Source organism: Dicentrarchus labrax, unplaced genomic scaffold (genome assembly GCF_905237075.1).
Source record: "Dicentrarchus labrax unplaced genomic scaffold, dlabrax2021, whole genome shotgun sequence".
Lineage (NCBI taxonomy): Eukaryota > Metazoa > Chordata > Actinopteri > Moronidae > Dicentrarchus > Dicentrarchus labrax.
The window spans coordinates 4,500,357-4,998,973 of NW_026136708.1; the positions used below are offsets into that span (position 1 = coordinate 4,500,357).

The 498,617-nt window shown below is 41.5% G+C and overlaps 12 protein-coding genes, 3 long non-coding RNA genes and 35 other non-coding genes across 73 annotated transcripts; 40 read left to right on the top strand and 10 right to left on the bottom strand.

Annotated features, from left to right (window-relative positions):
* Window positions 1–12,011: 12,011 nt before the first annotated feature.
* LOC127368201 (uncharacterized) lies at window positions 12,012–12,891 on the bottom strand. Its single transcript, XR_007885595.1, has 3 exons — window positions 12,816–12,891; window positions 12,514–12,583; window positions 12,012–12,429 (listed from the first exon to the last, which is right to left on the bottom strand). It is a non-coding gene; the product is annotated as an uncharacterized LOC127368201 (long non-coding RNA).
* A 20,527-nt stretch (window positions 12,892–33,418) lies between these two features.
* emilin1a (elastin microfibril interfacer 1a) lies at window positions 33,419–57,260 on the top strand. The gene is made up of 12 exons (XM_051408076.1): window positions 33,419–33,825; window positions 46,330–46,446; window positions 48,420–48,616; window positions 48,927–49,026; window positions 49,531–49,639; window positions 49,729–49,905; window positions 50,891–52,168; window positions 53,576–53,990; window positions 54,327–54,452; window positions 54,646–54,663; window positions 54,763–54,897; window positions 55,566–57,260. The coding sequence occupies exons 1-12, from the start codon at window positions 33,710–33,712 to the stop codon at window positions 55,883–55,885; spliced, it is 3,108 nt and encodes a 1,035-aa protein (XP_051264036.1). The 5' UTR covers window positions 33,419–33,709; the 3' UTR covers window positions 55,886–57,260.
* A 116-nt stretch (window positions 57,261–57,376) lies between these two features.
* On the top strand, window positions 57,377–71,306 carry ankef1a (ankyrin repeat and EF-hand domain containing 1a). 7 transcript variants are annotated; one of them, XM_051408077.1, is made up of 11 exons: window positions 57,377–58,550; window positions 59,855–60,065; window positions 60,317–60,478; window positions 62,837–63,036; window positions 63,187–63,336; window positions 63,591–63,714; window positions 64,035–64,857; window positions 67,593–67,819; window positions 68,129–68,277; window positions 69,995–70,141; window positions 70,718–71,306. In XM_051408077.1, exons 2-11 carry the CDS (start codon window positions 59,876–59,878, stop codon window positions 70,871–70,873), a joined length of 2,328 nt encoding a protein of 775 aa, XP_051264037.1. In that variant the 5' UTR covers window positions 57,377–58,550; window positions 59,855–59,875; the 3' UTR covers window positions 70,874–71,306. The 7 variants fall into 7 exon arrangements, 6 of the variants coding, with proteins under 6 accessions (XP_051264037.1, XP_051264040.1, XP_051264039.1 ...); XM_051408080.1 differs by having other exon boundaries at window positions 59,858–60,065; XM_051408079.1 differs by having other exon boundaries at window positions 57,377–58,474.
* trnal-cag (transfer RNA leucine (anticodon CAG)) lies at window positions 62,631–62,713 on the bottom strand. The gene has a single exon. It is a non-coding gene; the product is annotated as a tRNA-Leu (tRNA).
* Window positions 71,307–88,598: 17,292 nt separating the features above from the next.
* snap25a (synaptosome associated protein 25a) lies at window positions 88,599–124,805 on the top strand. 2 transcript variants are annotated; one of them, XM_051408085.1, is made up of 8 exons: window positions 88,599–88,763; window positions 104,462–104,605; window positions 106,606–106,647; window positions 110,810–110,858; window positions 114,443–114,560; window positions 119,807–119,926; window positions 121,713–121,857; window positions 123,241–124,805. In XM_051408085.1, exons 2-8 carry the CDS (start codon window positions 104,534–104,536, stop codon window positions 123,307–123,309), a joined length of 615 nt encoding a protein of 204 aa, XP_051264045.1. In that variant the 5' UTR covers window positions 88,599–88,763; window positions 104,462–104,533; the 3' UTR covers window positions 123,310–124,805. The 2 variants fall into 2 exon arrangements, with proteins under 2 accessions (XP_051264045.1, XP_051264044.1); XM_051408084.1 differs by lacking the exon at window positions 114,443–114,560 and adding an exon at window positions 114,786–114,903 and having other exon boundaries at window positions 88,604–88,763.
* On the bottom strand, window positions 100,910–106,588 carry LOC127367876 (uncharacterized). Its single transcript, XR_007885556.1, has 3 exons — window positions 105,836–106,588; window positions 103,796–103,946; window positions 100,910–103,712 (listed from the first exon to the last, which is right to left on the bottom strand). It is a non-coding gene; the product is annotated as an uncharacterized LOC127367876 (long non-coding RNA).
* Window positions 124,806–133,842: 9,037 nt separating the features above from the next.
* On the bottom strand, window positions 133,843–147,243 carry sccpdhb (saccharopine dehydrogenase b). The gene is made up of 12 exons (XM_051409375.1): window positions 146,928–147,243; window positions 146,197–146,309; window positions 145,964–146,044; window positions 145,676–145,805; window positions 145,478–145,527; window positions 144,673–144,803; window positions 143,876–143,993; window positions 140,701–140,820; window positions 140,208–140,264; window positions 139,035–139,146; window positions 137,894–137,975; window positions 133,843–137,728 (listed from the first exon to the last, which is right to left on the bottom strand). Exons 1-12 carry the CDS (start codon window positions 147,121–147,123, stop codon window positions 137,629–137,631), a joined length of 1,290 nt encoding a protein of 429 aa, XP_051265335.1. The 5' UTR covers window positions 147,124–147,243; the 3' UTR covers window positions 133,843–137,628.
* A 598-nt stretch (window positions 147,244–147,841) lies between these two features.
* Window positions 147,842–150,197, bottom strand: LOC127368623 (uncharacterized). Its single transcript, XR_007885857.1, has 4 exons — window positions 149,751–150,197; window positions 149,567–149,634; window positions 149,420–149,482; window positions 147,842–149,311 (listed from the first exon to the last, which is right to left on the bottom strand). It is a non-coding gene; the product is annotated as an uncharacterized LOC127368623 (long non-coding RNA).
* Window positions 150,198–150,388: 191 nt separating this feature from the next.
* On the top strand, window positions 150,389–150,461 carry trnav-aac (transfer RNA valine (anticodon AAC)). Its single transcript has one exon. It is a non-coding gene; the product is annotated as a tRNA-Val (tRNA).
* Window positions 150,462–152,585: 2,124 nt separating this feature from the next.
* On the top strand, window positions 152,586–152,658 carry trnav-aac (transfer RNA valine (anticodon AAC)). The gene has a single exon. It is a non-coding gene; the product is annotated as a tRNA-Val (tRNA).
* Window positions 152,659–153,268: 610 nt separating this feature from the next.
* Window positions 153,269–153,341, top strand: trnav-cac (transfer RNA valine (anticodon CAC)). Its single transcript has one exon. It is a non-coding gene; the product is annotated as a tRNA-Val (tRNA).
* A 1,474-nt stretch (window positions 153,342–154,815) lies between these two features.
* On the top strand, window positions 154,816–154,888 carry trnav-aac (transfer RNA valine (anticodon AAC)). The gene has a single exon. It is a non-coding gene; the product is annotated as a tRNA-Val (tRNA).
* Window positions 154,889–155,498: 610 nt separating this feature from the next.
* Window positions 155,499–155,571, top strand: trnav-cac (transfer RNA valine (anticodon CAC)). Its single transcript has one exon. It is a non-coding gene; the product is annotated as a tRNA-Val (tRNA).
* Window positions 155,572–157,043: 1,472 nt separating this feature from the next.
* Window positions 157,044–157,116, top strand: trnav-aac (transfer RNA valine (anticodon AAC)). Its single transcript has one exon. It is a non-coding gene; the product is annotated as a tRNA-Val (tRNA).
* Window positions 157,117–157,726: 610 nt separating this feature from the next.
* trnav-cac (transfer RNA valine (anticodon CAC)) lies at window positions 157,727–157,799 on the top strand. The gene has a single exon. It is a non-coding gene; the product is annotated as a tRNA-Val (tRNA).
* Window positions 157,800–159,273: 1,474 nt separating this feature from the next.
* trnav-aac (transfer RNA valine (anticodon AAC)) lies at window positions 159,274–159,346 on the top strand. Its single transcript has one exon. It is a non-coding gene; the product is annotated as a tRNA-Val (tRNA).
* Window positions 159,347–159,956: 610 nt separating this feature from the next.
* On the top strand, window positions 159,957–160,029 carry trnav-cac (transfer RNA valine (anticodon CAC)). The gene has a single exon. It is a non-coding gene; the product is annotated as a tRNA-Val (tRNA).
* A 1,472-nt stretch (window positions 160,030–161,501) lies between these two features.
* On the top strand, window positions 161,502–161,574 carry trnav-aac (transfer RNA valine (anticodon AAC)). Its single transcript has one exon. It is a non-coding gene; the product is annotated as a tRNA-Val (tRNA).
* Window positions 161,575–162,185: 611 nt separating this feature from the next.
* trnav-cac (transfer RNA valine (anticodon CAC)) lies at window positions 162,186–162,258 on the top strand. The gene has a single exon. It is a non-coding gene; the product is annotated as a tRNA-Val (tRNA).
* A 1,473-nt stretch (window positions 162,259–163,731) lies between these two features.
* On the top strand, window positions 163,732–163,804 carry trnav-aac (transfer RNA valine (anticodon AAC)). The gene has a single exon. It is a non-coding gene; the product is annotated as a tRNA-Val (tRNA).
* Window positions 163,805–164,413: 609 nt separating this feature from the next.
* On the top strand, window positions 164,414–164,486 carry trnav-cac (transfer RNA valine (anticodon CAC)). Its single transcript has one exon. It is a non-coding gene; the product is annotated as a tRNA-Val (tRNA).
* A 1,474-nt stretch (window positions 164,487–165,960) lies between these two features.
* On the top strand, window positions 165,961–166,033 carry trnav-aac (transfer RNA valine (anticodon AAC)). Its single transcript has one exon. It is a non-coding gene; the product is annotated as a tRNA-Val (tRNA).
* Window positions 166,034–166,643: 610 nt separating this feature from the next.
* On the top strand, window positions 166,644–166,716 carry trnav-cac (transfer RNA valine (anticodon CAC)). Its single transcript has one exon. It is a non-coding gene; the product is annotated as a tRNA-Val (tRNA).
* Window positions 166,717–168,189: 1,473 nt separating this feature from the next.
* trnav-aac (transfer RNA valine (anticodon AAC)) lies at window positions 168,190–168,262 on the top strand. Its single transcript has one exon. It is a non-coding gene; the product is annotated as a tRNA-Val (tRNA).
* A 610-nt stretch (window positions 168,263–168,872) lies between these two features.
* trnav-cac (transfer RNA valine (anticodon CAC)) lies at window positions 168,873–168,945 on the top strand. The gene has a single exon. It is a non-coding gene; the product is annotated as a tRNA-Val (tRNA).
* Window positions 168,946–170,409: 1,464 nt separating this feature from the next.
* Window positions 170,410–170,482, top strand: trnav-aac (transfer RNA valine (anticodon AAC)). The gene has a single exon. It is a non-coding gene; the product is annotated as a tRNA-Val (tRNA).
* A 611-nt stretch (window positions 170,483–171,093) lies between these two features.
* trnav-cac (transfer RNA valine (anticodon CAC)) lies at window positions 171,094–171,166 on the top strand. The gene has a single exon. It is a non-coding gene; the product is annotated as a tRNA-Val (tRNA).
* Window positions 171,167–172,640: 1,474 nt separating this feature from the next.
* Window positions 172,641–172,713, top strand: trnav-aac (transfer RNA valine (anticodon AAC)). Its single transcript has one exon. It is a non-coding gene; the product is annotated as a tRNA-Val (tRNA).
* Window positions 172,714–173,324: 611 nt separating this feature from the next.
* Window positions 173,325–173,397, top strand: trnav-cac (transfer RNA valine (anticodon CAC)). The gene has a single exon. It is a non-coding gene; the product is annotated as a tRNA-Val (tRNA).
* A 1,474-nt stretch (window positions 173,398–174,871) lies between these two features.
* On the top strand, window positions 174,872–174,944 carry trnav-aac (transfer RNA valine (anticodon AAC)). Its single transcript has one exon. It is a non-coding gene; the product is annotated as a tRNA-Val (tRNA).
* A 610-nt stretch (window positions 174,945–175,554) lies between these two features.
* trnav-cac (transfer RNA valine (anticodon CAC)) lies at window positions 175,555–175,627 on the top strand. The gene has a single exon. It is a non-coding gene; the product is annotated as a tRNA-Val (tRNA).
* A 1,470-nt stretch (window positions 175,628–177,097) lies between these two features.
* trnav-aac (transfer RNA valine (anticodon AAC)) lies at window positions 177,098–177,170 on the top strand. Its single transcript has one exon. It is a non-coding gene; the product is annotated as a tRNA-Val (tRNA).
* Window positions 177,171–177,780: 610 nt separating this feature from the next.
* trnav-cac (transfer RNA valine (anticodon CAC)) lies at window positions 177,781–177,853 on the top strand. Its single transcript has one exon. It is a non-coding gene; the product is annotated as a tRNA-Val (tRNA).
* A 1,462-nt stretch (window positions 177,854–179,315) lies between these two features.
* On the top strand, window positions 179,316–179,388 carry trnav-aac (transfer RNA valine (anticodon AAC)). Its single transcript has one exon. It is a non-coding gene; the product is annotated as a tRNA-Val (tRNA).
* A 611-nt stretch (window positions 179,389–179,999) lies between these two features.
* On the top strand, window positions 180,000–180,072 carry trnav-cac (transfer RNA valine (anticodon CAC)). The gene has a single exon. It is a non-coding gene; the product is annotated as a tRNA-Val (tRNA).
* A 1,463-nt stretch (window positions 180,073–181,535) lies between these two features.
* trnav-aac (transfer RNA valine (anticodon AAC)) lies at window positions 181,536–181,608 on the top strand. The gene has a single exon. It is a non-coding gene; the product is annotated as a tRNA-Val (tRNA).
* A 610-nt stretch (window positions 181,609–182,218) lies between these two features.
* Window positions 182,219–182,291, top strand: trnav-cac (transfer RNA valine (anticodon CAC)). Its single transcript has one exon. It is a non-coding gene; the product is annotated as a tRNA-Val (tRNA).
* A 1,474-nt stretch (window positions 182,292–183,765) lies between these two features.
* On the top strand, window positions 183,766–183,838 carry trnav-aac (transfer RNA valine (anticodon AAC)). The gene has a single exon. It is a non-coding gene; the product is annotated as a tRNA-Val (tRNA).
* A 610-nt stretch (window positions 183,839–184,448) lies between these two features.
* trnav-cac (transfer RNA valine (anticodon CAC)) lies at window positions 184,449–184,521 on the top strand. Its single transcript has one exon. It is a non-coding gene; the product is annotated as a tRNA-Val (tRNA).
* Window positions 184,522–185,995: 1,474 nt separating this feature from the next.
* trnav-aac (transfer RNA valine (anticodon AAC)) lies at window positions 185,996–186,068 on the top strand. The gene has a single exon. It is a non-coding gene; the product is annotated as a tRNA-Val (tRNA).
* Window positions 186,069–186,677: 609 nt separating this feature from the next.
* trnav-cac (transfer RNA valine (anticodon CAC)) lies at window positions 186,678–186,750 on the top strand. Its single transcript has one exon. It is a non-coding gene; the product is annotated as a tRNA-Val (tRNA).
* A 1,473-nt stretch (window positions 186,751–188,223) lies between these two features.
* On the top strand, window positions 188,224–188,296 carry trnav-aac (transfer RNA valine (anticodon AAC)). The gene has a single exon. It is a non-coding gene; the product is annotated as a tRNA-Val (tRNA).
* Window positions 188,297–194,841: 6,545 nt separating this feature from the next.
* cnstb (consortin, connexin sorting protein b) lies at window positions 194,842–220,104 on the bottom strand. 3 transcript variants are annotated; one of them, XM_051409285.1, is made up of 11 exons: window positions 219,846–220,104; window positions 215,407–215,977; window positions 213,565–213,674; window positions 204,857–204,887; window positions 203,318–203,404; window positions 203,077–203,188; window positions 201,954–201,975; window positions 201,783–201,852; window positions 200,533–200,804; window positions 196,981–197,125; window positions 194,842–196,814 (listed from the first exon to the last, which is right to left on the bottom strand). In XM_051409285.1, exons 2-11 carry the CDS (start codon window positions 215,492–215,494, stop codon window positions 196,606–196,608), a joined length of 1,146 nt encoding a protein of 381 aa, XP_051265245.1. In that variant the 5' UTR covers window positions 215,495–215,977; window positions 219,846–220,104; the 3' UTR covers window positions 194,842–196,605. The 3 variants fall into 3 exon arrangements, with proteins under 3 accessions (XP_051265245.1, XP_051265243.1, XP_051265244.1); XM_051409283.1 differs by having other exon boundaries at window positions 201,783–201,870; XM_051409284.1 differs by lacking the exon at window positions 219,846–220,104 and adding an exon at window positions 219,524–219,839 and having other exon boundaries at window positions 201,783–201,870.
* A 2,106-nt stretch (window positions 220,105–222,210) lies between these two features.
* Window positions 222,211–247,644, bottom strand: kif26bb (kinesin family member 26Bb). Of its 2 annotated transcripts, none has more exons than XM_051408289.1 (15): window positions 247,366–247,644; window positions 246,793–247,161; window positions 243,182–243,658; window positions 240,467–240,588; window positions 240,173–240,344; window positions 236,401–236,610; window positions 235,880–235,973; window positions 234,392–234,663; window positions 232,966–233,143; window positions 232,231–232,369; window positions 231,824–231,983; window positions 228,509–231,641; window positions 226,648–226,817; window positions 224,869–225,019; window positions 222,211–223,958 (listed from the first exon to the last, which is right to left on the bottom strand). In XM_051408289.1, the coding sequence occupies exons 1-15, from the start codon at window positions 247,423–247,425 to the stop codon at window positions 223,747–223,749; spliced, it is 5,919 nt and encodes a 1,972-aa protein (XP_051264249.1). In that variant the 5' UTR covers window positions 247,426–247,644; the 3' UTR covers window positions 222,211–223,746. The 2 variants fall into 2 exon arrangements, with proteins under 2 accessions (XP_051264249.1, XP_051264250.1); XM_051408290.1 differs by having other exon boundaries at window positions 223,806–223,958; window positions 226,662–226,817; window positions 247,366–247,643.
* Window positions 247,645–248,749: 1,105 nt separating this feature from the next.
* On the top strand, window positions 248,750–258,051 carry hnrnpub (heterogeneous nuclear ribonucleoprotein Ub). The gene is made up of 14 exons (XM_051408291.1): window positions 248,750–249,385; window positions 250,862–250,976; window positions 252,880–252,959; window positions 253,125–253,264; window positions 253,432–253,531; window positions 254,169–254,281; window positions 254,524–254,787; window positions 254,925–255,044; window positions 255,145–255,273; window positions 255,435–255,603; window positions 255,724–256,005; window positions 256,111–256,382; window positions 256,583–256,723; window positions 257,277–258,051. Exons 1-14 carry the CDS (start codon window positions 248,920–248,922, stop codon window positions 257,325–257,327), a joined length of 2,442 nt encoding a protein of 813 aa, XP_051264251.1. The 5' UTR covers window positions 248,750–248,919; the 3' UTR covers window positions 257,328–258,051.
* Window positions 258,052–261,224: 3,173 nt separating this feature from the next.
* lft1 (lefty1) lies at window positions 261,225–263,484 on the bottom strand. The gene is made up of 4 exons (XM_051408715.1): window positions 263,181–263,484; window positions 262,717–262,963; window positions 262,348–262,587; window positions 261,225–261,923 (listed from the first exon to the last, which is right to left on the bottom strand). The coding sequence occupies exons 1-4, from the start codon at window positions 263,443–263,445 to the stop codon at window positions 261,599–261,601; spliced, it is 1,077 nt and encodes a 358-aa protein (XP_051264675.1). The 5' UTR covers window positions 263,446–263,484; the 3' UTR covers window positions 261,225–261,598.
* A 6,689-nt stretch (window positions 263,485–270,173) lies between these two features.
* On the top strand, window positions 270,174–344,031 carry cdc42bpab (CDC42 binding protein kinase alpha (DMPK-like) b). 7 transcript variants are annotated; one of them, XM_051409590.1, is made up of 43 exons: window positions 270,174–271,507; window positions 298,087–298,178; window positions 303,519–303,602; window positions 305,381–305,476; window positions 306,468–306,616; window positions 316,351–316,444; window positions 317,273–317,473; window positions 317,738–317,894; window positions 318,178–318,287; window positions 318,413–318,492; window positions 319,343–319,521; window positions 319,832–319,954; window positions 320,123–320,256; window positions 320,597–320,718; window positions 320,946–321,066; window positions 321,607–321,717; window positions 321,909–322,156; window positions 323,698–323,803; window positions 326,334–326,458; window positions 327,634–327,739; window positions 328,060–328,208; window positions 328,356–328,447; window positions 329,025–329,101; window positions 330,358–330,396; window positions 331,148–331,267; window positions 332,150–332,233; window positions 332,331–332,436; window positions 332,665–332,801; window positions 333,037–333,176; window positions 333,647–333,728; window positions 333,846–334,065; window positions 334,222–334,284; window positions 334,466–334,719; window positions 334,851–334,975; window positions 335,172–335,386; window positions 335,604–335,701; window positions 335,898–335,982; window positions 336,306–336,429; window positions 336,883–337,000; window positions 337,540–337,642; window positions 337,739–337,896; window positions 338,915–338,989; window positions 340,568–344,031. In XM_051409590.1, exons 1-43 carry the CDS (start codon window positions 271,330–271,332, stop codon window positions 340,697–340,699), a joined length of 5,412 nt encoding a protein of 1,803 aa, XP_051265550.1. In that variant the 5' UTR covers window positions 270,174–271,329; the 3' UTR covers window positions 340,700–344,031. The 7 variants fall into 7 exon arrangements, with proteins under 7 accessions (XP_051265550.1, XP_051265549.1, XP_051265552.1 ...); XM_051409589.1 differs by having other exon boundaries at window positions 270,176–271,507; window positions 337,525–337,642; XM_051409591.1 differs by having other exon boundaries at window positions 270,177–271,507; window positions 317,738–317,876; window positions 337,525–337,642.
* Window positions 344,032–344,080: 49 nt separating this feature from the next.
* On the bottom strand, window positions 344,081–366,855 carry fzd3a (frizzled class receptor 3a). 4 transcript variants are annotated; one of them, XM_051409596.1, is made up of 9 exons: window positions 366,719–366,855; window positions 365,050–365,671; window positions 353,789–353,985; window positions 351,701–352,163; window positions 351,307–351,606; window positions 350,864–351,115; window positions 347,095–347,243; window positions 345,771–346,232; window positions 344,081–345,671 (listed from the first exon to the last, which is right to left on the bottom strand). In XM_051409596.1, exons 2-9 carry the CDS (start codon window positions 365,248–365,250, stop codon window positions 345,413–345,415), a joined length of 2,283 nt encoding a protein of 760 aa, XP_051265556.1. In that variant the 5' UTR covers window positions 365,251–365,671; window positions 366,719–366,855; the 3' UTR covers window positions 344,081–345,412. The 4 variants fall into 4 exon arrangements, with proteins under 4 accessions (XP_051265556.1, XP_051265558.1, XP_051265557.1 ...); XM_051409598.1 differs by having other exon boundaries at window positions 345,771–346,025; window positions 366,719–366,854; XM_051409597.1 differs by having other exon boundaries at window positions 345,771–346,028; window positions 366,719–366,854.
* A 1,329-nt stretch (window positions 366,856–368,184) lies between these two features.
* fbxo16 (F-box protein 16) lies at window positions 368,185–374,512 on the top strand. 3 transcript variants are annotated; one of them, XM_051409601.1, is made up of 9 exons: window positions 368,185–368,692; window positions 369,014–369,140; window positions 369,624–369,659; window positions 369,783–369,989; window positions 370,109–370,273; window positions 370,449–370,699; window positions 372,123–372,234; window positions 372,632–372,905; window positions 374,245–374,512. In XM_051409601.1, exons 2-9 carry the CDS (start codon window positions 369,045–369,047, stop codon window positions 374,364–374,366), a joined length of 1,263 nt encoding a protein of 420 aa, XP_051265561.1. In that variant the 5' UTR covers window positions 368,185–368,692; window positions 369,014–369,044; the 3' UTR covers window positions 374,367–374,512. The 3 variants fall into 3 exon arrangements, with proteins under 3 accessions (XP_051265561.1, XP_051265563.1, XP_051265562.1); XM_051409603.1 differs by having other exon boundaries at window positions 370,467–370,699; XM_051409602.1 differs by having other exon boundaries at window positions 369,032–369,140.
* A 796-nt stretch (window positions 374,513–375,308) lies between these two features.
* fam49a (family with sequence similarity 49 member A) lies at window positions 375,309–407,782 on the bottom strand. 3 transcript variants are annotated; one of them, XM_051409604.1, is made up of 12 exons: window positions 407,648–407,782; window positions 390,897–390,952; window positions 383,536–383,615; window positions 381,470–381,591; window positions 381,268–381,373; window positions 380,381–380,517; window positions 380,166–380,243; window positions 379,782–379,898; window positions 379,382–379,461; window positions 378,600–378,726; window positions 378,375–378,445; window positions 375,309–377,731 (listed from the first exon to the last, which is right to left on the bottom strand). In XM_051409604.1, the coding sequence occupies exons 3-12, from the start codon at window positions 383,606–383,608 to the stop codon at window positions 377,668–377,670; spliced, it is 975 nt and encodes a 324-aa protein (XP_051265564.1). In that variant the 5' UTR covers window positions 383,609–383,615; window positions 390,897–390,952; window positions 407,648–407,782; the 3' UTR covers window positions 375,309–377,667. The 3 variants fall into 3 exon arrangements, with proteins under 3 accessions (XP_051265564.1, XP_051265565.1, XP_051265566.1); XM_051409605.1 differs by lacking the exon at window positions 383,536–383,615 and adding an exon at window positions 383,909–383,988; XM_051409606.1 differs by lacking the exons at window positions 383,536–383,615; window positions 390,897–390,952 and adding an exon at window positions 383,909–383,988.
* Between the last annotated feature and the right edge of the window lie 90,835 nt (window positions 407,783–498,617).

Below are 498,617 nucleotides of genomic sequence, written 5' to 3' on the forward strand. Positions count from 1 at the left end.
TTGCTACTTACTACTATTTCTACCACTATTTAAAACCCTCAGTTCATATTTATCACAAAATAATGATTAGTGTTGCTATGGAATTAACATATACAGTTCAGGTTTAGATGTTGCCTATGTTAATAAGCTACAAGCAGCATAACGGGCGTGAGTTTTGTGATTTTCAGTTTATTATTTTACTAGGATTTTTTCAGCTATGGTTATAATAATGACTGTGATATACAGCTAAGGCCAATCTTATTTCTCTTTCATATTATATAGTGTATTGTTGTGTATATCCTGTGCTACATTTGATGCTATTTCTGGAATATTACATACCCCCAGCTTTGCTGTGTGATAATTTGATTGGATACAAATTCATTTAGGAATATGCACCATGTACACAGAAGATCAGCTACATAATGACTGCATTTTGACACAGGGGCTCACAGTCAAGTAATAAAGCAAGATCCACTTCAAGGCCCTTCTCGTGCCAGTTAATTTCTTGCTTCGGTTTTTGCCTTCTCCCTAACATTCAAACAAAGTCACAATAATAAAATGACCACAAACCAGTTGCCGCAGGCTTTTGTAGGTCCTGGAGGTCTGGGATCATAGTTTCACACTTTGGTAATCCACAGAAAAAAGAGTCATGAGTGGTTTGAGAAATCTGAATGAGTTCACAAGTTATCTGACTTTCTGACAGGGGGTACAATGCTCTGGACGGTTTTGATGAGCACGTGTTTGTGCTAGGCATTTAAAGCTGCTATAATCAATAATTCAATACTTGCAACCCACAACTTTATTCTTTTGATTCACTCTCACAGCTCTCATCAACCATCCAGTTTAAAAACGAGAGAGTGTATATTATGCATATGCTTTCATTAGTGTATAATCACCTGAAAATAAGAAAGGTTGTGTGTTCAATGCCTTCGAATGAGCTGTTCTCATCTACAGTGAGAGCGGGTCCTCTTCTATGGAGTCTGCCATGTTGAATCGCCATTTTCTACAGTAGTCCAGAAGGGACAAACCAAATCCTGGCTGTAGAAAGGGCCTTTTCGCATTTTTTGCTAGTTTTGTGGCCACCATAGTTTCTTCAACATGCCTGGTAGTCGAGCTGCATTCAGTTGGTTGTAACCTGCAACTCCACCACTAGATGCCACTATGTACTACATGCTGCTCCTTTAATAGGCTTATAGTTGAAATTAAAATCACATTTAAGAATATTCTGACACTACCTGACAAGTCTAAATGTCACTGAATTACCAGTGTCTTCATGTATCACAAGCTGCTGTAGGAAATATTATTAGTCAACCAGGAAAATGCTTCATTTCCACCCTAATGTCACCTGGGGCACCAACAATTTGGCAGTGTCCCTATAGTGTAATGTAACCCTAATCCTGCATGCAGTAGAGGTGGACTGTGGGATTTTTGCTCAAGCCTCTTGGAGAGTCTGTACACACCCTGCTGTTGCAGTTTTTTTTGCAGTACTGAATGTGACTATTTCTGTCATTGCTGAAGCTGCTGCCATTAACTATCTGCCAATATTAATGAAAACTTAACTTTTTAAATCACAATCTTTTTCTAAATAATCATTAAATCATTAAAATAACGATATTAAACGACAAAATGGAAATAAGAAAAAAAGAAATGGCTGGAGGACAGAGGACAAACAAAGCTAAGGTGACGTATCTGTTGTTGCCGCCCTTTGATCCTGTATTCAGCTCACACAACTAACATGATGTCACCGCACTGTTCACAGGCACATGAGATGAAAGAGCTTACAACACTGGGGGAGAGAGAGGGATATGCATGAGGTCACATTAGGGTGTGTCCTGTTGTCGCTGTCTCCTCTCCTCTCCTCTCCTCTCCTCTCCTCTCCTCTCCTCTCACCAGCCACCACTGACGGTAAACGACGTGTGACATTATACATCACACACATCCTGGAAATGAGATCACCAGGGAGAGAGACAGAAAAAAAAGAAGAGAGGAAGAGTGAGAGGAGGAGAAGGAGGTGAGGAAATTAAGGAAGAGGAAATAAGATCAAACAGATTATTTCAGTGATTCTGGGAGAACAAAGATAAGAGGGAGGACCAGAGCAGAGGAAGAATAAGGAGGGAAGACCAAGTGAAGCAGAGGGAGCTTACTGGGAACACCCATGGGCGAAGTTGGGAGGAGAGGGTGGGTTCAAAAAATGCTCTGGGGATGGAGGATGAGGAATCGCACATTTCACAAAACATGAAAGTAGCTGAGTAGTGGGATGAGGAAGAGAAATGGACAAACCAGGTCTCTCTGTCGAGAAGGAATACATCTAAAATTTCTGCAGACCCACAACACTGAGGAAAGAAACTGATTTAGATACATGAACAAATGTAAGGAGAACAGATGCAGATAAAGCATGTACTGCTCTTTAGCAGTCAAAAGCCATATCCTTGAAGCACTTAAGTGCAAACACACACTTACACATACCCTCGCCACTCTCCCGCACTGCGAGCCCTCGTGGCCTATGAAAACATAAACAGTTACAGTAGCTTAGCGGCAGGCCTGATCTAAAGTCTGACATCATCTCTCAGTGTCTCAGGATGAGATCATCCCATCTAGCTACAAGCCTTACTCACTCTACTCAAATTGTGTGTGTGTGTGCCAAACTGATTGTGAAAAAGTTTTCTGAATGTGCGTGTGGACGGACTCGGTGTGTGCTCGTGCAGGTGTCCACTGCAGGGCAATTAGATTACGGGTAAAATACTCTACAGAGTGATCTGATTGAAGTTGAAGGGCTTTTACTAGCATTGATTTTGACAGCGAGGGTCTGGTATCAAGGGGAAACAAAGCAAGTACACCCACTTCTGCAGAAAGTGAAGTGTAATCCCCTTTCCCCTGACCTATAGAAGAGTTTGGCTTAGATACTGCTTAGCTGAGCTAAAACTGGGATAAGTGGTTCAGGTCTCTTATAAACAACTGTAAAGTTCCGTCTGCATTAATGCAATCACAAAACAAACAATGGCATGCATTAAATTTAGGGCAAATTTAACACAATTTGATCATAAGTCACAAGAAACATATTTAATCCATATTTTAAATGCTGGTCCCACAATAGATTTTTGTCTTGACCTCCTTTACTGTGCAGACGTGTGCATGTTACTCTTGTCAAAGGACAGCCTGTCTGGAACAGTCTGTTACCATGGGAACAAGGAACTGACAAGTACAGTGAGAGAGAAATCACTGAATGCCAGGAAAAGTGTGCGTCTGCATTTGTGTGTATGTGCACATATGTCTTGAGTATGATGTCTGCGGGCGTTTTGTACATTCCCATGCATTAATAAAACATGAGTTATGGGTTACATTTGGTCTATACAGGCAGCTGGCTCACAGGTCGTCTGTAGATGGTAACATTGTCAGTTTCAATCCCCAACAGTGCCAAATATGCTGCAGTGGTGCTCTGGAGTAAGAATATCATTTAGTGGTGTCATTTAAGCTTGTATCCCAGAATTTACAGAGGTGTGAACTCAAGTCAGACTTAGAGTCAGACAGTTGATGACTTTAGACTTGATAACATGAAAAAAAGCTTTCAAAACAACTTGGACTTGAGCCTTCTGACTTTAAAAATACTGGATACCTTCCCCCAAGCCCAAAGATTACAATGTATTGCAAAAGTGTTCCACGAATCAGTTCATATTTGTTCCTCTATAAAGTAGGTGAGTAACTCCAGAACTATATTCTAGAACCTATTTTAATCTTTTTATTTCATTTAGACCTAAAACATAAATCATGCAGCAACATACAATATCACACTGAAGGAAGAATAGTCTTACAGAAAACGTCTTACAAATTTGAGAGAAGAAAAAGTTATAGACATTGTTCCAATATGAGATCAGTTATACACAACAAGACAGGACGGAAACATGCAAAACTGATTCTATTGTGCTACTGGTTAATAGAGCTAAATGCTATGAAAGTGCAATGCCAGCCCTATTTCATTTCTTGTGATTAAGTTCAGCCGCATTTGTTTTAATAAATAAATACAAAATTTAAAAAGCATTCATGATTTGTGCAAATTTACTTTATTATTACTCTGTTGTTAAAATGGCATGACATTTGGTGCAGACTTGTTTAGGACTCAAAACTTAAAGTAGCGCTTTATTGAAAGACTTGAGACTTACTTGTGACTTGCAAAACAATGACTTGGTCCCACCTCTGAGACTTTATACTCAGCCTGTATGTGTCAAAGTACAGGCTGTTGCATTACTACAAATTCTACCAAGACACACTGCAGATATTCAACTGTATGCAGTGAGTCTGTATTGCTTGTGAGATTTTCCATAAAATTGTGATTACACCCACCTTGAGTTCAAAAGTATCTTGGCACACTTAACATAACACAAACTCTTTTTTGTTAATCAAATTATAGCTTGATGCAAACTGTGCTTTGTTTATGTGCTCAGAAAATTCATTTAGATCCAGTGTGGATTTAGTGGCATCTAGCAGTGTAGGTGCAGATTGCAACTCCGTCGCTTCACCCTCCCCACAGGAAAAACACAAACGCCCCTATCTAGAGCCAGGTTTGTCCCTTCTGGGCTACTGTAGATACATTGCAGTTTAACATGGTGGACTCGATGGAAGGTGACCTGGGGTGTCTGTAGATAAAAACAGCTCATTCTAAGGTAACAAAAACACAGGAATTCTTATATTCAGGTAATTATACACTAATGAAATCTTACCTATGAATATGATTTCCCATTTCTGCCAATAGATCCTCTTCATTGTTGCACAGTGGACCTTTAACTGACTAACTTTATTCATGACTTATAGTGTGCATAGAGTCTAAAGTTTTGAAGTGACTGTTCCAGAAGGCCCATCATGAAGGACAAATACCTTGAGGGGCAATGAAGGTTTCTATAAAGGTATAAACAATGATCCAGAAGGACAAAACACACACCCCATGAACATTTTATAGCTCTGCTGTAAAAAGCAAGTCAGTATACTCATATTTGACCTTTATTTAGTTATTTTTCCATGTTTCTGTGCTGGTCCACAGCGGCAGAAGATTTGACTATATTGTGGTCAGGCATGAGCTTCTGCAATTGTTTTTATCTGATTACAACCTTCCAGCAGCTGAAGTTTTGTATTAAAAATGTTAAGACAAAAGTGCAGTTAAACAAAAAAATCCATCCCAGCAAATGCTCTGGCTCAGTGGGAAATACATGTCATGCACTCTGCGATGATGTATGACAGAAGAAAGGTATAATTTCCCTTTATATGCTAATAGTTTGTCTAGTGGTGGTGCCATCTTCTGGCCAATCACAGTCATGTTTCTTTAGGCATAAAGTAGCTACAGAACATACTGTAATGCTGGATACACAGAGTATTTGAAGCTGACATCAGATTTGACCTTTGGTGATGGATTTCTGCACAGTTTCTTTCCTTACTACTCTCTACACCTTCACCAGCAGACCCCAAAATCCTCTGGGTGCAGGAGGTCCTGAGGTCAACGGTGAGGTGTTCCAGGTATATTTTCTACTGTGTGTGCTGTGGTGGTTTATTAGGTTGCTGTTCTCTTTATGGAGTCCATACAGTGCTGAACACGAGGCAGTGTGTGTGTGTGTGTGTGTGTGTGTGTGTGTGTGTGTGTGTGTGTGTGTGTGTGTGAGAGAGAATACAAAGACACACGTCCCTGTGCAGCAGAGGTCAGAGGTGTAAAACGAGAGCTTTGCAGTGATGGGACAGTATGACAGTTATGACTCTCCTGTGTGATGGACGTGATGTACGGGTCACCGAGGAAGGGGCATTCCTCAAAGACAATGTTGATTTAATGGTTTTCTGTGAACATCACCAACATGTGCCCATCACTATCGCTGGAGACTGACTGATGTACTGGCTGTGTCTAAAGAACCACAGGAAGACAATGTTCATTTAGTGGCCTTCATTGAACATAGCAAACATTTACCTGCAGCTCTCACTGAGGCCTGACTAATGCTGCTGCCGCACCTGCAAGTTATTATCATGTCTCTGTATCATATCACTGTCTCTTCTTCCTGTCGATTTTACGGTGAATGAAGGTGTAACTGTCTGTCACTCTCCTAGAGGAGCCATGTGTCTGCATTAGTGGAGACAGGGAGAGATATACAGAAGCAAAGACAAAAGGAATGAATTATCCTCAAAGAGCTGAAGTGCGTGTACTTCAGTCACTTTCATGCAGCTCCCACCTCGTCCGTCTCTTCTAATCATTGTGGTCTTTACTAAATGTAGTCTTGTACTGGCATTTTGCGTGGTTGTAGTTTTTTCAGTATTTCTTTTGAATAAATCTTTTTTTTTTTTTTTACATTTTGCATCAAACAATTACTGAAAAGTGCTGTAAAAGTGCATAATCAAGCTGCTTTTATAGAGTCAACATGAACTTAAATTAGTTTTTATTCCAATTTGTTTCTTTGTCAATGAATGTAAAACACAACTATTTATTTTATTAACTAATTTAATTTTTTCAAATTTTTATTTTTCATATGGTGGCCCAAAATGATCAATATTAAATAAATGAAAAAATACATTATAAAAAATGTCTAAATGAGAAAGAATTTATGAAATTAACAGACTTTTGAAAAAAGGCATACAAATGAAAATACAATTAAATAAAAATGAGTTCAATAAAGCTAGAGTTATAAGAATTTCTTAAATTATTTCAAAATCGATTCATTTATATATTAAACACAATTTAATTATATGATTATTTATTTCATTGTTTTATTTATTTTATATTGAACCCTTTGAGGCTCCTATTATCCCTAGAAGTACATTTTAAATGAATTGTGTTTGTACACCAGTTTCTTTTTCTTGAAAAATGTAAAATGTGCAAAGTAACACTGCTTCCACTTAAGCCTGCACTGTATCTGCCCATGTTTCTAAACTATTATGGGCTGCGGTGCTCTGTCACCCTCTGCTGCCTGTAAAATGGATGACTCCATTTTCCACCAGCCACAGCTTACTTCATCATAGATGCAATGATCTGAACTTCCCAGCTGCAGTTACAGCACCACTGCAGGAAAATATTTCTTGATGTATTGATTTACCACAGTGACTGCATCATTACAGAGGTACTGGACATTTTAAATGGGAGTTTGTGTCAAAAGTATTCACCAGCTGCCCATACAGTAACAAGCTACTCAGTAAGCATAATTATATTTCCACAATAAAGAACATAATGCTCCAGTGTTGTGGTGCCTGGAAGTTTTATAGACATAGACAAAATAAATATCCTGACATGATTATGATTGTAATGACATAAGAAGATGAATTGGTTGGTTGAAGTTGTATTAAAGTGTGCTGATGCATAGCCTTGCATCCACTGAAGATGCAAATAAAACTGAGAATGGTCCCAGCCAGCGGCGCAAAAATGAGCTTAGAACTAGTTGTGTTTAAAAGTATTAGCCATTTTTAACCAATAAATTCTGTCCCTGTGTCTTTTATTATGGAATGTAAAAATCAAATCATCTGAGTGCTCTTGAATCATCTGAAGGGAAATGTAAAAATAATCAAATCCAAACATGACTTGTTAAATTAAATCAAACTAAGTGCTCTCCACTTTGCTGTGCCCACAAGCTGTACCCACATGAAAATATTGAAGGCCACTGATTTGGAGAGCTGTTTTCAATTTAAAATAGTTGTGGATAGAGTATGAGAGAGGTAACCCACTTACCTTTCACTGCACCATCAGTTAACCATCACATCCATATGGACTCCATACGGACTCTCTGATGTATTCACAAATACATCAAATATAATGCTCTTCAGTGACTAGAGAAGCAGAACAGGTCAAATTTATTTATATCCCTCACCAGATGTATTATCCTCCTTTCCCCAGCTATTAGAATGCACCATGTGAATATATGCCCTTTCATTTGTGCATTATATTATGGCACAACAGATGGAACGAGTTGCTTCAGTCCAAACAAGCAAAATATATGTGAGCAATTCAAAGCCACACACTATGTTAAAATACACCACATGGAGTCTCCAGCTGCCTCTTTCTCTGCTAGTGAGGAGCTTCCCCATCCCCTCTGTACAGGCTCCCAGCGGAACCAGTAGGGCATGACCCCTCACTGGCTTACCACCTGCTGCCAATTATATACATACATGGCGGCCTCCATGGAAGAGTCTGTTGATAAAAACGGCTCATTCTAAGGTAACAACAATTTTTATATTCAGGATTATACACTAGTGAAAAACATACGTATGATTATATTCCATTTCTGCCAATACATCCTCCTAAATAGTGCACACTTGACCTTTAAATCAGTACCAAACCAAACTTCCGTTGTGTGACGCTAACACAATGCAATGCTATATCAAAGCTACTTTGTCTGTCTGCTGATTAATGCTGGTGAGTTACTGTGTACAGTGGGTTAACCACAGCTTTTAAACAGCTTCAAACTGGAAACAGTGCACAACTAAAACAGTAAAGTTGCGGGTGTTAAACCAAAACAATGAGCTGAAAGACACTAAAACCTCTCAGTCGGATGATAATTCTCTGTGGTTTTGTCACTATATGAGTCACCCTTTTCACATTATATGTAAAAATGTCATCCATTGTTGATATAAAATTCCTGACTAGAGAAGCTTAACAACACACAATCTAGTCATGCTTTAATAACCTGCTCTAGTGAGACTTACTGACCGAACTGTTCATTTAAGTGCCTTCAACACTGGAAGGGGTCTTTGTGTTTGTTTTAGGATAACTACATGTGTATTGTAGGCTAATCAATGAGGCTAATCAGTTAGGAGGAGAACAACACTTCAGTGTGTCTTTCTGTGCGTGTGAGTGAGTGTCTGATGAGGGACTCAAGAGGTATGTAATGTGTTTTTAAAGATGCACAGTGAGCAGAATGGTGAAAGGCTAACAGACAGTCAACCCCTCACTGAGACTGCATCTTTGTTCTCTCCTCTTCTACCCTATAGACAACTGACCAGGACGAATGACCTCTGAGCAGCAGGGGAGAGAGAAAGACAAAAGGACAGAGAAAAGAAGACAGAGTAGTTAAAAGACAGAGAAAGAGAAGCAGATTAAGAAAACAACGGGAGACAGAAATAGAAACAGAAGTCATATAAATGATACTGAAACCTTCACACACTTATTCACACACACACACACACACACACACACACACACACACACACACACACACACACACACACTCTCCTCCAACCCGGCTCCAACTATCAAACACACTGGCCTGTCAACTTGTTTCCCGCCCACCTGTTTAATGAACGACTTCAACTTCCCCCTACTGTAACAAAGGCATATTTTAAGTCAGCGTCCACAATTAGAAACAGATCCAGGTGGTGACCCACTGAACAAACAAAGAGTCAGGGTCACACTGGGTTGACCTTTGACCCTTCTGGCAAATAGGTTTAACATTTCTCCAGGGGCTGCACAAGGTCTTTTCTTCCTGAGACCTGAGCATGTGTTTTGGGGGCTGCTGTCAAGTCTCATTTAACCAAATTTACCCCCATTTACGGCTACTGTTAACCTCTTGCCTAATGGCTGCGAGGGAATAACGATGTTGAGCCTCAGCTGTGAACTGTGTTGAGTTTATAAACAGTGAACTGACAGAACATTTAGGGGATTTGGGGACACTATAACAAAGTCAAGGAGTAGCCTATATCTTTAATGACCGTAGGATTATATATTGTATTTTAAAGCTGCATTAATCAATAGTTTTGTATCAACAATGGATTCAACGACTATATGTTTTGTAAAAGGTGTCAACCATAGTGATGAACCCACAGAGAATTATCACCCAACTCTTTTTTAGCGTCTGATTCGGTTTTACTTTCTGCAACTTTAGTGCTTTGGTTCACTCTCACCACTCTCATGAGTGTTTTTGACAGTTTTAAAAAGCAGCAGGAAGCTGTTTTCAGAGGAAAGGCTTTCCAAACCCAGTGTACGCTAACAGTCCAGCACCAAACGGCAGAAAAAGTCAGCAACTAGCTGGTGAACATACATTTTGTATGTTTCCAGACTTCCAAGCACTTCCACTTTTGGGGGTGGCACAAAGAGGGGCACTGACTTTTGAAGTATGTGTCTCAGCTTTCCAGTCATTCCCAATTTATGCAATTCCAATACTGTTTAGGGACCCAATATGCAGAAATATTCAAATACACTAGGTGAAAAAATAATATATTTATACCATGTGCCCAAAACTGCATGGGGAAGAGACTTATGGGTACCGATAGAACCCATTTTCATTCAGATATCTTGAGGTCAGAGGTCAAGGGATCCCTTTGGAAATGGCCATGCCAGTTCTTCCATTGCCAAAATTTGCGGACTTGAGTGGTGTTCCCCACGCTCTGTCACCACTCTGCGGTATCCTGTCCCTGTTGTAAGTAAGGTCTGTTTGTTGGTAAAAATGGGATTGATGTATGTTGTAAGGCAAGTCTTTTTGTGGCTATGCTGGCAGTGAGTAATTTGTTGCTAGCTTGTTTGTTTCCATGACTCATGTAACTTCTTCAGAGATAACTGTGGTGTAGTTTTCTAACCAGAAGTTGGCTAAATGTTGTCTTTCGTTGTGTTTTGAGCTTGTTAGCTCAAAGTTTACTGTGAGACCTAATTTCATTGTGTTGTTACCAGAATAAATGGCTTGTTGAAAGCTAAAGTGTCGGCTTGTGCCTCATTCATTACACAACATGATAAATAAACCATATCAACTTAATAAGATTATAACAGAGACAGAGATAAAGAAGACGATGTTTTAATACTCAGTTGATTTAGGGTTGCATTAGATTTTTTTGCAGGGAAACAGAAGAGAGTGTTTTGAGAGTAAAAACTGCATAAAAAGAGAAAAGAACAAAAGAAACAATTCCCCTCTGTGTCTGTTTTCCTCCTCCCTTTATTCTTCATGTCGGTTCTAAAAATATTGTGTTCTCCAGTGGTCCAGCAGTGAATGCTGGGAATTTGGATCTACAATACAGTATAAGCAGTTCCAGTATCTGGGCTGCTTTTGAATTATCTGCCCAACTAGTAAACTTTAACCTCAGACATTCCTCCACTCTGTCAGTCTCTATTTTATTTGAGATATAATCATATTTCCATCAATTAACCAATTCTGTAAAAATCTATACCTCATTTTGTCTGCCAAAATCCACTCACGCTGCTTTTCATGCATAGACTGCTCTATTTCATTTCAGGTTTGCCATGTGGTTTGAATTAATCATGCTTCTATTGCCGGTGGCTAAATGGAACATGTCAACCTATAATGTCAGGGTACAATAACATATCAGGTATTGTTTCATAATGTTGGAATCTGTCCAAGTTTTACCTGATTTATGGCCACTCAATGTTAAATCTACAAAATTTGGCTCCTGAGAGGAATTACATATTATTAAAGAAGACTAAACAGTATACAGACTTAAACTTTAAAAATTAAATATGGATTCATATTGTCATAGAAACCGTTTCTTGATATTTGCTTCTGCGTAGTTACGTATTTCCTGTAAAAACAGGCAGCTAAAGAGGGACTTGTCGCGGTAGCCATTAGCGCTGTGTGTTATGTCCCCCAGTCAAGAAGCTGTAGCGGCCCCCATTAGCTGACTCTGCCAGGACTGGAAGCTCCCAGTAAACAGCACGGTAAGACTTTTTGACAGGTTTGGCTCCTGCCACCCTGGGGCTGAGTCCGCTAACGTTAGTTGTACATGCTAACTAGCCAATGGCATCTAGCTTAACATGACTGCTGACAACAGTTTTCTTTGTACAGTAATCAGTAAGGTCCAGCCCTCCAGAAACTCTACGCTCCATGTTCCTAGCCATGTTGTAAACTAATGAATCGTTGCTCTGTTGCTAAAAGTTGAAGATTGATTGGTGAATGTCATGATGTTACTGGTTGAAATTGGTCAGTTTATGCACATGTGTGTATGTGTCATATTTTGTTTTACAGAAAGGAAAAAACAACTGGATTTTGACATAAAAATACAAAGAAATGTAGTTTTTGTGGGTTTTTTTTGCATACAACAGTGGTACAATATAACTGATGATGCAATCTTAAAGGGTTAAAATGACATTTTTCATTTCACCTGGACTTTAAAATTGTTCGCATCTTTTGAAAAGAAGGTTCCTTTGGGACAGTAATGATATTATGAAGACAGGAAAAACAACTAACTATAACACAAAGCCTTTTGAGGATCAGTCAGAGGAACTGGTTGAAGAAGTCTGAACAGACCATTCTGCATTAGTTCAGCTCATTCATGGGCGCAAACACACATGTGTGCTTGTGGAAAAGTGAATTCCCCCTTCTGATCCCGGAGCCTGTCAGCTGACCACCACACGCTCATAAACCAAGGCCAGACCTCTGCCACGCCTTTGATCACCTTACACCTTGAAGAACTGCTTCACATTTATCACCACTTTAAAGGGGCGCTCAGACATCTGATGATCCGCTGCATTCCTCACATGTGCCATCATAGTGTTTTCTGAGAAGGAGATCATATTTCTTAGTGTTCTTTCACAAACACAAAAGCACTGCAATACAAACAAGTATCGGAAAAGAAGGTTACCTGCTGTTCAACAGAGCCCTTTCACAGAAAATGAGAACGCCTGTTTGTTCTCTGTGCAGGAACACAAGTGCTGTGGGAAAAAACTTAAATACTGAATATTTACATGAGAAATGTACAGAATTTGTTTTCTGATTATTTGTTAATACTGCAGTTTCACAATTACTATAATATTCAATATTTTTATATTAAAGGTCCAGTGTGTGACATTCAGGAGGATCTATTGGCAGAAATGGAATATAGGTATGTTTTCATTAACTTAGTTTATAATCACCTGAAAATAGGAATCGTTATGTTTTTGTTACCTTAGAATAAGCCGTTTTAATCTACAGGCATCATGGGTTGTCTTCCATAGTGTCACTACGGAACCGCCATGTTTCTACAGTAGCCCAGCAGAGACAAACCAAACACAGGCTTTAGATAAGATCGTATTTTTTGCCCGTTTTGCGGCCACTGTAGTTTCATGACTGAAATCAGAATATCACACAACTACACATGTACTGTATGTTTACAAACCACCATAAAGTGAACAACATTCAACATGAACGGTAAGAGTACCTTTAAAAAGTATGACCCCACTTTGGCTTTTTTAGTAAACCCCCAGTGTGTGTCTCTTAACGTCTCAGATCTTACCTTTACAGGTCCCGGCAGGCGTTTCCCCAGTGGTACTATTTAAATTCAGGAAGGATGGAGGCCTTCCTCCATCCAGGGCCCCTGGCTCTTGTCTCTTTCTCCCCATGCTCTAAATCACCGCAGCAGGACCTGCAGGGGGCAGAGGGGAACATAAAATACCGCAGCTCTGACATGCATGAAAGACTGTGACAGTGTGCAGGAAGGCTGCTGGGAGCCGAGACAGGACAGATACAGATGAATAAATGGATGAGGGATGAATGGATGGATACCCTGAACTAATGTCCACCCCCTCCGACTCGGACACGTGTAGGGGGAAAAGGGCAAACGTGAGTTGTCTGTTTACTGATCACCCTCATTGTGCCTCAACTCCATTTCTAGAGTTTCAATATATGGTATTTTTAAAGGCTGTCAAGATCATAATATTGTTTTTAATTTGAGGCCAGGTAGTGCACATATTTTAAGCCTAATTAAGAGCCCGATATGAGCAAAAATCTGTGCCATAAGTCTTGGAATGATTAAAACATGAATGTGATAATTGACCTGATATAATCTGAATGGTTCCCATAAACCGCCCCATCTGGTTCTCCTTGGGGCACAAGAAAAACACTAAAAGTTATTGGCAAATGCTGTTTGGCCAGGTCTGGTTTGAATTACCTTAAAAAAAAACACCCCACTACATCCACTACACTTCATCCCTGAACTTCACAGAGGCTTATCATATCTGCCTCGCTGCTTTTGTTTTTAAAGGCTGATAATTTCACTTTTGCTCGCTGCCTCCTTTCAGCAGGCAGTTAAACGTGTCAGGACGGTCAATTAGGACAGGAGCAGCACTTTGAGACACGACTGAGTGTGTGTGTTGAGTGTTAGAATAATGCATTACAGTAAAAGTCAGATACCTGGTATAATGCGAGACAGATAAGTGTACAGACATGAAACAGCACTGACAGTTTTATATGGATTTAGTCCAATTTAAAAGCAGCTACAACACAGATAATTCGAACAAGGTGAAAGGAGGTTGCAAGAACTTAAACCGAGACCTAATCTAAGATAAAAGATTCAAATGTGATATGCAGTAAAATATGTTTTTTATTGGATTACAATTGTCTTTTATAGAATGTATCTTTTAGACTGGATTAGTGACTCTTGCTCTGATGGCAATGCCGGCCGGTCCAGACTGACTCAACAACTGTAGGATGGATTGCCCACACGGTCCCCAGAGAATGGATCCTAAAGACTTCAGTAATTCCCCTGACTTTTCTCCTCAAATCGTTTTTGAAGTTGACTTTTTTTTGTGTGTGAAATATCTCAACAACTATTTGATGGATAGCCATGAAATCTGGTACAGATATCAAAGGTCTCCAGATGATGTATTGTACTGACATTGGTGATCACCTGAAGTTTCATCTAGCGCCACAAGCAGGTCAGAGTTTTCAATTAGCCACCTAAATATGACGTGTAGGATTTACTTGATGCATTGGCGAAGAATTGGGTAGAGATATTGATGGTTAACAAAAAATGTAGCTAATTTTGGGGATCCCCTGACTTCCATCTAGCATCACCAAAACTTACATCTGTTAAATACTTAAACTTATAGCCAAATACAAAGCAGCAAATGCTAGCTTGCTAACATGCTAAACTAAAGTTGGATTTAGGGGCAACAGCTTTTGATTTAAGGTCCAGCATTAGATTTCACTTCTTGATAACACCCCCACATGTATTGTACATGACTGGGACATGCTGTGCTTTTATTATATTCCTTGCTGTAACTACACTGTTTGATTCCCTTTGTAATGAGCTATAGAACATCCAGGTAACTTAAAATGTTATTTCGCCTTGTTAGTGAGGAGACTACAACTGTGCAATTGCAATCTTTGTGTTCCTTCATTCACTGTGATAAGAGACGGTCAGCTGAAGGAGATGTCTTTGTTGGATGTGCCTCACTGAAAATGAGACTTTACTGAGTGAGTCATCCTTCAACTTCCTTAATGTTAAGGTAATCTAGTTTTCAGTTTTACACCATTCTACATTTTGTGAGTATTGTTTATGTTAATTGGTAAATAAAAATCCTTGTTTGGAGTGATACCACCTTTCTTTTTGTTCTTTCTCCAGGGTAAATTTGTTCCCTTTTTTTTTATTGTGTTACTCCTCACAACCCCTAGACAATTCAGGGACGTAACATCCACTGACATTGGAAACTTGGAAGAGAAAATGCAAGCAGCCCAAGCTGGCCTATCACAGTTCTTGCAGTCCTGCGGTATCTCCATAGCCGTCATAATCCCAGTGAGCTCACAGCCCCTTAATGCAGGACTATGAATCCAGTTTTAAGATGTGGACATGGTGAACATTACATGCACGCACGTCTACTTGTTTACATTGTCATCGTCAGCATGTTAGCACACTGATGTTAGCGTTTAGTTCAAGCACCGCTGTACCCATGTTCTATTTCACAGAGCGGCCATTGCGTGCCTGTAGACTATCGGTCTTGATCATCATTCATTTACACTGGAGTTACAGTTACAGTCTTACAGTCATCTCTGTGATCTCACCATGCACAATGTGCTTTAATTATCTTTAAAATACTCAATCAAAACCCCTTTGAAGCAGAAAGTCAACAGGGCCATCACGTGCAGTTGCAGATAAGCATAAATGATCAATCATATTGCTTTAATGTGCTTGTACAGTGTATACCAAGTGGCTCATGGTTAAATGGTTGTCTCAAATAAAGGAATAATGAGGTTAATATTAGATTTCCTGAAGGAGAGTGCAATTTTTGGGATATAAAACACCTGAACTAAGTATTCCCATCATGTACATTTATAAAAATGAGAAAAAAACACCTTGCTTGTCTTACATGTTAGAAATGAACCCGTGTCCCTGTCTGGCCTAGGTGCACACCATGTCTGATTCAAATTCAGTTTTTTCTTCATGTTATGCCTGTCTGTCCTGATATTTAGAGTTGTTGCAAGTTTTACTACATAGTGCAGTTCAAAATGCAAAAACTGGGAGGACATTAAAGGTCCACTGTGTAACATTTAGGAGGATCTATTGACAGAAATGGAGTGGTTAAACATTATGTTTTCATTACCATAGAATGAGCAGTTTTTATCCATAGACGCCGCAGGTTGCCTTCCGTGGCGGCTGCCATGTTGAACTCATACAGCAGCCTAGAAACAAACCAAAAACTGTCTCTAGACAGAGTCATTTTTTGTGCATTTTTGGGCCTTTGTAGTTTTTCCTTCCCATTTGACAGTCGAGAGAGAGACAGGAAACAAGAATCCAGAATCAAACCATTGATGTTGCTGATGCTTATGGGGTATGTGCCTTAGGCTACCCGGGCACCTCAGGAATTAACCTTTTAATGATCTGCAGTTATTTATTATCGATGAAAAACAAACTCTCTATTTTAACTGTATCCCATAAGCTTGAGCTACATCTGGCACGACAGTACTACTGTTCTTAGACCCTGAAAAAGTGACTTACTGGAGATTCAAGGTTTTTACCTGACAGCAACCATAATTATCAAGTGACCATTACCTAAAATACAGGTAATGGTCTTTGTTCAAACTGTCACCATGGCAGCTCAAAGGAAGTGTGGAATGATTATACTGCACTGCAGGGAGTGTGCTTCAGGCACTGGGGCTTTTTATTGGGGAGAGGCCTGAGAGGACAGAGTGTAAAATGTGTGTGTGTGAGATGCCTGTATTGCAATGTGTGTTACAGTGTGTGTCAGGTCTGTTACTCCAGGTCTGTGGAAGCTATGCTTTGTTGGTGCTGTTACTGTGGCGTGTGTGTGTGTGTGTGTGGTAAATTAACTTCTGTCTCCTTCCATTTAGTCTCAGGGCTAAACGTAGATGACAGCCCCTGACTGTTGCTGCCGACCTCCACAGCCAACAGCCTCCAGTTTCTGATCCCAGGCCAGCAGGACTCCTCTTCTAAGCGCAGTGGCAGTCACGCACAGACACACACACCTTTTCAGATATCACTCCAAGTTTTAAAGTTGGAAGGATGTAAGCATTGCACTCACATGTGTGTCTCAAGTAAAATGTCTGAGCTTTCTTTTAGTGATAGTTTTTCCTTTATTTTCTTTTACTTCTGGCATCCCTAACACAGGCTACGTCACAGTTATTATGAATGATCTTATCTCCGTCTGTCTAGCTCAGCCACCTGAGACACCAACTGTCTCCAGCGGTCCTCCTCCACAAGTTCCTGGCTGTGATCGTGATGTGAGTCAGTGGGACTTTTCACAGCAGCAGAAGACTGGATGAAAACCAAGCTGGACTACGCGGAGCCACTCCTGCTAGCAACCCCCGATGACAAAATGATAACAGTCTGACAGTAGTAGTGCAAACGGGTGTTAAACAGTGCAGTCAGTTTCAAAATGAGCCCCTAGAGAGTTATGATGAACTTGGACCCTGAAGACCACATGATGATTAAAATTGCCCACAGATGTAGCATCAGAAAAACCGTAGACATAACATAGTGACCTGAAAAGAAAAAAACAGCATGAGGTGTCCCTAGTGATGGCTGGGTTTCTGTGGCCATGTGTGTGCACTTCAAACTGATAAAGGGATGCTTCAGATTTTTTGAAACAATGTGTTAACAAGTTACCCACTGGTAGTGACCTTCATACATGGACATCCTGTGGATGGAGATATACAACTAACAGTTAGCTAGGCTTCTATATGGTCGGACAGGAATGAACAGCATTGAAGGGAAAAGGTTCAAAAAGAAAAAAATTAGTGCTGTCAAACGATTAAAATATTTAATCGAAATTAATCGCATTAATGTCATAGGTAACTCGCAATTAATCACACATTTTTATCTATTCTAAATGTCCCTTGATTTCTTTTTGTCCCATTATTTTTAATCATTTTAATGCTCTTATCAACATGGAAAAGTGGATCGGCTTGCTTTGTGCAAATGTTGTTTTTATTGAAAAATCATCCAATGTCGCCTGGCTTTGACGAGGGGGTGGAGAATTCGAATCAGCTGTGTGCTTGGCCATCAAGTGGTATTTCAGACTGGACGTGCTGCAATGATAGCTCAGTTCACAACGACAAAACACACAGATCACTTTGGTCTTGTCAATTGAACCATTTGGCAACTTTTTAAAAGTAAACTTTCCATTCAGAATATAATTGGCATCCATTTCGGTGTCTCGCGCTCGCCATCCACTCAAAACAAAACGTCTACTACTCTTAAACAAGTGTGTGCGGCGTGCCTGTTGTTTTGTTTCCGGTCTAGATAGATCGGGTGTGGTGTTGTAGTTTTTCTAACGTTACTAGTTGTTGCAACAGCATGTGAAAAAAACTACAGTGTGCTAGGCTAAAAGGACGTTAATCTCGCGATAAAGAAATTGGCGCCGTTAAAATGGGTTTGCGTTAACGACGTTAATAACGCGTTTAACTGACAGCACTAAAAAAAATATTCTAGAAATTCTAAAAATCTGAAAACTTTGTGGAAGATTTCGTGTCTGTTGCAATTTGGCACCCCCAGTTGTAATACCACTGTCATAAATATGGGCAGAGTATCCATGGACAAACATCAAGTAAATGCAACAACACAATATTATTTACTTATGACTAAAAGCCAGTCTGAGCTTTACCGGCAACTTCTCTCTACTTAGCTTCCTCTGTCGTCCTCCTTTCTACGCCTCAGCCATTAGCAGGTCGGTAACCTGGGAATGAGACTCAACAATCAATTATTTTCCTCCAGAATTACTGACCACTAGCTGTACTCACTGCACAGTACTTTGTAATGGCACTAAATGATTGATAAAGTTGAGTCATTGACTAAGATCAGAGAATAACAGCAGACCACTGATCTTTTTTACCTAAACCTACTAGGAGTGTAAGAAAATATTTAAAAATATCATATTGCAATATTTTGCTTTGTGATATTGTCTCAATTCTCAGAAGCATTGTGTCAGTTTTTGTGTTGAAACCTCCGACAGTTAGACAACAGAGTTGTACATTTCAACTGAGGGCTATGACGTTGGATGTTACATGGACCGTGATAAATACAGGCCATCACAATATATTGCCTCGCTTACAGTATATTTATATATTGAATCGTAACCCCTGTATTGTGATATGAGTCAACTCTCCAGATTCTTGCAATTACACACCTGCCCTAACACCTATGTGAACTTTCCTTCATGACTTTGGAAATAGTAGTTGACAAGAAAAAATCCACTTACTTTTTCTAAAGCTTTCAGCCATATCTCACAGTCTTCAATAGTGAATGGAGGTTACTTTTGTTTTGTTATTTTGATGTCACTGAAGAGCAGCACATCATTCCACAACTTATTTACTTTTACGATACACAAAATTAGTCCTAAAACACCACGATGGTGGCAGACTTTAATGATGCTCTCGAGTAGGTTCAATTCCTCTGTAAACAGTCTCACTGTAGGTCATGAGCAATTGATGGCAGGCCAAGGTCAAGTAAACAAGTTAGCTGGATTCCTTCGGCTCCCCAAACAGTCAGTCGTTGGCCACCTGCTGCAAATCTGCTGGGCCACTGGGCCTCTGGAACCATAATAGTTCCTGTTACTGATGCTACATGCAGAAACACTTTTAATTCCCACGTACCTAGGCTTCCTTAAAGAATAGTGTCGCCTTATTCATCCTTGGTAATAATTTACACATAGATGTTTCACAAATGTTTGGACAATAAGGCATACACTGTAAAGCTTCATCTCTCTAACACACCCCCGCTTTTAAGCACCTACGCACGGACACACACTCACTTGAAGGTCCAGCGTTACAAACTTGGCAGACATTCATCAGCTTGCCCCTGTGCTGCTGACTGTGAAAAGGGAGATTCCCAAAGTGCACTGTGAAATTAGAAAGAAGAAATAAGGTAATGTCAAAAGAATGTTTTATCATAACATTAGGCCTGTGGAAGGAGGTGCTGACTCAGTGTGTATATTTCCCACAATCCAGCGAAGCATAAAGATAATGGAGTAGCCTGACAACGATGGACAAATGAAGGCATAGAAGTTAAAAGGGAAACATAGTCGCACTGCATTCATAAATCATCTGAAGTGAAATGTACAATATTTTGATCTTGAACTCCATCAGACAAATTTATTTGAAATGCATCCGGTGTTTGGCGATTCTGAGGTGGTGATGTCATGGCATGGCATGAGAACAGTCCTTGATAAGTTGACCCTCTCTAGCTGCCAGTTCTCAGAGATAAAAGGAAATCTTGTTCACAGATCTGAGCCCTGCCTATCTCTGACTTGTTGCTGAGGTCGGTGGCTGGCCTTCCCACACAGCTGGCACACTCACTAAAGGAAAACTCTGGTATTTTGTAATCTGGGTCTTAAGGCCTAGTCCCACCAGCATTTAAAATGACAAAATTGAATGGCAAAATTAGTTAATTTCCCAAGGACTCCTTAAAATTTGTGCATTTGCTGGTAAGGGCAAAGTAAAATATATGCGCAAAGTTTTCACGTCAGGTTCAGCTTTGGTGAACTCTGAACCATGAATTTGTGCCGTAGAACAATTGCGAGACGTCTTCTTAGTGCTGACCTTTGAGAACTGGAGAGTCCAAACTGGTGGAAACTATTGTAGCTTTTTTAGCTGTGCTATTATCCATTTTTAGCTAACCTCCTCTGCAGGGATGTAAACGAGTTTAAATTGAGTTTTCCAACTGACTGATAGCAAGCTTATTTCGGAGAACTTAATGTCCCTTTTTTAATAACTGTTTATTAAATTAAATGATGTATAAAAACAATAAGCCAGTGGTAAATAGTCTAGTACAGAAAAATAATTTCCCCCTGGGATTATTAAAGTATTTCTGATTCTGATTCTGAAAAAACAGAAGCTTGGGGAGCTGTTGTGACCGACTAGTGTTAGCCTGATTGGCTAGTGTTAGCAGTTAGCTCACTACCTACGAGCCCTGCCAAGTATCTTTTGAAGACGCGTTAACTTTGCACTCGCCACCTCTATTAGAGATTCAGTAAGTGATACTCCAGCAAAACAACATAAATCAACTTTAATAAACTTTAGTAAATCATTTCAAAGATTTGTCTCTGAGCGCAAAGAAAAGCAAACACATAAAACACATCGTCTGTGTACACCGGTTTGAATTTGACCATCAGAATGGAAAGACACACCTTCTTTGAATTTTTTTGATGACAACATATACAAATCTTCTCTTTAGTAGCATCCTACCACTCCCCTAGCGTGTACACTAAGCCAACAGCAATAGCCTCACATATGTAAACTAGTGTTCAGATGAACAGGCAGCTGCATGGTTAGCTAGCAAGTTGCCCCAGATTCAGATCTCTATGCAGCTATAATCCTTGCTACTTTCCATATTTACTTTTGTTTGAACTCAGAGACAAGCGTTTAAATAAATTTATGTTTATTTGAGAAGCTTTAGGAGACTTGTACTGCTTGTTCTGATATAAGTTGTTTTGCCATGTGTTTCCCAAATAGCTGGCACTTACAGTGCCAAGTTAGCCTGATTTATTTTCAAAATGGCCCCAGTTATGAGAGTAAGGCTCAGGTCTCTCCTTTAAAGCTGCTATAAGCTGTCAGATTCAAAGCACTCAATTCAGAAGCAGAAGAGGACATGGTGCTAAAAACCCCGTCTATAAATAACTTTCTCAAACCAGAATCCACATACAGTCTTTTTCACGCTATTCTCTATAGTATAAACAACTTTTTCCTCCACGGGATATACTGTAGGAGCAGTTACACCTTTGCTTTTCTTGATAATTAAAAGTGGTTGAGCTCGAAACAGTGGTGTGTTGTCCTCACACACTACCACTTCAGAACTCAATGCTAAAAACTGTCTAGGTGTGTCGAGGGGACTATTCATTCAGTGCTATTCGTGTTTTTCCTTTCCATGAAATATCAGCTCTAGGTTTCTCTCCATCCTGTTGGCTGCTGCTTTCTGTAAACTGTCAGAGCAGTGGGCGTCAAGGATGGTGAACGAACGTATGAATGCTGGGCTTTGTATGCTGGCATGTGTGGGCTGCGATCACCTCTAGTCTTACCATTTAGGTGGAGGCGTGAGAGGGGAAAAAAACATAGGGTTCGCCTTACTACTGGTGTATAAAAACCTTACTTTTAATAGGGGATTCCTAACATTTCCAGACCGGTGCTTATGATTTTCAAAACAGAAATGTTGAGCTCATTCACATCAAAGCGCAGGGAGGAGCTGAGAAAGTTGTAACTTCAATAAAAAATACGTTGTTGCAATCGAAGGTACAGGCAAAAGCACTCATTTCACTGGTCAAAGCCTTGGGCCTCTCGTTTCAGGGGAACATTACAGGAAGGAAGGTAGAGGAGGAGATGTGGGGAGCAGAGAAAGGTCTTACAGACAGATCTGTGAAGGCCAATGATCAACTTTGCTACTAATCGTCAGTGTGCATATTTAGGTGGCTGTATCTATTTCAGCTGAACAGCCCTCCTGGGCCAGTTTTAAATGAGGGTGGGCTCCCACGTCCCTCACCAGATCAATACACGTCAGTGGGGACAAAGAGCGCCTTTTAGAAAACAAAAATTCCAAGTAGCGGGAATCCAACGCGTAACAGAGGTACTGCGGTGTTTGCTTTGGATGGGGTTTCACTGTTACACTGCTGCCTCTGCAGCCGAACCTGCTGCTAAAGGCGACTGGTGGTGTAGGTGGTGTTTTATAAGATAGTCATTTAAACACATTGAAACGTATTTTCTCTCCCCCTTCTCTCTTTATCTCTCCCACACACATACATGCACACACGCCCACACAAAGAAATGCTTTCTTCTCTTGGGTCTTTTGCTTTTTTTATTCACTCATACTCTCTTTTAAGGCCCTGCTCCGGCTGCAGCATGGCTTGCTGGTACATGAGGGACTCAGTTGAGCGGTCAGGTTAGGCCATATGCAATCAGGCATGCGTTTGGCCCCAGAAGACCTTAAATTCTCAAGGCTGGACTTGTCCTTGTAGGGAGCTTGGAAGCAAGGCCAAGGGTTTTAGATCCATTCAGTGTTAAATTTTGACATTTTAAAATGGGATTATGCAGGATTATTTCACTTTGGTGACTTCTTTGCAAAATGATCATGGCTGTGGTGTATTGACACAGGAAATATTGCATATTATATGTCTTTTTTCTTCTCTTTTTCAGCCATTGTAGACATAATAACTATCTATATAACTCCACCATATTCTTCTAATGATCCAATACATGCTACTGTTGTTGCTGCTGGAACTATATTACATGTGACTTCCTGTGGGGATTTTAACTGAGAAAGACCTACCAGACACCAGATTATGGAACAGCAGTGTAAATGTTTTCATGAACAGGATACAGGTGGAATCGCAGCAAAGCGAATATAGCAAAGTGGACTTTCTATGAGAATGTCACAGGTTATTGCTTATTATAATGATTCTAATTATTACTGTCTTTTGCTCAGGGACACATCTGCACATCCTCTGACTGAGTAGCAAGCACCACTAAAGAGCAAATTCAAAATGCATCTTGTTCAATACCATAACTTTTGACCTTCCCTCTCCATTTATTAGCACAACACACAAAACACAAATAAGGGTTTGGTAAGTAGAGCACAGTGTAGATGTCAGAACAGGCTGTTACTCTCCAGAATCTAGCTGTTGTTGTAAGTTCAGACTAATGTTTTCCCAGGAGTAACAGCCGTTAGTGAAAGTTCAAACGAGGGGCGGTTGCACTGAAAATGGACAAAATAAGTTGAACACAGATAACAAAGACTACTTAGATTCAAGCAAGACTAAAGCTTATGGGTTTTTTTCCCCCATGGGAGAACAACACAACGACAAAGCAGCTGCCGTAAGATGCGTGCAATTGCTGCGGACACATGGTAAACATTATGCATCAAGTGAAACGCTCATAAATGGAGAAATTGTGCAAATCTGTTGCTTTTATTCACATATTTTGACCGTGTGTGTTACAGTGTTGGACTTCTGGTTTAGATTGAGGGTTAAAACTTTGCAGATGGGTACTGGACTTATGGACAACTACTGGACCCATTCAGTCTCCCTCTCTCTGTCTGTTTCTCTCATGCAAAACCTCCCCATCTGGCCTCCCCCGTAGATAGTGTGAGAAAATGACTTTTATAGCTCAGTAACAGGGCACGCCAAAATTAAACAAAACTTGTTAAGGTTATTTTACTCAATATAAAAGTGCTGCTGCTGAAGTTGAGCAGTGGTTTCTACTTTTACTGGACTTTGAGTGTAGCTGCAGGATCCTCCAGAAGGTCTGGCGTGGTGTGTGCATCTGTATATATACATGAATGAATGTGCATATGTATGTGTGGCAAAGGCCCCGGTGCTTAAACCCCTGCAGTTCCTAATTCATTCTACCTCACATCCCCATAAACATCCTGCTGCAACTCCCTCGTGGTTTGTTTATGAGCTCAGCCTCTTCAAACAAAGCCCACACAGGAGGTCGGTTTCATCTTGTATGACGACAGGAGATTCGCAGCTCAAGGCATCACATCATTCACACAGTGTGCCATCACTGGCGAGCTATTAAGTACCTCACAAAGTGCTGTAAAATAAAAGGAGCAAAAACACATCAGCAATTACCTTTAAAAAAAAAAATAGAATGGAATAGGAGTGCTTTCTTCATAGAATATGCCTGATTATTGCTTTAATAGAGGCATGTGGCAGTTAGAGTAAATTGTTAGCTTATACCCTGCATCTATTTTTTATTTGCACTGCATGATTTCCCTAATAATCCCCTGCCTTCTCTTATGCAAGGACAACATGAGACAATTAGGATTTGTGGAACACACTGAAGGGCTGACTTCTATAAACAATCAATGGACATGTAGTTCTGCTTACAGACTTTCTGAGACTAAAGCAGTCCATCGTTATGAGTTATAATACCATCCTCACCATCAACAAGGACTGTGCTAAGACAAACATCCGTAATGATAAGGGCCAGGCGTAATGACTACAATGATAGGGAAATTGTTTCCCCTGCGCCCCACCCGTCATCACTGGTAAAGACGTTCCAACAGTGCAGAACAGATAGAAAGGGCCAAGACCCAGGTCTAGGTATTTATTTTAACATGTGATAGTGATGAGACATTATCTTGGCAAAATAAACCGAAGTGTGCTTGTGTTAGTGTTTGAGGGTATCAGATTTTAAAAGCTTTTAAAGTGAAAGTACAATGATGAATCTTTGCTTGAATTTTGGGCTTGTAGGCTATAAAAATTCACATTCACAATCTATTTAAAGGTTGCTCTAATCAAACTTGTATAATAGTAATTGGTTTAATGACTATGTGTTATTTGACAGGGGTAGTTTGTCATGATAAACTCACAGTACCCCTCAGCTTTACAGGGGTGAAGACACTAAAAGTCTTCAGGCTCATGCACGCAAAATGCTGTCTGTACAGAGTTTGACTCTAGAAGGATGTTTTCACGTTCATCTGCTGAAAGTGGAAAGTTTATCTGTGCTCATTAAAAATGTGATTTTAAGGGGCGGGGCCTACCAGCAGGATTTGTGACATCACAAATAGTTTGCAGGTTCGTCCTGGTCCAGTATGCAACTTGTACAGTGTGATGCAGAAACTTGTAGAATCCACCAGTGCACATCCACTAAGAATGGACTTCTTCACAATACGGCTTGTGTCCAGCTGGAAAACTAGATCCTGGAATTTTAATAGGTGGGAGTAGATGCCTACTCAAGGATTTTAAAGCTTTTTTTTAAGAAACTTTTTAATATAAGCTGAAGCTTTTACTTTATCCTGACAGTAGTACATGAGACAGATAATCCGTGAAAACATCAGATTCCTCTGGCACCTCCTAGCGCTCCTAATGACATTTTCAAGAATTCACCGGGCCTGAATGAAAACAACCAATCAGAGCCAAAAAAGATAATTGATTGTGGAGTCTCATTCCCAGGTCAAATACGCTGGGAATGAAACAATTAACTATATTCAAGCCACCAACACAAAGCATCTTTCTATCTTTCTTGGCTCTGATTGGTTGTTTCCGTTCAGGTCTGATGTATTGTTGCAAATTCCATTATTAGCACTAGGAGGAGCCAGAGTAACCAGATTTTATCTGTGTCACCGGAATATAATAATAAAGGTTTCAGCAACTATGACAAAAAGTTTGTTTTTAAAAAAGTTACCTACTAAAGCTTTAATGTTGAAATTATACATTTCGTAGAAAAGGTGGATCTTTAAGTGACGCATATGACTTAAATTAAGAAAATATGTGGTATTATATTATCTGATTCTCTCTGTATTAGAACTCTGATGATTAGCAGTCAAACAAAAAATGGGATCTGAGTAATAAATTGGAATTTAGCATTAAGGCTTGCAGTGTGAACGTAGCTGTAAGTGCTATCAGACAAGTAGTAATAGCAGTAGTAGTAGCAGGGTGTTACCAGAAAACGGCTGACCACCACAGTTGAATTCAGTAGGATTAAATAAATGAAACATAGCATTCATCATCCTAATAGTACAGTAACACTCTGATCGTGGTCCAAGAACACAGCTCGGGTTATGGATTATTACTGTGGGATATAAGTCATGCTCCCATTCTCCTCCATGTCTCTGCATCATAAAGAATTCCTGTCACAACACAGAGGTGAACAAGTGAAGTTTCTAATAACAGAGGTTAATGAACCTGCGTTCTGTGAGGGAGGGTCGCTGTAAGATTGAATGTATTTACGTTACCTTTTTTGGAATGTGAACACACCATTCCTAATTATATGCAATGAAACTTCAGCCTTTGACTCATGATTATGAACTCTGATGATTAGCAGTGAAAGCACCTTCTTAGTCAAAACAGGCTAACCACAGTTACATTTAATTTTACGCTTTGTTTTTCTTCGTCAGACAAGGCTTTAAAGTGAAGTCACTTTTTCTTGGAAGACTATAAAAGAGTCAAGATATGTTTCAGAAACAGTGGCTCCTGCTGTGTGTGCAAAGTCTGGGAAAACATGAAGTTACTTTGTGTGGGAGGAACCTGGCTTTGCTTAGGACTACTGTATGTTTGCTGCACACACACATACTGCAGTGTGCCTTATGAATGTAGGCTGTCTTGTATGTACATGTGGCCTGGGCACCTAAAGCCTCAGAAGAATAAAATCAGTCAGTGAGTCCAGAGCTTGACTGTAGCCTGACACAACTACACTCCAAAGACACCTCCCCCGAGGCTCAAGTCTTTTCTGTGCAACAGAGCATAGCACACCAGCAGAGGCATTTTAAAGGTTCCTCCAAAGTGCGAAATAACAACTGGGGGTCTCCCATAATAGTTAAAGCAAACAAAACAGCCTGACCTGGACAAATGTGAAATGCAGGCCAAGCCTCAAAGAATGTCAACATGGCAGCCGCAAAGCATCGGAAACATGCGCCAGTCAAACACCACACACATACAAAGTCTAGATAAAGGCTGTGGAGGAAGCAGTGGGAGTAGCTAGAAGAGGAATGGGGTACAATGGGGACAATAGAAAGGCACATAATTCAAGTTTTTCAAAGTACACAAAAATCAGACTTGTACACTAACTGTTTAGAGGAATGGTGCCCTCATCAACATATATTGTATGTTGCTACAACAGCAAGCCTTGTTGTTTGTTTTGTTGCATGGCCTAATCCAGCCTATTTATAATGGCAGAGAAACAGTGGTCCCCCCCCCAAACAGGAATGTTAATCTCCCCAAAGACTTTGGTCAAGAGTCCAGTGGCCCAGCCCCAACGAACGGCACACAGCTAACAGGGTCCAAGTACATCCCAATGCAAGTCGTCTCTCTGAGGAAGATGCAATTAATCGAAAGCCACAGGAAAGGAAAGAAATGCTGTCCATTCAGTGCATTCTTTAAAAGCAGCCTCACACTGCAACCACATAAACCAATGAAAGCGCCAGAGATTCCAGTGAACTGAGGCTAACTGTGAGGAAGGAAAGCAGAAGAAACTCATCAACAAGTTTCAGCCTGCAGCAACTGCAGGGGAAAGTAAAAGTTAACAGCACATAAACTGAAAGAAATAGCCTGTCACACTGTCAAATGGTATAGAGCTCCCACTGGACATGGGCTCTTGGGTATCTTTAACATGAATGTTATCACGGCTTGGGGACTAGAGGAGGGTAAAGTTGTGTAGACTCCGAGAGACAGGGAACATGGAGTAATACCAACATGCAAATTCAGAAAAATCTTATTTTTAGTCTTTTTTAAAGTATTATTTCTATGCAAATGTCAGTCTGTCAGTTGGTCCATCAGTCAGTACAACTTTGGTCCAAGTAAAATATTTCATAAAATAGTAGATGAATTGTACTGCTTGGACAGACGTTCACGGTCCCCAGAGGAACTAATGACTTTGGTGATGAGGTTGACATTTGTGGCTTTGAATGAAATAACTACAACTATTGGATGGACTGCCATAAATTTGATTTAGAGAGTTATGACCCCCTCCGGATGAACAGTCATAATTTGATCCATTAACTTTTCATTCAGCACCATCATCAGGTCAGATTTTAAAGGACCTGTGTGTAAGATTTAGTCAGCTAGCGATGAAGTTGCAGACTAGTTACTAACGCAATGAAACTAGTGAAAAACGCAAAAGCCCCTATCTAGAGCCAGTGTTTGGTTTGTCCATTCTGGGCTACTGTAGAAACATGGCAGTTCAACATGGCAGACCCATGAAGGGTGACCCATGGTGCCTGTAGATAAAAACGACTAATTCTAAGGAAGTGATAAAACAACAATTTCTACATTCAGGTAATTATACACCAATGAAAACGTACCATCAATGTTATATTCAATTTCTGTCAAAAGCTCCTCCTAAATGTTACACAATGGCCCTTTAAATCTGTCCAGTACAGTTTATGACCAAATGGAAAATGAATGACATTGTTTTTTACATGCCAGTTATTAAATGTTAGCATGCTAATGCTAATAGACTAAACTAAGATTTGAACATTATAAACAACACTATGTTAGCTTCGTCACTGCAAGAATGTTAGCATGCTAACTTCAGCAATTAACTTAATGCTCCACTGTGCTCACACAGCTGCTATCATAGTTGCAGATGTACGAAATCAAATAAATTATTTAATGGTATGGACACTACTTTCCACTAACAATCATACAATAATTGTATTTTATAGATGTGAACATTATTTTTGTGTAACTTAACACCTGTCAGTGATGATGTAAAATGATGATAAATAAGTGTCTGAAATCTCAATTTAAAGCTCAATATTGAGTAAATGATCAAGTGTATGAGTAGTAGTGAATGAGTTGAGAAGGGGGTGATTTCAGACACCGCAAAGTGTCGGAAGTTAAAATGGAATGATGTATTTAGAGGATTCAGAGAATTCTTTGTTACTGTACATTTATTCAGTTCCTTTATCATGCGTGATATCCACAGCTCGTTTTCAGGCATCTTATTCTACGAGCTTTCATGTTCTTCTTTGATGGTAAAGCGAACTGAAAATGAGTAAGTGGAAAATCAACTTCAAAAAGTCCTCCACACACTTTATCAGAAGCCTCCAGGATGAGGAAATATGTTATGCCATGCACAGCACACAACTAGTTGAATGAACTTCAGTCTGTTTGATATGTGCAGTAGATAAGCTGGCGACACCTGTCTCTAAATGACACACGCACACTCATAACAGAACTCTTAAATTCCAAGTGGTACTAATTTCCACATCTGTTTCTGGAAATTTCCCAGATTAATCTTGGCAAGCTTCAGCTTCAGAGAAGGAAGTAATTTAGGGATGGAATTTGGCTAAAATTTAACAGGGTGTGAGTGTGTCTGTGTATCTGTCCAGATTAATTGCTTTTTTAGGATTTATAGTTAACAAAGGGGGAATGTGAGTAATAATTTGTGTGTTCTTCACAGCCTTCACCACTTCTTACAACTCACCCCCCATTAGGGTTCTTATATCTGGTTTGTGTCACTGATCACGTGGTTTGTGAGGCCTCTCGTTTATTCTCAGTCTTATCTCTTACACCGCAGCCTGGCCAGCTTCTCACACCAGCCACAGTTCATTTGAAAGGTGCAGTAGTCCAGTTGCAGCCTGCAGCTACAGTTAATGAGCCATAAGCCTTTTGGATAAAGAACAGTGGGCCTCCCATCACCAAACAGAGGTCACCACTTCCCAATCTGTTTAATAATATATGTTCCAACTTTTGTTTGGCAACCATTTCAACGCACTGTTTTGCATGGACCCAAAAGGTTCAGAGGGCTGTGTGCTGGGAATCCACTTTACAAGGGTCCTTGCAGTCCGTGGCTGACTCTGAGTGTGCGGCAGATACTTTGATCTTTCAATCTGTCAGCTAGATTTATAATGATGGGTTAACAGTAATCTGACTGCACCAGATGGTTTGTTACACAGAACCAGATGGGAAGTCGTCATTGGAAACTGTTGGAAAAGGGCAGGCACCTTCAAAAAATACTTGGTAAGTGGTAGAACCATCACCGTCTATCACAAGCGAACTTCAACCATTCGGATCAACCAATCGGGAGAAGACAAAACATCTTTTCCAATTGAGAAAATCCTTCAGTGCCGTTCTTTGCTCTTCTTTCAGTGAAGAAATACTTTCCTGTTCTGATATAACTGATGCTAGCAGTCGCGATTGTTGTTTAAAGAACAGTCACTTCTCTCACTTTGTCAATCACAACTTGCATTAAACCGCACCCATAGCTCATGGCGTAGCTGGCAGTAGTTTCTCAAAGGATGCTGATTGGTCCGATACCACTGTGGTTTGGACACAAGTGCAAAGCCTGAAGCCTGGCAAGATGGATTCTTCTGTGATTTCGTGATCTTACGAGTCCAGCTGCCTTAAAAGGTTGGGTTACCAGCTAAAAACCACCAAGACAAACAGTGCAGTCATGGAACAAATGTGCAACAATTTGGTACTGTATCTTCTGTCAACATACAATTTATTTGATTCATGTCTTGGGATAGTTGATAAATAACGGAATTAGATAAGTTATCAGGTATCTGTTTTACATCGTGCATGAACAGGTAGTGTTTGTATGTATCTGTGCTGGTCTCATCCTCCTCAGTACGCCTGGCTTCGCTCTCAGTGGGGAGTCGCAGAGTCTGTGACAGAGCAGCTGGGAGAGCTGAGCTCATTAGTGGGCTGATGGGAGGATTGCTGAGCTGGGCATTCCACTGTGGCAGCAGTGGAGGAGATGCACAGCTTTCAATGAGTGAAAATGTAGAAATAAACCGGGAGAACAGAGCAGCTCCAGGGAAAAGAAAATAAACCCCAACAAAATTTAGTCATGAGGAAAATGAGTGTTCAGGGCTCTGTGAACATGAATTACCAAACAGAGAAAAGAGTTTGTCTTTCTGTTTCATTTTGACCCACAGGTCTCCAAAAACTACTCTACTACTACTGTACAGTACTTCACTGAAAATGAACTGCAATGACAAGGAATTTAAACAGACTTTTGGGTTCTGTATCTCTGAACAGAGAACTGCTGAGATTGCACATGTCTATTTATAACTTTTTGGCACGTAGGCTAAGTTTGGATACAGATAATGACAGGAAAGAGGTGGAAGGGGAAATGAAGTGCAATGTAAATCATGGCAAGGAGTCAAACTGTCTTGGCTGCGGGAGTACAACAGCATCAATCTCACCTCGAGAACAGCCTCTTTATCCAGCGGATAAGGAGTTGCTACTACGTGCTGTGTGTGTGTCAGTCCCATGAGTCGGGCTGTTAGATGTCATCCACTTCTCAGATTGAAATCTGCCATACTGATCATAAGGGAAACAGGGCAGACAGACTGATAGTGTTGAGATTGACTGTGATAATGAAGAAGGAGGCAAGGGCCCTGTAGCCATCACTAGACACACACACACACACACACACACACACACACACACACACACACACACACACACACACACACACACACACACACTCACTGTTCTATTTGCTGAATGTAAATAAGCTGCTGCTCAACCCAGGCACTTAAAGGGATTTTAGTTTTGTCTTTGCTAAATCATTAACCAATGCCAAACTCTGACCACTGTGAAAACAATGCAAGGGGAGTTCTTGAGATTGGAGAGGAAAACAAGTATGATGCCTCTGTACCTGATGAAGAGCCAACCTGGACTCAAAATGCTGAACTCTCTCTCATTTAATTCATTAAAGAAAAACTGTCACCAACATTAAATACTGAGAGTTGAAAGTAAAATTCTCAACCTGGGAAACAAAACTATCTCTCCATTTTGTAGGTATTCTGGAACTTTTGATCACATTACATGATCTTCATCACGAGATAGAATTTTTCCCAGTTGTCATGGAATTGTACAGTTGATGTTAAAATTCCCCTGTTGGAACAGTTTAAGGATTTTCTGTCCACATTGACTTAAAAGCTGAGACTTGATCAACAAATCCTTCATTAATATTAAATTTCTGCATATAACAATTGTATGCTAACATTTGTAGATATAAACACAGAGGACACAAGTAAACGTGGAGACATTCTGACTGAATGTTATGGTGTCAAATCAAATGTGAACCTTATCTGAGCCATTGGTTTGTGGAGTACTGCTTTGGCGTTATGGTCATAGCTATGGCGATTAGTCTGAGCCACCGGAGGTGATGTACTGGGACCATAATTTACTAAATGAACATCATGCTGTATGGAAGAAGACTTGAAACTAGAGATTGAGACCATAAACTCATTAGGAAACTGTTTACTGAGCTCATAAATCAAGTGAGAAGTCAGCTCATTCTCCATTAGATTCTATGGTATTGGTGTGTTATTGCAGCCAATGGAGCTCCCCCTGCTGGTCATTACATAGAATGCAGGTTTAAGACACTTCCACATTGGCTTCACTTCACAGAAGCTCTGTTAATTATATATGCTGTAAATTTCTCGATTATACTGACATATATAGGACCGGAATTCTTCTCCAAAATAAACATTTGTAATGATTTTGAAAAACACTACTACAACGAAAACAGCAAAAAAGGTTTGCCCTGGCAGCCAAAGACACAGGTGTGGGCTATCATTCTAGCATAACTGGACAATTGGGGAAATGGAAACTCAGCCAGCTCAAATATGAAATGGAATGTTCCCATGTTGAGCACTGTTCATTGGAAGCTCCACCTTTAAATTTTTAAACTTTAATGTCAGGGGCTTTAACGTTTTCTGAAGTTTCCCTGTTTCTTTTGGACCGCCTTCCTATTCCTAGTTATTTTGTTGTAAAATCACCTGAAGCAATTTCAGTTGAATGGAAGCGTGGAGCTGAATTCAGAGTCAGAACAGAAAAGTTGCCCATAAGGGTGGAGGGAGGGAGAGGGACCCATACAGAGAGAGAGAGAGAGAGAGAGAGAGAGAGAGAGAGAGAGAGACCCTGAGCGGGCATGACTGCTGGAGCTCTGACAGGAAACTTTGTTCAGCAGCAGCAGCAGTCAGACTCCACCGCTTCAGCCGCAGTTTGCCGTCTGAAATGCACTTGACTGGGAGTGCGGAGTTTCTGTGAACTCATGGCTCTCCATCTCATTCACCGACAGCCCGTCACTGAAGATAACACACAGTAACCGGGACACTTTTCGAGGATAAACTTTGGAGCTAAATGACATTTATTTGCTTTTAACCCACGCTGGATATGAGGATGGAGACGCTATTTTACCTGCTTGCTTTCTTGTTGCCCCGGGTCAGTTGGGGTCTTGGGTATTCGGAGTCCAGTATTCAGACGGGACAGAGAGCGGCCAGCAGACACAGGTAGGACCTACACGCGCACAATCACACGTGCGTCAGGGTTATCAGGTGGCTCGCGCAGCTTTAGTTCAGAAAAAAAGAGAAGAGCTGCTGTTCAAAAGCTCCATTGGAAAACATGTTCATTTAAGATTTATGGTGGGTGCTGAGGGTCCCCTTAACTGCTCCTGTCATGTGGTTCCCAAACTGAGGTCCGGGGACCTTTGGGGGTCCTTTCGGATGTAGTTCTTTGGATGTATAAAACCTCTTAAAGCCCACTGGGTCGCCTGCTTCAATCACTGAGGAGCACTTTAGTATGAAAAGATCAAATGAGTGATTCCTAATCGATATGTTACTCCATAGCCTAATTTTTTACAAGAATATTCATAGTGGTTTAAATTAAACAACATTATTCCCCATCTTACCAAGAGTTTTGTGCAAAAGGAATTAAAGGCCTATCCCAAATAAAGACAGGTTGGTTTCAGAAAGTGAAGCAAATAAAAGCCTGAGCTATTAACCATAGTTGTATTAAGTAAGTAAGTAAGTAAGTAATTGATCAATCAATTGATTGCAGGGCCCAGATGTGAAGATTTGATGCTTTTCAGTTTTATATCAGTGTAAATTAAATATCTTTGTTAGTGTGAAAGAAAATGGTGTCTGAAGATGAACTTCTGGGTTCTGGAAAATCTGTGGTTAATTAATTAATAATTTTTTTTATTGATACTGAAGGTGATCTTTGCTGGCAGCCCTAATATGTTTCACTGTTACTTTAATAAACACAGCTCCTATTTATATACTCAATTAATTTACAACAAAGATCCTCCCCTATGGGGCAGAATGTCTCTTTCAGAGTCCGTAATGTAAAATTATCGGGGTAGCCTTAGCAGAAGTAAACATGGTGTTAAATTATATTTTCAGAGGAAATATCTTATTGTTGATTAATATCTCACTCTGCGGGGGGGGTCTCTGAATGGGGGGTAATGGGTGTGTGGGGGGCTGTGATGATTCAAGGGGCCCAGAGCTGGACAGGGCTTACAGGGATTATATATATTTACTGTTTCAGGGCCCCAAGTGAAAAGTTTTCAGGGGGCCTGAATTTCCAGCAGTGCTCTCAGCCTCAGCCTCGTTGGAGGGGAATTTATCATTCTGGCAAACAGCATCTTCCAGTGAAGTGAAGGTGAATGGGCTCTGCGGGGGAGTGACAAGTTGCAGGGGGTACTGAACTTGAGCTGGACATCATTAATCCAGAAGACTGATAATGTATAATTTTGGAATTTTAACAATCCCAAACTACTATTTTGCCCTCCTTTATGGGACAGTAAGGAAATCATTTAGATCTCAGCGACGGTTGATTAATAGTCGCTCATAAATCAGACATGGCTGTTGGAGTGTCTGCTCATAAAGCTGTTCATACTGTCAGTGAGCCAACACATGTATGTTTTTATTGTGCTGTTGCAGCCCCATAGTGTGTTATTAGCATGTAATTGAGCTTCTGCCTGAGGGCCCCGTGTGTGGACGACCCCCTCACCTCTATGGACAGATGTGTGTGTGTGTGTGTGTGTGTGTGAGACTTGTTTTTGTGCTTGTAAGGAATGAATGTGGAGTTTTTTGCAGATTGAATGACTGATAATGTGTGTGCGTGTGTGTAAATAAAAGGGGTCACAACAGAATGTTTGGGTGAATGGATGACAGAGTCTCTCACATGTGGTATATGTCTGCCTGCATGCCTGCATGTGTTTGTACTTAGCGTGTGTGTATGTGTGTATGCAAGGCTGGCCAGGCTTCTGGGAGTTGAGCTCCTGCAATATGAGCTTCTATCAGGTTTCTCTCCACATCTGAGCACAGTGTGCTGCTGCTACTGCTGCTGCTGTGGTTGGCCTCGTTGGTGTATGATAAAGCTGAACTGTTGAAGTGAGGGATGAGAAGTCAAGAGAAGGATAGGTGAATAGAGGAGAGGGGAAAATATACATTATCCAATTGAGAGAAGGTAAGATAAGTGAGAAGAAGGCAAGAAGATAGGACGAAAAAGAAAGATGGGGAGCCCAGTAAAGGAGACTTTGGAGAGAAGGGAGAGAAGCCGAGCAGGCGTGACAAGAGAGCATGAAAGAGTGAATACAAACAGGAGACCCGGGTCCTTAAATGCCTTCCCCCTGCTGAAACCAGTAGGCTATGAAGGAGTCAGCATGGCTGGCCTGTGACATACACACACATACAAACCACACACACACACACAAAAGTGACGCATCAGGGAGAAGAATGCGCTGGCCCTTGGCAATGCGGTTTGCCCGTCTGACATCCGTTTGAACTTAATTGATCTGTTTTGACAGATGTGTGAAGTATTCCATACGTGGTAAAGGCTGTTGAATGAACTGAAGACATCCAGCAGGGGTCTTACGGGCGGCTCAGGAGGACCCAGAGCTCTCCGACACATCTCCTGCCAAAGTGTCAGAGCTGCACGTCATCCCGTCAGCTCCAGACAGCGACAGGGGAAGCGAGGGGGCTGGGTGCAGGTGGACTGCTGATCTGTTTAGGATCATGTACAGTTTGAAGAACAAGACATTGGATCAGCACTGGAGGGGAGCAAGGAGGAGATACAGAGCATATTCCTCTCATTAATCATACTTATTTCCTCTCCCACTTTTTTCTTTAAATTAGCACTGGGGTGCTCCATACAGGGGCCATCCATGAAGATATGCACACCCGTTACTCTTGTTCAGACACTCCAGTTCAAGATGTTGTGTTGACATGAAATTTTTTTGTTGGTTATTTTAGGGCCTTATGCTTTGTGGATTGTAACAGGAAAAACTGGAGAGCGAAGAAGTGATAGTTCTGACAAACTTAATGTTCTGGGCCAAAAGCGTGTGGACAATGCACATTGTTTGTTTGTTTGTCTGTCAGCATGATTACGGAAAAACTACTGGCCTGATTTCAATGAAACTTGGTGGAAGTTTGTAGCACAGGGCAAGGAAGAACCCATTAAAATTTGGAGCGGATCCGAAACATGGGGAGGAGACACATACTATTTTTCACTTTCCTAAAACAAACAGAATTCGTCAGGCATGTAAAAAAACGTCATTGAAGTGAATGCTGTGCCGTGACTAAACGTCCAACAAAACGCAACAGCTACCTCAGACATCACTGTGGAAACAAATGCTGATGGTATGTAAGAAATAAGCAATCAGGGAGGTGATTTTTCTGGAATAATCAGGAATTACGGATTTTCCGACATCTCTGACCCTATTGTAATTAAAGTGGATGTTGTGCAGATTTGCATATAGTCCACAGAAGACTGGACTTTTTGCGTAGCGCCTGTTCAGTTTTTTCATGATTTGGCCTCGGATTTAGCCCCATGAATGAACCCTATATGTAATATCATATAGTGTGCTTCCAACTTTGTGGCAGCAGGGGAAAGCCCTTTCCTGTTTCAGTGTGACAGTGCCCCTCTGCACAAAGCCAGGCTTATAAAGAAAAGCTTTTCCCAGTTTGGTGTGGAAGAAGTTGACTGACCTACACAGATCCCTGAGCTCAACCCCATGCAACACCTCTGGCATGACTGTATCGCCCAAAGTGAGTGCCAGACTAGCCTTGACCACACACTATGTATCACTGTCCTACATGGATATCTCCTTGCTGGAAAATTCCACAGTCACAGTTTTTTTTTCAGTTTTTAATCCACTCACAAAATTTGTTACAGTAAGAATGTTACTGTAATATAGGCATTTCTGTGCTCTGCCTACATCCAGTATGGCCAATGACACTTAGTTCATGGCTTTTCTGTGGTTGAAAGGAAGTTTGGAAAATGTTCATAAATTCATAAATTCTAATGGTTATAGAGTATATATAAGGAATTATCCTTGAGATGCTGTAGGGATAGGAACTCTGGCCATAGAGAGAGACTTAAGGTCTGTAACTAAGCTTCTTTTGATAATTGCCCTGGAGAAACTAATCAACCCCAGTGGCACCAGTGCAGCAGAAGCAGACTGCTGTAGTAACTCATTACAGCTTCATTGTGTGCAGAAACCTAATGTTGATCAGTTATGACGATGACAAATGTAAATTGGCCTCTTGTCCATCATAAGGAAAAAAGTCACATCTAACCATTGGCTCAAGACACACAGTAGATATTAAAATGTACAGCTGCCAGTGTAAGGTTACCAGTTACAGATTGTATCCCTTTATTACCCTTTGATTTAGCAAGTGAACTGATCGTACTGCAGTTCAAGAATAAACGCTGACTGTAACTGGATCGGATCTCTGTCTGCACTTTAGGGCACTGATTCTGATGTCAGCTGCATTTTTGGCTCCATGGATGGTAATGGTAATATCTCAACTACTATTGGATCGATTTTTCCTCCAGGACCACCATGAAGTAGAAATTTGTGGTTTTGAGTGAAATGCCTTGACAATGAATGCATTTCCATGACATTTACTACAGACATTCATGTCCCCCTTGGGGTGAAATGCAATAACTTTGATGATTCATTTTTCATGTTTGGCCATCATCAAGTTAAATTTGACAAAGTACTTACTAATTACATTAGCTGCACTCTGTGTTTAGTGCTAATTAGCACGTCAGTATGCTAACATGCTAAACTAATATGTTTGGAACATGATAAACATAATAGCTGCTAAACATCACCGTGTTAGCATTGTAATTGTGAGCATATTAGCATGCTGATGTTTGCATTTAAAGGTTCAGAGTGTAACAGAAGGAAGTATTGGTAGAAATGGAATATAGTATTCATAACTATGTTTTCATGAGTGTATAATCATCTGAAAATAAAAATGTTTGTTACCTTCAAATTAGCCTTTTTTTTTAAATTTTTTTACAGATGCACCTTGTATGTAGTCCACCATGTTGGACCGCCACATTTCTACAATAACCCAGAATGGACAAACCAAACCTGACCTTTCACATTTTTCCCGCATTTTACTGCCACTGTTGTTTCTCCTCCATGCTTGGAAGGGGAGGGTGAAGCGAGTGAGTTGCAATCCTACACACTGGACCTTTAACCTAAGTAGCTACTTAAGTAAGTATAGCCTTACAAGCCACTAGAATGGCTGTAGACTCCTGTTTCTTAGTGGTCCGAAAGACCCAATTATGTTAAAGCTTCAAGATTATATATTTCTCACAATGTAAGATGGTGAAAAAGGTTACTACAATGGTGATAGCATACAAAAATGCACCTTGCCAGGCAATTAGACTGTAACAGGATTGTCCTCTTCTTGACCAAACCTTGGAAAGTATCCAAACTCACTTCATCTGTGTGATTTTCTGCTCTCTGCTAATTAGGGCCGTAAACAAATCTCATTATATATGGTAATACAAATGTGGGAAAAGGGATCCTTTCCAGTCACAGCCATTGTAACCTAATTACCATAGTTCCCAGCATGCATTTCATTTGAGAAAGCTTTCTTAACCTTGTTTAGATAAAGTTACAGAATACTATTAGAGATTTGGATCCGTTCCCAATGTTCATCCCGTACCACCACACATGAACAATTGGAACTATAAACCTCCTCTCAACACTACTGAACATTGCATTTCAGAACAGCTAATAAAGTTTTACCTGCATAAATAGTCTGTACTATTTTGGTAAACTGCAGTTTTAAGGCTTTGAGGAGGCTTATGTTTCAAATGCACATGCCTCCATAAATGGTTAACATTCAAGTGAGCTACAAAAAAACCCATGCCGACCTCCGAACGCTGACGTATCTGAGCAATAATGCTAAAGGGAATGGCAGGATCATTGGACATTCTCCGTATATCTCTGTGACCGCCAGGCTAAACAATCAGAGAGAAGTTTACACAGTCACACTGTCCCTTGATGTTGGAACGAGGCCAAAGGGAAAATGGTGTGTGTGCGAGTTAAGCTGCATTTTAAGACAGCGCAGAGAGACTGGAAGAATGTGTGAGTGCGCGTTTGTCTGTTGGCGTGCGATCACTCAAGTGTGAGTGAGTGCACTCGAGTGTGTATGTTGTCGTCTGTGACAGTCTGTGTGCTTTCCGGTGTGTGTTTAGGGGTATACCTTTAAAAGGACGTTGGAGGGGTGCTTGACCTTTTGGGCCACAGTTCAAACAGTGAGACACACCCCTTTCCATCCACTCATTCAGGTCGCTGTCGAAGCCTTCCCTTGAAGCTAAACGACAGGTCCCTCAACAATAGGCGCCGTCAAGTGATTTCTTTGTTTAAGTAATAAAACCTCAGCTCCCCCTTTTCTTTCTTTCATTCCTTCTTCCTCCCACTTACTCTCCATGTTACTTTTGTCACTGACTATTCTGGTTTTACCAACAATTCTTCTCTGTCAGACTCATGCAGAGATGCTGTTGAATAAAATGAACCTGGTATGTGTGGGTTGAGCCATCAGACGTCACAACTTCCTGCTTGACTATGAAGAGTCTGTCTTCAGTTTTATAAGGGGGTGAAATTTATTGGGAAATAAAGTGATGCTCAGACAGGTGCAAGAGTTCCACTCCCGCTGAGTTATGGCTCTATAAATAAAAATAAGACGTGTACAATGGAAGTTTCACTGCTCGGTCTCTGGCAGAGAGGTAATGAAAGCATTGTTTGTATGTATGTGTATAGGTGAAGGACAAAGTGTATTTGTGTTAGTTAACATGCATACAAGTTTGTTTGGGTTTGTTTCCTGTGCTTGTTTGTGTATTAGTCTAGGTGTGCTTTATCAAATGCATTAAATCAAACTGCTCCTGATGTGCTAATCCCACTTCCTGTGCCAAGTTTTTGTCATTTGATGGTATGGCAGAGTTTATGCTCACCCTTATTAGTGTTGTCTGTTTCCTTGTTTGCACCTTTCATTATATATGTCCATGTCAACACACTGTTTTCTCATTTCTTTCCCTTTTAAACTGCTATAGTCAATATGTTTGTGTTGCAATAATGGTTCATGTGACAAGGAAGTGGTCGCTCATAGGGACAAACACGCAGAGAATTTACCAGACTCTTTCCCTCAGCCATATAGAGGTTTATAGCAAATTTCAGCTCATTGTTTTGTTTTTTACGGGTTTTGGACAACTTTACGAGTTGGTGGAGACCAAAAGCAGACTGAAAGTTGGACATGCATTGGATAGGTGAACACAGACGCAATTCCAAATGATAATGTTCCTGTATCTGCTAGGTGTGTAAATGAGCAACTGTCTGCTAACAAGTACATCATAATAACTTAAAAGGTAATAACATGTTAACGTTGTGTTACAGCTTGTATCCACTGCCCCCAAGTGGCAAAAAAGTTTTTTAAAAATAGCACTTGCAATGGTTTTGGTTTGTATCGCACACGTGCACAAATATGAACACACACAAGCACCCGGCAGTTGAAATACTGTTCCACCGATTGGACCAGGATTTAAAATGGTTTTACAAGGTAGGAAATGCATTCAAGTCTTCCTACTTGTAAAACTGAAACAAAGTACGACACAAATTCTTTGGTTTTACAAGAGAGAAGGCATTAAGGATGAGGACTAACTGGTTGGTTAGCCAGTCCACGTCTAGTTAACTGTCTCTGATACGGCACACAGTCACTTCTTTAGGTCTTTTAAGGGAAGCATGAGACCCAAATGGGGCTAAATATTACCCCAAAATTCAACCTGATGTATTTGGTATATTTGGAAACTTGGGATCTCCACTAGAATTTCAAATAAAGCTTTGTAGGTTTTAACATTGTTTGGCTGCACAGCATGAGTCTGTAAAGACCGGTCCGCTAACGGGGCACTGAGGTTTGACGGTTCAAACTACTTGACAGTTTAAACTCAAAGAAAGCATTGTGTGTGTAGTTTTACATTTCTGTCTTTATCTGCTGCTGTCAAGCATTCCACAAATACATATTGTAGTTATAAACACTCAGTAATATGTGCAGGAACTGGACTGTTTATGTGCAGTGTTTTCTTCTGGTGCTGATATTGTAAGGGAAACAGGGAGATGAATACGCCATTGAAGGGAGACCAAGCTCTCAAACACACACACACACACACACACACACACACACACACACACACACACACACACACACACTCAATTATCTGTTAAACACCTTGTTAGGCTGTCAACTGCAATCTTTGTGTGGAATTGGCATCAGTTTATAAAGGTATATGCTATTATGTTTAAGTAAAGTGGAAACTAAGCAGGTCATTATTTTTGTGTGTACGTGTGCATCTGCATGTCTTACTGCCTGTGTGAGTGCCTCGTCTGCCTGTGTGTCTCTTGTGAATGTACAAATGTGTGTGTTTGTCTGTTAAATGGTGTGTGTGTGCGCTTGTAATTGTATTTTACACTTATGGAAACGATGCCAAGTCTAGTTAGTGGACTTTCATCTAAGCGATTTCTCTGCGGCCATTTGGATTAATGGGACTTTATTGGATTACTGTTTGGAATGCTTAACTTCACGCCGGTTAGAGAGAGACAGAGAGAGAGAGAGAGTGAGGGGGGGGGTTGAGGGGTTTTGGTGCTGAAATGTTGTTTTGAAGGTGTCACCCATGCGACAGAAAACTTGCTTGCAGGCACACATGCAGGGGCGCAAATAAACAAATTCTCTGAACTCTCTTTTGTGAAGGGCATATGCCCCGGCACCAGCACATGCGCACACACACCCACACACACACACTCTTTCAGTGCTGCTCTAACACTTAGTCATTCTCCTACAAATATAAAGGATCCTCTTATGTATTTCACTGGAGTGAGGAGTCCGTGATGGAAAGATGGAAAATGAACCAGCAGGGAGGGTGGTATGTACAGTAAGTGTGAGAGACGGAGGGAGTCGTGTGTATGCACGTGTATGTGTGCGTATGCATCCACATCTGTGTCTGCTCAGTTGTGAAAAAAAAGGGATGGTTTATTTATATGAGACACAGTGCCTGTTCTCCATCAGCGAAGATAGGGCGTTAAAGTTGCCAACTTTATATTTTATCTGCTGTGTCTGTGACCCTGAGAGTCAGTAAGTCAGGATAATAGATTGGCAGAGCTGGCCCACTGAATCACAGTGACAAAAAAATAACACAGTTGAACTGCAGGGGGAAGAGACGGAGCTGTTTTGATATATCACTGCTGTCTTTTTTTACATGTTCCCTATCCCATCTGCACTGGTCCAACTCCTGATGGAGATGTTAGATTCCTGTTTCTTCTAGTCAACTTTTAGTCCAACATACACAGCACAGTATAACAAACCTCAGAACAAGATAACCCAGCAAAACCCCTCACACGGCATAATGCAATAAGGATCACTGCGATGAACCGCAAGACTCTGGGAATGCATGAGGAGGAGAGACAGCTGTGTTTGGAAGCACTGATGTTGGCTGATTTCAGATGTATGGTGGCAGAGTTTGGAATCAACATCGCTCCAAGCTCTGATAGAAACATTAAATACAATGCAACAAAACCACAAAATAGCAAAGCAAGACGTAATACAATTCAGTGCGTATAGCTGGAGGAGAATGAGGAATGTGGATCACCGTGAAGAACCGCAAATCTCTGGAAAAGGATTTACAGAACTGTTTGGATGCATGAACACTGGCTGATTTCAGCCAAATGACATTCACTTATGCTCGATTGGGTGTTGACTCCAGGCTGAGCTTAATCCCCCCAAAATTAGTATTTATTTCAAATCAGCTCAAAGCAACATGATACACTGTGAATATACAAAATAGTTTCAAAATGTGTCTGCACAAGCTTTTTCTATCTGAAATCCATACTCTTCAAGAATACATTATGCCTTATTTTGCAGAAAAACATCACACAGATTACTAACCTACAGTGCTGTACAGCTCCCATGCATCAATCATCAGGCATAAAGTATGGCATCCATTATATTGAGATCCATGACAGGAACCTTTTTTTTCCATTTGATTTAATCAATTGCTTTAGAATTATGCTAATTTGGAACCTTTTTAAAAGACATGATTATGATATAGGTTTCTAAATCCCATTGTGACACTGTATGTGATAGTGGGCCACACAAATAAACTTGACTTGAACTGAGTATAAGAAAAGAAAAATTGTCAAAAAGTGTTCTGTTTTTAGCTCACCTGGTAGCACCAAATTTAACCAAACTAAATTCCATTCATTGTATTAAGCTGACAGCAAAACTATCAATATAGTTAAACACAGCTAGAGGAAAGTGAGAAAATATAAGTCAAGTGACCCTTTGACCTTTACAGTAGAGTCATGACAGTTAATTAGTCCTGTTCACTTTCCCACGTACAGTAGCAACAGGACCAGGAGGTCATCGGGGGCAGGGGAGGATGATAAACTCTTTCTGTCAGTCAGACAAGCTTTGGAATGAAGAGGAGGATCACGGTCTTAGGGGTACAGGGGAGAGGTGTAGTCACACAGAGTGGGAGAGGAAAAAAAACAAGTTGGAAGGGAGAAGGAGATATTAAACATAGATGTAGAGGAAAAGACACAGGTGGAGAGGGATGAATTGAAAGAGACAGCAAGGGTGAGAAAAACTGTGAGATGGGAAGAAAGAGATCCAAACTGACAAGGAGGGCCTAAAAGGAAAATGAAATGAGTTACACAGCGGGAGACATGTAGAGAAAGAGTGACAGACACAAAGACAGACAGAAAGAGACATAGAGAGACTGCCTGACAGACATGAAGACAGACAGAGAGAGGAAAGCTGCTGATTGACTCTTCAGCATGAAGGAACTCCTTGTATGCTCCAACTTTTATCTGTAAACCCTTCATAGTTCTGCTCAGATTAATCTGTGAGCGACACTAATTGGCCATAATAACCACTGGGAAATAGCAGTGGATGGGGATTCTGGGTAATATGAAAATGATGATAGAAAGCGACTGAAGGACGTCTGTGTCTTAAATCTCACTGCAGTTGTTATCGAGAGAGATATCTGTGGGTCGAGGGAGGTCAGAAGGGATGAGGACAAATTGAGGAGCTTGTAGACTGGGAGAGTATGTGGGTGTGTGTGTGTTTCTTGTAATTTTGTCCCTTTGAGTTTGAGTTTAAGACGTATTTATTGAGGACATTTTTGTTGTGTGGAATCATGTTGGACAGCCTACACTTCACATGGGGTTGTTTTAGAGGGTTAGGAATATTAAAATAAAGTTTTAAAGCTTAAAGCTGCTATAATCAGTATTTTTTTTATCAACACTGGACCAATTGTAATGTGGAAAGTTGCTCATAGTAATGCATCCACCGCTATTTCAGGCTCAGCATCAGCTCTCCGGCACCAAAGGGGACAGTCATAGCAACTAGCTGGTGAACATAGTGAAACATCCAGCAGCTATGAGTGAGATATTTCCCCAAGGAGTTGGTTGAGAGAGAAAAAGTACTTAAATGGGAGTGAATATTCCACTTACATTTGCCAAGTGTTGCCAGAAACACAGCTCCAAATAAATGTATAATAAACGTTGCTCTGTGTGTGCTGGTGTAAAAAAGCAACTCGCAAACTATATCAATTAAAATCAATGACTCAAGGTGAAATCTCAATTAGAGTAAGAGTTAAATCTCCTGCATAAAAGGAGATTGAACCTCAAGTGTTTCACCATAACTTAGACTGTCACCTTAAATCAAATGATTTATTGCAATTTTAAATGGGCTACCTGCTCTACACAGCCATTTTTAGCTGGTTTTCCAGCTGCACAAAGACATAAAGTGCACCATCAGCACTCTCATCTGTCCTCCGTCGTATCAAAATGAAGTGTTGTTGAAGGAGAGTTTTAAATAGGGGGGTTCATTAGCAAAAAAAGTTCAGATAAGCCAAGGTAGCTAACTGCAAAGCATGAGAGCCAAAGTAAACAACTGACAGCAAACAGCAGCTCAAGGTATCTCTTAGTTCCTTCAGAGGTGCTGGTAGGTGTATTTTTTCACTCTGGACAGAACCTGGCTAGCTTTCGCTCCCTGCTTCCAGTCTTTGTGCTAAGCTAGGCTATACAAGTTGTCCTGTCTCCACTTCTTCTTACCATTGCTGTTATCCTTGTTGCTATCCCCCTTCTAGCTCAGCACAGTCGGGGGAAAGACAGGGGCCGACTCCAGATACACTCTTTAGTTTCATTTCCTGTCAAACATCTGAAATGTTTGGAGATTAATGTGGAATCATACACATCCGAGAGGCAAGAAATTGTATTCCCACTGTAATGTTAATGGTGGTTATTCACATGGATATGCAGTATAAACACTATGAGGTTATGTGTATGTGTGTCTTTGTGTGGGTTGGTTGGTGTGGAGTTGGGGAGGCATACAATGGAAGCCATTGTTCAAATCATGCCGTTATCCTGAACTGATCTGACATTTGCACCAGCGGACAATTTTATCTTGAATGTTGTACAGAATAATAATCAGTCAGGGGTTTGAGATATTTATCTGGAACCTCACAGTCAACAAGTGACCAGATCTTTGATTATTATATCCCCAGATCTTTCCTCTTTTTGCTTGGAAACAAAGAACAGCAGCAGGGTGTATACAGAGTGTGTAAGAGGGCTGCTATGTTATGTTGTAAACTCACAGTAAACTGCCAGTCATTCATTTGTCATTTCCTCTTGCCTGCGTGTGTGTGTGATTTCATAGGAACTGGTGTGCTTATGTGGTGACACGCACTGTTAGCTGTGTGATGGAGGATGGGGTGGAGACGTACATCAAACCAGACTATCAGCGCTGTACCTGGGGACAGTGTCCCAGAGTTGCGTGAGTATCTATTTCTCTTTTCTTTCATAGTTCATATCTCCTCTTATTCTGCCTCTTTGTTGATGGAATATAATCTAATCTGTATTCAGTCTTGCTCCTCCAGCTTCCTGTCCTCAGTTCCACAGAAGTTTGTATCCATCCATGTTCTCTCCCTTTCCTGTCTGTGGATACTGAATACATTCAGCTCTTTTCATTTTCTGTCTGGAGAGTCTGCTCAGGAAAGTGTCCGGTTGTGTCTGGGCTTGTGTGTTGCCAGAAAGAACATCAGTACAGACATACTTACAGTATTTGGCTGGTTAATCCCAATTAGGACGTACTGGTCTCAAACTCACACATATTACTGTGGTGGAGCTCCAGTAAGCCTGGAGCTAAGCCTGTTTGCAGGCCTGAGGATATTTAATATTACAAATATTGGAGCAAATTTACTATAGATGTGATTTATCTCACCGTTTTTCCTAATGTAGACGTTATGCTTGCAAGATTGCAACATTAATCAAGCTCTCCTGATGTTTTTCCTCTTTTGAAGTTTTCACCATGTTGTTTGACCCTGTCCTGGCTGCTTGATCCTCATGCCTGCCAGGGGCCTCGGCCTAAACCTGGACTATGCTAAGAATGAAGCCGACAGGGGTTCCAGGCACCACAGTCTAGTCTCCTGCCCTGTAAAAACAATCTCTTCTTCTTACTCTGTCGTTTTTTTCTTTTTATGACTCTCCTCCTTTCTTACTCTTTCTCTAACTCGACTAACTCCTCCTCCCGCCATCTCTCCAAGCCTGGTTTTTGTTTTCCCTCTGAGACTACGTCGGATCCCTTTTTCTCACGCTCTCAGAGCAGGGAGCTGGAAGATGAAATCTTTTCTATGGCACAGAAAAGGCTCTGCGATACCTACAGTGATGTTTGTGGGTTGGCATAAAGGAGAGCAGCGAGCTGAACTTTTACAGTCAGGTCTTGTTAATGTGCCTGTGACGCTGCTGCCATAAAACATTATAGAGACTTCCGGCCAGTCCTGGTCTATTTATTGCATTGTTACCGTAACAGGGAGTCTCTTCAGTCGCAGAGCTATATGACAAATTAATGGCACAGCTACGAAAGAACTATCCAAATAAAACATTCATGTTTTTTTAGGAGAAAATGTGCGCAAGAAATTTTGATTTAGTACTGGCTAAATGCAGTTGATGTCTTCTGGAAAATGAGACAAGAATAACATTTAAAGTTTACAAAGCACTTTTAATCCCATCCATCATCAGTGGATGATTTGCAGCTATTTCCAGACATCTAATGACTCAGTGCACATTAGTATCAACAGTGTGCAGCGGTGGTATTCAAAAAAAGGGTTCAGGGACCGCACAGTACAAATTTTAAATGTCAGTGTTGTGATCTGGCACAGGTCAACTTTGCTCATGTCTCAAGTTAGTCTGGAGTGTGTGACTGTGACCCAAATCAACAATAGTAAGAGTCCACAGCCACGCTAGCTGCTCTGTTGGGCTGTATGTACTCTAAGTGCTAACATCAGCATGCTGACAGGCTCAAAATAACAATTCCCATATGTTCACCATCTTAGTTCAGTGGGTTAGAATGCTAACATTTGCTAATTAGCTGTAAACACAGTACAGAAGAGGATGAACAAAATGTCAGGTATATTTTGCAGGAATGTGGTTATAAATCAAAGGATGTAGTGGATAATGTTAAAAATCTGACCCGATGAAAAGATCCAGTAGAATGAATCAATAAATCTTCAATTGAAGTTGAAGTTTCATCGCAATCCATCTAATAGTTGTCAGCACGTTGTTATAATGGCTAAACATCAAGTCATGAGTCTAAATGTAGAATACCAACTCATAAGTCCTTGTCATTAGGGTTAAATCTGATGTCAGGTCTCCGGTTTTAAGTGTAGAAAATCAGGTCTTATCAGAGCAATCAGTAAAAATAATAGTCTAGATGACATTTTGTCTCTGAAATGTATGTTTCATCCTCAGCTACCGGACATACAGGAGGCCAAGGTATAAGGTAGCTTACAAGATGGTGACAGAAATGGAGTGGAAGTGTTGCCATGGTTACTCTGGTGAAGACTGCCACAACGGGCCGAAGGTAACCACCGACACTCAGGTCAATGGAGGGCGACCCCGCGTCACACAGACGGGCTACAACACAGGCGGCGGACAGAGAGGAGAAGGTAATGGAAGATGGAAGATGGAAATCCAGATCACATCTACTTAAAATATGGTTTTTGGTTTATGTTATCAGGATACACTTCATTTGTTTTGTGAAATAGTATCAAAACTGTAACACGCTCAAGATGTGCATAGTTTGCCACATGTATCTTGTCAGTCTTTAAGGAAGTTTGTAATTGAATCCAAAGCCGATTGACAGAACGTATTTTCATGGCCTTTAACATCTAGGACTATAAATTTAAAGGTTCCATACTTTGTTGAGCAGTAAATGTGAAACATTGGCTGTTATTCATTTTCTTTTCTTTTCTCCAGGTGACACTGAGAAGATCAAACAGCTGGAGGAAACCATCCGTGGTCTGTCCAAAGACCTCCACAACATGCAGACCACCATTCATGACATGAACCAGAGGCTGTGCGTAAATGTTGTTTTCAATACATCATGTACATGTTTTATGTAATGGAGTGCCTTCACCTGCGCACCAAAATCCTGTTTACATCCAGGAAACTTAGATTTGCTTGTTGTGTCAGCCAGTACACTGGGGAATGCATATGACACTGTATAGCATTTCATGTTTATTGCAGGTTATTTCAGCAAATCGGTTTATTTAGAGAGGATATGCTTGTTTATTAACATATATACAGAGACTTTGGTAGGGTAGGAAGATATAAATAGTTAATCCTCAATAAGGGCTTAATAGAATCCTACAACCTGCCCTCTGACTTAAACTGTGCACAGTTACAGATATATTTAGAGTAAACCACACACCACTTACCTGCCTACATGATACATTTTCAAATTAAGCCATGTGGCAATTATTCTTTCATCCTCAGCTTGTCATATATTATTTAACATGCCTAATTTAAAAAAAAAACAATGATAGCCAAACCTTGAAGTAATCTCAACTCTTCTGTGTAGGCCTGGTCTGAATGGGGCCATTGTCCCTGCTGATTCAGCACAGCCACACATGAAGGAAACCATCAACAACATCCAGACCAAGCTGGACCATCTCTACAACAGGACACAGGTAAACACCATCTGTTTTTTTTTTACAGTCTTTTAAATGTAAATGCAAACATACACAGTGTGACTTTATTTCTACATTTGCTCGCTCAGGTCCATGACCAAACCCTTCTCACCATCAACAACCACCTGGTGAACGGAGGGGGCAATGAGCTGGATGGAGTGGCCAGAGGAGGAGAAGGAACTGGGGGAAACCAGCTGAACACGCTGAAGGAGGAGATACTGACGGAGCTGGAGAGAAGGGTGTCTCTGTCCTGCTCTGCCTGCCAGGTGAAGCTCAATATGTAAAAATCTGATCACTACTCACTACTCTGTTATAGCCACTTTTGGATGTCACCCTGTGTCATTTCTAGTAATAGTTTGTGTAGCAGGTTTTGACTCCCTGTGGGCTTCTGTTAAGTGATTTCTGCTGCCTAAAAAATTCTTGCCACATGCAGGCGGTAATACAAGAAAACAGCATTCCCATATAAAACACTGTGCTAACAAAAAATAAAACAAAAGAATACTGCACAAAAAACAATTGTCTTTCTACCATATCACATCCACACTGACATTATTCTCCACAAATATTTTACTAAATACTTAGCATAGCCTACTATACAAAGCATCAAAGGAAAAACTGTAATGCAGATTCTATTGTCTTGAACCAGAGCACATTTAACACAAACATATTTACATTTATTTCATTGAATTTTCTTTAATTTTAATGTAGGTTTCTTGCAGTCTCAGTATGCACTGTGCAGTTGTATTATGTATTATGTAGAAAAACATTATAAAAATAAATATTTCTCTCGGAGTACTGACAAGCACCAGGACAAAAAACACAGACTGAGCTCTTTGACTTTTAAACGAGAATTGTTAAAACCAGTAACTTCAAACAGAGGTCTGGTGTGGGGCCCCCTGACTATTTGGGCCCAGGTGTTCAGTAATCCATCCATGTGTGCTATAGAAGTACTATGCATAAGTACAGTATTGTTTTATTTTTCATTTAAATTAAAGAAGCAAAACAACCTTACAGGTAAATTTAAATGGCCTCTGATTTAGATTGCCCAATTGTTGGTGCATACTGTTGGTATGTTACTGTAGGTACTTTGAAAACATGAGGGCAAGATACACATTCAAAGTTTGGGATACAGAAACAATGGCAAAAACCTTAGCAGAAGAAACCTGACATCATTAAACAGAAGACATAGTTGATAAAAGCTGTGTACCTAGAAAAAATGATCATACTTCTTGTAATCCCTGTTTCTTTTAGGCTGGTGTGGAGGATGTGAGGCGCCAGCAGCAAGAGGACAGGGAGCGGATCCAAGCCCTGGAGAAGCGGATCAACTCCATGGACCAGCACCTGAGGCAGAGCCTAGACATCTCCCGCAGTCACACTGAACGATTCGGGGCCTGCTGCAACACAGTCACTGAGCTGGAAAAGAGGTTGTCCAATGTAGATGTCCGTGTCACCTCCACAGCAAACAAGTGCGACACTATTAAAGGTCGGCTGGATAAGGAGCTAGCCGGGACAGGTGGGGGAAAGGGAAGGGTGTCAGAGGACAGGTTGAATAGCAGACTGAGAGAATTGGAGAAGAGGGTGAATAACACGGTGAGAAAGGCGGAGCAGAGGTGCACTAACACTGGGAACAACATGAAGGACAACGTCCAGAGAGACGTCACGCAGCTGCGCAACATGGTCCTCAGTCGGCTGGATGACAACAGCTTCAAAATCGGCAAGATAGAGCTGGACGTGGCTGTTCTCGGAGATACGGTCACTGACCACAGTCGACGTTTAAGTCAGCTAGAGAACATCACAACCTTCCTGGACAGAAGGCTAACGTCGACCACAAACTTGTGCAATGAGACTTGCGGTCCTAATGGAAAAGGACGTGCGACTGATGACACTGTGAAAACCTTAGAGTGGAGAGTTGTCTCCAACCAAGACGAGATCCAGAAGTTTAACACCAGGTTAAATGATTTGTCTGTATCAGGGGACTCGCTCTCTGACAGAGTGATTAACCTAACAGACGATATCAAAAAGATAATCGATGTGACAGGAGTGAACGGCGAGAATTTCAACCGGATTGTCACAGAGGTTGAAATGTTGGGCCGTGATTTTGAGGATTGTTCTGTTTGCAGCAGTGTAGAGGAAGACTTGCGCTCGTTCGCCAACTCCACAATGATCGGCCTCAGCAAGTGCCAGACAGAGCTAACAGATCTGCGGAGAAAGGTGGACTCAGGAGAATCTGCCTGCTCTCAGGTGTGCTCTAACCTTCAGGAGGAGGTTGGACGACTCAGAGAGGAAGTGGAAGAGTGTACTGGGCAGTGCAAAAACAACATTAATGACCTGAAGACGCGCCTGGACGGTCATAGTGTCCATAGCGGGAGATTAGGAGGGGATCTGAAGTCTATCCAAGGAGAGTTGGCTGGGGTCATGGTCACATTTAACTCCATCAACAACACTCTGAAGGGCCTGGGAAGGACTGTACAGACACACGGCAACACGCTGACTGATCTGACCAACACCAAGGACAGCATCGTCTCTGAGGTAAGATGATACTGTGATGATGACGATAATATGACCAGTTACGCTGCAATTGCTAAAACACTTTGTTGATTATATTTGGCCTTTGTGACCCTTGAAAAAGAAGCAATGTTTAATCATGACCATTGTCACAAGTTACATTTGCTTATGTCTGGTGAGCAATTCAACCCAAAATTTTTTTCCCTTCTTCAGATTGTTTAATTCAAATTAAAAGATTTTAAAAAGGCCTGGAGAGTATGCATTTTTTATGTCCTTAAATGCTAAAAATGAATTGAACTTTAATAACTATCTCAGAACATTTCTCTATTTTCCTAAAACAAGTATCATAATTACATGGTAGCTATTTCCAGGAAATTTCCTTGGCAAGTATTAGGACATTAAGATGCGTTGTGCTCAATGATAACGTCAAAAATGACAATGTAACATACTGATGCTAAACAAGTATAATGCTTACCATATTTACAATTTTAGTTTAGCTTACTATACTACTAAACAGGGAATGGGAATGACATTTGTTTTTCAGGTATTTGATCATAAACCAAAGTATTATGATGAGATGATGGTGCTAAATGGGCTTACTTGCATTATTACAATTCATCCAGAGGATGGGATATTTTAAGTTTGTACAAATTCATCATGTAGGCCTTGATTTGAAGATATTTTACTCAATAAGGGAAAGTTTTGACCTGCTGGTTGCTCTAGATAAAAATTCAGGAGATCACAAGTCAGTATGATTCATCCTCTGGGGACCATAAATATCTGTACAAAATTTCATTGCAATCCATCCAGTAGTTAATTTATTTCAGTGTGGATCAAAGTGGTTCACCATAAATCCACAATACAGAGAGCCATGCTGCTAGCATGGCAAAAAAAAAAAAAAATCTAATTTGTGTAACAAAATATGAGTTATTCCCCTTGTTCCTTGTAGAAAATCCTGCGACCCCTCAGATTTATTTTACTACCCCTTTGGGGGCGGGAGCCCCAGGTTTGGAGACACTGTACTATATTACGTAGAGCTTGCCCCTCAGCTACCGTTATGACAGTGGTGATGGTAATGGTGCTGATGATCTATGTGTTGTTTCATGAAACTGCACATACTGAAAAATATCTTTTCTTTATGGGCTGTAAAAAAACCAATATGTCAATCAAACACGCTGCATGGTTATCTTGGCCACAGTGTTTTCACATAATATTATTACAGTTAGGAAAATATCTGAGCATATTACAAACACGAATCTTCTTGACGGACATGGCTTAGATAATATGCTTACATATTTTTGTGTGTATAAGATACCATAGTAAAAATAAATTGGAGCAAAGATGGAAAAAAAGTATATTTATACTAGAACTTTGTCAAAAGAGACTCAACCAAAATACACACATTAACAAGTATCCACATTCCTCTACAAGGTGGACAACTTGCAGAAGGAGGTGACAGAGCACATCGATGACTCGAAGCTCCGATTCGGCAATCTGGACAAAGAGATCCAAATAATAAGGAGCAACTATGTGACGGAGGTGGGGGAGTGCCGGCGATCCAGCGACGGCCTGGACCGAAGACTCTCCAAGCTGGAGGGAGTGTGCGGCCGCTTCGACTCTTTTTCAGACAGCCTGGAGAGGATCAAGGAGGGCCTGAACCGACATGTGTCTGGGCTGTGGACCTGCGTTAATGGACTCAATGTCACTGTAACGTCTCAAGGAGATCTTATCAACAATATCCAGAACGTCCAGCTGGAGAAAGTCCACTCCAACATACACAGACTGAACTCCTCGGTGGTGGACTTGGTCAAGGAGTTCCACAGTTTCATAGAGCAGGACTTTATGGGTGAGTAGCAGAGGACGGAGGGCATGGGATTTGACTTTTGAGAGCTAGCACTGAGTAGAAGGGAGGCAAGGCCGGGGTGAGGGGAAAATAGAATCCAGGCTGTCATCCTGAGAAGCAGCTCACTTACAGAGCCAATAAAGTCTGCAATCTGTCTGGAAGAGGAGTTTTAGTAAACATGAGGTTGAGGGGCACATCCTGAGTCACAGTAGGTTAAATGTCACAGTTCTCTTGGCTTACTCTGCTATGTTTTTTAGAATTCTTCTAAGAGATACTCGTAAAGAGGATTTTCAGGAGGGTGGTGTTTCCCAGCTGTCATTAAACATTCCTCTCCTCCAGGTCCACCTGGTCTCCCGGGCCCCCGCGGAGAGACTGGCGAGCGTGGACTTCAGGGTCTTGAAGGACCCCAAGGGAGGGTGGGTCCTCCAGGCAAGGAGGGCAAGCAGGGACCAGCTGGACCCCCAGGTAGAGACAACAAACTTTGTCTTGGAGTTCTTTGATTGCACTTTGTTTAATATAAAAACATTTACTGATTTACAAGCTTCTTGGATCTTCTCTTCTACTGTAGATATATTGTGATAAGAATGAAAAATAAACAGCAAGAGTGACATTGTTGGATAATTAACTCTGTTTTTTTATCTTTTATCTTGCTTCTCAGGTCTCAGAGGTGAACAGGGTATGTGTTGTTATTACTAAACAGCACATCAAAGCACTCGTTGCTCTTTGATCTGTGTTTCATACTAACTCCTACTCTCCGTCTCTCCTCCGCGATCAGGTCTTGCAGGGTCTGATGCCCATGTGCCCCGCCTTTCTTTCTCTGCTGCACTGACTCGCCCGATGAGGAGCACAGGAACCATAGTGTTCAACGAGGTCTTTGTCAATGAAAATAAAGTCTACGATCCCAGAACAGGTGAGTTCTAGATCGGCTGGAATTTGAACAGGTGACTGCTAAGATGAGTACTCTCCTAACTTATTTAAGATTACGTCAAGGAAAATTAGGTATATTTGAAATGAAAGGGTAAATTCACTCACATGACAAAGAAATATATTTTCTCACGTACACTAAGTGTTATTTATTCATTTGGTTTGTTGTTGTTTTTTGCATGTTTTGAGATATCGCTCTCAGAAACTTCTACCGGCACACAAATTCAGGTGTTTTTTTTCTCTTGTTGGGTGGTTATTTTGTTTTATTTCACGGAAATCAATCAGATATGATTTAAAAGTTGTTATATCTTTTTTTTAAGTTATTTTTTTGGCCTTTTGTTGATAGAGACAGCTGTAGAGAGACAGGAAAGGTGGGTAGAGAGAGAGAGGGGATGACACGCAGCAAAGGGCCGAAGGTCATATTCAAACCCGGGCCTATCTGCATGGTTAGATACAACTTGAAGTAAAAAAAAAAGAAAAAAATTAGGATGACCTGACCCTTTTGTATTGTTTCCATTCATTGACTTTGTAATGTGATCCAGCCGGTATTATTTAATTGACCTCCAAAGTTCATGAAAGCTGCTTATGTAGCTCGTCATAACACAGCAAATACACAACATTAAGTCTTCCCTGTTACCTGCTTCCCTCCTCCAGGTTATTTTACAGCTCCAGTGAAAGGGAAGTACTTCTTCAGCGGCATCCTTACGGGCCACAAGAACATGAAGATCGAGGCCGTGTTGTCCAAGTCCAACACAGGTGTGGCCAGAGTGGACTCGGCTGGGTATCAGCCTGAAGGCCTGGAGAAGCCGATGGCAGAGGCCAAACACATCCCTGGAGCTCTGGGTGTCTTCAACATTATCCTTCCCATGGAGGTAGGGGACACGGTCTGCATCGACCTTGTCACTGGCAAACTGGCCTACTCCTCGGAACCCTTGACCGTCTTCAGTGGGATGCTGCTGTACAAGACCATCTGATTGGATGTTGTCTCGCTGTAATAAGTCTCTCTGGGTGAAACTTTCAGCATGAGAGCATCTAATTTGTCTCCTTGACTGTCAGAGACAGAGCCGCTGGCTGAACAGTCAGAGAGACTGAAATAACTGGACTGGATTAATTCAGCAAGGAGGAAAATAGTTTGTATTTTACTAAATGTCCTAAGAAGGAAGGAAAGAAAACAGTTTTTGTGTTTCACAGCTTTAAAGAAAACAATTTGAGCAAAGAGCCATTGTGTTTTTATTGTATACGTTTTGTTCAGTAAAAGCCACTCCAAGGTTCTGTTATAATTCCATATTTCATGCTGGGCTCTAAACTTGAATTCTTTACTGATGACACCGTGATAACCTTCATGTCTCACTTGTGTTGATGAAAGTAAGATGATAGCATTAGATTGGAGGGTTTTTGTGTTTGTTTTTTTGTAATCCACCCACATCATATCAAATGTTCAGAGGTTATTGCACCCTCATTTTTCTAAAGTAGTTTCTTTTCTTCATGATCACAGTTTCAATTTGACCACAAGAAAATTCCCAGAAACGTAACGCTGAATGCCAATTGTCTCGGAAAAATTGCAGAGTGATGTAGGCGGAGGGGACACAGTCCAAACCACTATTCTTTAGAAGGAAATGCACAAATGAAGTCACTGACAGTTCAGTGGAGGAACCACAGGATTGTATAAATCATACAACAGCAAAACAATAAGACCATTTTAGGACATTAGCTATGCCCAGAAAGCAGCAGGCGGAGGATAACCAGGAGGAAGAATGGGGGATTTTTTTACTCTGTCCTAATAAGGGCCATCTAAACTTGGTGGAGGATCAAGTATTTAAAGTCATGAAGCTGTTACTATCAGTCTATCTTACATTGGATTTTTCATGTAGAGCTAATAATAACAAACAATGAAGCTACACATACTATATTTGCTATTTCTATGCTTCAAATCCCACCTCTTCCATGATTACACATACTTACTGCCTTTAGAAGTCTAATTAAAGAAGAAAAATCAAGTTTGTAGATATTTTTGAATGGATTTCAAAAGGAACATTGCACCTTTTCTGCTAGGTCAGTACAGCAGAATGGGCTGCATACTGCATTATATTTACATTATTACATGAAGCAATATCATCAGGGTTTGTTCACAATGCATATTTTTCAAAATGTTTCCTCTGTGCCTAGTGTGGGAATGTCATTTTCTATGTTCCTATGCATTGTATAACCTTGAAAGAATGTAAATATTGTTCAGCAATTTTGCCCGTACAAGATTTTTATGAGTTACCACTTCACCTTGCCAGGTACTGTATATGTTTTGTATGTTATTGTCACATGTGTGCCTGAAATACAGATACCCAGTTTTACACAGCTGATGTCAACAGTCTCACTTTTATCTGGATTCTGTTCCTTTATTAAATGTGTGAGTATGTGCCAGTTTTACACACTGTTTAGCCTGCTTGGGACTACACTTATTTAATCTGGCACTTTTTTGGCTTTTGCAAATACACACAGCTGGGTCGACTTTTGTTCCTGGCTCCTACTTAAACCCCTCTCATCTCTTGACTTCAGTAGGTTAATTTTAGCTGAAGACTTCAAGGAGGTAGTTGAAAAGAATCCATTTCTTATGCTGCGCTTCAGTGACACCTTGTGTTCAGTATCATTACCCTCCTGGCTTTGATGCTGCTACTGAAGAAGACTTTAAGGAGTTCCTTGAAGGAAGGCGTATCACTTGTCTTCCATTCTTTGCACATTCATTACTCATCAATGGGAATTACATGTCTCTTTATAAGCCCATCTGCACTCAATAGCTGCCATTCCACTGTCACTCACACAATCAAAACTGTGTAAGTTGATCTATGCACTGGCGGTCAAGGGCAAAGAACCGGTAACTCTACCTCGGCTGCTTGAGGATGTAAGGATGCATGATAAGAAGGGACGTACTCAGTGTACACAGTGTTTATGTGGGGAGTTTTGTGTGGAAGACCAGCAATCACTCTGTGGAACAAACAGGGGTCCAAGTGAACAATGAAGAAAAGTGAATGCAGTGCTGTCAGAAATAATCTGAACTGGATTATACAACACAAGTGGGATTTCTGTGACACCTGAGTGTTGCTAAAATGTGACGTTTAGGGGAAAATACATGGCTTGTGTAAAGTAAAGTAAGCCTATTATTTTATGTTTATTCAGTTTAATTTTTCAAAGTGTATTTATGTTGTTGTAGTTAAACTAAAATAAGTCAAACTAAAATACACTTTACAGTAATGTAGCCTACATATTTCCTTGCTGCAGTCGTATTTGGGGCTGTAATCTTCATATTACCGAGCTCATCACCTGCACTTGAAGGCAGCATCAGACAACACCGAAGAACTAAACGTCCTTCCCGGGATTTTCACGCGTTCCGTTGCCATGGAGCTGAGTTTGTTTCTTTCTGCCGGTTTACACAAAGTGAGAGGTTGTGCTTTAAAATAAAGTGGAGAAACCCGGCGTAGGTGTAACTGTCCTCGCTGTCCAGACGCACAGTGGGTACGTGGAGAACAAGGAACAAAGACTTTAATGGACTTTTAAGGACTTTTTCCAGCACGGTAAGAAGCGCGTGCCCAACAAGGAACCAGGGTGGCTAGCTAACATTAACATTATCCCTGCAGCCTCAGTGTGCAGGTGGGTGTGATGGTTACTGAAGCTCTGTCTATAATGCCTTTTATTTTACTGTGTATACCGCCAAATGTTTTAGTTACAGCGTTCGTTTGTCTTTTTTTTTAATAAATGTGTGATATTTAGTAACGTTAGAGGGTCAAAAGGTCAGTAGCTGTGAAAAGTCATGCGCATTTAGACTCACTTTGTGATTTAGCTGCAGTTCTACCTTACCTAACGTTATAGGAGTTAAAGTAACGTAACGGAGTGACCTAACGTTAGCTGACCGAAAATTTGCTACACTAAGTTACTTCTTAGCAGTCCTTCCAGAAAAATGCGTTTTTTTGTGATTGTTGCGGGCAAAAATCCTTGATTATGCGGCACATTGTCTTAACAAATGCGATGGAATATGCGGGATGTTTATGCGGGATATTTATTATTATTATTATTATATTATATTTACAGAAAGTGCTGGGAATATTTAAGTTCTCATCTTGTTTTATTTCAGACCTTAATAAACACATGGCTCAAACTTACAAAACATTGATGAGTCAAACAAGTTCTGTAGCTTTACAAAAGGAATGTGCTACAACTTCTGTAACAATGAATAAATAAAATATGAGACTGATTTGCGGGCTTCATTGCGGGGTTTGCAGCTTTTCGATGATGTTCACGTCGCGTAATTACGTCACTTCATAACGTTCCCATGGCAACAGCGGAAAATGGCTGCTCTTGTGTGAAGTAAACGCAACATTTTCCAACTTTCTGCTAAGATATATGTGACTTTTTTGCAACGAAAATGCGGGGATTATGAAATCATGCAAGCCCCGCATATTTTGCGCGGAAATCGGCAATTTATGCGGTGAAAGTGCGGCGTAGGCTATTTGAAAAAATGCGGCCCCCGCATAAATATGCGGACTTCGGCTGATTATGCATTGAATTATGCGATCGCATAATCGCGTTTTTCAGGAGGGAATGTCTTAGAGAGGAAAGTCACCGAATGTCAACAATGGTCAAGTTAAATTGAGGTCAAACTGGATTTCCCGTGAAAATGCACTGCTTACCAAAACAAAGCAGGGGGCTGCTCACTATAATGGCTCCACAGACTGTTGCTAACAACATATGTGCTCTGAGATTTGACATGGTTGAGTGATTTCAACTATACAATACTTAAGTAAAAACCAAGCCTAAACCTGAATGAAATAGTTTATTTAATTATTTCTTATTTCTTTAAAAATAGCTACACAGTGGCTTCTGGCGTTGGTCATTAGCGTGTATACCTGCGTATTTGTCAGGAAGTTGTGTCTCCCTTTTTCTTTTCTTTTTTCCAGCAGCCCCTGTCTGACCCCGTAATGAGTGGCAGAGTAGCAGAGGGCCGCCTGCAGGTCCTTCAGATCTACCGTCTGCTGCAGTGCGTCCATGAAGGGGATAAGGGGCAGATAGAGAAGATGGTAAACCTCGGGGTTGAAAACCTCATCAATCTCACCGAGCCACAAGACGGCACAGGGGTGCTACATGTGGCGGTTTCAGCCAACAATCAGGGTGATGGGAGTCTTCTTTACTCTGTCAAATTATATACACTCTATTTAAGAGAACGAGGTGCTTCACTGGCATGCTGTAGGAATTTGATCCTTTTGAAATTAGGTCACATTTGGAAGTGGCCAACGAGACTTTATTACTGTACAGTAGCCTTAGTAATGTCCGGGAATGATAAGAGTGCATGTACACAAGACTATTGTCCAAAGTTATTTCCTTCTCCTGACTGGTTCTCTGCTCTCCCTGACTCCTTACAGACCTGGTCAGCTTCCTTCTCTCCCAGGGAGCACACCCTGACATCCAGGACAAGAAGGGTCGCACCGCAGCCATGTTAGCCGCTGAGCAGGGCAATGATGCCATAGTAGCACTGCTGACCCAGAGCAATGCTAACCTGAGGCTACAAGACACCGAGGGCAAAGGTGAGCAGTAGCAGGCATGTGCAGATGGTTGGTTCTGGAAAAATTAAACACGTGGGGAGAACATTGTAGAACTTGACAGAATTAATACTTTATTAAATCAAGTGGTTTTGCAGAGTTTAAAATATTCAAATTGTAAGAGACCTGAGCAACCAAAAATCTACACAGAAAGGACAGAGTACTATAGATCATAAGTCACATATTTTAACAACTTTAAAAGCAAGCAGGGATAAACTATTACGGACACTGATGGGAAATAAAAACAGTTTATTGGCTAAAACATTTAAATGTCATTATATAACAAAATATCAAAAAGGAATGTTATGTAGAAGGTGCATAGTAACAGAGATCCAGAGATACAAGACAGCAAAAGTAGAAGAGCAGAAAAGTGGCCAGATCTACATTAGAGGCATGCAGTTGGTTTAGTGAAGAGGAAGACAAATCCATATACACACACACACACATTCTATATATATTCAATAATTGGCAGAATATTCATCAATGTTGGTAACAAATACTCACTTGAGTCATTTATCAGGTAAAAACAATTTGCTTCTTGTAAATTCTTAAGTATTTAAAATCCCCTTAAAGTGGATACCTTTGAGTTTTTGACTGTCTATCATATGCAATTTGAAGACATTACATTTGTTTGACTAAAAAAATTAATTAATTTAAAAGATAATTTACAGATTCATTTGTTTTATACATAATTGTTAGTTGTAGCTATTTGTATAAAGGGATACACCTTAGTGTGATTCCCAAAGATATAATCGTTGGCCATCCCTGTGTCTTTTTCTGTTAATTCGCCTTAAAGGAATAATCCATGGTCCAAATGTAAAAGGGGCATCCTTTAAATCTCAAAATACAAGATTGGAAATTGATTGACAGCTCTGATTAATGTTAGACATTTGGCCTTTTTGCCATTTATATTTTTGATTATCAGAAAATCTTTTTTCAATCCACAAGTAAAACTCACTTATATAATGTGCAGAAATGTACCCATAATGTCAATAATTGATATGGCTTTAATCGCAAGAGGTAACAGAACAGCATCCCTTCTACTGACCTATTCTCATTCGAGCTTCAAGTGTCGATTTCTCAAATAGAAGTGTTTTCCATCTCAAGTTAGACCAGCAGGTTCGTTCTGAATACCTTGCATTGTCTTACAACTCATGAAAATGCATGCTGTTCTGTTTAGATATTGATGAGGAGGCTGTATCCCGGACAACTCCAATCGGCAAGCCTAAAGTTCTTCTTCAGGATCTTTTTAAACCAATTGTGATAATGACCCCAATTACAGTTCCTCCGGGGCATCAATTACTGCAGATGGGATTTTGAGAGAGAGGTTGAGTTATCCAATCCAATCCAATCCAACTTTATTTGTTAAGCACTTTAAAACAACCAAAGTTGACCAAAGTCAGTTAGACTGAAAAGCATTTGCGTGTGCGCTTTTGAGCATGAATGCATGCTTTTGTATAATGTATATACTGTATTTTGTATGTGTGTGCATGACTGTGTGTATGTGTGTGTCAGGGCACGTGGGTACATCTAATTACAGATCAACCACTAATGGTGATCCTTTCCTGTGAAACATGCTGAGTAACCTGATATCATCCTGCACTATCCAAGAACCGGTTCGGGCCGGTATCAACACTCACAGCCAAGCCCTTTCCCCCAGTAGGCTGAGTGTCAATAGTCACACATTTGCCTGTATTATCCTCAGTATTATAAAGGCTGGCTGGGTGGGGAAAGAGCAGCACTTGCCCCTCCCTCATTACCATGATTTAGTACCATTGTTCAAAGCCTTCAACCCCGCCAGCTGCCCCTGCGTAGCTGCTCCGTGGCCAGATCAGACTGTTTGTACTGTGCACCTCCCAGTCGTGAATGTGTGTAAAAAGAAAGTGAAAGGAAAAGAGAAAGCATTGTTGCCAGTGAAAGCTTATTTCAGTAGGTTAGAATTGAAAAGGCAGTTCAGCATGTGATCCTGGGGTGTCTACCCTGCATGAGCAATTATAGATTTCTGGGGCCAAACACACAAAATTAAGACCACGGTGTGTTGAGATGAGATTAGATAAGCCTTTGTTGATCCCCATTGCGGAAATGCATGCAGTACTTCCTCAAGCAAAATGACAGTCATTGGCATGCAAAAGTGTGCTGTCAGAAGTGGGATTCGAACCCACGCCTCCAGGGGAGACTGCGACCTGAACGCAGCGCCTTAGACCGCTCGGCCATCCTGACATCTGATGTGCATGTGACCCAATGTAGATAATAATGATGACAATAATGATGTTGATATTTTCAAAAGCTGAACCTTTTACACTCTTTATTAACATTTGTACCTCTCTCCTCCTCTCACATTAGGTGTATTGTTTTACTGTAACTACCCCACCAAGCGCCACACCCACTGCCTGCAGGTGGCGCTGAAGTGCCACGCAGATGCCAACAATGTGTCAGCTCAGGGGAATCATGTTTTCCAGTTGATGTGTGAAAAAGCCCAGGAGTGCACCCCACTATGTCTCATCATGCTGGGTGGAGGGGCAGACCCTAATGCAACAAATCAGGTAAAAAATTGGATAACAGTAAGGCATTATGGGAACTGAGGCAGAAGCATGGAGTATGTAAGAACTGATAGCTTATTCTTTGAGTACAAAACACAGTGTGATGCTGAAATATTAGCAGCAATGATACGATTCAAGCTGTTGTCTCCTCAGAAAACCGGCGTCACAGCGTTAATGGAGGCAGCCAAGGTCGGATCCCTGCAGCTTGTTCAAACCATTCTCAAGAAAGGGGGAAACCCTAACGCCCTGGACAAAAAACGCCTCACAGCAGTACACTATGCCGCAATGGGGGGCTTTTTTGAGGTGAAGTATCTGCTCACTCAGTGTCACTTTTTATTATTAAAAAGATTACTAAATAATATGAAGTTGCAGTAAAAATAAAAGAGTATAAAGTTTTAACCACTAATTTGATTATAGCATTGTGATTGCCTTCCTACTTTAGCTGTTTTTCGTCTGTTTTCTAAATTTCTTTTTCAGGCCCTAACTCAAATTACAGTAGATCCTACTGTTAGCAATGGGATTTTAGATTTTGTAATGTGTTTCTCTGTGGCTTCAAGGTGCTTCAGGTGTTGTCTGCATACTCAGCAGACATGGGTGTGATCAACATGGATGACTGCACACCCCTACACTACGCTGCTGCCACGGGCAACGCTAACTGCTGCAAGTTCCTGGCACAAAGAGGTGCTGTGAGAGAGTAACAATAACAGGCATCCTGTTGTCATTGCAGTGAATTTGAGCTTTTTTGGTTAACAAAGATTGTTCTGTGGTAACTCTTAATTCTGTAGGGATTACTTAAGACAGGCTCTCTATTGGTCTCTTTTCGTAGATATATGTTGTAAACTTATGTCTCTAAATTAAATTAAATTAAATTAAATTAAATTTTCTGCATGGTCAAGTATTTAAAAAAAGAAAGTGGTAGTATATGCAGCTGCAAACACAAATTAAATTAGGTAATCCTACCTTGTGTTTATATTTTTCCTAAAACTGCACTCTATGTTCAGGTTGTAACCCCAAACTGAAGAACCAGGAAGGTTTTCTGCCACGTCAGATTGCCAAAGACGCTGGTCATAAAGCAGCAGCCAAGGAGCTAAGGAAAGCCGAGAGGCAACAGGGAAAAGGCAAGAAATCCAGCGGGGGCGGCCTCATGTCAGACCTTTGGGTCCTGACACTCCACGACTGGTCTTACGAGTATGAGACTGAATTACGGCAAGCCTTTGGGAACAAATCAGACACAGTTACCACTGAGATGTTTATTTCAGTGTTAGAAGAACTAAAAGCTCCAGTCGAGCTAGACCAGCTCCATACAGTCATCTTAGCCCATGACAAGGGAAGAGAGGGCTGTATCAACATTAATGATTTCATCAAAGGTGTCAAGTACATCAAGAAACCATTCCTCCTCTCCTCTTATATGCCTAAAAAGAAAAAGGGAGAAAAGGGAGGAAAAGGAGGGAAGAAGAAAGGTAAATTTGTCCTCCCCATGCCCATTTGCACCCTCCCGCCTGAGCTTATGCCCCGGCGACCAGACGGAGGCCCACCCCACTTCATGATTGAGACATACTACAACTGTTCAGACATCCGTCGTTTCGACCGTGATCACCCACCAGAACATCCCATAATGAATGACTCAGGATGGTACCTTGAAAAGCCAGACAAGGTCTACGTCAATATCAACTACTGTGTGAAAAGTGGAGACCTGGAGACTCTGGACCTCGCTTTCAGTCAGGGGGTTCCTGTAGATGTTAGAGATCAGTTTTACAAGACCCCGCTGATGGCGGCCTGCTCCAGTGGCAACTATGAGGTGGCTCAGTACCTCCTCAGTCGGGGGTGAGAAAGATCAACTTTTCTTTTCCTTTTGGTTTTACACTTTTACCAATACAGACATTTGTTTTAGTTGTTTTATATTTGTGTATGTAACTAAAACACTAATTAAGTGAAACACAGCTATAGCTACACCTATAATCAATATTTTAAAAAAATGAATTAAATGATCATTTGAAAACCATGTGACAAGGTCAAAGCTCTTGGTCATCAACCTACAGAACAACTTTGAATTTGCAGCTCCCTATTGGCTTTACTGAACTTTATAATGTCTTTCAGCTCATCGTTTGGCTGTCTTGTCCACCACTTTACTGTTTTGAGTCACTCTTACTGCTCTCGTAGTGTAATTTTCAGTTGCAGCTATACACTACCTTAGTGTTGTCACAATACAGAAATTATTGTTTCGATACCGATACCAAGTCAAGAACTGCGACTTCGTTACTTTTTCGATACTTTTCCTGAAAAGGGAGAAACACTCAAATATCATTGCTGTGCTTTATTTTAAAACCGGGACAAGATTTTAATCATATAGCACACTAATGAATGAACATATGAACAGCAGATATATTAAACATTTGACCAAAATATGAAATATCAAAAATAAATCAGAGCAATGACATTCAAGGTAAAAAAATAATAATTTAGCAGCAATATCTCAGATATTGTAACTTATTCTGTCAGTTGTGCAACCTTTCCTTTCAGAGGAGAAAACTCAGCCATTGAGCCCGTGGCTCCAGACTGCTGTAGCAGAAGAAAATGGAAATATTTAAAATATGATGGTGATAAATTTGTCATAACAGAGGACCCAAATAGTTTGTGTGATAGTAACAATAACTTGTGACTAACTTAACATCTATATATGCAGTGGTTATAGTGATAACTGCTAACATCTACTTAACCATAACATTACCATAACTAATAATAGGAAATAGTGAGTTAACCTAATGTTATTTAAGCTGTGATATATGGATTAATATAGGCTAATGTTTCCTGTACTTCAACGTCTGATTTCTTTGATGGTTAACTTTATATTTGAGTCCATCATTTCTTACAAGGCGTTTCACAAATACACCTCCTTTGCGTAGGTCTGTGCTCTTTAAATGCTGTAATAACCCAATATAAATAAATCACTGACTAACATGCACATGCTCTGATTATAATCATATAGTCTATAGATCATTTTAGCTGATGTTTTGTATGCTTTATTTTAGCAGCTTGCAAATTATTATTATTATTATAACGTTACCTGTGAAAGTTGCGTTTTCAGAGCTGTTGAATTAGCCGTAGGCAGGCTATTGGTTAGCCATGAGGATAATGCCCATAGTTAGCCTACTATTTCTCTAGATAGCCTCGTTAAACTACGGTGGTGCAAAATAGTGACTTCTCACAAAATAAACCATAGCCTACTCATTTGACTTATTTAAGGGCATGAGCGTGGTCGTGTTATCTTTCACATACTAACCTGTCGGTCTTTAAACTCCTTGTACAACTCGGCGTGCTTGTCGGCCAAGTGTTTCTCCAGGTTCGAGGTGTTGGCTCTCTTTGTTTACATTCGTTTGTAACACTGACGACAAACAGGTCTCGACTTATCGGTATCTTTGCCCTCACTGTCAGCAAGGTAGGCAAAGTACTTCCATATTTGACTCTTCGCGCATCTTATTCTACCAGTCGTGGACCGGCGGCCACAGTATCACTTGTGCTCGCACATGCAGCGATCTCGTTATAATGTTTGTCACATGACAGCTGCAGCTTCTTTGCTGCGTGCGTGAGGAGAAAAAACACAGACGTCCATAGGGAGACACTGGAAGCATGCGTTGCACACAACAACATGAAATACGTCTCTTACAAATCTGGAACGCAGTCATTCTTAAAAGTATCGATACTAATACATTTAGGAATCGTGACGTTTTTAATTTCCGAGAATCGCGATACTCTTGAAGTATCGGTGCACCGTGCAACACTACACTACCTGCTCAGCACCAAATGGCAGACAGACACAGTTAGAGACTAGCTGGTGAACATAATGCAGCATTTAGCAGCTGAAGGTGGCCGCAAACATGATAATATTGCTTTGTAATTTCTGGGATTGTAAAGGCCTAAAAAATCTGATGTTGCATGTATAAATGTATAATTCTTAAAGCTTAAAGGAGTGTAACATTTAGGAGGATCTATTGGAAGAAATGTAATATAATATTCATAGGTACACCAATCAGTCCTAAAGTGATTTGGCTGAAGCGGCAGCAGTAAGAAAGGTTGGGTTTGTATTGGCAGTAACCTAATACAGCTCTGATACATAGCATTACAAACAGTAATGCTGAATTGCACGCGTGCATTGTTCCTGTCATTTGTTTTCGCCTAGGTAGGCAAATTGAATCCAGCACAGGAATGGCAGACCCTGCCACTAACAACTAAAACAAATAGAGAGATGATAACTGATTGTAAATAACTGCTGTTGCTGAAAAAATGCAGACTACAAATAAAATCCAAAATCATTTAACTTTAAATGCACTGTAAAACAAACAAAAAGTAAGGTTTATGTTGCATAGTAGGAGCAGGAGCCATTTTCAAACCTAAAGACAAACAATAGACGTAAAAGCAAATGTACTTTGTTTTTAACTATATACTTGAGACTTAAACTTGACTGGAAATACACAGATCAGATTTATGTCAATGTGGAACAAGTTCAGTGTCCTGTTCAGGAACCCTTTAAACACAACCGTGATAATACTTGTTCTTGGCAGGGCGGATGTGAATGTGTGTGACCAGTTCTTCTGGACGCCACTGCACCATGCAGCTCACGCTGGCCAAGTTGAACTTATTGAACTTCTGGTGGAAGCCGGGGCCACCATAGATGCCCAAGCCCTCAGTGGAGGCACGCCCCTCATGAGGGCCATTGAGAGCTCTCGACCGTCCTGTGTGGACTTCCTCATCAAGGCGGGTGCTAATGTCAATGCAGAGAACAAGAAAGGTTTGATTGCACATCTGAAATGTATCAAAGTTAATTTGAAAAATACTAATGTTGAAACTAAATTTAGAATAGGTTTTGTTGTATACTTATATAACACATGGAAATATAACTGAATTTATTTTTGAGGAAGAAGAAAAAATAGGAAATTAGCCATTAGATTTGGTTTTGAGTGCACAACAGGAATTCATAGAAAGTATTCAACCTTCAGGCATTTGTGTTATATTTGTTACACAGCAGTTATTTTTGTAAGCTGTCCCTCTCTGATAGTTACACCTATTATTGGACTGACCATATTTTTTTGTCCTTCAGAACAAAACTGCCTCGACATCGCCAGAGCTTTTGCAGACTCCAGAATAATCGACTTGGTCAAAGACAAGATGGATTCTCTGCCTAAACCAAAGGAAAATGCAAAGGGAAAGGGGGGCAAAACTCAAAAGCCTAAACCTGCTAAAGGAAAGGTACCCAAGTAACTTCATTAAAATCTTTTTACCAGCCTGTGATAAACATATTAAAATCTTGTGGCTTCAAACTTTAAAACTCTTTTCTTTGAAATTTCCACAAAACCCATGGAAATAAAGCTTTTCTTTCCTCTAAAGTCATAAATCGCAGGGTTGTGGTATAAACCAGACCTGTACATAGTATATATATATTATGCATCCATACCTCTACCTACTTTCAGACAGCTAGCGGTTGCTGCAGCTAACACTCTTTGCATAGCTAAATATGGTGGGTTGTAGCTTAAAATAGAGGAAATGGTTAGCAATATGAAAAGATTAATATAGCAAGTTTAGCTAACTAGTATCATACACGTTTATTGTCCCTGACAATATAATCAGACTTTGAAACTTATGTTGCTCCGAAACTGTCAACTGTTCAACAAAGTGGCAGTTGCCATCTGAACACACCTTTAATGATGTTTACCAACAAAGGAGTGGAGGTAATATTCCACCTTGGGTTTCAGTTGTGTCCTTCCCTCCAGCTTAGAAACCTAAGCCTGTAAAGAGATCTGATTGCTATAAGGCAGTAACTTGTAAGCAAATTAAACCAGATGTGTTATGTTACAACTAGAACACATTGGAGCCTCCGTATGCATTTCCTAATATCAGACTAAAATCTGACAAAATGTATTGATTTTGTCATAAGGCCTCTGAAAATAGCAGGTGGTGCCGTAGCACAAATTCATCAGGAAAATTCATAGTTCAATAAAGCTGAAAGCAGTAATTCTGGGGGGCAAGAAAAAGTCCATCAAACAGAATAAATTACTGAGGAAGGTAATGGGGCAATATAGCCCACTTCCTGTTTCTGCTCTTGCCAAATTGGTCTGCAATAAATGACAAATGAATATGATCAGAGGCAGAATGGCAGAATGTGTGAAACTATTAAACTTCCATCCACTGTAACTTATAAGCAAGTCAATCACTGACCGTAAATAATGCATGCACCCTTAAGTCAAAGTACATGGTTGTCATTCCAATGTAATGCTCACATACTGCTTTGAGCCTGTGATCCTGTGATAATCAGTCAGATGCTCTGGGTATCACACCTACGATCATAAATGTTCTGTGTTGATCCTGTAAATGAGAAAATATGGTCATTGTTATGTAAGTAAATTGTTTTTTAAGTACATAGCTGAAAGGATACACGTGATATTACCCATCTGCAGAGGCACAGGACCTTTAGTGCCAGCCCAGCCTGCACCACAGACAGGCAAGAGAGTCACAGCAGCAGCAGGTTAGAAAAGCGGATGTAAACATCTGGATGTGCACTATCTACAGGCAAGAAAAGAAATAACTTTTGCCATATAACTGCAGTTTTTTGTAAAGAAAAAAAGCTTAATGTTTTGTCCAGCTGATCAGTGAGTATCTGTATCACTGATACAACCTACACCCTAACCAAGCTTATCGTTAATGTTTACATTTTGTTTTAAATTCACAGTTACCATTTAGTTGGTGCTTTTCATGGCCTTAACAACTGCAATTTCAGCTTGGACCTCCCTTACACTTCCATTTTGTGACCTAAATATTTGTTTATTTATTATATGTCTGCTGTCTTTAAAGTGTGTTCACTACCCTCTCTCTCTCTCTGACTGAACTGAATCTGTCACTTAGACCTTTAATTTGTAGCAACTGCTTGGATAGAACAATGCAAATCTGTAAAGCTTGGTGTCCCCTGCAGGTCGTTTCTGCTGGAGGGGCAGAGAGATCGAGTGCAACAACAGGAAGGACTTCACCGCAGAAGGATTCCAAGAGTGTGATCCTGCAAAACACCAGGATCACTACGGGGAAAACCAACACAGTGGATATCACCTTTGTGCCAAAAACGGTAGGGTCGCCTCAACAGACTGTAGCATCTGCTTGCTTAGCAAAGGTTATTCCTTCCTGTCCTAACTTGCTTGAATATCCAATAAAATCCCTCTGTTCCTCCCCAATTTTGATGCATTTTAAACTTTTCAACTCAGCCATATTAGTTGTAGATGTTGCTGTATATGGTCGCATTATGAAAACGGCTGGTTTAACCAAATGTTTACAAATGCCTTATTATTTACATTTATGTCATTTTATTTCTGCTTCTTATTGTTACAAGAGATGAATACATTAACATGATAGGGTAAACAAGTTTCCAATCCAGAAACACTTGAAAAAGCTGCTTTCATTGTTAATAAAATAAAGATTCTTAGTGAAGGATCCATTCATGTACGTTTTACAATCAGTCTGAAGAGTCTGCCTCCTCACCAAACATCTGTAAGAAAAGCAGTAGATGTATATGGTAACTTGAGCACACTTCTACAGTGTTCCCACTAGAGCACATTGGTTCAGTGTTGTACCCAACTTACTGACTAATTGCAGACACTTTGCAGTCTCTGTCGGTATCTCTTTGTGACTTGTCTTTCTGTCTCAGGTTTGGGGGAAGCCACCCACCACCAGCCAGCTGATGTCAAAAATAGAAAGACGGAAGGAGCTCTTATCCCTCGAGTTGGACTTTGATGACTTCATGATGCCTTTCAGCCAGAACATCCAGAGGAAAACGCTGGACCTGGCAAAAACAACAGACTAGAGCAAAAGGAGGTTAGGCAGAGAGAGACACTATAGTCTGTTACCTGAGCTGGCTGGCCACCTAACGGTTATGGACACTGCATTTATTTTGGATGGATCTATTTTCATCACTGCTGCTTTAATCAGCTGGACATTCTTATCATCTAGTGTCAGAACTTGCAACATCAATAGATAGTCAGAAATTGTCAGTAGGATTGTACTTGTATAATTTCATCAGGGAAACTTACCAATGGTAGTATGTGCTTTTATTAATGATCAACTTTTTCTTAAATTTCTTCTTGAAAATATGTATTATATGCACACAGTGAAGTACTTTATACCCACTCAGGGTAGCAGGGACAGTTTGTGTCTCAAAGAAAAGCAAAACTGGACAGATATATATTTGTCAATACACTGAACATATACAGATAAAGATTTTGTACATAAATATGGAATTTGTGGCTACTGTACTTACTTTCAACCTGGTTGCTGTGGCCCTGAAAGTTAAAGGATAGGTTTACAGTTGTTTCTTTTCGTAAAACAACAGTCATATGGACATTGAAATGGGGTTTTTTTGGGGGTCACTCCCTTTACTGTTTAGCACCAAATCAAGTTTATCCCGAGACCCTTTTTAGGTTACCGTAGTCCTTATAAAAAAGAACTATGGACTTTGTCCCTAATCACTTATACTGGAAGCACATCAGGAAGGGGTCTCTTAATGAGAAATGATTACAGCAACCAGAACCTGTTACAACGTTCATGTGGGCTCCTGACCATTGATTCAAGACGGACTTGAAAAACTGTCAACCTATGCTTTAAATATCCTGCAAGGTCAACTGAAGTGTTACGCATTACACTTACTCAGCGTAACTAAGTAAAATGATCCAAACCGTTAACAGGCCCAGTTAGATGGGTATTGTATTAAGTATCCAAAGAAGAACAGTTTTGGTGTTGCAGGCTGTGACTGAACTACTGTAAGTACATACTGCAGTTAGGAAGTTGGTTGAAATCCTCCCCTGACTCTGCAGTGGCTGGAGCTGCAGTGACATGAAGAGTCTGTTAGAAGTGGCAGGAGGAAGCTGCTGAGGAGCTGATAGGACAGAGGCTGGGGCCTTGATAATGAATACCTGCTCCCTCTTTCTTTCTTCTGGTTTTAGTACCCTTTTCTCTCCCTTTCTTCCTTTCCTTTATTTCTTTTTTAGCATTCCTATTTCTCTTTCTTCATTTCTTTCTAACATTCCTTACATCCTTTCCTTTCTTTCTATATTTCTTTCTTAGTATCCTTTCTTTATATCAGTCATTCTATGTATCCTTTCTTTATTTCTTCCTTTCACTCTCATTCTTTCTCTTGCTTTCTTTCTTTTTTAGTATTTTTTTCTCTCTTTCTTCCTTTCTTTCTTTCATTCCTTGCAACTTTTACCTTTCTTTCAATATTTCTTTTTGTCATTATTTTCCTCTTTTCTTTCTGTCTTTCTTTTTTAGTAAATGTTTTCTGTCTCTTTTTCCCTTTCTTTCTAAGAATGACATTCTTTACATTCTTTCTTTCATTTTTTTCTTTCTTTCTTACTGGAACATTCTTAATATTGTGTGAAACATACACTTAGAAATGTAGTGCAATCACAGCAGTACTCATCAAATGATTACCTCTTACTGTCAGTGACTCACTCAGAGTAGTTGTCACTAGGCCTCCTTAATGCTGCTGTATTTGATTCCACTACTGGTGGTCCTTGATGCTGCTGGCACTGACTGCAAAACATCAAGCTGCTGGCAGAAAACAACTGCACTCCAGCCAGTTGCAGTTCCACGTTGCAACCAGCGCATGGCGCTGTTTGGCAAATTTAGCAATGCAGGGGATTGCTTGTTCATTAGGCTGGGAGAACAGAAAAAAACTTGGAGGGAGCTCTTGTGTTTCTAGCACAGAAAGACATCAAAATGGCAGCCATGTGTGTTTACTGTTGTCATGTTAGCCTCTCAGACTGTCGAAAAGAGAGCCATTGTAGGATTTTTCACCTTAGTCTTACCTGCTTTGTCCTTGCCCTGAGGAACTATGAATATATGAATGGCTCCAGGGTTGCTGACTGGAGCCGAGTAGTGTTTGGGTTGTATTTTTTAGTTGTTGATGTCCATTTCAGGAATCATCTGAGAAAATAGACATCCTTTTCTGTGTTAAATGTCGCATTGATGCACACCCCCATCATCACCACCACCATCACTAGATAAAATTAGATTGCAGTGTCCTCAAGGTCCATGGGGACACAGTTATATAATCAAATATACGGGCAGAGAGGGGCTGAGGAGGGGTAGCGGCTTTGAGGTTTGTAATACAGGGCCTGGATTGTTTAAATATACATAGTCACAATACCATTGATGACAAGGATGTGAAAAGAGAGGGAATTGATGAAAGCGATGAGAGAGAGGCAGAGGAGGAGAGAGGAATGACAGCAGAGAGAGGAGGTAGAAAGAGGCACGCACATATGTGATGGTATACAGAAAGAGAAGCATTGAACAGAAAGCGCCAAACATCCCAGAAAGCCCAGCAGAGACACTCAAGAGAGATGAGGGAAGGAGAGGACTGACAGCGAGGGAATGGAAGGCGAAAGGACACGAGGAGAGGAGAGGGGGTGGGGGGATGGAGAAAGAGCATCGGAGGGTGACTCAGAGGATGGGGAGGGAGCACGGCGGAGGGATGAGAGTGGGAGCGGAGGAGTGGGCGGGAGGAGAAGATGAGGGCTTTTCTAGCACAATAAGTGGCACACAGGTTAGAGGGAGTAAACAAGGCTGTTGGCTCTGATTGTTGGCTGTGACGCAGTGTGTCTGTCGGGGTGTGGGCTCGGGCTTATATGGTCTTGCAGTATGTGTGCTTGTGTGTGTGTGTGTGTGTGTGTGTGTGTGTGTGTGTGTGTGTGTGTGTGTGTATTAAGTGTGTTCCTGTTGTATGAGCATGTGTCTATGTTAAAGAGCATATGGAGATATATGTGGCTGTATTCATGAGGTGTCTTTTAAGGCTCTATAACACAGACAGATAATAGTGTCCCTCTGTGAATACACCATGTTTATACATTTGTGTTGTACCCCTGTGCATGTGTATGTGTATGTAGTGCATTTGTGTGTATGGGAGCTTACATTATTCACACTCTGCTGTGCCTCAGTTGTGTCATATTTGTTTGTGTGAGTGGAAGTTTGTGTGATGTGCTAAGTCTGACTGTACATACATGCTAATAGTGTACATCCAAGGGTATGTATACATATTTTTTGTTTTGTTTGATGCTGAGAGCCTTTTTCTTCCCCGCCTCTCCTCCCCCCTCTGCTGACTATCAGTCTGAGCTCAGATCAGTGTGTGTTGCTGCCAGCAGCACTGCAGTCTCCAAGCTCTGGTCCTGTACCGCTTACTCAGCACTCAGCACTATAACCCTTCACTTCCCAAAACAACCCACTGGGACACACAGACACACACAGACACACACGAACGTATACACACACAGACACAGAAACACACAAATACACACACACAAACACACCTATACACACACAGACACAAACACACACACACACACACACACACACACACACACACACACACACACAAACATGCACACACTGAATATATTATCACTGTTTACCCCTTTTATAGTATGTTATTATTACAGTCTATTATAGTTTTACTTACAGAAGGTATGCATGCAGATGGATGTGCTCACACATGCATATAATCCAATAATTACATACTGTAAGCATGCAAGCATACACAGACAGACACTGTGAACATAACATACACACGCACACACATACACTGAAATTCACACAGATGCACGGTCGGTACTGTCTCTTTCAATTATGAAAACACACTCCCTGGCTGCTTTATTAGGTTAGGTTTATTAGGTTAGCTCCACCACATATTCAACCTTTATGAAGCATGTAATGGCCAAATTTTGTCAAAACTTTCTGAGAGGTGTTAATTCAACTGTGTGTTTATTACTGAGGTTGTAGTTAGTGTTGGTGGACTGCAAATGCTCCTCACCCCCTATCCTTTTTTTTTTTTATATATGTGGTGGACAAAACACTAGAAATCTGGAGAACCAGGGAATCTCTGCAGCACTACAGTACTTCATAATGCTGTTTTGTCACACATTTTACCTTCATTCAATAAAATTCATTAATAATACTGAATACATCACATGTCCCATAACTTAAAAAGTTAGGCGAAAATATATTCACAGTTTCAGCTTCAAAGAAAATCCATTTTGTGTAATTTCATGCTAAGATGGATTCAGTGCTCATGGTGTGTCTGTTTCCCAAAAGAGCCAATAACTGTAAACACAGTAGCAGGGCTATGGAAATGCTGTGTCTAGCGAAACAATGGCGGCATTGTACAGATACTGGTTTATCATCCATTATTAATGAGGGAGTCATGTTTCACACCAGCCTGACTGACTATACTGCATGTGTGTGTACGCATATTTTTGTGGGTTGGTCTTTGCATGTTTGGTACCTGTGCAGGTTTACAGAGTGAGCAGCTGTATTTGTATGTGTGTATGTGTTGCAGTGATTCATCATTCGTTAGTGCAGCCTTGGCAGCACATAGATCTCTTTAGCTTTCCAAGCTATAGATTCCAATTTGCTGCAGGCCTGGGACTTTTATTATGAGGATATTGATTTGAATTTCATAGTGAGACCAATAACGCAGGGTGGTAAACGGAGGACTGGGTCTTGGCTCAGATAAACAGACTAATTCCTGGGAATGAGACCAAAAAGAGATACAATAAATATCTTACAGGATAGATTACAGCTGCAGCATTTTACTGACTATACTTTCTTCATAAAACTGAGATTTTAAAATGTGTTATTTGTGAAAGATTAGAAAGTATTTTTCAGATTATCTCTTATTATCTTTTCTTCTATAGAGTCACTAAAGAAATATTCTCTAACAGAATTGGAATCAAACCCCCTCAACATAGTTGAGTTTCGGCTGATTTTAAAATGGATTCCAAGGGAGCATCATAAACATACTTGCAATACTAAGCCCTTTGATGTTGTAATTTATTATGCTGTTTAAGTAAGGGATACGTTGGCATTACTGGGCTTTTCTTTGCCTGCCATCTTTAAATTGTAGGAACACAAGTTTCCTCTGCCCTAAAAACAGCTCATTAGTGTTGCTGGCAGTGATCATGAAAACCAGAGGGGTGCCATTAGCCTAAAACCACAGTACTTTCTGCCTCATTTTACTTTTAAGTGTAATTGTTTTGGCCTGCAATATCTTTATACAGCTATAACTTAAAACAAAATATGGGTCATGTATGTATAAGGGTAAGGTAAATGTGTTCCCTCCAAATATCACATTTAACACAAAAATGTCAAAGAAATACACCCACAGACTGTCAGTGGCGAATGTTTCACTGTGAAAGTGGAAGTGTGTAGATGTATTTCATCTTAGCTATTTCACTGATTTCAAGGTTAAAACTAAAATATTGGTATTCTGGTATTAGACACAGCAATAACAACATGTTTCAGTAGTTTTGGGAGGCTGTGGGGGAAAGACACTTCCAATTGTTAACTAGTAACCATAGTAAAGTTTACACTTCAAACTAAAATATTTTGCAATATTGAGGACATATTTAAATTGAACAGTTACTTCAACTAATCTCAATAACTCTTTGTTTTTGTTTTACAATCGGCAACTTTACTGTTTTGGTTCACTCGCACCCTCAGTTATCCCCCACTCTTTGTCATCATGCCACAAGGGATTTTTCACCATTGAATCGGGCTTTCACCATCTGAAGGGATGTGCACACATATTTGTAGAACAGCCTATAAGAATGAAGTCCTCTCTCTGAAATGATCTGTGATTGGCCAAAGTCTCCCATCATAGCTAGAATTTCTAAAGCCTGAAAACAGCCAAGAGGAGGTGCAGATGTGTGGTTTTCTCTCAGACCACTTGAATTACAATATGCTGAAAGGCTATTATGGCATTTTTGCCAAATGATGACAAAAAATACTGCGTACATCAGCTTTAACTGTCACTTGTTCTTATTAACAAGTTTCCTACTGGAGTCAGTCAGAACTGAAATATGATATTACACTGTATCTGGTTACATTGCATTTACAATATTAGCAAACTGAAAAGCATGCTTCTGTCTCTTAATTTGTATGAGACATTTTGACTAACAGTGTGATGAGATGCTCCAACTGGCTGCAACATGTCCACTGTGGTAGAAAAGTTTCACAGCCGTTGTTATGTCTTTGCATTTGGCACTGTTTTATACTGCAGTATCATCTGCACCCTCCCCAAACTGGCTCCTTCAGTCCTTTGGAAAAAAAGGAAAGGAGAGATGGGCTCAGTCTCTCTCTCTTTCTCTCACTCACACACACACACACACACACTTGTGTGTTCACACTCCCTGTTGATTAAGGCCTCCTCAGTGCCCAATCGCTCAGCAGTAGTTGGATTCCTGTGCAAGAAGGACATTTTAATCAAACTTCAACCAGGAAACACAGTCATAAAATATGAATGTTATATAAGGGATTGTCAGCATGGCTTTCTGATAAGCATATAAATAATACAGATGAATATTATGTAAAAGGGGAGGGTGACAATGAGAGAGACAAACTTTTAGAAATCCTCTTTCCACTCATGCATCAACTACTAGTAGCAACTTATGTCTTTCAGGATAAGTAATAACTCCAATAATCATATTTAAATCTTACTTTCATTTCTGCATCCATTTTATTTTGAAAAATGTTAGGCTTTTGGATGTATTCGCGTAGAGAAAAACACTCCATTCAACTACTGTGATGCATTTATCTTGTAAAATATCATTGGGCCTAATGAGGAGTCTGAAGAGTTTTTGTCACTTGTGATTAAGTTTCTCATTAGCATTATTTCCCTTAAAGCTCTGCACATCACATTCGTCATTCTCACTGTATCCTCTCACTGCATGGTAATGATGCTGCGTCCAGAGCTGCAGCTCGCCACTGCCGGAAAAGCTAAAGATGCCAACAGAAAACAATTAACTGAACGCCAAGCACCCCTGAATATTCATAAGTTCCTGATGTTATCGCGTATGCATGTAAAGATAGCAATATGCTGCAGGGTGGAGGAGAGTCGCGGTGGGTGGAGGTTCGCTCCCTGGCAGCCTGTGGAGGATAACAAGGAGTTAAAAAGAGCAACAGAAGAGAAGGGGGAGAGTGAGGTGACTAAAAAAGAGGATCTGCATGGGGGTTATGGTAGGTCAAGAGAGAGGAGTGGTTGTTTTTCAAGTCAGACACAATAGAAGGTGAGGCTGAATTTGTGTGTGTGTGTGTGTGTGTGTGTGTGTGTGTGATAGAGGGGTAAACCAGTGGACAGATACAAAGGAGAAGTGGTGAAGGGAATTATTCCAAAAAAAATTGGCTCGTCATTGCTGCGTAGGGAAATATCACGCAGTGGAGAAGGGGTGTCAGGGAGGTGATACTGATTTTCTAAATGTAGGAGTGGTGAAAAGGGGGAGGTTGCAGTGGGTTGTGAAAGGGGGAAAAAAGGGGTGTTTTCCCAAAGCTGGGCAGCCACTGCAGAGCCTGAAACTGAGGAGATTTTTTTTTGCCAGAGATTTGTTATGCTGCTGCCGCTGCTGCACCACTGAATCGATATGGAGAGGAGGGGAAAGGAAAGGAGAAAGGGGAGGAGGAGGGTCAGCCTGGTCGGGGTTGTTTCACTGCAGTGGAACCTTCTTGTCCTCCCCCTTTTGCTTCACATTGATAGACCCCATCTCTCTCTCTCTCTCTCTCTCTCTCTCTCTCTCTCTCTCTCTCTCTCTCTCTCTCTCTCTCTCTCATTCCTGCTGTCATTCTGACTGGAGTCTCATCTATCTGTCTTTGCCTGACTCTGTCTCTTTCTGTCCCTATCCTCACTTCCCTCCAGGCTTTCTGATACCTGGCGCCCCACTGTCCAGAACTACTCTGGCAACCTCTGGGGAAGTTGTCTCATAGAGTCTTGCTGTGCCTAGGCCTCGCACAGCTAGCCAAGAACTACACTTTTTTCACTTTTTAGCTGTGTCAGCGTCTGCCAAATAGTTACTTAGCACAATTGCACAAAACTTGTTCTTCTTGAGTTTGTCAGGGAGGTAAATTAAAGGGGTATGTAGGGCATCAGAGCCCCAAAACATTTGTTTATGTTTAAATGGCAATGCCCTCTAGTGGCTGTGTTAATTATGCCGGGAGCAAAGGAGGAAGTCAGGTGATGTTGTTATAGATCGTCACTTCGGGAGGAGGTTGGGGTGGATGGATGGGTCAACAAAATATCAGACTTACTTACTTACATGGAGAATGCTGTTTCCAGTTTCCAACCGCGAGTGACCACAATCATCCCCTAACCATAACCAAGTTTTTATTGTGCCCTAAACCTGACCAAACCTTAACCACAGTGTTGTCAGATGATAAAACAGTGAGTTGTCACAGATTTTGGAAGGCACAGACAAATGATGTTGTGCTGTTGAATGGGGCATCAGAAGGAACATGGATCAACAATGAATCTTAATTTAGAGGACTTGTACTGTTGATACTACAGTACACCACTTCCTGCATGGGCTTCAAAATAAATGCATTTTAATGAGACATTTAGCTACGATTCACTTAGCTAAGGTGTAGTTATTGCTCTGACATTTTCCACACTTTTTAAAGAATATGATCGAGAATCAACTTTATTGTTACATACAATCTTACATAGTATGTAAAAAGAGGTCACAAAAAGGGGGGGCACAAAAATCGTTAATGGAAGCTTAGTTAATTCTTTTTAAGAACATTAAAGTGTGTGTGTGTGTGTGTGTGTGTGTGTGTGTGTGTGTGTGTTTCTGTTTCAGCGAGCGTGGTTTGGACTACAGAGAGAGGGAGAGAGACACAGACAATAAATTAGGACCAGAGAGAGAGAGGGAGAGCGAGAGGGGAGCTGATAAAAAGGAGCAGGAAACCAGACCAAACATGGGCACAGGTGACGCACAGAGGATACCCAGTTTCCATAGCAACAGGCAGGTGCTAGACACTGGGAGCTAATCTAGCTTTCAAACTGCTGAGGTGAAACATTTGCATGCACATCGCTGTGTGAGTAACCAAATACACACACACACACACACACACACACACACACACACACACACACACACACACACACACACACACACTAAGACAAGAATATAGTTATGTATGTGAGAGGAAAGTTCACACACAACGTGTGAAGAGCCGCACTGAGATAAGATGGTGAACAGCATGCTGAGCACACACCATGACGAGAGCAGAGCATGTACCATGTCAAACACACATGAACGTGTTATCAGTAATAGAGAAAATGTGATTGGCCAACCAGGATCCCGACCTTACTGACCTAACACGCGCACACACACACACACACACACACACACACACACACACACACACACACACACACACACACACACACTGGGAAACGCCAGACACATTGAAGACACAGAGAGATGGGAGGAGGATGAAAGGGAGTTGACAAGGAGGGGAGAGGGGGTGAAGGATGAGGCAGGAGAGTGAGATTAAAGGGGAAGTGGAGATAGGAGGAAGGAGTGTTGATCTGTACCCTGGGGGTGAAATACATGATGAAGAGGAAGTAAAAAAGCGAGAGAGGAGGAGAGCAGGTGGAGGGAGGGGGTTATTGCATGGTGAGGAGCGAGTGAAGAGGTTAAGGGGAGGGAGGAACAGGAGTGGAAGAGCTGATAAGGGGGAGTAGAAAGGAGGAGAAGTTGAGAGAAGTGAAGGCAGCTATGTACAGTTCTGGGTCCAGAAATGATGGCAGGTTTGTTCTGAGAAATAATGACACGTTAGCAAACCCCCCAAAAAAAGAGCTGTGCTGGTCTCTGAAGCAGTGCCAAATGTCATTGCAGCCACATTTCACTCAAAGCTACAAATGTAAGGGAATCACCAGTCATTAGGGTTTATCGTCTGGGGACCATGGATTTCTTTACAAAACTTTGACTACATGTTTAGATATATATATATCTATCAGTTTATATGTGAAAACTGTGACCTGCTGGAGGCGCTAGAGTTTAAGTCATATTTAAATATATGTTTTTATATACAGTATATTTCAATATTGACCATAGTGGTGGGCAGACCACCCAACATTGCCATCTCTAGAGCTGCCGCTAGTAGCAATCCTGATAATAATGGTTGCAGTCAATGTGCTGTTTCCAGCCCATTCATTCTCAAGATTCTGTGTGCACAGCCTGCCACAGTGTCTTTTATTTATATTTATATATAACCACTGGGGGTTGCTAAAGTCAGGAATTTAGAATAGGATAGAAAAATTCTATGCATAGTTTAATGCATTTGTTTATATAATTTGTCAGCACTAGAGTGAGTGAAATAGCTGTTAAATTGGCTGTCTTCCGGCGCCCAGATAGCTCAGTGGGTAGAGTTGGCGACCCATGTACTGAGGCTGAGTCCTTGCTCCAGCAGCCCAGGGTTTGAATCCAACCTGTGGCCCTTTGCTGCGTGTCATCCCCTCTCTCTGATCCCCTTTCCTGTCTATCTTCAGCTGTCACTATAATAAAGGCAATAAAAGCCCAAAAAAATGTACTTTAAATTGGCCATCTTCATCCAGTGCTAAGGCTCTTTCAATGCAGACATGTTGACATCTTTTCAGTCTGTTGCCCTTTTAGCTGCCTCTCTTTGTAGTGTTGTGCATTCAAGGAGGAAGGAAAGTTAGAATGTAAGAATGTATTTATTTTTTACTGTGTGCAGTATTTTATAGTAACCATTAAAACACAGTTATGTCTTGACACAGAGCTCATTGTATTTCTCTGCTCATTGGGCAATCTCAGCTGTTCAAACATACACACACACACACACACACACACACACACACACACATTTATATGCAATTTTATGTACGCGTAAATGCACATATGGGAGATTGAGAGTACGCACATTTTGAGTTCAGTTGGCAGTAATGTGCCACTTCCTGTGAGTTAGCCAGGAGGGACGTTAGATTCTGGGCCAGTGCACCCTCGCAACTTCTGTTCTTTTGGTTTCCTTTCCCTCCTCTGCTCTCTGCTATGTTGTTACCTTGTGTTACATTATGTTACATGAACCTATCTTGTGTTATTTTGTGTGTATGTTTTTTGTTGTTGTATTAAAGTAGGATACATGACAACTTACATAACCTTGTGTTGCATCATGTGGTGCTCTGCTCTGTCCGGCTGCTTTGCCCTGCTCTGTCCTGTTCTCGTCTGTTCGTTTCTGCTCCGTTATGCTCAGCTGTTTGCACACAAGGCGACTAACTTCAGCCTGTGCTCTTTTTTGTTGATTCACAAATAATACATGCCAACCAAAGTCTGTTTTATGTGCTACGCTACCAAGAAAATACAAAAGGCAGAGGAGAGGTGAGAGGGAAGGAGAGGTGCACATTGAACCAAAAAGGAGATCAAAACATAGTGAGGAAAGGAAGGAAGGAAAAGGAAAACAGAAGGAAGAAAATAGAAAAGCCAAGGATGGAAAAGAAAAGAGGTGTAAAGCTGCAGGTTGATGTGAATCGATTCTCCCTCTGACAGCCGTCCTCACCATCGGAGGCAAGACCTTCAGCCCCACACTTATCAATGTCGCCACTCACTCCCAATCTATCAATACCTCAATTATCAGATTGAATATCACTCTCCCCAGTGTGCTGGATGAGACTGAAAGCTATTCTTCTTACACGTCTTTGTTGATTCACTCACAGTTCAGCTCCATTGCAAAGACCAAACAGCACAACGGGTCTGCAGGTAAACACAATCAGATATAAATCAGAAAACACAGAACCCTGGAGAGAGGAAATGCAGAAATCTGATACAGTTTTGCTATAAACCGTTTTAGTGTATGATTAATAATCAGCACTGTTAATTTACTTGTACTGTACTTAAATACACGTCTGATACTTGTACTGTTTTGTATTTCAAATTTATGCTACTTTAAAGTACTACAATACATTTCAGACTGTTGTGCATTTATTTAACAGCTTTAGTCAAGTTGCAGATTAAAACTATAATAAGCCTATAAAATATGATTCGTTGTCATACAGTAAATGAAACAGCCTAACAGAATATATTTGATGAAGGACTATTTGGACTTGAGTGCAAAACAAGACTAACAGTGTACATCTAATATCTAATATGGTCACACTGACAGTGCTAGCACACTGATGTTTATCAGGAATAATGTTTACGGTGTTGACCATCGTGATGGGTATCGTTAGGGTGTTATTGATGGTCCTTTAAAAACATCGCTCCATAGCACTACTAGTGGTCAAAAACTCAAAACCAGTGTCCCTTTAAAATTCTGCTCACATATTAATACATCACTAATACAAATCCAGTAATGGTATATTTATGTCCCATGACAGGCCATTCTTCCTGCAAAATGAGTAGTACTAGTAGAGTAGTTGTGATACATTATAGTTTTTTGCATTATTATAACTTTATTGCACTTTACTGCATTAATGTGTAAGCAACATTTTAATGTTGTAATTGGTCAAGGGGGGGGCAGCCTTAACTACTTTATATTTTTCTGGGTAGTTTATTTTGTAACAACAAATGATATTTCTTAAGCTGATTATATTTTTTGGGATGAAAATCTTTAGCAGGAAAAACCTAGTAATTTAAGCTGTTAAATGTTACAAGTTCAATGTTTCCTACTGCATGTTATGACGTTTAAGTAAGGAAGCATAAAATAGCAGTATTAAAGTCAATTTGAATTTAGTACAGTACTTCAGTACTTTCCACCACTGGAGAATAACAAAAACAGAAAGTAAGAAACATTTAAATTTGACTGTTTTATACATGTCGAATCACCAAAGAAATACATGTAAGCTCAATCAGATGGAACATTTCAAACACTGCAGCCAAATCATATGAGATGCAACGTCGTGACAAGCTCTCCAAACACTGATGAGACAGAGCTCTAATAGTGTGTTTGCTACAATGACTAAGGACTGATATTTGAGGGCGAGGAGAGAGAGAGAGGCAGATTTTAGTGCTGAGTCACAGCAAGGCTGCTGCTGCTGCTGCAGCACCCTCCCCCACACAGAACCACACAGCCTGGCTTCATCTCTCATCCTGCCCTCTTTCTCTTCATACACACATTCACACACACTCACACACACACACACACACACACACACACACACACACACACACATACACATACACACTCTCTGTATAAGCTTTTTGCCTCTCCTCATCTATAGTGTCATACTTCTGTCTCTGTCGATTTTGTTTTTTCTGGATCTTTCACACCTCTTTTTCTGTTTTAAGCCTATGCCTTTTGTTTTTTGGGTTTTTTCGCCCTGTCACTCTTTCGCAGCTCCCCCCATCCCCTCCAGCCTCCCACCTTCCCTGTGAAGTTTAATTAAGAATGAAATCAGTCAGAGAGGGAGAAGGAGATCAGAGTGCATGAGCTTGTCTGCTACAGGGTTGATAATGCTGCAGCTAATCTTCTCCTCCACTTGCTGTGTTTTGCTCTTTGACCGTGAGACGGGGCACCGCTAAAGCCAAGCTCTCCATCCCCCCTGAGTTCCCCAGACACTTAACACGCACACATGCACACACCCTTCCCCGCCAATACCCCTCTGACTTCAAAGGCATCCTCTGAAAAGTTAGTCATACTCTTTAATCTCTGCAAAAGAACACGGCAAGCTTTAATGGATGAAAAGAAAGAGAGAAGTGAAAAAGGATGAGTTGCTGAAGACTTCATTCTCTCAATGAGGGCGTTCAGTTTTTCTGTACTCTTCTGAATAAAAAGGATCTTACCATCTAAAGGCATCACTATTATGTTCAAATGCTAAATGACAGTGATCAACTCACTCCCAGATCCACGAGCCAGAGAACTACGAACCAGTTTGAAGACTTCATCGAAACGTTCAATCTAGAGCTGCTCTGTGGAGGATAAAATGTGACAGATAAGCAGCAGCAGTGCCATGGGGATGTTTCCGGCAATAAGCTGATGATGCCTGGTTCAGACTGCTGATAACCCAGTTAGACAAAAGATAATATTCATTTAAAATTCTCACAGTATTAATAGAATAGCATTTAAAATGGGATTAACCTGAATCAAGTCTGAGTAACATTCTCTCACAAATCTGGTAATCTGTTAAAAAAATGTTTTTGGATGAATATGCTGAGTCATTGGAAGGCATATTCAATATAAGAAACAGCAGAACAAGCACATGATGTACAGAAGACAGGAACTTCATTTATTAACACTTATAAACTGTGAGTGAGATATTTGTTTGTGAACACTGTTTTTTATGATGAGAAGAGTAACGGTAAAGTTTTGACCTGATGAAGATCTAACTTAAATAACAGCGTGTAACATCTGCAACAACTGGACTTCAATGCACAATTCATTTCTTTCTTTGATTTGTGTTTTTGTCAATCAGTCCTTTATTCAATGCATTCCTGAGTTTCTTATATCATTGGACAGTTGTAGTAAGTCATCTTGACTTAAAGAGCAGTTACTTAGTCTGTTTATCCGTGAAGAGTTTTTGTGTCCCTTAATGATCCGAAACTCTCTTAAAGTCATTCTTACCCTAATAATAGAACTTTGTAGTATTCCCTATTTTTTTAGACTCTTAATCTTGTTATCTAATTCCATGAATGTGTAGAATAGATCATCACTGTTAATCACTGTGACCATTTTTGTTCATCTTGTGGTTGCCACTTTTTCCTCATCAAACATATCAAAATGACATACAGACTCCATTCACATTAGAGCCCCTCAATAAACCCCATCTGAGTATAGTTTTTCTTGTAGCTGTCATTTAAAGGACCAGGGTCAAGGATGTGGTGGCATTTGTGGTGAAGTTGCAGATTGCAACCTTTTGAATACAGCTCAGCCTTCCAAGTTGGTAGGAAGAATCGGTGAATGTTAAAAACACCAAAGTTCCTACCTAGAGCCAGTGTGTGGTTTGTCTGTTCTGGGCTACTGTAGAAACATGGCTCCCCGAGAGGACCTTTAATGTCAAAGCCCATCAAAAAAGTCATCCTATGATATTTATTCTCTATTTGGTCCCATTATACTAATGAAATAATAGTAAAATAAGTGCATGTGTTATTGTTATTATTGGACCCAGACCTGTCTAAGGGACCCTTAGAGGCCTGTGGACCTCAGTTTGAAAACCCCTACTACTCTAACCTGATCCTGCACAGACACTGCTGCCTGCCTTCAAACAGAACCACAATCCTTCACTTCCATCCATTCCTAATTTGGTTCGTTATCCTCCTGTAATATTGTTTTAGAAAAGAGTAAGTGAATGAGGGACCTGTAGATTCATTCTCCTCACTTTCTCCACGCACACACAGACACTCACACATCCCAGCACACCTAGAACACAATACACACGTAAACCCCCCTCGCAGACATACGTGGAGTCACACTCACACACTCCCTCCTCCCTTTTCTTCTCCTCTGGCTCTCCTCTCCAAATGGATTTTTCATGCAGAGTTATCATTATCATTAATTTAGGAGACAGGTTCGCTTCAGAGCAATTGAAGAGACATTTGTTACAGTGCCAACCAGAGGCAGCGGCTGGAGGAGAACAGCGGGGGGACATTCCCACGCTGCTGAGGCCGTGGACGATTCAGTGCAGACGTGCTGAGAAAACATCAATTGGTCTATTTCTGTAAGTTCGTCTCAGGAATTGATCAGAAATACAAACCTCCAGTTGTAACCCATGTGGTTAGGCTTTGACATCTTTTATATGAAGGGATTTTTTAAGACCATGAGAAGAGAAAAAAACATACATTCATAGACGCACACCTACCCATTTTGCTATGATATGTTACATTTCTGTGTAAATGCCAGTGTTGATAGATGGTTGAAACAATATTTTTGGCTGAGTGACAGGGCCGCCAATTGCTTCTGTGCAAGGTCAGCCTGTCTTTTTCTTCTGAATATCAGAGCAAATGTGATGAATGACAATTTTTGCTGATGTGCATAAACTGATCAAATCCCCATTGAGACAGTCAAAACAACAAGCAGAGCCTTAAAGGATAAGGCTGGTGATATTCTATGTTGTTGTTATTGTCAAAATCCCCATCAAAAGAGCAAAAGTAATAGTGTGACAGCCCCTTTCTCAATTCTGTCTGACCTCCCTACCCTCTCTGTGGTTCTCAGTTCTCAACACATTGGTTCCTACTAAAGGACTGGCATATTCATTTTTAAAATAAGGCTCAGTCATTTCCTGAGACAGCTTGGCACTGTAGTTGTTAGCAAACATTAGTCAAAGAGTAAATACTGCATTTGATGGGGACTATTTCCAGTGGCGGATTTATCCACATTTGGTGCTATAATGAGTATTTACAGCAGCAGGACGGTGGCGTACTCAAAATAAACTACAGCGCACATGTTTATTGTAATAAAGGAAGATGACGCCCAGTGCAACAGTGTGGCTCACTGATGTTTTATATTATTTATAGTTTTAGGACAACAATGGCGCTCTATGACACACAGGAATAAGACATATCAGGTTGGAAACACACACAATACTTTTTTGTGGGATCAACTCTTTGTTCATTTTCTTGCCGTGGGATTTGTTGATAGTGAGAAATCAATGTCACAAACCTCATTGTTAAAACCTTAGTAGTGAAGCATCTCCTCATGGAAGAATGTGCACTTCACAACAGGCCTTTAAGTATTTTTAAATGCTTTTATCTTACTGTCAAACTGAGAAAAGAACAAGGACGCACTTTTCTGTGTTGCTACAGAAGATACAGTGATGATACAGCAAAGTAGCACACACAGCTGGACACCCACAAGCCTAAAGAATTCCTCAAGGTCGAGAGACTGGAATACAATTGCCTCCAGTATGTTTAATTTTCTTCAAGTTATGTGCTTACTTCAGAAAGTAAGAAATCACTAACTGGCTCTTCGGTTACCACCACAGGGGGTCCTAGAGGAAAAAAGAGCTACTGGACCCCTATTTACTCCCAGTATGTAGTTTTTCTATGCAGGAATACTGCATGCCTCCATGTTTGTTATGTGGTGATTTGATTAAACACATCATTTCCTGTAGGCATGTACACCATGTATGCACAGTATCAACTGAAATAATGGTCTTAAGACCAAAGTAGAATTTGACATACCCTCTTCAAGAGCAGATTCAAGTTTCAAAACAGGACCCACCACTTTATTTTATCAGTTTATGTCATGTTATAGCGGTACGTCTCTCCATACCCCCAATCAAAGACAACACAATGAATTGGATGACCACAAACTAATTACCCCACAGGGGCAGGAAGTCAGATTGCTTTGATTTTAGTGAAGAAGCTCAAAATCCCAGGTAATACTGAATAGGAGACCAACTTTGTTAACAGTGACAGTGCAAGAGTAGTTTTAATGGAACCTTTTCCACGTTTTATGCTGGTGCTATAATGCATTCACACCTATTAGGCTGCAAAAGCTCAAACAAATATTCTGTGTGGGGGTTATGTGGTGAGAATAAGATGCCTCAAACCACGATGATCCTGCATAAACCAGCAGGTCTGTATTCTAAAAACTGATCATCATGAATAATGCATACAGACTATTGAATCTAGCATATATCCAGCTTTCCTGTGGTTGGATATAAAACATACAACCGTAACATTTCGAAACATCTAAAATATTCAGTTGCCATCCTGTGCAGCTGCCCAAAGACTTTTGAAGTCTCTCTCTCTCTCTCTCTCTCCCTCTCTGACAGATATCTATTAAAAGCTGCTGCTGACGTCAAAAGTGTCCGCCATCTTTGACGAGAGCTGCACTGCTTTCTCCCCCGTTGAAGAAGCAGAGGAGGACTCAGCCCTTGCAGCATCCCAGTCATATACAGAGAGAGGCTGCTATCGGTTGGCTGTTGATATACGCAGACATTTCCTGCCATACTGACTGCGGGGCACCGACAACAGGCACAGGTAAGACCGAGAACATTTCCTACTAGATTTTTTTTTACCACTTATATATATCTGTAAGCGGGTTGCTTTTGGTGAATTGAAGCAGCAGATGTTTGTTATTCGGGAAACGTGAGCCAGTCTGAATGATGTTATATGCCTTTATGTGGCATTGTAGTTGGGAATAGGGTGGATCATTTGCATTGTTAGTGGGAAGAGAGGGGCGAAGTAGGGAAAGGAGGAAGGGAAGAAGGCAAGGGAGACAATGCGTGACCTCCCGGGTGATAAATCTCCAACGCGCAGTGGATTGCTCAGAGGATGGCTGCGGTGCGCTATAATGCGCACAGTCAATGTGGGCGTTTTTCAGTGTTTCAGCACCTTGGACAGCGGCAGAGGAGGAAGAGCACACCGACTGAAATGAATGTCAGAGCAGGTCGATGTGGTGCCCAACGCCGATGCGGGGTTGTTTCTGAGCCGAACATTTTGGAGAGGGATTGTTTTCTGTAAAAAAAAAACAAGAAAAAAAAAGAAAACAAGAATCAGTGTGACTGAATCACGGACTGCGAGCCTCAAAGCCGATGGAGGCAGCAGGTAGAGTGCTGGTGTCGCAGCAAGGTGGTGAATCATGAATCAGTCTCTCGCACTCATGTCACAGAAGCAAAACAAAAACAGCACCGCGCTGATTTGAATTTGAGTCTGGGTGATTGCGGCGGATGATGGGGAGAATGTCATGTGTAGTAAACTGCGCCATGGTGAAGTCGGTTGGAGGATAAACAGCGCGGGGGGGGGATGATCCAGCTCCATGAATGCGCTCGCTTGTATTTAGGCGTTTTTTTCTTTTTACGCAGTGTCTTTGCCTCACAATCGACCAAATCCGCGCCATGTTTACGTGACCGAGGCATGAAGGAAGCCCTGCTGGTGTAACACACGTGTGTGTGTGTGTGTGTATGGGGGGCTTCAGGCGAGAAATGGGGGAGAACCGCGGTGAAACCCGCACTATGACACCCAGCCCCCCTCCCTCCTCCCCCTTTTCCTCCCCCTCAGGATCCCATCCATCCGTCCTGATACTGAGGCTACGCACATCGCTGTCATGAGCCCCGCACGCGCTGTCCGTTCATCACGCGTGGCGCACAATGGCTGGGCGCTAAATTGGTACCCGAGCGCCCCACATGCGCAAGTGTGCACCCGTTTGGAGAACTGCATGTATAGTGCAGAGTATTAGGCTACATACACACTACATATAAAGCTATGTTTAGGTGGTATTGCTTCCAAATTTGACCTTATTAGCTCTGTTTCAGAGGCACGCAGCAGTCCAGACCGGTCTTCTCCCCGCGTGACTCTGCGGCTCATTTGTTGTGTTAGGTGTTAATTCATAATCCAAACTGAAATAAATCGTCTGCTGGAAAACTGGATTTGTGCAGGTGTGGACATTTTGGTGAGACAGATGTCTGGATTGTGTGTGGTGAATTGACGCCCCTGTGCTGCCTGTCGCACAGCGCGCAATACCGTGGCTGCTGTGAGAGGATGTCTCGTGATGCAGAAATAGAGACATGATTGTTGGCCATCCTGAGGTTTGACGATGCGGCAGATTAGATATTGAAGTCGTATCGATCTCTGGCGCACCTGGAATTATTTTGTGTGAGCACATGGAGCGGTAGGCTGGCTGATAGCCACTGACTGACGCTGTCACTGGAGGGTTGATTGAATGTTTGTCACATCACTGGAGACCATGCAGTAAGCACCATGACAGGAGAAATACATTTACCAACAAATGTCTTCCAATCACATTCCTTTAGTGGGTTTGTGGTGATTTTTAATTACCTTAAAATAACAGTTTAAGTCAGAAGCAAAGAAATATGATTTGTAAAGGAGGAACAGCCTCCAGGCTTTGAACACTGGCAGATGTGTGTCCATGACAATGGCAGATTATAGCCTGCAGTATATAAAGAGCACAATACAGCCCCCAAGGATGCTCCAGTTGCCATGACCGCTATACCATATCGCCTTATGCGGCTTGCACTGTTTGGACTGCAGAGAGGGAGAGAGACAGAAACAGGGAGGGGGTGGTGGTGGTGGTGGGAGGGGGTGTCAGGCCTATACTGCACACAATGCGAACGGGCCTGCTCTCTGGATAAATGGTGACTCACAACACTATCACCATCCACTGATTGTTTCTCAGAAACACCCTGGCCGTTGTTCATTCACATGGGTGCTTTCACGCCCGGCTGTGTTGCACAGTTCTGAAATAGAGCTAAAGCCTCTGTGATTGATGCTGGTGAATACTGAACCGTCTGGCTGGCTGCGCATTGCGTGTTTTGGTGCAGGTACAGGTCTTATTTGTTTCTATATATATATGTGGCTATTTTAGCCTAAAGCTTCAAGTAATAATTAAGCCATAATTATGTAAAAAGCAGCATGTAAGTGCAGACCAGCATCCTTTTTTGTGGTTTGAAAGGTCCTTTACAGACCCAAACCTCAAGTCTACCCACGCACAAGCAACTATACCCCATTACAGCCACAGACTGTAAACCCTCTCACATTAGTCTTACTGATGAGACTGTCACATGTGACGTTCTAAGTCAGACCTTCTGTAACTAGTCTGAGGGATTCCTCTAGCTGTTTCTCTAAAATGGAATGATCTGATCAAAATCTGAAGGAAACTGCTTTTGGCCAGATACTAATCTATAATCTTAGTAGGCCTTCGATTATCAGAAACCTTTAGCACTGGTTCATCTTTCACTCTAGCAGTTATGTAACAGTTACATACTGACTCACAAAATCAGCCGTTTACATTAGAGCTGGAGACAGAAAAGGAGAGTACCTGCTTGACATAGAGAAAGAAATGCATCCATAGTTCTTTGCCCAAGGGCATTTTTTATGTGCCCTTGAGCAAAGAACTAGACCACTGCCTCTCTCTCTCTTTTATAACCTACTCTGGATTGGGAGTGTGAACTAAATGCCTACTGCGGTAGTTTATCGCTGTCACAGTGCAGTTCAGGTTTTAGCTGCATGACAAACAAAATCATCCTCATGGATTCAGCAGAGCTTGTTCTGCTGCTGTCGCATTAGCAACTCTATCCCGAATAATACCCTGTGGTGGTCAAGCATGCTGTTCTTTCTCGCTTTTTTTTTCTCTGAATAGTGATGCCCAGTCTTGGTTCATAGTCCAGACCACGAGGGGAAACGGCTATTCCGTCTGAGCAGGGACTGTGTTTGCTTTCTTGGGGAGATCAGTTCTTTCTCGGGATATTTAGTTTTTTCAGTGCAAAGTCACAGTCTCCTGGAAAATCATCATCAAGACTTAAGTGTCTGTTCCTTTGTTTTTGACTTTTGCTGGGTGGTAAGCACATCACAAGTCTCCCACATGGCTTTAGTCTTGCAAAAAATTATGGTTTTCAGCCTTTATAACAGAGATCAAAACGTATAAGGGGCATTTTAAATAGAGCAAGAAAACTTGTAAAAATCAGTGACAGAAACGATGACATATGATATAAATCTAGTGACTACAGACTAATGAAGTTAATGAAACACTGCATTTCTTAAAGGAATAGTTAAGAGCTTATTGGCATTCTTGCTTAGAGTAAGATGAGAAGACTGATGCCGCATCTGGCTGTTAAATATATAATATATAATAATAGCTACAGCCAGCAGCGGATTAGCTTAGCTTAGCATAGCATAAGGACTGGATACAGTGAGAAACTGGCGTGTCTCTGTCCAAAGTACAAACCTGTTGTGATTTTATGGGAGTTATAACCCACAATATCACACAGCATAACACCTTGTTACACCACAATGTGTCATTTTACACTTTTAGGAGCAGGTTGTTTTTTACATGTGGACAGAGTCAGACTAGTTGTTTCCCCCCAGTTTCCAGTCTTAAAGCTAAGCTAAGCTAAAGGGCTGCTGGTGGTAGCTGAGAGTGCCATCAATCTTCTCCTCTTAGTCTCGACAAGAAAGCGAATAAGCATATTTCACAAAATGTCGAACTATTCCTGTAAGCGAAACAGGAAAGAAGAGCACTGATTTAGAAGAACAGTATTCAGTCTGAAGTAAGTGGAAGAAAAAGTCAAAGAGCGTTTATTTCTTCCGAGTGAGTGTGAGGTATATGAGAGAAAATGGCAAGTCAGGGTTAAAGGCAGGGATTTGGCTTTTTTGTGTCTATTCAGCCCTCGTGAGACACAGAACAAAACACAGAAACAAAATGGCTGCTCCCAAGGCCTCGAAGCTGTGGTGAAGCATAGAGGATGATTGTTCACCAAACCATATCATACAGTTTTTTTGGTTAGATTAACTTTCCCTATGATATTAGTTTTCATGAGACATACACAAATTGTTTTTGGTTTTATTCACATTCAGATGTTGAGGTGGATAGAGTTGTGTCATTATGTCGGGTAGTTCAATGGTTATTAATGGTGATTGGTCGCAGATAGGAGCTCCATAGTTGTCAAGCCTGCTCTCAGTGCTCGCACAAAAGCATGACTTTTCTAAATTTAGTTTTATTTGTCTTACCTCAGTTGTACCCTCTCACAGAAGTGATGTGACAACTATTATCTCCCAAGCGTTGCTATTCTTTTTGAAGCTTTCCTGGAACAGAAAATCTAAAACAATCCTCCATCTTTGTACCTTTTAAAGCCACATTTATGAGACCGATCCACTGTGCTGTCAGACGCTGTCATTATTCTGCCATCTGTCCCCACTCCTGCTCTCACAGGGTTTAGATTATTATTCTTTTGATTAATGAAAGGAATTTAGGGAGGGAAAATGAAAGTGATCAGAAGGAGAGGGATGGAGAGAGAGAAAATGGAAATGTGGAGAGTATAAATATGAGCAAGAGAAATTGCCAAAGTGAATGATTTCCAGGTTGAGTCATTAAAAGAAATATTGTGAATGCTTTCTATGTGAGGACATTGCATAAATGTCTTTAATACATATACTATCCAGAATATTGGAGGTAAATTCCGGATGATAGAATTCAGAAGTACCTTTACTTTTGTATGCCCAGTTATATAATATAATATTATATGAGTCTCATATTTTACTACGGCAAGTTGATATTTTGGAGTTCAGTTGCTTTGTATGTGTGCGTGTGTAGGATATGATGCCAACTGCTTCTGTTTCACATTGATCTGTAGCTACAAACATATCACTTTCACCACAGCATTAGCTATAGCCTTAGTGGCATTCTACTGTAAACCATCCCTACATGACTTCCATTTACAGAATAAAAGCATGTATAGACTGCTTATCCCTGCATCAGTGAAGCATAAAGTCACCAATTAATCTGCTCGGATCAACATGAATACGCCCTCCGCCCTCTACATTACGTGGCATTGTGTGCTCAGGTGCAGGGACAGTACGACTGTATCAGTCCTCTGCAAATATGACACTGTGTGTAGTGTGGACACGGTTTTCATTCAAGGATGAAGGCTGGAGTGTTACATGGTGTTTTTTAGGTGATATTGTTGCCGTAGGACTCTCTGTTGGGTTGTGTAATTTATGATGCTGCAGTGCAGCTGACCGAGGTTGTTGGTGCAGGTTAGCCTCTGCAACGCTTTTGTATGCCTTAAACAGCCGTATGTGTAGTATAGAGGGCATACACAGGGTATTTGACTGATTGTTTTATGTGATTTTAACTTGCTAACTGCATTACAGTACAAAGACTGCATGCATAACAGGTCATAATGACACGGCATGGTGTAATGTATTATGTATTCTGCATCTGGTTTGACTTTGTGTTGGCTTGTAATGAATTCGTTTTTAGCTTTACAGTCAGTATAGTCACACTATACAGATCCAGCCAGTTTTCTCATATTTTGTGTTTTAGTGCATTTTATCAGGTTTTTTTCTTCTACTGCTTAGAGTTCATCTATAATGTACTGGCATTAATGTACATTCACAACATATAAAATGTCTTAAAGTGCCTTACGAGCAATGTAGAGTATCAGTATTATTGATTATTTTAGACTGACCTCCACACTGGAGGTCAACAATGCTCCCTCCAGAATTTATTGTAGGCATACTTCACATTGGAGTCAAATTGTGATGGACCAAACAACTGTTCGATAGCGAGCCGCCCTGCAGTCTGTTCCAGAACAACCTTTTGTTGTTTTTATACATTGATATATTTTACTGCATATACATGTGGTACTCCATATAACATGTTAAATAAATATATAAGACATTCACAAATGTTTTTTAGTGGCTCAAAGAGATAAAGTTGAAATTTTATTGTGTTTTAGTGTGTTCTGACAGAAGGTATTTTTCTGTCCTCTGGGTGCATCTAATTGCTTTTTAATGTTTTTGTTTTTATGACTTATAAAATATTTAACATGCTCTTATGTGACACTCAAGTGGCCTGGCTATTTGGGCCCATGACCATGAATGAAAGCCCTGAATGTATCCTGTTGGACTGTGAAATAAACCTCTGGGGATTACTGATTGGAATTCTTTCGTCTCGTGTCATAATCCCCAACTGTACAAATATGCTCTATGCCAACAAGCTGTGACCAAAGGACTAATGAAAGACATCAATATTGATTAGGGCATAACAGTTTGATGGTCTGTTACTGCAGCATCGCTAAGACATCAGGGATTCTGCCTCTGCTCTCTGCAGCTGGCTTGAGAGTTTCCTGCCTGGGATTCCATCAAAATTGCAGATATAAAAAGGACATCTGCTGTATTTTTCACCCAGAGAGCCCTCGCATCTCGCCGCCCTGACGTTTATTGCGTCGTAAAACACGAGAGCTTGTGCTTCTAATTCAAAACAGGTTGCCGAGGCCTGCACAGAAATTGGTTGGTTGATTGTCTGTCATATGTTCATCTGCACCGCCATCCCCTCCAACCCAGGATCCCCCCACCCCCGACTCCGTCTGAACCCAATCCCACTTTTTTTTCTTTCAGCTTTACTGCCAACATCAGCCCATGAGCGCCCCTCCCTGTCATGCTTTGCTTGTCAAATGTCACATCTCCACGGCCCTCTAGCAGCCAAAACGTCATCTGTAATAAATGTGGCTCTTGGGTACTCCCATGGGTGGGTAAATGATGCAGCCAGGACCCCTTTCACCCACGGAGATCACAGAGGTGACTGTGAGCATGGGACTGAAGGGCGTTGGTGGTACGCTGTGCATACTGAATTATGGATTTATTTTCTATTTCACCCTTGTGTGTGTGTACTTTCTGTTCTTCTCATCTTCCTACAGTAGCTTAAAATAAACACCTCAGTCTGCACCACTGAGATCTACTTGTCTTGTCTCCTCGTCTATTGTACCTTCTGCTGTGCTCCGCACTTGTTTCCAAGGAGCAGGGAGCTGGCTGATAAGGAGCCACACAGCTCAGGACCAATAAGGAGAGGGATGCGGGGGCGGTCAGCCTTAAATCACCAGGCTTGCCCTTGTCTTCGCCCTCAGTCTATCTGGTCTCTATTAGCGAATGAAGCGGTGACGCCACCTTCAAGAGACATTAAATAAAACGATTGCATCGCTTGCACTTCGGTGCTGCATGATAATGGGTGAACTCTAGAGCAGTTTCTACATTAACATACACACAGGTCATCATGTGGCTATCCCTCACGCTGTTTAGAGTGAGCGGTCACACTGGAAGAATAGAGTTTATGAGAGTAGGTGTGTGTGTGACTGGAATACCAAGTGAGTAACTTTCCATCATTGAGGAGTTCTGTCATTTGGCCATGACACTTCCAGGAAGCAGTAAACTGTTACTTCTGGCATCCCAGAACCATACTCCCTTTCTATAATGATGATACACTAATAAAACTACAGAGCAATCGGCCTGCAACTGTTTCTTGAGCCACAATATACCGTACCGACAGTCATTTACCACACTGCTTTACCACAACTCTCTAGTTCAGTAAACTGCCATGGGCATGGATAAGTTACGTCTAATATGATTTATGTTATGTGTTGTATAACATGCCTTGTAGGATACTATGAACCGATTATGTCTGAATGTTTGTATCTCCATACACAGAGAACACAGTATGTGTGGCCCTCACCTACGCAGTGATTATAGTCTTCATCATACAGTTGGGAATTAATTTATACATACACATCTCTTTATTCTAAAGCTGTCTCTCTAGAATCCTCAAAAACAGAAATCACTAATGAAACATTACGTTTCAGGCAAATGTTCTTGTTCTGTGTGAAAACAGACATGACAACATGATGTTATTATGCTATAGGCAAGGACTGACGATTATTATTAAATTATCAGCCTGTATGAGCAATAATCATCAGTCTAATACTGTCTGTTTAGCATCATTTCTAGACAGCATATTTTGAAAAATTAGTCTGACCACATAGCAGCTACATGCATTCACTATAACTCAAATTCTTTCTAGGGATGCAACTCATGATCATTTTCATTATCCATTCATCTCTCTGCTATTTTCTCAGTAAAATGTGAAAAAATAGTATAAAAATGTCTGTTACAATTTCCTGAAGCTTGAGTTTACATATTCATATTGCTTGTTTTGTCCGACCAACAGTCCAAAATCAAGATGTTTAGTTTTAATATCATAGTGGACAAAGAAAACCAACAAAATCTCACCCTTTGAGAAGCTTGAACAGGTGAATTTTGGGCATTTGTATTTGAACAAGAAGAATTGTCTACTGCCATGCTAACAGCTTTCTGAGGCTGTACTTTTAACTAAAGCCTAACAGTAGCATTCTAACATGCTCACAGTGGCACCAGCAGCTTTAATATTTACCACGTTCACTGTTTAGTTTAGCGTGTTCACATTTGCTAACATTCAGAAGGACATTTCTCTCGTTAGTGAGCCATGTTGCTGGTGTGGCTAAAAATGAAAACAATTAATCCAAAATAGTTTCTGACAAATTTTCTGTTGGATGACTAGACTAATGACTTCACCACTAGCTGTAGATTTGAATATCGGATGACCCGTGTAGCTCTTCTCAAGGCCACAGTGGAGAGGCATCCTGTGTTACCCTTTGTCTGAAGCAGGTAGCCTACACTGTTATGATCCTCCACCTCCTGCTCTTCAGCCATGTGTTTCTGAGATGTGGATGGTTACAGCTGGGCCAGATGAATAAGTGATGTGGTCTTGGACTTCTCAGGTCAATAATGCATGGCATTCTTTGTAGAGCCGGCCACTGGGATGTCGCTGCTGCACTTAATGCTAGCTCCTCTGTGGAGAGAGAGCTCCAGCTGTAGTGACACTTGGGCTTGTTGTGTAATGTTACCTCACTGCTGTTATTATTCAGGCTAGCCGCGGTTCCTGGAAGGGAAGTGTCATCTTATCGCTATGGTTATAATGTGTTAAAACCTCAAACGAGAAGGCTAGAGAAAGCATTTTAGGGTACAGTGTTATTGTTCTTTTGAGCCCCAGAATAGTTGTTGTGGACTTGTTAGCAGCATTACCTATCATTTTACATTTACTGTCTCATCTGTAGCCAAATGACAATTCAACTATGTTAGTTTAAAAAGGAACGCCCACTCCATCCATTTCACTTCACCAGTGCTTTTGTCACTGCAGTCTTCTGTAAGGAGCGATAACAGCCACACCAAGTGAAGAGCTGTAGTAACCTTCACAATTCAGGTGTTTTACGTAACAAGATTTATTTTTACAAGGGCAATTCTCATCAATCTCTCATCTGTTGCTGTGCTACAGTAAAACGACAAACTACCAAGCCTGAAGATAACCTTTAAATCCAGTTCTTATTGAATGAATGCAGTATTAACGCAGTACTGCTTGTCTGAATTTGTGCATATCATCCACAGCGGAGCAGGACATTTTTCTTTTTAAAATCTTTGGCAAACCACATCAGTCACACTCAAGTGATGTCTCGCAACTATTTAATGTGTTCTGAAACATTCATCAGACATTTCGACCCAACATTTCCATCAAAGATTTTTCATTCAGAGAGACAAAGAGAATGTTTGATGAATGGGACAGAGAGGGAGCGTCTGAAACCTGAACTGGAAAGCAAACAAAATGGCAGCCAACACACACACACTTAGAGAAAGAGAAGAGAGAGACACACTCAGACAAAACTCGATGCGCATGAAACAGTGAAAAACAAAGATTTATTGTCTCTCCACATCAAAGCTCTGCATTATCTTACCTTCATGGTCATTTTCATATTGATAAGTCTATCTGACAACCTTCAAATATTTCCACAGTAAGTATTCAGATTAAAATAAGATTTAAAAAGGACTACTATTAATACCGCAACATTTACAGAAGTAGCCTTGGTCAGATTTTGCAGTATATTGCATTTTAAAAATGGAAAGAAGCATTATATGACAGAACACGACTTGTACTGAACCTAGATGACATAGTATACTACAGTAAAGTATTTGTCAGTCTTAACATGAAATTCAGTCAAATACCTCCGGTCCAGTCCATGTTCTCTTTGTCTATCAAGTAAAAAGGAAAGACGAGGGAGAAACTGAAGGACAGAGGAGACGAGAGATATTAAAAAAGAAAGGAGGAAAAGAAATGAGAAAGTGTTATGGTGGAGCGGTTGGTGGGGGCTTGTAATCTCCTCCAGGTAGAATGTGATTGGACTGGGTATGAAATATACCGTCCTCCGGGGTGAAATACGTGGGCAATGGAAATAAGGGCATGTTCACATCTTTTGTTATCGTTCCTGTGGTGATTACACTGAGGTGTCACTCTTACGATAGTTAATACATGATTGATGGATGGAAGGATAGAGAGCTAGCTGTGAGCAGCCATGGAGTTATTTCCTGCTACAGAGAGTGTTGTACATAAATGCAGGTATTTAGCCTTGTTTTATTGCTCATGCGATTATTCCAAATACTGTTGATGAATGTGCACTGCCTGGCCTTACTCCAATAATTGCCTTGAAACCTGTGATAACTGTCATGCTAGTCATGTATCACATTTTACAGCGTCTTTTCTAGTGTCATAAATTAAATCACGCCACCAAACCACAAACCTCGCTCTGCTGCAGCCCTTGGCAACTTGGATGCAATACAGTGTGTGTATATGCCTGCATACACAGTACGTAGATGACTTTATGTATTCAGTGCACCGTGCTACCGCCTAGTTGTGTAATTTTAATAACTAAGAGGTTGATTTTTGCCCTTTGTGCTTTCCTGTTCCCGTGACTTGGGGTCAAAAGGTTGAAATGGTTACCATTTCCTGCCATAAATGTCAGCGTCAGTAGGATGAAAAAAACAAAAAACATATGGGCAGAGGACGTGTGGGTGTGTCAACACACAGTGGCAAACACAAAGATGGATATGGTCGAAATGAACAAGATAGAGATGATAGTTCCCTACACATTTCCCCCAAATCGTGTGTTACTAAATGGAACAAGGGCATTTTGAGCCACCTGTGTGGCAGATGTTTGGTGGAAGTGAAGGAGTTACTCAGTGTTCATTAGCTAAAGGATTCAGTAATAGCATTCTTTATACTGACAGATGGAAAGCAATATGCAATACATTAGTCTGTAAAGGTCAGGGATTACACATAACAGGATTACTATAGTCTGATTACAAGATATAGTGATTACTGTTGCTGATAAAATTGAGTTTCATAATTAAAGCATTTACTAATTTGAGTCAGCAATGTGTATAATTCCATAAACTTAGATAAGCTGGTTACTTGTTGGATTCATGTAGAGTGTGCATGCATGGGACTATGATTATTGTTTTTATGTAAAAGCATATTACATTGTTAGTACAGTTTGTCTGACATTATGATTAATATTGTATGTGCAAACTTGAGGTACTTCTCAAAACAGCACAGATAAACTTCCAAATTCCATATTTCTGGTTTGTCTGGTCATGAATTTATTTCCCCCCACTTTATTACCGAAACTGCTGACAGCCTTTCAATGATTAGTTAAAAATTAAGAAGTGTCTCTCAAGTGGGTTGGCCAACATTTAATCAAACAGTAAGCTCCAGAAAAATGAGTGTCCTTTAGGGGGAGCATTTCATGGATGACAGGGCAGCCTGCTTGTTAGAGATACTGTAACTAAAAGGTCATCAGTTTGATCTTTGTAATGGTATCTCTCAAAGGCATTTAACTCTACTGCAACTGTATGAATACACTGTTACTCATATTGCTGTATGGGTGCAGAGATAAACAACATTACACTAGTTGGTCTGGATAAAAAGTCACAATTGGTACAACCCCTCATTTCTTACCTTTTGGGTGTTGATCAGCCTGAATTGATGAGCTCTGACGACAAACAACAAACAAAACAAAACTACATTTTGGTTTGTTTTAATATAACTTAGTTTATGGGGCAGTAGACTTACACACAGAGCTCCATGTCAGGGTATAAATGTTAAATGAACACATTTACTACAATTTTAGATACGTGCAGCACAAGTTGCTGTAGGCATCTGAAGTGGACAAAATCAAAATACACCCTCACACATTTCTTTTAGTTTCTTGCTTTGCTTTTATGCATTTATTTATATTCAAAATACAGCAACATCAACAATACATATTTAAACGAAAGACATATTATCTGTAAAATGTCCAGACACATTATCACATGACTCTACTGATTTAAAAAGTAGCTAATCATAAACAAAAGTCAGTATTTGTGAAAAACTATTCCTAATTCAGGGTTCACTTACTTAGCTTTTTCTTCCCGAGCTGTTGACTATATCCCATTCCCTTCACCTTTAGCATATAAAAATTGCTCAGGTGACATCATGTGACCTAGTTATAGAACTGGTCATTCACTGAGGATGTCTGTGGAATTCGGTCAAAAGCTCTGGGAAAAACCTTGTAAGTGAACCTTGACTTAAGATTAACTGACAAGCTGTTTAAGATCAATTCTACACATATGTTCAATGAATAATTAAATAACAAGCTTCTTATAAATATGAACAACTCTATTTTATAACTAATTGTTTCTTTCATTTGTCACTTTAACTGTAATGCACACTAAATAATACATTGATTATAAAGCATTTTGTTACATAATGCCTGCTCCACCAGTATTATCTATCTTTGAGAAAGCCTGATGATGAACTTGTTCCAGTGCTGAAGCAGGTAGTGCTGAGGGCAGCTAACATGCTAAAATGTGAAGCTTGTAATTGAGACGTAAAATAAAAGGTCAGTGTGGCCCGTTAAAACTTAATTGCCTAAATTTGGTTACGTAACTAGACAGGCAGGGGATAAGGCCCTCTCCTCCTTCAGCGGGTCGTTCTGAAGATCTGACTCGATTCAGACATTAAGCACTGCACTGCACAGTCCGGTTGGAGGTTTATGTAACCCAACATGGCTGCCGATGCTGTGAAGCAATGCAGGACAGCGAAGGGAAGGGAGCGAGGGAGACAAATAAGGGACATCAGAGCAGAGGAGAGATGGAATAAAGACGATGCATAAATATCACCGATGCACATTTAATCTGTAAAATAGTGGAAGGATCTTCGACTATGTCAGCAGTTAGTAAACTGGCCTCTGAATGAATGCTATATGAGCCTGTAAACAGTACACTTAATCATTTTGATGCAGCTGTTGATATGAGGATATAGTCATGACTGAATACATCTGCAGAGATGAATGCAGATGAATCTATATACCGCCCAGGGAGGTTTTAATGAGTCACGTGCTGTGACATTGCCTTGGCAGTAAAAAATATCTTCATCTACTGTGTATGTCGCCAGCAGATGTTGTTGTGAACATCTCTGGACACATGAGTGGGTGAAGCAAACACAGAGGGTACAGCAGGGACCTCTGAGGCAGAATATCAACCAGACTGCTCACTAACTCACCAAGATGAGACATGTACAGGTGGGACAAAGCCGTCTGTTCAAGATGAGGCACAGACTCACTGCTGTTTTAAGATTAACCTGGCATCTTGCTTTGGTGTTAGGATTTCGACTGTTTTTTGTAGTAATAATCAAGGAGGACAGTTTTATTGAGGTCTGATTGAAGGAACTTATTGTATGAGGTAGATTCTCAGTTAGTTTTTTGTATCTGAAGAAATAGTGGCCGTATGAATATACTAAAGTCAGTCAGGTGGATTTTCTTTAATCTGCGTGTCTTGTACGGCGTATCTTGCATTAATCTTTCAAGGGTTGCAAACGGACTGGATGGTCTGTTTAGGTGTATTGTTTCTCTGTTTTTGCAAGAAATGCATTTACCTTACTACCAATTACTTTAATCAATACACAGAAATAGGCTGAGCAGATTTGTATCTTTTGAGTACACTTTGCACAATTACATTAAGATTTGCAAGTAGAGTCTGAACCTGGGTGTCTGCAATAGTGAGCCAACATATTTTCTTCTGTGCTCTGTCTGAACTTTGCTTGAAAATAGCAATACTAGCTAGAGCAAAAGCCAAAATAACCTAAATCCATTGTAGATGCAGTTTGTTGATTTCAGTGGAATAGGTGCTGCTAGTTGTAATTCCGTCACTTGATTCAATGTTAATATTAAAAAATATCACTTAACAACGCCTTTCTGTACATACACAGTCTTTTTGTTTCCTGTAAGATATATATAAAAAATATTTCAACCCAACAGCCAACGATTCATCGTCATCCCCCTCCTGGGCAAAATTATTGTAGCAGGATTACCACTTAGCCAGATAACTAAGACGAGGAATTATATTTAATTCTTAAGGGGTTTAAACAATTTGGATGCTAATTTTTAAGGATGTCTTGTAGCCGTATCCACTGATAATCTCAAACTCATCTGACACATGACAAGTTGCTTCATGATCATCTTTAGAGTTAGCTCCTGGTAAGCCTACATCTGGAGATGCCCAGCTGTTTGGCTTGTGATACTAGCATCTCATGACCTACAGAGGGGAGGAAAGGATCACAGCTACAGGGCTAACAGGCTGTTTATGTCTCTCTGTGGCTAATCCTCCAAAATCCCAGTCAACCCTGTCTGAGACTGGAATTCCTCTGCAAACATCAGTTGCCTGCTCACTTCCCATTCATTCCTCAACAAACGAACACTGCTGCTTCGGCGGCTTCTTAATCCTCCATTATATAGCCTGCAACAGTAAACACAGAGTTAGGAGACAGAAGCCCCCAATTGGCTACCTCTTGGTCTTATTTTTTTCATTTTATGACTTACGTGATCCAATTTAATTTGGCCTATTTCTACCTTCAGCTATTAGCTGCTGCTGTTTTCCAGAGCGACTTGGAGCCAGTGGGTGGGGAGGAGTTTGTCACTTTGCTCAAGGTCATCTTGACAGGGCACATGCCTGATGATGGATGTATTTAAACTGAAAAGATAAACATGAATTATAGGATGAATTGCTGTTGAATGAGTCTGAATTTGTCTTCAATAGGTCATAAGACAATTAGCCAATATAAGTATGCGATTCTAGAAAGATGTGCACAATCTTTTTGGCTAATCCTTTACATTTTTTCGTCAACACGGGCACATCTGAGCCTGACATTCCTCTGAATACATCGTCTGCCCACCTCCTCTGGAGTTTTTTCCTCCATTTACTGGTACCAACTGTTTGAAATATTCTCATTCCTGTGAGGGGTATAGAGCGGAGGACGTGAATATAATGTTGTGGGTTTGCGATCAAAGGTGCATGTCAGGTTAGGGGTTTGATTCCCTCATCACTACAACAAATTTATGAAGCTGTCTCTTAAATTTTGTTGAAGATCCAAATGCCAAAAGCCAGCTCATTTTTATATTTCAATAGTCAAATGTCAAATCATCCATTGCTCTGAGACTACCTCAGTGGACTCCGTCCAGCAATCTTATGTTTTGTCTCTCTTCCAGCCCTCCCCACATTCCCACTAGGATCTTCTCTTCCCTGTTGGAGGCCTTCTCCACCCCCCACATCCAGCAGCCATGGCAGATGACGCGGACATGCGCAATGAGCTGTCAGACATGCAGCAACGCGCTGACCAGCTGGCCGATGAGGTGAGAACAACGCGCTCACTGCATCACAGTGGTATGAGTTGTGATGGTGCACAGACATGATGGCATGCACGTATTTATGCATACTGGACTTGAGCACATTCATATGCATACAAATGAGAATACATTTGAACATATACATTACAGAGACTTTGAAATGACTCTGAAATTCTTTAACATGACAAACATATACTCATTTTGGAATTTGGGGGATGAATATACAGTATAGGGTAAATATAATTTCATGATTAAATAGTGACTGTTGTTAACAAAAACACAGTCTTTTCATCAATTTCCCAAATCTAAAAGCTATTTTAATAATAATTAATTAATTAATTTGAACTGCATACTCATAATGTGAAGGATGTTTTATACATCACCTCAAATGTTGTGAAAAATAGTTACAAATGTGGTTCAGTCTTTGAATGCATAATAACATAAATTATACAGCCCGTGTTATTGTCTGCCTAGGGCTGTGGCTGTTCGTGTGTGCGTGCAGGGGATAAAAGTATACCTGCATCTGACTTTACATAACACTGCATGGTAACATCTTGAGTGTGTGTTTGTTAGTGTGAGTGGACATGACAAATTTGCGCGCTCATGAGTGTAAATTTAAAAAACTGATTGTGTGTCTGTGTTCATGTGAAGAAATCCATCTATGGGCTAGTGCTTGTGAGTGTTTGAATGTGTGTGTGTGTGTGTGTGTGTGTGTGTGTGTGTGTGTGTGTGTGTGTGTGTGTGTGTGTGTGTGTGTGTCTGTGTTTTAACAGCAGTCAGAGTGAGAGAGAAAGAGAAAGTCTCAGCCATGGCCCGGAGCAGATAAGCCCACACCCCTCCAGCTTCACATATGACTCACACTGGCACAGCTGAGCAGAATATTAAACACACACACATACACACACACACATGCATGAACATAGGGCATGCACAAAATGGCGGCATCAGAAAAACAGTTTTCGCCTCTGTTGCACTGAGTTGCATGAGCTCCCAGATCCACAGAGAGGACACCAGCTCGGATAATGACTATCTCACATCAGAAAACATGAGCAGAAGTGCTAAAATATAAGTCCAAGGGTATTCTGGTTGCTTGAAAATAAGAAAAAGGGGTGAAAAGCAAAGATGAAAGAATGAGGAAAGAGACAGATGAGCTGAAAAAGAGGAAGAAGAGAAAGAAGACTGACTACTTTAAAAATGGCTACTCAAATCAAGGCTGTGCCCCATTTGATTCCTCACCCAACCCCCTTTCTCCATCCCCCGCCGCTCCGGGGATCAGCCGTGCTCGCAGCGAACACAGCAAGCCGAAGCTGTGTCATTGTAAGAAGAACGAGATATCACAGAGCGCCGTCCCTGCCGAGTGGCTCTAGCTAGCAAGCTGTGCTCTGCAGCCACACGCTTCTTAGAGAGGGAATTGGAACGTGCAGCTACATATCTATCAACACACAGGCTAATAATAGACATCCAACGGGCTGTGAGAAAGCGATAGAGGGGGGGATCAAAGCATGCTTTTATAACAAGAGTACAGTTATTTCTATTGGCAGAGCTGCTGTATTCTTGAGTATTAACTGGTGAGTTTCTAGATCTCAAACATGCTTAAAAGCAATTTAGCTTTGATCTCAAATCTGTATCATTGTAACTATTCGGTTGACAGGATGAAAATAAGCATCTCAGTCAGTCACTGTTACTGCTATGTTCAACATTCCTGTCATAAGGTTGGACATGTTCAATACTCAAAATAAAGACAGTCTATCTCTGTGAGTTCATGTTGAGTTCATGTCGATATCGATCCTTTCTGTGTCCCGCTGATTGTTCAAATTGACTCCACTTTGTTGTGAAACATGCTCACTTATGCTCAATTCAGTGAACATGAATACCGCAGACACATGATTGTGCTGTTTTTGTGCTGACTTAACATTATTTGTTCTCCATTTTAGAAAGTTGTTGTCAAACAGTCCCTCTTTATGATGGCTGTGGCTGTAACTAACATTCCTTTTATTTCTCAACAGTCACTGGAGAGCACTCGTCGTATGCTGCAGCTGGTGGAAGAGGTAAGAAAACTTTATTAGATGCAGCAAGAATAGGAAATGAATGTAGCGACACTGGAAGTCTATCATGTCTCCGACACACTTTGGTTCATCTGTCTGCAGGGCAGGCTGATATATATTATATCAGAAAAACTGCAGAAGGGCAAATTTACTGCAGCGAGACTTGGGTATATTAAGGGAATTCACTGAAAAGACAAAACTGCAGCACCATATTAAATTCTTACAGTTTTAGTAGTTTGAATATTACAGCTATGAGGCCATTTAATTTTGTTGATGTCTCCTAATTCTTCTACTGTTATTGAAATTTTCATTTCAGCAATTTGGGAAGGTAGGAGTGACTCCAACTCAAAGAGCAGGCACCACACACTATTAGCATAAAGTTTAAACAAATGTTCGTACTTTGTCTGTGCATAGTTGGCATTTTGAGTCCTTAATTGAGAAATAATTACACTTTTCGCCATGCATTAATTGTGAATCTGAGGGAGCCAGCAATTCCAATTACAGTTTGTACACAATGTCCCCATTATTCTCATTTTCCAACAAAGAACACCATCCAGCAGTTCACAATTGAAAGAGGAGCAGAGCACAACATTGTAGAAACACACATGAAGACAGTAGATTTTCTCACAGAAGCAGAGCTGAATGTGTGCTGGTACAGCAAGGACAGTAAAAGACTCATTGTTTCATTGTTTTCTTTGGATACATGGTTGCACTACAGTAAATCTGTAAGAAGTGGTTAAAAAATGATTTGGCAAGAACGAGACCTTATTTACTTTGAACAGGGTTGAACAAAGTGAAATGTAAATAAGGGTGGTGTGATTAAGAACTATTCCTTGAACATCTCTCCTGCTATGTACCAAAAGACATTATTATTACTAAATTTTTTTGTTGGGATCTGGAATCAAGTATCTATCAGATTCCATACTAGCATTTTCTAAGAATACTTTGGTTGGTAGACAGGCAGACAAACTAGTTTTGAGTCAGGTGCTGGTGATTTCTGAAACTACTGCATCCAAATGAAAGATTTCGCTTTAACATGCACAATATTTTTCTGTTCTAAGTGCATGAGTCCATTAGTCTGCTCAGGCGGGACTGAGTGAACCATGAGTCAACCAAGTGATGGCGTGAATAGCACATTATACGAAATGAACTAACGTCAGAGAGCGAGAGGATACACACACACACACACACACACACACACACACACACACACACACACACACACACACACACACAATACACGTTCAGACTCTGTAGATTTTTATTTGCTCATGTAATATTCATGCCAATAAATAATACTGCAATAAACTGAGAGTGAAAGACAAGGAGAAAGAGAAACTGAGAGCCTGAGAGTGACACGACAACAAGCAGAGAGAGGCGGGGGGAATAAAAGAGAGAGGAAAGCCTACAAGGCAGAGAGAAAGCGTGGACAGCTGGGGGCGGTGGTGCCTGACAAGCTTTCTGTGCAGATCTCAAGGTCATATTGATCATCAGTCGACATATGTCACCACGCAGCTCCACCCTACCACTGTCTATCTCTCCTTCAAACTGTCCCAGCCTGCAGTACAGAGGAGAAATCAGGGGAGAAAGTTTTGTGCTTCTCCTCCTGTTAAACAGACAGCCAGAAAGATGAAGGGAGGGTGAAAATGAGAGAAGGGAGGGTGAGGGGATGACAGAAATGCAGAGTCAAAAAAATGTCTTGTACGATCTCAGAGGACAGTGACAGAGAAACACTACTGAAAACATACAGGGTGAGAAAATGAAGAAGAGAGGAACAGAGTTGATCAATTTTGTTGATTATGTTTCGCAGGTTAAAGGTTTGCTCCCATGTTGATGATGTAAATGAATCTATTGGTAAATATCTTTAGATGTTTATAAGGCAACTAGCTAACACAAGGCTACCTTCTAGATAACATTCAGTCTACTTTCTGCTATCTCTCAGGATTTCTGATATGTGTATGTATATGTGTATAATCGACTGATAGGTCAGAAAATTGCAATGGCATCAATCACAAAACAGTTTTAAAAAAATGTATTCCAGTTTGTCAGTAGTTGCTTTTTCAAATCAGTGTGCTCCCTGAGATCTACAGTTTTCACCCAAGAAAGTTTACGTCGGAAGCTTCTAAGTAATCGATCACATCCTCGATGGTCACTTCAGGTTGCTCAGCTGTAAAATAAAGTTTTACTGTATCTGAATGGAAATAGTGTGGAATAAACCACCATAGCTTGGCAATTCAGTTTAGCCCACTAATTAAGCCAAGCCACAGTGGCTTGCTCCTTACTATAAGGCTAGTTTCACGAGTAAGGATAATTTCTATTTTATATTATATTGTAAAAATACTGGGCATTTAAGATATAATGTTTACCAAAGGTACACATAAAATAATTTGATGAATGATGCCAGTGTTTCATTAACATCAGAGAAATGAACTTAAGTCAAGTCAGTTTGATTTATGTAGGCTAAAATCACTAATTTGACAGCAGAAGGTTGCTTGTGAGTACGTAAACATCCAGCACACCAACTATATTCTTTAATCCATAGTTTGACATGAAAGTCTTGCAAATTTGCTACCCATCTGCCAAAATGTATGAGTCTATCCTCTGACTGGAATGAGGAATCTGCATTGAACCACCTTCAGTCATGTATGGGATCATGGTTGATTATTCCTTGTAGTTTCCCCAGGGACACATTTCGACTACTTTGGGATTTCTCGTGGATGGAGGCTTGCTGAATTACAGAATAATTTATACACCACAGTGTCCTTATTGCTCCCCTCTCGCCTCTCAAACATCAATGTGGCTTTCCTCACAAACTGCTGAGGAGGCAGGGGGGATGTGCATGTAGTGATGTGTATGTGTGTGTTGGTGCATTCATTTGTGTGTATGTACACTGACACACCATAATCTTATTTACGCCTATCAGGCCTAACCAGGTGTCACATCTTAGTGCGGCTGTGCTGTATTTCTAAGAAGCAGAGAGGAAGAAGAGTTGCATATAAGCAAGTGTTGCTATCCTCCACCTCCTCACACACTTTCTACCAGCACCAAAACCCAGCCTATCAGTGACTAGTAGCTTCACTGCTGCACGCATGCACACTCGGGAAGGAATTAAAATTTAAAGGCTGAAAGACCAACAGGCTATCTACATTTTAAATTTGAGGAAAGATTGTTTTACTTACAGGTTACAAGCAATACTAATGCATGGTCCACTCCAAAGGTCTACCAGCTGCTGACTCTGAGACAGAAGGGGTGTTGGGATCCCAGGTTATTAATTGCATCATTTGTACATGGAAATCCAATGGCAGGGTTCTAATTTTAATGAGAACTCTCCTTTGCTGTCAGCATTATTATTGTTAACCTCCTGGGGGCTATTTCCATGTTTCCTGCTTAAGGTGTAATGGTCGAATCAATACCAGCCTACATGCTGACATGGGGGAAGCAAAATATTATTTATTTTTTTCCTTCAGGAGAACGGGAACATTAACAAAATGATCCCAGGGTGTTGTTAAATTAGTCGTTCTTCGGCTTTGCAGAGTATGTGACTTTTATCTTCTTGTGCGTGAGGATTTCTAAAACATGTGGGTCTCATTTTGCAGATTTGTAATTGTCTACCTCTACTTTCATTTTTAAGATGTGTTCCATATTTAATGGAGTTGTTAAAGTCAATTTTCTCTCTTGCAGAGAGCTAGCTGACAAATGTGATACCACTTTCATGGCTCCATGTTAACTGTAAAGCTAGAGCCAGGCGAGATTCGCTTAGCAGAAAGACTGGAATCAGCTAGCCTACTTCTAAAGAACACTGAAGAACACATTATATACATTTTGTTTTGTGGTTTTATGAGTTAATTGCTCCTACTATAACTGCTAACTAGCCTCCAACTCTTATGCTAAGCTAATCAGCTGTGTTTTAGTGCATTTTAAAAATCCAATATTAAAAAAATCAGAAATAGTGAGAATGTAACAGTTTTTCAGCTCTGCACAAAAAAATCAGCTTCAGGTGAAAAGTGAAAAGGTGTGAAGGGGAAATTGCTTATGGCAACTCATATTTTTAAGTAGTCACTGATTCTTTAAGTGGTTGTAGCCTCATTACTGACCTCTATTTCATTTTATTTTTCCTCCCTCCCTCCCTTACCCTTCCTACCCTACTTGGCTGTCTGGTGAATAGAGCAAAGATGCCGGCATCAGGACTTTGGTTATGCTGGACGAGCAGGGAGGTAAGTCTGCAAGAGTGGATATGGTCATTTAGTCACAACATATAAGTATTGTTAACTGAGCTATTCACATTCAACAAAGCTGGAATAATAATTCTTTATTTAGTAAAAGTAATAAATTCTGCTTATATTCACACACAGCTCCATGAGGAGCATTATTATTTGAAGATAGCAATGTTGGTGTTAATTTATGGTATCAAAACACTTGTGAATGGATGAATTGTTTCATATGCAGTTGCTTGTTTTCATTTAAATGCATTTCCAAACTAATTCATTTTTTTTCCTGATTTTCTTTTGTTTGTAATATTTTGTGATTTGGGTTTTGATTTAATGCATGGTTTATTTGATTGGTCGAGGGTGCCAGTTTAACTTTGGGGAAATTTTCCTTCTTTCAGCTTCCTTTAACCTTTGTTTCCTTTGGCTAACATTTTTTATTTTTGGTTTGCCTGACTGCTTTTGATTTGCCAGCAGCTTTTGTAATTTCCATTAGCTAACAGCAACAGCGAAAGGAAATCTCGAAAGTGCCAAAACATTAACAGAAACATATTTAACGCCAGCCACTGCAGTGCCAAAACCCTACAGCTCAGCATCAAGATAAATTATTCACTGTCCAAAATCCAGTTGCATTAACATGTTTGTACCTGTGGCAGCCAATGGCAGGGTGACTTCTTGTCTGTTCTTGGATCAGTTTGTCTTCTTCAGAACTACTGAGGAAAAACTGTTTGGATGATAAAATGATTAAATGCAGTCATGGTAGTGTCACAAAATCAGTAACCTTGAATTTGATACCAAAACATTTTACATTTTACTACATCAGCTAATGAGCCTCAATGCCAAATAAGTGGCAGCAGAAATGTCACCTCTATAAATACTACTCTATTATAGACTTCTGGTCAAAGGTCACTTCTTAAATTATTACAATTTGGCCAACCTATCTTTATCCTTTTCATATAAATACTACTGGAAGCCTAAAGGCCCCAACAGGTCTGAGATCTGCTAAACAGGCCCTGCCACAACCCAGAGGTGTAAGAATACAAGAGGTGGATAAGAAAAACGATCGATTTAGCTGGTAATGACAAAATATTCAATCACTTCTCTATCAACCCATACTGCTTTGTACAATCCCTGGTTAGATGCAGTTTGTTAATGAGCAAGCCAACAAGCCACATGAAATGACATGGTTTAAAGTGTGCAACATCAAACACTTAGTAGCTGCAGTGTGAAACTATGAAAACATACCTCTATGGAGGATGGGCCCTCAGCTCTCCCATTGCCTGGAAGGCATATAAACCAATTTACCAATCCTGTAAGAGGGAGCCTTAATTGCACCAACATGGTTGTTCACTCAGGGGGATGAAAGCTCTATCCCTCCTCTGACCATCCATTTATCCCATCATCCCTAGTGTCCACGGCGCTATTCTGCACCCATAGGATCACCACTCCAAAACCAATTGCAACGGCTGACTGGGCACACAGGCGGCTGTAAGCCTGAGCTGACCTCTGACCTGTCGTTATTGACTTTGTGCTGGCAGAAGAGCCTGTAGCTGTATGGCATTTGATGTTGGAGACAGTTATTAAAGAGCGTAGAGGTTTGATTTTGGTGAAATAAAATATAAAACTGACCCTTTTTTTTAACAGTCACTCTTTAATGAGTGCAGTTTGCTCAATGCCGTTGTCCCATTTCACTGTAATACACAGATCCTTTCTTGGTTGAATATATTTACATAAATGCATGCCAACCAGGGATTTTACAAATCTGAAAAAGTCAATGAACCGCTTTTTGAATCAGCTCCATATTTAACTGTGCCTCACCTTTTCACACACTGCCTGCACCGTATTTCCTTTAATCACAAACAGGGTGGACAATTCTTTGTGCTGTGGAAACTGTCACCAACCTGCCATCCACCACATCTGCATGACAAAGGCCCTTTAGTTACCTTGAACATTTAGAAAGCCAGACAAAGTAACACTGGCAGTTTTCAGTTAAATAGGCCGGTTTTATTCACTCCATTGTGGCAGTAAGTAGCAAGTGGTTTAGTAAGTTTAAGTAGTCTTTTAAAGGGTCTCTTAGGTAAAAAATAAATAAAATAAGGTTATGCTCACCATGCTTGTGCCTTGATCCACAGTTTATATGGGTAATGTAACTGCTCAGATCTATGTTTCAATACTAATTGAATCATTACAGTAACTGTTATGGTTCGTATATAGACTGCTAGGGCTTGGTCAGAATAAAGAACATGTAACATCACACAGTGACTTAAAACTGCTCGTATGTTGTTTCAATATTAGCAATCAAGGACACATTATTTTATTTGAACAGCAAAAAGGAGCAGCTTTATTGTGAAAAAAATATATATAGATTTTTTTTTCTGAACGAAGGTTCAAAGATTTCAACTGTAAAGTAGCTTAATCTCTTTTTCTCTGATTTTGACACTTAACATGTGTCACATGCATAGACTGTATAAAGATGGACGACGTGTATCCATTTCTTAACTACTGTACAAAAATGAAGCCAAAATATGCCCACTGCCATCTTGTGCTGATGACATTATTTGGAGCCAGAGTCTGTGCAGTAGTGATTGGGGTTGGACCCTCGGTATGGAGGTCCAGGGCTCAGCTGTCAATCATTTTATAGCATCAAAAAACTAATTAAAACCACACTTATGTCAGAAAAATAAACACTTACCATACCATCTTTGTTCTTTGATTTTTTAGTTCGGCCCATGTCCCATCTGCTAACATGGAGGGGGCGGGGTTTAGGACATGTACTGCAACCAGCCACCAGAGGGCGATCAATATGTTTTGTTTTTACTATCAGGGAGCGGTCATGTCGTCCATCTTCATACAGTCAATGGTCACATGAAACCGTTTGACAGTTTGGGAAATATGTATATTTACTCTCGCATAAAGTTAGATGAGAACACTGCTCCCATGTCTGTAGCTAACTATGAATCTATAGCCAAACGGTTAGCTTAGCTTAGCATAAAGAGAAAGCAGGGAAGAACAGCTAGCCTGGCTACGTCCAAAGGTCACAAAATTCGCCTAGAAATTCCTCTAAAGCTCACTTATATTATTTTGTTTGTTTAATCCGTAGAAAAACTGCTGCTGTGTGTAAGAACAATTTTTTTTTTTTTACAGGGGTTGCACAAAGAAGCTCTCTCGCCCTAAGCTAAATTAATGTTGGAGGATGGATTTTGTTACCTTTGGACAGAACCAGGCTAGCTGTTTCCCCCTATTTCTGGTCTATATGCCACAAAATGTTGAACTAAAGATGCTGAAAGATTTAAACTTGAAACTGAATTTACCAAGTACAATAGGGAATAGTGTTCACTGTCATTATTTTATTTGTTGTGCTTTTTATACCATTTTCTGGCCCAAAAACTCCACAAGTGCACATAATCGTATTCTATCCCAAATCGATGCACTCAAAAGACACAAAGTTTAGTTTTGATTTCTCATCCTGACACACACATGCACATACACACCAAAGTACACACACGACTCACTAAATGCTCATCATAACTCATATTTCTGTCAATCAGTCAATGAAATTCATTCCACTACTGTCATCCCTTTGTCCTGACCAGAGCAACTCGATCGTGTTGAAGATGGCATGAACCATATCAACCAAGACATGAAGGAAGCCGAGAAAAATTTAAAAGATTTAGGGAAATGCTGTGGGCTTTTCATATGTCCATGTAACAAGTAGGTACTGACAACGTGCCCCAAAGGTTCTTTACATATGTGGTGGCGTCCAGTTTTTCCTCTTTTTTTTCTTTTTTGTTTTCTTTTCTTCCGTCACAGTGAGTGTCTGAAGTTGTTGTCTTCTCTCCTTTGTCCTCTCTTTATCTCTCTCTTCCTCTCCTCTTCCCCCCTCTCTCTCTTCTCGTGCTTCGTTCTGTGGGGGATAAATGACTTGTGTTTAATCAGAGCAACTGGAGCGCATCGAGGAGGGAATGGACCAAATCAATAAGGACATGAAGGATGCAGAAAAGAATTTGAACGATCTAGGGAAATTCTGTGGTCTTTGCTCCTGTCCATGTAACAAGTAGGTGCTGCTTGCCTGCCTGCCTGCCTGCCATTCAAAAATAAGAATAAATATCTAAGAAGTCAAAATATAATCGAGGTAGAAGTGACATCACGATGGCCATCAGCCAATAGTCCGCTCTGCTCCAGCTCCAAATAACCTCTGACTCTGCCCCTTTCACATCCATATGAGGTGGACATGGTGTACTTTCACATACTTTTTCTTCCCCCCACGCACAAACATACACTGTACACTTAAAGTCGAACTGAAATTGGAATTCTCCTCACTTTTTGTGTAAGGAGACACTACAATGATTCTGCAACTGTGCATGATTTTCCATTTTTCAAAAGAGGATAAAATATTTTTTGGACATATTTGTGGAAACATCGTCTACCCTTCAATGATCGATAAATATTTTTTCCCGTTCTTAACAAGCTCAAACAGCTTTATTTGTATACTGTTGGTGATGGACATCTGGTCCTTTACAACATTCAACATTTGAGTGGACCCATCATTCTAGGATAACTGGTGCCTTCTTGGAAAGTGGAGGCTAGTTAGCTTGGCTTGCTAATTTTAGCACTGGTTCCCACTACTACTTACTTTTTGTTCACCTACCAAGTCATCACCAGCTCCCACAGACTCAGTGATGTATCCATCTTGCATCATGGGAAGGAGGGAGTTTAGCAAACATTAACTGGCTCTCTTTTATGGGTCCAGATGTCTCTCAAAACTCACAGCAATGAGCGTGGTAAGCTCAGCACAACATACCCAGCTATTTGAATTCCAACAAAGAGTAATGTAGGAATTTCTTAAATAACAGCTGCAACAAAGCCAGCAACTATGTTGGCCCCCCAGCTGGTTAACTGCCTGTGTGTAGCCTACACTGAAATCAAAGTGATATTACAAACTATTTTTAGTACCAATCCATGCCCCCTGGAGAACACTAATCTATGGGGTGCTATCAATGCAGAAAAATAAGCAAAACTGACATTCATTCTTTTGGTATTTACAGATTTTACAACAACAAGAATATCTACACTGATCTCTGAGCAGAAATGAATTTTAATTTCAGTTCGACTTCAGACAATATGCAGACACATACTGTAGATAATTGCGGGCACATGCAGCAGCCTTGGGTTCTTATTGCACCTTCTTCACTAGATTGGCCAACAGACATGCATATGCCAGATCTCATTGCTCCACGACTGGCAAGCATCCCATAGTCCTACAGTCTGAGCCATCTCTACATGACTGGCTTCAAGTAGCACAGATACCTCCAAATGACAAACTATGTCATTAACCATAGTTAACACCCTAACCAAACATACTTATGTCTTTGCTGCTGCTTTTGCACAGTCGAACCAGACACGTGCAAATAGAGACCCAAATCCTAGAAAGCCAACCTCAAAAAGTCCAGTCCTCCACATAAGCTCTTCTCCACTCAGCCAAGGCCATGGTTCATCATTAAGTGCCTCTCTTAACACCCTTCTACCAAGTGCCCTTCTCCAAGTGCCCTATTCTCTAAGCTTCCACTTCTCCAAACACCTTTATAATGGGAGTCATCTACATGCAGGTGTAGCCATTGTAGAAGTCCCACTTGTAACATTTGAACTGATTCCCCCCTAAGAGGAATTATTTTGGGAAGAGGGGACTTTTACAATTATATCACTCTAGCTGTTGGCCTTTCCAACCATAAAGCCACCTAGATTCAACCAAAAGAGCAGGGCTGGGGCTCCCAAAGCATTTTGGCACTCAGATCATTTTATGTGTTGACTCCAGCTGGAAATTCAGTGATCTTGGTCCCAAAATGCCTTTGGTCAGCCTGGTCCAGGACTGTTTGACACTTCTCCTCATCTGCATGATCTCTACCACCACCACACCGCTCTAACATCCAGTAGATCCTCACCTCTTTGCAGGCAACAAGATCTTTTTGTTTCCTCTTGAGCACCCCCCTCCCTCCCACCACCATTTTTGAACCACCAAGCGCCAATGACATGGAATGACTGGCGAGCATGACCCTTTGAATGCTCATGCATGCATGACAATGCAACTCATAACAGCAATGCTACACATGATGATGCTGATATTAACAATGAAGGTGATGTTGATGATGTTGATGGTGAATCTTTTTTATGTTGTTTACCACGAGCAGTGCAAAGCCTGTGTTTTTTTTCTGGTACACAGGGAATAAATAGCAGATAGTCATAAGAATTTATTAATTTGTCTTATTTAAAAATGTAAAAATCTCTGGGAGGTAGAACACGAAGATTCAGCTTAAAAGAGATACATTTCCAAATTTATGCAAAATTAATTGTCAGTGTCTAAAAATATCCATGCAATACTTTAATATTATCTGCAGTAGTTACATCAGGATTGTTACAACCATAATTTTGTAATTTTATAGATTGCACCAAATACAAAAGTGCAAAAACTAAAATGTAGTCCTTGTTGCATGAGAAAAAAAGGACAAAAAAATAATGCTACATGACAAAATTGTCAGACGCTAGAAGGAAGGCAGTGAACACATCACAATACAACAAAAATGACAGTATGACACATTCGAAGCAAATGAGAAAAACAGGAGTGATCTGTGTTCCTGGAAACTAGGTTAAGACACATGCGCAGTGAGATATTTTAGGGGATGTAGTCATGTTTGTTCTGTGAAATGGGTACATCATGCGTGGTACCCTTGTCTTTACATGGCTCAGCGTGCCTCAGCGTTGCTCTGCTGCTTTGTTTTTCTCCTCTGGTTCTGCTGCAGTTTCTCTGCAGTGCCACCTCTCCCTCAGAGCGCTGTGCTAAATTAGCTTTTATCCGGCACTGGCTGTTCAACATTACTGCTCGCTAAGCTCCCTCTCCCGAGGGGGAACTCACTCACATGTAGGTCAGCCATATCAGATAGTGGCATGATAGCCTGCTTGGAAGTTGACTCAAACTGAACGCACACATAGATAGATATAGACAAAAGATAGTTTGGTTGGATTTTTTTGAGAGTGAGACTCATCAATCATACATGCTGGGATATTTTATAATCCCTTCAGCATACTGGCTGTCTATCAGAATTAGCTTAGTCCTGGTTTTGCATATTTCTTAATACCTTTGGATTCTGGCTGCCTGCATGCCACTGTCAGTTGATTTTGATTGTTAGATAGCTCAACTTTGAGGTCACTCAGGAAATGAATTAGATAGAATGAGCTCAGTTTTACCACGGGATCTGCAATACTCATAAGATCTAATCAGATCATCTCAGTTCAAACAAGCAAAGCTGATTAGAGAAGTGCATTATATCCATTCTGAGACAGCAGGGAAGCAAATTGCGAAGGAGGACAAACTGAATATTAAATGACAGAAAAGTGATGGGAAGAAAGAAGGAAAGAAACCATATGTACAATATTAAGGAACAAAGAAAAGATGGCAAAAAAAATGAGAAGAGGAACAAACTAGGAACAAAACGAATGGACTCAGACAAGGGTAGCGTGTGTGTTTACCACACTGGTATGTGTCAGCAGGGACAGGGAGCTAAGTGAAGCCTTGCCTCAGACCATTTCTATTAATAAAAGCAGTGTAGGAGGCTGAGCCATCGCCATCCCTGATAGAGCTAGAATACATCCACGCAGCACTCCAAGGTTATACAAAACTCAGAAACTGATGCTACGATGCGAGCAACCAGATGACAGAATATTGCTGAATGGATGGGGAAACTGTAAAGATATGAGATTAATTCTTCCGGAGTATCAGAGTTAAATTGCTTGAGGTGAAGAGTGTTTGGCTGTCCTGCCATCAAAAGTGCCTTAAAAGTACCATGACGTAACTAATGCAAGTAATGATGAACCTCTATCCTTCCCCTCTATCCCCGACTCTTTTTGTGCCAAATCAGATGCTGAATCTGCCTGTCAGACTTTACACCGTCAGAGTGGGGTGACATTTACAAACCCATGCAGCTGAGCTGTGATTGCGTATGGTGTTAGCACAGCTGTATTTGTCGAACGCTTTTTACTCCCGAGACAGAAGCAGATAGAGATGTATCCCAGGGATGTGTTAGTGTCAAAACCCTTATCACACTCTTCAGTCCTCTGACTCACCGCTGAACCTGGAAGAAAAGCAGTAACTTTAAAAAAAAAAAAAAAAAACACAAAGCGAAGTTGGGGGTAGAGGTGTGGGTGTTGCAGGGGGTCTAGGAGTAGTTAACCATGATGTTATTCTCTGTTGACTCCCTCAAGTTCCTTGTTTTGTTTTGTTTCCTTTTGTCGTTTGGCAGTTTGTTCTCCACGTTAATCGTCGTCCCTCCTAACAATGTGACAGTCCTGTTACACTATGTTGTCTGTCTGCCAAAAGCTCGTCTCTTCTCTGTTTTCTGTCACACTGGGACATTTAACTGTGGGAGTGGGGTGGGGTTTTATCATTGCAACCACACAGAAGTGCCAGATGGATGGTTTAAAGAAAAAAAAAAGGGAATGGGTATTTTCACACGAGTCATCTCACATGTTGAAGTTATTAAAATGCATGCCTAGATTATACAAACAGACAGATGTGACTTGTGCCTGATTCTGAACAGTATGTTATATACCTACAAGATATAACATCACACACATTACTATTGTGTAACGACAGAATGAGCTTGTACCTACCAAACCCAGTCTACCAACCAGTCCATGCCTGCTATGCTTTGCTTGACTTAGTCTAGTCCCCACCATATATTTATGTGCTGGATGCATGAAACCAAATAACACCTTTGTGTCAGCTGATCTGATATATATATATATATATATACATATATATGTTGCTGCAGTACCTCAAATCCAAGGCTCTCTTTGTAGATTTGACTAATGGGAAGCCAGCCTGGTTGAGGTAAATGAGGAATCTTTCACTCAAACTGTTGAGTAACTGTCCCTCCTCGTCCTCCCCCTTTGCTGTCTGCGGCCAGGATGAAGAGCGGAGCCAGCAAGGCCTGGGGGAACAACCAGGATGGGGTGGTAGCCAGCCAGCCCGCCCGCGTGGTGGACGAGCGTGAACAGATGGCCATCAGTGGAGGCTTCATCCGCAGGTACGAGGGGCGCTTGAGGGTCATGCATTGAGACACCTAAAGCTTAAAATGGACGGATAATGGAGAAGGAGATGGATATGATGCAAGGGGGTGTAAGAGTGTGCATAGGTGGACAGAAACAGGTGTGTTTATGCATATTAGAAGAATGTGGAGGTGGTGTTTTTGGGTTGTAAGAAGACACATGAAGGAGAAAGACAGAACCAATGTGGTGCAGGGAGTGACATTTAGGTTTAAGATTCAGAAAAATTTGCAGGGTTTGACATTAACCATGGTGTTTTATCCCCATACTGTGAGCTCAGGTTGGAGTCTAACAGTTACTGAGCGGCTATGTGTTGTGTTTGCATTACGTTACTACCAGAGGTGGCAAAAGTACGCATTCTTTACTTAAGTAGAAGTACAGATACTGGTGTAAAAGAAGACTCTGGTAAAAGTAGAAGTACTGATTCAACTTCTTTACTCAAGTAAAAGGGAAAAAGTACTATTCCATTCAATCCAATTCAATTCAATTTATTTGTATAGCGCCAATTCAGAACAAAAGTTATCTCAGGACACTTTTCAAATAGAGCAGGTCTAGACCATTTTCCTTATAACATTATTTAGAGACTCAACAGTTCCCACAATGCAATGGGAACTTGCAACGGCACTGCTGTAATTACATGGTTCGGCAACTATGTCAGATTGGCTTCAAATCCCGGCGCTCTTCCTGAGGGCTTGCCTCACACACCAGGAAAGATCACTCCCCACAACAAACATGCACAAGCCCATTTCTTTTAAAGGAGAAAGCTTGGCCGGTAACACAAGTGCAGTTAGGCTGTGGGTGTGCCACCCAGAGGATTCAGCTCCATTGCTTAAGTAAAGTACCAATACCAACCCCACTGTGAAAATACTCCACTACAAGTAAAGGTTCTGCATTCTAAGGTAAAAGTAATAAGAAGATGTTCCATAACATTCTTGCATCTGTAAGTAATATGAAGCTACAGCCAGGAGACAGTTAGCTTAGCATAAAGACTGGAAAGAGGAAGAAACAACCGTATCCCAGCATCTCTAAAGATCACTAATTACTGCTCTATATCTCGAGAAATATTAATTATTCCTCACCACGTGTCTTTGTCTCAATACATTAGCATTCTCCCTTAGAATACGGTTTGATTCGGTCCTAACAGACTCAGACTAGTGAATGTGCAGTGGACATTTCCAACAAGCTGCTGAAGCCTTTTTATCAGCCTTTTTTAGCATACAAAAATTAAGTTGCATGCATGGCATAAAACCAATCTGCTGGTGATGTAAGTATCTTCACACTGGTATTCATTGTTGTTAAATATTTAGTTCAGCTAACATTTAACTTGTATAATGAATTTTTGTATTAGTTTTTTGAGGTTTTATTGCTCTGTAAAGTGAATCGGGCCAGTGCAGGAAATCAGGAAATATCATATTTAATACTCTGTGGCATCACTGCAGTCTAAAATGTGTGGCAGTGTTTCAAATTCTTTTTCCTAATTAAATCTTTATTGATCATTTTAATTTGTGGATTGAGATAGAGGTTATTCAAAATAAAAAGTAATTAAAAACTGAAAGAATACAGCAATCAAATATAAAGCGCTGTGCACAGGATCCTCCTGGTGTCCAGATGCCTGGTCTGAGGTCAGATACTGCACTTCAGGGACAAGAAAAGGATTAGAGGGGAAATATGAGCGCATCTTCAGCACCTTCCTGAACCTGATCATTTATGCAGACGTCACTGTGTTCAAATCTGCCCCTGTGTGTGTGTGTGTGTGTGTGTGTTTAGGGTAACAGATGATGCTCGGGAAAATGAGATGGATGAGAACCTGGAGCAGGTGGGTGGCATCATCGGTAACCTGCGCCACATGGCCCTGGACATGGGCAACGAGATTGACACCCAGAACCGCCAGATCGACAGGATCATGGAGAAGGTATGACACATGCCAAGATCTAGATTTCACAGGATTTTATCTTATTTGTTATAAAGTTATTATATATATTATTATATATATTATTATTATTATTATTTTTACATTATGCTTGTAGTAAGAGTCATATACCTCAGTATTTCCCTTGAAATGTCCTGATTTTAGTTATCATACTAATAATGACTTTTTTAATAAGAACGTTTCTTATTTAAGGGGATGTTGACTTTTTAAGCGACACTTCACACACTCGATACAATAATACATTAACAAACATTTGATTATAAGAGCAGCCTAGTTCACTGGCAGCTGTTGAAGCACGGGCGAGCATCATTCACCTCCACCTTTCTCATTCATCCATGATTTTTCACTCACAAGCCCTCTTCTGACAGGATAGACAGATTTCAAAACTAGCATTCAGATCATGCAAAAACAAGACATTTACTAATATTACTTTCTACACAAAGAAACATCTCTCTTAATTGGAACAAAAATACTTTACTTCAAATGTAGAGCAAAGGACTGCTCTAATTTAAACTGTAATTAGAAATATGTTCCATCACACATTTCTCAGTATCTCTATTAATAGATGACTGTTAACAGGAGTTTTGCAAGTCACAAACAGTCAAGAGTTAGTGTGTGATATATACACACATTTTTGTTTTTAATTACAGTTTATCAGTGCAACGGTAATCTCTGCTGAGAGCCAAAGTGCGACCACTGAGACCTCTGTCCTGAAAGGCTGTACATTGTTTTAAAAACATTTTTACTTGTTATTCTTTTGTGATTAAACATACTACAAGGAGTTTTTAACTGGTTATGAAATTTAATACTGAGGCCTCTGCATGGCCTACAGATACAAACAAAACCATCAGTGAGAAGGTTGGCTATTTCTGTAGAGTCATTCTTACTGTCTGCCACCGGGTTGAGTCCAAGTTACCCTCTCTTCCCAAGAAAATTTGAACAGACACCAAAAAACAAAGCCTCAAATTATGTTTCTATTTTATTTGTTCATTTATATCTTCTTTACATTTTTATTTCCCATCATGAAGACTAATCTAAATGCTGTTTCAAGGCCTTTCTTGTAGAGAAATTAGGAGTTAATACTTTATTTACTCTCTTGCCTAAAAGTTATCTCATTTAAATGTAGTGAGTAAAGGTATATAGTGTATATTGTATAAAGTGAGCTCGGTGGTAGCTACAGCCCTAAGGATAAATGGTTGGAAATAAAAATTAGATACATCTGTTAGGATCAATGATTGTTTCTCTGAGCAGCAATGACCCATCCACCACTGCAGCGTATCGAATACTACTACAAGCATTCTTTTAATCTTGTCAAGCGAACTTATATCCTTCTCTTCCTTCTTCCTCCCCTTTTCCTTCACCCAGGCTGATTCCAACAAGACCAGGATTGACGAGGCCAACCAGCGCGCCACAAAGATGCTGGGCAGTGGCTAAGCGCCCTGAGCCCAGAGTGTGGGCTTCCTGCGGCGCACGTTGACAGGCGCTGACATGCTTTCATCATGGTATTGACCTTCTAGGTTTGCACACATGCACATATCACCTCCCCTCCCCATTGTAAATGTTGTTCTGTGTGTCGTCTGTCGAGCTTTTTCAAGATGATTGTCCTCGTAAAAAGATGATTTCTTATACTCCGTATATCATTCTTTCCAAAGGTTGTATATAGTGCTGACTTGATGGCTCTCTAGCTCACCTGTGAAGTTTTTATTCTCTTTATCAAAATATATATATATCATATATTATTATATATCATATATAATATATATATATAAAAAGTACACTGCTCTGGATGACAAGTATAATAGGAATGCTATACAAGCTGTTTGTTTTTATTATTTTTCCTTTTCAGTATCTCAGTATCGTCTTAGTAAAACTGTGTCATTCCATTTAGGCTACTGTCATGCTCCTTATTTTGGTGTTGTCTCGACAAAAGGGAGAAGACTGATAGAAAAACATGAGTAAAGATTTACTGAGCGGTGGTACAGATGAATGGGATTGCAAAGAGCACTTACAATCAAAAGGCAGTCGTTGGTACATTTTCCTTCATTGCAATCATACTGAGTTACTGTTTAGACAATGTGCAACTAGACTCTCTGTAGCTGTATTAGACATTGCATTCCAAGTGATGTGAATTGTGCGTTCTCTGCATGACAAATGGTAGATTTTAGTCTTATAAATAAAACCTGTCTGAAAAATATATATAAAAAATGATAACATGGCAGTAGCGAATTGACAAAACGCATGCTCAGTATTAGGACACAGTTGATCGTTCCATACTCCTGCAAGTTTGCAATAGTGCCACTCTTTTTGTCTCGATATATTTACCGACTGTGACCATCTCGTTGTAAAATAATGCAAAAGGGATCAAAAAAGTGAGATGAAGATGAAAAAATATGAGGACTTGGGGTTGTATTGCAAAAAAATGACCTGTTTTCTAAATGATTATGCAGTTCAATGATGACGATGTTGATTATGTGCTGAAAGATGAGGACTGGTTGTGTACTGTAACATAGGTTTTGGATGCTCTGAAAAAAAAATAAACGTTTGCAATGTAAAGCAAAGACGCATATTTCTGAGAGACCTTACTTTTATAAGAAGACTATCTGTAAGTTTATTCTCCCCGTGTGGTTTGTTATTGGTAAAAATAATGATACTATTGAATAACAATAACTATACTCTGAAACAAAAAAATACATACAAAGGGTTTTTTTGTTGCTTCTGTACTTTAGAGCTATGCACACCAAATCGCCAAAATGTTGAGTAGTTAGAGTAAGGTGATTAAATACCTAAACCTGAATGACACAATAGGTTAAACCGTGAGATTGATGTCCTCAACGCATGTAATATTAAAGACTCCCTCTCTGTATCCTGTCAGTGTGTGAAGTGGTGGACATTTTGTAGCTAGCTGAATTGATTAAAAGTAATAAACCCTAGTCGCACCTGTGTCTGTCTTTATTGCTCCGGTGTGTTGGGGGGCTTTTGTCTCATTATCTCAGTAAAGTCCAGGATGATGTTTACAGAGAAATACCACTAAGATTTAGACGTAGAGCAGTCCAGGCATGTTACTAAAAATCATAATTAACATACTTGACGCTCAACAATATATACAATTTTGAGATTTTTATATAGGCTGTGTGCAACTAGAGTATTATTTTGGAAAAGATTATCCATATTCTCTGAAATGTAGTCAATAAACGTGAGGCCGTTTTGAACTGCATGATGCTTAAAGTCCCTGAAAACTAAATCAGAACCAGTCTATCAGAAAATAACACCCTTAAGTATTTATTAAGAGTTTAACACTCAAAAATGTCACATTAGACTGACAGTGCAATCTCTAAAGCAAACAAACAAACATAAGCAAACAACCAAAGACAAATACAGAAATCTGCCTTTAAGAAGTACCAGTGTGTTTTACTTATGCATAATTTATCAATTTAATTGAAAAAGGTGAACTTGTTCTTAGTCTTTGTTGCTGAAGCCTTCCTGCTATTTACGGCACACATGCCTTTTCACATAGTATTTAAAACTTATTTATCCAATGAAGGACATTAAATTCAGATTTTTACTTTGTTGTTATCTATGACATACTGGTGTTATTCTGAGAGAGTGAAATAAAACAAAAATAAAATAATGTATTTCAGGATAAATGATGTTTATCTTGTTTTTCTGGTGTATTTCAGTTATGTTTTCTGGGACCTGGCAGCTTCTTATTTCCACACATATTTTAGTTTTGAATGGGTTAAAACAGATATTTGTATTAAAACATGATAAAGTGGACCTATTATGTTCATTTCCAGCTGTTAGTCTGAAACTCCACTAGAATAGCTTTGCACAATTCACTCTTTAAAAACATCCTAATTCATCTTATACTGGCCCTTCATGCAGCCCCTCACTTCATCCTCATGATTTTGGTAAAACTGGATCATACTTTGTGGAGAAAATATTTTCTGGTCTTCCAGCTGTTCTGATTCAACTTTAAGTGATTTATGGAGTTTACTGATGGAAATATAGTCTAGCTACTTGTAGTTAGTGGCTAGCTGGTGCTGTTAGTTATTAGCATTGCAGCTAACTTAGTCATCCTATTAGGTGGTGTTGAACGTTACATCTCTAGTACAGGAGTTTTTGACTTTGTTTTGTTACTTAAAATACTGTTACCTAGAATTTAAATGTAATCCATTTGAACAATTCACGTTACAGTGAAAAAGTGCACATTATTTATTTCAACACAACAATTTGTTTGCAAATTAAAATATTTATCTAAATCAATTAATTCTAATGTTTATCTTGCAACCATACATTTAATTAGGTGGAGGTAATAGGTCCACTGGGTTACTTTGTAGAGTGCACCTGTATTCTCCAAAGACCCTCTTACTCCTCCTCTGATTGGGTCTAACCCATTTTCTAATTAACCCTAACCATCTCACTCCTCATGCCTAAACCTAACCAACTAAACCAACAAAGGAAACGAACACTAGCCAATCCGAAGCAGAGTAGGGTGGGTCTTCCCGGAATGCTGGTGGGACAAAAAAATCAGGATGTGGCCGTACTCACTAAAAAGTAAGGGTACTAGGGAACAAAAATCAAGGTATGCAGTTGCACAGGGGCCTGTAGCTGTCCAGGGCCCGTAACTGACCACTTGTTTCTGCACCGCTGCTAGAAGCTTGATTGACATAAGCTGAACCTACATCATATGCATCAATTTACAGGTTGTTGCAGTAGGTATTTATAGTAGTCAGTGAGCTATGCTACTCCATGGTGTCTTCGTCTCACACTTGAGAAAGTTGTCTGTCACTTAACTTGCCCTGAATGGCAGACAGTGTTGGCATTAGTCCTGTTAGTGGGATTTTCTTTCACCTGTAGTGGACTGTGCAATCTGAAGCAACATTCAGCAGAGGACTACCACATCAGAGCAACACCAGAGCAGAGGACGCAGAGTGGAATCACACAATTTAATAAAATTTTTTAAAAATGCTGCTTGTAAGGCCATTGTCTCAGGTAAAATCTAACCACAAGGCAACAGGCAGCGGGCATGATCCCCAGCTGATCTGAAGTGTGGTTTATTGAGTGTATTGGTTGCAGCGCTGTATTCTGCCTCAAAAAGCATTACTAAAAAGCAGAAGAAATGCTAGCATTATTGCCCCGTTTCATTCAGGAGAAAAAAAGGAGCCTATATATAAGCTATGACCATCCCTAAATCTCATCAAGTGAGAATGAGTGAAAACAAAATGATAATGATAAAGAAAGGCCTCCACAGTCCAGTAGAAAAAAGGGGCTTCTGTATTAGTGTATTGAATGTATGAGGGGTGATTAGGGCCATTAGTGTATATTAATTCCCCCGAGTGTTTCTCGCAAAAATCCTGGCAACTTTCAGCAAGAAAAGTGAAGTAGCCAAGAAGAGTAGTTTCAAATGAAAGTGAAATGGTTGTGCAGTCTTGGCCACTTCATATAGGGGGTTGGTGATGCCCTCCTCTACAGCTGCAGGGACAGCCTCATCTACTGCCCAGCACCCCACCTCAGCCCTGGTAGAGCAGGAAGAGATGCCCCATGTCAAGGGAAATAGACATCCTGGGGTTTGATTCAGAGGGTGAAAATCTCCCCCTATAGGTCAGGTGTGTGTGGAGAAGGGGTAACCTCGCCTCAGTCACCAACTGTGGAGATGCAGAGCAAGGCTGCAGTACTTCCCATTTTCATGATAAAGAGGTGGGCAATTTTCACTCTTTTTCTACACTACTGCTGCCTGATTTAAAGGAACTGGTTCTCACATGGTTTTCTAGACCATCTGAAACTCATTGCAGATCAGGTCTGCGTAGACGCATATGAGCAAAGTTGGCTGCGGACTTACTGCAGACTCTTGCTGGGGTTTGGTGGTTTCCCCCACCAAGTCTGTCTTGGAGAGGCCAAGCCGCCCTAAGAAGTAACATCAAAACAAATGGTTAAGGAGCTCACAGAATGCATTGAGCTGTGACAACCAGGGACAGCTTGTTAATACGGCGGCTGTATTAGCCTTGTATCAGTACCTTCGCTCCAAGCTAAACTGATGAAAGAGCAAGCAGTGGCAACTGCTGGGGTTATGACCTCCCTCTGTCAGGCTACATGTGGTGCCCTGTTGGGCTAGATGCAAATACAATGTTCCAGCAAGACCAAGAGGTGCACTGGGGTGCTCGGAAGATGTCGGAAATGCTCCAGCAGGGCTGTGAACAGCACGTCTCGACAGCCCCACAGGCTGGGCTATCCGAGCTAGCTTCAGGTTTTGAGGCCAACTGGTGTGGCAGAGCTAAATGTGGTCAGCAGAGTGGGCAGGGCTTGGGGCCAGGGGGTTCTTGATCCTCAATCTCCCTGCAAAGAAGGCCATCACGGAGGTGAAGCAGACCAACCAACAGGTGTTAATTTCTCATTCTCAAATAGATGGGAGACAATAGCATTAACATTTGTCTGACACTCAAAATCTCATGTCGGAAAAATGCCTTGGTCAGTGGGTTACTTTGATAATAAAATGCTTACAGGCAGGCCAGATCAGCCGGCGGCATTTCTGGCTATACAATGGTGGCTTTGGCAAGCGCCAACTCTGATGATGAGAGGCTTTCTATTGTGCTGTGAGCCTCTACGTATGGCATTTGACAGAGTATAAAAGCTTCGGTCTAGCGTTAAAGGGACCAGCATGAGCCATCTTCCCTCACACGGTACTGCAAGTTATACTCATGCAGGTAAGGACAAACAGAAGCTGACATACACACCAGAACATCCATCATAGTAGCCAGGGCCCAGTCACTGGCCACCACACCCAGGCAAACCACCCTCAGCCACAAATACAGTAAAATTCTATACTGTAGACAAGCAAACAATATGATAACCTTGATCACTTTCATACCGCCGTATACCATGGTATTGGTAAATCGCTGCAACCCTAATCTACACTAGATATGGTATGTACAGAATAGACCAATACACTAGTAAACCAATAAACACATGAAGAATATGGATCTGTGAGACAGTTGAGTAACTTCCAGGTGTCGCCAAATAGACCCAAGCCACACAACCTCCTCTTCACCATGGTGACCTGGAAAGAGGACAGACAGCACAGACAAAACTCATGACAACCATTCACACAGCTAGGAGAAGCAAACACACTCACAAATAGTGTGTTCCACCAATTAGCTCTAGTTCTTGAACCAGTTGCGTTCAATATTCTTGGAACCTGCGTTTCAACCAGTGTTGAGCAGGCCCATTGTAAACAAGGATGAAGTGAGTTTTGCCTCCCTGCCCTGATTGGTGTCAGGTAGGGGTGACTATTTTTTAATATATTTAACTTATTACCTGAACTGAACCACACTAAACTAATTATTTTAACAGATTTTTTAAATTATTATTATTTTAAATGAACTGTACTATATTCTAAATGATTGTAAAGGCATTTTCAGTTTTCAACTTGTATGTATAATTTTTTTTTTTTTTTTGCCCTTTAGAGTTGCACAATACGCAGCAACCTGTAGAATATGATACACCCTCTATGGTTCCCAAGGAAAACCTGCTAGTATTTGGTTCCAGTTGGGAATCAATTTTTCAGGTTCTGAACAAATGTATTTTTTGGCCAAAATCCAAATTGGTGCTTGAACCAGAACGGAGCCGGTTTTCTTTTGGTGGAAGAGGTCTATGGTGAAAAAGGCCTAACAGTGAGAACCAAACATCACAGGCCCTGGGCAGGAATTCAGAGGTTGTGATTTAAAATAATTCAATGTAATTATATATAATTTTACTTGGGTGTGACAAGGTATTTGGAAAAATATAACTTCTTTGTAACATGACTCCTCAGCATGATTACACCAAATGGTGCACAATGAGCCACAAGTCTCTATATATAGGAAGCTGACTGTTGGTTAGTAAAACAGAATTCAGCAGATCAGTTGACTTCTTACTGCCAAAGCTTCACTGTCAGTAGACTCACAAATTATATTGTTTCCTTGCTGTGGACCATACAGTTGTCTATTTTAGATGTTAACTGATTATATTCTGGGTAAAGTGTAAATGGGAGCACTCTGTATGCACATTTAAAATATTATTTTATCACCCAAGGCTTCAACCTACATTCAATGATGGAATGGGGTATTGGGTTGATCAATGCAGGGTACACATAAATCCCTAAAGATCTCAATGCTGGAATAAAAATGGTAATGTCCTCTACCTGTGGTACTTCAGAGGGTCAGATAGAGAGTACAATACTCCCATAGTGGGCATTGATATCACTACAGATGCAGAAAGTGAAGCCGACAGGTTTAGGGATGGCTGGGAGAGACTGGCCTGGCCTCTTATTTTCTGATTTTCAATAAAGTGAAAAAGACACATTTGCATGTGTAGTGTATTTGCTTCAGACTACACAATAGAAACTTCACTGAGTATTTCCATATGTTTTCATGCTCACATGCCCATTGTAGGCACTTTCAGCAGTGGACAGGGGTCAGCAAGGGCACCCTGACTGGTCTGCAGCCCTAGTTGCACCATATGCAACAAACTGGAATGCACTGTGTATTCTACGTATGGGGCTGCATAACATTATGACCACCAGGGTTCCCAGGTGGTCATAATGTTATGGCTGATCAGTGGATGATGTATAACACACTAACACAGCTCAGGAGGTCTCTCAAGTTGATTAAGAGTAAGAGTACAGTAACACAGGTGAACACACACCTTTGGAGATATACAAGGTAACTTAATTGATTAATTGCGATTAAGAAAACTCCTGAGCAAAGAAAAGGCATTAGTGAAAACAAGTGCTGCAATACTATTCAAATACCAAAGTGTATCTGTCTCTCCCTGTCTCTGCCTGTGCTTCATCCATTATTCAGCAGGATAACAGAAATACCCTTAAAAGAGTCCAGAGGATAGTACAGGAACACTATGGATTGTTCTGGTTTTTAGAGCGACTAACCCATTCTGGCTTATCATCTCACATTGCCTTTGGTTCATTGGTTAGTTTGCTGTGCATGTATACATCCACCTTCCACCATCAACCTTGTTTTCAGTCATTCAAGGTAAGGGCCCTGAGCACAGAAGTTAAATGGGGCAAGACCTTGACCCAAAAGGGCTGATACATGGACATGGATATAGATGGATGCATCACTGGACTGTGTTGTATAGTTCAAAACACACTTTTCCATCATAAAGCCACAGACTGAATAAATGTCTCTTTCAAATAGTAAAGATATCTAATGCTTTAAATTTGTATAGGTTTCTCTTTTTCTGTTTTACATATAAAAATAGGTTTCATGCAGCCATTAATGCCTGTGCAAACAGCTCCACTGGTAGTTTTCCTATATGCCAGCCTGTCTTTCAGAGTGAGAGATACAGATACAGTGGGATACACAAACACTCCTGTGCTGTCAGCACATTTATACAGACACTAATGAGCACAGCACAATGTGTGTCTTTATTTAGTCTAATGGCAGCTGTGAAAATTAAACAACTTGGTGAGAGTTTCTGGCCACGTGGCGAATGTAAGTCCAATATTAACTCTTTTTCAAGCTCTGTTTTGGTTTCCCCCAACACCTAGGGTTTCTGGTGCTGGACAGGTAGCGTCCTAGTTTGCTTTGGGGTTTTTTTCTGCAGCTGTGTGCTGCGTCTGGAGACAATACTGATAAGATTGATGAAAAATTGCGTGAGACGACGCTAAAACGTTGGGATATAATTATTTTAGTTAATCACTATGAGCAACACCTTTATTCAGTAATTTGATCCATTGTTAATGTAAAAACTTAAGATTAGTGAAGCTTTAAAGGGGACCTATTATGTTTTTTCAAAGTTTTTACCATTTTTTCCTACTGTATGTGACAAGCTAGCATAGGCTTTCTTTATTTGGTCATCTGCTCCAGGCACAGCACACCCATGAAGTACAGGGATGCGTCCATCCACCTGCTCAGTCTGTCTAACATTTGACCACTCTGCTCAGGACTAGTTTACTTTCAAGAGTGCTTTTTTGGTTGTTAGGTAACATATTTTCAGTTATTTTGCTCTGTTGTCGTCCTTTGCTTAAACTCTCTGTGATTGAGAGGATTCTGGAGACATGACTGTCAGTCAGTATATAACTGAACGAGAGCAAAGTTGTGTGAGTTTGGTGCTTTGGAGGCGTTCTTAATCAGAGACAGAATGGTGTTTGGGATCAATTCTGATTTCATGAGAGAGACGTTGGTGAGAGAAGTGGACTGTGGCTGTGGTGCAGAGGCAGAGCGGGTCATCCCCTAATCAGAAAGTTGTTGGGTCAATCCCCGGCTCCTCCTGTCACACGTCGAAGTATCCTTGAGGAAGACACTGAAACCCAAATTGCTTCCGATGCTGAGCATTGGTGTGTGAATGTGTATGAATGCGTTAGTTTCTGTTCGATGGGCTTTGCCATCGCTGTGTGAATGTGTGTAAAAGTGCTTTGAGTGGTTGGAAGACTAGACATCTCCTCGGAATTGACTAAGGCACTACTGAAACAGATGTGTGATGTGCACACAAGAGCAAATATGTGGATTTAATAAAAGAAAAGCACAAAGCACAAACGAAAGATAAACACAAGCCACAGGAACGACAAAAGAAAAGTTTAAATGCTAAAGGTGTGGAAATGAACACGCACCACAGAGCTGTCCAGCATTTGGCAAACAATGCAAAAACGGAAATATGATTCTTCTGCAGTCATCATAAAGGATTCAAGTGATGAGGAAAAGGTCTTTGTTGGTGTAGTTCATTCACATAAAAAAAAAAAAAAAAAAAAAAAAAAAAAATAAAAAAGGAAAAAAAAGGAAAAAAACTTTAAATTTGAAAGTGGCGCACAGGCTTAAATCTGTAATGAATACATCTGTTTAAGGCACTTTAAAGCCATTAAAATGTAGTCACGCATAATGTCATCCCCGCCAATCGTGAAATAAGATATGCCTAAACTGTAATGATACATGTTTCCCTACAAATTCCAAACTTCAGATGTTTCACACTGGACCTTTAAGAATTCTACAAATTTGAGTAATCTGAACACAAAAACATACTTTTGACAATGATTGCAACTTTATAACTATATAAATACATATGATTGGCTCTTGTAGTTATGAGCATTGTAAAGAATAGTCTGTATGTGGAGCATTTTAATTATTTCAGTTTATTTTAATTATTTCTGTGTATAACATTACAGCGTTAAAACAATTCAATTCAATTCAATTCAATTTTATTTGTATAGCGCCAATTCATAACAGAAGTTATCTCAGGACACTTTTCAAATGGAGCAAGTCTAGACCGAACTCCTTATAACATTATTTACAGAGACCCAACAGTACCACCATGAGCAAGCACTTGGCGACAGTGGCAAACAACACCATGAAAACCTGGTGAATCGTATTGGCAGTGCCGTGGATGTATAAGTTGGCAATATTCTGTCCTGAAGGTAACTTATGGCTGCAGTGGAATGCGTGTGTACGAGCACATAAAGTATCTTTCCGCAGGCAAACTCCCTTTGCTTCAGTAACTGACTTGTGTCTGCAGCCACTCTCCTTTCTCTCTGTCTCTCCCTCTCTCTCTCTCTCAAGTGCTGACACAGTCTGGGACTGATTTTTGAAGGAGTCAGCAAATACAGCCTGCAGAAATACCAGCTTCCTCCAACACACACACAGACACAAATTAAGAGACGTGGAACAGAAAGGCACATGTGGGCTCATGCATGGACACGTTCTCAAATCCATTCACACAAATGAACTAATTATCTGCCACAGACTTGTGCACACACACTTACATAAGGGACTCTGCTGAAATGACAGGGGTGGTGAAGGAGGCTGAAGCTTATGTTTGACTTTGTAAAAAAGCACAGCCCTCCCAAGCATCATTAATGTTTTGAACCCCTCTCTTGATTTATACAGAAACACAACATAGCGAAATGAGTGTTTAATACCCCAATTTAAATGAATGCAATTCAGTAACATCATCAGGGAAAAGAACCGTCATGACATCATCACGTTTTTTTTAAACACCTTTTTTAATTGGGATTTTTGCAGGGATATACACACTTTACATAAACACGATAAAATACTTTTATAATGTGCCATAAAGGATCAAATACATGTATTTTCCTACAGAAGTGGACACTGGGCACTGACCCCGCTGGAACCGGAGCAGTAACATACATACCAGTAGGAAAACAAGCAAAATTAAAAACAACAGAAACGAATACTATTGAGGATGTTCATGACATCATCTTTCAGCATTTCAACATTTTCTCAGATTGGACAAAGTTCCTTCAGTGCCACAGAGGACTTTACAACCTTTTTCTTTATTTTTACTTACAGGTTTAAGAGTCCAGTAAATGAAAGTGGATGAGTAAAATCAGTGGTGTACGTCTTTAAGGGAAACACTGGGGTCAGATGTATGTAGTGGAGAGGGTTAGAGGCCAGAGAATAAAAGCAAAATAATCTGCCAGTGCCTGTGTTTACAGCGAGGGAGGGAGGAAAGTGATGGAGAGAGAGGAGGAGGGGAATCTTATGAAATGCTACAGTATGCTGTGTTATCTGAACATGAAGGGGGGGGCAAACACATCCCACTGGAGAGACGGGGAAAAGAGGCCAAACAGAAACAAAGTGAGACAGAGAGCGAAACAGTGAAAGATTTAAAGAGAGAGAGAGAGCTGAATGGCAGTTACTGTAGACAGAGCAACACATCCTGCTACACTCCAGCCTGTACAAAGACAGAAGGAGCTTTATACCAAAAGAAAATACATTCACCATGAATGTGACATGCTCACAGACCAAAGCAAAACTCAATATTTACTTAGGGAAAAAGCTGACATTGAAATAGAAGCAGCAAAATATGTCAGAGAATGTAAGACCCTGAGGGAAAAACAGCAGAGCAACACATGTAACTGAGCTCATTCATTGATCTTTTAGATTTTTATTTGATATGGTCTACACTGTTTCTACCAAGTTCTGTCTCATGTCATGATGCTTGCAGTCTTTTAGTTATTTTTTTTATTGATTTGTCAAAATAACCTTTCTTTGTTGAGTGTGTATTATTGTATATTGTATCATGTAGTTGCATAGAGTAGTATACTGGGTATTGTGTAGTGTATATTGTGCTAAATGGTAAAAACTATTTCCTGTATTTCTTATATTCTGAAATATTATTCATACATTGGAAACAGCTTTAGTTACTGGAAAATAAACACAATTAACACAGTTCATATGATAAGCTCATAAAATAAAAAGCACTTTTGTTATATATTAAACTACCCACCAACAGTAAAATGCTGCTTACGCATGAATGCATCACTAATAATAATCCAATAAAAAACAATTATACAATAATATGAAACTGTATTTTTCCTTTTGTTTCTTAAAGTACAGTTTATATATTTTTTCTCAAATAACAATTTCAGTGCGAGTAATTAGTGTATACTCACCTCAGGAATTGCTGTGTTTTTGTTACCTTATAATGAGCCTTAGCTGAAGACACTGCGGGTCACCTTCCATGGAGTCAGCCATGTTTCTACAGTAGCCCAGAACGGACAAGCCAAACACTGGCTGTAGGGACATTCGTGTTTTTTGCACGTTTTGCGGCCACCGTAGTTTCTCCTTCTCACTTGGAAGGAGAAGGTGAAGCGACTAGAGTTGTGATCTGCAATTACACCGCTAGATGCCACAGATACACACTGGACCTTTGAAGCAGCTACAAGGAGCTTTTGTTTTATGTTGATTCTGGCGTCCTCTGTGGATAAAAGTAGCAGTAGTAGTGTTTCCACCACCCTGATTCAACTGATTTCAATGAGAATCTGGTTGAATCCAACCCGGTGGGAGGCATTAAGAATTATATAGAAATATCTGATCTTCCCACTGATATTTGCTGATGTAGGTCATATAGAGGGATCAGTATTAAATTGATTAGATTGTTGTACATTTAAGTAAACGATTGAAATATTTCTTTCACCACTATTCTTTATATTAAGGCTGGAATCATACAGCAACCCTGTTTCACACTGACATTTTAGGGATGTTATTTGTTTTCTTATTACCAAGGGTTAATTATTTCATAATTTTTTAAAAAACTAACAGGCCAGGAGTAAGTCATTTTGAAATCAAATGTTTTAGTGGACGAATTCTTATGATCATGCCAATAACGCAAATTTAAATTTCTGTGTGGACAGATCAGTAGTCCGACAGATCCAGTGGAGGAGGAGAGTGGAGAGAAGGTGAGACATGACATGAATCTCTGTACAGCCACAATAGCAGACTAGAGATGTGTAGGGGAGAGGGGTGGGGCTGCTCTCTGCTACGCAAAGGGAAACCACTGCAATCCCCCCCTCTCATTCTTGTACACCGACACACGGCAAAAATGCCACCCCAATCCACCCCTCCAACAGCTACTCACCATACTGTACTTAAGAGCTATTTAACACAGAAACTACCCCTCTGACATTTTCTATCAGCAGACTGTTTTCACTGCACACACAGAGCTAAAACCAGCTTTCTGTCTGTGTATGGTTTTATTGGAGTGGTGGTGACAGCTGGGGGAAGGGAGGCAGATGAGACACAGAAGACTCACGATGACTCACGAGGAAAAAGAGTAAAAACAGAAACAATAGCTGCCAGCTCTTTTTATATTTGACATCCTACTCACAGATCTGGGAAGTCTAATAGCTCACAGTAACAATCTTGTGAACGTGTCCCTGTTTCTCCAGATATTAATGGTGCACCTGCAGTCTTTTAATTAAGGCTCTGCACTGTCTCTGCATCCTCAAAGGCACCAAATGACCTCTACTGTCATGTCTGGGGCTGTGCCATGTAAATATTTGTCAGGGATGAGGAACAGAAGAAACACTGGCACCTGGTGGCAGAAAAAAGTTTGGTTCAAGTAGGAAGAAGACTGCAGCCTCCCTGGTTTGCACACACAAGTTGTGAACCACAGGATATTTATTAGGTAAATAAGTAAATGTTTAAACTTACTGAGGTCAAGCATTGTTTTGTAAGTCAACCGTTTTGTCTATCAAGATAAAAATATCATATTAGGAAAAAAACTTCTCAAGCATCACAGATGGTCTCTCTCTCAAGGTTTTTAGAATTAAGGAATTTGTATGAATAAAGGGAATGTGTGTGGATGCATTTTCTGACACAATCTATCAATTAGTAAACAAGAATAATTCCTATGAGTTTTTAAAAAGATTTAAAAGACCAGTGTATCAGATTCAGTGGCATCTAGGGGCGAAGTTTCAGATTGCAGCCACTTATATACAACTCAGCCTTCCCAGCATGTAGGAGAAACTACAGTGGCAGGTCTCTCTACAGCCAGTGTTTGGTTTGTCCGTTCTTGGCCACTGTAGAAACATACTCTGTGGAAGAGGAGATAAAAACTGCAAAAATCAAAGACCAAAAGCAAAAACATGTTAGCCCGTCTCTCAATACTTTCAGGCTTTACCCAGTCTGTGTCTCAGCCCCAAGCCTATTAGTTCCTACTGAAGACGTCCATTATTTAGCAGCTAAACAGCAGCTAAAAACAACTGCATCCTGTATCATTCCAGTACTTTATTACGGTATTAATTGAAAACTATATTAAAAATATATTTTAAAAAATCAAATACACAGTCAAATATTCACTGTACGCAGTTTCTATTAAATTATTATTGTTTTAAAGTTACATTCACTGTAAAAAGTGGTCATGTTGACTGGGTCAAAGAGTCAGGCGACATCTCCAGTGGACAAATACAATATACTGTAACATGAAGGTGGTGCAACCCTTAAAGCGGATACTGTTAAAGGGCTACTGGTAGTTTCTGACTGAGAACTTGATGCTGTGGTTATGGAGGTGGTCGATGAGACTGGTTTTATGGAAGGCGGCTCCTGGAGTGTACACCCCTCCCCTGTGAATAAGCCAGACAGAGAGAAAAAAGGTGGGATAATGTTTTAAGAAAGGAGGAAGGCAGATATAGATTAGACAGAAGAACTTTTGAGAAATTTTCCCATTTATGACAGAGAGGGACAAAGTAAAGGAAGCACATGCAAAAGACAAAACAGACTAAACTGACCTCCTGGGGAGAGAGTGCAGTTCATTCAGCAAGGTTATGGCTGCTTGCACCATAGCAGAAACTGTAGCTACATAACCAGGCTCTGTAAACAACAACAAAAACATGAAGATTCACAAATATTCCAGAATATTATTTACAGCACAAAATACACTGAAAGTCTAAAGTACCGCTTAGAGTATGCGAGTGCTTAAAGGATATGTGTGAAAAGACCAAAACAAACAATGAACTGATCCCACTGTGTGTATCCAAAGAATACGTCTTCCTCCTCTGTGCCATAGAGCTCCATTGTTGCCCAAAAACGCATCAGTGTATCCCACTGTTGCCTTCAGTACCATCAACACAGTTTATTTTCAGTCAGTCCCACATACCCCGTCCTGCTGCTGTAACTACTCCACAGGCAACGAAATGTAGATTAAGTCCCCTAAAAACTGCAGTGCCAAGCTGTTTCAGAAAATTACTGAGCCCTTTTTCATACAGATTACACTTTTTTCACAGCAGCCACTTTGATGTGAAATAGTAGGGTAAACACATGTGTTGCATATGATACTAATTAAGGTTATGTTCCCTTCATGTCAAACAGAGTCAGGGTGCTGCTACTTTGCATGTTTGCTCACGGCTACACTGAATGGAACAGAGCTTTAATTAGTATAATTGGTAACACCTGTGTTTAACCTACTGTTTCCTGTCAAAATGGCTGCTGTGAAAAAGGTCTACAATGCCAGCCTTACTAGTGTTATAGACATTATTTACTATAATTAAACTTGCAGTGAGTGATTCAGAGATCTTGGAGCCAAACTTCTCACTAGATGTAACACGAGCAGCAGTCAAACATTAGTTTCCATCACTATTTTTACGAAGCTAAAGGTGAACATATAACAACATTAACGATGGCTCTGTTGTATTAAAGTGACTAATGAACTATGGCAGTATGGCAGTGATTCAGCAAGCTCAAAACCAGGACCCTGAAACTGAAACAACTCATTCATTTGATCATTTACAACTGTTCTTTTCCTTCTGTGACATGGCAAAAATGTCTTCAGTGAAAACACACATACACAGACAGCTTCACCTGTATATTTAAGAGAACCAAAAGCCTATAACTTTACTATAAATCAGTGGACAGCAGTTGTGGCAGTTTTACCTGCTCCTATGACCTGAGTGCAGATCTTTGCGTTGGGTTGGCCCTGTGTGGGATCTGTACCCTCTGAGTAGCCCTCCCCGAAAAATGTCAGGCTAAAACAGGTATCTTCTATCTGAGAGAGGATGGGAATGAGTGGAAAAATCAATGGAAATCAAGATTTCGCAGCAGAACAAACTGTACAAGAAAACTAAACTCCAAGAAATAAAATAAAATAATACTTTATAAAATACTGTACTGTACTAAATACTGTATGTATGCGGTTGTGGACCAGAGCTGTGATGGTTGTTATAAGCGCTAACAAAGAGAGCAAAGTATAAGACCATGATGTGTAATATCTGCTATAACCATGGTACAAAACAGCGTATAGGTAGTAAGTAAGTAGGAAACAGAAATCTGTTATGCTTTGGTTGTATTAATACATGAATCAAATTATATTGCAGTTTTTGCATCATAAATAAAATTTTTGCCAAAAAACTATTAAAAACATGATGATGTGATTTTTTTGGGAGTCTGTACCAAACAATCTTACATCTGGAGAACAGGATTTGTAGGCCAGAAATGCAGAACTGCAGGACATCATTATAATGCTGTTTGTCACACATTTTACCGTTATCAAAGAAACTTAACATATTGTGATTTTGATAATATTGTGATTAATTGTGCAGTCCTAATGAAAGCCCCTGAAAAATCCAATCTTCTTGTCTATAGCATTAAATATTCATGACAAAATAATCAAGTTTTAAAAAGTCCATCCTTGTTTTCTACCGTGTTATTTATTAGGAGTTTCACACTCAAAATCTCAGACAGTCTAATCCACTGTCATCATCTTTTGATTCAAATGTTGCTAAATCCTGATTTACCCCATCCCCTTCAAACCAGTCAGATGAGCAGAAACAAAAATCTCTCGACAGAAATAATCAAAACTCGTACTTTGGCAGATTATTTTGTGTTCATGTAGGACGCCATCGCACACAGTAAGGAGACGATTAAAAAAATAGGTTTTCATACCTTTAACACAAACTAAATCGTCCAGACCAATGACTGTATTTTCTTTCACTTGGCTTTAAAGCTCCTAATTGCAGCCGATGTATGACTCCTCTAGGAAGCTTTCAAGTCTTCCCAGGACACAAAAATGATAATAAATATATTAAACTCATACACTATTTGTGTTACCTGCTTCATGGTTGGACCAGACTTGGTGAACAAACCAAAGGAGAAGAATGATGGAAACTTTGCGAAAGAAAAAAATATCAATCCATTACACATACATGTAATTGTCACAAAATTGTGCTTAACTGTAAGGAACTGTGATTACATAACATTAATTATACTGACTCTGTTTAATCCTTAGCTTTTTCCTGCATTGCTGATAAATGAAGCATTATAACTATATAATCCATGTAGATTGGAAATGTTTTTCTACTCGCAAGCATCAAGTAGTATCAGAGTTGTTGCCACTTTCTGCAACTGCATTTAACAAGAGTAGCTTTGGGTAAGCCTTTCAGCTAAATACCCACACCTAACTGTGACATTCACCTACATTTAAATACATGGAATAACCATTTTGAGTCGTAACGCTTTCAAGGGACTCAGACTATCTGCCTTGGACAGCATATACCAAGGTAGGCGTTACAGTGAGAGGCTGGTTGATGAACAGTGTAGCTACCATAGTGAGGAGCTTCCTGCCCAGGCTGAATTTGACCATGAACCAGAAGAGCAGGCCACCGCATAGGAGCTTAACTACTGAGAAGAGGCCACCGACCCCGACGTAGGCACTGTACTGGACCTGTGGGTGGAGGGGAGACAGGGCAGGAAAGGCAGAATGTAAATGATAAAAAAGGAAATTAAAGGTGACACAGAGGGGGAAAAGATAAGGGGATGCAGATAACAGGTGAAGGTGAGAGGAAAATGAGAGATGAAGGAAAAAGTGGTAAAGTTGAGAGAGAAGGGGGAGGGATATGGAGGAAGGAATAAGAGATGAAAGTGAAGTGATAAACGGACAGGGAAGAGGGAAGCAGAAGTGAAGGAAAGGAGAATGGGTGAGGAGGATGTAGATGGAGAGGTAGAGGATAGAAGAGAGGTACGAGGGTGAGAGGAAAGGCAGAATCAGGTTGAGGGAGGAAGAAGGAGGGTAAAAAACAGGGGCAGGAGGGAGGGAGTGTGAGATGAGATGTCAAAGGGAGTAATGAGCAGCACGGAAGAAAGTGATGAATCCTTATAGATGACTCATCATATTTCCACTTTACTGGTAGATGGCGGCTTAAACAACATAATGAGATAGTTTCATTAAGGCCTGTGTCTCTGGCTGTGATCAAAACAGTGACAGCTGCTGAAACAGCTGACCTAGTTATAGGTACAGCAGGGAAAAAAGGTTCTGCTTTTCACAGCCAGGATGCAGAGGTGCAGCCAAAATAAGGTGGAGTATGTGTCCTTAATACTAAATATGAAACCCCTTTGTGTCATTTATTGCAGCGCTGCTGCACTGTGTTCCTGAGGGACTGAGGGAGAGTACTGAGTTAATAATCTCTCTGGTCCTGAGGCACGCTCAGGCAGAGCAAAACGTTTCGATGCATTCCCAATTATTTACTGCCTCAAACACGGTATGGGATATTATTGACTGCATGGAAATTTACATTTATTTATTTGGCAGACATGTTTGTCCAAACAAGTGCCTTCTCTCCTTATTTGGGCCTTTTTGCAAGGTACACTTGCTACACCAACATCACAGGCAACACATTACTGATACTGTGGCGTTTACTAGTATCAAATGTATAACTCACTTGAATTTGTTCATCATTTGGCCCACAGGACAGATGCCATTTTGAAAAAATTTTAGAGAATTTGCTTTATACAGTGTAGCTTTTGCTGAACAGCGGCTACTGTGGCCAGAACTGGTAATTACCACCATCACAAAGTCATCAAACGGCCTTGGTTACACAGCAATATCCAACCAAAGTTCGCTAACATTAGCCAACCATAAGCTACTGGTCAAGAGTTAGTAAGTGTGTAAGTGAGTGTTGAATTGAGAAGGGGTGCAATTTTCTTGAGAATGAATTATTTCAGACAAGTGTTATTTCTAGGGATGCATGATAATTATCAAGGCAATTAATTAATCAGGCGGATAACGGGAAATTTTTATCATTATGTATTTCTCCGATAATAATAATAATATAAATTATCGATAAATTATCGGCCCATAATAGTCACAATTTATTTTGATTTTTTATGCAAAGAGTGATCAGCTGTTATATAAATGGTATCAGCCATGAGAAACAGGTAATAATCGGTGATTGAATCGGCTGAAAAAATCCACATCATGCATCACAAGTTATTTCTTGTGATGCTAATCTTTAAGCAGACTACCTGACACAGTATTGACCTTTCAAAGGACAAGTGTTGGGGCAAGATGTTTTGATGCCTCACTTCACCATGGCAAAAATCATGTGGCCACCACAAACAAGGCATTCATTCATGGTCTCATCAATCTGCGTCAATATTTAAAAACAGAGCTGTGGACTCCAATTAAAAGTGATCCCTTTATATAATACATGCTTTATTGAACAAAGCAAGGAGACTGAACATTTAGTTCATTTATTTCAACACGGGTCACCTCTTCAAAACGGAATAAATAACTTCCAACTTCACAAAAACAAATACTTGCAGACTTTTCAATACGATGGATGATGTATAATGTTATTTACAAATCAACCTAACTTCAAACTTGCTCCTCTCTCTCCAAGCCTCCCCTGTCCCTTCCTCCCCGGAGTCACAGTCCTGGTTGGACCCGCTCACTGGGAGGCTGCTGAGCCTGGCTCCGTTGCTCACTAGCAGTCCAAAGCTCCCTTGATAGCCTCCCCAGTACTTCAAGCTCACCGTCCGGGTACAGTCACATAATAGGACTGCTAACTTGCTAAATAGCAAGAGGTAGTACAGCCCCATAGACTGGTTAGCACATACAGCAGTGCTGTGATACAAGAGGAAAGGTCCATAATGCAGCAATCCCCTGATACTTTTGTCCTGGTGATGCAGCTCCCGTTTTATGCTGTTATTGTTTTTGTGCGACAATCCGAATAGTGAAAAGTGCATCAGCTTACACTCTTCTTGTCAACTAACAGTTTACTCAACTATTAGAGTTTTTCCAGGGTGTCTCCATGAGGCCTAACAAACATGTTAACTACATTACCTTCCTCACATTACATTTGCAAAGCTGACTAATAGTTTGATTCATATTTTGGAACCTGCATTATTTACATCCATATTCGCTAGCTGGCAGTCTCCTTCTTCCTCACTTCAGCTGAGTCATTACCACCAACTGTCAATCAGTGACATTAGCATGAAATCCTTGGCAGGAATGTGCATCATGTTGCTTGTTTGCTCCTGCATTTGCATATACACCTTGTGCAAATTCTCAACAAAAAAAAAAAAGTGCAACAAATCACAAAATCACTGCTCCACAGCAGTACTAGTGGTCAAAAACAACATTTTAGATGAGAGAGTTTTTGACCACTACTGGTGCTTTGGAGCAAATTTTTTTGTTATCTTTTGCTTTACTAGAATGATGAACGTAGATGACATGATACACATTCCTGTCTACTACACAGAGAGGTAATGTGTAATATGTGTAGTGTATGCAAGCTATTTGACATCCCACTGTTTCAAGCTGTTCCACTGCAGTAAAGTGCAAGGCGAGTTTTATGAAAAATACATTCAGCACATTTGTTAGCCCCTAAGTAAGAGTGTAACACTGTTTAAAAGAAACCTGTACAAGGAAGCTTTAATTACTACCAGTGCAATAAATAATGGGAGACACTGTGTGGGTTCTTGTGTTGATATAATCTTACCGGTGACTGCTGTTCCTCCTCATGAAGGAAACGCTGGGTTCTCTTGACTACTGAGGGGTCAGAACCCATAAATGGGATGGCATACTGCCCGATCTCCTTGCTGAAAAACATAAAGCCCCTGGACACACATACAGAAACATACACACCAAATTACAAAAACAGAAAGCAAAGCGATCTACATTCACCAAATCTATCTCTGCTTGCAGCATCAGCACAGTAGTATTCAAGCTCATTTCATCCATTGATAGTCTTCTAAATCTGTCTCTCCATCCCTGCCAGGCTCCACGTTGCACTAAAATCTCATTACACTGAATGTAAGTCAGGCTACCAGACAGTAAAATAGTCTGCAAATCGCAAAACTTGGATGTCAAGTGTACTGTATTTTTATATAGTACCTTACAGTTGACCTGTAGAGTATGTTTCACGGCCTTGAGATTAAACATAACTAGTCAAAATGAAAGCTTTCTTTCCAGAACATCAACAAAAAAAAAACACAAAAATTGCACCACATGTTCCTTAAATATATTTATTAATGATTCAATTTGCTTAAATTGGAAAATTAACGTATTTTTATTAAATGAATACTCCATCTTTCACTTTGGAATCAAACCATTAAGAAATGTAGTGTTAATAAGATACATCAGTTTCAGTGGGAAAAACCTCTCTGCTGTGCGCTGAAGAAACACACCTTATCCCTTTCTTGACTAATCGCTGCCAAGCCCCACATTCCAATAAAAATGTTATTACTCAAAGTAAAGTGTTTAAGCCAGACAGTAATTGCTTGGTTATAGCCTTACCGCTTTTTGACTTTGGCTCCCACCACAGGCAGCGGCTTGTGGCCAAACTTCTTCCTCAGCTGGCGGAGGGATCCGCTGTCTGCGAAACCGTACACAGCAGACTGCCAAGTGGCATCGTGGCCAGACATTCCCTGCAAGGGTAGAGATAACTTTAACTTCTGTCACGGTGCAGAAAACTAATTCTATCCCAAAGTCCTCTCAATAAACACCAGAGGTTTAATGTGAATAACTAGCTTCTTTTTTTTTTTTTTGTTTTTTTTTTTTTTTTTTTTTTTATTTTTTTAATTTTTTAAAAATATAAAAAATAGAAATTTAAAAAAAAAAAAAAAAAAATTATTTTTTTTTTTTTTTTTTTTTTTTTTTTTTTTTTTATTTTTTTTTATTTTTTTTTTTAAAAAAATAAAAATATTTTTAAAAAATATTAATATTTTTTTTTTATTTTTATTTTGTTTGGGTTTTTCTTCCCTTAAATTAATTTTTTTTTTTTTTTTTTTTTTTTTTTTTTTTTTTTTTTTTATTTTTTTTTTTTTTTTTTTTTGGGTTTTTTTTTTTTTTTTTTTTTTTTTTTTTTTTTTTTTTTTTTTTTTTTTTTTAATAAAAAAAATTTTTTTTTTTTTTTTTTTTTTTTTTTTTTTTTTTTTTTTATAAAAAAAAAAATAATAATAAAATTATTAAAAAAAAAATAATTGATTAAAAAAAAAAAATTAAAAAAAAACCCCCCCTTAATAAGGATTCTTTTTTTAAAAAGGACAAAGTGTATCAGGCTACATTTCCCATCATGCAGTGCAGAAGCTGTAGTTGTTACCTCAGACCCACTGCTGATTTTCAGGAAGCTCTCCACAGCTGTCAGTGTTCCTGAAATCAAACCAAAGCACGCAGCTGAAGACCGAGTTCCAGTTCAAATTCAACAAATGCAGGAGTTCAACTAAAGTTGGCACTTTTAGCTTTTGTATAACTGGAAGCAAAACCGTTGTTGGTGATTCAACGGTTCTGTGTTTCCTACCTTTGAACTGCCTCTGTGTATAGAGAATACCCAGATCTGCCGGTATGGAGTCAAAACCACAGCTGCCAATCACATACACTCCTCTGTCCAAGGCCTTAGTGTGGTACTCTAGCTGCATACGCTCTAGGAACTGTAGACAATGAATATCCACACATACACATATAGACAAACATGCATTTTATTCTCTAGTCAGTTTACTTTTAATAACCAAGCTATAAACAAATACACAGATATAATCACAGTAAATCAAGATCTAAACAACAGAGAAATGGATACTTATTTTCCTACCTGAGGCTCGCCACAGATGTCAATGTAGTGAGCTCCATTTGCAATGCAAGCTTTGACCACCGGCTCGCCATAAAATCTGTACTGAAAGGACAAAGACAGCATACAGAGAATTATTCAACACAACATAAGATTACAGTGTCGGGGGTTTGAATCCAATCTGACAGATGTGTGTCAGATGACATCTCATGGTTTCCTTTGTTCACTCCCTCACAAAGTCCAGATAGCACACTTACAGGTCCCACACAGTTGAGAATCACCAGGCCTTGTTGGCACATGATGGCCAGCGATTCCTCGATAGACACATCGGCAACAATGATTTCAATGTCCGTCCTCAGCTCTGGCATAGCTGACGAGAGAGGAAAAGAGATCATCTTTCACTCATTGTACAGTGGATAACTCTTACACATAGCCTTTATATGGTTGGTGCTTTTTACCATAAACTGCAAAACCCTCAAATAAAATGTATGTGAGAGAAATAGAAATATGAACAAAATCTGAGCCAACTTTATTGAAGGGTTACTTTATGAACAATGTTATAAATGACCAGATATTAATAACATATTTTTTTAATACCATCGTATCAGCTTTGTGTCAGTGCTGCGGTATTAAGCTGGGAGGGTGATACTGTGTCCTCAAATACTGTGCCCCATTATAGCTACAGCATAAATAAGAAATGTCCCTTTATCATTGTAAAATAACTTGCTGGTCAATCAGACTGTGGTCCAGCTGTGAAGCTAACTAGCTATTTCGGAGCACAACAAGACCTTGTATTTAGGGGTCAAGTTCAACATTGTTCACTTCTAGCTACATAACCACCAACAGACCACAACAACAACAACTCAGGCTGCTGCCTCTGTCAGTCAAGTGAGTAAAGTATCCTGCGGCAGTGACATTTGATCGTTAAGAGCCTGACAGCGAACACTCCTGTCTCAGTTAGCCACAGTACACCCTGTCAAGCACATACACAGCCTCCCCGCGGCTTGTTTCAACACTTCTTCCAGACGCTGTCTGCTTCTCCCGGCCACGGCCCATTTCAGAGAGCCACCGCCGGGACTCTCTGCGGCACATCGTGCGACCTCCTCCACAACGAACTGTCCCGTGAACCCTGTGGCACCGAAAATGATAATATGGTACGGTCTGCTTGAGGTTACAGACGCCATGTTTGCGTTTTAGTACAAGGTCCCGCTGGGTAACGTTAGGCCCGGTTCTGTCCGCTGATTGGCTGGGCAACGGCCACACTCTGCCCATACCGCTGACGGTAACTTGTTCCGGACATAATAAATGGACACCTATGGTATGGTGGCCGAAGTGCATTTGTAATCCACGCTAATTAATCCGCCAGCAGCAACAACGCTTTTCTGTTACAAAGTCGTCTCTCATTAATGTTTAAGTAATATTACAGATGACAGGTTTTTTTATTCGACTGGTATGTTATTACACGTTTTTGAGTGACTGTAGTTTAAATATTTAGACTGAAATTAAAAAGTATATTGACTAAGATGCACAGCTGGGTCAGAAGTTGCTACATTTTCCACATGATACTTTTAGGAGCTCTCTGTCTCATACAGTGTTCACCATGCACTATGACTGCAGCAGTGTGAGCATGAACCTCACTCGATAAAATGATTCTGCGGTGTGCATTGACATCTGGTGGTGAAGTTTAAGTATTACTTGGAGAATTCGAGGCCAGTGTGTTACAGTAAAACACATTTCATTTAAAGATGAGAAACCAAGCAACAGTTCAAATTAGGATAAGCTTTGAAAAAGAAAACACAAGTGATCATTCATCAATATATTTTGTATTCCCTTGTGGACACAACTGAACATAAATATTGAAACATAAAAGTGGATCGCATAATGCAATATCCACTGTGACAATACAGAAGTATCCATTTAAATACAATGCAGTGTTAACAGGGGTATTTTCTGTTGTGTTACTGCCAGACAGGAAACACAACCGACCATAAAGCTCTGCTTTTTGACAAAATGATACAAAGACAGCATCACCCAGGTACACTGGATATTAAACTCCCAGCGCAGTTTAAAGAAGGGTGTGCATATCACCAGATTTCAACAACTGCAGCCACTGTACATCAGTCCTGAAACACACATTTTAAAGGTACCATCCACATTCTGATAGGAAAGTTTATATTACAGAAATAATTACCAAAGTAATCACTGAGATTGCAGACAGACTGACATACGCTGTATTTTTCTCATATGCTGTATTTTTCTCAAAATCAAGGGTGCAGAAATTCTTGAAACCTGTCTTATAATGCGCATGCCAACTTAGCATTAGCATTTCTGACATTAGGATACAACAAACATACATCTGTGATTTCTCTGCCACTGAAACCTAAGGGCGGGTTACATCTTAAGTATCAGGCCCTTCAGCAGCAAAAGTAACAGAGGTAACCAAATCAGCAAAGATTATCAGAACTGATACATTTCTGCAAGTTTAGAAGTTTTTACATCTGTATTTTTTAGCAAAATGTGTCATTCTTGCTTAAAAAATGAACATTAGTTGCTGATTAATTTAAAGCTGATCAACTGTTTTATTAGTCGACTAATTGTTTTAGCTGGAAGCAGAGGTGGCAAAGGTACATACATTCTTTACTCAGAAGTACAGTTACTTGTGTAAAAAGACTGGTAAAAGTAGAAGTAATGACTCAACTTCTTTACTCAAGTAAAAGTGAAAAAGTACAGGCTCTAAAAATGTACTCAAAGTATAAAAGTACTCTCTTAGTTCCTCTGAAGGACATTTTCGGCTGTAGCTGCACAAAGCTAACTGAAACTTTAAACAGGGTTGAGTCTCCATTCTTGTCTGTTTCAACTTCAATCAAATCAAATCAAATCTATTTATAAAGAAAAATTCAAAACAACGCTTGTGACCAAAGTGTTGTTCAAACCAGAGCAGGTAGAGGAGACCATAATTAAGAGAAAGACAGTTAAAACTAAATACTAATAATAAATAAAGAAAATCCATTCACACAGCACGTATGTACAGTCATCAGCATCTGATGGACAACCATGGAGACACGGCGGGACAAAATTATTCCTCAGCCTTTTCGTAATTGCATGCTCTGGCTTCCAAATGAAGAATGGGTGAAGCTGAAAATATTTCTGTAATTGAGTCTATGAGCTCAGGCTGAGGTGGATAGCGCCACAGGGAAATCATGTTCATTGGGTGACATACTGGACGTGACCCTGGCCACAGACCCAATGTCTCGAGCTCAGTCTTCATCCATATCTTCGGCTGATGGGATCAGTTCCACTGTGCAACATCCGGATTGTAGCCTGGGACTGGGGCTGCTGGCTGCCTGACAGGAGGCACTTGACATGGTGGAGCTGTAAAACACAAACACATAAAACACTACAGTATATTCAGAGTACAAGGAAATGAAAGGGAGCTCTATATCAATGACATGGTTAAACCAGTGTCACACAAATTCTTACCTTCATCATGGACAGCGTCTCTCTGTGCTTCCACAGGGGCAATATTCTGTGAGGATGATGAATCTAGGATGGTGAGATAGAAACAGGAAAGTGTTGGCAACATGTGTGTATCATTTCTCAGAGCATTTAAGAAAATAAAACATTTACCTTTAGGAAGAGATGGAGCTCCTGTTATCACAGACTCCAAAGGACTGCGGGAGACTGGCTTCTGTGTGCTTTGAAAAAAAGTTGTAACAAAAGTGGAGATAAACTTGAACAGACCAGATGTCATCATTACATTTCTTACATCCTTACATCCAGGATGAAGTGAGAAGTAAGCAAATATAACAACCTTTCATGAAAGCAGCAGTCACAGTGGGGTCATCCGGCTCTGCAGGTCTAGAAACAGTGGCTGGTAGCTTCGTCCTGTGTGCTGTAAAAACAATCTGTGTCATTTTCCTCACACATTTAAGTTTCTTATGCTTCGCAATCTGTCTTTACCTGTTGTCTTTGCAGCTAACTGGTAGTACAGACTAAACATTTTCATTAAATTTCTTTTCAGCTCTCACTAGAGGTGCGCTCTTCCTGAAATCCCCAACCATCTCCACTGTCTTTTGAGCGTGGAGCTCCAAGTTGTTCTGTCCGCAGCCGGTCACCAGATGGTCAAGCTCCCACCTGTAGGCGGCCTCATCCCCACCACAGATGAGCCCAATGAGGGTGGTGTCGTCCGCAATCTTCAGGCAATTGACGGATTGACGACTGGAGTCGGCAGCTGTTGGTGTACTGGCAGAGGAGCGAAGGGGAAAGGACGCAGCCTCGAGGGAAAGCGCTAATGACTAATGAAGGGGAACTTTTTTCTGAATCCAGTTTAAAATGTCTCATCCCATCTCTCCAGGTCAAAAACGAACACATCGTCCGGAATTTGAAAAGCTTGCATATGAGCGGGCTGGTGCGTGGTCACGCGCGTCTGCGTGAGTGCTGCCCTTGCCCGTTTCCGTAGTGTAGTGGTCATCACGTTCGCCTAACACGCGAAAGGTCCCCGGTTCGAAACCGGGCGGAAACAGCCACCTTTATTGGCGTTTACACTGAATCAAAAGCCAACCTAGGTAAACCGGGCAAAAAGAAACTGTACGAAAGCTAAAAAAACAGAAAAAAGTAACACTAAAAAAACTTGACAGTTGAGACTACAGGCAGGGACTGGCTGCTTCTCCCCTACAGTGAGGCATTTAGTCACTCTTCCTACCTCTAACTTCACTTTGACTTGGAGCACATTGCCTGTTTCTGCTTCGAAGATGTTCTGTCTTTTTCCTTCTGCTCACCTGCTGAAGGCTTCTTTGTTGTTGCTGCTGTTGCTTTCACTCTGGTAAAAGCAGGGCTGGAACAAGCTAGAGTCAACCTTTCTCAACAAATGGCTAGGTTGACCATCGAGGACTGTTTCTAATATAATAGTCATTCATGGTTCCTGTGCGTACAGCATTTACTGTCACTCAAATCCATGAAACGGGAACTTTTGCTTAATCCAGTTTAAAATGTCTCATCCCATCTCTCCAGGTCAAAAACAAACCCGTTGTCCAGAATTTGGAAAGCTTGCGTTTGAGCAGGCTGGTGAGTCGGCGCAGGGTCTGCGTGAGGGCTGCTCTTGCCCGTTTCTGTAGTGTAGTGGTTACACTTTTCTTTACACACGAAAGGTTCCCGGTTCGAAACCGGGCGGAAACAGTCTTCTGCTCTTTAATCTGATTATTGGAATCAAACTCTACTCAGTATCAAAATCAAACTATACTCCGTCAAGTAAGCAGACGGACGCCAAAAGGGGCAAAGTCAAGGTAACCATACCCTCGGCATGACGCAAGCACACGCTTGCTGCACCTGTGCTACTTTACTTTTTTTCCGCTAAAAGATCGGCAGGCGGTAGAGAAGTAGTGTCTCCCCGTCAGGGAATTGAAGCCCGGTCTTCAGCGTGACAGGCGGAGATACTGTCCACTATACTAACGAGGACTGGCGCGTTGCCAGGTTTGGCGTGTCGACGCACTGGTGGCGCTGTTCCCGGCGTTTGCAGGGAAGAGGCATACAGGGAGGCATTGAAGCTGAAGCACGGTGACACGTTTTTGCTGATTTTCAGCTGGCATTCTCAGCTCTCACTAGAGGTGCGCTCTTCCTGAAATCCCCAACCATCTCCACTGTCTTTTGAGCGTGGAGCTCCAAGTTGTTCTGTCCGCAGCCGGTCACCAGATGGTCAAGCTCCCACCTGTAGGCGGCCTCATCCCCACCACAGATGAGCCCAATGAGGGTGGTGTCGTCCGCAATCTTCAGGCAATTGACGGATTGACGACTGGAGTCGGCAGCTGTTGGTGTACTGGCAGAGGAGCGGAGGGGAAAGGACGCAGCCTCGAGGGAAAGCGCTAATGACGGATGGAGTCTAGGAGGATGGTGTAAGAACTGTCGCTTTGTCTTTCAAATCCACAGCAGAACTCATTCAGGTCGTTTGCCTGGCGCAAGTCGTTAGCGGGTTGGGGGTTTTAGGTTTGCACTTGGTGATCCGTCTGAGACCTCTCCACACATGTTCTCCTCTCTGGTCGGGCATTTCACAAGCCGTCTGTGTTTGGGGACTTCATGGATTGGGTTACCTTTGTCAAAGTCGCAGAGGACGACGACTGCCGAGTCCGGGTTTCTCCGCTCCGTAGACAATATCTTCTAGACAAGCTTGCGCTGTGCATCCTGCACGTTGGGCTGCGGTGGAACGTATGCACAGACCAGAACAAAGGACGCAAACTCACGGGGGAAGTAGAGAGCTTCGATCCAGCCACTTCAGCAACCAGTGATGGGTTGCTGCTATGCATGGGTAGAAAGTCTTAACAAAAAACACACCCTTACCCTGCAAAATTAACAGGTTTTCTGGCGTTAGAAAGGTTTTCAGTTCAGTGTACAGTTGATTTTAACTGCGCACGTGCACACGCACGGGCCAGAGCTGCCAGTGGTTCCCGTAGTTTAGTGGTGATCACGTTCGCCCAACACAACATTTACTGTCACTCAAATCCATGAAAGGGGAACTTTTTTCTGAATCCAGTTTAAAATGTCTCATCCCATCTCTCCAGGTCAAAAACGAACACATCGTCCGGAATTTGAAAAGCTTGCATATGAGCGGGCTGGTGCGTGGTCACGCGCGTCTGCGTGAGTGCTGCCCTTGCCCGTTTCCGTAGTGTAGTGGTCATCACGTTCGCCTAACACGCGAAAGGTCCCCGGTTCGAAACCGGGCGGAAACAGCCACCTTTATTGGCGTTTACACTGAATCAAAAAGCCAACTTCTAGGTAAACCGGGCAAAAATGAAACTGTACGAAATGCTAGAAAACAACAGGAGAAAAAGTAGAGCCCTGTGCGCACTATAAAATTAAGCTTGACAGTTGAGACTACAGGCAGGGACTGGCTGCTTCTCCCCTACAGTGAGGGATTTAGTCACTCTTCCTACCTCTAACTTCACTTTGACTTGGAGCACATTGCCTGTTTCTGCTTCGAAGATGTTCTGTCTTTTTTCCTTCTGCTCACCTGCTGAAGGCTTCTTTGTTGTTGCTGCTGTTGCTTTCACTCTGGTAAAAGCAGGGCTGGAACCAAGCTAGAGTCAACCTTTCTCAACAAATGGCTAGGTTGACCATCGAGGACTGTTTCTAATATAATAGTCATTCATGGTTCCTGTGCGTACAGCATTTACTGTCACTCAAATCCATGAAACGGGAACTTTTTGCTTAATCCAGTTTAAAATGTCTCATCCCATCTCTCCAGGTCAAAAACAAACCCGTTGTCCAGAATTTGGAAAGCTTGCGTTTGAGCAGGCTGGTGAGTCGGCGCAGGCGTCTGCGTGAGGGCTGCTCTTGCCCGTTTCTGTAGTGTAGTGGTTATCACGTTCGCTTCACACGCGAAAGGTCCCCGGTTCGAAACCGGGCGGAAACAGTCTTCTCTGCTCTTTAATCTGATTATTGGAATCAAACTCTACTCAGTATCAAAATCAAACTATACTCCGTCAAGTAAGCAGACGGACGCAAAAAGGGGCAAAGTCAAGGTAACCATACCCTCGGCATGACGCAAGCACACGCTTGCTGCACCTGTGCTACTTTACTTTTTTTCCGCTAAAAGATCGGCAGGCGGTAGAGAAGTAGTGTCTCCCCGTCAGGGAATTGAAGCCCGGTCTTCAGCGTGACAGGCGGAGATACTGTCCACTATACTAACGAGGACTGGCGCGTTGCCAGGTTTGGCGTGTCGACGCACTGGTGGCGCTGTTCCCGGCGTTTGCAGGGAAGAGGCATACAGGGAGGCATTGAAGCTGAAGCACGGTGACACGTTTTTGCTGATTTTCCGCTGGCGTTCTCAGCTCTCACTAGAGGTGCGCTCTTCCTGAAATCCCCAACCATCTCCACTGTCTTTTGAGCGTGGAGCTCCAAGTTGTTCTGTCCGCAGCCGGTCACCAGATGGTCAAGCTCCCACCTGTAGGCGGCCTCATCCCCACCACAGATGAGCCCAATGAGGGTGGTGTCGTCCGCAATCTTCAGGCAATTGACGGATTGACGACTGGAGTCGGCAGCTGTTGGTGTACTGGCAGAGGAGCGGAGGGGAAAGGACGCAGCCTCGAGGGAAAGCGCTAATGACGGATGGAGTCTAGGAGGATGGTGTAAGAACTGTCGCTTTGTCTTTCAAATCCACAGCAGAACTCATTCAGGTCGTTTGCCTGGCGCAAGTCGTTAGCGGGTTGGGGGGTTTTAGGTTTGCACTTGGTGATCCGTCTGAGACCTCTCCACACATGTTCTCCTCTCTGGTCGGGCATTTCACAAGCCGTCTGTGTTTGGGGACTTCATGGATTGGGTTACCTTTGTCAAAGTCGCAGAGGACGACGACTGCCGAGTCCGGGTTTCTCCGCTCCGTAGACAATATCTTCTAGACAAGCTTGCGCTGTGCATCCTGCACGTTGGGCTGCGGTGGAACGTATGCACAGACCAGAACAAAGGACGCAAACTCACGGGGGAAGTAGAGAGCTTCGATCCAGCCACTTCAGCAACCAGTGATGGGTTGCTGCTATGCATGGGTAGAAAGTCTTAACAAAAAACACACCCTTACCCTGCAAAATTAACAGGTTTTCTGGCGTTAGAAAGGTTTTCAGTTCAGTGTACAGTTGATTTTAACTGCGCACGTGCACACGCACGGGCCAGAGCTGCCAGTGGTTCCCGTAGTTTAGTGGTGATCACGTTCGCCCAACACAACATTTACTGTCACTCAAATCCATGAAAGGGGAACTTTTTTCTGAATCCAGTTTAAAATGTCTCATCCCATCTCTCCAGGTCAAAAACGAACACATCGTCCGGAATTTGAAAAGCTTGCATATGAGCGGGCTGGTGCGTGGTCACGCGCGTCTGCGTGAGTGCTGCCCTTGCCCGTTTCCGTAGTGTAGTGGTCATCACGTTCGCCTAACACGCGAAAGGTCCCCGGTTCGAAACCGGGCGGAAACAGCCACCTTTATTGGCGTTTACACTGAATCAAAAAGCCAACTTCTAGGTAAACCGGGCAAAAATGAAACTGTACGAAATGCTAGAAAACAACAGGAGAAAAAGTAGAGCCCTGTGCGCACTATAAAATTAAGCTTGACAGTTGAGACTACAGGCAGGGACTGGCTGCTTCTCCCCTACAGTGAGGGATTTAGTCACTCTTCCTACCTCTAACTTCACTTTGACTTGGAGCACATTGCCTGTTTCTGCTTCGAAGATGTTCTGTCTTTTTTCCTTCTGCTCACCTGCTGAAGGCTTCTTTGTTGTTGCTGCTGTTGCTTTCACTCTGGTAAAAGCAGGGCTGGAACCAAGCTAGAGTCAACCTTTCTCAACAAATGGCTAGGTTGACCATCGAGGACTGTTTCTAATATAATAGTCATTCATGGTTCCTGTGCGTACAGCATTTACTGTCACTCAAATCCATGAAACGGGAACTTTTTGCTTAATCCAGTTTAAAATGTCTCATCCCATCTCTCCAGGTCAAAAACAAACCCGTTGTCCAGAATTTGGAAAGCTTGCGTTTGAGCAGGCTGGTGAGTCGGCGCGGGCGTCTGCGTGAGGGCTGCTCTTGCCCGTTTCTGTAGTGTAGTGGTTATCACGTTCGCTTCACACGCGAAAGGTCCCCGGTTCGAAACCGGGCGGAAACAGTCTTCTCTGCTCTTTAATCTGATTATTGGAATCAAACTCTACTCAGTATCAAAATCAAACTATACTCCGTCAAGTAAGCAGACGGACGCCAAAAGGGGCAAAGTCAAGGTAACCATACCCTCGGCATGACGCAAGCACACGCTTGCTGCACCTGTGCTACTTTACTTTTTTCCGCTAAAAGATCGGCAGGCGGTAGAGAAGTAGTGTCTCCCCGTCAGGGAATTGAAGCCCGGTCTTCAGCGTGACAGGCGGAGATACTGTCCACTATACTAACGAGGACTGGCGCGTTGCCAGGTTTGGCGTGTCGACGCACTGGTGGCGCTGTTCCCGGCGTTTGCAGGGAAGAGGCATACAGGGAGGCATTGAAGCTGAAGCACGGTGACACGTTTTTGCTGATTTTCCGCTGGCGTTCTCAGCTCTCACTAGAGGTGCGCTCTTCCTGAAATCCCCAACCATCTCCACTGTCTTTTGAGCGTGGAGCTCCAAGTTGTTCTGTCCGCAGCCGGTCACCAGATGGTCAAGCTCCCACCTGTAGGCGGCCTCATCCCCACCACAGATGAGCCCAATGAGGGTGGTGTCGTCCGCAATCTTCAGGCAATTGACGGATTGACGACTGGAGTCGGCAGCTGTTGGTGTACTGGCAGAGGAGCGGAGGGGAAAGGACGCAGCCTCGAGGGAAAGCGCTAATGACGGATGGAGTCTAGGAGGATGGTGTAAGAACTGTCGCTTTGTCTTTCAAATCCACAGCAGAACTCATTCAGGTCGTTTGCCTGGCGCAAGTCGTTAGCGGGTTGGGGGGTTTTAGGTTTGCACTTGGTGATCCGTCTGAGACCTCTCCACACATGTTCTCCTCTCTGGTCGGGCATTTCACAAGCCGTCTGTGTTTGGGGACTTCATGGATTGGGTTACCTTTGTCAAAGTCGCAGAGGACGACGACTGCCGAGTCCGGGTTTCTCCGCTCCGTAGACAATATCTTCTAGACAAGCTTGCGCTGTGCATCCTGCACGTTGGGCTGCGGTGGAACGTATGCACAGACCAGAACAAAGGACGCAAACTCACGGGGGAAGTAGAGAGCTTCGATCCAGCCACTTCAGCAACCAGTGATGGGTTGCTGCTATGCATGGGTAGAAAGTCTTAACAAAAAACACACCCTTACCCTGCAAAATTAACAGGTTTTCTGGCGTTAGAAAGGTTTTCAGTTCAGTGTACAGTTGATTTTAACTGCGCACGTGCACACGCACGGGCCAGAGCTGCCAGTGGTTCCCGTAGTTTAGTGGTGATCACGTTCGCCCAACACAGCATTTACTGTCACTCAAATCCATGAAAGGGGAACTTTTTTCTGAATCCAGTTTAAAATGTCTCATCCCATCTCTCCAGGTCAAAAACGAACACATCGTCCGAATTTGAAAAGCTTGCATATGAGCGGGCTGGTGCGTGGTCACGCGCGTCTGCGTGAGTGCTGCCCTTGCCCGTTTCCGTAGTGTAGTGGTCATCACGTTCGCCTAACACGCGAAAGGTCCCCGGTTCGAAACCGGGCGGAAACAGCCACCTTTATTGGCGTTTACACTGAATCAAAAAGCCAACTTCTAGGTAAACCGGGCAAAAATGAAACTGTACGAAATGCTAGAAAACAACAGGAGAAAAAGTAGAGCCCTGTGCGCACTATAAAATTAAGCTTGACAGTTGAGACTACAGGCAGGGACTGGCTGCTTCTCCCCTACAGTGAGGGATTTAGTCACTCTTCCTACCTCTAACTTCACTTTGACTTGGAGCACATTGCCTGTTTCTGCTTCGAAGATGTTCTGTCTTTTTTCCTTCTGCTCACCTGCTGAAGGCTTCTTTGTTGTTGCTGCTGTTGCTTTCACTCTGGTAAAAGCAGGGCTGGAACCAAGCTAGAGTCAACCTTTCTCAACAAATGGCTAGGTTGACCATCGAGGACTGTTTCTAATATAATAGTCATTCATGGTTCCTGTGCGTACAGCATTTACTGTCACTCAAATCCATGAAACGGGAACTTTTTGCTTAATCCAGTTTAAAATGTCTCATCCCATCTCTCCAGGTCAAAAACAAACCCGTTGTCCAGAATTTGGAAAGCTTGCGTTTGAGCAGGCTGGTGAGTCGGCGCGGGCGTCTGCGTGAGGGCTGCTCTTGCCCGTTTCTGTAGTGTAGTGGTTATCACGTTCGCTTCACACGCGAAAGGTCCCCGGTTCGAAACCGGGCGGAAACAGTCTTCTCTGCTCTTTAATCTGATTATTGGAATCAAACTCTACTCAGTATCAAAATCAAACTATACTCCGTCAAGTAAGCAGACGGACGCAAAAAGGGGCAAAGTCAAGGTAACCATACCCTCAGCATGACGCAAGCACACGCTTGCTGCACCTGTGCTACTTTACTTTTTTTCCGCTAAAAGATCGGCAGGCGGTAGAGAAGTAGTGTCTCCCCGTCAGGGAATTGAAGCCCGGTCTTCAGCGTGACAGGCGGAGATACTGTCCACTATACTAACGAGGACTGGCGCATTGCCAGGTTTGGCGTGTCGACGCACTGGTGGCGCTGTTCCCGGCGTTTGCAGGGAAGAGGCATACAGGGAGGCATTGAAGCTGAAGGACGGTGACACGTTTTTGCTGATTTTCAGCTGGCGTTCTCAGCTCTCACTAGAGGTGCGCTCTTCCTGAAATCCCCAACCATCTCCACTGTCTTTTGAGCGTGGAGCTCCAAGTTGTTCTGTCCGCAGCCGGTCACCAGATGGTCAAGCTCCCACCTGTAGGCGGCCTCATCCCCACCACAGATGAGCCCAATGAGGGTGGTGTCGTCCGCAATCTTCAGGCAATTGACGGATTGACGACTGGAGTCGGCAGCTGTTGGTGTACTGGCAGAGGAGCGGAGGGGAAAGGACGCAGCCTCGAGGGAAAGCGCTAATGACGGATGGAGTCTAGGAGGATGGTGTAAGAACTGTCGCTTTGTCTTTCAAATCCACAGCAGAACTCATTCAGGTCGTTTGCCTGGCGCAAGTCGTTAGCGGGTTGGGGGGTTTTAGGTTTGCACTTGGTGATCCGTCTGAGACCTCTCCACACATGTTCTCCTCTCTGGTCGGGCATTTCACAAGCCGTCTGTGTTTGGGGACTTCATGGATTGGGTTACCTTTGTCAAAGTCGCAGAGGACGACGACTGCCGAGTCCGGGTTTCTCCGCTCCGTAGACAATATCTTCTAGACAAGCTTGCGCTGTGCATCCTGCACGTTGGGCTGCGGTGGAACGTATGCACAGACCAGAACAAAGGACGCAAACTCACGGGGGAAGTAGAGAGCTTCGATCCAGCCACTTCAGCAACCAGTGATGGGTTGCTGCTATGCATGGGTAGAAAGTCTTAACAAAAAACACACCCTTACCCTGCAAAATTAACAGGTTTTCTGGCGTTAGAAAGGTTTTCAGTTCAGTGTACAGTTGATTTTAACTGCGCACGTGCACACGCACGGGCCAGAGCTGCCAGTGGTTCCCGTAGTTTAGTGGTGATCACGTTCGCCCAACACAGCATTTACTGTCACTCAAATCCATGAAAGGGGAACTTTTTTCTGAATCCAGTTTAAAATGTCTCATCCCATCTCTCCAGGTCAAAAACGAACACATCGTCCGGAATTTGAAAAGCTTGCATATGAGCGGGCTGGTGCGTGGTCACGCGCGTCTGCGTGAGTGCTGCCCTTGCCCGTTTCCGTAGTGTAGTGGTCATCACGTTCGCCTAACACGCGAAAGGTCCCCGGTTCGAAACCGGGCGGAAACAGCCACCTTTATTGGCGTTTACACTGAATCAAAAAGCCAACTTCTAGGTAAACCGGGCAAAAATGAAACTGTACGAAATGCTAGAAAACAACAGGAGAAAAAGTAGAGCCCTGTGCGCACTATAAAATTAAGCTTGACAGTTGAGACTACAGGCAGGGACTGGCTGCTTCTCCCCTACAGTGAGGGATTTAGTCACTCTTCCTACCTCTAACTTCACTTTGACTTGGAGCACATTGCCTGTTTCTGCTTCGAAGATGTTCTGTCTTTTTTCCTTCTGCTCACCTGCTGAAGGCTTCTTTGTTGTTGCTGCTGTTGCTTTCACTCTGGTAAAAGCAGGGCTGGAACCAAGCTAGAGTCAACCTTTCTCAACAAATGGCTAGGTTGACCATCGAGGACTGTTTCTAATATAATAGTCATTCATGGTTCCTGTGCGTACAGCATTTACTGTCACTCAAATCCATGAAACGGGAACTTTTTGCTTAATCCAGTTTAAAATGTCTCATCCCATCTCTCCAGGTCAAAAACAAACCCGTTGTCCAGAATTTGGAAAGCTTGCGTTTGAGCAGGCTGGTGAGTCGGCGCGGGCGTCTGCGTGAGGGCTGCTCTTGCCCGTTTCTGTAGTGTAGTGGTTATCACGTTCGCTTCACACGCGAAAGGTCCCCGGTTCGAAACCGGGCGGAAACAGTCTTCTCTGCTCTTTAATCTGATTATTGGAATCAAACTCTACTCAGTATCAAAATCAAACTATACTCCGTCAAGTAAGCAGACGGACGCAAAAAGGGGCAAAGTCAAGGTAACCATACCCTCAGCATGACGCAAGCACACGCTTGCTGCACCTGTGCTACTTTACTTTTTTTCCGCTAAAAGATCGGCAGGCGGTAGAGAAGTAGTGTCTCCCCGTCAGGGAATTGAAGCCCGGTCTTCAGCGTGACAGGCGGAGATACTGTCCACTATACTAACGAGGACTGGCGCATTGCCAGGTTTGGCGTGTCGACGCACTGGTGGCGCTGTTCCCGGCGTTTGCAGGGAAGAGGCATACAGGGAGGCATTGAAGCTGAAGGACGGTGACACGTTTTTGCTGATTTTCAGCTGGCGTTCTCAGCTCTCACTAGAGGTGCGCTCTTCCTGAAATCCCCAACCATCTCCACTGTCTTTTGAGCGTGGAGCTCCAAGTTGTTCTGTCCGCAGCCGGTCACCAGATGGTCAAGCTCCCACCTGTAGGCGGCCTCATCCCCACCACAGATGAGCCCAATGAGGGTGGTGTCGTCCGCAATCTTCAGGCAATTGACGGATTGACGACTGGAGTCGGCAGCTGTTGGTGTACTGGCAGAGGAGCGGAGGGGAAAGGACGCAGCCTCGAGGGAAAGCGCTAATGACGGATGGAGTCTAGGAGGATGGTGTAAGAACTGTCGCTTTGTCTTTCAAATCCACAGCAGAACTCATTCAGGTCGTTTGCCTGGCGCAAGTCGTTAGCGGGTTGGGGGTTTTAGGTTTGCACTTGGTGATCCGTCTGAGACCTCTCCACACATGTTCTCCTCTCTGGTCGGGCATTTCACAAGCCGTCTGTGTTTGGGGACTTCATGGATTGGGTTACCTTTGTCAAAGTCGCAGAGGACGACGACTGCCGAGTCCGGGTTTCTCCGCTCCGTAGACAATATCTTCTAGACAAGCTTGCGCTGTGCATCCTGCACGTTGGGCTGCGGTGGAACGTATGCACAGACCAGAACAAAGGACGCAAACTCACGGGGAAGTAGAGAGCTTCGATCCAGCCACTTCAGCAACCAGTGATGGGTTGCTGCTATGCATGGGTAGAAAGTCTTAACAAAAAACACACCCTTACCCTGCAAAATTAACAGGTTTTCTGGCGTTAGAAAGGTTTTCAGTTCAGTGTACAGTTGATTTTAACTGCGCACGTGCACACGCACGGGCCAGAGCTGCCAGTGGTTCCCGTAGTTTAGTGGTGATCACGTTCGCCCAACACAGCATTTACTGTCACTCAAATCCATGAAAGGGGAACTTTTTTCTGAATCCAGTTTAAAATGTCTCATCCCATCTCTCCAGGTCAAAAACGAACACATCGTCCGGAATTTGAAAAGCTTGCATATGAGCGGGCTGGTGCGTGGTCACGCGCGTCTGCGTGAGTGCTGCCCTTGCCCGTTTCCGTAGTGTAGTGGTCATCACGTTCGCCTAACACGCGAAAGGTCCCCGGTTCGAAACCGGGCGGAAACAGCCACCTTTATTGGCGTTTACACTGAATCAAAAAAGCCAACTTCTAGGTAAACCGGGCAAAAATGAAACTGTACGAAATGCTAGAAAACAACAGGAGAAAAAGTAGAGCCCTGTGCGCACTATAAAATTAAGCTTGACAGTTGAGACTACAGGCAGGGACTGGCTGCTTCTCCCCTACAGTGAGGGATTTAGTCACTCTTCCTACCTCTAACTTCACTTTGACTTGGAGCACATTGCCTGTTTCTGCTTCGAAGATGTTCTGTCTTTTTTCCTTCTGCTCACCTGCTGAAGGCTTCTTTGTTGTTGCTGCTGTTGCTTTCACTCTGGTAAAAGCAGGGCTGGAACCAAGCTAGAGTCAACCTTTCTCAACAAATGGCTAGGTTGACCATCGAGGACTGTTTCTAATATAATAGTCATTCATGGTTCCTGTGCGTACAGCATTTACTGTCACTCAAATCCATGAAACGGGAACTTTTTGCTTAATCCAGTTTAAAATGTCTCATCCCATCTCTCCAGGTCAAAAACAAACCCGTTGTCCAGAATTTGGAAAGCTTGCGTTTGAGCAGGCTGGTGAGTCGGCGCGGGCGTCTGCGTGAGGGCTGCTCTTGCCCGTTTCCGTAGTGTAGTGGTTATCACGTTCGCTTCACACGCGAAAGGTCCCCGGTTCGAAACCGGGCGGAAACAGTCTTCTCTGCTCTTTAATCTGATTATTGGAATCAAACTCTACTCAGTATCAAAATCAAACTATACTCCGTCAAGTAAGCAGACGGACGCAAAAAGGGGCAAAGTCAAGGTAACCATACCCTCAGCATGACGCAAGCACACGCTTGCTGCACCTGTGCTACTTTACTTTTTTTTCGCTAAAAGATCGGCAGGCGGTAGAGAAGTAGTGTCTCCCCGTCAGGGAATTGAAGCCCGGTCTTCAGCGTGACAGGCGGAGATACTGTCCACTATACTAACGAGGACTGGCGCATTGCCAGGTTTGGCGTGTCGACGCACTGGTGGCGCTGTTCCCGGCGTTTGCAGGGAAGAGGCATACAGGGAGGCATTGAAGCTGAAGGACGGTGACACGTTTTTGCTGATTTTCAGCTGGCGTTCTCAGCTCTCACTAGAGGTGCGCTCTTCCTGAAATCCCCAACCATCTCCACTGTCTTTTGAGCGTGGAGCTCCAAGTTGTTCTGTCCGCAGCCGGTCACCAGATGGTCAAGCTCCCACCTGTAGGCGGCCTCATCCCCACCACAGATGAGCCCAATGAGGGTGGTGTCGTCCGCAATCTTCAGGCAATTGACGGATTGACGACTGGAGTCGGCAGCTGTTGGTGTACTGGCAGAGGAGCGGAGGGGAAAGGACGCAGCCTCGAGGGAAAGCGCTAATGACGGATGGAGTCTAGGAGGATGGTGTAAGAACTGTCGCTTTGTCTTTCAAATCCACAGCAGAACTCATTCAGGTCGTTTGCCTGGCGCAAGTCGTTAGCGGGTTGGGGGGTTTTAGGTTTGCACTTGGTGATCCGTCTGAGACCTCTCCACACATGTTCTCCTCTCTGGTCGGGCATTTCACAAGCCGTCTGTGTTTGGGGACTTCATGGATTGGGTTACCTTTGTCAAAGTCGCAGAGGACGACGACTGCCGAGTCCGGGTTTCTCCGCTCCGTAGACAATATCTTCTAGACAAGCTTGCGCTGTGCATCCTGCACGTTGGGCTGCGGTGGAACGTATGCACAGACCAGAACAAAGGACGCAAACTCACGGGGGAAGTAGAGAGCTTCGATCCAGCCACTTCAGCAACCAGTGATGGGTTGCTGCTATGCATGGGTAGAAAGTCTTAACAAAAAACACACCCTTACCCTGCAAAATTAACAGGTTTTCTGGCGTTAGAAAGGTTTTCAGTTCAGTGTACAGTTGATTTTAACTGCGCACGTGCACACGCACGGGCCAGAGCTGCCAGTGGTTCCCGTAGTTTAGTGGTGATCACGTTCGCCCAACACAGCATTTACTGTCACTCAAATCCATGAAAGGGGAACTTTTTCTGAATCCAGTTTAAAATGTCTCATCCCATCTCTCCAGGTCAAAAACGAACACATCGTCCGGAATTTGAAAAGCTTGCATATGAGCGGGCTGGTGCGTGGTCACGCGCGTCTGCGTGAGTGCTGCCCTTGCCCGTTTCCGTAGTGTAGTGGTCATCACGTTCGCCTAACACGCGAAAGGTCCCCGGTTCGAAACCGGGCGGAAACAGCCACCTTTATTGGCGTTTACACTGAATCAAAAAGCCAACTTCTAGGTAAACCGGGCAAAAATGAAACTGTACGAAATGCTAGAAAACAACAGGAGAAAAGTAGAGCCCTGTGCGCACTATAAAATTAAGCTTGACAGTTGAGACTACAGGCAGGGACTGGCTGCTTCTCCCCTACAGTGAGGGATTTAGTCACTCTTCCTACCTCTAACTTCACTTTGACTTGGAGCACATTGCCTGTTTCTGCTTCGAAGATGTTCTGTCTTTTTTCCTTCTGCTCACCTGCTGAAGGCTTCTTTGTTGTTGCTGCTGTTGCTTTCACTCTGGTAAAAGCAGGGCTGGAACCAAGCTAGAGTCAACCTTTCTCAACAAATGGCTAGGTTGACCATCGAGGACTGTTTCTAATATAATAGTCATTCATGGTTCCTGTGCGTACAGCATTTACTGTCACTCAAATCCATGAAACGGGAACTTTTTGCTTAATCCAGTTTAAAATGTCTCATCCCATCTCTCCAGGTCAAAAACAAACCCGTTGTCCAGAATTTGGAAAGCTTGCGTTTGAGCAGGCTGGTGAGTCGGCGCGGGCGTCTGCGTGAGGGCTGCTCTTGCCCGTTTCCGTAGTGTAGTGGTTATCACGTTCGCTTCACACGCGAAAGGTCCCCGGTTCGAAACCGGGCGGAAACAGTCTTCTCTGCTCTTTAATCTGATTATTGGAATCAAACTCTACTCAGTATCAAAATCAAACTATACTCCGTCAAGTAAGCAGACGGACGCAAAAAGGGGCAAAGTCAAGGTAACCATACCCTCAGCATGACGCAAGCACACGCTTGCTGCACCTGTGCTACTTTACTTTTTTTCCGCTAAAAGATCGGCAGGCGGTAGAGAAGTAGTGTCTCCCCGTCAGGGAATTGAAGCCCGGTCTTCAGCGTGACAGGCGGAGATACTGTCCACTATACTAACGAGGACTGGCGCATTGCCAGGTTTGGCGTGTCGACGCACTGGTGGCGCTGTTCCCGGCGTTTGCAGGGAAGAGGCATACAGGGAGGCATTGAAGCTGAAGGACGGTGACACGTTTTTGCTGATTTTCAGCTGGCGTTCTCAGCTCTCACTAGAGGTGCGCTCTTCCTGAAATCCCCAACCATCTCCACTGTCTTTTGAGCGTGGAGCTCCAAGTTGTTCTGTCCGCAGCCGGTCACCAGATGGTCAAGCTCCCACCTGTAGGCGGCCTCATCCCCACCACAGATGAGCCCAATGAGGGTGGTGTCGTCCGCAATCTTCAGGCAATTGACGGATTGACGACTGGAGTCGGCAGCTGTTGGTGTACTGGCAGAGGAGCGGAGGGGAAAGGACGCAGCCTCGAGGGAAAGCGCTAATGACGGATGGAGTCTAGGAGGATGGTGTAAGAACTGTCGCTTTGTCTTTCAAATCCACAGCAGAACTCATTCAGGTCGTTTGCCTGGCGCAAGTCGTTAGCGGGTTGGGGGGTTTTAGGTTTGCACTTGGTGATCCGTCTGAGACCTCTCCACACATGTTCTCCTCTCTGGTCGGGCATTTCACAAGCCGTCTGTGTTTGGGGACTTCATGGATTGGGTTACCTTTGTCAAAGTCGCAGAGGACGACGACTGCCGAGTCCGGGTTTCTCCGCTCCGTAGACAATATCTTCTAGACAAGCTTGCGCTGTGCATCCTGCACGTTGGGCTGCGGTGGAACGTATGCACAGACCAGAACAAAGGACGCAAACTCACGGGGGAAGTAGAGAGCTTCGATCCAGCCACTTCAGCAACCAGTGATGGGTTGCTGCTATGCATGGGTAGAAAGTCTTAACAAAAAACACACCCTTACCCTGCAAAATTAACAGGTTTTCTGGCGTTAGAAAGGTTTTCAGTTCAGTGTACAGTTGATTTTAACTGCGCACGTGCACACGCACGGGCCAGAGCTGCCAGTGGTTCCCGTAGTTTAGTGGTGATCACGTTCGCCCAACACAGCATTTACTGTCACTCAAATCCATGAAAGGGGAACTTTTTTCTGAATCCAGTTTAAAATGTCTCATCCCATCTCTCCAGGTCAAAAACGAACACATCGTCCGGAATTTGAAAAGCTTGCATATGAGCGGGCTGGTGCGTGGTCACGCGCGTCTGCGTGAGTGCTGCCCTTGCCCGTTTCCGTAGTGTAGTGGTCATCACGTTCGCCTAACACGCGAAAGGTCCCCGGTTCGAAACCGGGCGGAAACAGCCACCTTTATTGGCGTTTACACTGAATCAAAAAGCCAACTTCTAGGTAAACCGGGCAAAAATGAAACTGTACGAAATGCTAGAAAACAACAGGAGAAAAAGTAGAGCCCTGTGCGCACTATAAAATTAAGCTTGACAGTTGAGACTACAGGCAGGGACTGGCTGCTTCTCCCCTACAGTGAGGGATTTAGTCACTCTTCCTACCTCTAACTTCACTTTGACTTGGAGCACATTGCCTGTTTCTGCTTCGAAGATGTTCTGTCTTTTTTCCTTCTGCTCACCTGCTGAAGGCTTCTTTGTTGTTGCTGCTGTTGCTTTCACTCTGGTAAAAGCAGGGCTGGAACCAAGCTAGAGTCAACCTTTCTCAACAAATGGCTAGGTTGACCATCGAGGACTGTTTCTAATATAATAGTCATTCATGGTTCCTGTGCGTACAGCATTTACTGTCACTCAAATCCATGAAACGGGAACTTTTTGCTTAATCCAGTTTAAAATGTCTCATCCCATCTCTCCAGGTCAAAAACAAACCCGTTGTCCAGAATTTGGAAAGCTTGCGTTTGAGCAGGCTGGTGAGTCGGCGCGGGCGTCTGCGTGAGGGCTGCTCTTGCCCGTTTCCGTAGTGTAGTGGTTATCACGTTCGCTTCACACGCGAAAGGTCCCCGGTTCGAAACCGGGCGGAAACAGTCTTCTCTGCTCTTTAATCTGATTATTGGAATCAAACTCTACTCAGTATCAAAATCAAACTATACTCCGTCAAGTAAGCAGACGGACGCAAAAAGGGGCAAAGTCAAGGTAACCATACCCTCAGCATGACGCAAGCACACGCTTGCTGCACCTGTGCTACTTTACTTTTTTTCCGCTAAAAGATCGGCAGGCGGTAGAGAAGTAGTGTCTCCCCGTCAGGGAATTGAAGCCCGGTCTTCAGCGTGACAGGCGGAGATACTGTCCACTATACTAACGAGGACTGGCGCATTGCCAGGTTTGGCGTGTCGACGCACTGGTGGCGCTGTTCCCGGCGTTTGCAGGGAAGAGGCATACAGGGAGGCATTGAAGCTGAAGGACGGTGACACGTTTTTGCTGATTTTCAGCTGGCGTTCTCAGCTCTCACTAGAGGTGCGCTCTTCCTGAAATCCCCAACCATCTCCACTGTCTTTTGAGCGTGGAGCTCCAAGTTGTTCTGTCCGCAGCCGGTCACCAGATGGTCAAGCTCCCACCTGTAGGCGGCCTCATCCCCACCACAGATGAGCCCAATGAGGGTGGTGTCGTCCGCAATCTTCAGGCAATTGACGGATTGACGACTGGAGTCGGCAGCTGTTGGTGTACTGGCAGAGGAGCGGAGGGGAAAGGACGCAGCCTCGAGGGAAAGCGCTAATGACGGATGGAGTCTAGGAGGATGGTGTAAGAACTGTCGCTTTGTCTTTCAAATCCACAGCAGAACTCATTCAGGTCGTTTGCCTGGCGCAAGTCGTTAGCGGGTTGGGGGGTTTTAGGTTTGCACTTGGTGATCCGTCTGAGACCTCTCCACACATGTTCTCCTCTCTGGTCGGGCATTTCACAAGCCGTCTGTGTTTGGGGACTTCATGGATTGGGTTACCTTTGTCAAAGTCGCAGAGGACGACGACTGCCGAGTCCGGGTTTCTCCGCTCCGTAGACAATATCTTCTAGACAAGCTTGCGCTGTGCATCCTGCACGTTGGGCTGCGGTGGAACGTATGCACAGACCAGAACAAAGGACGCAAACTCACGGGGGAGTAGAGAGCTTCGATCCAGCCACTTCAGCAACCAGTGATGGGTTGCTGCTATGCATGGGTAGAAAGTCTTAACAAAAAACACACCCTTACCCTGCAAAATTAACAGGTTTTCTGGCGTTAGAAAGGTTTTCAGTTCAGTGTACAGTTGATTTTAACTGCGCACGTGCACACGCACGGGCCAGAGCTGCCAGTGGTTCCCGTAGTTTAGTGGTGATCACGTTCGCCCAACACAGCATTTACTGTCACTCAAATCCATGAAAGGGGAACTTTTTTCTGAATCCAGTTTAAAATGTCTCATCCCATCTCTCCAGGTCAAAAACGAACACATCGTCCGGAATTTGAAAAGCTTGCATATGAGCGGGCTGGTGCGTGGTCACGCGCGTCTGCGTGAGTGCTGCCCTTGCCCGTTTCCGTAGTGTAGTGGTCATCACGTTCGCCTAACACGCGAAAGGTCCCCGGTTCGAAACCGGGCGGAAACAGCCACCTTTATTGGCGTTTACACTGAATCAAAAAGCCAACTTCTAGGTAAACCGGGCAAAAATGAAACTGTACGAAATGCTAGAAAACAACAGGAGAAAAAGTAGAGCCCTGTGCGCACTATAAAATTAAGCTTGACAGTTGAGACTACAGGCAGGGACTGGCTGCTTCTCCCCTACAGTGAGGGATTTAGTCACTCTTCCTACCTCTAACTTCACTTTGACTTGGAGCACATTGCCTGTTTCTGCTTCGAAGATGTTCTGTCTTTTTTCCTTCTGCTCACCTGCTGAAGGCTTCTTTGTTGTTGCTGCTGTTGCTTTCACTCTGGTAAAAGCAGGGCTGGAACCAAGCTAGAGTCAACCTTTCTCAACAAATGGCTAGGTTGACCATCGAGGACTGTTTCTAATATAATAGTCATTCATGGTTCCTGTGCGTACAGCATTTACTGTCACTCAAATCCATGAAACGGGAACTTTTTGCTTAATCCAGTTTAAAATGTCTCATCCCATCTCTCCAGGTCAAAAACAAACCCGTTGTCCAGAATTTGGAAAGCTTGCGTTTGAGCAGGCTGGTGAGTCGGCGCGGGCGTCTGCGTGAGGGCTGCTCTTGCCCGTTTCCGTAGTGTAGTGGTTATCACGTTCGCTTCACACGCGAAAGGTCCCCGGTTCGAAACCGGGCGGAAACAGTCTTCTCTGCTCTTTAATCTGATTATTGGAATCAAACTCTACTCAGTATCAAAATCAAACTATACTCCGTCAAGTAAGCAGACGGACGCAAAAAGGGGCAAAGTCAAGGTAACCATACCCTCAGCATGACGCAAGCACACGCTTGCTGCACCTGTGCTACTTTACTTTTTTTCCGCTAAAAGATCGGCAGGCGGTAGAGAAGTAGTGTCTCCCCGTCAGGGAATTGAAGCCCGGTCTTCAGCGTGACAGGCGGAGATACTGTCCACTATACTAACGAGGACTGGCGCATTGCCAGGTTTGGCGTGTCGACGCACTGGTGGCGCTGTTCCCGGCGTTTGCAGGGAAGAGGCATACAGGGAGGCATTGAAGCTGAAGGACGGTGACACGTTTTTGCTGATTTTCAGCTGGCGTTCTCAGCTCTCACTAGAGGTGCGCTCTTCCTGAAATCCCCAACCATCTCCACTGTCTTTTGAGCGTGGAGCTCCAAGTTGTTCTGTCCGCAGCCGGTCACCAGATGGTCAAGCTCCCACCTGTAGGCGGCCTCATCCCCACCACAGATGAGCCCAATGAGGGTGGTGTCGTCCGCAATCTTCAGGCAATTGACGACTGGAGTCGGCAGCTGTTGGTGTACTGGCAGAGGAGCGGAGGGGAAAGGACGCAGCCTCGAGGGAAAGCGCTAATGACGGATGGAGTCTAGGAGGATGGTGTAAGAACTGTCGCTTTGTCTTTCAAATCCACAGCAGAACTCATTCAGGTCGTTTGCCTGGCGCAAGTCGTTAGCGGGTTGGGGGGTTTTAGGTTTGCACTTGGTGATCCGTCTGAGACCTCTCCACACATGTTCTCCTCTCTGGTCGGGCATTTCACAAGCCGTCTGTGTTTGGGGACTTCATGGATTGGGTTACCTTTGTCAAAGTCGCAGAGGACGACGACTGCCGAGTCCGGGTTTCTCCGCTCCGTAGACAATATCTTCTAGACAAGCTTGCGCTGTGCATCCTGCACGTTGGGCTGCGGTGGAACGTATGCACAGACCAGAACAAAGGACGCAAACTCACGGGGGAAGTAGAGAGCTTCGATCCAGCCACTTCAGCAACCAGTGATGGGTTGCTGCTATGCATGGGTAGAAAGTCTTAACAAAAAACACACCCTTACCCTGCAAAATTAACAGGTTTTCTGGCGTTAGAAAGGTTTTCAGTTCAGTGTACAGTTGATTTTAACTGCGCACGTGCACACGCACGGGCCAGAGCTGCCAGTGGTTCCCGTAGTTTAGTGGTGATCACGTTGCCCAACACAGCATTTACTGTCACTCAAATCCATGAAAGGGGAACTTTTTCTGAATCCAGTTTAAAATGTCTCATCCCATCTCTCCAGGTCAAAAACGAACACATCGTCCGGAATTTGAAAAGCTTGCATATGAGCGGGCTGGTGCGTGGTCACGCGCGTCTGCGTGAGTGCTGCCCTTGCCCGTTTCCGTAGTGTAGTGGTCATCACGTTCGCCTAACACGCGAAAGGTCCCCGGTTCGAAACCGGGCGGAAACAGCCACCTTTATTGGCGTTTACACTGAATCAAAAAGCCAACTTCTAGGTAAACCGGGCAAAAATGAAACTGTACGAAATGCTAGAAAACAACAGGAGAAAAAGTAGAGCCCTGTGCGCACTATAAAATTAAGCTTGACAGTTGAGACTACAGGCAGGGACTGGCTGCTTCTCCCCCTACAGTGAGGGATTTAGTCACTCTTCCTACCTCTAACTTCACTTTGACTTGGAGCACATTGCCTGTTTCTGCTTCGAAGATGTTCTGTCTTTTTTCCTTCTGCTCACCTGCTGAAGGCTTCTTTGTTGTTGCTGCTGTTGCTTTCACTCTGGTAAAAGCAGGGCTGGAACCAAGCTAGAGTCAACCTTTCTCAACAAATGGCTAGGTTGACCATCGAGGACTGTTTCTAATATAATAGTCATTCATGGTTCCTGTGCGTACAGCATTTACTGTCACTCAAATCCATGAAACGGGAACTTTTTGCTTAATCCAGTTTAAAATGTCTCATCCCATCTCTCCAGGTCAAAAACAAACCCGTTGTCCAGAATTTGGAAAGCTTGCGTTTGAGCAGGCTGGTGAGTCGGCGCGGGCGTCTGCGTGAGGGCTGCTCTTGCCCGTTTCCGTAGTGTAGTGGTTATCACGTTCGCTTCACACGCGAAAGGTCCCCGGTTCGAAACCGGGCGGAAACAGTCTTCTCTGCTCTTTAATCTGATTATTGGAATCAAACTCTACTCAGTATCAAAATCAAACTATACTCCGTCAAGTAAGCAGACGGACGCAAAAAGGGGCAAAGTCAAGGTAACCATACCCTCAGCATGACGCAAGCACACGCTTGCTGCACCTGTGCTACTTTACTTTTTTTCCGCTAAAAGATCGGCAGGCGGTAGAGAAGTAGTGTCTCCCCGTCAGGGAATTGAAGCCCGGTCTTCAGCGTGACAGGCGGAGATACTGTCCACTATACTAACGAGGACTGGCGCATTGCCAGGTTTGGCGTGTCGACGCACTGGTGGCGCTGTTCCCGGCGTTTGCAGGGAAGAGGCATACAGGGAGGCATTGAAGCTGAAGGACGGTGACACGTTTTTGCTGATTTTCAGCTGGCGTTCTCAGCTCTCACTAGAGGTGCGCTCTTCCTGAAATCCCCAACCATCTCCACTGTCTTTTGAGCGTGGAGCTCCAAGTTGTTCTGTCCGCAGCCGGTCACCAGATGGTCAAGCTCCCACCTGTAGGCGGCCTCATCCCCACCACAGATGAGCCCAATGAGGGTGGTGTCGTCCGCAATCTTCAGGCAATTGACGGATTGACGACTGGAGTCGGCAGCTGTTGGTGTACTGGCAGAGGAGCGGAGGGGAAAGGACGCAGCCTCGAGGGAAAGCGCTAATGACGGATGGAGTCTAGGAGGATGGTGTAAGAACTGTCGCTTTGTCTTTCAAATCCACAGCAGAACTCATTCAGGTCGTTTGCCTGGCGCAAGTCGTTAGCGGGTTGGGGGGTTTTAGGTTTGCACTTGGTGATCCGTCTGAGACCTCTCCACACATGTTCTCCTCTCTGGTCGGGCATTTCACAAGCCGTCTGTGTTTGGGGACTTCATGGATTGGGTTACCTTTGTCAAAGTCGCAGAGGACGACGACTGCCGAGTCCGGGTTTCTCCGCTCCGTAGACAATATCTTCTAGACAAGCTTGCGCTGTGCATCCTGCACGTTGGGCTGCGGTGGAACGTATGCACAGACCAGAACAAAGGACGCAAACTCACGGGGGAAGTAGAGAGCTTCGATCCAGCCACTTCAGCAACCAGTGATGGGTTGCTGCTATGCATGGGTAGAAAGTCTTAACAAAAAACACACCCTTACCCTGCAAAATTAACAGGTTTTCTGGCGTTAGAAAGGTTTTCAGTTCAGTGTACAGTTGATTTTAACTGCGCACGTGCACACGCACGGGCCAGAGCTGCCAGTGGTTCCCGTAGTTTAGTGGTGATCACGTTCGCCCAACACAGCATTTACTGTCACTCAAATCCATGAAAGGGGAACTTTTTTCTGAATCCAGTTTAAAATGTCTCATCCCATCTCTCCAGGTCAAAAACGAACACATCGTCCGGAATTTGAAAAGCTTGCATATGAGCGGGCTGGTGCGTGGTCACGCGCGTCTGCGTGAGTGCTGCCCTTGCCCGTTTCCGTAGTGTAGTGGTCATCACGTTCGCCTAACACGCGAAAGGTCCCCGGTTCGAAACCGGGCGGAAACAGCCACCTTTATTGGCGTTTACACTGAATCAAAAAGCCAACTTCTAGGTAAACCGGGCAAAAATGAAACTGTACGAAATGCTAGAAAACAACAGGAGAAAAAGTAGAGCCCTGTGCGCACTATAAAATTAAGCTTGACAGTTGAGACTACAGGCAGGGACTGGCTGCTTCTCCCCCTACAGTGAGGGATTTAGTCACTCTTCCTACCTCTAACTTCACTTTGACTTGGAGCACATTGCCTGTTTCTGCTTCGAAGATGTTCTGTCTTTTTTCCTTCTGCTCACCTGCTGAAGGCTTCTTTGTTGTTGCTGCTGTTGCTTTCACTCTGGTAAAAGCAGGGCTGGAACCAAGCTAGAGTCAACCTTTCTCAACAAATGGCTAGGTTGACCATCGAGGACTGTTTCTAATATAATAGTCATTCATGGTTCCTGTGCGTACAGCATTTACTGTCACTCAAATCCATGAAACGGGAACTTTTTGCTTAATCCAGTTTAAAATGTCTCATCCCATCTCTCCAGGTCAAAAACAAACCCGTTGTCCAGAATTTGGAAAGCTTGCGTTTGAGCAGGCTGGTGAGTCGGCGCGGGCGTCTGCGTGAGGGCTGCTCTTGCCCGTTTCCGTAGTGTAGTGGTTATCACGTTCGCTTCACACGCGAAAGGTCCCCGGTTCGAAACCGGGCGGAAACAGTCTTCTCTGCTCTTTAATCTGATTATTGGAATCAAACTCTACTCAGTATCAAAATCAAACTATACTCCGTCAAGTAAGCAGACGGACGCAAAAAGGGGCAAAGTCAAGGTAACCATACCCTCAGCATGACGCAAGCACACGCTTGCTGCACCTGTGCTACTTTACTTTTTTTCCGCTAAAAGATCGGCAGGCGGTAGAGAAGTAGTGTCTCCCCGTCAGGGAATTGAAGCCCGGTCTTCAGCGTGACAGGCGGAGATACTGTCCACTATACTAACGAGGACTGGCGCATTGCCAGGTTTGGCGTGTCGACGCACTGGTGGCGCTGTTCCCGGCGTTTGCAGGGAAGAGGCATACAGGGAGGCATTGAAGCTGAAGGACGGTGACACGTTTTTGCTGATTTTCAGCTGGCGTTCTCAGCTCTCACTAGAGGTGCGCTCTTCCTGAAATCCCCAACCATCTCCACTGTCTTTTGAGCGTGGAGCTCCAAGTTGTTCTGTCCGCAGCCGGTCACCAGATGGTCAAGCTCCCACCTGTAGGCGGCCTCATCCCCACCACAGATGAGCCCAATGAGGGTGGTGTCGTCCGCAATCTTCAGGCAATTGACGGATTGACGACTGGAGTCGGCAGCTGTTGGTGTACTGGCAGAGGAGCGGAGGGGAAAGGACGCAGCCTCGAGGGAAAGCGCTAATGACGGATGGAGTCTAGGAGGATGGTGTAAGAACTGTCGCTTTGTCTTTCAAATCCACAGCAGAACTCATTCAGGTCGTTTGCCTGGCGCAAGTCGTTAGCGGGTTGGGGGGTTTTAGGTTTGCACTTGGTGATCCGTCTGAGACCTCTCCACACATGTTCTCCTCTCTGGTCGGGCATTTCACAAGCCGTCTGTGTTTGGGGACTTCATGGATTGGGTTACCTTTGTCAAAGTCGCAGAGGACGACGACTGCCGAGTCCGGGTTTCTCCGCTCCGTAGACAATATCTTCTAGACAAGCTTGCGCTGTGCATCCTGCACGTTGGGCTGCGGTGGAACGTATGCACAGACCAGAACAAAGGACGCAAACTCACGGGGGAAGTAGAGAGCTTCGATCCAGCCACTTCAGCAACCAGTGATGGGTTGCTGCTATGCATGGGTAGAAAGTCTTAACAAAAAACACACCCTTACCCTGCAAAATTAACAGGTTTTCTGGCGTTAGAAAGGTTTTCAGTTCAGTGTACAGTTGATTTTAACTGCGCACGTGCACACGCACGGGCCAGAGCTGCCAGTGGTTCCCGTAGTTTAGTGGTGATCACGTTCGCCCAACACAGCATTTACTGTCACTCAAATCCATGAAAGGGGAACTTTTTTCTGAATCCAGTTTAAAATGTCTCATCCCATCTCTCCAGGTCAAAAACGAACACATCGTCCGGAATTTGAAAAGCTTGCATATGAGCGGGCTGGTGCGTGGTCACGCGCGTCTGCGTGAGTGCTGCCCTTGCCCGTTTCCGTAGTGTAGTGGTCATCACGTTCGCCTAACACGCGAAAGGTCCCCGGTTCGAAACCGGGCGGAAACAGCCACCTTTATTGGCGTTTACACTGAATCAAAAAGCCAACTTCTAGGTAAACCGGGCAAAAATGAAACTGTACGAAATGCTAGAAAACAACAGGAGAAAAAGTAGAGCCCTGTGCGCACTATAAAATTAAGCTTGACAGTTGAGACTACAGGCAGGGACTGGCTGCTTCTCCCCCTACAGTGAGGGATTTAGTCACTCTTCCTACCTCTAACTTCACTTTGACTTGGAGCACATTGCCTGTTTCTGCTTCGAAGATGTTCTGTCTTTTTCCTTCTGCTCACCTGCTGAAGGCTTCTTTGTTGTTGCTGCTGTTGCTTTCACTCTGGTAAAAGCAGGGCTGGAACCAAGCTAGAGTCAACCTTTCTCAACAAATGGCTAGGTTGACCATCGAGGACTGTTTCTAATATAATAGTCATTCATGGTTCCTGTGCGTACAGCATTTACTGTCACTCAAATCCATGAAACGGGAACTTTTTGCTTAATCCAGTTTAAAATGTCTCATCCCATCTCTCCAGGTCAAAAACAAACCCGTTGTCCAGAATTTGGAAAGCTTGCGTTTGAGCAGGCTGGTGAGTCGGCGCGGGCGTCTGCGTGAGGGCTGCTCTTGCCCGTTTCCGTAGTGTAGTGGTTATCACGTTCGCTTCACACGCGAAAGGTCCCCGGTTCGAAACCGGGCGGAAACAGTCTTCTCTGCTCTTTAATCTGATTATTGGAATCAAACTCTACTCAGTATCAAAATCAAACTATACTCCGTCAAGTAAGCAGACGGACGCAAAAAGGGGCAAAGTCAAGGTAACCATACCCTCAGCATGACGCAAGCACACGCTTGCTGCACCTGTGCTACTTTACTTTTTTCCGCTAAAAGATCGGCAGGCGGTAGAGAAGTAGTGTCTCCCCGTCAGGGAATTGAAGCCCGGTCTTCAGCGTGACAGGCGGAGATACTGTCCACTATACTAACGAGGACTGGCGCATTGCCAGGTTTGGCGTGTCGACGCACTGGTGGCGCTGTTCCCGGCGTTTGCAGGGAAGAGGCATACAGGGAGGCATTGAAGCTGAAGGACGGTGACACGTTTTTGCTGATTTTCAGCTGGCGTTCTCAGCTCTCACTAGAGGTGCGCTCTTCCTGAAATCCCCAACCATCTCCACTGTCTTTTGAGCGTGGAGCTCCAAGTTGTTCTGTCCGCAGCCGGTCACCAGATGGTCAAGCTCCCACCTGTAGGCGGCCTCATCCCCACCACAGATGAGCCCAATGAGGGTGGTGTCGTCCGCAATCTTCAGGCAATTGACGGATTGACGACTGGAGTCGGCAGCTGTTGGTGTACTGGCAGAGGAGCGGAGGGGAAAGGACGCAGCCTCGAGGGAAAGCGCTAATGACGGATGGAGTCTAGGAGGATGGTGTAAGAACTGTCGCTTTGTCTTTCAAATCCACAGCAGAACTCATTCAGGTCGTTTGCCTGGCGCAAGTCGTTAGCGGGTTGGGGGTTTTAGGTTTGCACTTGGTGATCCGTCTGAGACCTCTCCACACATGTTCTCCTCTCTGGTCGGGCATTTCACAAGCCGTCTGTGTTTGGGGACTTCATGGATTGGGTTACCTTTGTCAAAGTCGCAGAGGACGACGACTGCCGAGTCCGGGTTTCTCCGCTCCGTAGACAATATCTTCTAGACAAGCTTGCGCTGTGCATCCTGCACGTTGGGCTGCGGTGGAACGTATGCACAGACCAGAACAAAGGACGCAAACTCACGGGGAAGTAGAGAGCTTCGATCCAGCCACTTCAGCAACCAGTGATGGGTTGCTGCTATGCATGGGTAGAAAGTCTTAACAAAAAACACACCCTTACCCTGCAAAATTAACAGGTTTTCTGGCGTTAGAAAGGTTTTCAGTTCAGTGTACAGTTGATTTTAACTGCGCACGTGCACACGCACGGGCCAGAGCTGCCAGTGGTTCCCGTAGTTTAGTGGTGATCACGTTCGCCCAACACAGCATTTACTGTCACTCAAATCCATGAAAGGGGAACTTTTTCTGAATCCAGTTTAAAATGTCTCATCCCATCTCTCCAGGTCAAAAACGAACACATCGTCCGGAATTTGAAAAGCTTGCATATGAGCGGGCTGGTGCGTGGTCACGCGCGTCTGCGTGAGTGCTGCCCTTGCCCGTTTCCGTAGTGTAGTGGTCATCACGTTCGCCTAACACGCGAAAGGTCCCCGGTTCGAAACCGGGCGGAAACAGCCACCTTTATTGGCGTTTACACTGAATCAAAAAGCCAACTTCTAGGTAAACCGGGCAAAAATGAAACTGTACGAAATGCTAGAAAACAACAGGAGAAAAAGTAGAGCCCTGTGCGCACTATAAAATTAAGCTTGACAGTTGAGACTACAGGCAGGGACTGGCTGCTTCTCCCCTACAGTAAGGGATTTAGTCACTCTTCCTACCTCTAACTTCACTTTGACTTGGAGCACATTGCCTGTTTCTGCTTCGAAGATGTTCTGTCTTTTTTCCTTCTGCTCACCTGCTGAAGGCTTCTTTGTTGTTGCTGCTGTTGCTTTCACTCTGGTAAAAGCAGGGCTGGAACCAAGCTAGAGTCAACCTTTCTCAACAAATGGCTAGGTTGACCATCGAGGACTGTTTCTAATATAATAGTCATTCATGGTTCCTGTGCGTACAGCATTTACTGTCACTCAAATCCATGAAACGGGAACTTTTTGCTTAATCCAGTTTAAAATGTCTCATCCCATCTCTCCAGGTCAAAAACAAACCCGTTGTCCAGAATTTGGAAAGCTTGCGTTTGAGCAGGCTGGTGAGTCGGCGCGGGCGTCTGCGTGAGGGCTGCTCTTGCCCGTTTCCGTAGTGTAGTGGTTATCACGTTCGCTTCACACGCGAAAGGTCCCCGGTTCGAAACCGGGCGGAAACAGTCTTCTCTGCTCTTTAATCTGATTATTGGAATCAAACTCTACTCAGTATCAAAATCAAACTATACTCCGTCAAGTAAGCAGACGGACGCAAAAAGGGGCAAAGTCAAGGTAACCATACCCTCAGCATGACGCAAGCACACGCTTGCTGCACCTGTGCTACTTTACTTTTTTCCGCTAAAAGATCGGCAGGCGGTAGAGAAGTAGTGTCTCCCCGTCAGGGAATTGAAGCCCGGTCTTCAGCGTGACAGGCGGAGATACTGTCCACTATACTAACGAGGACTGGCGCATTGCCAGGTTTGGCGTGTCGACGCACTGGTGGCGCTGTTCCCGGCGTTTGCAGGGAAGAGGCATACAGGGAGGCATTGAAGCTGAAGGACGGTGACACGTTTTTGCTGATTTTCAGCTGGCGTTCTCAGCTCTCACTAGAGGTGCGCTCTTCCTGAAATCCCCAACCATCTCCACTGTCTTTTGAGCGTGGAGCTCCAAGTTGTTCTGTCCGCAGCCGGTCACCAGATGGTCAAGCTCCCACCTGTAGGCGGCCTCATCCCCACCACAGATGAGCCCAATGAGGGTGGTGTCGTCCGCAATCTTCAGGCAATTGACGACTGGAGTCGGCAGCTGTTGGTGTACTGGCAGAGGAGCGGAGGGGAAAGGACGCAGCCTCGAGGGAAAGCGCTAATGACGGATGGAGTCTAGGAGGATGGTGTAAGAACTGTCGCTTTGTCTTTCAAATCCACAGCAGAACTCATTCAGGTCGTTTGCCTGGCGCAAGTCGTTAGCGGGTTGGGGGTTTTAGGTTTGCACTTGGTGATCCGTCTGAGACCTCTCCACACATGTTCTCCTCTCTGGTCGGGCATTTCACAAGCCGTCTGTGTTTGGGGACTTCATGGATTGGGTTACCTTTGTCAAAGTCGCAGAGGACGACGACTGCCGAGTCCGGGTTTCTCCGCTCCGTAGACAATATCTTCTAGACAAGCTTGCGCTGTGCATCCTGCACGTTGGGCTGCGGTGGAACGTATGCACAGACCAGAACAAAGGACGCAAACTCACGGGGGAAGTAGAGAGCTTCGATCCAGCCACTTCAGCAACCAGTGATGGGTTGCTGCTATGCATGGGTAGAAAGTCTTAACAAAAAACACACCCTTACCCTGCAAAATTAACAGGTTTTCTGGCGTTAGAAAGGTTTTCAGTTCAGTGTACAGTTGATTTTAACTGCGCACGTGCACACGCACGGGCCAGAGCTGCCAGTGGTTCCCGTAGTTTAGTGGTGATCACGTTCGCCCAACACAGCATTTACTGTCACTCAAATCCATGAAAGGGGAACTTTTTCTGAATCCAGTTTAAAATGTCTCATCCCATCTCTCCAGGTCAAAAACGAACACATCGTCCGAATTTGAAAAGCTTGCATATGAGCGGGCTGGTGCGTGGTCACGCGCGTCTGCGTGAGTGCTGCCCTTGCCCGTTTCCGTAGTGTAGTGGTCATCACGTTCGCCTAACACGCGAAAGGTCCCCGGTTCGAAACCGGGCGGAAACAGCCACCTTTATTGGCGTTTACACTGAATCAAAAAGCCAACTTCTAGGTAAACCGGGCAAAAATGAAACTGTACGAAATGCTAGAAAACAACAGGAGAAAAAGTAGAGCCCTGTGCGCACTATAAAATTAAGCTTGACAGTTGAGACTACAGGCAGGGACTGGCTGCTTCTCCCCCTACAGTGAGGGATTTAGTCACTCTTCCTACCTCTAACTTCACTTTGACTTGGAGCACATTGCCTGTTTCTGCTTCGAAGATGTTCTGTCTTTTTTCCTTCTGCTCACCTGCTGAAGGCTTCTTTGTTGTTGCTGCTGTTGCTTTCACTCTGGTAAAAGCAGGGCTGGAACCAAGCTAGAGTCAACCTTTCTCAACAAATGGCTAGGTTGACCATCGAGGACTGTTTCTAATATAATAGTCATTCATGGTTCCTGTGCGTACAGCATTTACTGTCACTCAAATCCATGAAACGGGAACTTTTTGCTTAATCCAGTTTAAAATGTCTCATCCCATCTCTCCAGGTCAAAAACAAACCCGTTGTCCAGAATTTGGAAAGCTTGCGTTTGAGCAGGCTGGTGAGTCGGCGCGGGCGTCTGCGTGAGGGCTGCTCTTGCCCGTTTCCGTAGTGTAGTGGTTATCACGTTCGCTTCACACGCGAAAGGTCCCCGGTTCGAAACCGGGCGGAAACAGTCTTCTCTGCTCTTTAATCTGATTATTGGAATCAAACTCTACTCAGTATCAAAATCAAACTATACTCCATCAAGTAAGCAGACGGGGGCAAAGTCAAGGTAACCATACCCTCAGCATGACGCAAGCACACGCTTGCTGCACCTGTGCTACTTTACTTTTTTTCCGCTAAAAGATCGGCAGGCGGTAGAGAAGTAGTGTCTCCCCGTCAGGGAATTGAAGCCCGGTCTTGAGCGTGACAGGCGGAGATACTGTCCACTATACTAACAAGGACTGGCGCATTGCCAGGTTTGGCGTGTCGACGCACTGGTGGCGCTGTTCCCGGCGTTTGCAGGGAAGAGGCATACAGGGAGGCATTGAAGCTGAAGGACGGTGACACGTTTTTGCTGATTTTCAGCTGGCGTTCTCAGCTCTCACTAGAGGTGCGCTCTTCCTGAAATCCCCAACCATCTCCACTGTCTTTTGAGCGTGGAGCTCCAAGTTGTTCTGTCCGCAGCCGGTCACCAGATGGTCAAGCTCCCACCTGTAGGCGGCCTCATCCCCACCACAGATGAGCCCAATGAGGGTGGTGTCGTCCGCAATCTTCAGGCAATTGACGGATTGACGACTGGAGTCGGCAGCTGTTGGTGTACTGGCAGAGGAGCGGAGGGGAAAGGACGCAGCCTCGAGGGAAAGCGCTAATGACAGATGGAGTCTAGGAGGATGGTGTAAGAACTGTCGCTTTGTCTTTCAAATCCACAGCAGAACTCATTCAGGTCGTTTGCCTGGCGCAAGTCGTTAGCGGGTTGGGGGGTTTTAGGTTTGCACTTGGTGATCCGTCTGAGACCTCTCCACACATGTTCTCCTCTCTGGTCGGGCATTTCACAAGCCGTCTGTGTTTGGGGACTTCATGGATTGGGTTACCTTTGTCAAAGTCGCAGAGGACGACGACTGCCGAGTCCGGGTTTCTCCGCTCCGTAGACAATATCTTCTAGACAAGCTTGCGCTGTGCATCCTGCACGTTGGGCTGCGGTGGAACGTATGCACAGACCAGAACAAAGGACGCAAACTCACGGGGGAAGTAGAGAGCTTCGATCCAGCCACTTCAGCAACCAGTGATGGGTTGCTGCTATGCATGGGTAGAAAGTCTTAACAAAAAACACACCCTTACCCTGCAAAATTAACAGGTTTTCTGGCGTTAGAAAGGTTTTCAGTTCAGTGTACAGTTGATTTTAACTGCGCACGTGCACACGCACGGGCCAGAGCTGCCAGTGGTTCCCGTAGTTTAGTGGTGATCACGTTCGCCCAACACAGCATTTACTGTCACTCAAATCCATGAAAGGGGAACTTTTTTCTGAATCCAGTTTAAAATGTCTCATCCCATCTCTCCAGGTCAAAAACGAACACATCGTCCGAATTTGAAAAGCTTGCATATGAGCGGGCTGGTGCGTGGTCACGCGCGTCTGCGTGAGTGCTGCCCTTGCCCGTTTCCGTAGTGTAGTGGTCATCACGTTCGCCTAACACGCGAAAGGTCCCCGGTTCGAAACCGGGCGGAAACAGCCACCTTTATTGGCGTTTACACTGAATCAAAAAGCCAACTTCTAGGTAAACCGGGCAAAAATGAAACTGTACGAAATGCTAGAAAACAACAGGAGAAAAAGTAGAGCCCTGTGCGCACTATAAAATTAAGCTTGACAGTTGAGACTACAGGCAGGGACTGGCTGCTTCTCCCCTACAGTGAGGGATTTAGTCACTCTTCCTACCTCTAACTTCACTTTGACTTGGAGCACATTGCCTGTTTCTGCTTCGAAGATGTTCTGTCTTTTTTCCTTCTGCTCACCTGCTGAAGGCTTCTTTGTTGTTGCTGCTGTTGCTTTCACTCTGGTAAAAGCAGGGCTGGAACCAAGCTAGAGTCAACCTTTCTCAACAAATGGCTAGGTTGACCATCGAGGACTGTTTCTAATATAATAGTCATTCATGGTTCCTGTGCGTACAGCATTTACTGTCACTCAAATCCATGAAACGGGAACTTTTTGCTTAATCCAGTTTAAAATGTCTCATCCCATCTCTCCAGGTCAAAAACAAACCCGTTGTCCAGAATTTGGAAAGCTTGCGTTTGAGCAGGCTGGTGAGTCGGCGCGGGCGTCTGCGTGAGGGCTGCTCTTGCCCCTTTCCGTAGTGTAGTGGTTATCACGTTCGCTTCACACGCGAAAGGTCCCCGGTTCGAAACCGGGCGGAAACAGTCTTCTCTGCTCTTTAATCTGATTATTGGAATCAAACTCTACTCAGTATCAAAATCAAACTATACTCCGTCAAGTAAGCAGACGGACGCAAAAAGGGGCAAAGTCAAGGTAACCATACCCTCAGCATGACGCAAGCACACGCTTGCTGCACCTGTGCTACTTTACTTTTTTTCCGCTAAAAGATCGGCAGGCGGTAGAGAAGTAGTGTCTCCCCGTCAGGGAATTGAAGCCCGGTCTTCAGCGTGACAGGCGGAGATACTGTCCACTATACTAACGAGGACTGGCGCATTGCCAGGTTTGGCGTGTCGACGCACTGGTGGCGCTGTTCCCGGCGTTTGCAGGGAAGAGGCATACAGGGAGGCATTGAAGCTGAAGGACGGTGACACGTTTTTGCTGATTTTCAGCTGGCGTTCTCAGCTCTCACTAGAGGTGCGCTCTTCCTGAAATCCCCAACCATCTCCACTGTCTTTTGAGCGTGGAGCTCCAAGTTGTTCTGTCCGCAGCCGGTCACCAGATGGTCAAGCTCCCACCTGTAGGCGGCCTCATCCCCACCACAGATGAGCCCAATGAGGGTGGTGTCGTCCGCAATCTTCAGGCAATTGACGGATTGACGACTGGAGTCGGCAGCTGTTGGTGTACTGGCAGAGGAGCGGAGGGGAAAGGACGCAGCCTCGAGGGAAAGCGCTAATGACAGATGGAGTCTAGGAGGATGGTGTAAGAACTGTCGCTTTGTCTTTCAAATCCACAGCAGAACTCATTCAGGTCGTTTGCCTGGCGCAAGTCGTTAGCGGGTTGGGGGGTTTTAGGTTTGCACTTGGTGAGCCGTCTGAGACCTCTCCACACATGTTCTCCTCTCTGGTCGGGCATTTCACAAGCCGTCTGTGTTTGGGGACTTCATGGATTGGGTTACCTTTGTCAAAGTCGCAGAGGACGACGACTGCCGAGTCCGGGTTTCTCCGCTCCGTAGACAATATCTTCTAGACAAGCTTGCGCTGTGCATCCTGCACGTTGGGCTGCGGTGGAACGTATGCACAGACCAGAACAAAGGACGCAAACTCACGGGGGAAGTAGAGAGCTTCGATCCAGCCACTTCAGCAACCAGTGATGGGTTGCTGCTATGCATGGGTAGAAAGTCTTAACAAAAAACACACCCTTACCCTGCAAAATTAACAGGTTTTCTGGCGTTAGAAAGGTTTTCAGTTCAGTGTACAGTTGATTTTAACTGCGCACGTGCACACGCACGGGCCAGAGCTGCCAGTGGTTCCCGTAGTTTAGTGGTGATCACGTTCGCCCAACACAGCATTTACTGTCACTCAAATCCATGAAAGGGGAACTTTTTTCTGAATCCAGTTTAAAATGTCTCATCCCATCTCTCCAGGTCAAAAACGAACACATCGTCCGGAATTTGAAAAGCTTGCATATGAGCGGGCTGGTGCGTGGTCACGCGCGTCTGCGTGAGTGCTGCCCTTGCCCGTTTCCGTAGTGTAGTGGTCATCACGTTCGCCTAACACGCGAAAGGTCCCCGGTTCGAAACCGGGCGGAAACAGCCACCTTTATTGGCGTTTACACTGAATCAAAAAGCCAACTTCTAGGTAAACCGGGCAAAAATGAAACTGTACGAAATGCTAGAAAACAACAGGAGAAAAAGTAGAGCCCTGTGCGCACTATAAAATTAAGCTTGACAGTTGAGACTACAGGCAGGGACTGGCTGCTTCTCCCCTACAGTGAGGGATTTAGTCACTCTTCCTACCTCTAACTTCACTTTGACTTGGAGCACATTGCCTGTTTCTGCTTCGAAGATGTTCTGTCTTTTTTCCTTCTGCTCACCTGCTGAAGGCTTCTTTGTTGTTGCTGCTGTTGCTTTCACTCTGGTAAAAGCAGGGCTGGAACCAAGCTAGAGTCAACCTTTCTCAACAAATGGCTAGGTTGACCATCGAGGACTGTTTCTAATATAATAGTCATTCATGGTTCCTGTGCGTACAGCATTTACTGTCACTCAAATCCATGAAACGGGAACTTTTTGCTTAATCCAGTTTAAAATGTCTCATCCCATCTCTCCAGGTCAAAAACAAACCCGTTGTCCAGAATTTGGAAAGCTTGCGTTTGAGCAGGCTGGTGAGTCGGCGCGGGCGTCGGCGTGAGGGCTGCTCTTGCCCGTTTCCGTAGTGTAGTGGTTATCACGTTCGCTTCACACGCGAAAGGTCCCCGGTTCGAAACCGGGCGGAAACAGTCTTCTCTGCTCTTTAATCTGATTATTGGAATCAAACTCTACTCAGTATCAAAATCAAACTATACTCCGTCAAGTAAGCAGACGGACGCAAAAAGGGGCAAAGTCAAGGTAACCATACCCTCAGCATGACACAAGCACACGCTTGCTGCACCTGTGCTACTTTACTTTTTTTCCGCTAAAAGATCGGCAGGCGGTAGAGAAGTAGTGTCTCCCCGTCAGGGAATTGAAGCCCGGTCTTCAGCGTGACAGGCGGAGATACTGTCCACTATACTAACGAGGACTGGCGCATTGCCAGGTTTGGCGTGTCGACGCACTGGTGGCGCTGTTCCCGGCGTTTGCAGGGAAGAGGCATACAGGGAGGCATTGAAGCTGAAGGACGGTGACACGTTTTTGCTGATTTTCAGCTGGCGTTCTCAGCTCTCACTAGAGGTGCGCTCTTCCTGAAATCCCCAACCATCTCCACTGTCTTTTGAGCGTGGAGCTCCAAGTTGTTCTGTCCGCAGCCGGTCACCAGATGGTCAAGCTCCCACCTGTAGGCGGCCTCATCCCCACCACAGATGAGCCCAATGAGGGTGGTGTCGTCCGCAATCTTCAGGCAATTGACGGATTGACGACTGGAGTCGGCAGCTGTTGGTGTACTGGCAGAGGAGCGGAGGGGAAAGGACGCAGCCTCGAGGGAAAGCGCTAATGACAGATGGAGTCTAGGAGGATGGTGTAAGAACTGTCGCTTTGTCTTTCAAATCCACAGCAGAACTCATTCAGGTCGTTTGCCTGGCGCAAGTCGTTAGCGGGTTGGGGGGTTTTAGGTTTGCACTTGGTGATCCGTCTGAGACCTCTCCACACATGTTCTCCTCTCTGGTCGGGCATTTCACAAGCCGTCTGTGTTTGGGGACTTCATGGATTGGGTTACCTTTGTCAAAGTCGCAGAGGACGACGACTGCCGAGTCCGGGTTTCTCCGCTCCGTAGACAATATCTTCTAGACAAGCTTGCGCTGTGCATCCTGCACGTTGGGCTGCGGTGGAACGTATGCACAGACCAGAACAAAGGACGCAAACTCACGGGGGAAGTAGAGAGCTTCGATCCAGCCACTTCAGCAACCAGTGATGGGTTGCTGCTATGCATGGGTAGAAAGTCTTAACAAAAAACACACCCTTACCCTGCAAAATTAACAGGTTTTCTGGCGTTAGAAAGGTTTTCAGTTCAGTGTACAGTTGATTTTAACTGCGCACGTGCACACGCACGGGCCAGAGCTGCCAGTGGTTCCCGTAGTTTAGTGGTGATCACGTTCGCCCAACACTGCATTTACTGTCACTCAAATCCATGAAAGGGGAACTTTTTTCTGAATCCAGTTTAAAATGTCTCATCCCATCTCTCCAGGTCAAAAACGAACACATCGTCCGGAATTTGAAAAGCTTGCATATGAGCGGGCTGGTGCGTGGTCACGCGCGTCTGCGTGAGTGCTGCCCTTGCCCGTTTCCGTAGTGTAGTGGTCATCACGTTCGCCTAACACGCGAAAGGTCCCCGGTTCGAAACCGGGCGGAAACAGCCACCTTTATTGGCGTTTACACTGAATCAAAAAGCCAATTTCTAGGTAAACCGGGCAAAAATGAAACTGTACGAAATGCTAGAAAACAACAGGAGAAAAAGTAGAGCCCTGTGCGCACTATAAAATTAAGCTTGACAGTTGAGACTACAGGCAGGGACTGGCTGCTTCTCCCCTACAGTAAGGGATTTAGTCACTCTTCCTACCTCTAACTTCACTTTGACTTGGAGCACATTGCCTGTTTCTGCTTCGAAGATGTTCTGTCTTTTTTCCTTCTGCTCACCTGCTGAAGGCTTCTTTGTTGTTGCTGCTGTTGCTTTCACTCTGGTAAAAGCAGGGCTGGAACCAAGCTAGAGTCAACCTTTCTCAACAAATGTCTAGGTTGACCATCGAGGACTGTTTCTAATATAATAGTCATTCATGGTTCCTGTGCGTACAGCATTTACTGTCACTCAAATCCATGAAACGGGAACTTTTGCTTAATCCAGTTTAAAATGTCTCATCCCATCTCTCCAGGTCAAAAACAAACCCGTTGTCCAGAATTTGGAAAGCTTGCGTTTGAGCAGGCTGGTGAGTCGGCGCAGGCGTCTGCGTGAGGGCTGCTCTTGCCCGTTTCCGTAGTGTAGTGGTTATCACGTTTGCTTCACACGCGAAAGGTCCCCGGTTCGAAACCGGGCGGAAACAGTCTTCTCTGCTCTTTAATCTGATTATTGGAATCAAACTCTACTCAGTATCAAAATCAAACTATACTCCGTCAAGTAAGCAGACGGACGCAAAAAGGGGCAAAGTCAAGGTAACCATACCCTCAGCATGACGCAAGCACACGCTTGCTGCACCTGTGCTACTTTACTTTTTTTCCGCTAAAAGATCGGCAGGCGGTAGAGAAGTAGGGTCTCCCCGTCAGGGAATTGAAGCCCGGTCTTCAGCGTGACAGGCGGAGATACTGTCCACTATACTAACGAGGACTGGCGCATTGCCAGGTTTGGCGTGTCGACGCACTGGTGGCGCTGTTCCCGGCGTTTGCAGGGAAGAGGCATACAGGGAGGCATTGAAGCTGAAGGACGGTGACACGTTTTTGCTGATTTTCAGCTGGCGTTCTCAGCTCTCACTAGAGGTGCGCTCTTCCTGAAATCCCCAACCATCTCCACTGTCTTTTGAGCGTGGAGCTCCAAGTTGTTCTGTCCGCAGCCGGTCACCAGATGGTCAAGCTCCCACCTGTAGGCGGCCTCATCCCCACCACAGATGAGCCCAATGAGGGTGGTGTCGTCCGCAATCTTCAGGCAATTGACGGATTGACGACTGGAGTCGGCAGCTGTTGGTGTACTGGCAGAGGAGCGGAGGGGAAAGGACGCAGCCTCGAGGGAAAGCGCTAATGACAGATGGAGTCTAGGAGGATGGTGTAAGAACTGTCGCTTTGTCTTTCAAATCCACAGCAGAACTCATTCAGGTCGTTTGCCTGGCGCAAGTCGTTAGCGGGTTGGGGGGTTTTAGGTTTGCACTTGGTGAGCCGTCTGAGACCTCTCCACACATGTTCTCCTCTCTGGTCGGGCATTTCACAAGCCGTCTGTGTTTGGGGACTTCATGGATTGGGTTACCTTTGTCAAAGTCGCAGAGGACGACGACTGCCGAGTCCGGGTTTCTCCGCTCCGTAGACAATATCTTCTAGACAAGCTTGCACTGTGCATCCTGCACGTTGGGCTGCGGTGAAACGTATGCACAGACCAGAACAAAGGACGCAAACTCACGGGGGAGTAGAGAGCTTCGATCCAGCCACTTCAGCAACCAGTGATGGGTTGCTGCTATGCATGGGTAGAAAGTCTTAACAAAAAACACACCCTTACCCTGCAAAATTAACAGGTTTTCTGGCGTTAGAAAGGTTTTCAGTTCAGTGTACAGTTGATTTTAACTGCGCACGTGCACACGCACGGGCCAGAGCTGCCAGTGGTTCCCGTAGTTTAGTGGTGATCACGTTCGCCCAACACAGCATTTACCGTCACTCAAATCCATGAAAGGGGAACTTTTTTCTGAATCCAGTTTAAAATGTCTCATCCCATCTGTCCAGGTCAAAAACGAACACATCGTCCGGTATTTGAAAAGCTTGAATATGAGCGGGCCGGTGCGTGGTCACGCGCGTCTGCGTGAGTGCTGCCCTTGCCTGTTTCTGTAGTGTAGTGGTTATCACGTTCGCCTAACACGCGAAAGGTCCCCGGTTCGAAACCGGGCGGAAACAGCCACCTTTATTGGCGTTTACACTGAATCAAAAAGCCAACTTCTAGGTAAACCGGGCAAAAATGAAACTGTACGAAATGCTAGAAAACAACAGGAGAAAAAGTAGAGCCCTGTGCGCACTATAAAATTAAGCTTGACAGTTGAGACTACAGGCAGGGACTGGCTGCTTCTCCCCTACAGTGAGGGATTTAGTCACTCTTCCTACCTCTAACTTCACTTTGACTTGGAGCACTATAAAATTAAGCTGCTGTTATCACAGACTCCAAAGGACTGCGGGAGACTGGCGGTGGCCTAGTCCTGTGTGCTGTAAAAACAATCTGTGTCATTTCCCTCACACATTTAAGTTTCTTATGCTTCGCAATCTGTCTTTACCTGTTGTCTTTGCAGCTAACTGGTAGTACAGACTAAACATTTTCATTAAAATTGTGAATTGCTGTTCATTTGAAATGTAAAAACACTAGTGCTGTCAAACGATTAAAATATTTAATTGTGATTAATCGCATTAATGTCATAGTTAACTCACAATTAATCGCACATTTTTATCTATTCTAAATGTCCCTTGATTTCTTTTTGTCTCATTATTTTTTCTCATTTTAATGCTCTTATCAACATGGAAAAGTGGATTGGCTTGCTTTGTGCAAATGTTGTTTTTATTGAAAACAACATTGGCATATACTGTAGTGTTCAATTTCACACTAACATCATCCATTGTCGCCTGGCTTTGACGAGGGGGCGGAGAATTCGCATCAGCTGTGTGCTTGGCCATCAAGTGGTATTTCAGACTGGACGTGCTGCGATGATAGCTCAGTTCACAACGACAAAACACACAGATCACTTTGGTCTTGTCAATGGAACCATTTGGCAACTTTTTAAAAGTAAACTTTCCATTCAGAATATTATTGCCATCCGTCTCGCGCTCGCCATCCACTCAAAACTTAACGTCTACTACTCTTAAGTGTGTGCGGCATGCCTGTTGTTTTGTTTCCGGTCTAGCTAGATCCAGTGTGGTGTTGTACTTTTTCTAACATTACTAGTTGTTGCAACAGTATATGAAAAAAACTACAAAGTGTGCTAGGCCAAAAAGAACGTTAATCTCGCGATAACAACGCGTTTAACTGATAGCACTAAAAAACACAAATCTTTAAGGCATCTGAAACCAGGTAAACAATATCAGTATATACTAAGAATATCACTGGTCAATCAAAGATGTGGCATGTGAACCTGTATCTAAGCCTCCATGGTATTTTACATGCCAAATCCTTAAATAACAGCTTAAATAAAGCATGCATATAACACAAAACATTTACCATCATTGTTAACATGTTAATTCCTTTGGTTAGTGGGAGAGCAAGACAACACAAACATCAGAATAGACCAGAACACGGCCAAAATAACAAACTAGTTGACAGAGAATTGTAACGGCAGGTGAATTCTGGTGTAAACAGATTCCTCCGTCCGCACTAATGAAGACAAACCTGTTGGTGGAGACACAGCTGTTCTTCCCTGGACTCCTGCTGGTGGTCCTGAAAACACAGGTGACATTTTATCACGTACAGTAAGAGTTTAAAAAAGTCTCTATATGTTTCACTCTTTATGAAACTAGATCCACCTACTTAGTTCAGTGTCAAATTTATATGGAGACAGGTTCAACATCTCTCTCTCCAGCTCCTTGTCCTCCTCCATCACTAGATTAAACAACATTCATTGTGTGTTAGGTACATAAAATGATCATGAAATCAGTATTTGATTATTGTTGTGAACTGACCTAGAGTGCCTGATGTTGAAGTGGAGGCAGTAGATGTAGTGGAGCCTTCTGCAGGTGATGGACAGGACTCAGCCCTTTCCTGCTTGAGGATGTACTGCTGCAGGTTGTACATCTTGCTGTATTTGATGCACTTTGGTCCTAAAATGTAAGCAGCATAACCATCCGCCCTGCTCTCCCAGATCTGCCTCCAGGTGGTTTTGGCCCTTGCAGCAAAGCCGACAATATTGTCACCCTGTGATGCCACTGGTGGAGCAGGCTTCCTGGAGATGACGTAGTTCCTCAGGTCCTGGATTTCCTGGAAGCTCCCGGCATAGTCCAGGAAAGACAGCAGGCTGTCCTTACTGTGTCCCTGTGGGTTGAAGGTCCCGTCTCTCTCCTCCTTGTCTACCTTTTTCATCAGGTAGATGGTGTAGCCAACATCATTTTCTAGGAGCCACTTGGACGATTTTCCCTTGTACTTTCCAAACTGCAGCAGGTACTCTCCCATCACTCAGTCCGACACATCCCCTCCTCGCTGGAAGACCACAGTGAGAGCACTGGTCTTCACTAGGTCATGTTTCTGAGCGGGAGACTTGTCCTGAAGCCCAGGATTTTTTTTTATCCTCATGGCCTCAACAGATGGGTCCTGGGAAGAAGCTGATGGTCTTCTCCATGATTTCTTTTCACTGCAAAAAACAATGCATATTAAGTAATATATAATAATGTTACACAGTAATAGTAGGTAGTATAAGTTATATTGTAATGTAGTAATAATTAAATCCCACTTCACATAAGACTCAGACAGTATCGATCAATGAGGGGAAGCTGTATTTATATAGAGAGATTTCAGTGACACTGTGAAAAATGAAATATGGGGTATAAAATAGAAATATGCTGTAGTATTTACCCATTCAAAATGTACACGGTCAGCTTACTGCCCCAAATATGACTGTAACGTTAGTCAAATGAATGAATGAATGAACTAATAAACTTAGATAATGATGGCAAAAAGAGAGTCAAAGAAAGCAGGATTTTGTATCAGTGACAGAGAGAAACTGAAGACCTGACAGACAGCTCTTCCAGTGTGTACAGTAATAATAATAGCAGCTGTTATAACATATAACGTTGCATACCAAATTTAATGTACTAACGTGAGCTAATGTTACGTTACATTAGCTAACGACAACCCGAGTTAGTGTAAACATTACAACGTTATAAATACAGTATGACCATATATGACTGTGAAACGTGAATTTATGAGTTAAAAAAACAATTGAAAAGTTAACTTGACGACAGATAATTCTAATCCGTCTATGAGAACAAGTGTTTGTAAACTCCTGTCGATGCTCCACTGTATGTCACTCAAAGAAGAAAACAGTCTTCTTACTTCTATCGAGGGGGGAAACAGTGCCACCAAAACCCCGCTTGTGGCCGAAAATATATTACATCTGTAGTGACAAGAACTACCATAGAGAATGAATGGGAAAAGTTAAGGAAGTTAAGGACTAACTGGTCGGACACAGCCATCGTTATTTGTGTTTACAATGAATCAAGAAACCCTTGTCTAAGTAAACGGGCAATAAGTAACACTATACAAAATGCTAGAAAACAACAGGAGAAAAAATAGAGCCCTGCGCACACTATAAACCATAAATTTAAACTTGACAATGGAGACTACAGGCAGGGAATGGGAGCTTCTCCCGTACAGTCAGGGCTTTCATCGCTCTTCCTGTAAGCTTTTTTCTTTTCTCTTAGCAAACAGCAGAGGCTGCTGTTTCTTCACTGTACACAGATCGTTGTTCAGACATTTTTTCCTCTTCAAGACAGTGTTGTTGTTTAATATTTAAGCTTTCCGGCTAGATGGAATTCATTTGATTCTACTATTGTTATTATCATTGTTGTTGTTGTTGTTATCACTTGTCCACTGACATGTTGAATTTGTGTCCTGCACACCCTGTTAATGAATTGATTTCGTTGGACCTGATTTTGGGAGAATTCACATCAGTAAATTCATAAATTAATACAGAACTAAGTTGGTCATCAAATCGTATGTACATAAATAAACGTCTTGAATGTATTCTCACATTCTCAGACACAGACCCTAATCTGACAGAATAACAGAACATTGTTAGTACTTGGATGGGAGACTGCCTGGGAATACCAGGTGCTGTAAGCTTTTTCATTTCTCTTAGCAAACAGCAGAGGCTGCTGCTTCTTCACTGTACACAGAACATTGTTCAGATATTTTCATTTTCAAGAAAGTGTTGTTGTATAATATTTAAGCTTTCCATCTAGATGGAATTCATTTGATTCTACTATTGTTATTATTGTTGTTGTTGTTGTTGTTACCACTTGTCCACTGCAGGATAATATCTAAAGGTAAGGGGCCTTAATATTGGCCTCCATAGTGCATCTGCTGTAGAACTCATTCGAGACAGATAAGCATTCTCGAACTACACCTGAGCCTACTCCCTTTTCAAAAGATTTATTAAGAATTTTAATTTTGATTGGCACTTCTTTGTTTATAACGGCTGCACTCATCAGGTCAGTGAGACAAAACCTTCTTTTCTAACCACAGTGGGATCGTATCATCAAGATTGACAGATTCACTCTCAGGAAATGCTGCCCCTTTGAAAATCTCATTAAAGCTGTCCTCAATCTGGTTATTACTTACATTTAAGCCATTTTCTGATCCAGCATTTGTCTGAGTACTGTCAAGCACATTTCTTGTTTCCTCACTCCATTCGTTATGCTCACTCATAACATACAGTGTTGGGTTCATCAGGTCTTGCAGTTCTTGCACAACAATTGTGTCTGAAAAGTGTGTCTCATCTAAAACCATCAGGACATTTGGTACTAGCTCTTGACTGGTCTGTTGAATGTCATCTGGAGGAGGTTGTTCATCTTCATCAGGTGTATGTTCAGGTGACAAGATGACTATGTCATCTGTTTCATTGGGAGAACTGTGTACTGTATCCAGCTTCCTGGTGCAAAGGTATAGTCTCAGTAGTCTCAACTTAGTTTCTTCATAGAAGTCTTCAATGGTACACTCTTCACCAATCGGCCTGTGATGGATAGCCTGCATGTCAGAGTGAAGACTTTTGAGCTCCAAATACTATGATTTCCCTTCTGTGAAAAACAAGCTCTCAGCCATAGTTTTGATCTCTCGTACTTTTGCATGTCTGTCAAGTTAAACATGCCTCGTCACTCCTCCATTTGCAGATCGAACCTGCTTAAACTCACCGTCATCCTTACTGTAGTTCTTCCAGCCTAATTCAATTCTGGCATAAGTGTTTCCCCTGTGTTTCTCTGTTCTTGTCTGTGTTTTTCTTTAGTGGAAGGGTTGCAGAGTCTTGATCTTACTTCCTCTAACAAGTGATGTTTTCTGTCCATCTTGTCTCCATCTGATGACTAAAGTTTACAACAAAATGCCACAACCACTACCCTGTCACCATAACAATTTTTTTTCTGAAGTGCTATTAGTTCTTTGTATGTCTGCATGAATTTTTATTTGTCTGTTTAAACCAAACTTACATTGTCCTCAAAAATTTTGGAGATTATGGCCCTTTTATTAAGGGTAGGGGAGTCCATTTCCAGTGAGAGTAAACAGATCAATATTGTAGAACAAATTTGTTTGCTCATTGAGTATGATATGGCAGGCTCCATGACCAAAAAGTATTAAAATTCAAATGAATACCTTATAACTACCCTTACTTCATTGTGTGCATAAGCCATCACACCATTTAAAATTAAAGTGAACATTATGAGTCGGTTAAACCAATCATCAAACCTAAACAAATAGCCAGTCTAATACATGATAAATACAAAACATGATCAATACAATACATGAAGCCCACAAGGTAAGTAACTTGTGCCCATAAGATAAGTAACTTGTGCGCACAAGATCCAAAAATGTTACCTTTTCGGACCTCATGGGCTCCGTACCTGAATCCAGTTTAAAATGTCTCATCCCATCTCTCCAGGTCAAAAACAAACCTGTTGTCCGGAATTTGAAAAGCTTGCGTTTGAGCAGGCTGGTGCATCTACGCGGGCATCTGCGTGAGACCTCCTTTTACCAGTTTCCGTAGTGTAGTGGTCATCACGTTCGTGAAAGGTCCCCAGTTTGAAACTGGGTGGAAAAAGACACCATTATTTGTGTTAACAATGAATCAAGAAACCCATGTCTAAGTAAACAAGAAATGCTAGAAAACAACAGGAGAAAAAGTAGAGCCCTGCGCACACTATAAACCATAAAAATAAACTTGACAATGGAGACTACAGGCAGGAACTGGCAGCTTCTCCCGTACAGTCAGGGCTTTAATCACTCTTCCTATTTCTACTTCTCATTTTATAATAAAAATGAGCTCATTATTATGATTATTATATGATTATGACTATTATAGTTTTTATTCTGATAAAGCAGCATTCACATGTTCATAATTTGCCTAAATACTGCCCAAATAAAGTCTGGCAAATGTGAATATGATGGATAAAATATACAGGTCAATCAGATTTGGCTACTTTTAAGAGCTCTCTGCCTCATACTGTGTTCAACATGCACTATGATTGCAGCAGTGTGAGGATGAACTTCCCTTGATAAAATGGTGGCTGATTCTGTGTTGTACATTGACATCTGGTGGTAAAGTCTAGGTATTACACTTGGAGAATTCGAGGCCAGTGTGTTACAGTAAAAAAAAATCTTGATGATTATTAAATGAGGGCACATTTCATTTAAAGAAGAGAAACCAAGCAACAGTTCGAATAAGGATGAGCTGTGAAAAAGAAAACACAATGGCAAGTGATCATTAATCAATATATTTTGTATTCCCTTGTGGACACAACTGAACATAAATATTAAAACATATAAAGGTGGATTGCATAATGCAATATCCACAGTGACAATACAGAAGAACATTCATCTCTTCGCAAACTTTGGGAGTTCAGGAGGATAGGTAAAATCTGTAAAAAATATCAATACAAGGCAGTGAAAAAAAGGAACATGCTGATCAAATTTAATTTACTCGGTTTCAATTAAATGCAGTTTTAACAGGTGTATTTTCTATTTTATTACTTCTGCCAGACAGGAAACACAACAGTTGGCCCATAAAGCTATTGGACAAAATGATACAAAGACAGCATATACACTAGATATGAAACTCCCAATGCAGATCAAAGAAAGCTCAGGATTGTGCATATCACCAAATGGAACATATAGATAGGTACCTTTGAGAAAGATAAATTAGTTTTGTTCACAGAAATGTACTTCATCTGCAGTTTTTTAAAACCTGTTTTTCTGCTTGTTTTTGAATGTGATCTGGTGTCACACACAATCCAAATGTTTTTCCTCTCTGCGTTGGGTTTATATTGTCACAATGTAGCTGTTTGCACACTAGAGGAGTAGAGTAGATATGATCATAAATCCAGATGTAGTGCAGGAATTTTAGGGTTAACACACTTAACGGTGAACGTGAAAACATTGAGCACCAAAAGTATAAATACAGGGTCAGAGCCTGAGATTGTGGAGAGGCTGTTAAATTACTGTATTGCATACTGATAACCCTACACTGAAATTTATTGTGTTATCAGGTGGTAGACTTGATATTTCATACCAGGAGCCACACTCTTCCTGAATCTACACATACAGCATCATTCATGCAGACTGTTTCATGATACTGTGCTTTGTTTTTAATAGGACACTTTGTACGTACCTGTATCACATGCAGTACAGTGCGTCTCTTTGAACTGCTCATATTGAGATGATAGAGGAATGTTAGGAGTAATCACTTGTATTGAGGTAAACACAAGTATCATGTAGTAAAGGCTGTGAAGGCTGTATCTGAAATCAGGATCTTTCAAAATAATATAAATCTTTGTCGTTGTGCTGTATGAAGTGTCCGATATATGTGTACAGCCCTACAGTATATTCATTCAACAGAGATGGGTCAACAGAACAAAAGGAAATGGTAACATGAGTTTAAAATTAAAAAATATAAATCATCATTCGGTCCATTAATATTTCAAAAGAACAACACACGACGCTATGATTCTAATGATCGCTTCTCTCTGTATAAGACAAAATAAAACAGGAACAAAAGACAAATGTATACACAGCTACGACTGCTACAAATGTGAGGGAACCACTAGTACACAGATAAACTACTTCTGTTAAAAATAAAAATATTGTTGAGAGTTGTGAGCCCTCTGTAAGGCTCAGCTTGAGGTGAAATATCCACACAAAGAAAAGTAGAGTAGAGTTTTTAAACTCTGATCCCACAACATGCACGCTTGTGATTTCTCACAGTTTCTACTGTTTGGTGTTGCTTTGAGCACCCATTAGTTATACATAAATCTTGGACTGACAGGTCAGGTTCATACGTCTTATAAAAGACTCCAGTTACTGTAGGAGAAGTCAAAGCTTTAAAGACTTGGCAGCATCAGATCCACGCCTGTCACGCTGACTTCAAACTGCAGAATCGAGTCGTACTCAGGAACTCTCTCATCCTCACTCTCTATTTTACATTGTCCATTACAGTAAGTACAAATGTCTGAAACTCAGATGAAAGTGTCTAAGTCCGGAGGGGCAGCCAGTGTCCGAGCCCTTCAAAGAACCTCCGTGCGTTTGTGATGTAGAAGTCGATGTTGTGAGTGAAGTCGGTGCAAATGTTGGAGTAAGTGTCCACCAGGGTGCAGTAGAGGGCGGTCCCGCCTATGCTGATCACCACGGTAACCAGACACAGCAGCAGTAGGATCAGGCAGGAATCTCCACCTACCTCATCTACAAGTAAGAATTGGACAAATGTGGTTCTTTATGTTGTCAAAATATTTTGACAGTTTGTCTACAGTAGCATACAGATACAGAAATCAGTTCTTGAACAAGCATTTTAAAGGTTTCCTCCACATTCTGATAGAAATGTTCACATTACAGATGAGTTCAACTGTACCTTGCTCAATGCCGTCCTCCGGCTCACTGAAGCGAACTTTGCGTTTGGAGTTCTGTTTAGTAATGTTGTTGCTTGGGGGAGGCAATCCATCCAGAGATGCTCTCCTCCTCTTCAGAATGGAGACAAGACCATCAGGGGAGGAACTCTGGAGGAGACACAGAAACAAGAGAAATGACTACTAATGTTTTCCTCTTGTCCGAGTTTTTTGGGATCCCTTTACCCAGAACCCGATGAGCAGACTGGTACTGAAATCATCCCAATGTTAAGAGTAATCACACACACACACACACACACACACACACACCCCCCCCCCCCCCCACCACACACACACACACACTATCAGTGGTAGGGAGTGAACAGGTTCCATCTGCAGACTAATTTCAAACCTACTGTATGTTTGGTATTAGTCAACAGACAACCAGCAACATTTTCAATGAATTAGAGCCAATCCACAAAGCTTGGCTAAGGCAAGCAAACATAGAGCTGCAGATGCACAGGTCAACAACACAGAAACTCAAATTATTCTCTGTGTTGGAGGGACACAGCAACCCTGGCTAATGCATTTCAGTTAGAAATCATGATTGGGCAAGCTCAATATGCAGAGAGACCAAAATTACAGGGATATATTTCTAACACTGTATTACTTACATGGACAACATTACAGGTCTGACCACCACAGCTCCATGCACCAGTAGGCTCCTTGGAAAACTGGAGGACATCAGCAGGCCCATATAACAGGCTACATCAAGTTCCACAGTGCCTTACAACCGTGTCCTCAAGCTGACCCTCACCCATCTCACGAGGAGTTCAAGTGTGCAAAAACAAGACTCCAGATGACACTGGATGAATCCTAAGATTTAGTGGTCAGCGACATTGTGCTAACCCTGGCATCTGGATGCAAATGGAGACCAACCAAAGTAGTGGAGGAGGCAACAGCAGCCCTCAGACATGCAGACATTGTGGGACATATTCAGCAAGAAAGAGGAGGTCTTGGGCTAACAACTAGCCACCCTGCTTGGAATAAGGCCACAGCACCAGAATGGAGAAAGACAGTGGTGGAGGAAGCATGTATGAATCAGAGGCCAGTGCCTGAAGAGAAGCAGTCAGTGGCGTTGGATTAAGAGGCAAGACCCCTGCTTGGCCTGAAGTAGCAGGCCAGAACGACACAGAGGGGGGTGTTTCTGGGACACTGGAATTCACCATTGAGCCCTCCAGAGCCATCGTCACAAAAAAGCAAAACGTCTGTTTAAACTGCAGTTAGGCTGTACAGTCAGTAATGCAAGGCTTAAACACCACCCACCCTAATGAAAACCCTTTGACCTAATCATAATCTCTAAACAAACCACAGAGCAGAAACAGTAACACACAGCACGGTCATATGCTGACTACTGAGGTGGAGTCATCTCTCAAGCTGTCAGCCTCAGCTGCTGCCATCATTTATAGGTCAATTATCTGCTGAGGTCAGTGGGTCAACAACACGCAGAATATTGCAGTGATCATCACAAATCTCCACATAGGTGCATTACAAATTGAACTTGCTCAAGCTACATCAGTGACACACAGGGACATTTATTTTTAATGTTTTGCCTTTTATTGCCTTTATTGCCACAAGAAATGTTGTTGAAGTAATTTCAGGTAAGGTGTTATGAGTTAGTGGTAGTGGTATTGATATATGAACATTAGCAAAGGATATGAGTCCTGTAACTGACGATCTCCCAGCCAGCTGGTGTCGTGCCAGACAGAAATAGAACTGGACTAAGAGAAACAGTCAAAGCCACAAAGCATCATAAAAAATGACTCATCCACAACAAAGGAACCAATCTTTCAAATATTGCTAATGCTTCATTCTACTGTGTTTGAAAGACACAGTATGGTCAAACTGTCAGCAAAGTGATCTATTATACAGTACATAAACTAATGCTGCTGCCTGCTGCTCAGTTTTGTTCAGCCGGTCAAAACGGTGACCTGCTGAGGACTGAATGAGCAGTGAGAGAGAGAGATACTGTGGCTTCACGTGATTCTATCAGTTCAGCTCTGTTTGCTAGAGCTTCAGGGAGATCTCAGAATAAGGACAAACACGACTAATTGCTATGGCCTGACGATACTGGATATGTGGATATTTGAGAGTTGATGACATACAAATGCCATATGTTTGGGATTCTGTACTGCAAATTCTTCTTACTTATCAGCCAAAATATACACTGATAACGATCTGCAATAAGCCAATTTATTGGTCGGACACTATTAAGATACAGTTTATTGATCCCACACTGGGGAGATTCACTCCGCTCCAGATACAACACAACACAATATATTAGAAAAATACACATTAAATAAGAATAGAATAGAAAAAAATAATAGAAATAATAGAAATAGAAAAAAAAGAGTAAGAGTTATAAATATGTATACTATATATACAGATGTGACTGATGGAACATTGCACAGGTCACAGCAGGAGGTAGTGGCATGGTGTAGTAATAAATATAATTGCACAGGATAAAAAAACAGTAGTGAAATTTAATGGTAATACTGAATGTACAGTACATGTATAACATAGTCTTAACAATGTGCATGTAAGAAATTATATATATGTATTAATACCTTAGTTGATGTCCCAATATATGTACCACTACAAGCCTCCAACTCATACAAAATGTTAAAGTTATCCTTTTAAATTCAAGAGAGGTTTGTCATAAAATTGTTTCTTTTTTTCCTTTCTATTCTGACCAACTGGCATTCATTTATTCCAGCACTGCTTGTATTTCTTACAAAGTGACTGCAAAAGAGAAAGGGGAAAAAAATGAAAACTTACTTGGTAAAAAAAAAACCAAGTACCCTATATAACCCCTCCAAAATATTTTAATTACAAAATAAAGGGAGTCCCACCCATGTCCCACCCATTCAAACTTCCACTGGATTACATAATAGCCACGATCCTGACCCCATCAATGTGAGGCCTTCAGCCTGTACTGCTTGTTTGGAATAGCTCTGATTTCATCCCCACCTCTAGGAAGAACCAGGCCTCTTCAGCTCAGTGTTTGAGCCAGGACATGATGTCTTGGCTCAGGCCCCGGCTCAGTAATCTAGCCCATTTGGCAGGGTATACATCCCAAGTGTCAGGCCACACCAGTGAGCATGGGTGGAGGTTTTTGTACATAGAGAAGTTGGTGATGATCTCACCAAGGGATCGCAGAGATCATTCATGGGAGTGTCCCAGCAAAGACAAATAGCTGTGGGTCAGAGAGTAGAACTTAAACAAATACAGTCTTTCTTTCTGCAGGCGGAAAGTATAATAGACGGTAAAAAAAGAGGAGATCCGGCAGAGGAAGGAAGGAAGGATGCAGGAGATGATACATGGATGGTGAAGAGAAAGGAAAAAGGCAGGCAGGAAGGAAAGAAGAGGGAGGGATACAGGCCAGGAAACAGCTCTCTGTTATACATTAATCTCATACCCAAATCATATTCTGTGATCATCTCTTTTCCTACAATGCTTGTTTTTACATCACCTCCTCTAGACAAACAAACAACAGACCAGCAGACACAAATTCATACCCCCTCTGTGTGGGACAGCTTAGCCAGGTCCTTGTCTGAAGCCTGGGGGACTCCTGTTGGCCACTCCACCTTCACCTCTTCCTCCTCTGGTGTCTCCCCACACGGCTCCTCCTCCTCCTCTACTTCTTGCCCTTCCTCATACGTCTCTTCTTCTGCTCCTTCCTCCTCCTCCTCCTCCTCCTCACCTCCCTCCCGATGACCTGTCTGCTCTGATTCTGAGCTCTTTGTGCTTTGCTCTTGTTCTTCATCCTGGTGTGTTTCAGGACTATTGACTGGAATGTAGGAGAAATGGGACATTGAGTATTGGTTATGGATTATTACTCAAACCGTACAGTATGTGAACGTATTGATACAGAGCCCCCGTGTAGCCTAATGTGTCCATGAGAAGGTCATTTGGAAGTGTAATCTAATATATGTTGGTTTTACATTGCCTAATTAATCATTCCTTTAAAAAAAGCCATTTCTCATTCTCCATTTGTTTTTCATTCCTGCTGACAAACATAATTTGGAATATTTAATAAGTGATGACAAGTTTAGACACATTTGCGTTACCTAGTCTATGTGTGGATGTGTCTATGAGGAGGATGAAGGCTGGATTTAGATGGAAATGAATAGCAAAGCGTGCTAAGTAACAGTGTTGCAATAGACCTTTTCACAGCAGCCATTTTAACATGAAATAGTAGGGTTAACACAGGTGTCACCAATGATAGTAGTTGAGGTTCTGTTCCAGTTAGTTTAGCAAAGCCTTTCCAGTGAGCCAATGTGCACAATTGCAGCCTCTTGACTCTATTGGCTGAATGGAAGAGGACCTGCTATTCTGCATGTTGGAAAGGTATCTGTCTAACATCAGTATGTTAGCGTAATTATCAATCCTATGCATTCAAGCCCTAGGATTGGCCAGGTGCCTATGCACGTCAGGGCATGTACAGAAAGCTTCCTGACAGAGACTTTAGGAAGTAGGATGAATAAAGAGTGACAAAGTCCCAAAGAGAAAGTCATGGTGGATCGGTTAAACACAGTGCTTTCACCCAGGAGGTTTAGGTTTAGGAAACAAAAAACTAAGTTTTAAGCAACAATGGTTTCTGGCAGAAATCTACTCCCACTTATACGAACTAGGACGCCTGGCTAATCCTAGTGCTTGAATGCAACGCAGGGCATCTCTTGCCAAGAAAAGCAGTGGCTTTCATAAGAACAATCATTGTGAGCATGCTAGTGCGTAGTTAGCATTTAGATCAAAGCAGTGGCTTTACCTTTATCATGACAGGGCTGTAGTGTCTCGTTCTCGCTCTGAACGTCTTTCAGAGTCGTATTCAGCGTGTTCTGTTGAATCAAACATAGCTGATAATAAAGAATCATATAAGTTATTATTATATTTAATTGAGCAAAGATCAGTATAGAAGGGGAAGGTTCACATGTCTTACCTGTCCCACACTGGTGGATGGTCTGATTGATGCCAAATAGGGGAACACAGGAAAGCCAAGACAGGAAGACCAGACAGATGGCAGAAGAAAGAGAAAAGAGAGAGAGGCAAAGAGAGGCAAAGAGAGGTGGAGACATGTCAGACAAGGTTAACACGTGTGGTTCATTGGCAAAAAGACATATCTTCCTTTTTAGCTTTTTTTCCCGAAATTGTGCACTCAGGGCTATCAATCAAACTAGTGTTGCTTTTATACATTTTAGGAATGGCTTTTGTTTATTCTTCAGGCCTTTCCAGGACAAGTTGGCATCTGTTCTCAAAAATTAAATCCACCTGCAACAAATAAAATGCAATAACATACCAAGAGAGTCACAGGATAGGCGGGACACAACAGCGTCTGGCATGCAGACCAGTGGTATTTGTGTCTTATGTGTCGGGTGGAAATCACAATCCTGCGGAAATCTTTTCTGCCCCGTCAGAAATATTGATTTTCTCAATGAGTCTCATGTGTGTCTATAGCCTCAGTGTATCTTCATGCATTACGTGACTCCTCAGTGTGCCCATATGGGAGACAAAGATAGAGGTCGATTATAGTAGAGAAAAATGGGCACTAAAAGGTTTCTGTCTGACAGTGATGAAGGCAATGGGAGGAAATGGCATGAAAGGAATATAGTTGAGAAGCTGAGCTGTTTACAGTGGAAGTCTTGAGTACTGAGGTGTGGGAAACATCAAAGACATAATCTTTACTGAATGCAAGTTTAATGACATGGTCTGGTTTTGTGTCTAACTTTAATTCAGAGAAGGAGTATTAATTACAAGATAAAAAGGCTGTTTATGAATACAGGTAAGGTCAATGGTATGCACTTATATAGCGCCTTTCTAGTCTTCCGACCCCTCAAAGCACTTTACACTACATGCCACATTTACCAATTCACACACATTCATACAGTGATGACAGCATCAGTGGCTATTTGGGGTTCAGTATCTTGCTTAAGGACACTTCCACATGCAACGGGAGGAGCCAGAGATCAAACCGCCAACCTTCCAGTTAGTCAGCCACTCTACCTCCTGAGCTTTAGAAGCTTATATTTATTCTGAGAAATCCTGCACTGTGTGTTGCAGTGTACCTGAGGTGTGTCCTGCAGATCTGGCTCAGGGTCTCAATGTGTTTCTGACTGATGCCGTCTGTCTCAGCGGGCAGGCTGCTCTCAGCATTCTTCTTCTCCCTCCACTGGCTCTCTGGGAACACGTGGAGTACAGATGTAAAAAATAAATGCACATACCCACTTTTTCTCTCAGTATTGCACAGAATTGCATTCAGATTTTTGATAATATTATACGTAGGGAAGAAACAGCTGCATGCAGTACCCCAGTTCTCCTGCAGGGCGGCAAGGTTGGACAGCAAACGTTCATGGTAGAGCTTTTCCAGCTGTAGGAACTGGATGGCCCACTGGTCTGGTAGCATCGCTAGTTAAAGACACCAACTGAGCCTTGAACATGTTTGATTAACTACAGTTTTCGTTATTTTTGTAGCTTTAACACTGAATGAGATGACACTGCAGCGAAATGAAATCCCTAGCCTTGTGTGTAATTTGAAAGAAACCCATTGGTTTCATTCTGTTGCTGTTATTTGTTTTAGTCTACAACACAGCTGTATGATGTCAAAAACTCATTTAAAGGTCCAGTATGTAACATTTCAGACAGTCTATTGTTAGAAATGGAATATAAGTATGTTTTCATTAGTGTCTTATAATAAGAATTGTCGTTTTGTACCTTAGAATGAGCTGTTCCATGGTGGCTGCCATGTTTCTACATTAGCCCAGAGAGGACAAACCAAACACGGGCTCTCGACAGGGCACGTTTTTTGTGCATTTCATGTCCACCCTAGTTTCTACCTCAAACTTTGAAAGGGAAGGTGAAGCGAGTGAGTTGCAATCTGCAACTACACAGCTAGATGAAATCCTACACACTGGACCTTGTTATTATTATCTGAGATATTTTTTGTTATAATTTGGCGCTATACAAATAAAATTTAATTGAATTGAATTGTATTAGGAATGGAACAGTTAGAAGTTAATGTACACGTTATTTAAAATTATACTGTGCAGCAAGGGTCTGTTACAGTTTTTTCCATGGCACGAAAACCCATTCCTTTTTGCAAACAAATACTTCAATTTAAGCTGTTGACTCACACACCATGCACCTTTTAAATACTAATAAACCAAGATTCTCTCATAATCAAAAGGTCATCCCTTCACTAACATTCTGCAGTGTTTTTGCAACTGGACATCTTTCTCGTTTTATCTCACAAGTCCTCCCTCACCGTGCATCAAGTCCTCCTACTTTCTCTCTGCCTCTGTTTCTCCCTCCCCCACGTAAACACACACCGACCTCCTTGCGGCAAGAAGGGCCGACAGCTGTTGCCAGGCCAACAGCAGAAACGGAGACAGAGGAAACTACCACTGCAAGCCTTCAGGGCTTTCAGCCAAAGTACGGGGAACACCCAGTGGCTGCGAGACAAATGAACAGAACAACAACAATAACGAGGCAGAGAAAGACAGGAGGGCTGACAGGAAGATAGACGGCCAAACAAACATTCAATTGCTTATTGTCATTTTCAAATAGCTGGATATTATTACTGTTGTCCCTATAGGTCAGTGTCATGTGTTAGCCTTCAACAGATCAGCACAGGCCTCTATTAGAAGAACTTTTAAAGTCCCGATTCTGCTCCCCACCAAACGTGGACCCCATCCTAGACCACAGAAGCACTTACTCTCTTACATTTATTTATCATCACATGTGCCAGTCTGGCTCAGTCACGACTCAGCTGGAAAGTACTAATGATTGGCAAATGTCACAATTCATAAAAACAGAAAAGATGAGGTCACTGAGCACTTGAAAGGATACAGTCCTCTTTGAGCGAGTAGGCCTCTGCGATCTGAAAAAAACAACAACAATTGAATAAAGAGGTACAGTACACTGATTCACACAGTTCATACATACTAGCACAGTATACAGAATTGTACATCAGACATGTTACTCTGTGACTTAAAATAACTCTGACACAAACAGGTCTTGTAACAGCGTTTCAGCGTGAAACATCTGCATTCAAAGCACACAGCATCCTTAAACCATGCTAACCACTTATTATGGTGTTCAATCAAATGTAGATGTTTTTGTTTGAAATTCACCAAATTCCTTCAAAGATGAAGATCACATGACAGCGACATACCAAGAGGTAGAGCCATGCAGAGACCCTGTCAGACATGAAGTCACATGCAACTACTCATGGCCCGGATTAACGTGTCTCTATGGGATTTTTTTCCCATCAGCTTTTTACCTTCCTCTCCACAACCAGTCGACTGATTTAGTAAATCTAGACATGAGGAAGTTTTACATCCAGAGATATCGTTCTGTAATTCCATGATACCTGGTAGTTTTAAAGCTGCAACTAATGAATATTTACATTATCAATGTAACATTTCTGCATTTAAATGTTTAGTTGCGTACTTCCATTATCCCAGATGTTTCCAATAATGTTCAAACCCAGAGAAATCTGTAACTTTACCGGTCGCCTGTAAATGACATCATATCCCCTTTGTGCATGTGTCAGCATTGTTGAAGAATAAGAAGCTGTCATAAATTACATTTTTTTTCAGTTTTGAGCCACATTTTTACAATATACTTTTTAGATCTTGGTCGTTTTTAACTATATATTTAAACCGGATGAAGGAGTTTAGTCCTCCGGCACATCCTCTGTCTGCTGAACAGCGTCAGAGAAACACAGAATTTTTTTTTGTTATTAAACTTTATATTTAAAGAAAAATAAGTTATACATATTGCTCTTAAGTTTGTATACATGTCATTAATCAAGAAAGAAAAATTCACATCATTACAAAAGCACCCACACTCTCTCCCATCACAGTACTTCTATACCTGTTCTGGTAGGGAACTTAAGAGTCCAAAAAATAAGAAGTGGTAGTGATAACTACAAAAATAAAAAAAAGAATAAATAAAATAGGTAAATATACAGCAGTAAATAAAATAGACTAACAGCTGTAAAATTAATCCATTTGTCTGCTCCATATGTACCTTTCCTCATTCATAACTTTTCCTGCAAATAATATCTTATAGTGGGGTGATTATAACTGCGATGGCAAAATCAACAACACAAATGGTAATAATTATAGATTAAGTAAGATAGTTTGCTGTATACATGTATAACTCTCTATTTGCTGAAACAAAGAAAGAAAACTGAACCAGACGAGTGGAGTCAAAAACTAGGGGGATTTATCACATTACCCAGTATCTTGCCTTGAAGTTATTATAAAGTTTATCCAGGTTTTCCAGTAACTCTCAAACTTATCTTGTTCAAGCCTGAAAATTAATGTTAGCTTCTCCATTATAAAAATATCCTGAACCACTTTGATCCAGTCCTTGACTGTAGGAGAATCTTTCACCAACCATTTCCTTGTGATTGCTTTGTTACTCACTAGTAATAGGATATTATACATATATTTATTTTCAGACCCCTTCACAGTGTCCAGTCTTAATCCCAGACATAAAGTCACGAACTCTGATGGAATCACTATTTTCATGATTTTCTCCATGGTCAATTTAATTTCTTTCCAATATTTTGAAATTCCCCTCTACCTCTTGTAACACCTTATATATCTTTGATATGTTTCCACGTCCAGGGTCTGACCTGTAGCCGAGTAGAAATATCTTCACTATACCCAAGTTAGTTTGTTGCAATTCTTCCTTTCTCGTTATTTTCTCTAGGTAATGTCTAAGTTGCAAAAATCTATAAAAATCATGACTGGTTAAACCGAATCGATTTTTAAGATCCTGGAATTGTTGCAGCGTGCCCCCCTATAGAGGTCACAGTGTTTTATTAACCCTTTATCGGCCCACTGTTTAAATCTTGCGTCTGTCCTGTTTGGTAAGAAATCTGAGTCATATCCTATCCATCTTATGATCCAGTATGGTTCTTTGGCCTTGTTGTCATTGACTACCCTGTGCCAAATCTTAATTGAGATTTTTATCAATGGGTTTATGTCTTATAGACAGGCAACCAACCCACTGTCCCCGATGATTGCTTGTAATGGAATATCACTAGATATCTGACATTCTATGTCTTTCCACTTCGCTTTATAAGAAGGGTTGCAGATATTAACTAAAATTTGTATCTGCACCGCTTGGTAGTAATTCTTAATATTCGGGAGAGAGAGGCCTCCTTTGTCTTTTGCTAGTTGAAGAGTCTTATAAAGAATTCTTGGCCTCTTCCCCTGCCAGATTAATCGGGATATTAATTTGTAAAATTCTTGATCAGATCAGATTTGATTTTGGAAATTAGGGGGTCATAGTTCTCTGATACAATCGTATTCAAATGTTTAGGTACTTAATTGACTTTGATTCCCAACTCACTTTAAATTCCTCTCTGATGGATTGGCTAGGAGAGTAATTAAATGTCAAAATTTGAGATTTGTTGGTGTTTAGTTTATAACCTGATAATAAACCGTATTTCCTCAGGGTTATGAGCAATTCTGGAAAGGAAGCAGATGGGTGCCCCAAGTACACCAAAATATCATCCACGAAAAGGGCAATTTTGTGTTCTTCTTGGGACACCATGATCCCCCTTATCTTCTCATTCTGTCTTATGCACTGACTCAAGGGCTCTATAAAGATGGCGAATAAGAGCGGGGACACGGGACAACCTTGTCGACATCCCCTCTCTAATTCAAAAATATTTGATAATCCTCCATTAATCTGAATTTTAGCTGTTGGTTTATAGTATAAAGCTTGTATTGTCCTAACAAAGTCATCGTGGAACTTGAATCTCTCTAGTATCTTATATAGGAAGGACCAATCAACAGAGTCGAATGCCTTCTCTGCATCTAACCCTAGCAGGACAGCCTCTAAATTATCTTTGTTTATATGGTTAATTAATGTCCTAACGTTATCCTGTGTCTGCCTCTGTCTAATGAAACCTGTTTGATCCAACTGTATAATATCTGGAAGTATTATTTGTAAGCGTTTTGCTAGAATTGATGTGAAGAGCTTATAATCCTGGTTCAACAAACTAATTGGGCGGTAGTTAGAGCAGTCTGTCCCATCTTTCCCTTCTTTTGGTATCACAGTTATAATTGCTTCCCTCCAAGATGGAGGAATTTCTCCTTTCTTAAGGACCCAATTGAATGTTCTGAGCAACAATGGTGATTAAGAGTCACTAAAAGTCTTATACCACTCCGCTGTAAACCCATCAGAGCCTGGAGACTTATTAGGTTTGAGTCTAGATATTGCCTTTTGGAGTTCTCCTATAGTCACATTGGCCAGTAAAGCTTTACTCTGATCTTCTGTAATTGTTGGGAGATTAAGTGATGCAAGCAGAGATTCAGGTGACTTGTCCCCCTTACAGGCCATCCGGGCATATAGGTTTTTGTAATATTTGTTTCAAAAAGATTAGTTTTTTCTGAATGTCTGCCTCATAAATTTCTTTGATCTGATTTTTAATTTCCCCAATTTTCTGGTTAATGTCCAATTGGGTATCTTTTTTTATGTTTTTTTTCCCAAGTTTTCCAACTCTTTTTCCAGTCCCTCCAGAAAAACGCAATTATGCGATCGTATAATTCAATGCATTATCAGCCAAAGTCCGAATATTCGCATTTTTTTCAAATAAGCTGCACTTTCACCACATAAATTGCCGATTTCCGTGCAAAATATGCGGGACTTGCATGATTTCATAATCCCCGCATTTCCGTTGCAAAAAAGTCACATATATCTTAGCAGAAAGTTGAAAAATGTTGCATTTACTTCACACAAGAGCAGCCATTTTCCCGTTGCCATGGGAACATTATGAAGTGACGTAATTACGCGACGTGAACATCATCGAAAAGCTGCAAACGCCGCGATGATATTAGTATTATGTAAATTTACGTTACAGTAAGAGATTGCACTTTGTGCATTGGAAGCACTTATTTTAACAGAAGATGTCTGTTTTGTATAGTTACCTCTGTAAAACAAGAAGCACACATTTATTTTTTTATATTTTATTTATTCATTTTTACAGAAGTTGTAGCACATTCCTTTTGTAAAGCTACAGAACTTGTTTGACTCATCAATGTTTTGTAAGTTTGAGCCATGTGTTTATTAAGGTCTGAAATAAAACAAGATGAGAACTTAAATATTCCCAGCACTTTCTGTGATGTAGGTAGTATGCTTGCTTATCATAGGAAGTAATAAGAAATGACCCTTTACATTAAGGTAGTAGCCTAGTGAGAACAGGTGTTGGGGGAATCACTTTTTTTTCTCTTTTTCATCAAACCGCAATTTTTGCAAGTTCCCGCAATTTCATCGCATAAAATTGCATAAATATCCTGCATAAATATCCCGCATATTCCATCGCATTTTTTAAGAAAACGTGCCGCATAATCAAGGATTTTTGCCCGCAACAATCACAAAAAAACTCCGCATTTTTCTGGAAGGACTGTTTTTCTAGTTTATCCAATTTCTCCTGTCTGAGCCTCTTTTGTAGTGCCAATTTCACAATGATTTTCCCTCTCAAAACAGCCTTACCTGCATCCCATACCATAAGGGGGGAAACTTACCCATTATCATTTTCTGACAGGTATAACTTAATTTCCGCTTGAAGTTCTTCCTTCATTTATCCCTTGAGTACGTTTAGATTAAGTCTCCAGGAAAAAGTATTTTTTCTGTTTTTAGATTTAAATCTAGGTACACTATGGTCCGACAGGTCCATTAACCCAATTTTGCATGACCTTACAAAACCAATATCTTTACTGTACATAAAAAAATAATCAATCCTTGAATAAGTTTTATGTGGTGAGGAATAAAAGGTGTAATCTCTAGTTGTGGGATTGAGCTCCCTCTATCTCAGAGATAGATACCCATCTCGCTTATCCTCTTTCTCACCTTTTTGCCTACAGTGTTATTCTGGGTCTGAGCTAATCTTGACACATCCCATTTTGGGTTCAGTCTCAGATTAAAGTCACCACCCCAAATCACCATTCACTGGGCTTTCGTAACCATTAGGTAAAAGATTTGTCTATAGAACCCCCACGTCGCACCTCAAGGTGCATAGACATTTAAGAGAGTGGTTTCTGAGCCTTCTAATTTTCCTACAACCATATTAAACCTTTATTTCTTGTCCGTGATTTCTGCTACCTTTTCAAAGATTACTCTTTTCGATATCAGTGTTGCCACCCCCCTTCTGTGTCCTGTTTTATATGAGGCTGAGTAAACCTGATTGAAGCCCTGCCTTTTAAGTTTGGCATGCTCGGAATCAGTTAAATGGGTCTCTAGCAGAAATATTATATCTACCTTGTCTTTTTCCATTTTGCCCAGAATTTTACTTCTTTTACCGGATTAAGTACACCCTTCACATTGTAAGAAGCCAACCTAAGTGGCACTTTTTGACTTTCCATAATAAAACAAGTGCTTTCTTCAATTTTACTACCATGTCCCTCGTAGCCTCCTCTGCCGAGTTGTACAGACATGTCTCTCTCTCATAAAACACCCTCATTCTGGCTGGAAAAGGAGTTTGGAACCGTATATTATTCTCCCTCAACACCTTCTTCGCCTTCATGTATTCCCAGCGCTTCCTGAGGGTCTCCGGTGCATAGTCGTGGTCCACGAAAACATTTCTCTCTTGGTAGAGAAACCCCTTTTTTCGCCATACTTGTTTCAGGATTTCTTCTTTAGTTTTGTTGCTGGAGAACTTAACAACTGTGGATCTCGGGGGAGAATCCGCCAGTGGTCTTGGTCCCAATGCGCGATGCGCAAGCTCGATCTTTAGGTCGTCGGTGTGGGGCAACTCCAGTTTTTCCCTCAGTAGCTTTACCACAAATGTTATCATCGATGTGGAGTTGCTCTCCGACCATTCTTCTATGCCGTGAATTCTTATATTCTCCCGTCTTGCTCTTCCCTCTTGATCCGTTAGCTTATTTTCAAACTTAGCCTGTAGTTTTAGCAGTTCCCTCGTAGCCTCCTCCAGCCCCTGCACTCTTTCCTCAGTCTCTGAAATTCGCATTTCGGCTTTGTCAACTCTGCTGGTAGTTGCCTTAATGTCCTCTCATATTTCTCGGAGAGTCTCTCCATTTTCATGCCGAAACTCTTTCAGTTCTTGCAATATAATTTGCAGGTTAGCCATGTCCGCATCCACCTGTAGCTCCCCCGTGTCAGGGTGGCTAGCTATGTTCTCCTCGGTGGACTCTTCCTCGGCTGTTTGAGCCTTTTCCTTCATCTGTGAAGCGTTTTTTGTCTTGGTTTGGGCATATTATAAACGCCTCTTTAACTTCTTCTGTTAATGTGTAACAATCTTTTGAAAAAATATGGCGTTTTTCTTGATGATCGGGGAGCTCTGTTATTATGCTGCCTACTTCATGGCTGCTCAACGGGAAGCCAGAAACACGGTGCAACTACTTTATTCAGTGTTTTTACCGGCTTTAATCTCCAGGACCGTTTGTTTTGGAGAGAGGGAGAGCTCTCGGATAATTTGGCTGCCGGTAAAAACGTCTGAACAATAAACACTGAAGGAATCCTATCTGGGAGAAGCTGACTGCTTGTCGGCAATGGTGGTGAAGAGAACATCTCCCATGATCCTGCGCTACTTCACAACGCTATCAAACTATGTCTTTTCTTACTGTTTTGATGTGAGAGATTCCTAGAAAAATAAATGACATATTGTATCTTTAATGTGCTTACTATTTCTATTTCTAACTAGCTGCTGTGTAGGCTCAATGTGTCTGCGTTCTTCTAGTTGTTGCTGTGAGCGTCTGCTAAACAGCAATAAACAGAAGCACTGTTACCTTCAGGCTGAGTGAGAAAACAGATCATTTATTTACTTAGTAAGAAGAACAAGAGCACATCAGCCAAATTCCTGCTTGCCTCGGCCCCCCTCAGCAATCACATCCACAAATGCATTCTACTCACACTTGTTTTGCATACTTTTCAGCAACATTTTTTAAGCTAGCTTTAAGTCTAAAGTGCTACTGTTGGTTGAAAACTATACCTGAACTTCAGGCTTCATTATACTATAGGACACTACACAAAATATTCTAAGAAGCCAAGGTTGTATTCAGCAGAATTGTTGAGAGATTGCTTTATTAATTTGAATGTAGCCTTGTAGCATCAGTTTAATGAAAATAAATTGGATCAAACATTTAATTGGAAAATACCCAATATTGGAATATTGAAGGATTCAGATTGTGATCAGCAATAAAAAAAACTCAAGACTAATGTTAGTAACTGTCACTTCAAAGAGAGTGTCTAATATAGGGCCCCCTGTCCCCCCTAGGCCCCTACATTTGAGCCCCGCAGGCCCGCTCAGTAATCTATCCATCTTCGTAGGAACCTCCTTCTTACACAGATATTATTTCCCTGATAATTCAGTGACCTTTTTTTATTCCCTCGTTTAATTGATGATGTTTGCACTTGTAGCCGTATCCAACATTCATCATAATCTTGGGTCACCAAGAGCCAAACTCTCATCAGGGGCAGACTCACATGAGAGCCTAGAAATGTGTATTTTTATTTTCTGCTGTTTGGATTCTTGTTCTTTTGGGTATGTTTAGCATTTAATAAATGAATTCAGGCCATGAAATATCTGGCATGCCAGAATAGCAGATGCTGGCAGATATGACCAAATAAGGACCCTCATGTCGAATAGAGAGCGAAAGTGTTTCTGCTAAAGTGGGCCTACATGTTGAACATATCTGAACATGTCTCAGGTTTCTGCAGTCACGTCCCAAGTCATAAATTTTGATAATCATAGTCATAATACGCTCTTCACCAAATGTACGACCACCATGTTCTTTCATCAAATTAATATTTAAACTGCATTGCCTCTCCTTTCCTTTTTTAGTTTTTGAGGCAAAACAGCTTCACCTTTGTTCAGTAATTACTGCAGTTGGCAGTGAAGCAAAGTAAACTACAAGCTTCTTAAAACATGGCTCAGACAAATGAATCATATTGTGTAAGTGTTGTTAGGAAATTGCGGTCTACAAAGTATTGCATGAAACCACTGATCCTTTTAACCTAAACACAGAGACTAAACCAAACTATATTTATCACACCTCTAATTAGCATGTCTGTTTGAATGCTGTAATTGTAATCTGAGGCACGGCAGGCGAACAAGAGCAGAGAGGTTGCCAGTTCAAATCCCTGCACCTGCAGAGTAGAGCAGTTGCATAAATGTTCTTTTCTGCTTCAGTTACTACTGCTCATGTCTCCTTAAGCGATGCATTTACAGGGAAGATTTTCAGACAGCTGACCTTTTTAAATTGGAAACCAAGCTTTCTCAGTGCATTTGCATGCTCTAACAAGCTACTTTGATATGTTTGAGAAACACCAGCTCAGGGATTTGTTATATTTGTCTCAGCAAACTAAGAAAACATAGACTTTGGAATCAGGTCACACAGGAGGACTGCCACACACACACAAATACTGTAGATGTAAGCATACAGAGACTCAGACATATGTAGATGCATACACACCCACACATGAGACCATTCTGTCTCACTAAATAAAGACACATTTCCCTATGGATTTGGGAGATAAAAATCCTCCCACTTTCTCTCACACACACAGACACACACCTGGTGCAGGGAGTGTGGCAGCAGTGTATAGTCAGTGTTTTCTCTGAGGGACTGCAGGGAGGCAAGCAGCTCTGGGCTGGGGCCTGGCGGTCCATCTCCAGAGACCCTTCCTGGAAACATACAACACAAACATACACTAGAATGAAATATACCTAATACTTCACGTTTCAGGAACATTATGGAAGGGTTGGAAGGGCCTATCTCCTTTCCCCTGGATGTGTGCACACATTCATATATAAAACTTAACAATTACATCACACAAAGAAAACAGAGAATGCTACTCGTCAATGGACAGACTCCCTCCCCAACGGTCTGGGAGTGGTCCGAGGCTGGAAGAAGCACAAGACCTACATCGGGCTAGCGCCCTCCCCTAGGAAACATCTCCCTTAAACTTAAAGCTAAACTAATTTGAAAAGAAATATTAAATTAAATTAAGAAAATTAAAAAACTCTTCATTGCTCTCTCTGTGCTTTAAATACAATATTACGATAATATTATCATAATAGTAAATCAAAATATCATATAGTATTATCAAATCATATTGTTTTATTAATGTATTATTATAACAATACTGTTTTTACATCATATATTTATTATCACTATAACGTTGAAACTATATGTATATATATAAATATTATATATTTTTATTTATTCATGTATTTATTTTGTTTCTTTCTTCCTCTCTGACACATATGCAATACTCCTCACCCCACATGCCAACATCAAAACATACACCCACATTACCCACACCTATCCTACTAATTTCTACTTCCGGACTCTTACCATCTCATTACATAGATCATTGTTACATTGTTGTTACATCAAATATTTTATATTTTTATCTTATTGAATATATGTCCATTCATTATATGTTCTATATTACCGATATGTCACCAATTTAAAAAAGGGAACATTATGATTACTTCCAAAAGCCTTGATTTGTAAATTCTGATAATAGCATCTTTGCTGTGGTGTATGCTTTGTTGGTTTGTGTAATCAATCTGTGATACAATATTACCGCTTAAAGGAGCACGCATTTCACACACAACATATTTTTTTGGATCTTGATCCATATTAAAGTCAGGATATCTTGGTATGTCTATGTGTTGCATCAGTTTTGATCATTCTTCTCTAATCTGTCTTTTGCACTTGAAAAAAATTCAATACTAGTACTACTAGTATTCCAATGTATGCATGTGGAAGGAAAAACGGTTTAATTTGACAACCAGTATGTCAGTCTGCTTATATTTACCTCTGTGTGTGTGTGTGTGTGTGTGTGTGTGTGTGTGTGTGCGTCATGGCAGCCCCAGAAGACATAGTACATGCTAAAACTAACTAAAAAACAGGTTGTTTACCTCAGCAGGTTGCCATTGGTGACAGCCTGTAAGCCCCTCGCCTGCAGCCATTACTGTGACAATTAGTTGCTATTAGCTGTAGCTGTATGGTGCAACTCTTATGTAACATAGCCTATCAGCTCCAGCTGTATAGTACACAGCAAACATCCAAGAGTGTTGGCCGTGGCTTCCTTACAGCTCAGTATCATCCTGATCATCTTAAGCTCTGTTTTTTCCGGCACACTACAGCAGTTTGTGGGAAAACGTGGTCCACAGATGGATGATAAGCTTTGAGTTGTTCTCTGTGTTATCGTTCTTCTGTGTCTCTCTGCTGTGCTAGGAGATTAATAAATGCAGTCTAGGGTTGTTTAAAGAATATAATAAAGTGTCATTACCATCCACATTAGCTGGTAATGCAGGAAAGGCAACACTCCCTATGGTGTCCAAACACAAAAAGCGCATAGCAATCATATTTTATATTAAAATAAGATGGAGAAGAGTATGTTACCTGTAGAACTGTCGATGCAAAGCCCTTCCTCTTTCTGTGCAGTCCCAGTGTCAGGACCTTTTGGCGGGATGGCGTTCTTGTTACCCATCACCTCCGTCACTGCAGCAATCTTCTTCTCAAAGTCAACGTTCCCCAAAGGCTTCTCTGAGACCCTCCAGTGGGCCGTGGTTGGGTCTCTTTTTTCGGGAACTCACCGGAAAAACGTGAATTGTTTCTGACTTTTATCAGAGCACTTCCTTTGACTGAGATAAGCAAATTACTGGGGAAGAATATGGTGCTCTGAGCTCCCAGAAAGGATTCAAGGGCACCTCGAACACAGGAGAATTAAGTTTCTGCAGGTTTGGGTTGTGATCACTCTTGAAGGAGCATGTGATTTAATGCTCCATTGCCTCTCCTGGGTGGGCCAGAAAAGGGAGATTTGTAATGTCCACCATAGTCTATGAAGGCTGGCCTGTAGAGGATGATGTTCTCAGTTTTTGGAAACTTGGTGTAATCCTGTGTGGTTTATTGTGCTTGTCTTCCCTTTTACACACAGAATTCAGTGTTGCCTCCTTTCCTTGTCCCCAGGAAGCTGTCAGAAAATAGGTACATTTTAAAAAGAGAACATAATGTATGCCTCATGCATGCTGCAGTGTGTTCTGAGCAGAAGAGGACACGTAAACCGAGAAAGAAGAGAGAGCTGAATGCCATGAGAAGCAGCATTGCTGGTGAAATGGCACTTGTGTCACGGACTGAAAGGGTCGTCTTTGTGTCTAAATCATGACTGCCCATTGAGGCATGGCAGAGTGCTCCATTCTGAATAACCCCCGGTTTGAAAATAACGTCATAGTAGTCTGTGGAGTAGAATAATTAGCAATGAGCATGTTACAGTGCAGACAGACTGCACACTGTATACAATAATCCTTTTAGAAGCTTTAGAAGGGGGGGTCAAATGTTACTTTATTTCTTTAAAATATTGTAGTCCTCTCCTACAAAATAACATAAATATTATAATCTTCTTCCAAGATAAAATGTGAAAATTCATACACTCATATCTCATATCACAATATGACAAATCAGGGTACCACTGCAATTAGTCTTCTCTACATGTCTTCTCTCCCAATTTCAGCAACTAATCATGCAAAAAGTAAACTTTCAACCTCAAGACACGTCATAATATGAAGCATGAAGCAGAGTGGTTAATATATGAAGGGAACAGTCTCCATTTACTGGCCTTGGTGAACAATGCCAGACAGGGTATGGATTCAGTTTCTTGCCTAAGGTCATTTCACAGCAAGTTCACAAGGGTGTACCTGTAGCTGTTGACAAAAGGTTGACATTATCAGGATGAATGACCTTTTATAGGGCAGTCACTCTAACCTCTAACCAGCTCTGTCACTGTAATTATTACAGACAAGATACCAAACTCAGTATTATCAGTGCTTTGTGTTTTTTACCTTTTGCTTCAATGTATTTTTCCCTTAAAGGTCCAGTGTGTAAGATTTAGCTTTTTATATCTACAGAGACCACCGGGTCATCTTCTATGGATTCTGCCTTGTTTCTACATTAGCCCATTAGGGAGAAACCAAACACTGGAGCAGAGTTGCGATCTGCAACTACACCACTAGATGCCACAAAATCCTACACAGTGGACCTTTAAAGATCCCCACATGTATAAGGACAAATATATAAATAATCTTTTTATTAATAATAATAATAATTACTTTTTCCATGAAAAGGTTTAGTTTCCATATTAAAATCCTTAACATGTATCTACTCCTTCTACCTCATTAAAAAATTCCACAATCTATAAAAATGCACATTTTGTTCATTTCCAGCAGGAGACAAGATGTCTCCTTCTTCACTGTAAAGTCCATTCTTATTGTATTTGCACTGGTGGATTCAGGTTTCTACATCACACTGTACAAGTTGCATACTGGATACAGGATACAGGCCTTCGCCTCCCCAGTGGGAGCCACAACACAAATGTGTCACATTAGTGCAATTTTGTACATAAGCTCCTTTTCAAGCTTGCAAAAACCATGGCTTCCTCTCTCCATTGGTGTTGCATAGGTGATGGCTGACATGCTGTAGATAAATATATTTCCGCCTCATGAAACCTACATTTTCAGCCTGAGTGGTCTGAGGGCATGAGAGCTGTGTGATACTATGTGTTCACACAGCATGTTAGCAGTCACATGAACGTTGTGAATTCTGCAACATGGAATGTGACACAAAGTACAAACGCTGGGAGCACGGACTGACTCACAGGATGTGTAGCATAAAATTAAGAATGATGCAGGGGAGGGTAAAGATGAGAATCGGAGGAAATTAGACTAAAACACATTATGACAGTTCTGGGTTTGCTTTACATTGTGAGGTTTCTCCTGTGAGCCGCCACACAATGTGAACTTTACTGTTTTAAACCCTTTACTTTCTTTTCTATATCAATATTTAGGAAACATTATATTTACTTAACATGACGGCTGACCATTTTCCAAAGTGGTGATTCACATTAAATGTATTTTTCCTGTTGTCTCCATTCCAGCAAAAGTGACAAGTAAGGAATTTTTTCATTTTGCCTTTTCATCTCTGTTAAGAGTTGCACATGTCCAGTCGATTGAGCAGGATGTACTGCTGAGAACTTATGCTCTCACACTTTGGCTTTAGTACATTTAAACAAACAAGATGTTACATGTTATAATAAGCTCGGTGCTGGTGGATTTTTGACAGAGCAAAGCTAGCTGTCTCCCCCCGTGTCCAATATATATGCTAAGCTAACCGTTCAGTGGCTTTACCTTCATATTTACTAGGGCTGTGTATTGGAAAGAAGCTGGCGATATGATACATATCACAATACAGGGATTACGATTAAATGTATTGCAATAAACTGCCATTTTGGCAGTCCTGACTCCGGCTGGAGCTGAGTCGGGCTGAATGAAGCCTGGTTACTGAAAGCTGCCGCCTGTGACGTCACCCACCTGTCACTCAAAGCGGCAAATGCTTTAATTATATGCAACTTTAAGCCTTAATGTGATTTATATACAAATTCACCACTCTTACAGTTGTCATGAATGGGAAAACACGCCATAGAGATCAAAACTGATTTCTGCTGTAAACATTTAAATTATTTAGCCTGGGAAGTTTGACATTTTAATATGGGGCCTTACGGAAATTGACTCAGTTCTGTAGCCTCAAGTGGCCATTAGAGGAACTGCAGGTTTTGTTACATTAATGTTGGCTTCACTGACCAGCCACAGATGTTGCTTATAGTTTAATCACAAAAATTAAAACAGTGTTTTGGAGAATTGATACAATATCACAAAACAAAATATCGCAATATGATTTTTTCTATATTTTCTTACACTCCTAATATTTACAGTACAGATATGAGAGTGGCCTTTGTTTAACCATATTTCCAAAAATTTCAAAGTATTCCTTTAAAACTTGTTTGACCATGTTTTCTTATATTCTTTATCAATGCTGATGACTGGTTTAAAAGATTTTCACTCCATAACCATGTAACATTAACTGTGTTGAAAATAAAAGTAGAGGTTCACAATTACACTAAGTACCTTTTAGGTCTAGTCCACTCATGTCTACTTTAGTTTCAAACTGCATCGAAATGAACAATAACAGAAGAGAAGCAGAAAACTTACAATAACAATCAGAATTAGGCTATTCCTTGTGCTGAGAAATGCAACACAATAATATGATCATTTATATTTATTAGACCATATTATTGACAAAAATCTTCCTTTAAAATATAGCCTAGCATCACTCTGTAGCTTGGCAACAACTCTGTCTTCTGTTGCCACCCCCCACCATTAAACCCCCTCTCCCAGCCAGTGTGGTACTTTAAAAACACTCCATTACGACTGCTGTGAAAACATAAACAGCCTTTTGGTACTGCTATTGTTTCCACAGTTGACTGTGACTTCAATTAATTTCCTGTCCGTAGCACAAGTGGTTGGCCGAGTGTGCGTGCGTGTGCACGTGCCTGCCTTACGCAAAGTGAACACGTGCATCGGGGGCGCGTGCCGCTGACGCTGTGGTGCACTACGAAACCTCGCGCTCAATTAAACGTTATTTTTTTACTGCCTACATCAATCTGCGACCTTGTTTTTCTCATACTCACCACTCGGACTTTAACGGGCTGGAAGGTGGAAAGTTCAAACACACACCATGGCTTCCTTCTGATAGCGTGTCTGAAGGAGCATATCGAGTTCATTGCTGATTTCTCTCCTGCTGCCCCTATAATACTGCTCTAACAGTCCTTACTTCCTTTTTTTTAATCTGCGACATCCATCTTAAATCCGTTCTAGGGTCAAAGTAGTCCCTTCTGCTATGGTACACAGATATCCAAACCTCCCTGTAGGCTGCTATCTGCTATGTAAGTTCATGTCACATAATTACACGGAGCACACAGCACAGGACGGAGGATGGAGAGACGCACTCACCGCTGGATGATGTCTCACAGTTTGTCGTCTGAACATCAACGCCCTCCAACAGCGTCGAGGTGTTTTTCCTCCTCCGTGTCGGCCCGCAGCAGGATCCACATCTGCCTCACTCTGTCATCTGTCCGTCTCCCACACTCTCTCGTGCTTCTTGTTTACGGTCCAATCCGGGGATTTTTTTCTGCTTCCCCTCATTGCAAAATGTATATTCCTACATGTCATGTTTATATATTTATCTCACCGTGTGGCGGAGGCTGCCATCTTGTGGCAGATGTGTCACACTGGCTCGTGGCTGGGGTGTCAGTGGTTATGTAACAGCAGATGAAGCGGTCATATGATGATAAACCGTACAGAAGATTACAAGGGTGACAGTGAACATGTACACGGGCTTTGCGTTGTATTATTACTGTTACATAAGCAGAATAAGAAATGCATTAGACTTGTCAGATTGATGAGGTACATGTCAGAAAGTCAGGATTATTGTGGTACTATGTATTCATCACTCACTGTTAGACCCTCAGTGTATAATAGCAACACACACTGAGAGATTGGAGGTTAGAGGAGCACTTAGTTTCTTTGGGGATTTGAATTATTGAATTAGAGACAAATATCTCTTGATTAGTTTTAGAGCCATTCCGCCGAATCGGTGCCTCTTCCGTCCCTAGGATATTACATGCATAAATATGCATAAAATCTATCTGTATTGTACATTATATTATTAAGCAAAGTGTCTTGCTCTCTGTTCTAATTGAAATTTGAAGAAACATGTAAAATCCTAATAAAACTACTTAGAACACTGAAAAAATAAGATTTTAGCCCGTACCCACTCTCACTTTACCATGAAATATAATTATTAGATAATGATTTTTGCATTATTGTGTGGCTCTATTTCCAATTTAGACATTAAATACTTTTTTTTTTTCATTGGAAATTCACAACATGTTAGTTGTGTCCCCAGGATTTCACTCAGTCCTATAGCTGTTACCCCCCTCTAAAGATTTGGGTCACCTGATCAACAGTAAGTAGCATCATTGCTGTCTTGACCATGGGAAGACCAACAGTGACTTCTCTCACTTTATTTTCTTCTTTTTTAGTTTGTCTTTTTTATCATATTGTAAGTATGCCAGAGAGTATAATTAGTAACGTTAAGTCCTGTTACCTAAATTTTTTTAAAGATCATTTTAAAACTACTTCCAGGTACACACTTATTATTTTTGATGCAGCTCTTTGATGTATTTGCTGAAAAAAAGTCATATTACTTGACTTATTACTAGTCTTGCTACAAAAAATGAAATCTTCTATTTAGGGACCATGTAAAATGGCCTGATATGGACAATTACACATTTTGAAAAGTTAAACGTGTATGATATTAGATACAGTGCTGAAAAAGATAAAGAATGAAGTTTAATTTTGACCAGTTACAGCATGCAAATGGAACCAATTTGAAATATAACCAATTTGGTGAAATTGCCTTTTAGTTAAGGTAAATCCCAGAAAACTTCCTAATGTGTTGAAAATGTGTCAAATAAATTCCTAGCTTAGATATTTAAATTGAGGATGTTATAACAATTTTATTACCACATTTTTTGATGTATAGAAATGGGAAATGATTAGCATAATGCATTAAATTAATAGAATATTTACCAGTTTTACAAAATCAATTAAAAGCAGTTGTAAATAATGGGATGTTGGTTGACTCCTTAACACATGTAAAATAGATGGATTTTTAATGTATTTTAACAAGCTTACAGTATCAGTTGCTTTTTGTTGAATAAGATTAAGATCCTAAACCTCTCAGAGGCAGAAAATGGTGTAACATTTTCTTCTTACAACACTCAAATGAATAGCACCGTAATTTACTCATGTAAACCTAAATTGACACCATTCCCACATCCTCATCCCAAAATAGATGTTCAGCGTGTGTGTGTGTGTCTGTTTTCTCGGCATGAATGAATGACTGTGATTTTCACGTTTATGCAACTTGAAATAAAGCTAAACAATGAGGAAGTGGAGCAGAAAGAGAGGCAGGGCGAAGTCAGGGAAGGAAGCATATTTGTGTGTGTGTATGTGTATGTGTATGTGTGTTTCTCTCACTCTTCTGTAATGAGTCTGTCTTTATAATTGGGCTGCTGAAGGGCTCAGCTCTGCTTGCTCTCGTTACCTTTTCACTTGCTGTGGATGGCATGAAGTCAACCTGAGGTTGGAATATTGCATCTCTCTCTTTGCACAGACACACACACACAAAGACACACACACACACACACACTTGCACAAACATGCATATATACATACATACAGTACATACAAATGAAATGCATAGTCTGATCACCACATCAGACAAACAAATGTGATGCAAGCATAGGCAGGAGCTGCATAATGACTTTAATTTTTGCAGATCAGAGGATGCACAATTTGCAATGTCTACAAACACGGAAAATAACAGAGCTGTGGTCATTTATTAACAGTGACGTACAACATGCTGATTAATAGGATTCACAAAACAGACATCCATTGTGTGTGTGTGTGTGTGTGTGTGTGTGTGTGTGTGTGTGTGTGTGTGTTCCCTGTAAGTTTAAATGCATTGATCCAGGTAGAAAACCTAGCATTGTGCATTGATTACTATGCATCAGTCCATCCTCTCTTAGTGGCTCAATGACTTCAGAGCCATGAGGCTCTTCAGACACAATGACGTTATTCCTTTAATCTAATTACTCCTCCATTACACTGAGAGTAGATTCCACATTTTTTATTCCGCTGCCGATCATTCACTAATGTGTTTTAGCAGCCAGTTTATTGATCACTGGCCACCCGTACTCTGAACAGAGTTAAACATTCACAGTGGTGTTTCGGTTGGCAGTAACTTCAAAGAACTCAAAGCTCATCCTTCAGTCCTTCACTCCCCTTCTCAGAGTCACTGTTTCCACAGCTTACTGGAAGCATTTTTACATTAGTGTCAAAAGATTCAAATTCATTTTCATTATTGTATTCAGCACCAAAATCTATATACAAAATGGCATATTCCCTTTTGAACGCTCTTTAGAAAATAACAACTTTAAGGCAGACTAATCATTTTATTAGTCTGAGACTGCTTTAAGTTTCATTATTACATTTGATCACAGACAGTATGTGTGATAAAAAGGTTTTCTAAATAATGTAGTGACTACTTTTGCTCCAACAGTTGTCTGCGAGCAAAGACATCGTGGTATGCATCAGATCTTCCAGAAATTGCTTCAAAAGAGTAAAAAAAAAAAAGTGCTCAATGAGTAACCCTGCACAAATGTTAAGTATCAAGTGCACTGTCTATATCAAACCCAAAGGAAGCCTGGAAGCTTTTTCAGAGAAACAATAATGCAGAGTCTCTGCTCCTCAAGCACCTTAAAGCTAATTTTTATGATCTGAATATTCAACAGGTTCTTTGCCAGGAGAGGAAAGGTTACAATATTTGTCTTTTAGCTACACTGAAATGTCTTGTTAGCATTAGATGCTGCACTGAGCTGAACTGCTTGTAAAAATACTAAGCTGTACAATGCTAGAGAACTTGCATGTCTGTAGTGTAATTAATGACGGATTACAGAAAAAGAGTCCATTTTAGGGACTTTTTTTGGTTTGGAAATTGGAAAATGAGCCCTATGTAGGTGTCTGAAGAACTCCTGCCAGCTGTAAGACTGCAGCTCTGACCACGGACCTCCCTGGGAAAATTCTAATCTGTAGCACCTGGTTAATTTAAAGGGACCAGAGGTAACACGGTAGTTAAGAACACAACATTTGAATTAAGTTAAAGTGTGTGTCGGATGTACACATTTTGAATTCATCATCCACAAAATAACAGTGATAGGTAGCAGGTGTACTAGATACATACAACATAAGAGTCCTTAACTCCCATTTAACCATGTTTCACTTCTCACTAGAATTCAGCTCGGATTCCCTTCGAGGCTCTCTGCTCTGGCAGTTTTCGCCGGCGCTTCTTTTGCCTCCTCCTGGTGGCCGCGTCAAAGCAGGTGACCATCATGACGTTGGCCTTGCAGAGGTTGAGCCTGTTCTCCAGCCGAGCCGTCACCACTTCAAGGGCCTCCAGATGCTCCAGGGAGTCCACCTCGAAGGTCTGCCACAGGTCGACTGGAGGAGGACAGCGAGGTGGCAGACTGTGAGGTAAAGGGTACTAACCAGTGTATAACTATATGGGGCTATTGTTTGTTGACAATATTAAAATGATGATAATTTGCTGCCTCATAGCCAACTAATGACTATAATAAATACTTCACAGGATGCTGAGATTCCTAATTACAAAACACAACATGTATGCAGTTTTGGAACAAACCCACCCCAATTATTGGTTCTTCAAGACACTCCCATACCATAAAGGTTGCTTTTCCACTATTGCCCTGGGGTGGTTACCAATGTCAGTCTTGCCCCATATTGCCTAAAAGCACCATGCACTTTGTGTACAAAGCAAAAAATATAATGTGCTATAGCAGGAAATTACAAATAGTGCTGAGGATAGTGCTAATGATGGTAATGAGGACCCTGGATTCTGCCCTAGTTTCCTTCACTGAATGTTTACCTTCTTGGTCAGTGAAATGTTCAGTTGATAAAAACTTTTTTTTGATAATCTGATAATGTTTTGAATGAACCCATTATGTGTTCTGGAGCTTTTCTTTGTCATAAATGCTGGTTAATTCAATATCTTTGGCAAAATAAGCTATTTATGCTACCATGCCCTGTGAAAAAGTGTTTTTTATTTCATAGGAAAAGGAATTAATTAATTAATAAGATAAAACATTACAGTATCATCATTATCATTTTAATATATATTATATAGAATGATAATCAGTAGTCGCAGCTCTAATTGATAGTTAGAGATTTTTTACATTCTATTCCTGAGGTTATCTTTTTCGACAGTGAATCTGTTAAATGTATAACAAAATGTGGTCCAATAAGTCTCTATATGGATTTACTGTAATTTTCAAAAGGTGACAAATAATATTTTGCATGCTTATTTTTTCAAAGAAAGAATAATTTGACTGACACTCTTGGTTCCACTTGGCGGGCTCCAGCATGAGGTTGTGTTTGGCCTGCTCTAGCTCTCTCCTCAGGTGGCTGTATTTGGCCCGGACCTCTGAGATCCTCTGCTGACGGTGCTCCAGAAACTTCAGCTTGGCACTGAAGCATGCAGGCCCCTGAAAACACAAACACATACACACATTTCACTACTTTTATTTATGTTCATATAGCACATAATAGTTTATTTTGAAAAAGTTTGTATTTTTAAAACTTAACTTTTGCTACTGTTGTTCTCATTAAAAATGAACAATATGTGGTGTATTGCCTCCAGTAGTGTTTGGCTCCTCCACACACACACACACACACACACACACACGCACGCACGCACGCACACACACACACACACACACACACACACACACACACACACACACACACACACACACACACACACACAGGCTGTTTTAGAGGTTGGATGAACAACAGCACCTCCCCACTCTCTCTTTCTCTCTCCACACACACACACACACACACACACACACACACACACACACACACACACACACACCACATCATAAACACCATGTTAGGGCAGAGACACCTCTTGGGAGTGAGACCAGACATGTCTTTAGGCTAGAAAATGGAATTACTCTCCGGTTATACTAACCTTATTACACGTAAGGGACAGTTTCAAAGGTCAATACATGCATACTGTGAAGGGAAACAAAAGAAAACCTCTAAATATGAAGAATGGAGTGCTGCCATTGTTTTTATAACTCTTCTATTGACTTCAGTTAATTTTTTTCTTTTAAAAGTCTTCTGTTTTATCAACAACGTGTTATATTGGTTTTACTTCCAGTGTTCTTCTTTGTCCTTTGCAGCAGCATTGACCCAATTTCCCCCCATGTGGTCATTAAAATTGTATAAAAGTTGCCTGCCTGAGACTGGTGGAGGCGGGGAATAGTCTCTTGAGGCCAGACTGCTCGTCATGGGGGCATGACGTCATCACATGCATTTTGTTTTAAGCACATTTGAACTGTAAATGCCAGGTGGACTCTTTAATTCAACCTTACCCAGGTTCAATTCACTGCTATATGTCATGCTGCTTCTACAATATCTCACACATGAAACCTGATAGCTGCCCAAGCACGGTCTTTATTTGTGTCCGCTGCAGAAGTTGTGCCTTCAATAATAACACCTCAAGGGCACACTATCAGAGTGCCCTTGAGGTGTTATTTTTCCCAAGAGATCAAGCCAGACAAACTCTTCTTGAACCTTTAGGCCAATACAGGAGCTGTGCTTAGAGGATTTTTTGAAGTAAGGGAATGCTTTGTCTGCTTAGAGGCTGTGGAACACACAAAACCTGCAACGCTTCAAGTAGCCGTCTATGGTTTTTCTTTGGTGGTCACATTTTGGTTGTCATAGACATTTTAAATGTGACATGAGCATTGTGGATAAGTTGTGTAGATGTAGTGAGTGCGAAGTTAGCATGGCCCATAGTCAGAAAGGCCATAAAATGAAAAATATAAAGATGTTTTCTGCATAGTTTTTTGCTAATATAAAAGTGTGAGGATAGACAGAAGGGTTGACATGAGATTTGTTAGCATTAGAGCTTAGAAAAATTCAGGTACTTTGAATGAGGTCCAAAATGGAACCTGTCAAAAGGAGCTTTAGAGACCCTAGAAGAGGACATACGATCTACTAACGTTGCTATTCCCACTGGTTGCCAATAGAGGTTGATAAAGGTCATATTTTACATTATGCCCTTTAACCTCCTAAAAAAAAATCAAAATAAACCCAGCACCTGTTTGCCAGCACCTGCTCTTTTCTGCATCCTCTGCACATTGTCGATCTCATAGACCTTGATCTCGTAGGCCTCTGGGATTCCCCGATCCACCCAGCGAGACCGCAGACCACTAGTCGAGCGTCTCAGGGACAGGGGTGTATCATGGGAAAGACGACGCTGGTGAGTACCTACAGCAGGGTGAGGCAGAAAGTGCGGTGAGATGCTGTATCTCAACTTGTTCTTTCTCTTCCTCCTCTTCTAAAACTGCACATACAGTGAAAATATTGAATTTAAAAAAGATACCTAATCAAACTATATTTAAGGTAGTATTTTATTTTAGTTACATTTTATTAATTTTAGTGTTTGGCATGATCACTTGCCAATACTGACACAAAGAGAAGCCACTGCTGCCACTCAATTTAAAAACTTTATTCATACCAATACAAATGTATTCTTGCAATAGATGTACAATACATGGCATTAATTTAAATTCAGCAACATGAACTAAGATTAGGCTGTTTTGAGGTCACACTTTTACAAATGAAAAAACCTGCTTATGCTCCTCATGGATCTACAAGGTGGCTAATGCTGTATTCTTGAGCCGCTATATTAGTATCGTCAACAAACACTCTACACTAAAAGCATCAATCCTCACTGTAAGTAAATTTGTATCATAAATGAGGGCTGGTCCCTAAGTGGCCTTCAATGCTCAGGCCATGTGTTTGTAGTTTGCCTGAGGGCAAATGCAGCTTGTCAGGGCTACCATATTATTCATAGAAGTCGAGACAGGAGACACAATTTCTGTAAGTGGGCCAGTACAGGAAAAAAATAGTTATATGCTTTATGTCACTGAGTCCTTAAGAATATATCTAATATATCTAACGATATAGGTACAGCTTTCATCAAAAAGTAGAGAGTTGATTACTTAAGGATACACTTAAGGAGAAATTAAGTACAGGCAGAATTGAATCACCCAATTAATAATATATTATGTTTTTCATATGTTCATCCAGCAAAAGCTTTGTCTTCTATTTTAATTGCTCCATTAGCAGTTTTCACTGTATTAACCATGTGCTCAACAAAATGCTATTAAGTGCTACAGTATTTACCCATAGCAAGTATGTAAGTATACACACAGCCATTTTTACAGTTCACTGTTTCAGCCAAACACACTTCATTTTCTGTATTGGCGGCCATTGGTAAGTGCCATCACTGGGTTCATATATTAATGATGTGACCTCCTACACAATTAGGCTTTCAATGCCAGTAAGGAAACTAGGTCTGACTGCCTTCTCCAGATGTGTGTCATCTCCAATTAATGTCACATTAATATGTTATGTGGTCAGATTACAAGCCAAAAAATGGTTTGTGGTTTGGTTTGAATTGTCTGAATGTGTAGAGAAAATACTGGACTGGATTCAAATTTCCATAGGATTTACCTTTTTTTTTTTTCCAGATACCATACAGCACTTTAATCTGACAATTTTACCTTTGCATTTAATTGTATTGGTGTGAAAGTGCCAGCACACAATTGGGACATTACATTGTTCAGAACATCAAATTATAAATGTCTCTGCCCTCAACTGCATTACCATTGACCAATGATAGAAATATTACAAAAGTAAAAGAAAATGTGGAATACATTATAATAACTGCCAGTTGATATTATTGAATTTGATAGAAACAAGTAAAAAAATGTTTTAATTTTTTTTATTATGGATTATCAGCTCAACATGCTTGCTAACTTTTGATTATTTTGAGACTACACTAACACCTAAAACCAACAACACACTCAGCACTTGGATTAGCTTCAGATTTTTCCAGAAGAGAAAGTCTTCCAGTTCAGTTCATTAAAGGCCAGTTTTTCCAGGTGTTTTACCTGTGTTGCCTCTCCTCCGAGATGATCGGCTGCTGCGAGCTACACTGAGGAGGGAGCCGCTCCTGTCGCTGACAGAATCTCTGGTTGAAGTGCTACTGCCTGTGGCTTCACTGTCCCTTACCATGCTATCATATCCACTGCTCACCAAACTGTTCCTGTTGGAGAAATGCAGGGATGTCTTCCCCATAGCTGGTGGTAAATCTCCACTCAACACACTAGTGGTGTCACTCGCATGCCCACTCAGGTGATCAGGTGTGCGGGGAGCAGTCACCCGGCTGTATGGTGAGGGAACTGTTATCATGTGGTCCAGTCCTCCTGAAGTGGGGCTGGAGGCCCTTTCCTTAAGGAGGTCTGAGATCCGGCCATTGACAAACCCCTGGATGACAGATTTCGTGGATGAGCATGTGGAGCTCTGGCTCGGAGTTCGACTGATGGAGTGAAACGACCGTGGAGGGGAAGAGGAAAGAAAGGAGGATGTCCGCTCAAAGCTAACAGTTTTGCCATCTGGGGAAAGACTGGCGCTGCGGTTAATGGACTGCCGCAGGCCTTTGTGGGGGAGACTGAGGTTCTTGATACTGGGGGCAGACAGGCGACGGACTTTAGGGCTAGCCATCTTAAGTTTCCCCACAGCAGAGAGCTTGGAATGGGTATGCCTAGCAGACTGAGTTAAAGGGTCTTCAGAGGGAAAGAAGTGATGACTCTGATCAGACCGAGGATTCTTCCTGGGGCTGCGGCTAGCCCTTGGTAAGGTACAATCTCCCTCATTACGTCCTTTATAACCTCCCTTACAAGCACCGTCAGTACTTCCCTTAGAGCTTCCCTTAGAGCTCATAGAGTTATTACTACTATCTCTATCCAGAGTTGGGAAGTCCCTTGGGGTTCTACCAAGGGAATTAGTCCTGGTAGCCAGCTGCTCCAATTTGGCACTGAAAAGCCTGCTGCTGTCCTCAATGGGTGACTTTGGCCTCCCACTCATGTGATCATGTTTCATCCTTGTACTTGAGGTCTCAAACAAAGATTCAATACTCTTTCTGGGAGCACTACTAGAGTGCTGTTTGTATTCTGCTCCATATTTCCGAGGAGAGGACACACGGAGGCTGTGGTTCGCTGGGGAGTGCTGTCTGCCCTGCCTCCTCTCCAAAGTTACCCTTGGGCTACATGGGGTGGATGATGTCACCCCCCTTGGGTCTCTGTGGTCGTCTGTCATGTAACCGCCATGGTAGCTGTCCTGGTGGCTGGCATTTTGCCAACCTCTAGGCAAACTACCAGCTTTAAAGGAAGCAGGGGCGGTTTCTTGGCAACCAGGTGAAGCACCAATTCTCTTGAGGGCATTCCCAACACGTCTGGAACAGATTTCTCCCCCTTCTGAGCCCCTTGGAGTGTTAGTGGAACAAACATGCTCCCTGTCTCTAGAGTGGCTCTTGTCTTTATTTCTCTGTCTCTTTCCACACATTTTGTTTTCAGCAGTTTCGTCACAGAAAGCTGAATCTTCCAAAACCACTGGGTCATACGACGAGTCACATACTTTGTCAGACTTTTTGTCATGTGTCTCAGATGCACACGCCCCGGTCCTCTTCTCAGGAGCCTTCCTATCATCTGGACATTTGACATTGCTCCCTCTGAGCTCAGACCACGACTTGGCACCTGTAAAAGTGTCAATAGGACTTTGTTTTTCTTTTGCACCATCCAACTCACAGTCCATATCTGTATTAATCAGCATGGGATTTATAAAGGAAGGTAAGAACTTCTTTTCCCTCCTGAATTGATACTGGGGATTTTCAGTTTTAGCCTCTGTAGAGTTTTTGTTTGTATTAGAGGAACCTGCAGCTACAGATTCTTCGCTGACATTGCTGATTATCCTGATCGGTTGAGAGCTAGCAGAGCCTTGAACATGACCCTGTGATTGGGCAGTATCTCTGATACAAATAATGTTTCCACCCGTCCTCCCTCTGTTCAATGCTCCACTGATGGTCACCTCCTCCACCATGGAGAAGACAAGTTCATCTTGACCTTTCAGGTCCAGTGGCTGTTGAACAGTTACTGTGATAGTGGCCTTCATTTCCTTGATGTCCTCTATGGGCTGATTAGGTAAGACATCTATAACACTGGTAGCCAAGGAGTGTGAAGAGGAACAGGAGGAGGAAGGAGATATGGGGGAGCTCTTGCCAACTGGTGAGGTCCTTTTGTCTGGTTTGAACCAATCAGCAGCTTCAGGACTCCCCTGTTTACCTGTAGGTGCAAGGGAACTGGTGATGGCCATGCCCTGAGCACCAACATTAATGTCTTGAGAAAAGAGCTTATCATCTGACTTAAGAGGGCCATTTTTGGGGAGCTCAGAGTGACTGGTCTTGTTAAGACTGTGAGTTTGATTCAGCAGTTCCTCACTGGAACTGGTTGCACTGCACTCCTCGCAGTCATACAGACCCGAATCTTCTCTCTGAAAACTGTCTCCGGGGAAGGTGCCATCTGTTTGCTTTTCTACAACAGAGGTCTGACTGCAACCTAACCCCTGATTCAAAAATGTCTGTGGTGTTTCTGATGATTCGCTGTCTGCCTGTTTCCTTGTTTCTTTCTGGGGTTGTGAATTGGTTGTGACATTGTTAACAGGTGGCCCTTTTAAGGAAGACTTGAGCACATCCATTGTTGTCTCACTTCCATCGATACAGCCCAGGCGCTCTTGAAGTTCAGCAAATGTGTCACATTTAAGACAGTCCCTCCCTGGTTTCTTTATGTCTGCTTTCAGCACTTCAGTATTCCCTTGAACAGTTTCCTCAGACTTCTTCTCTGCCTGCAGCTGAGGAATTCTCAGAAGCTCTTGGAGCAGAGCAGTAAACTCTGGGTCGTCCATGTCAGCCTTGTTAGGATGCAAAGAGGGTATGATGGGCACAAATTCAGGTTGTGCCAGTCTTGAGGTTGTTTTGGACTGGACCAAGCCATCGGAGTCTAGTTGGATGACTGTGTCACAGGACTGGTCACTACTGGAGCGCTCATCCAGTTCGCCACGCAAACGGAAACGAGGGATGTCAGCATCCACCTCATCAGTGGAGTGGAATGCCCTCAGGGACAAAGACTGAGGTCCTCTCTCATAATCTTTAGTCAAACTCCTCCCGGACGGAGAACATGAGGTGGACTGCTGTTGGATGAAGATAAATTGTGGAGTTAGTTATAGAACTGGACTATCCAAAACATAACATGTACAGTACGTTTTAAAATAGATACAAACAGAAATTCTAAAACTCCCACATCCTTTACAAAACAACATATGATCCCATTACAATGTGGTTGTTGAAAGACGTTAAAGGGCATTTAGGGTACCTTCGTCCTCTTCTGCGTCCTGCGGATGCGAGAAGCCAGCTGGATGGTTGATAAGGTCTCTTGAAGGTGAGCCAGAGAATCAGCAACCTCAGCCATCACTGTGGTATGGCAGTTTACATGGCCCAAGGATTCTCGAAGGAGCATAGTCAACTTACTTCCCCTATGTAGAGACAGCGCAAATGTCCATTAACTCACAGGATATATGCCAAATCTATCTGACATCTGGATGTAGTTTTTTATTTTCTTTAGCCAGTATAAAATGGTTTAACAGGAAAAAGACCATTTTTAGAAACTTGGAAAGTTACAAGACCAATCAACTTCATCTCACTGTCAAAATATGCAATTAACTCTACACCAACATATGCCAAAATGTTTTCTTCAATAGTATTTTGGAGACACATTCTTACTTGTTGGGGGTGGTTTTATGTCCACTTAGAAGAGACAGGACAACAGGGCCCAGTTCAGAATATGGAGGTTTATTTTTGTTTATACCCCTCATACCACTACATACATCTATCATGGTCAACTTAGTGGGGCCACGTGAACCTACGGATGGAAATCAGAGAGGAGAGAAAAGCATAAATGCCAAAAGTTTAGCAAGTTTTCAAATATGCAAATAAAGAACACAAGAATTATAAGTATATTAAACTGCATTAAAGAAACAGTGTGTAGGATTCAGTGGTATCTAGCAGTGAATTGGCAGATTGCATCCATTTGAATACAACTCAACCATCCAAGCTTGCTTGCTTGCTTGGAGAGACTACAGTGGCTGCAAAACTCGCACAAAACGAGAAAGGTCCTGTCTAGAGCCAGTGCATGCTTTGTCCATTCTGGTCTACTGAACAAACATGGCAGTTCAACATGGTGGAATTCGTGGAAGAGGACCTGCCCCCACTGTAGATATAAACGGCTCATTCTAAGGTAACAAAAACACAACAAGTCATATTTTCAGGTGATTAAACACAAATGAAAACATACGTATGAACATTACATTCAATTTCTGCAAATAGATCCTCCTAATGTTACACATTGGACCTTTAAATCAGCAGTGAATTGAGGGTTAATGGTGGAAAATAATTCATGTGTAAAAAACAAATTCACTGGGGACAAGCCGCCCTGGTAACTGAATAATTCATTACAACCTTTGCCAATGGTGCTGCTTTCTGTACGAGGGGGCTGGACGTGGAGAGTGAAGAACATTATGGAGCTGTGGGACAGGTATGTAACAAAGTCACTGTGTCTCCGTGCTGCAATGGCCGCATCCAGGAGTGAAGCAGCCCGCTCAGCAGTGGGGGCCTTCACCCGGTTGTGGTTACGTAGCTGAAGGGAGGGGAGAAAATGGTCATAAATCTCACGTGGATAGAATCTTCTTATAAACTACTTAAATGAAAACCATCTGCCATTTTATTTTTTTCCCATCAATCTGCCACATGTATCCCACTATTGTCTATCCCTGTGTTTTTTGTTATTAAAGTAACACATTTAGTAGCTTAGACTTGTCAGAGGTTTGCTCTTTCTGAGAGATTTCCAGTGTTTACTGTGATGTAATTTTAGTAACAGGAAGTAACAGCTCCATTGGTACAGTATGTTTCATTTTCATAGTATTCAGTGAAGAAATAGAGAGAAATGCAATGCACAGTGAGGTGGTGGCTTACAATTGACAAACATTAGTGCGAGGGAGGAGGCAGCTGCACAATCATAATGCAATCAGATGTAATCGTTTATGCAATGTAATAGGCTTCACTCGCTACCACTTATTATCTTCTCACATACTGTGTAGACCATTACACACCTACTCTTAAACATTATAAAAGACTAGGATATCAACAGGGTATTGGATATGCTCAAATATGGCAACGATAACCTTTTCAAAAAGTTGGAGAAGAAAGAGGGAGGCTGTGTTCACACTGTCGAACAAGTCTGCCAACAGTGGAAAATATTTATTTGATGCAGAGGCAAAATGGCTCAAGCAGCAGAAATTCTTCCACAAGACGTACAGTACATCGTTAACAGTTAGGTTAATTGAAGTATGCACAGCCGCATGTAAATGGGATGATTAGTGGAATATTCATTTTTATTAGCCATGTAAACAGCTTAGTAAGGACAGTGTCCTTCAGAATAAGGGCTAAAAACACAATATTTTGTGCATGTAAACATAGTCACTGAAATTTCATACTAAAACTACCTCAGCTATTAAAACAACTGTAAAATAACTCTTATTTGTGTATGAATTCTTAAACTGAGTCTTTGCAGTGCATTGGCAGTTAAACAGAGCCAAGAAATTCTCATTCGTCAGCAACTAATAATATAGCCACGGCTCTCTGGTTTCCAGATTTGGGACAGTCTTCTATTCTGTTACCAAAGATTGATTACACTGTAATCATACCGACGACAATAACTCTAATGTAAAATTCTATTTGGTTTTAAGATGGATTATGTTCTTCTTCCAGGAATATCCTGACAATTTGGGTCAATGGAGCCTTGTGTGATTGCACTTAGACGGAACGACAGACAGGCAGAGACACAGCAGTTTATTTAACAAGTTTTAACAAAAACTTTTCCTTCTACCTGAATCCCATAGACGGGGTCCTCTTGGAGTCTAATATGGGCTTTTGGGCTGTCCTGGATACTGCCTAATGAGGGGACAACCTCCCCCAGCAGATCCCTTAGTGTGTCCTCCTCTCCACAGCAAAGCTCTATAGCAGACACGGATACAGTCAGATCGGTCCAGGTCTTCTCCCTCCGGCGCTCGATGGCACTGTACAGCCAGGAGATGGCACAGGGAATCAGCCCGAGCTTCTGGATGCTCTCACCGCTCCCCACCATGCTGGACCAGGAGCCTGAGGTAGACAACAGAGCACACTGATGTATGCATGCTACATACAGAAACACATACATATACTACATATACATGCACCTGCTAGCCTAAAACACATGGGCACCTCATCAGCACATACAATATACACTTTGAGATGAGTATGATCCAAGCTAGTGCACTAGCTTACACAAATCAATAAATAAACTGACAAAAAAACACAAATAAAGATGGAGCAGACTGGCAGAAACACACCCACAAACAGTTTCAGATTTTCTTCTGGACTGATGCCGTACTGTATCTCCAAGTGCACTTTTGCCCCACATTATTTTTGAGTTATGGGCCTGTTTTACCCTCTCTTGTCTTATCCAAACTCTAATTGAATGAGGATAGGAGAATTGGTTTACTCCAATTAAAGGCCAAGCTGCCTGCCGTTATTCAGAGAGAATAGTATTCTGTGGAGGAGATTGATATCCCCTGGCTGTGGGCCACATGTAGTTTGTATTGGCCAACTAATTCAATCAGATTTACGGAGAGTGGCGTCATGTGAAAAAGCAGCTCCAAGGAGACCCTGTCCTTACCCTGTATGTGCGTGTGCGTGTGCGTGTGCGTGTGTGTGTGTGTGTGTGTGTGTGTGTGTGTGTGTGTGTATGTGCGCGCCACAAATCTATTAAACCTCTTCACCGACCCTAAGTGCAGGGTTCCATCTCTCTAATAGCAAGGTATTATTGTCAATTTTGTTGACAGTCCCCTCTGAGCTCAGTGTTTCAACAAAATAAAATAAAATATTTGTGTATTTTTGTGCAGCATGCTGATGTGTCTATCAGGCAATGGGACGCTTTTAAAAACGCATATGTGTTGTATAATTGATGAATAGGCTTTCATTTACAAAGGAACAGGTGAAAGATGAATGACTGAGAAGGAGAGGGTTTAAATGGCAACACTTTTCTGTCACTATGTGGAAAAAGGGAAGACAGAGGAAGACAAATGGAGCAGGAGAGGAAGCGAAAGAACAGGGAGGCTGGAAATGTGTATCAAGATTGATAAGAGGAAGGAGAGAGAAAATAGAGACAAGGAGTTTAAGTGATAGAGGAAGAGTGAATGATAGCAGGAGTGGGACAGAAGTAGGAGGAGGAGGGTGGGGGGGCGGGGGGGTGGATGGCCCCTGAGCACAGATAAAAGCGTCCCACTCTCATCTTAAGATTTTAACCCATGGCCTCTCACAGCGACCGATTACTCACCCACATCAGCACATCCCAAACCCAGGACACATCCATCGCTGCCGCTGAGCACGCAGCGGATGACATCAGCCAAGACGCCTGCACTCACCTCGGCCTGGTCAGAGAGAACAAAGGACGGCAAGCATCTTATGATTCATCTCCACGCTGAAAAAGTACATCCAATGAAACCAGAGGAGGGATGCATACTGATTCTGTAGATTCCCTTGGGCTCAGATACTGTAAGCAGAGCTTGGAGAAGGTTGAATATAATTGATGGACTGTGTAATTGTGGTGGCTATCCAGGCCCTATCAGTTTTCAGGTCATCAGACCGGGAGAGAGCAACCCAACCGTGGTGTGTAGTATGAAGAGGGGAACATTGAACACTTGAGAGAACACAGAATGCTGCAGACAAATGTTACACTATCGAAGTATCTGTCAATGTTAAACAACTCCAAGATCAGTATTAAGTTAGTACAAGTAGACACATTTAAAACCATATTTTTGAATTATGTTGAGCAGTAATCAGGATGAAGAACCAAACCTGGCTTGACTCTTGAGGATAGACAGCGTCAATGTTGAATGTCTTCAGAAGACTTTTGCCAGTCCTGTCTAGTGTCATTGTAGCGTGTGGTTTGCTTTTGCTGACTGGTTCCATTATGGTGACTCTTTTCTTGGACGGGTCAATCCGGAGAACAGGTGGTTGGCCTTGGCCCACTGATAGTGTTGGACTCACCCTCAGCACGACTTTGACCTGCACACGATGGATGGAAGCATGTTGAAAATTACAGTATGTTATGAACTGTTGAATACCAACAGAAAATTTAAATATGATGGGGTAAACATACTGTAGCATGGCTCTAGGGGTTGTTTTATGGTTGTAATATCTTGGGTGGAGCCTTAGCTTTTCCTCCAGCGCCATCATCAGCTACAAAGTTTTATTTGGTTTCTGACCGGATACCAGAAAAACTTGGCATGAGCACTGATTAGCAAATGTTAGGCAGTTATGGCAGTCATATTAATAGCACCCATTAATTATGTAAATATAATAAATAGATTGACACTGAACATTCTCATACTGCCCCCAGCTAGTGCTAAGTCAGCTAGTGAGTAGCTACAGGCTGACAGTGTAAATGCCTTTTACAAGGGTTGCTGTGGGAAGACACTAGTAGGCTATTGCACTTACCACTGTATACATACTGTATACACATATACAGGAAAGGGCTAAACGTTTTTAACTGCACTGAGACACCTTGAAAAGAAAACTCCATCATTTATTAAATGTAAGGGGTGAGTAGGTGCTCTGCTTTTACTGAGCAACATGTATGTAAGTGATTGCAGAAGAAGCCTGTGTAACTTTTGAAACTAAACACAAGCAGCAAACAGAAACCTATGAAAAAAGAATGAGTTTCAAAATAGTAAGGTTCAAAAATATCTTCATATCAAATTCAGTGAGTTTTAGACATAAGAGTCTTGGCATCCCAGAATCTGAGAGCACCATATGAGTGAGAAAGCTCTATGTACACACTGTATGCATGCCACAAAATCTTCAAAATGTTTCCGTAAGTTGTTATATTGTCGCTTACAGCACTTTTTTTTTCTATTTATACACTGCTTTTTAAAAGTGTTTTAAAACTTGATGCATACAGGGGTTTTAACACAGGATCAAACGTAGCTGTGACAGGGAAGTAATAGTCAGACTTCAGCTCTGAGCCCCTGCTGCTCAGCCATGGGAGGCTAAGATGTTATTTTATGCAACATGGGTTGTGAGAAACCTCGGCTTGAAAAGGGAAACCTAGGCGGAACAAAGCAGTAAATGTCAAAAAGGATTAGGTTTGAGCATTGAGCGATAGATAGTGTACTCTGCTGTTGTAAATGTTTTGAACTGGCAGAAATATGAGGCAATCTGTTTTTTTTTTGGGCTTCACAGCCATCAACTAATTTGTATAAATACAAAAATGAAATTTAATTTTACGTGAAATTGATATAAAGACATGTTTTCTTTAGGCTGCAGCAGACAACCAGTTGATCCAGTCAGTGAAAGCATACATGTACTTAAACCTGCATGTCTATGCATACCTCCTGCTTTATTTCCGCATGTCATGACATTAATTCCTTAATGCAGTTCTCTACAGGAAGCCTCCAGATTTAGAGGCTTTAAGGTCTTAAATTAAGTTAGATCCTGACTCTGACAGCATTTAACAAGGCTCATAGGTCTTAGTCTGCAGGACGACAAGGCAACATTTACCTCATACAAGATAATAAGCTCTATTAAGGTTTATAAACCAATTATAAAATTATTCTTAATCAGGATTCAGGCCTGCAAGATTGCAAGTATGCCTGCACACCATGACACCCAGTCGAATGTGGTTTTCTTGAAATTGTCCAGGACTGCATTACACCACAATGACATCATCATGACAATTTAAAAACGAAGCAAAGGATTTTTTTTTAGCTCCCTCATAATTTTAATACCTTATGCAAGAGGTGGCTCCCTAACTCTATTGAACATGTGTCAAACTCTATTTATGAGGATTAAATTATTCAAGAGACCCATTTAGAAGCGGAGAAAATCCTCCTCCGCTCTCACACATATACATAATCTGGCACGCAGAGGCACACAGAGCTGAGTGCTCAGGCAGGTGTGGCTGGCGGTGGGGTCTGTCTGAGCCCTTATCTGTAACTCTAGACTAAACCCAAGAGTCCATCTATCTGAGACAAGGGGAGGGCAGGCAGCCATATTGATCTCCCCCAGTTTCTCCCAGAGGAGGGGAGTGGAGGGGAGGGGAGGAACAAGATGGAGACATTAGCACCACATTACAGTGTATCATAAAGAAGGCGTGATATAGGATCTCCTCCAAATTGACTATGATCTCTTTACTCTGCAACCAGGGTGGTAAAAACACTTCCAAGGTGGTGGTAGTGGACGAGGGTGGTAGAGTTTGAAAGATACACCACCGATCTGGACCTATTCTATGTAGTCTATGTAATGTACACGTCACAATATAAGATACAAAGTGGCCCAGGTAACACAGGATCTTCATCAAGTGAATGTCACAGTCTTCTGACACTACTTTGTTTCTGCAGGTGACTCTAAGATGACTGTTGGTAGAACTTTTGTATATTTTCTATTTGAATTAATATTAAGATATGAATGTGTGTATATACTGTAGCATACAATAAATGCATGTCTTATGTATTTACGACATACATTATAGAGGACAGACAAGTTGGGTGCCTCTTCCATTATTGAGCAGGTGGTGTATTTTTTCCCTGCAACTGTCCCGCTGATGTACATGATCTGCTGCACAGAGTCAAGAGTTCAAATTTGTTGACCCCTGAACCCAAGCTGCACTGATCTTCGTGAGTGCAGCTAATGGGCTACTGCTTGTGCTGTGATCAAAGATGGAGTATACATTAATAAGATTTGTTTCTGAACATAACTATATGATAATAAATCATCAATTATTACTGAGACCAAAACAAAAAAAGGTGTTAGGTTTGTTACAGAAAAACTGTTTGAGTCATAGTCCAAAAGACGTCACTACTGTTAGCAGTGTTTCGACTGTAGCCTGGAGATCTTTGAAAAAGTCATTTCACCTGAACAGAACAGATTATGATGGCTTTAACCTCTCGAAATAGCTAAAACTAATGTGAAAGGGAATAGTTTTACATTTTGGGAAATACACTTTCTTGCCAAGAGTTACATGCAGTGTTGTAGTCCAGACATTGTCGAGTCCAAGACTGGTGAGACATGGTGAGACCAATGGCCAAGTCTGAGACAAGTCTGAGTGCTAATATCGACAAGACCAAGACAAGTCTGAGACAATAGAAAAAATGTCTGTTAAAGTCCGGACTTAGCATAAACACAATATATTTCATGTGTTTAATCCATACAAACCTAAATGTTAGGGGAATTACATGCAGCTTCTCATGCAGTTTTTATGCTGAGCTAAGCTAAATTGACTACTGGCTATAGCTTCATACTTACCGTACAGACATGAGAGTGGTATCAATCTTCTCATCTAAATGAAAGTGGATAAGTGTATTTCCCAAAATGTTAAACTCTTCTTGTATTTAATATTCTGTATCTCCTACAGACCCCCAACTTCCCCCAAGTAATGCTGATCTGTAATTAGCTCCACTTTGACCAAATGCTTAAATTTAGTCCAATAATTTGAATTGAATTTTAATTCAAATCAGGGTAGTTGCAAAGAATTATTAGCAATTGCACCTACACCAAATGTGGTTCACTAAAAAACGTAACAATCTGCATTTACTTTAAATCTAGTGGAATTTGAAGCCCTTTGGTTTACCTTGCCAACATTGGGCGAGTCTTTGGTTCTAGTGGCAGCTTGGAGCAGGCAGGAGGGGACGGGCGGTGGGTTTTTCTGGATCAGCTCCCTGAAGCAGGTGGAGAAATGAGCGGGAGCTGGATCAGAAGCCTGGCCTTTTTTCCTCAACGTCAGGTTGAGCTTCTCGGCCGCCCTACAGGGAAGAAGTCATACCACCGACACTTATGGTGCAACCAGTACACACATGCAGCAGATAAAACTCATGTTTACACACAACAATTGTTGTATTCATAATATAGGCATAGATGTATTTACCTGGCTAAAAGGGACATAGCAGCAGTGTTGGCGATGGTCACCACTCTGGCAATGTGAGGGATCTTTGAGCTAGTCTGTACGATCCCAGCGTCGCCACAGCCCAAAGCGGCATCATCTGCTGCCTGTTAGGGGAGAAAGCTCATTATAAAAATCCAAATCTGTAATTGCACTCCTGCACCCACTCCAAAAGGGGCTATTATCACGGGAATTACTCTGGGGAAAAGCGTGGGGTACGTCTGTCTAAGTAGGGCATCTAGGCTGAGTGCACAGTGGGTTAAACATATACGCCATTAGCTCTGGCTAGCTGCATGTGGAGTGTGAGGAATAGTATGTGACTGCTATAGTGACTGCTGTCTGAGTTTAAAACATGACTCAGAGTTGAAGAGGTGCAGCAAACATACGGTCACTGCCTCTGACACACACACACACACACACACACACACACACACCCTCAATTGAGCAACTTTACGTAAGGCAACTCCAACACTTGCGCAGTTGTAGCTCCGAGGTGTGTGTTTTGAATTCATTCATAACTGTGCCGTGTATGTGCAACATGACCTATTCAGCAAGCTACTGCTCAACATGAAGTCGCCGAGCCTCGCCGCAAGCCACTGAGCCAACATCTCCGGATTACAGCGCTCTCATACCGTCTCATCAGTGTCTCAGCTCTTTTTTTAGGGCAAGATAACAATGTCAGCTCAGTTTTTTTCTTTTAATAATGTCCAACCATTAACTGCAAATTAGTGCCATGGGAGGACTGCAGTAGTCCTGAAGGAGACTGGGAGGAGGATAAAGACAGGGCTAAGTTAATATATGTAGCCAAAGGTAATATGGATAATGTATAGACACTCCCCCGTCCCTCCTCCTGTGTTCTTGTTGACTAGAATCTTCTGTCATAGCCTTCTTGTATCTTCACTTTGTCTTTCTCTGTGCTCTGATATCTCTATGCATCAGCTCTCATGTGGTCTTTTATTATTATCTCTTGTTATTATCTCTCCTCTCCTGCCCTCCACTCATCTCTCTAAATCGTCATTTCTCTCCAGCCTTTTCTCCTGCCTCCCATCTTAAAACACTTAATCTCCCTTTCTCTTCCTCTGCTATTCATTTTTCTTCCGCCCTCCTTTTTGTCTCCTCTCCCTCCTCACTCTTCGTCCTCCACTTTCACTCCTCTCATATTATTTCACCTCAGCCACATAAACCTGTATTGATCTGCTCTCATACTGGACCCGCTTGGCTAATTTCTCATACAGTCTTACAAAGCCCAGGACACTTTCATTTGAGTAAGATGTTACATTGTTGTTGTTAAATTTCATTAGACAAGTCAATTAAGAATAACAGGTTAATTACAATATTGCTCTCCAGTCTATTTCAGTCCAATTGACCATTCGCTGAGCCCCCGCAGTCACTGTTGCTATGCCGTCAAGCTTTCCATTCTGGGCCAGCGGTGCAGCTTTACCACTAGAAATTCTTTGTAATTTTGAATAGGTCTTCGATTTCAGACAGAAGTAGACAAAAGTCGGCTTCTCATTTCTAGCTGGTGACTATCGATTTCGCAGGTTGTCTAATCTGAGCTAATTAGGCTAATGCTAGCAATATTTACCATATTTTCAAAGAGTATCTTTTTTAATGTTACAAGAGGAAAAACGTAACACATTAACTGAAGTGTTTGGTGAATGTAACGCTATTGTGGATAACAGATATGGATGGGGATCTTCAAATATATTGCACAAAAGTGTTTATACCACTGGCCCCGCCCGCATGTTCCCACTTGGCCCTTAGACTTAGTTTGTTAAGGATCAAACCTCTAAAATCCAAAAGTCATAATAGAAAGAGTCCTAACTGACCTTGTTTGCAGTTTGCGGTGTCCTGTCAACAGTTTTACCAACATGTTTTTATAATGTTGTTCTATGGGGAATATGCTTTGTGAGTCACAGGGGAATTTATTTGTTGCAAAAATTGTAAGCAAGGTTGAGCGGCAGGACCGTATCCAGTCATTCTTATTATACATTCCTTAAGTACACTATAGCTAGCCGGAGATGCTAAGGTTTGACACTTACACTAGACACCACCATTTTAACTCAACATAAGGAGTGTCCCTCATCCTATGTACACTGCCTCATTATGTGCTCAGTTATGGTTGCTAACCTATAACTGTACAATTTCTCTTCCAGGGAGGGGTACAGTGAACAGTTAGTTATGATGTCTATGAAAATTCTCTATCAACCAGATCACATGATATCTACATGTACTAAGGAAGGATATTTTGATGAGGAGTAAAAACCCACCCAAGTTGAACCAACATCATATAAAACATCTCAAGACTCTCACTCACCTTCTACAGGTTTATAACCTTTTTCATTGGGGACTTGGGGGAGGGCGGGCTCAGTCTGCTGTGGCTTCCATCACAGTAATGCATATTTCACCAGCCGCCCTGTTAAATATGACCATCCCCCTATTGATCACAAGTGCTTTTTGACTGGCTGGCTTTTATGATGGTAAATCATGACCCAATTCCATTCCATTAGCAAAAGTACTTTAAACTACGTCCTCAGCCGTGGGATCTAAATAGGCTCTGATTAGGCACTATGAATCATTGCTTTGCTGACACGTGCACCCGTAAAGACATACCTTACCCATATAGCTCATTAAAGGGGAATGCACACTAGGCGATGTGTTATGTGTGATTTAGTGGTAGGAGAAGGCTTTTAGGGGTACCTGATGGTGAGGGTAGATGGTGTGACCATCAGTGCTGGACACAGATTTAGAAGCGACCATCTGCTGCTGCTCCTCTACCCAGCGGTCCATATCAGGGTTAGGGAGCTTGGGCCCCCTCCGTCTGAGGGTTTGAGGGGTCCTCTGAGGCGTCCTCGGGCTTCTCGGGCTGTGAGGACTGTGGGTGCGACTGCGCGATTGATGCACAGCCGTGGCCGCTTCCCTTGGAGCCCTTTCCCCATGCTTTGTCTCACTTTGTCCCAGCAGTGTACCAGTGCTAAAGCTGTGTTCAAAGGGAGGCTTAGCTAATGACTGACCCCTGCTCAGAGCCAAGTGGATGGCCTCTTGTTTGAGCTGATTCAGGTTTAGACCGCAGGCTCCACACTCGCCCTGCTCCCTCTCTCTGTCCCTGGGCTCATTGGTGGACCGACTATGGACGCGAAGGTTGTCATGAAGAAACACAGACAGGTCACCAGAGTCCTGCAAAATTACAAAGAAGTAACAGAAATCATTTTACAGTTTGCAGTTAGGTGTTTGAAGTAGTTACTTGCATGCAATTTTCTCAACAGAGACTGACCTAATAAGATCAGAGATTCATCAAGAGACATAATTTGCTTTGTTTGATTTCTGGCTCGAGAATTATATAAATGATCACTGAGCATATGGAAATTGAGTCATGGGAAAGCAATGAAAGCAATCTTAGCACTTAGCGAAGTAATCATAGAGTTAGTAGGACTGATCAATACTACCCCTGTTATCTTTAAATGAGCAGTAAGCAAAACAAATTTAAAATAAACTAGAAAGTGTCATGAATTTCAATGTTACCACACATCATTGGTTAAAGAAGCATTTTATTTTCATCATCCTGCTAAAGCAAGGAATAAATATTACTCCCTGGCCACAGCACAGGTATGGTACTGCTATAAAATGATATGAACAATAGAACACAGCAATGCTTTACTCTGTGAATGAGTGGTGTACAGCCATTCAATCCTTTGCAGAATCATTTGAGGATAATTTAATGAGACTTTAATAGACAGTTGTTATCTAGATTGAACATAATAATATAATTTCATTCAGAGAATCCTGACAGCGTGACATTCGAAAAGGTTTAAATTCTACTACTATAAAAGGTGTTTTTGACATCTGAGTTCTCAGCCTGGACCCAGTCTGTCAAATCTAACAAAATGAATATCAAACAAATCAAACCATCATGTCGCCTTTCATCCTGACAGACACTCTTGTGTCACATCCTGTTTGGTCTGCCCTTGACACCTACCAACATCCAACACGCTCACTCCATCCTCCATCCATCCATCCATCCATCCTGCAAGCTGCCAACACATTGCCAGTGACCCATATACCCCCAGAGGAGCACTGTAGGAGCTCTCAATAATTATGTAAAACAAAGCCATTAAAACTCCAAAAGTGCTGAGACATCACAGACTGAATTTATGTCTTCTGTAAAATAATATCCAGGGGTAATTAAGCCACATATGTCTTGATATATTCTTTTATTCTACATAAAAATAAATAAATTCTACCACCTGAAAAATTAATTTCCAGCTTAGTGAATCTTGCCTTTCTCAAATAGAAATAAGTAACAGATATATGAAGGAAGAAATGCGCTGTGGTAGCCAGATGGGCAACTGGACTTTCCATCTTAGCCAGATTGCAAGCCCATCTCAAAAGATGACATTACAGAGCCACAATGTTTTTGAGAACTCACACTCGGATCAATAAACCTGCAAAGAGCTAGCTGGCTTATCAGATTTCTACTGACCATGTCAGTGGCCACAAGATCTCTCTCCTGCTCACGCTGTTTACTGCTCTGGCCTGTGGTCTCCCTCTAAAAACATGAAGCTACTGTTGCTGTGCCCCATCCCACTTAAGAGGACAAAAATAAATAGTCTTCCCTCTATGGAGAGGACTGTGGAGATGACACATGGATGTCGGAGATGAAATATTCATGCCCATTTGAAACCACTCGCGCAAGAATGGCACTGGTTTACTTTGTCGATTGGAGTGTGTTTGATGGATGTTAGTGGTGACAAATGTGCAGATGGATGATGTGCATACCTCCCAGAGGCAGCACTGTAAAGACAAATGTGCCCACACAAGCACTAAAACACATAAACACACAGCACTCACACATACAGTCAGATAATGTGTTCAAAGTGGCAGTTTTAGCAACAAAGTCTATGTGAGTGATTAGATTAGGGCTGCAACTAATTCTTTTTGCTTTGTTTTTTATTCAATTAATTGGTTAATGCTTTGTTCCTCAAAATGTCTGAAAATAAAAAATGTCCATTACCATTTCCCAGTTGGACCAACTCTCCAAATAAGGCAGTAATTACAGTACACGTCATCCACAATATTCAAATATGCTCAAAATGACCCCCACCCCCATAGACTGATATATAAAGAAATATATATATATGTAAAAACATTCTATGCTATGGTAAGCAACCACGCTACGCCATCCAAAATCACCAATAAAAATTGAATCATAATCATAGGTAAACTTAGGGAATTGCCATTATTATTACAGTGTGCCGCAGTCTGCGTTTGGTTTGTCCATGTGGTGTTTCTGGAATGTGCTGTAGGTAGGTACAATATGTCAAACAGTGTACTGTCTCTCTGTTTCCCTACTTTAAAATGTATTAAAGCACACAACTAGAATATAATATGAGTCTAATCCCAAAGTACAGCCTCCTGTAGGCCTCTGCATCTTAACATCATTGTTGTTGGAACCTTCAAGATTAACCATTTACTATCATGGCAGACTATAAAAAACTGCAAATACTCACAAGCAGTGCTGGGCTAGTTACTTGAAATTTTTAATGTATTAGTCATTATTCATTAGACTTTTTTAAAGTAATTTATTACTTGACTTATTACTACGTGCCTATAGCAATTAGTTACACTACCAAATACTACACTAATATTACTGTTCTGCTACGCCCCACAAAACTGGTAATTTCTTCTCACCAAAATTCAGACAGAGAAGTAGATTTTAATTGTTTTTTAAAAAATAAAAATTCCAATCAAAATTAGGAATATACAGGTTTATGGATACAGTTAAACCGTAATACAAATATGTGACGTGGTATCAAGGCGCAAAGTCATCAGTTTCACCTCACAAACGGAAATATGCACTGTTTTGCACAGTTTATACACTACCTCAGAAATCAAAAGGATACTATAAATTGATAAAGAAAAATATAAGAGAAAATATATTGATTTTTGTCTGAGAAATAAAGGAATATTTTTTTGTCATCTTCAATCACATTTTGTTTTTTAAACATCGACAGTGAACCGAATATCATGAATTGTATCTTACATTTGGTTACAATGGTAACTATTATTCCATCACAAGTATAGTTATATATACACATTTCTATTATCATCAGCTATTAGACTCTATCCCATACCACCACCTGCTGAGGTGCGTTTACCTGAATCAAGTTATATTTGTATCTATATATAATATATAATATTTGAACAATATTTCCCCCTCAATAATATTTGTATCAGCCTATAAGAGAACAGACTGATCTTCAGTGCATTCATGGTCCACTACACCCCTGAGCAGCTCCATCACGGTTACTGACCTTGCAGGAGAAGTGATGGTGGACAGCCAGGCTCAGAGCTTGCTTCTTCAGAGCAACGAGAGTCGCTGAGCACTTCTCGCAACACGCAACTTTCCTCTCACACCTCCCAAAGCCAGGATTCGCCAACATAGTGCCCCTACATATAGTCCCACTACCGGAGGACATGGTACTCCTGATGCGGTCTCCCAAGGTTCCAGGGAGGGACTTGTAAGACGGGACAGCGTCTGCTCTCTGGCACATATTCCGATGTGGGTCGCCCTTGGTCCCCCCGGCACCCTCAGGAGTAGGGCGCTGCTTGGGCTGGCAGTTTTTCCCGTTAATACTTGCAGAAAAGCCGACGGGCTCACAGTGATGCTGCACTTCTGAGCTCTGAGGAATAAATCAGTGTAAGAAGGATGTATGTGGGCTCTGGCAGTGGGAAATTAGATGTCAATCGACGTGGACAACTGTAACCACACCCAACTGTTTGCCTTGCAGTGCAACAATATTTTTCTTATATCCAACTCTATAAAGACCATGCAGTCTTTTACAAGTGGGAACAAACTGTGCTCATAATGAATAAATGTGACTTACCCAGTGTGTTCCTCTGACCGAGGCAGGAAATCTCTCTCCTCTTCCAGTCAGAGATGACATGACAACTTGTTAATATTTAAAAAGATATCCGAACAAAGGCAGGCTGCACTTTTATTTAATTTTGCCAAAGCTCCATGGATATAAAGAGAAAATATTTCACTCATGGTAAGCTTGAATGAGAAATATGACAAAGTAAGCAGGCTGGAGACAGCGTCTCAGAGATGGAGTGATGATACTGACACAGAGAAAGAGTGAGCGCACTGGAGAACACTTCATGATTTCACTTGGTTATTTATTGTAACCTCCTCAGGGAGGCAGTAAGGAGCAAGTGTTCAAAAAACGGTCAGAGAGAACAGGCTGTTGCACAGTTTGTTAATGGGTTTCACTTGATATAGTAATGTTTTCTTTTCAAAGTTGAATTCCTCTCCCACATAATAGTCATTCATATACAATACTGTGCACCTTATTACAGTCACATGCATGGACGGTGAAGACATGAAACACTTTAAAACTCCTAAAATACTTGAATACTGGAAGTGTAGGTACATTAATATGATGTCAGTGTGCCTTCTGAAGATGTTATAGTTAAGTCGCCTTTTGAGGTCATCTTTCTAGTGATCAGAAAGAAGAGGCAAGGGTTTTTTTTTTTTTACAAAAACGACCTTACTGAATTATGCAAAACAGAGGTGTCAGAGTCTGCACACATGTTGTTCTAAAATTAAAACATAAGGCAGAGACAGTATCAAAAAAATGTTTAAAGGGTTATTACAGCAATTTAGTACTGCCCTTCTTGAAGCTTGAAGGGGGGCAATAGAATGGTTGATTGAATGATTGAGGCTGAGATATTTTGGCTTTCAGTCCCTAGTTATTTTCTCAGACTGGAGTTAGAACAGAAGACATTACACAACTTTTTCTAAAGATAAAAATAAAACATGAATCAAAAGTTATTTTCTCCTCTATATATTTTTTTAACTAATCATTTAGGTTTCTATTTTCCCTTGGAAGACACAAATGTTTACACTATACTGCCTATTTCGTACAAGGAACATTTGTCCTACATTAATTAAGGTAAATAATATTGTACATTACGGTATTCTGTATCTTATCCTAATACTCTTGCTAGAAGCATGATGCTGGGCTATTTAAACACAATTCCCATCTAAAATGCATCGTGCAATATTCTTTACGTATTTCCAAACATACACACATTTTGCAAATAAAGATAATCTGAGTAATGTGTTGTTAGTGTGGATTTCTTTTGTCCCACGACGCTTTGTATGGGATTGTTTTTTGTTATTACGGCAGTGACAGATGGTCGGCGGCCTATATAACCAAGCTGCGTTGCTCTCTGGGTAATTACGGTAGGGGACGTCATCCTCCTCCCCCACACCGCAGGCTCTGCATAGCTCTCTTACCGGTGAAAGATTGGTCGGACAGCGCGGGTGCCATTTGGCGCAGATTTGAGCTACAACCGTTAACAAAGGGCGTCCAGTTATATATTTATCGTCGTATCTGTGCTTTTTATTTAATACATCTCACCGTCAAACATTCACAATGAGCTCAATTAACGTTAAAAAGCTGAAAGTGAACGAGCTGAAGGACGAGCTTAAAAAGCGTAATCTTTCGGACAAGGGGCTGAAGGCCGAGCTGATGGACCGCCTGCAGGCCGCGCTGGACGAGGAGGCCCTCGCCTCCCCGCTGGACCAAGAGGCTGCGGCGGACGAGGGCTTCGGCCAGGCCGCCGATCAAGAAGGTATGGGAGAGGAAGAAGAGGGCGATGGCCCGATAGAAGAAAGCATGGAGGCCAACGAGGAGGAGGAGGAAGAAGAAGAAGAAGAGCCGGAAAATGGGGGCGACGGTGATGCCGTTGCCGAGGACGAAGAGATGGGTGAGGGGGAAGAGGACGGGGACGGGGAAGGGGAAGAGGACGACGAAATGGATCCCATGCTCAAGGGAGATGTGGACGACATGGAGAAAATCGACGCAGAGGACGGTGAGCCCGGGGACCAGGCTACTGAGGGTGAGTCGACTGAACTGGTTATGAAAATGTGACTGGCTGGATGGACTGTGGCTGGGTGTCGGTTTTTGCTATAACGTTAGCGCTAATGCTACCGCGGGAGGGAGCCGGCTGGGAATGACCAAATTTGAATGCGTAACCACACAACAGAGCGTCCATGTTGAGCTAACGCTACACAGCGTGACCTCACTAGATTAACGTTAGCAAGCGTTAGCCACAAACCGAAACAATTAGCCCGTTAGCTAATGTAACGTTAGCATCGGTCACCACCTTGATTAGCTAATCGTTTTAGTATCGACAAATATCGATAGTTCAGCCCACAAACGTTAACTTTATTAACAGTAGTTCACAATTGACTGTCGTAAGATACAATTACTAAGTGAAGTGAGCATTAAGATAATAATTTAGCCTAGTCTGGCTTTTCGTTTCGCTTGGTTAGCGTGTTAGCTTGCCAGCTAACGTCATTTTCTTTGTGTCTGTGGTGCAGTGCTAACTAGCTAATCAGCCGGTTAGCTAGTTCAGTGGTTCCCATATTGACGTTTCACTACGAGTGGTGGGGTGTTAATGCGCCAAGATAAACACTTTAATAACATACATTAAAATTATACTTGGTGAAAGCAACATATTTTAAGTGTTAAAGCTTTGCTGCAGTGATTACTGGATGTCCTCCATCTGCTGCTGTGTTCATTAACCTAGCTTAAGATCAGAAAGGACAATTGGGCAGTTCCAAAATAAGACCGATTAAACTCAAATGTCTAATTCTTTGGTAATGACCAGACAGAAGATCTACATTATGCACTGACTGTGTATTTGACTTCTGTGGGGCCGGGAACACTTGAACTAGCTAACTCAAAGCTGTGCGGAAGATGTGGCAGGCGCTGAACTGCTTGACAAGCACGTGGTTAAGATTGTCTGTACGTGGTTTGTATAGAAAGTGTCATCTTGTTGGAATAAACATAGAAAATGTAGGTTTACAATGATTAGCCACCTAGGTAATTGGGGGCCAGATATGGGGGAGGGGGGTCAGTTAAGGTCTATGTAGGTTTTCCCATTTCCTTGCATGATGCATTTTTCCCAGACCACAGTAGACTTGTCCTCTTAATGAAATAGACTTAAATCTGAATCTTATTTAAAACAGAATATTCTAAGCCCTTTTTATTGCAGGGTTAATGTCCCTCTACTTTGCAGAGACTCATTTTTTCCAGCCCCAGCAAACACTGTTCACAATGTTCATTTGGACCAGCTTGCATTGTAATTACTATCTGGTCATTAGGGCTGTTAACAATTTATGCAGTATATGATATGTGTTGTTCAAGTGTAATCATGAGGTGTTACCTCCCAGTTAACTTAATATTGATGATTATGGTCGACAATATGTAACTAATGAACGGGCTTTGTGGGCCAGAACCCCACTGCCAGTCCGACCTCTCTCACACAAAAAGGAGCACCTCATTCTATATCTTTGTTCTATTTTCAAAGGGGATGCGGACAAAGACACGAATGCTGATCAGAAGAATAAGAAGGGTGTTAAGAGACGCCGGGAGGAACATGGAAGGGGCTACTTTGAATTTATTGAAGAGAACAAATACAGCTGGTAAGGATGGGACAGAGCAAAAATGGCCTTCAGCATCCCTGAAGCGCCATCCATAGCTTTGTTAAACTGTATTGGCTTTAAGTGCCAATGCACATATAACTAGCAAGAGGAATACCCTCATTTTCAAGTATTCTATTTATTAATAACCTTACTTTCACACATGTTTTGAGGGTCATCTCTGACTACTTAAAGAGCCTTACCTTTTACAGTGCCCGCTCACATTTGTGTCTTTAATGAACTGCATTCTGTAGCAGAAGTGCAACTATCAAGTCTCTATGAATTTTCACATCTGTTCCTCATGCCACTTATTGTTTTGGAAAGCCCATTGTGTCCTCAAGGTGAAACAAGGCTGCTCAAAGAACAAACCCAGAGGAAAGTAGCAGATGTGCACTTTTGAATGAAGGGAGGGAGGGAGGGAGGGTGAGAAGGTGAGAAGGAATAGCTGAGAGGCGCAGGAGGAAGGGTCCACTGCTGCAGGGTAGCACACATAGATGTAGCAAAATTCCCAAAGTGTTTGGAACGTCCACAGAGGAGCTCGCTATTGACCGTCCATCGTTTTTCCCTCGCAATGGTCTTTAAAAAATATATATATATATTTTCTATTCTTTTGTTTGGTTGTATGACGTCAAAATGCTATTTCTGTCTCATGTGTCATGTCTTGTGTGTATGTTCTCATGGTGTGAGTGTGGATGTGTTTGCAAGGCTCTTTTCTACCCTTGCGCAGGTGGCATCACGCATGGTGTGCATGGGTGTTTGAATGTACGTGTGCATACGTGTACCTACTTATGGTCAGTGTTTTATTTTCATTGCGCTGTTGAGACACTAAGGAATTAAGTGGCAGAAAAAGGAAATCGCTTTTTTTATTATTCACCCAACATTTTTTTTACTATACGTTTTGGGAAAAGTCGGACATTTTGTGGATTTTTGGGGCACCAGAATTGTTGACACATGATAGTTCTGCTGCCCTTTTTGGGTGCCTCCTCCCCCCTATAATCGAACAGCCAATTTTATTTTAATTTTTTTGCAAGCGACCATTCGTTTCCAATTTTGACAGTTATTCCTTCGTTTCCCATTATAATATTTTCCCCAACAATAGAGCTTAAAATCTACCCAATGTTAAACCAGTCGCCCCTGGGCAGCCACAGGCCTGTAGAGCAGCATCTGGAGATGTTAATACTGCTGAGAATGGGATGTTTAACCCCAATCTTCCTAAAGAATAACCCTACTCCACTGGACTTGGATCCTTGCTTCAGGTTGAACAATGCTTAAGCATCCTTGGAATGTTTGCCTTCTTCACAACATTTTTGAGTAGTTTCTTAAACTTCCCCAATAAGAGATTTTAGGTACCTAATCTCAAGCCTACAGAGTTGGTAAGTTGCTGTAGCTTCCAGTACACTGTGATTGCTCATGTCAAGCAGCCAAGCATGGTGACAACTTGTACTGCATAGTTACAGTTACACAGAACAGTGAGTTAGTCATGACCTTTTCATTTAGAATTCCACACATGGGAAGTTAAATATAACTCAACCCGCCATCACTTTTGACTGCCCCATAGCAGTCCTGGAGATCATAAACACACTGGTCTCAAAGGGGGAGAGGTCTGCTTTGATTTGATCACTTTCACCAATGGATAGCATGTTAAGGCTAGCGGAGGTGCTTTCTTTTCTGTGTATCTCTCACGTTTTAGATTTCGCTGGATACTGCAAGGTAAGTGTTGTCTGCCACGGCCCACAATACAGATAACTTTTGTTTGGAGGCCCGCTTGCCCAATTTACTGTCTCTATTTTGTATTGTTTCCCCTAGTTGTCTTTCCACTTCTTTCCCTAAATATTTTTCAGAAAGTGGTACCCAAAGCATCTATATGTACGATGCGGTTGCATTGACAATTGGTATCTCTTTTCAGGGCCTCATTTAAGTCTCCTGTGCCCCCTCTGGAGGAAGAAGATGAGGAGTTTGATGACACAAAAGTCTGCCTGGATGCCTGTAAGTGATTTTGATGTGAAATAACTTTTTTTTTTTAAAAGGATTTAAAATTGTAATGGTAGGAAGACATAAATGACAGCTAGCTAGAACATTAACCACACATTGTTTATGAGAGACCTTTCTGGATGGATACAGATATCGATGACTTTTTTTTGTGTGCTCTAGACAACTGCGACCTGCACTTTAAGGTGTCACGGGACCGTTACAGTGCCTCATCTCTCACAATGGAGAGTTTTGCTTACCTGTGGTCCGGCGGCAAGGCCACCTACGGCGTGAACAAAGGCAAAGCCTGCTTTGAGATGAAGGTACGTTCACGATGTTGACTTGTGGTGCAAGTTGCACTGCACTTTAATTTTTTTATTATATAGCTAAACTTTAAAGAGCGTCTACAAACAAGGAGTAAAATGGTCCAATTAGTGTAGTGGAAATGACCCCTGATATCTCATTCACATGTTTTGCTTCATGTTAACAGATTACAGAGAAAATTCCTGTGAAGCACATTTCCAGCAAGAACATGGAGATTCATGACGTGCAGGTCGGCTGGTCCCTGTCTACTGGCACCCTGCTCCTTGGTCAGTGTCTTTATGTATGCTTTAGCTCTACAGGCGTCTGTATATTACACTGGCCGTGTCATTCAGGCATTCAGTTTCAGTGGAATGAAGCATTGAGTCCAGCTGGAACTTTCCGTTTACACTTGGCAACATTTGTTCCACTCCTCGCCAGAATACTTTCTACTTGGTCACATAACACACGCTGTGTACTGAAAATGTTTGCGCCTTTATGTCTATAATGACCTAAACACTATGGGATATCTTTATCTCTTTGATAAACAAAATGGTGACCCAGCCATTTGCTATGATTCATTCATGCAGAATTCTGAATCTGCTCCAAATACTGTATGTTTTTGAATGGTCTTAACAATGCTTTGCTTTAATTGGGCGTCTGCACAAAAGTGAGCCATGTCTACAAACATGTAACACAAACTGTACCAGTTTTGTTTTTGCATGAAGGTCAGCCAAATAAGATGACAGTAAAAACTGAGGCTGCTCTGATCCTATAGGAAAGACACTCTGTCCCAAGAGGTCCCTCTAGTGGTTCATAAGTAGCATGACACATTGACATAAAATGGTTCCAGCTCTGGCTTTACTGAGACATGATGTGTTAAAATGTTTTTTTGGTCAATTAATGTGTTCTCCAATTAATGTTTAGGTGAGGAGGAACATTCTTATGCATACTCTGGAAAAGGCAAGAAGACCACCAACTGCGTGACTGAGGACTTTGGAGAAACCTATGAGGAGAATGATGTCATCTGCTGCCTTATTGTAAGACATAAATGCTGCTTATATTTATCGGTTCATTAAAGTAAATGAAAACAAAGCCAAAGTAGACTTACAATGGGTCAGAAGCTTACAGGATAGTTCTCTATAGAATAAGTTAACTACACATTGTTCCCTTGTTTAATGTATATCAGAAATGACAGGAACCTCATCGGATATTTTTATCAATGTCGATGAAAGAATTCACACATGACAAACTGCCGCCTGTCTTTGGTTTCTTTGTGCAGGACTTTGAGGGCGAGGAGGTGGTGTTGTCCTTCTCCAAGAATGGCGGGGAGCCGGCCATCGCTTTCCAGGTCAGCAAGGACTCTCTGAACAGCCAGGCCCTCTTCCCTCACATCATCTGCCACAATTGTGCTGTAGAGTTCAACTTCGGCCAGATGGAGACTCCATACTTCCCTCAGCCCCAGGGCTACACTTTCCTGCAGCAGATCCCCGTGAGTGACAGAGTCCGGGGGCTCAAGGGGCCACAGACCAAGGCTGACTGCGAGGTAAGCATAGTAATGTGTAGATATTCTTTTAGTTGTGCAGTTAAATGTGTCCATTGATATTCCTTATATGCAGTGTGTTTTTAAAGTACTTTTTTTTGGGGGATCATAATTTTGTCCTTGCTTTTAATCATATGTAGATCATAGTGATGGTTGGCCTGCCTGGCTCAGGGAAGACTACATGGGTGAAGAACCATGTCCAGGAGAACCCTGGGAAATACTACATCCTAGGCAGTGACACCATTGTGGACAAGATGATGGTCAGTACTGATACAGCTGTGTGGTTTAGTCTTACTATTCTGTTTTTTTCTTTTATTTTTCTTGTTTAATGTCATGTCTTCATTCCATTACTCAATACAGATCAACAGCCTGAAACGCCAGTCAAAGGATATCACAAAGCTAACTGCCATTTCCCAGCGAGCACCACTTTTCTTGGGAAAGTTTATTGAGATTGCTGCCCGCAAGAAGAGGAACTACATCCTGGATCATGTAAGGGGCTGGCACTGAATTTGATTAGTGTTTATCACAATTATATGGCTATGTATACAAAGTTATTTTATTGTATGCTTTGTGTAATGGTAGAAAGAGTTCCTTTAACATCATGCGCTATAAATCAGAGCATAATTGAGCCTCTTTCTCCTCTCCCCCAGACTAACCTGTCTGCCCCAGGCCAGAAGAGGAAGATGTGCTTGTTTGCAGGTTTCCAGCGCAAGGCAGTGGTAGTCTGCCCCTCTGACGACGACTACAAGCAGAGAGTCCAGCAGAAGGTTGAGAGTGATGGCAAAGAAGTGCCTGAGCACGCTGTCCTCAAAATGAAAGGTAAAAAAAGAAAATGCTTGGACCATGAAGTACCTCTACTGGGTCTCTTTCTGTCAGATTCAGTCTTTTTCTTATTCCATCCTCTGGCATCATGTTCTGTTTTTTTCCCTTCTGTTACAGGTTTCTACTCTCTGCCGGAAGAGGGGGAGAGCTTTAATGAGGTCATCTATGGTGAGCTGCAGAAAGAGGAAGCTGCCAAGCTGCTGGAACAGTACAAAGAGGAAAGCAAGACCGCTCTGCCAGCTGAGAAGAAACCCAACCAGGGAAGCACAACGCCAAAGAGAGGCGGTGGCCTACGTGGTGGTGGCCGGGGTGGCAAGAACCAGTTTGGCCGCGGCGGCGGACCTGGACAGAGAGGAGGCGGCCGTGGCGGCTTCCAGAACAGAGGCAACTTCAGAGGAGGTATGATTGATGTATTTAATACCATTTTAGAAGATAATTTTTCTTTTGTGGATCATTATGGAAACCCATTGATCCCAACCTGTACTTCTTCTGATCTTTCTGCAGCTCCTGGTCCTCGCGGTGGCTACAACCGTCCACCTCGCGGCTTCCTGCCTCCCCCAGCGTTCAGAGGAGGATTCCATAACCGTGGAAACTTCAACCGGGGTGGCGGCCCCATTCCCAGCCTGGGTGGATCACCCAGGGGTGGCCCAATGAGGGGTAACATGGGACCGAGAGGGGGACCCATGAACAGAGGCGGCCCAATGCACAGAGGAAACATGAACAGAGGAGGCGGAGGCAACATGAGTCGTGGTGGTAACAGGGGACATCCTGGCCAGGTGGGTTTGATCATAGCACTAGTGCCTGTTCGTTTTTTTTACCCGTGTGTGAGATAATACGGTTTTTGACCTTTTTTTAGTTTTCAGTAAATGTGTCTGCCCTAGCTCCTCAAATGGCTGAAGCCTTGATATTGAATATGTTGATCCATAGTCAAGTTTGTGGTCTGCTGTATGGTGATAATTTTCCTGCCTTTCTCTAGTTTCATCAAAGAGGTGGTAACCGTGGCAACTTTGGCAACAAGAATGGCAACTTCGGTAACAACAGGAACAGCGGCAACTTTGGTGGCAACAGGAACGGCATGGACAAGGCCCAAGCCTTCAACCAGAGCTGGCAGCAAGGGGTCAGTATTTCTGCGGTTGAAGGTTGCACCACTCACATTAACTACAGAAAGCCAAAATCTATCTTGTATATGAAACTATACAGGCCGAGTGAAGATTTCAGTCATTAGTATGTGTGTAAATAGCTGAAAAGTGACTTAGCCCGGTGTTTTTTTTTTTTTTTTTTTCAAGAGCAATTGTTTCATTGCTATCCTTGTTTTTTGCTTCTTTTTTTTTTTAAATGTGTTTAATATTCTGATAAATCCTGTCTCTCGACCAAGATATGAAAATTCCATTACAATTATTAAAGGGCAAAACCTTTCCATCAGAGCAGTTTTGGATGTAAAATCCCCCTTTTTTTCCCACATCAGATTGTTTCCTATTTTATCTCTGCTAAAGTTCAAGAAGCTTGTATACAGGGACTTTCTATGGTCAGTGTTTTCCAATATCCACTCTGATCTTGGAGCATCCTTGCATGTACAAATGAGGAACACTCTTCCAACCAGTCCCTGTAACTGTAGCCAGACCAGAGCAATAAAATGTTTAATGCTGTGCCAATCTTTCTGTCCTGTGCAGTTCTGGAACCAGAAGCCGTGGAGCCAGCAGTATCAGCCTGGATATTACTAAAACACTTGTTCTAACGGACTGGTGGCCGACACTGAGACCCACCGCTAGCCACGGAACATCCCTCCACCCCGCTTTTTGATTTCTTTTCCTAGAACCCACTTTTTAATCTAAACCCCACCAACTGAAGACTAAAGTGATAATGGAGCAACAACATTCCACACCAGAGAGGAGACCAGACAACCTGAGTGTAATTGAAGCTTTATATACACACATGTACAACGTGGGTTCAGTCTCATCCAATCATCTGCTTATTTCTTTTGTTGTATATTTCATTGTTTGTTTTTTTTTTCACCAATTTTAAATGACGTGCTTTTAAAAAAGTCTCATGTTTGTAATATCAGGAACTAGAAACATTTTGCCAGCCTGGCAGATGTTAAGAAAGTTTTTTTTTTTTTTTTTTTCAGGGTTGTGCATTTTATCTGTGCTGTGATTTTTTGTTTTGCTTTTTTTATTACAAATTGTAAATATCTTTTCTCTTTTTTTGGTGTAGTTTGTATGCGAAGTTTAAGAAAGTAATGATGGAAAGGAACCTTGGCTTATTAGCAAAAAGCATGGTAGGCGATTATATTGTTAGACTGTACATGTCAATATAGTCCACTGTCAAACCGTTAAACTGAAGCAACAAATGAATTATAGCAAGTTTTTGTCTTTTGTTCCCAGTATCAAACCTGTAACCCAAACTCCATAGACCTACAATAAACAACTCGTTTGCTTTTTTACATTCTTCCTGGCTTATGACTTTTGATTCGGTTCAAAGGTGTGTAAAAGACCTTTGAATGGGCGATGTCCTAGTTTGCTACTTCAAACAGTAAGGACATCAGCCCCACTACAGGCCCCAGTTTACACCTCATTAGTAAAGTATTTGATATGTCATCTCGAATCCTTTTAGATATTCTAATGTGCATTACTTTGAAAGTATTTTGGCCAAGCCATTTCAAGGATACAAGTAAGCCATTTTTTAGTACTACATTATGCCTTTTTTAATTCATTTGTTTTTCAATAAGTCTTTAATTTATTTTGAAAAATTAGGGAACTGACTACACTTGAATCTCAGGAGGAAGTGTGGTTCCTAGATTGTCTTTTATCAACGGTTCCTTTAGTGCAGTAGACTTCTGAAAAACAGCACTGATCAGACAAATTACAAACTAGAACAGTTTTTAAATTTATATTGACACCACTGTTTGACTTTTGAACAAATTTCTGATGCTGGTTCAGCACAAAGGTGATTGAAAGCAGGCAGGGTTAACTCATTTTCACCAGCAAACCTAAAGGGCTACACAGCATCACAACACATTAACACTACCAACAGTTCGTGAAGACCTCCAAAAGGAAAAGGAGCAGAGAGGAACGTTTTTGTCAACTTTAAAAGGCGTTTTATTACGTTGTTTGGAAGCACTCTGGAGTTCATGTTGGTGACTGTGTGGCCCGGCAATAATGGCAGCTCCTCATCCAACTGCTCCATAATGTGTCCCACCGCATTGTGCTGGCAGAGGACACCAAGCTTGTGTTTCAACAGTAGAACATCCAGAGCTGGAAAAATAAACCGTTGCGTTAGATCAGATGAAATGTGGTCGTGTGTGTCCATTGCTTTTATTTCTATTCCTACCTGTGTTGATATTTCAGAAACGTGTAAATACTCTCACCACTATTTCAACCATGCACGAATGTCCATGAATTAATTGACTTCGAGTAATAACTGTATTGTGATTTAAGAAAGTGTTAGTTTGCCCAAGTACTGCTGTGTGATGAATTGTCGACTATATTTAAATGTCCGGAGAGTTTGTGCCCTCCTGTTTTATTGTACTGGATAAATCTAGCAGAATGCAAGCTTTGAGTTTACAGTATAATCTATAATACAACAGACGCTATATTTTTATCGCTTTACGTTGCAGGTTGTATATCAGGTCTTTTATGATTAAACCAACAATGCAAAAGCTTTGAGACTTTTTGAGATTTGTTGTCTTTTATATCTGACAGTTTTTTGATATTTGTGTTTAGAAATTTGGGATTGTATTTTCTTTTTCAATTTGTCTCAACTCTATTAAAGTTAAAGAAGCTGGTATAAAGTGACTGGTTTGTTTCAGTGTGTATAATAAGTGTTCGCCTCTCAAACGTTTTCAGCTTTTATTGTCTCAACAACATTGAATCAGAGATTTAATGTGACTTTTAACAAAAAGATCATTTAATGGGGTTTTTAAGCGAAAGCAGAGCTCTACCAAGTAATTACAAATAATAACATTACATTATGAGATGCAGTTTTGACATTACAGCCTTAAATCAGTTAAAATCTAATTCTCAGTTGGATTGTCGACTTACTCATGACATTAAAGGTCCCCACCAGACATTATGTGTTAAGACATATATACAAATAGTATGCTTGTGACGGTAATGTGTGATTTTTTTTTTTCTATTACTGTGAAGCATTTACCCCAAAAAACAAAAACTCCTGAGCTTCTTGCACCGAGTACCAGCGCTGTGCTTCGTCAGGGTGCTGACTTCAGAATCTCCCAGTGTATTCTGGGAAACTGTAGCTGAGATATGTGAGTTTTTAGCCATGCCAGCAGCAATAGCGGCTTCCAGGGGAGGACATTTGAATCTGTCGGTCTGTCACTTTGGTCCAGACGGAGTATTTCAACGATTATTGGATGGATTAGGATGAGGTTGTGCCCCTAGAGGATCAATGTTACTGACTTTGGTGATGAACTGTAATAACTTCTACATAGAGTGATGATTTATGACTTATGACCGATTTCAGCCTCAGCTGCACATTGTGTTTAGTGCTAATTAGCAAATGTTGCTAACGCAGTAAACTGAGTTACAGCTGTGTCTTTCCATTTCGTAATGAGTGATTGAACTGATCTTCAGTGACTTGGAAATGTCCTTTCAGCCATATTCCAATTTTGCCTTTTTAATCATCTTTTTTCCTTTTTTTTGGAGTGTTAATTCGTCTTTATATGGTAGGGTTTGCCTCAATACTGACTTACCAAAAGCCATCCAGATACAGGTGTATTCATACTACAGAAACAGGTGTGAAACAGGTGTATTCAATTATAGATAGAGGTGTATTTATATTACAGTTGATTTCCATTTAATTATCTATATGACTTCTAAAGCCAGTTGGCTGCAGCACTAGTGATTTGGCCTTTTTAAAGGAGATGAATATGCAAATGTGTTTTTGTATTTAGTATTTGTAATTAATTTATAATTCATTTAGATCACTTTGCAGGGATCTGTTGTGAATTTAAAGGAGTTTTTTTCCGTTCATCTCTGTCAAGAAAGACAATTAAATCTACTTTAATGTTGTAAAATAACATACTTTTTACTCAGTTTCTTTTGGAGGAGTAGTAGATTAGTATTAACTTCATTCTTTACAGCTCCACTTGTGTTTCTTATCCCTCACGCCTCTTGGTGTTGCTGGAGGTGTATGTTGGGAATCCACTTCCCTCCCAGACAGACAGCTGCTTGTCTTCGGCAGGGCAGCGTGTTTACCTCCATCAGCAGCATATTATTGAATGACAAGACCCCCCACTCAGGCAGCAAACAGTGCATTAGGTATTGGCCCTGATTACCAATGTTTGGCCCGGTCTAAGTCTGATGTAAACACATTTTAGCTTAATGTGAATTGACTTCATGTTTCTCTGTATGTGGCCCTGTAGCTCCTTCCCACTGTAAATAAAGCATTACAAGGGGGTTATTGTCAATGACAGGGTCCCCTCGGTGTTACAAACGTTATAAGTCATTAGGCAAATTATTTGCTCTGCTCTACAATTTCCTATAAGTGTAAATAAAGAGGTGAATAAAGAGGCAGCTGTATGTGACTGCATGTGAATGTGATCATGAATGTGAATGGGGGGGCCAGACAGCCACGCTCGACAGCAGGAGGAAGAGGAAGAACTCTTAAGTGAAACAAAATATTTTATTTTCCAAACATAGACTCATCCATATTATGTACAGCTTGAAAATATAACACATGAGACAGAAGTTGAATGACTGCCGCAGATTCAACACAACTCACACAAATTCGAATAAAAAAAGATATAAAAATTTACAAAATATATAAAAGTGCTTGTGGAAGGAGACGGAGCTTAATGGCAGCCGGGCTGCCTGTTGTGTGTGAAACTCCCAATAAAATGTCCATTTAAATAGAAAGTACTAGACGTGTTGTTTAAAACCATTAAATACATCAACACCCCAATGAAAAAACACCATAATACTCCTACACTTCCCAGCAGTCTGTGATTATAGGATTACTACAGCTGTTTTCCATGACTTCATACTATGGACACATTGTCCATCGTGCAGGCACACCTCTCTACGATCATATTGGGGAATTCAGCAACTTCTATCTCGGTGTAGTCCCCCTTCTTCACCAGGTACATGATGGGTAACGGGGCGCTCTCAGACACTGAGCACCGCCTTTCTCCATAGCCGTAGTTTCGCTTGGGCTGCTTGCAGCCTCCGGTGCACCTGAAGGCCTGGTAGCCTGCTGGCTCGATGATCCAGTACTGCGTCCATGTGAGGGCACGGAAGTTGATGAAGTACTTTTCCCTGCAGCAGGTGTCTTTGTTTTGGTTGACGTCACAGTCGCCACGAGAACTAAGGAAGAAAGAATAAAAATAAGTTAGATGGCTGCTGCACAGTGAGGCCCATGAGGCCCAGAATCTCTTAGCTACACCCCTGCTGGCCATAATTATCCAGCTATGATGTGTATTCTTTTTTAGAGGATGAATCTACATACATATGCCCAATTGAATCTGTTTATAAGTAATAACTGTAAGTACAAAGAGTCAGAACTATTAAACACTAATATGTTAAAGAAACTAGATGTGCTATATGGCAATACTCTGCTGCTACCTTTCTCCAGACTGAGAATGAGTAAACTGACGCCCCAGTGTCACACTACTACAAATCTACTAATGAATTCAAATGGTGACAGGTAAGAAGAGTAAAAAAAAAATAGGATATGGGCTACTTTTCACACTGATACAATAGCCTGTATATCAAAAGTTCGCGCCCTTACCCGTATTCTTCAAGGTTGAGTGTGTAGAGGATGAGCTCGGGCTTTCCCAAGGTGTTGTCCGTCTGCTCCTGGGTGGTAAAGCGCACACTCTTGGCCATCTCTGCCGCGTAGCTGCCAGGTCTCTCGCCCTCGATCCACACCTCCAGGTGCATAGGTGTCTTCTGCTGGGTCTTGGACCAATAGTGCACCGCCTGGGTCACATCAAAGCTCTTCCAGCCGGTCTCGTGAATGGGGATCAACCTGTGAGCACGAGATAAGGGCGATTAATTAAAATGAGATCAAAAAGAATATGTCCGGGAGGAGGAATGCAATTGAATTACTATTAAGATAAGGCTGATGAGGCTCTGCATTGAATATATTTTCCCTTACCGTGAATCTACCAGCGATGTGCGGTTGGATCCGTTTGGCAGCACCTCCACCCAGTAGATGCTGACCCGGGCGTTGTTGACGGGCCGGTGGTTCTTCCTCTCCACCGCGAAGCGTTTGTGGTAGGAGACCCGCTGGTAGAGCTTCAGCTCCGCCATGGTCACCTCGCTGTTGTCCGGGATCCTCGCCTCCATGTCGAACACCATGCGATGCCGAGTGGTGTCAGAATACACATACTCCCCAGAAATATCTAAAGCACAAAGCATCACAGGCATTTTAGGGGATTGTTTCTCTCACACAGCTTTTGTAAAGGCAATTAGGTGCGTAAAATAGTCTTTGCGCGCCGAGTGTCACATTTACGCACGGAAATAACTGTTTACTTCAGCTGGCATCTATGTCAGTGCTATTTACATATGAATTCCTACAAATTACATGTTATATATTTGAAATATAAGAAAGGACCTCACCTGCATTACCAGGGATTCCCCTGAGGATGCCCGCCAGGCTGGGAAGAGATCGTCGTCTCCTGCTGTGGTGCATCTTCAGCATGGATAAATATTTGTTTCTGATATGCGCCGGAATAACCAGATTCTCCAGATCCCTCTTATGGATCTTAGGGACTTCATCCAAGCCGAGTTTCTGCAGCAGCGCGTCCTTCATATCCTGATGCGTAAAAGCCTCGGCGAGACCGAAGAGAGCGGCGCACAGGACACAAGCGCGGAGGAAATCCATGAGTAAAAAAAATTGAGTGTGACAAACAGCAGCACGGTAGCACAAGTCACCCAGAGATAGACAGTGTCCCTCTGACACTCCTCTGGCCCCTTATATTGCCGCGGCCCTCCCAGTCGTTCGCACTTTGTCAATGGGGGCAGGGACCCTTATCAGAACAAAGGTGCGACAATACAGCCCCATCCTAAACAGGATATCTAAGTGGCCATACTTCAAACAGCAACAATTAGACTCGAGTGCCATCCTTATTGTGGAGGTGTAATTTCACCATAGTTCCACTAAAACTATGCTTGATGTCGGTGGCCTGTGTTGCATTTGATGCCAGAATGAGGATCGAAAATCAGCTTTTTATGGTGTAAATAAATTATTTAGATTCATATTGATTGGGGGAAAATCAAACAGTCAAATTATAAATTATTGTAATGTGCATTTCATGCATTTATATATTTGTTCAACTATGTATTTTTTGACACCCAGCTGTATCATAAAGTTTAAATAAGTATCATGATTGTTAAAATGCTCTTTCGGAGACCATTCAGGGGGAAACACTAAATAAAGGAATTTATTTGGCAGTGAAGGTGTCAGATTTAAGATATTTAATATATATATAATATATATATAATTGACTACAAGTATTAGTATGACGTTTAAAAAAATCCACATCTGTCTAATTAACAGTTACCAATGGGAACTCTTTATGGTTTTGTGTGACTTGCTGCCATTCCCATGCAATCAAGCATTTAAATAGTGTTTTCATTGTTGTAACTTGTGTTTATTTTACATACAGTTGAACAAATTCTCTTTTATTAATAAACTCAGTTGTTTTTCCAGAATGAGAAGCCCTATCTTCCTGGTCCAGTCTGAAGTGTGTTCTCTGCTTCTACACATGCGTCCCAGACAGACATCTCTTGACCCTGTGAACCTGAAGTGCCCTCTCCTCAGTAGCACCCTTGTCTACACACACACCCCACACTCTGACGTGTACATTCCACTGGACGATGTCAGTCTGGCAACAGTCTGGTCACACAGCGGGCTTATTTCTGTCTGGGAAGCAATTTTGTCCAACAAAAAGGTGGACCAAGATCAGGACTACAAAAACCAGCAGGCACTCCAGTCTGTTCATTTTGGTACAAGTGTATAACAAGGGGGCCGAGGAGGAAGTAGTGCAGAGCTCCGAGGGAGGAGGGGTACTATAGAGGATTAGATGTTTATTCTGAGCCCTGTCACCCATTCTTGGCCCTCTCCAGCAGATTAAAATTATTAGCCAAACAGACAGTTAATCCAGGGGCCGGGGGGGCCGGCATGGATGTGGATTGGGGCAGGCTCTTCACAGGTTGGTGATTATCTGATTCCATTGCGAGGATTTGCCTTGCCTTTTTTGTCACACAAACATTAGAAGAGGGCTGCTCTCGCTGGCTGCCCAGAAGGCCCTGCCTGCGGTTGTGTATTGGCCGGTGTTTGCTTAGAGATGTCAGACAGACTGAAGGGGCACACAGGAAGAGCAAATGACAGATGACTGCCAGACCCTGCTCACTCCAGCCAGTGCCTGCAGTTCACCAACAAGACAAATTATTAATTAGTGCTGTAGACCTGATACCTAATGACAAGATCCATGTGTGGGACAAACACAGGATGCAGTACGGACACATGTAATGAAAACATTTTTAATAAATATACAATTGCATGTGTGCAAAGGCAATTATGTGTGTATAGAGTTAATTCTAATAACATTATCACACATATAATAACTAGATCATTATGATCGTGATGCTGTTGCATTTTTATTTGAACTTAATGGCTATTTCATTGCAAATACATGGCAGGATTTTCTTTTTTGTAGCATTTTTTCTGCAGGTTTTGCAGCTTCTTGTAAGATTTAATGAATGAATGAAATTTGCAATGTCAATTTGCAATTGTGCATATGTAGTACAACCACTGGTCTCACATAATAGCTTATTAGTTTTTCATTCCAAATGAAAAAATGTTGGGACATTTGAAAAGGTTTTCTTACAAAATTAGCACTAAACCAAAAACTTGAGACACTTATCTGTGTGTTTATTTTTATTAGTTTATTTGATGGAGATGGAGCTCATTAATTAAGCATCAATCAACGGAGAAAAATACTGTAAATGAGCCTAAATGACAATTTTTTTAATGAAATATGCATAAAATAGTGCAACATGCATCCATCAATAATGCCAAAGTTGCACACAGTTAAGTTATGAAACAAAGACATTTTAAAAAGCAAAAAAAGAGGCTCTAATCAGATTATATATGAGTTTCTGAATATGAACAGTAAACAGCAGAGAGCCACCTCCCTCAGAGCCCACAGGAGAGCTCCACAATCACCAGTGCAGACATGTAAATTCAGAGCTCATCCATTGTCCAGTCCAGCCAGAGACCAATTCTGTTGTCCAGAGCCTAAAATGCACAGACCTTTGGTGTCCTCTCTCCCTCACATTACAACCCCTAATTCGGGAAATTAAGATGGCCTTTGTGTGATATTTCTCAGTCTTTCTTCCTTCCCATGCCAATCAAAGACAAGTTGCCTAGTTCAAAGCTACAGCTGATGCTCTGAGGTGCCATTTCTTTTCAATCAAAGGCCAACAAGCTCCCACAATCAACAACACAGGTGTTAATTAACATCCAGGCATTAGCATTCAAAAGCAGTCCAATTTATAGGTCATTCCCTTCCATTTGTGAAACATGAAATCCCCTTGGCTTGCAAAAAAAGAACTGCTGTTTGTAGAAGGCCCAGTTGAAATGCTTATATGAGGGAAATATTGCAGGGAGGCCCTGAGGAGGAAGCAGTGTTCTTGTTGTCCATGTGGTTAGGGTTAGACACATTATATATATATATCAGCATCTCATTTGGAGTCTCCCTGGGAACAAGGCAGAGCTGCTCCAAAAAGTCAATATTGAACTTGTGTTGGTGGTCAGAGCAAATTCCTCATTATTCACATAGCTCTATAGTCACAGACTTCCTGATCTACTATTGCCTGCTTTATCCTAATATCAAATATTTGGGGGAATCTAGTTTGCACCTTAATGGCCCATACAACCCTTTTTTCTTTTTGTCTTTTTTTAACAGACGTCAAAGACCGAGTCTGGATCGATCCATCGAGCTGGGCTGCCAATAATCATTGATCAGTCTGTCAGAGGGGAAAGCGCTAGACCTGTGCAAGGACAATACAATTATTGCTCAATGGCCTCCACATGTAGACAAAGTGCAGGGCAGTCTAATTGCATTTCACACAGCTAATGACGGCTCAATCAGCGCAGAGACGGAGGGTTTAATCCCACCGGAGACTTAACCAAATAGGATCAGACATGATTAGATAGCACTAACCATCAATATTTTCTTTAACTTTTAATTAATCGACACATGGGAGACTTTTAGTGTGCAGGGCGCTTATAATGAACCGGATCAAACCAATATAACATAACAACGACACGGACAGTTTTCAAGGGCTCTGGTTCACTAAACACACTGGTCTGTGAAATAGTAGAAATGAATGAAAATGACTAAAAACTCACCAAAACCTGGAAAAAAACCCATTTACAATAAACACAGGCCAGCTGCAGTAACCTAGATATAGCCCAGTTTAACAGCTGCATTTTAACAGCTGCATGGAGGCAGTGTGTACAGCAGAGGGCGCTGTGGTTACATTTTAGACGGCAAGAGTCTTTAAAGGGAACATCCGTACAAAAAACAGTATGTAAGTAATCATTTTATAAAACAGCAGGAAACACCTATCTTTATTGGCTGAATAATCTATAATGCTTTTACTTTGTTTAAAATGTAATTTACTGAAGTTATTACTGCACCGTAACTCCACATTAACAATATGTATTATCTATTTAATTAGTCTAAATTTGATTAATTATTCTATTATATATTTTTTATTGTGTTTTAAATATTGTTCTAATGCATATCTTCACCGTATTTCAAGGATTCTTTGATGTTTTATTGTTATTCACAATTCAAGGCTGTGGGATGAAATGTCGATATAGTTCCCTTCATGATACTTTAAAGAAAACCAGAACAGTCTCACAGCCAGAGGGAAGAATCGGCTCTGCAGTCTGGTGGTACGGCAGCGGAAGCTTTTACCTCTTCCCAGATGGCAGCAGTGTTATTATATCATTGGAAATGTTTCATGCAGACTAGTGTTTTTATGTATGGCTTCCTGCTGTCAGTCAGGATAGGCTATTATCAGCAGTCACCACTGCTGCTGTTTGTGCTCCATTATTCACTACCATGACATCATCAACAGTGCTGTCTATCAAACTTCAAACCATAAAGGTATTTGCAATGTTTTCATCCCAGTCTGTTCTCTGTCAGGTCAAAATGTTTAAAAACAAACCTGTAAGGGTGGTTTACTATTTAAAAAGAAGATGATTAACTTTATTAATTTTACACACACATTTAACACACCCAGGATGATCCAAACAATCAGCAACGGAAGAAGTGTACAATGAAAACTGAATTAAAAGTGCACCAAGCCAAGAGAGACAGTAATACATCCAATATGTAATAAGTACATTGCAAATATAACTATATATATATATTCAAGTGGTAACACAAAAGGAAACATTCAAATAAATAATAATAATCATTATAAACCTTATTTATTTATATTAACTAAATAAATTAAACTCAATGAAATTAAAAAACAATGCAACAGATATCATGTATGTGAATTCAGTTTTAGAGTGTATTTTCCCTTTAATGGTGACCTGGTTCCGCAGTGCCACACATGGGAGAGAGTAAAGACATTTTCTCCTTGTCACTATTCTTATTATGTTGTTGTATATTGTTGCTGGTGTACTTTTACACAGAATTTATTTCGAGACCAAGACGATCAATCATCTCAGAGTGGTTACACAATGTAGAATATATAAACTGTCATGTGGCTGTTTCTGATAAACAGTCGTGCCAAAGCAGTATGCTTCAAATTACACTTGGTCACCATCAGAATCAGTTTTATTGGACACATCTTGCATGCGGAGTCGTTGTGCGTGTGTGCTCGTTTCATCACAGTGCTTCTTTGTGCCTTTCTTCTCCCTGGCACTGCAGCAAGAAGTCCATTTGAATATGATCTGAAATAAAAAAAAATTAAAAAAGTGTATTATTCTATGTTGATCTTTGTTGGTGTGTGGCACACAAACACAAGGCTCCCATGTCTGTCTCCCTGCCCCCTAAGATTCAGTCTCTATGTGGACCGTTAATCATTAATAGATGTACTTTGAGCTGCGATAAGCACCCTGCTTCAAAAGGATGGGACATTTCCCAACAAGAGATTAGAATAAAACCCCTTCAAGTGTGATACTGGGTGATACTGTAAAATATCACTTTTTACTCCATGCTTTCATGATTTATGGGATGACATTTAAGGAATGACTGTTAATGTTTTCACACAATATATTGTTAGCCAGTAACGTGCCACTCCAACAGGTTTTTTAGAACAGACAAATGAGTGCAAATCAGTAACCACTTGCAGGTTGTTTGATTCCCTGAAAAACTCTCTTTGCATAAATCTCATTTAGGGATCTGTGCATATGAAAAGTCTGCCCCGCTCAGCATGCAGGGATACAGCAGAGCTCAGGGTCATCAGACGAATCCAATCTTGATCTGAGAGAGTGTGCTCTCAGCATTAAGCTGCTTTCGGCCCGTGAGAACAGTCCAAGAGGCAGACAATCTGGGACAAACTTGACACACCTTGACACTGACAGATTGGAAAAGGTATAAGAACAGTAAGGATATTGCATTATTTTCAAATGCCAGTGACATGTTTGGGCACACAAGCCACAGTTAAAGTCCTGTTGAGACCACACACAGCTGGCAGAGTTGCCATTTCTGATATCATCTATGAAGTGCATGTAGGCACATAAATATACAACATCACGAGTCAGGTGCAGTCAGGCTGCCATAAACTCCCATATATGTCAGAATGTGATAAGTTTATGCATTTGCATCAGTGCAACACACACACACACACACACACACACACACACAGGCAAACTATGACTGCCATGTATTGTGTGAAGGTTGTGTGAATGTAGCCCACTGCAACAGCTACCAGGTCTCAGCACAAGTTGTATTGACGCAGACCACACCATTGTGTAGGTGCAGCTCAATAAAGCCAGTGTTTTGCATCCAGTTAAAGGGACAGCAGTTAGTGTTATTCCTGTCTGAAGAAAATGTGTCCTCTCCGCACCACGTCACCAGCAGACTGACAGACAGCCCGCAGTTTCCATTCACAATATTGACAGGCCCCCACCACCACACACCCCCCCACCCCTTCCGCACAGCAGATGCTGTGACGGGCGCCATGATGATGATCTGGGATTTTGCCTGCAGCAGTGGCCAGAGACGCTGTGACGCCAGGAGGTAGGCGGCTAGCTCTAAAGACGTGGACGGATTCACCCATCGGCACAGTAAAGATGGCCGATTTGCGGATTCAGCGCTCTACGCATGCGTGAAAGTTGGGAAACGTCGACATTTTTCTTTTAAATGAGACACCGGACGGTCTCATAACGTATGGCGTTGAACCGGAGACATTCGTTATAGATTAAGGAAGAGGTGAAGTATTTCGAGCGGGTTTAACAGTTGTGTCTTTAACGTGTACAAGCAGCGCCGCGAGCCAAGCGTCCATTTTTATCCCATTCATATTTTCCAACCAGGCCCCACTTCCCACAATCCAGCGCGACGTTACGAACAGAGCTGTCTACTCGGTTGTCTTTCCTGTCGAAGGTCTCTGGCAGCAGGCTGCTGGTAGCTCGGCTGTGCAGAGACGGCAAGAAGCGACCGACCGGCGGGGGAGGCAGGCAAGGCAAAGGAAAGGACAGGGGGAATTTAGGCTGTGTCCCGTATTTGGAATAAGCAAGACTAGACTACAGCGTTCCTCTTGACGTGAAACGGGCTCCTCTGTAACCTTCAAGAAGGACCCTGCATTTTGTTGACGGCTAACTTACGGGCAGTTGGGACTCTTGAACTAACCGTCGTTTTGAACTGTGAAGAAACTAAAGAGACATTTTGGTTTCTGGACGAAGAATGGGATTTAAAGAACATATCTGCCAGCACTGAGTTGAGAAAACAAGGGAATATTTTCCAGTTGGATGGGACAAAAAATAAGCGTACTGTCGAACGGGGCCAAATTCAGTTAAGCTGTGTTAACACTGTGCATATTGTAGGGCAACTCCTGGGGGAGAAAAGGGGCAGCGATGGCATTTGGGAACGAAGAAAAGTAACGTTAACGTTAGCTCTCTGGCTAGCTAAATAGCTAACCTAGCAGGCTGCTAACTAAGCCTGTGTCGCCCTGCCATTCCTGGAGCAGAGGAGGGGCGCTGGGGCTTTGTAGCATTGCAGATCTGCCTTGCATTTTTGGGTTGCTGCAAGAATGGAGAATCCCAAATATCTGCCACCACAACTCAGGGGGATCTGTTGAACCGCATCGACTCGATTCTGTTTTCCATTTGTCACAGAGGGGACCAGAGAAACTGCCAGCTAAACGTTGGGATTTCATCTAAATCAGCCGGCCCGGGGCAGCCAGGGTCTGTAATTGTGACCACTTCTTTTCGTATATGCCCTGTGGGGATAGGTATTATAAAATGGGGAAGTGCTACACGTCTTCTGCACCTCTTAGATACTGGATCTCGAGAGGGAGATCATGAACAGGCTGGTTTTAACGCGGAATTAGCCCCCGGCTTGCCCTCAACTCAAAAGTTTCATTATTTTTCGAGACATATTCAAGGTGAGAGAACTTCTTTACAGGCCCCTCTGCGCTAACTAACAGGCCGAGGAGGTGTTTGCTCATTCCCCCCCTCCTCCTCCTCCATCATCATCATCATCATCATTAGTTCAAAAAGCGACAATCCGGAATAATCATGTCGGGAGAGGTGCGTTTGAAGAAGCTGGAGAAGCTGATCCTGGACGGGCCAGCTCAGTCTAATGGCCAGTGCCTGAGTGTGGAAACGCTGCTGGATATCCTGGTCTGCCTCTACGATGAGTGCAACAACTCCCCGCTCAGAAGAGAGAAAAATATCCTGGAGTTTTTGGACTGGGGTAAGCAAGCTTTTTTTAATTACTTTTTTTAAACATTTTTATTTCATCTTGTTTGGCCTGTGCATTCAGCCTCCCTGTCTTTTTGGTAAGATGATAGGCTAATAATGCTGGTGGTGCAGTGGCCCTCCCTTCCCCATCACATTCCTTTTATAGTAGTAGTGGGGCTCAGTTGGCCTGCTCTCTTCTCACTCAAAACCCTCCCTAAAACTAAAAGCAAGGCCACTTTATTCTCGTGTAATTAAATGCTTTGTATGTTTTGTAAAAATAATCTTCCTCGGTTGCATGTCTTAAGTTACGGGAACACACATTAAACAGAGGGCATGTCTGCGTTACCAAAAACAGATATGTTGTTAAAAAGAAAAGGTGGTACTAAGTTGACAATGAGGAGTAACCAAATACACAGAAGGACATTAACTACAGTGAGGAGGATCCTGAACAGGCACACTCAGAGTTTTGGTATGAATCCAATAAAGATCTCATAAAGATGTCCTGTGCTCCAGGCCACCAGTTATTCTTATGAAAATGCCCTCTTACATAAAGTCGATGTCTGTCTGTCGTTGCACCAACCCTCTTTGGTTTAGTTTAGTTTTCACAACTACTTTGCATGTCAGTTTGTTTTCCTTTTTATGGGCGTGTAGGTGAAAGCTTGTTGATAACTTACCTAGCTGTCTCTTATCAGAAATGGTCATATTTTTTTTTTGCCATTGCAACATAGAGATCACAGTAGCACAACCTAAAGGTTTTAACCAGAATTTGATTAGTTTATAATTAGGAAAGGAGTTTTGCAGGACAAGCTAGCAGCTTTTGTAACTTTCCCACTCCCCTGGTTGAAGCAAGGTTAGAAAAAACAACACACAGGAGGCAGGACAGGAGGACCACACACACACATACACAAACAACTCAATCATTTGTGCAGAAGGACTGCGTGTGTGTGTGTGTCTCTCTCTATGTGTGTGTATGACATTGGGGGTTTGGTTTGTGCATGAAGCAGGAATGTGAACAACTCACCTTTTTTATCTGGCGCAGAGGCCCTGCTAGCTGCCGGAGCATGCCTGGCTGGCCTGCTTGTCTTTTTAAAGCACTGAAAGAAGTGCTGCAGCAGTGCAGGAGCAAATCATTGCCCTGGATTGAGACAAATTAATAATACAGCAGGCAATAAGAAACAAAAGTATAATGGAAAGAAAGTGCAGTCTGGCATAGTTTTTCTTTCTTTTATTTCTGAAACAGTTTAATCTGCAATGTTAAACAGGCAGCAGTTTGGTTGATTATAGAGTGGCAACGACAGACAGGATGCCAGTTAAATCAGTCAAATGGTGGTAAATTCTGGCTGTGGCTGCTAGGTTGGTTTATCCCAGCAGCCACCATCTGGACAACCTATTCTGTGCTAAAAATGGAGCAATGCTGGCTGGTAAAAGTGGCTGGATTTGGTGATTTTTGTGTCTACAAAGAAGTACTTTTCTCCCTGTCTAAAAGCCGTGCCCAACTGTGTTCATTCATTACACATGGTTTGCTTTAGAGCATCCTATTTTCCCCCAGTTGTTAGTGCCTAGCCGATCTGCTGCACATGTAGCTGGCCTTGCAACAATGCCGGTGTTCTGGCCTTTAAGGAGAGGTGCCCTAAGCTCGGGCGCCAAGTGGTGACTTCATTCTGACATTTCCCTCTGTTGACACAAGAAACTTTTTGACTAAACTCGACTAGACACAACACACAACATACAGATGTATCAGAGCTGTCGCAGTCCTGTCCTGGTCCCATGCTGTTGCATGTTATTGTGTTTCGCTCCAGAGGGATTTGTATGAGAATCCTCCAGCTTCTACAATTAATATCAATGAATTTAATTGAGTTGCACAGTTTGTACCTAGAAGTCCCTGAAGCTGAAGTTATGTAAACAAAATGAATCGATTATCCCAATCAGGTAGTCAAGAAGAACCTTTGGGGAGTCTTAATATGAGTTGTTGCTTTCTCCCAACAGTCTTGTACTGAACATCTCTCACTATAAACACCAGGGAGGCATATATCCAAACACAAGATTAATTTCTCTTAGCAACAATACAAACAATCACATGTGTCTGCTGTTTATAGTTTTATTTTACAAAACTGTACCAATGCCTGACATTAGCAGACGCAGACCTCCACTATTTACAGCTTAGGGAAACCCTGTCCAAACAGATGAACCATGATGCTTAACTTGCCTCTTTCTACCATGCTACCAATACATGCATGAAAGATGGCTATCAGACGAGTGTCACGGCTCCTGGTGGACGTTACCCAGCGAGCTGTAACAACATCCTAGGATAACTTTGTTACTGCTGTTCCTAGGCAGTTCCATCACCAGTGGCTAAAAGGTAGACTGCAGCTGTTTATTGTGATTGAAAGGAGAAAAAAAGAACAAAATAGCCATTAGTGGTTCTTATGGAAGAGGATTTCTTCAATCTAGTTGGTGGATTTAGATATAGTATTTGTAAAATGTCCAGAAATGCAGAAAAAAAGAGAAAACATTACTTCTGGACCACTGCTAGCAGCGACAGGTTCATAACTTGGAAGCTCTGGTGTGTTGGCTGTCTTTAACTTTAGAACCGTGGAGAATTTGGGATTTACTTTCTTCAGCAGCATCTGCCCAAATTAAATGTAGAGTTTAGCAGCAAGATGGAAGAACTCATTTCAAGACTCAGTTGGAGCAATATGGATGTGATAAGTCATATTTAAGTTGCTCTTTGTTACACACCTCTCCATTTTATTCTTTTTTTGTGTAGCAGAGGAAGTTAACAACCAATGTGAGTAAAGACTACGAGGTGGGAGGTGTTATGATTGTGATTTAAAGACTAGTTCGACACTTGCATGTAATATATAATATATTTATTAAGAGTTATGGTCTTTTCAGGTGGAGAGCAACTCTCCACCTGCGTATCTGCTTGGATCCGCATGGTCTCACTGTGTTTCTCCGTCAGTAAACGGCAGGCAGATTTTGATTACCTAGTTTGGACAGAGCCAGGCTAGCTGTTTTCCCCAGTGCCCTGTCTTTATGCTAAGCTAACAGACTGCTGGCTGTATATATTTACCAGACTGATATGGGAGTAGTACCAGTCTTCTAATCTAAACTCCCAAAATACCGAACTGTTGCTATAATTGAATCACATTGTGATGCAGGGGTACAGTCAAGCAATTTGGAATAAGGTGTTGATTCATCATTAGTCAAAAACAAACATGTTAGAGCAGTGGTAGCAGACAGTACTGAAGAGTAGATTTCCATCTTTTAGGAAGGCATAAAATGACTTGCTGTGGCATGGTTTTTTAGCATTGAGATGATAACGCACCTCCACAAGATAGCAGACCACGCCCTTTTGGCGTTGCCATCAACAAAAACATGGTATCATTGAGGTCAAGTCTTGTCCTGTTCTCTGAAGTTTTTGTGTGTGTAACTACTCCCATGTTCTATGGAAAAAGCACACCTGTTACACATACAACACTCTGCAGTATTTAGACTGTTACTAGCAAAACTTTTTTTCTAACGTCAGCGGAAGAAATGATATAATGCCAATACAGCACCCTATTTATACTTACCAACAGAGCCAGAGAGTGCACACGACTGATCGTAGCCTATAGGAAACAGATTGGATCAGATGGATAGCGTTAACAAGTACTCAAAACACTGTTTAATCCTACATAGAGAAAAATGCTTCAAGATGGGCCCCATGAAACCTAAGACCTCTTCAACTTGTGAGTGATCTGCCTTTGTCAGCCACTCAGAGGCTGCCTCTGCAGCTACAGTGTGCTCTGACAGAAGAGACACATCATCCTAGCTTACTCACCGGGCCTGTGTACCTTTTTGCTACAGTGGCACAGCCATAACAAAGGTGCTGCAATGTTCCCTTTTCTTCCTGAGAATGTATATGAGCCAGAGAAGAAGACAAACATTTGTATTGGGTTAGCTTTTCTTCTTGTTTGGTGACCTCATTTCAGCTGAAATAGAGACCCCTACATGACCTGCAGCCACAGGGGAAATGAACACGGGAAAGTACACTGAATCCTGACTCCTCACATATACCACAACTTACTGCATTTAACAAGTTGACCAGATCAGCTGGCACTTGTATCTATTATTGTTCGTTGTTAAACCTTGTGAAATTCATTGTAGGCCAGCCAACTTAAGGCAACATTGCCCTTATTTGTAATGTAATCAGGTGTTGGAAGTGAATGTGTCTGTATTGTCGATTGCTAGATGAAGGTTGAGCATCAGTCCTCAAAAAATTACTTTTTCCGTGGAACAAGCAATTTTCAGGAATTCAACAGTTATTGTATGTGTGTGATTCTTTCAGTTTCACATTGATCCATGTAGGGCGGTGTTAGCGTTTCTGCATATTTCAGCACCAGCAATGAAGTAGATGTCTTTTTGAACTGATTACAATCTCAGGACAAATGTAATCTTTATTTACTGGTCAAGTGTGTTTTATGCACTATTAGGTTGTCTTCTGTTTTCTAAACAGGAATTTATGTCCTGCGGACACACTTGCATTCATCTGTCATAGATATCCTGTTTTCCAGCTTTGCTCCAATCATTTTCTGCTTTTTGTTTTGTCCTGATCGCCTTCCCTGTTTTGGGAAACGGATTGCCGGGCAGCAGAGTGAAAAGGGGCAGCCGTGCCAGCCCACAGTAGGCAAACATGGGGGAGGCAGCCTGACCTTTTCTCAATCTAGACTCAATGTTAGCCTGCAGTGGCCAGCTGTTCTTCTGCAGCTGATGTGTGCTCCACCCTGCATTTTCATTGGCAGCATGCCTCACACACTGTGGAGACACACACACACACACACACACACACACACACACACACACACACACACACACACACACACACACACACACACACACACACACACACTTATTATTGTGGTTTTTGCCTAACTAGGCTATCTCATAGTTCACAGACTGGAGTCCCTCCCTGTTATTCCCATTATTGAACAGTAGAGCTGCCACTACGCCTCTAAGACTTTGACTTGAGCTGGTTCCAAAGACGAATTTTTGTGTCACATGGTTTTTAAATTCTGCTTGGAGGCCATTCCATGCCACCAAGAACAAAAGAGGCTATATGCAAGGCCAGCACTTTAAACCTCTGGCTTCATATGCATTGTGCATACCAGCCTTGCAGTCATAAATATGCATTTAGATCAGGCTAACTGATTGTGCAAGGTCACTGATGGAAATGTAATCTAGTGCCTACCTATGATGGATAATAAAGATAGAATGGAGAGTTGATTGTGTTCAGGTTACGGTCAGGACTAGGTGCTTTTAGATTATAATAAATCCACAGAGGCATGAAGTAGCTGATATAGTTGTTAACTGGAATTTGTTGTTTAGATAAACAGGAATCCAGTAAGATTTGATCTGCACCAATAACCTGTATCACTGATATCCCGAATGTAAATATTAGTATGGGACTTTAAACCCTGTATGGGCTGGACTCTGTCAGGACATCCTTACCCTTCTGGTTGTTCTGCCGCTTCCTGTCTGGCTGTCCGGTGGTTATGGCGGGCGCAGAGAGCAGGAAGGAACCACAAGGACTCAGTGAGGTAGTCCAGACCCAACGGGTGCATGATGTCATACGAGGAAGTGGGACAGCTGTATCACATTGTATCATTGTGTACTCCGTGGCTCACTTGTGTCCAGTATTTTGGTGTTGTTACGACGGTGCAAGGTCACAAACATGTTTACTTCCTTGCCGTTGGATTCCTGTTTCACACAGACGTACATACAGTCTGTTTACTCCTTTAGAACACTCATATGCTTTTTCAGGCTTTCTGTCATCCTTTCATACTCACAGTCACACACTTACTTTTTCCCTCTGTGCGGCACAGCCACACACACACACACACACACACACACACACACACACACACACACACACACACACACACACACACACACACACACACACACACACACAGATTTTCCATTGTCCTGAGTGGACTCACAAACAATCAGACATAGCAGAGGGGACCATGTAGATCCTCTCCTCTCCTGGTCCACTACGTCTCACCAGAGTTTAGTATCCCGAAGGGAGCAGTACAGCAGTCACTGACAGTTTATTATGTTCCTTTTGCCCTCTACATTTCACTTACTATAATTTAACCTAGTGGCATTCCAAACAAACTTGTCAAAAGAAGAAAAGTAATATAAATCATGCAGTTACAGAAGATTATCATCATTTACAGTATCTGAAACTAATTGCTCCAGCATGAGTAAAATGAGTGAGAAAGGTGTCATTAGTTGTGAGGAATTAATTATTTTGAACATAATTCAGTTGTTCAGGATTTAGTCCCTAAAATCCTACATCTTTAAAGGTGCAGTTTTATATTGGCCTTACATAAAGTTGGGTCACTTGCAGAGATTTTTTTTGTTGCTGTGCTTAAAACCTGTGCTGCAGTAGTTGCTGCAGAGTCCACAATCTAGTGATTTCAAGTATCGCTCTGTTGGGTATAACCTTATAGCGGAAAATTCAGCATCCAGACTTTTTTCACAACATTTAAGTTCTAATGGAACCACTAGTGAGGTGTAGTTAATTAGGGGATAGATCGGTTTATCAGCAGTAGCAAAGACTGCATCGCTACAGTCCATGCTGAGGATTACCTGGACCTTTTTACCAGGGTAACACATGTGCAATTGTACATGGCATTTTCAGCATCTGGGTATTCCACAGATGGCCTTTAAAGACACTTGGTCAATCTGTCTGGGAGCTTTGTAGGCAGAGAAATGCCTGCTGCTAATTGTGATGTGTCATCAGAAAGCAGCAGGGGAAGGGTTGGCTTCCTTTCTCCGTCTCCCAGAGGACACACTGTAGCGCAGGTCATTAGCCAGCCTTTCAGGACCCTTGGGATCTGACTGCAAATGCCCCCCCCCCCTTCCCCTTTTCCTCTTTTCTTCACCATCACTTCTTCTTATCCTCCCATCTCTTTCTTTCTTCTCCTCTTTCTCTACCTCATTCTTCCCCTGCAGTGCCGGTTAGCTGGGTTTGGCTGACCCTTCTGCTCAGCTGTCTGTCCATCACTTCAGCCAGTGTTTACAGACCAAATGAAAATGAAGCTGCTCACTTGGCTGATTTTGGCTCATTATAATGTTTCTTTTCCTACTGCAGATTTTCACAGTAAGTCCTCCTTTGTAAGATGGACCTGTTTTTAGCATGAAGCACCCATTATACACTTGCATTAGCAAAGTTATGTCATATTATTAGAATTCTTTATGAATTATATTTGGTACACTTTCATCTGTATCCATATTACAACAACTTCATCCTGTGCTTTTCCTCAGCATTAGGATGCAAAAGGAGCTTGATTTCCAGGAAATTACAAGAGTCTTTAGTGCTGCTTGTAACAGTTTTAATCATTTGTAAGTGTGTTGCTCTGTACATACTGGAGGAAAAATGTTGGTCTGCTCTCCCTGTAATGACACTTCAGCTCTGAGGAGCAATTAGTGAGTCTTCCCTTTCGTCTGCCAACTAAGCCTACACCAGTGACACACACACACACGCACACGCACACACACACACACACACACACACACGCACAAACACCACAGACAGAGCAACATTGTTTTCTCACAAGATTTTTTTTTTTAATTTTGTCAAATGGTGATTTTGGGAAGGCTGCTCGCCCCCTCCACCCGTTCAGCCGAAATGGTCCCACAGCCAACTGGCGGAGGCGCTTGCTTGCATAGTTTTGTCTTTTCCCATACTCACTGAATTGGGAGAGTGTGGCAGTAAAGAGGACTGCTTCCACGCTGGCCTCAACGAGCGAGATGTAAGCGGGAAAAGTGGAAAAAAAATGCACAACAGACATTTCTTTCTTTTTTCATCCATAAAGCTATATGGAATCCATACAGCAGTAGATTAAAATTAAATTACTATCTTAAAATGGCATAAACAATATTTTTAATAACAGTGGATCTAAGTGGCTATTTCTATTATCAAAGTGGATGCTGGTAATGTCCAACCCACAGGTAATTATCAACGTTTTGACTTATTTTTGGTCTTTCGTCCCACAGCTTTAATGTTATGATTCACTCTTATCGCTCTCAGAGCAGCGTTTCCAGCTGTGGCAGGCAGCTGTTTCCAGTGAAAAAGTTTTAAAAACCCACTGTCTAGCACCAAACTGCAGACAGACAAGTTAATGACTCACTGGTGAACATTGGCCTTTATCTGCTAAAGAGCCAGATATTTCCCTCAGGAGTTGGTAGAGACCAATCTAGAGCTAAAAGCAGAGTGAATATGGACAACTCCAATTGAAAAAGAAGTTTGCTCCTTTTCAGAGGATGGCAGCTGTAGTCAGCTCGGTGTCGCAGCATTTCTAATGGATTTGAAAGGGGAACATTAAAAAAAAATCCATTGAAAGCTTTCAAACTAGCACTGCAGGATAATCCACCTGTCTACAACTGCTCTTCATATTTATTATAACACATAGCCTCTGAATGATGATACTTCATGTTTAATCTCAGTGTATCATGTTAATGACTGATTCCATTACGATTAAACATCCAGTGTAGCAGACATATCCACCAGTAGTGAATGTAATGTTGTATGTATTGTGAGACACTTTTCATGTTGAAGGATGGAACATCCCCAGTTTGGAGAAAACTTCATGTTAAATCACTGTTAAATCTAGGGATTAGGGAATCTAAGACTGTTTGGGCAGCAGCCATGAACACAATTTGGCTTCCATACAGTTTCTACTAGACCCAATTCAAACTGTGTGTACACACTAGTATATTATTTGTGTAGTATTTCTCAATAAGGATACATTTCCTTTGTTATACCAATCCTTCAGAGAGGATTAAAGCTGGAGTGGCATAGGACTTCAAAAATTGCAAACACAATATAAGTTCAGCCCACTGTTTCTACTCGCATAAATCTATCAGCATGGAGTGTGCCTGCTGCCTGACCGTCCACTTCCTCCGACCAGGATAAAACCTATTAGATGCTCTAAAAACCAGAGCTCTCAGGAGCCTCGTCAGGGCACAAGTTCATAAATAACATGGAAGAAGACTGCAGCATGTGATCTTCTCCGGCCCTTTGGTTATCTCCTCCTCCAGTTCCTCCTCTCCTCCCCTCGCTCGTTTCTATCACAGGATGTTTCTCTGACACGCAGAGAAACAGAGAGGCAGTTTGGCACCAAACCCCAGCTGTGGTAGTACGGGGAGATGCCAGGGAATCCAGTTCACCTTGGGTTAGCTCCGCTGTACTTGCTGGGCATTTTAGCATGGAAATAGTTAGTTTCATGTTTTATACATTTTTTGACTTATGGTCCATGAGGAATCTGTTCCTACTTATTTTCTGTTGGTCCTGGTGTTCTGTTGTGTCTGAATGTAATTTCCCATTAGCTTTACCCTGGGGCCAGATAGCATGCATTTTAGATGCTCATTCCTACCAGTTAGTCATTGTACTTCAATGCTTCTGTTATGTTTTATTGATAGAGATGTTGCTCTTTGCTCACTGCAGCAGCCCTGCCTCTGTGTGCTGTTATGCCTCGACTCTCTTTCACTTTAGATGTATCATTTGCTGCCTTGTTTGGTTTTAGAATTTTAAATTTGCAACAAAAACTTTTAATTGATAACCACAGCATTTGATTTAGGTGCAGCAGAAGTCTGAAAAAGCCAGGCAGATTTACCATCCTTCGGCCGTGATTGCTTTATGTCCCTCTGCACGTGCCGTAGCCAGTGCGTCCCCTGGCTGCTTTGAGCAGAGGGCTCAGCTGTGTGAGTAAAAAGCGCTGACTCAGGCCCCAGCCCCTCATAGCCAGGCTGCCTGTGGAATTTGGAGCAGAGGTGCAATGTTAGAGAGAACAGCAGCTGTTTAGATGAGGCCAGGTCTGCCTCTTTGTCCACCAGTGCCTACCCGCCCCCATTCACTCTCCCTGTCTATCTGTCTGTCAGCTCCTGGTATGTCCCTCCTGTCTATCTGTGCCACTCTGTCAATTTGCTATCTCCTCCATTCACTCAGTCTTTATTGCTAATATGCAGTCTGTAATGCTGCACACCTCATGGCCCCTCTTTGTCTCAATATCATCTGTTTCTTTTCCTCTCCTCTATTCTCTCCCTCCTTTATTTCCTCTGTTTGCTCTCTCCTCCTGTCCTCCCCCTCCCCTCCCTGCCTCTCGCGGCTCCTCTGACCCTCCCTCGCTCCCTCCCAGACTGCTGTATCCCAGCTTTGCCTAGTGACAGAGATGGCTGAGTTGGTGTGTGTGTACCAGTAGTATCGTGCATTGTGCGTGGGGGTGTACATACTTGTCCTTTTTTTGGGTATGTTTGCATGCGTATACTTAGCGTTAGCGTGTGCAGAAGAGGCACATGTGCGGAGGCCGAGTCGATCAGTCAGCGCAGTCAGTCCAGCAGCGTCCTGACAGCAGAGCAGGGATGTGCTGCATCCCTAATAAAGCTCCTCTGCTGCACACACACACACACACACACACACACACACACACACACACACACACACACACACACACACACACACACACACACACACACACACACACACACACAGGCTTTGATCCTCTATCTCAATGCTGTCATACTTGGAAAGGGAACTTCATGCCAAATGAAAAGGACAGGTATTTGCCCACTCCAGTGGCTAAATTGGCTGCTTAGCAAGACTATTGGATAGCCTACAGGTTACAAAACCAGGCTCTTCTGAATCCCAGAATGCCAGGAAAATGTGTCCCTACCTCTCATCAGTATTGGTGCACTGCATGCAGATAGATATATCCAGAATTTTTAAACAGCATCAGTTAATATAGAAATGCATTTTTGTAACCAAAGAGGTTAAGCTAATCAGACATGACATAACTCTTCTGAGGTTATTATTAAGTGGATATTTTTTGTTGTTGAGAGTTGTGAATACAGCAAGTGACGTAAGAGTAAAACTCACTAAAATGTCAAGTTCACAATCAGGCAGATGTCAGCACTAATGATAATGCAGTGCTGTTGTCTATGGCCCCATTTGCACTTGTTATTTCAAATCCAGATGCAATTTAGTGCTCTGCTGTGTTATAAACGTTGCATCTCCAGTAGTGGAGAAGAGCCTCTCGGCTGCAGCATTAGTACTGGAGAAAGCCGTTGTTATCCAAAACACCGTACAGACTGGGGGCAGAGTTATTTTTCTTGAACCGACCAGAGTTGGCTGCGAGTATTGTAAAGTGCTGCAGTGTGAGTTGGTCAGCTGATCTCGTTTGTTAGTGCTGGAGTTCAGTGCTCCACCCCAGCAATGTTAGCTATTCTCTGGGTTTACGGGGTACAAAGTATTTACAAAATGCTCCACTATTGTCATGCAAAACTAATTATTAAGTCACTATATCCAAATTATGCTTACTTTTGTTGAACATGAACTACAAAATAACTAGGTACATCGTCAGGGTGCTGTGCTCTGCTCTTGTGGTTGAGTTCTGCTTTCTTTCATTCTGTCAACATAACTTTACGTGCATAAATTGATTTTTGGCAACCAGTGAATCTAGCTTTCTACTTCTCCAAACACATTAGCATTCAGACTTTTTATTTTATGGCATTTCTGCTCAATCTTCTTAATTAGATAATGAGAGACGAGATGTGAGAAATTAGGCAAAGAGTATGAGAGAGAGACGAGGACAAATTGAAATATTTGCAGTGGATTAGAGGAGCCCACACTGCTTGGCTTGGATTTGTTGAAGAAGATATCATTTGAAGTCAGTTCATGTATCTGTTGTACTCTGTGTTCTTCTGCCTCAGTGCTGCTTGCAGTAGCTAACACTGATGGAGCGTTGACCTTGGCTCATGGTGCGGTGGCGAGTTTGACGGTGACCTGGTCTATTTTAAGACCTATCTATACATCTCCCTGCTGTATGCGTGCGTATCTCTTGTACTCGCTGTTCTGACCTCCCTGTTTTTATAGTGGAGACTCATGACTCAAATAATGTTATATAGGCGAGCAGCTTGTCAGCACCATTCATCCATCATCCACCTGAATGGCGGTCATTCACGCCAGTGGCTCTCACATGCAACTGATCTGATATTCCCTCAGTTCTTCAGCGCAGGTCTGAATCAGTGTGTTGTCTGGGTAGATTCTCAGTGATAAAATGAAGCCCCTGTGAGGCTCCTGGCAATCTGTTTACACATTCACTCGTGAGCATGTTTCCTCCTCGCTGTTGTTATATTCTGACAGTGATTTAGCGGTTTTGTGGTATGGGTTTTGAAAGGGGTTTTGTGGGTTGTGGGGAAGAGTGTGAGAGTGACTTTGTGACTGGTTGTGTGCACAACTGAAAGAGTGCTCAAGATCTATTTGTGTATGACTAAGTTAATCTTTTGAAAGTTCCTTCCTCTGTGTGTTTCAGTGAATTTTATGTGGTTTGACTAGCTCAAACCTCACTATCCTCGCCTGTCCTCATCCTCTCTCTCTCTCCTGAGATGTCTCTGGTGGGGGAAATCCTGTGGTTGCTCCGATTGTCATCTCGATTGTCTTCCACTGAGTCGTCTCTGTTATTCACCTCTATATATAGACTGCTGCCTCACACTGTTTCCTCCCTGTGCTGAAGGTCATGATACAGACACAACAATTTGACATGATGTTGATGAGTAAATTTCATCACCCCCAAATCCATTTCCCCCCCTTAGGCATTGGAAATAAGACTAATCAGTGCCATTAATTTATTTTTCTCCCTTCCTGTTTATTGATTGCTCATATTTTATAGTCAGCAGGGAGGAGGTACATTGGGAGTCAGTTTAGCATAGCTTAATTTCCTTAAGAAAAGCAAATGTTACATATAATGTATTCTGCAATAAAAGAAATGTGTGTGATTTATATGACACAGCTTTCTGGTGTCTATTGTCACTTTATTTACACATTATTATGCATAGCACCACACTTAAATACAGACACACACACACGCACACGCACATGCACTCCCTCTCTATATCTTTCATGAACAAACTGCAAAATTGACTCTCTAATGCTAAACCTAGGGTTAAGTTTTGATGCAATATTCTGTCCAAAATACTTAATTATATGATATTAGGTAATAATTACTTTCCATATGCCATGCATGTTTTAGCCTCTAGCTAGATGCTAAGCCTTAATTGCTTTGTTGGGTTCCCATCTGTTTTTAAAATGCCTTATTTGTGCAAATCGGTTTCCCTCCAGACTCAGTCCTCCTCAGATAAGGAAATACAGTAAATGAGGCATTTCCATTTATAATTATAACGATATGCACAAGGTCGGCAAATAGCTTAGCTGGGGCATTTATTAGCTTGAGTGTGTATCGGCCACCACCACGTGCAGTAATCTTTGCAGTGAGGATTGTCTCTTTGCATGCCACAATTCTTAGACTTTTGCTCTTTTGGCTTATACTAAAATAACACACAATCCTACAAACCCTTTAGATGCCCAGTATCACTTTTACCACAGTCCCATACATACTTCATCATGTGGAAAGATCCAAAGCTCCACAGGCAATGCTTTGTTACGGTTGCTAAGGTTTGATGGAACAATTGCCGTTTCAGGGAAGCGGTATAGAGAATGGTGAATTGGCCATAAATGCAAATCCTTGTCATTCAGACAGTTCTGGATGGAGTATTTCCTTCATTGTTTATCATTTCAGATATTTAATGGGTTTGCATGTGTCCAGTCAATTAGGTTTTTACTTGCGTCATTTGATTTAGTGCACACCACACTATCTATTTCTGTGTGAGATTTTTCATGAGATGACCTGAAAACCTGTTTTCTCAAACTACTAGTTTCTGACTACGAGTGATAGGGGTCCTACATGAACACACTGTTCTCTGCCCACCTTGAATGGAGCTCTCAGTTATATTCCAGCACTCCTCCTTATGCTCACTGATTCATCCAGCAGTAAAGGAGAGTTGTGGAGGTGATATGACCCACATGCTGAAGTCACAGGTGTGTAGGCTAAGCAGCATGTGACAGACGGTACAGTTGTCGTCGGTGCTTGGTGCTGCTCTACATTATGTCCAGCACACCGCTGTGGTGGCAGACAAAGTGCATCCTGTGGTTTATCAGCCTGTTGATAGAGTCGGTGTGTAAGCACCTAGACGTCTCACGTCCTCGTCAAAACAAGGACCTGTCCCGCTGTAGCCTCCCACACTGACTCAATCTGCTTATCAGTGAGGTCATTAGTCCCGTAACCGTTATCTAGGTGTCCGACTGCTCCTGCATGGCCACTGTTTGTTCTCGCAGCTTACACCATTGGGCCTGAGCACATGGATAAGTCCTAAATGGATAAGACCAGAGTTTTCCCTGCCTGGTTAACTCTTGGATGGATCTGCTAATTGGACGACAAGCTTACTGAATTAAATGGAAATGTATGAATGTAGTAGATTGGCTATCGGTAGTCTTGAGTAGTTTTGGTGCATTTAGAAGATTATCAGCCCATTTTACCACTGGTACTTGTGTATGTGTGTAGGGTAGAGGAACAGTTGTAGCAGACAGAGCATCTTCTGTGCTTATCTTCTATGTTTGGGATATAAACATGGATAGTTTCTTTATGATAACAACATGAGCCAGGCCCTGCCCTGATCTGATCTCTGCCTGTCTTATCAGCTATGTAACCTAGCCCGACTACTGCAACCTTGCTTTGAAAATCAATTCATTTGTGTGTAGTGGTCATGTGCGTTCCTTGCTCTTGCTCTGAACAGGAGGCTCGTCCTAACACGCCCAGCTGTTGCCAGATGCATATTTTCAGGATGCTTTTGGTTCCAAGTCCCAGCACCTAACACCTTTCTTCTGGAGGTTATAATTAGTAGCCTAGCTAGTCTTTTTTGCTGAAACGGGGGCTGGTTGCGGCCTCGAAAGTGTTTGTTGTGCATGGCTGCAGCAGAGGGGGAAATGTGTGTGTGTGTGTGTGTGTGTGTATATATAGCTGTAGCACTTCAGTCTCCTCCATTTATTTCGGGAGCAGCAAATGGTAATTTAGTGGTTTTCTCCAGATTTCGGTGTCAGTTAACTTCACTGCTTGCCCATGGTTCCTTTGTAACAGGAGAGGCCACCACCTGCATGGGAAAAGTGCATATTGTTGCAGTGTTGCCTTGTTGGTGGGGAGTTACATATTTATTCTTTTTGGGTTATATAACATGTTGATGTTTTGATAAGATTTAAATTTTCTCTACCCGATACTGTATTTTGGACTTTGTTTTGCGCTAATCTTGTGTGTGTGTGTGTGTGTGTGTGTGTGTGTGTGTGTGTGTGTGTGTGTGTGTGTGTGTGTGTGTGTGTGTGTGTGTGTGTGTGTGTGTGTGTGTGTGTGTGTGTGTGTGTGTGTGTGTGTGTGTGTGTGTGTGTGTGTGTGTGTGTGTGTGTGTGTGTGTGTGTGGATACACAAACAGGAAGGGCTTGGTTTATGTTATGACACTTTAAAACAAATGATCAGTCACTGTGTGTGTTTCTGTCTCTCAGACTGTTACATATGTATCTGGAAACACAGTTTCAGTCATCTGGTACAAAAACAATACATATAATAATAATTTGCAAAGGTACCATACATAGCGATTTAATATAATTTCATTCAGCTTTTTTTCCCCCCTTAGTTTTTATTTCAAATACTGAAATAGAAATACCCCCCCAAAAATAGTGTTAACGGTTAATGCTAGTGTTAATTGCCTGTGTTGACTGCTCTGTAACCATGGCCAGTTTTTTGGGTTTTTCCAGGTTTGTGATTCGTCACGCATAATTGGTGGGTAATTGGGGTGTCCCACACTGGGACTTCAGGGCAAGTGTAATTACGAAAAACAAATTCTAACTGCACAATCACATTTATGATAATCGTTTTTTTAATTATTCAGCGCTCATTAAAGTATTCACCTTGGACACATCCTGGTTTTCTGTCGATCATTGTCTCCTCCGTGTTGGCCATTGCTTCAGGTCGTTCCTGTCGGTCCCATCTTGAGCACACCTAGCTGGGCAGGTTTCCAGAGAATGAATGGGATCTTCGGTTACCTTCATCATGACACATATTGCCACAGGGTGCCAGCAGCCGAACACATCTTACTGTTGAATAGAAAACCTGGGTCATCTGTATAGTACTGGTTGTTTTCTCCAGTGACAGCGGGTGGGGGGAGGTGTGTGAGCGTGTTAGTTAGTGAATAGTTTACCTTTGCGTGCGTATAAGCAGACAGTGTAGTTTTACTGTCACGGACATCATCGGATTTATTCCTCTTGCCACTCCTCCCTGGTCTTTTATTTTCTTTCCTTTCGTAAGTCCTTTCTTCCTCTTTCCTCCCTTTTCTGTTCTCTTTTCTTTTCCTACCTCTCTCGTCCCCTTCTTCCTTTCATCTCCAACCCCTCTGTTCACCTTTTTCCTCCACATCACTTCTCTTTTGTTGCCCCATCTCTCTCCCCCTCCTACCTTTCCCCATTTCCTGAGACCTGAAATTCCCTTTCCATCTATGCCAGTTCCATCTAAATGTCCCTTTTTTTTTTTAAATATCCACTTCACTATCGCTTTAAAGGTCTAAGCAAATGCCTTGTGGATGCTTTCATTCATTTAGGGAGATCCATTTATAGTATGGGTGGTCCCAATGGGAATCAAACCCTTAAATGGTGTAATGTCAGTGTTGGGCTGTACCAGTCGAGCCTCAGAGGGCCGTAGCATAGTAACAACCCCCCTCATTTTCCACAAGTGCCGACATCCAGAGGGGTGGTGGAAATTCAGAGAAAGGATGAGCCCAGAAAAGGCAGTAGGAAACTTGTTGCTGTAATATCTGTCAGGATGTTGTGACATGTTGGTGCTGGAACACCACTGGCAGTAAAGTCTTACTTTTGTTTAAGTGATTGGTGACTTTAATTTGACTGATCTGGAAATTTATAAGGATCTGCTTGAAGTTGACGAGGTTCCACAGTACAGCTGCACTCTTGTACACGCACTGTGCCAACTCAGATTTCTACGTACTCGGTATTGGAAAATATTGTCCGCGTTGCTGAACATTCCCACAGCTCATGCCCGGTAGTCCTAGGTCTGGCTCTTGTAACCACCCTGTAGTGTTTTTCCTTTCAGGCTGATGTGGGAGCTCTGGCCTGTGAAGGCGCTCCGGAGACTGCCATAAAGTCATTTGTTCCTGGGATTGAGCTGCTGGCAGTAAATGCAAAAGATTCATACAGCTGTCAGTGTCTGTTTCTCAGGTGGCCACCTCCAAAGCCTGCAACTGCTTCCAAAGTGGAGTCAGGGCAAACATCACATATTATAAATTTAACTGGATAATGCAATCAGGACTGTTCTTAAAGTACAAAAATAGTTAACTGCACTTTTGATATCTGGAGCCAACTGCCCTGTTATTTATCTAGGTAAACCATGTCTTTCAGCACTTTTTTAGTATTGGACTAGAACACTACATTACATAGTGGTTATCCATTTGGATGAATGTCAGCTTAAAGTCCCTGATATATTTATGCCTTTTTGCGAAGTAGGACTGCGCAATTAATGATGTATGATTGTAGGTAGTGCTTGCGTAGCACCATTACTATAACATTATCGTGATAATTAGCCAATAAGTACCAATAAGTCTGTACTTTCATTTACAGAAAAGGTTTATGGAGACTTCCTTTGTGATTTGAAAATAATTGGTCCTTTACAACACACAAATTATTCTTTAACCGAAAAAGACGACCACTGCTCGTCACACTTGCACGTCCTTATTTGATTGGCCTCTATGACAACCAATAAAAACATGTAGCTAACACGTTCATTTGGAGTAAAGCATGTTATCCAGGCCCGTCTCACTTTTCTAAACACAACCTTCCAGCTCCAGCTGAACAGGAGATGTAGCTCACTACACCTACATATGTCCACTGAAATAATGCTCCAGGTGATGACATAAGATCGAAATATGGTGAATAATGGCTTCCCAGAATATAATAATCTGTGATTCCGTTATCATAAGATCTTGTATTATGATAAGCTGTATCTGTATGACTTGAATTATGCAGCACCATCCTTTTCTTGACATCCTGCTGTCTTATCACAGCCATCGTTCTGTTACTATCAATACCCGGCAGAGGAAGAATGCAGCACCTGGTGCTTCTACCACCGACAGAGTGGCAGACAGTAAGGAAACCCAGCCAAGCTGGATAACATGGCCTGGCAGCCTCCTTTCATATCCTCGCTTTATCTGCAGATGGTATCGCGAGGCTGTGTTGACACAGAATTGTGTAAATCACCTTGTTTGCGATGTGGGTTGAACAGGTCGATGTGTGGGCTTGGAGAATTCTTTGAAGTACTGTGAACACTTCCTGTACAGACAGCAGAAACTGATGCAGCCCAGCCCCTCCAAGGCCGTTTTTCTCACGTTGCCGGCCTGGGTGTATGTTCACTGCTGCAGTCTTTGCACTGTAACACACACTAGATCTGATCTATTGTTATGTCAAGCCCTGCCTCCCTCCTTTTCTTTGGTGTTGGTGGTTTCTTAATATTTTGGGAACATCCTGTTTGTGTGTTTAATGCCGTGGGGCACAGCCTGTTTAGTTTAAGGCCTCTGACCATTCCGAGGGAGAGGGAGGGAGAGAGAGAGAGAGGGAGAGGAGAGAGAGAGAGAGAGAGGGGGAGAGAGGGGGAGAGGGGGGAGAGAGAGAGGGAGGGAGAGGGGGGAGAGAGAGAGAGAGAGAGAGAGAGAGAGAGAGAGAGAGAAGGGATGGCAGTGAAAGGAAATCGCCATTGAGGGGAACTTGAGGTTGGCTGTGGTGGAGTGAAGGGGGTGGGGAGGGTTATTGCAGACAGACAGCATTGGGAATTCTGGTGTCGCTGGTGTGCAGCCTAGCATTAAATGCAATTTAATGCTCCAAGGCATGTTTACATGCTATGTAAGTGATTCCCTGTTTGCCCTTCATGAATTTCCGGTGCTTATCAATGATTTAATGGGGTACCCTCACCTCTCTGATAGCTGACGTGTATCATATGTGTTGGGGCACTGTCAATGCCCCTTGGCACTGCCTGTTGGGATCAGACAGCCGTGCACGTGTCATATGAGAGAGCGAGACACGGAAAAACCTTTTTATTGGGGTTGGTCGTGCCTCCCTACACACATGTGTTTGGAGAACCTCTGGCTGTGACATAAAGAGGCCTGGTTCTATTTCCATCTGTAATTTAGGTAATTTACTGCATGTTTTTAAGCTACTTGCAATTGAATTGCTAAAAGGGTTGTGTTTTTGAAGTGCCTCTGGCACGGAGTCACTTTCCCTTTTAAGGAAGGTTATTAGAATCACACAGCTTTAATATTTCCTTTGACGACCTTGGTGTGCTATTTACTCAGACCTCACTTACTGGTATTTATTTGGCCTTTATTTTTTACCAGGAAGTACTTTTGTAATAAGCCAGCTGTTATTTCTAGGAGACCATGAGACCTTGTATTTATAAAAATGAGGTCATGATGAGTCTGGAACAGGTTTTATCTCTGCTTTTTCCCCTCTAAAAATAGCAAATGAATACTTAATTCCTTTGTGTGCCAGCTAAGTTGTCTTAATAGACCATTTTTGAAATGGTATAAACCCTGAATCGATTGCACCTTGTCAGGAATGATGGACTGATTTCTGGGGCAGAACTTGCTATAGCAGAAAAATGATACAGGAGCCAGTTGGCCCAGCTTTAGCTGGCTTTGGGTATCTGCTGACACAGAGGCACTGAAATGTCACATACGTAGCCATTTTGAATCAGACGGTAATGTAACAGACAACCTTGCTGGCAGCATAATATAGAAAAAGCCTGTGACCATACGACTTTACAGTAAACTGCAAGCTGGTACATGACTTTTACATAAAAAAATAAAAGAAAACATATTTTTCAATCATTAAATACTAGATTCCTACAGAGAGTGACTTTTCCCTGTCAGATGCATTCATCGGCTGTCACTCTAAATCTGAAAACAGTCATGACTGGCCATTTATGAACCTGGCGCAATCTTAGGCCAGAGTTATTCAGACCTATCATTTGCTTCTTTTTTATGACGCAGAGTATTTCCTCAGCAAAGGTTTACACAGTCTAGGAAAGCCTCCAGCCTGCTTATGAGGTGTGATAAGTTGGCCCCCTTCGGCGGTCCCGCCACAGTCAGATGGAAGGAAAGGCCATCCCCGGGTCTCTTCCTCTCCTCCTTCTCCCTCTTCATGTCATATCCTGGAAAACCTCCCCCCCCCCCCATCTCTCCGTCTCTCCTGCAAGCGGCATTTTTGTGTCGTTACCTCACTGTGGTTGTAAATAATCCCCGTTATGGCTTCCAGATGTCCCTCCATCCCACTCTGGAATTGAGGATGAGGTTGGAGCGCGGTGCGGGTGTAAGGGTTGGACACTTACTGTAACTGGCTCAACTGCTGAGTATGTGCTGCCTCCTCTGTCTCTCACTCTGTTCCCTTGTGTTCTTTTTGTCCTGCCCATATCCACTTTCTCCCACGAGCTGAATTGTTTTTTCCATTCTCTTCTCTTCTGTCTCTTTCCCATGTTGTGCTTTCTCTCATTGTTTTTATCCCATAATTGTCCCCAGTCCTACAAATGTCTGTCATACTGTAATTCCTCAAATGCTTCTCCTGAAGTGCTGAAAGCAGTTAGAGGCTGACCAACCTGGTCAATAAGTCAATTTCAGGAGTCAGTCTCCCAGATAAACTTTGATTAATATCATAAGCTTATCAATGTAATCATTTTGAATGACCGTCACTATTTAGATCAAGTAGCTTGTGGAAAATAAGTGTTTTTTTTATGTGTCAGATACATTTACTCAACACTGAGGTAAATATAAGTATCAGATTGGACTATTAAATAATATTAAAAGACATGGATCAGGATTGGGGCAAAGAAATATCAGGTCAACCCTAGAAAGTATGAGACTTGTCACTTCAATACCTGCCTATGGGAATTACATTTCACAAAATATAGTTTCTGCATAAAAAGCAGTGTTGCCATGTATTGTCTTTTATCTGCATCTCTGTGAGTAGGTGTGGAATGGTACATTATAGAAGTGTGTCTCTTCTGCGTAACGGACGATTGACAGATGTCCAAAAAAATACTTCATTAAGGGATTTCCCCTTTCTGTCACTGTGTTTTTGTCCACCTGGATTATTATTACCCATATTATTCATACTATATTACGCAAGAAAAATGTGGAAATGCGTGACTCACATGTAGCATGCACAAATTAGCTAACATTTCCTCTTTAATGTGCAGTAAATGACACACACACAGAGGCACAGCAATGTTGGGAAAGAAACTCCCGGTTTATTTCCTTGACTAATTCTGAATTTAGACAGATTCTCTTTGAGAAAACATTTAAAGCCTCCTAACATATATGAAGCCTACACTCTTTAGGCACTTTTCATTCCTCTACAGGCTCACAAACATTTGCTCTGTGACTCTGGGAAAGTATTAGGTAGACTATGCGTCAGGTGACTGTATATGTTTGTTTTCCTGGAATATTGACTGTAGTGGTGGGTGTGCCTTTTGCACTAAGGAACACAGAACATTATGTACACCCACATTCCCATAACAGTCATCATTCTTGCAAAGTAGTGCAATACTTCAAATAGTTTCCTTTTTATTTTATTTTTTACAATTTTAAAAATAAAAATGAACATTAAAGTAACAAAATGTTGGTTTGTGAAAAACAATGTATGTTATATATTTACGTGACTGATAAGTTTAGTTGCTTTTATCACAAAAATATAATGAATGTAATTAGCCTACACCCAGCATTGAGTCACACACACAAACCATGCATGTATAACAGACATTGTAATCCTTGCTACACTCATGACACACATACAGACGCACACTGACAAATTTCACATGAACACACCCTTAGAGACACAGCATGGAAAAGATCCAGGCTGAGGCTGGTCGTGAGTACTGAGCATATCATTTGTGGGCCGGCTGCTAAGTGAACACACTTGCCTGTAGTTACCCAGTTTCACACAAAAATGGCTCTGACTTCTCTTGTCGGTATGGAGCAAGATGGGCCTGATAAGCGCTCAGCATTTTGGGCTAAACCAGTCTGGCTATGTGGATTAGCTGGCGTCACTCATGTTTTTCCAGTTTCACTGTATCCTAAGGCCTTCTACTTAACATGAGTATTGCAAGTATAAATATATATATTATGTTTTTGTGTTTGTGTCTATGTACTTGTAGTGTGTCTGCGGATGGATGTCTCCCCCACAAAGCACGCAGTACATTAATGTGACTGACATGTCATCTTTTTTCAATCTTGGCTCACTTGCCCGACATATTGCAAAAGCCTCTGAAAACAAAGAGCTCCAGTCATGCTAAAGCTTGGATAGTCACCTTCCCAAACACTGCCAGGGGTTCCTACCACACCTCGTCATAGCAACGGTTGCTATGTTTAGCCCTACCTGTATATTTAGCCAGTGAGTGAAAATGTATGATCAAACTCTATGGTATTTTTTTTTGCCTCTGTTGTCATAAGGGATGCAGTATGTTGCTGTGAATCCATCCCTGCAATGGGAAAAGCACAGACACATTGATCCCTGGGTAAATGTGGGCAAGCTTAGTGAGGACAGGCAGTTCTTGTTTGAGTCGGGGTGTTTTATATGTTGACCCTGCATACTGACATATGGGCCTAGTATTTCCAAAACACTCACACATTCACACAATTGAATTCCATTTACAAATGAGTGGATGAATAACAGGTTAGTAGCTGCTGTGTGCTTTAATAAACCACCTGCTGTTGTAGTGATGGCCAGCCAATGATTTTTCCTCTCCAGAAAAGCAATTTATATAATCTTTTCGGCTGTGGTATTTCTACCAAGACACAGTCACCAATTATGTGTCAGATGTAGATGTAGGGAACGAGATCCAACTGTGTGTGTGTGCACATATTTGTATGTGTCTATGTTTGTATGTGTGCTTTGTTGTGGACTGGGCCTGTGGGCTCCTGGCTCAGAGATGAAAGACATTTCTCATGTGGCTGGTTTAGTGGAGCTCCTGAGTCAGCATGCAGCTACTAATCAGTGTTTTCTCCCTCTCAGCTAGCCTGACTCTGTTCCCCCAACTCTCTGGCCCGCCACCCTGTCAGCTCTGACTTAGAGTTAAACCGGTGAAGTGGATCAGAAACATGTATTTGAACCTTTAGCCATAGTTGGAAACTACCAGCGACCACTCCTACCTTGTCAGATCAGTTCAGATGAAGAAGATAGGGTGCTGAAGCAAGGCATTTAAGATTACTGAGATATGGCCTAGTTGTCCTCCCAACACCACTGGCCTCTGTTGTTGAAGACACTGAGTGCAAACACTTTTGAATTGGGATGGCAGCTGAAATAGAAGCACTAGCAGGGTCCGAAGATGTGTCTCTAAATTGTAGATTAGTGTACATCAGTTACTGTAACCTTTTAGGTCAGATATAGGTCTTTGTGTTGATAGAGAGAGAGCAAATGAGACTGCAATGTTTGTGTGCACAGTGCCGAGTTAATGGAGCCCTCCTTCCTGAGATGATAGCATTTATTGATATGGCTGTCCTCAATGAAGGATGTTGATATAGGATTCATGAAGGGGTATAGCTCTTGTAATGCAGTTACCTTGGCAAGGCTTTGTCATCATATTTGAGATATTTTTACCTTTAACGATAAATACTGTATACTTATGTCCATGCTCATGACAAATATCTAAAGAATTCAACACTTCCATGACCAATACACATAAGACTGATGCAAATTAACGTCTGTCCTTTTCATTTACAACTATTTGTAATGATCAACCATCGTAAAATGTGTAAAAGTCTTAGCATTTACACATAAAATGTAAGGATTCAGTTATAAATAATTTGTGCATGACCAGATCTTTGAATACAAAGATCTCCTTTTCACTCTGAAAGCTCAATTCTGAGAGTCTTACATCTGTGCTTTAACAGTGAAAAACAACCATAACAAATAGATTTAATCTCTTGCCCAGTCGTTACTACTTGCTACTCCAGCATAATTGTGTGGCTTTCATACATGAATTAATATGAATCCAAAGGGATTTAACTGCTAGATGTTATCTTTACTCTGGCAAACATGCCACATCAGGTTAGAAATGTGCCAAATGGTGGTACAAGAGTTTGTCTGCCTGACTCTTGCAGTTCACCTGCGATTAGGGATATCTAGTATAATAATAAGAAAATAGTCAAAATTAAGCGCAATTTATTTGATATGGTTAAACATTGTCCGAAGAAAACAATGCCAAATTGACACATCCTTATGGAGGACAATCTCCCCACGATTTCTTTGACCAACCAATTTGAAAAAAAAAAATCATATGCAGATCACATCTTGATGTATTGAGGTGTGTTTTGTTGTTGTAATTATGCAGTAAATTAAATTTAGAGAGTTGTTGTTGACTGTATTGTAGCCTTGACTGCTGTTTGGAAGTGATACTGTTTCTAGCAATGAATCTTGGGTCTTTCCAGGTCAGCATGCCTGTATGATCCCTAGACTTTGTATTTTTGTTGGAAATTTTACTCTAAGGCTCTTAGATAATGCCTGAAGGACATGAAGCAAGGTTGCACAAGGACATTTCCAATTTACTTGTTTGTCATCATTTTTGCAGACTTGTGGTGATGTCCTGGTCAGTAGCCTGTAGCTGGATCACACTCTCAAATACCTGATTGACCACTTAACATAGTTTTAAGGGTTCTGGTCTACTTGCTCTGTAACTGGTCTGTATTAAATGACTAAGCATTTTTCCCACATAAGGTGTTCCCAGACTTACTCAGTGATGGCTGAGTTGCTTGTGTGTTTGTGTGTGTACATGGTCTGTAATAATGCGTGCCAGGGCATGGCACACTGCACTGGCCCCTGCCTTCCCTCTGCCCTGCGGTCATAGCAGGCCGGGCCAGCTGTCAGTGGAGTCAGGAGAGTGTGAGAGCGAGAGGTTGTTGAGCTATGAGTGACCTGTTTGTTTTATTTCAGCAGGAATTTCCCTGTTTCACAGTGTGAGAATGTCCTTTTCCTCAACACTAGAGGTTCTGTAGAGTCATTGCAACCAGATGAGTTAGGCATGATGTTTTGCCAGTGAGGGATTGCAGACGGACCCAGTGTCAACTTGGCTGGTGGTCAGCTCGCGCACACACACACACACACACACACGCACACACACACACACACACACACACACACACACACACACACACACACACACACACACACACACACACACACACACACACACACACACACACACACACACACACACACACACACACACACACACACACACACACACACACACACAGAAGGAGCAGCCGAAAAAAGTATGTTTGTATGGTAGATGTAGATTTTGCCTTTTGTTAACCAAAAGAGCTACTGTATGTAAAAGTCAAACATCAAAGTGCATTTGTATGTGAGTGCTTTCTTGCTAATGCTAAACTGGGCTTATCTTGCTGTTAGAAAGCACAGGCGCTGCATAAATATAGACAGGCAGTACATTTTTAAAAATAAAAACTAAAGCTATATTTCTCTGTGTTATCAGAAAATCTGTATATCAGTGTAACCAGTGTGCTGACCTTGGTACCAATCCAGGTTATCCTTTGCATGCTGGGATCATGTAAACGAGGAAGTGGTTGAATAGCTCCCCACAAATGAGGGAAATGCTGACTTTGTCAGCCATTGATGTAATCTGTCTAGCTTTGTGAGAGAACGCTGGCGACCCTTGCAGATCCCCTCCCAAGTCCCTTTTTTCCACCAGGAACAGTAATTGAAGGCGTAACAATAGCTAGCTTTATCGTTCAGCCGCTCCGTGTCCGGTGTCATGTGCAATAGAGACGTCCAGGTGGTCACTAATACTTTGATAAAGTGCATTTAATGAGTTATGGGAATATTAAATTATATACCACATGACTGGCACAAGGATGTTTTTGTAAGCATAGGTCATAGGATGAAGGGTGCCACCAACGCATATTGTGGGTTTTGCTGATAGGAGGAAAATGTAAAGGTATCTGGTCCAACTGGTCAATACAAACTTCAAACTATCTTCAACTCGATGCTATATTGGGTAAAACTTCTTATCAAACATCAGCCTGGTGTCTGATCTGCACTGTAGCTTGGGCTGTTATTTTATTTTCCCTACTTGTATAAGTTGGAGTTTTTTTTGTTCCCTAACACTGTGACATGCTGCTCTGATGTGATTGATCACTCACCTGCTGAGCTCAATCAGACAGAACCTGACACATCACATTATCAATGTAGTCTGAAGGTTAGATGGTGTTTTAAACAGTCGCCTCATTCATTAAGTTCATGGCCTTTGCTGTGTGATGTAACACCACTGCTCGTTTCCCTTGAATCTTAATAAGCCTGATATTATATAAAAATGTTGTAATATTATGTTACACATACATTAGCTCTTTATTTCAGGCAAGGTGCTACTTGAAATCTTGATAGTCAAAAGAGGATAACATCTTTTTGATTAGATATAAAATTATCCTTCTACTCCTGGGTGTGCTTGATGTATTCCTGTGCTGTACCTTTCTTTTCTGCAGTTTATTCAGAGCATTTAACTTGCCCTTTTGTGTTTTGAAGATACATCCTTAAATGTCCTGTACACATCACTTTTTGGCTGATTTTAATTAACCTGACATGTGTCTTCTTTCTCTCTACAGCTAAACCATTCACTTCCAAAGTGAAGCAGATGCGCTTGCACAAGGAAGACTTTGAGATTCTTAAGGTGATTGGACGAGGAGCCTTTGGAGAGGTAATGTACCCTCTGGTTTTTACACTCAACCTAACCATGCAGCAATCTTTAACCATACAAGTTGAGAACCTGCCATTTGGGTTTCCCCTTTTTCTCTTTTGTACAGGAAACAGGTGGTATAGGTTAGTTTGGGGCATTTTCTTACAGATGCATCATCTACAGTGTATGTCTACTTGTCTGTTTTGACAGGAAACCTCTAAAAATCTGGAGCTTCTTCCTTGAGGCAGAGATTTTGCAGTTTGATCTATGGACAATGCCTGCCAGTAAAAGGCTGTATTCTCTTGTACCTTTTATACCTTAATACCTGAGTTATAAAAGGCAAGAGTGTTGTTGTGTTTGATAGTGGATTACTTTCTGCTGCATTCCAGTAGCAGTGCGTAGTATTGGTCTGCTGCATGAGCATGACTCTACTTGCAGCTTGAACAAAACTTTTAAATTCTTCTTTACACTTAACCCGTGAACAGTAAATGAATTGCCAGCGAAACCATCCACTGTGGGTTTACATGTATTTGTTTAGTTAGTTTTTGCTGTTATGTGTGCCTGTAGGGTGGTTGAAATACATTTGTCACTGGGTTTCAGGTAATGATGTCAAAGCTGCGGAATGTTGGAGGGACAGGTATTGTAGTCTTCAGCCAAGACTCTTGCATAATGTCAGTGTCCTGCAAAAACCTTGTATCTTCATGCTGACAGTTTTTCACCGTTGCGCAGAATTGATTTGACAATCACATGCCTCTTCAATAGATTCTCAGAAATTTGTGGGGTTTCAGCGCTGAATTGATCTTGAGCTATGCTACACGCTTCCAAACATTTCATCTCTGAAACTGTTATCCCACATCTGTACAAACAAGTTGGGGAATTCCTGAGGTCCTTTTTTAAAAGCACTCAGAGAGGCAGAGAGAGAGAAAAATCAAGAAAGTGATAGATTGATGGATGAAGATAGATATGGACACACCTGCCAGCATGTAGCTGCATTACCACCTCAAAATGCTAACATGCACACTTGAGCCCCTGAAAGGAGTGCTGGTATGTGCATGTGTGAGTCATGTGTCTGTGTGCGCGTGTGTGTTTCAGGCGTGTTGTGCTCAGCGACGTGGTGCGATCCATGAATGGTGCTACCTTGTTGGGACATTCCATTGCCTTTTCACTAAGTCAGTTGTGCTAGTATGAGGTTTTCGTGACAGAAAAATTTAGTTAGCTTGACAGACATCATGATTGTCCCATTGCTCCATTTTGTAATCACCTGATAGAAAAATATTTGCACAGTGTGTTGTAACGTGGCTGTTATTATAATGGCTTACTAAACTAGACCAATTCTTTATTTTGCACTTGTTGTTCCATTTCATTTTCCTTGTATACATTGTCTTTCTCTTTCCATTGCCAGTTTTAAATATCAGATAAAGGCAGGACTTACTGAAATTGCAAGAGGACTTTGCACCTGTGTAAATTACTGTACAAAGCAGGAAGAATAAAGGTAGTGTCACATTCTATTTTATGTTCTAATTCATTCAAAACTTTGGCTGGCTTGTAGTATGTCATTAAATAAACAGAACTTAAATGGCACTCAATATACAGACATATACCCTAAACAATGTTTTCAACAGCGGTCTGACAGAATATGTTTCTGCAAGTTTGTAAGTGCAGCTGCCTTAAAGGGTTAGTTCAGGTTTTTTAAGGTGGGGTTATATGAAGTGCTTATTGAAACTCAGTATTACCTGAGTATGTATTACCTACAGTAGATAGCCAGCACGACCCCTGTTTGGAGAAGCAGACAGAAGTACCGGCACACAGGTGAAGCAATGCACTGCTATGGATGTGTGGGGAGCGGCAAAATGTACAATATTTTAGCACCTAAAAAAAGCTATTACAGTTTACGCTATGTTTAGAATATTTTCACCTTACCTTGCTGTCAGACAGCCCTTTCTGATGGGGAACTGAAGCCGTATTGCTCTCTTCAAAGCCAACTAGACTCCTTTTACAAAAACAGTAATTTTAACTCACAGAACATGGGAGTTGCTGGTGTACCACTACCTCCACCCCACTTCCCCACTTCAAAAAGTCTGGACTAACCCTTTATGAGGCACCCGAGAGGTGTTGCAAACCCAGTTTATCTTTATGGCTGTGGCATCACAAAGTTTGGAAGTTTGACTATATTCCAGTTGGATGACAGTAATACCAGCCATCTGACCTAAGGTCAGACCAAGCAACCATGGAAAATGTGTATTTTGGGAAGGCCTCATGAAAATATAAGGGAATTATTTATTTGTCGACACTTATGGAGATTTTTAAGAAAAGTGAGCACATATCGGCAACAGAGATATGGGAAGAGAGAGAGAGTAACAGAGCTGAAAAGAGATAGAGACAGACCCAGGTGGGCAGACACAGGAAAACAAAGTAAAGAAAAAATACTTGAAAGTTAGAAAGGGAGGCGAGAGGGTTTGAAAGCAGGATGTTTTGATTTCATCCTCCCATTGTCAGCAGCAGGCAGAGAAATGGCGCGGGTGGGTGACGCTGTGGAGCTCGTCTGATGAATGGACCAGTGTGTACTGGCATCCTGCCCCTGAGAATGCTCCCATTAGCACTCTTCCCCACCACAAACGGGCCAAATGGTGCCCAGTCTGGTGGAGCTCAGTGGACAGTGTTTGATACAAACAGTGCCAGGGTTAGAGGTTCTGCTTCCAATGACTACCCTCGCTTAAGATGTATCTCATAACAATATACTATTGATTTGTTATGTAGTCAATGTTATACTTCATGACACTGCTTGTTGCCGTGGGTCAAAAAACACTTATTGAGAACGTCAGGAGCCAAATGCCTGTAAATCTGTCCTTGGCTGTTAGGCCTGTTAGTTCTGTAGCCATTTTGGCAGATTGCTAGTGTGTTTTCAGTCTCTCTCTGCCACTCTTTAAAGTACTTGGCCTGTGTAATAATTAGATTAACTGCTGTGGTTTATTTCATGCCTGTTCGGAACTGATAAAACCAAATTTGAAGACTCAGTTGACACCCTCAACTAACAAATCATATTCAGCAGCTACACAAAGTACTCAACAATACATACTTTTACCCATGAATATAGACAGGAGTAGTGAAGTTGGTATATAGTCTTTCTTGGGCCCTGTAGCAGACACCAGGCCTGACAGGGAGAACTAGATGAAGGAAGGAACAGTGGAGAGAAGAAAGGAGAGATGGAGAAACGGACAAAAACAGCCAGCCCCCCCCCCCATCATCATCCTCCTCTCTTCCTTCTCCATTCCTCCTCTCCTCTGGTGAGGGATCACTAGGGGAAATCCAAACACTGCAGGAATGTTATCATTGTATTGCATTAGCAGCATTCCCCGGCTCATTTAATAGACTACAGACCCCTCTGTTGCATGGGGCGCCTGTGTTTGTTTCACTCCCAATCGGGGGGGGTGTGTGTGTGTGTGTGTGTGTGTGTGTGTGTGTGTGTGTGTGTGTGTGTTGCACTTATGAAGTTCGGTCTGTTTACTTGCACATAATCTTTGTGTTTTTTTTCCTGGACTATTTATGCTTATTTTTGTATGCAATTAGCCATTAAAGAGGCCAAATTAAAAATGAACTTCTGCTTTTCGGAATAGAATATTTCAGAAATCTAAAGGAGGCTGAAAGACATCAGCCAGGATGTAAGTCTGCATGAGCATGTGCTTTGGCTGTCAGCTTGCAGTGGTTTGTCACAGCAGCTTGTGCAGCTCCTTTTTTGGCAAAATGTGAAGCCGGAGCTGGGGAAGCTTGTCATGGTAATGTTCAGCAATTATCAGCAAGGGGAAAGTTGGCAGTTGTTATGTTGTTAAGACGGCACAAGAGGGTATGAGAAACACAATGGGAGAGTGTAATAAGCTTAGCATCGTAAGTTGGTAAAGGTGAAAAAGTATTTAAGTGACAGGCTAACGATTGTAGCTACTGAGATCTCTCTTTCAGATGGGTTGATTTTGTTTAAATATGGGTTTAGTGTGTGAGATTGCAGTAGAACGGTTGGAGTGTGCAGAGCCTCATTATTCAGGGTTTAATCAGTCATTTTCAAGTTCAGCTATACTGCCAGTTTTAAATATTTTGTAGGTCATAACTGTGGCTAGTATTGAACTGTATACATGTTTACTAAAAAACAGAATATACTGTATGTGTGCTGTGTGATAACAACTGTATGTGAATTTGCATACGTGTATAGGTTCGTGATATAAGATGATACAGTGATGCATCTGGGAATTAAAATGTTAGCTGGTTTTTGAAGGGCTGCTAAATAAGTTGTTTTGATAGTTAATGGCACGCAAAGCTTTAGTGGCTTGTTTTTGATTTTTAATAGTGAAGACCACATCAATAATGTGCGAGCAGCGACTTCCTTCCTTCCAAACCATCACATCTGCACAAATCTGTCCATTCGCTATTGATCTGTGCCCATTTACAAATCATTGGACACAGTGATTAGAGGAGCGTCCAGATTTTTCTCTCGCTTGTAGGAAACATGAATCATATTTAAGGGTCTGTGTCTGTGTGTCTGTGTGTCTGTGTGTCTGTGTGTGTGTGTGTGTCTGTGTGTGTGTGTGTGTGTGTGTGTGTGTGTGTGTGTGTGTGTGTGTGTGTGTGTGTGTGTGTGTGTGTGTGTGTGTGTGTGTGTGTGTGTGTGTGTGTGTGTGTGTGTGTGTGTGTGTGTCCAGGTGGAGTGCATCTGTTGGCCCTTTAGGTCAGCACTTTAGTGTCTGTGGTCACTTCCTGCCCTGGCTTTTCACTTCCCCTCCTTGACTATACTCTGCTTACCCTGCTTCTCCACATTCTGTCCTGTTCTTTACCACAGCTTCTCCTTCCTCCAGTCTCCTTCCCCCCTGCTCCCTCCTCCTGTCCTCCTCCAATATCCCCTCTTTTTCTCTTCCTGTTCAACTTCATCCTGTTTCATGATACGACAGATCTTTCTCAATCTAGTCCTCCACCCTGCATCTTATCTTGTTTTGCTAATGATTTTTATGTGCTGAGATGAACTCCCTCTTGTTTTTTTATTGTTCTACCACAACACAACTTTTTCAGTAAAAGAAAATGATGGCTACAATCTTAATCATTGTTATTAATCATGACTGTTCAAAGAGGTTTTTTTTGCACTTTCTAAATTGTACGATTGTTATTTGTAGGACTATGAAATATGATCACAGATGAATTATCGTTGTGCAGTTCTTGCATTTGTTTTTCCTGTCTCTTCGGGTATAAGATATTAAATCTGTCTGGTATTTTCCTATTGGTCTGTGTTTTTAACGTTCTTCACATTCTTTGACCAGCTTTGCTGTCACACAAATAATGAAAACAGTTTGTTTTAACACTCCAACTCTTCTGTCTTTGCAGGTTGCAGTTGTAAAAGTGAGAAACACTGACAAGGTATTCGCCATGAAGATTCTCAACAAGTGGGAGATGCTTAAGCGAGCTGAGGTGAGATTCACACTCTGGCTTTTAAAATTTTTGGTGGCATGCACCAGTTCTACTGGTTTTGGATACCGGACTATTTCAGCAATGTTGCAGAAATCTTTAAAGAAAATAATATTTATTATTTAATTTAAAAAACAAAGTGTCTGCTGTCAAGATAAGCCACAACCCTCATTTATCCACCCTCAAATCAGGCCATCATTGATAAATGCTTTCAGAACACGTCGCTGCTTGAGCTGCATGTTTTTCTCATCGACCTCTTCCTGACAGTCTGACATTCCTGTTGGTCCCATGGGTCTTCAATCTTCATGCCTCATACGTCACAGGCCAGAAATGGTCGTGTGTGTGTCTGTGTGTGTGTCTGTGTGTGTGTCTGTGTCTGTGTCTGTGTCTGTGTCTGTGTGTGTGTGTGTGTGTGTGTGTGTGTGTGTGTGTGTGTGTGTGTGTGTGTGTGTGTGTGTGTGTGTGTGTGTGTGTGTGTGTGTGTGTCTGTGTGTCTGTGTGTGTGTGTGTGTGTGTGTGTGTGTGTGTCTGTGTGTGTATAAACGCCTGGACGTGGGAAACAATGTAGAGCAACAGATGTACTGTATACAGTGGACACTAAGCATGTAATCGTTGTTGTAGACAGAGAACATCAAAGTAGTGTTTAAAATACTGTGCAAAGTTAGAGGCCATGTTTGGATGGTAGAGTTAATTTATATTATAAATCCATTTACCCAGCAGTATTGTGTAGAATACTGAGAAAGGATCTGCAATACGGTTACATGCAGACATCTGATCACTGGGTCATCATGTTAAGGCGGGACATCAGAAGACAACTTCCAATAAAACGAAAATACCTCTGTTTATGTGAAACTGATCAGTAATCAGATTCCCTCTCTATCTTGTACTGTATTTTTGAACCAATGCAGCCATGAGTTATGTAGGATGTTGTAGCCTGAGGAGTTTTTGGTCGAGCATTTGGACTGACGGAACAGTGAGAGGTCAGGGTGTGTTTTAAGACATCACACATTTTTTCTGTGCGTTTCACTTTTACAAAAACTCTACTGTTTAGCCGTGGAAGCTTATTTTAGTTTTAATTTTGTTTTGTTGGATTTTGAATTTAATTATTTTGGATGTAAGGATCTACCGCTACAGGTCTTTCCTTTTCTTTGCACTGCTATTTCAGTACAGTTTTCATGTCCTGGGTCTTTATTAGATGCACTCTAGTTAACCTTAATTGGATTCTAAAAAGGTTTTATCAGGTTTCTCTAGCAAAAATCTAGCTGTGTTAATCAGGTTTCATTCAATTAAGGGGTTTCCTGTTTACATTATGTGTAAGAAATCAGGTTATCGCAGACTGACTAGGTTACATAAATGTAAACACTGCCAGACAGCACTGAGCTACAAGATTAGCTAGCAACTCCATGCTAAGATGTCCTCAAGCCTCCACATTGAATCCCTCTTAGCTCCAAGCACGCGGTTCTGTAGAAGATCCTGATGTTTGACCTCTTACTAGATGGACCCAGAGGTGTCTTGCACCAGAGAATGTTAGAACCAGGATTGCATGACACTGATGAGGAAGGCATTCCAGTTTTCTTGCTCAGGACACTGCATGAAAAATCCTCTCTGATAGAGGGTTAAGTGGTGTAGGTGTAACATGGTTATAAATATAGATAACTGGCACATATGCTTGACACATTCTCACATGTACAACTGAAAATTGAACTGCCATTCTCTCATATTGTTGTCAGTATGTGCAACATTTTATTCTTGGGTATAAACTTTATTGCATCTTTCTTTAGACGGCATGTTTTCGGGAGGAGCGGGATGTGTTGGTAAACGGGGACTGCCAGTGGATCACCACCCTGCACTACGCCTTCCAGGACGACAATAATCTGGTAACATACCGTTCTCTTTCTTCTTCTCTCTGTATGTGTGTGTATATTCATGAGCAGGAAATTGATTTTTTTCCACCTACCACCACAAGTGTATTCCCAGAAAGAGCTTTTCTTTGGGAACTTTTAACCTTTTACTTATCTGATGTATCAGACTCCTTACTTCATACATTTCAGCACATTCAAACTTTGGTACTTTCCAAAGTAACAACCACAGTCTTGTTACTGCGTAGCTCCACCTGCCACTTTCACCATTACACTGGCCAGTTCATTTATAGAAAACGGCACCACCTCCGCATAATGGCTGGTGACCTGCCAAAGGCTGACCAGCACATTCACTTCTCACCACAAAACACAACATGACTTAGAATCGTAGGAAATTGGGCAACAGAAGGCAACACGGGCAAAAAAACATTTATGTAAAAGACCAAAAGAATGACTTTGGAGCTCGCTGACTGGTTGTGGGCCAGGCTCTTTCTCGCTTTGATTGGCTGCTGGAGGCAATCGTTCTTTCTCTAACCTGACAGTCTGTCCTCTCCCTGTGACCCTGAGTTCAAATGCCAGGACTGCTTGCCATTCCATTTCCCACATTCTCACAACAAATGCTTTACCCTGGACACTCCCCAGGGCTTTAAAAATATACACCGCTGCCCGTCCAGCCAGTCTATTTTTAGGAAAAGCCTCAAAAGTTAAGAACCATTTAGGCCTCGCTGCCTCAGTGCCCCTCTGTAGTAATGATACTGTGAGAAAAAATGGGAGAGGAGAGTGGGGGAATGGAGGGCGGTATATTTTTGACTTTCTTGTGAGAGTTTCTTGTATTGCTTTCTAAATAAATCATCTCACTGATTCACACTACACTGATCTTATTTTGGCCTAAATTGGGTTTTTCCTTTCTGCACCTTTTTTGTTCATTTCTTTTCCAGCACCTGTCATTGATATATATATCTCATCTCTCTCATGTTAATTCTCTCTGTCTGTCTCTCTTTCTCTTTAGTACCTGGTCATGGACTACTATGTGGGTGGTGATCTGCTGACTCTGCTCAGTAAGTTTGAGGACCGGCTGCCGGAGGAGATGGCCAAGTTCTACCTGGCAGAGATGGTGCTGGCCATCGACTCCGTTCACCAGCTACACTACGTCCACAGGTGAGGCGCAGGCAGAATGAGAGTGTGTCTGTAATTATTTTTTGGAGAGCAACAGACTGAGCTGTTGATGGATGTTCACTGTGTTTACATTATTCTTGCTGCGTGGGCAATTATTCAGCTGTGGGGAGCCACTGCAGCTAAATGAAAAGAAATGAAAGTAGTGTAGCGCGTGTGTGTGCACATGTTTGTCTTCAGTCATCGCTGAAGGTAGTCAATACCGCTGACTAATTATAGAGTATATTAGTTTGTGTTCCTGTGTGTGTGTGTTATTATTTCATTCTTGAACATTCACATTTGTGTGTGTGTGTGTGTGTGTGTGTGTGTGTGTGTGTGTGTGTGTGTGTGTGTGTGTGTGTGTGTGTGTGTGTGTGTGTGTGTGTGTGTGTGTGTGTGTGTGTTTTATTGCTTTAGAAAATATGAAGTGCTGTAAGAATTGCTCAGATCCTTAAGTACTAACACCACATGACATTACAAGTAAAGGTGCTCAAAATCCTACTTAAGTAAAAGTGTAGTAGTATTACCAGCAGCATGGACTCAAAGCAGTGTGACAATACTAATGAGCCAGTTGGTAGAGACCAAAAACAGAGCTAAAACGAATGTTGGATTTTCATTAGGTGGCTATAAACACGACTTCAAATGTGTAAATAAGCAACTGTTCACCATATCAACTTATATATATCAATAATATATCAATGTTATGTGTTCACAACTCTTGTTTCAGCTGCCCCCAAGTGGCCAAAAAATGCACTTATTGCAGGTTTAAAGAATTGAGTAAAAGTAGTAAAAGGCTAATGCCTTTTACTGTGGCCCCTGATGACACTTACTAAATATGAAAGATTTTTTTTTTTAAGTGGAGCTAGCTTTAACTACTTTATATGCAGTCAGGTAGTTCAATACAACAGTTCCTGTCCTAGGGGTTGCAGTGGTTGGGAGACGATTAATGGGGAAGGAACAAAGAAAAAAAAGGAATGCTACAAAAGGTTTTATTTACTTTTTAGACTTTTCTTTAACCTGGGACAAGGAATTGTGAAACATTGGAGACTTACCTCAAACTGTTCTTTAAGTCTTTGGTGGAACTGCTAACAGCAGTAGACATCTGAAATTTGAAATCTATTGGAATGCATTGTATTTTATTATGTGTTTTAATGTAAAATCTTAATCGTAAAAGTAAATAGTAACTTTACCTGTCAGATAAATGTAGTACAGTAAAAGGTACAATGTTTCCCTCTGAAATGTACTGGAGGACAGTATGAGAATAAATATACTTAATTTCCACCACTGTTATTGCTCATTTTACATTCAAGTCCCTGCAATGTTTTCATTAACTAATTTAACTGAATTAAACCCAATTTAAGACAAACTTTTTCCACCCCATCACTCTTGAAACCGTTTTCTTCTATAAGATACATGCTAAAAGATTTTTTCAGCCAATAGAAGATGCCCTTTGGGAGCAGGAAGTTGGATAGGAAGTGGCATGTTAACAAAAATTATAATCTTTCTTTTGCCGGGGGCTTGTCACAGCAATTGTGTTCAAGGAACAAGGGGAGGATGGATAGACGAAGGGAAAGATGAGAGATGGATAGAGAACAAGGGAGGGTCAGAGAAGGGGTAGGATAAAGCAAGGCTACTTGGTGCAAGAACGTTTTGGGTGTGTCTGTAGTTGCTCTGATCTCTAATACGCCACTGGAAAGTCAGACGGAAAGAGACGCACTGAGAGACGACGGCAGAGTTATAGAGAGATGTAGATATAAATGTATATGTGAAGAAAGGGAGTGAATGAGAAGAGAGCGGGGAGCCACTAATTGCATGGTGTTATCTGGGGGCCGTGGGTGGGGGTTGGCGGTGACAGCGGAGACGGAGGAGTGGATGGAAGGAAATAAGGACAGGGAGGAGGGGACAGCACTGTTTCTCTTTAAGTCCCCTCGTGGACGCTTTGGGACAGTAATGATGGGGTATGGGAGGTGTGTGGGTGGGGGTGTGGTGCTGTTACCTCCCCCTATGTACCAACCCCCCCAACTCCTCCTTTGCTCTCTCTTCTCACTTAACACACGCACTCGTGAGAGATTTGTATGCTTGCTTTGTAGAGGGTGGAGACGGTTAGGCAGGTCCCCTGAGGAGGGTGTGTCCTGCTGGCTAGGCCCGTCTGAGTGTGTATGTGTGTGCGTGAGTTTGGGTGCATGTGCATGAGGGTGTGTTGTTTATCTCGGTGATGGTGTGTATGTGTGTTTCCTATTCTTATGACTAAGTTAGAGTACAATGCATTAACCCTATAATTTAAAGACTCTAATGTCCATTAAACACAAAACCATCCACCCTCTACTCATGGCTCAGTCACACACACACACACACACACACACACACACACACACAACCATCTTACTGTTGGGGAATATAAATGGGTAGGTTGTGGCTTTACTTTCTCTTGGGAATCGCAACTTTTAATGGTCTGTGATGACAGTTTCCTATTAGCAAAGTCCTTAAAAATACCCTATTGGCCAAATATAGAAGACGTCCCTCTACCACTTGTACTTGAAAAAGACTTTCTGAAGATAAGAAACATTTGAGCAGGCAGATACCATGTTAAACACGTATTGTCACATTTCAATGAAAATACAGAAGCCAATTATAAGACAGTATGTCAAACTATAGTCACTCTCCATTTATAATTTATTAACCAGTGGATACAGATTTTCTGTTGTAAGCTTTTATCCTTTTAACAGCTACAATATCAGTCAGCCTAGTCCTGAGTTTTCCCAGACTAAGGGTAAGGTAGTCAGCATGAATTGCATATCTGTGCTGCTAGACATTCCTTCATTCTCTTAATTATTACACTCGTGGAAGCGCTCAGAATGTTTTGTTCAGGCAGTTATCAATTTCTCCTCTTGAGTTCCTCATCATGACATTCAGTTACACTGGAAATTCTTGGCTGCTTGACAGATGATTCAGTCTCGAGTGTGTTTCAGCTCTAAAGACTCGTTGCATTTCCTCCATGTTAGCAAAACACGCTACACAAGCCCTAAGAACCTCCTTTATGTTAAACTGGGCTAACTAAACACTTAAGTGCTGACAGACTCACTATAAACAGAGCAAGGAACTCAGTAGCCTAGCAACATTTAGGTCACAAACAACCCATAATTCAACACTCTTGATGTAACGGACTCACTGTGTAAGAGCAGTAGATGTAAATGCTTAGTCTCAAAAATACTACAGACCCACTTTTGATAATACAATTTCCAGAAAAAAATATTGTCTTATTTTCAGGACAATATGGTAGTTGTGGGTTAGAATGTGAAATAGATCATGAGTTAATGTTTGATGTGTTCTAGGTCTCTGGATGGGACTGAGTTTTTCTTTTGGTTTGCAAAGTGTTGGGGAAAAAAAAAAGAGAAAACATTTACATACTCCTGTCATAATAATGTAAAGAGGAATATTTCACTGCCCAGTCATCGACTCCAGATCCCCACCAGGGCTCTTCCTAACATTCAAGTAGCATCCCAGACATAGTACACAAGATATGGTGCTTCAATATGTTTATATCACTGCCTTATTTTTGCTGTTTTGTGAAGCTGTAATGTCTGTTTAGTGTACTGTTTGAGTTTATGTGTCTGCGTGCGTGGCACTCCATTGTCTGTTGTTTCTAGAAATTATGAGGAAGCCCTAGTGCCTATTGATGTGCAACATTGCCCCAATGGCCTCATACAATCAAATATAATAAAGGGATGACTTTCTCTGTAGAAACAATCTGGCATTTTAGGTCACCTAATTCTTTGCTTTTTTCTTGTGTTGTGAAGTAGTTGACTTTGCCACAATGCTGGTCCATTTAAAATTAATATTTGCCGTCCTGTTGACACTGATGAAGTTGAAAAGAGCCCAGATGAATAAAGTGAAGAGCAAAGAGCCTTGAGGTCAACCTTCTGTCCCCCTCGGCTGAGTCCCATGAGAGGCAGCGTGTGTTGGAGTCAGACCCGAAGGGAAGACTGCGTGTGTATGTGTTCATTTATTCAGTGGTCAGTGATCTGCGTGGCCTCCCAGAGGGGCCTGACAAACATTTCAATAGGCCAACTCAGCATGGCTTTGTGCTGCCTCTAGCACCACATCTGTCTGCCATGGGTGTGTGTGTGTGTGTGTGTGTGTGTGTGTGTGTGTGTGTGTGTGTGTGTGTGTGTGTGTGTGTGTGTGTGTGTGTGTGTGTGTGTGTGTGTGTGTGTGTGTGTGTGTGTGTGTGTGTGTGTGTGTGTGTGTGTGTGTGTGTGTGTGTGTGTGTGTGTGTGAGGGGAGGGGATTTGTTTTGTTCATGGAGTGAGAAAGATGAATAACAAGACATACTTGCATTTAATAAGATGTCATGTGAGGGTGTGACAGTTGACATCTGTTCTGAGTGGGGTCTTACTACTGTAGAGTACTGTGTAATTGTGTGTATGTGTGTGCTCATGTGTGTTTTCCTATTGATTGCCGCCTTTGTCTGTTTTATTATTGATCAGGGCCATGTGTCTCTTCACAGCCCAGTGATCAAAGAGAGAACTGGGTTCCCACTCGCCGCGTTACACACATTTAAACATCATTTATCAAGAAAGCTTCATTCACATTCTATATACAAGTCTATAATTGACTTCTTTGATGTTAGAGGTATTCCCCAATTTGAATGAAATGGACACAATATTTTAAAAGTAAGTGTGTGTGCGCGCTGTGTGTGTGTGTCGGTATCAAGTGATGCCAGAAGTCACACAGGCAGCAGTTCTTTGAACCATTAGTTAACAAATGCTGGGCTCGAGCCATGTGGACATGCCTAGTCTGTGCAGTTTCCAGTGTTGCCGTGTGTGTGTGTGTGTGTGTGTGTGTGTGTGTGTGTGTGTGTGTGTGTGTGTGTGTGTGTGTGTGTGTGTGTGTGTGTGTGTGTGTGTGTGTGTGTGTGTGTGTGTGTGTGTGTGTGTGTGTGTGTGTGTGTGTGTGTGTGTGTGTGCATTGTGAGGTGGTGTCCAGATGGCCCTCACAGATGGATGCTGTGGTCTTAGAAGAGATTACCTCCCTCTATTCTCGTCTCTGCACTGCTCCTTAAGACTGCAGGAGACCTGTGACACAGTAGCCCAATTAGCTACGCTAACTAGCGTAGCCTAGCACTAGCTTAGCACCACCACCTCTTTTAGGTTTTTAGGTTTTTCCATGTGTGGAAGGCTAAATGTGAGTCAGGTCTTGTGCTGTTAGCCTCATGTAGTGTGAGGCTTTTATGTGGCTTCCCTGATCATCAGTGGGCTCACCACCACAATCGGAGGGAGACAAATTTTTAAAGACAAGAAGATATAAAGTGTCTGACAGAGACAGAGAGGTCAGGTATATTTGGGAGAGGAGGAAGGTGGTACAGACACAATTGCTGTAAAGAGGGGAGTGGGCAGACTGGAGCTTTGCTGAGTACTAAATGGTTTATCAATAGCAGCACCAAACCCCTTCCCTTACAGCCACTGTGCTGTTCGTCTGCCACACACATTTACACACACACATGGACAGGTAAGGGTCAACTCACGCTGTCGCTGTCTGCTTTTTGGCACACCAGAATTCTCTGGAGCCGATTAAGGCCTTCCAGCTATTGAGGTGTGTGTCTGTCTGTCTGTCTGTCTGTCTGTCTGTCTGTCTGTGTCTCTCTTCTTCTCTCTCTCCTCTCTCTCTCTCTCTCTCTCTCTCTCTCTCTCTCTCTCTCTCTCTCTCTCTCTCTCTACACACACATAAAAACACAGATCCTCATGCTCACAGTCTAGTCCAAGTGTTATAGGGTGTCATTCATGAATTGTAAGATCTCCTTCTGTCAAGGTAATCCAGATTCTGTGTGCAGAGGTCACATGCCTGTTGGGGTAATAGATAACCACATTAGTGATCACAGTCCTGTACTTGTATAGCGCCTTTCAAGTCTTCCGACCACTCAAAGCGCTTTTACACTATGTGCCACATTCACCCTTTCACACACATTCACACACCGATGCACGGCATCGGGAGCAATTTGGGGTTCAGTATCTTGCTCAAGGATACTTCAACATGTGGCACCAGGAGCCGGGGATCGAACCCACAACCTTCCAATTAAGGAACGACCCGCCCTGCCTCTGAGCCGCCCCTGAAGTGGCTACAAAGAGGAAGTAAAAAATGATATCCACCACCACCAACTGAAAAATGTTGTGAAAAAGAAAGGTGTCCACCAAGACAAAAAGATACCCTGTAGTGTTTACTTGTAAATAGAGTTTCTATTTACCTTCAGTATTTCTCACCGGAAGGTACTTTGTATATCCTTGAGAACAACTGCCTTGAATGATGAGATTTGCAAAGCCAGTTTATTGAAAGTTTTGAAACCTGCCCTTTGACATACATGCTTACTCGCCTGAAGTCTTCTTTGTCTCTGCCTTTGCTGGTATATTGCTTTATTTCTTGGCATATTACCACCACCTGTATCAGAGGAATAGTGTGAAATCATTGGTGGGAATTTGTGTCAACAGCATCCTACACATGCATATTTATCCTATTTGTGCACATGACACTAATTTTAAAGTGACGTAAAAAGTGAAATGCGTTTTTATATGGCTGTTCACACTGAGGTTACATGGACCACATATGAAAGTGGCCCAAATGAGAATTGAAAAGATCAGATTCCATGTGATTTATGCTGTTCATGCTGTCATTTGAAAAAACTTAGAGGTCTGACACGAGCAAAACAGTATGATTTGCTCCACTTTTGCCAGCAGTGTGAATGTTTGGTTGGGTGAATGTATGCACCTGGGTCCAGTATGTGTTTTCCACCCAAAAGAATATATACAGTATCTAATTTTGTAATTAAGTGATGTCCAATCTGGAACTCATCTGAGAGCAGCCAAGATCTATAAAAAGACTTCTAAGTAACCTATGATGCAAACAGGGATTTGGTAAAAGGAAGTGTCAATTTATAAATTATTTTCGGAGCCTGACTTTTATGTGTCTATACAAGTCACATATGTGCACATATTACTTTTAATCCAAGGTTTTATAGGCTGGTGATTTAGTGGCGTATGTGAAGCAAAGAGATAGCTAGCCCACCCCCTGCTCCAGCCCCATGGGATGGGACTATTAACACTACTGGAAAATGACAGGGGCTCCACATCTGGCTTTGAAGAGATCTCTAGCTGAAGACAGACACATCAAAGGCCTTTTCAAAGCCAATTCATGTCTGTTCACTCTTAAACAAAAAAAACTTCTCAGGCTAGGGCAACAGTCTTGTGTATTTATTGCGCAGTTGAGAAGCATTTAAGGAATATTGGAAGTGGAATATGGGAATTTCATGAGCTTTAACTGATTAGCTTCTACTTCCTGATGTTTTGTTATCTGGCAAAAATTGATTGTTTTGCCAGGAAACTTTAATACATTGGTTACTATCTACGAGAAAGCACTGGAATTTATTTGTGACGTCAGTGAAAGTTTTATTAGACACAGCTTTGTGTGTCTTGGTCTGTTTGAAGCCAAATCTAAAAATGCACACACTGTAACACTGTAATGGTTGAAATAGTGCAAGTTAGAGATTAGCAAAGATAGGAGGCTGTGGAGTTTGACTTTCTTTAATGTGTTGAGCTTCTGTTTTATCTCCTTGTTGGGGTTTAATCTCTACACCCATCTTCTTATTAGTATTAGAGCTGCAATAATTAGTCAGTTAATCAGTTAGTTGTCAACTATTAAAGTAATTGTTTTGAGTCATTTTTTAAGGAAACATATCTGAAGTCTGGTTTCTTTAGTCCTCTATGGCAGTGAACTGGACATCTTTGAGTTGTGGACAAAAACAAGACCTTTGAGGACGTCACCTCGTGCTTTAGGAAACGGCTTTCAACATTTTTCACCATTTACTGAAATTTAATGGACCAGACAACGATTACTCGAGAAAATGATTGACAGATTAATTGATAATGAAAATATCAGCCCTAATTTAGTATTAGTATCAGTCTGCTATTGGTGTGTTTGTGCATGAGTTAGGGCTAGAGAGTGCGTGTATGTGTGTGCTTGTGGTGGACATCTGGTTTATTATTTTAAGCAGAGCCATTCTCACACTGCTGCCCAGAAGAACTGGCACCAGGTCAGTTCTGTAACTTGTGACGTCAACTCTGTGAGTGTCTGTTTAAGCTGACTTATGAGTTAAACACACACACCATCCCCTGTAACTGGTGTCATTTGTGGCTTTCTACATGTACTGTGTGTACTCAAAGAGTTTTTATGTGCCCTCCATACCATGTGTATTGACCCGTATTGTGGTTCAGTGTGTTGATAAGAGGGCCTCAGACATAGGGCTCGACACGGTCTGCCCTCAAGGGAAATCAGTGGAATGGTCAGACAAGGACAGGCTATATTTAGCCCTGATGGTGGGATACAGTGGCATCTCCCATTTCATACCAGTCCAGGCCAGCAATCATTGGGGTTATTTTGTATGTTTTCACATTCATTATATTGTGTATTTTAACTAAATACTCATATAATTAAAAATATTAACACTGACACCAGAGGGTCACGGAAGAAAAAGAGGCAAAAGGCTTTTTGTTCCAGGAATTACTCAAGAAACACAAGCTGAGAATCACCCACCAGATACTGGACTTAAACCAGGCCTGGCTGTAGTTTCAGGCCTGGAATCTACATTAGAACACTTAGACTGCTGTGTAAGACAATAGCACCAGCAGCCCAACGCAAACCACCTGTCAGTGACCACCTGTCTCCTGCACCTTATTCCCTTTTAGGGTAAGTTCCAAATTGTTTGCGGGGACACAGAAGCTGAAGTTACCTTCGCTTTGGTACCTTGTAGGAAGTAGACAAATGTTTTATGAAGTTGTAAATAACGCAAACCTCAACTAATACTTTTGGGACAAGTCTATCTTTAAAATACTCCTAATGTAGAGGAAAAATGAACTCTAAAAACCTCGTTTTCTGGTTAAATAGTGAAAATAGCTGATGAATATTGATGTGTTCCAGCCGGTTTTGCTGCTATGTAGCAATGACTCCTACCAACTGGAATCAAGCCACAGTCTCAGTATCTATATTATAAACATATCATCAGCAGTAGTAATGTAGAACAGATGCAGGTTGAGATGGAATTCTACAGTGGCCACCGTGTACACATCTGTGAAAGAATGTGTTGTCAGTAACCCCCCACCCAGTCTGTCTCCGTCCACAAACACAAATATTGTTGGAAAAGTGAAAAAGGGAGGTTGTCTGTTTAGGACACAGGGTCTTTTTCTGTGAGTGGGAGTGTTTGTGCGTTGCATATTTCCTCAAACAGACTGCATGTTTGTGTGTGTGTGTGTGTGTGTGTGTTTTAAAAAGCTGTGTCCTGCAAACACATACACACACACACACACTCCCACAACACAAGTCCAATTATTTCTAGTGTTTATTCTTTTCTCTTTTTGGTGAATTTGGAGTTGTCATGCTGCTGATAAATGTGCAGGGGTAAATTACACTTAATTGAATCACAAATGTATCTGAATTATTATGCACTAGCTTTAGAAGCAAGTTTAGACAGTGAAATTTCCTCAGGTTATGTAATTTAATTAGCTGATAACTGATGGTTGCACTGTAATATAAGATCAGGCTTGTGTGTGAATGTCCCATAGGTATTGTTTTGTTTGGAAGAATGTCTTGTTTTCTTCATCTTCCTCATTGTACTGAGGGATCTCTCGCTCAATTTGTCTCTTCCTTCTTCTTTCTCCCCACCACCCCCCTCGTCTTCTTTCTCTGCCTTCTTTCAGGGACATTAAGCCCGACAACATTCTGTTGGATATGAACGGCCACATCCGCCTGGCCGACTTCGGCTCCTGCCTCAAGCTCATGGAGGATGGGACAGTAAGTTTTTACCACACTGCTGCTGATGCCTCCTTCGGTCCAAAGCAAACATACCAGAGCTTTACTTGACCTCCTTGTCAACCCCCGGGGGTCTCCCAAGAGGAGTGTGTGGTTCAGCGGCTTGGCTGTGCCTGCACTTTATGATTCAGGCAATTCTCCCAGCAAGAAAAAAAAATTTCCCTCAGGTGTTATGTAAAAGAAAAATGACAGGATGAAATAGATGATCAAAGACAGGCCTGGGTTTGTTCCTCCAATGCTAATATACTAATGAGGTTATACGACAATTTGAAGAAATAAATGTAGGGCTTGTTGGACACTTCTTCATCTAGATTGAGGCTTTGAATGATAAGAGTGTATTTCTTTGGTGTTTCATCTGTATTAAAGCAACTTCCTGAATAAGAAAGAGAGATGATGCCAATGAGTGATGGATCTGAATTCCAACATCTGCTTTTTCTCTTCCACTGTGAAAATTTTGGCACTTAATCATGACAATCATTTCTATGTACTAATTCACTGCCTTGTTTTTAATTTAGGATTCAGCATCCAATGTGAATTCTCAATATGTGAATTAGGTTGAAACAGAGCTCCAAACAAAACTGTGTAGACAAGGGAATTCGTCCTGTAGTGGGGGTCTGAAAGTTCAATATGCTCTTTGTTTGGTTGTTTGCTGGAGCAGTTATATTTTCCAAGACTTCAGCCTGTAACTCATCATCATTACTTTCATTAGCATGCAGGCTGAACTTGAACACTTAAGTTCTGTACTTGAGGTTTTGTCTCTCATGTGCCATTTTTTGGATCAGTTCTTGACTTTTGTTTTGTCCCTGTTAGGTCCAGTCCTCCGTGGCGGTGGGGACTCCAGACTACATCTCTCCAGAAATCCTCCAGGCTATGGAGGATGGGAAAGGCAAGTATGGACCTGAGTGCGACTGGTGGTCCCTGGGCGTCTGCATGTATGAAATGCTGTACGGCGAGACTCCTTTCTATGCAGAGTCCCTGGTGGAAACCTATGGAAAGATCATGAACCACAAGGTGTGTTTGAAGTTGATTTTGTGTATATGGCACTACTATACATTATTATCTTTGAATTAGAGAGTGTATAAAGAAGAATGCTGTAATAGAAAGCAGAAGCACGATTACAGTTGATCCATTGTTATTGGTTATTGTTATTGTTGTTATTATTCTATTTACAATTACTCTATTTATCTAATCTGTATTTTTGAAACTGAAATGTTAAAATGTACCATCTCAAATCTCTGGTGCCTCTTATACATACCTTCACATTTTTTTGCACAGGAGCGTTTCCAGTTTCCGCAGCAGATAACGGACGTGTCTGAGGACGCAAAGGATCTGATTCGTAGGCTTATTTGCAGTCGAGAGCACCGATTGGGCCAAAATGGCATTGAGGACTTCAAGCACCACCCCTTCTTCACTGGTACAGGCGGAGTCAAAGGTCACAGATGTCACAGTGTCATCTGTGATTTGAATGTTCTTTCTTTCTTTTTCTTCATTGGTCATATGTTGTAGTATATTGAAGAATGACAGCGTCAGCATGCCTTTTGAACGGAAGAGAAAAAAATGAAAAAACACACAAATGAATGTGAATACTCAATAATCAATGAATACAGTATCAATAATTGTCATTTCAGCTACCCAGAGTTTGTTTGTGCCTGCTAATAAAGTAATCATGGATCATCCTGTATTCTGAGTGTGATTGTGATCTCTCTTGTGCTCAGGCATTAATTGGGAAAACATTCTGACGTGTGAGGCCCCCTACATCCCAGAGGTCAGCAGTCCTACAGATACCTCCAACTTTGATGTGGACGATGATTGCCTGAAGAACTCGGTGAGGGGACAACAAACACTTTGCAATGTTGCTTGTCGGTAAAATGTATTCATATTTTTTTATAATCATGTGTATTAGGTGTGGAAATCTCACTCCTTTGTTGTGTTTTTTGAATCATTTTTCAGGAGACTATGCCCCCTCCCTCTCACACTGCCTTCTCTGGCCACCACCTGCCCTTTGTGGGTTTCACATACACAAGTAAATGGTAAGTGCTACCATGGGAAACAGATAAATAGTTAATTTATAAAAGATTAGTTTAACCACTGCCTGGACAAGTGAATAGAAGTTGATCACATGATGCGAAAGCACTATTTTCCCCCAGTATTTTTCCAGTTAGCAAAATTAAGATTATTGAAAAAAAATGTGGCATCATGTGTGATCATGATAAATGGACAGATTTCCCAGACAAGCCCCTCTCAGTGCATAACATTCTTATCAGTCCATCTAAAGAAGCGTAGGAGTATTGAATTAGCTTCCCTCCCTAATAAGGTGATGTTCATGACTGGCTGTTGATGTTCACACTGACGGCTGCCTGTGAGAAAGCAACAAACCCACCACTTACTCTCTTATCTCTTCAAGGCTCACTGATAATGGCCTTTTCCTCTCTTTTTTTCCTCTCCTCTTTCCCCCACTCTGTCTGTCCCTATCCCTCTCTCGCACTCTACTTTTCTTTTTGTCGCTGTCATTCCTTCTCCCCCCTCCCTCTTCCCCCCTTCTTCCATGACTCAACATCCTCTCTTCCTTCAACTCATCTCTATCTCTGTCGTCCACTTCTCTTTCCTGTTTCCCCTCCCCTGCTGCTTCTCTGTCATTTCCTTCTGGCCTCCTCTTTCTCTCCCTTAACCAAATATGTTCTTATTGAATTTTCTTTCACTGTTTAACACCAATATGACAAATTTTACCTCTATAAATGGCCATCCCCCCATATCAATCAACCTCTCTGCCGCTTTTATCTACTCTCATCACTGTTTCTGTCACTTCTCACATGCCTCCTATACCGTCCCCCTTTTTTTGAACTTTTTGTTTAATTTTTTTCCCGTCCTCCTCTCCTGTAGTACCCTATCTGACCGAGGTTGCCTGAGACAGCTTGCAGCGGAGCCAGGTAAGGCAGGTCAGAGCCAGCTGGACCTGGATGTCCAGCGCAGCCTGGAGGACAGCCTGGCCACGGAGGCCTACGAAAGGAGGATCCGCCGCCTGGAGCAGGAAAAACTAGAGCTGAGCCGCAAATTGCAAGGTAAGACTGACGAAAGAGTCTGCCTGGGTGTGTGTGTGTGTGTGTGTGTGTGTGTGTGCAAGTAAAATCCCATTTGATGCTGAAAGAGGGGAGACGCATTTATGCAGTGATTGTATTTACCCACATGTACTGTACATTCTCTGGTCTTATTAGCATGAGAAAATGCAAAAGTCAAGGTTTTTGTTTTTTTAAACTCTAAATAAATGTATCATATTGAGATTCCACTTTCCTCCTTACACCTAAATTTGATTTAAAAAAACAAAAGCAGAACAAAGCACATAACCAATGCCTCTTCCCTGACCTGTTGCAGAGTCCACTCAGACGGTACAGGCCCTGCAGCACCCGTCAGGCGAGGGCCCTCTCAGCACTAACAGGGAGGTGGAGATCAGGAGTCTGAAGAGTGAGATCGACATCCTCAAGAAGCAGATTGCTGGTCAGGATTATTTTCTTTTTTCAGATTTAGCACAGCACTGTAGTACTCATCATATTCATACGCACCACCAACCAGCTGCTTGCTATCACAAGTATAACATTTTATTAAATTGTAAACGTGTGTGTGTGTGTGTGTCTGTGTGTGTCTGTGTGTGTGTGTGTGTGTCAGACTCAGGCCAACTTGAGAAGAAGCTGGAGGACGTATCGTTGGCCCGCAGGGACCTCGAGGACTCATCTAAACACATCAAGACTTTGGAGAAACAGCTGAAGAGCATCTCACAGGAGAGGGACGACATACACAAGGTAGAACCTGGACTGTACAATGCCTCAGAAAATACTTTAGTAGTATATTTTTTACTTTGTTATTCCAAGAAATGACAATGACATACATTTTTATTCTCTCTGAGCGATCCCATATCTTAGACATTTTTCTTCACAATGGAAGATGTCTTAGTGTGCATGTCAATTCAAAATAACGATAAGACCATTGTTGCCGATGTGTCTACGAACACAATTTATATGAATGTTCACACCACACTTAGCTTTGCTGTTGGTGTAAAAAAAGGTCAAATAAAGCCCTTACTTGTACTGAGATAACTTCTAATTTTTGAGAATCTGAATGTTTATCCCCTTTTCTGGTCAGGATGTTATGGAGGCCAGCGAGAAGCTGAAGTCTCAATCAAAAGAACTGAAGGACGCCCACAGCCAGAGGAAACTGGCCATGCAGGAATTTTCTGAGCTGAACGAGAGACTCACAGACCTCAGGTGGGATCACTGCTCTAGAACCACACCCACACCTCCTAGTTTCCTCACACTCGCAGCTTCCTGCTGAGCATTTTTTATGGCTAATGTTGGTTGGTTGGTTGGTTGGTTAGTTTATTAGAATATAAATATTGAGAATTTATCACACCTTTAGTGTAATAAATGGGTTTGTCTAGATTGTTTTAAAATGCAAAAAATTACAAGCTGTTGTGACTGAACTGTGCTTCCAGGTCGACGAAGCAGCGCCTGGCTCGCCAGCTGCGTGACAAAGAGGAGGAAATGGAGAGCCAGAGTCAGAAGCTTGAGGCTCTTCGCCTTGAGGTGCGAAAGGCAGAGAGGGCCAAGAAGGAGGTAGAGTAGTCTCCCTGTGGTTTGCTAGCACACCCTGTTCTGTCTCCATCCACTGGTTGGTGCACAATTCGAACTTCTATTGCTGTTTGTCTATTGTGTTGCTGTCACCATTTTCTTGGAAATATTGATAGATTACCATGAATATTTATACAGTAGATCAGAAACAACGTTGCCGTGGCTGTATTTCAGTGTATAATGTGTTTGTACACACTAGCAAGATCAGTATTTGGAAAGAATTCAATAATTTAGGGTAATATAGTACACAATAATTTCCATAAGTTGATACACAGCACAATACACTGGAATTATGTCAAAAAATGTATTTGTGTTTTATTTTTCTTGTGTATTTGTACAGTTGTGTGTGGTTTGAATGTGTAGCTTGTGTACATTTTTGAATATGCTTTTATAGGTTAGGATTGTATCACATTTATAAAAATCCCTACTTCTGCTTCTTGTGGGTTGAAATGGTTGTATGGCGGGGGGTGGTGGATGATCTATGCTAGCATCCAATGACTGGGGTTTGTGTGTATCCATTATAAGATGGAGGCGCAGGCAGAGGAGCAGGCAGCAGAGGCTCAGAAAGAGAGGAAGCTGAGAGAGCGTAATGAGCAGTATAGCAGACAGCTGGAGGAGGAGTTGGAAGGGCTTAAGGTAAGTGTGCAAACACACAGCTGAACATGAACCTGTCCACTTACAGAACATCCTTAAAAGTGGAAAGAATGTCTAAAGAATATTTAGACAGTGGTGTGTTTGCACTGTAATGATAAACAGACTCTTATTATCTGCTTTCACACTCCTTTGTCTATTCTTTTCCACTTTATCTCCACATTCCCACCACGCAGGTGAAGCAGGCCGGCTCCTCCGCCGGCCCGGCCTCAGCGGACCAGACCCAAGAGGTGGGACGCCTGCGGGGAGACCTGGAGAAGAAAACGCTCCTGTACGAGGAGGAGTTGGCACGCAGGGAAGCGCAGCATAGCACCGAGCTGAAGACCCTGCGCAAGGAGCTGCGGGATGCAGAGAGCCAACATCTGGCCCTGCAAAAAGAGATCCTGATGCTCAAAGACAAGCTGGAGAAGACTCGCCGTGAAAGGTAGTTGATCCATTTTTCTTCTTTCTTTCTTTCTTTCTTTCTTTCTTTCTTTCTTTCTTTCTTTCTTTCTGTTGGTTTTTCTCTTTTCTTACCTGTTAAAGATAAATGTTTATTTACTTCTGTACTATTGGTGCAGTGCAGGTGTAGTGGAGTTAGTGTATGTGTATGTCAGTCATGATATTTTCTTTTCTTTGTTGTTTTTTTCCAGTGATGATTGCATGAGGTAATATATATATATATATATATATATATAGGTATAAATGTGTAGTAACTGTGTTAAAGTTTCTTTTGAATAGTTAATCCCAACTATTGTTAGATTGTAACGTTATTAGAATTTAAAAGTTCCGTTGCCCCCAACCCAGCCAGAGAATAACCCCTTATGCAGTTAATCTCCTCCCAGGGGTTCTCAAATACTTTCATCCCTCCATTTTGACTCCCATTTCACAGGAGATGCATGAATATCAAGAGTTTCATTCCAGAGATGATATCTACCATTTCAGAGAGCTCCTTTACTTATCCTTATGAAATGGTTTCTGATATAAGTGATATTATTGACATTCCTTTTAAAATAGATCTTTTTTAAGGCTTGTTGATGTTGACCTCAGTTGGTCACTTACCTGAGCCGTAACATTGAAACTGAAAGTGAATATGAGAGCAAGGCAGCAACAGTGCTGTAGAGATGATAAACTATTATTTTACTAATTTATGTTCACTTCATTTACTTATAAACTCACTTATTGTGACTCAAAGTGGTAAGACTTGACTCACGACTGTAGTTTTGAATGTTAAAGGACGAAAATGGTTGAATTTGTTAAAAAAGAACAAGCTGTCAAAATGTGCCAACTCAGATATAAAATACCAAGAAATGAAAAGAAGCAACGTATTTGCCTGCTACAGACCCCCTGGTAGGTACTCAGGGGCACCTGATCCCACTTTGAGAACCGCTGGTTTAATCAAATTTTAATAAAATCTTGTTTTTGAGGAGAAAGCTTTAGAGCTTTGTTTTTGTACCCTGTAGCCTAACCTTCCTGCCCGGTGTTACTGACATATTATTCTCACTGGTTTCTAATTCATTTTTAAACACAGCGCCGTATCAGATTCTAACTGCATTAATGTGTTTGGGCTGAATAATGTGTACCTGGTCTTAGTACCAAGCCTTTGATTCAGGTTTAGAGGAAATGTGTGGAGTAGTAAGCCCACACAGGAACAAAGGTAGGAGGATAGACGAGGCATTCTGAGGGAGGTTGGCTGAGATTGGTGTACATTTGATTGCATTTTTGATTTGTTTAGACTTCACCTTGTTATAAAAACCACTGCATTAGATTACCTGGTATGTTAATGTGCAGTGACTGTTCAAAGACTGGTAGACAGAAAACCAAAATCTCTTAATAAAGTCTTGTTTTTGAAAGATTGCGTTAGTGTTCAAGTTAAAATGACAAAGTCAAGAGTCAAGATTGGATTTGCAGCTGTGAATTATGGTTGGGGAATAAATGTAAGTTTATACAATGTCACAAGTTTAACAATCTGTGTTTTTCCTGCAGCCAAAACGAGCGGGAAGAGTTTGAGACTGAGTACAAGGAGAAGTACGAGAGGGAGAGAATTCTGCTCACTGAAGAAAATAAGAAGCTCTCCAGTGAACTGGATAAGGTAAAATATTTGTTCCCATACACACAAAATAAAACAAAAAAAACACACACAAGTTTAAAACAACTTTCGACTTTCTTTCTGTCTTGCTCTCTCAGCTTTTTAGTGATCTGTTTATCTCTCTAAAACGCACACATACATACACTAACCCCAGGTAACCCCACTCGGCTGGCCCAAACTCTGTCATCACATTCCTCCCTCCACCCCCTCTCTCCCAGCTATGCCAAAGAAATCACTGTTCAATATCCCCCATAAAAACAGCCCGTAGCCTCCTACACAGTCGGATGGAATGACTCTCTGGATTACGCTCTATTGACTTTGGAAACAGCTCTTGGAAGTTCAAAAAAGACTCCCAATTTAAACAGTGTCTTAGAAGTGGGAGACATTTTGACATATGGAATAAAATGTCTGAGTGTTGTTTTTATAGTCTGCAACTGATAAAATAGAAAATATCTTGATGAAATGGAGAGAATATGGATGTGGTTGTCTGTGGAATGATAGCACGTCACTGTAGTTATTATTTAATGTATTATTTTGTTATTTCACATAAACTGAAAAACGATTTTTTAAAAGCTTAAGCACTCAGGACAGATTAGCTCTGTCTGTATGCTAGTTTTTGCACAAAATAGTTCCTCAATATGTTTGGAGTGTGTGAAAATATTATTGTTTGACTAGTCTCATCTTTCAAAGGAAGCACCAAATTTCAACACTGTTTGCTTAGTAGCCAAATCAAGCCACTCAATCTTCAATTATAATGTCTTTGTGTGTGTGTGTGTTTTTAAGAAAGGTTGATTTTCACTGTTGACAAGCTCAAATCGGTGATGAGTGAGGAGTATTAATGCTGTAGTTCAGCCAGACACAAGAAACCTGTGGCAACTGAACTATTTTACTTCACAGCAATGAACAGGAGCTTCATATTAGTGCCCCTTTATTATTAAATTTTTTTTGTATTCTTATCCCAGTGCTGCCTTCAGATAAGATTGTGTTTACCGTTCACAGGGGTGCGTATGCCCATGGCCCATGTTGTAACTCCAAGTTCCATTTGAAGGCAGCATTTATCTGTTACTCTTATCTGTAAGGCTCGTTCATACCAGTTTTCGGTACCTATCAATGAACTCCACAAACATGCCATAAATCGCTCGTATTACCTAATCAATGCCACCTGTTGTTTGTAAGAAATGATCAGTAGCAGAATTGACGCCCCTAAATAAGGTTAAATGTTCCGACATTTTTAATTCCTAAAAATCTCATCCAAGTGTAACCCTAACCCTGCGAAAAAGGTAACAAATTTATTAGTTTTGAAATTCAGGGACCTGAAAAACGAAATATAACTACCGTTGTCAGTGCTAAACAGGTTCAGATGAAGTTAAAGCTGAAGCAAAGCGGTCTGTGACTAAAATGGAAGGTAGTCAGGGGGAACGTGACAGCCACAAAGATAAATGAGATGGTACCCTCCATTACAGGTGAAGTTACAAGGTGGGTGTTAAATCAGAGGCTGTACGTCTGGACAGCAGCCTGCATAAAGACCCTGAAGGAGCTGTTGTACTGTTTTTCAATTTTTTCCAGCAACTACTCAACTGTAAAAGTTATCAAAGAAGTCAAGAGGCTCTTGGTTCATTGTGCGGGGGATGTTTCTATTGTTAAAATGTTAGCAGATATAAATAAAATCCATCTTGAGTCATTTTATCAGTCATTTCAAACTATATTGTGCAATGTGTTTCTGATGAGGTGTGATATCTGGGTTCCTATTAGCAAACCAACACTGCTCTTACACATACATTATTTCATATATGGAGTGATTTCGTCATTGGTAGCCTATAATAGAGTCGATATTTATTTCATCCTGTGTTTGTGTTTATTTCAGCGGCTCGAAGCCTTTTCCACAACCCTGACATTTCATGACCTTGAATGTCCTCACAGATACTCCAAACATTTGTTGGCAAACAGCTCCAGGATTGGAAAGCAGTTGCAAAACAATATTAAATTACTGTCTTAGCTTGCACATTACATCACAGTCTTGACAGTTGCAAGACACCAAAAATGTGCCCACAAAGCGAGGTAATTAAGCAAACAATAGGGCCGCTTGAGACTTGTAATGATGTCACCATAGCTACATCTTTACACACCTCTCATATTAAACGATTCAGGAAAACTTTTCGAGATTAATCACCCTTCTTGTCTCACTGTAGGTGTGTGTATGTGAGTCCACACACACCTCCTTAGCAGCACTGTAGTCAAGTGTGGTTGAGCATCTGGGAGTTGAATCATAAAAACTGTCATAACCTCCAACAATACAATGATTCATTTTACACATTGAGCCAGTCTTCACATTCAAGCCTGAGCACCTTCACTTGTAGCAACTGTTAGACTCATTACACAGTAGTACAGTTTTCTAATGTAATGTCATGGTGTCAATATATATATTCTATAAATCCATTTACCAGGTGTCTCACTTCCCAACGACAGCTACACGACTCTACAATGTTTAATATGATCTGTTTTCTTTTGCTTGTGTGTGTGCTTATTCCCTCAGCTGACCAGCATGTTTGAGAAGGTGAGCGGCTCCAACAGGCAGCTGGAGGATGAGATGAGGGAGCTGGCTGACAAAAAGGAGAGTGTAGCTCACTGGGAGGCCCAGATCACAGAAATCATCCAGTGGTGAGACACACACGCACACACATACACGCAGTAGCTTTCTCAAATGTCCTCAGTATTTGCTGAGGCATATACTTTCCCATTGATGCTACAGCACAAACTGAAAGACAGCTATATTCAGTCCCACTCTTAAAATGCACACACACATGTTGTCTGCAAGTGTATTGGGTGCCTCCATACAGCATAACTGCAGCATTTCTTACATGCCTCTGAAGATCTTAGAGCTACTTGACCCTCCCTTCCTCTCAGATCACTTCCCATTGCAGCTGACACCTCGCCAGCTGCTTGGCTTCCCTCTGTTGGACAGGCCTGAAGTCCTCAGATAGCACACATACCACACACACACAAACACACACACACACACACACACACACACACACACACACACACACACACACACACACACACACATCCACTAGACTCCACTCAGACGCAGAAACACACATACTCCAATGCACACACTGACATTCCAAACTTGCACATACAAATGTTGAGTCTGGAATGCATTTTAAGAAGAATTTAGAGATTGACGTTGCCCCCTGGTGGAGATGCTATGCTACTGCAGTGGATAAACTAGGAAACAGGGTTACTCAATGTGTGAAAAGTTCCATGTAGTCCTCTTATTTTTTTTCTTTTTCTGATGTTTGAATATGACAGTTGTGCACAGCTGAAGTGTGTACACATGTGAAACTGTGTATATTTGAGTTGGGGTCAGCTTGAGGTTTTGCTTTTAACACTGGCCGTGTTTATTCTGCGTGAGTGTTGGGGATTAGTGATTTGCTCAGAGCTACCTGCAGCCTGAACGTGTGTCCGTGTGTGTGTCCGTGTGTGTGTCCGTGTGTGTGTGTCCGTGTGTGTGTGTCCGTGTGTGTGTGTCCGTGTGTGTGTGTCCGTGTGTGTGGCTAATGATGTGGAGGTAATGGTGTCACGTTTTCCTAAAGGCAGTGTTTACAGAATAAGTGTGTTTGTTAATAGAATGGTTGAAATACATGTGTCAGGGCTCTTGAGTACAAACTGTTGTGATATAGATGTGTATGTCATTGTAAGTGTGGGACAATCAGAGCAGTTAGGTTCTGTTTTAGGCATTTAGTATTTATGGGTTTGGCTGAATGTAGGTCTTAAGAATGTATAGTATGTATAGTAATGCAAGCATGTGTATTTGTGTGCGTTTGCTGCAGGGTGAGTGATGAGAAGGATGCTCGGGGCTACCTGCAGGCTCTGGCCACTAAGATGACAGAAGAGCTGGAGGGACTGAGAAACACCAGCCTGGGAGCGAGGGCCACGGTAAACACACACACATATACACACACACATACACACACACACACACACACACACACACACACACACACACACACACACACACACACACACACACACACACACACACTTTCCAGCTACTGTAGATTGTTGAGTCTGTATTACTGAGATGCAAGCAAGATGTCTCATTTGGCATTATTTTACATGTAGGATTTCTCTTATATTGTAAAATCTAAAGTCTAAACTATAGCAATAGTAGTAACACACACTTTATCATTAATTTCTCATTTGAACTCCACCTTTTAGTGTTTTTTATTTCCTAACTTTTTTCCTCGTTGTTTCAGGACATGCCGTGGAAGATGCGGCGCTTCGCCAAGCTGGACATGTCAGCCCGCCTGGAGCTGCAGTCGGCCCTGGATGCTGAGATCAGAGCCAAGCAGAGCATCCAGGACGAACTGAACAAGGTCAAGGCCAACAACATCTCCACAGAATGGTATGGATACTGTACAACAATTAAAAAGTTACATTTTTTTTACTGCTTTTTCACTGGAAATAGTTAATGAGTATGTTTTCTATGGTTTTGGAAAACAATCACAACAATCCTCTGGATAATATTTGATACTTGTCTGTGATCCATCAGTAAACTGCAGGATGTGGAAAATAAAAACCAGGAGCTCCTGGCTGAGATCGACAGGCTGAAGAAGGAGACGGAGGAGCTGCGGCTACGAAGGGGTACGACTGAAAATATAGCAAACGACCTTTCTGTTTTCTTTTCAGTCGCTGAAATGCACAAAGAATGGCAATAGTTGTGTTGAGGGGCACAAGTGTTAACACATATATTTCTCATCTCTACTGTGGCCCCTAAAGTACTAATTGCAAATTGATACAGAGAAAAAGACATTGCCATTGATTCATTTCACAACAGTCTGGTCAACAAGAAGTTTGCATTCTTTTGAAATAAATAAGATGATAGTTATTTATATGTACATTATTCCACTGTCAGCACGCAATCTATAGAGAGATAGACACTGCACACTGTAAAACCTTTAGTGAGAGATTATCCCTATGAACGAGGGATAAATACAACCAGGGACCCAAATTAGAAGATTTTGCGTCACTAGCCATATTGCAAATAAAATCATGTGCTATGTACATAGAAATGTATTGTTACTGAGGCCATATGAACCCCCCCCCCCCACACACACACACACACACACAGAGTCCTGTGACTCGTTTTGTTTAAGTCACCCTTTGATGTTTTAATATGATGTACTTAACCACGGTTGTGATATTTGTTCTGTGTCTGTAGGTGTCAAGCACCAGGATTCCCAGAATTCCTTCTTGGCTTTTCTCAATGCCCCCACCTCAGCACTCGACCAGTTTGATGTAAGTATTACAGAAACGCACCCTTACAGGGGCTGATTTTAAATGTAGCTGATCTGAGCAACCACATATATGTCTGGAACTAAAGATTTGAAATCTATAAACACAACCACACTTGGAAATCGTAAATCTGCAGTCCATTAATTTATATCTGTGCTTCTTCTTCATGCTTTTGTTTTGTTTTTTGTTCACATGAATCTTTATTTTTGTTTATTTTATCTTTTTGGTTGTTTCCTTGCTTCATTCTCTGCTACATCAGGACTCTTATTCCTCATCCTCATCTTCTTTAATTGAGTTTTGGGAAGACGTAAGTTTGGTTAGGCTGAGGTCTGTGTGTTTGTGTATGTAACAGTAGCTCTACATGCTGTAGGACTGAGCATTTTACTAGCTGAGAACGACAGTGTAGATCTGTGAATACATATTGCGTCCGTGAGTTTGTGCCTGTGCATCAGTGTAAACGGTGAAGAAGAGCGGAACCACTGCAAAAATGTCAGTCCTGTCATTTTAACAAGGTCTAAGGTTTATTTTTCTACTAAGATTTATATTTTTGCAGTGTGCTGCCCTTTTATTCAATTGCTTGCTAGTCCTTGTAGACTAGTGAGCTATTTGAATGGCTCTAACTTGGCTTTCTAGTGCTAGAACTTAAAGTACTCTGTACATTTTTTTTAAATCTTTCATATACCCCTTCATCTTTTGTTTATTAGGTTTTATTTGCCAGAATGAGAACTTGAGTCGTCACTGTGCTCCGTACTGACTTTCCCAGCTGCTCCTTTCCCATCACCATGTGAACTTTTTCCATTTGTACCCTTCCACCGTCTTTAACCTCTGTCCACAAATCAACTCTGGTGGACATACAGTAAATTGAATGCAGTGATTCCCAACCAGGGGTGAACAGTTGGTAGAGTTAGATAACATAAAGGATAAACAGATTAAATAGAATATAATAAATGGCTGTCTGTTGCTTGTATTAAAAGCACCACTTTACATATAATTAATGGTGTTAAATAACATCCAGTTTATAAAAGAACATGATTGGTGCTGATGAAGAGATACTGCAGCTCATCTGATGTTTGATGTACTTCACATCAAACAAAAAAAGGCTGGGAAACACTGCTCTAACGTAAATCAGGCTTATATTACCATTTTCATGTTTCTCCTTCAGTCTGTTTGAATATGTGTTTTCAGCTCTGTTAGACAGCCTTTCTGATATTCACTCATCTCTGTGTCTCTGCCACTCTCTGCCTCTCCTGCCACTGAAGCGCTCGCCATCCGTTGGCCCAGCTAGCAAAGGCAGACGTGTAAGCACCATCACTGCGCTCTGTGATCTCATTGAGTCTTTCTAAATGTGCTGTGTTGTCCTCGTCACATTGATGTTTGTGTGTGCATTTCCTGTGTATGTTTACTGTGGCTGTCTGATTGCATGGCAGGGGTTCTGAATTATTACATTTTTTTTTCAGAATTATGTTGTCAAAAGCATTAACGTGTTGAATATTTCACCTTTTAATTACATGGGGTTGCAATGTGTGTTCCCTGTGTGTATTGGTGTTTTATCAGTGTAGCTTTGTGAATGGCCGTGCATGGTGTATGGTGTATGCTTGTGGTGTCTCAAATTAGCATGGTCATTGGGCTGTGATGTGTTCCCATGTGTTATACTGTAGTACGTGGGTTGCATTAAAGTTGTGGTCAGCTTTCCTCTGTAGCTTTGAAAGTTCAGTGGACGTGATCACAATATCTGTTGATTCCTTTTTCCATTTGTGTATTATGGCACCTATCTTTCTCTCTAAGCATGGACGCTGCATATTGTTCTCTGGTTTATGTTTAACTAACACTCCTTTCCCTTTGTCTCCTTCTCTTCTCCTCATCTTCCTCTGTCTATCTGCCTCATTACCCCCTTGTTACTCTCCATTTCTCATCCTTCTTTTTTCTCCCCATCCTCATCCACTTCTCTTATAATTCCATTCCCCAATTTTGTCCTTCTATTCTCACTTATCCTTTTGTACTTCTCCTTGTATCCTCTCCCTTTCCTCCATCTTGCCTCCTTCTCCTCAGGTGGACTCTATGGATAACTTCACCCCCTCCAACACTCCATCCCGGGAAGACGACCCGAAGTCCCACCTCAAGTCCCGCTCACGCTCACCCTCCATGGCTAGTGACATGGAGCCCATAGAGGTCAGACAATCCCTTAGATTGTGCAAGAAATGCACGTTTTCTTTTTATAGAGGCCAATATCCTACTACCAAGATTCTCTGAGTAAAAGAGGACTGTTGCCTACCTGGTTAAGTTGATAACCGTTGTAGCCCTGGTGAAATACATTAGTAGTAGAATGTTAATAGTGGTCAGATGTGATTTCCCACCCTGTTTTCACCAGTAAGAAAGCCTGATCAGCAGCTTCTCTCCAAACATGATATCGGTATGTTTGGCATGTCGAGGAACAAGAAAAGTGTCCAAATATTCCCCATACCAGTTCAGTTGACAATTTTCAACGAAGGTTCAGCTGAAAATGTTACTCAGAGCAACTCACAATACTGAGCTTATCAAATAGTAACTCGATAATAGAGAATTGCGAGCAGTACAACAATAAGGACACCATTATTAAGGCCAGCAGTAGATTCCAATCTAAATTAACTTTGGTGTGTTGTCACAATATGATAATGCAAGTAAATACCAACTTCCTCGTAAAGCTTGTTGGGAGCAGATATGACTCAATAAAAAGTAAAAATGGGGTCATCTTTAAACTAGTAAAACTTTATGGACGTGAACAAAAAATATACAACTGCAGGTAATCCCTTCGCTCATTTCCTACTATAGGAACCATAGGAACCTATGTGAAACTGTAGACAAAGTTTCACCGCTAAATCTATTTACCCAATATGAAATACTTCACCTCCATCCTTCCCTCTCAATTTCCTCACAAAATGTCTCATCCTAGCCTTTTCTTCTCAGGAAGTTTAATCTTGGTGGCTATTAACCAAGTTTTATGTCCCTCATACACTGGTGAAAATCCAGTGATGTATCTCACTGCTCGATGTTTGTGTGTGTTTTGCCATGCAGTTGATAGACCATCCTCCCCGTACAGTCCAGACCCCCACCATGCGATCAGGGGGGTACGGCAGCATTGGACGCTCCTCGCCTAAGGTTAGACGCTTTAACCACAGGAAGAACTTGACACAGTTTAACGTCATATTATAACCACTGATGATGTCCCTCTTTCTCATTTATTCATTCTCCACAGCCCAAAGCACATCAGTTTGTGGTGAAGTCATTCAACACGCCCACTAAGTGTAACCAGTGCACTTCCCTCATGGTGGGGCTCATACGTCAAGGTTGTACCTGTGAAGGTAAGGACAGGAACAGCAGAGGGAGGAAAATACGGTAGCTAGGATCCGTGTTCTCACGTAGACACCATGAAATTGCACTGAAAGCCTGAATACTTCTGTATGTATATATGTTCAAGTTTATCAAACATCCATGGAACTTACAGATGAAAGCTACAAAGCTTGTTTTGAATCTGATACTCTGAAACCCTAATTTGTCTCCGTCTTGTCTCCATCTGTCTCTTCATCCAGTGTGTAACTTCTCCTGCCACGTAACATGTGCGGACAAGGCTCCAGCTGTGTGTCCTGTGCCCCAGGACCAGACCAAGGGCCCGCTGGGTATCGACCCTCAGAGGGGTATCGGTACTGCGTATGAAGGGCACGTTAGGGTGAGTAAGAGCTGATGAAGGCCTCGGTTGTCTGTGGCCCCATATAGTGACTTAGTGAATTGGTAGTCAGTGAATGAAGATGTTTGTAAACTTTGAGACAATCCCTGCTAATCTTCATCTGAACCCAAATCAATTTTGGCTTTCATGATTTATTTGTGAATTACCACAGAGGTCAACATGAAATAGCAATGAAAGGTATTTTAACTCTGAGCTATGGTCTTTGTGTTTGTTCTAGGTGCCCAAACCAACAGGGGTGAAGAAGGGCTGGCAGAGGGCGATGGCTGTGGTGTGTGACTTCAAACTGTTCCTCTACGAACTGGGAGAAGGGAAAGCAACGCAACCAAGTGTAATAGTCAGCCAAGTCATAGATATGAGGTAAGAGAAGCTCTTCTTTGTGACAAAAGTACTTTATTCTTTTTTGTTTCTGTTTTTTTACAAACGGCTTCATAGTTCAATGAATAATAAAAAAATATTATATTAAAAATTTCTATCTAAGATAGTTAATTGATTATGTCCTAATCTTACAAATCAATCACACATCATGGGTATTCTGTGTTCAGATTGTGCAAAAAAATTGGTTTATTCTATGAAATATAAAACAAAACAGTAAAAAAAATGGTAGTCAACAGTCAAAACCTTAAGATATTCAATGTATTGTTGGATATGGCAAAGACAAATAGCAAATCATCACATCTGAGAAGCTGAAAATTGAGAATGTTGGCATTTTTACAAGAAACAATTGATTATTGAACGGTCTGTCAATTCACTAATTCACTAAATAATAACTGGTCGCTGCAGCTCTAGGTCCTGCATGTCTAACTTTTGATCTCCATCCTGTCACCCAGGGATGAAGAGTTTTCAGTCAGTTCTGTCCTGGCCTCCGATGTTATCCATGCCAGCCGCAAAGACATCCCCTGTATATTCAGAGTAAGTCCTCTTCATTGTCTGCAACCAGAAGTTTTAAAACAATCCAAGCGCTGCTGAACTCCCAAATACTATTCAACACCTCATATAACCTTTCACCTGTCCCTCTTCTCTCCTCAGGTGACGGCGTCACAGCTCTCCCCCTCCAGCAGCCACAAACCCTCCATCCTGATCCTGGCCGACAGCGATCAAGAGAGGAACAAGTGGGTGGGCCTCCTCAACGAGCTCCACCGCATCCTCAAGAAGAACAAGCTCAAGGAGCGCTTCGTCTACGTCCCTAAGGAGGCTTATGACAGCACCCTGCCCCTCATCAAGACGACACAGTCTGCTGCTATCATAGGTGAGCCTTCAACAGAAACTCTCTGAGCCAGGCGGTTTGGTTTTCACCATGTTATGAAAATAGAAACTAGATTGGAACATTTTCTGCACAGAATGCTCTTTTCTGTCCCCTTACTGACACTGAAATGGCCGTCTTGCTTCTCTGCTTCCCCCTCAGATCACGAGCGTGTCGCCCTGGGCAACGAGGAAGGCCTGTTTGTCATTCATGTCACCAAAGACGGTAAGATCCGCTCTTTTAAGATAAGTTCTGAGTCGTTGTTCACTTGTTCTGTTTCCACCTAATGCAGTTTTAAATGTTATTAGCATTAATAGAGTAGATGTATTGATTACCTGTTTTTATTTCACTGCCCTTTTATATCCCCACTTATTTATTCATTCCTGTCCTCTTCCTCTCTCCTCAGAAATAATCCGTGTGGGGGACAACAAGAAGGTGCACCACATTGACCTGATCCCCCAGGAGCAGCTGCTGGCGGTCATCTCTGGCAGGAACCGCCACGTCCGTCTATTCCCCACTCAGGCCCTGGACGGCCGCGAGACCGAGTCCTACAAGCTGGCTGAGACAAAGGGCTGCCAGACCATCGTCTCCGGCCCCGTCCGCAACGGCTCGCTCACATGCCTCTGCGTGGCCATGAAGAGACAGATCATATGCTACGAGGTGAGAAAGCACATGCAGATACTGTTAATTGATACAAAATAATAGATATGCTCTCCAAATTATTGTTTAATCTAAAAAAAAAAAAAAAAAAACACTAAAAACAGTCTCCAAAATGTCCACTTGCCCTCCAGGTGAATAAGAGTAAAGCACGCCACCGTCGGCTGCGAGAGCTGCAGGCACCGGGACCTGTTCAGTGGATGGGTCTGCTTAGCGAGCGTCTCTATGTAGGATATCAGTCTGGCTTCACCCGCTACAGGTACTCCAGCTGTTTATTAACTGATCTAAATAAAGCAGAGATGTTCCTCTAATGGTCCATTTGTGTTATTACTGTATGTTAAGATTGTTGTCATTTTGTTTATTCATAATTCATCACTCACTGCTGAAATCTGAAATAATTCCATATGAAATGATGATCTTAATGTGATCAATCTGTTTCTCCGATGCCTCCACAGTGTCCATGGTGACATGTCCCCTGTCAACCTGCTCCACCAAGAGGACCACACCTTGGCCTTCATCCCACAGCAGAACCTGGAGGCCCTCTGCGCCGTGGAGATCTCCAGCAAGGAGCTGCTGCTGTGCTTCAGCGCCATAGGAGTGTATGTGGACTCCCAGGGCCGCAGGTCACGTCAGCAGGAGCTGATGTGGCCAGCTGTTCCCATTGCTGCCTGTGAGTGCAGAAATAAATGTGTCTGTCAGACAGAATGAAAGTTATGGTGTTTTAAATAGAGAAATTGCAACAGTGGCATATATTTTATTGTGTTTATACTGTAATATACACCAGTAAACATGCTTCTATCATGATAAAACAATAACCACAGAAACTGAAGCCTAGTTAAAAGCACTGTAAAAAGGGACTAAACTGTACAATGATTCCTTTTGTCCAGGCTACAACGCCCCCTACCTGTCGGTGTACAGTGAGAACGCTGTCGATGTGTTTGATGTCAACACCATGGAGTGGATTCAGACCATCCCTCTAAAGAAGGTCAGTGCTGTCACATGACTCTCTCTCACTCTGGCTCCACCTGGTGGATTAGATTAATAAATCCTATTTATTAATCACCATAGTAACCTGACTTATTTTTCTGATAAAATCAGATTTTGTTTTATACATTTCTATGATGATCAGACATCAGTTGTTGAAAATGGATTAATGACATATGTCTCTGCTTCCCCTTCAGGTGCGGCCTCTGAATGTTGACGGCTCTCTGAACCTGCTGGGACTGGAAACAGTCCGGCTTATCTACTTTAGAAACAAGATGGCCGGTAAGAATTGTGTGTTGTGTGAAGCATCACACGGCTAAAGACTGCATAAATTCCACAGATGACACAAAGTCCAAGATTTATTCCACTGTGGTTTAGAGAGTATTGGGTTTATATCTGGCTGTTGCCTCAGCGGCTATATGTGCTGCTGGAGGGAACTTGAATTTATAGGCTTCTCTCTTCTGTTCTTTATGTGTTTTGTAGAACAAAAGCTACTTGAGTAACAGTAGGAAGTTTGACATGCCTCTCTCAGCTACCAGAGTCAGTTTGCAACACTTTGTAGTCTTTCATGTAAACAGGCCTGTGGCTTTGTTGTGATCTTCCAGAGGGTGATGAGCTGGTCGTCCCAGAGACGTCAGACAACAGCAGGAAGCAGATGGTGCGCAGCATGAACAACAAGAGACGCTTCTCCTTCAGGGTGCCTGAGGAAGAGCGACTTCAGCAGAGGAGGTAGTTCTCTCCAGCACACATACAGATTTCTACTCGCTGTGTATCACCAGAGGAGGTTCCAGCAAAGTTCTCATTTGTTCCTCTCTCTTTTTTATCTTCACTTTTATGTGGAAGTTAATAAATGTTTTTATTCTATTGTCCCCCATGACTAATTAATTTTAAGATGGTAAAAAAGCTAATAAAATGTGCAGGCTCATCATGTAAAATGTTGAGTAGAAACAAATAATTTTCAACAATGTAGTCAACTCTGAAAACATACAATATCCTTCTACAAATGCCTTCTCATTGAAGAACACGCAGGGGAACCAAAACCAATGTTTGACAGTCAGTGTTTAACAGTAGTCGAGGGTAAAGCTACATTTGAGTTTCACTGTTGCACTCTGTTCCGGTTTCTTTGTCACCCTGAACCTTTCCGTGCCTCTGATCGTCTCTTGTACGTGTTCATGATTCCAGAGAGATGCTGCGAGATCCAGAGATGAGGAACAAGCTGATCTCCAACCCCACCAACTTCAACCACGTGGCCCACATGGGACCAGGAGATGGGATCCAGATCCTCAAAGACCTGCCCATGGTACATAAATATGTCAATTTATATATATACACTACATATATCCTCACACAGACAAGTACATACTGTAAGAAACGCACAAGCACACGGGAAATAAGCCTACACACACAGAAACATTTACAGAGTGGACACATAGGACTGTTTAAGGTGTGTGTGTGTGTGTGTTTGTAGACCTGCTTCTACACAACCAGCATCCCCCCTTGTCTTTTATCCTTTAATGTCTCCTGTAGCATGCCTACACTGAGATTTGAGCAGAGAATGTTTCCATTTTATTTCCTCCATTATAAACTATTCTGAAAGGCTCAGTTGAATCACATAAGTTCACTCCTCTTGAGCCTGTTGTGGTTTTGGAGACCATGCATCTGCCCAAACCTCATCAATCCACCATGTCATCAATCACGTACATTTGTGTTCAGTTGTACGAGCATGTAGCGTTTTTAAAACTGCACCCTCCTCACTCCTGTCCCCTGCACTGCACTCTGTCTCGTGCGTGTGTGTGTGTTTGCTCTGTTGCGTGTTTAAACCAGAACGTCCGTGTTCAGGAGAGCCGCGCGGGCTTCAGCGGTTCTGTCAGCATCCCTTCCATCACCAAGAACCGGGCGGAGCCGGGCCGGTCAATGAGCGCCAGCAGCGGACTGGGCATACGTGAGTAACAGCAGCACATCTTTAGTGAACTCTCTGCCTGCTGCCTTTATCAGGTAGCTTCATGCTTCCTCCTCTCATCCTCCTCTCTCTCTCCAGGCTCGTCCTCCCAGAACGGCAGCGCTCTGCGCAGAGAGCTGTCTGGAGGAAGCTACGGGTCCAAGCGGCAGACCATGACCTCTCCCTCTGAGAGCTCCCTGTCCTCTGGTGGAGGCATGGACTGTGGGGATGCTCCTCTCTCGCAGTTTGACAGAGAGGTCAGTAAATACACTGAAACTGAACTTACAGCTTCATGTGCACTTGACTCTTAACATTTGATGTAAGTGACTGTAAGTAAGAGAGTGTGGAATGGTTGCCTTAACGATTAATCTTAATTGCATACTTCAGTTTCTAACTGTTGGTTCAAGTCAGGGCGTCTGATTGGATGTTGTTGTGTAGCCACTTTATAGATCTGAATGTGGAGTTAATGTCAACCCAAACATCAGCATTGTATGAACTCCAAATGATGATTGTTTGCTTTCCATGCAATTGTAGAAGCTAGACATGAAATTATTAAATATTTTAAAAACCGATCACATTGTTCCCCATTGAAAGAACTCCTCCCTCTATCCCATCTGTCACAAACATCCTGGCCTCTGGGTGCAGGCCTCTCACCTCATCCCACCTCTCCGACCGATTAATTAGCTCCCTCTGATGCTTCCTGTGAGTCGGCTCGCTGAGGCCTCTGGCCTTCTCCTCTCGCCCAGTAATATGGTGTTAACTCTTTCCCACGATACCTGCTTTAGGTTTAGCGCGGGCTAGTTGTTGCCTCAAATTACTGCAATAAACTATTTACTTATTATGTCCCTTAACTGTTTGAGCACATCTGTAAGACCTAACTAGAGTCAGGCAGTGGTGATGTTTTATTACAATGATCACGTATCGGTTGATGTTCATCAAACATAGCTGCCCTGCTAAATGATCAAGTTATATATTTTAAACAGCGGTGGCTGTTCACACAAATAAAATGTCTAGGATCAAACAGTAACTGCAGTAGATTTTCCGGTTTTGGCAACTTCTACCCTCATCCATCCCCCCCCCCCCCCCAACCGCCTGCCATCCTTCCTGTGGCTCCCCATCCTCATGGCCCATAAGCCTGGACGCTGTCAGCTCCATTTTGCCCCCATTCCTCGCCTACCTTCACCCTCACCCAGCTATGCCTCGCCCTCCCTGGCCTCCCCCCACCCCAGCATGTTGTCTGTGGGCTGGGCGCTGAGTCTGAACTCTCCTCTGCAGTGGCAGGCAGTCTCACCGTCGGAGAAGACCCCCGATCTGAAAAGGGCTTTAAGGACCCTGCTTAGTAAGATGAAGGTAATGTCAACAGCTGCAACGACTGCACCAAACACCGTGTCACTGAATACGCACCCACATGCAGAACACAGTGTAACCTTTGGATATGTATAGGCAATCACATTTAGAGCACAAACATACAGTCATATGCTATGCTGTATGGCCGTCCCACAGCCCCCCCCCACGCTGCACCCATTTCAGCTCCGTCATGTCTGATGGTTGGTCACATCTTTCACCGGAGCATCAGCTGCACCATCAGTCTCACCCGGTCTGTGTCATCTTTGGTTGCTGATTGAACGGTGCAACGCTGCGGCTCGGCCATTATGCATACTTCTTTCCACACCAACCAATCGCAGAGCATGTCTGCTTCCACACAGCTCCCCGACAGCCCGCCCATGTTTCTAACAACTAGGCCACAGGACACTGTGCAGTCTGCTCAGGACCCTGCAGGATGTTTTCTATTACTCTTTCTGTAATGATCAAATACATCACCTGACAGAGTGATTGATTCTGAACTATATTGGGAAACATGACGACAGCTGCATGGTTAGGAGTGATCTCTGACGCACATCTCTGCTTCAGACGACAATGACTAATTAGTTAATATGGGTGGAAAGGCTGAGAGCTTTTAAACACAATGTCACATACACAAAGGTTTGACACAATGTAGCTGGGCAGTGCTCCTCCCAACTCACACTGTATGCAGAAGTTCAGTATGTTTGCATACAGTCAGCAAAGTATAGAAAACTGCCCATCTACATTGACTGAAAGGCTGCTGCGTGTGTTTGTGCTGCTGCAGGATTTTCCACATTACAATGTTGAGTGTGGATGTCCGTAGATGGTAGAAATGAGGCTGTGCTTATAGGCCACATGTGTTTGTTTAGATTGGATCCAAACAGGAGACGATGCATCAGAGGAAATCAGGCACAGAGTCACTGAACTGGAAAAAGACGTGTTCATACAGCACATGAGATAATTATAAGCCCCCCCATCCCCTAACCTGAGGACTTTATCACTGAGCTGGAAGGAGAGCCATACATTCTGTACCTCACAGGGCCAGTGTTTGGCCCAACCTCCTGTTTCAGAGGGAAGCCATAGCACATTAGGGGCGATGCAGGGCATACTGTATGTTGTACAGTATGAAGGTTAAACCCACATCCCCCCCACCACCACCCCCCCTCCGCCCCGTCATCTGGCCTGCCTGCATGTTTGTTTTTCTTCAGCTGATCACTTCTGGTCAATTGAGCTGTTCATCTGCTGATGATGTGGAATGCAGTGGAAGGCGAGGTGGGGGCGGGGGCGATGTGATTCCATCTGACTTTACGTCCGTCTTCCATCACTGCACATTGATAACAAGCAGTAGAGCAGAGGGGCATCACCAACAGTCAGACAGTAAAATATATAGCGTCTCAATCATTTAGTTTATATGTTTATTAGCCCCCGGACAGAAAGCTAGCCTCCACTATAGCTGCTCATATAAATGTCATACGGTACTACTTTCATCATCTAATGCAGGATTTTTTCCTTGTCCCTTTTTCCCCCAAACTTCATCTCCAACTCTCTCTTTCTTCGCTCGTTTCCTCTCCTCTCCTCTTCCAGGACTCGGACTCCCCCCGTCACTCCACGGCCTCCAACAGTTCCACCTTCAGCAGCCCTCCCAGTCCGGCCTCCCCACACAAAACCAAGTCCCTGTCCCTGGAGAGCACAGACCGGATGGGCTGGGACACATGAGCCTCTGCCAGCCTCTCATTCCCGCCCACCGACCGACCGACCGACCGACCGACCGACAGCACAGGACTCCAAACCCTCCTCCTCCACCGCAGCCTCTCGCATCCTTTCTGAATATCTCCCCCCTCACTGCCCAGAGAACTGCACCTCCTGACGAACATTTGTCCCCCTTTGCAACCTCAGTTTGTCTCTCATCGTACTTCCAAGACCGAGGCAAGAAACACTAAGAGTCTGTTGTCTCTTTGAGGGGAAATTGTGAGGGAGACGTTATCAAAAATTGGTGGAAGTGTACATGTGGGTGCTGATGTTTGAGGGTGCAAGTGTGTGCGCGTGTGTTTGTGTGCGCGTGTGTGTTTGAGAGAAGCTGTATGTGCTTGGCCAGCGTGTGTGCATGTGTTGATTCAGAAAGGGCAAATGATATAGGAATGAAAACCTCCCTTCTCGGCTCTTGGTTTGCTCTCAACCGAAGCAACGAGCTTCACTGACGCCACTCTGTCCATGCCCCCCCGCCCCCCGATTCATTCAGAGACTCAAAAACCTCCCAAAGCAACAAAAAAAGAAGAGGATTATTATTGAGAGAAAATGATTTGTACTTGTACATAGGACCCTTTGGGTTTTAGGGGACAATATTTTAATTTATTTATCAATCTTAGACGAGGAAAGGGAGGTTCACTTCATCACCGGAATCAGACGGGTGGAGTTTAGACCCCTCCTCACCTCCCTCAGTTGCTTTCTCTTTGGGTGCTGCAGAAATTGAAAATGTTAAAAAAAAAAAAAAAGAGAGAGAGAGAAGGGAAAGCAATGATTTTTTTTTCTTTTGCTCATGATACTAAGTGCAGTGACTTTATAATATTTCTTATTTTTGACCATCAGCAAAAAGCAGCGTTAATAATGCCGGCTCCTATGACATCATCACAGCTCCTCTGTGCTACTCTCTTCCTCATTGGTCCAGTGTGAGGGACATCACCCAGCAGCCCCGGACCGCGTCCTCCATCTTAGTGTAGACGTTCCACTTTGCTGTACAACCAAACTGACCAACTCACAGGTTCCCATCACAATAATGTACATAGGTTCAAAGTAGAGAGTAATATATGATAAGGAAAATACTATAGAGAACTACACGGGAAAGAAAAAAAATCCTCCTTCACTTTTATTTTCCTTTGTTTGTTTTTGAGAGTGATTTGGGGTTGTATTCACACAAAAAGCCATTTTAAACCACTTTCCAGTTTTCTTTTTTTACTGATTGATTTTAGATGTGTTTGTTTTATATTGTATGTATGACACGCATTGTTTTTTTTTCTTTCTTTCCCCCCCACTGTGTTTGCGTTTGAGTGAAGAAAACTTGTGTATGAATCGACACTACTGCCCGTACTGTAGAGTGAACATGTGCATTTATCACCAACCTCCTATCGCACATGTATCTACACACACACACACACACACACACACACACACACACACACACACACACACACACACTCTGAGGTGGTGTTTTTATGCAGCAAATGCCTTGTCCTGCTCCTCCTCTCACTGTTAGAGGTGAAGCGGCTCTGATCATTTAATCAACGTGTGTGTAAAAAGTCACTGTGGTGTCTGGATGGAAAGATCAGTCCTTCCGCTGAGCTCGATTTAACCAAAAATGGACTAAAAGAGGGAGACGCTGTTATATTTTGTCTTTTGGACAGCCTTTGCATATTCTGAATGAGGTTTGGTCGATCTGCTCGTTACACAGCGACATTTGTAAGAGCTCTTGATTTAAGAATAAAAACACTAAAATGAGAATGTAAACACTTACAAGATGCGAGAAAGTCAGCACTTGATTTCCGTTTGTCTTGATGAGGCGCAGTTAAAATAACCTCAGTGCTACTTGTCTGTAAACTGAACAGGGCTGGATCTCTAACCCCCCTCCTCCGGGCAGTTTCTCTTTGGCAGGGTGGACAGGCCTCTGAAAAGAGCATTTTACGGTGTGGCAGCTCATGGCTGCAGAGCACGGCATTCACAGCCAAAAACCTGTTACCTCTGTTCATCTCCTCCAGTTTACAGACAGATCGAAAGGCATTTTACTTGAGCGGTTGCTCACGGGGCAGAATGGGGTAAAAGTGTAAGGGAACAATGTGCACTGAGCTCAAACTGTCCTGACATTAAACACTAACTATAATGTGGTTTTATCCGTAAGAAGAACACCTTGTACTCTCGTACTAGCGTTGTCTTTAGTCCTCATCAGAGGCTTTTTGAGAAACCGGTTCCTCCTCTGTGGGAACAGGCTGATTGCCTAATGTACAGTACAGTGTCCGAGTCAGAATCCTCCAGTTTATTCCACCTGTCAGTCTGTTAGAAAGGGAAACAAAAACTTTGGTGGTCATTCCTGTCGATTCCCCCGTTCAAACAAAAGTAGCTCTAACAACCCATTCCAAGTGTTTTTTTTTAGTATTCCATTTTATATGAAGAGAGGGGGAGAGGTTTGGAGCTCCACAGTCCGACTAAGCTGGTTTTTATTCCAAACAAACACCTCTTAGAAACTTTTTAAGCTAGTGAGTCTCCTTAGTTCCTGCTGGAGTTTATCTGTAGAATGTATTAGGTGGGGGTGAGAGAACTGTCTTAGCCAGGTGTTTTATTATTGGCCAATATTGTACAGAAAAACTGATCCTAGATACCCCAGTTAAAGTTGAGGGGAAGAGAAACTCAGGAAATGTCAGAACCAATGAATTATTTTCATTTCTATGAAAATGAGTGTGTTTGATGGATGGCTGGAGTGAGTGAGGGAGAGATGAATCTGGCTGTAGTGTACAGTAGATGTGACCCAGGTGGAGACAGCAGGAAGAAAAGGTGGTGAGGACTAGAAGATGTTAAAAAAAAAAAGAAAAATGAAAAAGATGAAAGGGTGACAGGTGCTTTGATGGCTGAGGTGCCACAGTGGAAACATTTAAGAGAAGGAAAATCTAAAAAAAATTCAAACGCCTTTGCATTTCAGTGAGGTCTTATCTACAGTACCTTCTATATTATTTTGCTCTTTCATATCATATTACACTTTGTTTTTTTTTTCTAGGATTGCTTTGTAATAATTTGTACAGTTTTGCATGTTATAGATGTAATCATTTTTGTTTTCGGTTTGTTGTTTTACTTGGACTTGCTCCTTTTTGAACGGTTTGGGCGTTTTACTGAGGATAACCCACTACAGGTGATGTAGATTCTTTTTTGCACAAAAAAAATATTTAAGGTGTAAGGTCAAAACAAAAATAATGTATGGAACTGGCTGCCACACTTATGTGGAGAACTCATTATATTAACCTGACTCCGATGTATTTCAATAAAGCGGAGGGCTGTTACAAATACAATCCCAGTGTGTTACTGTGTGGTCATTACTTCATAAATATAATATGTCCGTTCTTTAAAAAAGACTTTATTACAAATGAACAAGAAAAGTTCAGATTTCACATCTATTCACAAGTTTTGCCACTAGAGGAAATGTTGGTCTAACATTTTACAGCAGCTATACAAGTAAGGACACATTTTAAACGGGACAAACTACCTGGAAACTGACTCTAATTTAAGGGCGCACTACCATCTATTCAAACTGTTGAGGTGTGTTCAGACAGAAGAAGCCAATGGTTGCCTGGCGTCTTTAATGCGAGTACGACCGCTGCACGGTTTATCCCTCCAGACAGCCGCTGTACCGACTGTTCGCTGTAAACTAGCTGGCACTGGACACACTGTGTGTGTGGCTACGTTTTATGAAGCAGATTCATTAACACATTCTTTCCATTGACTTTGTATGCAATCACACAGCCTGTAACATTTACTTCTGAACACACAGTCATAAGGCAGGAGTTTGGATTCAGCCCTTGCATCCTGGAAAACCTCAAACATGTTTCTTCTCATCATGAAGCAGTAAAGAACCTCAATACATCGAATAAAAAACGGCTTTAAACATGTGAGAGGGCTTTTGTTCAGGGGCTCTCTTTTTTTACTTTTCATGTGGATTTTCAATTTAGCTGTGAAACAATGCCTTTATAAATAGGGTTTTTAACAGGTTAAGTTACAATTTGAAAAAGAATGGAGACATCAGCAGCTAAAGAGGTGAAAAACAGCTTCAATGTAGCTGGTAAATCTGTTTAAAAAGTACCCTGCTTCCACTCTCCCGAGCGCTGAACGGCACGGACTAGAAGAGAAGACTCGTAATGAGTACCGTCATTCAGATCCTGTTCAGAGTCCTTTTATACAAACAATACAGTACAAGTAAAAAAACAATCCAGTGCAGTCTGACAGTGTTGGTCACATTTTGTTCTTGGCTCAGTAACGTAGGTCCAACAGTGCAGCATTGTCATCATTTTCCAGTGTTTGCAATCCACAGGTCACCATCAGGACCAGAGTCCCTTGTAGTTTTGTAAACTGGACAAAAATCATTTTGAACTTCAGTTTTTGGGATCAGCTAGTAGGTCGAGTAAAGCTGAGAGGACGGTTTAAGGCATCGATCCACACTCAGTCCTCTATATATGGCCGCATGTAGCTCTAATCTAACGTCATCAGTAAACTGGAGCGTTGAGCTTCAGCTCTGAGTTCAACGGGAGCGGGTGTCGGTGTCTGCGTTCTGTCGCTCGCTGTGGATCCTCACACATTCTTTCACTTTCTACAAGAAGGAAGAAAAGTCATCTTTCCTACTTTCCCTTCTACCCAGCTGTCACAGCTTCTTTCGGAAGTATGCAGTTGGGTTCCTGTTCAGGCCGTAGCTCCGTCCTCCTCCAGGACCCTGTGGATCCCGTTACCAGGGACACCGAGAACAGCTTGGGTGACGCTGCTGAGGTCCCTGATGCTGCTGTGCCGCGATTGGCTCTCCAGTCGCTGGGTGGAGCCGTGGCGCGATAGGCTGTCCAGGCGATTGGTGCTGCACTGTCTCGACTGCGATTGGTCATTGAGGCGAGGCATGCTTCCGTAGGGCAGCCGGTCGTCTGCGGCCCGGAAACTGGAGGCTGTGTATCTGGGACAAAGAAAAACAACGAAGCGTAGCATCAGGAGCTGCAGCGTAGAACGAAGACAGAACAGCCCCCGGGCCGTTTCTGAAAGATCTGAGACCCACCTGCCGTCTCGGGAGCGGTGCAGGCTGCCGTGGTAGCTGCTCATCTTTGAGCGTGCGCTGCGAACCGAGCCGGCCCGGCTGGTGCTGGCGCTGGGCGGTTCATCCAACATGGCCAGGTGGGTGGATGAGGCGTGGGTGGATGTGCCCTGGGTGGAGGTTCCCCGTGACTTCCTCACGATGGGCGTGTTGGGATCCCTCAGCAGCAGCTGGGCAAAGTCGGGCTCCTGGAGCACCTGTCGGCTCTCATTGACCATCCTGCTGCAGCAGGGGAAGGAGGAGGGCAGGGAGGGAGTGGAGGTGGAGGTGGAGGTGGAGGTGGAGGAGGAGGGGAGTGGAGGCAGGGAGGGTAGGGAGAGACGCAGGAGGGTCGGGAGGGAGAGGGGGAACGTGGTTGGGTGATGGGTGTGGTAGAAGAGGATGGAGGAGTGTGTGGAGCAGGCGGTGGGAGAGGGGGTTAATGCTCTGAGTTTGGAGGGGAGGGGGGTGAGCGCAGAGAAGGGCCTGTGTTCACCACCAAGCCGCACACACATCTACACACACACACACACACACACTGCGCTACGGCTCCACTCTTTCACTGCTGTCGACTGACTGCATCCAACTGTGTCTGTGATATATTGTGCTTAAAATGTAGAGAGACGTGAGCTCGGGATTCACTGTCAGGGTCCTGACGGCAGTTAGTGACTGCATGGAAAATAGCAATACTGAATAAAAACTGTTTTATCAAACTTATATTTTTGTATTGAACTAGGAGTTCTGATTACAATTGTAATAAAAGTACCCCCGCAGCATTATGTGAGAAACACTGGTGTAAGCTTACCAAACTAAACTTTTGGCCTTTTGCTTTCATTAGAGAGCCGAGACAGGGACGATGAGGGGAGACCTACAGTAATCAATCTGTGGAGGTTGTGGTTATGTAGTATACACTGGACGGATTAGCCCCCACAGTAACTATGTCCAAAGGACTTCTTTTTCTTAACTAACGTAGCTTCATTTACATACAGCATTATTTATTTGATACTGCTGGTTTAAATAGCTCTGTCATTCCCAACAGTATCAGTGTTGAATCTGCAACATAGATAGATAGAATACATTCTGAGATGAAGAATCCGCTGCTCGTTTATAAATTGAATTATCACTACAAAGAGATGAAATGTTTGCTTCCTGCTCCAGTTAAAATACTGGAACAAAACCTTTTAAAGAAGTTTCAAAGATAGTTTGCTACTAAAATATTTAGCATCATATATTTAAAACCAATTTCTGTGAAGCTGTGTCAGCACAGTGTACATCCTGAGAACACCATCAGTGTGTATGAAGTACGTACTCTTTGCGTCTCTTGCCGTGGAAGAAGCTGGCCCACTCGAAGCAGGTCTTCTTACTGCCCACCCAGAACACCGAGGGGATCCCTACGATCAGCATCATCAGGTACTTGATCAGGAACAAGACCAGGTCTGGACGACTGGTGCGCTCCACCTACAGCGCCACACACACACACACACACACACACACACACACACACACACACACACACACACACACACACACACACACACACACACACACACACACACACACACACACACACACACACACACACACACACACACACACACACACACACACAGTGAGTGTGTTTGGTAGAGAGGCAGTTTGCAGCAGATACACACACTGTGGAACGTGTATGTGAGGAAGGGAGCTTGGTCAGGCGTAGGTTGAGTAGCAATCACATCACATAAGTAGACAGTGGGTGGGATGGTACGCTTTTGGTATGTGTGCTGCTGTCTTTTTAACGTTTGATATTTCTCTTATAGTCCCTACCTTTGCCTTTCATCAGGCCGCCAGAGCAAATAAGAATGAGCTTTGTTTCTGGCCTGGTGAAGTAAAAAAATAAAGAAATACATTTGAATCTGAATTTTTAACCAGAAATGAAAGAAAATACACGTATGTCCGCATTACGTTAGCAACCCAAGTTGAACTGATAAATACAAAACATCAGAACACACTCTGTCAGCAGGCATGAACCTTTTAATTAGTCCATAGGTGTTGATGTTTACATGCAGCAGTACTGTGACTACATGACTTCCACACTGAGTGTTCATTCATTGCGTGTGTGCGTGTGTGTGTGTGTGTGTGCGTGCCTGTGGCTTCTCATTATCTCTGAGAGCTTCGCTGGAGGCATAAACAACAACAGCTTCGACACATGGCCGCTGATAACTAATATTCCTTACTGTCTGCTGTGTATTCACTAGAGAAGAAAGAGTTTCTGTTGTTCTGTTCATTTTCTCATCACTTCTGTCTTTCATGGTCATTCTATGGTGTAAGGAAGGCTATCATAACCGTACTGCACACTTATGTGGTTATGTTATCCTATGTGTTTTGACATACTAAGAGTGTAAATAATAAATATCCTCAAATTATTAAAAAATATTCTACGTCAATGGATAAAATATCATTTTTAGGCATTAAATATAAACCAATGTGAAAGTAGGCTCAATATATTGTTTCAGAACTATGAACATAAATTGAGAGGTCTTTCAGTTCAGAGTGAGTCACCTCACTGCTGCTCTCTGCCATAGCAACAGCACTACAGCTGGCATGCAGTGAACCACAGAAACACGATCTCCTACTCTCTCCCCGTCTCTCACATGTACACACACACACACACACACACACACACACACAGACACAGACACAGGCAGGCACTCATGCAGTCACACACAGATGTAGTCATGATGGCCTCATTATGAGTGGGCCAGGCGGAGAGCCCCGAGGCTCAGCCATCCACAGATACGCTCATTACAGCACAGAGATAAGAGACTGAGTGAGTACGACCAACATCCTCATTACAGGCTATATGTCATCAGTTCTGCTGCAACTCCAACATCCAACTCAGTGGACAGAGAGCTGCACGGAGCTTATTAAAGCCTAGCCTAGTAAGACTGAAAACACAGCCTCCGTCCCTTTTTTTAAGTCTCATGTGGCTTGAGTCAGTCGTGTGTGTGTGTGTGTGTGTGTGTGTGTGTGTGTGTGTGTGTGTGTGTGTGTGTGTGTGTGTGTGTGTGTGTGTGTGTGTGTGTGTATGTGTTTTTGTGTGTGTGTGTGTGTGTGTGTGTGTGGGTGTGTGTGTGTGCGCTGTGCAGAGGAAGTGTTGAGCATCACTCAGGAGTTGCTTAGCAGAGTGGAGGTCCGAGCCTCAAGGAAGGCTTTTAAGATAAATATAGAGAGGCACTTTGAGTCAAAGCTATCTACTGATGCACGCTATTGACTTTACTGTGTGTGTGTGTGTGTGTGTGTGTGTGTGTGTGTGTGTGTGTGTGTGTGTGTGTGTGTGTGTGTGTGTGTGTGTGTGTGTGTGTGTGTTTTCATGTGTGATGTTTACACTAAGAAGCGTCCCTACAGTACACTGTAGTACAGTGTATGATAACAGCACTTCAGTTCTGATGTGGTGGAACTCGACCCCACTGACCCTGTCTCTCTTGCACACACACACACACACACACACACACACACACACACCACAAACACACACACACACACACACACACACACACACACACACACACACACACACACACAAAAGGATTACTGCACTGCTCTCTTACACAATGCAGTGAATACACGACAGATCAAGTGCACAGCTCTGATCTGTTCCTGCATCCCGTGCCTCTCTTCCCACAGCTGGGGCTCTGTATTTCAGTCACTGCTGCAACTTTCAGGTTGCCAATGATTTCAGCTCATTTCTACAAGTGAGTTCACCTGTGTGTGGTGCTGCAAATAAATGAAACCAAATGCCATCAGCCGGTCAGTGATGGGAAATTTAAATTATTATGTATTATTAAGATCAAATTACAGCCAATAAATTATTGGTCCATCCTAATACTGGTTCTAAATTATATTCTATATAATTCTTGAGATTCTATGAGAGCCAGTGAAAGTATGTATGTGAAGTTTTTTGATGAATTTAAATAAATTAATATTTGAAGAGTTAAAACTGTTGTTTGTTGTTGTTGTTAACAATAGTGATGTCAGTTAGATCTGTTTAGGTCAGAGCTATGAATATTAAATCATCCATCTTTGCTCACTACATCTCAGCCTCTGTTACCCTCCTGTGTGCATTATAAACTTCTTATTAAAATACAACAATGTGAAATGATCAGATATCTAATCAATATCGGCCATGAGAAGAAGAATCCATGTTGTGCATGCCAAGGTAAGAGTGGGGGTGATACCAGAGAGAGAGAGAGAGAGAGCGGGAGAGCTGTTTGAATTATTAACAGCTCTATCAGATGAGATGCAGTGTGTGTCCTGAGGCCGGAGGCTAGTGCAGCTCTGTGCAGCAACAGAGCTACTGCAGCATGACAATTATCACCCCATTGTCTCATATACGGCTGTGAGAGGGAGTGTGTATGTGCTTGTTTGGTCTAGTCTGTGGTGGACATTGTGCTTGAATGCACGCAGCATCCAGTCACATTCAGGATACACAATCTCACTGAGCATCCTTCTCTCTAATGTCTCTGTATGCAAACACATCTGGCAGTTAGTTATCAGCCTTCTCCCAGCTGTTACCTCCTGCTCTGTCTTCCTTGCTGAAGTCCCAGTTGTGCATTTACTGTGTACGAACATCTGTGCAAACTGTGATGACTGTCAGTGAATAAATGCATCAGTATCTTAGCTACTATCAGTGCCTCCAAGACACTAATATGGGCTTCAAGTAGTAATGAGGGCTCATCTGGGCTTTTCTGGATTATTGCATATAGCAACACTAACATGTTATACTGCAACTATTACATACACACCAATATCCTGTTTACATATGTGTTAAGTAATAGGTGTAATGACGATGTCCTCCATTCTTACATTGTGCGTTTGTAATAAAGAACATCTGATGACAGCATGCAGACAAGCTTAGCTATTATTAGTCTATAACAAAGAAACTAAAAATATCTATCTATTCAACTAGTAAAAAACATTTCCTGCCTTCCTGACTTCATGAAAACCTCAACATGGGGGTACTCATTTATACCGGAAATGATCAGTCAAGACTAGTACAGGTTGCAGATGATTAATGTTATGTTAAAATACAGCTATATCACCTGGTAGGGGCAGGGGATGTGGTAGTCTCTACACTTCTCCTGGACCCAGGTCGTCTCCCAGATGGCTCGGTAGCTGTTCTCATAAAGGTAGCAGCCCAGAACGGCCAGCAGAGGGACCAGGTAGAGCACGGAGAACACAGCGATACGAATCATGAACTTCACCAGTTTCTCCTGGTTCTCCTTCTCCAGTGGGATCTCCATGCGAACTCGGTTTAGTGCTGCGATGCCTGCCAGCAGCAGTGCCACGCCAACCTAGGATGATATGAGAGAGGGATGAGGTTTACTGTCATCTTGTGTAAGACAGTGGGGTAAAAACTTTTATCTGTTAGCACCGACTGTTATTCTTTCACTTGATCATTAAGCTATTATCCATTAGAAACAACTTAGAACAACTGCTTCCATGAGAGATAAATGATCTGTAATTCTGTAATACTCTTCCTCACCACTACATCCAGTCCCAGTGGGGCCAGCAGGAACCAACGCAGAGCCGTCAAGTTGTACATCCCTACAAAGCAAACCCCGCTGATACTGTCTCCTTCGATCTTGTTCATGGCGAGCAGGCTAACTGTGAGGACACCGGGGATGCCCCAGGCACAGGCGTGAAAGAGTAGAGCCTTCTTCTCTATTGCCTCACTGCCCCACTTGGGAACAGCAGCCAGGAACCAGGTGATGGTCAGAATGACCCACCAGACGCTGCCAGCCATGGTGAAGAAATACAGCACCATGAAGAGAAGGGTGCAGGCCTGGGACAGAGAGAGAATGTACAGGTGGAGGATCAATACAGATGTCAAGGCAGCAGAACACCAGCAGAAGATACACAGTCAAGGACATTCTTACCTTGTTATGGGAGCCTTGGGTCACTGTTGAAGCCCTAAACCTCCCAGGACTTGCTGCATTACAGGAAACTTTGTCCTCCAACAGAAACCCCAGGAAGAACACCAGGGACACCATCATGTAGCACACAGCATAGAATATAATTGGACGCTCTGGGTAGCGGAAGCGGGATACATCGATGAGGAAAGTCAGGAAGGTGAAGAGAGTGGCGGACAGGCAGACGATGGACACCACCCCGATGAAGTAGCGGGCAAACGCCAGCTCTTCACGTGTGAAATACATGTTGGGACACGGGGGAGAGCAGTCGCGGACCCCCATGAAGGAGTAGCCGAGCTCGGGGTCGATTTTGAGCTCTCTTGGACACCAGAAGCCGTAGTCCCGCTGGACGGAGACGGGGGATTCGGTTGTTTCAGAGCTGGACAGGAGGTCTACAGGACGGGGGTAGGACTCATCACAGTCTGGGAACCTGGGAGGAGAAAAGGTTATCTCAGGGTAATTTCAGATGTTAATGCCTTTAACAACAGATTACATATACAGCCAACATCACAGCACTGCCAACCAGTTTCTAAACTCTCTCACAGCTTTGATAAATACATTTTCTACCTTACATCAAACTGGTAATTACAGCGTATGTCAGTACAGTAGAGTAGGGGAAGAAATTAAACTTGCTCATTTATTCTAATGAGCATTTTACTGTCTTTATATTCATTATCACTGTTGTCACAACGCTGAATACGTCCCTTTAAAATATTCTTGGGGTATTTTTGTCTTTAATAAATAGACAAATAGTAGAAATCTGACAGGAAATGAGGGGAGAGAGTTAGGGATGATTTGCAGCTGTTTCCAGTCAGCCTAGAACCAGCAACAAGTCAGTCAGTCATTCAGTCAGTCTGTCTTAGACACCATGGTGCTTTGCTGCATGTCATCCCCTCTGTCTCGCTCCCCTTTCCTGTCACTCTTCAGCTGTCACTATCCATTACAGGCAATAAAAGACCAACATAAAAAAAATTTAAAAACACGGAAGGATGCTTCTCTTTGCTCTCATTCCCACTGCATTAGGTGGATTATGTTTATGCTATGTTTAAAACTTATATAAAAATATTTTGTAAATGTGAGGCTCTCTTTGTTTTAAAGATGTTTTTTGGTGAGAGACAGAGTAGGTAGGGGGGAGAGAGAGAGGATCACATGCAGCAAAGGGCCACAGGCTGGAATTGATCCCGGGCCGCTGCAGTAAGGACTCAGCCTTGATACATAGTGTGTGTGGGGATCTTTTTTGAGAAACCTGAGACTGTTCCTATCATTACTGATATGACTGATTATTATTTGTTCATTGTTTTTTCTTGTTATCCATTAATTTATTTCTTGATTATTTTTTACTTTCTTTTGATGTCTTTTGTTCTATGTAATGTAAAGAACAACCAACATAAACCTCCAAGTCTCTGGAGCCCTCTCCATTCTCATCAGTCACATCATTTTCATTCTCATCAGTTCAATGACCCCTCGTGTCCTGTATGAAAGCATCATTCATTCGCTCAGGTTTTTCCTTTAATTTGTCACCGGCTGTATGTGTCTGCTGTGTATGTTATATGTCAGCCAGGTACCTGAGGATGAGGAACAGCAAAGAAGTAACTCTTGTAAAATGTTTACTTGTTCTGTTTCTTACTGATATTTCATTAAAAACAAAAATATAACCTAAAAAGACAAAAACCATCCACCTTTAATGGTTTGTCTTCAGGGTTTCATGTGTGACCACCTCTGAATGCAGTGTTGTTGTTTGTACTGCAGCACTGTGTTACTGCTGATGTTTCTAATTTGATGTGCGGTTTACTGATTCAATTATCTGACTGCAAAACTAATTTACTGAAGTCTGAAATAAATGTAATTGTTTAGCAGCCAGTTCTCAAAATCAGACACTGCAGCTTCTCAGAAACTTGGTAGTCTAAGCTTCTAAGCCTCTCTGATTCTGTGGTCATAAATGACTTTTTATCTGCTCCTCTCACAAAAGGAAAATCTGCTTAAATGACTGATGCAGCAGGGTTGTTACCGCTGAAATAAATCCCAGGGAAAAAGAATTACTGCTGTTGTGCCAACCTGTTGCAGTCCATCTCCTGTGGCCAGCTGACACCAAACATGTCCATCAGTTTGTAGCAGTCGCTCTTGGCCTGCAGACAGAGGCGGCGACAGGGCAGAGTCATCCTCCCGTACTCTGTACACACCGGAGCATAGAGCGCGCACAGGAACATCCTGAGCTCCGGAGAGCACTGTAGGTTCACCATGGGATGGAATGGCTGCAGGTGGAGACAGAGAGAGAGAGAGAATGGTTATTTTCACTAAACAACAAACTGGTTTATTTGAAACCGTTTGGGAAGCCGGAAGTGTTGCTCCAACTTCACAGAGAGGGCCAAAGAGGGGCACAAAGAGATCAGTGGAGCATGTCTCTGACAGTTTCTGGAGATGAATCCATAAAAACAACTCTGGCCTCTTTCCTAATAATCCCCTCCACCCCGGTGATTTTCAGCTCCCCCCTTCCTCTGTCTCCTCTCTTCCTTCCCTCCAACCTCCAGATAGGAGGAGCACAACAACCCCCACCATACACACACACAGGGCTGCTGCTGACAGGGCCTTTGTGTTACAGGGAGGACCACGCTGTGACTGACTGACACACTGCGGTAACGTGCACACACTCACACACACATAAGCCAAAGTACCAACGGAAGTATATTATTTACATGCTAACACACCCACGTACCAGCACAATAATGGCCTCACACATATAAACTGAGCCAAAAGGCGTTGTGAGCGCAGGAAGCCTCTGTGGGGCATGTTGTTAATATGCAAATGTGCAGGGGAGAGTGTGTACATATGTGTGTGTGTGTGTGTGTGTGTGTGTGTGTGTGTTAGTAAATGAGTGAGTGGGAAAGCATATATACAAATCCATGTGTCCAAGAGCCCGTGGTTACATGTTTCTATATGCATGAATTTACATATACCTCTGTGTTGGTGGTGTTACAGCCACACCCAAGTCAGTCAGACACATGCTACCCACCCTCCCCCAAAATTTAAAGACAGAGGTCTGTATGACAGACAGGGACAGGGAGGGGGAAGGGAGGGGTGAGGAGACGATAGGCAGGGGGCAATTTGTCTGTGTTTGTTAGAGGGGTGGATATTGAAGAGGATGTATCACTGTGGTTTAAACAAGTTAAACAGCTTGGTCTGCTTCTTCAGTGTAAATGGGGAGAAGGACGCACACACGGGCCACTGTTAACTGATGTTAGAAAAAAGTATGTAGGGGATAGCTAAAGCCTGGACAATGTTCAGCTTTCTGTGTATTTTTTATGATTCTTTAAGACAGATAGTGTTGAATTGATGAGGCCATTCTGCCACATTCAAACGCTGCTACACTCACAGAGCCGAAGGAGCAGCAGCTGTGGTTGACTATTACACAGAGTAGTTTATACAAAAACATATACAGCTCAGTTTCAACAGTTCACTGAGTCTTTGTTCATTTCTGAACCAAATGTTAGCATAAAAATACATCTGAGTCACATACCAAGAAAACTAAAAATTGGACTTTTCAATAAGAGAGGCTCATTTAGGCTGAGGTAGGCACAGTTAATTCCCTTTAATCCTGCATTTAATACATAGTACACAGTGAATAAATGAAAAATGTCTGCAGCATTGCTCATGATGCAGCAATAAATCATTTTACAGAACCAGTGACGCTCTCAATTGTTTGTGACATTAACCGCAATCAGATTTGAACGGACTATTGTAATGTGTTCCCACCATATGTCTACAACACCGGTACACATCCTTCTCCTGACAGCATGTCTGTCTGCCACCCACATGCGATGTGTTTATGTAAAAAGGATTATAATGGGTGTTAAAGCACAAAACAGCCACATCCATGCAGCTTTTGTCATCGCCTTGTTCATATCGCTTTCCTAGCAAGACGACATTAAGCTGCTGTGGAGGAGACAGAAAGCAATCATGAGACAAACAGACTCAGGTTCACCACCTCCACTCTGAGGGATCAGGGATGGATGGGTGATGACAAGGGTTTATTTTCACACACAGAATCCATAAATTCTCTTCTTGAGTCTTAACAGAATATTCATATGCACTCTAAAAAAGGATCAATTTAGGTGACTTACACGCCTGTCATAACTGAGATCAATCAACCAGTCAATCGTGTAATTTCCGTACAAATGGAGTCATCACGTTTCATTGAGCACCACTGTACGTTGACACAATAAGACAAGCACTCGTAGCATGCTATCAGCCAGAGTTATCTAAGACGTATAAACACGACTGTATGAGAGTGATCCACCTTGAAATGGGTCTATTACTGCAGATGTAGGCCATCAATCATACTCTACTGTTTAATGCTGTTTAATAGTGGAGGCAGGCTGCACTGCAACAAACAGAATCTAACCTTTGTATCAGTTCTCTCTTACTTGCTGTCAAATTACTACCAAAAGTCAGATTTTGAATAACAAGGATAAATTAGCTTATTATTTTCCTAAATAACCCCAACACATTTTGTTGATATTTAAGAAGCAGTTTCTGCTAAATGTCCTTGTTCCAATGTCTCAAAACTCCTCTTCACCTGACTACTTAACTAGTTAGGGCTGCAAGTTACAATTATTTTGATTATCAATAAATATGGTAATTGTATCCTTTATTTAGATTAATTGTTTGGTCAGAAGGTAATAAATAATATCCTTCTTTATTTTAGTTATTATAAGAGCATTACAATAGCTTGAAATGATAAAGACACAATTTGCAACAATGACTCCCCTTTAAATAAAATACTTCAACAATATTACATTACAGCGAAAGTCAGGCACAACAGGGTCAACGAAACAGAGAGAAAGGAAACTGGAGTATGTTGTTAGTCTCGGGAGAAATAACACAGAAAGGCAGAAAATCCTGAATGTCACCCCACCCTGCAGGTACTGGGTGCTACTGTACTGACGATCCTCCCTGTGACTCCCTTTGCTTTTTGTTGCCAGTGTGCGGTCCTGTGACATCGATGACTTCATCTGTGGTGCCCTGTCAGCGTTGGTTAACCACTAAAACATGATCTAATACAGTTAAAGTGAGCTTGCATCTTCACTCCTCCACTCCGTTTGATTCCCGCAGGCGACTGACATGCTCCATAGAACACAATGCACTGCACTGTACTGTACTACAACCAGGGATGCCATGGGAAACGGTTGAATAAATATATAGGCTACAAACAGTGATGATCTACTAGGGAAAAAACACTTTCCCTATTCACTGTGCTTCCCATTTTTCTATTTTTACACTCCTCCATCATCCACCCTTCCCCTACCATTTGTACCCCTCCTCCATCTCTTCAGTATCTCCATTCAGCCATTTTATTACAGTCAACCCATCACGTGAGCCAGAGTGGGCAGGTCTGGACGGGTGGTAGATGGGACATATGGCCGGTCACTGCTTTACTCACACAGTTAGCAGGCCAAACAACTCCTAACACCAACATGTCGAGGCCCTGCGGAGCCTCTGCACTCTCCATGGGGATTTGATGTTAATGGCCACACTGGAAACAGCTGGTGAACCACTGGTCCGATGAATGGGCAGGGGTTTGTCATGGCGCTTTCCACCCCAGAGCGGGCCGTGTAAGGAGAATCAAGCGTGTAATACACAACTCTGTCAAATGGTGCAGGCCTGGGGGTGGTGGTGGTATGCTAATGTAATTTCAGCTGCAATCCCGCTGCTACAGTCATTACGTATTCATGGGGAGTTTGTTAGGGGATTTTTGATCTCTAAAAATGTGGAATAATATGCCACTCTGGAAATAACAGGCTCACACACAGTCAGATATGTCAGTTAGGAGAGTGTTGGATTCTGGGACTCCAGTGAAGGTTCACAAACCATCCGTGGAGGGGGGATATTTAGCTGCACCTATCAACGCTGACTGAGTATTCTTCAAAACATAATTGACAGATATCTCTATTAAAATGATATTTCTAAAATGAAACAGTGCTGTGCAATATTATCTATAATCTACATCACAATAAATAGTCACAATAAGGCAGGAAGGAGGGTGCCCAGGGAGTTGCAGGAGTGTTTCCCTGACAAGCTTAAATGTTTTAAAAACTCAAAGCCAAATTTCTTACTTAAGTATAAAATATAGAATATGGGACAAAATAAATATTAGTTAACAAGAAAAATATCAACAGATTAGGCAAAATGAAACCAAAGAAGGCCCATGTCAGACTCCAGACTCGCCTGAGGAATAGAGCCTGACTTTAGACACTGAAACAAAAGACCCTTCCAAGTGCTGCAAGTGCAAGTTCTCTTGATTACATAAGCAACACGAGTGACACTTTCGAATCTCCAAGAATAAATAATTAAATTAAACTTAATTATTTATCTTGATAAAACCAAACTAAAATGTATAACTAAGTATAAACGATGTATGTTTGACTGGATTATAAACAGTCTGATCAGACTCGACTCGACTGGACTGGTTGGTTGAACGTCTTCGATTCTGTAAATTTGTTTACCATCCTGCCATAAAATAAAACTACTGTTTTTCTAAAATTCAAGCCGTCATTAATAGTCCTTTTTCACAGCAGGCATTTGAACTTACAGGTGTAAGTATTAACACCTGTGTTCTATTGAAGGTAAACCGTAAGCCAGTGTGACAGTGAGGCAGCATGCACAATACCAGGACCCTGAAACTAAAGCAGCAAAATGGAATTCAGCAATCATTAATTTTATTTACACCTGTGCTTTTCACACTGTGAAATGTCAAAATGTCTTCTGTGAAAAAGACCTACTGATGATCTGGTGCTAAAGATACAATTCTCTAGTGTGCGTTACCGGCACGCTAGTCTACAGCTCATTTATTGTAATTAATTGCATGGACCTGGTTGCATTCCAGCGATGTAAATTGCCTCTGATTAAATGGCTAATATCGGCTGTTCTCACTGGTCTGAACTTAGTGTACAGAGTTAATGTAACTGAAGTCTTTCACCAACTGAAATAAGGAAAACGCTTGGGAATTTTATCTTAATCATATTTTATATTTTCATGAAGTTCAATGAGGTCAACATAAGTTTGTTTACTTAACATGTGATTTTGCATATTTCTGCATATTTTGGTTTGGCGACAACCTCTCATCTCCAAATTGCCTTTGAAGAAATAGGAAAAACAGCCGTGACCTTAGTTTCACCTCCATACATTTCTGAGATTATCCAGCGTGTTTTGAATCAGACCAAGACTGTCATAATATTAAATATTAATGAGGCCTAGTCCAATGAATCCGAGGGTGGCTGTATGTACCTTACTAATGCTAAAGTAATTAGTTTTTAATGAAGGCTCCGAGTCAGCTGCTAAGATGCTGTGACTGATGAATTGCTGACAAAGAAGCTCACCGTGGCCAACTGGTCTGTGTTGATTTGCTCTTTTATAAATACCTCCCAGTCACCTCTCTTCCCATCACCCCCCACTCCCTCACTCCAATAGCCCATTCCCCGTCTGCATCCCCCCCCCACCTTTATCTTCCTTTCTCCTTTTCTGGCATTGCAATTCTCCAAATTTTCGAGCTCTGCGCCATGGCGACGAGTGATGCATCACCAGGGAGAGGAGGTGGAGGAAAAGGGAGGAGAGCAGGGTTCGGGGAGGTCAGGGTGCGGGGCGGAGGGGACCACCTCCCGGGAGGCAAGAAAGCCTCTGCTCCCTTTGTTAACAGCACAATTGAGACCGTTTCCTGGGCAACGGGTGAGCCCTGCGTAGGGGGAGGGGGAGGACAAAAGAGACGGGTGAGGGAGGGGGGCTGAGAGAGTGGGTGAGAGAGGGAGAGAGAGAGGAGGGATGGGTCGACCGAGTCAGCCGTGTCATTCACCGCTAAGAAATGTTTGAAAACCTCGCGCTCTGACAATGTGTAGCACGCACGCACACACGCACGCACACACACACACACACACACACACACACACACACACACACACACACAGAAAGGTTGTTGTGGACCAGCGACTTGCTCTCTGGATGCTTCTCTTTCAGTCCACTGCCAATAAACACGGTGTTGGACATTAAATAAAACAAGAGGCTCTTTTATTGCCTGGGTCACGCTGGGTAGGATTTATCAGACCGTGTGTGTGTGTGTGTGTGTGTGTGTGTGTGTGTGTGTGTGTTAGCTGGGATACATCTTTACTACCTAACACAATAAGCATGTTAAATGGTGTACTTTTTTAGTTCACTGCAGCAGCTTTTAACAGACTTGCAGCCGTCAGAGAGCTTCATCAGCATTTTACAGAAACTTTCCTCGCTCTTTCTCTCTCTCACACACACACACCTAACTTCTCCCTTACAAATCCATTCACACAGCATGGGTGGAGTATCTGGGTTATTCTACACAGCAGCTGTAACATGACACAGTTTAACTGAATGTGTTGTAAACCTGAGACAAGAGGCTGATTTAACGACCTGAAAGGAGGAGGAAATGAGTGTAAGTGGGACCAAGCAGATTAAAAGCAGACCACTGATTAGTCTTTGTGTCCCTGCACACCCTACACACAAAACAAAACGCGACAAATACCATGGAAAGCTGAGATCAGGATGACTGAAAAAAGACTCATGGCCATGAGTCTTTTTTTAAATTTCATTATATTACTACAGATGACAGACACTATGCCTTGTGACTACACGGGCAGAATAACCTGCTCATCTGAATTTCCACCAAAACAACATGCTTTTTTCCCCCCTTTTTTATCTTGCTGCCATTAAAACGATTTACTAGCTTGGCCTTGGCTTCATGTAAACAAGCCCTTCTTATCAATCTAATTTAATTAACATCTTCGGTTGGCCCTGACCCTTGCTTGTCCCATCTGGCCTTGAAGAAACGCTCAAGCAATCCCTGTTACTTTTACCATGATAATCACATGTATACAACCTTCCTGAAAGTCACCCCCACCCCCCTTTGTCCTGCTAAAGACCTGAGAAGCCTACCAAATAAGAAAATATCTGCAATGGTATGCTTTGATCCAAAGCTCAGAAAACATTTCTGCACTTGGTAGAGGTCTTCTGCTAGCTGTACGATAAAAAACACGGTGGCAATGCTCATTTGTCTCTATACAAAAATATGATTTGATAATTCATTTGAAGGTTTTAGTATTTCATTCAGTTCTTCATAGCAAGAAATGTAAATCACATAAATATGCATTTATAATGCAGAGCATTTCTCATACATGGTTATCTGTAAACACACCAAGCACCAACCATAGATTAAAAAAAAAAAACGTCACTAGATCTTAAAATTATGTTTCTAAAAAGCAACAGAAAAACTTAAAACAATATCATAAGAATTTGCCCACGCTTTCTGCCCAAATAAAAAATCCTTAAAAAAAGCCAAATGCCATCTGCTTTGGATGCCAAGGACAGTTCATACCAGCTTAATTGATTTACTGTGATGAACCCACACAGCCTTACATTGATCCTGTAGCTGCAGTCTGTATCTATCTGTAAAGAAGGGGATTTACCCCGTTTCTGTTTTTCTTTTTGTAATGTCAGTCAAATCCGCCACGCTCCCACTTATCTTATGAGTGTGGCACAGTATCATTGTGGCACAGAAATAGCCGATTCCCAGCCCCGAGGCCACTGTCCCACTTCAGCTGTGAGGTCATTCAGCGGTCAGCGATCACTGACTGAGCGAGGATGAACACCGGAACAGAACATCAGAGACAGAAATCCTGTTTGTGTTGTTTCCTGTACAGACAGCCATAAAATATGTATTTGTGCAGTAAAGTAAAAAAAACAACTGTCTTTTATCCCTTTGTAAATCCGGTCTGCTAATGTGGATTGTAGCACATTTCTCAACCACCGCACAATCATGTGTCACAACAGTGAGCACCAGCCTAACATGAAATACGTTAGTGAACATCATTAAACTGTAGTTTTAGAATTATTACCAGTATATCTCACAAGATAGAGCAACAGGAATGTTTACGATACAAATTGCACCCACTTTCCCAAAAAAGAAACCTTGAAAAGTCCTTGAAAAGCGAGACAAGAAAAAAGGAATTCAGAAAGACACCACTTCAGGGGGTTTAGACAAAAACTGCGAGATCGGCAGGCGTTGGTTCCCATCCAACTCCCAGTTTCTCCACGGTGCAAGGCATTCATCATCATTATCATGGCTATTCAGTGGACCTAATTCCCTTTAAAATCAACTGTCAATTCTCATTTGGCTACCCTCAACATCTTATAGGCTTTGAATTCTCCCATGAACTGGATCTAGGGCGAGTTATCTGGAAAACGAGAGCCAAACAGAGGCGTAGTCTCCGTTAGTTGGAACCTATTGGGTATCCATGTGTTTTCCAAACCCAACGAGCATTTCTGAGCACTAAAAGAGACTTAATTGTGGATCCATGACCAATCAAAGTGAACACCGTCTAAACCACTCTCTGTTCACTGCAACCCACACACTGCGATTAGGCGTAAGTAGCTAACCTGGCCTCAAAACAACACAGCAGTGGGTTAGAAACATCTCAGCAATGACAAAACCATTCTACCAAAAACACATACGTCTATCTGATTTAAGCATTAAAATTCAAATAGTATTTTATTGAAAGACTCCATCAAAAATCACTCTGTGCAGATCTTAAAAAACCGACATGGCAGAGTGAATAAATCCAGAAGATGAGAGGGAATATTTCTCCAGTGACAAGAAAGGCAGGCGGAGGCAGGAGAGACGGGAGTGTTTGCATCTTTTCCAAATGCGAGTGAGGCTGTGATGTGATGTGAAGCTGCGTGCTCCCACAGTCGGGCAGGGCATGCTCAGAGGTTACATAACCCTGGATTTCTGTGGCACACAACTCTTCGCGCCCTCCGTCTCTCTCTCTCTCTCTCTCACTCAATGTGTGTACGCTGAGTACAGCGAAGTGGAGCAGGCACAGATGGTCGGCAGGGCTCCACACATGGACATCATCGCTGTGCCAGGCAGGGCGGGGCGGGTGTCAAAGGGTAAAAGTGATAGAGGGAGCGGCAGCCAGTGGGAATATGATGCTGAGAATGGATGAACTGAGATAAATATAGATGGATGGACAGATACACACACAGACAGGCAGATAGTTCAGCTGAATGTTTTGCCGCAGTTTGGCCAGTAATTGCTCGATAGATTGAGCTTCCAGAGAGATCAGCCTATATAAAAGATGGGATTAACTTAACGAGGCGATGCATCTGCTCCGTGATTGTGTTTAAATGCCTAACTCGACGTTTCAAAGAGGATAACACAGCCACAACAGTCAAATGCTGTGGCTGGTAAATCTATAGATAATCTAAGGCGTAGAAACAATAAAACATGGACTAAACACTACAATCTGAGCTTTAATCCATCAGATGAACCGAACTGAATCAGAGAACAGGTTGGGATCTGCGCTCTCTGGCTAAGTTGACGAACTGCTCAAAAGCCTGTTATGTAAAATGGCTTTGGTGCACAACAAATGATGTGAAGAGTCCCTACATGTTGGGGTAAATCGCTGTCTGTAAACATACCAGATGTGCGGCCAGAAACCATTTTAGGACATCACGCCCTGTTAAATCAGTGGCGTTTAATAATGCACTGTTCTCATGGCCCCCAGGGACAAGTATTAAAACTTAATTTTCTGCTTAATGTTTTGGTAATACACTCTCAGTCCCTGGAGCTAGAGCAGCCAAATTAAAGTAGGCTAGCACTTTTATATTACCAACTCTCTGCACATACCCAGTCAGCTGTGGTGATAGCTATCTAGGCTACTGATGTCCAAGGGGCAGACAGTGCAGCAGACACACTCAACCACTTATCAACATGTGAGAAAGACTAATTATATCACAAAGTATTGTCCTGACCTGACAATACATACATGTAGATAGAAATGCTGTCTGTGTGCCTCACTCTGTTTGAATAAATGTGTCAGTGTCAGTTTCCCTTCTGTATAGCCACAACAATGTGAGTCACAACAGAAAAAAAAAAGATAGAAAGAACCTGAGAAAAATGCTCAGAGGCAGGGACAAAGATGGAGGGATACTGAGAGGAAAAAGAAAGGCTCACATTTATAAAATAAAGGTTTTGCAGTTTTCTTATAAACCTTATATGAAACTGATCCATTTTTGGGGGTATTAATGACAAAAAAGGACCAAGCAATCGGCTCATATTTTTACTATCTATGCGTAAAATATAAAATGGCCTCTCTCAAAATTATTTCTTGTAATTACTTTAGGTCTAAAAACATTTTTAAAATGCTGTGACATTACCTATTTGTGTTCCCAATCCATAGATTTTACGAAAAATTAATTTAAAAAATGAGCTAAAATCAGAATCTGGCAGAAATTTGGATTTTTATCAAATATCTATTAGTTATTTCCAATTTAAGGTTCACAATCCATTAAACATTTATGCTGATAACAAAAACCTGTGAAAAATTGTCTATCACATGCCAAATATATTATTTTTTTTAATATTTTAAAAAGCAGGAAATCCACACAGTTTAAAAGGTGGAACCAGTAAATATTCTGTAATTTTGCTTAAAAAAGACCAAAATATTTAAACAGTTGTTGTTGGTAACTGTTTCAGCTCTAAACAGAACCAGGGGACAGCGCTCAGAAATTGTCAGTGACGGAAATGGAAAATAAACGGAACAAAACATAAAAGGTCACAGTGTAAAAATAACTATTTTCCTTATAAACCAAGTTATCTCAAAAGGTCAGTTTTGGGGGAAATGTGGAAACCCGAAACACGACTGGCTCACACTTCTGAATAAGAGGCTGTGAATGGATTTCCGAGACAATGGTGATGTGAACGATGCTCGAAACAGAAAGGACTCTCCAGCTTTTACCATACATGACTCGAATATAAAATTACAATATGAAAACATGCTGTACTGCTGTTTGAAAAATTATTTTGATCAGGTTGAGGTCCAGTTTATACCGCCAATTAACAATTTGTGTCCCAACACCAAAAATTTAACATGAAAAAATATAACGGGCTGTAATGAATAAAGTATAGATATTTGTACTCTCATCAGATATGTTTATCCCCTCTGATAAAAGGTCTATCCATGATCTCTATTAGCTGCAACTGTTTAATTCCCTAGCATTTTCTAGTATTTAAAAGGTTTGCCATTATTAAAAGCCCTAATGTATCCCAGATATCCCCCTCTCACTGAGTAGGTGGGAGCAGTTCCACTATTGGCTAAACGTTGTAAATGTGTTTCTCCCTGACAACAGCACCGAATATCAGCAAATATCTGTACTCTCCCTCACAGTCTCCTATTTGAGTAACACACACTGGAGCTTTAAAAAGCTTTTTGCATCTGTCACATGTCAGCGGGGTACTGTACCTCCATGGCGAGGGCAGCCGTTTGCTGGTCGTAATGGTTCAGTATGTTGGGCATGAAGGTGGAGTTGTAGGGCAGCCCCTGGCACATGCGAAGGGTGATGGGCTCGCAGGTGAACAGACTGTGGCTCCCCGCCGCCGCATCCATGGGGATGGCGACGCACGCCGTCAACATGGACACCGACAGCACCCACAGGAGATCCATGACTGGTCCGTAGAGCAGGAGAAAAGAAAGACCCAGGGGAAGGTGGTTAGGACGAGGGGTTGAGCCCCGTTAGCATCTGGCTCATTCAACAGGAAAGGGAAATCACAAGGCTTGAGGAGTGTCCAAGACTGTCTCTCTTCTTCTTCTTCAGCTCACAGAGGAACAGTCTGGGCCGGGCAGCGTAATCCAACACAGCCATGGTTGAAGCTGGCGGCATCCATCACCGTGGGGATTCCGGTCAGAGGCAGCAGCGTGTCACAAGACCTCCATCACCTAAAAGATGCTGTGGTCCTTTAAGACGCTGCGCCGCGGCTGTACGGCTCACCCTCCTCCCTCTCCTGCCTCGATGGACAGCAGCGAGGACGCTTCTGGAGAAAATATCGATGACAGCCCCAGATGGAGATGATGTGCAGCCTGCAATCTGAAAATAAAAGCACAAAAATGTTCAAATATATATTTGGTATCCATCCACCACTAATAGGTTACTCGTCTCTAGTAAGCTTTGAAAAAGGCAACCTAGAACAGGGATGTTTTTGTGTTTTTAATGAAAATTAGACTAATTACAGACTGCAGCTGAAAAACACACAAAAGGCTGTTTCAAGAGGGTTGGTAATTGCTTTTCAGGTCACTAACTGTGGTGGGTGGGTTGTGTAGATGAATGATAACATTAACAGAATTAACCAACAGCCTATATATCATTTAGTGACTAAGAAGAACAGCAACATATTCACACAAATATCTGAATAATTAACACATTTAAACATTTACATGGATATTTACAGCATTATTGTGGTAGTTTATTGAAATGGTAATCATTTCTGGTATGTGACTATTTCTAATTATTTTAGTGGTGTGACTTCAATTTGTGGCCAAAGGAACCCCACCTTTCAGAAACAGTTTAGGTAATTATGTTGTGCCATTTTTTATTTAATTTAGCCATTTTTACATAACGGAAACTGCTTCATTTACATGACAGTACACACCCATAACAACCCAATACCTCTCCATTCACTGACACATGAATTACACATTGTTGAACCTGTGTCTGCTTCACCCAAGTGTCAGACGAGCCGAGGTTCATTTTAAAGGTTTATTACAGTGAATGTATCAGTGTGTGTTAGCCTACCTGTGCGCCAGTGTTAACGGGCTCCTCTTATAGCTCTTAGCCGGGCAGTCATTATTTAATTGCTCCTCATAAATGTGAGTGTTAGCTAACTAACTGGTCCGGTTCCCGCTGTTACAGCCTCACTATAGAAAAATGGCTGAATTTAACAGATAGAAATGTCAAGCAGCGCAGCGGAGACAAAAGATGACGGTTAGTTAACTGATGGTAACCGTTGCATATGTAAGCTGCGTACCGGTGTTATAATTCACCGCACCGAGCCGGGCGGCGACGGAGGCGGTTGCTAATGAGAAACAGTCCGGTTATAAATGTGAGCGAAACGGGTTAAATTAGAGGCAACTTTACCTGAATGTTGTGCCGAAAATTCACGTGTAGCGACGGGGTCTCCGCCGCTCCTCGAGTTGGTAACAATGAGTGAATGTCCCTCCACCAGCAGCACCCTCCTCCCGGCTCCTCCTGTCCTCCTCCTCTGTCCTCCTCCCCGCGTCTGTCCCTCCTCTCGGCCGAGCGGCAAGCCCGCGACATTTTCAAAATGGCTTCCAGTCAAAACTGTCAAAATAAAAGTCTCATCAACGAGACTCCTGACTGTTTAAAATATGTGTACAGAAGAGCACATCACATTTTAGCCATCAAATCTGGAGTAACAAACGAAACAAGACAAAATCTAATATATAATTTCTGTGTCAGTAAACTTAACATTTAATGAGGTAGCGATCTAGTTTTATTTTTACTTTATAGCCACCAAACTCGTTAAAATGTTGTAGTTGCACCAAATTAAAGGGTCTATTTAATCACTGTACAACCAACAATTTTAATCTTATGATTTAATTTTTAAAGTAGATTTAGTAGGCTACTATACTTTCCATTTAGCTTATGCTACTTTATAAATCTGCTCCAGTTTCAAAGGTTGATATTGTAGTTACTTTTCACTCCTACATTTATCAGTCAGTTATAGTTACTTGTTACTTTACACATTAACATTACAAATAATAACAAATAATGATCTCATTAAATATAGTGCACAGGCCTACAGTAGATTCAACTACATTGGTGTGAAAAGTAGTTAAAAGACCTCCACGTCAACCAGCTTCAACAATAAATTTAACATAATATGCAGTATTATCAGTATTTATGTAATAATGTATTTATACATTAACATATTACTTGCGGGGGTATTTTTCTGCAAAACAAGCAGGTTGTTGTTACTTAAGTACAATTGGCTGATACATTGTAATATTTTCTAATGTTGTTCTGGTAGCCTACTTTTACCCAGGATGCTTACACTGATCATAAATCAGAAAGACAATTATAAGTTATATGTTATAATGATACGTAGCTAAAACACAAACATTTTTTTGCCATGGAAGATGTCGTTTACTTTGAAGGGCCGCGGGCTGGTTTCCGGTCTGTGTCGGTCTGTGTGTGTGTAACTTGACGATGCTCTGCCTCTTTCTTCACAGCAGGTTTTCCGTCTTCGTTGCGCGCGGCCGCCCATCCGAGGGCGAGCAGGCTCTCTGCTTTTGAATGAAAAACTTCTCTGAGTGGTTGGACCGAGCAGCGACTGGAAATAGGCCCAACATGTCCCAGCAGTGGGCCTACAGCAGCGGGTTCAACTTTTTATTCATACAACAGCAGCATGGCAGTGTTGAAAGAAACAGAGCCAACGCCTACATTATTTACCCAAGTCAATGTATTAAGCCTAATACACTGCTATACTACTACTACGAACAAAAGCTGCTAATAATTGTAGTAATAATAATAATAATAATAATAATAATAATAATAATAAGACTGAATGTTGAATACTTACATGTCACATGTATTTAAATGAACATTTGGCATAGGTTTTTATGTAAGTAATCAACAGTGCATAAGAAAATGATATATTTCCAGTGTCTAAATTGTATTCCAAATATCTTTAAAGTATATTCTGAAGAATACAGGCTGAGTATGGTATTTTTTTGCAGTATCAGAGAACCAGATGGTCTTTCTAGCAGTTGCAGAGTCAGGCCTTCTGCACTACATTTGTCATCATTAGAGCCAGTGACGCCTGCACACTGCACACACTCCACTGTGGTTTGCTTTGCAGCACCCCCCTCTGTGTGTGACAGGCTGTGACAGCCAGTCCATGTAAGGAGAGTACACTCACTGTTACTATGGAAACAAGTAAACTGTGCACAGGGAAGTGGGTAGAAGGAGAGGGAGAAGAAGAAGAGTTGGGCACACGGACACAAAGGCCATCAAGAGTACGCACATAGAGAGAGAGAGTGTGTTCAGAAGTTGGATTTATTTCCTTCTGCCGGCAGAGGAGAACTGATGGTGAGTTCAATACCAGAGGAGTGTGTGGTACTCAGCAGTAATGTTAACTCTTATAACACTGCAGGGTTGGAAATGTAATGTTTTTCCTAACTTCTTTTAACAACATATCAAGAATAAGAGATGGAGATCCTTTGTTCAGGATTATCATTTGGCATTAAGACTTTATACATTATAAGTGAGATACAAGCTGGTATGTAAACATGAGCCTTGAAGTGCTCAGACATTATCCTGTAAAGTGGGATAACTCTGACAATGATGGATACTGTATGTTGCACATACACACAGCCGCAGACATATCAATAAAGTTTTGTTGTATTTTAGCGCATCCTCTTCCCCCAGCTATAACCCAAAGATGCCCAATGCACCGAGGTCCTCTGCAGGCTGTGCTAAGATGCAGACCACGCTGAGCACCTGGACTCCTCTGAACCACCCGCTGTCCAACAGCAAGGTCACATCAACTCCTCAATCCTGAAACACTGCTATCAGCCCAAACACCTTATTAATATAGTCACAATACAGGTTTTATTTTGTTTGAGTGGTGCAAAAAGTATTCAGATTCTTTACTTCAGTAAAAGTAGCAATACGTTTGGAAGCCTTTCATATGTGAAATAATTTTTATGTCCAAGATGACTTGAAAGGTAACTAGTAACTATAACTGTCAGATAAATGTGGTACAGTAAAAAGTATAATATTTCACACTGAAACATCGTGGAGTAGAAACATAGAATGGAAATACTCGAGTAAAGTACAAATACCTCAAAACTGTGCTTAAAGACCCTACAAGAAGCATGTTTTGCTAATTCTGGCGGCCCCTGTGGACAAAAGTTGTTTATACCACCTTGTTTCCTTGATTTCAAGGGGATATTTCAAGAATTGCTTTATAGAGTTAACCAGTTTGATGTGATTACTATACTGCACTCTTCTTCCTCAGGTGTTTGAAGAGAGGCGAAACCTTCTGGCAAAGTGGGTGAGTTTGAAGCAGCTGAATGGTGACACACGTCATTACAAACCACACTCTGCTGTCCATCCTGTCTTTTCCAACCCAGATCCATTCAGCTGAAACAGTCCTGCTCTTTGATCTCTTTGTCAGTTTGACAAGTGGTCTGACAGCCAGAGGAGGGCCGTGCTGCAGGACTTTGTGCTGAGCTGTTCTCAGGAGCAGCTGAAGTTCCTGAGCCTCAGCTTGAGCAGACGGCTCCCCCTGCAGGCCGCAGACTTCACCTGCCTGCTGCCCAGAGCCCTCTGCCTCTACCTCTTCTCCTTCCTGGACCCACGCAGCCTCTGTCGATGTGCCCAGGTACACACACACACACACACACGGACCATAACACACATATGTATAGGCGATGTGTTAACATGGATGACTCAACTGTTCCTGAGCCAGCTGAGGGTTCCTCTTTAATCCTCTGTGGGCAGGTGAGTTGGCACTGGAAGAGCATGGTAGAACTGGACCAACTGTGGATGCCAAAGTGTCTTAGGCTCGGCTGGTGCATCAACTTCTCCCCAACGCCCTTCGAGCAGGGCGTCTGGAAGAGACACTACATCCAGACTGTGCAGGAGCTACGACTAACCTCGCTACAGGTCTGAGGATCAGTGATTCAGCTCTCATGATTTCTTTCTCAAAAAACTAGCACTATAACTCAGAACGCACATTCATACACACACACACACACACACACACACATTGATGTTAGAGGGTAACTACATTCAATGCAGTGATAAAACATTTATAAAAAAGTCTATTATCTACCTCCAGACTGTCCCATCCCAGCAGCAGTTTGTGGTTCCACATGTGTCAGCCAGCAGCAGTAGGCATGAGGATCTGTCAGAACTGGCCTTCCTCGGTGAGGAGCGTCCAGAATCCAGCACCCTGCCACTTGGAAACATCTCCAGGAAGAAGCGGCCAACTGCACCGCCACCATGGAGAGATTCTGACAGATGTCCTAAAGACACGCTACGCTTCAACTACTTGGACAACCTGGACCCCAATGAACAAGCCCTCAAAGCGTAAGACTGCAGGGAACATGAGGAGGGATGAACAGCTTTCAAATAGCCAGGTTTAACCGGTAAAATGTAGAGGTTATATATACAAAATTCACTTGCTACTGGATGTCACACTAGAGCACCAGCATCTCAAAACAATGGGACAGAGACAAAATAAAACTCACCAAAACCGACTTTTTTAGTCTTTCCAACAATCACCATTGCTGGTTTGGTTGACATAAATACTTAATTCACAGAGTTAGATGCTGCAAGGTAACGGTAATCCATGGGGATGAGCCGACACAGGACACACATTTCTCTTCATTAGCTGTATTGTGACTTTCATTTTACACTAGTGTCTGCCTTTGCACTGTAAAACGTGATGAGTTATTTCAACTCAAATTGTTTGAGGAAACCAAGGTTCAAATGTATTATCTCCAACAATTTAAGCATGAAAAAATATTTGATTTGAGTACAAGTAACTCAAGTATTTATTGTTAAGGTAACTTGAGTAAATTAAGTTAATTGTACCAATTTCATTCAGTTAATTGAAACTAACCCATTACACATATATGCAGCATTTCTTCAAACTTATTTAAAATGTGTTATTTATCTGAATAAAGTAAGACTACTTTTAATGCATCTTCTTCATACAAATGTATAGTCAGTTTTCTTCCACTAAAGCAAATTATTACATCACCTGTCATATGACATATGATAAAAAAAAAAAACTATTTATAATTAATCAATTATCAAAGTTGTTGCCTATTCATTTTGGGGCTTCAGGGTCTACATTCTTGTAATATAAAGTCAACTTTAAGAAAATGAGACAGTGGAACAAACTAGAATTACATCACCAATAATCAAAATTCTGCACAAATTGAACTGTACTCAAAGAGTTAAACAAGTTATTACTTCAACAATTCATTTTTGAGTTGGGTTGAATTCACAGGAATGAGAGACTTCATTTTTTTAGAAGATTAACTTATGTTAACTTCTTTTATTAAGATATGTAAGTAGGATTTACAGTGTATGTAAATGCTCTGCAAATCTACTGTGATAACCATAAATCTAATCAAATTGTTCCACAGTGACTACAAAAAGCCTACAGAAATGCATGTGGAAATACTCAGCAGAGAAACAAAGTGTGCAGTTGTTATGCTCCTGTGCAGTCCTCGTAAAGATAACATAAGATCAGATAAGACTTTTTCGATCCCTGAGGGGAAATCGTTGCACTAAAGCAGCACAGAGCTGAGCAAGCTGAGAGGAAAGAGGACAATAACTACAATTACAACTACAACAATACCGTAGAATATATAAACGAATTCTGCAAATATTTGTGCAAAAGAGGTCCATTAGTGCAACTCAGTACAGGCATGAATTATAAGTACAATATACATAGTAATATAATAATAAAGTATAATGTTATATGTATGTCTCTCTGCAGGCAGTCAAACATCAGAACCTCCACCTGCCGCAGAAACACGTGGAAACCAGACGACGGGAGCAAGAAAACACTCTCTGAGGCGAATTACAAACTACGCAAAGCCAAATCCCTGGTAAACCTCTCTCCATTCATCACCACCGCCTCAACCCCACTGTGACTGTGACCCCGTTGTCTGAACCAAAGGGAGACGATAAACGCGGCGGCTTCTCCGGGGACTGAGCAACCAGCAGGCATCATGCATTATGGAGCAGCGTTTACACAGAAATACGTGTTAATGATGAGCTGCTCAGAGAGGGAGGGGGCGGAGGGGAAGCCAAATTATGCTGGTGATGGGGTTTGAGGGAGGAGGAGGGGAGGAGAGGGTGAGATAGAGGACACTGTGGCATTTAATATTCAGGCTGTGGTGAAATCCTCACCAGTTTATTTGACTGCCTGGATACAGGAAGTAATGTGAAATATAACATGAAATGTTTGGTTACCAAGGTAACCTGAGTTTCTTTCTCCTCCAGATGTTCCTCAGCTCTAACTGCAGAGCCCAGCATCCACCTGCTCCTCTTCCTTCTCCTCCTCATCTCCATCATCATCATCATCATGAGACCCAATCTCGACCCTCTTGGGCGGTTTGCGGTCACGACCACCCCGTCACCAAGGAGACCGCCAAGAGCATGCTACGCCTGGCCCAGTGGAACGCTGGGATCCGTCCAGGGCCGGTGAGGTCAGCGGTGCCCCGGCTGAGCGTGGAGGCCCTCAGGGCGTCCCAGCGCTCGCACCGGAGCGTTCCCAGTAAGTAACCCCAACTGCTCCACTCCTCTGGGCTGATTATGATGTAACCGCACAGCAAGAAATGTATTGGGGACAAATTCTGGGTTTCAAATGACTAAATCTGCAAGAAAGTCTCAGAATGTGTGCAGTGTGTGACCCTATTAGAAATGTTTTATGTAGAGTGAAATGATTGATTCTGAATGTTTTATTTTTATAGTTATTGTAGGTTCCCTCTAATGAACAGGACTTCTATTTGACGAAATATAAAAATTATGTAGATTTTGTACCTTTTAGTGCCTTACCCCCCAGTAGTGTCTAGTAGTCTATCTTCATTGGGCTGAACTGTTAGTGGTAAGAAAAGGCTAACAATGTGAATGTACTCTGTATACATTCAGCAGGATGATGTGGGGCATGTTTGTGCCACCGCCAGCTGAAATGTTCATTATGTTTAACATCAGAAAAGCAGTCTGACAAATCATCTTCATTGGAGATAATAGACCTTATTCATGGCAGACATTTTAACTTTAACTGTGAAAAAGGATTTTTTTCCCCTGAACTAACTGACCTAACTGAAATTAGCCTACAGGTCTGAACACACCTTTATTCATTATTCAATTCACCCAGCTGCTATAATTACTGGGGAAGGAAATTTGTCTTTGTGGTCTCAAAAGTTACACATCAACATGCTGCATCAACAAAGAGGAACAATGGCAACAAGTTGAAACTATCCTACAGGAATATAATGAGGTTGACAGACATAATTCACATCGGAGGATCACTGCTATGTCGCAGGCAAACTAATATGACCAAACATCTGTGTAGCAGTGTCTGTAAAGCTATTTTTATGTTATTTAATATTAAATATTTAATTATTTTATTTTGTCTACACCTCCGATATTGTTAGGCAGACGTGTGGATTTGAGTCACAATTTGGATGACTTTAAACTCGACAAAGTTAAATAAGACTTGCAACTTAACTTAACTTTATGCTAATTCCATGCATTTTATGGTATAAATAGTAGTGTATTTGAATATTTCTGCAGACTGGGATCCCTAAACAGGACTGGAATTGTTTAGACTGGTAGTGGCTGGAAGGCTGAGACACATAAGTCAGTGCCACACTTGAGTCACCCCAGTCAAAAAAATCTGGACACGCCCCTGGTTGAGATGTTGCAACCATCTGCATCATCAAATTACCCAAATCACAGCAGCTGCTGTGAACTATCAGCAGTGTTGTTGACCAATCAGATGTCTCACACTGACTGAATACATTCCCTCACATAATAATGGTTTTGTTCAGCAATTTGAACCTAAAGTGGAAACATCACTAATGAAGTGAATGTTTTTCTGTGAATCCCAGCTACACCACTGTTTGAAGCTCAGCCCTGGACTGTGCCTGCTTCACACACACACCAGATATGGAGTAAAGCACGTCGCCATCATCTGGAGGACAACAGAACTGCAGCTTCAGGACAAGATTAATATCTTTTGCTCATATAATGCATTCTAAGGTCATATTTTTTACCTTGTGTGCACAAGTTAATAACTTGTATCAGTGACCTTTGTTTCATCTCTGTCCTTATTTCCTGTCTTCTCTTTAGATAATAAAAACTAAAAATACTTTTAAATACGAGTCATAGTATCCATTTTTCTTTAGATTTTTGCACTAGATTTTTTAGTACACCTGTAATATTACTATTAGACTAACATATCTGGTAAAATGACCTTATTTTTATACTTCTACTAGGATTATCCGGATGGATGACCAGTATTTAAAAGTATTTTTAGATATTTGATGTTTTTATTTTCTAAAGAGAAATGAGAGAGCTGAAACAAAAGTCACTGACACAAATTATTAACTTGTGCGCACAAGATGGAGAAAAGAACACAGAACTTTCGAGGCTCAATAGGATGGAGATAAGAGATATAAAGCAGATGATGTACACTTTACATTTACTCTACACTTGGAATAAAAAGCCACTGAAAGGAGAAAATCACTCATGAGCCAGAACATTTTGTAAAACAGTATTTTGCATGAGGTATAACTAGTTAGTAGCTTTATAGTTATAATATGTTTGTATTTTGAATATTTTAACAGTTCTGTTCAATTCTGATTTAACACATTACTTGCTTGTTAATTAACTTTTTACAGATATTATGCCTAAAAAGGTACCTTGTGGAGTTCTCAACCACTGTTTTGATGAGTGGGTCCCTGTTTTGTTTCTATCTTGTGTATCTTGTGGCTGAAGTTTCTCCAACGGCCACTCGAGACTGGCTCCAGAAGTGAGTCAATCTCCATGAGGCCGCATATTAAAATGCCCAACTTTACAGCAGAAATGTTACTGCCTGGAACAAAAAACTGTTTCAGTCTCTGTAGCTAAGTTTCCTGTTGGTGGCAAATAAAAAAGCTGAAGGAAACATATGTCTGTATAAGAAATGTACCACCTTTATTATCCAATCCACACATCCCATTCCATATGCAATACAAAGCCAAAGCAATTTATATAAACAGTGAGTCTGAACTCCAAACTATTAAACAATAATGTCAGTTTAAGACATAAAACTGATTTTGTCTCAGTATTCAAAACAACATCTGGCATTCAACACACAGTAGCATATCTTGGGCAAAGAGGGAAGCTTTGTGTACATCATTCATGACAGAAGATGTTCATTTTATTTTTCTTAAAGCCACTTCAGTCAGATATGAAATATCAGTATCATATGTACACCTCGCTCCAAGTCTCATCCATGTACAGTTTTCACTCATTGCATATAAAACATTGCATTCAAAGTATGGCTCACACACACACGCATATATATTACTAAATACAAGAGGATCAAAAAATAAACAGACTTAATGAATGGTAGATACCTCACATGTTAATTTAATGTTAATGAACCTAATGTGAATGTGTATGGTTCAGTATATGGCTTATGGGTAAAATAAAAATGATTTAATTCTGTGTTGTGGATGAAAAATAAAAATATTGTCTTTAAGGCAATGCTGTGCTCCTTGATAAGCCACATACATGTCCATATTGTAAGATCACAGTTGGCGTGGGCAAGTTAATTTGTAAAGTTAATTTGAGGAATCTGCCCAGTTATTCCTCTGGAAAAGCTGTTTTACTAAAAAATAAAATGTGTCTCAACAACTGATGAAGTATATGAAGTATTTATTTGTTGCATCCTCTAATAAACGCTCATCTTAGTCATTGGCCTTGAGGGAGAACAGTACAAATGAGCCACGATCGAACTGTGCAGTGTGCAACAGTTACAGATGGTGGGATTGTCCGACCTTGTGAGCAGGTAAGTTAGGAGCTGCTGTTACACACTGACTGAGGAAATGGACAACAATCAGGAATATCCATGTTAGTACACAGGGGGCAGGATATCAGTAATACACAATAGATTGTATTATATATTGGCTATAATCAGTGACAGTGATCATAATCACCAGAGGTAAAGGCAACACAAGTTTTTAAAGTCATTAACTTTGACTTCAGTAGTCCAATTTAAGGCAAAGTATGTTATGAGGTGTGTGCTATTCTGTCAAATGTGAGGCTATAAAATAACCCTGGGTATAGTTTGATGTATAGAAGGCTCAATAAATGTAGTAAAACAATATCAAAATTCATGTTTAAACAATGAACTTGATCACATTGGTCTCACCAGTGGAGACGAGGTGAATTATTCCTTTAACCCGTCTGGGAAAAGATTCATAGCTTAAACAATTTTTAAAAATTGAGAGAATGGAAACCTTTAAGGAAAGACATTTTTTAAAAAGCCTTCTTTTTAAAAGCACATATCATTAATTCAGAATGCAAGATTTTTTGGCTTTTCTTTTAGAGAAATGCATTTTCTGTTCAATAAAAAAAGCCACAAAGAGTCACTTAAAACATGGCGAAATACGCAACTATCATTCAGAACATTGCCACAAAACGGTTAAATAAAACATTTGGTGGGTTGATTTGATTTCGTGTTTCATTATCACCGCCTTTTCAATCAGCAAAACCTCAAAGTTGAAGCACACTTTGACATACTGGATCTTACTGGATGTGCAAAGTAGGTTTTATGTTCACAGTGGATTTATTTTAACATTTGCAGGTTGGAGTTAGAAAAACAAAGACAAATACAACAGAAGACACCCTAATGCTTTTAGCAATACATACATAAAACCAATCAATCCCTTATCTGCTTTCAATATTTAGCCCTTCACTCAACAAAAATGTCCACCTTAACATTGATTGATTTCATATTGTCATTAAATCTCAAGTGAAAACACAGAAACAACTTCACCTGTTTTAATACATGTTGAATTCTCACTGATATAAACTGTGACAGAATTTAAAATCTTCGCTCTTTCAAAAAAAGATAGATTTTGCTTCAAAAAAACAAGTTTAATTTGACTAAAACCTGTAAACTAAATTAATTCCATTGTCAATAAAAGATTGAAAAGATTAAATAAAGGACATTTTTATGCTGCCTTGTTCATTTATGTCCAAGTGCTGTTTCAAAGCTCAGTTATATAAGGCTGATAGGTATCCATCATTTGTGCTTTGACAGCTGTTAACAGTAGAGGCAATTCATGTGATGCTTAATTTTTGTTTGTTTTGTTGCGAAGTAGAAGAAGGTACATGTTCTGTAGGTTTCAATAGCTTGGAGGGAATGACTATGCAAATACAAGTATTAACATCGAGTCTTTTTAAATAATGTAAACATATACATCTTATTTGAGGTCAGAGCATTGATCCTCTTCATATCTATTTATAAAAAAGAACAAACATTACTGGAGCATCGTCCTGATGTTCTTCGGAGTGGACTCGTCGTTCAGGTGTTTCGTGGTGAATCTGAGGAGAAAAACATTAAAGAGCGTTAGTGGGTCTTTCAATAAGGCAGACTGAAGATCCACAGACGCCCATTAGCACCGTTATCTGAGGTAAAATATGGAACAACAGAGGCTTTACATGTGTTAAAGGTGTAGCGGAGGGTTCTGTAAAAGCTAAAAGAGATCGTTTCCTTAGCTGATAGGGAGGAAAAGAATAACACACGATGGGTCAGAGCACAGACCTTCGCAAGAAAAAAGATCATCCACTTGTGATAAGACACTCCAACAGGATATTTTATTACGCACTAGGGAATTCTATTGTCCATTACATTTAATGATGTCTGACTGATTGACATGGACCCTGGTCAAGTTAAAGTTATTATAAAATAGCTAGGTCCTTTTTGTCTGAGCATAAAAGCAGTCATCCACGATGGAAATATCCACATTGATCAATCCCAGTACATTTACAGCTCAGTTTAAAACCGAGAGACTGATCCATTTCATAAAGGAAGAAGACATCAGAAAATACCATTCACTGAAATGCACACTTTCCATAACTTGAATAAAATGTGTTTTTCAGACCAGTGAATGTACTTGGTATTTAACAAGTGTGATAGTGACAAACCAAGACAGAAAATACCCTTTCACAATCCAATGTAACCTACTTGAGGGCATTCAGGAGGCCTTCTACGTTGTCTGCCGGCTGCTCCTTCAGCACTTTTATGCAGCCTTTCATCTGGGGAGAAATAAACAGAACAGAAACATGAACTCAAGAGCCGCACAATAAAACAGGTCCAGAATGATACTCTTACACTGTGTGTGTGTGTGTGTGTGTGTGTGTGTGTGTGTGTGTGTGTGTGTGTGTGTGTGTGTGTGTGTGTGTGTCTTACGTCTATCTTGGAGGACTTGTTGAAGGCGCCGTTGGGGTGGACGTGGTCATAAAGAATGATGACTCCGACCATGACCCTCATGCAAAACAAGACTGTGTCCTCGCTGCTGAAACGACTTGAATATTCTCTAAAGAGAGAAAGAAACAGGATAAGAAGAAGGAAAGAATCATGGAATAAGAGCCATTGAAGTCAACACTAACACTGTATCCTAACTGCATGCGAGCGTCTGAATATTACGTCAACTTGCGTTACTTTGGATGCTTTCTGTCCACACTGAATCCTTTAATATGCTCTTCTGTTGGCATGTAAACAAACCTGTGCCTATCAACTGTAGACTGGAAACAACCACTGACACTCATGCCAAAGCAGGGTGTGTACCTTTTACACACTTTATATTGTGATATTTGATGTTTCATTGCTAATATAATATTGGCATAAAATATAGCAAACCGCAAGTGGGTTCTTATTAACGATCACCAGAAACTTCCGGCTCTCTGGCGATCTCCCTCTAGCCAGCTGCCATATATTTAAAAGTTCTTATTTCAACTTTAAGTTAAGACATTCTAGTGTGTGTGTGTGTGTGTGTGTGTTGTGTGTGGTTTTTTGTTTGGTTTTTTGTTTTTGTGTGTTTTGTTTTGGTTGGGTGGTGTGTGTGTGTGGGTGGGGTGGTGTGGGTGTGTGGGGGGTTGTGGGTGTGTGTGTGTGTGTGTGGGGGTGTGTGTGTGTGTGTGTGTGTGTGTGTGTGTGTGTGTGTGTGTGTGTGTAAAAGCAGTATGACTCACGGTGTCTCCAGCATGACTTTACAGACGCTGGCCATAGTGCTGAGACAGTCTGTTGTGTTCTCCAGTGGAAGAGTCTTGTTCTACAGAAGACAGATAAAACACAGTTTACTGATTAATATGCTTGTTGATTATTTAATGATTAATTCACAAACATGGGATATGAAGTTCAAAAGAAAAAGAAATGTGATGCAACAAAGTGTGAATCATTGTGAAAGTTCGAGCAGCTGTAATATTTATATATTTGTATTTGTGGAACTTAGCTTTCTCATCCAAACACAGCTGAAAGGGTTCATTTCCCTTCGTGTAAATGATAAAGTATGATAGAGATTTGCTTACTTAGAAGACTATTACAGTGTAGTTTGTCGTGTTGACAGTTGTAACAACGGTGAAAACCTCTCACCTCTGTCACAAAGTTTGTGGTTGCGTTGCTGAGTGTTTTCAGCATGGGCGTGGCTTCAGCGTAGAACAGAGACATCCTGTTGGCCATCTCGTTGTTGACTTCGTTTTCAATATCCAACTGCAGGTGCAGAAACAAAAGACACACAAACACAAGAGGTGGTCTTACTGTACAGATCACTCTGATGTGATATAAAACGCACCTCTAAACAGTGAACCCTGCCACCTTCTTGTGTGTCATTCTTAGACTGGAAGCACTGCAGATACTAAACATAGAAATATCAAAGACTGCTGTAGGATATAAATATGTGGCTATGAGAACCCCAGGACAGAATGGTGGTCGTCAGCCTAGTGCCAGCTATTGTAGATCTAAAGTGACAGAACTCACGTTCATATTGTTTATCCGGTTTCGACTGATGGTTCTTCTGTAGTAGCTGAAGTCGTTCTGGATGGCAGGAATTCTCATCTGAAGGAAAACAAGACAACAGTCAACTTAGACTAAAACCCATTCAGCCATGTTTGAATGAACACCATATTATCTCATACAGTGACTGAAACTCTGTGTGTGTTACTGAGTTGGACAGGTCAGTGTTTCCGGCAGACCTTCAGCTCATCAAAGCGCAGAGTGAAGTGGAGGATCTCTGCAAACTGTTTGGCCAGCGCCTGCTCCCTCTCCAGGTGCTGAGTCGGCGTGAAGGGCGGACATGTCAGGCACTCCAACAAACTCTGCAAAGCCTCCTCTGCGCACACACAGACACACACGGAGACACACACACGGAGACACACACACAGACACACACACAGACACACACACACAGACACACACACAGACACACAGACACACACGGAGACACACACGGAGACACACACGGAGACACACACGGAGACACACACGGAGACACACAGATAAGATGTCAGCTGCTGTGTGGATGTCAAGTCTCTGCAATACCTGAAAACCTCTTTCACTACACTTTTTGACAGAAGAGAAAGAAAGACCTGAACACTTCATTTTCTAGTCAACTAATTTTGTTTTATGACATGAGTTTACTTCCCATAGTTGCTTATCACCAACTTTTATGGTATCACTTGTATTACAATACAACTTCTTATTGAAAATATCCGCTATAGTTGGAAAAGTGCAAAGTAACAGTTTGCTTCAGAAACTTAACTGTACAACCTTAACTTTAGGCACAGTATATTATTCACTTCTGCATTTACTGTAAGGAACATTTTCTTATAACTCAGATGATAACAAATTATAAAAGATTTACAAGAATTTGGCAAAAAAAATATTAAAGACAACCTAAGGAATGTAAGTTAATGCATGAAGATAAGATAGGGAACACTACTTTACCTTTATTCAACCAGGAAAGTGACTCAGTAAGATTAAAGATTAAAACTTTAACTATGATATTATCTATTAAATAAATTAAATATTCCCGCTACTGGAAATACAAGACAAGACTTTTTGTCCTACACTGTGACCATACCTAGTCTGAGAGAGAAACTGTAGAACTTCTTGAGTTTGATGACCAGCGGGCAGACTGAGTTCCAGGCTCGCTCCTGCAGCATGAAGTCGCTGGGATTTTGAATTGCCTGGAATGAACAAACCAAAAAAAGCAGAATCATCCATGGTTAGAGGCATAATAATCATCAACACTAAGCATCAGTATGTGAGTGTATATTCCTTACATCTCTGATCTCCTGGCCGGCTCCTTTGTACGCCTGCAGGCCAGACAGGATGCTCTCGGAGTCCTGGAGGACTGAGTTCACCTGGTTCCACACTTCACGCTCTCCTTCTGTCGGCTGTGCATCTAACACACAAAGCGCACGCACACACACACACACACACACACACCAGGACAAAAGTTAGCTAAGCTACTGCAGCAGTCAGTTTCAATACAAACACATTTCCAACTTGCCTTTTCACATCAAGTATTAATTTGCGAGTGACTTATTTTAGCAGATTTAATGTTGCATTTATCAGTTTTGTAGTCTAAATTTCACGCTTGATGTGAAAGGGCTTTCATTAAATAAATAATAATGACGTGTTTTAATCACTTGGGGAACATGGGCATGTGTGCTGAGTGTTTTTGTCACTAAAAAGTAACTCAAAGTTTCTATCTAGAACTCTTTTGAAGAAGAGGAGCACAAAAACAATCAGCACAATGAAGTGTGTTTGGGTCAAAGGTAAAAGCATTATTTCACTTCAGTAAACATGTTTAGCTTTTAGCACATCCACATGAGTCCATCAACAGTCAGTCACCAAAATTTGCCATCCTGAGTGATGCCTTTAATTTGAAATGCAAACCCCAAACGTTTATAAGCACTGATAAGACTGGAATTGTCTATAAAACAATGAAAGCACTCTACTGTAGACTGAATGGCTCCACACACATAATAAAGTATCCATAATGTATCTTAACTTGTGTAACTGAATACACTGGAGCTGGATGCATTTAATGCATCAGCTCAAAGAAGTCACGTTTCTCTGTTGACACAAAAATGAAAACAATAAAAAGAATTCTGAGTGCATTTCAAAGCAGCAATATTTGGAAGCTGACTGTAAAAGAACAAGTATGGAGGTATGCAGTATGAGCAGAAAACATGTTCTACTACAGTGAAATATACAAGTGTGTGTGTGTGCAGTGGAATCCAAAGCATGCTGGAGCAAGCTCTTGGATAGACCTGGAGCTACAGTAGAACCTGGTTAATAATTTTACTGCATAATAATGACTGAATTATGTGTCTATAAACAGAATTCCACTGCACCCTGCCATGCCTGCAACCTACGGACAAGTCGTTTTGTTTCCTGCATGGTCTCAATAAGGACATCACTCATTTGCATTATACTGGCAAACTTGGTTTGCTCCCCTGTTCTGAATGTATTTTAATACTGTGGGAGCCAATGCAAGTTCTAACATGCAATAAATAATCAGAAGGTATCCGCAGGAAAGTGAAGCTCCTTAGGCTTTGGCTATCATAACCACAGAGAGAGAACGGCAGCTCCAAATATAGAGCATCAGTGACATTAAAACTCTGTGTCTGGGGTCTGTTTTGCATTTCAAAAGCCGTCCACTCCCATCATTTCCTCTTTGCTGAATAAACAAAGCTTGAGGTTGGCTATATTGTAAGAGTGGCTGAAATGCCACTGTGGAGGCGTATTGTTTTTTTTCCTGTAGGAGGTTTTTCAAAAACGGCCAAAGCACATTTATTTGCCATGTTAAAAATGAGCCAATTTGTCTATTTAATATGAGGAAGCGGGGCAGTAATGTAGCTGATTTAACACTTTACTGCAGTAATGCAATGTTTTCTATCTTAACAGCATTCATGTATTGAACTAAGACTGATTATATAATTAAACTATGGATTATGCAGGAAGAGAAACTGTAATACACTATATAATACACTTGATAATAACATGTTAGTAATTACATTATGCCACATACATATGTATCAAACATGTCTTCTCATAAGTGCACATACAGGGGGAAGCATGCAGACAAGCTGGTAAAAGCAGACAGCAAAGGTCAAGGGTCAGCTCCATTCTTCTTCAACTTAGAATCGAGTGAATGGATTTTGAAACCATACTGAAATCAATCATGAATTATAATCAATTCAAAAGGCTGAACATACAATAGTAGAATAGGCTGACCCCTGACCAGTCAGAGCAGCTAAAGAGAGGTTAAAAGCAAAAATGAATAAGGGATGTATAGAGGGGGGGTCCTAGCAGAAGGACAGGCATAAGCTGCGCTCACTTTCAAAGTCAAGGAAAAAGTTTGGCCCCTGTTCAAGCTCTGTGCAAGTGAGCACTTTTAACAGATTCCCCATTTGGTTTCTGCAAGAGAGAAAAGAGAAAGAGAAAGGAAGAAAAGTATGTGTGATGTTAGAAAGTCATCAATAAGTTATTAGGCAGATCAGAGCTGAAAGAGCAGGAGGTCATGACCGAGTGAAAGGAAAAGAAGGGGGAAAGCGAAGGAGATATAGAGAGGAGCATAAGCAGACTCCTTCAGGGCTTCGTCATCAGGAGCAGAGACCTGCTGACAGAAAGGAAACAGCTGAGCGGGTTACACCCCATCTCTTTCTCCATCCATCTTTTCTCCCTTTGTTTCACTCCGCTGCCAGACTTACTTTCAAAGTCCAGGAAAAAGTGTGGATAGTTCTCTATTTCCCTTGTTAGGACTTTTAGCAGGTTACCCATTCCAGCAAACCTGATGGTCAAAATACAGCAGTGAAAAACAGACATAAAGAAAAAAGACATGCATACATATATTTTTATACAAAATAGATTAAATGTGCAGTTAACTGTGTGTGTGACATAAAGATGCATTCATGAAAACTTAAAGCAAGCTGAAAAGATGTTCATAGCCCAAGTATGACTCACATCCAACAGAGGTTGTTTCTATGCCAGTGCAGGTAAATCTAGTTAATCTGGATGTTACTGCAGTGTGTGTGTGTGTGTGTGTGTGTGTGTGTGTGTGTGTGTGTGTGTGTGTGTGTGTGTGTATGACGCTGCATGCAGACTTTTGTTACAAAGCAAACCACAAGCCAAAGCATTCAACTGTAGTAGTTCATGATTGGCTACCTGAATCATTGTATGGCACAGAAACAAAAAATAATTAAACAAACTAAACAAAAACTACACAGTTCTCCTTTTAGGCACAAAGCTGCTCTCAAAAAGGAGGCGAGAGTTTCCAATAGGAGTCAATGACCGCTGATACTTTCACTTGCACAGTCACTTTTCTTGTTTTGTATGCAAATGTCTGCTGAGACTGATCTACTGAAACAGAATTCAATTGTGACCGAGTCTAAAAACCAGAGCATGGTTTGGGGAGTGACTTTATGTGCATTTACTTTGCACATAAAGTCTAGTCACATTTTTTGCATGCAAGCCAAAGTAGTACTAAAGGGGCAGGATGTTTTATTCATTTTACAAAAACCTTTGTAGGGATGAAAGCAGTCTGCTGATCATTTTCTCAATTAATCGATAATTTGTTTGTTTGACAAATGGTCAGGGAATATGGAAAATTTCCCAAAGTTCCCAGTAACAGTTCAAAACTCAAACATATACTGTTTACATCACAGAAGACTAAGGAAACCAGCCACTATACACACTTTTTTAAAATTCCAATTGTAGGTATTATGTTTTTAAAAAACTACTTAAACAATACATTTTTACTGAACTCTTTTAAACTAATCTCCCCTCATTTCACAGAAATGAGACTGAAGGGGAAATAAAGTATTTCTACTTGTGAACAATTTGTGTATTTAATTAAGTCAACATTTTTAAATTTGTTTAGTTAAAATGTGTATTATATAAATGGAATTCATTACTTGTCCTTCACACGTCTGTGTACACATGTGCTATGTGTGTACTTCCTGGTCAGTAAAGAGGCTGAGAAAGCTAAATATCCTCCTCCCACCTTCAGTGGACACGACTCCTGAGGTTCTCAACCAATTTCTCTGCTCTTTTGGATTCAGGCCTTTCTAAACATGGCCAAACACAGGGATGTAGTCCTAAATGGCAGTTACACACTCTATAAAAGGTTTTATTGGAAGCAAAAGGCAGTGGGTAGGTAGCAATTTCCAGGGAAAAGTCTACCTCCTCAGCCATGGAGGGTGGTCACAAACTCTGTAATCACAGCAGGCCTTAACCTTACAGTAGCATAATATGAGGCCACGATTACGGTAAAAGGGAGAACGTCACCATATACCATGGGGATGCAAATGGGAATAGTATAATTGTGCTGGGTTGAAAAGATTTAACCAGATGTTACATTCATGTTGGGTGGGAAATAAAGTTGTTATCTGGAGGTCATTTGAAAAAAAAAAAAAAATGCAGATGTACTCTAAACAACAGATGTTTTTTTTAAAGACTTTACATCCACTTTTAGAGTCAGTGTATTAAAGACATGAAGTTTCATATTGTGTAAGAGAAACTAGAGAGGCACACAGTCTTTTCTACACACACACACACACACACACACACACACACACACACACACACACACACACACACACACACACACACACACACACACACACACACACACACACACACACACACCTTCTCTCGACTTTTAGAAGTCATAGTGTGAAGTGACAACAAAAGAGACACTGTGCTGCAGTGTGCACATGATAATCACACAACATTTCTCTGTACAGCCTCCAGCGAGCTGTTGACTATTTTCAATCATAGTATTCATTCCTCATCTTGCGCTCCTCATAAATCCATACACAAGTGACAACCTGGATGTAAACAGTCTGCATACAGTTCCTACGGTAACAGCTTTGATTCTGAAGAAATTACAAACCTTAAAAATGTGTCTGATTATAGATTTCATGCAGTCATGACTAAATCTGGTGTTTAAGTAAAATGTTGTACCAGAAGGGGGCAGTGCTGGCTTACATTTATAGTTCACTAATAGGGATTAAAGTTGCACTGTAATGGTGTCATGTTGGTACATGTGCTGCAGAGGTTTCTTTTTCAAGACAAACCCTAACCTGAGGCTACAAGAAGTTCCTCAACAGATTCCATTACCTTTATCTGCAGCCACTCTGGGGTTAAGCTACCTTCAGGTATCAGTCAAACACTGAAACTGACACCCAGTTCTATCAGAGGCAACTATCCAAGAACTTCTCAGCAAAATCTACAAAGGGGCCGTTTCCTTTTCTGACAGACCACAGACCATGTGAGTTAAAATAATGCAATCCTTGGTTTTACATGCTTTTTCATTTCAGGGCATTTTCAGGCATTTGTTACAGAAAATATGTGCCCCCCCCCAACACCATCATTTTCAAGAGTTAAAGAGATGCCTTAAGGAAAACTCACTTACTGAAACGCTGTTGGATATGATTAATTTATCATTTCCGACACAACACAAGAATCACTTTTCATAACCTCCAGAGAACAAATTTATGGCTCTGAGTGAGTCTTTGAAGTGTGTGTGTGTGTGTGTGTGTGTGTGTGTGTGTGTGTGTGTGTGTGTGTGTGTATATATGTGTGTCTATGTGTGTATGTGTGTGTGTGTGTGTGTGTATGTATGTATATGTGTGTGTGCGTGTGTGTGCGTGTGTATGTATGTATATGTGTGTGTGCGTGTGTGTGCGTGTGTGTGCGTGCGCGCGCATATTCGCACATATATTAACATAGCTAGCGAGCCAACTAGTTGGTGAACACTGGGGAGTGTCTATGATTGCGGTGATGTCACTCAAAATGTAGCTGCATTGCATTGCTGGTATGCTAAGGCTACTGTTCACAGAGGGAGCCATGGTTCAGAGCACACACTTGTTTAGACTTGACCAAAACATGTGTGACATCTGTCTCCAGATCTACTGAAGAGTAGACAATACAAAAATTAAGTTTCCATCTTTTCCACCGACTATGTAAGATGCAGTCTTTAGATAATTAAAGACAACAAGGCAACATCCTGACATGTATCAGCCCAACACCATGGACAATAGTAAGATTAATAAGGAGGATTCAGCATTTTCAATCTCAAAATTGCCACTTTCTGTGCAAGCTACATCCCAATATCCTGTTTTGAAGGCCACCTGTCATACAGAGGCGGGTCAACACATACATCTAAATAACAGTGTTTCTAGTAAAGCTGAGGGGTACAAAAGAGCAAACCATTGACAAAAAAAAGGTTCTGCTCAACAGTGCAGAAACCTGATTGCAAACAAATCCGACCAGAATATTAAGGAAGTAAAATATGCCAATGTGTATGCAAATATATGCCTCCAAAAATATCCTGTGACAGTTAACTCAACTAGCAAGTGTGTGCTCCATTCTCCTCAAACTCTCCTGTTTATTTACTTGAGGCAATGTGACATATATGGTTTATTGCTACTATAACAATACTGGCTAGCTAGAGGAAAAGATTTTACCTTAGACATGGAACAGACTTTTTTTCCCCCTGCACATATTTTCACTTCACATAGCAGGAAAAAGTACAAGTGTAACTAATAACATTAACAATGGCTCAATTCCATTAAGTAACCAAGAATGCCATGACAGTGAGCCAGTATGCACAACACCAGGAACCTGGAGCTGGCTCATCTAAATGAAATGCAGTCAAACTGTCTGTTGTGATAAAAAGGGTTTATAGAGAAAAATAAAAAAGGACAAGCCTCGGAAAAGCTTCTAAGACAGAATTTGTACAGTGTGTCAGACAAGGTTTAACCACGGCTTTACCTTTCAGACAGGTTGATGAATGCATAAAACACTGCACAGAAACGCTCACATGCTGTTCAAGGCCGAGCCATAATGTTTAGTCCATCTTTCATATCCTGCTCACAATGAGTACCAGCCCTTCATAAATCCATGTCAGATTAAATCTACATTTTTTTGTTTTGGTTTCATTCTTTTCTTTTTTTCCTTGTTCTATGAATATTTATACAATCCGTTTTTTGTATATGCCGTTCATGAAAGAACAAAATCATATCAAAACCCCCTAGAAATACTCAGGGTTAAAGCCGCACTGATAGTCTATTTGTGAGCATGGATCACCTGACCGGGCTACAAATCCCTCCTCTAGACCAAGGTTCAACACAGGTCAGGAGAGGGGATGGCAATGTACATTTAAATTTAATACCATTAACAACTTTCAAATTCTGACTAGACATAAAAAGGGCGAGAGAACGAGAGAGACCTATGGTTTCAGTGGTTTAAATGCAGGTTGAATGCACTTTAAGGAAACCTGCATTACAATATGTACATGTTGTTCATGCCACTCCACATCATAAACACTATTACTCAAGGTGTCATGCCTGTACATGCACTTCAGTGTCGGCCCACTGGAAATCAAACTTTCACATCTACAGAGCTTCACAGAACCATCAACTGCTCTCTGTTATAAGACACTTTCCCATCTTCACTCTGCAGTCTAAATAGCAGACATGGAAGGAAAAAGTTTGCAGGGAATTTTTTCATCTGCTTGGTTCCTCTTTCACAACCACTTATCTATATGGCCTGGACTGAAAGTGTGGAAACTTTGACTTTCCTCTTTCCCATAGTCTTTAGCTGACATGTGGTTAAATTAAAGGGGAATAGCACATATAGTATACCAGATAAAGGGATATGTCTGTGAATGTGCTGAGAGTACAACTACAAACCATTCACAAAGGAGACAAACAATATTTCCCTTTAGGATGCCCTTTACAAGAAGTCCAGATTTAAAAAGAAAAGAAAAGAAAAGAAAATAAGAAGTTATAGTTTATATTGAGACCTCTCAGGAATTACAAAAAATCTCCTTGTTGAACGTCACAGAGTTGTGTGTGACTGGGGAACTTTTTATTACCCTGACAGTCAACCTGTCAGTCTTGATCAATTACCTGCCTTTCCATTTTTCTAGTGTAGTGCCACAAGTTATTCTCAGTGCAGAAAACTCCCCCCAACAGACCCGCTGTCCTCCTTTAACCTCAATTTAAACATTCCTCTTGCTTCAAAAACTGTACTTGTGAAACTGTGCTGCAGTCTAGAGGCTATTTGTGCTTTATAATTAAAGCAAACTCTTTGCATTTGAAGCACCAAAATGAGAGCCACATTCAAATTGCCTTCCTGCTCGCTGAGTGTTTCAAACAACCTCTGCTGAGAGAGAAATCATGCTCGGAGCGAAGACAAACCAAATGCTTTGTAGAGCGGTGAATGTAATTTAGCATTTTGCATTACTACAAGGTTTAATGTTTGGAGTGGAAAATAGTTTGGGAAGTACAATCATCAGATGTCAATAATGCTTTCACATCTAATATCTCTGTTTGTGCTATTAAACTACAACCCACAACAGAGACAGACATCATGTGGATGATCAAATACCAGATCCATTTCTCACACAGTTCCTTGAATTAAGGTACCCTGTGAAGGTTACGACCACTACTACTACTACCATGGAGCAGTGGGGTTTTTTTTTTATGAATGGGTCCCCATTTGTGCAAAGGAAGTGCATCCTTGAGCATGTGGGTGGCACAATTAACATCCTGCCATTGGTTTCATGCTGTTGTGCCAATTAACAGTTGGTGGCATAACATGACAAAAAATAGCTATGTGCAAACAAAGGCAGCAAAGAAGAAGAAAAATTAACAAATCACACTTTCAATTATTTTTAAAACTCGGCTTTGCAAACACACTCACCATGTCTGTTGGAACTGAAGGATTCACACAATGCATTTTGGTGAGGAACACCAAATGTAAAACAGAACTTTTGTTTTTTTTACAAGAAAACTTCACAGGTCACCTTTACTGAACTTTTATTTTTCAAAAGAAAAACCAGAGCAAAGACTGAATTGTCCTTGCCAACAGAAAATACCTACAGCTGTTCTCAATGTTGCTTTTATAGTCTCTAAAATGTAATTAATTCCATTTCATGAGACTTCAGTTGCATCTTATTAGTAGCAGAGTATCTCTAAACATGCAATTATATTTTGTTATGCTCTTGATACAATCACTTTTTAATTTACCAGTACAACATGGCATTTGCAGCCCACGGCCCTTTCCTTGATATAAAAATGCTTAATCCTCAGATGGAGAATGACTGAACATTCTTTGTAGTTTTAATCTTATACTGATTATGGAAATTGCAATTGTTGCCTAAATTCACTGTCACTGAAACAAATGGACATGGAGACATTTAAAGAATGCAACAACCATTCTGTTTTGTGTTCTTTCCACCTGTAATACAGGCAGTCAAAGAGGCATTCAAGAGTCTTTTCAGGTGGCATTTGTCAGTGCAAACTTGAACCAAAATTGAATAGTGTGATGTGGATATTTTGGGAAAAATATGCTCATATCCAAGAAACACAGACTGATCATTCAGTATTTCTCTTTATCAGCCCTGAGGACTAACAGTTTAACAGCCTACCAGGGAGAAAGTTTGGGGCTTAATACAACAAGTGCAGGCTAATCCCACTGTAATCATCTAAACCACAGCATTGTTGCTGGGCTGATGTGCCTCAGTGGCAGCTTAGAGTGTGCTATTACTCAGACATGACTACACAAGCCCCGAAAAAATGTTTTTTTAATTTGTGTGTGTGTGTGTGTGTGTGTGTGTGTGTGTGTGTGTGTGTGTGTGTGTGTGTGTGTGTGTGTGTGTGTGTGTGTGTGTGTGTGTCAGTCATGTACCTTCTCTGGTGGAGGACCTCGGGTTGCTGTCTATATCATCCGCTTTCTCTTTGTCTCTGAGAGAAGAGAAAAGATGGAATCTGTTAAAATCAATATGGACTGAGCAGAAATAAATGATGCTGGAGACAAACGATCAGACAGCATGTTTTAAAAATGTGTTTGAGTGCATATCGCCCATGTGCACATCATACGCCTGCAAGTCGGACAGGTACAGTATGAACTTTTCATATTAACCAACTTCCCCTCAAGCATTCAGCAAACAAATACATCCCTCCCCCATCACAAAACAGACACTGAATTATTCATCAGTGAAACCTACACCCTTGTTCGTTTCATCCAAAATAAAGCTGATTAAGACCGTGTCTGCTGCATGTTCACTGGCGTATTAAATGTCCTGTGACAAGCTGTGGCTGCTAATGGTCACTGGGATGTACTGTACTGAAACTCCCTCCAGCATGAGAGCAGAATATAAATAAAAAGATGGCATTGTCACATTCCGTCAGAAATGAGTGCACATCCAATGTGACATTTATTACCCAACAGAAGAACAAAAAACTAATAGGATTATCTGAAGTTCATTTTATAAACAAAAAAAAAATGAAACAGTGTTTTATAAATTAAAAATGATTTTAAATCAAACTGCTAAGAGTGCAGCACATGCACGGACAACGTTTTAGGCTGTATCGGAAGCATTTCCGACACAGTTATTAGTACCGGAACAACCCTACACACGAGTACAAGTACAGGCCATTCTGGGGAACAGGTTATTCATACATCTTACTGTACGTACAGTCTCCAAAAACAGTGTTTAGTGAACAGAAATACCAACTATTTTTTTTGCAATAATCTGCACTTAACGACAAACGGTATGATGTCTCTTTTTCTTATTTGGGTGACAACGGTACAAACTATCATGCGAGAGACTGAAGAGTGAGACAGACCCATCTGTCACAGTAAATAGTCCTCATTCATCTGTGCTGACCTCCATCCCTCCCTTGGAGAACCTGCACAGCAACAGAGCGGGGGAAAAAAGAGGTAGGATGTTGTGGGTGGATGAATGGATGGATGGATGGAGACGCTCTCCTTATAAGGACATGGTAGTATGTGGTGTCTCCCAGTGGTCTGACACATGAGCGCGCACACACACACACACACACACCATGTGGACAGCACAGACTGAGCACTGATGAGAGCAGACACTTCACCATCACACCCACTTCACTCATTATATGGCCAACTTCTCTCTTTCTCTGCACTTCAACTTCTTCATCCACGTACTCTTTTTCTCTCCTCCCCTCTAGCACTCCCTCTCCCACTTTCACTTCTCTGCTTCTTCTCTTTCAGTCACACATAGCTGGATTTTCTCGGTTTTTCCAGCCTGCCAAAAATCCAGACAGACAGGTGTCACCAGGCAGTCAACCCATTTACACAATGACACTGAATTTGATTAACTGAATTAGCCTGGGAGCCCATTTACAAAACCAGCCAGCAAAATCATTACAGATAAAAAAAAAAAAAAAAAAGCAATTAGCTAGCCAGATAGATCTTCCATCCGGCCCTTCATTTAGTCAGTTAGTTATTCCAATGAGCAGGCCTTTAAGTAAACTAGCCACACATTTAGCCAGGCAGTAAGCAAATGAGTCACTCAGTTTAGTAGTCTTTCAGTCACTAAATCTGTCAATCATCCCAGCAGGTGGTGGAGCCAGACAGAGAGGAGGGAGATACGTGCAGACTCTTAAAAAATAAACATGTTTTTCAGGAAACATCAATCGAGAGCCAGGATGGAATTTTCCAGTGACCCCACAAGAATAACACACATAATAATACTGGCCCATCATGTCCCATTGTACGTTATTAAACAATATCACTGTAGTGAGGCTGACAATCTATTGTTTAGAGTAAACACATTTGAACATTAGAACAGTTAATTTAGCTATTTTTGGGAAAATGTTTCTAGTGAAATCTCATCATCAGTTTTATCAACCAAAATTCAACCAACCTTTTACCTTAAAACAGTCTGATGTATCCATTTGTGTCACTTTTTCATTTGAGTATATAATCTGTGGGAATCAAACTGTTCATTTGTTCTGACAAGAGGAAGGAAGCCTTCATCACCTCACATAACACATCTATTGTCACCTACTGTCAGCCTGAATTGTTCTTCGCCCTCAAGGAAAACGTGGATTGTCAAAACCCATCATTGTTTTCATTACATAATGACTCTTTTAGACATTTAGCTGTTGCTGTAACTGAAAATGACTGCACTGTCCTCTCTTAAGGTTTCATTTCCATTACATTTTGGTCCATGTTCATCCAAAGTATTTATAATATCCTGATGAAAAATAAAAAAACTATTTTATAGCTACAGCAAACAATCTTTTAGCGTAGCCCAGTGGGCAGCATGCCTTGCTTGTGAACACCATGATGACAGTTTAAGATGGAGACCCAAGTGTTTCTAATGCACTTTTTCCAGACAGACTTTTTCCCAAAGCCCAAGGTGAAGTCTTCAAAAGTCCTCTTTTGCCCAAAACCCAGATATTCAGTTTACTATCATAGAGGACACATAGGACAAGAAGCAGAAATCAGAGAATTTGGACGTTGTTTTCTTAAAAGAATATTTATTTTCTATCAATATAGTTGCCAATTAATCGATTAATAAACTTATTGTTGCAGCTCTAAAAGTCAGGTATCTGTATCGATGAATTAAAGGCAGACGATGACCCATCTTCATCTGGGCACTGTGCTTTATTAGCATTGTCACACACACGCACAAAGAACAGTCTTGCATGAAAACATTCTCTTTCATGCACAAACACACACCCTGCCTGCAAGGCTGTGTCAAAAAGCTATGTTTCCATGGTGACAGCAGGGACGTCCGTTAAAACAGCGGAAGCACATGAATATGACAGAGTGGAACCCTGGAGAGGACACACACACATACACACATACACATTTTGTTCTTCAATGGTTTACTGTTTAGAAAAAGGGAAGGTGTGTGATGAAAACTGCTGTCGCTTCTGGTTGAACGCCTGGCAAAGAGGATGCCAAACCTACTGGGTAGAGAGAGAGAGGGGCAGAATACAGGTGTGTGATGAAGACGAGAAGAAAACAGCAGAAATAATCCTGAGGGAAACCGCGGAAAAAAATAAATAAATAAAATAAATAAATATATATACACAATGAGTTGTGAATCCAAACAAAATCTAAAAGCCTAAAAAAAGAGATCATCATTACTGTGACACTACCTCTATGTTGCTTAAGGGAATGAACTGTGACTAAAGAAAGTAGAGAAACTAAAGAAGAGTAAAACAAAACGGCACTGAAGATCCAGAAGTTAGTACGAAACATCTTCCACCTCTGTCAATGAAACAGTTGTAGATCTCATTAATATGTGTGTCATGGAAAGGCACACACTTCTTGACTGACGGTGCCCTGCGAATGTCCTATTCAAATGGTCTGTGGCCAACGTTTACACAAGAGGACAAAAGACTCCATATCCCACAGTACACTGGGTTAAATGGACCGTAACAGTGAACATTCACGAGTCCCTCTTATCTGGCTCTCATATCAGCTGTGCTTTCAGTGTGTTTACATGCCCAACATCAGCCTCAAACCACTGAGTACTCAGGAAATAAGCACACATCAGAATCTAATGCAAATTTGCCCAACACCGATTGAAGTGTGGTGTGACCAATACAGCCAAAACTACAGTATGTAAACATATCTTCTTTCTAATGTATCCTGTAAGTACTTTAAACTGTACTTACAAATATAATGACAGTCAGGCATTTGTTAAAGCTGACATTTCATATTAATTGCAATTGAAATGACTCATCTATGGAGCCACCTTTGAAGCTGAGATTTACATTAGCCACCAGAATTGCTGGTGAGTGAATCATAAACACGATGCAATGCCATAACTGATTACAACTAACACTTAGTGAAAACACCGACCAGGTGCCTAAAAAAACTTCAACAGCAACAAATTGGATTTTACTGCTGGGCTACTGAACTGTACGGTAAGGACTCGCATAGTTTCACTGCAGTCTTCATCAGTCAGTATAAAAGGACAATTCATTGAAGTAACATCTTGTGTATTTTTCGCTCGCAGTGATGGGAGAGTGATGAGCACAGAGATACAAAGAGACAAAGTCAGTCAGAGAGCATTTGTCAAGGTCGACAGCAGAAGTGACTTTGTCCACACAGCTCTACTCAGAGAACTAGCTCCAAGAAAATACAGAGTGAAGGCCGTCACACCAGAGTGCAGATACAATGCTTTCTTCAACAGGCAACCAAAGAAAATAACAACGGTTCTTGACTTTTACAGTGTAGAGAATGCCTACTGCTGAACTACTGCAGTCAGTCAAAACATTTTCTTGTCCTGAAGGAGGAACGGGCCATAACCCACTTTGGAGAGACTGTTTTCCTAATGCTACATTTAAGCTTCCACAATCAAAATTAGTATCATACAGATTTAGCCTGGCCTACAAATATGATAAGAATACTTAAGTGCAGAGGGTCTGAGAGAAAACATAACCTTTTGGTCTTGTGTAGTTCACTGGGTACATTATGACAATCACAATAGACTGAGACAGTTATCAGGGCTGACATATCTGAAAAATCTGAAAAATCTGAGACCATTACAGACATCATAGCTATTGTTTTAAAATTGCTACTTCTAATGAAAGCCTTTACTGGCCAACCATCTGCAATTCCTAAGAGAGTAAAAAAAATAGACGTTTAATACAGATATGGACATTTGCAGGCGTACAGTGAGCTGATTGGACTAAAAAATTACATGTGATAAGTGGTTACTGTTGTCGGAGTTAACTAACATAAAGTTATTTTTTAGAAGCACAACTTATTAACTCCGGAGCATGAATTATCCAAACACTGGGTCCATCCATAATAAACTTTAATGCACTTTAAAGCTTTATATTGTCTTTCTGAGGAAAAAGAGTTTACAAAAGGGCAATCAAACCACACAAACTGGTATTTTCAAGACATTTGTAGTGTAAGCCCAGCTGTATACAATATATGTGCAGTTCCAACACCAGTTTTAACTTGCTAATTTGTGTGGTTTGGATGAAATGACCACGGTTTATGACCATTCCGAGTCAAATCAGCAGTTATTGCTCCATTACATACTCCATAAAACTGACGACGGGAGACCCTGGCACAAACCCTGGATAGCGTGACAGCTGTTGCTCTTCACAGACATCCAGGACTGAACCTATAAATCAATTATTTACATGAATGAGCATCATCTCCACCACTGGAAAACGCACATTTCCAACACAGCTCCAGGTCACGCAAGGGGAGTTGGTGTGCAGAATTGTGAGTGAGTAAACAAGTCCCAGGTGAGACCGCCTTTAACGCTCACTTTCAGGCATGAAGATAAGTGTGCGTGTGTGTGTGTGTTTCAATGTGTGGACTGCACGCGTCTTTAATGGCAAAACCCTGTCACTTACTGCCATGTGGAAAGCAAAGGATGGTGTGAGGGAGCTAGGAAGAGGGGGAGGGAAGGGAGAGACACATCTGGCTCAGGAAGATCTGCCTTCTGCAGACACCCTCTAAGGGTTCAAACAAGGGTTAACCCTCAATAGAGGTTCAATTGGCTGGAAGAGTGCGACCCTCCCATGAGCGTGTGTATGTGTGTGACAACTCAGGAGCCTCTTTCTTCCATTCTGCATGGCAACAGCTGATGAATGGATGATGGATTCATAACAGCCCAGTGGCTCTGGGTTTTGGCTTTTTTTTGGGGGGGGTCATCACTGAGCATTAAGATTCATTTGACAGCCTTGTATGACAACAAGGGCCTATGTTCACTTAGATTAACTTTCTAACATTAAATGTGCCCGTTTGCTGCATTCTAGCCTTCAGTACAACCCTGACATTGATGCATGTAACCCTTAAAACAACAAATGAAAACAACTTCACACTAGTGCGAGTAAAACCTCTCATTCATCAACTGACTCTCAGTTGAACAGGAAATGCGTAGGCCTACTCACTCTCTGCACAACAACAAAAAAAAGCAAGCAGGCTGAATAATAACTGACAAGTGTGGGAACTGTGTTAAGTTCCTTTTTTTTCATGCAGGTAGAGCTGCTCGTGTGTAACTGCGCAACCACATCAGGATTTTATTTCTAGAATGTCTGCTGGGGTTCAGAGAGTCAAGATGCTGGTATAAAATCAGGACAGTTAAGGTGTTTTGACCCCTCAAAATCAAAATAATCCTAATTAATACATCTAAACACACTATCTGGCAGCATAATCACTATTATTCATTTACAGCATGGTCATAACTTTGGGTATAAAACAAATGATTGTCTCTACTAATGATGCACATACATACAAACATACAAAACAATTAGATGTAACAAGATATGCTTGCTATGTTTTTTTCTCTCTACTCTCTTAACTTCAAGCCAGCTGAACCTGATTTGCAGTTTAAAGAATCTGGTTGCAGTTTACTTCCTCTCACTCAGGTGACTATTTATGAATCTTCAGCTACATAACATTGTCAAACACAAGCCTTTTGAAAGGTCAAATGTAATAAGGAGAAACAATTTCCTCTCCTGTATCTTGGCACATATATTTCAAACAGCCACGCTTATAAATCATTGAACCTGGAACACGATGAAACAGAAAAGTTCTCGGTTTTGATCCTGAATAGCACATTCCCAGGGTCAGAGCCCACTGGATTGTTCTTGTTGAGGAACAAAGAACTGCCAATAAAAAATACATACATTTTAAAAAGGCTTGGTGGTGTTGTTCAAACAGTAAATCCCAGACGGAGGAAAATTACCACCAGCCAATTGCCTCTACTTTTTGGCTGCCTCTGGGACTTTATCTACCAGCCATTTTGGCAAATAATCAGATATGGAACTCTTGTAATGACAGTGTAGCTCAGTAACTAGTGAAAAAGTATGTAAGGAATGAAGCAGATACACTATCTAGTTCACAAAAAAGTTATATTAACACATTATTTGTGAAGTCTGGATTTCAGTTAACTGATTGTCACCATTTTGGAGCAACAAAATCCAAATCTTTGAAAAGGGGCTAAAGCTTCAGGAATTTGAAAGCAACTGGCAACTACAACAACAGACTGATAGGTTGAAACTTCAGTCAATCAACCAAACAAACAAAACCTAATGAGAGGCTACGTCATGGCACGTGCAGGACATGAACACAAAAGTGTCTGTTCCTCCCAGGGACCTTTAGTAATGGGTCAGTTATTGACCACTGCTAAAACATGCTACCAAGATTACCCCTGCCTATAAGGCCAGCATATTCAATTTTGCAAATTCAGGCCGGGTCAAAGCATTAATGAATACTATAGGAGTGTCTTATACCATTGCCAGTGCACAACCATACTTCAGAGAGACAATGTGCTTATGATAATATACAGACTGACTGGTCATTTAGTGCTATTCTAGTTTATTTACTGACCATAATACAATGTTTGAGTGTCCTTCTGTCTTCATTTTTACAACAAGAATTGTGGCCCATTACCTTCCACTTAATGATGACTGTATCAAAAACATCGAACTGTGACCCCACAGTACTGTTACGCAGTTAATCTTTATATTTTTTGTTTTCACACTGTTGCTTGATTGGATGTTTAATTCAAATAATAATGAAGGTTGGACATTTCATTACCCAGTTTCAACAACCCAACAGTTGTTCGTCCACTGTGTACCTATTCAAATATGTGTGTGTGATTAGATGGTAGGTCACAATTAAACAAGTGACACAGGTCTGAAATGCCTGTGTACTAATCCGGCAGTTCTTATGTCTGTTAAGTCAACCCATTTCCTCAGTGAGGGACTTTGTATAAACCAAAGGAAACCAAAATCAACACCAATGACCCAAAATAACTTCTGTTTGGGAATCTCTAGGAAAATGACTGGCAAGCAAAAACCAATTGTATAACTAGTGTGTCTCTCACTACCAGTGTTTCCAGTACAGTACCAGCATACATTTTGTATAGACTGCTTTTTACTTGTTCTTATTGGTGAGATTTTATACAACAAAATGCCCTAATAACATTGTTATCTACTTATGTGGTGACCTTTGGCCTGTTGAGTGTTGTTATTGTTCCACTCCAGAAAGTTCTGAATCCTAAAAACAATCTTGAAAGATGTACCTAGAAATAATTATTGGAAACTATTAAGAACTAAGCAGAGCAGTTGGGTAGTAACATAACTATCATAAAAACTGATAACATTAGTGGTGGCAGAATAAGTACAGCTTGCCAACAGTGCTGTCAGGATTATGGGTTCCATTATCTTCTCAGACTAAGCATACATGCACATATAAAACTACAAGTCACTCTGGAGAAAACTGGCAAATGATCACATTAAGTCCAATAACTACAGGTCCTTAAGAATGAAAAAAAAACAGGCCTGCCACTTAAACAAAAACAACAAGGTTGGCCTTGGCTTTCTGCATCCATTTTTAAAATCCTTCTGCTGTTTTGACTGGCCAGGAAAACAGGCCTTCAAATTGGGTTAGGGGAGCTGCGTCTCCCTCAGGCTCCCTTCGCTGGAGCAAATGTGACAGCAGGGCGTGTTGGGGGGTTGAGCTCCGCTTGAGGGGAGGTTGGCTGAGTTTTGCCCTAATATGGACACAGGCTGGGGGGGGGGCGTGCGGGGTGCTGCTGGAAGGCAGGGGGAGAGGGTGGGCTGGGTGGAGAAGGGGAAACCTGCCCAGCACCACCACAATGGCAGCCTTGCTTCCCTCTGCTGTATCATTGACACTCTTTATCCTTCCCTCTTACAGTCTACTTCACATACCAGCACAGGATTCAACTGTTTTGGTCTACTGACTGTGCTCTAAACGCTCCATACACACTGAAGAACTCTTTAGCAGTTAGGACTCGTACATCAAGCACAGTCAATTTTTAAGCACTTGTGTTGCTCCAACTCAGAAACCATACATCACAGATCACACACTCACTTGAGTCAATGACACTGAAGCACAGTACTGAGCCCAGTCCTCGGCAGCAGTGCTCAGCTCTGTTCAGCAGCTGGCTCTGTGTGCCCTGTGGTTCAGCCAGCTGGGCCCGCTGCCTAATTTTACACTTGCTCATTACAAACTCACCACTATCCTCCACATCTGGCCTCTGGTGTAGCGAGAGGCAGAGGGACGCTGATAATGGCCACACTGACATGAACTCACAGTGGTCATTTTTTTCTGTCCGGAGAGGGTGGGGCGTGGGGTCCGTGGACGTAGTAAACAACTTGGAGAAAGCGGGATAGAGAGAGACAGTCTGCCAAGGCACATAAGAGTGCATGAAGAGAACAATGGAAGGAGGAAAAGAAATCATGGCAAAAAGCAAGTAGGAAAGTTAAGGAGGGCGTTTGGTATTTGGAGAGGAGGAGGAGGCAGAGTGGCTGTCTGGCTACTAGCAGCCATTGCTGTGTAGAGTGGGACTCCAGGCGTAGAAATTCCTCCTACGTCTCTGCTCAATGCCACTTCTGTTCTGCCAAGCCCTGCATGTCAACAGCACTGTAGATACAAAGGGAACCATGTCCGTGTGTGACTGACTCTGTGTGTGAAACTAGTGTTACAGTGTGTGTATGTGAGAGCATCAAGCAATCTCCACCACTACAGGCTCCTTCTCTGCTGGGTGGAGTCACCCAATATAGGCTGACAGAAGATACTTCGACCCTGGCAGATCAATAATGCTGACTAATATACTCTAACAGATGTGCTACTGCTACTGCATAACTGTTTTGTGATTTTTCTACCTCAAAATCACAAAACAGCAAATTCTGACTTCATTGCAGATACTTTAAGTCTGCTTTGTTGATCTTTAATCCATGAAAAACACAGTACCTGGTCAACAGATCTGGCACAGTCTGGCACATAACCCCTTGTCAAACGGCATATTCCTTTAATAACCTATTCTAGCCGAGTGAAATGATCAATGGATTCAAATTAGCATTATCTGCATGATTAATAGTGACCTTTGCTCATTTTTCTCTTGTGTAAGTAGTCTATAAAACCCCCAATAATCAACCCCAAAATAGAGTAGCTTCATATTATCAATGTTGAGATATTACATTTTGTCCAGCCTTTGAATGATCCACTTACTGTTAATCCTTCTACACACCAAGCTACAAAAAGCTGAGACTATTGTTCACAGCTAAGAGAAATGGTCTCTGGGCAATTTCTGCCAAATTAGCCTATACCGACACAGGGAGTGGGGCACAGGGGTGTTCCTTATGAAAACAAACCTATTTATGGCTTTCCGTGAACGTTGGCTCAACAGTGACAGATCAGTGCTTATCACTTCAGAACGGTCTAGCAGACGATACTTGACCTTTACAGATCATGCCTTCGGTCTCTGTCATCAGACAAGTCTGTTTGACCTTGGCCAAGACCAAGTGCACTCGCCCAGTTAGTCATGCAATATATCTAGGCCAAATGTTTCCTCCTTGGACTGCTTTCATTTTGTTACATTTGCTCTGAGCCTGCATGCTGTAGATCTCAGCCTAGTAAGTGAACAGAACTGGCTCAACACACACATAATGTTAAGATAGAGGAGCAAGCAGAACACAGTGTCAGAGAAAAGGAACTCTGACTACTGAAAGTGATAACAGCATTTGTTAACCTTTGTCAAATACATGACTAGATTCAGGAACAACGGACCATTTATATTTTTACACACGCAGGCTGCACATTTATTTAATCACACTGTAGTTCTCGTAAGAGTGCAGCACGTATTCAACAAAAAGAAAGTGTCTATTTTTCTTGCAACACCCTCTGGACCTCCAAATAATTACATAATCAAATTATCAAGACTAATGATCAGCATTAATCACCACAATCCCATCATACAGTAATCAGGATCAGAGTTTAAGCTAACACACACCTCTGCCCTGACTGCTGTTGTTTTGGTCACTCCACTGGTTTCCTGTGCTGATACACCCTCCTCACTTAAGCGTGACGGACTGTCCTCTTCGACATCCTAATATTTCGGCTCTCACAGAACATTAGCTTGTCATGAACAATAAACAGCTGTAAATCTCTGGTTTCCTGCACCTGCTGAGATCAGTGAGAGTGATGCTGAATTGCAAAAAGCCAGCCGGGCAGAGGCCGAGATCCTCCTGCCAGCTGTGGAAATGTAGAAAAACAGGTGGCGCGGCAACACACAGTTAACTCACTACTCTCTGTCAGGGTTAAATATCATAAGCTTTCATACGTTCAGCCAATGGTGCTCTATGTGATGCATATTGTTGCATATATTTGTGTCACAAACCTTTATACATTTCAACTGAATATGCTTTTAAAGCCCACAGTAGCATCGAGCCAGCAAATAGGAAGTGGCTTGCAGGTGATTTCACTTCATACCCCGGAAAGTGTGATTTACAGACCAGAAGTATGACCATGCCTGCTGTTTGTTCAAAAGCAATCAACTCTGTAAAATGACTGATTTAGTTCCTGTGCAGCATAAACATGATCACTCAGGTGACAAATAATGAGCGATGAGAATAATTCAATCTGAGTAACTCTTTATATTCTAGTTCCATAACTAACAAACTAGCTTTGTACGGTAACACATTTTCAAAGGCTTTCCAATTTTCCAGTGGCCTAGAAAGTATGATGCTTTGGGCATTTGTGAATAAATTAACTGCCAAAGCAAAGAACCCCGTAGTTGTAAGTAGTTTGCACAAAACTGATAGGACAGATGGCGTGCATTTTAAATGACCCCATCGTACCACCACTCGGGTTTCAAAAACAACAGGTGACCTATCTGACATGATGCAGCATGATACAAAATAAGTCATAGAAAAAAAAAAAAGACTGACAGGGTGGAGACAAACATTTGTCATTACCACATTGCCGTGCACTGGCACACGTGGGTTAAGTGTTTTGAAAGTTGAGGAGTTGAAACCCCCTTTGATAACCAAAGAAATTATTTTTCCTATCATAAAATAGAAGTGCACTGATTCCTGTGGATAGTCCATGATGTATATATATGCAAACAACATTACGACAAACCAAAGAAAACACAGTAACAGTAATATTGGAGCTCTTGAGGGACAATAAACATGACAGCCTCTGCACAATACAAGTAATTGAGAGCAGAGTGAAACTGCATGGCAAACTGACACAGAGAGCTGTTGTCCCGCTGACAGGATGTGAGTATAAAAAGTGAAACGTGAGCGGGAAGTGTGCAGGGTCATAAAGCAGCAGTCCCACACACACACTTATTCTTACAGACAGACAGACAGATAAACAGACAGGCAGACAGGCAGTTTGGGGTAAAACAGGAACTTAGAGCAGACGGATTCACAGCCATGGTTGACTACACACAAATAACTAATTTCCTTAGAATGATAACAGGAGGAGATTGAGAACAGCCAACAATGAATAAAATATATTGAAGAATTTTTTGACTAGGACATTATTCCTGGTGAACATTGAACACTGCTGGCTTAAGTGTTATAGCACCTTAAGCTTTTAAGAGATAAGCTGTTCTAACAGCTGAGATTTATTAATCCTGCTTTCCCAAATAGTGAGACTCAAAAGGCTCCTTGTGTAAGGGGCTACACAATTATGGCTAGAATGATAACCCTGCTTCATAGGCCTGTTTCATAGCAGACCGTGATGATGTACAGAATTTAGTTCACTTCATTTCACAAGGATATTCCAATCAGTACCAATGCTGCTTCCCAGTACAAGGTACTTATATTAGAAATAAATTATTAAAAAAAGAAAGAGCATGTGTCATAACAAGTGCATCCATTCTTATTAGTACAACCCAGCATAGATCGAACCATCGAACCCTGAATAGACATCAAGTCAGAATAACTTGATTAGGTGTGCAGGTCCTTCAATGATTTGACCAAGATAACAATTTTATACAACTTGTTTAACCTTGTGCCTATAGTGACTGGCCCTCTGGGAATATATAATTTTCTTATTTAAATGTTCTCTTAAAATCTTAAAATTTATCTCCCTTGTGTCTTCAAATTACACTTTTTATTGACACACAAACACACGCACACGCACACACACACACACACACACACACACACACACACACACACACACACACACACACACACACACACACACACACACACACACACACACACACACACACACACACACACACACACACACACACACACACACACACACACACACACACACACACACACAATCTGTTAGCTGAGCATCTGAAGCTCTAGAGCCAGCGAGAAGTCTGTTGTGCTTTCTGTTCCAGCCCAGATGGCAGCATTGGCTGAGTCAGCGGTGGCTGGTGGTCCACAGTAAACTGCATGATTAGTCGCTGACAACAGGAGGAGAGCGCCGAGCACTAAGAGCCAGGAGCTGAGGGACTTCTTAGCCAGTTTGTTCTGTCTGAATGAAGTAACAATTGAAGCAAGTGAGTGTTCAGCTTCTTCTGAAGGGTGTGCAAAACTTGATGCCATGAACAAATTAAATTTAAATCACTTTAGTCCTGGGGACAATGATTTTGTCCTGGTCATACCTGTAAAACAGCTGCCACACCTGCTTCAGTTTAGAAATAACTAATATCTGTATACCATAACCAACTGGACAGTTGTTACTTTTTGTTTTCACTTGAGACAACAGCGCCGTCCTCATTCTTCAGCTAATTGAACACAGGAGGGAAACTAATTTGGCTAAAATCTGACACACATACACAAATGTGTGATTGAATGTGCCAGAGACAGTCTTTCAGTGCTGCAGGCTAACCCCAGTTGACATCAACAGTGAAATACAGATATAAGAAGGCTTCACACTGCTTGTTTAGCTAAAACCTAAACTCAGATATTAGACTTGGCACTGGTGCGGTGAGCAGTGCTGGAAGGATATCCTTTGGGATTTCTCATTTAGTGTCACAAAGCAACTTGCAATTCATAGCCGGACAAACAGAAACTGCTGCAACAAGCATTTGGAAGTTTGAGAACAGCTAATCTGCAAATATCCCATTACCTTTATCCGGCCTGGTGAGAGTTTAAAGCAGCACATTTCAGGATGTGTCTTTGTAATATGACTGTAATGGCTGTAGTCATCATATTTCACACATCAGAGGGCAGCATCAGTGCTCGCTAACCATGTTTCAGGTGGATACTGTATTTCTTTGATCTCGTCAACACACGGTCAGTTCAAAGCTGATGCACACGTTGCTGTGTAGATTTGTGTTTAGGTTTCACGTCAGTACATATTTTGGTCCTCTTTTGGTTATTGTGGGGGCCGCAGGGGTAAAACTTTATACTTATCATGATAATAATAATACTTGTCTATGTTAGTATTAGTATCCATTCTGTTCTTACTTTATTTTCTTCAGTTGTGCAAGTGATGTAGTCACAGCATCCAAGCAGTGTTAAGTAAGTACAAAAGATACACAGCGATGCAACACAAAGGCCTGCCCCTGTGCTTGCTTCAGGCAACCTGTAATGCAAACGGCAGGTTACAAACCACAACATGAAAAAATGCCACCGTTCGACAGGGTGTGATGCGCCATATCCTGTTTTTCTGTCACAGACGTGAACGCTGCGCAGTGAGAGAACAAGAATTCTAGCAGCTACTACTACTGCCAGAGAGATGGTCGAGTTTCAGCCATACACACACACAAATACAGGGGGGGGTTTAACCGGCCACTAGCCAAATGCTGGTAAAATATGAGAGGGGTAGGTAGATTTATAATAATATTAATCTTTATTTAATCAGTCTCATTGAGCTTTTCCAAGAGAGACCTGAGAACAAAAAGCATTCACACAAACACAATCACAAAACAGATACGGAATAATGATTTACTAATGAGGAAATGGTGAACATTTATCTGTCAGTGGCTGGTAGATGTTTAAAAAGTCAATTTCCCACCCTGACACACACACACACACACACACACACACACACACACACACACACACACACTGCATTCAGACTCTGCCAAGATACATTTGTTAAGTTTGACATGCCTTTTGCTCTTTTCAGTGTTCTCCCATTTGCTGCACCACATCCCATCAGCACGGCACCTGAAACATTTACATGGTTCACAAGCGCCACACAAAACCCAACAAGAACTGATGACCCAGTCTGCAGGGACATAGGGCCCATCACTGGGATGTTCCAGAGTAATGCATCGACTGGTGTTTGCAAACGCTGACCAGACATTTAAAAGCAAAAGTCTGACACCTCTACAGAACAAGACTTACATGTGATTGTAAGCCAAGTGCCTCATCATATGTGATTATTTATACATCTTGCTGCTTATAGTAATGACTGGGCATTTTCTGTTTTGGGGCTATACAAAGCCCTGCGTGCTCTACACTGTGTAAAAGTGAATACTGTGGAGCACATTTAGACTAGGTTATGCAAAGAACATGTAAAACATTTCAACTTCTTCCAAGAGAGATCAGGTTCATCCACAACAGCCATTGTCCCATAGTCACAGAATTCAACCAGCATTCCATTAATGCTGCAGCTACAGCACTGGCATACCGACTGAAACAACACACACACACACACACACTCAGTCACTGTTGTTGAGGAGTGCAGCTGTTGCTGTATGTCCTCTCCAACAAAAGAGCGCCATTTCAGTGCATTGAGAGTCACGATAAAGCACATTCCTCTCACAACTTCCAAAAATTGGCCTCTCAAGCTGGTTTTAGATGTAAAGCCTGAAGAGACAAAATGTACCTGATTGTGAGTCCTGACACTTTTTAAGACCCCTCACACATTGGCTAAATGGTTTTACACAATTCACGCAAAATGTCTTTTTGTTTCAGACTGCGAACCAATTTAAGACTCAAATCCTTTATTCATGTCTCACTCCTCAATCAATGCCAACCATATAACTATAGCCCCCCCCCCCCATATAATGTAGAATGATACCACCACCTACACCTCAACACTGCGGTGACTCATAATACACTGGACTGAATGAATGTATTGCTGTTAGATGTAATGAATTATCTACCCCAATAACATGCCATGGAGCAAAATAGAGTCACTCATTGCGATTCGGTGTCGAGAGAAGAGAAAGAAACAGCTGCTGTTGTCTGGCATTTACTACAGTAACAAAACATTAACTAAACTAGGGTTGTGTGTCTCTATGAGGCTGAGAAATTCACACGTTAGAAACCCAAGAGAGGAAACAAGTCACACTTTGTTTCAACCACCTGCCACTATAAGTACAGTACACTGATGTCAGGACGCAGCGACTGCAGATGGAAAAGTTATAACTTAAGGCAAACCGGGGTCCCAAAGCATTTCACTTCACTCACACACTCAATCAGGCGAGTACGATTCAAAATAAAGCAACAATCACATCTCTCGGTGAAGTGACAACGGGGGGAAACTCAGATGAAACGTGGCTCCGATTCGGTTGCTACTTGCAGGCTAAGTTTGCTGGCTAGCCAGTCCGCCTGTTAGCCGGTACTGCTGTCAAGCAAAACCCGAGAAAGGGTATTTCCTCCGTAACAAAGTCTGTGAGAATAAACGAGGCACAAGCGGTGAGAAACGAAAGTCTTGTTGCACTTGCAAGACGTTCAACGCCACCGCAGAAACTCATTTCAGCGCTCAAAGGCGGCCGATGTTAGCTAGCGAGTTAGCGCATCCTCCCCGGCTTCTCTTCCCATGTGAACTCATTTGACAGTCACTGATTTCACGAGGATACACAATTTGGCTCGACACCAGGTGAAGTAAACCCAACTTGGCGCACACTAAACACGAATAAAAGTTGGTTAAACCCAAAAACTCACCTGTGTGTCTCTTTGGGTAGTACTTTTTAGGATGTTATGAACCGAAGTGTTGGTCTCGGCAGTACTTTCACCGACCTTGGCAGCCCTGCCTGTCCCCAGCAGCAACACACAACAACACTCTGAGCGCGGACCCCTCCCTCTGCCGCCAGAGGCACCAAGAGGAAAAAAAATAGAGTTACAGGCCCCGCCCACACACGTCTGTAATTGGTCAATATTAGGGACAGTGCGAAATGAGCCAATTAAAACCACCATTGTTTATATGTTTGTAATGCAGCAAATGATTTTCTCTCTGCAAGTTTAAGATAAATGAAGTTTATTATGAACATACAATGACTGAACGAAGCTTTATCTATTATGTTGTTCCAGTGCTTTAAATCAAGATTTCTTTAAGGGTTGAAGCACTTTGGGCACTATTTTAATGCTATTTAGTATAAATAACTATAATATAAATGATAGCTACTGTCATTATGGATACTTGCTAATTACATTTACATATAAAATTCATCTTACCCTTGTCAGTGTTTCATGTGTAAAGCACATATAATATTATATAAATGTAGAGAATAAGTATAGAGGTGGAAAGATGTTTATAAGTTGATTAGTCAGTTGACAGAAAATATCTATACGGCAACAATATCGACTCATCTTTTCTGCTTCTGAAATATGAGAATGTTTAATACTTTTCTTTGTCATGTATGATAAATTGAATATTGTTGGGGTTTGTCTTGTTGGTTGTTTGGGCAAAAACAAGCTATTTGAATATGTCACTGTGGGCTCTTCTCAATTATAATGGGCATATTTCACTATTTGTTTTACATTTTATAAAAAAAAGATTCATCAATTATTCAAGAACATAAATGACAGATGAATCAGTATGCAAACCAGAAGTATTTGTTATTTGGCGCCCAAAATAAGTGTGTTAGCATCACTTGTACTATTTATGTTATCCAACCTTATAACATTTATAACCAGGTCAGGGTTCAGTTAGCAAAATGTAAGTCACATCATAAGCCTCCTGCTTGTAACGGCTGGCCTCAGCCAGTGTTAAGATTGATGCATGAAGTCAAAGGCATGTTTGAACATTGGAGGGTCTAGAGAATGGGGGCCTTGCATATTTGGCCCTAAGGGCTGCAGTGCAAAAGCAACAGGAACACACACACACACACACACACACACACACACACACACACACACACACACACACACACACACACACACACACACACAGCTTTAAAAATGCCAAGGCTCTACAATCAAAACAGTGCAGGGCCACATGTAGCTGGCTGATGCTATTCCTGTGTATGTTGCCATACCAGGTTGCCACGACGCATGCTGGAGCCTCGTGTCTGTGACTGTGGGAAAGGTTTGGAGCTCTTTGTTGTCAGCAGTGTGGTCAAAGGTATGTACAGGGTAAACACACCTCCACAAGACTATAAGGGCCAGTTTGGTTAGATGATGGGGGGTCAGAGTACACCCACGTCTTCCACTACCACAACCGCTGGTTGTCATGGAGTTAAGTTTCCTTTACAGTAACCTTACACACACCCACACAGACCAAGACACAGTCAGCATATGTGTTTATTACTCTGTCTAGCTATAATACTTTATTATATGTGATAATTATCCACTGATGTGTTATATCAGTTAGCATGCTATGACACATTTCTGAGCTATCACTGCATGTATCTGAAGTTCTCAAGGAAGGGAACAGAATTACAACCATAGAGAATGAAAAACATAGGCTTAAAGACAGTAATAGAAAAGCTGAATGACAGAGTCTATCCAGTCTATTCAACAGGTCAACTAACAAGTACATAGGAAACCTAAATGCATACACTTTACTGAAGGTTTTGGTTCAGTTGCTTATTCTCTGACCGTTAATGTGTGAGTGACACTGTGAGTACTTTGAAAAAGCCTGAGAAGGTCAATAACTAAAACGTTTCCTATGTGAAGTATTAGTTTGTCACACAATATGTCTAAATAGCATACAAGTACAATTGTGTAAAATTGTCCAAAAGTGACACCTGGTGGTGATTGCTTGTAGTGTTGTTGCAGTAAAGTACCTATCATAATGTCACATAAGAGCTCAAACTCTAATTTGGCCCATCTGCTGTGCAGCATTTATAGAATAACACTGAACCATTTGAGCTGAAGTACAGATCAGAACAAATAGACTACAAGGACAAATATCCTCACTGTACTTTACACAAACCCCATTTAAATCAGTTATTGAACATCAGAGAACATTTGGCTACATTTGTTTTTGTTTTAATGCAATAACATTAAACACACAACTGGCGCTAATAGTTGTGAGGCAAAACTTTGTTAAGTACAAATAATACCTCAATAAAACATAAAAAGTCAAATGGCTGAAATGACTCCTATAGTTTTCCACTTATATACTGAGATTCAAAATATTTAAAGTCCCCCTCCACTCAAAAATAGGTTTCTCTTCTTGTTCCTGCAGTGTGATGTTTGAATGGTGTCTGTGCAGAGTTTTGACCCTGTTCATCTGCTGAAAGTGGAAAGTTTCTCTGTGCTCATTGAAAAGCTGATTTTAATGGGCGGGGCCTACCAGCAGGATTTGCGACATCGAAAATAGTTTAGAAATCAGTCCTGGTCCAGTATGCAACTTGTACAGTGTGATGTAGAAACTTGAATCCGCCAGTGCACATCCACTGAGAATGGACTTTACAGTGAAGAAGGAGACATCTTGTGTCCAGCAGGAAAACTTTAGAAATTAAGGTGGAAATTGTAAAAAAGTGAGATTGGCTCTCACTTACAGAAAAGGGAGTAAATGTAATTATTTTCTTCCATCCATGCATTTGCTTTTTGTTTTTGTGATCTAGGGTTGAAAGTACAATAAAATATAATTTGTGACTTACTAAAATGAATGATTAAATCATAAACTATAAAATGTGACACAGATGCATAATGCAACATATTTATGCCCAGTTGTCTGTAACAGCAAGAAAATGTCCTTTTTACAATAATTTTATTCAAGATAAACTGCTCTTACAGCAGAGCCACAACAAGATTACAACCAAAGAGGGACAGATAAAGCCACTGAAATTATGAATTTATATCTGTATCCTTACAGCTCGTCCCCTTTTGACATCCATGCAATAAATACTGCATTGATACATTCAATCTGTAAAATCTTGCATATTTAAACAAGTCAAACAAAGAAGTCACATTTAAGGTCAATTATTCATGCAAATATCACAGTGATCATTTGGTTCAAGTCTGCCTTGTATATAGAAAGGGTTCTCTCCATGCATCCTCTGGGTGGCAGTAGCTCAGCACGCTGCTGCCTCATCTGGCTCTGGCTGTATCTGCACACACATCAACTGAATTTAATATAATGCACATAATCTGTGCTTCAATGGATAATGCAAAACAGCTAATCAATCTATATGATCTACAGTTTGTGCATTCTTTAAAAGTTTTACTGGTATTTTTATCTCAAAATGTCTTACTCTGCTTCACTTAAAGTTCTCCCCTCTCATACTCATCCTACTCTATATATTATACTTGATGATTTATGAACACAGCGCAGTATGTGTGGGTGGAGTTTGCTCGCAGTCACTCACTGCGTTATAGGATTACAAGTGCTTTATGCCATATCATATTAGCTGTAGGATAACGTACAAAACATTGAATCCCTCCTTCACATAAGCTACATGCAGACACTGTCATTCAAGTGTAACACCGCAAATATATTTTAAATGTTATCCTGTACAGTATGACGTCTTCTTTATTGCGACATGACCAAGATGATATGGAGTCCCATAATCCCCTGAAGACCATGTTAATGATGCTGAGAAGTGGGTGGGTGCACAACTAGGTGGGTTACATTGATTTTTATGCTGTCCCCTAAAGCAGTTTGAGGAGTGATACAGCAAAATACATAATTATTTACAGTGATTTAAAGCTGCAGCAGGTACATTTTATAAAAATATTTTTTTGTCATATTTGTTGCGTGTAAAGCACATAAAGCTCACACTGTATGACCGCACCTAGTGCGTCTAATGGCATCTGCAAGAATCCACCTTTCTTGAATGAAAACAACCAATCAGAGCTGAGAAAGACAGTTGATTGTTGAGTCTTGTTCCCAAATTATGAATAAATATTTGACAACCTGTCAAATAGTTATGTTACCCACATGCCTGCAACTGGGCTATTGGTAGGTAGAGAAAGAGAGTCTAGAAGTCAAAGGCTTGTTGGAGCCAACGGTGGCCAGTGAAGACTAGTTGTGGCCCTGAGCAAGGACGCCTGAACCTTGTTTATTGTCTGCTCTAATCTACTCCCAGGACAGGGATTGAAAATGAGCTTAATAGGGTGACATGAGGCAATTGGCTGCCGTTTCCAAGAGGGGGGCTTCAGATGCAGAGCGTAAAATAATACATACACTGATATTAACATTTAGCCCCCTGGAGGTGGAAACAAATACAGAAACAATCGCCATGTTAGTGCTCCTTTCTCCGTTTGCCATGGGTGTTGTGCAGAGCTTTCTCTTTAATCTCCCGATGTACGTGCTTGGCAGGATGTGGCTGTGGCTAATGGCAGCATAGACTTTGGATTACTCTGGCTGTCTAACAATACACTTGTCTAAAAAGGACATGAAGACGTGTATTTGATATATGAGCCTAAACTGATGTGTTCAAGCTCTTTAATTGTTTTGATCCTCTGTCAATTTCAGATCCTTTTAAACACTTTGGTTTAAAACAAAGGGAAGGGATAACGGTAAGTCATATGTCAACATTTCCATTTTTGTGGGTCAAAATCTAAAAGCTGCCAGGACAGATGTGAGTATGCACGGATTCTAAATGTCACCACTGCTGTTTGATGACGAGGCTTTTTGTCGCCCAGCGGACCAGGTGCATTGAAGTGTCGTTGCAGCTTCCTCACAACCTCCTCGCACTGAGGAGCGTCCAAATGTCGGCCCTCCGTTTGCCCCGGCCGTGGAAACACTGGGTTCTGCAAGTTGAACGGAGAGGACAAAATGAATTAAATCCACCTCCTTCTCCTCCATTTTTTTCTGATGAATAGCTGTAGATGCAGGGATGGAGGCCCCCTTGCATTGTCCAGTTTGCTGACTTTGAGACCCTCCAGTCTGACCCCATCTGCAGCCTGTCTGCTTAAACATTTAGGAAAAACACCACTTTAACACGTCGCGTCAAGCTCACAGCTATTTGAGGGGTCTTGGGCTAAAATCACCTGCCCTAAAAGCAGCCAGCGCCTAAGTGCTCTGCAACACCCATGTGGCTCGCAGTGTCACACTAATTAGCTTCTGTTCTGTGAGTGTGCTGTGCAGTCACACACAAACACATACATCTTGACAGCCAACAGTAAACAGCCGTTCTCAGATCTGCCAGGCTCTCTGGACTTTCAGAGCACTTGTTGGATCTTTCTGAGCATTTTGATCTAATTAACTTGATCATAACCCCCTTCCACTCCTCTCTGTCTCTGTCTCCGTCTCCTCCTTTCTGCCTGTTTTCTTTGCAGCTCACTGAATCATTATCAGAGCTGCTGTCTCCAGACCTCAGTTACACTGATAGTGGTTTGATGCTGCTTGCATGTATGTGCATCTTTGACTTTCTTTTCTCTCTCTCTTTTACCAATGAAAACTGCATCTCAGTAGCCCTGGGTTGCGCTCTGCAAAGGGTTCCAGGATTATTGATGGCAGCAACGTCTCCTTTGTGTCCCGATCGATGGCCAGAGATCCACAGTGGAATTGTTGTGTGGAGACATGTCAGAAAACATAGCAGCAGCAGCCATGGGCGTACAGACTGATTAGCGTGTGTGAGTGCATTGTGAGACAGAAAGAATTATAGAAATCATTCATGAGAGAATAGTGGACTAAACACCTAAATCCACAGCATTTTTTAAAGCTATTGTGCACCTACATCCCAGGCTTTGTCATCAGATTAGTGTCAGACATTAACGGGGGCGGTGTGGACTCGGGCAGTGTAGGTAGACGAGCATTTGTTGCTTGTTCTGAAATTGAAAAAGAGCCAGTGTTCGCCCCGGAGCTCAACTCTGTGCTTGAATATTCAAGTCTTGTCTGAATGTACCTATGACAAAGCCAAGCTTATGTTCTACCTCAAACAAAAAAAAAGCAAATAATTCAGATTCTGATGATAAATTGTAATAATGATTCTGATCTTAAGCTACAAAAATGAATTCATCATCCCATAAGGTTCGGGTTTATAAACTTTGATTCTAAAATGCTGATGGTTGCTTTTACCAGGAGGGGGATTGTGGCCTATTTTTTCCCCATCACTTGCCATTTCTCACTTCAGACTGGGCACATCAAGTCAGCTTCAGTGAACTCATGACCAACTCAATAAGACAGATACAAAGAAATACAGATAAGAAGCTATAGTGAAGAAAATACTAATTTAAGGCTCAGCCCTCATTGTAATACTAGTACTATTTACATGCATAATCCCTTACTAATGTACAAGTATCTGCACATACATCAACATGCATTTTAGCATGATACTCGCTGCTACACCTGCCAACCGTAGCTGAATGTTAGCTATCTCAGTGGTGCCAGGTGAGCTATCTAACAACCCCGCCAAGGAGGATGCCATTAACGTTTACATCCAGTGCAATCACGAGTACGAGCCTCTCGTCTGAATAGATGCGTGCTTCCTTCTGCGCTGTGATACGTAGAAAGAAAATAGTTCCTACATGACACTGCTCACAATCAGGTCTGTCATAACACTCACATACAGTATTATCACCTTATAAAGTTGATATAACTTATACTATTCACACTTATACCTATTTACACATATAGCAGTCATGAAGAGACATTAGCGTTCATTAGTGGTTGTGTTTCTGTCCACCTATTGAATGTAAGTCTAATATTCAATCTCTTTTAGCTCAGTTTTGGTCTCCACTAAGTCTTTAGCTGCTAAATGCTCCACTATGTTCACCAGCTAGTCCGGTCTGCCTGCCATTTGGTGCTGGGAAGGGTTTTGTATTAATTAGAAGGTGACTATGCCACACAGAAATGTTCTTTATTTGCACAAGCAAACTGGTGTCAACCATTTAAGAACCTGCATCAAAACTTGAATCAGCACTGGAAACCGTCCCAGCAATGCTCGACCTCCCCTCAAACACAATGTTTTGTCGTGGGCAGTGGTGTTGGTGTTTCCCCACCCCTCTCTACTGGCGATGACTGAGTGGCCGTTTGACACCATGTTCTTATGCAATCAACCGAGGCATCAGAGCGTGACTATCAAGGAGGCACGAGGGACTACTGCCAACAAGAGCGGCTGAGTGCTGCTTACGAATGTTAGGGAGGGAGCCAAAGAGGGAGGAAGACACAGTGAGGGAGGGGTCAGTGGATATGGTAAAAACAACTCAGAAAGACTCCTGTCCATGCCATTTGAGAGGAGAGACAGGGATGGACTGAGGGAGGACAGTCCAAAAAGGAGATGAAGGAAACAATAGGGAAGAGAAGGGAAGAAGATTGTGAAAAGGTTACAGGAGACGGACAGGAAGACGCAAAGAATGAGACCGGGAACAGGGAATAACACATCAATCAAATAAAAAGGTAAAATGACAGAGAAGGAAAAAGAAACAGGAGATTAGAAACCAGAGGGATGAATGTGAAGAGGGAGACAGAGCCTGTGAGGGATGCTGCTGTCTGTACGGCTCAGTGCAGAAGTCTAGCAGGGCCAGAGAGTCTCAAAGAGTTGGTACTTACACACTGCGGCACTCACTCCTGCCTTCATCATTCCCGCTCTGTCCAGCAACACAGTGCGTTTTGATTTATGCCTTAATTATGAGCCTGTAATGATGGTAAAACCCAGGCCTGAATAGGGAATTTATCTACTTACCACACACACGGTACAATGGATGAAAACCCACAAGAAGCGACAGAATATTGTAGAGATGAAATTCACATCAAAGAATTGACCCTCTGTATTTTCCCACTGTTCTATTATGTGTACCACAGAAGATAGAGTTTGTAGATAATGAAAGTGTCTGAATCTGATTCATGTACTTACTAATGCAGCCTGACCATAAAAATGTGAGCTCTGGAAGAAATCGTAGTTATAAGAATAGATATCAATATACACTACAGCGTTACATCATCACTTTTGAAGAAACAATGAAGAAAATAAGGCCCTATTGTAATATCATGTGTCCTCTTAATGTATATTAATATCTATTCTTATAACTAGTAGTAATAGTATAGTCTGTTTTTCAGAAATAACAGAGATAATATGGAGCTAGAAAGAAAGAAAGAAACAGCACTCTGAGGTTCTTTTCTCACTTTGGTGAGTTCAGTGTTGAAATCAAAATGTCAACCTTTTGGCTATCTGAAATTTGCATTCATTCTGTAGCCAGTAGAAACCTCAGTATTTAAAGGGCTACTTTGGTGATTAGTATTGCACTTCCTTGAAGTTGGAATAATCACAACAGACAGATTAAAAAAAGAATGGTCAAACTTGATACAGCAGAGGCAAAGATATCCCGACTTTCAGTCCCTAGTATAGACTAAAGCTCCAGAAACACTGGATCCTACATGTCCCACAATGCAACCCAACAGTGTCTTTCTTTAGACTTCAGCTGCTTTTACCTCTTCCTCTTCAACTCATATTCAAAATGTTTTTGTATCTTTCTCTTCAACTGACAGTGTCACTGCTTTCATCTCTCACCCTTCAACTGAGAATTCATGGTGATGATAATTTATGATGCTTTATTGTCAGATCAAGACTGACATTTTTCTTGCATCACTGTAGCTCCATTTGCAACATCACAGAAAGAAACTAACTCCTGGATAATGCTTGGTTTCAGTGGTAAGGCTGAGTTCAACTTTAGTTAACTTTGACCAGTGAAGTCTGGACCTTTAAACTGACACTTCCTCAGTATTCAAGATCAGTGAACCCAAAGATGAATGATCACCACAGAAACTGACTTTGTTCACTTCCTCCGGCACTGCAGGTAGTTGCAATAGATTCATCAGTCCAATAAAATATCCAGGTAGACTTTTATATGTGTCAATAAAATGAATTTAATTAAAAACTTAAATCTTTTTCTTTTCACTGCTTGTTGTCAGTGGATACAGAACCATGCCGGCCTCCTTACCCACTCAATTGCTGCCCCCGCTTTGTGGAGTACAATGAAGTTGTCAGATTACTGAAGCCCCCTTGATGTGTACGTACGTAATTTTGGCAGGTCCCATCAAGTGCTAACCTTCAAAAAACCTGTAAAGAGGACACAAATGGAAGCACTTCCAGTCAGCAAAAAGCAAGAACTGACCTCTGATTAGTTCTTTTGTTAGCAGTCACACGTGTTCTCTCAGTACAGCCCTGAATTAGTATGGGGCTAACAACCCTCTTCTTTATCCCATCCATCACAGACAGCTTTATTATGTGCTCCATAGGCCTCTCCTCTCCTCTCGGTCATCATCTCAGTGGTGCTGCTGCTCGGTTTACTGGCCGCTGCTGCTGGTAATGATGCTGTGAATCTATATATAGACTCATATGTATGCTTTGAAATTATAGACGGGGGGATGGATGAGAGACAGACAGATGAGAGAAAGAACAGAAAAGAGCCACAGAGAGAAAGAGGGAGACAGATAAGGTAAATGAAGTAAGAAAACTCAAATAAGAAGGCAGATGGAGATGGAGAGGCTGATGGGAGGCTCAGGATGTGTGAAAAAACCCTGAGAGTTTAACTCTTCCTGTCCGAGCCACATACTCAAATTTAAGACTTGAAAAAACAACATATAAAATAAAATGAGCACAAACTCAACAACAGCATCAATCTTATCTACTTCCACAGTAACATTATGCTTGATTAAAATGCTCATCACCAAAGTTACTTCTTTAAATTGCTTCTTTTGTCCAGACAACAGTCCAAAATCCGAAGACTCTTCATCAGAAATGACAAAGAAAAGCAGCAAAATGTTACATTTAAGAAGCTGGAAGCAACAAATGTTTGTCATATTTACTTTAAAAATGGTTGACAATGAATTTTCTTACGATCGACTAATGGATTAATCAACTAATGATTGCAACTTCTTTCTAGTCTAGACACTGTACTGGTTTCTAGTCCAGAAACTATACATGTTTCTAGTCTTGCCTCCGCATAGTCCCTTTGTGGTGGAGGAAGGCGTTTCTCTGGGTGATATTGCTAGGTTACAGTTGCATTTAAAGGGAGACATAAACAGCTACAAGTATTTGCATCTTGAAACAGATTTCTTGGATATTACATTAACACCGTGTGTAGTGCATACCAGTTTGTTACAGTTCACAGATGCTTTTCCTCACTGTAATCTCCGACTTCAGCCCAGTAAGTGGTAAGCTACTTCCTCCCTCACAGGCGTTTTGCAGCCTCTTGTCCCTTTCACTCTTTCATGGCTCTGAATTTAATTCAGTGATGTCGGCCCCTCGGGAGCACGGCCGCTCCCTCAGTGTGTTTGAACTCAAGCGTGAAACAAAAAAAAAAAAAAGAGGCAGTTGAAAAATGGATTTCTCTTGTAGGCGTATGCGGATGCTGCTTTGTAGCAGTGACCTTACTGTTGGTGAGTTTTTTTCACCAGAGTGTGTTTGCACTGTTGATTAGCTGTTTGCAGAGGAGGGTAAGTATGATCTTCTGACAGGAGCTGTTATGTGTCTATATAGTCTTTACAGCCATATGGTCTTTCAAGACAAATAACGTTGTGAGAGTATAATTCCTGTAATGCCATGGGGAAATTCTGCTCACTTTCTCTGAGATGTTCTCTTCATTAACTCCAAAAATGTAGCATCAGAGAAAGAAAGAAACTTCCTTTAGTAAATAATGTATATTCCCTAAAATATACATGAAAGTCTCCATTCTGCGCTTGAATTATGTAATCCCGGGGTCTGAATCAAACTTCTCCCAATCCCAGTCAGAGTTGGAGTTGCATAACACACAGGAAGTCAAAGACCTTGAGGCATCATCATTATTTCTTCTTAAAACAAACGGCTTTTCCCTGCTCTAAACAGTGGCAGCTGTTATTGTATTATATAAAAACAGATAATTGCAATTCTCTATCTCTGTTCTCTCTGTTGTTCTTTTCTTTCTGAACACCCCCACATGCACTCATGCACACAGGCTGCTTAGCAAAATGAGGCAGACGCCGCTGATTGCCTTGAGTTTTGCTTGACAGGGACTGACGTGCAATCAGCGGTTGGAAGCGTTGGATTTTTGTTTCCCTCTCCGTGGCGGCTTGCTGCCCGCGCTGATGGGACGTGGAGGGGCCTCTCGGCACATTTGCATCAAGATAAATACATGATTAAGCGTATGCTTTGATTTGTCTGTTTTCAAGTAATTTCGCCACTTGTGTTTCAACATCTTCCAGCCTCCGGAATATATAGAGAATGGCAGATCATTTGGGCTTGTGTTTCCATCAAGCTGCCGTACTTCCAGGGTTTTTTGCCCTTTGAGGCCTAATGTCAAATAAAAGAAAAATATATAAAAATTCACCTCACACAGCGGTTGCAGAATTGCTGGGGATAATTGATGATGGAGCTCACAAAGTCTAAAGTAATGATTTGAATCGCTGTTCTTGGTGAGTCAATCAATAGCACAAATTAACCTTTTTCTCCTGAGTAACTCTAAGGCAGTTTGAAACGCTATAATAGCCACCAGCAGAAGCAGTAACCGCACACATTTTATCTGCTCAGACGGTGGCTTCCCAGGATCTCTGCTGTGACAATGATTCACCCTTCTGATGCTAAGTGAGGATGACCGTTTTTACAGCTAAAACTACAGAATGATCTCAGTGCAGAGACACTTTAAATCATGCGTCCCCCATTTGAGCCGCGCTTTGTCGAATTATCCACCGTGCAGCTTTGGCTGACACGGCAAATGAATTGGAACGTTGCGTTTATATCTTGCCTCATATTCTCCTTCAGCATCTAACGTGACAGTGTTATCTACTATCAGAGAGGACATCCAGATTTATCACCTTATTCCAAGGGCAGACGCGTGATTGGCAAAGGCTGATACACCCCACTCATGGTTGGTTTCCTCTGCGCCACACCCAGTTTCCATCTCCAAGGGAAGGGTGGCAAGCAAGGAAGGAGATAATGCTTTAGTCACACTCCTTTTTCCAATTCCAGCACATACAACGGAAAACACAGCAGATGTGTCCCTGCTCTGCATGCAACCAATATTAGTGGTCCAGCATTTTACTAAGAAGTCTTCCTGGGAGTGGAGAGAGACTGCAGCAGCACTGCAGAATCATGTCAGTGATGGCTATGTGTTCAGATAGGCTGTCCCATTATCTCACCCTCAGTGACAACCTCAGTATGGATCCAGAGCCAAACTCCTAGCTTTAAATAGAGCTGGTACATAAAGGAAAAGATCTCTCCTCAGATAGTATAGGGGTATATATCATCAAACAGAGGCTAGAGATATTTTGGTAAGACGTTCTGTAAATATAGGGCTTCAGTTCCTAGGGTGATAAAATATAGCTTCAATATACATTTGTCAGTCTTCCTAGATTTTACATTAATACATATTGGTGTATCAGAAATACTGGATCTTTTATGATTTTTAGCCATGCTTGTCTCTATGGATGGGAATGTGTCCACCACTTTGGAAGGATTGCTATGAAATTTTGTTCAGACATTCATGATCCCCAGAGGATGGATTATTCTGACATTGGTGATCCGCTGACTTTTTCTCTACTGCCACCAAGAGGTTGACATTTGGGGTTTTTGAGTCTATAGCAATGAAATTGTTTGGGTGTTTATGACCAAATACCTGAAAACCTAATGACATTTCCATCAGCCTCACCTTTACTTTGTGTTTAGAGCTCACTAACAAATGTTAGCTTAGAAACTTGATGGTGAACATGGTAAACATTATGCCTGCTCCACATCAGTATGTTAGCAATAATGTCATGGCATTCTGATGTTAGCATTTAGCTCAAACCACAGCCCCTCAGAGCTCCTAGCATAGCTATTAATTACAATTTATGGCCTACGTAGGTGGCCTTTACACACCGGGGGTAATCAAAGAAATGACAAGAAAATGCTAAATACTTGCCTCCAAATATGTCACATCAAAACTATTCACACCCAAAGCGATGCAAATTTGCGACACAGTAAAATAAAAAATTGAATCACACACACTTACTGCAGACCAAGCAGGACAGCCTGTCGGAAAATGCAGCAGCTTGCAGAGCTCCCGGGGTCTCTGGGGTCGCGGTGCAGCACCGAATGGCCCACGGATGGAGAGGTCGCATTCACCAGGTTCATCTCAGCTCCAGTCTGGTCCATTAAGATGTATTAATACGTTAAAACACCGTAGTCACAAACTATTCGAGGCAGCAGTAGACCAGCAATTCCAGATTAGTTTTTGTGTGCTTTGAAGAGAGCAGAGATGGATATACCAGCTTCATTTCCCTGTTGGTAAATCTCACATAGCATATAGTCTGTGCAGATGGAACAATCAACAAACAAAGCCACTTTTATCATATTGTCTTGTTGTCAGTGTCCAGTGTCATATATATGTGTATATATATATATATATATATATATATATATATCTGTCCCACCCAGTGTGATTGGTTGATGCCTTTATATACGCAGCAAAAGCAGTAACATTCCCTTCCTGCTAACGTACTAACTTATTTCTTCAAAAAAATATATTGACATGCAAAAAAAAAAAAGGCCTTTAATCAGTAAATAAAATGCTGTCATGCATTTGCCATTGAAGTAAACGTCTGCCAGTTATTTTGGGATGGTTTTCCTCCGGTGCTGAGGAGAGGACGTTTTCACCTTTGTTTGCTTTGCTCAGATGATCATTGTTGTGCTGTCCAATTGGCACCCACTAGTCGCAATCACATCCTTTCTTCTTCTTAAAAGAAAGCTAATTCTACTGCTGAACTACACTCACTTTTCCCAGCGACTGGACAAAGTGTGATTGCCCAATTCAGCCATCTTAGAAAAGGCTCTCAATCTAACCTGATGACAAAAATACATCCTGAAAAGAGTAAACCGTTTAACAGTCAAGTACAAATCTTTATACTGTCAATTTACTGATGTAGCTGTGTGTTCTGAGTATGTTCTGTACATCTGAGCAATGTATATGCCAGGGTGAATAATAAATGTGAAAGAGAGCTGTTTATCTTCATTGTTCATACAGCTTGGTCTGGTGAAAGCCACAGCCTTGCCAAAGCATACTGTTTTTAAAAAAAAATATTCTTTTGAATGAGCCATGAAATAAAAGTTTCTTAATTTGAGGATGCACTCAAGCAAAACCCCCTCTATTTCATTAAATGGAAATAAAGAGCGCCTTCAGCTAATGCCCCCCGACACCAAACCCCAACAGAAGCACTCTCTTTCCACTTTCCTTTGAAACGTGTCAGAGCATTTGGGCACACCATAAAGGAAATGTCTCCACATGGAAATGTCTCTGTGCTTGTTCTCAAGGTTAAATCTAGAAGACTAGCTGTGCTGGGCAGAGAGGCTCCAAAGCATGAATAACGATGAGACTGAAGAGTGAATCAGGATCTTAGTAGAAGTAAAAGCAATTTATTGCAGTAAGAATCAAAATTGCAGGTTTTTCTATCTGAACCAGTGGCTTGAAGCTTCCCCTAACACATTTCTGACAGGCACCTGTAAGTTTTTACCTGTAGAAAGTGTTCAAACACAGACTCCCGTTCTCCTGGTTAGAGTTTTGTTCCCGTTGAAACTGTTTCACAGCATTTATTTGGTCTGGGAAACACCATTACAGTGAGGTGACAAAGTATGACACAGTCTCATCTGTTCCTAGTTTGATTCCCTAGATTTTGTAGACTTGTAGGTGACTAAATTTATGCTGCTGACAGTTGGTCGGTGCCAAGCTTGCCAACTTGGCTGTAAATAAAATGACTTTCAGTTTTTCCTGTGATTATAAGAAATCATATTCATCAGGATGAATTTGGTGCAGCAGAATTAGAGCAGAGGGTCCCGGCACCCAGATTAAACTGACAACAAACTTGAATGACACTATTTTGTTTCTTTGCCACGGTATAAATGCAATAATGCACTCCAACATGTTCCAATATGAGATAATAATGGACACAGTGGAGGGGGGATACTGTGGCATCTTTGCATTCGGCTTGCTCAGAGAGACGCAACCGAGGCTTGTAATCACAAACTCTCAAGCTGCATTTTCATTGGAAACCATTTTTGTAACCCATCATCCCGTCAAGTTAAAGATTTTGACAGCTGTGGTCAAAACAGTCCTTCAGCTAAGCATGATGGACGTGGATCCACTTTCTTTGGTTTTTATACCAAAGAAAGAAATATCTGCTGCTGTTCACACTGCAGTTTACCCTTCACTGATTATTGTTCTAGGCTTTCCAAGCATGAAAAACTGCTGGCTATCAAATGTCAACATCCATCTCTTTCTGCCCATAAAACCTTGTGTTGGTTCGAGTTACGTTCCTACTGCACTGCAGCTCTCTTTAAAGAATATTAAACCTGCAATTCTCAGGCGTTTGATACCACCCACATTGTTCTCACGTAGTCAAATAAAGTGAATTAAGTAAATTATTATTCAAGCTCTGAATATGCTTTGTGTCCCCTGTCCAGTCCTTGGCCCTTTACATCAGACACACTCCCTGAGCTTCAATCAAAGCGACTTCCATTTTTAGAAGCAGTCAATACCGTTATCAAGACAAAGCTGAGAGCCTCTGGTGCACCACCTGACTGCCAGGCGTCTGCAGCTATAGTTGCCTCCGCCTTCCCCACTCCTCCTCCTCCCCCCTCCTCCCTCAGCAGGGAAAGCCTGGGAAGGAGAATCCCTTTGTATAAACTGCAGAGCTGTAACCCACTCGGCCAGGCGGGATGACAAGCTGACTGCAGAGGTGAAAACGAGGAGAGACAGGGAGAGGGGGGAGAGAGGGGCTTCTTCTCTTTCATCTCTAGCTTCTAGCTCTATGCATGTCTTTCTCTCTCTCTCTCTCTCTCTCTCTCTCTCTCTCTCCCTCTCCCTCTCTCCCTCTCTCTCTCTCTCGCCTGCTGTCTGTCTCTCATCCTCTCTGATTAGTATGCAGAGCCAGATCTGCTCTGTTCTGCAGTGTGGGTTTGTGAACGCTGCTGCATGTCAGGGAGAGGAGGGAATCACACTGCAGTGTAGGGTGGGGTGAGCACACACACACACACACACACACACACACACACACACACACACACACACACACACGCACACACTCACTCACACATATATAAAACCCCTCCTGTGCTGCACCAGGAAACCCTTTTTGTACTGTGTCATTTTGCTGTTGTCATTCAAATTAAAGATCTACATCTCTCTTTTTGCCCTTACAGTAATTGAGCCTTTGCATGTATCGATTACTGTATTTTTATGGTAAATGTTCTGCTATAGTCGTCATCGTAGTAGTAGTAGTCTATACAATAGTATCAACTGTCATGAGAAAGCAGTTCTTTTACATTACTGGTATGAATTTGCATACTATGTAGAGAAAGCTATTTTCAGAGTGGTGTGCAGAGGTATTGCTGGAATAGTATGTACTGTACTGTACTGTAGATATATTGCATATATAGATGATTTATGTGTTGCAGTGGCACAACTGCAGACCTCAAGTCTGGGGACCCCAGGTCCGCAAGCCAATGGGAGGAGAGTACGGTCTCCAGTCATGAAGCAGGTCACTTCTTTTAGGATCCCCAAGAGTGAGACGCATAATTTCCTCTAACTGATGACACTGATTGATGCAGTGAATGTAATTTCTGTACAGTACTTTGACTCTAGAAGGATGTTTTCACATTCATCTGCTGAAAGTAGAAAGTTTCTCTGTGCTCATTGAAAATCCTGTTTTAAGGGGTCGGGGCCTACGCCCTATGATCTGTGACATCACAAATAGTTTGGAAGTCAGTCCTGGTCCAGTATGCAACACGTTTTTTGCATCTATAAATGAAATTCTACTTTTTTTCCCAGTAAAAAATCAGACACACATTATTGTTCCAAGAAGACTAATAAATTCATGTCTCATACAATGTTTAGTGGGGTTAAGATCTGTTCTTTTGTGTCTGATATGTTGTTAGTGCATGGGGTGTGGCACTTAGGACCATTATGCGATTGATCCTACTCAGAAATCCTGTGTTGAAAAAGGTTTGTAGATTTTAACCTTTATTTCTATGGCATTTGATAACTATATTTTCAACATACAATCAGTTCTGCAGACTCTGCTGGACCGATTTCGTGGCAAAAGCACTTGAAAAATGAAATAATTTACATACATTGCAGTTTTACATGCAGGTTAACAAATGAGGTACCACTGCAGTAACAGCAGCTTGTCTACTTCCACCCACAAGCCGTATTCATCTATACTGGGTAACTGAATAAGAATTTTCAAACAATATGCTTCAACAAAGGAGCTAATATTACAGCCCATAATACCTGAATGCACTCGAGTGGTATCACCTCCAGAGACAAAGAAAATCAGAGTCAATTGAGTAGGATAGCGAACTGAGCTGCTAAGTATCTAAAATAATGGGGCTTCTTTATTAGCGCCCCCCCTGCTATTATGCTATTTAGGTGTGTTCATTTCAGGGGGATGATTGGGCTGCTTCATCTGCACAGCAATGCCTCGCTCTGCAGCAGCAGCAGCAGCAGCAGCAGCAGCAGCAGGGATGTGGGAGCCACAGCAGATCAACAACCTGCTCTCCACTGCACAGGAGAGCAGGCTTCAATGGATTTTCTCTCCTGGCGCTGGTTGAACCCAATTACACTTGAAGCAATAAATCCTTAGCAATGCAATTTCCCCTCTAGACAAGATCTGCCGGGCTTCCCCCCTCTCACTCCCCACGTCTCTCTCTTTCCTCTGCAACACACACAAGCGCAGTCTCTCCCCCTCGTCTGTCTGTCCCTCATTCACTCTACTTATTTCTTGCTATCTCTTCAATCATTCCCTCTTTGTCTTTTTCTGTCCCGTCATATAGCTTTCACTTTTTTTCCACTCTCTTCCCAACTCCAATTTCTCTTGCTCTTTATCCATCCCTCGCTCCCTCTAATGCTCCCTTGCTCTCTTATTACACCACTCTCCCTGCGACCTTCATCTCTCCCCCCTCCCCTTCCCTTGCATATCTCTCCTTCTTCTTTTCCGCCTATTGCAATGTCACCCCAGACCTTTCTCCCACCATCATCTCATCATAGCCCCCTTGTTTTCTTGTCCCACATCCCTCCTTCTCTTCTGTCTCACCCCCTCATTTGTCTTTGTCTCTCTGGTTTACATACACACATCTCTCTTCATGCACCCCTCCCACACTTCTCACTCTCCCTCCCTCCTCTCCACGCTGGTGTTTTCCCAATCGGCCAGAATATTACATAGCACATTTAGGACTTTTTTTACCTGCTGTGATGATGTAGTGTGCACACTGCAGAGTCCATCACACATGATGGGCATATCAGGCTCCTGTGGTGGATGCAAGGACAGTCTTTAATGAAATAACTCATTTATTTTAAGACAATTTGTCCACCAAGATGAATACACTTGTTTCCAACAATATTTATTCAATACTAATGACCCAAAGATGTTCATGATGGGATTTGGGAGTTATAGTAATAGGAATGATACTATTATTAATAATAGTGGGAGTAGAGGTGGTAGTAAGAGTTGTAAGGATAGCAGTAAACATGGTATTATCCCACAGAAGCTACATTTACATGCAGGAGTAATCAGTGAGTCAGTACACATACTATAAATACAGAATGAATATGGGTACTGTGTAAGGTTAAGAAACCTTTACATGATAATTTTCCTTAATGCATTCATCTTGTATACATTCTACATTACGGTTGGACACAACAGTTGAAGCAGTTATGCAGCAGAGAGTAAAGATGGATTATTGAGCAAGTCGCATCACATACAAAAAAAAGAAAAAACAACACTAACAACAACAAAATAAACTGTAAAAAAGACCCAAGTAATCCCATTCTGTCACTCACTCTTCCTGTAACCCGTGGGTCAGGACCCCCACTAGGGGTTAAGGGGTGTGCAAAACGTAAAAAATACACACAGAAAATACAAACAGTAGGCCTTTATGTCAGCATTTCAATAATTTCTGTGAAGAAAACTAAATTAAATTGTTATTTCTTATTTAAGATCTAAATCTGCATAAGAAAAGCACGAACGTAACAGCCAAACAATAATAGAACAATTAGAAGAAAACACTGCATTTGTCAATAAAGAAGCCTATTACTCTGTATGACTGGATAAAAGGAACAAGCCAAACTCTTCAAACAAATAATATTCAATCTTCTGTAAATGGAGAGTTTTAATTAAGTCAGTCAGCCAAGTTGTATTGGTTGGAAATGTGATTTTCTTCCAATTTATGAGTATTACTGCAATGAGGGAATAGGAAAGAAAGAGTTTCTGAGCTAGAGTAAGGCTCACTGCTGATTCTCACAAGCCGAGGACATTAAGTAAGCAAAGGATCTGTTTCTGTCAAAAATACCAAACTAAGAATTATGAATGAAAATTGTTTCTGAAAACTGGTATCTATCACATATGTGAGGAATATTCGGATAGATTTTTTTACTTGGAATACAAGCGCTCAGTTCTTCTTCCCATGTCAGTCTAAGGTCTGGGGAAGGAGAATTCTCAATAGCAACTAGTTGTGTGGATAGGATACAAAGTAGGTAGGTGTTGTTTTAAGACACCTGTAACTGATCTGGGGCAGTAAAATGTTTTTTGTCATAATATCTTATTTATGGGTATGAAAAAAGTTATTTGAGAGGTTATATTTTTATTTTCAATTGTGCAAAAGTATTGTCAATGTGCAGATCTCCTATATTGAGTATGCAGACATTGTTCTATACTAAAGATATAATTAAGCTTATTAATTGAAGTAGTTGAAAAATATCTGCACTCCATCTGTATGCTAACATACTGAATTTAAGGATTGTACAGACATATCTTTTTTTAAATCAGCCAGCTCTACCAGGTGAGCTATCCGGGCACCCTGTATAGACCTATTGTTGAGAACCACCCTGGTGGCCTATACTTGTACATGGGTACATGGAGAAGTGCAGAGGTTCATATCCCAAGTGTAATACTGTCTAACAGAGTTAGCGCTGTTGTCATTGTGTCTATGTGACTTGTCAGTGAAGCCGTGGGTGTTGTTAGTTCAAAGAACGTATAGCGTTTCCTTTGTGCTACAGCTACTGATGCCCTGAGGCAAGAGCCTTGTTTTATTCTTTTCAAACGCAAACAGATACCTGGATTTGTTTTCTTCATACTGCTGCAAAATGAACAAAAGCACAGAGAGAGAAATGCCCCCATGAAAGGGCGTCATTATAAGTTTGGTTGCTGAGGTGAAGTATCCTCCTTATGCTTATTTATAATATGTTTTGACCGTAGGATCATAAATAAATAAGAATTAAAAAATGCACCTGATACTGCACTAGCTCTTCGTAAGTTCAAACTCATCTTAGTTGCTTATCACCAAAATTAGATCAAGATCAGATTCATATATATACGATAATTATATATTCTAATGCAGAATCTATCTATCTATCTATCTATCTATCTATCTATCTATCTATCTATCTATCTATCTATCTATCTATCTATCTATCTATCTATCTATCTATATACACACACACACACACACACACACACATATACACATTAGGACTTACGTAACGCATACACTTAGTAATGGATTTATATTTAGTTGGTGCAACCCGGTCCTGATGAACGTTAATAAATCCTACACCCTGAAGGCAATTCAGAGAACATGGACTTGGAGAGTTGCTGCACGGGGAGATCAGATTCATCATGGCGGCACCCATTCACTGACATAAATCAACACATTATCAACTTTTGGACACCTCAAGTCAATTCAGAGGGTGCTCCAACAGTGAAGGGCACCTTGGGGGGCAGAGGTGCCAGAATTTTGTTTTTATCTTAAAACTTAAGAGTACTTATAGTAGATATGGCTTGTTTGTAAGATTCATGTACATTCTTTTTTTAATAAATACAAAAATTCTCTCAGCTCAATTAATTCAGGCACCATAATCTGAAAACTTTATCAAAATCTTGACCTTCAGAATACAACAACTGTAAACAACTGTAGGTTACAGCTGACGTTCTAATGAGACAGACGCACCAATGCCACCAGTCCTTTTTTCCCACATTTCCTTTAGGGTCAGAGCTGTCAGCTGTAGGTTTGGCACCAGCGTGACAGTCCTAAAGGAAGCAAGAGGAAGTGGACAGTGATATAATTTATCTGACATTCAGAGATAGTCATTTTGTTCACGCTAATGTCATGCAAAGCAGTTTTCCGTGTATTGGTTGTCAATGAGCTCACCACAATCTATATGTTGTATACACAATCCTTCCACATGGTGGGAGTGAGTCATGGTTTAGGGGCTATGCTACAATATGTGTAAAACCTACTGTAAGCCGTCTTAAGCTGTACCTACATAATCAGGTCACAACTTTTGCCCTCTAGCAGTGTGAACAAGGCTGAATTCATCCTGTGTCATTTACTCTTGGTGTGTAAGCCCATCATACAGTAGTTGTTCTGTGATACATGTAGCTGTGTACATATAGGCTAATGACTGCATTTACCTTTACAGAGCATGGAATAACATATTATTATATTGTACATTTGAAAGGAGATAATCTGATTTATGTAAATATTTTGGGTCCTAATCCAAGTAAAATCATTACATTGAATTTGAATTGAATCCATCAGAGACCAAATGGGAAAACTGTAAATGAAAAGGGAAAGCGCCATTTCAAAGGCCATGAATCAACGGTTTTGGTCATTCAGCATGGCAGATTTGTTTGTTTTTGGTTTTGTCTGAGCTTTTCTCACTGGTTTGAAGTTGGCAGGGCTAAACTGGTAAAAGGTGATGTCATATTTCTGTGCACCAATCAGGGTTTAGCAACATTCGAGTTAAAGTCTCATTACAGTTGTGGGGTCATTTGCTTGTGTTGCCAGGCCACTGTCATCAGATCTGATCAAACCACACACACACACACACACACACACACACACACACACACACACACACACACACACACACACACACACACACAGTCCTGATGAGGCAGATTAACTGTTAAAGCTGCAATAACATAACTTTTTTGCCACTAGGGGGCAGCAGAAACAAGCTGTATTCAAACACAAGACATACATAACCTTTTAAGTTGATATATCAAAGCGTTTCCAGCTTGCATATCCAACCCATTTTTGGTCTCTACCAACTCCTGAGGGAAATATCTGTCCCTTTAGCTGATAAATGCTACATTCAGCTAGTTGCTAACTGTGTCTGTCTGCTGTTTGGTGCTGAGCAGGTAGTGTACAGTGGGTTTATAGAGCCTTTTAGCAGCTGCATTCTTAAATATGATAACATTAAAAACAAATGTAATTATGGTCTCAATTAGTATGTTGGGGAAATACATATAATACAGTAATTAAGAATGTACCTTTAAAAAGTAGAATTTAAATTAACTTTAAATTAGTACAATTATTATTACACTTGTGGATACAAGAATGCATTTAATTACAATTACTATACAAGTCTATACAAGTTGGGTTATAGTGCTATGTTAATATTAGTATAGATTTACATTATATTGATTACACTGTTAAATAAAAAGGTACCATAATCTGAAAACGTTATCAAAATCTTGACCTTCAGAATACAACAACTGTAAAAAACTGTAGGTTACAGCTGACGTTCTAATGAAACAGACGCACCAATGCCACCAGTCCTTTTTTCCCACATTTAATGTAAATTTAACAAGTGATAACAACAAATACACTCTCAACAAGTATACTCACATATTGGACATATTAATATATTGATCACACATTTAACACACTTATATATCAGTACAGTATGCTTTAGTTATGGTAAAGTATACTTTTCTTTTTAATGTTATGGAGAAATAGAAAGTTTTTAGGAGCTTTAAACAAATTATGGATATGTCTCTAAACAATAAAACTTTCAACTCATATTTATGTAGATCAACATGTTTGTCTAATCAAGCATAACATCAAAGCGAACTGCATAATCAAACCAGACCACAGTTTTCTTTATTCATTTACATTCTTTATTTCACGCAGCCATCCAAACATTCAACATAAAACTTTTTTCAGTCTATGGTGTGTTAAAGTATCTATGTAACAGTTTCCCATTTTGGACCAAAACATTTAGAAACATAACTTGTAATGTAAATCATATTCCTCCTGGGGGAGTTTCTCATTCAAGCATTGCAGCTCTGTAATCAGCGTGCAGAACAATGCACAGAATCCCCTCTCAACTATCAGCCATGGATTGCTTAAGATACGCTTCTGAATATTTAATAGGAGCTCTTTTGAACGCCTATTTTTATCAGCGTGGCTCAATAATTCAAAGCGCACTTCTCCTGTTCTCATCTGCAGCACAGTGTGTGTGTGTGTGTCAGTGCGGGTGTGTCACTGTACTGTACATGTATGTGTGTTTATGCGACAGTGTGTCTTTGCTTCACATGAGCACAGTGTGACAGAGAGATAGTGAGTTAGAGCAGCACAGCGAGGCAGATAGAGAGAGAAGCTGGCAGCTGAAAGGAAACACTTGTTTTGGTCTGTGTCAGTCACTGGCTAATGCGCCTGCCCCCACATTGAGCTATCAAAGACGCCTAGCCGAGGAAATAATTTCAAGTTTTGCGTGGTCCTGACCAGCTTGTCATCCTGTCAAACTCTGTGGGGAGAAAAACTGCTTTCTTCTTTGGGATCTGTGATATTCAGAATATTTCCCAACAACAGCTGAGATGAGAGGGCAAGCATTTAAACTGCCAATTTTTTACCACAGCTTGGAACTCCAGCACCAATTTCACACGATGTCAGGTCCCCCTTGAGTCTTAAATCTCTTTATGAAAAGGTCTGTTTTTGAATAATAAAACCCTAAGCAAGCTCAGACACAGCCAAACGCCCAGCACTTGAACTACAATCAAACAGCCGAGCGAGCAATCAAAGACCTTGCTTCTTTTTTTTCTGATTGGGATAAAGGACAGGTTTGGATAGGGAGTACAGTCGAACAACGCCTTCTTCACAATGTTGCCACAGAGCAGATTTAAATTGATTTAATTAGCTGCATTTATGACAGCCCAGAGTCCACTAAAGAGAAATGACGCAAGGACATTAGACATCCTAACTAGGCCTGTGGGCTTTGTCATTTGGCAGGGTAATAACTTCAGTTAGGAAAGATCCAAAGTATACCTGCTTCTCTTGTTCCACTGATTATTAACGTCCGAGTAGGCTACATATCGAACATAGGTATGAACTGTGTGTTCATATAGAGCTGTATACGTCCAGGCAGAGCACTGTGGGTCTGAAGGTACAAATCTTTCAAAACTGGTTCACAAATATCAACCCTGTCCTTTAGAAATTATCCATACAAATACATCCATCCAATTACAACAGCAAGTGCTATGAAAGAAACACAATGTAATCCTGATTAGGTTTTCTATCAACATAAGGAGAAAACGTGTCTTTTGTTCGTTTCTACAATATCCAATCTAGCAATGTAATATCTTTTCATAGCAACTAAAGTATGATCACATTTTTTGGGTTCTGTTTAAAATAATCAAAAGTGACTTGAAGCCAGAGACACAATGTGTTTACCGTTTTTAAACAAAACCACATTTCAGTAGTGACATGAAATCAGGTTCATATAGGACAATATAACCTCATCCTTTTCACTATTACTCTCCTGATACACTTGTGCCAACACAGTTTGCTGCAGCATCTTCATCCACCACCCCGATGTCTCCTTATGTAATGTACATTAGGATTGAACTAAGATTTAATGTACATATGTGTTTAAGGGATAATAAGTTCAAACAGCACAATCCTCGTTGTAGCTTTGATTCTTTGAGAGCTCTCTCAAAGAGCAGATCTAACTATATAATAACTGTTTGCTATAAATGCTCAATTGTAAGCGTATGCTTATACATGTGAGCTGTGTGTGTTCCTAAAAATGTACAAGCTTGTATTTATAGCTATTATTCTTCTATGTCTTCATGCATGTACACTATTATATGTGATTGTAAACACACAGTATACAGGTAAATGTGCAATGATATGCTTGAATTTGCATATATATGGGCTCTTATAATTGCATTAGACTGTGTGCAAGAAAGTGTGTGTCTATGTAACAGCATGTGTGTGTTTGTGTGTGCATGCAGGCGTACTGTCAAACAGACGTTATAGAGACAGATGGCTCAGGTGCCCTCCACACCCATGTTTGAGCACTGCTCATGCCGGCGTATTGCGTCGCTCGCTGCGTGTGTGTTCTGTTGCGGGTGTGTTCCTCCCTGCGTGTGTGTGCCGGGGCAGTGTGTTACTCTCCGCAGCGACCGGGATTGGTGCTGCGGCCCCTGATGGCATCAGAGAGAGGAGCGCCAGCAGACAGAGAGCTCTGGACCCACGTGGGAACACCCCAGACAACACACAAGAGAGGAGGAGGCACTTTGTGTTTAATGGCGTTTTTTAATACAAGGTTACAGCTGAACTGAAAGTGATTCACAGTCTGACTCACTGGTGCTTTTACTGCCTAATCAAAGACACTTTAATCTTCCCGAAGGTACATTGTATTATATTTTGTGGGTGTGTATGAAAAGTACATTCACTTGTCATAAATTACTTATTAGAATTGTGATATATAGTGTTTATTTTTTAGGAGTAGCTAAAGATCAGCACATTGTCGTGTATTACATCATTGTGCCAGTTCTATGGCACCGAATATCTAAAATAGGATGAGGATTTGAATGTGTTACCCAACAAGTCACATTTTTATTCAATTTGTGAGCATTAACTCATTTGTAAGTGGTGGAAGTCATGATTTTGCAATCAATCTTTTGTGCCTTTGATGATGTACACCAGCTACATCTACTCTATCTGTGTCCAGTCAATATTTCTGGACTGTGATGGTTGCTCTATAGTCGGTCAATGTCTCAGATGCTCCTGAGAACCCAGAGTGGGTCTGATGCCTTCATTCAGTTTACTGACTCACTGTGTACTCAGCAGTAATCTCCTCTTCAAACATTTCTGTACTGCACATTATTAATGTAAGGGATGTTTGGTTGATGTTGCGTTTGGGTTTGTTTTTTATATCGCAGAACAGCAGTAAGTTCTTAGACGTAATTAGAGCGGTTCAGTAAAACAAAACCCTAATTTTTTTGTCTTGACCACAGACATGAAACCTTGAAACAAATACATATAGACAGTAAAACCATGGTAATGTTATTGTTGCTAATGCTCACACTGTGCGTAACAACTTATGACCTTAAAGCAGTAGTATGGCATTTTGGGAAATATGCTCATATGTCTTCCTTGCTGAGAGTCAGATGAGAAGACTGATACCACTCTCATTTGTCCCCTGAATATGAAACTGGACTGTTAGCTCAGCTTAGCATAAAGACTGGAAACAGGGGAAAACAGCTAGCCTGGGTCTTTCCAAAGCTCCATATCCACTTGCCAGCACCTCAAGAGCTCATTAATCCAAATATTATATGTCATTAATTTGACTTGTAGAAAACTGCAGAAACAACAAGTTGTGGTTTTACGAGGACCTCCTGTAGTCTTGATGGTGGGGTGGTAGGGCAGATTATTTTACCTCTGGAGAGAGCCACGACGCTTCACACTTCATATTTACACAGATGAGAGCGGTATCGATCTTCTCATCTGGGCAGTAAATCAAATGATCAAATTTACCAAAATGTCAAACCATTCCTATTCATAATTGCAGACACTAATGCTAACATTCTTTGTTGAACTATTTGTGATATATTGAGTTATTAAAAATTGAGTTAAAGACTAGGTGGTGAAGATTATATAGGCTTATATCAAGTCAAGTCAAGTCAGCTTTATTGTCAAAATATGCTTTATGCACAACATACAGCACAGATGAAATTACAGTCCTCCCGGACCCACGGTGCAAACAGACAATAAAAAATAAATGTTCTATAAATAGAAAAGACATAAAATAAACAATCAACAATTTGACATGACATAAAATAAACAATCAACAAGACATAAAATAAACAATCAACAATTTAACAGACATAAAATAAATAATCAACAAGACATAAAATAAACAATCAAAAATTTAACAGACATAAAATAAACAATCAACAAGACATAAAATAAACAATCAACAATTTAACAGACATAAAATAAACAACAATCAACAATTAAGGCACTTGGGTATTTACATGATGAAATAAAATAAAATAGGATAATAAATAAGTATTTAAACAGGTGAGGTAGTGCGGTGTAGTGCATATATAGGAAAGGTTTAACTACATTTTTGAATAAAAGGTGAAGTTGGTTTTAACAAGACACTGTAAATGATCTGCATCAGTGTCAGTCTGCTGTTTCATATTGTTCTGATGAAGGAGGACTGGTTGGCTAGAGACAGCAAAAAGGATATAGCTGGTTGACTGGCTGCTATTTCTTTTTCAGGTTATGTAATATTGTATCAACTTGTTTGGCTCTGCCATCATTTTCCATAAAGTGGCTAAGGCAGGTTTTACTGAAAGGGACCAGTGTGTTGTCAGCGGGAGACTTCTGTTTAATGGATCCCTGTTTAAATAATAATTGCCTTTCCAGGAAAGCCTATGTTTAGGTCAGAGCCTCTGTATGTACAAAGGGAATCATAACAAACACACACACACACACACACACACCGTAGCACATGGAAACCTGGTTACATAACAACAGATAGTGGGCTGGGAGACCAAAGCAGACAGAGCACCTTATCAATGGCAGATGACAGTGAGAGTTTTTAAGTTAAAGAAGTAAACAGCTCCGTACTGATCATACAGCCTCATCTGTATACACTGATTGACCTTGTGGGAGTGCAATAATTGTAGGTTGGAATTTCAAACGCTGTGATTACTTTCGATCAGAACTGGAGGGTTGGTTGTCTTCAGCATTTAAAGCACCCACACACCCACATTACACCCACACAGGTATTTTACCTAATTGGACTTCACCACAAGACTGTGTGGGTGTGTACACGCTGTGCTCGACTGACATCTTCCCCATTCTCCTGTTAGTTTTGTTGCTTGCTTGAGCCCAATTGAGCAGACGTCTAATTAGGCAGAATAAATGAAAACACCTGTGTGGGCGTGCAGGCTCTTTAAAAGTGATGCTGATAAGCCTTTTAATGGCAGACTTCTGGACGTGTCAAAGCAGGAAAAGTCACTAATAACCTCATAACAGCTGCAATCATACCACTCTGGAGTCAATTGTGTTCAATTAAAATGACTAAACATTTTCATTATAAATTATGAAATAAACAATCACATGAATAAATTGTGTCATCACTTGTTTTCATAATAAGTTCTGAACTTTGATTAAATTCAGGGAAGATCTTTTCAGTGACTGACCCAGAAGTTCCTGCATCACTTAAAGACACTAAAAGACCCGGTCCAAAACAGCTAGCTACTGTAGCTTATTAGCTGTGTTTCACCAGCTTTTCTTTAACCCTGCTGAGTATAAACTCCTATTGTTCGCAGATAGTTGTTAGAAAAGAGTTGTTGGTGCAAATTCATCTCTTTAAATTTAAAACTATGCAAACCTATTGTCTGTTAAGCGAGCAAGCTTGGGACCGCACAGGAAGCAAGTCAGCTAGCTTGTAGCTAAGCTCATATCCTGTTTGCTATTCAGCTCGCTACTTCAGTCAGTACACACGTCTTTTCATTCGTTCAAACCTTGATATTGATTTTAGGACAATGATAGATAGCTGGTCTTGTAGTGAAACATACAGTCAACTTATATTTAACATGATTAGCATTGACTGTACACAGTGTTAGCGACTTTTGAACGTTGCTAGCATAATGTTAGCTCTCTGGCTCGTAGTTGAGCTGATCTATGGTCCGTCCTATTTACTGGAGTAGTGAACAACCTTTTTATTGCATTAGAACCTTATGGGATGGTCAGGATTTTTCCAGGTATTAAGAAGGACCTCAGGTGTTACCGGGGAAACGGACTCATGGCTTGTAAAAAAACGCATGAAAATATAAAATAATGATCTTGTGACTGGCTGGCACTAACATGTTTGCAGTTAGCTCACCAGATACTGTCGTTTTCTAACCAGCCCTGCAGGTAGTCACCAAGCTTCTAAAACCACATACTTAGCAAAGATACACAAATTATTTTGGCTGTTTGAGTGACCAGCAATTAAGCTGTCACAGTATGAGCCAATTGGGATTGACACGTGTAACAAATAGTCACATAAAACCAGGCATGTAGAGAACTTATGTAAGATTTTTATACTGAATACTATACTTTTGGGGGAGTTTTACAAGAACCTGGTGAACAGTGCACAGAAGGAAAATGAATCATATGCTATCCTGAAAGAAACAATATTGTGGTCATCTGTTCCAACTGTAGCATCAATATAAGTTACACGCAGATCTCTTGCTAGGTAATATTGAACTCAGTTCACTCACCTTGTTGGCCAGATTGCTAATGTCGTTGTGGTTTTACCATGCCTGTCTGTTCCAGTATGTAACCTCGCTTTCTCTTGCCTCAAAAAGTTTTCTACTCTGCATTTCACTCCTAACTTCTGTTGCCAACGTTATTGAACCGTGACAGAATGAATACTGGGTAAAGAAGGTTTCTGTGAAAGACAGAATGCAAGGTCTACTTTCTGGTTCAAACTTTTTCCAACTCTGACAAGCTCTGTTTTACAAGTGGATGTCGAACGCCTCACTGGATGAGTCAGTAGTTGGCTGTGTGATCCAGAGCTTCCATGTGTGTTGGATGAAATCAGGTTAACCTTGGCAAGTTTGAGTGCTTCTGAAATTGATGCTTGCTTAATTTACCCTGCTGAGATAGAGAGAGAGACTTTCATGGCCCAGGAGGGAGAATGTATAGACGGAGTGAGTGTGTGTACTAGTGTTTCCTGTTATGTTGTCTGTATCTAAGTGTTAGTGTGCACTGAAGGGCATTGCTGTTCTGACAAGATATTGGGCTGCATACTTTTTTTGTGTGTGCAATTCAAATGACGTTTGTTTCTAAAGAAAGAGAAATTTCGGAACAGTTTACAAAGATTCTCATAGCAAAAAGAGGCAGCAAGACTGAAGTCAACATCAAGGGAATAACAAATATTAAGGCTTGCAAACATGCGTGTAATTTGAAACAAGGCGGTCTGTGGCACTGCCATCTGTGTGCAGCTCCTTGATGATGATGGGCTAGTTGGTCTGTCGGACCCCTGATGCAATCACTTCCTCTTCTGCCTCCATAAAAAACACACCAGCAATCAGGTTACTGAGCTACTATCTATAATAATCTATAAACTATAAATATGGAAGCAGGTAGAATGTAAAAAAATGTGCTATGCAAAATACAGCCAATGTAAAAGCATCACATGCAGCTTTTTTCCCCAGGAGCCTTCCCCTATTCTTGCTGATGATAATCGGGCACTACAGTCTCGGAGAGCAATGCAACTGCTGCACAGATGAGAGCGCGACTCTGTGAGGCTGTTAATTAGTGCTCAACAAAAGGTACAGCTGGGATTAAGGGGAATTACATCAGTTCTGCAGGTATTGCAACTAAAATTAAATAATCAACTCAAGAAACACAACTAAAGGGTTTATTTCCAAAAACAGATATCTCCATTTTGATTTATTTTCCTAAACCATATTTTTTGTGCACCTGAGAAACAAATCAATCAAACTGGTTTTGGGTTATTTTGATAAGACATATCAAAGACTTTTAATTTTCATAAATGTTTTTTATTGTGTAATGTGGAAATTAACATTTTAACTTGATGGTTCTATGAAAGAACACCAAATTTTAATTAATCTATTTAATAATTTGAGACATTTTGCACAAAACCATAAATATTAACATCAGGTACGCGCTAGAGGGAAGGCTTCATCTTCTGGAGATCATGAATTGTCAGAATTTGATGTCAAATTTTATGGAGATATTTCAGTCTTGACCAGTAAGGCCAACTGACACTGCCATGCCTGGAGCAGCTGCTAGCGTGGCTCTGATACGCTACCTGCAGATGGCGGACAGACACAGTTAGCAGCTAGTGAAGATAGAGGAGTGTTTAAATATGTGTGTTAAATGTTTGCCATATAAACTTGTGTAAACGATGTTCATGTTTTGTTTACAGCTTGTTTCTGCTGCCCCCAAGTGGCCAGTCACTTTATGCAGGTTTAAAGGTCCAGTGTGTAACATTTAGGAGGAATATAATATTCACAGGTATGTTTTTATTAGGGTACAATCACCTGAAAATAAGAACCGGTGTATTTTTATTACCTTACAATGAGCTGTCTTTATCTACGAGGGAGCAGGTCCTCTTCTACGGAGTCAACCATGTTGAATCACCATGTTTCTACCCCTGAACGGACAAATCAAACACTGGCTCTAGATAGGCCTTTCTCCAACACGCTTGGAAGGCGAGTGGTATTCAGTAAAAGTAGTGTGCAATAGATGCCACTGAATCCTACACACTGGTCCTTTAAGGCTCACAGCACCTTGTATTGCACACTTCCACACTCATTATTTCAGTTAGGACATTTAACCATTTATTGAATGCAACATGCACCGCATTACCCTGCTGGTGAGACAACTCTACACAAGCTGGACACAGACTGTCCTTGAGCTCACAAAGCCTCCTTGTTGACACACGCAACATTTAAATGGACGTGAACACAAAAGAGAAGAACATGCTGAAATAATCATAGAAATCTAAATGCTAATGCTGGAGGAGGCTGGGGAAGTGGAAGGAAATCGATTAAAAAATGGACAGCATATGGAACATTTGACTATAAAATGATTTCTGTGCCTGCCTGAACAATCTCCAGGCTCCATATGGACAACCACCTATATAGTACACATACAATAACATACAGTACACTCCCACATTTATCAGTCTTTCTTAATGATACAACAATACATAGATATTGCCTGTGCCTGTATTTACATGTGTGGGCATTTCTGTGAGCAATGAGTGCACACGGACATGTATTTCTGGTTAGGATGGATGGAGATGTAACAGTTCACTGAACGATCCTTCCTCCATCTCCATCCTCCCTCTTCTGCCATCCATCCATTCATCATTCATCACTTCCTCTGCAAAAGCTGAATTTATGTAAGAGATACTGTAGAGCCCAAACACTAAAAGCCAAATGGAGTGAAGTGGATCTACATTATGGCCTCTGCGATGAGAGGATTTAAAATGGCAACACTGCTCACTTTGAATTAATGGAGCTGGTTTCAAAGACAAGAGGGAGGATTTATGTTCATAGAAAGACTGCAGTGTGCTCACAGCTTCTTATTTCCATCGTCAACCATCAGACCAAAGTTGGACTAAACTGTTTTTTTTCTCTGACACTCCCTGAGAGCAAATTGTACATTGAATTTAATCACTTCATACATAATACTACATGATAGTTTCTGGTTCCAATACTTTCAATTTGCAGTTTCAAGCTGACTTTTGAGTGACACAGCAGTTTTAGGCACATATTCTCCTATTGAACCAAAGGAAAAAAACCTGACTGTGTGACTAGCACTGCATTTTTCAGTCAGTATATTATATATATATATTTTTCAGTGTATATTTGTAATGTTTATTTGGGGCTCACTGAGCTCAGACTTACTATAGGAAGAATGAGCTATCAACATGAAATCCAGTGCAGCTCTAGGACAAAAATGAACAAATTATTATTTCCCACTGATACTTTTGTTACAGACTTGTTACAGACAATGGTATGATGAATACTACTGACTTCATTCCCAGACATTTGCTGTAGCGCCACCAGCAGGCTGACATTTTAGGCTTTTAGTGAAATATCCTGACAACTATTCAGTGGGATGCCATTACATTTGGTACAGCATTAACAGTTTGTACAGGGTAATTCATCTGGTGAGCTCCAGACTTTTCATCAAGCACCACCATTTTGAGTGAAATGTGGGATTAAATCTGGAACAGACGTTCATGCTCCCCTCTGGATTAACTGTAGTTACTTTAGTGATCCATGCCTCTGCCCAAAAGTTGTAATTTTGGTGACCAAATACCTGCAAAACGAATATTCTTCCCATCAGCCTCAGCTGTAAATTGTGTTCAGATGTTAGCATGCTAACGTGCTAAACTGAGAATGGGAACACGATAAACAAAATTAAACAGCACCATTAGCATTGTCATTGTTAACATGTTAGCATGCTCACACGTATAGCCATAGAAAGCCACTAGTATGGCTGTAGATGTGTTTACTGACAACCTGAAACAGACTCACTTAGGTTATTTCAGTCACTTTGTTTATTTGGAGCGATCAACATGAAATTAAAAGCATTTGAATTCTTATTATGATTTAAATTTTGTATTAAATGCATCTACCAATGGTAAATGGACTCAGCCTTGGTACATGGGGCACCAGCTCTACCAGCTGAGCTAACCGGGCGCCCCCTAAATGGACAAGCTATCCAACAAAATGGTCAGTCAGTATACTAGGAAAGCACTGTATAAATGCAGACAGTCCATTTAATTTAAAAAATAAAGATTCCCTCTTAAGATAAAGTGTCACCATAGGTCAACCATACACTACACATGATATTCCCTGTTCACTGTCGTACATAGAATACATATCCACCTTTGACACTGATGAAGGTCCCACATAGGTTCAGATCCACAGAACATCTAAAAGCAATAAGTAGATCATATGCTGAATTAATCCAGCTGTAGTAAACACAAGCAGTAATAAATGGGAAGTGCAATGAGAACCAGTAGCAGGTTGAAGCAGTAATTAAGAAATTAATAGGTGCGATAAGTGTCTAACTTACACTACAGTGTTTCCCAAAGCGTTTAGCTCATTAAAATATGATTTGACCTTATCACTAGTAGATATTTGAGAGCGTACCACTTTGCGTTTGCTTTGGCACCATTAGTCCAGAATGTCTACATTTCCCAGGAGCTGTGATTAATAGAACGCAAGTTAGGGGGCTTCCATCTCACAATTATCCTTCTTTTTGCTCAACAGTACCTATTACCTGAGCTAAATCACTTCTGAGCCTAGCTTAAGCACTGACTCATTCAGTCATAACTCATTTGGTGCAAAAGTTATAGTGAATACTGTTAAAGGTTGCTGAAAGTTTTCACTCAGGGTCAATGGGTCTCTTGTGTTGGTTCACAATCACTTCTACAATCTGACCAAAGTGTTCGGAGACAGAGGGTCACCCGTTTGAGAAGTAAAGAATTAAGAATCAGTTCTCGCAACATACTCAAGCATCAATAATCAGATATTGACTGATATAGAAAAGGAAGTCAATAACTAGCACTAATAAGCTATCCCTATCAGGGCTTTCAACATAAGTAATAATCAAAATACATTTTGATTGGTTCCAGATCACTCTTTCTGCTCATGCCTTTTCATTACATACATCCTCCTTTTTTCTCAACACAGCAGAATCTTTTGTAGTTTTTTTTCTCCATATGCTGCTTTATATACAGAGACTAATAATCATATCTGATCTCTGAGAGATCTTGTATTTTATCTTGTATAGATTTTTCTTGCAGCAGAGCTGATTGCTTGCTCTGGGACGCAGAAGCATGAGACATTTTTCCTTTTGGACAACCATGTGAGGATAATTTGCAATCATCTCTTTTGTTTTATACTCCCTTAGCCAATAAATCAAAAATTCATTATGCAAATTAAATTAAATGCAGTGTGTTATTGTCCTCATCTGTCATAGCAGGGAGAATGCAGCATGAAAGAAAAAGCTCTAAATTAAACACTGCCGTTCTGGAGACAATTTTTTACAGAGGTTGGTGGAGAGAGAGGCAACATTCAGCTGTTCAGAAACACACTGCTGAGAAACGGGCCCTTTACTTATATGAATATACATGTGTAGCCTTAACATGGGCTGGTATGTGTCAGTGGGAGATATATTTGCCTCTCTGATTAATCAAACCTTTTAAGTTAATTGGCCTGCAGAGGAAAAGGGGCTCAATCGTCACCCATCAGGTAGCCACAGTCAATTTTGACTGTCTAGATCTGCATTTAAAGCAATAACTCAACCTTGACATGACTGCCATTACCTGCCATTAACTCATGTGACTGATATATGAGAGCGTATACTGTGTGCCAGTGTTGTCATGGTGTAAATGTGTGTAGGGGAAACCAACCTCCATGCAAGAAAACTCAAGCCTATAGCAGTATGTACACATTTTCCAATTACACAATCACACACAGTCATACACACACAGTCATACACACAGCTTAATCCTCCAGGACAACCTGTTCCAGTGAATTTGCAGCTCTGTTTATTTCAGTGCAGCTGGCTGAGGGCCCGGCTTGCAGGGCCACCAGGGCCTGCACGCAGCCACGCGAACCCCAGGGATGGGAGACGATGGCTGGCCCACAGAAAGAGACAAGAGTGGGTCTGTTTGTCCGTTCCAGCTCCTGACTTAGATCAAACACCGGCACAAACATGAACAACTACAGACGCACATGAAAAGCAACAAATGCACCTATTTATCCATGCCAACACATAGAAATGAAATCAGGCGGTTGCTGGAAGGTACTGGAATGGACCATTTGAAACAACATACAAACTTCAACCCACTCTGACTGTGGAGGAGAAGATGCACCGAGTCACTGTGTAACATTTTTGGTTGAGTGGAGAGGTCCAATGTCAAAACTGAATGAATTAATATTAAAATCAAGTCAAATTTGACAGCGCCTCCTAACCTGATTGCACCAGATGGTTTGTGACACAGAACCATCTATCACTGGTGAACGTCAACCAAGCCTCAATTGAATCCATTTCCAAGCGCCTCCTACATTAGTGCTCTCCATGGCAATTGATTGTTCCGACTGACTGCTTTGATCATTTTCAGGTCACCATGCCAGGACCCATAAAAGAAAGACAGCTCATGCTAGCTAGCCTGTTTGAAAAGTAACATCGAATGGGAATCAGTGTAAACACATCTAAGCACATGACCCGGGCACCTCCTCAATCAATTTTTCACACTGCTCCCATCCAGCTGCAGATACAGATCACTAGCCTGCAAACGAGTTCTCTTGCATTACTCAACAAAACTCCTCCGGTAGCCGTTATGTGTAATTACCTGTGTTGTGTTTAGATGTCCGTGGTGTGTTTAAATGTCTATCCTGCGGTAATGTTGTGTGTATAAGTATACAGTATAACAACTTTTTCTGAAAAGGACAATAAAGATCTAAATCTATCTAGCCTACTTTGCTAGCTTTCCAAGAGAAATACAAACTTAACAGCACAATGGGTTGTCAAAATCTTATAAGGGGATAGACATTTTTAATTGCTAACGGTAAATAAGCAATGCTATTTTGGACTGCTGAAAAAGGGGGAAGCGTATTGTATTAATGTATTGTGTATTATAATAAGGTTTTAAGGTTATTTATCTGGTCACTCTGAAGTTGGAAAAACAGTTGTTCTTCTCATTTAGATATGATGTGCTCAGTCAATAGTGTACCACAGTGTCTCCTAGCAATGCCAGCCCTCCATCAACCTCTGCCATGGGAAACACTCTGAAGCGTAGCTTCCATACAAATATCTCCAAAAACCGTTTTATCCTCTTTAGAAAATGGCAAAATAGGCACAATAGCTTCTGTATCATATTTCCTTGCACAAAAAGTGAGGAGAATTCAAACATTAAAAGGTTTCTATTTTCCCTGACGTTGATTGTTTTTTTTTGGTAAATGCAGATCAAACTATTAGTGAGTCAACAGATTTAAACTGCCTGTCCGAGCTGTTAAGTGGCTGACAGATGGCTGGTTGACAATAGAGTTGTGTGTCAGTACAAAGAGAGCCACAGTATTGATTTCACTGCGAGATCTTATTACACATGTCCTGTTTATCCCGTTTAATATGTTTGTTTGTTTTGATGGTACTACTGTGGCCCAAGTATCAAATGTGTGTGTGTGTGTGTACATGAGAGAGAAAGAGGTTGTGTGTGAATGATTCTTTTCATTCAAGAAAAACTTTACTTTTCTGAGAGATCGTGATGAATAACAGCATTACTGACACGATCCAAACTGAGATTACAGATTGACAGTGCAGGGTTCCTTCTCTTTTCAAGAAATCATATTCCAGGACTTTTTCCTGACAATACAGTACAGCACATTCACACAAACTTGTATACAACTTATATTATATACTGTCTACAGCAGTGGTTCCCAACCCTTTTCCTTGACCCTTTTTCTATCATTGAGTCACTGATAAGTTACATATTTTATGTATATTTCATATTTTCTTAAATACATAATGACTACAGTACAGAATAACTGATAAACTGTTTAATGAACCCAAACATTGAACACAATAACTGCAGAAAGTTTGTGTAAAACGAGCGATATGGATGAATTTTGAGCCGATTTATTTCCTAATAATATTGATCATAGATGAGTTTTACTGATATTTTTAGGAACTTCTTATGCAATTCTGTCTGTATTATGTATTTTCTAACAATCATATATACTTAATAGCCTATTTCTGACAAATTCAGTGTTTTCTTGTTCATTGTTCTATTAACTCTTTGGTTATTTTAACTGGTTACTTTTCTAATGCAGGACGAAGCTGTTTGGCATAGAAGGTTCTGTGAATTTAGCTTGTGTTCAGGATTATCTTACACCCCTTAAAACCAAGAAGGCCTTGCGACCCCCTGTGAAGCTTTGGCGACCCCTAGTGAGGCCCAGACCCCCAGGTTGGGGACCACTGCTCTGCAGCATTTCCACTGGGCCTCCCCTTGTGCTTCTGGAAAAAAAAGACTTGGCGGCAAAAAGATAGCTATTGACAGCTATTGACTGAGGAGCCGAAATAAAAAGAGAACGTTTTTTTGGTTGGGCTCTGTGTCTCATAAATCAGCTTCAAAGAGTCACACCGAGGCTAAAATACAATTGAAAATTTCCAGGATATCTGTTTATATTAATCAATTTCCAGGTGTTTCCATGACTGGAAAACTAGTATCTAAATCTCCAGGCTCTCCAGGTGGGAACCCTGACAGTGTCACTTTATCACTGTGGTATCATCTCATTAGTGTTATATTGCTGCTGTTTTATGTGTTGGACATAAGAACTGACTCCACTTCTTAATGAGCTTTTTTTGAGGTTCTGTTGAAGAAAACACTTCATTAGTTACAGTAATGGCAGCTGTACGAAAACTTTATCTTCTGCAATCAATAACAACACAGAAATTCTTTCATCTTAACTTGTTAGAGCTGTGGGAGCCTTGAAGAAGAACACTGCACCCAGTGTGCAGCAACGTTAGTGATTGAGTGTGATGGCAAAGAGGAAAATCACAGATAAGCTTCTAGCAAAGGCATGATTGATTGAGTGTGTGGTATAACGTTTTTACAGCAGACATTTTGACATGAAATAGGTATCAGGACTCACAGGGGTTCCCAATTCCATTTAGTGCAGCCTTTCCAGTGAGCCAGCAAGCACAATAGCAGCATGCTAGCAAAAATAGACCTTGAAATGGGTCTGTTCATAGTTATATGGACAATATACCAGCAACATATAGCCTACACCTTTCATTATATATATGTATATATCTGTATAATATGTCACAGACATGGAAAAAAATATAAATGTATTTTTTAAACTCTTTTTTATTGCATGGTATTTATCAAAGTCAAACTCAATTTAGAAAGATAGGACTGCCAGCAGCTCTGCAGCAGCCACGCAGCTGACACGCGCCGTAGCCGCCACGCACTGCCCAGGTCAACGATCTGAACCGAGTGTGAGTGAGCAGCGTTTTGGAAGTTCACACTTCACAGGCTAGCTCAAAGTTCAGTACACACAGAATAAAATGTTGTTGTAGTTGTAAAATGTTGTAGTTCACAATTTAGAATTTTGTTCACAGCCCACAGTGTATTATAAAGTCAGTGCTCGGCACAGTACCAACAGTTCATCTAACAATGAATGAGTCCTTATCTAAACAAAAAACTCCTCTTTGGGATCCAAGGAAGCAAACGAAAATACTCTGCGTCTAATAGACAAGCTTAGTGATCTATCAAATCCGGAGCTGCGTCCCTTACTCTGGCCAGTGCACTGCTGTCAGCTCCACTGAGTAATTAGAGGATGGAGTTGGACAGTAATCCAATTCTGTAGAACGGATGAATTATGAAATGCAGACTTTTTGGCCTGCAGTTGGGGTTGGCAAGCTAATCGAACATCTGGAAAGTCACCACAGACACCAGATTTAAAAACTCTGTATACTGTGAAATACAGAGAGATTTACCTGGCAGTGATAGGCTGAACCAGCATTGTGTGAACTCCTGCCTAGGGAAGGAAGTGAGAGGGTGAGCAAGCAAATGGCGGAGTGAACCAGTGAGCAGAGCTAGGAGTGAAACATGGGCGACCAACAAGCAGTGGAAGGTGAATTCTGATGTCAACCTGGACAGCATCAGCCTGCTGCAAGTCATCACCTGCTGAGTTCACAGTGGGCCCATCCAGCTGTGTCATCCAGCTGTCAACACAGCCCGCTTTGTTGAAGTAGCATCTCAAGCTTCAAACAGGACGGATGAGATACCAACACACAGTGGCATTGATAGTGTTAAATATTTATCATTTTCTCTGCAGGTATAAAATATAATAAATGTATGCACAATGTGTGTGTGTCTGTGTGTGCTCTATCTAGTGAAATACACCCCTGTACTATCTTGTCAAAGGCAATCTACGCCGTCCATGTTTCAACTGAAAAAAGAGAGCAAGAAGGAGCAAATGAGAGAAAGTGAGGAAAATAAAATGTGAAAAAGTGAGACTGACAGAAAAACTGATAGACAGGATATAGAAAATGAGATTGAGAGGGTCAGAGAGAATCACAGTAAGTCCAATAAAATGTCTGAAAGAGATACAGGCTGAGAAAAGAGAGAGATAGGCTATGTTTGATGTTTTTTAGGCGGAGAGCAGAAGTGGCAAGAGTTGACTGCACAGCAGAGAATAATAATACAGCATTAAAGTAGCTGCAGTATCAGTACAGAGTTACATAAGACTGTCACAGATCGTTCTACTCTTCCATTCAGCCCAAAGCCTTACGAAAAGTGCATTCATATATAGGCTGCCACTGAGCAATGAGACTGCTACTCTGAAAATAATTTCATTTAAAATGGTATTAAAGCATTAAAAAAAAAATTTCAGCACAGAGTCGTGATATCACACGTGTCATCTATCTGATGAAAGGAAACTGACTGGATTATCTGACTTTGACATATTTCAGTCCAACAAGTCCCAACAACATTCAAATTACTGAAGAACATGTGCACAATTATAGTGTGTTTCCTTATAGCAAGGTCGACTGTTTGTAAGTCTGGTAATCAAACAGGTTACTTAATAGATTGTATTAAGTTAGGGTGTTTTTTGGCCTTTGAACCAGTTGTCCAACTGTACGTCCAACATTCACTTTCCTTTTTGTTTTGTTTTTGTCGCCACCAACTAATAATGTGATTTTTCACTTTTAGATGTCAACTTTGGTAATAAGAGTAATAAGAGTAGAGTTTGAGGACCCAGAAAACCAAGCACTGAGCTGAGGAGCACTGAATAGTCAAGTATGATTGTCTGTGGATTTGACATTTCAAGTTACACCTTTCACAATACATACAGCCGGAAAACCAAAACAATTGGCTTAAAATGGCTAAAAAGCTTCAAGCTAAGTTGGGTTTATAATTATCTGTGAAATTGTTACTACAAGTGACACCTTTAATACTACACATATCCATTTTTAAGTTGAAAGAACCAGGGTGTAAGGTTTATTAGGGTCTAGTGAATGCAGATTGCAACCATTTGAATTCAGCCCAGCCTTCCAATCGTGAAGGAGAAACAATGGTATCCGCAAAACTCGCAGAAAAAGTGAAAGGTCTGTGTGTTTAGTTTGTCGGTCCTGGGCTATGGTAGAAACATAGCGGTTCAAAATGGCAGACTCCATGGAAGGTGACCCACGGCACCTGTGGATAAAAAGGACTCATTGTAAGGTAATAATAACGATTCCTATATTCAGGTGATTATACACTTATGAAAACATACATATGAATATTGTATTCCATTTCTGTCAATACATCCTCCTAAATGTTACACACTGACCTTGAAAATGGATAAGTGCAGCTTTAACATTATCTAAACATTTCACCTAAATCAGCAAAAAAAAAAAAAAAAAGAAACCAGTAAAATGTATTCAAAGTGTTGCAGATGTTGTTGCTTTCTCCTTCTCCCACCTGTGAAACCTCCAGCAGTGCCACAACACACCAAGCCAACAGCACCCGAAAGGAGTAAAATATTCTGCATATTTACTTTTTCTTGCCAGGAGACACTAGGGGATTCGTCTGACTTGTAAATGAGCTACCTGCACAACAGTGAAGTGAAGCTGGAACTTTCAGCGGCAGCAGCTTTGCAGTCAAGCAGAGCACAGGAGGTCTGTTGTGCTGTTGGCCCTCCCACACACACACAGCTAAATGCTACCGCATTAGCATAATGAAAAAAACAAAACACTGGCATATACAGTAGCTGCTGCACAATGGATATGACACACAGAGTCATTTCCAATTCCATTTCTGCAGAGAATAAAGAGCAGTATGTATTGAGTTGGGTGGAGTATTTAACATGCTTTGTATTCTGTTAAGCAAAGTATCAGTTGGGGTGTTGCTGTATGCAGCTAAAAAGGGGACCTGCACAGTCGTGCGTGAGCGGCACATTAGCAGAGTAGCAGCAGCAGCTTCAGGGCTCCATCTGTGTCTGTGCAGGATGCGTTCACCACCCACATTTTGGCAGCACATAGAGCCCAAGACACAATCACTGTAGTTACACGTGTGAAACAGAACGTAGAAATACACAGGCTGCGTAACGGCTTGTATTGTCACAGCTTCAGTTAATTCCTAACGTTCATTTTGTTTTACTCTGCCATATACTAACCTGTCCTGTCATTCCAGATAGACCTTTTTCACAGCAGCCATTTTGACAAGAAGTAGTAGGGTAATCACAGATGTTACCAACGATATTAATTACAGTTAAGTTCCATTTTGTGTAGCAGAGACTTTCCAGTTAGCCAACATATACAATGGCTGTATCCTTAAGGTCTTTTCAGACGGAGGCATATTCTGCCAGCAGATTCTGAAACTGCACATAACAAATCAGTTTGAGATGTCACTACTGAGAGGAAAGAGAATGGTGGAACTGGTGTTGAAAGAATATAATCAGAGTATGGTAAGTTATGATGACATTAAGCACTGAGAAACTAGTGATCGTGTTATAAAACAGCTGTCAGCCTCGCTGTATATGCTGACTGAGAGGCGATGTTTAGTTACTAACGTAGCCTTAGATTACCTGCTCCCTGAAAACTGTAACATTATTCCCTGTGACTTCAGCACAGACTTCAGCTCAAAAAGAGTGTTTTTATACTAGTTGTCTAGCCAAAATTTAAATTTCCGTTTAATTGAAAGGGAAATTAGATGCCAGGAACATCCCTAGTGTTTACCCTACTATTTCATGTCACAATGGCTGCTGTGAAAAAGGTCTGTCAAGCCACTTCTTCTCCTCCCATCACATGACCTTCTGTCACCAGCTTCCTGTTCCTATCCAGCCTTTTTGTTACCTGTCTGCCTGTCTGCATGTTTATAGCTCTGCCTGATTACCTGCCTGCCCCAGTAGCAGCAATTCTCTTTGACAACACAATATTTGCTCAGCATCTAAACATCAATAAATATCCGATTTTGTCCCTCAGAGTCCAGGCAAAAATGTGTTTGGTCTACATCTGCTTTCTACAAGCAGGACATTGATTGTAGAAGAGTCAGAGATACCGATTTGTCCACTGGCAGAAGCTGAAATAGATATGAATGCAATCCAGCCACAACATTTGTTACACCCTTCCAGCTAAGGGCATGACTTGCTTTCTCAACGAGAAGAACTTGTTCTGTTCTGTGACTGGTACGTGCCACTGCTGCTTCCACCTACACTTAGAGCAGGCAGCTGCAATGCACAGTAAGTCATGAAATTAAATTAGCCACTGATTGATAAGCATCTAGGGGTGATGGTTTCTATTAAATATGTAGCTGTAAATGTGAGGCACCTTTTTTAAAGAGGCATATGTGTCGCCACGACCTGTTACGTCTGGTAGCAAGTTGTTTCATTAGCTGGAACACATCTGTCAAGGTTTTCCCACAAAAACACACCGTTTATTTTATCTCTCCAGTTTCTGAGTGATGGCAGCCGTCATGTCCCTCCACTTCGCTAAGACTAATGACAAAGCTTTTCTCTCTGGCATTACACTTTGACGTTCAGCACATAACAAGCTGCTGTGTAGAACGTGCTGTGTTTCTTTTTCTTTTCCTTTCAGCGTGCCCTTCTGCTCCTGTGCCGAAAATAAACCATCGCAAGGCAAGGCACGCTCATGATTTTAATATGAGCAACAAAGAGAGTTTGAAAGAGGGAGAGAAAAGACAAGATACAACACCCTGTTGTAGGATGTTAACGCAACATAACACATTTCTATTTTATGCTCTACTAATGTTGTTATTGTCATGCTATCAGAGTGAGCTTTAAGTAAAGTGAAATATACAGTGAATACATTACCCTCTTGTATATAGAATATAGAGGTAGTGTGTGTGTGTGTGTGTGTGTGTGTGTGTGTGTGTGTGTGTGTGTTGCACTGTTTGTTGTTGTGTGATGTAATGGAGGCAGGTCATGGACAGGAGCACAGCTGAAGCGGTGGAGGTCAGGGAATCAAACTGTAATGCTGTTGGGTAAACTCTCTGCTGTTCTCCACTGTGGTCACTTCTTACTCGTCTACTGCATACACACATCCATTGGATAGTAGATGCATGCACTCATACACAAACACACACACACACACACACACACACACACACACACACACACACACACACACACACACACACACACACACACACACACACACACACACACACACACACACACACACACACACACACACACACACACAATGGGAATGAGAATAAATGCCGCACTGGCCTGCAGCCGGAGGGGCTGAATTGTTATTGGAAAGACTGAATGAGAAGGTAGGTGAGGTTTGATAGGCTGTATTCTTGCATTATAATGTTGATGTATTAGATCCATTAAAAACAGAGCACAGCATTTGGCTTTTTCTCTCTGCAGTTTCTAATAATGCCCCTGAGGAAGACTTAAAAAGGGTTATCATTTATTGACAATGCATGCACACTATTATTCATCTGGCTTGTGGCAGTCCAATTAGTATTTATGACCATTTATGACTGACAACTTTCTTCACAAAGACACAAAATGCTGTAGAATTGAAAGGAACAAAACAACTGTATCAGCAAACAGCTGTGAGGGAGGATTTGGACTGCTGAGTCTTCAGCTGCTACACAAACACCATATTCATGTTAGCAAATGCAATAACACATTTTACTTACAATTAAAAGAGTAACAGCCCAGGTCTGTGAAGTCTTTTCTGGTTTGTATACCTGTATAGAAATCTTACAAGGTTGGGGCGTAGCAGTAGTTCAACCTGGTTGAGTGTGAATAAAATAGTTGATGTTGCACCCTGTAGTTTATGAATAGATAGTTAAATCCCATTCATCTGCAATTTTGCTCTTTTTTAGGCTTACAATATTTCAGGAAAGACAATCTCAGATTTTTAGACTCTTTTTTTCCCCTGGAAATAAATGTCCTATAAATAGAAAGAAAAGCTCCATGTAAGCCTAATTAAATGTATTCTTTTAACATTGGGAACTTCTTTATACATGTTGAACTGTGCTTGCATGTGGACACATTTTTGCTTGTTCAGCTGAACTTCTGCACATTGGCTGAAAGGCTGTTTAGGTTAGGTTTAGGTACTAATAAATTAATTGTTATTGATTATTTTCCTGATAATTAGTATAAATGGCATAGTTCTTTCCAGGAATCATGAAAATTACCAGTATAATAAAGTGTTACCCAGTCTCTATGCTGTACTTTGAACTGGTGTGACATCTCTAAAAAGAGTATTGGTTTATTACTCATGCACACAGTTCCAGGGCACATTAGAAATAAGAACGACTTTAAATCAGACACTTATGACAAGAAGGTCACAGTCAAGTCAATCAGAGCATCACATCAAAGCAATGAGGAGAGACGCTGTTTAATCTTTACATGACAGTATGTCTATCTTCCTTTTGCTTCCTCATTTGTGGTTTTAGCTGACTAATTCATGCCAAGAGCAAAATGGGTTATCACGGTGACAGTTGGTAGTTTGCTGGTGCAATTGCTGTGAATAGAACCGCACATGAAGATACAAATAAAGCCAGAAAGTCAAGGTGCATATGCAAACGTATCCCCCAAACAGGGATTGTCCAGAACAAAGCTACACCGAAGCAGGGCATGTCTGTTAATAGGCATTGGTTAAGAGCCAAACTCATGAATGTTAAAATGTTAAAGCTGGAGTGCAGAACTTTTCCATATAAAATTCAAGCCCTTGTCAAATGAGTTCTCACAATGCTGTTAAAGCCAATCACAGCTTTGAAATCTGGTTTCTGTGGTGTCGTTCCTTATTCTGGAGCACCAGTATTGATTCGTTTTTCATCAACCAGCAAAGCCACTGTTTTACACCATAAAGGGCACATATACTCACCAGTGGAAGGAGGCCCAGTCTCCCCTGAGAGTGATGCCCCAAAACCGAGCAAAAGTCTGTATTTCATAGTTCCCGACCTACAGAATCAGATTTTTTTCCAACTCCATCTTCTAATTACTCTGTGGACCCACCATCAAACCATTTCTTGGAGCTGACAGCAGCGTGCTGGCCTGACTACAGACGGCAACTTGTCGGAGAATCACTAAGCTTGTCTAAGAGGCATTGTGGTTGTATGTCTCAAACTGAGTAGTTTTGTTTGCTTCCTTGGGGTTCCAGTTTTTTGTAGTCGCAAGCCAGTCTCTGAATAATTCACTCAATAGACACAGAGGACTTACTCCAAGCTTTTGTTGCTGAAACTGGGAAGAAATAGAGTTTTGCATTGCGAAAACCAACCCAAAGTCTTTAGGGTGGTGACATGCGGATGTCCTACCATATAACGTTGCTTGGGACATCCATTTCCAATGTTTTACAAAGATTTCTCCATGTTACAGAGTGATTTGCTATATCTCCAGTTTCACTATTTGAAGTAAGTGGCGTACATTTGTTAATGGTCATTCTTGCCGCCATTCGAGCAAGCAATTTGCATTTAGAAATCTTCAGATGATCCGTTGTCTGGTACTGCAAGACTAGTTGAACTGTGGGTTTTGTATTGAGCACTGACTGTATAGTACACTGTGGTGGACTTTCTTGAGTTTTCTTATATATATTGAGTGTAATAAGTCTTACTGCAGGGAGGGACAACAGTTCCGCTGGTAAAATTAGTGAACTAGTCATGTTAGCCAGCAAAATTGACAGTCGCTGTCTAAAATTGGGATGCCGTCTTTTGTTTCCCACTGACCTGACAAGCTTTCCATGGTTTTCTGCGGCTCTGAAGCTTTGATCAACTGAAATAAGAAAAACAGCATTCATTCCACACTGAATGAACAGAAAGTGTCATCAGCAAACTGAATGACGGATAAATTATGTGAGTGGATAAGGAGCCAGCCTCACCAACCTGCGGCCTTCCCATCATGAAGTCTACATTTCACCAGCCAGTTCTTCCTCTCGCTCTCGTTTCTCTGTGTCTAGCTGTAATTACAGCAGCTGTTCCCGTGGTGGATCGACTCTCATGAGAGCCTTCATTCACATTTCCTCGTCAAATTAGACTCGTGTGTGATTAGATCTGGCAATGTGGTGGTGTGGCGCTGCACACAGTAGCTGTCAGGATCAATCAGAGTGATGCCTGGCCTTCCCCAACATGCACAGCTGTGTTTATTCCAACACAAAGTGTGTGTTTAATGTATGTCGCATTAAGATAAATTGAGATAGGAAGAAGTATGTGGTGAATGGTCCACAGCCCTCATTTATAAAAAGGGACCAACGATCAATTCTGTTCTTAAGTCTGACTTGTGCAGAGAACCATGTATAAGTATAAAACCTCACTGAGATTTAAATGATCTGTAAGCAAAGTCTAGACTCGACTTCAGTTATTTTCCTGCTGGTTATGTAGGCGTATTGCAGTTTGGGACATTTTTTTTTTTTTTTTTTTTTTTTTTTTTTAAAAATTTTTAAAAAAAAATAATTTTTTTTTTTTTTTTTTTTTTTTTAAAATAAAAAAAAAAAAATAATAAATTTTTTTTTTTTTTTTTTTTTTTTTTATTTAAAAAAAAAAAAATTATTTTTTTTTTTTTTTTTTTTTTTTTTTTTTTTAAAAAAAAAAAAAAAAAAAAAAAAAAAAAAAAAATTTTTTTTTTTTTTTTTTTTTTTTTTTTATAAGATTTAAAAAATGTTTTACGGTTCTTTTTTTTGTTAAATTATTTTTTTTTATTTTTTTTTTATTTTTTATTTTTTATTTTTTTTTTTTTTTTTAATAAATATTTTAATTATTTTTTTTAAATTTTTTTTAAAAAAAAAAAATAATTTTTTTAAAAAAAAAAAATTTTTTTTTTTTTTTTTTTTTTTTAAAAAAAATTTTTTTTTTTTTTTTTTTTTTTTTTAAAAAATATTATTTTTTTTTTATTATAAAAAAATTTTTTTTTTTTTAAAAATTTATTTTTTTTTTTTTTTAAAAAAAATTTTTTTATTTTTTTAAAAAATTTTTTTTTTTTTTTTTTTTTTTTTTTTTTTTTTTTTTAAAATTTTTTTTTTTTTTTTTTATAAAAAAATTTTCAAAAATTAAATAATTTATTATATAAACAAAAACAAAAAAAACCAAATTTTATTTTTTTTCCACAAAAAACCACCACAGCCTATTACACATATACTTCTTCTTCATAAATTTTTTTTTTTTTTTTTTTTGTTCCAATAATTTAAATTTTTCCAAAAAAAAATAAATAATAAAAGCAATACATAAACTATATTAAACTTTTTTTTTTTTTTTTTTTTTTTTTTTTTTTTTATTTTTTTTATTTTAATTTAATAAAAAAATAAATTTTTTATTTAAAAAATTTTTTTATTTTATTTTTTAAAAAATAAATTATAATTTAAAATTATTAAATTTTTTTTTTTTTTTTTTAAATAAAGGTAATTTTAAAAAAAATTTTTTTTATTACCTAATATTTTTTTTTTTTTTATTTTTTACAATAAAAAAAAAAAAATAAATTTTTTAAAAAAAAAATTTTTTTTTTTTTTTTTTTTTTTTTTTTTTTTTTTTTTTTTTTTTTTAATAAAAAATATTTTTTTTTTTTTTTTCCCCCCTTTTAAAAAAAAAAAATTTTTTTTTATTTTTATTTTTTTTTTTTTTAAATAAAAAAAACTATTTTTTTTTTTTTATTCCCTTTAAAAAAAAAAAACCCATAAACCATGCCTGTGGTGAACTTTGCATTAGCTTTAACAATGTGATAGGAATGATCAATTAAAAGAAGGCGCCAGGAATTCATTGACAGACAGGTGTTTTGAATTAAAAACAGGATGCAATGTTCTTTTGTGTTTCGATTAGAAAGAATCAGAACAAAAATAGTGGTGAGTAAAAACATTGATTGACTTAACAAGAACATTTGCTTAAAAGCTGTATAGTTTTCAGCTGGTGGAGTATTGTTTGTTAGCTCGCTGCTAGCTCCCACAACACCCCTGCCCACTGTATTTCCTGTCCTGCCTGCTTTTTGCCTAACCAAATCCAAAATCTCTCTACATGTAACTTCACCGATAGTTCGGTGTTATGATTATTTGTTCAGCTTGGCTCGCTAGTTTCCTCCACTAATAACAACTGTTGACAGAAAAACAATAGCCTATTGGAGCTGATGGGGCAACAGGGAAACGGGAAGAAAACATTTGGCACTTTCAGTTGAAGAAGCAGTGGTGGGAAACCTGGTCATCCAGAGTATTTTACACGTCCATATGAATGCAAGAGAGATTACTTCCACTTTAAAAAAAACTGTACATGCTTATGTTTGCAACATAACCAGCTGCTTGTGCTGTCAGTTATAAAACCCTTTAAGAACTTCTTTAATGTGATTTTACAGATGTGGAGATGTCTGTTAAAGCTGCAATTGAAGGCTACAGCATGTTAATAGTAGACAAGGCTGGAAATATCTTATTGTACAACCAAGGACAAGCCCAAGGAGGTAATCAAGATTTTTTTTTGTTTGAACTCGAGAAAACAGCTTAAACTGGTATAAGTTGTTAGAATTTATTACACAAAAAGGATCAATTGTACAAATAAACCAAAAGTACCTCTTAAATCCCAGTAAAGACCTTGTACAAGTAAGATATGTGGAAGGATATTCAAGCCAAACTTTTACACAAACTCCACTGATAAAAACTGGTCTGATGTATTGAATTTCCCTCGGGATAAATAAAGTATCTATCTATCTAGAGTGTGAGGATGTTAATGCACCATGAAATCTTTTTAAAGGGAGATCTGTTTTTGTTCTTGATGGGGTGTCCTGTTAAAACTAGTGAAGATCAAACAGCAGAGAGCTTGATGGATCAATAGAGAAATTTTAGAATTGATGACGGATCAGTTTTTTAACAAGCAAAAAGTTAAAAAAAAAAAAAAGAAGAAGAAAAGTTGATTAGGCAAAGTTTCACTATCATTTAAAAGCTATAAAAGAGAATCCAAACCAATCTAAATCCTGTGGGATTGAGAACCAGCTAAATTAATAAATCTAAAATAATATATTTCACAGTATGTGGTTTTTAAAGTGTCACGGCATGTTTTGTCTGAATCCTCGAGTGAAGTAGGAAATGGTGATAGAACAGTTGGCCACTCTGAAGATCCCTGCCAGATTTGTGAGGGACGGTGTAGGGTGTTTCTCTTACAACAAGTACAACTACAGCCATAAAATATTTATATTCAAGGCAAAATGCATCGCTTAATTTCATTTAGTGTGGCATGGAATAGTGCCACTTGACAAGCAGGGACTCAAAAACTTTCTATAACAACAAACAGTGGAGAACAGGGATAGGCAGGTGCAGTTCAATGATTTATTTCAAATGTGGAGCTGTATAAATGCTTAGGGACAAGCAGGAATACAAGTAGGCAGACAGACAGATTGGCAGGCAGACAGGTAGGCAAGCAAGTACCTTTCCAGGTAAAGGGGCAGGGGCAGGTTAAGGGTCCAGTAGCTTGAGATCACAAAGCACATGCCAATGTTTACGGTCTGGGCTGGTATATGAAATGAGATGCAGGTGAGGAATTACATGGAAAATGTTAAGTAACACAAACTCAGTTTTTTAAGCAGCTTTTACTAGTGATTTTTAGTGACGCTAAATTGGTTTTGTGAGTTACAAAAACCCTCCTGATTAAGTACTTTTTACTAGGCATTACAAATGTTTTTACAGTAGAAATAAAATGTTGTTCCTTAAATTACCAAAGCTACTTGATCAAGAGATCAAAATTGAGTAAGCTGTACGTAAATGTTTTTAATGTAATCAGTTTCAACAATCTTTTGAGTTGGATTGTGGCTGGAGAGGAGGGACAGAGAAAGTGTGACAGGCAGAAATCTAGGATGGTAATGGTGGTTGGTTGGTCAGTCAGTCAACACTTTGGTCAAGAACTATCTCAACACTTGTGGAGGGATTGCCACGACGCAGCAATGTGCAGTAATCATGGTTCAGATATCCCAATGACTTTGGTGATCCTCTGACCTTTCCTCTTGCACCATGAGTTTGACAATGACAAAGACTGCCACAAAAAGTAAAATAACATAGATTTGCACAACCGAAGGTAATGCTTTTCAGGAAAGGCATTTAATAGCAAAATAATTCATGTAAAAATAAAGTCTCATATAAAGCCACTACAGTGCAACTGTGCTTTTTCGGCTTGTAAAATAAAAGACCATCTATGCAAACAAATATATAATCGCTCCAGGATTTATATTGGCTTTGAGAACTTTCACAACCCTCTCATCTCTTGAGTGAGCAGCATGTTCAAATAATCATGTCTTGTGTATTAAAAGAGATTAACTCTCAGCACTGTTTTGTAAATGTCTCTGGTGGCCTAACTGACAGACGCTGTTATTTCTGCAGACATCCTTAAATATTAGACAATGAGCCATAAGCATCAAGACTTGTTGTATTTATCAAACCAGCTCTCTTGCTTTGCTGTCCAAAATGTTCAAGACTAATACATAACCTTGGAGGGACACACTGTAGGGTTCTCTTTCCAAACAAGACACAATTAAATGAGCTCTGATCAATTTGACCCCTTTAATGATACACACTTTATTCTGAAGTGTATAATAGCAAACAACCGGGAAGCTGGCACTGCTGATAAAAGAGCTCACCAGTGGCTGGCACTTTTATAGTTGATTTAAGTGTTTAAATAGATGAGTCAGTCGTGAACACACTGTTATTGGTGGTTTGGGGTTTGTTTTTAGACCCATAGCTGTAGCACCAAAGGAGAAATACTGGAAGTGACATTTAACAGAAAAATCTATACAGTGATGACTTAGTTCTGCTGGGCTGGAGAAGTAGTTTGTGTGTGTGATATGTACATTCATCTGCTTTCGACAGCTGAATTTGCTGTGATTAGTTTTACAGCATAAAACATTGTCATTTTTGTGGTTTTTTGGTGCCATTTTTGATGTTCCAGATGATTCTGCTGCAGTACAGTAAAGCCAAACTAATAGGGCCTCACTACTACAGGCAATATTTTACTCAGTCACTCTGACCGAACCTCCTGCTGTTGTGTTTATTGAGTTTATTTATTTTGTCTTCCTTCTAATCTCCCTGCTGATCAGTCTTCCTGTCAGTTTGCTCATAAGTTATTGAAAGCACATTATAAACCCATTACTGGAGCATTATTTTAATTGTAATAGGAACAAGATATGATATAAAAATAATACCTGCAAGGGCATTAGTTATTATGATTACAGGCACAACTGTGAGGCTGTCAGCAGCTCACAGTGAAAAGCACAGCGTCTCTGTGTGTCCTCATACGTTTCAGCCATGTTTCGTAACCATGTGGAAACAGCCAGGAGCTGCAGCTGTGCGCTCCACCCCCAACTTTCCTGCCAGTCTTTATCGCTTCGTTTGCCAGAGTACTCTTTTTCAAAATGTCATGGTCTCGTTTCCAGAGCGTCCAATGAGGCAAGAATAGACAAAAAAAACAGACACAGCTCATTAGGATGGAAGATGGTACAAAATGCCCAGTATGTGACAACACCTTTACCATCTTCATTGTTTTCACTTTTAGATAGCACTTTACCTTTTCATCATTTGAGGTAATAATCCACAACATGTATTGGGTACAATGGTGGCTTAGTCTACAAAGGTATTTATTAGGAGTTGGGTTCATCAGGATAGACAGCTGGTGCTGTTAATTCTCCACTCCGCCATTAAACCACTTTTAAGGGATTTTACAGTGTCCTCATTGTTCCACACAGATCTGGTGTTCTTGTCTGAGCCATTTTTAGCTCCTTTAGTGGAGCGGAAGCTTGACTGACATTTAACTTAAATGTGACAGAAATGGTTTAAGTCACATGCTTCATGTGCATCATGATCTTTCTGTCAACAACAAACAGTTGGATGGCAAAGCGCTTATTGTGTACCTTGTTTTCGCCTGGTGTTTTGCTGGTTCAGATAAAGTCATTGTGGCTATTATTTGGTTCTTGGGTATCTTAGTACTTATAACAAACTGCTGTGCCACTCTGATGAAAAAGATAATAATAAGAAAAGCTTTGGACATGGAGACATGGAGGGTTTGTAGCCAGCCTTCTACTAACAGTGATAACAGTCAGTGATGGTTACCTTTAATTATGAAGGCAGTCTTTCCACAACCATCACCATATCTCAATAGTATTTTAAAAATACTTCCATCACCACTCATTCAGCCCACACGTCACATGTTACTGCTGTAAGTGTTCTTGGTTGTCATCCTCCACTCTCTTCCTCAATCTTTCTCTCCACTGTGAATCATAAAACTGAACCAAAAATGCCAAAACACATCTTCAAAACTAAATGTCCATTTTCATACTGTGTTCCTGATTGATATTACACAATCATGATTCATCCTTCTGTATTCTGAGTTCATTAAAGCTTGAACATTTGCTATTCCAAGCATAAAGTTTCATAATCCTCCACAGTACAAGCAATGACGTGTTTACTGTTTAGCGTCTGGAGCAACTGCAGTTTGCCCAAAGAAAAACTAAGAAAACCGAGTTGCACTGTGAGTATGCACCTTCTGTGGTCTAAACTAAGAGGATGACAGGTCGGGATCTGTTGTAATACAATACTCATATGTCATATGTATGTTAAAAGAGTTATTTGTTGCTGACAGGCAGTTAAATAAGTAAAGAAAAATATACCTTAGTTTAGGGTTTGGTGTGACTCTCAAATTTGGCAGTACCAATAGAGTTCAGTTGGGTTGGGTCTTAGACCAGGGTACAGGCCAGCTGGATTCTGGTCTTTGTTTTAGAACTGTGTTTAATCTGTTGTCATCTTTCTTGCAAAAATGGATTCTAAAACAACAAAGCTTCACGCAGCGGCGGAGATATATCCCTCTGCTGTGGCTCAGCAAGGAAGCACAGTAAGGGAGAGTCTTGTGAAAAGGGCTGACTGGAAGATGCTCACTTGATGGCACTTGACTAATCATAGCCTGTCATCTTTCACAGCTTCCATGGTGTACATATACTTCCCTGTTCCACCCGACAGCTCCAGCATAATTACCTTTTTACTTTGCCATGTTTACAGTTCAGTGCTGAAGAGTGCTTAATGCTTCTATGGGTTAATGTTACAGAGCAAAAAATACCAACATGCTCCGACCTCATGAGCTCTCAGATGCTGGTTCATGACATACTAAAAGGGATAAAATGAGTCATTTTTGCATGCCAGCCTTAATTTCGTTTCCGATGCCCCATCTTTCGGGTTTGGCCATTATCAGACCAATTCCGTGCAGTCGGATCCTAGTTTGACCCCAGACTGCTGAGCCTCATATTAACTTCAGCTGAGTTTTAGATCACAGTTACCCAAAAAGCAAGGAATGTGGATTTTGTCCTCTTATCTCTTAAAGTGAGTAACTAATAACTTTTCAACATACATACTGTATCTCATGTGACTATTGTATGAAGATGGACTTGGAATCAATATTCTGGAAGCTAGTTAAAACATCAGTTTGAGTAAAAACTGAAGGATTTGCTGAGGGACTTAGCACCACTGAAGGAGGCTGTGTTGCCCTATTTTCTTTCACATTATTATGATACATTATAGCTGTCAAAAGTATGGACTTGGCATTTTTACACGTAGTAGTTTAGATTACTGAAAGCCAAATAAATCCCCTCGGCAGCCCCTTCTAAAATATCTCTAGTCAAGGCACGTTAAAGACAAAATAAACTCTTTAAAATCCTGGGGCTTATTCACCGGCCCAAATGAAACAAAAAGCAGTATTTTTTTTTTGCATTTTTTATGTCACGTCTGCAGCTTGCACCTTTTGAAGAGGTCCATTCTCTCTACAAACACTGTTTGTGTATGCATCATCCCTCTGTTTTCTCCAAGATGCCCTTGTATGTAATTGGCAGGGCGCTCTGATTTTTATTACTTGTAGGGCTGTAATGGGGGTGTGGGTGGGCAGCGGTGGAGAGGTGCCTGCGAGGGCTGCTGATGTTAGTGAGGGGATGGAAATTACCTCGCATAACAGCAGCGATCACACCGAGATCTCCAGGAGATCATTAATATTCATTGAACACAACACATCACATACAAAACACAACAATGACTGGAGTGGTAAAAAAAAAATCCCAATCATAAATTTACATGAACACAGGCGGTGGGAGTAGATCCACACGGGAGCTAAAGCTGCAGTCGCAGTGAGGGCCAGGAGCAAGAGAGGACAACTGACTACATGTTATTCTTCAGCACTCAGATTTATATGAGAGTGAATCCAGCCAGGGGACTATCACTATTGTGATTTCAGTTCAACCCGCTCTGCTTGCCTGTCTTAAGGGTGAAGAAAGGTGGGGGAGAATTCAATAAGACAATACATTAGATAAATACATCACGGCCCTGATATCATATTGAACAATTTATATGTGGAGATTATATCTGCTTGTTTCATCAATATTCCTGTCCTCTCACTCACAGTTCCTCTTTATCTCAGCCCCTGTGTTCACTAAAGGCTTTCCCCAATCTGTGTTACTGTCTGATCTTGTGTTCTTGTGGGCTTGCACTGTGTCAAGTCCTTTCTTATGGTTCAGAGACCAGGAAGTCTTCTTTCTTTGGGTTGAAGTTATTTTGTCCCACTACAAGTGAACCTGCCCTGTTGAAGTATAATCATCAGAAGGCTTTCATCATGACTCATTTGAATTGTTTTATATGACATAATCTCGACTATATGCTCTATCTAAACCCTGCTTAATCCTGCTGTTATCATTTCTTCTTTACTTTAATTGGAATCTAAAGCCAATGTGTCACGACCCCAACTCTCCCACCTCAAGCAATTGCAATCTCTAATGACAAATGCTGTCCCATTGTACCTGAGAATCTCCTGCTTCAGCAAGTGTCGAGTCATTTCACCTCACTAATCTCCGGAGTCATTTCACATGCAGATGTGATTGCTAGTACTTCGCTTTCATTACAGCCCGTACTTAGATCAGCAAAACTCTTGAGTCAGGGCAGCCTCGCATTAGCATTTTGGCCACAGAAAAAAGATTAAGAATCACTGCCTGGTAATGACATTAAAGGCGTTTATAGGCCTTAAATACTGTAATTTAATTCTCTATCTATCATTGAGCTTTTAGTAATTTTTCATAACCTTCTTTAAGCAGTACAGCAGAAATACCTTCTTTATGGCACACCTAGTGCAGTGGTTCCCAAACTTTTTCAAACCACTGCGCACCTTTAAAGCGACTTTCCTCCCCAGGATTGAGAGTGTTTTTCATTTGCCTTTCTTTGAAGCACTGAAGGATTCAACACCTTTTCTGGCTAAAGATGGTGTTTAGTCTCCAGATGTCTCTTGAAATTCTTTGGCACTATTGCTGCATCTGACTGTTATTACTGACTACTATACAGCTGGAAAACTGCATATGACAATTGGCAACGATAAGCTTTTCGTCACCAGTCTTAGGTGTGGCATTACTGCATATTTAACAAGGTTTTTAATATGATTTAGATGTTTATTCTTTGGTTTTTATACAAATGAAAATGTAGTGAATTTATATTTGATAAACATGTAATGTACAGTAAAAAAAAAAAAAAAAAAAAGAAACAAATCTGTTCTGCATACTCACTTTGTCAGTGAATAACTGTGACACAGTATTTGTTGCTATTCCCTCAGTGCAGAGTATCAGCTTGGCTTCTCTGCTCCCGTCAGTTCAAACTGCAGTAACTCAGCTTAACTGTGCTGGGTGCGGCTGTACTGTATTGGTAGCCTGAGAGATTCTTCACTTCAAAGTCCTATCTGCTTAGTTCAGCTCTCCAGCACCTGGTATACAGCAGACCCTGGCTGCCTTATCGGAGAGAGTGGACTTTCTTCACTGTGTGTTTGTCTGTGATCTCATATCATAAAATATCCAGACCACAGCTTGCCTCCATTCCCTGCAGTCAGAGGATACCAGTCCTACTGTATAACATTGTATTTTATTCTATTTCATACTACTCCTGGTATTGATTGTTCATATGTTAATAGTTCCAAATTTGCTGTTTTGTGTTTGTGCCCTCATTTTACTTGGAAGCAATGAAACTCTTCTAAATCCCATTTTGTTGTTTTGTTATTTGGCACTAAACTCTTTTCTTTATTCCAGAAAATGTGACATAATTGAGATACATTGTTTTCATCTATCATCCGTTTAACCCTATTTATGTTTTTTTCCCCCTGGTTTGTGTTGGCTGTCAGGGGGCCAAATCTAAAATTTCTCCTTTTATAGTGAAAATGGGCTACAGATCTTTTTCATACTGAATTGTTATTGGACTCTTAACGTGATTTCCCTCAAGAAGAATAGGCCCCAGCTGACTGTTATGTAGTAATATTCAGTGAAGCGGCTCAGAATATAAATGACTGGTGAATCCATGTCTAGGTATTAAGCTAAGCCTGTTCAACACCCCTTGAGAGGAGGACATGAGAATAGGCTGAAATAGTGAACTCAAGTCTATTAGCTACTGTAGTCATGCAGCTATGGCAAAGAGAAGACAACAGGCATCACAGTGCCAACCAGGCAGCATGGAGACGGACGCAGGCATGAAAGGCATTAGTGATGTTTCCATTCACGATTGTTCACCACACAACAAACTCAAACGTACTCTTAGTGATACATAGCTATGCAGATCGTTTTGGCTTTATTTATTTATTTTTTTAGCTTACAAATGATAAAAATGACATTTAAAAATTCAACAGCAATATATTGTTCCAGTCTCTGTAATCCACGTTGCACCACGACCTGATTAACCCCACTGCGTTATTGACCACGTTTGTGGTGATTTAGTTGTACACAAATGTATTTATTTATTCATCACCTCATATATTTTATCACAGCACCAGCCTTATGGTGTGTTCCCACCAAAAGCAAAAGCAAATATTCACAAAGATCATTTGCCCTTTAATCTGGTTTACAACGGTGGAATGAGCCTAAAATAAACTGATTTTGCTGTGGTTTCATGTCAATAAATGTATCTTAAGAATGCCAAAATAACTACATCATGATGGCAATTTGTAAAAAGTCTGAGTTCATACTTAGTCGGGTCTGTGGCGAAGACGACGAGCAAACAGCTTTTAAAATGCTTGTTTTCTGAACAGAGTTCTGATCGATCAGGCCTATGCTAACTTAGTTCATAGTAAAGTAAAACCAACAGCTGAAATCAAGTTACAGACACATATTTTCAGCGCTCACCAGGCAGTCCACTTTCCTCTTTTACTTTTCTCCAACAATCTCCTTTCTGTCTGGCCTCTGTATAAATATAAAGTAGCATCATAGAGCTCTGGGTGCACACAGACGGCTACAAGTGGTGGTGGCACCTTCGTGGCAGCAGACAGGTTGAGAAGAGAGAGTGAAGATAAATCCACTTTTTAATTCCAAAAGATTCAAATTAAACCCCAAGCTCTCCTCTTGCTTGTAAACATCTCAAGATCAGAGCAGATCTGGGTGTTTATTCCTCCAGAAGCTCCGGCTCTCCTCTGCAGAGCTCCCCGGGCTCAAGCTGCTGTCTGCGGACCAGCAGCAGCAGGTCTCTCTGCTCCTCCCCATACAACACTGCAAAAACCAAAAATATGTGCACATTTTTCGGTCAAAGTTCAACTCAAGTTAAATTGTGAATGTGGCAAATTTTGAATCTTCACGCTGTTTGCGTTGCCCAATTTGCATCATTCACGTTGCCCGGTACATATTTGCATTTATTAGCATCTTTGTATTTGTTTTGTGTAACCTACTCATCCAAATAATTTTATTCGCCTTTGGTGGGAGCGCACCATGACACCTGCATTTATTTGGCCTCTTTGGGGCAGTGTAAAGATCTTTAAACGCATTCACACTTCCAGCAGACCCAGAGCAACATTAGCATTCATTTCAAGTCACATTTCTGGACACCGGATGAATATAAGTGCAATATTCACGCCCCGCTTTTGGTCTCCACCAACTCCTGAGGGAAATATCTGGCTCCAGCCGATTAATTCTCCATCATGTTCACCAGCTAGTTGCTAACTTTGTCTGCTAGATTTTTAGAATTTTCACACGGTAAACAGCTGCCTGCTGCAGCTGGAGATGAGGTCGTTGAGAGCCGCGAGACTAAACCAACACACCAAAGTTGTGGACTGTAAAACCATAACAATGAGCTGACATGCTAACACATGCTAAAACGCCAGAGGGGAACTGCAGAGTAGAAATGAGTCAGTACACCATTATCTATCTGTTCAACCAACTAAATCCGTACTGGGGGTTAAACTGTACGTGGGTGGGACTGAGCTGTAGTTGTTCATTTAAGCCTGAAATTGATATGAGTTGATCAGAAGATGTTAAACACATATAGACACATTTCACTATGATGATACATGTACATTATCTGTACCGGATACTTGCTTCTCCCTCTATCGCCATTCTTTTAAACAGCCCTTTTGTTTCTATTCCCCTAAACTGTGGAACTGCCTCTGGATAAAGAACGACGAGCTTTCTCAGTATTTCTCTAATCTGGCTTTTACTTTGGAGTAATGCAATAGCCTTTGTTTTTAGGTTTTCGTCATTGGTGTTTACATTATATATATTACGACTGTTTGCTTAGGGCTCACAGTGAGGTTTGTGGATTGTTAGAATGTAACCAGGACATTCATATAGAAATATTTGCTAATTAGTACATTCATTTATTAATTTATGCAATTAAAGGCATCATCAGCACAACTGATTATGTTTAATATATCATAGTGATTATGAGGAACATTAGGCAGCTCCAGTTCTTCTTGTTAATAAACATGACATGGCTCCAATAAGCAGTTATTTCAGAAACATGTAATGGCTTGTAAACTGTCGGATTTAAAGATCAGCAACTTCAAGCTAAAATATCTCACCATCAGCCTTTGATATTCATACTGTTTGAACTCTTTTGGGAGCTGATCCCAGCTCAGATCAAACACTCATGTGAGCTTTAGTTATCAGAATCCAACACAGTGTTTGTACGTTTGACATCCGGTAGCGTCGCCGGTATTTCCAACAACATCATTACGGATCATTAAAAGCTCATCAGGCGAGGATGTGAGCTTGTAACTAAAAGGAAATGCATGAGCGCTGCAGATGAGTTCGTTCCTAATGAAGTTTGTCGTAAAGTATGCATGCATTAGCCATTGATGGAAATGGCACCGGGGCCCTTGCTGGAGGGCCTGAATGACTAATTAATTTTTCACACAGATTCCTCCTATGCTATTGATTACCATTAGGGCACTTTCAATTTAATGGTCCCAGGGGATATGAGTAATATGAGGTCAGTGCTGATTGCAATCCAAGCTCACATTTTATCCAGATTAGTAATATTCCCAGAAACTCACATCAGTGTCCGGAGAAATTACTTCTAGCAGGTATTAGAGTCTTGTAATGTGAACGTCCCTAGATTAAACCCAAATAACGACGACGTCTGAGTTGAAAATTGTAGAAATGTAATTTCTGTTCAGTTAAATTCTGTCAACTTCTTTTATTGATCTTGGCTGTAACCGAGGGAAGATGCTAGGCCGAGCAGGCTAGCAGTCTGCCACCCACAACAGAACCCACCGATTCACAGCACGATCTGATGAAACAGTGGCCAGGGCAAACTCAACTGCTGCCAAAAGCTGTGAACATGGACCAGAGGGATTTTATGCTTTGAGAGGAAAACAGAAGGCAAGGAAGAAGTTTGCCTACTCGGCTGTCATAAATCTTCACTAGCAGTGTGAACGCTGGCTGACTCATAATTTGCTTTGGGGCCATCCTGTCTCTGCAATTGAATCTGTACATTCATACTATATGGGTGTCTGTAGGTCTGTGTGTGCACAAATGTGTGTATGTGAGGATATTTTCTCATTTAAATGTTTTTCTTTTCTTTTCAACTGTGGTTTGCTCCACTGAACACTGGAAATCTTATATGGGATTATTAAGTTATAGCGCTGTTCCCAAAACAATGAGGTACATCATCTCTGAATATCTGGAAGATATGTTCATCTCATGTTGTAAACAAAACTAAAGTTAAAAGGAGGCTCCAGTTCAAGGCAACTTGAGGCATTTTTGTGTATTTGACGATTATGAACTCTAACTGCAATGTTTTTATAACTGATAGGAAGAACAATGAAATACAATGTTTATGAAGCTGGAATTTCCCTACAAATGATAAGGCTGTTAATACTCTGTCAACAACTCCCATAAAAAAGACCAAAAACTGTTTAAAACACATTAGTAAACCTAGTTAGCACTGTTGCACTGGGCCGTGTTCCTTCATTACCATGAACAAAAGCACTGTCGTTTATTTTGAGTCAATCCCCCATAGACCATCCTGCTGCTGTAAATACTACAGCATCAAATGTCTATGAATCTGCAGCTGAAAATAACCCATACACTGTCTAGTCCTGAGTAAACTACAATGCCCAGCTGTTTTTAGGATTTTTTTTATTACTTGATGTAAGTGTGTATATATGTGACCCCGATATGCCTTTAGTAGGAACTAATATCAACATTCTTGTTTGGTGATGGGTTGCTCATCCATAGGCACATTTATGGATGAGAAACCCTATCAGCAGACCAGAATGCTGATATTAGATGGTTCTGCAAAACCCTGGATCATGTTTGGTGATGGTATTTTTTAATGTCCATTGCCATTTTATGCATTTTTCACAGTGAGTAGTAGAGAGTTGACAGGAAACAAGAAGGATGGGGAATGACATGCAAAAGGTCACTGGCTGGACAAGAAGCTTTGCAGTTTTAAGTCGGCGCTTAACCCCTCAGCCACCAGGGCGCCCTACCAATAGCAAATCTTAACAATACAAAGATAAGCATATGTTGCTGCAGTCGTCCAAGCCCCAGTTTAACTAAGAACTTTCAATGGCAAAATCTAACTCAAATAGGCAATAAGGGCCAGCTGATTACCACAGATTCAATAAGAATGCATTCAGTGATAAATGAGAAGCAGAGACAAGTGTATGAACTACCACACACACACACACACGCACACACACACACACACACACACACACACATAGGTGGAACCTATCACCACTGAGCTCCAGGTCCTAGGATGGGGGAAGATACAAAAAATAGGATAATGTGATAATCACCACAAAAATCCTAACCACACAACATAGAAGTACTATACTGAAATTTAATAACAAATAAACAAAGATAGATGAAACTAAACAAATATAAGATGAATGAATGAACTATCCTAACAAAGCAGCAGTGGCAACCAATCTACAATGGAACAAACAAATTTCACACACCCAACCTGAGGCATACCTCCCAATAGGTTCAACACCAGGTCGCAGCACAGGGCTTCACTTTGGAGCGAGATCTGGGTAAATGCATCCCACCCTGAAACCACACTACAAAACAGGCACCACACTGAATGTTGCAATCCCTATTACCACATGCCTAGCAATCAATGTGGGGACCTACCGGGAAGCCTTCAGCACAAACCCATCAGATCACATACAGACCAGTTACGGTACTAAAGTGACAAGGCAGGGAAAGCTCTGGATTACTGCTTGTATATTGCATCAAACAAATTGAGAGTGCCAGTTGGAGGCATTACAGCTGCGAAGCGACGGTGGCTCTAGAGGGATATCAAATCTCAGGAGGGACCTTTGCACCGCTGGCTAGACATATGCACATGTCCTGCAGCTTTAATGAGTTAACATTCAGTATTGCTTTATGAGCTACTGTCTCAAGTGACATGTGTGAAAACAGAATGCCTGTTGCAACAATTATAACTGAGTGAAATACTGTAAATGAAAATTGTGCATGGCCCAGAGGTTGAGGGGACATGTGGGAAAAGTTAGTAATTAGTTTTACAGAAAAGTAATGAGCTATGGATGCTGAAAAAATTAAATATGACCACACTGGGAGCTTCGCTGACAGGCTGCAGGTCAGGAGGTGTAGTGGATTGTGCTGTCTCACTCTTCCTCTTGAGAGAAGTGAGAAAAGATGCCTTTAGAAAGAACAAACATGCCTGGAGATGAGAAGAAGTATCATTATTTACACTGGCTGAATCACTCCCTCTCTCCTCCCACACAGGTGTTGTCCGGTTCATGGTGAGTCATCAAAATATCAAACGGACGCAGGCAGGAGAGAAACGTGTGTGACAGACAGAAAATGCAAAGCCACGCCATCCACCAATGCATCATCAGTAAGACGGAGCTGTAAATGTGATGTTGGAAAGGTTGTTTCATCCATAACATGCAGAACTTCACAAAAGGGCATCATATTCAAAACAGCAGGTTGTCTCAGAGTGATTATATGGTACATCTTTTTCTCTGTTTCTATTCTGTATCCCTGACTGATACCAAACAACTTCTAGGTAAAGCCAGTTTATAAAAGCCAGCAGTACGGCTGTTGACACCTTCCTCACACCTATGAGATAGGTTCATCTTTCCTCTGTTGCACAAAAAGTGATACGTTTACAGAAACAAATACTACCACTGTGATTGGAATTTATGAGATGTGATATTCTTCAGAGTGCCTGATGTCAGAGTAAACTGGAGCGCAAAACATAAAAAGTATAAAGGAATGTTTGCTTATCAGCAATAGTTTACAGCCCCAGCAGCAGCTCTGTGACACTGTACTTACCTAAAAGACAATGTTAGCATGCTGATGTTTAGCAGGTAATATTTACTATGGTCACCATGTTATAATTTAACGTATTACCCTGTTAACATTCTCTAATTAAAGATTATTATATCATCTTGTCTTATTAGTACCAGATAAGAAGGACAGCTGAGGCTCATGGGAATGTCATTAGTTGGTATTCCACCACAATAAATGATTGGATTAATTGACCTGATGGTGGCGCTGGATGAACAGTCATTAGTCATCCTCTGGGGAACAGGAATGTCCGTACAAACAACCCTGTCTCCCATAAAATTATGTTTATATTGTACAAATTTGTTTCTTCAATTAGACTGTGATAACAAATGTAAATGCTGCATGAATTATGCACACAGGCAACGTTTTTCGAGTGAATGAAGTCACAGGGAGGTGGTCGGGGGAGATGGTGGGCATACAGAGCACAAGATTTAAAGTCTGAGATCAGAGATTTGCATCCTTAGTCCCATCTGTGGTTAAGGCAACAAAAGCACTTTGGTTAAGTTCAAGGAAAGATTGTGGTTTCAGTTAAATGAGTATTTTGAGAATATGGTGTTTCAGACTTCCATTCCACAGGAATACAGGGCGCATTAACATGATATGCAGGTATTTGTGTGGGAGTGAAGCAATTTTTTGTCATCCTCTCAGAATATGTTATAAGTTGATAATGTTTGAAATCAAGAAGTGTTACTTTACTCACTGTGGTAATTGTGTTATGCTATGTGTGTATTATTATTACAAACAAAAATCTACACTAGGGTTAGGGTTAACTTTCAACCAAACAGCAGCAGCAAGTCTTGACAAAGTCTTCAGGCTGCAGGAATAATGTCCACAAGGACAGTCTCTGGTACATGAAAGAATCTGGCTCCTAAGCCGTCTCTTCAATATTCTTTGCAGGTCAGAATGTACAGAAAGTATCAAGGACAGCCACTGTGTATAGGACAGATTCCAGTAAAGACAAGTAGAGTACACTGTATAACAGTTTCAGTAGCGAGCGCATACATCTAGCCCCAAGGTGAAGAGATTGTATGCTTCCTTTGTAAGTGTCCGACTTTAGAGTGCATTCATATAACTATTTCCTGGAGACGGTACGTACCAGTGTAGACCCGGTAAGGATGAATGAACTTGCAAAAATATCAGTAGAAAATAATCATTTGTTCATTTTTGGCCAGCACTAGTCATATTTTGTTTTGGAATTGAATTTAATACCTACAAAACCAGCTTTAGCACCTGTGGTTATCTGCCAGTAAGCACTGCAAAGATGCTCTGGGTAAACTGACTTCTGTGTCCTGCACAAACTATTCAGATTTAGGATGATTTCTCCCTTCACAAAATCCACAATTCTACTCTACCAGCTTTCACAAACATCCTTTTGCACTGAGCATACAATGAAACAGCTAAGCATGCCAGTGGGCTGAAGTATGTACTGTGTACTCACAACATTGGTACATCGAGTCCAGTCCATGACTTCAGTCTAATTAGCTGCCATCCATGTTTACGAGCACTCTTCAGTGTATACCGCCTCAAAAAGCAGCCATAACAACCTTTAAGCACAAAAGCACACACAGATCACAAATACAGTCGGTTTATAAATTGTTTGTGGCTCTACTGTGCCTCTCTAATAACTGTCAGTCATCCAAGATGAATGGCTGCCTTCCCCAGATGGGGTGTGGGATCCATGGCAACAGCTCTACCACTAAAAAGCCGTTGTGTTTTTGGGTATGATTGACTGGTTTTGGCTTCGTCTTCCTGCCATTACACTGCAATTAGGCTTTAACAAAACATAACAAAATATGTCCTATCCAGCTGTACTGCTGCCAGTGGGCCAGTCATTTTTCTTAACCTTGGATTATTATGTGCTTAAATTGAACGCAGCTGCAAAATAAACCATTGTGAATACACTGTTTTTCATCATTGCATCTGGAAAACAACTTGTTACTACATAAGTTCTCAATAGAAGGAAATGCTTTTACTCTTTATGTTGACTCCATACTAAAACTATTTATACTTTCAGTGTTATAAGATTAAGCTTAAGTGAAGAATGTCCCTCAAGTCGCACAAGCAAAAACTGCTTCTCTTATGGACTAAACCGGAAGTGATAACAAAAGTTCTGAAGACATAAAGAGTTCTGGCTGCAGATGGTATACTATGTATGTTAATGCAGATTATACTGAGTTGATTATTCAAGGTGTACAGCACAAATGAGTTAAGTTCATTTAATTTTAAACATAACAAATAGTAAAAACATGACAAGAAAAACCAAGGAAGAGGTATAATATATATATATTAAAGATAGGGGGGAACAGCCAGCCTGGCTGTTTCCAAAATCCAGTAATTAATATTGTGCTTCACTTTTTTAATCCGTACACACACAGTAAATGTAAAATTGACAATGTATGGGAAGTTCCGTATGTGTAACTATCTTGAGGAAGCAGTTTTTCTTGCAGTAAAACAACTCCAGGAAGTCACTGCTCCCAGCTGTTGCTTGCTTTTTAAAGCACCTAACTCCCCATAAAACCATCTATTTTTTAAATTTTTTTTACATTCCTGTGTCCGTACAGATTAAGCAAATGAGATAAAACATGTAATTAGTCAGCTTTAGAGGTGCTAGTAGACATACATTTTGTTTGGATGGAGCCAGGCTACCTTCCCTCTTCTTCCAGTCTTTAAGCTAAACTAAGCTAATCTGCTTCTGGCTCCGGCTCTGAACTTAATTCACGGATATAAAATGGATACAACCTTATTATCTAATTTTTGGCAAGAATGCAAAATAGCATATTTTATGAAAATGCTGAACTATTCTTGTAGTTTCCTGAAGTTTGATCAACGTGTACATCTTTTTGCGACTTTCCCGCCATTATTCTTATTAGTTGTTACATGTTTTAAATGACGTTAACTCCATTTTTTCTTCTTAGTCATATTACTAAACTCAACCAAGCACTATGGCACATTGATGGCAGTGGCCAGGAGTGTAAACCCTATGAACTGTAAGTTTAAATCTTCTCACAGCTGCTACTACTGTGCAGGGCAGAAAAAGCCCATTATCTGAAGATTCCAGCTCAGCAACCTCTACTGGAATATGTTCAGTGTATCATGTCAGATAAATTGACCCTCCAAACAGACCTTTACTGCAGTGTTTTGATGTTATATTGTGGGTTTCAAGTACTGCTGAAGTGAATAAAGTGAATGTAATTTCATGCATGGCTCTGTGAGAAGTGTTCAGGCTCTGGCTTGTGAAATAAGTTTAAAACTTCTATTTGATAGAAATGTATGATGCAAGCAAGCAAATTGGCCAAGAAATAAGTCACATCAAATGATGATTGATTGACTGTTTGTATAGGAGCATAGAAATGACAAATGAGTGGCAGGGGCTTCATTCGTAGGGTCTATAAACACTTTTATGGACATTTGTTTTAAGTTAGTCCCATATGGATGAAATTACCCATGCGATAGAGAGATGAGTCAATCAGTTTGTTCTGGCAAGAAAAAAAATTATAGTTTATCCTTTTATAGCAGAAATAGGTTAAAAAAAAAGCTGATTCAAGTTTTACAGTCTAATTTACAAAACTCTAGCAAAAAAATAGCAACAGAATCTCTCATCTCAGCAGAAAAACCCTGAGAAAAGACAGATTGTTTTATCCGACCATCAGCGCCTTTCCCGTCCAACAAGTGTCAAGTGGAGAGCTCATTTGCTCCAACTTCTGGCCGAAGATCAGAGCCTCGAGATTTGAGGCGATTGTGTTTCTTTAGGATGGGCTGAGAGCTGACTGACGATCTTTTGCAGGCCCAGAGGGATTGATGGAGGAGAGTGAAGAAGCGAGAGGGAGCAGGAGGGGGACAGATCGATGGTTAGTCGACCCTAACAAACAGATCAAGAGGTGACCTCTGAGTACAAGCCAAGAATACCTCGACAGAACGAAAAAAGACAGAGCTAAGACAGTGGAAGAAAGGTGAACACAAAAGGGTGGGGAGTAATGGAGAGGAGAAAAGAGACGACAAAGACCTTTAGACGCTACAATTACTCTCTACTTTCCAAGAGTACTGGTTGATGTACAGGTGAAATACTTTGGTCAAGATTTTTCATTTCTCTCTTTCACAATGTAACCTTATGGGAAAAGGTACTTTTGAGCCACTGTACATCACGTGATGGACGCCATTGCTGTAATTACACAGTTCGGCCACTTTGTCAAATGTGTCATGTGACACTACACCCATCAGTTATGAGCAAAATGTTGATTGACACATGTCAATTTACTGCTCACTACAGAGTAAACTAGTGAGTGTCTCTTTTTTAGATTCTCGGGCACTTTGCTCCTTTAAAGGTTAGCAAGGGAAGTCAAGGGATGGGGTTTGATAGCATCTAATCAAAGTCAAATCCAGTAGCGAATCTCTTTATCCAATGAGCTCGATCCAATGTTGATATGAGTAACTGGAAAATTCTTAAATTGAGTTGAGGTGATCAGATCAGAAGCTGTTTGGTCACCTGGTAATACAGTGGTGTTACAGAGTAATGTGTCCTTTCACTTACAAACAACCTTTGACTGAACACATACACCTGCACATTAAACCAGAGACAAACTGTTCATTCTAGCCCTTATGAGATCAACAATAATTAGCCACAGCTGATACAAATTCTTTGTTACCATACTTAAGTACTTAGCTTGAATATTTATTTTCCTGACATATTTTCTTTTACTCCCTTTTTTATTTTTTATCTGTGTAACTTATTTTTATAATACAGGTGCTTTCTACTCCTGACACTGTCAAATGCATCTGAGGGGAATCGATTTATTTCTTTTCTCTTTTTTTGCATTATTGTACTCCTTCCCAACATTGAGACCGGTGCATAGCACACACGACAGACGTAGCATAATGAAAACGCCGAAAACAACGTAACATCTCAAAACAGACGAGAGGGAGACTCAACAAACAGCTAATAAAAAAACACAATTTACCACATTTTTTTTTCATTTGGTAAAGAGTGTGTGTAGTTTTGCCACCTATGAACAAATGACCAGTGCTCTGTTACTTTTCCCATTAAGACAGTCTCCCCAACAGTATTTCCCCTCTTGGATCCCCTGAACTTAAATGTCCCCGTCTCCTTTTCTCATTGCATGCTTCCAGCACTGCCCCCTCTCTCTCTCTGTCGTTCCATCTTACTCTTTAAGGTTTGGCTCACAGCTCCAGGAGCTTTGCAGAAGACAGAGGTTAAGAGTACGCTGCCCTTTCTCTCCCTCCCTCACTAAATTATTTAACCAGCAACTGACAAGCTCATCAGTTAAATCAGGACGGGGACAAATCTGACATGACACCTTTCTTCATGTTCTGCTCCACCCGGAAAGAAAACCTCGGCCTGAGAGTGGGCTACGCGGGCTGCTAAAGGCAACACGTTTAAACTGTGTGACCAGGGCTGACGTCTCTCACGGTTTCTCCGTGTTAGCTGAGTGACAGTTGAAACAAGCACCTCTGGGCATGCTCCAGCCAATCCCTACCTCCGAGGCCCCTGAGACTGTGCATTACCATGCTGCAGCAGCACAACTTCATTAAAGTTTCATAGTGTCTTGGAGCAAGCTTGACGGGAACTCTAAGCTGCCTGCCTGCGTTCCACCTCTGCCTGAAAGTACAAGCGTTCCTTCCTCTGACTCACTCCTCTCTTCCTCACACTCTCTCCGTCTCTTTCTCTTCATCCCTCCTTCCTCCCATCCCCTCTGGTCAAGCAGAGTACTTGTTAAATAACACGAAGGCCCCCTGAGATATGCCTATAAGCCTGCTGTTGAGCAGATGGGCCAGAGGACTCACTTACTCACTTATAGCTGTCTCTTCTGGTATTTGAGTTGCCATTAAAGACTCAGGAGAGGAATGTGAGGAACACATGAAGCAGGCAGCTGGCTCAGACAGAGCACGCAACCCGTCTTTACCTTTAGAAAATCAGCTGAGGAGATGTATAAGATAAGTAGGGCTGTCCCCGACTAAAGCTTGTCCCAGTCACCTAGTCGTTAGTTAAACACAATACTCGACTATTCGTCCCATGTTTCTATTCATTTAATTATTCAAATAAATCTATATCATCTACATTTTATCAGCCACCGGTTAAATGCGAGCTGCAAACGCTGTAATGATTGTGAAGGTGTCAGAGCAACCAGCAAGGAGACTGAACGTTTAATCTATTTATTTCAACACAGTATAACATCACACGCAAGTTGCACTTCTATACGATGGACGACGTATCACCTCTCTCTAAATGAATGACTATATGCAAGTTTTTCCATTAATTTCAATGTTTCTGTATCTTCATCATGGATCAGGCATAAAATTAGGCTATTATTGACATGACTCATGCATGAGGGTGATTCATCACTAATTCACTTAAAGATTCTTGCCATCACCATCAGTGGGGTTGCGTCCCACTCATGCAGTCTCTAATTGTGAATAAAAGTAAGTGAATGTCACAGCATAGTTCGAACACTGAGCTAGTTCTTTTTTTCTTCTTCTAAAGTCTAGTTTTGATTTTATTTCAGCAAACTAAAATGTTTTTTCATACCTAGTTTTAGTAACTATAATAACTTTGGTGTCTACATCCACTGTATCAGTACTGTGTTACAAGAACAAAGGTCGGTGTTGCAACAATCGACTGATACTTTCGTCCTGGTGACAAGGCGCAGCTCTTGAACAGATTTTCATATTGTTATTTTTTTGTCTGCGACTATCCGACTAATGAGAAACGGGTCGACTAAGACCCTTCTCCTCAGTGACGGTTTGGCTGACTATTAGGGGGACAGCCCTAAGGGGAAGCGCCACATTTTAGACATAGCCAGTCATCTGATGCTTTTATCTAGTGTGACTTTCCCTGAGTACAACATTAGCACCACTGCAGCTTTTTCTGGAGCTTCCCAGCAGTGTGTGTGTGTGCATCAAGTCAATCTGTCGATGGACTTGAAAGGATTCTTTGGTAAATGCAATCTGGAATCAATTGGACTTGCTTGTGGCTGAATTTGTAGCACAGGTTTTATATAGCTGCTCACTCTCAGTGTGCATTTGCAGCAAATGGGGTTTTGAATATCCTCTGAGTCAACAGCAGCTACTGGGAGAGTTTCAGGCAAAGCAGAAGGGCAATCTCGCTTGGCCATATTTCAGCAAACATTTTTTATGAAATCGGAGTTATTGTTTGCTGTAATTCGGAACCGGGTGTCAATATTTCTCTCTACTGAAAGTGTTATTGTTCTACTTGCTGAGTGTATCATGGCTTTTGAAGCTGCAGTAAGTCAAGGATCAAGAGATTCACTGATTTATTTTTAAGTGCTGATGGATCCAGCACAGTGTGAAGTTATTATTTTCCACTTGCTGTCAGTGCTTTAATCCATTATAATTTATCGTTGGGTGATGTGTTGATTGTGTTCCTTTTCACAGCAGTATGCACTTTGTTATATTCTGATAATAATGTTGCTACTAGTAGCACTATACGCTGATGTTTGTATTCAACATCTTTTCCTTCTGTTTAACCTTGAAGTAGTTGTTACATTTGTAACACACGATATACAGTACAATGAGGGGACATCAGGCATTTCATTTGTGTCTGACATTGTGCGTTCCTCACGTGTCTATAGTCCTTCAGGGAAAATTACAGTTTAGCCCAACAGAGGGTAAAGAATTCAATTCAAACACTTTTGCTCACTATAATAGCCCACTGTGACCATGGCTGTGATGGTGATGTGACAATGTGACAATATCTAAACTATCATTTTTGGGCATTTCTGAAATAGCTGTAATAACAGTGTAATGGTTTCAAACGGATGGTTGCTGTTTTTCCTGTAGAACGTGCCTTTCCTTAAAGGAACACTTTACTGATTTTACACAGAATCAGATCAGAGATCAGTTTCCTGAATAATGATTTCTGTGACTCTGGAGGAGCCTGTATCTCAAGTATAAATCTAAAAAACATTTTATAAATGAGGTTTATTTCATCAGGATTATCCCTGATTTTTCTAACTTTGGACGGGACCAGGCTACCTGGTTCTCCCTGCTCCGTCTTTATTTTAAGCTAAGCTAACTCCCTGCTAGCTGTAGCTTTATATTTAGTGTACACACAAGTGGTATCATTTCCCCCCTTTAACTCTCAGGAAGTGAAATAATCAAAATTTTCAAAATGTCGAACAGTTTCGTTCAAGTTAGGATACTGTACCTCCTGCTCCTTCATCTTTCAATTTTTGAATTTTATGGAAGTGCACTGCTGAATTGCTGAAATACCTCTTGAAGTTGTTCATCAATTCCCTATTCCTTCTCAACATCTCCATATTAAACATACATATTTTTCTACATCTACGTTGACCTTTAAACTCCTCAAGGCTGATTGATTTTAATGTCGGTAACCCAGGAAAATGAGCACATTCTGCTGCTGCACTAAGTACATGATTTAGTTTCTTTATCGTCTGACTTTTCTTTCCAAATGAAACATTAATATCGACATACGAGTGAAACTAGGTTGCTTATTGTAGCCATAGGAAGCAGATCAAAGTGCCAGTGCCTTCAAAGGAATGTCTTCTGGTACTGTAGGTCCCATACTCCTCTTGAAAGACCGTCCATACATTCAAGAGTGTGATCACTACAAGGTAGCTGTATGTCATGCCTCGTTTACAGTGATCACCAGAGACGAAATGTGAAAACAATTATCCCTACTAGTGATTGCTCCGAGCCCACATTAACTGTAAACCACATCCAGTCAAATCCATCCTGTAAAAATTAGGAGGCTTCCCTTGAAGGCCAAATAATCAACAAATCCCACTGTGATCATTCAAGTACACAGTGGGGAAATAAGCATCCAGCTCTGGGCTGCGGTTCAGCTCAGCCCCGTTTCCTCTCTGTGTCAACACATAGTTTGTTTTTGGCGAGAGAGGGTGAGAAAGAGAGAGATAGCGTGGCAGATAACAAGTGAGAGATGGATAGAAAGTGAGACAAATAGAGAGACGAAGGGACTGTTAATTAGAGGGTGTGACGTCTCCCCTGGATGTTGTGGTGGGTTGTGAATATTCAACAACCAATGGGGCTAATTCTCAGACAGCAGCGGTGACAGAGAGAAGAAACCAGTGTCATCTCCCTCAGACGAGTGATGGCTGTGGGAGGGGAGGGGAGGGGAGGAGGTGGAGATGGAAGGTGGTGTGGCACATGGCCTGTTACCATGGCAATGAGTCCCATGTCGACCTGCAGAAGATAAATTAAATCCAGTTTTTCTTACGGTTTGATGTGAGGATTCCTCTCTCCTTCTCTCTCTCTCTCTCTCAGTGGCTCCTCTCAGTTGCTCAACTTTGTCATCCCGGACCTCTCACCCGCTCTGTGAGGCGGATTTATGCTGCCAAATAATAAGAACAACGCTTTGAGATCTGCTGTTTGCTGTATGCTGACAGTGAGATAACGCTTAGTCATAGTCACTCATTTATATTCGTACTGCTGGAACTTATGCTCATAGACACAAAGTAGGATCCTGTGCTGCTGGAAGAAACTCGTTTCGCTGCTGTTAAAAACGTGCTGACACCATTTCCGTTGTATAATGCGCCTTGATGTGTCTGACAGGTTGGTGGCTGTGATTTATGGTGCTGAAAAATTGATGCTGATGTTCAGGAGATGAAAGACCTCTGCAGGTGGTGAGGAAAGAGAGGAGAAGAAAAAAAGGGGGGGGGGCAGAAAGACAGACGGTAACACCAAAATTGTAGACAGATGGTTTCTTAGCCTTCAGTCTTGTCAGCTCATGACCACTTTTGTTGACAGGCCTACTGTATTTTAGGACATGTGCAGCAGGAAGACAGTTGAGCTGCTTTTTCATGACTATCATAACATTGAACAAGTCCATACAGTCTCTCAAGTCTATACTGGATACATTATTCAATTGAAATACACAGTAATTATTTTGCTTATGGTTTTAGCCGTGTAACCGTGTTTCCATCCAAATTTTAACCAAATTTTAACCAAATTTTAAGTAAAACAGCAAAAGAACCAGGCCAGTCGCTGATTTACAGGTGGCACCAATTTTCCAGGTGGAAAACCAAAACATTTGTCGATGACTAGAAATATGACTTCCCTGGCTCTAGGGGGCGTCCGCATTTTCATACGTTTCGCAGCCACCATGGTTTCTCTTTGCGCTTGGAAGGGGAGGACGAAGTGATGGAGTTGCAATCTGCAAATACGCCACTAGATGCCACTAAATCCTACACACTGGACCTTTAAAAACTAAAGTCAGGAAACTGAAGCCTGCTGTGAGCAGTAGACCCCACAGATTACATTGAATATTGTAAAGGTGTTGGTTGCAGTCTGGTTCTGGGAGATGGACACTGATGCATACAATAGAACTATTTTTAAGTATAGAGCAAATCCCCCTGGTCAGAGGTGGGTATACTCTGTATACCCGTGTATATGCACCACTACACCTGGGTGTTTCAGAGCTGTGTGGACTGCTTCAACAGCGAGCACTGAGCAGGAGGAGAGAAATATTGACTATCTCTGCACGGCACATGTAGGCGCAGCAGCCCCAGCTGACTGAGGTCAAGGAAAGAGCAACTGATTTCCCGCTCTCCTAACTGCTGAAAATGTCAACCTAGCTTGGGAGAGAGGACTGAGGGGCAGAATGCGAGTTTTTGTTCGTCTGAGTCAGTGTCTGGTAGTCCTGCGTGACATGTTTATTGCATATTAAACTTTGCCTATTAATTCAGAAAATAACATTTACATTTTTAAATCTGCTCTTTAGGCTGGCCTGTGGGTAAAGGAAACTGTTTATATTTTCTTTAGCTTCTGTTTTAAATATGTCAGTTCTTTCTTTGGCTGAGAATTGTACGGGTTAATAAGTTTGTACATTTTGTGTTCACAATGTATCTGAAAGCTATAGAGAAGTGTGGTTGTACAATACCTCCGGAGGTGAATATCGTGGGTGGCAGATGTAAAGCTTGAACCTTTAAGGGAACAAAGGATAACCTTGATCCATAGTGCAGCTTAGGCCGTACTTTACCTCAGTGCAACAGTGCACTGATTTTAAATGGTGTCCTGGTCAATTCTATTTGTCAATAATGGCCTTTTGAAAGCACTCTGATGTTACACTTATTGTGTGTTTCTCGAACTCAGTTCTTTATATAAAAGAAAAAAACATAATATATGAGATTACATTAGGTAGTAAAATGTATATATTTTTTTAAAAATCAGTTACTGTCTACAAGTCCCTCATCAAAATACACAGATGTTTTTATTTGACCATCCAATCTAGTTATTTATCGTGAGTGTTTGTTTGACTGTCTGACCACAGAGAGAGCCAACCAGAGAGGAAGCAAAGTGAAAATGAGAAACAAGGGAGAGGCAATGTCTCGCAATCACAAACACTTAATAGATTCTCGCGATTTGTTTTGCTGCATTGCAGCAGTGGTTCCCTCATGGCCGTCTCTCTGGAAAGGAGGGAGAGTTAAAAAAAACAAAAAAGAGAAAAAAGGAAACATGGCAGTGTAAATCTCAGTTCAACTCCTCACATTAAAACACACATTGCTCTCTAAGCTGGACTGATCTGCTGGAGAAATGCAAATGTTGAGATGACCGAGAGTTGTTGTTTTTCTACTACTATTATCTCACTGGATTTTTTTCTGCTCATCTATCAGCTCTCATCCATCGTTTATCTTCCATATTACCAAGCCATAATACTTCGTCTATATATTACCCTAATTCACCATAGTATTTCATCAGTGGCACTAATACCCCTATCTTCCCTGGCATTTCATTTCTCTGACCAGATCAAAGCTATTTATTATCCTCTGTGCCAACACAGACATCAATTCCAAAAACATCAATATTATTCCGTGGAAGGTGTTACCTGCTCCTTGATGATTTAGACAGATTTACCAGTCCTCTATTTTTTTCTGTGACAAATCAGCTAATCCCTGCAGGGATGTGAGAGATGGCTGATTGAGGAGGCGTGATCCTGGGTCAGGGTATCGACCAAACCTCCTGCAGAGGTCAAACCTTTTCATACTTGTACAGTCCTTATGTGAGGACGCCCTGCAGGGGACCATGGGGACAGAAAAAAAAGAGAGCAAAACAAAAGCACAAAAGTGAGGGGAAAACAGACAGCATCTTTAAAGCTCGCTCATTCACTAATCAATAAATAAACAGAAATTTAAAACCAACAGTTTGTTGTTATTGGGTTAGAGTTACCTGCTTGAAATATGTTGAGACAAGCAGTTCATTATTCCGTCAGTACTTCTATGCAGCGTCTCCACCAGTTGCCAACCTCACAGTAATGACAAGATTCAGGGAAGTCACTGAGCCCAGCAGTTGGTTAACTTATTTATTTGATAGGGACAGTACACAGCTTTTTAGCTTTACCAGAATTAGGTATAAGCTAATTTACATCCGTAGTAAATAGGTGGGAAAGAGCAATTAACCCTGAAAGAAAATGTAACTTGTTGTAACTTGCCAAATCAAAAAAAAAAAAAAATTGTTGTGTTTTGTTACCTTAGAATGAATATCTATAGAGGGAGCCCAGAACAGACAAACTAAACACTGGCTGTAGGTAGGGCATTTGCATTAGTTTCTCCTACACGCTTGGATGGCTGAGCTGTATTCAATGGTTGAAATCTGCATCTTCACCACTAGATGCCACTGAATCCTAGATACTGGTCCTTTAATATTACTTGTGTTTGTTTTTTGATCACCTCTGCTGAATCCTTTAATGGGCATTGCTTTTTACTATTAAATACTGCAGAGTTCAACATACAGTATGTACATCAGAAGATTAATTAATCTGATGCAAATACAGCTTCAGAAATAATGATCCTAATTGGAAATTGGAGCAAATGAAGGGCCAAGATGTCTTGATGTTGCTTCTAGGCTGACATCATGCTAAAAGTGCTTTGTCATTAACCAAGAGACAGACTGTCTCAGACCGTCCTGAGCATCTAAGACCTTTGGGATTTTAGTAAAATAGCCTGGTTGTGTTGCAGAAAAGTGTTTCCCAGCAGGGTTTCCAACTGGTTAAAGAGTCAGTCCCTCAAATAAAAGGCTGCATCAGTTTCTGCAGCAGCCAGAGATAACATTTGTTACAAATTCTAAAGTGCAAATGTTAAATTATCCACTAAGTGAATAGATTTATACCTTGTGGCCACCAGAAAGATCTCAGCAGTAATAGATTTCCCAGACTGATGCGATAACACAGCGGCAATGTTCCTATTCTTACATGCAATCAGTCATTTCTACCTCTCCACTCCATCTCATCCGTCTCTGCTTGCCACCACCAATCACCTGACAGCTTATGGGAAGCACTTCAATATATATCCATCACTTCTCACTTCCCTGTGCTATCACATGTATAAAAAGCAGCCAGTAACAACTGCAGCTGTGTCCAGAGCCGTTTTGTCATGAACGTTGTGGAACAGCGCCCTGGAGATCAATGATGGAATCAGTGCCACACGGTGAATGGGGGGGGGGGGTTTGTGTGGAATGAGAATTAGTCTGAAGGATCAATGCACTATAAACAATTTCAGTGACAACTCTGCTCTCCCCCTCTCTCCCACAACGGAAATAAATACACCTAATTAAGCACCCGAGGGAATGCTGACTCCAAGATCCCGGGTGAGACAGATTTAAACAGAGCGACAGGCACTGTATATTGTAGCTCTGAACAAATCAAACATCACTGATCAGGATCAGTACTGCCGCACTGCTTTGTGAATGTCTCTTACTTGCACTGATGTTACAGACATTCAGAACTTTTCTCTGGCGTGACTCATGCAGAATGTCCTGTCAGGCTCAACCTTTACAGTTAATTACTGCCCTAAAACCTATGTAAATAAAAAGGTTTAGATTTTCTTTTTATACACTTGATGTTTTTATATACACTTTGAATACAGTGCCTTTTCTATTTTTCATATTGACAGAAACATCCTGTTTCTAGCTGCACCTGGCTGTTTTTGCACCTTTTACACAGTGTTCTGTCTTGTTGTATGAGGAAAAGCACAGGTGTTGCTAATAACATTGATGGCTCCTTCGTATTCAAGTGTCATGACAGTGTGAGCCATCATGCACAATACCAGGACCCTGAATCTGAAGCACCTAAAAAGAATTCAGTCACTAGTTTTATCACTCACACCTGTTCTTTTCCTGCTGCTACATATCAACAGGCCTGTTGTTGTGGATTTTGGCTTTGCATGAACCCACCGAAGAAAACCATCTGATCACACATTTAATTGTCCTTTAATCTACTATTCAATCCACACTCCTGCCTCGTATTCCCATTAATTCAGTGTAAATTGCATGTTTAAACTGAAATCTTTTTATTAAGTCCACAGCCATGCTAGGGGCTCTGTGAGGTTGTACAGTAGAGGGCTGCACTGGGATTGGGATCCCACGGGGCCCAATGGAAATCTCATGAGAGCGGGTGGTTTTTAGACTGCTATGGGCAGGAGCAGAGAGTCAAAACAACCCAAAAACTACGGGTCCTGGGATTTATCTTATGCCCATCAGAAGGATGGAAACAGAGTCAACAAATGAAGCTGAGAGGATGGTTTGTATAAACCAACAGCAAAGCAAGCAGTGTCTGGCATTTGGAGACATTCACAGTTGTTACTAACACAGTAAATAACATATTTTCACCTGCAGGACAGGAGAAGACACAGAATCTCTATTGTGTGGGAGTGAATGGTCAGGATGCTTGCACAAGTGGGCGGGAGTGAAACACACACACAGCAGGAGCGGGTGGTAATGGTCAGAAATCCACTGGGAGCGGGTGGGAAAACAGTCCAGTGCAGGGCACTAGTGTACAGAACTAAGACACAGCGGGGCTTTGCAGGCTTGGCATGCTAACATGCTCACAATGTTAATGCAGCTTCCACGTCATATGGGACTGATGGTAGAGACGGAAAGATTCCCATGCTAACGCGCAATTGTGTCATCAAGAGTGTCACGACTTCGGAAACTCAGAAGTGGACCCAAATGCAGGACAGTACAGGCAGCAGGATGACTTTGGTGATTTAATATAGATAGAGCCTACTTACAGGCAGAGACAGGTGCAGGTACAGGTACAGGAAAACAGCTCCAAAACAAAACCCCATGGACAGAAAAACCAGGAACACAATAGCCAGAGACGAAACCAGCGAACTGACACAGAGAAACACAAAGATATGGAAGATATAGAAATACACAGGTGAGGGGAAGGATACCAGGGGGAAATAATCAGGGCAGGGCAGGTAATCAAAACTGGAAGGAAAACAAAGTGAAGTGAATTGAAGAAAACCCAAACCCATGACAAAGATGGTTGTATGAGTTAGTCATGTGAGGATTAGTATAACTTCTAGTCAATTAAATAATAGTAAAATTAGAATATTAACCATTTTTCTGGGGATGCCCTAGAACCCCCTCAAGGACTCCTGGGGTCTCCAGAAAAATGTTTAAATATTCTTTTAATTAACAGACCCCAGGTTGAGAACCACTGAATGACACTGAACAACCATCTTTGGCGGATGTGAGGCATTCATATTTGTTTGGTTTTCAAGCACTTCCTTATTATGCCAAGTTGGATTTATCTGAGCTTCCAGTAAAAATCTGGTTTTCCCAGTCGGAATTACAACTTTGAAGTTGACATGAACTATTTACAAGTTGGAATCTCATATATACAATAAGGCTGTGACGGCAGCGTTACATGCTGGTGTTTGACATTTATAATGCTAACTATGTTCACTACACTAGCATTAGCATGCTAACATTTGCTAAGTAGCACAAAGCAAAAAGTGCAGCTAATTACTACCTTATTTACCTATTTATTTTTTTTATTTTGGGTACTTTTATACTTGTTTCTTGAATCCTATTACTATGTGTTGATGCAATGATTTGTCCCCAAAAAGAGCACAAGAGTTTTAATTCAGACCAAATACTGTAATTTCTTTTCACCACGGAGGCTGCAGCACACAGTTAAGTGCTGTGTTAGGGTCACAAACAAAAAGTCCCAACGTCATTCACCAGAAATGAGGAGTGTGCCTGGCATATTTATGAGGACAGTGCAGAGCCTTTTCAAAGAGTAGCCACTTGGAGAAAAAAAATTCTTCACTGTGTTTGAGGAGAATAATCCTAAATCTGATTAAATGCTCAAAGAAAACAACATGTCTTCTGTCTATGCTTGCCCCACTAAGCTTCTGCTCTGCAGCATTTCCTCACTGGTGAACCAAAGTCACAGAACTACAATAATGATTAATTGTCATTTGACTGGTGCAGTGAAATGGCAGCCATGAGATATTTGATAATACTGTCTTGGAAACGTTCATTGCCACGCCGCATGAGGTTCAGAGAGCTGGCATATCTGCTTGGAAAAAGCATCCGTTCTCTGTTCAATCCGGTCACAGTTGTGCTGAATGTTCCAGCTTTCCAAGGCAGTTTCCCCAGAAGAAGCAAAGCTCATCCCATTTAAAACATTATCACATTTCTGTGGCAGCCAGTTCACACGCTGTTCTAAAACAGATTGGCTCTCCAGGATGTGCCCTCACTGTTCTATTTATTGTAAGCAACGTCTTTTTAAATATCGTTTGATACATATTAGCAACTCATTAAAGAAGTTGCTGTTTTTAAATAGGTTAACGGCACAAAATGCTGTTATCTAAGATGAGGAAACAAATTCCCCAGCTAGTCCTCTGTAGATTAATGCCCTCTCCCATCATGCCTGTGGGGTTAGCTGGGAGGCAGACAGCGATTAGTCACTGGGTGCGGTAAATTTATGACAGCCCCTCATTTTCATGTCAGCTCAGTGACTGTGCTTTAGCATTAACACACACTTTGAATATCTTGTTGTTTAATCAGCCCAATGTGAAAGTGTTATAAAATCTGCATTGAGTTTGCAGACCTTATCTGCCAGTCAAAGCCACACAGTCCTTGTTGAATCCTCAAGAATTCGAATGTATAACGGCATGATTATTCTTACATTTTGCATATCTGAATAGCAATGTACAGTATTTAGCTTCAAACCTGAACTCTGGAGACAGCTGGGATACAAAAGGCCAGTGTTCAGAGTGTGGGTGTATTAAAATGGTACTGCTGCATGTACGTAATGAAGTACCATAATGGAATTATGAGAGATTTTGGCACTTGTTAATTCAGGCCATTACTAAATCACCCCACCTACGTTCTTTCAGCTGATAGGCCCGGGCCCTGATTCAGGCTCCACACACTCATCTGGACTTTGCCTCACAAAAATAACCATCCGCCTCATCGCTCAGCTGCAGATTTCACTGATGCCCACAACAGCATCTGATGTTAAGGACCCTAATGATGATTTATTGTATGGCAGGAGCTGTCCTGTTCTGACCTACAAAGCCAAAACACTGGAACTGTAAGGAATGAGCCATAAATTAACTCCATCCTCCCAAAACCACCTATATGACTTAATAGCAGTGACAATTTTAGTTGTACAGAAGGAAATCTAAAAACTAGTCATGACCTTTGACATTTAAACCACTCAAGCAGTTAGTTGCCAGAAGAAGCACTTTATAGCATATGCTGCACGTTTTGACAGATGTGTGGAGGTGAAAATATACTCTTGGATGACTATTGCAGCCAGCCACTTATTCTATTCTATTATTATCTATTTTGCATGAGCAAATTGCAGGTATTTAAATTTAAAGGAAAAAAGAAACAAGTGAAAATAGTGAAAATAATAAAAAATAATCAATGCCGATGCTTAAATACAGGGCATGAGGGCTCACTTACTGTTTTGAGAATGAAAGTTAGTGATATGTGGCCTCATATTCACCTCATACTGTAGTTATCATTATGACCATTTATTAATAGTGTTCAAGTCAAAATCCAATTTGTATTAACTTAACTGATGTTTTTCTCTTTGATATATCCATTTTGGAGTCCAGTAATACGGAGGAGCCTGAAAACAAAACCATATATCAAATCAATTTAACACGTAATGTGTTAAGACAGCACCACGTTTTCTGGATGTCATTCGCTGTACAGATTGTAAAACCCATTAAGGCGAGTTTGTGATATTGGGCTAATAAATAAAATTGGCTTGACCTGACTGACATACTCCACCACCATCATTAAAACAGCAATGAAGAAAAATCTTTTGTAGTAGAGTTCCAGTAACTTGAAGTAGCACTGAGTCACATTTTGAGCATTTTCATTGTGGGTCTTAACATCTGTCAGTGATGGCGCAAAATGATGATAATGAGCGCCAGAAATCTCAATTTACTGAATGAGAGAACAACGAAGGTTTACAGACACAGCATAGTGAACTTAAATCAGCCATAGTTCACTACAAGCACTAAGGTTGCAGTAATCGCTTAAATCTTCAATCACCATATGGTTTGAAGTGTAATACTGTGTGCAGAGCTTTAATAAAACCCCAGGACAGCTGTCCTAGTTGCCACATCGTGCCCCCCCATCACCCCACCAGTGACTCTCCAGTTGATCTTGGCTCTCAGCGAGGACCCTGTGCATTCAGGCGACACCGCTGTTTGTTGCGCTCAGACAGGTCTCCTGTCCAGTCAACGGCAATTTAATTAGAGCTTTTCAGGAGGAGGCAAAACAATAACGCAAAGTTGTGTCATAACACTGGACTGTGAAATCCTCTTATTGTCCCTTCTCTCAGCCCGCTACCCTTCATCCTGCTCTGTACCAAACAGCAGGGGGGTATATCTGAGTGTTCACACACGGTCCACTTTTGAGGCTATTTAGATGTTGGACGGGATAAATCGAGTGCGATTCAACAACTTTAAATTTGTGAAAGCTCCACTGAACACTATTTCTGTCCTGCTCCACTACAGGCTCTTTGCCAGAGCTGCTTTTCAGTGATATACCATCAGATTAAACATTTAGTGTATCATGCACGAACGATAAAAGTATCCATGAAACGATGTTTGTAAAATTAAGAGTGTTTAGTTCTGGTCACTTTCATGGCATTACAGTCCAGCAGTGAACTCAGTAGTGTGCAGGGGCGATAGATATTCCTGTTTATTTTTAGTCTCTGAGTCGATCATCTGCTACTGTGGCCCAGTGATTGCTATTGATCTGAAAAAAGGCAGCAAATACATGCAGGCTTAGTTTGTGTGAGTGTGCGTGAGTGAGTATACATACAGTGCTGTAATGTGTGTGAAAGGCAAACTCTTAGCTTAAGCCCTGCTTGTTTGCTTTGGAAAGATGCTGTAGTCTGCTCCAGACAGTTTGACATCACAGCTTCTCCTTTGATAATAACACAAAGATGCATCAGCTACTGTACTAAAACACTGTCAACAGAACAGTGGGAAGAAGCTGTTGTTTGCCTTGCACAGGAAAAACACTATTTTCATATTTGATAGACATTTTTTGTTCACATTTTCTCTTTTATTCACACCCCGCAAGAAGCCCGGGTCAAAGAAGAAGTAGCAATTCAAAGAAAAATAATAACCACTCTTGCTAGCCTGTTGAAATATTGAAGGCATATTGGCTGATGCTCCATTAATTATCCCCTAGCTTTCCAGTAATAAGCTTTCTAAGTATAGGCCTCAGTGGTTCTTCCTACACAGAGGAACCATGCAAATGATCCAAGGAGCATAAAGGGTGGAAGTGTGTGTATTCTGCATTTTCAAGGTCTCTCCACGAGCATAATAGTGTTAGTTGGACTCTCACGCTGGGATAATGCCCGTCTTCCTTTCCGCCTAATGAAAATAAACAAATGCGTGCATGCCTAATCCCTTTAATTTTAGTGTTGGGGAGGAAATTAAAAACACAGGAATGTAAATCACTGCCAAGTTTCATTCCTGGTGTTGTTTTACATCATGGATCCCAGGGTTATGCTAGGAGATGATGATTTGCGGTAAATTAATTATACAGTGAAGCTTTTGTCAGAAGGGGGAGGAAAAACTGTGTAAGAACTTTAAAGAAAATAGAGGTAACTTCTGGCTCGACTGGAGCTTTTGATGCCTCCTCGCTGTTTTTAAGGCTGTGATGTCTCTTTTCTGTTACATGGAGAGGCAGGAGGTTCAAGTTTAAGGAAACTTAATATCACATCCAACGTAAAAGAGAAAAGAAAATGAACACTGTATGAACTGTGGTTTTTGGGGAAAGATATTTTGCCCGCATCAATCAAATAAACAATAAATCTTTAACCACTTATTCAGGTTCCTTTTCCTCTTTCAGACTAGAAAAAGTGTCTGTTTCCATTATTATTTGCCAGTGTGCTCCGGTATGTTAGCACTGTCAGTGTTAGCATGTCAGCATGCTAACGTTAGCATGTAGCTCAAAGCACCACTGCTAGCATGATCTTCTTTTCCAATGTATCTTTCCCCACTGTGGCACTGTGCCTCCTCAAAGTGTGTTCCTATCCCAAAATGCAAATTATTACCAAGTTCAGGTCCTTAATGATTCATCTAAGCATGTCATCAGCATCAACATATATAAAGATGGACGACACGAGAGCTCTCCAAAAGTGAAAGCCAAAGCTTCCTGATCGCACTCGTGTGGCTGACAGCAGTAAAGGTCATAAAGCTCGCTGCCTCCATGTTAACAGATGGGACATGGGCCAAACTAAAATGTCAAAATACACATCAAATAAATTTCAAAGATGGTTTCTGTCATTTAGGAGTTCTTACCACGCTGATGTATGCTCAAGTGTTTTTTTCTGATAATTTCGGTTTTCTATCTTTGATACCGCGGTGCCAACCCTGATCACTACTGTCCATCTTTAATATGTCGATGGTCATAAGGTTTTACAGTGTATAAGAATTTGAATATTTATAAATGGGATTGCATTTAAAAGAACATTTGAAAGCATCATAAACCTTTCTGAGCACATGACAACTCATTATAATATGCTATAAAAATATATAAAACAAGGTGTTCTAAAAAAACCTATTTGTAAATGCTTTTCTACCTACAGTATGTAGGCCACATACAGTTTTAGAACAGAAAAGAGTTCCTAATAATAATAGTCTGGTTCATTAACCATAAAGCTGCCTGGAATGAATTCCCCACCCTTATTACAATGCATGTGTTAATGCCTCATCGTGCTTCAATTTTGAATGTGACAATTATGTAAGAATAGTACATAGGTAACACACTCCACTGCACTTCAAGTGTGTAAAACCAGAAGATGACTGGCCTTTGTGTAATCAATAAGAAACAAAAATAGATGAAATACAGTTCCAGAAACTGGAGATGGAAATTTGATGTCATTACAGACAGTGAATGGAACATTAAGTTGTTAGAATAATAGATATATTAATAATGTATTGAGAAGTTGGCAGTTTGTAAGAATAACAAACTGTCATTACCAGCAGTAGAAGGAGTTTTCATCTAAAGAGGGAAAAATATCCACATCCATGTGAAGATAAAGCCCTGTGACAAATCAGCAAACAAACCGGGCAAATACGGCTCAGACACAACTAGCACTGACAAAGTCATTATCAATCGAAAAAAATAAATCTAATTCAACTCCCCCAGCCTTCACAGACTGTGCCTGATTAAAAAGGCAGATTGAATGTGTAGTGTCTGAATCCAATTATTTTTGGAAAGCCATACCGTGGCGGTTTCTTTTTGATTTGCACTTGCCTGTCTGCCAGCTGAGGCACCTTGCTCATTGAAACAAAATGCTCCCCAAAAAACTTTCATATTTACAGAAAAAGAGCTAACATTTTAATTCAGAGGTGTGATCAGGACATGAAAAGAATGTTATTCCAAAGTCCTGAAAAACATCAGTGAATCCAACAAATTGCTTTGATAAAATACACTGAGGGGTCTCCTGCTAACACAAAAGGAACGATTGGAGCGAAAATCTAAAGAAAAATCCTTATTACTCTTTATAAAACAAAATATGTCATTTATTTTTTTGTTTTTTCAATTTGCTCCTTTACAAAGAGGACTTAAGGCAATGAGCCAAAGTAACTTCTAGATCACAAGATAGAAGAGGTCAGGTTCAGCAAGCAGGCTACTGATAACTGAGTTTGTCAAATTATCCATATTTCTGTTACAACTTCTGCTTTAACAGTTTGGAACGATGCTGCATTGAATAGAGGCTGTAAAGTTATTTATTATTTTTTATTAAAGTTTATTATTTTCCTCGCCTATACCCGCTGGATCTGTCTCCAACATGCACTCCATGTTCTAGAAAACACAGCCTGACTTACAAATAAAAACAAACCTATCCATTTCACACCATGGAGCTGTGGATGGCAGGTAAACAAACCCAAACAGCACTCCTGATACTGTCATTATAACTTGAGCTGAGGTGTCACTTCCACAGCTTGCAGCCACTACAGCAAGTGCTGAGTCCATGTTTAAATCAATCTCTCTACCTGAAACCTGTTAAACATTTAGTAAGGAAAGCACATTTCTATGACACTAGCAGCTTTTTAGCAACCACTCTAAAATAGCCAATAGTCAGAATGTTTAAAGATATGGAGTAAACAGTTTGTAATTAGAGCTGATTACCAATTAATTCCTCCATATCTGTAAACTAAATTAATACTAGAGGCAGGATGTTATAAAATGGTGTCTGTTACGATAACAAAGAGTACATTTAGCTGACCAAGCTGTGGAAATGAGTTACAAAGTGTATCTTTAGTAATTAAGTTTTACTGCGAAAGGTTTTCAGTCAGATGGCAGGAAAAATAAGTGCTGATCTGACAAACAAATCAGACAAAGATATACGATGTGTTAATTATCACTGCTTTTCCTAAGTGATACAACAACATGGGAAAGTGAAGAAATGCTCCTTGTTTGTCACAATAACGAGCATGCAACCATGTTTTTCCTAAAGGTAGAGTCATGTATAGTATATGAAAAACACATTTTGTATTCAGTTATATTATTTAATTCAATGGCTGCTTAACTGTTCAAGGATACGTTGCATACAGCACATGTGAACCCGTTTAATGATAAAAACAGAACACAACAGTAAGAAAACACATTCAGCTCATTTACTCTGACTGAAAACGCCCACACATAACAAGAACAAGTAGCATTCTGTATCAATACACCTACAGTGAAACATAAGGGCCATGTATTTTATATAACACAATAATGTATATTTTGTTACTATATAACTTGTTCAGATAAATATTAACATATAAGTAGTATATAAATAAGACCAACAAGAATGTATACATTTAAAAACCATAATCAGGTTGGAAAGAAGCAATAAATAAATAAATAGATAGATAGATAGATAGATAGATAGATAGATAGATAGATAGATAGATAGATAGATAGATAGATAGATAGATAGATAAATATGGGGGAGAATATTTTTAAAACCAGAACCTGAACTATTTTTTCAGCAGGTCAAACGTGAACACAAACCAGATTTTCTATACAAAAATACTGACAGGGTGTCCTTGGGCAAGGCACTCCCCAGCTGCTACAGCTGAGCTGCTCAGTGAGCAAACAGCAGCAGACTGTGATGATACAGGAACCTCCAGAGAGAGGTTGCAAGTTAATGTGTAAATGTGACAGGACAGTTTGTTCAGCCTTCCCTGGGTAAAGGGGCAGCTAAAATGTATAGGAACCAGGACCACTCACATAAACCAAGAGAGAGTAGAAGCACAAGAAATTCATGAACAATATACTGTAAATCGGACATAACGTGGCAACAAACAAGGCTTTAAAGAGCTTCATTAACGCTCATGAACGTCACCTGGATTGCACTTCCGATGTTCATTTGTAGGGGTGTGGGCGGTGTAGGTGTTTGGTCTTGGCTCTCTTTGATAGTCCAACCCGGATTGGCCGTGAGCATGTTCTCAGAGGCTCCAGTCTCCTGGTCTGCTGTGGTGGTCCTGCACACAAAAATATAACAGTATGCACCAGTCCTTCATGCCTGGCAGCCCAGGAAATAAATACTCTGCATTGTGCATAAAGAATGCATTTGTTTAGGCCCAAAGCCCCACAGATCAATGTGGCATTCCTTTTCTGTAAATGGCTGCAAAGAAACCACGGTGAACAAAATAAAAACATAACGTACTGCCTTGCTTAATGCTTTCAGCGTCTTTACCAAAGCCAAGATAAACACAGTGCTTCTCAATGTCCGGAGAGAGTAGCCATGCCATTAGACTGATTTTCTTCCTCAAACTGAGTAAGGTAATCACATTGCATCACTGACTCTCCTCTTAAATATTCAGAGGCCAGCCCACTGAACTGCCAGCAGACACACTGGACGTCATAATGCAGTGAAAACCAGTAAAATGAGGAGTCTTAAAGACATCATTGGACTGATCCATACCACAGTCAGGACAGCATGTAAATACATTAAAACAATTTCAGATTATAGATTAGCTTAGGTTAGATGTTTTTATTGTCCCAAAAGGGAAATTCATTTAGCTGAAGTCAATACCCCACCAACAAAAATCACAGTTCAAATGGACAAGTTAGTGTCCTTTCTTTTTAAATCTTGAAACAAACATGACTCTGATCCAAAAAGAACCATTTTATCAATTAAAAGCTTAAGGGCAGTCTTTTGTCTGTCATCACAATATGAAACTCACTGTGGCTTAGTTGTTCCAAGAATGGGCGACACATGAAGGACGGAGACCACATTCTGCTTTTCTGCTCCATCTCCTGGGGCTCTGAAAGAAACATATTGACAGTTGGAGACAGCCAGAAGGGACTGTCTAATTCTGTCTTATTTGCTGCTCTGTTTACCCTTAAACAGCGTTTTTGCATTCATAGTGGTGTTATCGTTCCACTGCAGCTTATTAGGGAAATGAAATGAATATTTGAACATTCATGAGAGGAAGCTCTGTCAATTTGAAAAGACAAATCAATAAAAGTAATTGTATTTCCTCACTGAATTAACCTAGCTGTCCAAAGTCTATCACCCATAGACCCTACCTCAACAATCCAGAAAAAGTGTTTACCATGCAACACGGACAGCAATGGAATAAAAGCTCTAATTAAACTATTTCATGTTATGTTTTTCAAATTCAGACATTTTAATTGTTGAAAATGTAACACTGATTATTGAGGCACTTTGTTCATATTTGATTATTTTGTTTCTGAAGAAGTTTTTGTGTTGTTATCTTAAAAAAAAGAGAAAATTATGAACCTCTGTGTTTCTCTGCAGTGTACATGAACGCTTCCTGGCACAGGCGGCTGCCAAGGGGCACCTCCTGCTCGCCTTCACCGCTGCCAGAGGTACAAGAAACCACTGGATCACCTCCACACATCTCCAGGCTGCAGTCTTCAACAGCACCATCTAAACAAAAGACATGTAACACAGAGCATATTAGGATGTGGAGCAGTGTTTGGATATGGCTATTTATTTTATTTTATTTATTTTTATTTACTATATTTATTTTGCAAAGAAAGTGAATTTCCCAAAACAAACTTTTGTTTTAAAATTTGCTCAGTGTGTATGTGTCTATATATATAGTCATATTGTTTTTAGTTACCCGATGATGTGTCTCTATGGTGTCCTAATTCTGGGCTGCTCAGATGTTCTTTGCATTTTGAAGTGTTGTCCTCCAAAGCTTCAGTTAAATCACTACACCGCAGAGGTGACGATGCTCTACTGTCGCTTGCAAAATCACTTATACTGATCTCAAAATACAAGTTCAGCTCTTTCAAGACCATGTCAAATTGTTTTTTCATCTCAAATTTAGGGCTGTCGCTCACATCAGAGGCTGGACTGTCGCTCTTAAAGGAAACAGTGGAGGACAATGACTGTGGGTTTAAGTCATCCTGGGAGCAGTCAGAGGAATTAAAGGCTGATTCACTGTTAGGCTGTTGCTCTGGCCATCCGAGAGCAACATCTGAGGCTGAGATAAAGTTTGGGAGTTCATTACAACTGTAATCACTGTTTAAAAATCCATTTGCCATGTTCTCAGTGTGACACTCAAATCGTCCCACCTCACCCTCCTCTTCGGGCTCATTTCTCTCCGCCTCTGGCATGGAGTGGTAACGTTGTCGCTGGGGTGTGTTCAACAGCTGCCCGGGCAGGCTGGTGAGGAGCAGGCTGTTGCTCAGGCCAGCATCATCGTCATCGTCATCGTCATCTAGTGAAAGCTGGATCTTTTCAAAAGTGTCAAACCCCGCCGGCATACGGCTGCAGAAAGTAAAGGCAGATGGCACTGGGGAAAATCTGTCACCACAGTTTAGGGCTGTGGGGTTGTTGTCAGCATTTTGTGAATGGATTAATTCATGTGGACCTGGCACAACTGCATCACAAGTGGCTGGAATAGTGACAGCTAAAAGGTCGTCTTTATTTTCAACCATGAATGTCTCTGGTTTGTGTTGGTAATCAGAGAAACAACTGAGCCTGTTTCCTTGTTCATGTTGACTAACGGGGGTTAATTTGTTGCCACTGTTACTCATGTTGCACTCTGTCCATTCACTGGAACATTCATCAGTCATGTCGCCTTTCTGCTGACTTTGTTGGTGATGACCATCATCCTCTGATGTCACTAATATCTCTGAGTTATCCCTCACATCAGTTTCTTCCTCTTCTTTTCTTTCCTTTTCCTCTGTTGTCCCCTCCATCTTTGAAATTACAGTACTGTATGGGTGATCAGACAAGCATTCAAGGTTATTTCCAGATTCCTTATCAATATATGTTAGTTTGTTGTCATATTTACTTATTTTGACTCCAGTCCAGCCATTGATGCAATCACCAGTTGATGATTCAGTTGTGTCTTGTTTGTGTTTTTCATTTTGTTGCAGATGTGTTTCCTTGCAGCCCATTGAGTTTTCTGATTTCCCATGTTCATCAGTTCCTGTTTCTTCTCCAAAACTTGTCATTTCTTCTTTTTCACTTAGCTCAGTTGCCCCGTCCATTCTGCCAATGTCACTCTGTAAATATTCAACTTCCTGTGTGTTCAGTGGGTCAAGACTGACAGGAAAACAGCCGGACTGATCTTGCTCTTTTAAGTGATATCCCACAGTATCATGGCTTTCTTGTCTTCCATCCCCAGCAGGAGTAGGCTTTGTGGGCTTGCATGGACTGCTGCTGGGACAGGATTTCCAATGACAGCTGCTTCCATTGCCAGTCTTGTTGTGTGTTTCACTGGTGGTGGTGGTGGCACGGGCCTGTGGTTCTGCATGTGACTGACACAAGTCGTCTTTTTCATCTTTGCTCTGCTGTGTCCTGTTTTGGTGATTAAATTGCCAGGTCTGGTTGGGAACTAAAACCTCCTGTGACGTCCTGACGTCAAAGCAGAGGAAAAGAGGCATTTTCATCTCACAGACTTTTACTGATGGAGATAATTCCATACCTGCAGCGCTCCCTGAGTTACGGCGTTTCTCTTCAGCCTCCATGTCAGTTTCACTCCAGATTGCAGGGTCAATTACACTGAAAGGACCTGCATCATTATCTCCTTCAGCAGGCTCTTGACTGATCCTTGCCGGCATTGGAGTCTCTGTTGTGTGATCAGCCGCTTCACTCCGAGCTTTGGCTATCATCTTTCCAGCAGCATGTTCTCCTATTGCCCCACAGAAGTCATCAGCTTCAAGATTCATATTCTCAATTGCAATATTTCTGGCTAATACCACATCATAAGAAACAATTGATCCCTCAGCACATTCAGCAGCAGAAGGGATGGAGTTTTTGCTCAGGCCATTCTCATTAACTTGGCCTTTTCTTTCCCCATCACCAACGGCAACATTTTCATTCTCACAAATCTGCAATTCTAATATTCCTTTCTCATTTTTTACACCTTCTGCCAAGTTCCCAGAGGGGTCCTTGTCGGGATTTGAGTCGAATGATTTAGAGTCTGCATAACCACTGTAAGATACGGC

What these genes read in the sequence shown, in the direction of transcription:
- emilin1a (XM_051408076.1), top strand. Translation starts at nt 33,710, where the DNA reads ATGAGGATGGAGACGCTATTTTACCTGCTTGCTTTCTTGTTGCCCCGG. An exon ending in CGGCGGACAGAGAGGAGAAG is followed by an intron (nt 48,617 to 48,926) that starts GTAATGGAAGAT and finishes TCTTTTCTCCAG; the next exon opens with GTGACACTGAGAAGATCAAA. An exon ending in AGGACAGCATCGTCTCTGAG is followed by an intron (nt 52,169 to 53,575) that starts GTAAGATGATAC and finishes TTCCTCTACAAG; the next exon opens with GTGGACAACTTGCAGAAGGA.
- ankef1a (XM_051408077.1), top strand. Translation starts at nt 59,876, where the DNA reads ATGAGTGGCAGAGTAGCAGAGGGCCGCCTGCAGGTCCTTCAGATCTAC. An exon ending in CAAGTTCCTGGCACAAAGAG is followed by an intron (nt 63,715 to 64,034) that starts GTGCTGTGAGAG and finishes CTCTATGTTCAG; the next exon opens with GTTGTAACCCCAAACTGAAG. An exon ending in CAGTACCTCCTCAGTCGGGG is followed by an intron (nt 64,858 to 67,592) that starts GTGAGAAAGATC and finishes TGTTCTTGGCAG; the next exon opens with GGCGGATGTGAATGTGTGTG.
- snap25a (XM_051408085.1), top strand. Translation starts at nt 104,534, where the DNA reads ATGGCAGATGACGCGGACATGCGCAATGAGCTGTCAGACATGCAGCAA. An exon ending in CTGACCAGCTGGCCGATGAG is followed by an intron (nt 104,606 to 106,605) that starts GTGAGAACAACG and finishes ATTTCTCAACAG; the next exon opens with TCACTGGAGAGCACTCGTCG. An exon ending in TATGCTGGACGAGCAGGGAG is followed by an intron (nt 110,859 to 114,442) that starts GTAAGTCTGCAA and finishes TGTCCTGACCAG; the next exon opens with AGCAACTCGATCGTGTTGAA.
- sccpdhb (XM_051409375.1), bottom strand. Translation starts at nt 147,123, where the DNA reads ATGGCGTCTGTAACCTCAAGCAGACCGTACCATATTATCATTTTCGGT. An exon ending in TTCTCAACTGTGTGGGACCT is followed by an intron (nt 146,045 to 146,196) that starts GTAAGTGTGCTA and finishes TTGTCCTTTCAG; the next exon opens with TACAGATTTTATGGCGAGCC. An exon ending in CACTCAGGTCATAGGAGCAG is followed by an intron (nt 137,976 to 139,034) that starts GTAAAACTGCCA and finishes TGTTGTTTACAG; the next exon opens with AGCCTGGTTATGTAGCTACA.
- cnstb (XM_051409283.1), bottom strand. Translation starts at nt 215,494, where the DNA reads ATGGGTAACAAGAACGCCATCCCGCCAAAAGGTCCTGACACTGGGACT. An exon ending in ACAGCCCTGTCATGATAAAG is followed by an intron (nt 200,805 to 201,782) that starts GTAAAGCCACTG and finishes CCTACATTCCAG; the next exon opens with TCAATAGTCCTGAAACACAC. An exon ending in AGCTGTCCCACACAGAGGGG is followed by an intron (nt 197,126 to 200,532) that starts GTATGAATTTGT and finishes TGTCTCCTCCAG; the next exon opens with AGTTCCTCCCCTGATGGTCT.
- kif26bb (XM_051408289.1), bottom strand. Translation starts at nt 247,425, where the DNA reads ATGTCATCTCTGACTGGAAGAGGAGAGAGATTTCCTGCCTCGGTCAGA. An exon ending in GCTATGTCCCTTTTAGCCAG is followed by an intron (nt 240,345 to 240,466) that starts GTAAATACATCT and finishes TCTTCCCTGTAG; the next exon opens with GGCGGCCGAGAAGCTCAACC. An exon ending in CGCCAAGTGGAACCAAGAGT is followed by an intron (nt 223,959 to 224,868) that starts GTCAGTCAAATT and finishes GTCCTCCTCCAG; the next exon opens with TCGACCTGTGGCAGACCTTC.
- hnrnpub (XM_051408291.1), top strand. Translation starts at nt 248,920, where the DNA reads ATGAGCTCAATTAACGTTAAAAAGCTGAAAGTGAACGAGCTGAAGGAC. An exon ending in AAGCCTGCTTTGAGATGAAG is followed by an intron (nt 253,265 to 253,431) that starts GTACGTTCACGA and finishes TCATGTTAACAG; the next exon opens with ATTACAGAGAAAATTCCTGT. An exon ending in TACTGGCACCCTGCTCCTTG is followed by an intron (nt 253,532 to 254,168) that starts GTCAGTGTCTTT and finishes ATTAATGTTTAG; the next exon opens with GTGAGGAGGAACATTCTTAT.
- lft1 (XM_051408715.1), bottom strand. Translation starts at nt 263,445, where the DNA reads ATGGATTTCCTCCGCGCTTGTGTCCTGTGCGCCGCTCTCTTCGGTCTC. An exon ending in GGGAATCCCTGGTAATGCAG is followed by an intron (nt 262,964 to 263,180) that starts GTGAGGTCCTTT and finishes TTTGTGCTTTAG; the next exon opens with ATATTTCTGGGGAGTATGTG. An exon ending in ACATCGCTGGTAGATTCACG is followed by an intron (nt 262,588 to 262,716) that starts GTAAGGGAAAAT and finishes TCGTGCTCACAG; the next exon opens with GTTGATCCCCATTCACGAGA.
- cdc42bpab (XM_051409589.1), top strand. Translation starts at nt 271,330, where the DNA reads ATGTCGGGAGAGGTGCGTTTGAAGAAGCTGGAGAAGCTGATCCTGGAC. An exon ending in TCTCCAGTGAACTGGATAAG is followed by an intron (nt 323,804 to 326,333) that starts GTAAAATATTTG and finishes TTATTCCCTCAG; the next exon opens with CTGACCAGCATGTTTGAGAA. An exon ending in CATTCATGTCACCAAAGACG is followed by an intron (nt 334,285 to 334,465) that starts GTAAGATCCGCT and finishes CTCTCTCCTCAG; the next exon opens with AAATAATCCGTGTGGGGGAC.
- fzd3a (XM_051409596.1), bottom strand. Translation starts at nt 365,250, where the DNA reads ATGGATCTCCTGTGGGTGCTGTCGGTGTCCATGTTGACGGCGTGCGTC. An exon ending in CCCAAGGCTCCCATAACAAG is followed by an intron (nt 351,607 to 351,700) that starts GTAAGAATGTCC and finishes TCTCTGTCCCAG; the next exon opens with GCCTGCACCCTTCTCTTCAT. An exon ending in CACGGCAAGAGACGCAAAGA is followed by an intron (nt 346,233 to 347,094) that starts GTACGTACTTCA and finishes CTCCAAACTCAG; the next exon opens with AGCATTAACCCCCTCTCCCA.
- fbxo16 (XM_051409601.1), top strand. Translation starts at nt 369,045, where the DNA reads ATGCCCAATGCACCGAGGTCCTCTGCAGGCTGTGCTAAGATGCAGACC. An exon ending in ACCCGCTGTCCAACAGCAAG is followed by an intron (nt 369,141 to 369,623) that starts GTCACATCAACT and finishes CTTCTTCCTCAG; the next exon opens with GTGTTTGAAGAGAGGCGAAA. An exon ending in CTCGCACCGGAGCGTTCCCA is followed by an intron (nt 372,906 to 374,244) that starts GTAAGTAACCCC and finishes TGTGAATCCCAG; the next exon opens with CTACACCACTGTTTGAAGCT.
- fam49a (XM_051409604.1), bottom strand. Translation starts at nt 383,608, where the DNA reads ATGGGGAATCTGTTAAAAGTGCTCACTTGCACAGAGCTTGAACAGGGG. An exon ending in ACCGGATAAACAATATGAAC is followed by an intron (nt 379,899 to 380,165) that starts GTGAGTTCTGTC and finishes CTGCACCTGCAG; the next exon opens with TTGGATATTGAAAACGAAGT. An exon ending in CCACAAACTTTGTGACAGAG is followed by an intron (nt 379,462 to 379,781) that starts GTGAGAGGTTTT and finishes TGTCTTCTGTAG; the next exon opens with AACAAGACTCTTCCACTGGA.